The sequence below is a fragment of the Mustela erminea genome, chromosome 1 (genome assembly GCF_009829155.1).
Source record: "Mustela erminea isolate mMusErm1 chromosome 1, mMusErm1.Pri, whole genome shotgun sequence".
Lineage (NCBI taxonomy): Eukaryota > Metazoa > Chordata > Mammalia > Carnivora > Mustelidae > Mustela > Mustela erminea.
Genome location: NC_045614.1, coordinates 90,873,776 through 91,450,491, shown reverse-complemented (window position 1 = coordinate 91,450,491; position 576,716 = coordinate 90,873,776). Strand labels below are relative to the sequence as shown.

The 576,716-nt window shown below is 40.4% G+C and overlaps 4 protein-coding genes, 1 long non-coding RNA gene and 1 other non-coding gene across 16 annotated transcripts; 1 reads left to right on the top strand and 5 right to left on the bottom strand.

The window, feature by feature from the left end:
- Positions 1–21,490: 21,490 nt before the first annotated feature.
- Positions 21,491–39,767, bottom strand: CDV3 (CDV3 homolog). Of its 7 annotated transcripts, XM_032333421.1 has the most exons (7): positions 39,035–39,766; positions 38,206–38,282; positions 28,840–28,985; positions 25,293–25,452; positions 24,847–24,849; positions 23,816–23,865; positions 21,491–23,687 (listed from the first exon to the last, which is right to left on the bottom strand). In XM_032333421.1, the coding sequence occupies exons 1-7, from the start codon at positions 39,272–39,274 to the stop codon at positions 23,680–23,682; spliced, it is 684 nt and encodes a 227-aa protein (XP_032189312.1). In that variant the 5' UTR covers positions 39,275–39,766; the 3' UTR covers positions 21,491–23,679. The 7 variants fall into 7 exon arrangements, with proteins under 7 accessions (XP_032189312.1, XP_032189295.1, XP_032189318.1 ...); XM_032333404.1 differs by having other exon boundaries at positions 21,491–23,865; positions 39,035–39,767; XM_032333427.1 differs by lacking the exon at positions 24,847–24,849 and having other exon boundaries at positions 39,035–39,765.
- A 67,311-nt stretch (positions 39,768–107,078) lies between these two features.
- BFSP2 (beaded filament structural protein 2) lies at positions 107,079–169,798 on the bottom strand. 2 transcript variants are annotated; one of them, XM_032333388.1, is made up of 7 exons: positions 169,310–169,798; positions 138,083–138,165; positions 132,154–132,310; positions 130,938–131,099; positions 117,530–117,661; positions 110,666–110,886; positions 107,079–107,166 (listed from the first exon to the last, which is right to left on the bottom strand). In XM_032333388.1, exons 1-7 carry the CDS (start codon positions 169,796–169,798, stop codon positions 107,160–107,162), a joined length of 1,251 nt encoding a protein of 416 aa, XP_032189279.1. In that variant the 3' UTR covers positions 107,079–107,159. The 2 variants fall into 2 exon arrangements, with proteins under 2 accessions (XP_032189279.1, XP_032189284.1); XM_032333393.1 differs by lacking the exon at positions 107,079–107,166 and having other exon boundaries at positions 110,662–110,886.
- Positions 169,799–172,076: 2,278 nt separating this feature from the next.
- Positions 172,077–545,517, bottom strand: TMEM108 (transmembrane protein 108). Of its 4 annotated transcripts, XM_032333307.1 has the most exons (7): positions 545,409–545,510; positions 545,122–545,227; positions 538,274–538,392; positions 330,683–330,768; positions 187,174–188,601; positions 180,080–180,234; positions 172,077–173,987 (listed from the first exon to the last, which is right to left on the bottom strand). In XM_032333307.1, the coding sequence occupies exons 4-7, from the start codon at positions 330,720–330,722 to the stop codon at positions 173,865–173,867; spliced, it is 1,746 nt and encodes a 581-aa protein (XP_032189198.1). In that variant the 5' UTR covers positions 330,723–330,768; positions 538,274–538,392; positions 545,122–545,227; positions 545,409–545,510; the 3' UTR covers positions 172,077–173,864. The 4 variants fall into 4 exon arrangements, with proteins under 4 accessions (XP_032189198.1, XP_032189181.1, XP_032189191.1 ...); XM_032333290.1 differs by lacking the exon at positions 545,122–545,227 and having other exon boundaries at positions 545,409–545,517; XM_032333300.1 differs by lacking the exon at positions 545,122–545,227 and having other exon boundaries at positions 330,683–330,764; positions 545,409–545,517.
- On the bottom strand, positions 207,882–208,768 carry LOC116584665 (40S ribosomal protein S4-like). The gene has a single exon (XM_032333320.1). The coding sequence runs from the start codon at positions 208,729–208,731 to the stop codon at positions 207,940–207,942; it is 792 nt and encodes a 263-aa protein (XP_032189211.1). The 5' UTR covers positions 208,732–208,768; the 3' UTR covers positions 207,882–207,939.
- LOC116581572 lies at positions 381,680–381,783 on the bottom strand. The gene has a single exon (XR_004282119.1). It is a non-coding gene; the product is annotated as a U6 spliceosomal RNA (small nuclear RNA).
- Positions 419,833–430,433, top strand: LOC116584674. Its single transcript, XR_004283281.1, has 3 exons — positions 419,833–419,900; positions 428,490–428,501; positions 430,423–430,433. It is a non-coding gene; the product is annotated as an uncharacterized LOC116584674 (long non-coding RNA).
- Positions 545,518–576,716: the final 31,199 nt, after the last annotated feature.

Genomic DNA, 576,716 nt, shown 5'->3' with positions numbered 1-576,716 from the left:
CAACACCTTCGAGATGCAGTAAAAGTTGTTTTAAGAGGGAAGTTTATAACAATACAGATCTAACTTAAGAAGAAAGAAAAATCTCAACCTAACTTTACATCTACATGAGATAGAAAAAGAACAATAAACAAAACCCCAAACCAGCAGAAGGAAGGAAATAATAAAGATTAGAGCAGAAATAAATGATATAGAAGCTATAAAAACAATAGAACAAATCAATGAAACCAGGAACTGATTTTCTGAAAAGATCAACAAAATTGATAAACTACTAGCCAGATTCATCAAAAACAAACAAGCAAACAAACACACACACAACAACTGGGAGAGAGAGACAAAGGACTCAAACAAAATCACAAATGAAAGATAAATAACAACCAACATAACAGAAATACAAACAATTATAATACTATGAAAAAGTGTATACCAAAAATTAGGGGCACCTGGGTGGCTCAGTCTGTTAAAGCATCTGCCTTTGGCTCAGGTCATGATCCCAGGTTCTGGGATCAAGCCACACATCAGGCTTCTTACTGAGCAGGGAGACTGCTTCTCCCCTGCCTGCCATCCCCCCTGCTTGTGCTTGCTCTCTCCCTCTCTCTCTGTCAAAGAAAGAAAGAAAAAAAGAAAGAAAAGAAACAAATAAATAAATATTAGACAAACTAGAGAAATGGATAAATTTCTAGAAACATACAAACTACTAAAACTGAAGCAGGAGACTTCATGAAAGACCGCTTCAGGAGAGAAAAGCAAGATGGCCAAGGAGTAAACCTAAATTTCCTCTGGTCCCAGGAGTTCAGCTAGATAATTATCAAACCATTCTCAACACCTACGAACTCAACAGGCAATCCAAGAAAAGAACAGTAGCAACTCTATGAATAGAAAAGCAACCACTTTCTGGAAGGTAGGACTTGTAGAGAAGTGAATCCGAAGTGACAGACGGGAAGATAGATGTGGGGGGGTGGGCACGCTCCCAGCAAGCAGTGGAGCAGTGGAGCACAAAATCGGAACTTTAAAAGTCTGTTCCACTGTGGGACGTCGCTCCAGTGGCTAAGAAGGAGGGTGGGGAGGTGGGACACACTTGCTGGGACACTGTGGTCTCAGGATCCTCAGGGTCACAGAAAGAAGGGACTGGAGTGTTGCAGACCTCCCAAGTATCAGAACGGGAAAGCCAACTACAGAGATGAGCTGAGCAGTGGCCTCTCAGCTTGGGGTTACCTTAAACCATGATCCATGGCACTGTCAGGCCACTACACTTCAAGCAGTGACCCCACAAGTGGCAGATCCAGGGAGACCACCCCACCTCCCCCAGGAGGAACACGTGCCACAGAAATCTGCTGCTGTTTGGAGTCTTCAAACAGGGCCATGTACCAGAGATAGAAACACTTGGTCATAGGCTGGGCAAGCATGTACTGTGGCCAGAGACCAGGGAGACAGAAATGACTAACAGCACTGCTATTCAACACAATACTAGAGGTCCTAGCCTCAGCAATCAGACAATAAAAAGAAATAAAAGGCATCTGAATCAGCAAAGAAGTAGTCAAGCTCTCATTCTTTGCAGATGATGATACTTTATGTGGAAAACCCAAAAGACTCCACCCCAAAACTGCCAGAACTCATACAGGAATTCAGTAAAGTGTCAGGATATAAAATCAATGCACAGAAATCAGTAACATTTTCATACACCAACAAGACAGAAGAAAGAGAAATTAAGGAGTCAATCCCATTTACATTTGCACCCAAAACCATAAGATACCTAGGAATAAACCTAACCAAAGAGGCAAAGAATCTGTACTCAAAACTACAGAATACTGATGAAAGAGATTGGAGAGGACACAAAGAAATGGAAAAATGGGTGCACCTGGGTGGCTCAGTGGGTTGAGCCTCTGCCTTCAGCACAGGTCATGCTCTCAGGGTCCTGGGATTGAGCCCTGCATTGGGCTCTCTGCTCAGTAGGGAGCATCCCTCTATCTGCCTACTGCTCTGCCTACTTGTGATCTCTGTCAAATAAAAAAATAAAATCTTAAAAAAAAAAAAAAGGAAAAATGTTCCATGCTTATGGATTGGAAGAACAAATATTGTGAAAACATCTGTGCTAACTAGTGTAAACTACACATTTAATGTATTCCCTCTCAGGGAACCTGGGTGTCTTAAAGTAGTTAAATGTCTGCCTTTGGCTCAGGTCATGATCTCCAGGTCTGGAGACTGAACCCCACGTTAGGCTCCTTGCTCATCAGGGAGTCTGTTTCTCCCTCTGCCTTTGTCTCGCCCCCTGCGTATACTCTGTCTCTCTGTCTTGCTCTCAAATGAAAAATAAATAAATAAATAAGTAAATGCAATCCCTATAAAAATACCATCAACTTTTTTCAAAGAGATGGAACAAATAATTCTAAAATTTATATGGAACCTTGAATAGCCAGAGGAATGTTGAAAAAGAAAGCTGAAGTTGGTGGCATTACAATTCCAGACCTCAAGCTCTATGACAAAGCTGTCATCATCAAGACAGTATGGTACTGGCACAAAAACAGACACACAGATCAATAGAACAGAATAGAGAGCCCAGAAATAGACCCTCAACTCTATGGTCAGCTAATCTTTGACAAAGCAGGAAAGAATGTCCAGTGGAAAAAAGACAGTCTCTTCAACAAATGGTGTTGGGCAAATTGGACAGCCACATGCAGAAGAGTGAAACTGAACCATTTCCTTACACCATGCACAAAATAAATTCAAAATGGATGTGACCTCAATGTGAGACAGGAATCTATCAAAATCCTTGAGGAGGGGCGCCTGGGTGGCTCAGTGGGTTAAGCCGCTGCCTTCGGCTCAGGTCATGATCTCAGGGTCCTGGGATCGAGTCCCGCATCAGGCTCTCTGCTAAGCAGGGAGCCTGCTTCCTCCTCTCTCTCTCTGCCTGCCTCTCTGCCTACTTGTGATCTCTCTCTGTCAAATAAATAAATAAATAAATCTTTAAAAAAAAAAAAAAAAATCCTTGAGGAGAACATAGGCAGAAACCTCTTCGACCTCAGCCGCAGCAACCTTCTTAGAAACCATGCCAAAGGCAAGGGAAGTAAGGGCAAAAATGAACTATTAGGACTTCATCAAGATAAGCTTTTGCACAGCAAAGGAAACAGTTGACAAAACCAAAAGACAACCAACAGAATGGGAGAAGATATTTGCAAATGACATTTCAGATAAAGGGCTAGTATTCAAAATCTATAAAGAACTTATCAAACTCAATATCCAAAAAACCAAATAATCCAGTCAAGAAATGGGCAGAAGACATGAACAGACATTTCTCCAAAGAAGACATCCAAATGGCCAATAGACACATGAAAAATGCTCAAGATCACTCAGGATCAGGGAAATACAAATCAAAACCATAATGAGATACCACCTCACACCAGTCAGAATGGCTAAAATTAACAAGTCTGGAAACGACAGGTGTTGACGAGGATGCAGAGAAAGGTGAACCTTCCTACATTGTTGGTGGGAATGCAAGCTGGTGTAGCCACTCCAGAAAACAGTATGGAGGTCCCTCAAAAAGTTGAGAACACAGCTACACTACGACCCACCAATTTCACTACAGGGTATTTACCCCAAAGATACAAATGTAGTGATCTGAAGGGGCACATGTACCCCAATGTTTATAGCAGCAATGTCCATAATGGCCAAACTCTGGAAAGAGCCTAGATGTCTATCAACAGATGAATGGATAAAGAAGATGTGGTATATATATATATACAATGGAATCCTATGCAGCCATCAAAAAAAGAAATCTTGCCATTTGCAGCGACATGGATAGAACCAGAGGCTATTATGCTAAGCAAAATAAGTCAATCAAAGAAAGACAATTATCATGTGATCTCACTGATAGGATGAATTTGAGAAACAAGACAGAGGATCATAGGGAAGGGAAGGAAAAAATGAAACAAGATGAAACCGGAGAGGGAGACAAACCATGAGAGACTCTTAATCTCAGGAAGCAAACTGAGGGCTGCTGGTGGGGGGAGTGGGAGGGATGGGGTCGCTGGGGGATGGACATTGGGGAGGGTAAGTGCTATGGTGAGTGCTGTGAATTGTGTAATACTGATGAATCATGTAAGACTGATGAATCACAGACCTGTACCCCTGAAACAAATAATACATTATATGTTAATTTAAAAAAAAACTTAAACAGGAAGAAATAGAAAAATTTTTTAAAGATTTTATTTATTCATTTGACAGACAGAGATCACAAGTATGCAGAGAGGCAGGCAGAGAGAGAGGGAGAGAGGAGGAAGCAGGCTCCCCGCTGAGCAGAGAGCCCAACACGGGGCTCCATCTCAGGACCCTGAGATCATGACCTGAGCTGAAGGCAGAGGCTTTAACCCACTGAGCCACCCAGATGCCCCAAGAAATAGAAAATTTGAACAGACGAATTTCCAGCAAGAAGATTGATGTAGTAACCAAAAATTTCCCAACAGCAAAAAAAGTCCAGGACCAGATGGTTTACCAGTGAATTCTACCAAACACTTAAAGAATTAAAACATAGTCTTCTCAAATGACTCAAAAAATAGAAAAGGAAGGAAAACTTTCATATACATTCTATGAGGCCAGCAACCAAAAACCAAAATCAGATGAAGACACCATCCAAAAAAAAAAAAAGAGAGAGAGAGAGAGAGAGAACTGTAGGCCAATATCTCTGATGAACAGAGATGCAAAAATCCTCAGCAAAATTCTAGCAAACTGAATACAATACATTAAAAAAGTCATTCACCACAATCCAGTGAGATTTATTTATTCCCAGGATGCAAGTGTGGTTCAATATTCACAAATCAATCAACATGATACATTACATAAATAAGAGAAAGGATAGGGGCGCCTGGGTGGCTCAGTGGTTTAAAGCCTCTGCCTTCGGCTCAGGTCATGATCTCAGTATCCTGGGATAGAGCCCCACATCAGGCTCTCTGCTCAGCGGGGAGCCTGCTTCCCTTCCTCTCTCTCTCTGCCTGCCTCTCTGCCTAGTTGTGATCTCTGTCCATCAAATAAATAAAATCTTAAAAAAAAATAAGAGAAAGGATAAAAACCACATGATCATTTCAATAGGCATAGAAAAGGTATTTGATGAAGTACACTACCCATTCATGATTAAAGAAAAAAAAAACCCTCAACAAAGTAGATTTAGAAGGAACATACCTCAACATAAAAAAAGCCATATAGGAAAAAACCAGAGCAACATACTCAGTAGGGAAACCTTGAACTTTTCTCCTAAGGTCAGAAACAAGACAAGGATGTCTACTCTCACCACTTTTATTCAACACACAATCCTGAAAGTCCCAGCCACAACAATCAGACAAGAAAAAGAAATAGACGGAATCCAAATTGGTAAGGAAGAAGTAAAACTTTCGGGACGCCTGGGTGGCTCAGTTGATTAAGCAGCTGCCTTTGGCTCAGGTCATGATCCCAGCGTCCTGGGATCCAGTCCCACGTCGGGCTCCTTGCTCAGCAGGGAGCCTGCTTCTCCCTCTGCCTCTGCCTGCCATTCTGTCTGCCTGTGCTCGCTCTCTCTCCCCTCTCTCTCTGATAAATAAATAAAATCTTAAAAAAAAAAAGTAAAACTTTCATTATTTACAGGGGCATGATACTATTCTAAAGAAAACCCTAAAGACTCCACCAAAAAAAAAAAAAACAAAACACCTACTAAAACTCATAAATGGCTTCAGTAAAATTGCAGGATACAAAAATCGGTGTGCAGAAATATGTTGCATTTTTATACACTAATAATGTAGCACCAGAAAGAGAAATCCCATTTACAATTAAACCAAAAATAATAAGATACCTAGAATAAACTAACCAAAGAGGTAAAAGACCTGCATTTTAAAAACCATAAAACACTGAAGAAAGAAATTGAAGACACAAAGAAATAGAAAGATATTCCATGCTAATGGATTCACAGAAGAAATATTGTTAAAATGTGTATACTACCCAAAGCAATCTACATATTTAATGCAATCCCTATCAAAATATCCAATCATATAGTTTCACAGAACTAGAACAACCCTAAGATTTATATGAAACCACAAAAGACCCCAAAGAGCCAAAGCAATTTTGAAAAAGAAATCAGAGGGGGAGACCGTGAACTCCAAGAAAAAAACTGAGGGTTTTAGAGGGAAGGAGGCCTGAGGGAGATGGGTGAGTCTGGTGGTGGGTATTAAGAGGGCACAGATTCCATGGAGCACTGGGTGTTATATATAAACAATGAATCTTGGAACCCTGCATCAAAACTAATGATGTATTTTATGGTGACTCACAGAACACAATTAAAAAAAAGAAGAAACGAAAGCTGGAATAGCACTACTGGGTATTCACGCCCCCCCCCCAAAAAAACACAAAAACACCTAATTCAAAAGGATACATAGACCCCTATGTTTATTGCAGCATTGTTTAAAATAGCCAAAATATGAAAGCAGCCTGTGTCCATCAAATGGATGGATACAAATGTGGTTTGTGTACCCACACACACATGCATGCACACACATACACAGGAATAATATTCAGCCATAAAAATGAAATCTTGCCATTTGCAATAACATGAATAGAAATAGAAAGTGTAGGGGCACCTGGGTGGCTCAGTCAGTTGGGCATCTGCTTTCAGCTTGGGTCATGATCTCAGTGTCTTGGGATTGAACCCCACATCAGGATCCCTGCTCACTAGGGAGTCTGCTTCTCCCTCTCCTTCTGACCCTCACCTCACGACATTCACGCATGCACTCTTTCTCTCTTAAATAAAATCTTTCTTAAAAAAAAGAACTAGGGGGCACCTGGGTGGCTCAGTGGGTTAAAGCCTCTGCCTTCAGCTCAGGTCATGATCTCAGGGTCCTGGGATCGAGTCCCACACCGGGCTCTCTGATCATCAGGGAGCCTGCTTCCTCCTCTCTCTGCCTTCCTCTCTGCCTACTTCTGATCTGTCTCTATCAAAGAAATAAATAAAATCTTTAAAAAAATAAAAATAAAAATAAATTTTAAAAGAACTAGAAAGTCTAATGCAAGGAGAAATAAGTCAGTCCGATAAAGACAAATACTGTATGATCTCACTCATATGTGGGGTTAAAGAAATACAACAAGATGAGGGAGGGGGAAAAAAAAAAGAAGAAGAGACAAAACAAAAAACAGACTCTTAACTATAGAGAACAAACTGGTGGTTACCATAAGGGAGGTAGGGAGGGAGATAGGTAGAATAGGGGTGGAGAATAAAGAGTACACTGAACCATAATGGGGGAAAAAAACTAACCAAATTGTCCCAAAGTCATATATTAAAAAAACTTGTTTCCACCCTTGTTTGGGCTTTTGATTCATCATTTTGGTTTGCAGTTGGCACGTAATTAATCTTTTATTTAGAGTTTGCAATGATTTTAGAGAATGGGATTGGCAAAATAGCCATCACAGACTCCGGCAGTGCATTTTTTTTTTAAAGATTTTATTTATTTATTTGACAGAGAGAAATCACAAGTAGATGGAGAGGCAGGCAGAGAGAGAGAGAGAGGGAAGCAGGCTCCCTGCCAAGCAGAGAGCCCAATGCGGGACTCGATCCCAGGACCCTGAGATCATGACCTGAGCCGAAGGCAGCGGCTTAATCCACTGAGCCACCCTTTTCCCCATGAAAGTAAATCATTCACCTTTGAGAATTTTTCATTTGAAATTCTAAGAAAAGTTTTGCGTGCTATAAAAATCACTTCAGGTTTTTAAATTATTCTAATTTAATAATGATATTTATGGATTGTCAGTTAGCTGTCATGTTAACATGTTTGAAATTGCTATTGAATTTTCCTAGCGTTGGAAGCACACATACATCCATATACAAAGATAATAGTCAGCAATTCTTTGAAGACGTTGCTAATATTTTTTCCATAATTTTTTAAACTATGAAATTACTAATCCAACTTAAAAAAAAAAAGACAAAGCTAAAGCTACCACAATTCCAGACTACAAGTTATATTACAAAGCCATAGTCATCAAAACAGTATGGTACCAGGGCAAAAACAGACACATAGATCAATAGAACAGAATAGAAGACCCAGAAATGAACCCACAACTATGTGGTCAATTAATCTTCAAGAAAGCAGGAAAGAATATCCAATGGAAAAAAAAGAAAAAAGAGTCTCTTCACAAATGGTGTTGGGAAAGTTGGTCAGCTACATGCAAAAGAATGAAACAGCCACTTTCTTACATGATATACAAAAATAAACACAAAATGATTAAAGAGCTAAATGTGAGACCTGAAATCATAAAAATCCTAGAACACAGGCAGTAATGTCTCTGAACATTGTTCAGCAGGGAACCTGCTTCTCTCCCTCTCTTCCTGCTCACATACACATATGTTCTCTCTTTCTCTCTCAAATAAATATTTTTTTAAAGTGAAAATAAACTATCAGGACTACATCAGAATAGAAAGATACTGCACAGTGCACACATTCAAACAATCAGTGACACGAAAAGCAACCTACAAAATGGGAGAACTTCTTCGCAAATGACATATCTGATAAAAGGTTAGTATCCAACATACATAGAGAACTTCTAAAACTCAACACCCAAAGAGCAAATAATCCAGTTAAAAAATGGGCAGAAGACATGAACAGATACTTTTCCAAAGAAGACATCCACATGGCTAACAGACACATGAAGAGGTAGAGGCTCAACATCACTCATCAGGAAAATATAAATCCAAAGTACAATGAAAAGAACTATAATAAGATACCATCTCACACCTGTCAGAATGCACGATCTCATTCCGTACTTTGTATTCTTCTCCTACTTCAGCTGACCAGTCCACAAGGACAGCCCTCATCCTCTTAGTGAGGTCTGACTGTATCTTCTTGTAGCCCACTTCAGGCTTACATTTAACCTCCATTTCCCAAAGGTACATGGGAACATCCTCATGGTAGTCTGGAACTTCTTTGACACTCATTGGCTTTTCATCTTTTAGCCCAATTGACAAGTCCACAGCATGTGGTGACTCCAAACTGCCATCCACTGGATGGTCAGGAGGCAGCAGTAAGTTTCTTGGTCCAGGTAAAGGAATGGCTGAATTAAAAACCCAGACATTTTCATGTTCTGGTTTTTGTTTTTGTTTTTTGTTTTTTTAGATTCAGCTGACCTCTTTTGAGTCTCTTCTCTTGCTTCATCCATGTGAATGGTAAATACAAGACCGTTAATGGTTTGCTTTCCAGGGAAGAACTGTGACATGCTCATCATTTATAGGAAGATCCATAAGAGGTGCAACCCATCGTGTCCTGGGCCTCTGCTGTGGTGCTGGAATGCATGGGTTCTTGCTCTTTGGTACCGCCAGCCTGGGGTGGGTGGGCATTGCTGGTGGGGTGGTGCTTTCTCAGGGTTGAGGTGGTTTTGTTTTGTTTTGGAGAGAGAGAGCAGCAGGGGAGGAGCAGAGGGAGAGAGAGAATCTTAAGCAGGCTCCATGCCCAGCACAGAGCCCAATGCAATGCTCAATCTCACCACCCTGAGATCATGATGGGAGATGAAATCAAGGGTTGTAGGCTTAACCAACTGAGCCACCCAGGTGCCCTGGAGTCGAAGTTCTCCCGGCACCATATGCCAGCCTCAGGTACAGACTCAGAGCTGCTCAACATCACTGCTCCCAGGGTCGTGGCAGGATCAAGCAGCATGGCACCAATGGTGCCATGGCACCATTCAAGCAGCATGGCACCAATGGCACCCATGGCACCAAGCAGCATGTACTCTGTCCTGCTGACCCCACCAAGAAATGTTCCAGCCATGACCCATGCTGCAGGCCAGGTCAGTCTACCCACTGGGGATCACACAGTTCTAAGGGGGTTGCAAAAGGGATAGGGAGGAACTGCTAAAGGACTAAAGTTGCCCCCTGTAAATCATATCTGAGAAGGGGTTAATATTCAAAATATATAAAAACTCATACAACTGATGAATCAATCCAATTTAAAAAAATAGGCAGATGATCTGAATAGACTTTTTCCCAAAGAAGTCATACAGATGGCCCACAGGTATGTGAAAAGGTGATTCAGCATCACTAAACACCAAGGAAATACAAATCAGAACCACCAGGAGGTAACACTTAACCTCTTTCAGAAAGGCTATTATCAAAAATACAAGAAATAACAAGTGTTGGCAAGCGGGGGCGGGGGGAGAATGAAGCTTCCTGCACTTTTGGTGGGAATAAAAATTTTTACACCCATTATAGAAAATAGTAGGAAAAATTAAAAATAGAACTACCCTATGATCCAGCAACTTCACTTTTGGGCATTTATTCAGAGGAATTAAAAGCAGTAGGCTGACAAGATGTATGCATGTTTACTGCAGCATTATTTATAAAAAACAACCCAAGTAAAGTCCACCCATGGCTGAAAGGATAAAGACACTGATGTATACACGCAAAACACCCACGCCCACACTCCACAGGAAAATTATTCATCCATAAAAAAGGAAAGAAATTTTACCACCTGTAACATGATGGACCTTGAGGGCATCATGCCAAGTCAAAAAAGTCTGACAGAGAAAGACAAACCCCAGATGACCTCACTTACATGTGGAATCTAAAACAACAACAACAAAAAAATAAAATAAAACACCAAACTCAGATACAGACAACAGATAGGTGGTGACCAGCAGTAGGGGATGGAGTAAGAGAAATGAATGAAGGGGATCGAAATGTACAAACTTCCAGTTATAAGCTAATTAAGTCCTGGGAATGTAGTGTACAGCATGGTGACTATAGTTACAGTTCTGTATTGCATATTTGAAAGTGGCTAAGAGAATAAATCTTAGGGGCGCCTGGGTGGCTCAGTGGATTAGGCCTCTGCCTGGCTCAGGTCATGATCTCTCAGGGTCCTGGGATTGAGCCCCGCATCGGGCTCCCTGCTCAGCACAGAGCCTGCTTCCCCCTCTTTCTTTCTCTGTCTGCCTCTCTGCTTATTTGGGATTTTTGTCTGTCAAATAAATAAAATCTTTAAAAAAGAAAATCTGGTTTAGTTTTTTAAAGTAGGCTTTATGCCCAACATGGGGCTCTAACTCACAACCCCGAAATCAAGAGTCACATGCTCTATGGACCAAGCCAGCCAGGCGCCCTGAGACTCGAAGTTTTAAGTCTCGGTTTAGGCTGAGTCCAACCAGATGTTGCCATTCCGAGTTTCAGGCACCCTCTTTCCCAATCAGTATTCTAAATGTCACATGAGACACTTAATGAGGTTGTGAATTCAACTCAAGTTGTATTCTGCATTCTGCACAATTTTGTTTGGTTTCAGGAACATCAGTAAGTCCCCAGCTACATGAAATGATTCTATTAGGTCTGGCCTGGAGGCTTTCTGGTCCTTGAACTATAGGACTTGAGTTGAGAGTTTAAGGACCCAAGCCTGCCATTTATTCCCAGAGGCACTCCAGTAGGTACAGAAGCAGCTCCTCCTGGGTCCTCGCAGTCATCATAACTGCCGTAAAGGTCAAGTGCAGCCCAAGTCTCAGGGGCTCCCAAGGCACTTGCTTCATCCCCAGCAGAGGTAGTACCTTCATCGTAATACCACTGCGTGTCATGGATCACGAGCAGCCCATTCCCCCTGGCAGGGAGCTCATCATTTCTCTTGAATCTAAAGGCACCAGCAAACCAATCCCTAAATCCAAACTTGGAAGGTTTTTTTCCCTGAGACCCTTCCTGCTACCATTTCATCAGCCAGGAAACAAATTAAACCAGTCAGTGTAAGAGGAAAAATGTAACATAAAGAATTACGAACTAGTAAAAAGTTCAGTTAACTACTAGAAGGGTAAAAGGTATGTTGGGGTACAGCAGCAGTGACCGCAGAGAGCCGGCTCGCTCCTACAGCTGAGGAACACTGAGCACCCACGGAACTTAGAATCTTAAAGCTAGGGTCCTGCTTAAACCTGAGGCTCAGACCCACGAGGGGAGAACGCGGTTGCCATCACAGGACCCAGCCTGACCTTGGCAGAGAAACTTGGAGGGTGGGAGTTGTAGCTGAACCACGAGGGCTGTTGGGGAGCACACGCAAGGCCCCATACAGCCGGTCTGCCAGTTGCCCTGCAGACCGGAAGAAAAGCCTACACTCTTCCTGACTCTACAGTGCTGCTCCAGCACCCTCTGCTGGCAAAGCCAGTCAGCAAAGGAGAGATGGGCACAGGGTCCAGAGCTCCTGAATCACAACATGGGGCAAAGAAGGGCAGCTTTGGAAGCTAGAGGCAATCAATTAATGATGGGCACATGACTCCTAGGAGATCTAGGAAAGCACCCGGCTAAATTCAGAATGTGGAAAATTCTACAAGCCAAATGAGCAGCTTTCTTCAATAACTGAACGTTATTCTTAAAGAACTTTATTCTTAAAGTGGGGAAATTCTGGGAAGCCTAGAAAACAAAATGCAACAGGTCATCCTTGCTTGGATTCTGTTTCCAACAAACCAACTTTAAAAAACCATGTGAAATGAAAGGATCAGAAGGCCAACAACATATTTGATATTAAGAAAATGTTTGGCTTTTAGGTGTGGTCATGGTATTATCACGGTGAAGAGTCTTTATTCCTAGGTGAAATATTTACGCATGAAATAGATCTGGGTTTAGCTTTTTTTTTTTTAATATTTTTATTTATTTATTTGACAGACAGATCACAAGTAGGCAGAGAGGCAGGCAGAGAGAGAGGGGGAAGAAGGCTCCCCACTGAGCAGAGTGCGTGATTCGGGGCTCGATCCCAGGACCCTGGGATCATGACCTGAGCCGAAGGCAGAGGCTTTAACCCACTGAGCCACCCAGGCGCCCCTGGGTTTAGCTTTAAAGGAATCCAGGGAACAGGGAGGGTGTTCATAAGTGCAAGGAGAGTGGCTGCAAGTTGATAATCATAGAAGGTGGGTTATGGGTTCAAGGGCATCTATACACTATTCTCTCACGTTTTTCATTATAGTGTCCTAAGAAAAACAAAATCCCATTCCCAGCAATTAAATAGAGGAGAGTACAACTCACCTCCACGTTAGGAAATCTATGTGCTGCTGTTCTGAGAGACAGGACGTGGAGAAGCCGGGCTCTAGTGCATCTGTGCTGACCTTGGGATGGGACTTCGGCAGAAGGTATTTTCAAGTCAAACCAGAGAAATGTTTCTTTCCCACCTCGCTTCTCCAGCATTAATTCCAGCTAGAGGAGTGGAAGCAAAGCCTCATGGTTAAGAACGTGCTAGGGCCAAAACACCTGGGGTGGAATTCCAGCACCTTCATTACCAGCCTTGGGGTTTAGGCAAGCTACTTAACCTCTAAGATCCTATTTTCTCATAGTGAAGGGATGGCCAGGGATTAAACGAGCAACACTTGTTCCTGTTTAGAAGTGTGCCTGGCTCAAGGTTAAATACTATGTGTATTTTTTTTAACTATAAGATCTTATTTAGGGGTGCCTGGGTGCCTCAGTGGGTTAAAGCCTCTGCTTTTGGCTCAGGTCATGGTCCCAGGGTCCTGGGATCGAGCCCCACATCGGGCTCTCTGTTCGGCGGGGAGCCTGCTTCCCCCTCTCTCTGCCTACCTCTCTGCCTACTTGTGATCTCTCTTTCTCTGTGTCAAATAAATTAAAAAAAAAAAAGATCTTATTTATTTGTTTTATTTATTTAGAACACAAGCAGGGGGAGGGTCAGAAGGAGAGAGAGAATCCCAGGCAATTCTGCCTGGAGCATGGAGCCCAACTCAGGGCTCAAACTCAGGACCCTGAGATCAGGACCTGAGTTGAAATCAAGAGCCAGTTGCTTAATCAACTGAGCCAGGCAGGCAGCCCACTGTATCAGTGCTTTTTAAAAATTCCAATGAATGATTTACTATTTAACACTTCAGTGATTATTTTTAAAGATTTTATTTATTTATTTGACAGAGATCACAAGCAGGCAGAGAAGCAGGCAGAAAGAGAGAGGAGGAAGCAGGCTCCCTGCAGAGCAGAGAGCCCGATGTGGAGCTCCATCCCAGGACCCTGGGATCATGACCTGAGCCGAAGGCAGAGGCTTTAACCCATTGAGCCACCCACAGGCCCCAACTTTTTTTTAGCTCTCAGCTGGAGCTAAGGTTTAAAAGAAGGAGAAAGAAGGAAGAAGGGAATGTCAGGGAAGAACGAAGAAGTATAATGGAAGCTTGCAACCTTCTTTTACCCCCATTCTCACAGTGCTGCTGAGGATGGGAGTTCCTGATTTCCAGCTTTAATTCAGGCTCTAATTAAAGACATACATTTCAACTGTAAAATCAGAGAAACCCAGGAAGAAAATCCCAATGGTGCCAGCATGTTAAAGCCAGAATCGAGCCTAAGAGGACTCCTGTCTGTGCCTACCCACCATTAAAAAGGATGCTAAGTGCGACCATCTGACCCTTAAAAGGAAGAAGCTGGTGAGTGAAGTGAATCTCGGGCCAAGAGTGTGGGTGGTAGAAGCGTCTGAGGTTCCAATTCCTAAGCAGACGAGCTGCGGGATTCTGCAGATGCTGATGCTTATCTCTTGCAAAGTTAATTATGGTTCATTTTGGAGTCATCAGGGAGAACTGAAGAAACCCGTAAAACCCAGAGGTTTTGTAACTGGGCAACATAATGGATGAGCAAATTAAAAGTGGCCACAAGCAGGGTAAGGCAGATTAACAATTGCAGGGAGTGAATTCTGAAACAGTCACATTTACTGTCAAGACACAAGGCCACTGGAATAAGATCACTGTATAGAGAAGGAAAACAAAGTAGCTACAGGAATCCTGTTAATGGTGAGGTCATTTTCTAAGAAGTGTTGGGAAATCTTAAAAATGGTATTTATTTCGATAATTCCTGAACTATAGATATACATAAAAATCAAAAGAATTTAATATTTCACCTTACAGCTATCCCCGCCCCCATCTCAGTATGAATTTGCCCCCATTTCAGAGTATCCAAGAATGCATTTACAAACATGAACATCCTTTCTGGGCTAAGAATACAACTGAAAACAACTTCTCCATTTCTCTAGCCCTGTGAATTTTCCAGCTCAGTCACAGAGAAGTCATCTGTCTCTTATTTGGAAGTAACCCAGTGTGTCCCAAACACATTAGAATTAACTGGGGAACATTAAAAAAACAAACAAACACATAGATTCCCTGTGGACAAGTCACACTGTGTAGCGGGGAGGAGCGCGCAGGAGTCAGGCATCAGTATTTTTTAAAAACCTTCAGGTTATGCCAAAAAGCAGGGACCACGACAACACCTGTAGAATCACCCTGCTTCTTATGAAGAAAGTTGTTTACCCAGGATAAAAATTGCAGCCTTTTTTAGAGATGAGAGATGGTCTAAACTTTGGCATTAAAAAGGAAGGACACGGAGGTGCCTGGGTGGCTCAGTGGGTTAAGCCTTCGGCTCAGGTGATGATCCTGGGGTCATGGGATCGAGCCCCGCGTCTGGCTCTCTGCTCAGCGGGGAGCCTGCCTCTCCCTCTCTCTCTGCCTGCCTCTCTGCCTACTGTGATCTCTGTCGGTCAAAAAATTAGTAAAATCTTAAAAAAAAAAAAAAAAGGAAGAACACGGTCTCTGCCCTGATTGTTTCTATATGCTAACATTAAAAAAAAAGATCAACAGTTTATTGTGGGGATGCCTGGGTGGCTCAGTGGGTTAAGCATCTGCCTTCAGCTCAGGTCATGATCCCAGGGTCCTGGGATCAAGCCCCGCGTCCGGCTCCCTGCTCAGTGGGGAGCCTACTTCTCCTTCTGTCTGCTGCTCCCCCAGCTTGTAAATGCTCTATCTCTGACAAATAAATAAAATATTTTTTAAAGTTTATTTTGTATGTAAAGATGAAAAAAGATTAAAAAAATCAAAGTTCAAGTTTTCCTGGGGAAAAAAGGTAAAATGATCCAACTGGTGTAAAGAGAGGATATAGAAAAACTATTGCCACTTGTTCTAACAAGGTAAGAAAAGGTAAAATCTGCTGGTTTAAGATTTAAATCTTCAGAGCTTGGGGTCTAAAATTGTTCAAGTCTAAAGGAAGAAAAAAACAGAAGACCGTGTTTCCTGAAATGTCATTGCAAAATGTGGAAGATCACAGTAAGTATTTGCAAGAAACTTTGAAAGTTATTCCCCGTTAAATCTGCTACCCCTTTAAGTGAGGGCATGACTGCCTCCTACTTAGTTTTTCACCCAGCCTTGCACCTGCTACTAAAGCTGTCTGTTGGAGCCTTGTAACAGCGAGGACAGCTCCGGGTTGGGATGCTCTGTCCCTGGGACCTTTGTCCTTATGCACTATTTTCCATTGTATTTGGAGACAAAGGAACTCAACCTTACAGAAGTTTCTTGTTGCATGCTCTGATGGGATCCCTGGAAAGTTCAGCTGGGGGACGGTGTAACCAGGTCACATGAGTTACAACTGAAGCTCCACCCAGCTTCTGTGTTACTACATATGTCCAGGAACCACAGAATTCTGGTCTCAACTGACTACAATGTCCAAACACTACTTTAATGATTGTGTGTGTGTGTGTGTGTGTGTGTGTGTGTGTAGTCTCCCCTAAATCCTTGATGTGGACACAATTCCTCTCATTTATTTTTAGGTAATAAAAATGCTTATTTAAAGCAGTTATTTTTCTTTGATTAATGTATCCTTCACAATATTCATTACCTTTGTATCAAGCTCAGGAAGCAATTCATAACTTGCCGGCATTCTGCAGGCCCCATTAATGCCTCGCTACAAACAACAGAATAGCTGGGTGGTGAATTAAAACCATCACAGACCTGCAGTTTCACACTCGTTATTAGAGTATCTGTTTACAGGATTCTGTACTTTGGTTCTCCTGCCCAGCACAATCACCCCACTAACTTCTGTCTCCACTTTGTAAATAGTGCCATAACTCATTCTAGGCATTTTGCTTCATTGTGCTTTGCCAATACTGCGTTTTTGTTTTTTTTTTTTACCACTTGCAGGTTTGCGGCAACCCTGAATCGAGCAAATCTATTGGTGTCATTTTTCCAATAGCATTTGCTCACTACATGTTTCCCTTGTCACATTTTGGTAACTCTCACAGTACTTCAAACGTTTTCATTATCATTGTTTGTTACGGTGATCTGTGGCCAGTGATTGCTGATGTTACTATTGTATAATTGTTTTGAGGCTTCACCAGCTGTACCCCTGACCCGAGCTTACTCAATAAATGTGTGGTGTGTGTTCTGGCTGTTCCACCGAATGGCCATTTCCCTGTCTCTCTCCTTCTCCTCGGGCCCCCCTCGTCCTTAAGACACAATAATACGGAAATCAGGGCAATTAAGAACCCTATGCGTTCAAGTGAGAGAAGAGTCTCATGTCTCTCACGTTAAGTCAAAAGCTAGACACAACTAAGCTTGGCGAGGAATGATGTCAAAAGCCGAGACAGGCTGAAAGGTAGGCCTCTTGTACCAGGCAGCCAAGTGGGGAATGCAAACCAAAAGTTCCTGAAGGAAATTAAAAGTGCTACCACAGGGAACACTACAAATGATAAGAAAGCAGAACAGCGTTATTGCCGATAAGTATTCTGGAAAGATCAAACAGGCCACAACATTCCCTTAAGCCAAAGCCTAATCCAGAGCAAGGCCCTGACTCTTCAGTGCAGTCTGGGAGAGGGGAGGAAGTTGCAGAGGACAAGTTTGAAGGCAGCAGAGGGGGCTTCATGAGGTTTAAGGGAAGAAGCTGTCTCCGTAACATCAAGGTGCAAAGTGAAGCTGCCAGGGCTGATCCAGAAGCTGCAAATTATCCAGAAGATGGAACTAAGATAATGAATGGAGGGGCTACACGAAACAACAGAATTTGAATGTAGGCAAACAGCCCTATGTTGGAAGAAGATTCCCTCTAGGACTTTCATAGGTAGAGAAGTCGGTGCCTGGCTTCCAAGCTGCAAAGGACAGAGTGACTCTCGTTATGAAGCAGTGCAGATGGTCACTTTCAGTTGAAGCCAGTGCTCACTTACCATTCCAAAATCCTAGGGTCCTAAAGAATTATGCTAAATCTACTCTGCCTGTGCTCTATAAATGGAACAATAAAGCCTGGAGGACAGCACATCGATTCACAACATGGTTTCTTAATATTTTAAGCCCACTGTTGAGACCTACTGCTCAGAAAAAGAAGATTCCTTTCAAAATATTACTTCCCATTGACAATGTACCTGGTCACCCAAGAGCTATGATGGAGATGGACAAAATCAGTATATTCATGTCTGCTAACAATATTCACTCTGCAGCCCATGAGGAATAATTTTGACTTCCAAGTCTTCTTATTTAGGAAATACATTGTGTAAGGTTCTAACTGTTACAGAGTGATTCCTCTGATGGATCCGAGAGAGAGAGGTTGAAAACCTTCTAGGCAGGATTCGCAATCCTAGTTGCCATTAAGAACATTTCATGATTCATGGGAAGAAGCCGAAATACCAACATTAACAAGGAGTTTGGAAGTGCAACCCTCATGGGTGACCTGGAGGGGTTTAAGACTTCAGTGGGGGAAGGAACTGCTGTGTGGAGATAGCAGAATTAGAAGTGGAGCCTGAAGACAGGACTGACTTGCTGCAGTCTCACGATAAAACTTGAATGGATGAAGACTTGCTTCTTATGCATGAGCAAAGAAAGCGGTTTCTTGAAATGGAAACTTCTAATAAAGATGCAGTAAAGATTACTGAACTGGCAACAAAGTGGGGGCACCCGGGTGGTTCAGTTGGTTGTGTCTGCCTTCCGCTCAAGTCAAGATCTCTGGGTCCTGGGATGCAACCCACCTTGGGCTCCCTGCTCAGTGGGGAGTCTGCTTCTCCCTCTGCCCCTCCCTCCTGCTCCTGTGCTAGAGCAAGAGAGTGATCTCTTGCTCTAGCTCTCTCCCTCCCTCTCAAATAAAATCTTAAATGAAAAGAAATGGCAACAAAGGACTAAGAATATCCCATGAACTGAGCTGATAAAGCGGTGGCAGGGTTTCAGAGGCCTGAGTCCAATTCTGAAAGAAGTTCTAGTGCAGGTAAAATATTATCAAGTAGAGGTACACCTGGGTGGCTTAGTCGGTTAAGCATCTGATTGTTGGTTTCCTCTCAGGTCATGATCTCAGGATCATGAGATCGAAGTCCTGTGTTAGGCTCCATACTCAGCAGGGAGTCTGCTTCAGACTCTCCCTTTGCCCCTCCTTGTCACTGGCGCACACACGTGGGTGCACTCTCTAAAAGAAATAAATCTTTTTAAAAAAATGCTATTAAACAGCATCACAATGCTACACAGAAATCCTTTCTGAAAGGAAGAGTCAATACAGCAAACTTCATTGTTGTCTTAAATTGCCCCAGCTACCCAACCCTCAGCAACCACCACACTGGTCGGTGAGAAGCCATCAATATCAAGGCAAGATCCTCCCAGCAAAAAGATTATGACTTGCCAGAAGCCCTGATGATAGTTATTTTATAGAAATATTTTTAATTAAGGCGTGTAAATTGTTTAGGCACAGTCCAATTTGCACACTTAAATGGACTACAGTATAAACATAACTTTTGTCCAGAGAAACCAAAAATTCATTTGACTCACTTTATTCCAGTATTTGCTTTATAGCAGTACTCTGGAAGGCAAACTCCAACATTTCCAGGGAATGCCTGTGTGGATTCTGGCCTCAACGCTTTCATCAGTCACCAAAATCAGCCTGGCTCTTCTTCCCTATTCCTATCCCGCACTCCAAACCCTTCCTGCAGGTTTCTACTCCAGACCAGTCTCATATCCCAGTAAAGGAAGATAGACAAGTAAAATGTTTAGCATACCAAATAACAGGAGTCTTCAGCAAATGGCACTGGATGACTGGATATCCACATGTAAAAGAACCAAGTTAGACTCCTACCTCACACCATATTCTAAAATTAACTCAAAATGGATTAACTATCTAAATGGAAGAGGTGAAACTACAAAACTCTCAGAATAAGGATAAATATTTCTGACCTTGGTTAAGTCACATTCCTTAGACACACCCACACCCAAAGCACTAGCAACAAAAGGAACAAGACACACCGGGGTTCATCAAAATTAAAAACGTTTGTGCTGCAAAACACAGTAAAAAAATAAAGATGGGAGAAGATAATTACCAATTACAATGATGAGGGACAAGTATCCAGAATATATAAAAAACTCTTTCAATAATGAAAACAGAAACAAAAAATTAGCAAAGGATTTGAATAGACATTTCTCCAAAGATACACAAATGGCCAATAAGCACACAGGTATTTAGCATCACTAGTCACTAGTTACAAAGTGCAGATCAAAACTGCAAGGTACCAGCTCACACCAACTAGGATGACTAGAACTTGTCAGGTTAACTATGTAATTATGAGCATGTGAAGAAATAATCCTCAGATAGCACTGGTAGAAATGTAACATGGTGCAGCCACTTAAAAGTTTGGCAGTGACTCAAAAAGGTGTATGACCCAGCAATTTCACCACCAAATACAGAAAAAAGGATTGAAAACATACTGACAACTTATACATGAGGGTTCATAGCAGCATTATTCGTAACAAGGATAAAGTGGAAACCACCCAAATGTTCAAGTGATGAACGAATACTGAACATGGTGTCCACAAAGCTGTTTGGCATCACAACGAACAGTGCTAATGCATGCTACATGGACGACCTCAGACACCTACTAAGTCACAGAAGCTAGTCAGAAAAGACCGTGTTCAACAGCCCTGTTTATGGAAGATGTCCAGAAAGAGAAGTCTAAGGGACCAAGAATAGTTGTTGCCTAGGGCAGGGGACTTGGGGAAATGGTAAAGGATTGCTAATGAATATGGAATTTGGAAGGGGGAGGGGAGGATGAGAAATATGTCCCAGAATTCAGAGTGATGGTTGCACAATTTTTGAGACTATACTAAAAACAGTACTTACATGTAAATTTTAGGAGTGCAACTTTTGGCTCAAGAAAAAACAAAAAACACCAAAAAACAAAACCCCAACTATGGAAGATTTTAAGAGGGATGTTAGTGACAGGGACTTTTTTTTGGGGTGTTCTATTTAAAGTAGGGCTGTCAAGAAAAATCTCAATCAAGTAGCCAGAATGACCTAGCAGCAATTGTTAACATTAAACATTAAAACTCCATTACCAAAAGTGACTTAAAATATACCTTCTCTAGCCTAGAAAATGTAGAACTATAATGCAGACTAAATTCTGAACTTTAAAATAGTTGCTCATTTGACAAATGTGTAAGCTTCTCCTGGGACAAAGCCCGAGATCTTTATTCTACACAGTGAAGATTGTGGATTCCCTTGCTATGGTTTATGACAAATTTAATACACTAACAAAGAAAAAAAACGTACATTTCAATGCTTAAACTTTCATGAAGAATACTCATCCTAGCGCTGCAGCCCCCTTCACTGCAGGTCTGTCTCGTTAACATTCTGCAAATGTTCCTGGAACAGGAGTTGTACCATCCTCCTCTGGCAATGGAGGAGTGGCATCAATTAGCCGTTTTCAAAAACAGAGGATACACGTTGTTAAGCGTTAAAAATAAAAACTACCCGGATAAAAACAATCAGACCGCACAATCCATAGATTTACTTTTTATTGAATTTGTTAATGTTACAGAGTTCTTGCACTGCCAAACCATGCCTGAGAATTCAAAGAAAGAAATGGTACAATGGACAGCCTCACCCACCCATCATACAGTATATTAAAACTTGATTCATGTGCATTTTTAGATTTCACAATCTTTTAAAAAGTTGTAACAAGAGTTGGAATTTTAAATCTCCTGCAGGTCTTCAGATTTCTAGTATAGTATGCTATTAAATAAAAGTTCCACATACTCATCTCAGTTCATTCCTCAGTAACATAACCCCCAACAAAATCTTGCTGGAAAAAAAATGCATACTTTTCAGGGGAAATATGTGGCTCAAGATCCAAGATTATTTGTTAAGATTTTTGGTTCCCAAATGAAGTCTTCAGTTTAGCCAAGAATCCCTTGTTTCTTGCTTAATCATCCAACCTCTCTCCTTGGCTGGCTCAGCTGCTCACCCCAGTACACCAGAAGGCAGGTACCCTGCCTGCCGCCTCAACCACAACCCAAGTCATGGCCCAGACGAGGTTGGCAAGTCCTGTCAGGAGATACTGTGAACTCCCAGGAGTCAATTTCTGCACTGACACTTTCATCAAGACTGAACTCCTGGAGATGACCCACACCGGGGTAGTTTTACTCGCTCACTTGCTTCACTCTTGCCAGGAGCAAGTCTGCAACTCCCGCATTTGGCAAAGGGATTTATTAGAGAGAAACCCAGACTCTGCATCAAGTGGTCACATTCCACTTTGAAGTATTTCTACTGAACCGAAGATACAAAACTAGTAAATTACCAGACTATCTCATTAGATGGAAAGACTTTTCAGTAATCCTGGGTAGCTTCCTGAAGTCCCTTTAAGGACTAAAAATTACTGGATAGTTTAAGCTGTAATTATTAAAAACAGAAGTGCTACATCGCCTTTCACCCCTGACTCTTCAAATGAACATCAAGACGTACCAGGAGGTTGGTAACAGAGCTAAACTGGCACAATCACTGCATCTGTAGAAATGTTCAATACCTGAAAAATTTGGGCACAAGTTTATCTGGAAATCCTGTCAAAGATATGCAAGATCTGTGAAAACCTACGTGGGTTTTAGGTTAAGGTTCTGCTCACCGTCGCTCTAAACTGCTAAGGGCCGGTCAGTGAATCCCTTGGCCTGAGCAGAACCCACACTCTTTCCACTGCAGTTTACTGTACAGTTTAGACCTGATTAGAGGAGGCTTAGCAGCACCTGAAGTAGAGCCCCCCACATCCACTGCCCTTGACATCAAAGGCTATTTGGTTCCACTCTAGGGATTGGCAAATTCACGAGACATTTCACAATTCTAATGCGTATTTCAGGTCACTTATTTAACCAAGCAATATGCTCTGTCAAAGAACTTATTCCAAGTCAAAGGAAAAAAAAAAAGGAAAAAAAAGGCCTTAATGGGTGGAACACAGAAAAAGCACTACCCAAATAAAAAATTCCTAAAAGAAATAAGATTACTCCCTCCCCTACCCCCTTTCCCACTTGGTGGACCCAAGTTTGGTTGAATTTAATTTGTGGTTACCTCAGAATACAACTCAAAGCTTAAATTATAAAATCACAACCCTACAGAGATTATCTGAACACATGAGTTCTTTTGAGAGCGGCGTGTTCCAGGAAGTCTAACACAGCCCACTACAGAGTATCCTTAAGGGTGGGGCACAGGACAGGTTAATTAAGGTCACTTAAATCTTCATCTTTTACAGCAGATCAGAACCCAGATGGCTGACTTTTTGCAGGATTTCTGATAGGAATCCAGTAGAGCTGGTTTCAAGCTTCACACCGACACATACTAGCTGTAACCTTCCGTGTCCAGAAGTTGTGATCCACATGAAGTCCGCAACGAGTGCAGCAAACCTGAGGTAGTCAGCCCTTACGAAGGCTCAGTATCTGAACATAAAAAGATTTTGAAATGACCACTGGCTGCAGTTTGTTTTTGTATCGGCAGAGTAACAACGAAAGAGCACTGCTGAATCTAGTTCACACATTTACAGAACAGTGAGAATCCCCCTAAATCCAGTATATACAAAGAGCAGCTGGGACACCTGCACCTCCACAGTGCCACAGGGCCGGTCACTTATATCGAGTGGTCTGCATCGGCTGTGGGTCCAGCAGAGATCAGATGATGAATGGCTGTTCCTGGTGGTTAGCTGCAGTCTAGTTACCTTAGAAGGGTTAGCAAAGACCATTTCTTAATTGTACTGTGTGTGGCTGCTTTTCTGATTTTCAAGCACAGCATACTGGTTGTCTAGCTGAAGTTTAAGGGCCTGGTTTTTTGAAACCTCATCCCTACCTCTAGTTTTGTGTCTTACTACTTCAAAGCTCTTCTCCATTTCTTTATCCCTAAGGGAAAAGAAATGTAATCAGTAAATTTCTTCTTCACTAGGTTGTTGATCCTCCAAAAAAAAAAAAAAGCCACACATCCCCCCTTTGAAGTAACCTGAGTTTGGGTTATACCACTTACTTTTACATAAGACCTACGTTAGTATGGTGATATATTTTTTCGTAACAGTGAAAAGTCTCTTCAGATTTCTTTCAGTTAGTGTTAAGTTAGGAAAAGCAAGCAGGTCTTCCGGTAAAAGCAAAGCAGTGTAATGCAACCTTTTCAGAAAGTGGGGACTCTCTTTGCTTTATGCCTTTCTGGCTTAGGAACCATTTCATAGGAATTCTCTACTTTCGACAGTGGGGGAACCTGCACATTAAGTCATCAGATCATTTTCTGGGCTTCGAAGAAACAGAAAACACAAATACTGAATCTCTATGGTCCTATTTTCTGTGGCAGCAATCTATTTGAATACTGTTTACTGCAAACCTATTTTGGGACCAACTTGAAGACAACTGCAAAGTCAAAAGGCTATCTGATGACACGGTGATTCCTTCTAAGAGTCACTTTTATTTTTAGCAAATACAAACAATACATTTCTTTATGCCTAAGGGCAACAATTTTCTGATTCAAGTCAGGTTCTACTCATTATTCAATGATTTCTCCTCACTTCTCCTTGATGGGAGTGGATCAGATAAAGCAAGTTGAGTCCCGTGGGGAATCACTGCCCCTTATTCTGTAGGACAGAGCACAGGTGCAAATCCAATGGAGGCTTAAGTTCAAGCCAGATGGGCTCTCAAAGAGACAAAAAGACTGGTATTTACTTTAAAAGCCACCCCCCACCAAAACCAGTATTTCCATCTGATGTCCTTTACATTTCTTGCCATTTTATTTACTTAAAAAAATAAAATAAAATAAAAATAAAAAATTCATGTCCCTACAAAGGATGTGGAAGTGCCATATGTGGTCATTTAATTCCAGGTAGCATTCATTTTAAGTACCTGCTGAAATAAGATTATTTTAGTATTAGATTTATAAATGCCAACATCTTTCATCTTTTCACATCAACTGGGAATACAATGAAATATTGCTCTTACAGTTCTAGTTTCCATGTTATAAGGAACATGTGTGCTTACGAAGAATTCTATATAGATACATGTCATAGCTACAGAACAACACAAACCAGGAATAAAGAAACTTTTGTAGACAATGTCTGTCTTTGGTGCTTCTTCCCCACTGCCCCCTTCTAGGGTCCTTACCCCTTTCCCCACCCTCAGGCTTATAAGTCCCACGTAATGCACAGCTGCCTGTCGGCTGTAGCCTGGGCTTTACCAAGGAGATCCCCCCTCCCCCCCGCCACCTCAGGTGGGTTTTCCTATCCCCCATATCCCACTCGCTGGCCAAGGACAGGGTTCCCAGACAAAAGGCAGGAGTTGAAAGTACTTACTTCCGGCTTTCTACATGCTTGGCAGTGGACTGCAGGGATGGGAACTGTGTATCACTGTAGATTTCTGGTGGTCCTTGTGGTGTTTTCCTTGTTGTGGTTAACCTGGCTCCAGGAGGCCTATACACACCGCTAGTCATTGCCGGTTCTGGGGTCTCTGTAACTAACATTTCATAACAGTTTAGAGAAACTATTCAAATGCCTTGGCATTCTAATAAGCTAGTCCCGCATTCCCAATGACTTGACAATTACAGAAAAAACCCCAATACCTACACAAGAAGTCTCTCTGGACAACAGAAGAAAGTTATCTGAGAAAATGTCTGACAGTGAAAATGCTCTTCTCTCTCAGGGGCAGTCTTCTAACTTCTCTTCCATGTACAACACTTCGCCTACCTATGTAAAGGAGTTCTTTCAAACTTACTGGAAGTGGGAGAGGATCTCTTTTGTGGACCTGGGACACAGTCTGTCAGCTACTGTCTTTCAGAACAGCACAACCTCAGCCCTCAGTTTACATACAAGTAAATGTGGGTAATGACTTCTTTATCTGTTTGGTGGGTTAGATAACACACCATGTGTAAAGAATTTACTTATGAAAATGCTTGTGTATATATTTACTTCTAAAAGGCTAGTAAAAATAAGCCACTACATATCTTTAATAATTTCCTTGTCTTCCACATCAGTGGATTTTAAGAATGTTTTATTTTATAAACACAGGTAAAGCAGGGAAAGAATGAGGCAGCTGAGCAGCCCAGTCTTACAGGATGGCTAATGTTTTCGGGACAGAATCTTTCAGCCTTTCCTTATGTATCATTTTTTCTCTCCCCATTCTTAATATGAATTCAGTATTTTATTATGTGTGTTTTCCATTTATCAAAAACTTCATTTCAAATAAACGCCTACGCCATCATTTATTAGCTGCAATATAATGCAGCCATTTGAATACTACTATAAAGGCTTATTGTCTCATACAGCTTTTAATTAAGTGTGGGAAAGCTGTAGTATCACACGCATTCATTAGTGACTGAGCACCTGCTGTGTCAGGCGCTGTTCTAAACTGCACCGTGGAAGATACAAATGTTAAGGACATGCCTTCATGAACTGGACTGGATATTCAGGCTGCTAGCTACATGCAGCCATCTGAAATGAAATAAAACTTTTAAGAATTCAGTTCCTTAGGTCTAGTAGTCTAGTGGCATTTTAAGTGCGCAACCACCACCTGTGGCTAGCAGCTATTTCGGTGAACAATGCCATTCTGTCACTGCAAAAAGTACTGTGGGGCAGTGCTCGGCTCGAGGGAGGAGATGCATCCACATAAAGGTTGGTGCCCAACCGAAAATGAGTAGGGGAAGGGACTGTAAAGGGAGCACACGATGGGCAGGGGTCTCAGTGTTGAGGTGGAAACCAAACAAGGCCTAAAAGCCATAAGGAGGCAAACTTAATCAGAGTAGGCAAACAAGCCAAATCTGGTCCGACTCCAGCTTTCCTAAATGGCTCAATGAAATGCAGTCACTCAACTGGGTGTCTGCATCAGCTGCCTCTGTGCTGTCACAGCAGGGCTGGGCAACTAAAATCCTCTTCCGTGCGGCCCTCAAAATCTAAATTACCTCTTATCTGGCCCTTTGCAGAAGCAGCTTTCTTAGAGGCTCCTAATATAAAGGAAAGAGGATTCAGGGTGAGAACCTAGACAAAAAGGGCCTGTGGCAGCAGTGTACCTGGTATCCTCAAGAAGGAGGGTAAGCGAGGACCAGATTCAAAGAAACAGCAAGTCAGAAGAAGGGATCACAAGGCAGGGATCCCAAGCCTTGCAGGTCACTGAGAACTTCAGCTTCTCTTTGGAGGGGAGGGGGCATGCACAGAAGCAGACAGACCAGCAAAGAGATGACCTCACTGATTCATATAAAAATTAACAGTTCAAAGCAGAGTGGAAGCAGTGGCCCTGGAGAGAACTAGTCACACAGAGTCTGATTTTGAAAATAAAGACAAAACAAATTTACTGACAAATGAGATTTAGGTGTGGAGCAAGGAAAAGTCATCGAAGAGGACTCCAAGAGTTGTGGCCTAAGGGACTGAATGAACAGCAAGGAGATTAGGAAAGCTGTGTGCTCACCCCTGACATGGGTTTGAACTGCATGGCTCCACTAACACGTTCATGTTTTTGATAAATACGGTAGAGAACTGTAAATGGATTTTTTCTTTATGCTTTTAGTATTTTTCCTCTAGCTTATTCTAAGAATATAGTAGGATAAATATATAAAATATGTGTTGTTACTGATAACAACTAGTAACTGGTTACTGGTATGTTTGTCACTCTTAAGGCTTTTAGTCATAGCAGGCTCTCAGTAGTTAAATTTTGGTGTAGCCAGAAGTGAAACGTGGATTTGACTGCACAGAGGTTCAGGGCCCCCACCCTCGCACTGTCCAAGGGTCCACTGTACATGAGTTCAGCTGGGGATATGCGGCTATCGAGCCGGCTTGGCAGCTAAGCGTGTGTGGAGGTCAGGAGAGAAGTTAGCTGGTGTGAATTTTGGAGTTGCCGGCATGTGGACACTGTCAAGGGAGGGAGGGCACAGAAAAGAGAGCAGCAGGGACTGACCACTGGGGTAGGTTCTCTCTCAGAGGCAGGAGAAAAGAAAGTCCAGCCAGGGAGACAGAATCAACAGTGGAGGGAGCAGGAGACTGTGGTGTCCTGCTATATAGCAAGCGCTGCTGATGGGGCAAACTGGGTGAGGATGGAGACCTGGACACTTGAGGTTAGCAATGCTCAGGTCATCAGAGAGAAAGTAAAAAAACCTAAATGGAAAAGCATATATATACACATCTAGCAAAGGGCTAGAAAGGATGCCAAGAATGCTGATACATACTAATTATCTGTGATCTCTGGGCAGTAAGATTTGGAGTGAACTATTATTCTATTATTCTGCATTTTTAAAAAATGGGTATATGTTATAACGTAATGTTTCTCAAACTTCTCTCAACACTGCCATTTCTAAGGAACACTTTCAGACATCTGTTTCCTAAACACCATGCCCCCACACCAGGAAATGTTAATACCACAGATACACTGTGCACCTGCTCACACACTTCGCTGTTGCCCTCTGGTGGGCAACACCCCACTAGAAGATCTAACACTTCTTCATGCTCCCACCAAGAACCTCTTATTATCAACTCTTAGGAATGAAAATGTGCCCTTCTGAGAACTCATGCCTCAAGACAGAGTAAATGAGGAACAGGGTAAAAAACATAAAGACAGGTGGAAACACAGGTACAATTTCCCTTAGCCAACTGTCAAAAATTGACACAAATTACAAGTATTTAATTTTGGCAAGTTAGTTTACATATAAATTTAAGGAGCCTACAGAAAAGCACGTCTCTTAAGGTCTAAATTCCTTTACACAGGATGTGAAACTCTTCAGACAGACAAATACAAACATCTCTCGTAAGAGCAGAAAGGAACCCCCCCCCCATTCTCCTACAAGCATTCATTTAGTTGCATGCCAACAGTACATTGAATTATACAGACAACTGTAGGAGAATAAAATATTAAGCTTACCGATTACTGCAGCAGGAGGTGCTTGCACTGGGGCTGTTTTATTCCAGGGGCCTGAAGATTTCTCTACACCACCGCCGCCACCTCCACCTTCTTCCCAGTTATCACCTGGATCTTCTCTTTTCTCATTATCATCTTCTTCCTTTTCACTAGTGGAAAAGCAAACAAGTGAATTCAATTACAGAACTACCAGGAAAATCACCACTCCATATCCTTACTTGTTTTGTTTCAAGGCTGATCTGTGTGACCCTAAGACAAGTAAGTCACCCAACCTCTTCAGTGCCCCAGTGACCCACCTGCTTAAAAGAAACAGAGACAGAAATAGGGGATTTTATCTGTTATACACTGGGACTTCCACCTGACTTCGTATGAAAGGACTGCACTGCTACAAAACATTTAGAAAACTATTTGGTCTGATAGTCTCTGCTTTCCTTTCTTGCAAACCTCATATAGTCAAGAACACTTAGAAATATTTACCATACTACCATGCCAGGCTTAGGACAATCTATGTCATTACATACAGCAGCCCCAAGTTAAGAGCAGGACCCCAGCTACCAACCTCACGCAACTGCAGGAGAAGAGGCCAGACTAACCTGAGAAAAGGAGACTTATGAGGGATTAAGAGGGTAAGCTCTGGATTTTTCTAGGACCAGACCAGAGTGGCTGAATAGGCACTTATGGTAAGCAAATTTTCAGTAGTAAAAGTTTTTTTTAGTTGTATAATTTCATTTCCTAATCCTTTAGCACCTATTACAAAATACTCTCAAAATGAGAATTCACATTCCCAAAGAAACAAGCCTGTGTTCAGTGTTGACATCAGTGCTACAGACTTTGTTAGTGCCAGTCTCTACTGTTTGACACAGGGAAGATACAGAACTGGTTTCTATCACCAGACAGACATTTAAAGAAGAGAACACAAAAACTCAGTCTTTGGCTTCATTAGTAATTAGAAATGCGAAAGATAGCCTTAGTGGTATCCCAAGACCGTGTGTAGTGTTTATGCCTATTTCTTCTCTATTTTTAAGTTGGCCTGATTGAAGAATCAGGGAGTCAAATCTAACTGCCTTTTGTGGAGATTCTCCCTTGCTGCTGCTACCGCTTCTGGCACAGACAACCAACCTTTCACTGAATTATGTTTCGTGACAGTGGTGGTTTTTCCTAGAACTTCAGCCTATCAACATCCTTCACCATTCTGACCACGCTTTTCTCTCCTACTGGAAAAAACAAAACAAAACAAAAACCCAGGGCAGTTGCCTAAAGCTGTCCTCCGCCTTTTACTCTTTCAGACATCTTCTCCCCTTGATGCCTGATCAGTGATCATGGTCTTAACAATGTGCAGATGACTCCCACCCTATTGTGCATGACCATGGGAACATCACGGCCCCTCCTGGCTTCTACAAAAGGACACTCAAGAGTGTTTTCCCGACATTTCTGTTAAAACAAGGAAAGTGCTAGCTATAAGACAAATTTCTCGAATAACCAACGGTCTCCTTTGAAGACCCTTATAGAGGGTGTGGGTGGCTCAATGGGTTTAAGCGTCTGCCTTCAGCACAGGTCATGATCCTGGGGTCCTGGGATCAAGTCCTGCCTCAGGTTCCCTACTCAGTGGGGACCCTGTTTCTCCCTCTGCCTCCCACTTCCCTGACCAGTAATCTGTCCCTCTGACAAATAAAAAAGTAAAATCTTAAAAAAAGAAAAAAGACAGAGGAATATTTCAAAGACAATGACCACCAACAGAGGTGATTCCAGATTTTGGAGGCCTAGGGTGACAATCAGGGAGGGGAGAGGGGAATGAACACTTCCTCAGCCAGAATTTGTAGCATGATTTTACTTAAGACTGTAAGAGGAAAAAAGATTGAGAATAGGGCCAAGCCACCCTTCAGTTTCCCTTTTTTTGTTAACACATAATATAATCTATACAGCCATTTAAAATAGAATTCCTTTTTTGTTAACACATAATAGAATCTGTATAGCTGTTTAAAATGCTGACATGGAAGGAATATTCATGTCAGTTAAGCCAATGGCTTTCTAAAACAAAATCTATACACCTTAATGTAAGTAGAAGGACATTCTGATTAAAAAAAAAGAAAAAAAACAGTTTGAAAAAGTAGCTGGGTGCTAGTATGCCTGATTTTATTTTTTTCATGCAGGAAGTAGTTATGAGCAGATTCTAAAACCAGACTTCCTGGTTCAAATCATCTGGGTTTTGCCACCGACTAGGCCAGGAGACTTTTGAGTATGACACTTAACTTTTGTATGCCTCAGTTTCCTCTATGTAAAATAGGGATAATAGTTCTGTTATAAAAATTAAATGAGTTAATGGACACAAAGCACCAAGAAAAGTGCCTGGCATAGAGTAGATGCTGTTAAATGTTACGACTTTTTTTTGGAGTGGGGGGTGGGGCAGAGGGAGAGAGAATATTAATTAAGCAGATTCCACACTGAGTATGGTGTCTGACAAGAAGCTCAATCTCACAACCCCAGCTGAAACCGAGTCGGACGCTTAACTAACTGCACCACCCAGGCACCCCACTATTACATGCTTTTTAATATCCATCTGAGTTTTCAGACAGATGCCATCTTTATACTAGGAAAAAAAAAATAAGAGAACAAAAACTCAAAATCTCAAAAACCCACAACTCGAACAGTTCTTTGTAAATAGATTTTTTATTCTTTTTAAATAGATTTTAAAAAATGAGATACTAAACACTATGACCCTGTGTTTGACAATTTACACATAGAAAGAATGACCAGGTAAGGATATGAAGGTCTTAATTTCTCCAGGAGTCTAACAGTGGTATCCTAACATCAGAACTGTTCCAAAATATTTTTTTCAGTCATCCATTTCTGAGAACTGATGCCAATGTAATTTTACTTTCATGTAATTTGCTTGGTTCCTGAGTAAAAACCCAAGTGTTATTTACCTAGTTACGTAAGACTTGTTAGTATGTCCCAGTAACCCAATCCCAGCCAGACAAGGAAGTAAGACCCCTACAAGGACTTTAAGAACCTTCACGGCACTTTTATACTCATATATATCCCCAAGGTATGCTAGCTTTCTGTTTGTCATTTACATTGTGAAACACTTACCTCAGCAAAATGTGCTGAATCACTTGTTCAAACATACACACTATATTCTAAAATAGATTTTTCTTCAAATTCTCTAATATTTAGTGATTAATATATCTAAACTGCAATTATCAGCTTACAGTAAGCAATCAACTGAACACTAAAAAATTTTAACACTGATTATCTCTAAGCAGAAGGGATTAGAGATCACTCTCATACATTTTTTAAGCTGTTATGCCTTTTAAAAACCCTTTAAAAATATAGTTTTTCTAATTCACAGTAAGATACTAAAGAAAAGCCCCAAATTGGCCTGACAGAATACTGATGATCCATGTAAAAGAAGTTCCTTTACTGTAATGTTTACTACCTCTTCACCCTGAGACAAGTGAAGAATGAGTAAATCTAAAAATCCCTTTAAATTACAAAATATTACTAAGTAAGAGGAGTTTAATTAAAGGGATTGTGCATCTGTAATTATAGGCACAAGACAACCTAATATTTTGGTTTCTTAAGATTCTCAAGTATTAAACTAAACATTGGAAATTGTCTAGTAAGGATCTTTCATCCAAGAGAGAGAAGGAACAAAGGCCCAGAGATGCTAAAAGCCTTGTCAAAAGGCTGTAGGACTAAGGGCAGGGTAGAAATAACTTAAAATTTTATCTGATTACTTTTTCTTACTTACACACTTCCAGAAAATGTCAAATCTCTAAATGTCTTAAAACACACGTTGCAAAGAATCATTTCCACAGGAGGTAATTAGGCTAAAATTTGGTATTTGACCCGAAAGAATACATAGCTAAATATATAGCTGATTAATTTATCAGCTAAATTTCACATTTCTAAACACTACACTGCTACTTGTAAATACATTATCACAATATACAGTCTATGGTCTTAAAAATGCAACAGTCTGTAAGGTACTCGTGGTAGTATAGCTGAATGAAGCAAGAAAATGTAGTTATTTACGGAGTATCTAGAAGGCCAGACCCTGTCCTATAACTTCACAAATTAAACCTCACAATAACACCAAGGCAGGCAGGAGACTTAATGTACAAAGAAGACACAGACACTCAGACTAAAATTTAAGCCCCTTCCCCAGGGCTAAAAACTGGCAAGCCAAACCCCTTGTCTTCAGAGCTCATACTCTCTCACGTTGCTTCTTTCATTTTATCCTCTTTAGAGCTCTAACATATGACACAAATTTTCTCTATTTTGAGCAAATTCATTTTCAGTACGGCTGATCAGGATTACACAACCTGCAGCAGTTTCTTAATAAAGATGGGACATCATTACCTCTTTATCTCACAGGACATTACATGAGAGTTTATACATCCCAACCCTCCTTCCCCAATTACTAGGGTTTTAGCAGCTAAAACAAAATCCAGACTTGACTGTGCTTCTGCATCTCCACTGGTTTGCCCTATTACCCAACCACTGTTACAACAGCAAAATCGCTAGACATGGCCTGATGAGCTATGCTGGCAGCTTCCTCCGAAGACTTTCTCAATGCCTTCATGGGAGACTAAGTGTCTCTCTCCTGTGTTCCACAGTATCCTGCCCATCACTGAAATGATCTACTGGTGTTTAGTAGAGCAGGAATTATTTCTATAACCCTGATGTCTGGCACACTACAGTCACACTAAGATTTGCTACAATGAATCCAGCTTTGCTGCAGAAGTGATTTCTTCAAGTAACAACTTAACCAGCTCTACCTAATGGTTTTAAAAGTCTAGATTCTTTTTTTGTTGTTGTTAAGATTTTATTTATTTGACAGACAGAACATGCACAAGCAGGGGGAGCAGCAGAGGAAGAGGGAGAAGCAGGTTCTCTGCTGAGCAGGGAGCCCAATGCAGGACTCAATCCCAAAGCCTTGGGGTCATGACCCGAACTGAAGGGAGATGCTTAGCCAACTGAGCCACCCAGGTGTCCCTAGAGGTCTAGATTTTTTTTCTATTTTCTTTTTTTTTTTTTAAAGATTTAGTCGACAGGGGCGCCTGGGTGGCTCAGTGGGTTAAAGCCTCTGCCTTCGGCTCAGGTCATGATCCCAGGGTCCTGGGATCGAGCCCCACATCCGGCTCTCTGCTCAGCAGGGAGCCTGCTTCCTCCTCTCTCTCTGCCTGCCTCTCTGCCTACTTGTGATCTCTGTCTGTCAAATAAATAAAATCTTTAAAAAAAAAAAAAAAAGATTTAGTCGACAAAGGAGAGAGGGAACATAAACAGGGAGCGGAAGAGGGAGAGGCAGGCTTCCCGCCAAGCAGGGAGCCTGATGAAGGACTTGATCCCAGAACTCTGGGATCGTGATATAAGCAGAAGGCAGATGCTTAATGACCAAGCCCCCCGAGTTCTAGATTTCTTAAGAAGGTTCCTAAAAAAAAACACGACTGGGCTCCAAGAACTCATTTTTTTTTTTTTAAAGCAAGCCCAAAATGACGCTTGAATTCACAACCCTGAGACTGAGTCACATGCTCCCCCTACTGAGCCAGCCAAGTGCCCCTCCAAGAAGTCAATTTATTACCGAAACATGACAAATGCTCAACATTTAGTAACTTCAAATATTAAATTAAATCCATTTTAAAGATGAGAGGCCTACAGGTCCCATTTAGACTGCTAACAATTCAACAATCCAAGCTCCAATGTTAAGCCCCTTTTATCACCATCCCAACGGCACCCCTCTAAAGAACTTGTCTCTACATCATGAGGACCTTGAACACATCTATTAATTTAGACACAAAATCTGTACGCAAGTTCTTTTAATACTCTTGGCACTTTAATCTTGAGCTAGTTGGTAAATGTGTTAGAACATTAATACAGCACTGTTTGCCGCTACTGAAAATTTCCTTTCAAATGAACACTTATCTTCAATTAAGGTCCAGCATGCTAACCTATCATAAGGTCTAGTGTCAAAAAAATTTTAAGGCTATATGCAGAATTTACAGCTGACTAAAGCAAATGTGACAAAAATGATAAGGAGATCTAAGCAAAGAGTGTATGGGTACTTATTTTATCTTTCTTGGAACTTTCATGAGGTTTCTCATTTTTCAAAGCAAAAAGTTGGAAAAAAAAAACTTTAAGATTATAAGGCTGTAAATGTCAAGGTATTTTAAGTCAAATTCCAAAGTTTCATATTCCCTTGTCTCATACAGAGATAGCAAAGCTGCCTCTCTCAGAAAAAGTTTAACAAATTGAAGGCATAAAGAATCATGTGCCCCACCTTCTCAAAGCTATGTCCTTTCTTCTGCCCCTTCCTAAGTAAGGGCTTCTGCCTAAAAGATTAAGACCAAGCTATAAAAGACAATAATTCTACAGCTGAACACTCTGAGAGGGATTTTTGTTTGGTATGGTCATACTCATGTCAACCTGAACATGTCATTTTCTATCAGGTTCATAGTGAACTGACTCACCAGTCTTTAGTCATGATAGTAGTCAGCATACCTCCACTACCCCTTGTCCTCAAATCTTGGTATTATAAATCAGTTGCCTCATGGTTAAATAACAGACTGCCAAGACTAAGTTATTCTAATTTACCCAATGAATAGAGAAGATTAGTATTGCTGAGTGGGTATTTTACAAATACCCTATTCAAAAATCCTCACAACAATCCTAGGAGTTGTCTCAATTCTGCAGGTCAGAACCAATACTCCCAAGTAAAATGACTTGCCCACAGTCACACATAAGCAGAAGCTGAAACCCAGGCTCCTCTTTCCCCAAAGTCCATGTTTTCGTGACATTATCAACTCCATCCCATTTATGTGGGAAACCTACTTCCACTCCTTTGAAGAAAACAAAGTGTCCTCTTTCTCCTTGGGGATCCCAAGCCTACCGAGTTTCACTGTCAAAACATTTAATACAAAGTTTACAAGGATAGTATATAGTGTGAAAATCTGTCATCATTAGACCTTAGATGATGTCTCACACTCAAGTCTTTCCTGAAGGCGGTTAGATCGTGAAGGTAGTGGAAAAAATACTCTTGACTCCAGGGTGACTGAGGAGCCACAAAGGCAGCTTCCTGAAAACATGTTTTCCAATGTTAGGTTAGAGAAAGACATGTGTCAGACCACTCAGGAGTAAGACTAGGTGCTAAGAATAACGAGAAAAACAACATAAAAGCTAGTCAAGCTTCAAGTCAAGCAGAATTTAACACTCGTACTAGCTGAGATTTACCTACGCCCCTGGCAGAGGTGAAAGACATAATTTAAGAAATGTTTCATTATCTCTGGAATAGCAAGAAAGACAAAAATAACCTTGAGTATGGATATGGGATATATAATCAAGGACACAAAAATAGACCTCCATAATAAAAAAAATAATAATAATAAAAATCCTCCCATAATATAATAAAATCAATTTCTAGCATTCAGTGAATTCGAAACATTTCCCCTCAGAAAGTGTTACTCTTGCTCAGTAAGTTCAACACAGTCAAACACTATTCCTCCTGTCATTCAATCTTCAGAATTTGCAGTTAAGAACCTGTGCTTAGGGGGTGCCTGGGTGGCTCAGCGGGTTAAGCCTCTGCCTTCGCCTCAGGTCATGATCTCAGGGTCCTGGGATTGAGCCCCGCATCGGGCTCTCTGCTCCGCAAGCAAGGAGCCTGCTTCTCCGTCTCTTTCTGCCTGCCTGCCTACTGATCTCTCTGTCAAATAAATAAATAAAATCTTAAAAAAATATATATAAATGAAAAAAAGAACCTGTGCTTAGGAAAGACGGACCAAGAGCCTTATTCTACAGCCAAACAGGAACCACACAGCCAGGCCAAAGCCCCAATGGATAAGAACTTCACATCTCCTCCTCTTCATTTTCACAGGCCAAACCCCAGAAATCAGGGAAAAAAAATTTTTTTTAAGGGAAATTTTCTTAACTAACCTCTCTAGAAACATCTCACATTCAAATTCAAGAAGTTGTTGGAAGTAAAATTTAGCCTAATCACTTCTACTTATCATTACTTCAAAAGAACCTCAAGAGTGGAGAAGCCCCATTTCCTAAAAAGTTTCCCACAGTCAGTCAGGTTTCACTTTGGTTAAGCTCACTACAGACGAGAAAGAACCTAGGAGATAAACGTCTGGCACTCTGGGAGGTATTCAACAGAAGTAAAAAATATTAGCCCTGGTGTTTGAATTTGAGTAACTTATGTAAGGCCATAAATATTACCACTTGGAGAAGTAATGAAACAGTATTCTGTTAAGGAAAATCACTTCTGCCTGTGTGCCACGTGGTCACTGGTATACACAAGCTGCAAACTTCGAACTGGAGGCAGTTCATTACATCATTTATTTCTTTAAACTGGGAATTAAAGAGTTTTAACCTTAAAAACGGTGGAACCATACATTCACCCATTAAAGTAAGACATCTATTCACATGAATCTAAAACCAACTATCACATATTTGACTTAATAATCCCCTAAACCAACCAACCCATTTTTCAAAAAAACCAGTCTTCTTGAACCTTTTTTTTTTTTTAAAAAAAGATTTTGTTTTATTCATTTAAGAGAAAGAGAGAGAGAAAACAAACAGCGGCAGTGGGAGAGGGAAAACCAGACTCCCAACTGAGCTGGGGAGCCCAACAGGACCTGGAAATCATGACCTGAGCAGCAGATGCTTAACCATCTGAGCCACCAAGGTGCCCCTGTTTTCTTGACCTTTAAAAATAACATGCTCAGACTATCTGATGCCCTATAAAATTCTAGGGAGAAAAAATCTGCAGTGTTAGGATACTGATTATTCTTGGGGGTGAAGGTAGTGACTAAAAGAGCTTTAGATAACCTCTGCAGGAGTAATGTTCAGTTTCTTGACCTTGCTGTTGATTACACAGATTGGTCTCACTGGGTGAACATATAAAATCTGTACATCAATTACGCATACTTAAATTACAAAAATACGTATGTACTAACTTGCTTATTGGAGAGATCTGAAAACCACGTTATTTTTGACTCAAACGAACAAAACCCCTAGGTTCAACACACCAATGTTAAAAGTGAATGTCTTCAAATCACAAAACCCATTTCATTTTAGTGGTCTCAAATAAGTAGGCAAGCTCTCACAGGATTTTGGAGCGGACAGCTAATTTGATCAGCATACAGAAGGACTGCCCCCACAGAGACAAGGAAGACACAATCCATTACAGCCCTAATATGCATATTTAAAGCATGAGGCCCCTGTGATACAGTTTGGGGGTCAGTGAAAAACCAAACATACTATACCTATCCTGCATGAGGCCCCTGTGATACAGTTTGGGGGCTAGTGAAAAACCAAACGTACTATACCTATCCTAAGGGTTATCTAAACGCGTTTGTAACCAGACCATACCTTATTTGCATCGCCTGAACTCTGAGGCCGCTGTAATCAACCTCTTTTTGCTCAAATTCTTTCCACTCATCTTCATCCTGTAACACACACACCATTTGGTCAATTAAAGCTATGTGTTAAAACACAACTAAGGCAAATATCAGACTATGAAAAGAGGATCATGCGTCTGGAACCTAAAATACAGACTCGTTTTCTGGCCAAAGGCCCTTTTAAAAATGATCCCAAGGCGGCCGACTAGGCTAGAGGACAAATGTGCCCAGCAGTCCAACCCTCTTGCTTCCACCGGGTTCCCTCCAGAGAGCTGTTACTTTAAAAGCAACCAGGAAAAGTCGAATGAAAAAGTCAATGGTAACCCCACAACTAAATGTCTACCACAATGTTGTCATGAGACTTATTCTGTTACGGGTTTAGAGGCCAAACCACGGCAATTAAAGCTGCCACAAATGCGATTGTTAGAAAATTCTGCTCAGACTGGCGGGCTGAAGTCAGAACACCAAATTACTCAGAGGAGACGTCACTCGATAAATGCTGCTCTGGGCAGGGTACTTCGGACCCAAACTCATTTCCCCTCGAGGGTACCGCGGACCGACTCTCGGTCCCGGCCAGCGACACGAGGTGGAGGGGCGGGGCGGGAGAGGGCTGGGGGTCCCGCGGGGAGAGGCCGGCCGGCCCGGCGTGGGAAGCCCCCGTCACATGGCCAGCCTCCGCGCCCGTCCGCCCGCTGGCCGGCCCCTCCCGGACGCTTCCCCGGGCGGGCGGCCGGCGGGGGCGGGCACATGGGCGCAAGCGCGCGGCCCGGCCCCGAATCCCGGCCTCTCCGGCCCCTCACCTTAGTCACGGCCTTGGTGGCGGCCCCGGGGCCGGAGGCCCCCGCGCCCGCGGTCCCGCCGTCGCCCGGCCGGGCCCCCGCGCCCGCCCCGCCGCCCGCCGCGCCCGCGGCTCCGCTGCTCCCGCCGGCGCCGCCCGCCGCACTCGCGGCACTCGCCGCCCGGCTGCTCCGCTCCTTTTTCTTCTTCTTGTCCCTCTTGGCGAAGAAGTTGTCTAGGCTCCGCTCCTCCGTCTCGGCCATGGCCGCAGCCTTCTTGGCCTGGATGGGTGGGGCCGGCGGCGGGCGCGGCCCGCGGGGCTCAGAGCTCGGGGTCGAGGCCGGCTCTGCGCTCACGCTCCCGGGCGCGGCGACGCCTCAGCCCCGCGGGGTCGCCGAGGCGTGTGCGGCGGGGCGGGCGGCTCCCCCCGCGTGCTGGCGGGCGGTGGTACGGTCCGCCTAGGGGATCGCGAGCCGGTGCCGCCGCTCGAAGCCGCCGGGGCTGCCGCTGCTGCCGAGCCCGCGGTGCAGGATCCCGCCCGCTCCGCAGCCGGAGGGGAAAAGGAACGCGCGGGCCAGCGGCTCCGGCGAGAGTGCTTGGCTAGCGGCGGCGCGTGCAGGAGGAAGACACGCGCGCGCAGGCCCGGAGAGGAAGGGAGAGGGGGTGGGGAGGGGAGGGAGGGGGAGGAGGGAGGGCGGGCCACCAGAAGAGAGAGGCAGCGCCCGCGCGTGCGTACTTAACTCCGCCCGCCGCTGTGGGAGCGCAAAGGGGAGGGCTGCGGGAGGAGACGGAGGCGGAGCTGCCAGAGGAGCCAATCAGGTGTCAGAACGAAGCGCTTAGGCGACAATCCCTGCCTCAGATGGGGCGGGGCCTTGGGACAGAGAGAGGAGGGTGTATGCTAAATAAGTGAGATTCCTGATGGTTCCTGCCTCGCGATTGGCCAGGGGTTTAGCCTTGAGGGCGGGCATTTAGAGGGCTAATTGGTGACTTGGCTGAAGAGGTCCGGCGAAAGGGGCGGGTGGGTTCCGTCTGAGCGCATGCGTAGGGTGCACGCGTGTCTGCTCGCCCAGAGCGAACTGTGGCCTTGTGGCTTGAACTTTAGCGAAACGGAAAGGTTGTGTATTAAGCTAGCTGTGTTCAAGATGGTAACTCCTCCTCCGCTGCACTCTGTACTTTCAACCCCCTCTGGTCTGGCAACTTCTTAAATTTTCATTTTATGGGATGGTTACTAGGAAATGAGAGGAGCCGTGGGCTTGAAGTTTTGGTCTTATTACGAAAATCTTTGATAAGCCGGTAGGTAGATAGGGGGTTAATTTTGTCTGGACTTCACCCTTTGCTAGCTGTCTACCAAGGTCAAGCTAAAGAAATCTGATCCTCGAGCTTCTGATATGTAAAATGAGGGTATTGCTCCTGTAAGATATGGAGGACCTGTTAGCTGCCCAACACCAAGCGTAAGGCATGGGATGTGAGATGCATGACTTTTTAAAACATTTAAATAGTGCTCCCCGCCATGTCTTGAGTCTAGATGATGGATGCAATTTATCCTTAGCTTTTATATATCTGGTAAAAGGAGGAGAACGGTGTGTCATAGGGATGGGGATAAAATACCCATGTTAAACCTGGTTTTACCATTTAAGTACTTTTTGGGCCTTGAGAATGAAAGGAATTCTTTCATTTGAAATCGGTGGCCTAATGTCAAGTATTAGACTTTCAACTTCCTCTTTCTAAGGACAGAGGAGAGTGCAGCTACTAAGGAAATGACTCAGACTATGTTAGTAGCTTCATGGGGTAGACAGAGTACAGCCAGTAAAAGGAGTGACTTCTTTGTCTTTTTCTTTATAGTTTCCCCATTGAAGGTTGTCTTCCTTCCCTCCCCCACCTCCATTACTATTAAAGAACTGAGTTCCCAGTGTGTCAACAAAGTAAATCAAGAACTTAGCCTTGGGCAATAGTAAACTTAGATATAATTCCCCAGATGTAGCCTGCCCCCAATCACCCAGGTGAACCCTAGGTAACTTCCTTCTGTGACACCACTTATCTCCCTGTGATGCGGGCCAAGTCTTGCCCCCACCCACATCTCCCTTAACGTCTCTCAACAAATTTCTTTTTCCTCCTTTCTGTCCCTTCCTCCCTCCATTCCTTCCTCCCTCCCTCCTTTTCTAACTTTTGTTCTTTCCTCATCTATAAAGCACCTATTTAGCTATATTTTAAGGTTATGTGCCTTATTCTAGGTTGAGTAATTTGTCATTCCTGGCTTCAACTCCCTTATAATCAAGAAATTACAGATACGAATAACTGGAATTCAGTCCCCCCCCCTCCCCGCCCCTTTCTTAGGTCTCCATTAATGTATCAGTGTCTTGAAGGAATTAATGACTTGGGAAAATATAGAGAAGGCATAGCAGCTGAGGGTTGACACCACAAAATTTCCCACTACATTTTTCAGTGTGATTCATGACATGCTCCCAGAACTTGATCATATGTACTGGTCAGGCCAATAGAGACACCAGTATCTTTGTGGTTGTGTCTGTAGCTATTCTTTCTATATGTCTATTGTCTATAGTTATTCTTTCCTCCAAAAAGCTTATCCCTTCCTAGTGGGATCCTCTGCTCTGAAACTGACAGAATGTGTTCCCACCAGTTCCTCTTCAATCTCCCCTGCCACCCTCCTCTAGGTTGGTTACACAGTGCCTTGAATCCTGCCATCATCCCCTCATCATCACCTGCCCTCATTCAAAGCATCCTCCAGCTCCCTCTTGATGGTTTCTTCCCCTCAGCCTTCCATTATTTAGACCGTCCCCATCTTTATTATTATTTTTTAAAGATTTTATTTATTAGAGAGCAAACGAGCACAAGCAGGAGAGAGTGGGAGAGGGAGAAGCAGGCTCCCCACTGAGCAGGGAACCCCATGTGGGACTCGATCCCAGGACCCTGGGATCATGACCTGAGCGGAAGACAGATGCTCAATTGACTGAGCCAGCTAGGCACCCCAAGACACTATCCATCTTTAAAGTAAAACAGACCTTAACTTGTTCTTGCCGGATGGAAAGTTGAACAGTGGTGAGGAGTCAGACCATTCCCAGGTATTTCAGCACATCTTCTAAGGATCTTAGAGTTGTCTGAACATGGAAATGTCTCTCTGAGCCCTCTGAAATGGTATAATCCAAAAGACATCATTTATCTCCCTCAACAAGACCCACTGAGCCAACATTCTGTGAGCTCAAGAGCTGGCAAAGGGCAGCTGGACCCAGCCCATTGTCCCTGGGTTCTTTTTTGCTGAGCTGTTTGTTCCAAGTTCCATTCTGCTACCTAGGCTGAAAATTCCATACACGCTCAGCTCAAAGGAATGTGGCTCATACTGGCCAAAGAGCTTGCCAGGAAATGGGGAGCAGCTTTTCATTTGTGGCTTCTTGTCATTTGTGGCTTCCTCTCTCACATCTGTGAGGCAGACTGTGCTACGGCCTGAGCTATTCCACCAACCTTTTCCAATTGGGGAGCAAATGCCTTCAGACCACTTCCTCTGGGGAGTCTCTGGTGACTTCTGCAGGCAGCCTGGTTCCTGACCTTTAAAGGTCCAGAGACCTTTTGTTTGGTATGGTATTTGATGCCTTCCTGGTATTTCCATGATTTGCTTGTTGTTTAGCTTCGTTCACTCACTCACTCATTCATTTATGTAAAACATTTCTTAAAATGATCACTTACTCCGTGCCAGGCCCTATGATACGAGTTAAGGACAAGTAAGTCAGAGATAGGCATTACCCTCACAGAGCTTACTGTATGGTAAGCTGCTACCAGAAACAGACAAATGCATGTACATACAACTACAGCCCTTGAAAACCCTGCACAAGGTAGGAATGGTGCAGGGGTATCAGCCGGCATCACCCAGGTATTTGATGTTGTAGAATGTAAAATTGTTTCCATTAGTCTCCAATTTTTCACACGAACAGGGGAATAAATAAGACATGGACTATCAAAAAGTGTTCCTTAAAATTGTTCTCTTTTGGCTTCAGAATGCATACTCTCAGGTATAACAAAGAATTTGACTTTCTCCCTCAACCTCAAGTCCCTCCTTTGTCATCCCTGACATTAAGGCCCTAATCAGAGGCTGAACAGATAGCAAGATGAACAAGGTACCAGACCAGTGGCTAGCCAGAGAAGCCTGTTTCTAGAGATATGTAACAGGCTTCCATGTATGACCCTATACACACACACCACCGAGGCTTGCAAGCAGGGGTTGGACTCATTAAGCCCACTCCTAATAAATCTGGTCTGCTGTTAGTTGAACCACATGAAGTTGCTGCTCTCTGACTGTTTTTGGCCTGCCCATATAGCAATTTCATATGGTTCAACCTAATATATCTGAGAATAAATACAAAAAGACCATACCTAAAGGAAGAGCTTGGACCAGCCCACCCACCCATCAGATCACCTCCCTGCTGTATCGGGGGAGGGCGGGGTGCAGGGCTGGAACTAATAACAATGGAATGACTAGCAATCTTGTCAACTGTACTGTATGGAGAAAGCAGGAAACAAGAATGAGGGAGAAGGCTGGAGAATAGAAAGGAAAAAAGAAGTAGGGTAAAACCAAGAGGCCAGCTAGGGACACTTATTACCCACCGTGGTCCAGGAAAGAACAACAGGAAACTGGAGCTCATACAGAAATGCCTTGCTGTGAGGTTGAGGAGACTCACTAAGCCCCACCCTGACTTAAATGAAATCTGCCTGTAGTTAACTCTTGGGATATACTCACCAACCAGCCAGCTGATGGCTGATTTGGCTCTCTGATTGCTTATATTGGGAAAAGGATGCCCCAGTTGAGGGAGGAGCATTCCAGTTACTGAAGGACTAACACCAGCTGTGAATGAATACTCGAGTATCTGGTTATATACTTCAGCCTCCTATGAGTTGGATTGCTGGGAGTCAGGCATCTCCAGGCAGCTGGACCTCAGAGTACCGACTTGGCTGCAAAACAGGTTGCTCTCTGGTAAATACATCAAAGTAAAACAACCCTGGGTGACCTCTTTGAGAGCAAGTTAGATGGCTCTGGCACTAAGAAAAACCTTATGACTCAATCATTTTGATCACAGAGTGCAAGGATGTAATTATGCTGGAAAGGCACGATTATCCTGTTCCTGAACCTAACTCCATTCCTGGTCCTATCTCATGACCCAACAAAGTAAATGTGAAATTCTCTGGCCCTGGTTACCAGGTCAGTAGGTCAAAGGAATCGTCATTTCTACTTGGTCTACGAAGGCAGGATAAGGGTGAGGGTACTGGGAGCACAGAGAGATCTCCTCCATGCCAAAGGCAAGTCCTTTAGTTCTTCCTGCTCTTTACCTCAGGGTCAAGTGCCTGCTTTCTGGAGTCAGACCTGGATTCAAATTGAAGCTCTGCCTCTTCCCAGCAAGTCTTTTGACTTCTGTGCAGCTCAGGTGTGTTCATCTGTAAAGGGGATGATGAACAGAGTTGCCTGGGAGTTGTGAGGACTGTAGGAGGGAACAAACTGAGGACCATTCAGCTCAGTGCCTACAATTGTCAGCTCAATTAATGTTAGGGATTGTTACTGGGATGTTCATATTATTGCTAAGGCATGTATCATGAATCATAGTTATATGGGAGTGTTAGGTGACTGCTCCTTCTATCTATCCTCTCAGACCCTGCTTCTTCTTCATTACTGGGTCTTCAGTGCCTACGGAGTGAGTGAGTGCTCCAGAGGAGACAATCATGAAACATTCACTGACAGAAAAAAAATGTCATTCTTTATGTTTGCAGTTACTAGATATGAAATAACTTAGTATTTTGGCATCTTCTCTCAAATCCAATTATATAGTTTTTACTCACGTTAAACCGTCTATGACCTCAGGATGTCTGGATCAAAATGGCCACTCTGAAGAACCCTGACTGTCTAGTGAAGACCGAGCACTTCACTGCTATCTGCTGTTCCAATCAGTCTTTTGAGCTGGGGAGTCCCTCTCCCACTCAGCCCAAACAGAACTGGACTTCCTGACCTACTCCTCAGTCCAGCATCTGAGGGGAGAAGTTAGGGGTCTCCTCAGGTAATCATTGATATGCCTCCTATCAGATGATCAGAAGAAGAAAGCATTTTGATGACCATGACCCCACCTCCTGCACGGAGTTAATCTTAGATGGTGATTCTGAGATCTGCCCCCCTCGACAGGCCCTCCCCACTGTCCTGGAGGGACCTTTCCACACAATAGGAGGCCCTGCCTGAGGAATGCTGAAAGGTTAGGAACTGGAAAATTTTTGTGAGGTTGCATGGGGCTTTCTCCCTTGTTGCTGGCAAATCTCCTTCTTGCTGGGATCTGTAGGTTGTGGCCCGGGAGGAGCAAATATCATTGTCATGTATTTGTAAACAATTGTAAATTTATGTAGCAATTATATGTTATGTATTGAACTTGCTGCCAAACACAGCTCAACCAAGAATAACTCCACTTGTAAATTCTCAGTAAAATGGCAAAGTTAATTGAAGGCTCTTAGTGATACTGTGTCTCTTGTTCCCCTCTGCCCCCATGCCCATGGTGTGGAAGCGCAAATCCCAACCTACCTCTGCTCCACCCGCCAAATTGCCTCAGCTCTGCAGTTGTTCCAAGAGCATTTATCACCATCTCCCCACCCAGTTTCCACATCCCTAGGTCCTTCACATTTCCCAGGTTATCCTACACAGAAGGGAACCTCTTTGCCTGGGTGTAGAAAATGTGAAGCCTGAAAAGTTTCCTCTCTTAACTCTCAAATATGGCATTTGGAACAGAAATGACCTTGATTTGCCCGACCAGCCTCACCTGAAGCCAACTCTAAGTATGTACCTAGACTAATAACCTTCTGGGTTTCCCGAGGACTTTCTGTCCCAGTTCACTCCAGACACTGCCTCCAGAGTCCCCTGCCCAGGCTTGCCCCTTCCTGGACTTCCTTCCTTGACCCTGCCTTTCTGGCCCCATTAAGCTACACCCCCCGACCATCCCCCCCCAAACCATGAGACTCACAGTACCACTGACCCTCCTGTAGATTTGGGGGTCATGGCTTTCTGTTGAAAGATGATAGGTTTTGTGTTTTACAGATTTGTTTATTTTTACATACCTTATCTCCTCCTCCAAAGGCTTAAAAAGAAAGAGGGCAAAAGGGAATATTCAGGTAGGTCAGGAAGAAGCTGGTCGAGGAGGCTAGTACAAAAAATGCACAACTAAACTATAGGCTCTGGAAAGTTGCTTTTTGGAGGACAATTTTCCCAGATGATGTCACAGAAAATTTCTATCTCAGCCACTAATGATGAAAAAGCCTACAGGGCCATGGTTAGATGGCTGCCCAGAGCTTCACAATCTTATGAGTCTGAGCAGTGTAAACAGTGGTATCTGCTTGCATCCAGGAAGCGTCATATGACTGCAAAGTTCCCTTGGCTCTAGCTGTGGCCTGTCCTGTATTTTCCGCTCTTTGGATCTTTGCATGGCTAGTCCCTCGTCCTTCACCGCCCAGAGGAAATCCTATCCCATCTTCTGCTCCCTGATGCCCAGGTAGAATGAAATTCTGCCTCCCCCAAGTTGTTTGTCTTTGCTCCTCTGATTTTATTTATTTGAGAGAGAGAGAGAGCAGGAGATAGCGAGGGAGTACAGGCAGGGAGGAGAGGGAGAAGCAGCCTCTCTGCTGAGCAGGGAGCCAGATGCAGGACTTCATCCCAGGACGCTGGGATCATGACCTGAGCAGAAGGCAGACACTTAACAACTGAGCCACCTGGGCGCCTGTCTCTGCTTCTCTTAAAGCACTGATCTGAGCTGGTGCAGTCCCCTTGGCACTTGGCACTGGCTGGCTGCATATCTTTAGGAGGGCAGAAACAAGGGGATTTAGGGGCACCTGAGTAACTCAGTTGAGCATCTGCCTTCTGCTCAGGCCGTGATCCTGGGGTCCTGGGATGGAGCCCTGCGTTTATTCGGCAGCCCTTCCCACAGGGGAGCCTGCTTCTCCCTCTCCCCATCACATCCTGCTCTTTCTTGATCTCTCTCTCTCTCAAATAAATACTTGAAAGAAAGGAAAGAAAGGAATTTTCTTCCTGGGGCTCCATCTGGGTTAGTGCTTTCCCTTAAGTATAAAATCCATGGGAATCTTTGAGCTGAAACCCTCCAGGGATGTGATGACCAACTCATACAGCCCCTTAAGATGGGGTAGTTTGGGACTCCCTTCTTAGGAAGGAAGGGTTGGCAGCCTCACGGGCTGCTGAGGCCTCAGGAACTTTCCCCAGCGTCCTTCCTCACTTCTCCTTCTGGGCCTGCTGTGGCTCTCCAGATCTCTCTCCCTCCTGGCCTATGGGGCCCTCCCTCCCAGGTCTGCATCCCCGGTCCTAGCAGAAGTTGGCCTGGCCCAGGTGCTGCCCTCAGGCACCCCTACCTCACCTGGTCCCATTATTCCCTTCCTGGTTCTCCTCCTACCCACCCAGCTGGAGTCCTCCCTACCCCCACCCTCCATCCTCTGAATCACTAAATCCTGCCATTGCCCTCCATCCAGGTTGTTCTTTCCAGATTAAAAAAAAAAAAAAAAAGTCCGATTAGGTCCTCACTCCTCTGTTTAAAACCATTTAATGTCTATCCACTGCTCTCTGGGTATCTGCTAAAATTCTTAACAGGATTTAAAAACCTTTTACCTGGCCCTTTAGAAATAACAGGATTTGTAATCTTTTTAAAATCGACCAGAATCCTGACATAATCTTCATCTTTCCAGCTGTCAAAGCTATTTAAGGTTAATGAGGTCTGCATTAACTTGATAAAAGGTGATTAACTCATCTGGGCTGAATGGGTGTGCGTTTCAAGGAAGTTCTTCTCCTCTTTCTCTGCCGCACCTGGGACACCCTCCTTAGGCACCTGTGTACCCAGGTTCCCTACAGCAGTCGGCGTGGAGAGGGTGGCTGGGTGAGGAGTGGATGGCTGGAGGAGTCACGTAGATGAGATTCCTGGTAAAACCCAAGAAACTCCAAAAAGGCTCACCCCACCCTTTAGAATTCCTACTCTTTGTGGTATGGTGCAACTGTCAGAATTCTTTTAATGGCAGAAAGATCTGGAAGGAATGTGAATGTTCAACAGGAGGGGAATGGTATATAAACTATAATTGGAATAATATGTGGCCATTTACTGGGGCACCTGGGTACCTTACTTGGTGGAGTGTCTGACTCTTGGTTTCAGCTCAGGTCATGATCTCAGGGTCGGTAGAATGAGCCCCCGTCAGGCTCCAGGCTCAGCAGGGAGTCTGCTTGAGATTCTCTTCTTCTCCCTCTGCCCCTTCCCTGCTATTTCTCCCTCTCTCAAATAAATAAATCTAAAAAATATATGTATGTGGCCATTTAATAGGAAGGCCTGAAGGCTTTGCAGCAACATGAAGAGACCACATATGGTGTCACATTAAGTGGAGTGCAGACCACAGTCTGAGCCCAGAGAGGTGGTGTAGGAAGGTGAGGTGGTTACAAAAACCTGGATCTTGTGGCTGGATAGACCAGACTGGGCATTCAATTCCCATTTCTCTCACTCATGAGCTGTGTGATCATCTGCTAGTTACTGAACTTCTCTGGGCTTTGTCTTCTTTTTTTAGATGTAAATAATAATATAAGCCGGATTGCCTTGAGTATTAGAGATAATACATGTAAAATGGCCAAACAGAAATCAAATTAGCTCAATAACCACTAGTTCTTTCCCCTTCTCTAAGTTGTGTGTGCACACGTATGTGTGTGTGTGTGAGACACTTTTTTTTTTTTGTAAAAAGACTTGAAGAAAATAGTTAACAAGATTAAACACTTTGTTATTTTTCCCAACTGTCTCAGTTATCTACTGCTGTATGTCAGACTGGCCTAAAACTTAGTGGCTTAAACAACCCTTTTATTATATCTCACAGCTGGTGGAAAAGTCAGAAATGTGTGCAAGTCTCAGCGAGGCAATTCTGCTCCGTGTGGAATGAACTGAGGTATTAGATCAGTGGCGACTGGGCTGGTTTGGAGGGTCAAGATGGCGTCCTTATTCACAGATCTAATGCTGTGGTGAAGCCAACTACAGGGCTGGGCCCCGCCTGAGCCACTGGCTAGAGGGGGAAGACTCACAGGAAGAGAAATTGTGATATGCAAATGTGAGAAGACTTCAAAATGACAAGGTGATTTTGAGCATGGAATGAAAGAAAGCTTGCATGTGTTTGGAAGGTCCTGAGAAGGCCTTCATATGGACCTCAAAGGGTGTGGAAGAGTTCTGGCCAAGCTGGGCTGAAGACATCTCAGAGTAAGTAAAACAGCCCTAGGCCAAGAGCCAATATGGGAAAATCCAGGACCTGTCTGGAAATGAAGGAGTACAGGAATTTGGAATGAAATAGAGTCACAGGGCTAAGTCTGAATAAATCACACTGGGAAGGACTTTTTTTTGTTTTTAAAGATTTTATTTATTTATTTGACAGAGAGAGCGATCACAAGTAGGCAGAGAGGCAGGCAGAGAAAGAGAGGAGGAAGCAGGCTCCCCACTGAGCAGAGAGCCTGATGTGGGGCTTGATCCCAGGACCTTGGGATCATGACCAGAGCTGAAGGCAGAGGCTTTAACCCACTGAGCCACCCAGGCGCCCCGGGAAGGACTTTTGAATGCCAGGCCAGGTGAGGCAAGATAGATTTTATCTGATAGCAGAGAGGAGGACTCAACTGCACAGAGTGAAAACCTCACGTGCCTAGAGGGGTCAGGCAAGGAAGATAAATGAGTCAAGTGGTCTAGGTATAAAAATAATCAACTCAGAGGCAGCCACTACTCAGCTTTGGCTCACGGTGGCCACTCAGGGACACAGCGCCTCTTGGCCAGAACCTGCGAGTTTCCAAAAGAAGCAAAAAACAAGTCCTAGCTGAAACATCTCACTTTGAAAAATGTTAACAACTAACTTAAAAATTGTGTGCAGTCTAAACAAAACTTGTCTATGGGCCAGAGGAAGCCGATGGGTCACCATTCCTCCAAGGTGCCCAGCTTAGGTGTTTGTAGGGCTGAGCTGTGGTATGGAAGGGCGGCTAGGTAAGAGGTGGCGGAAGGAAGATCAGAGAAAGGCCTGGCCAGAGAATCTAGCTGCTTTGTCTTTTTCTGTCCTGACAGAGAAATCTGAAGGAGCTTATTTCTGAGGTGTTTATATGGTTTTTTCGTTTTTATTTTTGCCTTTTGTAATCTTCTCTACCTTCATTTGCCAGGGAAATTTGGATTAGGCCTCGCAGCTGTTTCTGAACTTTTCAAGCTTTCTAACTGAGGTATCTTATACAACCCATTCCCTTTCAGTGATTAGTTACTTTGTTCCATGGGTGAGGCCTAGTATAAGCAGTGTGTGTGTGTGTGTGTGTGTGTGTGTGTGTGTGAGAGAGAGAGAGAGAGAGAGAGAGGAGAGAGAGAGAAAGAGTTCTGAAGGACTTAAGAAAAAAAATAAATCTATCTTCTGGACTGAGCTTTCTTTCTTTCTTTTTTTTTTAAAGATTTTATTTATTTATTTGACAGAGAGAGACAGCCAGAGAGGGAACACAAACAGGGGAGTGGGAGAGGGAGAAGCAGGCTCCCTGCTGAGCAGGGAGCCCAATGTGGGACTCCATCCCAGGACTCCGGGACCATGACCAGAGTCAAAGGCAGACACCTAACCTGAGCCACCCAGGCACCCCTGAACTGAGCTTTCTGAAACCAGCAGGAGCTGAGTGTTATGGAAACAGAATTCTTCGCCTGTAGTAGACCTGGGGAGGGCCACAAGATTATGAACTCATATTGACTGACTCCGTTGGATCCAGAGATAACAGCAAACCATGGTAGAGGACAGTGTTTTACTATATTGTATCTATGCACTGGAATGAGAGGTTATATAGCGGAAAATTATTGGAGTCAGCGGAGCTAGATGAGAAGATTTTATCTGCTGGGTGACCTTGGTCAGGTCACCTCACCTCTCTGTATCTCAGTTCCCTCATCCATAAAATACAATGAAGATTTGGTGAGATCATGGGTGAAGAAGGGCCTGGCACCTGGTTGTGCCGTGTCCTAGAGGAGATGATGAAGGTATCAGAGCTAAGTGAGATGTGGATTTAACTATTGACTCTACTCTTTATCATAACAGTTACATGAGTTCAGTAATTACTGTGTGTCAGGCTCTGTGCATTATCTTTAAAACCTTTAAAACCTATCTTTAAAACCTTTGCAGCCAAGCCGCTCCGCACAAACGGAGGCACGATTCTTATCTTCGCTTTACAAATGAAGAAACAGGTTCAGAGAGGTTAAGTAACTGTCCAAGGGCTCCCTCCCACCGAAATGGTGAAGCTAGGCTGATTCCAGAGCCTGCTTTTTCGAGCTACCTGAGTTAGGATAAGCCCCGTAATCATTTTGATCCTTTTTCTACAGCTATAAAATTAGGAAATCTTCGTGAGAATCTGGAATAATGTATACAAAATGCCTATCCTAGCAAATGCTGGGCATTTCACGGATATGCGCTGTTTTTAGTAAATGCTCGGTGTTATGGTTTGAATTGTGCTGCCTCAAAGATGCTGAAGTCCTAACTCCTGCTCCCTCTGAATGCGACCTTATTTGGAAATGGGGTCTTTGCAGATGATGAGGTTAAGATGGGGTCAATGAGGACGGGAAATTTAGGCTGAGAGAGATACATGGGGAGCACACCAGGCAAATAGGAGATTGGGGGATACACCGACAGGCCGCAGGGATGCCCAAGATGACCAGCAAACCACCAGAAGCTTAGAGACGGGGATGGGATGGAGTCTCCCTCGCAGCCCCAGAAACAACCAAACCTGCTGACACTTTAATTTTGGACCTTTGGCTCCAGTACTGTGAGAAAATAGTTTTCTGTTCTTTGAAGCCACGCGGTCTGTGGTCTGACTACAGAACACTGATAGCTCAGCTCATATTACTTGTATCTTTATCTATTTTACAGATGTCTCTGGCTCCCCGGGCGCACACGGCAGCTGGCCCGAGTGTGCTTGGCGCCCTGCATGTGTGCAGCCCACAGGCGGCCCAGAGACAGGGCCAGCATAACCTCCTACCAGACCGGAAATGGAGCCTAGATCAGCTTTTGTGGGGGGGGGGCCCTATTGTTTGTGCTCCTCAACTAATTTCCTCAACTAATTTCCCACTGCTCTTCTGCTGCCCTGCCCAGGCAAGAAGGACTTACAACTCATCCAGAAGAAGGTGCTGATGAATAGACTGGCCCTTCCAAGTGAATGAATCACATTCAACAGGCCAAATCTCAAATACCTCGGTGCCTGGTTGGAAGAGATTTGAGGTCAAGTCTCCCAAATCTTCACAAACAGTCCACGTGTCCTGCTGATCACACACCCCATGCATTGTTTTCCACTCACAGATAGTTGTCAGAGATCAAGGGATACTTTCTAGCAGAGAAGGCTGCGGAAGCAGCAGGTAAGCACCTCAGGCCTTCAGGGAAATCAGGATGGCCTCAGAGAGCATTTGGAAGTGGAGAGCAGGAGGACCTTGTGAGCCCAAGAGATTCATTGTTAATGCCCGGAAGACAATTAGAATTGGAATGAGCTTCCCCAGCAGTAAGCAGGGGCCTGGCCCAGCACTGCTCTTCAGGAACTCAAGAGGCAAAAATTCCCTCAGGTTGATTTTCAGGAAAGGAAAGGAAGTCCCCAGACATAAAGATCATCACAGCAGTTTAGAGCAGGGTGGACAACAGGAACATGCCCCTGTTTCTGTTACCAATTTGGGTAGAACAGACCACCTGTATAAATTACCTATTGGTATTTAAAAAATTACCCCAAAGTTAGCATCTTAAAATGACAACTATTTATTTTCTTATACAGTTTCTGGGGGAGCTCAGGAATTTGGAATTAGCTTACCTGGGTAGTTCTGGATCAGGGTCTTTTACAGGGTTGCAAGTGGTCAGCTGGCGCTGTAGTCATTTGAAGGCTTGACTAGGGCTGGAGGATCTGTTTCCAAGGTGGCACAACACATGCAGCTATGTCAGGAGGCCTCAGTTTCTAGCACACTGTTGTCCAAAGGCCTCAGTGCCTTACCACATGAGTGTGGGGTGACCAACCATCCTCGTTGGCTCAGGACTGAGGGGGTTTGCAGAACGAGACTCTCAGTCTAAAACGAGGAAAGTCCTGGGCTACCTGGTGACAAGTTGGTCATCTTATGTAGATTTCTTGCCATGGGACTGCTCACAATATGAAGAGTCATCTGAGAGAGTGATCAAGAAAGAAACAACAAGGTCTTTTATACTTTAATCTTGGTAGTAACATACCACACATTACTTCTACTATATTCTTTTTGTCACACAGACTAGCCCTGGCATAGTATGCAAAGGGTCTACACAAGGGTGTGAATATCAGAAGATGAAGATCACTGGAGCCATCTTGGAGGCTGGCTACCCCATTATCCCAAAACTTAGTGGCTTAAAACAACCACCATATTAGGACTCTCATGTGTCTGTGGGTCAGCAGTGCTCAGCTGGGTGGTTCTTCTGCCCCATAGATTGTTGGCTAGAGTTGAAGTCATCTGGGGCTTGGTTGCATTGGAATTCCATATGACTCATTCACATGGCTGAAAGTTGGTGTTGGCTATTAGCTAGGAGCTCAGCTGACACAGCCAACTGGAGAGTTTTGTTTCTCTGCCACATGGGTTGGGCTAGGTTCTAAGAGGGAACATCCCAAGAACAAGCATGTAAGAGGAAGAAACAATAGCTACCAGTCTTCCTAACCCTTGAGATCAGAAATCCTCAAACTTGATCTATTCCATTGGCCAAAGCAGTCATAGGCACTTCCCAGACTTAAGAAAAGGGGAACTAAATACTAATATATTTTTTAAAAGATTTTACTTATTTGAAAGAGAGAGAATGAGAGAGCAAGACAGGGGAGAGGGTCAGAGGGAGAAGCAGACTCCCTGCTCAGCAGGGACTCCATTCCTGGACTCCACAATCATGATCTGAGCCAAAGGCAGTCACTTAATCAACTGAGCTACCCAGGTGCCCCTAAACATTACTATTGTTTTTGTAAGTAATCTCTGTGCCCCACATGGGGCTTAGACTTAGGTCTTTGAGATCAAGACTTGCATGCTCCCACACCTGAGCCAGGAAAGCGCCCTCAAACACTACTGGTGTGAGAAACTGCATATGTTTATAGGGAGAAGAGGAATTATTAGGGACCATCATACTTCCTAAGGATTGTATTTTTGGGTCTTTCACTGGGAAATGTAAAAAGTCCTCAAAGGTGGAGAGGTATGCTAAGTACTCTCAAATTCCTTAATCTATAATGCTGGCTTAATTAAAAAAAAATATTTTTAATTAAAAATATTATACATGTAACTGTGTAATGATATTCATTATTAAAAAATTAGAATATACAGATAGCACAAAAACAAATAACCCCTGTAATTCTAGTATCTAAACACAATACTGCATAATTTTAGTACATAGCATCCTAGAATTTACTCTATGCAAAAATTATTTTAGTTTACAAAAATAGAACTATTTTAAAACCTGTTTTGGAACCTGCCATTTTCACTCAAAACTACATCGTGAACATCTAAGCTCCCACAGTTTAAGCATTGTGGCATGTTTCATTGTATATCTACCAGTCAAGATTCTTGATGGCAACAACAGCAACCAAGTCTGGTTAACTGAATCAGCAAGAGAGGAATTTTTTTTTTTAAAGATTTTATTTATTTATTTGACAGAGCGAGAAATCAGAAGTAGGCAGAGCAGCAAGCAGAGAGAGGTGGGAAGCAGGCTCCCTGCTGAGCAGCGAGCTCAATGTGGGGCTCGATCCCAGGACCCTGAGATCATGACCTGAGCCGAAGGCAGAGGCTTAAACCACTGAGCCAACCCAGGTGCCCCAAGAGAGGAATTTTTTGAGAGAGTACTGATAGCCCACAGAATCTATTATATGTAGTTCAGTGTTCTATTAGTTATTGTAGTATAATGATTCATAAAACTTAGCAGAATAAAACAATTGCTATTTAATATGCTCATATAGTCTGTGGGTCAGGAATTCTAACAGGATACAGCAGGGATGATGTCACAGTCTGGGACCTCAGCTGGGAAAATTCAAACTGAAAGATGAAAAGCTGGTGTGGGGAGAGGGTAATGGAATCATCAGGAAGCTTCTTCATTCACATGTTTGAGATTTGGCTGGGATGATGTGAACCCTGGGCTAAGGTTGAAGGCTTTTTAAAAAAGGTTTATTTAGGGGATCCTGGGTGGCTTAGTGGTTTAAGCCTCTGCCTTCGACTCAGGTCATGGTCTCGGGGTTGTGGGATGGAGCCCTGCATCGGGCTCTCTGCTCAGTGGGGAGCCTGCTTTCCCCTCTCTCTGCCTGCTGTGATCTCTTCAAATAAATAAATAAAATGTTAAAAAAAATTAAAAAGGTTTATTTATTTATTTTGAGAGTGAGTTGGGGGGAGGGGCAGAGGAAAAGGAAGAGAGAATCTCAAGCAGACTCCATGCTGAGCACAGAGCCCCATACGGGGCTCCCTCTCACAACCCTGAGTTCACAACCTGAGCCAAAATCAAGAGTTGGACGCTCAACTGCCTGAGCCGTCCAAGTGCCCTGTGAGCTACAACTTCTGACCAGAGTGCCTATACGTGGCCTCCGTATATGGCTTAGGCTTCCTCACAGTGTGGCAGCCCCTGGGTAGACTGACTTCTGACAGGGTGGCTCAGTGCTCCAGGAGCTAGTGTTCCCATAAGCAGGGAGAAAGCCATGTGGCCTTTCATGACCTTTCACTATAGTCCTCCATCTAAGTGGTCACAATCCTGTCCTGATTTGAGAGGAGAGAACACAGATTCTAACCCTCAATGGAAGGAACGTGGTGGCCATGTTCTCAAGTCACTAGTATAAGCTATATAACATAAAAAGCCCAACTTAGAGTGGCTTAATAAATTAAAGTTCATTTCTCGCATCCACAACAGTTCCAGGCTGAGTCGTCTAGGTCGGTGAGGCAGCTCTCTTCTGCCAGATGCTGACCTATGTCTCTGGAATCTAGGTTCCACTGCCAGCCTGGGAAGCTGGAACGTCACTAACTGTGCCTGTGACTTTGCTCAGCAGGAGCCTCTTGCTGCCACACTCAGCTTACACCCCTTCCAGGGAGCAGGAGTGGGCTCATCTGCCTTCCTCTTAGCCTCTGTAGCAGACAGCAGGGGTGTTTAGTTCCTGTCTTACAGTTTCCCCCTGAGAGGAAGGATGATCAGTTGCTAGATGCCCCAAGAGCAAAGAATATCCAGTAGAATATGAATGTTATCATCTCTCATCCCCTATTGACAGACATCTAGTTTGATAACATGCTATTATAACATGTAATTCACATGGCAGCAAGCAACGTTTTACTACAAATATCTTCAAATCTTTTGACTCCAAGGAGTCCTGTCATAGTTTCTAATCTCTGCATCTAGACCTACAGGATTCCATTAAAGACAGCAACCTCTCCTTTGTCTTCAAATGAGAGGTGGCTGTGGAGGAATCTGGATAAGGTGGGAGAAAAAGTGGAGAAACCCAGGGCGTCCTAGGATTAGGTGCTGGTGTGCCCATGAGCCTCACTCACTCTGTATGAGCACTGTGTGAAGAGCTTCATATACCCCATCTCAGTCTTCACATCCTTCCGATGAGAGAGGAATTATCTCCATGTGGTGGATGGGGAAGTTTAGGTTCTAGGAGATTAAATGGCTTATGCAAGGTCTTAGAGCTCGGGTTGAATCCCGGTGCTTTAAGTTACCTCCTCCCTCTTGGAACACTGGATCTTAGGATACTCCCTTTTGCAGCCCAGCTGTTACACACGGTGGGAAGCCCAGGTCACACGAAGAGGCCACGTACAGGACATTTCACCAGCAAGCCCAGCTAAGCTCCCAGCTGACAGCCACTATCAGCTCCTAGTCATGTGACTGAGCCAGCTTGACTTCATCAGCCCATTTGAGCCCCCAGATGGCTGTGGTCTCACAGACAAGAGAAGCAGCAGAACTGCTCAGTTGAGCTTAGTCGATCCAAAGACCAGTGAGGAATAATAAAATGGTTGTTGTGTTAAGTCACTAAGTTTCGGCAAGATTTGTTACATAGCAATGTATAACCAAAACAGTAGGAACTACTCCTTCTTGGGGGAGTCCCAGCAGAGCCTGAAAAGGGGGTTTCTACTCGGGGGGTGTAAGTGGAATGGGGACTTTTGATGATCCTTGATGAGTCCATTGCACTAGACTGGGTCTGTACATAATAGTTTTCCTTCCCCCAGCGGGGGAAAACCTCACTGAGTCACAAGGCTGGGAGGAGAAGCTGTGTGTGAGTGAGTTAACAGAAATCTGGGCAAGATTCCCAAAGTAAATAATGTTGATTCTCAGCACAACGAAGGCATTGCTTAACGCTGCTAAAACTTGCATAAATAGTCATTGCTTTATGACTGATCTTCTATATTTTCAAATTTCAAAAAAGTAACCATAATAACCATCATTAAAAGAAATAACAGCACTTGGGAATGCTTAAACACTGTGCACAGTTTCTGAGGGGCATAAGAGGGTCCTTATCCTTTGGAACTTCACAGTCCTGTGGGAAGGAGGTGGTGCCAATATGACCTTTGGATAGCTCCAGGTGGCACTTGGATTCCAAAGCAAAATCCAGCGCGTCTCTCTCACTTAAAGAGTAAGGGAGGGAGCTTACCACAGTTCAGCAAGATGGCTGCTCTTTGACCTTATGTATTGAGGCATCCACCTGCAAACCCCTCACCCTTCAGACCCTTCCAGGCCAGTGGTTCTCAAATTTGGGGGCATCAAAATCATCTGGAAGTATGTAAAAAAATGCAAATTCCAGGGTTCCTCTGAAAAAGATTCCCATTCCGTTAGTCTGGGGTAGGATCTCAGAATTTTCATTTTAATGAGAACCAGATGTTTCTCACACAGATGGGCCCCACACCACATCTGGAAGAGCACTGTAACCTCAAGCCTCCCCTAGAAGCACAAGATAAAGATGGGGGATTCTTCTGTAGGCCACACCTCCAAGGACTTGGATGGACCTGGGAAACTGGTCAAGATGGGGCTCTCTGGATTCCAAGCCAGGAAGGATCCAACAAATCTATCCAGAGCATTTGCTTTCACGCAATTTTTCTTAGAAGCCTAGGGCTTCCTCAGAGGTGCTGTCATATATCCTCCACTCAATAGCTTCTCTTTTATCGGTTTTCTTATAGTAGGGTTGCAAGAAGGATTTCATTATAAGAAGCAGTTTTATTGGGACAGCTGGTTGGCTCAGTCAGTAGTGTCTGCCTTTGGCTCATTGGGCTCTCTGCTCAATGGGGAGCCCACTTTTTCCCTCTGCCTGCCGCTCCCCCTGCTTATGTGCTCACTTTCTCTGACAAATAAAGAAATAAAATCTTAAAAAAAAAGAAGCAGTTTTATTACTAAATGCTCTCCCTGCTTAAAAGAGCCCCTGTGTTGGTAAGGTTGAGGAGCAAACAGGACCTTCAAACATTGATGGTGGGAATGGAAAATGGTGTGGCCACTGTGGAAAAGAGTTTGGGGTTCCTCAGTCACTTAAACATACAATACCACAGGAGCACCTGGGTGGCTCAGTCGGTTAAACATCCAACTCTTGGTTTCAGCTCAGGTCATGATCTCAGGGTTGTGAGAAGGAGCCCCATTTTGGGCTCCATGCTCAGCAGGGAATCTGCTTGAGATTCTCCCCCTCTCCTGCAGCCCCTCTCCCTGCTTATGCAATTGCTCTCTTTATCTAAAATAAAGTGTATAAATAAAATCTTTGAACACACACACACACACACACACACACACACAGAGACATTCACACACACAATACCATATGTCTTAGTTGGCTTGGGCAGCCGTAGGAAGCTAGTATAAGACCTCTCTCAGTCAGAACCCTAAATTCACCTTGTGACCAAGTTTCTAAAATTTTGGTCCTCAACCCAATGGCTGGCGACCTGGCATTTCCTTTCTATATGTGATTAAATGATTATACAGCAAAATCAGCCCCTCCTAGCTGTGAGCTGGCAGGGAAGTGTATCCTCGACATCCCACGAGATAAAGCTCCATGCCGGGGAGGCCAGGCATCCTGTCCATCTGGCCGTGATTCCATAATTGCCCTCAAAGAGACTCTCTGTGGGGCCCCTGGTTGGCTCGGTCAGTTAAGCCTCTGCCTTTGGCTCAGGCCATGATCTCAGAGTTCTGGGATCGAGCCCTGCATGAGGCTCCCTGCTCAGTGCAAAGCCTGCTTCTCCCTCTCTCACTCCCTCTGCCTGATCTCCTCTCTTGATATCTCTTTCCCTCTGTCAAATAAATAAATAAAATATTAAAAAAAAAGTAGTAAAGGTCCACGATGGGATATTATTTAGCCATGAAAAGAAACAAAGTGCTGTTAAATGCTTAAACACAGATGAACCTTGCCAACACGGCGCTGAGTGACAGCAGCCAGTCACAAAAGGCCACAAAAGTGTAGGATTCTGTTCATATGAGATACCCAGAACCGGCAAGTGCACACGGCAGAAAGAAGATTCCTGGTTCCCAGGGGCCGGGGGAAGGGGTACCGGGGAGGAGCTGCTTCATGGGGACGGGCTTTTTTTGGGGGGTGATGAAGATGCCCTGCAAATATAGAGAGATGAGGGTTGCCCAGTGCTGGGAATGTACCAAATGTCAGTACTAACACATTTTGTGTGATGTGAATTTTTTTTTTTTTGAAGATTTTATTTATTCCTTTGACAGAGAGAGACACACAGAGAGAGAGGGAACACAAGCAGGGGGAGTGGGAGAGGGAGAAGCAGGCTTCCCGCTGAGCAGGGAGCCTGATGCAGGGCTCGATCCCAGGACCCTGGGATCATGACCCAAGCGGAAGGCAGATGCCAAAGGCAGATGCTGAATGGCTGAACCGCCCAGGTGCCCCGTGTTACGTGAATTTTATTACAAGAAAAAACAAATCCCAACGCACAACCATTTAGAACAACCATCTCATTTTTTGCTGGCAAGGAAGCTGAGGTCCGAAGAGGGGGATGAGCTGGTCAGATCACCCAGCCTGCTGGGGCCCAGGCATGCAGCTGACCTTTGACCCCACCATGGCAGGCTGCTTCTCTTCCTCTACACACTTGCTGCTGTCCCAGACTGTGGATCCAGGGGGCATGGAAAGGCCTGAGATGCATGCCACCCCGTCGTTTCCACAGCCGGGCCCCCTGCCTCTGGTGCAGAGGTCCCCCATGCCCCACTAGCAGAGCTCGGCGGCCTTTCTTCTTGCTCCTTCCCTCAAGTGTGTCAGTAAAAGAAGACCCACGTCCAGCTCCATATTTGAGCAAATCTCCCCAAAGGCTACACGGGCAGCTGCTACCTTCTGAAGGGCTTGATAAAGGTTGGGTGGATGGAATTCCTTACATTGCAGACATTGTGCGGTTTCCCAAGCTCCAGCTGAGCGGGCGGCGTGGGGGAGCTGGAGGCAGTGGTCCTGGGGCCAGCTAGGATTAATCCCGGCCGTGGGCATTTGCGTGCAGTTGGCTCTCCTCTCTGGCTGTTGGACCACATGGATCTGTCACGTGGTAAGCGCTTAATGAAGAGTCTTCGGTGCCAGGGCTCCTGTCTTGGGGCCTTCCTGGGACCGTCTTTTTCATTTTAGTTAAAAGAATTCAGGAAAAAGGCCTCAGTTTCCTCAGCGCCCCAGAGAATAGAAGGCTCGAGGTAAGCTTATATGTGAGAGTCATTTTATTGGGTCGCCATCAGAGGTGGAATCATTCACCATTCTGGAAGGTGCAACAGGAGGAGGTAACTTATAAGCATTTGCATTACATGTAAATGTTGGAGGGCGGGTCTTCTGGAACCAGGCCTCCAGCCCCTTGCCTAGTGTCTCAGGAAATAACCAAGTCTTTTGCTTTGTCCCAGATCCGGACCCTTCCTTACATCTCTTAGTTAGGGCCTCCAGACTTATGGTGGATTTTTTGAAAAGTGCTTTAACATACAAAGGGGCAATTGCAGAACCCCTAGAATGTGGTGCTCTGGACATTTACTGAACTCAGCAGGTGAAAAACCTGGCTGAGAAGGGAAACCCAGCTCTGCCCACTTTCGTCCAGGACCTGCTACAGGATTGGCGGGGGGAGGGTGGTCTTCCTCAGTCTTGACAAGGCGACCCTCAACTCTCAGCATTTGGAAGATTATCCTACACCCCGAATTTGTACTTAGAGATCTACGTCACACAGCAGGGATGATTGGGGACACTAATCACCATTTGGGTTAAAGTGGCAAAGGAGAAAACTTTTGCAATGCTATGGTTTGTGGTGAGTATTTAGAACTCAAGGCTGAGGTTGACCTTGTACATGGTTTCTGCACTGTGTGGACAGATGCCTCATTTCCCGAAGCAGACTTTGCCCAGTTGGGAAAGGTCTCCCAGCACAGGGAAGTTGAGGAAACGTTGCCGTCTCCATTCCTCACTGGTGATTTCAAAGTGCACAATCCTGCTCAATGCTCTGAGAAGTCCTGCAAGAGAGAAGTCTGCTTTGGTGTTTTTGATCCACAGTTTTCAGACTTCAGAATTCTCTCTCTCTTCATAATCCACATTTATACCCCGTGAAAGCCAGCTTTCCTAGAACACACTTGGGAAATGCTGTCTGATGTCCCATGGGTGCTTCTGGCCCATTGTGCCCCACAGTGAGATTGGTGGGGACCTTTTGGCAGGATGCACGATAGAGAATCTTGCTGTGAAAATCCATGAAGTAAAATCATTAATTGTGCCTACTGGGCCCCTTCCCATACTGCGATTTTGTGGTTCTTTCTGCAACAATCACGAATCCACGGACACGTACTGCATAGTGTATGTTAGCAGATTTTCTACGCCACCCATGCAATCCGCATCAACCTGATGACGCCCATTTTACCAGTGGGGGCATTGAGAGCCAGAGAGGTTACGTGAGGAGGTTACTAGGTCACGTGGGTGGCAAAGCTAAGACTGAGGCTGAGGCTGGTGGCGCTCCACATTGACATTCCCTCCTCAAACACTGAGGGAGGGAATGGAAAATGGTGCAGCCACTGTGAAAAATAGTCCTGACGACTCCTTCAGAAGTTAGCCACAGAATTGTCACGTCTTGGTGTGCTCAGGCTGCTATAACAGATACCACAGCCTGGGGGGCTTAAACAGCAGACACTTATTTCCTACAGTTCTGAAGGCTGGGGGTGGGGTGAAGCCCAAGATCAGGGTTAGTGTCTGGGTGATGGCCCTCTTCCTGGCTCACAGAGGGCCGCCTCTCACCCCGTCCCTCCTCTGTCCCATGCCACAAGTTGCATTTTGCAGCCACTATTTCTGGAGTGTCTGATTCCTACCAGAAACTGTTTTGGACCTTGGAAAATTCAATCATTTTAGGGGATTCTTTTTCCTCCTTCAGGGATTGTATTTCCCTTGGATTTGAAATGCCGCTCTGATATTTCCTGGATGGGTGAGCTTGGGCCTCAGTTTTCTCATCTGTAAAATAGGATAATATCTTATGTGTTCCTCCTTTGATCTTTTCTTCTTTCACTTCTTCCTTCCCTTCTTTCCTCTTTCCTTCTCCCTTAATTTCTTTCTCCCTTATTTTATTTTTCCATAAACCCTGATTTCCCGTGTTAATTTCCCCCTGGAAGAGCCTTGAAACCCCACCATGGGCCCTCCCTAAAATGGCTTGAGAGGTACTGATGGATTTTCAGTAACAGAGCAGAAGAGAGGCGCTTGCTGATTAATTCCACGCCAGCCAGCGCGTTCTGTGCTCTGCATCTAGAATAGGGCAGTTTCCAAGGTGACCGAGACTAGTGTGTGAGGACAAGGTGAGGGCCTGGAGTTATGAGCTGCCAAGCTTGTGAAGCACGCAGGCTTCCTCTGAGCCACTCGTGGCCCGCTGCTTGCCAACCAATTTAGCAACCGACTTGCGGCAAAGTAGTCCCACAATATCTAGTGATCAGTGCATCTATAAATAGGACCGTAAGAACAATTTGGATAGATGTTAATATACGGGTTCAGTCTCCGAGTGACTAAACCTTGAGCTGTTTTGACCTCAGAGAGCCATCAAAAATCTGCTGCAAGGAACAATTCTGCAGTCATCTGTGGCAGCTGTTTCGTTCCTGTTCAACATGTCCTTGTGTGTGTAATTTACTAACATGATAATAACGGGCTTCTTGGCTCTTTGCAATTTACAAAGTGCCGTCACACACTTTTCATTTGATCCTTGCAAGACAGGCATTATTACTGAGGTTCAGGGAAGACAGGTAACTCGCCCCAGGACATACAGATTGTGGGGTGAATGGGTCTGGGGAGGAGTGGGGTATGGTGAGGCTGGTGATGGTAGTCTACACCCAATACAGGACTGAAGATTAATAATTACATGTTCTACTGACTGAGCCAGTGGGGCACCCCTTTTCCTTTGATTACTTTGTATGAAAAGTAGGTTTGCCAGATTTAACAAATAAAAGTACAGGATGCCTCCCTAAATTTAAATTTCAGACAAAATAATTTTTTAAAAAGATTTTATTTATTTGATAGAGACAGCAAGAGAGGGAACACAAGCAGGGGGAGTGGGAGAGGGAGAAGCAGGCCTCCCGCTGAGCAGGGAGCCTCCATCCCAGGACCCTGGGATCACGACCGGAGCCAAAAGCAGACGCCTAAAGAATGAGCCGCCCAGGTGCCCCACAATAATTTTTTAGTATAAGTATGTTCCATGGTGTATTTTATTTGGTAACCCTAATTAAAAATACTTGTTATTAAAGGTTTTCTTTTAAAGCGATGAGAATTACTTAGAGAATTTTGAAAGATCATATAAGCAAAAGGAGGAAAATAGAAATTACTCCCAATTTTACCATCAGGTAATATTAGTAATTTAATATTAACTTAATATTGTGGTACATCTGGGGCACCTGGGTGGCTCAGTGGGTTAAAGCCTCTGCCTTCGGCTCAGGTCATGATCCCAGGGTCCTGGGATCGAGCCCCACATCAGGCTGTCTGCTCTGCAGGGAGCCTGCTTCCTCTTCTCTCTCTCTCTGCCTGCCTCTCTGCCTACTTGTGATCTCCGTCTGTCAAATAAATAAATAAAATCTTTAAAAAAAATACTGTGGTACATCTACTGTGACCTTTTTTGCTATGCATATATTTCCATGTGTAAATTCCTTTTTTAAATAGGAAATGAGATTTACTGAATATAATACTTCAGACTTTTTTTTTCCATTCAATAATAAGGTACAAACATTTTCCCATGCCCTTACGTATTCTGTAATATCAAAATGACAAAATGGCAAAGTCATGGGTTGGATAGCATTCTGCCTTTAGCTAACCTCTACTAGGCAAACCCTTACATTGTTTCCTTATTACAGACTTGCCATGAACAGTCCTTCCTAAGCCTCCCTGTACATCCCTGGGATAAATTTCTGGCAGTAGAATTTCTAGGTCAAAGGATATATGCAAACTTTTAAGGTTTTGGTTACATATTGTCAAGTTGTCCTCCAGGAAAGTTCCAATTTACATTCCTACAAACAGTATCCCAAAGTGGCTTTTCCTTGAATATTGTCCACACTGGGGATTACACTAAAAACAAACAAGAAAAATAAACACTCTGATTCTGAGTCCACCCTGACTCCATAATCATATTCAACACATTCTAAGCCACTCTTAAAAAAAAATTTTTTTTAAAAGATTTTATGTATTTATTTGGCAGAATGAGAGGGAGCACAAGCAGGGGGAGAGGCAGGCAGAAGGAGAAGCAGGCTCCGCATCAAGCAGGGAGCCCAATATAGGGCTCGATCCCAGAACCCTGGGATCATGACCTGAGCCAAAGGCAGACGCTAAACCGACTGAGCCACCCAGACGCCCCCATTCTATGCCACTCTTAATGGTCTTATTTCTTTCTACTGAGTCTTCAATTCTAAAAGAGGGGAGTAAATTAGACTGGGGATTAGAGTTAACTACTGCTGTTCTGTCTTATGCCCATGTCAGGCATCAGTCATCAGTGCTCGGCCTTTCTTTCTACTGAGTTTGCACGAGGCTTCAGAATCTTGATCACCCTAATTTGCAGGTGGGGGTGGTCAGTACTAATCCAAAACAATTGCTTCTCAGGGAAAATTCCCCTTTACAGAAGAATTTAGTTAATGCATGGAGAAAGAATGGTAGAATTAGAATGGCATGGGTCATCAGTGGCTGTTTACATCAGGTGATGCATGGAAGAACACAATATTGAAGAAGTCTTGCAATCTGAATTTGAGGAAGCCTCTAGATCCTACTACCAATTTGCAGGAAATAGAGAACACAGAGAAAATATTAAAGCGCACTATAAATTTGAATGCAGTGAAAGCCAGACTGTGGGAAACTCTGTAGGTCAAATGACCTCTTTTCTTTAGGGAAAAAAATAAATGTATAAATAAAGTAATGGAGGGGAAACCTGTAGACTAAAAGCTAACTAAGGGACACCTGGGTGGCTCAATCAGTTAAGCATTTGCCTTTGGCTCAGGTCATGATCCTGGGGTCCTGGGATTGAGTTCTGCATCAGGCTCTCTGCTCAGTGGAGAGTCTGCTTCTCCCTCTGCCTCCCTCTCCCTCCCTCCGCTCCTCCCCCAGTCGTTCTCTCTCTCGCTCAGATAAATAAATAAAATCTTAAAAAATTAAAGCTATCTAAAAGATATATCAATCAATCACAGTATAGGGACCTTATTTGGATTTTTTAAAAAAATATATTTTATTTATTTATTTGGCAGACAGAGATCACAAGTAGGCAGAGAGGCAGGCAGGCCGGGGGCTCGGGGAAAGCAGGCTCCCTGCTGAGCAGAGAGCATGATGCAGGGCTCGATCCCAAGACCCTGAGATCATGACCTAAGCCGAAGGCAGAGGCTTTAACCCACTGAGCTACCCAGGCGCCCCTACCTTATTTGGATTCTTATTAAAAAAAACTATTGGGGGCGCCTGGGTGGCTCAGTGGGTTAAGCCGCTGCCTTCGGCTCAGGTCATGATCTCAGGGTCCTGGGATCGAGTCCCGCATCGGGTTCTCTGCTCCGCGGGGAGCCTGCTTCCTCCTCTCTCTCTCTCTGCCTGCCTCTCTGCCTGCCTCTCTGCCTACTTGTGATCTCTGTGTCAAATGAATAAATAAAAAATCTTAAAAAAAAAAAAAAAACTATTGGAGGTGCCTGGGTGGCTCATTTGGTTAAGTGTCTGCCTGCCGCTCAGGTCATGATCCCAGGGTCCTGGGATGGAGCCCTGCATCAGGCCCCCTGCTCAGTGGAGAGCCTACTTCTCCCTCTCCCTCTGCCTGCCAATCTGACTACTTGTGCTCTCTCTGTCAAGTAAATAATAATTAAAAAAACTTTAGGAAAAAGAAACTATTGGAAAGAATCCACTTATAATATTTATGAGAGGATTAGAAATTTAAACACTGGATATTTAATTACATTAAATAATTATTAATAATTTATGTGAAAACAGTATCATGGCTATATTTTTAAACAGAGTCCTCATCTTGTAGAGCAGTGGTCCTCAGTTTTGAGATTTTACCCTCCAGGACATTTGGCGATATCTGGAGACGTTTTTGGTTGTCCAAACTGGGGGAGGGGTGTTACACCCTCTAATGGGTACAGACCACAGATGTCACTAAATATCCTACAATGAACAGGACAGCTCCTCGAAACATAGAATTATTTGGCACTCAATGTTAAGAGTCCTGAGGTTGAGAGGTCCTGTTCTAGAGATAAATCCTGAAATATTTATGGGCAAAGTGATAGTAGGGGTGGGATTTGCTTCAAAATAATGTGTGATAGAGGAGAAGGATGAAGGTCTGGATGCATAGACTGGTTCACCGGTTGATAGCTGGGTTTAGGTATGGGGCTTCATTATATTTAGCTCCTTCAGATAAGTTTGAAATTCTCTGTCATAAGAAGTTAAACCTTCCCATGAGGTGAATTGTCATCTCTGGGGTCCTTCTCTAAAAGGACCATGTTTAACATTTTCGGGTGACATTGAATATTTTCTAACCTCATTCACACAGAATTGTGAGGCAGTTTATTTTTGGTGTCCTCTTATCTCTGCTGTCCTTAGTACCACAGGAAAGGTATGTAGGTTGAGCTTTATCCATTTACTTATTTGCCAAATGGACATGAATGAAGCTTGCTTACTTCTCTGGGGCTGCTAGGAGCTCAGGATTCACTGTTGGCTAACATTACCAAAGTTGTGATATCTTTCTTCCCTTAATATTAAGTGCAGCTTTAAATTTTTATCTAAAGTCTTTGCATTTCATTGTTAATTTTAGCCTCATATAATTAGTTGGAAAGTAATCCGTCCTTAATTTTCCAAAAAAATTGGTATAAAATTGATATTTTTTCTTCCATTCATGTTTGGTAGAATTCACCTGTAAAGCCATCTGGACCTGGAGCTTTCTTCATGGAAAGGTTTTTAAACTATAAATTAATTTCTTTAGTAGATGTCCTGGTTGTTGATTCATTCTTCAGTGAGCTTTGGTAGTTTGTGTCTTTCAAGAAATGCATCCATTTCATCAAATTATCAAATTTACTGACATAAAGTTGTTCATAAATATACCTATCATCCTTTTAATCTTTGTAGAATCTATAGTGATATCTCCTCTCTCACTTCTTAAATTGGTAATTTGTATCTGAATTAAAGACTTAGAAGGCAAAAATTCAACAGGAAGATAGAATTGCTTTGTTCACATGAGAAAATCACTTAAGTTTGAAGCTTTTGGTTTTCTACATTTTTATGGAAATGTTTCTTATACTGAATAAATGCAGCAGGGGGTTTATGGGAAGCAGAAGAGAGAGAGATGAAAATCTGATTTGTAACCGGGTTCCATCTTTTTTTTTTTTTTTTAAAGGTTTTATTTATTTATTTGAGAGAGAGAGAGAGAATGAGAGAGAGAGAGAGCATGAGAGGAGAGAGGTCAGTGGGATAAGGAGACTCCCTGCCGAGCAGGGAGCCTGATGTGGGACTCCATCCTGGGATCCAGGATCATGACCTGAGCCAAAGAAAGATGCTTAATCAACTGAGCCACCCAGGCACCCAGGCACCCAGGCTCCATCTTTATGAAAGGAGGAACTGGGACATGTTGCCTTGAAGGATTTTTTTTTTTTTCCATTCTGAGTTAGCTTCAAAGAATGTGATAGTTTTGGTCAGGGTCATTGACTCTTACATTCTGGATCCTTTCCAAACCATTGAGTTAACCACCTTCTTTCTTTGTAGCATGTGATCCTAAATGATGCCACCATGCCCGTTTACTTTCAAACCCTGAAGGTTCTGACAGCGACCAGCTCAGATAATATCTTAGGTCTACTTTTCCAAGAAGTTTTTGGGGCAAGTTTGAAATAGTAACAAAACCATGGGTTTTGGATTGAGACAGACCAAAATCCAATGTTTGGACCCGGACCAAGTTCTGAAAATTCTTTGAACTCTTACTTTCCTCATGTACAAAATGGGGATAATGAGAACTAATTCACAATGCTTGTGGGATGTTTAAATGAGATAATACATATGACTAGCACATATAGGAACTCTGAGCAGATATCAAAGTGTGGTCCCTAGGCTAATAAAATCAACATCACCTGGAAACTTGTTAGAAGTGTAAATTCTTGAATTCTGCCCCAGATCTATTGAATCAGAAACTGTAGGGGGCAGGACACCCCTCCTACAACAAAACTTTCCACTTTCTTCTTTCCTTCCTTCCTTTCTTCCCTCCTTCCTTCCTTCCTTTTGTCCCCTTCCTTCCTTCCTTCCTTGTCCCTTCCTTCTACAATCTAGTTTTAACAAGCCTTCCAGGGGCTTCTGATAACTGGTCAACTCTGAGAACCCCTAGACTAGCATTCTAGCACATTCTAGCAGATGGTAGAATCTTAAGAAATGCTAGCTTTCTCCCCTTCTTTTTCTTTATTTATTGTAGGAGGAAAGACAGCACGTGAGCGTGGAGGGGAGGGACAGATGGAGAGGGAGAGAGAGAACCTCAAGCAGACTCCTTGCTGAGCACAGAGCCCAATGTGGGGCTCCATCTCGCCACTCTGAAATCATGGCCTGGGCCAAAATCAAGAGTTGGATGCATAACTGATTGAGTCACCCAGGCACCCCCTTCCCTTCTTTATGCTTTCTTGATTAACTATTTTTCCAGCTTATTCTTGGCTTTCATACTAATTAAACTCTTCAAGAGTCAAGACAGTTTTTCTCTGTCTCATCATCTTTTTTTCTTTCTCTGCAAAGTTCCTGGTGAGTGTTAGCATTCAGTAGGAACCCAGAGAAAGTTAACAATATTTCCAGGTGCCAAACAAGGACAGAAGTGCCGTTGGCTTTACTTATTCATTTGACTCAAATAGCACCTTGGCTCAATCGTGTGTCTGGAAGATGAAGTGTTCGGTGTGTGCTGGGAGTGAATACCAATCTAGCTCGAGCACCAGGGATGCTGGGAGTGTGACGTCTTATGCTCAGTGTCAACCAGGCACCACTTCAACCCCAATAAACATAAAAGCCAGAGTAATGTCATAGACCATTTGGTCTTGATTAAAGAAGACGTAGTAAAACCTCATTAATTCACAGAAAGTGGAATAAAAGAGACGAAGGAAGGTCAATAAAGAAATGAAAAACAACTATACAAAAAGTTGTATAGAAACTGCTTTTGTTTTAAAAATTGCAATTTTAGGGCACCTGGGTGGCTCAGTGGCTCAAAGCCTCTGCCTTCGGCTCAGGTCATGATCCCAGGGTCCTGGGATGGAGCCCCGCATTGGGCTCTCTGCTCAGCGGGGAGCCTGCTTCCTTCTCTCTCTCTGCCTGCCTCTCTGCCTACTTGTGATCTCTGTCTGTCAAATAAATAAATAAAATCTTTTTTAAAAATTGCAATTTTATTTGCGTCGCACTTTAGGTTGAAGAAAGCACCTAAATCTGAGACCAGTTAACAATGACCCTGCATCACTGCTATGAGAAATGAATCTAATCCCAGGTGCATTCTCAGCACAGTGACCTTAACATTCATGAAGCACTCACTAAACAATATTATTAAATTATTATTGGTAGTAAGAGTAGGTGGTGAGTGAATGTTTATTGGATAAGTGGTTAATTCAAAGAGTGGTTAAATGAATGAATACACTGTCAACTTGTTTGTCAACTTTTCTTTAGTTTTCAGGGAAAATTATTCAATCAATAGCTAGTGAGTCCCATAACAGCCATGAAATAAGTACAGTTGAAATTCCAAAAAAAAAAAGCCCTTTTCATTATAGCCCTAAACTTAAAACTACCCAAATGTTCATCAAAAGGTGAATGAATAGGGTCTGCCTGGCTCGGTTGGAGCAAGAAACTCTTGATCTTGGGGTCATGAGTTTAAGTCCCAAGTTGGGGTTAAAGCTTACATTTAAAAAAAAAAAAAGATAAATGAATACAGAAATTGTAATTCATTCATATAATGGGATACTATTAGGCAGTAAAAAGGAACAAATTATTGATATACATAAACACTTGGATGAGAATCCAAAACATTATAAGCAGAAGAAGCCAGACACAAAAGGGTGCTTACCGAGTGATTTCATTTATATCACACTCTAGATAAGGCAAATCTTTTTTTTTAAATTTTTATTTATTTATTTGACAGAGATCACAAGTAGGCAGAGAGGCAGGCAGAGAGAGAGAGGAGGAAGCAGGCTCCCTGCTTGAGCAGAGAGCCCTATGTGGGGCTTGATCCCAGGACCCTGAGATCATGACTTGAGCCAAAGGCAGAGGCTTTAACCCACTGAACCACCCAGGCGCCCCTAGATAAGGCAAATCTAATCTTTCATCTGAGAGCACATCAGTGGTTCCCTGAGGCTGGGAATGTGGGTTGGGACCGATTGCAAAGGGACCTGCAGGAACCTTCCACGGTGATGGAAAATGTCTCTATCTTGGTGGTGGTGGTGGTTAAGAGAGTGTATACATTTGCCCAAACTCATTGAATTATACATTTAAAACAGATGGATTTATTGTCTCTAAATTATAACTCAACAAAGTTGATGAAAAGAAAAAGGAAGGAAAATAGTAACTGTGTCTCCTAGGAAGGCCTGGAAGCCCCTTTTAGTGCCTGTGTGGATTCTGACTCCAGAGTGAGATGGGGCAAAGGCTGTGGGACCGGCCCACTTTATTCTGCTCTGGCTGGAGAGGCCATGCACCATCCACTCAGGTTCCAACTTCCAGAGCTGGTCACCTGGGGAGGCCAGTGCAATTGTGTGGGGCAATGTGGCCTAAAGCAGCGTAATTGCTGCATGCAAATCAGATATTTCCAGCTTGTTCCTCAGGCCCTCCTCTTGTTTTGCTCTTAAACTAAACGTTAACCTCTAATTTCAGCACTGACCTGGCATGTGTCCAAAATGCATTAAACACAATGTTCCAAGCCCTGAGGGAACCATTCATAGGGCCCTAGAGAATCTTAACAAGCTGTCTCACCTTGAAAGGCAATCTTAACAAATCATTTTCCAAACTCCTACAATCACAGACATTCTGTGTGGCCTCCAGCCCGGCAGGAGTGTGGGTTTGGTCACCACAGAAGAATCTGGACTGAAATCTGGGATGGGAGAACAGACACCAAGGAGGTATTGTCTACCCAGCTACCAGTAATCATCTTTTCATCCATCTATATATCTTCTCAAATAACATTTCATAACATAAATGTAATTATTTGAAGCATGGAGAGAAACACACACAAAGTAAGAATCACCACCAAATGATTACCACCAATTCACATTTTCATCTATTTTTTAGGAACACACACACACACACACACACACACACACACACGTATTCATTTAAAATAAAAAAAATAAGATCTTACTGTTACAATTGTTTTGTTATCTGCCTTGGCCAACACCTAGTTTATGAGAACATGTCCTCATGCCATTAAATAGTCTCGGTCAACTTTCTGTCAGTCAGTCAGTCAGTTCTTGCTGTAGAACAAGCAACCTCAAAATCTTAGTACACATATGTGGTAAATTAGGGGTCTGTGGGTCAGTGGACTCTGGTCCCCATCTCGTCCCCGAGGATCAGCAGGCTAGTTCCAGCATGGTCTCAGGATGACAAGAGAAACAAGGGGACGCTCTTGTCCACTTCAAATCTCGACTGATTTTACATCTGCGAACATCCCATTGGAGAGAGCAAGTCACAGGGGCAAGCCCAGAGTGTTCCTTTGGACAAAGAAACCAAAGAAACCGACTCTGCTGTTGGTGTTGGAATTGCAGTTACATGGCAAAGGGCATGGATACGAGGGAGGTAAGCTTGGGGCCAGTAACACAATCTCCCACACACTTCATTTTCAGTGACTCACATGGATGTTCACGAATTCATTTATTTACCACTCATCTAGTGTTATGTGCCAGCAACTATTCTAAGTGTCTTATAAATATTTAATTCTCAAAACACAGCTATGAGGTAAGTGCTATTAGTAACCTCATTACACAGATGAGGAAACTGAGGTACAGGGAGGTTAAATAGTTTGCCCATAGTCATCCAGCTAGTAAGCGGGGGTGGGGGCGGGATGAGGTGGGGGTGTGGGGGGAAGCAAGGACGTCTGCATCCAGAATCTGTGCGGAAGAGTGCCATGCTAGGCAGCCTCCCTCTTGATTTGTCCATTAGAACCCTGTCCCCACTGGAGTGTGGACAGCAACTGAGCCCCCAGGGCAGTAGTCAGCCCTGGGGGCATTCAGGATATAGTTCTTGAATGAGTTTAATCATTATCTTATCATTAAATATTTCCGTTGGCTCAGGTATGTTTGGCTAATATATACTGTATGGACTGAACTATGTTCTCTCAAAATTCAGATGTAGAAACTCTAGCTGCCATCAACTCAGAATGTGACTATATTTGGAGAGGGCCTTTATAGAGGTGGTTAAGTTCAAATGAGGTTGTTAGGGTGGGTCCCTATACAACCTAACTGGGGTCCTTATAAGAAGAGGACACTTGCCCACACGGAGACACAGCAGGGATGTGTGTGCACAGAGACAGCAGGGATGTGTGTGCACAGAGGGACACACAGTGTGTGTCCCGTGAGGACACAGCAGGAAAGCAGCCGCCTGCAGGCCAAGGAGAGAGGCCTCAGAAGAAACCGAATCTGTAGACAGTTTGATCTCTTGACATCTAGCTTCCAGAACTGTGAGAACACGCATTTGTATTCTTTAAGCCTCCCAGTGTGTGGAATTTTGTTAAGGCGGCCCTTGCAAGCTAACACATACGCCACGTTGCTACAAGCATCAGAGACGTGAAATCTTTCGTCAGCTGGCTGAGGAAGAGCGGACAGCAGAACTTTGGGGGCCCATCTGCCTTGCTCAGGAATGCAGCTATGAAGGTTGGGGGGAGGCTGGCCAGGGCTCTGTAACTCCTTCTGAATGAGTACTTCGTTTCCTTCTGTAGGTTTTCTTTAAAAAGGAATGCAAATAATAGGGTGAGAATTATGGGCAGAGTTTAGAAGTTTGTGATCCACGGGCAAGACTAAGAGCAGAAGGTTTTAAGACTGAGATTTTTTGCAGCTCAAACACACTCCTTACTTTTCCTTCCTCACATACCTCCCAACAGATTCGTCAACAAACACCGGGTGTCTGTTATGCCGAGTCCTGTGCTGGGTGCTGGGGCCACCCTGGTCACAGGACAAGAAGTACCTGCTCCCATGGGGCATGCCTCCGAATTCTCACAAGCAACTAAAATATTTCAACCTGAAATGTTGAATAAGGGTCACTGAATAATAGATTTCCATATCCATGAATTCACTTTTCTCACTGATTCATTCATTTAAAAATCTATTTAGTGCTTATTAGGTACCAGCTGCTGTTCTAACCATAAGAAAAGGGGCTTCAATAAGACATTGTCACTGTTATCTGAAGGCTCAGGTTTAATAAATCAGTGACGGTAAGCTCATGGGTCAATGGCAGTAATGGAGATGGAGTAGGGGAGTAGTACTATTGTGGCACAGGGGACTGTGGTCATGCAGGGGACTGTGGTAGTACAGAAATCCTGGGCAAGACATGGTCACTCTGCTGAAAGCATAGGGAAGGCTCTCAGGGCAGGGGAAATTTGTTCTTAGTCTTGAAGGATACCTCGTGGATCGGAGAGGTTGTGGGTCCTGGTCAAAATGGTGCTAGGTTAGGCAAAAGGGGGAAGTTTTCTGGAGTCCACAGGGACTTTCCTAGAACCCATAGGAAACAGGGTCTCCCAAGGCCTGGGACCAGGAGCTGGACAGACTTTGGAAACCTAAGTAGAAGATTTCGTCTGACTTGCCAAAGCTGCGAGGTCTCTATCTCTTCTCCTCTCTGCCCATCTGCTTCCTGTTTCCCTTCAATAGATCCGCCTTCTTGATTTTTCTGCCCACCCTCAGCTCCTGAACTGACCCATCTTTGAGTCAAGCAGCCAGCAAAATCTGACTCATTTATTTGAGGCCGAACAGCATATTCTTGGGAGAAAAACTTCTGACTGACCTATTTCCATCAGGTGTCTACTCTCGATCCATTCAGTTATGGTCTGGGATGGGCAGGGCTGCTGATAACAAAAATGGCTGCCAGGTCCCATTCAGAAAGGTGGGAGAGGAGGGTCTCAGAAAGGGGTGAAGTGAGCCACAGTGACATCACAGAAGGCATCTTCCACAAGGTGCGAAGTGGGGAGTTGATTATGGCTTTTAATTTAAAAACCCTTCAAGAAAACTGGCAGCATATGAGACTAAGAGTAGCAAATACCACCGGTTCAAGTAAATTCCCAAACCAGCAAGACTAATTAAACACAAAGCAGTATATAGTAAAGCTTAGATAACAAATACCAGAGGATTAAGTAATAGAATCGTATGAGATTTCTAGAGTCAGTTTAACCAATAAGGGAGGGGGTAGTCAAATTCAGGGGTTCAATCTGGGCCCTAGGAAGGAGTTAGAAACATGGGAATAGGAAAAGAGCAGAAAAAAGAGAAAAATAAAACCTCTCTAGGTGTGGGGGGCTACAGCACAGAGGAAGGGGAAGAGTCTGGAATTCCCATCTGTGGGGCTCCCTTGATTTTGTGACCTTGCTGCACGTGGCCATTTTAATCGGATAGACATGAGCGGGCAGCTTTCCCAGAGAAGGGACATTCCTTTCTCTTTCAGGTCAAGAATTTCCCAGAAGCCTTTGGGGCTGCTGGAATTTCTGTTATGAAATTCAGAAATCCTGATGATTTGGGGACAGCACTGTTATTATGAATACCAGGACATCTAAAAATGACAGACGGGCAGGCAGGCAGACAGAAAGAGGGAAAAGAGAAAACTTCATAAAATAGCACTAAAATATGCCAAAATGTGTCCTTTTAAAGACCATGTCATCAGAGAAGGAGAAAGATAATGATTATAATCTAGCTTCTATTCTCAGTGTTCCAAAGGTATCAAAGGAAGGCAAATGTGTTAGCCCTGAGTCCATGTCTTTCAGGGCCTGCCAATGGTCAAGCTGAGACAACTAATGAGAAAGAGAAAAGAGTAAGCTGAAAGCTGTGCATTCTCTCCTGGGTGACAGAGAATGGCCTGAGGAACTCTAGGGGAGTGACGTGCTTTCCCAACTGTTTAAGGGAATCCATGAAGTTGAAAACCTTTTTAAAAAAAATTATAAAAAAGATTTTATTTATTTATTTGAGAGAGAGAGTATGAGCTGGATGGGGGTGGGGGAGGGGCAGAGGGAGAAGCAGACTTCATGCTGAGCAGGGAGCCCAACAGCCAGCAGCTGGGCTCGATCCCAAGACTTCTAAATCATGACCTGAGCCCAAGGAGACACTTAACAGACTGAGCCACCCAGGCGCCCCAAAACTCTTTTAATAGTAATATTAAGACTTCCTTTGCCCTTTCCTCTGTGTTTATATTTGCATTAATGGTGCAAAAGCCATGGTGGGTTCCCAGGATGAATCCAGACAGTGGCACTAACTGTCCCGTGGTTCTGGGGGCGTTAGATTGTTTTCATCGTGCACTTTCGTGAAAAGAAACGCCAGTTTCACTTAAGAATCTCCTTGATGAGGGCGCCTGGGTGGCTCAGTGGGTTAAGCCGCTGCCTTCGGCTCAGGTCATGATCTCAGGGTCATGATCTCAGGGTCGTGGGATTGAGGCCCACTTCGGGCTCTCTGCTCAGCAGGGAGCCTGCTTCCTCCTCTCTCTCTTTCTCTGCCTGCCTCTCTGTCTACTTGTGATCTCTCTCTGTCAAATAAATAAATAAAATCTTAAAAAAAAAAAAAGAATCTCCTTGATGAGCAGTACAGCTCCTAATGTTATGTAGCTGTGACCCTGCATACACATCTTTCAGGATTCTTTGTGGCAGAATGAGAGTGTTCATACGGCTCTTGCACAATGAAGTGCACTCCTGTCTCTCAGGGAAAAGCCCGTACCTCGCCGAGTTGGGAGCTGCAAGAACTAGAGGCTTTTTCCATAGAACTTCAGTTTTACTAGAAAGAATGACAAGCTCATAACTTAGGCTTGGGGACTGGACAGACAGGTTCTTGAAAGAAACAAGCCTGTTACTTTAAGGAAAACAAATGAGAGCATTTGTTGCCAGTGGTAACACTCGGGCTTTTAAGTGAAAATTAGAATTTTGGAAAACTAGTATCAGCCATTTTGAAACTTACACCTTCCAATACTTAAAAGACCTTTTTTTGGGGGGGGGGGGTAATATTGGTGGTGATACTAACACATTGATTTTTAAAATACTGTGAATTAAAATGCGTCAACATCTGGAAGATGTGCATGGCTCAGTGAATCACTATTTCTAAACAACCAGTGGATGAGGTTCTAAAATCATGCGTGGGTAAAAGATCCATTCAAAGTACAAAATAAACCAGCGGATTTTAATTTAAGAGAATATGAAAAGTTCACTGATACAGTTTTAGATGTCATATTGCAACCAACCTTTAAGAAACTATCACTTGTAGAGTTTAGACGGAGTATACAGAGACTATTCAGAATTATCTGAAAAAAAAAACTATTAAAATATTCCTCCTTGTTGTTACATATTTGTGTGAGCCTAAATATATTTTCATGTACTTAAACCAAAACAACTTATGTTACAGATGAAATGCAGAAGCAGATACGACAATCTAGCCTGTCTTCTACTTTAAGCCAGAAATACATTTGAAAAATGTAATTTTTTTGTTTTAGAAGATATTTTTAATAAAAAATGCTATTTCTGTTAATATGTAATAGATCCATTCCTATTTTTTTTTTAAGATTTTATTTATTTATATGACAGATAGAGATCACAAGTAGGCAGAGAGGCAGGCAGAGAGAGAGAGGAGGAAGCAGGCTCCCTGCTGAGCACAGAGCCCGATGTGGGGGCTCGATCCCAGGACCCTGGGATGATGACCTGAGCTGAAGGCAGAGGCTTTAACCCTCTGAGCCACCCAGGTGCCCCTGGATCCATTCCTCTTAAAGTAATTAATAAGTATTCTAAGTACTTTTCGGTTTTAGTTTTTCATACAGTAAATTTCACTGGATGTAGCCTATATAAGCAAAACTTTTTTGAGTCCTCAATAGTTTAAAGAATGTAAAGGGGGAAACATAAAGAGTGTATGGTTTGAACACGTAGAAGTTCATTTCCTGTTCCTGTAACAGCCCAAGGTAGAAAAGTCAGTGGGCAGCTCTCCCCTGCACTGTAATTAGTCACTTAGGCTTTTCCCATGTGGTACCGACTGTTACTCTGGCCGTCATGTGCTCAGTTAATACAGGGAAAGAGCAGGGAAGAAAGCATTTGGGAGGTTTTTATAGACCAGCCTGCAAGGGTCCCATTAGTTCCTCTCATTCTACGGGCTAAACTCAGTCACGTGATCATTGTTAACTCTAAAGGAGGCTGGGAAATCGGTCTAGCTGAGTGCCCAGGAGACGAAGGAAGATGTAGTGTGGAAGGCCGGCAGCTCCTGACATGCCATCCCAGGCTCCTTCTCATCTAAATTACTTTTTTCTTATCAAGATTATTTACAGTCTTTTAATCTTTTTATTATTTGCTTATATAATTTTGTTTTTTATTATTTTTTAAATTAATTTTTTGTGTCTGTGTGTTCCAAAATTCATTGTTTATGCACCACACCCAGCGCTCCATGCAATCCATGCCCTCCTTAACACCCACCACCAGGCTCACCCAACCCTCACCTCCCTCCCCTCCAAAACTCAGTTTGTTTCTCAGAGTCCACAGTTTCTCATAGTTTGTCTCCCCCTCCGATTTCCCCCAACTCATATAATTTAAAATTTGTCATTTGAAATAGTATAGACTCACAGGAAGTTGCAGAGATAGTACAAAATCTTGTGAAGGCTTCCCCCAAAGGAGACACCTTCTAGAGCTGTAGCACAACGAAGCTAGAAATTGACTTTGGTGCATTCTTGTTAAGTAGACTACAGACCTTACTCAGTTTTTATCATTTTTTAAACCTGCATTCATTTGTGTGTGTGTATGTGTGTGTATATTTCTATATCCTTTGATTTATAAAAACTGTCCTATAGTATATGTTTTAATATTCTGAGTTGTCTTAGATCCCTTTTGAGAAGTAAGTGTGCTGTTGGGGTGCCTGGGTGGCTCAGCCTTTCAGTGCCCAACTCTTGATTTCAGCTCAGGTCATGACCTCAGCATTGTGAGATGGAGCCCCGCGTCAGGCTCTGTGTTCAGTGGGGAGTCTGCTTAAGATTCTCTCTCTCTCTTTCTCCCTGCCCCCCATCACTCTCTTTCTCTCTTAAATAAATAAATCTTAAAGAAGTAAGTGTGCTTAAAAAAAAAAAAAAGAAGAAGAAGAAGAAGTAAGTGTGCTATGGGGCACCTGCGTGGCTCAGTCAGTTGAACATCTGCCTTTGGCTCAGGCCATGATCCCAGGGGGCCTATGATCCAGTCTTGCATCGGGCTCCCTGCTCAGTGGGGAACCTGCTTCTCCCCCTGCTTGTGCACACATGAATTCTCTCTCAGTCAAATAAACAAACAAAATCTTTTAAAAAAAGGTGTGCTATAGGGGCGCCTGGGTGGCTCAGTGGGTTAAGCCTCTGTCTTCGGCTCAGGTCATGATCTCAGGGTCTTGGGATCCAGCCCCACATCGGGCTCTCTGCTCAGCAGGAAGCCTGCTTCCCCCTCTCCCTGTGCTGCCTGCCTCTCTGTCTGCTTGCGATCTCTCTCTGCCAAATAAATAGATAAATAAAATCTTTTTAAAAAAGGTGTGCTATAAATAATAAAGAAATAAAAAGTGTCCAGGGAGATATATATCTTAATCCTCCTGATATGCCAAAATGGGTGGGGTAGGAGGGGGCTTATTTCTTGCAAATCCCACTTGTATAGCCTCATGATCTAGAAAGAACATGAACATTGGAGGCAGACATAGCTGGGTTCAAACCCAACCCCTACCACCTCTCACCTGAATGATTTCGGGTGGGCCACTTAATGTCCTTGACAAAGTGAGATCATGCACATAAAAAGAAATGATCACATTGCCTGGTACAGTTGTCCTTATAATCAGGAACATAAGAAGTACAATGCTCGGTGGGGCTTCTCCTTAGAATATCTGGCAAATTAGGGAAGGAACTGGGATTACTAACCCCAGCCCCAGGAAAGCAGTGCCATCCGGTGAAGATGTGGGTCCCAACATCTTTGGGCATGTCAAAATTCCAAAAGGAAATTCCCTCCTCTCTGCCTTCCTCCTGTAACTGCTGCATGCGTAGCCTGACGTAGTTAGGACCGTCAGTTGTTCAGATCTGGGAATTTTGAAATTTGGGAGCCAAAAGGAACCTTTAATGCCATTGAGCAGAGAGGACTCAGTTTATAGTTGAGGAATCTGGGGCTCAGAAAGGGAAGGCTGTGGCCAAAATCAGGCAGCGGGTGAGACACCATGACAGCCAGAGCCTACACCCCTACCTCAGAAGGACTCTTCTGAGTCCTTCTCACTATGCCAGCTCTGTCCCTGTGTCTTCAACGTTCTTTCCTCTTCCTCTTCTTGTGTCCCCTCCTTCTCTAAGCCCTCATTTGAGGAAAGCCTGGGTTTTATAGCTTCTTGGTCTGAATTTCCTTAATCTAAGCCCTCCTTCACGTAGGGCTTAATTCATCCGTTATTGACCTATTGCTCTTTGATGCCAGTGTGAGTCTAGACCTTGAGCGAACAGCTGGTTATCAGAGGGTCCCAGTCCCCTAACGTAGGATGGGGAGGCTAGCTCCTCAGTGTCACTAGAGAACATCTAACTATGTACTTGAGTCTTTGGGGTTCAGAAGTCCTACAGGCATCAGAGGGATTTTAAATCAACCCAACAGTATATTTACATTACCTGATCTGCATTTTAGGTCTAGTTTAGTAACAAATATTTATCTACATAGCCAGCTTGAAATTCACATTTCCCTGTAGTACAGAGGGAAGGAAACCCCGTGAAAGGCTCATGTTTGATTAATCAGGGAGGAAACAGGCATACACAGACCTAAGAGATTGGGCTGTCTCATGTTAGCCCCTGGGTTCATGAATTCTCTGAAGCCTGGTTTCCTGCCCTTTCAGCCTTACAAATTGCAGAAGAGGGATGGAATGGGAAGACTTATTTGAGTCAGAGCAGTATAAAGTCAAAGCTCTTACCACATTCCATTCTTTCTAGAAAGCAGATACTTCAGTATATTTAATCATCCACTGTCATCGCCTTTCTAAACTAACACATACTTCCTTTTCATGTTAGTTCAGTTGTTAAAGAGACAGGTAAAACTGAGGTTTTTTTTTTCCTTCAAAATTTATTCCCTTTCCAGTGGAGGTACTGTGGGATGGTACAGAGTACAGAGATTTGGAATGAGGTTTTGAGATTTTTTTTTTTTTTTAAATAAGCTCTACTCCCAAGTTGGGGCTCCAACTCATGACCCCAAGATCAAGAGTTGCATGCTCTCCTGACAGCCAGTCAGGTGCCCCACAAATGGATAGTTTTTTGGTTGAAAATATTTGTATTGGGTGATGTTCCTATCCTGTCCCTACACCCAAGACATTCATTCCAAAAAAAAAAAAAAAAAAAAAAAATTAAATGGTATTAGAGTGGGATGCAAGGTTTTCCAAGTTGTAGGTCACAACCTATTGACAGGGGTCATGAATTCTGTTGGGCTGCAACTGACACTTAAAACAATGAAATAAAACCAAAGCAGTAGAATAGAAAGCATCAATGTGAATTATGTGTAGTAAGGGTAAATTTGTTACACGAAACTTTCGATTCAGCTATATTTGTACGTGTGTGTGTGTGTGGCATTGTGTTATAGAATTTATTTCTGATTGTGGGTCCCCAACAAAGATGTTGGAAAACACTGCTACAACGGTTACAAGTATAGGCTCTGTAGGGAAACAGCGTGAACTCAAATCCTGGTTCCATTATTTTCTAGATGTTTGACTATTTGACAATTACTTAAAATCTCTGTGAAATGGGGATCCTGATAGCTTATAACCTAGAGCCAGTGCATCCATTAGGACCAAGAGGCACGTGGGCACAGTGACGAGGGCTCATCATCTTTTTAGGACCCCCACTAAGGCGCTTTGATTTCTTTTAAAGTGAGAAGAAGAAAAAAAATGAACCTTCAGGGTTGAAGAAAAGGTTTCAGTTTTTTTCTCCTATCATTAAAAAAACAAATTTTGGGGCCCCCACAAAAATCTATGACAGTGGGAGGGGTCCTTCAAAGCAAAAGTGCCTTGGGCAATGAAAGTTGTAATGCAATTGTGAACTGACCTGACAGGTGGAGTGACCAACTTGTCTTCGTTTGAGGTCGATAGTCCCGCCTTCTAGGCGCTCCCCTCAGCCCAGGGAAAAGCCAGCCAGTCAGCCACCCCCTGCTAAGCTTGTCGTGAGGGTGAAGTTAGAGGACTGCTGACAAAGGATGGCTGACGCGGGGCACCTCAGAGACTAAGAAATGCTTTAACAAGTGTCAGGCACTGTGCTGACCTCTGAGAATTTTCAGGTGGGTAAGATACCCAGGACAGCCGTTGTGAAGCAGCAGAACGTAGTGGCTAAGTGTGACCTCAGCAGCCAGACAACCTCGGTTCAAATCACAGCTCTGCCATTTATCAGCTTTGTGATCTGGGGTGAGCTTCTCAGGCTTTCTGTGCCTGAGATTGCTTATCTGTATGATGGGTATGATCGTACTTGTACCTACTTCACTGGGAAGTTGTGAATATTAAATGAATTGGTGCTATGGGGCACCTGGGTGGCTCAGTCGTTAAGCCTCTGCCTTCACCTCAGGTCATGCTCCCAGGGTCCTGGGATTGAGCCCCACCGATCTCCCTGCTCGACGGGAAGCCTGTTTCTCCATCTCCCTCTGCCTGCTTGTGTACCCTCTCTCACCGTGTCTCTCCCTGTCAAATAAGTAAATAAAATTTTTTAAAAAATGAATTGGTCCTTTAAAAATATTTAGAACAGGGCACCTGAGTGGCTCAGTCGTTAAGTGTCTAACTCTTGATTTCAGCTCAGGGTCTTGGGACTGAGCCCCGCACTGGGCTCTGTGCAGAGTCTGCTTCAGATTCTGTCTCTCCCTCTGCCCCTCCCTCCACACGCACACATGCACGCTCTCTCTAAATAATAAAAATCTTTAAAAAATAAAAATACTTAAAACAGTGTCTTGCATATGATAAGCATTCACTAAGTCTTAGATATTTAAGGATATATCAATTATCAATTTGAGCTGCTATAACAAATTAGTACAAATGGGGTGGCTTAAACAACCCAAATTTATTTTCTCAGTTTTGGAGACTGGCAGTCCAAGGTCAAGGTTTGCAGGGCTCAGTGTCTGGTTAGAGCTCTCTCCGGCTGGCAGCTGGCTGCCTTCTCGCTGCGTCCTCGCATGGTATGTATACGAAGAGGAACAGCAAGCTCCTTGGTGTTTTTTCTATACATCCTACTGACCAGAACTGAGCCATGTGCCCAACCTTAGATCACTCACTGGGAAAGGACAATGGGGTCACCATGACTGGTTTAGTGTAATGGTGATTCCTCCAGATATAACTCGTCTTGAGTTGATGAGTCGGAAGAGGAGAAAGGCTGGGGTAGGCTTCTGACAGTGTGCCATGCGGAGCTCATAGGCTGCCTGGGAAAGCCAGACTAAACACCAACACAACACAAAGCGGAAAGGTGGACCTAATGGTACAAACTGTTGTATTCGAGTTTTCGCGTCCGAGAGACCACCAAGGAGCCAAGCACCGAAGCAATCACAAGAGGGTTTATTCAACAAGCTTAAGCTTGGGCCCAAGTTTACCCGACATAGCGGAGTAGGGACTTGGACCCCGAGCTTAGTTAAGGCACGGGTATTTATGGGTTCCTGTTACTAAAGCAGGGTGGGGATTCCTGTTACTAAAGCAGGGTGGGGGTTTCTGGAACCAAAGCAGGGTGGGGCTTCCTGTTTACTAAAGCAGGGTTGGGGTCTCTGGAACTAAAGCAGGGTGGGGCTTCTTAGAACTAAAGTAAAGTAGGGGAAAGTTCAGCCCTTGGGCACAAGGGTCTGAGATGGCTGCCGGAGCTAAGATGGCTGTACTTATGCTAAGGCTAAACCTGAGGTGGGATGGCCTTAATTTTTCTCAGCCTCCACACAAACAATGATGACGTGTGGGGGATGTACTTCAGGGATGTGACAGGCATGTGAATTGGGCAAAGAAGTAGTGCAGAGAAGAGGAACACCAGGAAAAAATGCGGGGAACCAGCAAGCACACAAGGGAGTCAGGGGCCAACAGGAGTGTGCTGGAAAGGAGACTTCTAGAGGCAGGCGTGAGTGATGAATGACAGGAAACAAGGCAGGAGAAGTGAAGTGAGCCCAGACCAGGGAGGCCTTGAATGCTGGGTGGGGGATCTTGGACTTGGTCCTGAGAGCAGCTGGGAGCCTTTGATCATTTGAAGCGCGGGAGTGGCTGATGAGCTGGGCGTCCAGGGAAAGCCCTGTTCCTCCGTCTGGGGTATGCACTTTCCAGGGCCGACATGGAGGTGAGGTTGGAGTTTTTTTTTTTTTTTTTTTTTGAAAGATTTTATTTATTTACTTGACAGAGAGAGAGACAGAGACAGAGACAGAGATAGGGAACACAAGCAGGGGGAGTGGGAGAGGGAGAAGCAGCCTTCCCGCTGAGCTGGGAGCCCTACGCAGGGCTGATCCCAGGACCCTGGGATCATGACCTGAGCCAAAGGCAGATGCTTAATAACTGAGACACCCAGGTGCACCAAGTTTGGGGTTTTTGAGGCCACAGGGTAAATGGGTGCATATTTCTTTATGCAGCTGAATGGTTAAGGGAGAGGAACTTAGGAAATGTATCCACCAAGCGACTTAAATGGGAACAGTGTTTCCAAATCTTTTTTTCTGTATGGTTTAGGTTAGAGTTAGCCAAAAGGCAAAACCAGCATAAAATTTGGGAGCTGGAAGAGAAGCCCAGCCATTACTTCTAGACTGTCATCATGGTTAAATGCAGCGACAGGTGAAGGGGTACCAGCGGGTTCCAGCCTGTCCTAGCCCTTCCCTACCCTAGACCAGCTCATCTGTCTAAGCGCTGACCTTGAGGACTAACAGCAACCCCCCGCCCCCCCAGCCCAGCAGCCCACAGCCTATACAGCAGGCAACTGCTCCTTGTAGATTTCTCTACCATCTTCCCCTTTGCATCCCACTGTGGTAACAGACCTACTTCTCAGATGACTGATCTCTCTTCCTTTCCAACCTGTGCTTCTCAGCTCCTCCCATCACCGTGAAAGGTCTAATTCCAACTCCCTTATGCCCCAGCTCATTGTGGTTCTGCTTCTCCGACTGAACCTGGATTGATATATGTCATTTCCTTTTTAAAAATTAATTAATTAATTTTCAGCATAACAGTATTCATTGTTTTTGCACCACACCCAGTGCTCCATGCAATCGGTGCCCTTTCTATTACCCACCACCTGGTTCCCCCAACCTCCCACCCCCTGCCCCTTCAAACCCCTCAGATTGTTTTTCAGAGTCCATGGTCTCTCATGGTTCACCTCCCCTTCCAATTTCCCCCAACTCCCTTCTCCTTTTGATGCTGCCCTCAGCCCCGAGGAAAGGGAGGTTTTGATAGGAAATAAAAGGAGGAAGTAATCTTAAGGCTGTGGCACTATTTGAAGCAGTGAACCTGCATGGGACATAGTAGGCAGTAAGCCGCTAGGGCAGTGAGGACCCAATTCAGGTTGGGGATCTAAAGGCCACGGAGAGGAGTGTGTCAAAGGAAAAATGGTTTCCGCTTCCTGCTTTCACCGGGACCTGCCTCTGAGGACCGCTTCCTCAATCTGTTCTGGCTGTCAACATGGCTTGTTGAACAAGGGCTCATAACAGATGATGCTTTCATTCCTGAGAGAGAAACAGAATCAGAGAAAAAGGACAAAGGCAGGAGCAGTGGAAAATAGAACACGGAGAAGAAAGTCACACAATGGATTCACGAATCTAGACGGAAATTTTGGGAGCTCCTTTTGTGGCACTGACTTCATAAAACATCTTGCTTTGTTGTCTTCATATCTGGGATCACAGAAGAAACAGTTATAAGTAGATTTGTCCTTGCTTTTTCATTAAAACTATTACTGAGAATATTGTCTATTACATTGTTCGTGGTCCTATACATAGAGATCCATGTAAGAATTGTCCTTTCCGGACAATTTCAGGGTTCAAAAATGAAATTTTGAGTCTTTCAATAGTCTGGAAAACACTTACAAGGCAAGGAAAATATGATACCTATTTTCTTTTCTTTTTTTTCCTGGCTACCAGGAAACTCAAAGATATGTATTCTGCTTGAATGTAGAAGTATTCTTTAATCGAAGTTGGTACTATCATTCTGTACTTAGTTCCTTGAGAATCTGCAATACGCTTTGAAAAGGTTCTTTGTGGATACGTGAGACAATTTTGTCTTTATTGAATTTGGTAAAGGTCCTCCCTCTCGCCTTCTTATGGCATTTGGGAGACAACCTAGAGAGGAAACACTTTAGTTCTGATACTTGACATCGTTCCTTGGCATTCCACCCAAGAAACTAATATGATTCTTGACTGAGAAGAAGATGAGGGAGAGATGGAGGCCATCTTTTCAATTTGGACATAAATGAAATTATCCTTGTGCATGGATTATAACCATATGGTTATTTTTATCCTGAAATACAACTATGACATGGAACACCTTTAGGATTGCTCATTTGTGTGGATCTATCAGGAAAACCTTAGTGGGTTTCTTTTAAAGAGTCAGTTAAGAGTTTCCAGAGTCACATGATGGATGTTTTTGTAGGTTACTATAGAGACTATCGTTGTTCTATTGGTTCCTCAGGTTTTTCATCTTTAGGTAATGGTCCAGTTACTCAAAAAACAAACACACACACAAATAGTTTCCAATAGAATCATATATAGGTGATCATATCCATTTCTAACTTTTTGAAAATGTAGTTATATAATTTGTAATTAAAAATTACCTTTATAGGGGTGCCTGGGTGGCTCAGTCATTAAAGCATCTGCCTTTGGCGCAGGTCATGATGGACCTGCAAGGGATTATGTTAAGCGAAGTAAGTCAAACAGAGTATGTCTTCTGCCCATTTTTTGACTGGGTTATTTATTCTTTGAGTGTTGAGTTTGAGACGTTCTTTATAGATCTTTATCTGCAGTGTCATTTGCAAAAACCTTCTCCCATTCCAGGGGCTCCCTCTTAGTTTTGTTGACTGTTTCCTTTGCTGTGCAGAAGCTTTTTATCTTGATGAAGGCCCAAAAGTTCATTTTTGCTTTTGTTTCCCTTGCCTTTGTAAAGAAAAGTTTGTTATGACAACAAACTGAATTCCCAATTGTAAGGTTGAAGTCCATATCTTTAACCACACAATTCTATCTCCAGGCTACAGAAAAGTGGATTAAAATCAACATGGGTAATTTAATCTAAAGCTCTGAAGGGAATTCAAACTGGTTCCAGATAATGGGAAAATAATAAATGTCAAGGAAAATTCAGTCTCACTTTACTAGACAGATGAAGGACATGGGCAGCACAGTTCGGGTTCACCATCAGGGAAACGAGGAGATGTAGTGTAAACACATCTTTGCAAACCCGAACACAGAGCCACATACCGCGAGTGTGCAGAAGCTCAGTGCACGCACAACGTAAACACCACCGTGAGAGCAAGTTCTCCTGTTTCGTGGTATCGCCAAAGAACACCATCTTGCAGTGGCAGGTACTCAAAAAATGTCAAATAAGTATCAAAATAAATGATATAGAAAGATACCAGTAGAGGAGAAAATACCACTTGCAAACAGGGGCCTATTTACGCTCTAATAACATATGGAATATTAATTAAATATAATAAGACCTATGAGATGATAAGCCAGGACAGCAAAATGGGTTGAAGAGAAGACTACAGAACTAAAGAAGAGTTAATGCTAATAGATATGTAATAAATAAACTCTATGGTGGCCAAACTTTGGTGGAGAGGCTAGACTCTCCTAATGCAGAGAAAGAGACAAAAAGACTTTCAAACTAGAGGCAATGACAGACATACAGGAGAGCAAAGACAATCCCTTGATGGTTTTGGAGCAGAGACGCCAACGTAGGAACAGAAAGAACCCTCGGAGACAGAATCCAAAACATTGCCTGGAGATGAAAGAAGAATAGAGTTTTGAGGCAAAAAATGGTTGGATCAACTTATTAAACATGATGGCAGTCAAAACTATCTACATTCTGATTTACTTAACAACTTGAAAAATGAAGAGAGACTATTCAGGTGTCCAGGAAAAGGTGGGAGGGGTGAAGAGTTAGACCGGCCTCCGACTTGTTCTCAGAGACACTCAAAGCCAAGAAACCGTGAAGCCATGTCTGTCAAGAGCTGAGGGAAACCAAGCGCGACCCAGGAATATTATCCTTAGTGAAGTTCTTAGTAAAGTATAGGTCGTCAGACATGTTTCAACATGAAAAAGAGGTCGTCAGACATGTTTCAACATGAGAGAAGTCAGGAAGGAAAGCACGCAGGAGCCATCAGCCCTTCTTGGAAAACTCCTCAGAGGTAAATCCATTTAAAGAAGAGATGAAACAAAACAAAGAACTCAGGAACAACAATGCTGTGGTACAAGTGCTCACAGTTCATTATAGTATGGGGAGGATAAGGCGGGAGAGTAAAAGGAATTAAAGAGTAAAAGGAAGAGTAAGAGAGTAAATGGTTGCACAAAGGAGGGGGAATACTAGAAACCTGGATAAAGTGAAAATGATGTAAGCAAAAAAAAAAAAAATATTAAGAGGGGCAAAAAGAGAAAAGTGTAGCTGTGTTAATAATTACCTGTGTTCTAGTACAGGGACAATGGATACTATATAAAATAAACATGCATTTAAAAGTAATACATAGGGCGCCTGGGTGGCTCAGTGGGTTAAGCCGCTGCCTTCGGCTCAGGTCATGATCTCAGGGTCCTGGGATCAAGTCCCACATCGGGCTCTCTGCTCAGCAGGGAGCCTGTTTCCTCCTCTCTCTCTGCCTGCCTCTCTGCCTACTTGTGATCTCTCTCTCTGTCAAATAAATAAATAAAATCTTTAAAAAAAAATAAAAATAATACATAATATTCCAACCTCTTAACAGTTTTCACTATCTTCATTTATTTATTTTTTTAACGCTGGGCCCGAAAGAGTCCTATAGCAAATAATTTCTTTTCTCTCTCTCTCTCTTTTTTTTTTAAGATTTTATTTCTTCGTCAGAGAGATAGAGACAGAGAGAGCAGGGAGGCAGAGGGAGAAGAGGCTTCCTACTGAGCAGGGATCCCAGGACCCCAGGATCATGACCTGAATTGAAGGCAGATGCTTAACTGACTGAGCCACCCAGGCATCCCACAACTAATATTTCTTAAGGCGAAAAAGTATTTATCAAAAATTCACTATTTCTTTCAACATCATTTTTTTCTTATGTTAAATTCACGTGGAATTAAACTAAAACTCTTCGTTTTTCTTGTGTGTGTGTGGTTTTTATTTGTTTGTTTGTTTTGTTGCTTTGTTTTTCCTTTTCAAAAAGCAGTTTGTGTAGCTTGAGCCTAATCACATAAAATTTGTTCTGGGTGCTAGCTAGTCTTGAGTAGATCTTTTTTTGTTTTGTTTTGTTTTTTATTTTTTTATGTTTATTTTATTTTTTTTAAAGATTTTATTTATTTATTTGACAGACAGAGATCACAAGGAGGCAGAGAGGCAGGCAGAGAGAGAGGAGGAAGCAGGCTCCCCGCTGAGCAGAGAGCCTGATGAGGAGCTCAATCCCAGGACCCTGGGATCATGACCTGAGCCGAAGGCAGAGGCTTTAAAACACTGAGCCACCCAGGCGCCCCCGTTTTTGTTTTTTAAATTAAAGTAGGCTTTGGGGACTTGAACTCATGACCCTGAGATGGAGACATTGTCCCTTAGCCAACTGAGTCACCCAGGTGCCCTCCCCACTTTTTTTGGTCTTTTGATCAACACTTCGTTTTTGTGTGTGTGTGTTTTTTTTTTTTTTTTAAAGATTTTATTTATTCATTTGACACAGAGGGATCACAAGTAGGCAGAGAGGCAGGCAGAGAGAGAGAGAGAGAGGAGGAAGCAGGCTCCCCGCGGAGCAGAGAACCCGATGCGGGACTCGATCCCAGGACCCTGAGATCATGACCTGAGCCGAAGGCAGCGGCTTAACCCACTGAGCCACCCAGGCACCCTTTTTGTGTGTTTTTAAACAAATATTTATTTATTTGCCAGAGAGAGGGTACAAGCCAGGGGAACAACAGGCAGAGGCAGAGGGAGAAGAAGACTCCTAGCTGAGCAGGGAGCCCAATGTAGAGCTCGATCCCAGGACCCTGGGATCATGATCTGAGCTGAAGGCAGACACTTAATTGACTGAGCCACCCAGGTGCCCCTAGAAAGAACTCTTAAAACTCATCAATAAGAAAACCACCCAATTAAAAAAGGGGCAAAGGATCTGGGCAGACACCTCACTGATGAAGATGTATAGGTGGCAAATAAGTACCTAGAAATGTGTTCAACTCCTCTGTTATTAGGGCATCACAAATTCAAGCAACACTGAGGTACTGCTAATTAGAAGGGCTTAAAACTGTGGAAGGAGCCAAGATTCCCTTCAACAGACGAATGGATAAAGATGTGGTCCATATACACAATGGAATATTACTCAGCCACCTGAAAGGATGAATACTCAACTTTTCCATCAGCATGGATGGAAATGGAGGGGATTATGCGATGCCAAATAAGTCAAGCAGAGATAGTCAATTATATGGTTTCACTTACTTGTAGAGCATAACGTATAGCATGGAGGACATTAGGAGAAAGAAAGGAAAAGTGAAGGGGGTAAATTGGAGGGGGAGATGAACCATGAGAGACTGTGGACTCTGAGAAACACACTGAGGGTTTTAGAGGAGAGGGGGAGGGGGGATGGATGCTGGTGGTGGGTATTAAGGAAGGCACAGATTGCTTGGAGTACTGGGTATTGTACATAAACAATGAATCTTGGAACACTACATCAAAAACTAATGATGTATGGTGACTAACATAACACAATAAAAAAAAAATTAGAATGGCTAAAATCCCCAAAACTGAAAATACCAAACACTGACGAGGATGTGGAGTAGTAGGAACTCTCATTCATTGTTGGTTGGGAATGCAAATGGCACTTTGGATTGCTACTTCCACCTCAGAAGACAGTTTGGCAATCTCCTGCAAAGCTAAACACAGTGTTACCATATGATCCAGCAATCACACGTGTAGGCATTTCCTTAAATGAGTCAGAAACTTATGTCCACACAAAACCTGCACACAGATGTCTATAGCAGCTTTATTCATCATTGCCCCAAATGGAAAGCAACCTAACATCCTCTTCAACAGGTGAATGAACAAACAAATTGGTGTATCCTATTTCATTCGTACAATGGGGTGTTGAGCTATCAAGCCACAAAAAGACATACAGGCACTTTAAGTTCATATCGCTAAGTGAAAGAAGGCAATCTGAGAAGGCTGCGTACTGCATGTTCCCTATTATGTGGCATCTGGAAAAAGCAAAACTGTAAAGACAGTAAAAAGATCAGTGGTTGCCAGGGGCTCAAATAAAGATGAATAGAGGAGTTTTAGGGCAGTGGAACTATTCCAGTGACACTCTATTGTGGGTACATGTCCTTGTGCATTTCTCAAGACCCACAGACCGTACAACACAAAGAATGAACCCTAACGTGAGTTATGGACTTTAGTTAATGATGTGTCAATATTGGTTCTTTAATTGTAACAAATGTACTGCTCCAATGTAAGAAGATAATAATAGGGAAAAATGTGTGGGAGAGAGAGTATATGGAACTCTTTGTACAATATGCTCAATTTTTTCTATGTACCTAAAACCATATAAAAAAATAAAGTCTACATGGCACCTGGGTGGCTCAGCCAGTTAAGCATCTGCCTTCGGCTCAGGTCATGATCTCAGGGTCCTGGGATCAAGTCCCACATTGGGCTTCTGCTTAGCTTCTCCCTCTCCCCCGCTTGTGTGCTCTTGCTCTCTCTCTCTCTAATGAAAAAATAAATAAAATCTATCAATTAGAAATTATTATACAATTTAATGAATTTTAAATAGTAAATTTTTAATTTTAAGTTTTTATCTTAATGTTTGCTAATCAAAATTTCTAAAGCTAAGTATATAAGACATTTTATTTTTTATTTATAAAAGTAAATAATTTTTTTATTTCAAAATTTTATTTAAATTCTAATTAACATATATGGTAAAATTGGTTTCAGGTGTAGAATTTCATGATTCATCATCACTTACATGTAACACCCAATGCTCAACACAAGTGCCCTCCTTAATACCTATCACCCAGTTTGCTTATTCCCCACCTCCCTCCGTCCATCAACCCTCAATTTGTTCTCTATAGTTAAGAGTCTCTTATGGTTTGCTTCCCTCTCTCTTTTCCTCCTTCATGTTCATCTGTTTTGTTTCTTAAACTCTACATATGAGTGAAATCATATGGTATTTGTCTTTCTCTGACTGACTTATTTCTCTTAGCATAATATACTCTAGCTCCAACCATGTCATTGTAAATGGTAAGATTTCATTCTTTTTGATGGCTGAGTAATATTCTATTATACACTCCCCTCCCCCCATTTTCTTTATCCATTCATTAGTAGATATATATTTATACTCTTTCCATAGTTTGACTGTTGTTGATAATGTTTCTATTAACGTCAGTGTGCATGTACCCCTTCGAATCTGTATTTTTGTATCCTTTGGGTAAATACCTAGTAATGCAATTGCTGGGTCATGCAGTAGTTCTATTTTTAACTTTTTGAGGAACCTCCGTACTGTTTTCCAGAGTGGCTGCACTAGTTTGCACTCCCACCAACAGTGTAGGAGGGTTCTCCTTTTTCCACATCCCCACCAACACCTGTTGTTTCCTGTGCTGTTACTTTTAGCCATTTTGACTGGTGTAAGGTGGTATCTCGTTGTGGTTTTGATTTGTGTTTGTCTGATGGCAAGTGATGTTGAACATCTTTTCATGTGCTGTTAGTCATCTGTATGTCTTCTTTGGAAAAATGTTCATGTCTTCTACCCATTTCTTAACTGGATTATTTATTTTTTGGGTGTTGATTTGACAAGTTCTTTATTGATTTTGGATACTAACCCTTTATTTATATATTTTATGTTATAAAATATATAACATTTTATGTTATTTGCAAATATCTTCTCCCATTCCATAGGTTGTCTTTTAGCTTTGTTGATTGTTTCCTTCGCTGTGCAGAAGATTTTTATCTTGATGAAACCCCAATAGTTCATTGCTGTTTTTTCCCTTGCCTCCAGCAATGTGTCGTAAGAACTTACTTTGGGCAAGGTCAAAGAGGCTGCTGCTTGTGTTCTCTTCTAGTATTCTGATGGTTTCCTGTCTCACATTTAGATCTTTCATCCGTTTTGAATATATTTTTCTGTGTGGTGTAAGGAAATGGTCCAGTTTCATTCTTCTGCATGTGGCTGTCCCAACACCATTTGTTGAAGAGACTGTCTTTTTTCCATTGGACATTCTTTCCTGCTTTGTCAAAGATTAGTTGACCACTGAGTTGAGGGTCCATTTCTGGGCTCTCTATTCTGTTCCATTGATCTATGTATCTGCTTTTGTGCCAGCACCATACTGTCTTGGTGATTACAGCTTTGTAATATAGTTTAAAATCTGGAATTGTGATGCCTCCAGGCTTCCCCCCCCCCCCCCTTTCTCAAGGTTGCTTTGGCTATTTGGTGTCTTCTGTGGTTCCATGCAAATTTTAGGATTGTTTGTTCTAGGTCTGTGAAAACTGCTGGTGGTATTTCGATTGGGATTGCATTAAATGCATAGATTCCTTCAGGTAGTATGGTCATTTTTTTTAAAGATTTTATTTATTCATTTGACAGACAGATGACAAGTAGGCAGAGAGGCAGGCAGAGAGAGAGGAGGAAGCAGGCTCTTCACCAAGCAGAGAGCCCAGTGTAGGGCTTGATCCCAGGACCCTGGGATCATGACCTGAGCTGAAGGCAGAGGCTTTAACTCACTGAGCCACCCAGGCGCCCCAAACATTTTAACAATGTTTGTTCTTCCAGTCCACAAGCATGGAATGTTTTTCCATTTCTTTATGTCTTCCTCAATTTTTTTCATAAGTGTCCTATAGTTTTCAGAGTACAGATCTTTTAGATCATTGATTAGGTTTATTTCTAGGTATCTTATGGTTTTTGGTGCAATTGTAAATGGGATCGATTCCTTGATTTCTTTTTCTGCTGCTTCATTATTGGTGTATAGAAATGCAACAGATTTCTATACATTGATATTATATCTTGCAACTTTGTTGAATTTGTGTATCAATTCTAGCAATTATTTGATGGAGTCTTTTGCATTTTCTACATAGGGGATCATGTCATCTGCGAATAGTGAGAGTTTGACTTCTTCCTTGCTGATCTGAATGCTTTTTATTTCTTTGTGTTGTCTAATTGCTGAGGCTAACACTTCCAGTATGTTAAAACAGTAATGGTGAGAGTAGATATTCCTGTCTTCTTACTCTCTATAGAAGAGAACCTCTCAGCCTTTCCCCATTGAGGATGAAATTAGCTGTGGGTCTTTCATAGATGGCCGTTTTGATAGGTATTGGCCTGTAATTCTCCTTTTTAGTAGGATCTTTGTCTGGTTTTGAAATAAAGATAATGCTGACCTCATAGAATGAATTTGTAAGTTTTCCTTCTATTTCTGTTTTTTGGAACAGTTTGAGAAGAAAGTATATTGCAATACAGGCCTACCTCAAGGAGCAAGGAAAGTCTCAAGTACATGACCTTCCTTTACACGTAAAGGAACTAGAAAAGGAACAGCAAATAAAGCCTAAAGCCAGCAGAAGAGGGGAAATAATAAAGAATAAAGGGCAGAAATAAATGATACAGAAGCAAACAAACATGACAGGTTGTTTTCCAACCCCTCACTTTCAATCTTCAGGTGTCTTTACATCTAAAATGAGTCTTGTAAGCAGCATATAGATAGGTCTTGTTTGATTTTCTTATCCATTTTGATATCCTGTCTTTTGATTGGAGCATTTAGTCCATTTACATTCAGAGTGATTATTAATAGATATGAATTTAGTTCTATGGTTTTGTTACCTGTAAAGTTGTTTTTTTCTGGTGATGCTCTCTGTTCTTTTCCAGTCTTTTCTGCTTTTGGTCTTTCTTTCCCCACTTAAAGTGTCCCCTTTAATATTTCTTGTGGGGCTGGTTTAGTGGTCATGAACTCCATTAGTTTTTGTTTGTCTGGGAAACTCTTTATTTCTCCTTCTATTCTGAATGACAGTCTTGCTGGATGGAGTATTCTTGGCTGCATGTTCTTCCCATTCACGTGTTAAATACACCCTGTTGCTCTCTTCCAGCCTGTCAAGTTTCTGTGGACAGATCTGCTATGATTCTGGTCTGTCTTCACTTGTAGCTTAAGGACATGTAGCTTAAGGACATTTTTTCCCTTGCTGTGTTCAGGATTCCTTCCTTGTCCACGTATTTTGTGAATTTGACTATGATATGTCTTGGTGGTGGTGACCTTTTGTTGAATTTAATGGGAGTTCTCTGTGCCTCTTGGATTTTGATGTCTGTTTTCTTCCCCAGGTCAGGGAAGTTTTTAGCTGTAATTTGCTCAAATAAATCTTCTGTCACTTTTTCTCTGTCTCCTATTCTGGGACGCCTATGATACGAATGTTTTTACACTTTATGTGGTCTTCTGAGTTCGCCAAGACTACATTTATGATCCAATACCTTTCTTTCCCTCTTCTTTTCAGCTTCATTATTTTTGATAATTTGACCGCCTATATTACTGATTTGTTCCTCTGTTTCATCCATCCTCTTTTTTATGGCATCCATTTGGGTTTGCATCTCAGTTATAGCATTTTTAATTTCGGCCTGGCTAGCTTTTAGTTCTTTTATTTCTGCAGTAAGGGATTCTCTAGGGCCTTCTATGCTTTTTTCTAAGCCCAGCTAACATCCTTATAGTTGTTTTAAATTCTGGTTCAGACATCTTACTTACATCTGTATTGATTAAATCCCTGACTGTTACTCCTTCCTGTTCTTTCTTTTGGGTCGAATTCCTCTATCTTGTCATTTTGTCTAGGTCACTGTTTTTTTGTGTGTGGTTGTTGGAAAGCCTGTTGTATTCTTGCTCCTGAAAGTATTTCCCCAGAGCTGAAGGTTTGCAGCATTCTATGATCAGTAGACTTGGTGTGAGCAAGGGGTTTGTGCTGGATTTCTGGGGGAGAGGCCTGCTGCACTGATTCTCAGGGGGATTTGCCCCAGTGGAAATGTGCCTGCAGGGTGCTGAGGGGTGGGGCTCAGAAGTAAGGAGCTCTGGTCTCCACAGGAGGGTGCTATGTGGCTCACTGAAGTCTGTCAGTGTTAAGGGAGGAAGGGCCTTGCTTCGCTCTGCTCTGCCCCCCCCAGAGCACCAAGTTTTTGCTGCCATTCTTCAGGAAGCCATCACAGAAGAGTAAACAATGACCCCTCTTGTGTCCCCAGCTTCTGCTTGATACCTGCTTTTGTCCTGTCTGTGTGAGCCACTTGTTTACCAAGCGGCACTGGACTCCTGTGTTTTATCTCGGGCACACAGCTGGCTTTCAAAACTCCAAATTTTAGGAACCTGTCCTGGTGAGGACCCATTCTGATCCTCTAGGGGAGGATCTCACCTGACTCTTGCCGTTTGCCACTCTGTCCCAGAAAAGCAGTCACAGTGCTGTGCATTTTGGAGTTTATGATAAAGCACAGCATAAAGCCGCCACTAAGGTTTGCTACCCTTAGCTGGCATCTCTGTTCCTATGCTTGGGAACAGGACAGCATGTTGGTGACACCAGTCAATGGTTTTGAGGAAGTGTTTCTCTTGTATAATCCCCTGTGCACCACTTTCTCTCTGTTTCTCTCTCTCTCTCCTCTCTCTGAGATCAAGGCTTCCTCCCTTCCACGGTACCTGTGATTCTTTTCTCCCTGGAATCACATTTCTGCACCTTCTACCTTCCATGATGTGGCTTCTTTTTTCTCTCTAGTTCTGCAGGCTGTTCTCTCGGCATTCAGATCAATTTCTTGAGTGTTTGGAATGATTTGATATTTATCTAGCTGTGTTTAGGGGATGAGGCAAGCCTAGGGTCCCCCTACTGCTCCTCCATCTTAACTTAGGTAAAATATAAACTTTATGTCAAAATAAAAAGAAAACAAAAAAGGAAGAAAAAGAAAAATCCCAAATGCCAAACCTTGTAGATTTTTGAATTACTGAGTGATTCATAGCCCAAACTGATTTGTGTTCCTTCTGAAAATCAAGCTTTGTGCCTCTCTCCTCATGGTGGCTGGTGTAAATTACAACATACACTACTCATTTTAGAAGGTCTATTCCTACATACCCTGGATCACTGGACCCCTAGAGGCTTTACCTGTATGGCGGTCTTCTGAATGTTGCCAGGGCTTATTTCCCATCCTCTGGCATGCAGGTGCCTACTTGCTAGCTAGCTCCTTCAGGCCCACCAGGTCCAATTAGCTGATGAAAATATGAAATGGATCGGCTCGGTTCTAGATGACCAGGTGAGCCACGGTCACAGCATCATGTGTTCATATGGTTTTGCCTTTTTTTTTTTTTTTTAAAGATTTTATTTATTTGACAGAGAGACAGTGAGAGAGGGAACACAAGCAGGGAGAGGGGCAGAGGAAGAAGCAGGCTGCCTGCCGAGCCAGGAGCCCAACGTGGGGCTTGATCCTCTGGGATTAGGACCTGAGCTGAAGGCAGACACTTAATGACTGAGCCACCTAGGTGCCCCATATGATCATATGTTTATGTAAAATTTGAAAGAATAAGATATTTTATATTCATTTTCTTAAAGATAACCCCAAATTATATAAGCTTTGGGCTCTGCTCCTGTCGGGGAACTCAATAATGAGACCACTTTAGGTGAAATTCTCTGAGGTTTTTGAACTGCACAAGTAGTCCCACAGTCCCAAGTACGAGAACCAGCTTGGGGTTCAAACGGTTAGGGAAGAATTTTCCCTCCTTCCACCGTGGCACCAGTGGCAAAATTGAAACATGCAACCGCCCTTGCTACCCCATTCTACACGTTCCCTTCCTGCTATCTCTTTTCCATAAATTTCTCATTTACTCCTTGACTAAGGCCTTTAGTGTCTCAGCTGAATCATGGGTCTCCTAGTAGATTTCCATAGGCAGTGGTTTTACTTCTTAGTGTTACATCCAGTGATGGTACATCTTATAATCAGTGATGCCTTAAGTTTCATGAATGTAGTATATAATGGGACCCTCGGGCTGGGACCAGCTGAAACCAGTAGGCTAGCCCATGGAGTTGGACCACACTACCCCCACAGTTACTACTGATTATTCAGGAGTTTCTTAAAACTTAGGAGATATTTAGGAACTTTGAAACAGATGCCTGGTCACACGTGCAGCTGGCATGGGGCTGAGGACAGGACATGAACTTAGTCCAAATATGGGGTTTATATATGTCTCAGGAACTGAAATGGTTTGGGGTGAGTCCTGATGAAGCTGGATTGAGGGAAAGTCTATGGAACCTTGGAGAGGAAATCACTACAAGGGAGAGAAGAGACTGGCAGAATGATTCAGCTGAGCAAGAGGGGGCTAGAGGTGAGATCTTGGTGGCCAATTTTAACTCATCTCACCCCTTCCAGGGCTCGTGTGGTAGTGGGTCAAGGAAAGGAGAGAGGTGTGGCATGAAACAAAAGATTTAGTCACAGAAGACTTGAGAGCTCTGCCAGAGGAACTCCTTCCAAAAGAGCTGGTTGTGAGAAGCAGTTCTGTGGAGAGGAAGGATTACTTGAGCCATGGGGGATGTCTGTGAAACTGTTGGAATGGTGGCCATTCTAATTATACCTGCCTAGGATACTCTGGGATACCCAGCAGCCAAGCAGTTCACATATATCTGAGGAGGTGGAAGCAGGGCTTCTCACAAATAAGCTTGCAAAAACCTTAATAGTTTTCAAAAGCTATACATCCTGCCCACCTCTACTCAGCCTTTATCTGCTCTGTCCAACGAGTAGCCACCAGCCACATGCAGCTATTGAACTCTTGAAATATGGCTAGTGTGACTGAAGTAATGCATTTTAAATGTTATTTAATTTTAATTATTCAAAAAATTAAAAATAAGCAGTATAAAATATTTGTCTTATAAAACAGAAAAATTTAAAAAGTAGATTTTAAAAATATTTATAAATTTAGAATTGATTTTTAAATATATCAAATACTTTCTTAAATGTGATGCTAATAACATTTAATATCATTGAGTGGATATACAAGTTAGTGAATTTACCTAACTTGGACCAGTGTGGTTTTGAAACCAAGATGCTTTTGCTTCAAAGCCAATAAACTCTTCCAAAAAAGATGAACCATTTTTGTTAATATAGATCAAAGGAAAAAATATAAACATCAAAGGAGAACAATTTTTTGGTCCTCAATTCGGTTACTGAAAAAAGTTTAGATATGTTTGGAATAATTGGGTTTATAAATCTACTTTTTCAACTATAAATTTTAAAATCTAAATATAGATCAAGTACTTCTGAAGAAAATTCAGTATCCAAATTGAGATGGAGTATGAGGATAAACTATCAGCCTGATTAGAAGACCTAGTACCAAAAAAAGAATCTAAGATGTCTTAATAATAATTTTAAAATGTCAATTATGTGTTGAAATGGTGGATCTGGGATATATTGAAATAAGAAAAATGTATTATTAAAATTAGTTTCCCTCTGACACTTTTAAAAATGTAGGTTTAGAAAATTCAAAATTATGTACATGGCTTGGATTCTATTTCCATTGGACAGTGCTGATCTAGATTCTTTCTTTCTTTCTTTTTTTTTTTAAGATTTTATTTATTTATCAGAGAGAGAGAGAGAGAGCGAGCACAGGCAGACAGAATGGCAGACAGAGGCAGAGGGAGAAGCAGGCTCCCTGCTGAGCAAGGAGCCCGATGTGGGACTCGATCCCAGGACGCTGGGATCATGACCTGAGCCGAAGGCAGCTGCTTAACCAACTGAGCCACCCAGGCGTCCCTGATCTAGATTCTTTAAAGGCAGGTCTGCAGTGCGTACTTCTTCACATCCTTGGCACCTAGCACAGTGTAGATGTGGAACAGGGGCTGCCGAACTGTATTTTTGAGGAAGTGGATTTAATCTTGGAGAGGAGAGAGTTTTCACTACTGAGCACGAAGGTGAACTTCTAAGACCAAATCCCTCAAACAATACATAAAACCACAATTTCACTTCCCCAGACAGTTATTACTCTGCATGTTTCTCTTGCCTCTTTTCTCTTGGTCTCTAGTAGCTAAATGAGGAGGTGCTTATCCTACCACTCGTCTATTTATTCCTGCCTTTTTGTTTTCCTCTCAAAGTATCCATAGCGATACTGACATAAAGGGAACTGGTGACATCTTGTCTTAATTATCTAATCAGGTTTGCCAAGTAGAATTTTTTAAAAAAAGATTTATGTATTTATTTGAGAAAGAGAGAGAAGGCGAGCAGCGGGGAGTGGCAGAAGGAAAGGGAGAGAGAATCCCAAAGGGCTCAGTGCTGAGCACAGAGCTGAAGGAGGGGCTCAATCTCATGACTCTGAGAATACAATCTGAGCTGAAATCAGGAGTCAGACTCTTAACTCTGCACCACCCAGGCACACCTTCCAAGTAGGTTTTTTAATTAAAAATTGTGAACCTTATTAAGGTAAGTCATCAATAAGAACTTTAGCTGTAGAAACAAAATGAAACAACAATCAAAAAGCCAAGTATCTATGGCTTTCCATAGAAATTAAGGAGTTTGTGATTTATCCAATTTGCAAAGCCCATTCTCCTAAAATGCAATGTATCTTTTGTGTTCAATCCCAAAATTACACTGAGAGCTTGACTCCCTATGATGTGAATGGTCTTTCACTCTAGGAGAAGGAGAAAATAGACTATTTTCTCTTTGGCTTGACAGGGGAAGTCAGGATTTCTGTTGACTCTGCAGGACAGCACATCTATGCTGGGATCTACTCCAGTTTGTGCTCAACCTATTGTTCAGAATAACTGGTCTATATGATCTAATTAAGCCAGTCACTTCAGTTGAGAAAATAGTATGCTTTCTTCACTCAACTAGCAGATTAATTTCTTCAACATGATTGGACCTGGTGTGCTCTTGTGTCAGGAGACTGGGTTTTCAATCAAGCCTGGGCAAGAACATGGCCTGGGTCACCCCTTCCCCTTCTTGTGATATTCAAGCAGAAAGGCTACACAAATATTCATGAATCACTTGAGGTCAGGAAGCTGTGCAGAATGTGAGTATGGAGTGTTTCTGAATGATTATGAGTAGGGCTGTCTGATAATTTTAAAAAAGATTTTATTTATCTATTTATTTATTTGAGAGAGAGAGAGAGAGAGAGAGAGAGATCATGAGTGGGAAGGGAGGGGCAGAGGCAGAGGGAGAGAGAGAGAATCTCTCAAGCAGACTCTGAGTTGAGCATTGAGCCCAATGCAGGGCTTGATCCCATGACACTGAGATCATGACCTGAGCTGAATCAAGAGCCAGACGCTTAACTGACTCAGCCACCCAAGCGCCCCACTTGATAATTTTTTAGTAGAAGTACGTCTGATATAATATGTGGACATATATTTCTACTAAAAACTTACTCACTGTTTATCTGAAATTCAAATTTACCTGGACATCCTGTGTTTTATTATGTTCAGCAACCTTAGAAAAGATGACAGAATTGCTCCAAAGAGGCAACATCCTTTCTTTTTTCTTTATCAAAACAAAAAAGATGATGTAAGTTTTTATGAAAGAATATCTGTGGTACAGTAGCATCAAAACAATAACATAGCTAGACAAAAATTTAAGCAAGGAACTAAAAGGTCTTTACACTGAAAACATTGATCAAAGAATCAAAGAAGAAATAAATAAATCAAAAGGTATCCCATGCTCATGGATTGGAAGAGTTCATATTGTAAAAATGTCTATACTACACAAGCCTATCCATAGATTCAGTGCAATCCTTACCATGATTCCAATGATATTTTTTACAGAAGCAGAAAAAACAATCCTAAAATTTACATGGAACAAAAGATTCTGCATAGCCAAACCAATTCTGAGAAAGAACAAGCAGAAGGCATCACACTTCCTAATTTGAGGCTATATTATAAAACTATAGTAATGAAAACAGGATGGTATTGGCATAAAACAGACACGTAGACCAATGGAACAGAATTTAGAGCCTGGAAGTGAACCCATGCAAATCGATTAATATTTGATGAGAGCCAAGAATACTCAATGCAGGAGACACAATCTCTTCAATAAATGGTGCTGGAAAAATTGGATATTCATGAAAGAATGAAACTAGACCCGTTTCTTAAATCCACTTGCAAAAATTAACCTGAAATGGATTAAAGACTTAAATTTAAGACTGAGAGCTATAAAACTCCTAGAAGAAAACATAGGGAAAATAATCTCCTTGACATGGGTCTTGGCAAAGACTTTTTGGATAGGACACTTAAAGCATAAGCAAAAAATTAATAAATAAATAAGTGGGACTCCATCAAACTAAAAAGCTTCTGCACAGCAAAGGAAATCATCAATAAAAAGAAAGACAACTTACTGAATGGGAAAAAAATATTTACAAACCCTATATCTGGTAAAAGGTTAATATTCAAATTATTTGAAGAACTCATACAACTCAATAGCAAAAAGCAAATAGTTCAGCTAAACTTGGGCAAAAGTGGGGCTCCCAGTCTTTCAAAGCCATCACTTCCCAATGCCCTGTGACCCTGCTGAGGACCACAGACAGGACATGGGGTGCTGTACTCTGGCATGGGCACAGCCTTGGGGGTGCCAGGCCCATGTCCTATAGCATGCAATGGTTCATTTCCAGTGACCTAGCACCGTATTCTGCTAGCACTTCACGAAGCTGTCTCAAGAAGAACAGGCATTTGGTTTAACAAAGTCAAAATGTCAACTGGCCAGACAAGGGCATATCCAAGGAGAGATCATATCTGCTTTCTAATCTTCTTGAAGACTTCTCGTCCTGACAGGGGACCGTATCAGCCCTGGCACTGCCCCCTCAGTCCTCTTGGGGACAGAGCACCCTTTCTCTCTAAGGAAGGACCTCACTTCGGAGAGAGAACTACTCAGTGAAAAGTCCTTGATCACAAACAAAACGTTAGATCTGTAAGGGTAACAGGCCAGCTGTAGTCATCATGCTCTACCAGCTCTGTGGGCTACGAGGCAACTGGTGATATGTAGGTGTTATCGCTTCATCACTTAGAATATGAAACAGGTGACTTTGCTTTCCTGAGGATTAATATCAAATCGCCATTGTTGCTTGATTTACTCTTGCCTTTTTATTTCTTAAGTTTTATGTATTTAAGTAATCTCTACACCCAATGTGGGACTTGAGCTCATGACCCTGAGCTCAAGTGTCACAAGCTCTTCCAACTGAGCCAGCCAGACACCCCAGTCTTGCCTCTTTATAAGAAAATCCTCCTATTATGGCCGCTGCTGGCACCCTTACACTGGCATTACGTTTACTCAAAGGGACCCTGCAAATTCATTTGTAGTAATTGGTAAACTTGAATCTTATTCTAACAGATTGGGATCACATAGTTCTGCACAGATAGAATACTTAAAGTTAGTTTCCCTTCTAGAAATATTAAAATCATTGATTTCTTTATCTTTAATAGCCAAAGTCCTATGTTGATTTCTGCATTAAAAAAAAAAAACACACTTTAAAAAAAAAGATTTTATTTATTTATTTGAGAGAGAGACAGAGTGAGAGAGAGCATGAGAGGGGAGGTCAGAGGGAGAAGCAGACTCCTCATGGAGCTGGGAGACGGATGCGGGACTTGATCCCAGGACTCCAGGATCATGACCTGAGCCGAAGGCAGTCGCTCAACCAACTGCGCCACCCAGTTGCTCTAAAACATGTTTTTTTGTAGAGCGAGAGAGTGAGCGAGCACACCTGCGCACACACTTTTGTAGGGGGAGGGGCAAAGAAAGAGAGAGAAAGAGAATCTTAAGCAGGCTCCATGCCCAGTGTGGAGCTTGACTTGGGGTCATGACTCTCAGGTCATGACCTGAGCTGAAATCAAGAGTCAGACTCTTAACTAACTGAGCCACCCAGGCACCCCGAAATTAATTGCATTAATTGCACCCCGAAATTAATTGCATTAATTTCTGTAATTAAAAAAAATATATATATTCAACCTCAGAAACAGTGTAAATATCTCATAATAACCAAATTACCAAATTACAATTTTAAAAAATGGCCAAAAGGCTCGGATAGACATTTTTCCAAAGAACACAGATGAGTGGAGAACACAGGTTCATGAAATGATACTCAATGTCATTCATTGTTAACGAAATGTAAGTCAAAACCAAAATAAGACATCACCTCACACCTGTTACAATGGCTAGCATCAAAAAGGCAAATGCTGGCGAGGATGTGGAGAAAAGGGAACCCCTGTGCACGGCTGGTGGAGTGCAAATTGGTACAGCCACTGTGGAACACGGTATGGAATTTCTTCAAAAACTTAAAAATAGAAATACCATATGATCCAGTAATCTCGCTTCTGCGACAGTATTCAAAGGAAATGAAAACACTATGTCAAGGAGATCTCTGTACCCCCATATCCTTAGCAGTCAAGGATATTACAATAGCCAAGACATGGAAGCAGCCTAAGTGTCCTTGGACAGAAGAATGGATAAAGAAGTTATCTCTCTCTCTCTCTCTCACCCCCCCCCCACACCCAGAGGAATATTATTTAGCCATAAAAAGCAGGAAAGGCTGTCATTTGCAACAACATGGGTGGACCTTGAGGGCATTATGCTAAGTGAAATAAGGCACCCAAAGAAAGACAAATAATGTATGATCTCACTTAAATGTGGAATCTTAAAAAAACCCAAACTCCTAGAAAGAGAGATTAGATCTATGGTTAGCAGAAGAGAGAAGAGGTGGATTGGAGGAAGGTGGTCAAAAGATAACAAAAATCCAGCTGGAAGATAAGTAATACCAGGGATGTCACCTACGGCGTGATGACTGACTCCAGCTAGCACTGCTGTCCTGTACTTAGGAAAGAGCCTAAACCCCAAGAGTTCACAGCACAAGGAAACAATGTATTTTTCCTTTTCTTTCTCTGTACCTAAAGGAGATGATGGATGGTAACTGATGGTGGTAATCCCGACAGGGTACATGCCTGTGGCAAATCATTATGCTATATACCTTAAATTTGCATAGTGCTGAATATCAATCACAGCTCAATGCATCTGGTGAAAAAAGAGTATCTGTGGGGTATTTAAAGATCATCAGAGGCCAGCATGTGCCTTGATGATTCTTGAAAACCCACAGAAATTAGATCTGGATGTCTATTCCCATGCCATGAAAATAAACTGAATGCTATGAAGGGGTCGCACAAAATGTAAGGTGTTGCTCTGCCTGTTTTGCTTGTTTTCCCTTTTGTGTGCCCACCCAGACTCCCCAGGGGAAGAGTAACCCCGCCCAGGGCAGAAAGGGTCGCCTGTTTACCACTATCCTCAAAGTCCAGCAAAATGCCTGGGCGCCAGGAGGTGCCTAGAAGTGCTCTAGAGGACAGTGAAGGTGGGGCTGTTCTTGGTCTGAAAACCAGCAGATGGACATTCTAGCAATCTCCCTGCGTATTTACCCTGTGCTCCAGGCTCGAAGCCGGAGGCCAGTGGCTTTACCTGGTCTGGAAATAGAGCGCGTCTGTGCTTTTGGAAGAGCCCCTTGGAAGCCCTTCTCCGGTCTGCTGCAGAACAAATGCTCTGTCCTTGACACCAGCACGAGCAGCAGCCTCCCCGCCACCTGCCAGCCAGCCGCTGCCAGGATGTAATTTTACCGGATGTTGCGAGAGGAAGCCCGGGTTCAGGAAGGCCCTGGCGGAATCAGGGGGCCAACGGCGCTTTTTCTTACCTGTTTATGAAGCCTCATTAGAAACAGCAGGAAACTGTGCTGAGAACCGCAAGCCCCAGTCTGCCTCGGCTCTCCAGGCCAAAGGATGATTAACTTAATGATTTATAGCAGCTGCACTTGGAGCGCAGGGAGCGTAGGAGACAGAGTGCGCGCAGCACGCTGTCTGCTGCAAACGTGGGAGGGCGTGCGTTCCGCTCTCCCCTCCGTCCAATCGCTGAAACGGCTTCCAGGTTCTGGAAAACGCATGGCCCTTCAGACTCCGAAGTACCTCCTTTGGATGGCTGACCTTTGGGGCCCTCCAGCTGTGTTCCGTTAGGGATTTAGGTCTTGGCTGGGGGCAGAAAACTAATTGTAACAAGCAAGAAAGAAAAACAGCAGACCTCAGCTGGCCACTCATCTATTTTCTTTGGGAAAATGTGTATTCAGACCTGAGCAGCCCGCATGGCTCGCCCGGTGAACGCTCTTTTCCAGGGAGGCCCTTGGACCCACTCTTCCCCTGCGGGTGCCAGGGGAGCACGCAGCTGTGCAGGGGATTGGTGCTTTGCCAAGGAATAGAGTTAGGTGATGCCTTGACAATTTCTATGCCTCAAACAACAAACAGAATTCTGTAAAGGTGTCGTGCGAGCTGTAAATAGCTGTCCTGCCCACATGACTTCTGAATATAATTCCTTTGATCCTAGAAGCTAAAAAGGGAAGACAGTTGGCGGGATGTCAACCAGGAGACCCCCCCCCCCCCACTTCTTCCCTTGCTTCTCTTCTAAAGCTGTTCTTCAGGTTAAAGAAGGTTTCTTTTGTTTATGTCGGCTTCGGCTACTTAGAACCCCAGGGGTAGGCGGTGGGTGTCTTTGAATGTGTCCATATTGGACACATCCCCCTGTCTGGATTGGCCACTTAGGAGGACAGACTCAGAGTGGATATTTTGGTCTGTAATTCCGTGTGGCAGGTGCACTAACAGAAGCTCGGGGGAAGAATTAAGAAATTAAGTCTGGGCTTTGTGTGTGTGGTTTTGGAGACACTGAGAGCCTGTGGTAGGACACAGGTGGTGGTTTCAGTTTTAATCAGAAGGCAGGGGAGTCTTGCCTGGGTAGGTGACAGATTCACAAACTATATTTGGCTGGGCTGGGCCCTGAGAAGGCTGGGGGAAGGACCCTGGAAAAAAATCTTAAGGCTGCTGGTGAGGTAGGCAACCACAACACAACTAATGCCCCCCCCCTTCCCGACTTAAATTCAAGTACCCTTTACACTGATGGATAGACGCCCTGCCATCTCAGAGAGATGTGTATGTCTGCACATATATGCCTGTGCAGCGTGCACTAAAGGGATCTAAATGATCTGGGTTGCTTGCGATCATGATATATTCAGCAAAGCACTATGCCAGTCCACTCTCTAGCACGAGTGTTGTTTTTGCCCCCAAACTGTGGCAATCTGACATGCCATGAGCACAAGTCTTGCCTAAGCCGTACATTTACATCCCTAAACCCAAGAGCAGCTGACCCTTGGATAACGAGGCAGATGGCGTCATGCTCAAGGACGCCTGCAGAATGGCTCCAGGAGCAAAGGCCAGGCAGGTGAAGAGACACTCCTCTTCCCCTGACAGTGGGTTGAACAAGGTGGGCAGACTGGAAGCCACACACAAAGCATTTATTTGGAGAGGGACAAGGGAGGGCGATCAAGCTACAGACTATTTAAATTAAGGCAGAAGGACCCTCTCCACTTCAAGATGCTTTTCAGAGTAAGCTGAATCAACCAGAGAATCCAGCAAGGAATCCAGCTTGGGAAGACAGGGCGGTGGTGGGAGTCTGGGCGATGGGGAAACTCCTCTAGGAACTTCACGGGTCACTTCGTGAGAGAGGTGGCATATTCTTCATGAAAAGAGGAAGTTTCATCATTGGCTGCAACAAAAAACACAAGTGAGAGAAGTCATAGATGATGAAAATTAGTAAAGATATCACAGTGGGAATGTAGGAAAGGCAGGTGAAAAGAATTAGGCATTTGGAACAAGGCAGTTTGGGTTTCAAACCCCTGTTGAAGATTATTAGGTGTGTGATCTTGGGCAAATGACTTAAGCTCTCTGATGCTTTGTCTCTTCTCTTTAAAGTGGGAAGAATGATGTCATCCTGACAGGGTTTTGGGGAGAAATGAAGATAAAGAGCTTGAGACTGCACTGGTACCTAGCGGGCACTCACTAATTGAGTTCTAATATTCTTGAAGCAAATTCAGCCTAACTCATTACTTTTTGTATATGTTTAAAACTATTATATGTATTTATTCAAATGTTCATGGGCATATGAAAACATGAGCTTTGCTAGGAACATCTAGCTTTTATAATTAATCCAATAAAAAGACAGTTGGAAAGGAGCTGGATGACATATTTTGTATTGGAAAAGAGGGAGGATTAGGTTGCTTCTATACAGCTATCTTGCCTTCAGAAGAAAAAAATTTTACCCAGCACATTGGAGAAGCCAGGAGACCTGGGCTCCAGTCCCAGCTCTGCCTCCACCTCCCCGTGTGATCGTGAACACATCCTTTTCTCCTCTGGGCTTGTGTATTCTCTCCGAAACTCGGGTTGGATTATGTAATCACTAAGTTGTCTCTCAGAGCTGATATTCTATTCATTATTTGAAGTGTATCTTGAAAAGGACTTTGGAGGGAAATATGAAGATACAGAATTATGATAGAATAAAAGCTTGGATTTCTTTAACAAGCTGGCAAGGAAGCAGTCTCAAGACTTAGGCATATGCTCCTGGAATCCTTACCCATTAAAAGAAGACTGCCTATAGACACGTATCTATGTGTGTGTGCATACACATACATATACACATGTTTAGGTGCTATTGCTACCCCTTGCCTCTCTCCAGTATGGAGGCTGGAGAAGCTAAGTAATTGCTTTCCCAGCATCCCTTGCAGTAGGTATGCTCACGTGAGCAAGCCATGGTCAATGGAATGTAAGGGAAAATCCACTGGAAGCCTTCTCAACATGTCTTTCCTTCACTGATAAAAGAAGAGAGCCACACATGGAAAAGCTTTTTGGCTGCCCCTCTCTTCCCTCTCCTTCTTCTTACCATGAATGAGGATATGATGTCTGGAGCTGTGGTAGGCATTTGGCAACCATGGGTAATGAAATGAAGACAAAAAACCCATATATCAGGGATGGTAAAACGAGAAAGATGAAAGAGCTTGGGACCTTACTGAAATCAGAGAGAGTCCTAGACCACCTTATTTCTGGAACTTTTTTTTTTTTAAATAAAGATTTTATTTATTTATTTGACACACACAGAGACAGAGAGAGAGAGATCGCAAGTAGGCAGAGAAGCAGGCAGAGAGAGGTGGGGGTTGGGGAAGCAGGCTCCCTGTTGAGCAGAGAGCCCGATGTGGGGCTTGATCCCAGGACCCTGAGATCATGACCTGAGCCGAAGGCAGAGGCTTAACCGACTGAGCCACCCAGGCACCCCTTTTCTGGAACTCTTAACTAAACACGGTTTGTGCCCTGGCCACTCAAAGTGTGGTTTGTGCACCAGCAGTCACAGGCATCACCTGAAGTTTTGTTATACATGAAGAATTTCTGGCCTAATCCATGACTTAGTGAGGCAGAGTCTGCATTAAAAAAAAATCCCCAGGTTGTTCTCTGTATTTAAGAATCTATTTTTTGTCTTTTTTTCTTTTTTCATTTGTTCTTAAATTCTATCTATAAGTGAAAAAACAGACTCTTAAATATAGAGAGCAAACTTATGGTAACCAGAGGGGAGTGGGGGTGGGAAATGGATGGGGGAAACAGGTGAAGGGGATTAAGAGAACACTTATCTTAATGAGCACTGAGTCACGTCTACAGCTGTTGAATCATTGCACATTTGAAACTAATATGACACTGTATGTTCATTATAGTTCAATCAAAAATTACAAAAGATGCTCAGGTTTTGATGTTCTGAGTGCACATTAAAGTTTCAGGAGCATTGGTTTGTAGCCCTATTAATGAGGGTCTATTACCTGCATCTGAAATTAGTCCTAACAGACAGTATGTATGTCCTTAGTATGTCCAAACACATAGCACTATGTCCGTGTGTGTATGTGTATACATGCAGATGTGAATATACAAATAGAAAAATCATGCAAGGGGGGTGGCGCCGGTGGCTCAGTGGGTTAAGCCTCTGCCTTCAGCTCAGGTCATGATCTTGGGTCCTGGAATCGAGTCCCATATCAGGCTCTCTGCTCAGCGGGGAGCCTGCTTCCCTTCCTCTCTCTCTGCCTGCCTCTCTGCCTACTTGTGCTCTCTCTCTCTGTCAAATAAATAAATAAAATCTTAAAAAAAAAGAAAAGAAAAATCATGCAAGGAAGACATGAACAGACATTTCTCCAAAGAAGATATATATGAATGGGCAATAGACACATGAAAAAAAGCACAACATCACTCAGCAGCAGGGAAATACAAATCAAAACCACAATGAGATAGCCCCTCACACCAGTCAGAATGGCTAAAATTAACAAGTTAGGAAAAGACAGATGTTGGCGAGAATGTGGAGAAAGGGGAACCCTCTTACACTGTTGGTGGGAATGCAAGCTGGTGCAGCCACTCTGGAAAAGAGTATGAAGGCTCCTCAAGAAGTTGAAAATAGAGCTCCCCTTCGACCCAGCAATTGCACTACTGGGTGTTTACCCCAACGAGACAAACGTAGTTATCAGAAGGGGCATGTGCACCCCAATGTTTATAGCAACAATGTCCAAAGTGGCCAAACTATGGAACGAGCCTAGATGTCCATTGACAAATGAATGGATAAAGAAGATGTGGTATATATACACAATGGAATCCTACTTAGCCATCAAAAAAGAAATCTTGCCATTTGCAATGACGTGGATGGAACTAGATGGTATTATGCTAAGAAAAATAAGTCAATCAGAGAAAGACAATTATCATCAGATCTCACTGATACATGGAATTTAAGAAACAAAACAGAGGTTCCTAGGGGAAGGGAGGAAAAAGTAAAACAGGACAAAACCAGAGAGGGAGACAAACCAAAAGAGACTCTTAATCACAGGAAACAAACTGAGGGCTGCTGGAGGGGAGGGTGGTGGGGGATGGGGTAAGCGGGTGATAGACATTAAGGAGGGCACGTGATGTAATGAGCACAGGGTGTTATTTAAGACTGATGTATCACTGACCTCCACCTCTGAAACCTATAATACATTATATGTCAATTAATTGAATTTAAAAAATTAATTTGAAAAAAAAAAATTCCTGCAAGGTCACAGGCTGTGGGAGTGTGTGTGTGTCGGGGGAGTTTGAGGGTGATTTTTCCTTCTTACCTTAATTACTTCTTTAGGGTTTAACGAAGTTTTAATTTTGAACCCCTGGGTATGTAGAGGTGTCCCAGGAATGAGGGGCGGCGAGAGGCTTACCCGCTCTCCTCCCTGTCCAGCAGGGCGTGGTAGGACGCCACGTCCCTCTGCAGCTGCGCCTTGTGTGCCAGCAGATGCTCGCGAGCCTGCTGCTGCTGTTCGGCCTCAGAGCGCATCTCCCTGAGCTCTGCCTCCAGCCGGCTCACCACGGCGCCCAGGTTCTGGAGCTCGATGTCGTGCCAGTGCTTGGCGTCGTGCAACGTGTTCTCCAGGCCTCGTTTCTGCCAAAGAGAGAACACGGTCCACACCCGAGGCCGCACGCAGGGCCCTTGAGGAGGGAGTTGGGCAGAGCGGCGCGAGGGGCTGCGCTGGGCCTGGGCCGCCCATTAACTCCAAGGGCCTGGCTGGGTTGCAGAGGGAAGCCATGACTCCACCTCCAGAGGCCGGACTCTTGTTTGGTCTCATTCACAGATTCTTCTGCTGAGGGGGTGCGGGAGGAAGACGGCCAAGAGGGGAAGGAGAGGGAGAAGGATGAAGTGTACTGATGAGACAGAATGAAAACGTGTGAAAGATAACGAGAGGAAAAATGAGAGTGAGAAACTGACACACACCGGAGAGACAGTTTGCAGGTGTTTTTTTTCAAAGAAACCTTGCTCTCTGAACTGCCTCTGGGCCTTTCTGCTCATGATTTCTCACTCCCTGCGGGACCCTTTCCCCCTCCACAGCTGAAACCGCATCCATCATTCAGCTAAAACGCCTTTTCCTCCGACACTCTTGGCCAGATTGCCAGAGTTCGAATGAATGTCTCTGGCCGTTGCACACTCAGTGTTTTCTTCAGTGTGTTAGTAGCACACCTTGGCTAATGCCTCTTCTCCTATCTGCCCCTTCACTGTGGGCTCCCCAAGGTCCTATCTTGAGCCTGTTCTCTCTGAGCTCTGCTTCCTGGGCCTGTGTTGGTTGGTCTTTGCCACACTCATGACTTTAGCTGTCTCTCTCCCAATGCCTCCTGCATTGATGTTTCCAGGACAGATGTCTCCCACCAGCATAAACCTGCTGAGTTTCTTCCTGGAAATATATACAAGTCATGGGCACCTCAAATCAACGTATCCGCAGTGGAGCCACCAACTTCTTTCTGAACCTGCCCACCTCTCCTGTGCTTCTGCTGATGAATTCACATGCACTAGAAACAAGGGAAAGGCAAGTCCCTCATCTTCCTTCCCTCTGCAATCCAATCATCACAGAGTCCTGCCTTTTAGGTATTCTGGAAAGTTTTCACTTCTGTGCCCTCTCTCCCCCAGCCACCAGTGCCCAGGATGGACGCTTATCACTGCTCCCCTGGGGTAAGCTTAGTAGCTTGTAACTCATCTCTTGGTCTCTAGTTCCTCCTACCCCTGCATTCTCTACACAGCAATAACTGTGCTTTGTCGAAAGTCCAAATCTGGGTTTGTATCTCCCCTTCTTTCTCACCTGGATCATTCCTATTCATCTCCAAGTCCAAGCTTGGGGGTCACCTCCCCCAGGAAGGCTTCCTTCTTCCTTGATAGTCTCTTGCCCTTTCCCCCCACCAGGCGGGGTTAGGGACCCCTCCTCTGGCTTTCCATGGCTGCCCAAGTACATGCATGCCCTTAAACTTGTCATAGTGGGCTGAGCTGCTTAAAGGCATGTTTCCTCTACCAGACAGTGAGCTCTTCAGAGATGAAAGGACATTTCTGTAACTCTCATAGTAAGACAGGGGCTGGCACAGAGTAGGGGCTCATCTGGGTGTGTTGCCCAGGATGACAATACTTGTATTATGGTTACACTTATTGCTCTACCTGTCTCACCATTAGACAGGAGACCTCATTTTCTCATATAGCAAGCCCTGCAAACTGTAGGACTGACCACCAAACATGTTTAAAAAGCTGTGTGCATCTATCCTTAACATTTTTAATAGTTGTAATCATGGTGCACCTATAATTTAGCATCTGGCTTTTTACATAACACATAAGAACAGATAAATATTTTCTCAAGTTGAGATAAAATATCATTAAAACAACTTTCTGTACCTTGTCTCCTAGGAGATTTTTCATACCTTTTGGATTACTGTGGTTGAAATGGACACTTTTTGGTCATGATGCCATCTTGAATCATGGCTCCTGTTAAGCAGGGGCCATCATATCACCTTATTTAAACCATTTTAATTCCATAAGACATAAGAATATTGAGTCAGATTCCCATCCTAGATACATTTACAGGTGGCAAAAATGTGACTAGTAGAAAAGAAATCTAGATCAGCATCTGGCCTAGGGTTATTATTTTGGTGAGACCTGAAAACCCCTCTATGGCAAAGAAGATGTGGAAATGGCCCCCTGCACTTTGAGAATCACTTGTTCCAAACTCTCTGGGTTTTCCCACTTTGCTCATCAGGAAATTCCTTGTCGTGTTTAGTGTTAATGTTGTACCTGTAACACCTGTTGTTTAGAAAGATCTTTCGTGGAATCATGTTTGGATCATTTGTCTAGTTTTTGCTCCATGTTCACAGGTGACTTCTCCGTTTGGCCTGAAGTTTGCTCTGATGACTTAGGACCTATTGCCCAACATATGTTTGTGCAAATGCCTGTCAGAGGTCCTCTGTCTCTTCCATCCCATCGTCAGTGTCTCGGTCCAGCTTCTTCCCACCTAAGTCCCTGACATCCTCGCCTGGTTCTCACAGAGATGCTTGGGCTCGAGCAATGGCAATCAGGCCACTGCTGCCCATCTCCCCACTCCAGCCCCCACAGTAGCACAGCACTGGCAAGCAAACCCAGGTCACAGAAGCATACTTATTCCCCAGTGTCTGGAGATTTGAAGGGACTTCTATGAATTGCTAAGCCCTTCATAAAGTAAAAATAGTAACCTTAAGTGATTTCTGGACTTGAACTCCATTCCTGATTTGAGTTGACACAACACAGAGCTCAGTAGACTTTAAGCACCATTACTGGTGTCTGGTTGTCAATACAAAGAGGGCCTTGCTGGCCAAGGGGACAGCCAGTGCTGCCAGCTCACCTGTCTGAGGCTTAGATGAGCTGTGGGGGCCTTGTGTGTGTGCAGGTTGCTCTGACCAAGGATAACAGGTGTGGCTGGATGGACTGAGCTGTGTCTGAAAGCTGCAGGAAGGTGTGCTCCTTATTCCGGCTATCTGGGCTCCTATCCTTGACTGGAAGGCCCAGTGACCAGAGCTCTGATCTACTAGCTCGCAGGGGACAGAGGCGGCCTGTCCTGGGTCCCAAGCACAGCCAGCATGTCACTACTCCTACATCTTCTGGTTGGGGGTGTGAATTTTCTTCTGATTTGTTCCGATAGTCAGGACGATGGGGTTTGAATGAGGTGATTGGATGATGCCAACCTGGGATTATTATTTCAGTGGTTATAATAATAATTTTACAATGGTAGGCAGTAATGGATACCAGTTATTGACTGCTCACTCTGTGCCAGGCACTGTGCTAAGGGCTTGACCTGCGTTGTTTCATAAGTCATCATCCCCATGACTTTATGAGGCAAATACTGGTCGGTCCGTCGACAGAGCACATTTCCAAAGGCAGGTGCAATCCCTATTTCCATCCCATGTGTTCTTTCTCTAGGTGGCCTTGCCACTGCCTCGTCAGGAGGTGGAGTTTCTTTCCCTTCCTGTGGGATCTGGGATGGCCTTTGACTGCTTAGACCAACAGAGTTCTGTATAAGTGATATTCAGGGATTTTTCAGGCCTGGTAAGAGTGGTAAGAGGCCTGGTAGCTTCTGTGCTGATGCTCTGAGGGAAGCTGGATGCCACAGCAGTAGTCTGACTACGAGACTGCCATGATTTGAGGAAGTCACAGCTAGCCACCTGAAGAGGCCCCATGGAGGAAGAAAAAGAGATGCACAGTTGAGGCTCCACATATGTGAGCAGAAACCACCATTCTTGGAAGGGCCGGCCCCAGCAGAGGGCACAGCTGTCTCTGCTGGACTCCACCTAAATTGCAGACTGAATGAACACATTTTTTACTGTTGCCTTAAGCCACTAACACGACAGATACATATGATAACCCGAAGAGATCCTCACTTCGCAAGTGAGAAAACAGAATCTTAGAGGCATCACTCCACTGATAAGTAGAGGAGTCAAGATTCCAGATCCCAGAGTGAGGGCCAATCCCCAATTACAGAGGCCTGCTGTGGTCTAGAAGTGCAATTGAGCCAGAAGGGCTTGGCTCTCCCACTTGTTACTTCGTGTTCACGGGCAAACCCCTGAATCACAGTTTGCTCTTCTGCAAAATGGGTCGTCAGTCACCACACTTCTCAGTGTCTCTATGAGTGTCCGATGAGAGAATGCATGCGAGCATGCTCTCCTTACTATTAGTATCACTTTGAAGAAATGACATTCTGGACCCTCATCAAGGGCTTTGGGGACATGAAACAAATGAGACATGGTCTCTGTCCTCAAGGAGTTGATGTGATGTCGGTGGATGAGCTGATAGAACCACGTGAACCACAGGACTGTGAAAGCGAGTGGGTGGCAGGTGGAGAGGTCACCCCACCTGTGGGAGTCAGGATCTAGGCTTTTCCCTGTGTGTAGCACTTGCGTATCTTCTACCTCACTTGTACCAAGGGTGTGAAGACAGGTAAGGGTGGGCAGAGTTGAGGGGATGGGTCTCCTTGCAGCCATGGGAAGAACATGTCCAAGGGCTCAAGTGTAGGAGACCAACCACCCCAAAGGGTGGTTCTGGGCATTTCCCTTCCTGTGGAAACCGGGCTGGTCTGTAAATGAAGCCCAAGCACTGGGGGTGCTAGAAGGTCTGGAAAAGGAATCTTTCTATTTTACCGCCAGGCAATCCCAGTGGAGGGAGGGACCCTGAAAATGCAGGAAAGGACAGTAGATAGAGAAATGCCCCACACGGGACACCAGGGGAGAGGGGAAATTTACTGAAGGGAGGAGAGAGGAGATAAAACTTCAGAGGTGTTTTGGAAACAGAGTTTGGAAACAGAAGACAGAGGATCTCGTGTTTGGGGACCTTAATCCTACCTGCAGAATGGTGTGAGTGACAGCATCTGCTGAGGGACAGAGGTGAGGGCAGGCTGGAGCTTGCTGAGAATGGAGGCTGCTAGGAGCAACCGCTCTGGGGAGCACAGTACCCTCTTCTATGTTCTGTCATTTGGTTGAACCCAATGTGGTTATGAGCTTCTAGAGGACGGGAACCATTCACTTCATGGTTGTGTCCCTGGGACCTTCCTCATGGAGGGCTCAGCACACAGCTGGAGCAAGTATCTGTGTGGAATGTGTGCTGAGTGACGGGCTGCCACCCCTCAGGTGCAATTCATCCAGGCTTTTCTGATGATGTGGGCTTCAGTGTGTGTCACCAGCGTTTTGCCTGGCACTTTCTGTTATGGAAGAGTGGAGTTTTGGCAATCACAAAGACATCTGGGGAATAAATGGCAACCCCCTTATGCATGTTTAAAGGGACTTGGGGAAAAGGCAGCACCCCTAATATTAGGATCAAGGGTTAGGGCAAGGGAATAAAATGAATGAGCATAAATTCACATAACTCTGAGTAAATAATGCAATTGTCTTTCAGACAATTAAAAAAAAAAAAAACCTAAAATGGCATTGCTTTGGGCTGTAGTTTCCTGATTTTTCTCACCTCCGATCCTTTTCTCACATCCCCTTGCAGTGACCCCAATCCCATCACAGAATGTGAGGGAGAGCTGTGACAGTGAGTTGTGTGTCATGTGCTGTGCTGTGGCAAGTCAGCGTCTTCCTGAGCTGACTGGGTATCGTGTGACCTTGTTATCCAGAGGATGATGGACCCAAGGGAATGGAAGACACATGAAAGAGGGGAACTCAGGGTTGATGGAATGATCTTGACCATGGGTAGTGCAAATGTTGTTTCTGAGGGAACCAACTAGAATAAATCCTTGAACTAACTTAATGGTAGGCTAAGACTGCATTGGGAGGTCGGGCTGCTGGTTTGGTGATGGAATGGATTTGGGTGGCAAGATTGAGATGAGGAGGGTGTATGGGAGTGGTAGAAGAAAGGGGCACTAGCGATAGTATTGGAACTTCCCCCAAGGCTTGAAGCTGATGAGAGACAGGAGCTCCTTGGGCCTCAGTAGAGTCCAGACCACCTCAGCTGCATAAGAATTACATGAACCATCCCCTCACAAACTGCAGTGTGGACAAAATGCTTGTGGTTCAAATTGGTACACATAGGCCCCCCCACAGGGGCCATCAAGGAGGAGCTGTAGGCTTAGTACCCTAATAGAACTTCAGTTCACCCCCAGAAAGCAGAGGGTAAATTGCTGTATTAATAATTATTTTAATTATTATTAATAATAAATAATGCAAGAGACCTTCCCACAAATCCCAGTGAGTCTGAGGAGCTTCCTAGTCTTAATTTGGCTTTCCCAGAAGCAGAGTCTGAGCCAGGGATCTTGGTACATGTAAAGAGTTAAAGGGTTGCTCTCAAGCGAAGGGGAGCAAGGAAAGCCGGATAGGACAGAGGAAGGCGCTAAGCCAGGAGGAAGTCTCAGTTGGAGTCTGGTACCGTCTGATCCCACAGGGAGACTGCGAGGGTGAAGTACAGGGCGAAACCCATTCCACTTGGAAGCCAGTGGGCTGGGCTTTTAAACCCCATGTCAGCCAGTCATTGGCTGAGGGCTAGAGAAGGTGGGCCTAACCGCCCAGGCCAGGTGTCTACTGTTTGGCTGAGGCCAGTTCTCTGGAGAAGTGGGACATCTGTGGATGTGAGCGGCGAACACTCTCAGCAGTGGCCTCGTGTTGTGTATTCCGGTGGGGCACTAACAGCCTTCACTATACTTGTGATTCGGTATCGGCTGATCCTCAAGACTCTTGTGAACTCTAACCCAGATGACCACAGTGCAGTTGAGAGTAAAAATTGATGTAAGAAATGCCAGGGATCTTCCCAGCCCACTCACCAGGGCCCGCAGGGATTCTGTCTCCGCCTGGAGGCTCTGGACCTGGCACGAAGTGTTGTGCAGCTCCAGCCTGAGGGCAGCAGCCAGCTTCTCCTCCTGGGTCTGTGCCATGCGGGCCATCTCTGCCTGTTGCTGGGAAGGGGCAGGTCTCCGTGTGAGCAGGGGTTGCGTGGACAGCCCAAAGCCCGCTTTCCCTCCTGCACTTCCCAGGACCCACTCCACAGCCTCTAACTCAAATAGTTGGCTGACTGAAAAATCCCTCTTTTTCCACGGGCACCCTTCCTCCTGATTTGCATACAAGCATTTATTGAATTTGAACATATAGTGCATGCAAGTAGAATAAAATTCAAAATCTTTTTCTGGAGGATTTATGGGAGAAAGTCTCCTTTTGTCCCTGTGCCTTAATTACCTAGTTCTCCTCCTTCCAGTTTCTTATACCTCTTTCCAGAAATTATACACACACACACACACACACACACACACACACACGCGCGCGCGCGTGCACATATATGATATCTATATCTATCTGTTATATTCTTTCTTTCTTAAAGAGAGGGAATGAAGGGGTGCCTGGGTGGCTCAGTGGGTTAAAGCCTCTGCCTTCGGCTCAGGTCATGATCCCAGGGTATTGGGATCGAGCCCCGCATCGGGCTGTCCGCTCCGCGGAGAGCCTGCTTCCTCCCCTCTCTCTTTCTACCTGCCTCTCTGCCTACTTGTGATCTCTGTCTGTCAAATAAATAAATAAACAAAATCTTTAAAAAAAAAAAAAAAAAGAGAGGGAATGAAGAGAGAGAGCACAAAAGGGAGTGGTCAGAGGGAGAAGCAGACTCCCCCGATGAGCAGGAAGCCTGATGCAGGACTCGATCCTGAGACTCCAGGATCATGACTTGAGCTGAAGGCAATCGCTTAGCCAACTGAGCCACCCAGGCACTCCCCCACCCGCCAAATATTTCATACATTTATAATTAAATATATATAATCATCCTCTACTTGCTTTGGTACTTCATATATCCTAGAAAATATTCTCTACCAGTGTATGTGAATTAATTACATTCTTTTTAATGGCTCCAGAGTATTGCCTTGTTTGGAAGTACAGAATTATCTAGAAGCCCTGCACTGAGGAGCACTTAGATTGTTTCCAGTCTTTGCCTGTTACAATGGTGTAAAGAATTACCTACAACCCTCATTTTCCACACGTGGGAGTATCTCTGTGGGGTAAATCCCTGCAGCGGGACTGCTGAGTCAAAGGGTATGCAACTGTCATTTTGATGGATGTTGACAAATTGCCTTTCAGAGAACTCCCAACCCCTCCCAATACTGTCAGGCAGTGCCAGTTGCCTCACACCTTCTTCAAATGTGGAACTATCCAACTTGATCTGATAGTCCCTGTTTCCTTGTAAAAACCAGTCTGGCCACAGTTGTGAACACAAGGGGAAGGTCTGTGTTTTGCAGTTTCTCCCTCAGCAAGGACATAGTCTGATTCTTTCCCATACTTTCGGGGGAATAGGTCATTCTTTCTCTCTTTGTTGGAGAAAGGGGAAAAACTAGAGATCACTTTCATTCATCTTTGGTACAGCCTGACACACGTCTCTAAGTCAGTGATATGGGAGAAAAAAACCTGTTCTGGATTGATCATTTTTACTACATATGAATACTTATTTACAGGGTTATGCAACAATAGTCCAGTCAAACTGACTGACTAAGAAAACTGGGGTCAAAGGGCTCATCCCAGGTGTAGTTCTTCCTGTGTGAGGGCTAGACAGAACTTAACAAAAACATCCATTAAAGGTCTGGGATCAGCGATAGGTGAATGGAAGCTGTGGGCCCAGCTCGGACCAGTCAGCCCATGGCTGTGTGTCCATGGACCATCATTCAGCCTCTCTGAGCCCTAGTCCCTCCCTACAGAATGCAAATGACAATGAGAGGAGACACTATGACACTTCCAACAGGTTATAAGTATGGAAACTTGTAGAACCTTAAAGGCATGCAAATAGTGACTGCATATACTTTTCTAGATGTAAAAAGTAGTATCAGCCAAAAATGAGTTTGTAGCTGCTCTAGGTTGGGTACTTACTGCTAATGATAACGAACAGGCACTAAGCACTTATTCTGGGCCAAGCACTCCATTAACCGCTTAAGTCCATTATTTCAGCTGATCTTCACGACTCTATGAAGCAAGTGTCATTGTTATTCCTATTTTACATGAGGAAACTGAGGCAGAGAGAGACTGAGTTATTTTCTCAAGATCGAATGGTCTGTGAAATGCTGCGGCCCATGCCAGAGCTGTACTCTCAACCAATTTTGAAAGCCACTGCTTCCACCAATTCATTTCCACCAATTCATCAAGAGCCCCAAGAGTGGGGGCACCTGGGTGGCTCAGGCGTTAAGCATCTGCCTCTGGGTCAGGTCATGATCCCAGCATTCTGGGATTGAGCCCCGCGTTGGGTTCCTTGCTCAGTGGGAAAACTGCTTTTCCTTCTCCCACTTACCCTGCTTGCATTCCCTCTCTTGCTGTCTCTCTCTTCATCAAATAAATGAATAAAATCTTGGGGCACCTGGGTGGCTCAGTGGGTTAAGCCTCTACCTTCGGCTCAGGTCATGATCTCAGGGTCCTGGGATTGAGCCCCACATTGGGCTCCCTGCTCAGAGGGGAGCCTGCTTCCCCCCCTGCCCCGCCTCTCTGCCTACTTGTGATCTCTCTCTCTGTATCAAATAAATAAATAAAATCTTTAAAAAAAATAATAAAAAAAATGAATAAAATCTTAAAGAAAAAAAGAGCCCCCAAAGTAGAGCCATCTTCCCCTAAGTGAAGGTGGACCCCTCTAAAACATCCTCGTGGTCTGTCAAGTCCTGCTGTGATGGGTCACCCCATTTCTCTCCCTGTCTTTGGGGTTGGGACTTGGCCAGGTGGGCTGTGTGGGTGGGCGGGCGGGGTTCCGGCAGACAGATGCAGCTGGAAGGAGCAGGTGGATAGAACGGCCAGGAGCAGCTGACAGCCGGCAGCTGGGGCCCAGGCCTGACAGCTCACGAGAGCTGAGGGTTAAATTTTCAGGAAGTCTGTAAGCTGCTTGGTAAACACAGCCATCATTAAAAATTAAATTATATCCACTTACAATTAATATATATTAAATGGTAATACTCCAAACACATCCCTTGCTAATTTATTTACATTTTATCATTATCTGTGCTGTATCAAAGTTATTTATATCGATGGTACCTGTGGGGTAGGCATAACATTTAATGGTGAGCTTCTGAGCATCTCTTCCAAACTCTGTGCTTATTTACATCAAGTTAGGAGTTTGAAATTAGCTGTGATGAGTTTTTTTTACCTCATGGAAATTGGCAAACACTACAAATCAGGGTTTGAATTGTTTTGCTGACTAGACTTAAGAAAGGGATGCAGAAAATGTTAATAATGCAGATTAAACTTAAAATGTCTATAGCTGTCACATTATGAATAGCAAAAAAATTAGAGGCAATAGCTTTCCAATATTTATAAACTATTACTGATTTGCAAAGACATAACTAATGTCATTGATGAAAGGACTCATTAAGGTCAATGGAAATAGCAGCCAAAATTCATATTGGACCTATTCTCATTTATCATTGATGTGAGTGACTTTTTGCTTAATCGGATATTAATAATTGAGCATATTTTGTAATCTGATTTTGGATATTGTCGATGACAGAATTATAAAGACGGCAGATTTTGCAAGAGATAGCTAGTCAGTCACACTGAAGGTATAGGTGCAAATGGAGAAGCAAAGTATGTGTTTTATTCTAAAATTTAGGTTATCTCTAAAATTATATAAAGAACACATCATCAGAAACTTCTATCTTACCTTGATATGATATTGTGAATCTGACCGGCACATAAACACAAATGCTTATATTTGTCCTTGGAGAGTAGATATGAAACATTACCAGCATACCCTGGGTCAGAAGCGGGCATGAGTGGAAGTCAAGTCTCACTGAAGGCAAATTTCAAAGCTTAGGTAGGTGGGTCTGGGGTAAATCTGCTGGTCAAGGCCATCACCACAGTCCTGCAGGTGATCTGCCCTCTTCTCAACCCAGACAATGAGGGGTCTGTATTCAGAGGTACGTGCTGATCTTGGGGGGAGCGGGATGATTGCTGGATTGCTGGATTGGAGTGTTTCCCAAACATTCAACAAGTAGCATGGTTTTTCACATATCTGAATACTGACTCAATTTTTATTTAAATCGATTCATGTTTCATTTGTAAATAAATGTGTTTAAAATGGAAGCTGTAGATAAGATCTCAAATTTTATGTGCATCAGGATGATCTAGAGAACTTAAGAAAATGCAAGTTCTGATTCGGGAGAGCTGAGTGGGCCCAGGAATCTGCATTTAAAACTCCCATGTGATGCCTGGTCCATGGGAACAAAGTTCTAGATTGCTAAGGAAACAGATAAAACTGTAAAACTGTTGGTCATAGACAAAAAATAGCTGAAAAATTAATGACATTAAGATAAACCAATGTTATTGTATTTGAGCAAAAGTTGCCCACCACACAGCTGAGTCCCAAAGCCTGCTTTCTCTTTGTTGAAAGGTGAGATGGATGAGTATAAGAGTAGTGTTGATGACCTACCAGCACCCAATGAAAACTTTCTTATACAGTTTAATTAAGATTCAAAGAGAAAAAAATGAATTTGATCGCTATAGGATTCAGTGTCATTTTATATCATGCCCAATACCTTCTCAAATCAGCTTATGAATGGTGCTTGCCCTCCATCTGGGGACAGTCTGCTGCTTTAACTCACCTAAAAGTATTACTTGTCCTTCTCCAATGGCTTTTTAGAGTTATGCTTTCTGATTAATAATTACTTCTGTTTCCACTTCCACCCAATGCCTTCAAGATTTCTCCTCGCAGACCAAATGGCAGGTATGCCATTCTAGACCTGAGTCTAGGAAGGTAGGACTGTATTTTGTTGCTGAGTGCAGTTGCTAAGATGTGTAATGAGATTAAAATATGCTGGTCCCCAGACTTTCAAACCCGCTTGAAATCTTGGCTTTGTTGTGCAGGGGGCCAGCCTGCGCCTTTGCACTCCATCTATATTTCTGGGACAGGAGAGCACATAGACACTTGGAAACATGGTAAAAAATTGCAAATTAAAAAAATTTAAATTAAATGTACACGTTAGTACACGTGAAAGTGGATGGGAAAGAAGAAGGACAGTATGCTTGGGAGTCAGGCAGAAGGAAATATTTGAGAGTCTCCACGTGGAGGGGGGAAAAGGGCCATCTCCAAACCCACCCCTCTGCTACGCAGGTGTGTTCCTAGCAGAACACGTATCCAAGATGGGTGCTGAGAGGTTGAACGGTGTCCTCTGCCTTTCTCCAGCAGTTGCTGTGTGGATTTCAGCCAGTGGTTTGAGCTCTCTCTTTTTGCAGCTTTACAAGAGCTTTACAAGAGCCTTGCTCTGCTGCTGAGTATAGCTGACCGCCTTGCTCTGCAGCCTCTTGGACCTCATGGGATCACACTAACCTTATGATGTTCACTCTCATGGAGAAAGGGAAAGCAACGAATTCCTGGCAGAGATAGGCATTCACCATCTTATATCAAGGAGGAATCTTATCCTGTGGGGAGGGCACAGAATCATGGTTTGGGAAGATCATGACAAAAGTCTGGCATAACCTTCTGGACCTTCAAGACAAAGGCCTCTCAACCTCACATTCCACAAGACAATGCATCAAGACTCCCCCGCACTCCATGTGATCTGCCCCGGCCAACCTAGCAGTCCAGAGTGATGGTTCTGGAGGCAGAACGTCTGGTCTGAATCTCAGTTTCACCACTCTGGAGCCGTGTATTCTCGGGGAAGTGACTAACCTCTCTGTGCTTTAGTTCCTTCCTCTGTGAAACAGAGAAGATCACAATACCTAAGTCTGTGGGAAGATGAAATGAGGACGGCCTATCAGGCGCTTAGGGCTTGGTCTGGGCACTTGGTACAGGCTTACTAAATACTCTGCTGACTCTGCTTGCAAGCATGTGGTATTCTGCCTTGTAGAATGGTCTTTCTATCTGTTGCCTGCCACCGGCCCTCAGCCAACCTTGCACTAGATTGTAGTAAGCTTGTTTGCAAGGACAACTTCTTACTGATGCCTCTGTCTGCACTGGGGACCTAACATGGTGTTTCACACCTTGGGCACTCCCAGTACATTTACTAAAGGTCTACAGTGTGTCCTAGGCACATGCGAGGGACTGTAGAAAGGGAGGGTCCCCCATCAATGGCATGAAATCACACCTCCTTTTAATTAGGAGGATTAGCTTATCAGTATTATAATGACCATGGGAATTATATAAATGTTACTTAGCTAAGGATAGTTTTAGACAAGCAGCATCCACAACCCTGACCTACTCCAGCCAGTCGTAGGCTGAAGGCCAGATGCCATCCAGTCTTCACCTGAGACAGGAACTCTCCTTAGCAGGAGCTAAAAAGAAGTATGTGTCTCACTCAGTGGAACTATGGTGTTGGCAGGAGGGCTGGCCTGGCTAGGCTAAGCCAAGTGTCTCCTTGAATTGTTTGACACAGGAGTTGCCTGGCTATTGAAGCTACTCATGAAAGGCTATGGGACCGATTCCCAACCTCAGTGGGGAAGCTGCCCAAGGACACAGCAAGTGACACCCGGCTTTGCAGACTTGCTGCCCCTCGGTCATAAGGAAGGGTACCCCACTGATGAAGGCAGCAGGAGAGGCTCAGCGGTGAGTGGAATTCCAAAGAGAAAAATATGTTTTTCATCTTAAAGTAATTATTGGAGAAGTTTAATGATAGTATTTTTCTTCTGGTTCATGGAGGTCGTTCCATCCCAAAGAAGAGTCTCCTCTGCTCTGTCTCTTCTCAAAGACCAGTAAGCATTGAATGCAAATACTACTACTTTAATTTCTCAGGGATTTGGGTTATTTTATATTTGAAAGTCTCTTATTTTAGAAGTAAGGTCCCTACCCTTTTCATGGGAAAGAGCTACCATTGAGAAATACCTAAGATAGCTTTGAGACTGAAGAACTGGGTGGCCAGGGACAGGCCAGGGACTTTGTGCCCACAGCCCCATGTACAGGGCCTGGCGCCTGCTTGTTTTTGGCATTTGTCAAATATTCGCTTGGCAAATGGAGTCTGCATGAGTGAGTGAGTAAAGATTTCTTGGTAGCATGTGGAGGTTACAGTGTTGGGTGATCCCCAATATAGACCATCACTCAAATATTGGTTGTCGACCAGTTGTGGGGTTGGAGAAACAACATGGAAGCTGAGGGTCTGGGTGTGGCCTCTATTATACTCATGTTGTACTGGGTAAAAAACAGGTGAAAGATAGGCAGGGCTTACCTCAATGAGACAGTCTCTTTAGTTTCCCTTTTAACTACTACTGATTCCCCTTACTCTGTTCCCCAGCTCTGACCAGCTTGGCTACGCTCCTGTAACACACAGTGATGGGAACCAAACCCCGGCCTCCTAGCTCCTATAGCAACCCTGCCCTACTGGCTAACAGTATCTTTTGAAAGCCACCTGGAACTACCATAACTTAAATAGAAAGACAATTGATCAGCTGGGGACATACGTACAACTTACTGCAGGGAGAGGACTAATTTCTCTAGTGTACAAAGAGTCACTACAAACCAGTAATAAAAAGTCCAAGACCTAATAAAAATGGGCAAGGGATATGATCTGATAGTATAAACAAGAGAAATATGGCCGGAATTCAGCATGTAAAAAAGATGTTCCACTTTCCTTATAATATGGGAAATGCAAAATAAAACTGCACTGAAAAACTGTGTTTTATCTCTACTATTGACAAGGATCACAGGGTATGAGAACTCACAGTATTGGTGAGGATATGGGAAAATGGGCACTGTCAAACACTTCTGATGGGAAAGTAAATTGTTACTGAGATTGAGAGTAATTTGACAATATTTATCAAAATTGCTAGTGTGCATAATTTTTGACCCAGAAATTCCACATTTAGGAATTTATCCAGCAGATATTTTGCTATATTGGGAAGTGGGGGACATATGCAGTTAGTGACTAGTCTAACGTATAAAAGCAAAAGATTGGAAGCTCCCTAAATATCGATCAGCGAGGCATTAAATAAGTCCTGGAATACCCATTGCTAGAACAGTTTTTTCTGTCGAGGGCCAGATAGTGAATATTTTAGGCCTAGCAGACCATATGGCCTCCACTGCCACTATTCCGCTCTGCTGGTGTATGCAAATGCAGCCATAGACAATATGTAAGTGAATGAGCATAGCTGTGTTCGTTCCAGTAAAACTTGCTTGCAAAAAAACAGGCAGAGGCTAAGATTTTGCTTGTGGGCTATAATTTGCTGCCCACTGTGGTTTAATATTATGCATCTAAAAAGCAGTATGTTCTGTATACTACTATTTGTGTAATGAGAGAGAGAGAGAGAGAGAGAGAGAATTTACACATATTTCCTTGCATGTGCATAAAGTATCTCTGAAAAGACTCATAGTAAAAGGATAACCTTGATCAACCCTGTAGAAAAGAACTGAGGGTGGCTGGGACCTGGGTTGGATGTCATTTTCCATTGTATGCCATTTTGTACATTTTGACCTTTGAAACAAGTGAGGGTATTACAGATTAATAATGCTTACATAAAATCCAAGCAAATAAAAAATGAAATGAAAGTGGGCTGGGGCCCTTTGCCAAGGTCTCCCTGTGACATAGTAGGAGGTGTAGAAAGGCTAGATGACTCCCTTCGGTGCTTGCAGTAAGCATGCCAGAATAGACCATGGCTTATTTCACTGAAGAGAAATCAGGGATTATCGCTGACTCATGAATGCACAGGGACCCCCTAGATTATAGATGCTGTTAGGGGTTCTGCTCTTTCTATTCTCCTTGAAAGGAACTCTCCCTGTTGGCTCTTATGGGGATATCACACCCCATATCATCTAGAGCCATTGACCTCAGCTGACTAGCAGAAACCCATTCCATACAATTTCATATATTCTATTCACACTTCCTGGTACAAGCAAGCAAAGAGTGGGCGTTGCTATGACAGCCTATATAATTATTGTTTGTGAATGTGGATGATATGGAGACATGTTATCCAAGGTTAGGAGTCTGCTCATGGATAGATCTAGACCTGCGTTGTCTAATATGGTAGCCACTAGCCACACATAGCTATTTAAATAAAGATTAGTAAACATTAAATAAAATTAAGAACTCAGTTTCTCAGTTGGATCAGACACCTTCCCAGTGCTCAAGAGCACATGTGGCCAGTGGTTGTCATACTGGGTAACTGCGCAGACCCATGACAGTCCCATCCTCACAGAAATTGCTATTAGAGGGCACTGCTCTATTCAGTGGCTAATGTCTCATCCAGCTCTAAGACTATCAATAACCAGAAACCTCACGATTCATCTCCATCTGTTCACCTCTCTTCATTCTTAACTGTCTCCATGATGTGTCACTGAGGCTGTTTAAGACATGGTCATTAAAGCAACCATAAAGTTCCTGACCACAAATGCCTTGAATAGGTCCGAGGCAAGCGCAGACCACTGTCGGAAGAGATAGGATGAACGCATTTGCTGTGAGGTTCCTGGCCCCTGGGGCTATTGAAAGGAAGCTGAGTTCTCTTTTGTTGGCACTTCCTACCCCACCACACCAGCTGATGCTGGCAATTGAATAAGCCTTTGGTTATTGTATACTCCCTCCCAATGCAGTGAGTAAGGGACAGAGATGAGGCTTCCAGGAGTGACGGTGTAGAGCCCTTCCCTGGGAGGAAGATCCCAGGGAGGAGATTAAGAACGCAAGTTGCCTGCTACAGAATGGAAGCATCTTAACATAGGCATGCTAAGAAAAAGCTGAATGATAGAGGTTCTTCCATATTCCCCCAGGCGGCCTGTTTAGGGTCTGTGGGGAATGTATTCCATGGGTAGCCAGGAGGTCTGGAGGGTGGGATGGCATGTTGTCTGTGGTTCCCCAAGCATCCCCAGATACCCAGGGCTTGGTAACCACAACAAGCCAGACAAGGGAGAGCCGACTTGGAAGACCCTCCAGAAATTCTCTGGACCAAACTGACCCTCCTTCAAACATGGAGTTACAGAACTTGAGAAGCTCTGAAAGCTGGACCACCAAAGTTCCTGACATCCATGACCGAGGCTGGAGAGAATCTAGCCCAAACCTCTTTATAAGCTTTTAATGACTTAAAAATAAGAAGAGTTAGCAGATAGCTTGGGAGCAGACGCTGATGGCATCCACCTTTATCCCTCAGGAACCTTTATTCCAGAACATGTGGTTCTCCCTACCCTTCTCTTCCACAGCCAGATTTTACCCTTCTTTGGCTGGGAGAACCTTCTCTGAAGTCTTTGAAAGGTCACACTGCTAGCAGACCGCAGATGTCTGATGGGGATGGTATTACTACCCCAGCTTCCTCGCCTTTCCCCTCTTCAATTCTGTACTGTTATCCAGAAACCCTGTGGGTGCAGAGTCCGGTCTCCCCCAGTGGGTGCTGGTTGGATAATGAGTTCTTTGTTGGTTCCCTTCTCTGCTTCTTCCCTACTGGTATTTTGGTTCACTCCCTCCCCCAACTTCCAGATAAACCATTTCCTCTTTAATATTTGTCTCAGACAAGGTCAGTTTCTGGGGAAACCTAAACAAAGTCATAAATTAATCATGTCAATTAATTTTCAGCCTCCGCAACCTGAAAGGTAATTAAATACATGTCTGTATGCTCTCTGCAAAAGGTTTGAAAGGAGTGTGTGCTAAACCATTTTACATTAATGCTTCGCTGCCAAGAAACAGACAAGAGGTGTTCAGGATGGGCAAATGTCAGCCCCTAAGGGCATGACAGCAACTGACAAAACTATTTATTGGAGGACTTCTGGCTGTCAGTTCTGATCTCTGTTGATGATCAGAGGAATTCACTCATCTGCAAATATTTTCTGAGCTCTGTCTTTCTGTAAGAGGCCCCAGCAGCATTAGTCAAATGAAAACAAGTACTGTCTGTTTTCTCTGAGATATAGCTTTCAGATTACTCTATTAAAAAAACACTAATGAATCTGTTCAGAATTAATATTTGAATTACTGTTGGGCTGGTGATGATTCTCAAGAGGGTGCAGGGTGAGTAATAATGGCCAGGATTTTTTTCTTTTTCACACTACGTAGATTTTTTTCTGTTATTTATAATGTCCCCCCACCGCCCGCTTCCCCAAAGAAATAATCACTGCAATGTGGGGTATGCCCCAGAAGTGTTGAGACAAAAGCAAGGCTGCAAACTGCTGGGCCACTTTGGAAACAGAACGGAGGAGGAATGACTACCCAATGTGGGGAAAAGGTGCCTGACCCGAGAGCCAGGAGGGCTGAGCGACAGTGCTGCCAGCCAGCTATGTGACTTCAGGACATCAGCTGCCCTCCCTCGATCTGGATCCTCACCTCTGAAGTGAGGAAAAGGGATGCTGTGGTGTCTCAGGTCATGAATTATGAATATTCATGAGTCTCCTAAAAAAGAAGCAATGGACCCACATCAAATCTATGGTTTGGTTTCATTTTTCCCTTTGTGTGGTTCCCCCTCTCACCTGGTTGGGGTGGGAGACAGCTTGTTGTGCAGTTGGTAGGCACTATTTGCCATAGCAAGAATTTGTAGAGACCTGGCCCAAAGAATTAAGGTCAGAAAGAAAAGGGGTTGTTGAAAAGGGATCTGGGTAGTGAAACGGGGAGTAAAGATGTTTTTGAGGCTGGAGAACATTGGGGGATCCAGAATTGGTGAAGACCATGCGGGAAGGTTCCTGTTGATACTGAGCGGGGGCAGGGGGCTGAAGGGACATGGGAGAACAAAGAACAGAAAAGGTCTTCCTTGGGGTTTTTTCTGGTAGCTTTTATAAACTCTGGTGGCTCTCAAACCTGGCTGTATATTAGAATCATCCAGAGAGTTTTGGCCTGGGCATAAGCATTCTTGACAATGTTCGGGAATAATTCTGCTGTGCAGATGGGCTTGAGACCCACCGAACAGTAACCCAGAGCATAGAAGCTGCCCACATGCCTTCTCTCAAAAAAAAATTAACTACTTTATTTTTCATACTTTCTCTACACTTTCCTTCCTCTTCTGTTCTTCTGGTCCTGTGCCTCAGAATCCCCACGTCACACAGGGGTGGGAGACGGAGAAGGGAAGAACAAACCCTGGGCATTCTGTGTCCTGGTTAATTCCTTCATTATTTATGAGGTTTAATAAAAAGATGTTTCCCTCCATGAATATAACTCATACTGCTTAAAGAACACTTGAAAAAATATTATACTCAAAAGCAAGAAAGAAAAAACCTCTCGACATGTCAAATAGGTCCCTCCCTCAAAGACAGCCACTGCTAACACCAATTCATTTTAGTGTTTTCTTTTGCATTTTTGCTTGATGCCTCATTTCTTTGTTTGAATGCGTTCTACTGTGTCTACCAGGGGTTGGCCAACTGCAGCCTGCAGGCAAATCCAGCCTACCTCTTGTTTTTATAAATAAAGTTTTATTGCAACACAGTCATGCTCATGTGTTACCTTTTGTCTTTTCAATTGTTGTAATAGACTGAATTGTTGTAGTAGACTGTCACGCCCAGGAAGTCGCATATTTATTTTTTGGTGCTTGACAAAGTTTATTGGTTCCTGGTATATACCTTTCTGTACTCTCTTATTTTCCCCCATTTGACCTTATTATGTGAGCATTTCCCAGGTTGTTATAAATGCTTCATAAATATTTCTAATAATTACCTGGTATTTCATTGTCTGGAAAGGTGGTAGCTTAGCCTTACTCTTACTATTAAATATTCATGTGCTTTTCTCCCAATTTTTTTCATTTGTATAATGAATGTTTCAGTGAATACATTTAGATATAAACTTTGTATTTTCAATTCTTTCTTTAGGACAGTTTCTAGATTATTCAACTGGTAGGCAGGGGCATTTCAAGATTCTCAATGCGTATCATCAATTTCCTTACTCAAACATGTCATACTAGTTTACTCTCCTCAGTAATATAGGGAAGAACCTACTTCATCACACACTTGTCCCCATCACATCAAATATTACCATTTTAGGGGCGCCTGGGTGGCTCAGTGGGTTAAAGCCTCTGCCTTCGGCTCAGGTCATGACCTCAGGGTCCTGGGATCGAGTCCCGCATCAGGCTCTCTGCTTGGTGGGAAGCCTGCTTCTCCCTCTCTCTGCCTGCCTCTCTGCCTACTGGTGATCTGTCTGTCAAATAAATAAATAAAATCTTAAAAAAAAAAGTATTACCATTTTAAACATATTATGCCTTTAGACAGGGAAACAAAATGTTATTATTTTAAATTGTATTTATCTTATGTCTAATGAGATTGAAACTGTTGCATTTCTCCTTTCCTATGTTGACTGCCTTTCACATTTGCTTGGCCTCCTTCTGCACAGGGAAAAGGTCCTGCCTCACCTTGGCTTGGAGCAAGGCTCCTGCTTCTGCCCGGTTCTTTTCGACATCTTTCTCCCAGTGGATCCTGATGGTCTCGAGGATGTCGTCCAGACCAGTGCCGATGGCAACACCCATCTGTTCCAGCTCAGACCCTGCCAGCTGTTTGTACAGCACTTTCACATCCTGCAAAAGACAATATACTCTCCAGATGAGTTCCAGAGGACAAGAAGAGCACACAGAGTTTTTGCCAGCAGAAGCCCAGGTCTGTGCGCACTCCTGGTGCTTCTCATTCTGCTCCTGCCAAACATGAGGCTTCCCAGAGCCTGGTAAAATCCCCGACCCTCTTGCCAGCACGCATGCCATGGTCTTTTGCAAGCAGAAGGCATTTCTTAGGCTGGTGTTTGCAAGCCTGGGCCCACTTAAAGCAAATACCAAATGCATAAATAGCAAAATAATTCAGAGGAAGCAACAACAGCAAGATGAAATGTCTGAATTTCGCTAAGTCAGAGTAGGCTGGGAGAGATTTAGAGGTCACTAAAGGGTGGCAAACGACTGAGCTAGGAGCAGGGGGACGTGGACTTAGGGCTCCTGGTGAGCCTAAGGTCAGACAAAGGAAGGATCTTCTCAAGGTAAGCACAGTTAAGTGGGTTTTGACTTTTTCAGCTGAACGCACATTCGATGTCTGCTCAGACAGTGACATGAATGAGGTGGAACAGAGTTGGGGCTGTTCTGCAGGCAGCTGGACCGAATCATGATTGGGAGGTCGCATTGTCCCGTTGAGTCCTGTCACTCCATGAGCTGACCTAATTTCATGAACGAGTGTGTGCAAACCACAGCCTGGATCTACCATCAAAGTTATTTTGTTTGCTCCATGCAGTGTTAAAACCAACCAACCAACCAACTAACCAACCAACCAACAAAAAAGGCCCCAGAGTACGAAGCCTTGAGTTAGGGGATGCCTTCTCTGGCTTGACACAGCTCCCTCACTCTCCCCTGTGGACCTGCCTCTCCTTCATTTGTGTTCCAGCCTGGACCTGAAGCCATCTGAACTGGAGACTCCCAGCATCACCTTACCCACTACAAGGAGTCGGAAGCATTTTACTCGTGTTTTGCCCACAGCCCTGGGCAAGCGAGGCGGAGAGGCCGACAGCAGCTACTGTCACTGACTGCGAGCTCACCAGACAGCTGCGTGCCTCTGGGCTGCGGCCAAGCCAGTGTCGCCCCGGCCCCCACTTACCTCTTCGTAGCTCCTTGACAGAAAGCCAAGTTCTTCTTTCAGGCTTTCTATTTGACTCTCCAGATCCATTTTTGTCAAATTAGCTTCATCAATGACTTTATACAGCGAGTTAATTTCCTCTTCCGCTGCCTTTCGAAATGGCTGCTCATTTTCATATCTGCAGATCAAGGAGCTTAATCAGCATAGGTGGGCAACCCAGAAGGGGAAATAGCCAGGTTACAGATGGTAACGACAAGCCAATTATGTGATAGACAAATGAATGTTAGAAGTCACTGTTCCAACGGCTTGGAGGGCACTGTTACTGCAAGTGTTACATGTTGATTTATTAAAATGAAAGCGATAGGCAGCCAACTTCTGATAACCTAGCTTTACAGGCTGTCAGGCTAATGGGGCGCTGGAAGCATAGAACTCCAGGGAAACCTTCTCCAGGAGCTGAGATCCAGGTAGGGGGATCTGGCGCGTCACCATTATTCTGATTTGTCATCCTTCCCCTGCCCCCCCACCCGAGGATCCTTTACCAAACATTACTGCATTACTGAGAATCTGCTAAGCACCAGACTACACACTAGCAATCCCCAAACGGAAAGCATGATTTCTGTCTCCAAAGAGCCCATGTGCAATTTTAAAACTGGCTGCAAATCCAAATGCTTTTAGGGGCCAAGTGGGGAATAGAGATGAGGGACGAGGGTCGGGTCTGGGAAGCAGGGAGAGATAGGGACTGAAGCCCACAGCATCCCTCATTCTTCATGCAAGGGGACCTGGTGCTCTGCTCCTTCCATTACCTCTGCCTGGGAAGGACTGTGCCAGTCCTCTTCAAGGACAATGGGAAGCCTGGATTTATATGTGAAATATTCAGGGTTTTAAAAACTTGCAGCCTGTATAATAACACACACAGCACACACATCGACACAAATCTGAAACTGCCCCCCTGAGTTCTTTTCATCTCTGGTTTGCACAGAGCCTTCTTTTTATAAACCGCCCGACATCTTTGCCAATTTCCCTCAGTGTTACTCCTTTCCTTCTATGGCCTTCCACCAGCTGCACGCCTCAGCCACACTTCACACCTTAGCTTCATCCATCCACAGAACAGAGAAATCTCACATCATTCACTGAAGAAAGCATCTTAGGATTTTAGAGTTTTAAGGGAATTTAGGATTCAACTATTCAAACTCTTACCCAGTGACAATCCCTTGCTAGCATTCTTTAAAAATTTTTTATTTATTTATTTATTTTGAGAAAGAGGGTGCTTGAAAGAGTGCAAGCCAGAGTGCAGGATCAGGGGGAGGGACAGAGAGAGAAGGAGAAGAAGAGGGAATCTCCAGCAGACTCCCTGCGGAGCATGGGAGCCTGACCTGGCGCTTTATCCCAGGACTCTGAAATAATGACCTGAGCCGAAATCAGGGGTCAGTCATTCAACCAACTAAGCCACCCAGGCGTCCCTCTACAGCAGTCTTTGATGGGTGATTTTGTAGCCTCGACTTGACTACTTCCAGTGACAGGGAACTCAGCACCTATCATCACTACCATCCCATTTTAGGACAGCTCTAATTATGGAAATTTCTTCCTTCAAGAGCTTAAGTCTTCATTCCTGTAAGAGTCTGAATTCCACTCTCTGGAGCATCTAAAGTCAGTTCTACCCTTCCTTCTGGCAGTCCTATAAATATTGAGAGTCTAGTCTCTTATATCACTCTCTTTTCCCCTCATTCCTTCCTCCAAGCCTTTTGTTCCTCAGATTAAACATTCCTAGTTCCTCCATTCTTCATATAAATTAGTTTCCATATCCCTCATCATTGGTGGCAGGGACTATGACCTTCCCATCTTTGTATTCTAAGCATCCACCTTCAGGCTTCAGATATATGTGGGAATGATTAGAAATGCTCTAACCGGTCCACATCTTTCTCAAAATATGATACAGAGACTGGAATGCAAAACTCCAGATGTTGCCTGATCAGCTCAGACTCCCAGGGGACTGTCTGCTCCTTTGTTTAAACTCTCTAGTTCTATTTATCATGGGCCCTAAGGTTTGCTTTGTGGGTTTTTCTTTACTTGCGTATTTGTTCATTTGATTTTGACCAGCTATATTTGCTGCTAATAATGGGTGTCCTATCAACTAGAGTCGCTGAGCATTTTTTGCAAGTCCAATTACCCTGTTCTTTCTGGACATTCCTGGTATTTGGCCCCCAAAGTAGGAGTTCATATATAACTCTTTCAGTTTCATTGGTCCATTGTTCCAATGTGACAGTCCCCTGGGAGTTTGAGCTGATCAGGCAACATCTGGAGTTTTGCATTCCAGTCTCTGTATCATATTTTGAGAAAGATGTGGACCGGTTAGAGTTGATTCCTAACTCTATTCTTCTATTCTATCTCTACTCCTATTCTTGTCCTTACCAGCCCTCCTGGCTTTGTATCTTCTGCCATTTTGCCCTTTCATGCCAAGGCAGCTTTCATACACCTTATAGTTAAAAATAGTAAATGAAGGAACCAAGGACAGAACTCTGTGGCAGACCACTAGAGACTTACCTCAGAGTTGGACCTGTACATTTGAATCCCCCCAAAGAGCTGGTTTTTGAAATCATTTTTATGTACTCTATATGTAGGATTGATTTTCTACCCAAATGTATTCTTCATGAAGGACTGTAATTTTGTTAACATTCAGTCCTTTTGGAATCAAGTCCTGTACTTCTAGCTGGAATGAAAATCCACCTGTATCATTGGGTTTGGTCCCTGCTGACCCAGGCTGCAAGAGCTCCCCTGTGCCTCTGAAGTCCTGTTTTGTTTCTCTCTCCAGGGAGCCTAGCTCTGTCCAGGGTGGGCTCCATTCAGCATTATGGGATAACTCAGGTGTCCTATAGACCATTTTTTGAAAGTCCTCTAAGCATTTGACACATCTCTGTGATATCCCCCAAGGCTGCTGTTAAGCTTTTAGCTTTCTCTTGTTGTCTTTTTTCCCTTTACCCTCCATTTCAAAGTCTCCAAATAGAATCTCTTTGCTCGTGATACCCAGAGCTTTCTGTCTTGACCTGCAGGCCCCTCTGGCCCAAAATCTTCAGTGGCATACCGCAGTTTCTGCTTGGTTGCTCAACCATTAGCTCAACTCAGCTTGATCAAAGCCAAACTCATTATCCATACCTGAATTTTAGACTAGCTTTCTTTTCACAATTTTCTATTTTAGTCAATAGAATAGCAAATCTTCTAAATTATCCAAGTTCAAAACCCAAAATTTACCTTTGTTTTGTATTTCTTTTTTTTTTTTAAGATTTTATTTATTTATTTGACAGACAGAGATCACAAGTAGGCAGAGATACAGGCAGAGAGAGAGAGGGGGAAGCAGGCTCCCTGCCAAGCAGAGAGCCCGATTCGGGACTCGATCCCAGGACCCTGGGATCATGAACTGAGTCGAAAGCAGAGGCTTTAACCCACCGAGCCACCCAGGCGCCCCGTTTTGTATTTCCGGCCCTGCCACTACTTTCCTTGACCCATCTCTCAAGTCTGCTCATGGCCACCACCCCAGGCAAACCTTGACCTATAACAGCCTCTGACTGTCTTCCTACAACCGACCTACAGTTTTGCCCCCAGAGGGACCATCCTTAACCATACTGGGTCACCATCTGCTGAGAGACCTAAGTGTCCTCCTCTGGCCCCTTAGTAACCTGATCTTGCCTTCCTTTTCAACCTTGGCTCCCAGTACAGGCCCTGCCCTGCCATCCGTCCAGCCTGTTTGCTCCCATTGCTTCTGGCTCATTTGCTCCATCTCTCCTCTCTACCAACACAAATTTCCCTTTAAATCTAGTCACGATGAACCATTGCTCAGACCCCTTCTATGGGTCTTCTCTCAGATCATCTCTGAATTCTTTGGTATGGCTGACATGGTCTTCTGGGATGTGGTCTCTCCCTGGTTTTCCAGCTTCATTAGCTTTCCCTCCTTCCTTCCCTCCACATGCCCTGGTTATAATGAGCTACTCGGTGGCCACTGATGCACCTTCTTTCTCATGCCCTTCTACCTTAGCACATATTACCACCCTTCCTGGAAGTCATGCTTCCTTCATTGGCCTGGTCAACTCCTATACCAGTTTAGGGCCCAAATCAGGTGACACCTCTGTTGTCAACACTCCCTGACCAGATTGCCGCCATTTCACCTGTGCTCACCTCAGTGATGGCACAACCACTCTGTGATGCTACTGTCTGTTCACTCCTCCATCTTTGACACTAAACCATGAGCTCCTGGAGATCCCATTCACTTCATTCCCAGGACTTGGTCAGGGGCCTGGCAGATATTCAAACACTTGTTGAATCCATTCACTCATTTACTACTTCAACAATGATTTGTGGTCATCTATCTTGTGTGTGGCACTGTTGTAGGCACTGGTAATACAACGGGGAACAAAACAGACCCAGCCCCTGATACTCTGTTGAATGGCTGGATGAAGGCATGAACGCATAATGAATAAATGAAGGAGCGAAAGAAATTTCCGTCAGATCCTACCTGAACTTCACAATTAATTAAGTTCTGTCTTAAATTTAGTACAAATGGCTTCATGTTTATTGGCATCTATCTTTAGGTGTACAGTAAGCTGTCGGTGGATGGATGTTGGCTTCACGGTTTTGTGCTCCTGTGACCTTGGTGAACACAGTGTTGTCTGAGACAGCAACCCCAGATAACTGAGAGTCCTCTTGACTCCAGAGTGGCTGCTAGGGGAGGTCATTTTAGCAGATGGAGAAGCTTGGTTTTAGAGAAAGGAAGGAACCCTGGGTCTGAGGAGATGGTAGAGATTTTCCTTTTCATCACAGTGCACCTCTTATTCTAAGATAAGCTCGGCAGTGGGATGGGTCACGGTCTTCACTAGAGACTCCCAGCTACATGCCTTTCTTCTTTGTCTTTACCAGTTTAGGGAAATGTTCCCTAAATAACTATGCCATCACCCATCCAATTGCCCAACATCCAGAACACCTTCCTCAGAGCATATTCTCAAAATCGCTGTTTTCATTAATGAAAGATCTTTTTCATTTTGTTTCTCCATGAGAAACAAACAGCATTTCCCAAACCTCACGTGCCATCGTGATTTTGCCCTAAATGCATCTCTCTCCTTCATTATTTACTTTACATGGTTCCTTAAATTCATCTACTTAAAAAGTAAATGTTAAATCGGTAAACTTGAAAAGCTCTTTATAGTCAATAAATTTTAAATTGCCACTACAAATTGTAGTGCTGTAGTGGAAAAACAGTTTTATGAGTCATAAATAGAAGGTAACTCTAAAAATACATAACTATTAAAAATAAAATGTTTATCCTTATATCACTTAAAATGATCTTCATCAGTGCTATAGATGCCATATTTTAGGATACACTTCAAAGAGGTGTTTTTCAAGGCTGGGGAGTTAAAAATACTGAGGCCCGGACCCCACCCCCAGGGACTGTGGTTTAATCAGTCTGTATGGCTTGCCTGTTGGCTTTGTGAAGTGGCCCAGTAATTACAACACAGGGCTGCAATTGAGAAACATTGCTCAAAACCAACAGCTGTTCAAGTGTGTTCCTAGGGGTAGCGGGATCAGCATCATGGGGAACTTGTTAGAAATGTAAATTTGGGGCCCCACCCCAGATTACTGAATCAAAAACTCAGAAGGTGGGGCACAGCAATTTGTGTTTTCTATAAGAGCTCCCAGTGGTCCTGAAGCATGCTACAATTTGAGAACTCCACTCTGAACTAGGAGACATTGGGCAACATCTCTGAGCCCTTGGGACCTGGTTTGTGTCTATAAGGAGGGTTTGGGCTGGAAGATCTTTGCTCTGGATTCTCCCAGGACCTCTTTGATTTCACTCCAGCCTCCTGTGCTGCAGGCAGTGAATGCTGCAGACCCCAGAACAGCATCACGTGACTTCTCCTGGAGTCTGGAGGAGCAGAGGGACTGTCCCCTCTGTGGCAAATGTTACCTCTCTTTAAAGTCGTCTGCACCCGCCTGGATATTCTCTGTCTGAAGCATGAGCCGGGCATTTTCCAGGACTGCCTCGCCCACCTAGAAAAATCACACACATCAGAGGAAACAAAGTCACTGGACCATCTTCCCTCCCTTCCCACTGTGACTAGCACTGGGCACAGAGGTTCTGGGGGGAACTTAGAGCACCTTTCTCATAGCAAATATTTTTAGAATCCAAGTGTCTCTCTCCAAAAAGGTGGAGAGCAGATAAGCCAGAAAACATAAAATCTGGATGCCTTTTAAGAGCCTTTAGAGTTGGATTTTTGGAGCTAAAATATTACTCAAAGGCAGACTTGTTCATAGCCTCTGTCATAAGGCTGAACATTCAACTCCCAGGGAAGTTTCAGGCTCCTTAAATGAACAGCCTGAAAGTTCTAGTTCATTGCTACCCAATAGAACTTTCTGTGATGATAGAACTCTTCTATGTCTCTACCATCCATCATGGTGACCACACATGTCTACTGAACACTCAACATGTGGCAAAGATGACTGAGGAACTGAAAATTTAATTTTATTTAAATTTAATTTATCATTATTTTTAATAGATTTTTTGGGGGGGCGGGAAAGAGTGCACATGAGCTGGGGAGTGGAGGGGCAGAGGGAGAGGGAGAGAGAATATTAAGCAGGCTTCATGCTCAGCGTAGAGCCTGACTTGGGGCTTGATCTCACAACCCTGAGATGATGACCTGAGCTGAAATCAAGAGTCTGATGCTTAACCCACTGACCCAGCCAGGTGCCCTTATTTAAATTTAATTTAAATTTGAATATCCATCTGTGGCCAGTTGCCAATATATTGTACAACTTGGCTCTAGAATTTCATCCACCCTCAAAACATACATATGAACATCAACACTGTGCATATGATTTGGGAATTTCATGGAGCCGTGAAAAGTGGTTTTTCAAAACCAGCTCCCCAAACCCTGCAGAATGTACCCAAGATTTTGTTTTTATTTAGGTGTGGTGAGGCCAGCAGATCAGGAGATGACTGACATTGAAAAGCTGTTACAGTTCCCAAGGGGTGGGGCAGCCCCACCACGCAGGTCCAGAGGAGGAAGTACTAGGGTTGGTCGCTTAAGGATGAGGGGAAAACGTAGGCAAAAGCCTTTATAGTGGCTTTCCTGGGAAGGAAAGGGTGAGGCAGGGTTAACAGTTGAGCAGGTTTAGGATTGGGTGGCTAGAAGATTTTCAGCGGTCTCTGGGACCCCGGGGTGTTCTCGAAACTCCTGGGATGCTTAGGGCCATTTTTCAGATGACAAATTCAAAGCCAAGGGCAATCACCCTGCTCGATTTCTCACAGTGATGCCCATGGCAAATGACTCACTCTAGTGCAGGACACCAAATCACAGCAGGTCTAGACGGTGGGCTGGAACATGACTGCTGTAGAGAAGAAGGCTTTACTAACACTCTAGACAACGTGGCTGGTGCGAGGGCGGGGGGGGGGGGGGGGGGGGCGGGGGGGGGGCGGGAGGAGGGGGATGGGCGGCCACCTCTGTGGGGCCTGGGGCTTATGCAATTTGGGAGACTGCCTTTAAGAAAAAGGAAAAAAAAAAAGACTAATACAAAGGGGTGTGCACAAATAAGGGACCCTGAAGCTTTAATTCTTAGAATTCTTCCCCTTGGTACAGCTTAATTTTGACTGTGACAGGTTTCTGCTTTTTAAATGTGGGATCTAGGCAGACGGGCAGAAAAAGTGAAAACCAAGCAACACTCCAGAGCATAGGCTGGATATACATATTTGGAGTTGTACAATTCTGGAAAGGCAGAGAAATGGCTGAAAATGCAATCACCCCAAATCTTGCCTTCCAGAATAAGCACGGCCAGCATTTGGATCTATTGTACTTCCTTTCAGCCTTAGCTTTGCCCAGCGACAGCAGTAGCCCGTGCGTTAATTTGTAACACTTCCCTCTTGATTGCAAACTCTTGATGAAGAAGAGGCTGCAGGGAGCAAACCGGGAAGGGGTCGGGTAGGAAGTGCCCATGGCTTGAAGACGTGCCGCAGCGAGGGCCTGGCTGCTCTGTGTCCTCCCTCCTCCTTCTCACTTGCGGTTGAGGGCAGGAGCACTTTCTGGGGTAAACTGGACACTGTCCAGTAGAGAGGGTAGTTCTGTCCAAATGTCTGTCCTGGGAAGCTCGTGCAGCACTTGGCTCAGGGAAGCTGGAGGCCTTCCTGCTCTAGCTGATGTTTGGTAACAACCAGGGGCTTATTCAAGCCTCAAGCCGAGGCTAATTATAGGTCCTCACTTGCCAAAGCTCAGTGGCTGGCCCTGCTTCCTCATATCCTTCACAGAAGGATCTTAAAATAACCTGCTAGCCCCCAAGTCAGCCAGAGAACCCCTTTACTGTTCAACTGCAGGTACCTCGGCTTAGGAACTTGCAGGAGAGGGGAGGGGGCGGGGAGCTCTGCCTCCTTTACTGTAGAAAGGGCTGTGAGGCAGCAGGACAAGGGCTGGGACCTTGGCTGAGGTTTAGCATAGGCCCAAGACCTGGATGGAGGCCAAGGTCAAAAGTAAAGCGTGGAGAGCCGGCCATGGAGGAGGCTCTTTGTCTCCACCTGGGAAAGCTTCATGAAATCCTTTCCAGGGCTGAGGACAGAAACTGTGGAGGGGAGGGAATGTCCTGACTGCATATAGATGTGCCCAGCCCACGTGCTGGGGCGTCTTGTCCTGGCTTGCCGGGGCAGACTGGTGAAGATTCCAGGAGTTTTGGGAGCCAGTGGTTAAACACAGCCATTGTGAAAGTTGTAATTATGTGAACTTATAATTACATAAATTCTATGAAAACCCAGTTAATAAATACTCAAAATGAAATGTCCTAAATATTTAACCATTTTGCTCTCTTTGACTGTCAGCCCTGCTCTGGAGGTTATTGACTTCTGTTGAATCTGTGCCCTGGAAACCCTGTGTAATGGTACATCCCCGTGCATCTCCTCCCAAGTCTGCGCTCGGGAGGGATAGCATGGTGGGAGCTCACTATCGGCCACTGTGAGAGGATTTACATCAGGGAGATTGGCCACTGTTAGAAGCCAGAGCCTTCTGTTCATGGAAGGCTGCTTGTTACACAGCAGCTCAGTGACCGTGCCTGACATGAAACTAAATACTCAGCACTCATAAATTCACAACATGCTCATGATCTCTAACCCTGACACCAGCATACCTAGTGTACAGATGACGGTGTCTAAAATTGCCCCACATCACCCAGACGGAGAGTGGCAGAGCCAGAACGCACCACCAGGTCACTGTGACTCTGCAGCATGCATATTTTGGTCACCAGCCTTGGAAAATAAAAGGCCCATCAGAATCAAGAGAGAGACTCATGGAGGAGGATTGTTCTCTTTTTCCTGTAATAGGACAGCCGGGACTCCTGGTTCCTCCTTGGGCTGCATCACGGAGATAAAGAGCTATCTCTCCCACCTGCACGAGGAAGCTCGCCAAATCAAAGCAATCCAAACCATCTTCTGCTCTCATCTCCTGAGCTTTCCTTGCTGAGCCCCGTAAGGGGAGCAGTGCTGAGCAGACTGTGGGCCCAACTCTGAAGGCCTGGAGAACGTCGGTGGCTGAGTGCTGTGTGTCAGGCCTGCAGAAATGCCATCTGCATTTAAAACTGCGGTACCTGCGCATTAACTACCTGGTCCTCTCACTTTTATGGTTGAAGCGGATGCAAATTAACCCCACCTCTCTGAGCATCTTCTTTCTCCAGGAGCAAAGGCAGGACGAATACCAAATACGAACATGTACAGTCACTAGGTTGATGCTGTGAGTACGAGCACCCTTGCTCATAACCCTGGAACTGCTCCTGCCCTGTTTTCTCACCGGAAGAGAGTGTGGACCAATGTCAGAGTTGCACTGCAGGGTGAACTTGAAGAGCCTGGCATGCCAGGAAGGCCAGCAGGGGAGACCTCTCCTCCTCCTCTCCTTCCTCTGGCCAAACAGAGCCGACTCCTCCGCTCAGCACATGACAACTGTTTCCTCTGTGCAACATGACTTAACACTGGGTCTCCTGTCGGTTACAGCAACCTCCGTGAGAATTGGAATGTGAGATTAGATGGTCTGGAGGGTGTAGGACTCAGGATTTGTAAGTTTTGCTGGAGGAAACAAAAGACCCTTCAGAGGATATAATTCAATGGAGGAGAAGAGCAAGGCTGAGCGCCATGGGGAGGGATGGCCAGAAGCCAAGGTCGGCACGGGCTTCGTCTGGAGAGGGATGGTACAGGCAGGGGCGAGGGTGGGTTCACTGCTGGCTGGTGTTAGCTCCAACTGCTCTTGGCTCAGTGTTGCGGCCAGCTCTGCTTTAAGTTACCTCCCGGCGACTGTCTTGCTCTCGCCTCCAGGTGGAGGATTCCTCGGCACACTTTTCACCAACTGTTCTCCAAGTGCGGTCCCTGGAGCGGCAGCACCAGCACCACTTGAAGCCCGTGCGGAAGGCAAACTCTCAGACATCTACCTCAGATGTCAGGATCCGAGTCTCTGGGGTGGACCCCGACAATCCGTGTTGAAAAGCTTTCTAGGGGCTCGCAGCGCACACTTGGCTTGCAAAACCGACCTGCCACCGGTCCTGCCCATGCCGCCTCTCAGGCTGCTCCCGGCATTCCTCCATGTCCTTGCCTATGTCCTTGCCCACACGTAGAAGCCCTTGCTTTGCCACCTCACACTCCTGGGCTTTGCCGCCTAAGAAACCCTACCCTGCTTTCATGTAACGCTTATCTCAAACACGCCTTCCTCTGCAAAGCTTTTTCATTTACCTGCTCACTCACTCTTGCCTTCATTTCATCGGCACATTGTTTCCTCTATGCCAGGCTCTGTGCTGGTTGTGGGGGAATCAGCAGTTACTGCAGGGGACGTAGTTAGAAAGCCAGGCAAAGGCAAGATCCAGGAGCAGGGCCCCTGGAGCGAGGGAAGGGAGGCGGGATTTGCTGGGAAGCCCCTAAAAGGCTCTGAGCAGGGCGGGTGAGCAGGTGTGATCTGCACCGTAGGTGGGCCCCCCGAGTCCTGAAGGAAGGGGAGATTGTTGGGCACAGGGGACTGTGCCGAGGGCCCAGCTAAGAAGCTCTGCAAAAGCCCCCGGGAGATGATGGCAGCTTTGACTAGGGCAGTTATAGGGGCCACAAAGAGAAGCAGACAGGTTTCAGACTTACTTTGCTGATGGAACAGATGGATTTTGGTGACAACAGTTGTGGAAAGAGGGAAAGAAAAGAATTAAGGGTGATTTCTAAGTGTTTAGCTCCAGACCCTGGGTGCACGGTGTCCTTGCGGACTCTCTTCCTCCTTCCTTGGATCATTTCTGCATCGGAGTCACACCCCGACCTGCAGCCCACACAGAGTAGACAATGATCTCATTCATGAACCCAGCTCTTCCACTCACCGGCTTAGGCCAGTTACTTGGATAATTCTAAGATTCGGTCTCCTCATCCCTAAAATGAAGATAATACTGCTTCCTACCTGCTAGGGAGGCTCCAAGGAGGAAAGGAGACCCCGCCGGTAAAGCACTGGGCCAGCTGCCTAGCACCAACTAGGTACTCCTTACACGGTGGCCATTGTCATCACTGCTGTGTGCTGCAGAGCAGAGCACCAGGCCGGTGACGATCCAATGGCCCTGATGGGCGTGTGCAGTCTGGCACCATTCCTGCCCCCGCCACCCCAGGCAGCTGAATGAAGACTTCCATCTAGTGGCTTGGTTTTTGTTTTTTCTTTTGTTTTTTGTTTTTTTTTTCCTGACCATAGTCACTTGAGAAAAGCTCTGGTCACTGGTACTATGATGATGAGGATTATATCCCTTCCTACGGCTGTTTCCTTGCTATGGCTGTAGTTATTAAAATAAATGATGCCAGTGGGGGCAGGAGAGAAATTTGATCGTTACTATGGTTTTAAAAGGTGAGGACAAGCAGCATTTTTAGAAGGGTTATCATTTGGGCCCAAGGGTACAATTAATGTTTTATTTGGAGTTAAAGATATTGGCATCCCAGCAGCCAGAGCTGCAGGTGTGGGGAGGATGTGGGCAAGACTGGGCCCCTGGGAATTAGACTTGACGGGGGCTGTGGCAGGGTATAAGAGTCTCTGGAAACCCTTTACACATTTATTTGACTTTCAAGTTTAGGATGAATGCTCAGCATAACTTGTTCTAGTAATAAATGAACAAGAAGTCATTATCTCTCCTTAGCGTCCCACTGAAACTGCATCTTCACCATGATGGTGGAGATCACCATGTTACCAAGCTGGACAGATGCCCCTCTGCACTCATCTTGACCCACGAGGCACACTCATCACAGAAGATGGATTTTCCTCTCTTGGCCTCCATGATGCAGCTCTCTCCTGCTCTTCCTTCTACTTCACAGCCAAGCTTTCTCGGTCTCCCTCACTAGGTCTTTCTCCCTCATGTGACCTCCATATGCTAGAGTTGCTCAGGTTGGGTCATGAGACTTGTTCTTTTCTCCTTAAGTGACCCAGGACAGTAGGTATCAGTTGAATTAATGAGCCCAGGATTAGTACCGCCTCTCTGTGGAGAACCAAAGCAGGAAAGACGTGGTTCCCACTCTCAGGAACACCCAGGTTCCTACCTGGTTCCAACCTGAGATCGCCTCTAGCACCTCCCTCTCTCCCCCTCCCAGGTCAGAGTGCCATCGAGCTTCTGCACCGATGTGTCCCAGCCTCTAGCACCTCCCTCTCTCCCCCTCCCAGGTCAGAGTGCCATCGAGCTTCTGCACCGATGTGTCCCAGTTCATCCCTGCTGCACTGCTCAGCCTTGGGTCGAGTCCCAGTCGTCTCTCTGATGCTTTTGCCTGATCGTTGCTACCCAGGGTTGGAGAGTACAAAGCCTAAGCACACTGAGTTCAGATCGCAGGTGCAGGTGGAGTTAGGGAGCATGCCCTAAAGCCCGGATGGAGAGGTTGAACCATCTCGAGCATAGTTGACTCCTGAATGCAGTCACAGACATTAAGGATCCAGGGAGGATCAGGGGCACCTGAGAGCTAAGGTTGGGTCTTTTTTCAGGAGGTCAGGACGGTGGACATTTCTGCGTCTGCACTGCAGATAAATGACCTCTCATTGAACTGTGTGCTGTCTGAAGAATGTCTTTGTCAAAGGGGTCAGATGAGCATGGAGTGAGGGGCCAGAATGGGTGGGTGGTGTTAGGAACCATTTGGGGGCAATCGGGAACACCCTGCTCCCTATGGGTTGCTCTCTGTCTTGATGAGGACAAACCTTCTTAGGCCTTACCTTCCCCCCAAACCTCTCTACCCATCCCAGGACTAGTTCTGAGATTATCTAGCATCCTGCCTCCAGCTCCCTGGGAAATAGGAGGGCCTGATTGGGACAGCAGCACCACTGCTGGGCACTAAGAGTAGCCACCACTGTATAGTCCTATCTCGTCCTGGGTGTATGTATCACAAAGGTTTCTTTGCCATGAGCCAGCCCTCCAAGGTCTAATCTTCTACAGACTTCTTAACAAAATCTGAGTTTTGAGCGCTAAGCACATCAAGATATAGTGACCAGAGCCTTGAAGGTTCTGTTTGGGCAGCCACCTGATCGATCTCTCCTGTTCTTTCTTTTCTAGATTTAGAGCAAATGCATTCCAACCTCCCATTCCCTTTTTTACTGTAGTGACTTAGTAAGATGCAAATCTGAGCTCACATTTATTCAACAGTGTGCTCTTGAACAAACCCACACGATTCGGGCTTTATCTCTTCTTCACTCTCCTGCTTCAAACTGAACTATTTTTCTGAACAGATTCAGGCCTTTCCAGTTTTCAGAACCATAAGTCATGCTTCTGCTTCTGTATGTCATGGCCTAACCATGCCACCTGGCTGCCCTGCTTTCCTTCTTTGCCTAGTAAACTCTTAGTCATCCTTCAAAACCCAGCTCGGGCTGTGCTGGGCATCCCATGTATGCCCCAGATCCACTGTGGGCATCTGTCTATTACTGCAAGTTGTCATGCTGTATTTTATTCTGGACTTTTTCTCTTTCCCCACCATTGACACCACTGTGTCCCCTGGGACCGGGGCAGCCTCCTCTCTTTGCCTTCTCAGCACCCAGCTCAGTGCCTGGCATGCGGACACTAGATGTTTGTGAACTCAGTAGGTGAAGTGGGCTAGCTGAGGAATGCAAATGAACACAAACAGGTAAGGCAGGGTGTGTGGAACTAAGTGGAGCTTGCCTGAGAAGAACTCAAAATCTAGAGCCAAACTTCATAAAACCCCAAATACAAGTAACCAAACAAATCAAATCCAAACACTTTTACTGCACTTCCTACACTTTATGCCAGGATCAGCCCTTCATAGGCAGGTCGTCATTTAATCCCTGTGCCCAACACCAGTGGCCATACAGAGTGCGTGCAAGCTCAGTCCACACATGAGAAGCTGAGACCCAGAGAGTTCAACTGACTTGCCCATAGTGCTCCAACTGAATTTCATCCGTGTCTGCCAGACTCTGCAACCCACGCTCTTTTTCTTTTATTTTCTTTTTAACAAAAACCCCACTTTTTATTATGGGACATTTCAATGAGGCAAAGCTACATATAAAGGTAGAGAGACCCTAGAATGATGGCTCCCTTACTCCCCACTTCCATTACTGAAATCTCATGGCTAAATTTAAAAACTTCTATTCCTGCCACCGCCCCCCCCCCGCCCCACACCTGTCTGAGATGATTACATACATATCACTTCCTCTATAAATATTTCAGGAGTCATGCTCTATTTTGAACTTCTGCATTTTAAATTTAAAAGGTATCAGAGTAATGCATACATTTGATCACAAAATGAAACAAGAATGAAAAGAAAGGCTGGGGCTGAAAATCGTTCCCGAACCCACATCTCCTTGTCCCACAGCCCCAGTCCCTGCATCTTCTGCCTTTTGTTTGTCCAGAGCTTGCCCCATATTTCTACAAATCTTTGATTGCTTGAGTTATGAGCCAGAGATATCATTTATTGACTTCCTAGCCAACAAATGAAGATTTAGCTCACTCACACACCACTGCCCTTTTCCTGTATTTATTGGCCATCTTGGTGACTTTAAATAAGAAATCTCTATTTCTTGCTGTGTCAGTCATGGAGCTTCTCTTTCAGGCACTCACGCGCTCTCTAATAATCACAGGTGTTTTATTGTCTCAGGTCAAAGTGAGGACACAAAACCAGCTTAATTACTAACCTACTTTACTGACGCCTGTGTGAAATATAGGTCCTTTCTGCTAGGAATTATGACACAGGTGCCCCTGACGCGCAGAAGCTGTGGGCAGAGAGCCAAATTGTTTTATGTCCCAACTGAGCATCCTCAGGCCTGCAGAATACTGTCAACTGCCTGATTCGTTCTCGCAGTGCTGCCCTCTTCAGGGCACTTTTACACAATCCCCCACGCAGCCATATAGCATTACCACCGTGCTTGAAGCATGTGTTTGACATTAGGGGGCTCCATTTCTTCTCTTGTGAAATGGGGCCACTATAGCTTGGTAGTACTAGCCACACAGTAATCCCTTAAATGGTGTTTGTTAAGTGAATAAGCGATATATGTTTAAAGAGCCAAACATATGAAATAATGATGAGACACTGAGTCACAAGCAGCAGACCAGCAAACCTTTAGGAAAAGAGGGTGTGGAGGAAGGGAGGTCTCACACACTGTTCCAGGAGGATAAATCAGGTAGCCACTTTGGGGAGCAGTTTGGCAATGCCATGTAAGAGCCGCTGACAGTTCCTAAGTACTTGCCAAGAGCAGGGTCAGTCACTTTTTCTATGAAGGGCCAGAGAGGAGATATTGTAGTCTTTGTGGGCCCACAGTTTTCGTTGCAACTAAACAACACTGCCCTTATAGGATAAAAACAGTCGCAGACAATTAGCATGTGAATGGATGTGACTACATTCCTGTCAAACTTTATCGATAAGATCAGGTGGTACCTGGTTGAATTTGGTCCTACTCTGACCTGGGGAAACTCTCCCATGCGTGCATGAGGTTTATGCACTCTCCTGTTTGTGACAGAGATAAGTGGAAGCAACCCACATCCATTAACAAAAAAAATTGTAACCTGTGGAAAAAAATTCATAACCTGTGGTGTATATACAAGGGAATGTTATCTTGGTCACCATGATAAATCTCAAAAACAAAATGAGAAGTGAAGAAAGCAAGTTGCAGAGGGAAATACTATGTGGTAGTGAATTTTATGTGTCAGTTGGCTCTAGTGGTCAGATACGGTCAAACATTATTCTAGATGTTTCTGTGAGAGTGTTTTTGGATGAGATTAATATTTAAATCAGTGGACTCGGGGATGCCTGGGTGGCTCAGTCAGTTAAGCCACTGCCTTCAGCCCGGCTTGATCCCAGAGTCCTGGGATTGAGTCCCACACTGGGCTCCTTGCTCAGTGGGAGCCTGCTTCTCTCTCTGCCTCTGCCTGCCACTCTGCCTGCTTGTGTTCTCTCTCTCTCTGACAAATAAATAAATAAAATCTAAAAAAAAAAAAAATCAGTGGACTCTGGGTAGAGTGGATTGCACTCTGTAATGTGGGGTGGCCCCATTCAACCAGTTGAAAGCCTTAATAGAACAAAGACTGAGTGCTCCCCCCCCCGCCCAATACCCCATGATGGGGAAGGAAATCTGTCATCAGATGGTCTTTGGACTTGAACGGGGACATTGGTTCTTTCCTGGGTCTCTAAACGGCTCCCCTTAATCTGGAACATCCAGCCTCCATTATCCTGTGAACCAATTCCTTAAAATAAATCTCTTTCTCTCTATATAAACATCCTATGGGTTCTGTTTCTCTGGAGAGCCCTAATACACAGTATGATACAACTTAATATAAAGTTTAAAATCATGCAAAACAATCCCACAAAGGGTTTATATACATATATAGTAAAACTGGAACAACATTGGCGGAAAGTTAGAGCAGTCATCGCCTCTGGGGACGGGAACGAAATCAGGACAGAGCACAAATAAGGTTTCCATTGAAATCTTTGATTTCATGTTTAAATATAAAAGCAAATAACATTAAGATGGACAATTCTGGATGTTGAGCACCTGTTTTTATGTTTGAAATAGTTCATAATCAAGAAAAAAAATGAGGTAACATAAAACAACCAGGAGAAGAAATCTAGTGCAGCAAATGTTATGCGGTAGGTCCCTAACGTGCAGAGAGAAAGACTGGCTGGAGAAGGCAAGTCAGAGATGGGTAGATGAAGCAGAAAAGGCCTCTTTGGGCTGCAGGGATGGCGATGGAGTGGGACTGGCTGTGGACTAAGGTCTGGGGTAGGCAGGGCGGGACAGGAGGTGTGTGGACGTAGGAACTAAGAACAGTGTACAGATGTGGGTTCGCCATGAGGTCACGGTCACAGTCGCTAGAGCTTTCCAGCGGCACTTTGTATTTACCCCAAGGGGGCCCTTCAGAAATGGTTATTCCTGATTTCCTCTGGACAAGTTTGTTTCCTGGGCGCTGGCCAGAGTTAGAGGAATTTGCCTTCTCACTAGGGACTTGTTGAGGCTTAATCTAAATTAGGAGCTCTTCTTTCCTATTTCAGGGGTGGCTGCTGGAGGTTTTTAAAAACATGTTTGTATGTCCCCCAGGCACCCCGCTTTTCCCTTCCCACAAACTGCACTTGGGTTCTGCTTCTTGGTTATCTGTTGGGACAAGTGGGCTTCTCTCCCTCCTGCCCTGCATCCCAGAAGACCTCTGGGGTAGGGCTGCCTCAAACTTTGGTCTGTCTCAGGTAGAGCAGGGCACACAGGCTCTGGAACTAGACTGCCTAAGCTGAAAGTGTTGTCTCTATCACTGCCTAGCTGTGTGACCTTGGAAAGAGTTATTTAACTGCTCTGAACCTCAGTTTCCTCATCTTCAAAAAAGGAGTCATAGAAGCAGTAGCCTCATAGGGTTGTTGTGAGTTTGAGTGAATTAAGATGGGCAAGAACCTCAGAACAAATTCTGGCACATAGTAGGTGCTCAGTAAATGTCAGCTGTGTTCATCTCCACTGAGGATTAACATGGGGGGAGCAGAATGCTAGCACTATTTAAACGGTGTTTCTCTCTTCCCCATACTTGTTTAAGGTGCACGTTCTTAGGAGACATAGGGTATTGGAGCAAGATATGAAGAGTTAAGCCATAGGCTGGGGGAGGGAGTCCTATGCAGATTTCTCTGCCATCTGCTTCCAGGAAACCTCAACTCAGCAATTTCATCTCACAGTTTTAGAATGAAAAGTGCTCTTGGAGATCGTGGAAAATGAAGATCTGAGGCCCAGAGAGGTGTGGAGGCTTACCTCAGGCCTCGGGGCAGGTCCTTTGCCCTTGAGAATCCAGTAGCAAGGACTCACAGGGACACCACAGGCTGTGACTGGAGAGGCAGGGTTTCAGACCCTGTCTTTGTTCCTTGGGGATTGTGATGCTCTGCAAGTCTCCCTGTCTGTAGACTGGGGATAAGGAAAGTTGTTGGATTGCAAGATGATTATCAGAAATATATGTGTCACAACAGAAAGGTAACTGCACTGGGAGGTCCCTGCCCTCCTGGACCAGCCCCGAAGGGGCACCCATCCCAGGCATAGAGGTGGAGCCTGTGATGGGCATGGCAGCCTGAGCTCATTTGAGAGAGGTCCTGCTCAAGAGGGCAGGCAGCCAGCACGGAGAGGGGTTGGCTGGAGGTGGGACAGCACCTGAAGCGGGGGTGCTTCTCCTTGCAGCGGGTCCAGTAGGGAAGTCTTACAAGAACCCAGAAAGGGGTCCACAAGAGAAAAATTCTGGTTTAAATTTTAGCCAGACCCAGACGCTGCAAAGCCCCCTCACAACAGCATGTGTCCAGGAAAAACTCTCCAGTCATCTTTCCCTCTCTTTTTCCCCTGCTTGCACTTTGGTCAGGTTGAAAGAGCAGTGGGAAACGAGGGTAGGAAAACTGCAAGAAGGAGCTGGGCGCTGGGCCTAACTTGGGGGGGAAGGAGGGATGAAGGTGAGGGTTGACGTGTTGAATAATATACTGACTAGACCATCTACTGGCTTCAGACTGTGTTTTGGGACTTAAAATGAGCATGGAGCTTTTAGTTACTGACAAGTGATCAGAAAAGTCATGAGACCATCCATGTTAATCAACCAGGGGAAGGAGACAGTATTTACCTCCTGATGAAAAGATCAAAAGGGACCTTGGAAGAGGTTCCTCTTGAACCAAAGCCATTTCTTGTTTTTATTTTATTTTATTTTTTAAGATTTTAAATTTATTTCAGAGAGAAAGGGGGGGGGGAGGCAGAAGGGGAAACAAGCAGACTCCCTAGTGAGCAGGAAGCCCAACTTAGGGCTCTATCTCAGGACCCTGAGATCATGATCGGAGCTGAAACCAAGAGTCAGATACTTAACTGGCTGAGCCACCCAGGTGCCCCCAAACCAAAGCTGCTGCTTTTATAACTGCCTCCTGAGTCCTTCCTGATCAATGTACAGTTGACGTCCGTCAGATGCCTGGCATTGTGCTTGGCACATAGCAGGCACCCAACAATGTGTGGATTTAATGACTCATCATCCCCCTTAGACCTTCGGGTCCCGGAGTCTGAGAATTTTGACGTGTTCTATTGAATTCTCATAGTTCCCGGTACACAGCAGACCCACTTTCAATGCCGGATGAATGAACATAATAAAACTGAGTTCTTTGCCAGCCCCATAGCAGCTACCGTGACAAATATTACACTGTCAGGACTGCTGGGGAGGAGGGAGGCTGGGCCAATGCACGCCAACATCACTAAAGATTCTGCACTTACATGTGACACTAATTACACCCACGGACTGAGGATCTGCAGCCTTATCTGACACTGACAAAGCCTTTTTCCACTCATGTTATTCTCCTTAAATTTCAGAAGGGTCGGGGCCATGGTGGCAGGTATAATTATCTCCCTCTTTTTGAAGATAAGGAAGCAGCAGGTGGGAGAGATTAGGGATCTGGGAGAAGCATTTGGTGAGCTGAGACTTGGGCGGGGTTACTCAGGACCCCTGACTCCAAACGCAGGCTCTGACCTGAAACCCAAAGCCGCAGAAAATGCAACTAACAGAGAAAAGGCGGGGGTGGGTTTCTCTATCATAAAAGGAAGCAGGGCAGAGTAAGAACAAATTTGCTGGCTAATATATGCGAAGTCTCAGGGCAAAGCATAATTTTATGGCTGATTTATAATCCTCAGGAAATTGGGAGCTATCATGGAACAGAGAGACTGCAGGGCAGCATGAACTGCATGGCTGGTCTTTCAGATCAAGGTGGTGTTGGCAGCAAAGGGATGATGATAGGCATCCAAAACTGAACACAAATGACATTTTGCAACATGGGTTACTAGATAGGCAAGCTAGTGCTCAGGGCAGCTAGAAGGTGACACTATTTGCCAAGAGAACTCAGTCAGAGGCAGCAATGTGGGACTCTCCCATCTCCAGGAGCTCTATCACCGGAGAGCCCTGGGGGGAGGGGAGGCTAATAAAACTGTTGGTTCACCAGTGGTGCTGCACAGGACACTACCTGACCCTCGGAAGTGAAGTAGGTGGCCAGCATGTACTGCCTGTACTTGGCCCCAGCCAGCCCCATAGCTGAGCCACAAAGGCTGAGGGAACAGGGCTCCACGGCGGGCTGCTGTTTCTCTTTAGGCTTTGCACTGCTCAGAGCTGATGATGAGCCGTGACAGACAGGTGTATGGCTGGAGGCTTGGGAGACTCGAGCATTCCACCCTCTCATTTTACAGAGGAGGAGCCTCAGAGCAAAACGGGTTGCTGCAGGGCACTGAGCTAGCTAGCAGTCAGAAGTGAAGACAGACACAGGGGGCGGACGCACTTGGTGTCTTCCTGTCCTTGAGGGACACGTGCTCACCAGAGTGGGAAGGGAATCTGGCCTGTTCCCTGTGTCTGCAGGGAGATGGCAGTTTGACCCAATCTCTTCATTTCACAGTTGAGGAAGCTGAGGTTCAGAGAGGTGTGGTAACTTGTCCAAGATCACATGGCAATTTAGTGACGTTTACTCTGTTTCTACTGTATGGATAGTACTCTCTCAGTCTCTCTGTACCATGGCTTTCTTTTCTGAATCTCAAGCTCCATGTGGTTCAAAAGGGTCTGGGATCTGATGCCAAGTGCCAGGGAAGCGAGGGTGACATGAAGCAGGCACAGAAATATTGGTCATTCTGGAACTGTTTACAATGACATTTGAGGAAATAGGATAAAATGTTGGAAATAGGGACTATAACATGAAAAGGATCCCAGTAGTTACTCTTATGGGTTGAATTGGGTACCACTCCAAAGACAGGTTGAAGTCCTAATCCCCAGTGCCTGTGACTTTATTTGGAAGTAAGATCTTTGCAGATGTCACCAAGTCAAGAGGAGCCCATGAGGATGGGCCCCAGGCCAGTGTGACATGTAAGAGGGAAATCTGGACACAGACACAAAGGGAAAGTGAAGGCAGAGATAGGAGTGATGCATCTACAAGCCAGGGAATGCCAAGGACGCCGGCCCCCACTGGAAGGTAGGAGATATATTCACAACAGAACCTCCCTCGCAGCAGGATCCAACCCTGCTGATTCCTATATTTCCAACTTCCAGCTTCCAGAACAGAAGAGAATACATTTCTGCTGTTTCATCTACCCGGTTTGTGGTGCTTTGTTCTGGTGGCCCCAGCAAACTAATACAGCTACCTTTTATTAACTGATTACTTTGCCGGGTCCAACCATTTGTTGATGTAGCCAATATTTCCTGTGTATCTGTTTTGTGCCAGGCACTGTCCTGGGCGCCAGAGAAAGACTGGGGAGTGAGAGATGCTCATTTCTGCCTTCCTGAAGCTTGCATTCTACTTACCTCTACTATCTTCCAGAGTCCTTACAATATCCTGTGAGATAGGGATCATTCTCTCGCAACTTAGAGATAAGGAAACTCACTTTGGGGGTTAGTACCTGGGCCGAGGTCTGACTTCTGGTAAGGGCAAAGCTAGGCCTGGGCTTGGCTCTGTCTGGAGCATGGCCCTGCACTTACCTGTCACTCTGTTCTACCTCATTCACTGCTTGTGCACATGACTGTGGAGATAAGACTCCTGGGGGACAGAAGGGTGAGGCAAGTGGGACTGTGGGTCCCAGAGGCACAAAGTGGGCCCTAAGTCATATTACAGTCAGGAAACCACACCTCAGCCCCTGGCCTTGAGAGGCCCCATTTATAGCTGTATGGGGCAGAGAGCCCTCGCACTCCTGTTCTGTCTCCATCAGCCCCCCTCAAGGTGAGGATGCGGGAGCTCAGGAAGCCCAGTTTGGGTGGAGGAGGTAAAACCACGGCCCTGGCAGCTAACAGGGAGGCCCTGATACTCTCACCAGCTCTGAACATGCATATAGTACCAGTGATAACCAGACAGGGTCACTCTGTGATGGTGGTGAAAAGAGACAGAGACAAGCCCGGCTGTAATCATAGGGGAAGAGAGAGAACAGGATGCTCTACAGCCAGAAACTCAACATTCCGCTTTCGGCCAGCACGGGTGATGAGGGTTACTGCTGCTTTGTAATGCCCATTCTGTGCCTACTTCATCCCTCCCATCTCCTGGGTAAAATCTGAAAGATACCCACTCATCATCCTGCCCCAGTTTCTGGCAGCCTCAGAAGCAGAGCAAATCCTTGTTCTGAGCCTTTCCCCCAAATCACCCAGCACAAGCCCAGACCTTCCAACTCCCTCTTCCTGAGAGGTCCCAGGTTCTCCCCTCCTGCAGCAAGCTAATAAACTTGACTTTGTCCATCCAGAGGTGTGTTCGCAATGGTCTGTCTGGCTTTAGCAGGTGCGTGTCTCACCCCCCCAGACCAGGAACCCTGGGGATTGGCACTGGGGGCCCCTCCCACTGGGTATGAATCTTGCTGAACCTTCAGCTCTCCAAGTAGTACTTGGAACTGGGTGGGGGAGAGGATTGCCCTGCAGGGGACAGGGACACAGCCCAGAAGTCTGTGGATAGCACTGACTGATGCTGGCATGAATTTGGAGAGGAGGCCTCCTCCCACCCATGCTGGAGTGGTGCACCTTGGGGAGTTCCTGAACTCTGTTCAGATATAGACATTCTGCTTCAAGGGCCGACTGCTCAGCACATTTTTTTCTGAGCGTTGAAATCACTGAAAAAGAAAAGTAGAAATCCCCGGGGCTGGGTGGGGTGGGTGGGTGCTATGCCATTTCCTGGCAGCAAAGCTATTAAACTTTCAAGTCCTCATCCCAAGCTGCCTGACAAGCTGGAAGCCGCCCAGCCTCACGCATCCTAGCTGCAGCAGTTAGTTCCAGTTCCAGTGTGCTTGGCTAAGGATCAATCACGGCTTCGGACAGTTTTTTACGAATTAAAAGAGAGAGAAGAGGAGAAAAAGGAGGCACACCTTGGTGTTTAAACTCCTCAGAGAGAATAGCCCTTGTTGACTATGACTCTGTCTTATCGAACAGTGGGCATTCAAATGGCCTGGGGTGTGAGGCAGGACTGACCCTGGTCTTATAAATGAGGATAACAGGAGGCTTTTCATATTTTGGGGGTGGCAGTAACATTGAGTGGTTCCTGGAGGGGACACTAATTCAAAGGGGAACTTAATCTCTGTAGATCTCAGTTTCTTTGTCTATAACATGGGGATTATGGGCTGAATTGTGTCCCCCTCAGATTCATATGTTGGTGTCCCAACTCCCGGGACCTCAAAACCCAGTTGTACATAGAGGTGAATACATTCAAGAGGCGAATACATTCAAGTGATGCTCTGGGTGGGGGAGGCACTAATCCAGTTCTACCGGTTCTGAGAAGAGGGAATTTGGGCCCAGATGTACAGAGGGATGACCCTGTGAAGACCCAGGGAGAGGCTGGCTATTGACAAACCAAGAAGAGAGGCCTCAGAAAAAGCCCACAACCCTGCTGTCTCCTCCATCTCAGACTGCCGGCCTCCAGACCCTGAGGGACTAACTCCTGTTGTTGGAGCTGGCCTGCCTGTGCTGCGCAGTTCTGACAGTCCTTGCAGACATTTTCAGTGGACACAGTCCCATCGTCCTGAGTGACACAGAAGTTGGGGAGAGAATCAAGGACACAGTGAGTGAAAGTTCTGGCTAACCCTTGTGTCACACAAAATGAGCTTCATGCCCAAGACCTGCACTCCATAGTGAGAGCATGGACCATGTCATGTTCATGAGTCTTGTCACAGTACACGGTTTTGTTAGGAGACACTGGTGGGGAACCTACAGAACCCCCAGAGTACCTGTGCCTGCTCCAGGGGGTGGCTGGGACGTAGGCCAAAACCCCAGGAATTTGGGGTTAGTGCCTGGCAGGGCTGGCCTAGGGGGTTGATTCCACACCAAGGGTCCCTGGGCTCACTCTCAGTTGCCTGCAGGTGGTCTGAAATAACACCAGAAGCAATTTATTTTTTCTGGAGACTGAGCCAGTGAACTCCCAAGATGCCCCAGGGCTTCACCTCCCTGTCTCATTTATTCCTCTCAACACTGCTGGAGAGAGTTTTCACCTTCATTATGCAGATACACCAAGGTTCTAAGTTAAGAGTCAGGTCCAGGTTTCCTTGGCAAGTAACTAATAATAAACCCAGGTATGAGATCAGCTTCCTCCTCAGAGTTGGCTGGGAGTGGGCCTGAGGAAGGGACCCTTACCTGCATAGTAGGAAGGAAGGGGAAGAAGGTGTGGCCCAACTGCAGGCTGGGGATGATGCTTGGAAGGGCTCTGGGAGGCAGAGCCAGGAGGAGAGGCCGTGAAGGGGTGCATGGAGGAGGGGTGCCGTGCAGGGCGGGGCAGGGCACTGGCGGGGGCAGGCAGGTGTGGGCACTCAGAATTCAGGCCTGGTTCTCTTGTACAACTTTGCCCGAGTGTCCTGAAAAAGCCTTTCTAACTTCATTTCTCTGTCCATACTGTTTATTTAGATGGTATTTATTTATTTATTTATTTAGATGGTGTTTATTTAGATGGTTATTCATTAGCTCTTGAAAAATATAAATAAAAATTACAAGTTGTTTTCTGGTGGTGAGTTGGTTTTGTGATGGAGTTTTCTACTCCCTGGTCTCAGCTTTTCATTACCTACTGATAACAGCTGAAGTAACTTCTCATTTCTGCTGAATAATACATTTGTGGCCGTCAGCTCTATTAGCTCGTTTACAACCAGATAAATGAGTCTTTATGTGCATTTCCCCAGCCAGACGATGATAAACTAGGTTTTATTTCCCTAAATTGAGTCCTCGTCTTCAATGGATCTGCATAAACCCTCTGGAGAAACCCTGGAGACCCTGCGTAACATTCTGCTTGGTTCACCCATTCTTTCAATAATTCCCTGTAAAGAGCCACCATGCTTGTCCTCGGCATTTGTGCCAGCTGCCTGGATTAAATTTTAATTTAGTTCTTCTGAAGAGTGTAGCCCACTACGTGGTCTTTCCTATTACTCCTATACATGCTTATTCCATTTGCTGGATTTTTTCTTTGAGAGACGAGTGTGGAGATGAGTCTTCTCTCCCCCAGGGACATGCCAGTAGCTTCTGTGAGGCTGTGAGGGCTTCACCTGCCCTGGACCTGGTTGGAACACCCCCACTCCCACCCCAGGTCGCTGGCAGAAGTTTGATTTATTATTTCATTTTTTAAAATGTAGGGAAAACATCCCAACACTGCAAAAAGTATACATAGCCCAAAGTACACCTGCTCCTACTCTTGTCTCCAGTCCTCATCAGAAGCATACCTCGCTACCACACCTTGTAGATGTTTCCAGACAGTCTGCTCCCTCACATAACAGAGACCCAAATAGTAGCAGAGCATACATGGGGGTTTGCCGTGTGCCTTTTTCCTCAAAAATATATATACTGGTGTTAGTCCCACTTCAGTATATAACAAGTTTCTTTTCGTTTCTTTTCTTTCTTTCTTTCTTTTTTTTACAGCTGCAGAGGATTCTGCTGTGTTATTTATCTGTGTTGGACGTTGAGGTTGTTGCTTGTATTTCAGTGTGGTGTGGGATTTTAAGGGAGCTCCCTGCCTGTAACTTCAGGGTTCCTATGGAAAACCTTGAGCCTGGTTCTGTATTCAGCCTTGGCTGCCCAAATATTTTTTGGCCGCCTTTTGTGTACCGTGGCATGGCCTTTCCACAGTGGGTCTTGGAATAGAGAGGTGAGGGGGACAGAGAGAGACTGGGGGGTGGTGGTTCTTGGTGCTTAGTGGTGAGAATGAAAACTCTGGGCATAAATGATGCCATAAATGATGCCATCTAGCCCCACATACTCTGGCATGGCTTTTGTTGGCCCCAGATCAGTTCCCTAGCATGAACCTAGCCTCCTTAATATGCTTCTTGAGAAAGGTCAGTGCTGCGGAAAGAATTTACTGTTCTATTCCAGCTAACACCCGATAGGAGGCCCCTGATCTCCCTTTTCCTTGAGAGTTATTTTAGGAAACAGAATTGTAAATCCTTTATCTGCTCCTTGGAGATGTAAGTCTCCTACAATCCAGAATCCTTTCCCTCAAGGACCTGGCAACGATCTCTGTGAAATGCACACTTCCAGCGAGATGACTCCCTATCTCCCAGCTCCTGTGGGAGGGTCGGACGCTGACTTTGGTGGGCGTCTTCCTCTAATTTACTCCTGTCATAAAGCTATGTGAAGTGTGTTTCTCCTCTGGATAAGCAACAATTAGCAAACACAGATGGCCTAATCACATACACAACCCCCTCTCTTAACCTCCTTCAGTACTTTTCCTTCAGCACACCCAGCATTTAAAAAGCTTTTCTTCTGTCTCTTGTTTCACTGGAGTTGAGCTCAGTCCATACTGAAGTGTCTCTCCCCTGCTGCAGTAGTCTGAATAAGATATGTCTTCTGATTTTAACAAGTGTTCAGTGCAAAATTTCTCTTTGACGGTTGTGAAATCTTCCCCATTCATAGAATGCACTGCAGATGGTCAGACTGGATCCTGACTCCCAACCTTTGTCCATGCTGGTCCCTGGTCTGAAGGGCCATCTTCTGGTAGGTTCTTTGGGTCTCATTTTAGACTCAATCTCCTGGGGTACCCTCAGTGAGGCCCAGCCAATACCCTGCCTCTTCTCTAACCTCCTGTAGCATGGGTGAGGTGAACAACTCACAATTACATATATGTAAGCACAGTTATTTGTGTTACTACTCCCTTAACGTCGGTAGCTTCTCATTTATTCAATTCCACAAACTTAATTGGGCATTGATTATGCCTGTAGCAATTTACATACACTATTTCATCCATATACCCATCACTCAGCTGCACTGATTACCAACGCTTGGCCTGTTTTGTTTCACCTATATCCCCTCACATTTCCACTCTGCCTTGGATTATTTTGAACAAATCCCAGATATTATTATTTCTTCTTCAGATATTTCAGTATGTCTTGTTAAATTATAAAGATGCTTTAAAAAATAACTTCTGGGGCACCTGCGTGGCTCAGTTTGTTAGGTGTCAAGAGTCTTGATTTCAGCTTAGGTCATGATCCCAGGATCCTGGAATCAAGCCTGTGTTGGGCTCCCTGCTCAGTGGGGAGTCTGCTTCTCCATCTGCCCCACCCCCTGCTTGTGCACTCCCTCTCTCTCTCTGTCTCCTTCTCAAATAAATAAATAAATAAATAAATCTTTCAGTGAGAAAAATATAAATCTTTAAAAAAATAAAAAATAAGTTGCAAAAATCTAAAAATAACACCTAAACATTAATAACAATTCTTCAAATACCCATTTATCTTTCCTCAGTTGTCTATTTTTTACAGTTTCCTTGAATAGTGGTTCAAATAATTTCCATTTCAGTGGGTTGTCAGTTTAATCTGTTTTAATTTATAGGCCTCCTCCTCATATCCCTAATTGTCCCTTGCAATGTTCGCTTGTTGAAACAATTGGGTGTTTAGTTTTATAGTTTCCTCAGAGTCTGGGTCTTGCAGATTCCATCTCGCTGGCATCATTTCACATGTTCATCTGACCTCTGTATTTTCTATAAATTAGTAGTTTTATTTTGAGATTCAATCACATTCAGTTTTCTTTTTCTTTTTTCTTTTCTGGCAAGACTATGACATAGGTGATGCCGTGTACTCCACCAGGAGGTACATGTCTGCTGATCTCTCTTTTTGTGATATTAGTAGCCATTTGATGATTGTTATTGCCTAGATCGATTATTTTACTGTGGTTGCAAGTGGTGATATTTGAATTCTATTTTAATGATTAGTATTAGCTATAAATATAAATAAAATAGTCACATTATTTTTTCTTGGTGTGATATTTCTATAAAAGGATAATTCCTCTCCTGAGTTCTTTTTTTTTTTTTTTTTTAATGATGATGGATCCTCAGTTCTTATAGGAAAGGTGGGAAAAATTCCTAATTCCTTCTTATTATTTACCATTATCAAAATAATGAGATGGTTCCCCAGCAGACTCCAAGGCAACTAATAAGCGGGATTTTTTTTTTATTACACTGAACTCACTGATTTAAACATATTTGATGTGTTTCAATCCATAGCAGTTAACATTCTTTTTTTTTAAGCAGTTAATATTCTTATTGATATGTAGCCACCTTTGATTAGTGAGAGCTTATTCAAATTGGCTCCTAAGTCTTTTGACATGACTCTAGTAATTCTTTATAGCTTCCTTGGTTTTGGTATGAGATGTTTCAGATTCATCTCTTATGCTTCCTGCTCCTAAACCTGGATTCAGCCATTTCTCTAATGAAGGAGCCTCAGTTCTTATAATAAAAAAACGGTAGTTAGTGACCAAAATCTGAGGCTAAAAATGCTCATTGCTACTGGGTTGGCAATTGTTTCTAGTTCTTTTCATTTGCTGGAGCGAGGAAATGGGTATATATTTATTTTAGGATCACATACACCATGATTTTATACTGATAATTCAAATTCAAATTCAGGACTAGAGAATTATCACTAAACTTAATCTGTGTTACAAATGTATCTCCTTTTACCAATAGTAAAATTCTTGATTCTCAATGACATGAATATAATTACTCTTTGGCTTTATCCCACACGACACACACATGCACACACCAGTGTTAGAATAATACGAGCAATGTTGCCAACAATATGATTACTGAAAATGACTTAAGATTTTTTTTTTCCAGCACTCTTTTGCATCCCACTAGAGATGTACAAATTACTGTGGTTTAAAAGTCACTTCTATAATTCTATAAAATAATTCCATGGTTCCAAAGTCATCTCCACATAATAAGATAAACTGAAAGAATTCTAGTGTCTATTCCTTTCCCCTCTATCCTACTCTCTCCTTCTCTTATAAGTGATCATTTAAAATCATTTGTGGTTGGTTTTTCCAGTTACAAGTGAATATGTATGTATATATTCGTATATCTTCCTCTCTCTCAGATAAATGATAGAATGAAATACACACTCTCTCCACGTCACTTTTTAGTTCAACAATATATCTGGGAGATCATCCCTCCATAATACTTATAGAGCCCTCCCTCTTTCCTTTTGTGAATGTAGCATTGCTTATTCAGCTAGTCCCCTATTGCTAGGTATTTGGGTTGTTTCTGGTCTTTTGCCATTATAGATATAATTGAAATAAACAGCCTTGTGCATACTTCTTGTTCGTGTTTTGCCAGTGTGTTATCAGGAGAGATTCCTAGAAGTGGGATTGCTGGATTAAATTACATGCATATATAGTTTAATCTAGATATTGCCAAGTTCTTCTCTATAGACATTGTAAACTTTTTTCTCCCATCAGCACCATGGAATTGGTTGTTTCCCAAGCACTTTTCCAACAAAACAGATTGACATACTTCAGGAGTTTTGCCAGTCTGATAAGTGAAAATGGTATCTCAGGTAGGTTTTTGTTTTGTTTTGTTCATATTTCTCTTATGATGAGTGAAGTTGAACATCTTTTTATGTAGGTAAGAGCCATTTTCACATGTCAATTCCCCATTTATATCTCCAGTCTACTTAAGAGTAAGCATGTTTTTGGCTATTATTTTAAGACTGCAAATTCTAAATGTTGTTTATAGAGTAGGGACATTAATTAACCATTTGTATTCAAGAGTTGCAAATACTTCTGTCTAGTTTGTCATTTATCTTTTAGTTTTGCTTATTGTGCAATTTTGTGATGCAAAATTTAACAATTTTTGATAATCAAATTTATTGATATTTCCTTCATTATTTTTAGATTTTGAATTATGTCAAGGAAAACTTCTTTTGCACCCAGGTTATAAAGGAATTCAGTCACACATTCTACTGGTATGGTTTTCTTTTTTACACTTAAATCTAGGATACATTTGGAATTAATTTAGGGTACAGTGAAGGATGGATCCAGTTTTATTTTCCTTATGACTATCTAGTTGTCTAAATACCATTTATTAAATGTCCATCATTTCCTCCATTGGTTTTAAATGTTGCATTTATCAATACTAAATTTCTGTATGGAGCAGGGTTTATTTTGAATTTTATATTTTGTTCCCTTGGTCTTCCCGTCTTTTATGTGCCAACAAGGAATGTTTTCCAAGTGAGTCTCTCTAGCATGTTGCAATGTCTGGGATAGCTGCCCCTTCCCTCCTTGCTCTCTTCCTTCAGTTAATCTTTTCAGCTATTATTGCCTTTTTGTTTTTACCAATGAAAATTTATAATAAACCCACCTAGCTTAAAAAAAACCTATGATATTTTAAAAGTTAGGATTGCATTAAATTTGTAAATTAGGGACAACTAATATTTTTCTTGAGTTTATATTCAAGCACATGGTATTTCTTTACATTTGTCTTTTCAGGGGAATTTTATTATTGTTTCATATACATTTTGGACATGTCTTGTTAAGTTTACTCAGAAGTATTTTATTTTTTGCTATCATAAAGGAGACGGTAGCCATTTATATTTATATAAATGTGTGTGTGTGTGTGTATGTATACATATATATACACACTCAGCATATGTCTTTAATGTTATTTTATAACCTGCTACTTTACTAAATTATCTTATTGTCTGTTGTAGTTTTCACATGGATCCTTTTGGGCTTTCCAGAAAGATCAACATTTTCTCTTTTTCTCTCCAATCCTTATACCTCCAATTACTTTCTCTTGTGTAGCATTAACTACTACCTCTGACCAATGTTACGTAACAGTAGAGATAGAGGGCATACTTATTGTGTTCTTCATTTCTACGGGAAACCCTCTAGTATTTCTTTCTTAGCTATTTTATCACGTCAAGAAACTCTCCAAACATCCTTACCATCTAGGTAAGAAATCACATATAGGAAAATCAGCAAAGAACTTGCTGGGCCTGAGTGTGACCAATGGACTCTCTGGCTTCAGTCTTATTAGCACATTCCCTATTTTTTCATTACCAGGACTCCCCTGCCCTCTACTCTTCAACATGGCTCTCACATTTTAAGAGATCTTAGGAGACTGAAGTGTGGCCCCAGTGACAGCACTTATTCTCTCCCCTGTCTTCTGTGGCAGATATACTCTACTGGGCTTCTGCACAGATATACTCTACTTAGCAAAGCAAGACCCTCTTCCCTGTACCCAGGAAATCAGAAACCACCCTTCTCAGAAAGCAATTTGTGACCACATGTATTACTCCACCAATACCCTTAGGAGCAGCCTCATGCCTCCTTCCCTTCCCCTGATCCATCAAAAGATTTCCTCCAATCTCATATGTCACCCTGCCTGAGAAGAATTCTCCTGAGTACACTTTTTTCTCTGTATAGTTACATTTCTAATAATACTTTAGTGTCCCTGTTAGTGGCTAACAAAGTGACTACCTTATTGACCTGCTCTGACCAAACAAAGTGCATGCACAGTATTAAGCAATAGATGGGGTGGTTTATCTTGGGTAAATGTATTCAGGCTGTTGCAGATACTCCAATAGTTCATGGTTCTTTCTCTCTCCCCCTTTCAGGCACACCAGGTTGTGAATCATGAACAATGATCCTGTTGCCTTCTTCTTATTCAGGGCCTGTGGGGGATGAGGCTTCAGGGTAGGGAGTGAGCAGTTAGTCTGTCTTTCTTTTTTCTTTCTTTCTTTCTTCTCTCATTCTTCCTTTAAACTTGTTAGGACTACAGGTTCTGTGGGGAGAGAGCTGACCCTCACCTGGATTGCCTGAGTTTCCAGCAGTTTCCCCAAATAGGCTGATCCCCAGTCCCCAGTGTCTGGGCTCTCTCTCTGCAAGGGACAGAAAGAGGAACTGTGAACAGCAGGAAAGATATTCAAATCAGGACCATTTAAAATTCTAATTCTCCTGCCTTTTAATAATTTCCATTTCCCTTTCCTCCAGCTAACAATCTCTGCTGTCTGAAGATGTAAGTTGCTGTTTTCTCCCACGGAGACCAATAATTTCAGTGGAACTGAAGCCTCCACATTCCCCTTTCCTCCCAGGCAGCATCTCTCTGGCCAAGGCCTTGGCTTACTCGTTTTGCTTTGAGACTCCACATCCCTGACAACCCCTTCTCTGTCCCCACTCTCCTTTTATCTACAGCTCCAAGGCAGGAAGGCTGCCTAATTCCAACCTTGTGTTTGGTCTATTTGAAGATGAAAGGGTCTGACGTTGTCGATGGAGTTTACTGTGAGCATCATTCACTTGGCAAGAAAGGTCAGGAGCATTCAGCAAAGCAGGAGAGAGAAAGAACCACTTTCTGCCCAAGCAATGGGCAGGGGCTGTACCCTCTTTGGTCTTCATGGCTATCACCTGGGAATTTTCCTGTCTGTTTTTACTGCTTAGCAGAAGTGTCTGAGAGTTTCTAACACAACTGAGAATTGGGGAGTGAGAGGTTTGGAAGTGAAAAGCAAATTAATATACACGACCCCTGGCCAGGATTGGCTACATGATTTGTGGGTCCCAGTGCAAAAGGAAAATATGGGGCTCCTTGTTCAAAAGGCAGGGGGAAAGTGCTTTGAAAGGTGGTAAAATTAACTAAATAAATAAATGTGATAAAATATGAAGCTTTATGGTTTTTCTCTTGATTTGTCATGGTAATTTTTGCTATTTAATCTTGCACATCCTCAGACACAGATACTCAAGGGGACAAATGCAAACTCTCCTAGGCCTCCCAGGGGTACTGCTTTGCCATTTGGGACACTATGTGACCCACCAATGGCTGGGTGACCCTTCCTGCCTGCGATGGCATTTATGTGCCTTGTCCTGGTGAGTTGGGGAGAAAGGAGGAGCAAAACCAGGCATCTCCCTTTCCCACAGACTGGCCACTCCAACTCATGGAGGACAAATAATCCCCAGTGCATTGAACCCTAGTGCCTCTCTGGAGGTAGCTGGATCAAGGGTGAACAAAGGTTTGTCCTTCCCCTATAGTCGCCTGACACGTACACTGTGGTGTTGCCGGCCCACATCCATGCCCCGCTCCAAGAAGCAAACCTGACCCTCCCTGTGTCTGTGACCAAGCCCTTGCTGGAGGTGGGTGTAGGTGGATAGAGGTGAGGAGGGGCTTGGGGTGCCTGGGGTCGTGGTATTGGGCAGCTTAGAGCTTTGGATTTCTGGATCCCAGAATCTCTTAGTATAGCACAGCTGCCTCTGACACCCATGAAAGGGAAAGGCAGAACTTTCTGAAATAAATGAATTGCTGGTGGTCTTTTCTCTGGGTCTAGGTTAGAGGCCCTGGTGGAGGTGGGCCCTACCTGCAGTTCTATGGGAACTGGCTGGTTGGGGGCCCAGGGCTCCATGACAAAGCACCCTGGAAGCCAGAGGGGACCCCATTCCCTAGTGGGAAAGTCTTTGTTTCTGAGTAGCCAGAAGTTGGGGCTGCCGTTTGGGGGAAGATGGGACTTAGGAGGGAGCTGTCATCCTGTGGCGATTGGGTTAGGAGTAGAGAGAGGAAGAAAGGGTCCAACCAAGGCCCTGAAGGGGGGCTGTGGCCTTCAGAGGCAAGTCCCTTGGCCAGAGACCTGGTGCCTAGAGAACTGAAACTCTGACTCAGGATACCCTGCTGCATGTGCACAGTACTTCACAGTTCCTAATCTGCCCTCCCACCAGAGAGAGAGAGAGAGAGCACATGACAGCAGGGGTGGGAGTAAAGGGAGAAGGAGAGGGAGAATCTTAAATAGGTTCTACACCCTGCATGGAGTCCAACTCGGAGCTTGATCTCATGACCCTGAGATCATGACTTGAGCTGAAATCAAGGCAGATGCTTAACCGACTGAGCCACCCAGGCGCCTTTCTCTAATGTTCCTTTTCGCATCTTAGTTCATTTCATGCTCACGACGACTCTGGGAGGTGCTCATCCATCCCTTATATAGATGGGGAAAGGGAGTCATAGAGCAGAGGACTGGCTGGTCCAAGTAAGTGGCAGAACCAGGATTTGAAGCAGGATCCTGTTCATTTTGAGTATCAATCATGTACATGGCTTAAGATATCTGCAATGCCACGAGTGAAGAAAGTCTTTCTGAGCTGTCAACCACTCATTTTACTGGGTACACTATATTCAGTTAACCCCCTTAACAGTTCTGCTCAGTAGATAACGTGATCTCCACATGGCAAATGAGAAGAAAGGTTGACAGAACTGACCTAAAGTCACCCAGCTAGTAAGTGGCAAATCCGTCATTCAAATGTAAGTTCACCCAACTCCCAGATGAATTTCCAGTTTATGCTCTATGTACTCTTCTGTTCGGGAGACCTGGTCCTTCCTAAGTGGGCCTAGAGTGGGAAGGCCTGGATAGACACGTGACCAGAAGACAGCATGGTAACTACCACCATGGATGTGTGTCCGGGCTGTCATGAGATCACAGAAGGAACCGGGGAAGCGTTGCAGAGGAGCAGGCTGAGGACGGGTGCAGGGACTCCCAGGTAGATGGTGGGCCTAGGACTTAGAGGTGGCTTCACTACTTAGAAGTGGCCTGTAGACTGAGCCCAGAGTCATGGGTTGTGTCCTGCCAGCGATGAGGATCCCAGAAAGGTGTTGGGCAGGGACATCATGTAATCAGATCCCAGGTGTCCAAAAGACCACACTGCTGACTGGGTGGCGAATACCAGGAAGGAGAACAGGCATCAGCAAAGCCACCTTAGAGCTTTATGTTAAAGTCAGGAGGGGTGGACAGTGTAGGTCAGTTTTGTTAACTATAGCAAAGGAAAATTAATGTGCATTTCTCAAATATGTAGAATTTTCTTTGGTTCTTTTTGGTGGAACAGAGCTTAATAAGGCTGGAAGGTGAGGCTGTGTGATACAGAAATAACTCCGTTTTATGGGTCTAACTGTATCTTCAGGTCCATGTTTTAAACAAAAGAAGAAAAAGAGAACTCTGGGTTCGTATGAAGGATCTCACTTATGGTCAGTGAAGAGGAAAATGACCCTTGTCTGGGATTGTGAGCATCAGTGGAAGGCCTGCATGTCTCTGTGTCCAGCCTTGGCTCTGGCAGCAGGGGGCTGTGCTGTTGTCATGGTGCAGTTTTTGAATCTTTAGTCTATCTGCAGGCAGGAACCATGCAACTCAGATATCTATGGATTTGCTAGAGTAGCTGTGGCATTATACTCATTTTACAGATAAAGACACTGAGGGTTAGAGAAGTTGGGCAAGTTGCCCAGTCCCCTAGAGCTAGCTAGCTGAAGCCTGACCGTGTCAGTATCTGTTGAATATGAACTAAATTTTGTGCCGATACTTTTTGACTTAGAAATTGGGATGCCTGGCTTCTCATAAAAAGTCTATGTGGTATTTGAATGCAAGAAATTGTCCTGCAGGTGCCGAAATGTTAGAATATCTAGGGATTGTCTGCTGGTTTATGGGACATAAATATTTGGAACCAGCACTGCTGGGGAAAATCCAGGAGGGATGGCTGTCTTAGATTTGAAAACTTTAAGTCCCAAGCTGCTCTAAAAACGGCTCTCCCTCCCAGCCCAGATGGATGGAAGCAGAGCAACAGCTCCAGAGGAAAGCCAAGAGGACAGTGTTGTACATCACATGTCCTGAGCTGAAGGCCGGGCACTGACTTACGATGAAGAGAAGCATTCCAGGATGAAATGGGAGGTAGAAGGGGGAATGGGGAGCCCCTGAGCGTGCCTGCCCTGCATCAGCTGGCCATACACAAATGGAAGTTTGTGACCTCTCCTTGGGGAATGCATGCTGGGCCCTAGGGGGGTCCAAGGGGTCCAAGCTGGCAGTTGCTGGTGGAGTTGGAGGCTGGTGTAGCTCAGAGGGATCCCAAGGCCAGCATTTGACACATGGAGGTGGGGGAGGGAAGGGAGAGAAGAAGTCAGCCACCAGCAGGGACCTGATGAGATGTGCTGCTGCTGGAGTCTCGGTGGGGGAAGCTGCAGGCCAGACATGACAGATGAGCTCAGCGCTCTGCAGAAATCACCCTGGAGGGCACATCCTGACCAAGCAAGGGAGAAAGATGCAACCTCTGTGTCCTGCCCTGGCCAGTAAGACGGCACTGGCCCTATGTGGCTAATGAAATAAAATAAATAAATAAATAAATAAATAAATAAATAAATAAAATAAGATAAACATTCAATTCCTCAGTCTTATTAGCCATGTTTCACATGCTCAATAGTTATATGTGGCTATTGGTTACCAGACAGGATGGTGTGGAAATAGGACATTTCAATCACTGCAGAAAGTTCTATTTCAGTGTAAACAGTCTTATTAATATTTTAAATATTGATCATCTGTTGAAATCACATTTAAAATATACTGAATTAAATAAAATACACTAATATGAACTTCACCTGTTTCTTTTTACCTTTTTCACTGTGGGTAATAGAAACTTGTCAACTACCAATGCGGCTCATATTTCTATTGGATAGTACTGCAGCAGATGGATATAGGAACACACCTCCATTTATCCTTGTTTTTGATGTCACAACCATTTGATGGTGTTCCATTTGACAATGGCTATAAAAAACTTTTCTTAGCACAAATGTTACGGAGCCAGCCCAGGGTAATGGGGCAAATGCAAGCTTTGGAACTGGAACAATTCAGGCTCAATGCTCAGCTTCCCTACAGGCTGCAGGATCTTGGGCAAATTACATAATCCCTTTGTGCCGATTTTCGCCACTAAAAAAATGCAATCAGTGAATGAGCCTGTGCATAGTGTTGCTTTGAACATAGGCGACAGCGCACGTACAGGGATTATTGTGGGCCCGACCCCTAGTCTACCTCAGTAAAAGTAGCTGTTGTTATTGTTTTCATTGTCATTAGTATTTTTTAGCAAGAAAGGATCAGAGTTATGGTCAGTTTCTCTGGTCTCAGACCATTCACTCTCCTGCCCCTGCCTCAGCATTCTTGCTCTCTGATAATGACTCCTAGTACAGTTGTCAGCATCCTCTCCTGGGCCTATGCAAAGCGCTTGGGCATGGCCAGGCACTCACCTGATGGCAGCTGCTGGCCCAAGAGGCTCTGAGGGCTCCCCAGCTTTCTGAGCGTGTGGCCTTGCTCTCCAGGTGCATCCGCAGTTGTGCCTCCAGCTCCTGGCTGACGCTTTCCAAGGCATGAACCTTGGCCATGTATTCCACCAGGCAACCCCCCAGGTCTTCAACGGTACTGAGGTTCCTCTCCAGACCTGGAGCTGGTGCTGTGGCCAGACCTGAGCTTCGCAGGCCCTGCAGAAAAACACTGCTGATGCCCAGGGCCCGGCGTGTCACTCGAGTGCCCAGGCCACTTGTGTACCCACTGGGCGCCATCCCTACATAGACTCTGGGTGCTCGGATGAGACCACCCATGGCATTGGTCCTGGAGGCTGGGGGGCTATCCAGGGAGGATGATGACCATGTTCCCCCAAAGGATGCCCTATGCCTCTGGAGGGGCATGCTGGAGCTGACCCCTGTGGGCATGTCCACCACCACCCGCCTTGTGCTCATCTCCCCTTCTGCCTCTGCTCTGCCTAGTGGGTTTGTAGAGCCTAGTGGCTTTTGGTTTTCAGCCCCAGTGTCCCTGTGGCCTGGTCGTGGGCCTCTCTGGAAGCTCCTCTACCCCCAGGGCTGCTTTGTCTGCTGTTTTCCATGAGCTTCCACCATTCACCCAGCTGAAAGAGAAACAGTCCCTGGCCAGGGCTGCGTGTAGAAAGGCACTCATGCATTCTCTGCAAGGTCATGTGTCTGACCTCCCAGAGTTTTCCACTGGTAGTGGGGGAGGCTGGATCAGTGCAGGCTGTGGAGGGGGCTCATCTGGTCTGTGTACTTCACTACTTAAGAGAGGGCAAAGCAGCCCATTTCACAGATGAATGAACCGAGGCTCAGAGATCTCAAATCACAAGTGTAGGGAGTGGCTGACCCAGAACTGAATCCAGGTGCTCAAGGGCTGATCTCAGAGCTTTCTACATCTTTGTGTGTGCTGTGTATGTGAAAGTGTGAATGAGCATGCGTGTCTACACAGATAATAGATGGTGGAAATGGATGTGAATCACCCATGTGGGAGGCAGTCCCATGAACTCAAGAGAAGCAAATGAAGCCTCTTGCCTCTCTTATCCTCCCTCAGTCTTGGCAACAGCTTCAGGTCCTCATGTGACATTTTTCTTACCTCGAACACTGCTGTTATCAGCTGCTTGACCTTGGCCATCTTGCTCCCCTTTTCTGGACCTTACTTCCATGCACTGGCCTGAGCTTTCTCTAATGCACTAGATGAGGGATCCTGGGCAAATTCGGGTCCCACACGTTTTGGGCGCCTATTATGCTGTAGCTGTTCTGTACACTTCTGTTTCTCCATTTGCCAGAAAACTAATAAATAAGAACAAAGAGAAGATTTTCCAGGAAGCTCTTTGAGGGTGCTTTGAGTTAGGGTTTGATGACACACCCTGGGTTTTTATTCCTACTGTAAGCATCTACTAAGGCATGTTGAATTCACATCTTGAATGCTTTTCTGGGTCTAGAAAAGATCTTCTGAGATCACAAAATGGACCTAAACCCCACTGCACTTAAGTTTTATCCCAGAGAAACCAAGTAGCCAAAACCCAGAGCTGGATATTTCTCCCAAATTCTGCAACATGGGAACATACCTCAAGTGGAAGAAGGGAAAGGGAGCCAATTCTAGCATGTACTGAATCTATCCTAGTGTTGTATGTGGCTTCCATACTTTATTTTACTGAATTCTCAATTCAACCTTAGTGGGTTGTGCTACTATTTGAGTACTGCACAACTTCAGAAATACCATCACATGTCAAAATATGGTTTATTAATTCCTTGTGTGATGAGGACCCTGAAAGCTCCAATGACTTGTCCAAGGTCTCCTGTTCAGAAAGCAGCAGAGCTGGGATGGGAAGGCCTCTTCTGACTCCTAGGCAGAAGAGTCACTCCTAGTGACTAATCTAGGAACCCCCTCGATCTCCAAACACCTACAGAACTAGGGTAGCATCCAAAATCACATGAGCAGAGTTTAAAACTACTATTACATACGGGAATATTCTATGTGCTCTTCTTTGCTGATAAAGACACCACAACTCCTTTTTCCCCTTCTACTTTATCTATTTGAGATGACACAGAAGATACTTTATAAATATCAATGTTGGTTGTATGATTAACAGTTTAAGGAACCAACTTGATCAAGTAAAAGCTGGTAGTGTCCCTTATTTCTTTAGATGTCCCCCTCTGGTACACCCTGTAGGGCCTACAGCACCCACCAGACTGTTGTAATAACATCCTCCTAACACTGGGTCTCGAGGAACTGTAGGAATTCCAGGGTATGTCATCTAAGGCTAAATGAAGGGTTCAGGATACTAATTAAGTTGTTTGCACAGGTGTCATGTTTATGAACTGTTCTTTTCTACAGAATGATAACTTCCAGTGCCCAGGTTAACCCCAGCTTTCTCTTACCCAAAGATATGTACAGCAAAACCCCCAGTCCCGGGGAAGGAAGAGGTGAGAGAGGGATGTACCTTACTTGACACCAATGTTTCCAAAGACCTAGAGAGAGATGATTCTCTTTTGAGGAAATCACAAACATGTTCTAAAGGATTTGTATAGTTAAATGACAAATTGCTAATCCTATTAGCTCATTACACTCATAAAACCCAACTTATTGTTAAAATAGATTAAAAAATACAGATGAATATTAAACAGTGTCAGTCCTTAAGGAAGACTTAAAAATTATTTTAAAATGAAAAGAATGCAAAATGTATTAGCAACTTAATCCTCTGGCTAATAAAATAAGTTTATTTATATATACATGGTAGTTGAATTCTGTGGATAAGGAAAAATAAGTCATACATCCACATATATATATATATATATATATAACATATGTATCTTTGATTACATATATTATATATAGTTTTACTTTACAAACAGATTTCTTTATATACACACACACATTGCTGTAGTAAATGCAATAGCTGACAGAAATATAAGGTTAAAAGATCAGACAGAGCACGCTGGCAAATGAATCTCAGAGCAACATTTAACCTGCTTCCTTGTGGGTTGAAGAATCTTTAAAGAGAGACAACCACCAAACTCATGTTAAGTAGATCCATACAACATTGAGAACACACATTTTTGAAGGCCATCTTTTTTTTTTTTTTTTAAAGGAAACGTATGAAGAAAGGAAAGTTATGATAAAAAGACCACAGTAACAACACGAACATATGAATCAACATTCAAGTCAATTCCCAATCTTACTATAAGAACATCTATATTCAAAATATACTATCAAACTAATTTTCTTTTAGAGAAAGAGTCAAAGCAGTTCTCTTCTCTCGCCACCATCTACTAGGAAAAAAAGTAAGAAGCAGCCATCTGTGGAAGCCCCTGTACATCTCTGTGGGTCTGACCACTCCTGAGTGTGGGCAGGGGAGGTGCTGGCCCACCACCAGTGAAGACAGCCATGCAGGGGAGACTAGGAAATGAGCACTGGGTGGGAAGCCCATCTGTGGACCTACAAGCAGGTCTGCAGTGCTAAGGAGGGAAAAAATGATGTCTTCTCCCAAGCAATCCACTTTGGCAATCTTGTTTTTGTAAGATTGCAGGAGGGTTTAGAAAATTACAGCTCCACACTTCAAGGCCTCTTACATAAGCATGTTCCTCAGGGGCACAGTGAGATGCCTTTTGAGAAAACAAAGCTGAATCCCAATAAACATTTGATCCTTGAGGAAGGGCAAGCATTCCCAAGCTCCAGGCTTAGGATCCACATCTAAACCATCTCCAGAGAAAGGCACAAGTTTGAAAGCAGATGTGGGTGTTGGAGAGGAAGCAGGAATGTGCTTGGGGTGGGGTGGGGGCATTTTTGTCCACCAGAGCAAGGCAGTCCTATTGTTTAGCATAGTGGAAGCTCCCTGTCGTGTGACGTTAGGGGGATGTGGCCTTGGGATGCTGGATGTCCTCCACAGACTCCTGAGGGCTGCGTGCTCCTGCCTGCTGTCCTGAACTCAGACGGAATTAGCCTTGACAGCCAATGGTGTCACAGTGCAAGTGCAGGATACTCATTCACCGGGGGTGATGAGATGTTCCCTTTTCCTGCTCTGTGTGCGAGTCTGCTGCTTCTCCCTAGGTGGCCCAGTTGCCTTCACTGGTGTGCATAAGGAGGGGGAGGAAATGGGGTTCCACTGAATCAAGAAGAACTGGAGCTTTAAGAAGCACTCAAAGGGCCGTGCTTGTGACCATTTTAACATTTCACTTCTATGGGTCTATCTCTTCCCTCAACAGTCTGGGGCTGCTGGGACCCCCAAATGCTCAAGGACAGTTATTAAGAGAAGCAATCAATGCAACTGCTTTGCTTAGAAATACCTTTATTTTATAAAGCCACAGATCAATCTGTAAAGTTTTTTTTTTTTTTTTAAACCACACTTATAAAAAAGATGTTGACAATTCTTAGGAAAAAAAAGCTGAAAATGTTTCTTATTAAGTCAGGGTTACACAAAGATTATATTTATAATATATATTTGTATATTTATAATTTAGAGACGAAAGGTAGGGAACAGCAAAGCGAGAGCTGCTGCGGTTAGATCTCCGATACTTGATCATTTCCCACAAACAATGTTTCTTGGCAGAAGGGGTTGACGAGGACCATCCCAGTGTCTCTGTAGTCACCATTGGCTGGGGATCTGGGTTCCGAGAGCTGGTCCTGGGAGGAGGGAGGGAGGAGATAGTATGTACTCGGAGAGTTCAGGTGGTGGCCATTCATAAAGAAACACACACACAAGGACATCCATTTCCACATGAGATTGCTTGGTAAACATTTTCATCGTCCTCACTGCCAATGCTGAAGTGCAGAGCCCTCTCTGTTCTTCCTTCAGATTTTTATAGTAGCGTCTGGAAAAGATTTCCTGCTCCCTGAATGACTCCCAGCTCAGGTTGCCAGAGATGGCATTGCTCTCCGTGTAGAAGTCTGAGAGGACTTGTCGTGCATGACACATTGCACATGGCTTACTGCCCTCATGGGCAAAACTGGGTCTGTGTGGGCCCCGGACTCTCATTCCTGCCTCTTTCTCACAGCTTTCTGGGAGACCTGGCGGCTTTTTCTCCCTGCACTTTCACACCCTAAACTTCTCACCTCTCTCCTCTCCTAGCACCCACCTGTCTGAGCCTTTAAGGGCTCATTCCTCCCCCTCCTGAGTCTCCCAGAGCCTGGTCAGAATTATTGCCCCATTTCTTGTAGCACTAGATGTCCTGAGTTGAAGACATATGAGTCTCTATGTGACAGTAGGTGGTTAGTGAAAAATTCAGTTTGTCTACACAGTCTCAGAAATAAGTCTCAGAAATAAGGTCTTCTGAACAGCTTTGGCTTCAACGAACAAGGATTGCAAGCATTTGTGGTCCACCAGACATCTGTACTCAAGGTCAGGCCCAGGGATTAATTCAGGGGAAAAATTAGCTTGTTCCAATTCTAAAAAACTGCTGTCTCAGAACCTGTAGGCTACTTCAGGGCAAAGCCTCAGTAATATGCCAAGGCAGAATTGGCTTTGGCCAGACTTGCTTAAATGTCTTCACTTGAAGAAGACATGATTAATTCTCTGAAGTTCATTTTAAGCAAAACATGTATAATTTTGGGGGAGTACATATTGCCTTATGGAAAATAAGGAGAGAAAGGAAGAAAGACCATTTGTTGGTGAAATGCCTTTTCAAAAGATAAAAATTTTCTTCAATGTCTGGAATTGACTGAGTGTCCATCTGAGAGGTAGACATGGGGTCAGCCCTCTGAGTAAGGAAAACAGGGCATCCCCTTTTTCCACTTGGCTTTGGGTTGAGCTGTGGAGGGAAATTTTGCGGCCAAGATCTGGTGTGTCATTTTATAGTTCTTACAAAGCAAGTGTTCACCAAGGGTGAACAGTGTGGATACTTCCCACAGTGTGAAAGAGAAATTTACTTAGAAAATAACAGACAAAAAAAAAAAAAAAAAAAAAAAAAGAGGAGGAACGGTTGGAAGAGGGGGAGAAAAAGTATGGAAAAATTTCCAGGCACATTTTGAGCATTACAATTTTGCCTGTACAGCCTGGATTTGTGTTTTGCTGCTTTCATCAACCTAGACGGGGAGCAGGGCACCAGAGAAACTTGCTTAGGCAAAGCACTTGGCAGCCACCAAAGCTGGCAGCTACACAGCAGGCTGTGAGTGCAGCCTCAGGCTATGGCGTGCGGGGCAGATGCCCTGTGACCGCATGACCGTGCTATGGGTGGTCTGCAGGGCCTGCATGTACCCTGCATGTTCCAGGGAGCTGGAACAAATTGTAACATTACTCTAAATAAAGCAGAATGAGGGCAGCCAACCTGCTGGGAGGGAAACAGTGATAAAACCCATTCTGAAGCCAAACTGACCTTCCTGCTGCTGGTTTTCTTGCAATCTCCTGACCTGGGATGGTGACTATGGCAGGGGTGGGTTGGGTGGAAGGGTGGGGCAGCCTCTACTAGAACCTCTGGTATTTGTCCGATGGCAACGCCAGTGCTCTGGGCTGGAATGACTAACTAGGATGCTGCATAAGCATGGTCTTTTCTATAGTAAGCTCACAGACACTGTCCTTTGGTTTGGTTTTCATTTACCAGTTTGCAAAGAGAATATGAGAAATTTAGAGTTCAGAGATTCAGAGCCCACACTCAAAATGTGGCCAGCCCCTTTGCCAACTTACCCATATTTTTTACTCACTAGAATAGTTCTCAGGAACACTTTAAAAAAAAAATTAACATATAATGTATTATTTATTTCAGGGGTACTGGTCTGTGATTCATCAGTTACTTACAAAATTCATAGCACACACCCTCCCCAATGTCCATCACCTAGCCACCCCATCCCTCCCACACTCATCCCCTCCAGCAACCCTCAGTTTGTTTCCTGAGATTGAGTCTCTGATGGTTTATCTCCCTCTCTGGTTTTGTCTTGTTTGATTTTTCCCTCCCTTCCCCTATGATCCTCTGTCTTGTTTCTCAAATTCATCCTATCAGTGAGATCACATGATAATTGTCTTTCTCTGATTGACTTATTTTGCTTAGCATAATAGCCTCTAGTTCCATCCAGGTCGTTGCAAATGGCAAGATTTCGGGTTTTTTTGTTGGCAGCATAATATTCCATTATATGTATGTGTGTGTGTGCGTACACTTACACACACACACACACATATATATACACACGAGTGGATAAAAAAGTGTATATGTGTGTGTATACATATATATGTATATGTATATGTATATATGTGTATATATGTATACACACACATATATATACACACGAGTGGATAAAAAATGTATATGTGTGTGTGTATATGTACGTGTGTGTGTGCGTATGTGTGTGTATATATGTATACACACACACACACACACACACACACATATACACACATTTTTTATCCATTCATCTGTCAATGGACATTTAGGCTCTTTTCATAGTTGGGCTACTGGGGACATTGCTGCTATAAACAGTGTAAGGGGTACACGTGCCCCTTCGGATCACTACATTTGTATCTTTAGGGTAAATGCCTAGTAGTGAGATTGCTGGGTTGTAGAGTAGTTCTATTTTCAACTTTTTGAGGAACCTCCATACTGTTTTCCAGAGTGGCTGCACCAACTTGCATTCCCACCAACAGTGTAGAAGGGTTCTCCTTTCTCTGCATCCTCGTCAACATCTGTCATTTCAGGAACGTTTCTAAAAGCATTTTTATTTTTTATTGAAGTATAGTTCACATACAATATTATACTGGTTTCAGGGTTATAACAAAGTGATTCGACAATTATGTACATTATGAAATGCTCACCACAATAAGTGTAGTTACTAATTTTGCTATGCAAGATGTACCCTGACCACACTAAAGACCAATGCTTTCATGAAGCCTGATGCTCTGTCCTTTGGTTCAACATTTTTATTGAGTTTCCACGTGTCTTAGGCTTTGGGCTGGGTGATGAGTCAATCGTGAATAAAACTTACGGTTCATTCATGTGATAAACATTTACCAAGTACCTACCATGTTCTGGGCACTGTTCTAGGTGCTAGGGATAGAGCAGTGAGAACAAACTTCTGCCATCAGGCAGCCTATACTCTACGAAGAGACAGATAAGGGGCCAGTCAACAGAGAATGATGCAGTGTCAGGTGGTGAGAAGTGCTCTGAAGAAAAATAAAGCAGAAAAGAAGATAGAAAACCATGGGGGTGGAGGTGGGCTTCTACTCTGTATAGAGAAGTCAGGACAAGTTTCTCTGAAGATGCAGCACTGGAACAGAGACCTGAAGGAAGTGAGGGATGGAACCAGGAAAAGAGCATTTTACACAGGTGCAAGAGAAATCTTGTGTTTTTGGAAAGACTGTGTTGAAGAAGAGCCAAAGGCTGGTGTGGCTCAAGTGTGTGGTCAGTGGGAGGTCTGGCAGGAGGAGGCCAGGGAGGTGGGCAAGGTCAGCCTGTGAAGGGTCTGGTAAGAAGAATCTGGATTTTGTTCAAAGTGTGAAGAGGAGCCATTTGAGGGTTGGGAGACATGGCAGACATGGAGTCCTTCCTTGAGAAGATCATCTGGCTACTGTGTGGAGGATAGAAGGCAAGATGGTAGCAGAGACCTTGTTTTCAGAAGTTATTGCAGCAATCCATGATTTGAGGGAGGCAGCAATGTGGGTGGTGAGAAGCACTCCTATATCGGAAGAACCAAGAGGATCTGCTGATAGACTGGGTGTGGAGAGGAGAAGGGGGCTGGCAATGCAATTTATGTAACGAGAAACACCAGGGAACTTCTGGGTGTTTGGGTGGGGAGGGGAAGTCAGCAGTTCAATCTGGGGAATGTTGAATTTGAGATGCCCATGAGACATGCACAGCAGTAGCTGGGTACATGAGTCTGAGTGAAGGGGAAATGATCAGAGGTAGAAATTGCAAGTCAATGGTGCAGAGATAATATTTAAAGTCATGAAACTAAGTAGAGAGAAGAGAAGCAGTGGGAAGGCTGAACCCGGGCACTGCAGTGATTAGAGACTGGACAAAGGACTGGGAGCCAGTGATGGAGACTGAGAAGGAGCTGCTGAAAGGTGGAGGAGAGCCAGAACAGGATGGGGTGAAGACAAACTTTCTGAGGAGGAAATGACTGACGGTGCTGATGCTGCTGGTAGATTGAGTAAGAGGGATGCTTAGAACTGACTCCTGGGTTTTACAGTGTGGAAGCAACTGGGTATTCTAGTTAGGGAGTGAAATATGAAACTAATATCAGGTCAGCAGCTACATCCTTACAACTCTGGTAAGTGCCATGATGGAAAAAGCATAAGGAGCTGAGACCATAAGTTAGGAGAGCAGAGCCCAGCATGGCAGGTCAGGGAAGGTCTCTCTGAGGAAGTGACAGTTAGACTGGGCCTGAACAATGGGTAGGAGCTACTGAGATGAACAAAGGAAGCGGTGCTGAGGAGGGACAGAACACATCCCAGTAGAAGGAACAGTCATGCACAGCCCCAGAATGGGGTGTAACTTGGTGTTATAAAGAAATGAAAAGAAATCCAGGGTGGCTGGAGCTCAGCAGATGAGATGGAGAGTGGCATGACGTGAGGCTGAATGGTTGGGCCAGGGCCAGGTCCACCTCATGGGCCCTTCAGAAGACTGTGAACTTTAACTTAAGAGCATCAGGAAGCTACTAAAGGATTCTGAGTCTGGGAGTGATGTGATCACATTTATGTTTATAAAAGCCCACCCTGGATGCTGTGGGGGATGGATCCGCAGCGGAAGAAGGGACTGTCTCCAGGACTCTTCGCAGTTCTCACTGCTTTTACTCAAATGTCTGCCATTTATCTCCCAGGCCATCTCGATTGCTTTCTAGCTGGCCTTCTTATTTTGTCTGTCTTCCCACCTGTCCTCCCATCCATTCATTCATCCATTAAACCACCCTACCTCTCCTTCCTAGCCGTTCACCAAGCACATATAAGAGTACCTTCACCAGGCCATCAGCACAATCTTTTTAAAACTAGGTCACACAAAGCTCAAAACTTTCAATGACCCTCCACTGCCCAAGACTGAAGTATAAACTCCATTCAAGCCTATTCAAGTCCACGCCTAATCAATCTACCTTTCATGCTGTGCCCTGGCCTCTGCCCCCACCTTCTATGTGAGAGGGGAAGGAACACCGGGTCAAAGCCTAGTTCTCTCACTGGCCAGATGGGTATTTTGGGTAATATTTCCTGACCCAACGTATTCTGTTCTCCCATGATATGCTGTGTGCAGCCCACATTCCCACCTTTATTCAGGTTACTTCCTTTGTTGGAATACCTGTCAAAATCCATTTATCCTTCCTAACCCCCATTGCAAATGCTTTCTTCTCCTAGATTTCTACAGCTCTCTACAACTCTTCTTGTATCTCCTCTAGTTTGTCCGCTTTTGAATGATGCTTGGGGCTCATACCTCAACCACATCTTGGAATCTGGGCCCCAAGCTCTCATCTTCATAATCCCCAGAGACTGTCTGCCAGAAAATGGGTTCTCAAGGAATACTTATTGAATTGTTCCCAGCAACCCAGGGATCTCAGGAAGAGCTTCCCGAACTTTAACATGCATAGAAAACACCTGGGAAGTCTTGCTAAAATACAGATTGATTCAGCAGGGCTGCTGTGGGACCTGTAGTTTCCTGGGCGCTGCTGCTACTGGTCTATGGACCATCCTTTGAGGAACAAGACACTAAGAAGCAAGGAGATGCTCTGTGGGTTACTCTGCAGCCTGTGCTATTCCCTGTAGTGGGGCTGGACCTTCCAGGGGCACCTCATGGTTTGGGGCTTATTACCTCAGAAGTTTCAAGGGACTGGATCTCCCTTGGTAACTCCACAGCATGCTTATTGAAGTAGTCCATGGTGATGGCATTGTTCCAGTAGCTCAGGTTGTTCTCTGGATTAGCCGTCTTTTTCTTCCTCCTCAGGCAGCACACTGTCAGCAAGACAGCTGTAGAGAGAGTCCAAGTTAGAGACAGGGGAGGGAGACAAGCATGGGGCCAGCATTGCTGAGTGCCAGGTGAATTTGTGATGGCTATATATTCAGCCACTTATCCCATTTGTTAATTTGTTTGTTCAACAACTATCTACACACATTGAATGTCAACTTCAGGCCAGGTTCTGGGAGAGAGGGAGTGAAAAAAGACAAGGCTGCGCTGTGTCATAAATATCCCTCCTAGTTTGTGTATGGAGGAGCACAGAGAGGGTCACATGATATATAATAAACAAAATGAATATAAGGTAAATTCAGACAGCAATAATTGTTTAAAGAAAATAAAATAGGGTGAAGTGAGGGAGCAAATGGAGAGGAGCTGAGAAGAGAATGCTTTAGGGTGATCATGAAAGGCTTTCCTCAATGTGTGATCCTATCTGTCCAATCTCTGAGACTTATGGAGCTCCAGGGAGGAATGAGTATATTTGGATGTTGTGAATGAATAGGTAAGTAAACAGAGGGCTTCAGCTTTCCAAGAGGGAAGGCTTCTGAGGTCGGGGAAGTAAGGTGGCCTGTCCAGGCTCACATAGTGCTGAGTAATGCTTTAACAAGGAAGAGAGCAGCCCTCTTAGGGAGAAGCCAGTAAATGAAGACTGGGCATTTCCCTGCTAGGATTACCATCACCATAGCCTGTGGGATGGCTGAAACTCCAGGCCAGGGGTGGGCAGGGCTGCAGTCAACATCTTAAAGGTGATGACCATCTGTCATGGGTAGAGGGGACCCCAGATCTGGCAGTTCAGAGGCTGGCGCTGCCATGGCAATGACCACCAGGGGGCAGCAGAGTGCCAGCTCTGTCCAAGGCAGCCTGAGGATTTGGCCAGCATCAAAGGGGCCTGCCTGTACATGTCAGGGTGTGGGGTATCTGCTAAAGTTGGCATCTCTATAGGCTGAGACCTCAGGGCCCACCGCTTCAGTCCCTGTGGGATAACAGGATTTCTGTAGCTCTCTTCTTAGCTGCTGGCCTTGCTGGCATCTCAACCTGAAAAGGCCTCCAGGCAAGGGCAAGAGGCAAGTTTCTATTGATCTGATCTGCTTTGATCAGAAAGACTTCTCATTTGCTCACTACTTTTCTAGGTACTCTTAAAAAAGTTTTAAAGATATAAAGGACATTTCTGAATGTTTGAGCTAAAACATTCAACATGTTTGGGCCTGTTTAGGACACAGGACCAGGACTCTGCCTTGTGGGAAGAGCTGGCCCTGTTGCAGGATGGTCTGGGGGGTTGGAACAGGGAGCTCTGTTCCTAGTTTTCTCCCCTCAAATGTTGTTAGTGCTTCAGGCCTGATTGTTTCTCTCAGGGAATTCCCAGTGCCTCTCGAGTGCTCTTTCATTTACCATAGAAGCTGGCCTGGCCACAGAAAGAACTTGGGCATGGAATCTAAAAGGCCTGGGTTCAAGTCTGACTCTGCTGCATGTTACATTAGGTAAGTCACTTCAACATACTTGACTACTATGGATTCACAGGGCTGTAATGAGAGCTAGAGATCATGAATGCAAAATGCTGAGCACACTGCCTGATGCACAGTCAGTACTTATTTAATGAGAGTTTTCTTCTTGTTCTTCCAGCACCCTCCATAAGAGAAAGAAAAACTGGGCTACATGACTATTGAGTGTCTCAAGGCCAAGGGACCACCTGTGATTTAGAACTTTCATTATTTTGCTGGCCTGACCTTTCATCCAAGAAAAAGTACAATTGAGACTTATGGAGTTGCTAATATATGTCCAACGCTGACATAGGCACTTTACAGTCTGATTTAACCCACAAAATAGCTCTCTCAGGAATGTACTGTTACTCTTCCTCTTTGCAGAAGAGGCAAATGAAGCTCATGGAAGTTAACAAAATTGATCTTGATCACTCAGGTAATTAATGGAACTTGACCTGGGTCTCTGTGACCCTCAGGGAAATGCTTGTTGTCTTATATTGCCTTGAACACTGCAGGGAACACATCTGAGGCATGTGGAAGCACTTGTAAATGACACAACTCTGTGCAAACACAAGCCCATGCTTTCATCTGCCTTTTTTTTTTTTTTTTTTTTTTAAGAGAAAGAGAGAAGGAGGCAGAGAGAGTGTGAGCAGGGAGGGGGAGAGGGAGGAGAGAGAGAATCCCAACTGGGCAACACACTCAGTGCAGAGCCCAATGCAGGGGTTGATCTCATGACCCTGAGATCATGTCCCAAGCCAAAATCAAAGGTCAGATGCTTAACCGACTGAACCACCCAGATACCCCTGGCATCTGCCTCTTGAAGGCCCTGAGCTAACACAGTGGATATTAATCCTATTTTTATAGGTGAGAAAACACTGGGCCAATGGTTAAGTTACATGTCTAAGGCCTACAGGTGACTGGCAGGAGAGGTGCTGTGACATATTTGATTCCACAAGCCAAGTCTTTCTATCATACCAGGCCTCTTCTTCAGGGATTTATGCAGGTTTAATGTTTAAAAAAAGAAGACAGGGAGCTGTCACATATTTCAGTTTGGCTCCTTCACTTTGAAGATGAAAAAGCTGACATTCTGGAAGGGAGGATTGGTCCAGTGGTGCCAGCCTGAGGGACCAGCCTAGCTTGTGGACAATCACTTCCTTTCTTTGGGGGTTCGAGCAGGAGGTTCAGGGAGGCCTCAGGGTATGGGAGGATGCCAGGCTGGACATAAGGATATAGGCCTAGGGAAACCAGGTTGGGGGCTCACTGTCAGCTCCCCATCCTGGTGGGTGGGACTAGAAGGCTCCCAGCAGGGGGTGCTGGTTGGGAAGCACAGAGAAGAGGTATGGGAGCATGGCACTCTGGTCCAGCTGAGGTGACAGCCCCTGGACAACCCCGCCTGCCCCTGGGGCTACTCTACATCCCCCTTGCTTCAGTTAGCTCACAAGCCCCAAGGAGAAACACTTCCGTCCACCCTCCTGGTCACACTTCCTTCTCATTCCAATTTATTCTACTCTTTTCATGGAAAGAGTAACTCTGACCCATGTTTTCTTATATAATAACTACAAAGTCACTTTGGACCTGTAAGAGATACATATATCTAATGGCATTCACCGCCAATTTGGAAGAAGCCAGAATGCTCTGGGGGCGCAGTGCAAGTGGACCCTCAACATCTGGGGCAGAGAGAGGTGTTGTTACTGTTTCAGCCAGGCTCAACCTAGATTGGTGGTGAAAAACATCTGCAGCTGGTCTGGTTCCTGTTCTCACCATCTATAAAGCCTTAAATCTTTTTCAGGGAGGCAGGGTGAAGACATTCTTGAGAATGGATTTGGTATGTGCCACAAAACTGACCTCCTGATGAAAGCCCAGAGCACTGACTGGGGTGTGTGAGGATCAATTCAGTGCCAGGCCCAGAGAGTTCTAAAAGAAGGTGGTGGCCTCTTTGCATCCTGATGGTGGCAGCAGAGACCAGCTCAAGAGCCACATGGCTTCTCTGCCCTAGCCAAATGTGGCCTGGATCCAATCAGTTTTGGTTTTCAGCACATCTAAACCCCTGCGTGGCTGTCTCCGGCATGGCTCAGGAGACAAAGCATTTCTCAATCCTCGCACATGTATCTTTCCAGCCATTGGGTTGGCCTTACGATCTGGAAGGGTTGATGGAACTGATGACAGCCCTTTTTGGGCAGGCCTGAGATTTGCTATGATAACCCCCTGTTTCCAACAGAGGCAGGGGATTCAACTACCTGCCTAGCAACTCTGGCCTCCTGAAATCTGGTTTCTGGTACATGGAGGAAACAAGGTCGGGCTGGTCTGAAAAGCCAGATGTGAGGAAATGCATGCACTTTGCTACTAACCCAGCCTGCCTGAAATATATGGCAAACTGGCAATGAAGACCCTTCTTTGAGGGCAGTAGAGTGAGCTTTAGGATAAATGCAGCTGCTCGAAGAGGTCTGCTTATCTGATGACTGGAGTGGGATTAGGCTATGAAAGCAGCCTGGGTATTTACTCATATGTGCTTTGAAAGAGCACAGTATTTTGAAGCTGGACAAGTATTCTATCTTCATGTCCCTTGCATCAGGGTCTTCACCGGGCCCCAACAGGATGGTCTCACAGGAGTTGGGGCCATGACTAAGGATAGGGAACTCTATGTGGAAGCAGCTAGGACTAAGGCAGGGATCTTGGCAAGTAGGGCTTAGGGGACCCTCCCAAGTGCACACTGGGAATGCAAGACAGACGCTGAAGGACATGGAGTCTGTGGTTCCAAGGGGCTGTGAGAGTCCACTTTGAAAAAAGGGTTCATAGCTTCCTTTACAAAGTAGTACTTTCTACTCCAGCATCTGAAGGCTCTTTCAGAGTGCTGGGAACATTCTCTATGTGCAGTTTCAGGCTATGTCCTTGTTTCTGTCTTGGCTGACATTATTATGTGTGGTTTAGGCAGCCCATGGGTTTTCTGACTTTGCAGTAAGATCTAATTTCAAACTCACACATGCCAAAAAGAGCTGTAGAAGTCTTGTTAGAACTGTAAAACAGGTGGGTGTGGCCTGTGGAGTGAAGCCTAGATCTACTCTGTGCTGTCTAGCTCAGGCAAAGAGAAAGGCCCATGTGGGGAGAGGGCTCTGTGAGCTGAGGGAGGCAGCCACATCAGATATCTCAATTCTCTAGTGCTTGGCATAGTGCCTGGCACACAAGGGGCACTTGGGAAATACTGTGTTGAATCACAACAGATTCTACCACCGGATCTGAGATGACTTATGTGATTGGGACCCTGGGCAAGTCAGTTCACCTGAAGACTTAGTCCCTGCCTATAAGGTATGTTCCTTGCACAGCATGTTTAATATGTTTTTTATTCCTCTGACTAGTCTGTTTTACAGATGGCTTGGTTAAAAATAATGGGAACTCACTTTGTAAACTAAAGCTTCTAGAGACACAAAGAATGAAAAATTTAAAAAATGGTCTCTAATGTGGTTACTTCTCAAATATGATTATTATTAATAATTTATTGGCTAATAGAACTACATTTTCTCATTATCATTCTTCTGTTTTAGAAGTGGACAATCACAGTTTTAAGCATTCATGTGTGTTTCCATGAGACAATAAAGGCACTTAATGAAAGAATAAAATATGCAACCTGCAAACATTTTCACTTTTCCTAAATTGGGTCCTTGAGCAGAAGTAGGTTGTCCGCCTTTGACATGGAAAGTTTGCTTTGCTTTTCAACTAGAAGGAAACAAAAAGCTGAGAGAGGTGACTTCTGGAAAGAATCCAGAATCTAGATTTAAAAAGATCTTGTTGGTACAATGCCAAGTAGAAATTATGCTCATGTTAAAGGCATATACCTCTTGCACTAATGTTCAAATGACCCATGGCATGAGGAAAGGCTGGGAGGGCAGCTTAACAGCCTCCTCTGTGGAAAGTTTCTGGGGCTTTGTTCTTATTGAGATCAGGATGAGCCCAAGGTGTGATGTGACAGTATAACAGACAGAGCTGATATCAGTGTTGGCTTCCTGAGTGTGACTGAAGTGTCCAGAACAAAGGAAACACCACCTGCTCTCCTCTGTCATGGCTGGCCATGTGGAACACTGTGCTCCCTACTGGGAGAGCAGGGCTAAACTTGTGGTCATTCGGAGCAGCAGATGATGGGGTAGGGCCAGGGCAATGTGAGATGTGAAGGAATCGGGATGAGCGGCTTAGAAAAGGAAAAGCTGTTTTTGAGCACCATTTCAAATGTTTCAGGAATTGGTAGACAGACTGATTTTGTATGGTTTCAGAGGGCATGGTTTAGGACCACAGAGTGAAAATTACAAAGAGACAGATGTCAGGCTTCCAGGAGAGCTGGGTAACAACCTGAGGGAGTCAAAGGAGAATGGCTGTCCAATGACTGAGAAGCACAGGGGGTTTCTCACCCCTGGAAGGGTTCAGAAGGAGGCCAGCCAATAACCATGGAGGGGTGGGGGAAGCTAAAATTAGTGAGGATTCATGTGAGTTTATCAGAGAAACTCTAAGAATCTAAGATCAAGTACATGGGGAAGACATAAAAGAAGTCCCAATATTCTGAGTGATTAAATCAGGTACTTTGTGGCAAGGTTAGGGGGAAGGATCTCTCAAATTCTCATTAAAGGAGTGACAGGTAGCAGCACGGAATTGCTGGTGGCCTGGGAGAGCCCTTCTCTACCAGCACCAGTGGAAGCAATGCAGTCCACACTGCATCCAGCTCACACCATCCATGAACAAATAAAACTGTGGAAGAGGGAGAAAATAGCTAAATTCATGTGTACTCTCAGGCTCTCAGTTTAGCTATAGGAACTGCTGCTTTTGCTAAGGCTAATAGAAATTCCTGCAAGATCAAAGCCTCCTCTCCTTTTTTGGAGAAAGAAAGAGCAGGAGGAGAAGAGATAAGGGAAAGGAGGAAAGATAGGCAGAAAGATGGATGTGAAGTGGGAGAGAAAGATAGGGCTCTACTACTTGCAGGTTGTATGTTTAGAAGTGCCAGTGTTCCCCTATGGTGTCTTGGTGCCATGTCACTACAGCCATTAGTAGGCTGCCCTTGAGGGTGAGTGTGGCAGGATGGTGTCATGACAAGAGCACTGGGCAGGAAGTTGGTGACCCTCTATCCCAGGCCTATCCCTCACTTAACTTTGGGCTCTTGGGTGAGCCATGGCACCTCTCCAGCTTGTTGTTTCTTTCTGCACAATTCAGAGCTTGATTGGACTACTTGGAATGTTCTCCCCCACTCCCGGGAGCTCTCTTTTTATGACAAGTGGGCATCTGATCCATGTCCTGGCTAAGGACCAGGACCAGGGGTAGGGATAAGCCATGATTTGTGTCCTGCCACCTAGTTTCCTACAATTCTGGGAAGTTCAGCCGCCTGTTTGGTAGGGACTTCCCAGCTCTGGGGCAAAGGCTGTCTGGGAACAGACACATTGATGTGATAGAGGGAGAGGAGGGAAAAGGGGAGGAGTAAGGAGAGGGTGAGGCACTTACAGCAGGAGGAGATGGGCACGCTGATGGCCAGGATCACCCAGGCGATGTCCATCTTGCTCAGGCAGATGGTGGCTCTGTGCTGGGGTTTGTCTCCTTCAGCCACATGGGATATATTCCCTGCTGTTCCAGGCTTCCAGGTCCCGGCAGGGACTAGGCGGTTGAGGAAGTTTCCTGTGGCTGTGGACACCACTGTGGAGAGAGGACTGGGCACCCTGTTGGTCGTTGTGGGGGTGGTTGTAGCCTCCTCCTTGGCTTGGGAAACAGTGCTTTCTGAGCCCCTGGTGGGGTGGGCTGGGGCCTGCGAGGTTGAAGATGTTCCCTGAGGGGTCCCCTTGGAAGGGGCTGAGACACTGACATTGAAGGCAGCCTGGGTGGGCCCCACGGTGGCTGTGAAGACCCCAGAGCTGGTAGATGGAGGTCTGTTGATGCCGGGGGTGACAGTAAGCCAGGAGTCACTGTGGCTGGGGCCATCCTGTGGGTCACCGCGGGGGCGCTGAGAAGGCACTGGGGCAGGTTGTGGACTGGCAGGGGCACCTGAGGCTACTGTGGTGTCCGGCTCCCCTCCTTGGCTGGTGAAGGTGGAACCACCCCCCTGGTCTGCTCTGCTAAGGCCTGGTTTGTCCTCTGCAGGCACCAGGGGGGTGGTGGGTGGTGCCCACGAGGTCCTGCTGGGCGCCATGGTTGTGGCCACTGTCTGGGGTTGTGGCAAGGAAGAATAACCCCAGAGTGGGTTCCTGGGAGTGAGGGTGGAGAGGTCAGGTTCTATAGACCCTGTAAAGTTGCCTTTGTAGATCTGAAAGATTTTCCCCAAGGGCCGCTTCTGCCCCAGATGTGTGGAGCTCTGATTTCGTCCCCGCTGGCCTTCCTTCCTCCCAGAGTGGCCACTGGGTGCGGGCAGGACAGAGCGTGATGAACTGCTGGTCCCCTTTCGGGAAGAGCCTGGGGGCCTGGGAGGTCTGCGTGTGGTAGCCCGGGTAGGTGCTGTGGTGGGACGGCTGGTGGCTCCTGTTGGCTTTGTCAGCAGGATGGTGGCCATAGCTTCCCCCTGGGGATGGCCCTCTGAGTGGGAGGATGTGGTTGCCATGGCAGCAGGAAGGGGCCCTGTGGTTAGGGGGCCTTCAGAATGTGGGGTGGTTGCTGTCATCATGATGGTGGAGACAGTGTTTGTAGGAGGGCGTCCATCTGGATGGGGCGTTGTCATTGCCATGGGAGCTGCAGCCTGTGAGGAGGATCCATTGGGATGGGGGGTCAGTGAGCCCACAGAAGTGGGGGCAGTTGCCATGGAAGAATGTCTGGTAGAGCTGAGGGTTGCTGTCACCATGGTGTCTGGGGTGGTGCCTGAGGGGAGGACCTGAAGAGATTCTCTGGGAGATGGTTCCTGGGTGGCAAATACCAGTGCTTCGGTCAGTGCCAAGATCAGGAGGAAGCCTTGAGAAGAAGACAGAGAGAAGAGGTGAAATACCTGGGGAGTTGCTCAGAGCCTGGACCTTCCTTACGCATGAAGCTGTGGTGCTCTGGGAGCCAAAGGGAACATTGGGAGCATTCCAGAGGTCCACACTGCCACCCTGACCCCCAAGAGCAGCTTCTCAGAACAGGCTGGGCTGGGTGTGGGAAGGATTATGGCCTCTGAATGCCTGCTGCCTCTCTGCAGCCAGGGAATGGTCAAGGCCAGGTTGATCAGAGGCAGGCTGGCAGCTTTGTGTAAGCCAGCCTGAGTCAAATGTGGAAGGCTTCTGTGGGCAGAGCTGACCAACTCTTACGCCTTTTCTGAATATTCCATTTACGGACTGGACAAAGGCACAAACTGTCAGATATCTGTTTATTCAGTCCCATTCACTGGGCAAGTAAGGAGGGTCTCTATCCTCTCCTTGACATCGGAGGACACAAAATGGACAAAGCAGTCTCTGGCTCTGAGTGAGCTCAAACCAATCCACAAACAATCCTAAAACAAGACAGAGAAATCTCAGTGCACAGGTCAATGATAGGCAGAAGGGGACAGCAGTCCAGTGGGTGACCAGATCTGGTGCCCACATAGCACTTAGCAGAGAGCTGGAAGAGAAGATGCACTCCAAGACCACCAGCTGGTTTTATGGTTGTCATTAATGTTAACTGCTTTCCCTGTGGCGCTCATGTGGCTGAACTCTCTGTGGAAAATCACTGGTGATTCCCAGGCTTTTGAGTAGGAGGACCTCTTTTGAGCATTAAAAGAAAATTATGAATTTCTCATGATGATCAGTGTGTATGCTTTTGGTTCATTGAGAAAATGCACAGAACAAAAACCTATAAATTTAAAAATACTTCTAAATATATGTGGATTTATTAATCATAATAGCATGTGTCAAACTTTACAAATAATACATCTCATACAAACGTGAGACATAGGAACTGTTCAGATTATAAACTGGAAAACTGGCCACCCTGGTACAATACATGGGGTGGGAAGAACTGGTCTCAACAGCTGATGGGTGGCCTGATTGACTTCTAAGGCCTAATTCTGACCTGTGAATTCCCCCATTTTCTTATGAAGTCCTTCCTGGTTACTGTCATGTCCTTCCTTCAGCTCTGCTAGCCACCTAGACAATGGTAGAGATCTGTCTCTATCTGGTAACTATCTGGGAACCTCCCTCTCCTACTAGATTCAAGCACTGAATGGCCAAAGCAGGGATCCTGGCAGTGATTTCCATGTATCTGGGATGATCAGCAAAGCTGCTGACGAGGGGGAAGGCAGCAGCCCTGGTGAGCTTTCAGAAACAAAGAAGGGGAGATCATCTGGCATGCCTTTGAAACAGGCCCAGGATTACTAGTGAAGCCACCTCTATCTTGGGTGTGGGGTAGAGTCTGAGGGTGGACCAGCTCACCTCGCCTTCCATTTCTAAATTAGTGGGTGGAGGAAGGCCACGGGACAAAAGATTGAACAGATGGTAGCACACACAGTCTCTAGGACCAACAATTTGTCCTAAGTAAGCTATTTTTTCCTAAACTTTCTTTGGTGAACTAAACCATATATTAACAGTAAGCTCTGCTTATTCAAGTCAATCTTAAAAACTGTTTTCTGAGCATCTGCTCTGGCCCAGTCTTTCATACTTTTTAATCCTCACAATCACTCAATGGGGTAGGAAATTGAGATCTCAGGTAGATTAACGAATGTGTTTAAAGTCCCATCATAGTTGTGGTATATATATAACCGAGCTGTATCTAAAATGCATGCTTTTCCTGGTCAGCCATCACTGATAATGCAGGAGGAGGAAGTTGCTGTGCTGCAATGCTCTGACTGGTTCAGGGTTATTCCAACCCCTCTCTTACAGCCAGATACCACAGGGACAATCTGTTCTTAGGGCTGGGAGTCTTAACCTCTGATGTTTTGAGGGACATTCTCTTACAAGCCTATGTTTTGCTCATGAGTCCCTTAGTTCAGTATAAATATTAAAGATTGCACTGTGTGTCCCCCAAATTCATTTGTTGAAGCTCTAACCTCTAGTACCTCAGAATGTCACTGTGTTTGGTAATAGGGCCTTTAAAGAGGTTATTAAGTCAAATGAGGCCTTTAGGGTGGTCCCTAATCTAATCTGACAGGTGTCTTTATAAGAAGAGGAGATGAAGACCCAGAATGATACCAGAGATGCTTGGACACAGAGGAATGGCCACCTAAGGACACGGTGATAAGGTGGTCATCTTCAAGTCAAAGGGAGAGGTCTCATCAGAAGCCAGTCCTGTCAGTAACTCTATCTTGGTCTTCTAGCCTCCAGAACTGTGGGAAAATAACTTTCTGTTGTTTAAGTATGCCCAGCCTGTGGTACTTTGTTATGCCAGCTTGAGCTAAGACAGATGTCTTACATTAGAGATCCCTCAGAAAAAGGAAAGGCAGAGTTGTGTTCAGGTAGTATATTTTGGGAAGTGATTTGAGGGGACGACCATGGCGGTCTGAGATGAGTCAAACAGAGAAAATCAATCTGAGGGCAGGTTATGAGTTGATCAAATATGATACTCATATTTGCTGGGGACCTCTGAGGGGCTGAGTAGACTGCACCTCAAACTTTCTATGTGAGAGGAGCATTCACTTACCCAGCAGTTCTTGATGTGGGAAACAAAGGCAGAAGAAAAATTAAATTTCCTTACTACTTACAGCCCATTGACAAATCCTTGAAACAGGCAGTGACATTTCTCTAGGAACTCAGCTGCCTTGATGTTAATATTTTGCTAAAGGCAAGAGGCAATCTTATCCCAATCCCCCAAGATCCTGTAAGTCTTCTTTAACATATAAAAATTCCTTTGGAAACTTTTTCTCTATCCCCCAAGATACATGTTAGCAATCATCCTTCAAGCATGTGGCCCACTGATACACATCTGAAGGGTCTCATGATTGAGGTTTTTCTAAACAGTAATAAATGACCTTTCCCTAAACACTGGCTAGCCCCCTTAGGATCTTGGAAACCTTGTTTCCAAAATACCTTGGAGGCTGTGCTGTCCCTGATCCCCTCTCAACTTGAAAGTATATAATGAGTCACCCATCACAACCCCAGTGCAGCTCTTTCTGCCCATGGGTCCTGTCCCCGTGCTTTAATAAAATCACCTTTTACATCAAAGATGTCTCAAGAATTCTTTCTTGGCTGTTGGCTCCAAACCCCAGCACTTCCTACATCACTCCTATCTCCACTGGCTCAGGGCTACTTCACTGGTGCTTCTTCCTCTGTATTCCTTTCTTCTGCATGAGGCCCATGGCCAGTGTGGCTTAGGCAGAGAAGCCCCAGGCAAGGGGCTGTCAGGGTACACCTGTGCCCAGCTGGTGGCTGCTGCAACAGCTGGAGTTAAAATTAAAGGCCCTTGGCTTCCTGGGCTAGAACATCAGATATGTGAGAGAAAATCAGAGACCAGAGACCAAGGACATGGAAATCTTTTGGCAGCAGCACTAAGGGCAGTGCAAAGCTTACAGACCCTGAAAGATCTGAGTGACAGGTGGGAGAGGAGCCACCCTGGCCTCCGGAAGAGCTTTTGCAGCACTCTAGAGGTAGAAGGGTTAACACATCATAGTCTGTAAAATACTAGGGAAAGAAATGCTCTTGACTTTCTCACCAGGAGCATTCCAGGGGCTAAAATCCTCCTAGCTGGGAAATATATGACTATAATTGTTCTTGCTTTAAGACTTACTGTGTAAATAAATATTTGCCTTTGTTGTCCCCTTCTCCCTTTTAAAAATTAATTCCTTGAGGTTATTTTTCTTTCTAGGAAGACTGTTAAATTACCTCTCAGTCCTTCTTCTTTAGACTTTAGAGTAAACCTTTGTTTGGTACAATGAATGGGTATTGCCATCTGGGTGCCAAGAATTTTCATTTGGAGAATGACGTTTAGCTGTCACAGTAAGAGGGGCCCTAGAGATAACTTAATCAAATTCCCTCATTTCACACAGGGGGCAATGGAAGGAGCAAAGTGACTTGTCCAAAAACACACAGCAGGTTGGGGGCACAGCCTGGACCACATCCACTATTTCAAAGCAACTTTTTATTTGTATTATAAAAATTGCTATGATGTTGCACAGCACAAACACCTCCTTCAACCTCCACTGTCATTTTCACTAAGGAAATCAGACATGATTTTACCTCTCCTCTTTGGCATAAAAGGTTAATAACTGAATGAAAGGGCACATACTGTCACAATAACTCTGCAAGGCCTTCAACCTGGGCTTCCCCTAACAGATGCAAATTTTCATTCAAGTCCCTTTGTGTTGGCCTGCTACTCTTCTCCCCACAATCTGGGGCTATCGCCTCTTTGCATATAATTTGCATAGATTTGCATAATAGCCTCTGGAGGCTCTAATGCCAAATATGTGAGAGAGACTAAAACTAAAATTTAGCTTGACATGCTTTAAATGTGGAACTGAATTTTAAAGCATCTTGGAAAATGGACAAGCGTAGGGTGTGGAAACCCACAGACTGATGGGTGTCCAGATGTTGCAGGAAGGCCTCCTCCTCCCTAAAATTCCAATGTGTACATGATCCCAGGGCCCAAGGAAAGGAAAGGTCCTCCTCCTTCTGTTGATTTGGTTGGCTGCCCATAGTGCATATTGGGCATGATACTTGCATCTGGCAAAGGCAAGGAGGGAGCTGGTGAAGGGAGAAATGGCTAATTTAATGTATGAGGTAATTCCTATATGCCATGCACTGCTTGAAGGGCTAAGCCTGTCCTGATATATTTGATTCCCAGAATACCCTGATGAGATAGGTACTATCAGTAACTCATTATTGCAATCGAGGAAAAGCAGCATGGAGAGATACAGGAACCTGTCTCCTTTCACACAGGTAGGGTATGGTGAGCCATGATTTGACTTGGCACCTTGGCTTCAGAGTCTACACTCTTAGGGGCACTTGGGTGGCTCAGTTGGTTAAGCATCTTACTCTTGATCTCAAGGTTGTGAATTCAAGCCCTGCACTGGGCTCCACACTGGACGTGGAGCCTCCTTAATACAAAACAAAACAAAACAAAACAAAACAAAACAAAACAAAACAAAACAACAGAGTCTACACTCTTAAAACATTTTCACTCACCCCCTTCCCCCACCTGCCAGGCTGCTATGCATAGTCAAAAGCAATGATCCACAATCCTTTGAGTACTGATTTTCTATTATTGGTCTTCTGACTTTTCTTCCCTCTTACCTGTTTTCTTTCAGGGCTCTATATGACACATGTGGTGTTCTTTTAATAAGATGATCAATTAACTTTATCCTGTAAGTAACAGGAAACTTGTAGTGCTAAAATAAAAGGCCTGGAAATTCTTGTTTTAAGTCTCTGCTCTTCATGTAGAAGAGTAGGAAATTTTAAAATTTTTGTCTTAAAATTGCTTATACACACACACACACACACACACACACGACATATTTATTACATATATAGATTTCCCTTACACTTATAAACAATTCTATCTCATTTTCCTTGTAATTTTGTTATTTTATTTATTTATTTATTTTTAAAAGATTTTACTTATTTATTTGACAGACAGAGATCACAAGTAGGCAGAGAGGCAGACAGAGGAAGGGAAGCAGACTCCCTGCCGAGCAGGGAGCCTGATGTGGGGCTCCTTCCCAGGACCCTGGAATCATGACCCGAGCCAAAGGCAGAGGCTTTAATCCACTGAGCCACCCAGGTGCCCCTGTTATTTTATTTTTTAAAAATATTTTCTAAGTAGGCTCCATGCCCAGTGTGGAGCCCAACACAGGGCTTGAATTCATGACCCTGAAATCAAAACCTGGACTGAGATCAAGAGTTGGATGCTTAACTGGGGCACAACTGGGTGGCTCAGTCAGTTAAGCATCTATCTGCCTTTAGCTCAGTCATGATCCCAGCATCCTGGGATCAGGCCCCACATCGAGTTCCCTGCTCAGAGGAGAGTCTGCTTCTCCCTCTCCCTCTGCCCACCCACCCACCCGCTGGTACTCTCTCTTGCTCTCATTCTATCTCAAATCAATAAAATCTTAAAAAAAAAAAAAAAGAGTTGGGTGCTTAACTGACTGAGCCACCTGGGCACCCCATCATTTTCTTTGTAATTTAAAATGGCTTTATCTTTGGGGCACCTGGGTGGGTCAGTTGTTAAGCATCTGCCTTTGGCTCAGGTCATGATTCCAAGGTTCTGGGATTGAGCCCCGCATCAGGCTCCCTGCTCAGTGGGAAGCCTCCTTCTCCATCTCCCACTCCCCCTGCTTGTGTTCCCTCTCTTGCTGTGTCTCTCTCTGTCAAATAAATAAATAAAATCTTAAAAAATGTATTTATCTTCTATGTAGAGCTTTCCTCCCCCATTAAACTAGATTTCTACTAGATATTTCCCCCATTGTCTTCAAACCTTATGATAGAATCACAAAATCAGGAGATTGAGTAGTCTTTTGAGCCATCCCCCCATCATCAAGCCCCAAGCAAGATGGCAGCTCAGCCACTGTCTGTAAATTCAAGGACACCCCTCCCACCAAGAGGTGGGTCTTTTTCCTTCCCCTTGACCTGAGGTAGGCCTTTGTGAATTCTGTGAGGAATATAATGGGGCAGAAGTAACATCACATGACTTCCAAGGCCAGGACAGAAAAGCTAATACTGCTTCTGCAGGTTTCTCTTGTGTGTCTTTGGCCCCATATAAGAAGTCCAGTGGCCTTTAGGCCACCACATGGAGAGACTGAGTGGAGGGACCACTTGGAGAGGGAGACAAAGGCCTAAGGAGCCTTGGCTATTCTAACCCCAGCCAGGCATCAGACACAACAGTGAAGCAGCCTCATTCCAGCCACTGTTGGATTGCAACCACACACGAGATACCAAGGGAGAGTCACCTCACTGAGCTCAGTCAATCCTAACATTTGGGAACAAAGTAAATGATTAAGCCACTGTTTTGGGGTAGTTTGTTTTATAGCAACAAATAACCGGAACACTTAGGAATTTAGCTTCTGCATCCAGTGTTTTAAAAATATAAGGAAAGAGTATCCACAACATATGAAGTCTGACCATCAGAGAGTCTGTTGTCAACATGGGCAGGAACATACCATCTTGCCAGGAAATGGGCTTTTCTAATTTCAAAATTATTATCTTTCAGTTGGATGGGATATTAGGATTCTTTGGTATCCAGCTCCTTCACTTTATAGATGAGAAGGCTGAGGCCCAACAAACTGAAAAACTTACGCTGGGCTACACAGCTATACAGGGTTAGGACTATGAGTGACCCAGGCCAACTCACCGCCCCTCCAATACCACTAATGCTCCAAACCTACAGTGCTCTCTTTATATCACTGGTCCTGGTATTCTACTGTGTTCCATCCTCTGAACTTCAATGTTCCCTTTTATTTTAAAAATAAAACATGAATTCCTCATCTCTCACAGCATGGTTTCCCTCAGAAATAAATATGCATCATTGCCTTCAGGGTGTGCTGGACAAAAGCTTTTATGAGATAACGTATGCTTGTGACCTTGGCTTCTTTATGAAACCAGGGAGTTTAGGGTACAGATCTTTGCTTTTATTCTCCTTCTAGGCAATCACACCTGTGGTCTCCAGCTGGCATGACTTGCCTTGTGCTGCTCTGGGAAGTTGGTTTTTGTTTTTGTTTTTAAGGATTTTATTTATTTATTTATCTATCTATCTATCTATTTATTTATTTATTTGACAGAGAGAGCACAAGCAGGGGGAGCAGCGGGCAGAAGGGCAAGGAGTATAATGTAGGACTCAATCCCAGGACCCTGAGACCATGACCTGACCCAAAGGCAGACACTTAATTGACTGAGCCACCCAGGTGCTCCCAGAGCACAGTTTCCTAACAAAAACACTACAAACACATGTGAACGCGCACACACACACACACACACACACACACACACACGCATACACAGCACAGATTCTCTCTTAGGAGCAGGAAATAGGCAAGAACACCCCATTTGCAGTCTGGGCCCTCCTATTATATCCATGCTAATTATATAATCAAGTCATTTGTCTAAGGTCAAAACAGCTACCATGTGAAAGTACAAGGATTTAAATCCAGGTTCTCTGATCCTGGCTGCTTGAGACCTTAGGGACTGAGAGATTTTTGATTCAGGAAAATGTCCTATAGGAACAGAAGAATGAAGCAGCATGAAGACAGGCAATGACAAAACAATAACAACAACAACTGTGACGACCACAATTAAAAAATAAAACTTGTGGGGCACCTCAGTGGCTCAGTCAGTTAAGCAACTGCCTTTGGCTCACGTCATGATCCCAGGGTCCTAGGATGCAGCCCTGCATTGGGCTCCTTGGGTCCACGGGGAGCCTGCTTTTCCCTCTCCCCTGCCTGCTGCTCGCCCTGCTTGTATGCTCTCTCTCTTTCTTTCCATCAAATACATAAATAAAACTTTTTAAAAGATTTTATTTATTTATTTGACAGAAAGGGAGAGACCACAAGCAGGCAGAGAGACAGGCATAGAGAGGGGGGAAGCAGACTCCCCGCTGAGCAGGGAGCCCGATGCAGGGCTCAATCCCAGGACCCTGAGATCATGACCCGAGCTGAAAGCAAGAGGCTTAACCCACTGAGCCATGAGGCACCCCTAAATAAATCTTTAAAAAAAAAAAAACTCTCCCCAAAGATAGCAAGACTTAGGGCAACTGCGTTGCCTTTTGTCTTCAGCTGTAGATTTCTGCCTTATGCATTCAGCTCCTCTTAGGACAAATATTTTCCACGTAGAATTCCTCTTTGGTATTGAAGACCTTGTTAGAGGTCCCTCCTGGTGGCTGTAACCTCTACATCTAATCTATTCCAGCCTCCAAGTCTCTGAATGGAAATGGCAAATGTCTTAATTGTTTGAGTGTCTGAACTCTAAGCTGCCGGGGGGTAGAGACTGCATCTGGCTCAATGATATAACTCCATATCTAGTGCAGCACAGTGGCTACAACAAGTATTCGCTGAAGGCTAAGAAACCTAAATTACTTAACAGTCAACTGTGACAGTTTGTATTTTCCAAAAATAATCACAATACATCCCAACTGACTTACTCTTCCTAAATGGGACTTGGCACTCCTTTTGGAGAAGTGAGGTCTATTGTTCTCTTCCCTTTAATCTGGATGGGGCTGTGACTGTGGCTGACGTGAAGCCACATGAGTTCTGAGGCCAGGTCGTAAAAGGTGGGTATAGCTTCTTCTTCTTCTTCTTCTTTTTTTTTTTTTTTAAAGATATTACTTATTTAATTGACAGACAGAGATCACAAGTCGGTAGAGAGGCAGGCAGAGAGAGGAAGGAAAGCAGGCTCCCTGCTGAGCAGAAAGCCCGACGTGGGGCTTGATCCCAGGACCCTGGGATCATGACCTGAGCTGAAGGCAGAGGCTTTAATCCATTGAGCCACCCAGGCGCCCCTCAACTCAGCTTCTAATAAGATAACATGATCATTAATATTCAGGGAATATCTTGTTGACGTCATGGGAAAGAACACAAATGCAGTCCTGCTTGTACTCTCCCAAAACTAAAAGGAAAATGCTAATAAAAAAAATATATTCCATGCTTTATAGTGGAGAACCTGACCAACACTACCTGAGCCAGGTGATCAAGGTCAACATTAACAGAGATAAAGTCATGGTGACCGTATACGACCTTGATTTGAAGATGGCACTTTACCTCTGTAGTTTTCCTTCCCCCATAAACCCAGGCTAATGATAAGAAAAACAAATGAAAAATCCAAATTAAGGGATAGTCTATGAAGTATCTGACCAATACTTCTCAAAACTATCAAGGTCACCAAAAACAAGGAAAGTCTCATAAAGTATCACAGCCAAAAGTTGCCTAAGGAGACATGACCACTAAATGTGATGTGGTATCCTAGATAGGATCCTGAAACAGAAAAAGGACATTAGGGGAAAATGAAGAAAATCTGAATAAAATATGGACTTCAATTAATAATAATGTACCATTTCATTAATTGTGACAAATGTACTATAGTAATAAAAATATTACAGAAAACTGAATGTGGGGTATATAGGAATTCTCTCTTGCAACTTTTCTTTTTTTTTTTTTAATTGATTTTTTATTTTTTATTTTTTATAAACATATATTTTTATCCCCAGGGGTACAGGTCTGTGAATCACAAGGTTTAAACACTTCACAGCACTCACCAAAGCACATACCCTCCCCAATGTCCATAATCCCACCCCCTTCTCCCAAACCCCCTCCCCCCAGCAACCCTCAGTTTGTTTTGTGAGATTAAGAGTCACTTATGGTTTGTCTCCCTCCCAATCCCATCTTGTTTCATTTATTCTTCTCCTACCCACTTAAGCCCCCATTTTGCATCTTTTCTATAAATTTAAAGCTATTCTAAAATAAAAAAAAAAATTTTTTTTTAAAGTTCCTAGTGGGTTTTGGAGGGGGGTTTAACTGAGGGGATGTTTGCAGGCAACTTTCCTAGCAACTTGGTATAAGATCATGTGTCCACAGATGAGGGCATGCAGATAGGACAGTGGGTGGAGGGAAAGTCTGAGTCCCACTCTGCCCTAATAGTGGCTTCTGGCTCCTCGGATCTTTCTTAACTTAGTGGGTAGATTCTGATCTAACCTAGCTACTGATATGTTGTGGAGCCTACTTAGAGAAAGAGAAAAGGGAAAAAAAAATCCATGATTATTGCCACATCTTCCTATATTCCTTCTGATTCTCAGCTTTTAAAATATTTGCATTTAGAAACAAAGTATAGAAGCTGAAGGCGAAATGGTCAGAAAAACCAACAGCTTGAACACATAGTGTTAAACCTGTTCAAAATCCAACTGAGGGTTTAGGGTAAATGTCATTCATGCGATAAAAACAGTCACAACTTTCTTGACCTGGGAAGCAGGCTGCATGAAAATCAAAGCTTATTTATCATCACTACAGGGCTACATTGCCCTGCCATTTAACCTTGGGAGCCATATAAGGTGTTGGATATGGATACCTCCATCCTCATTCAAAATATCTGTCCATACTCCTTTCCTGCTAGTTGATAGTGTATCAATCTCTAAAAACCCAGCTTGACTGTCACCTTGTCTTTTTTTTTTTTTTTAAGATTTTATTTATTTATTTGACAGACAGAGATCACAAGTAGGCAGAGAGGCAGGCAGAGAGAGAGAGAGAGAGAGAGGGAAGCAGGCTTCCTGCGGAGCAGGGAGCCCGATGCGGGGCTCGATCCCAGGACCCTGAGATCATGACCCGAGCTGAAGGCAGCAGCCCAAACCACTGAGCCACCCAGGCGCCCCTGTCACCTTGTCTTGACAAGATCAAGGTCCTTCAATATTCCTGGTCAGAAATGATGGCTCCCAGCCCAGTGCTGCCAGGACACTCTGTTCCCATTCATATTGAAGCTTGTCTCCCCACAGAGCCCTTCATTCAGGAGTGTGGGGGGAAGGTATGAACCTGGGGTTGGGCAGTGGTATTTAGGAACAATTCTGGCTCTGTAACTTCCAACTTGTGTGACTTCAGGCAAATTAGTTAGCTTTGTTTTCCTCAGCTATACAATAAGAATGATAATGCCTAACTTCAGTTCAGGGTGCTTTCAGAGGTGGGATAGGAGACTTAGAGGTACAGGGCCCCACATAGTACTGGCAATAAATAGATGGCAACTGATATTTTAGTCTCTCCTACACTCCCTGAGGCCATGACCTTCCTGAACATCTGGAGACCTAGAACTTAGTTCACGATCTGACTCATACAAGGAACACAACAATGTTTTCTGAATAGGGGAATAAATTAATACTTAACTCCATATATTTAAGTTATTTGCAGCTGAATGTTAACAACAAAATTATAGATGTTTATTTCTTTGAAGACAATGTCAACAATATAAAGCAGTAAATAATGTGAGTCCCATGTCGTAGCAGTATGATGTATGTGAGTGTGTGCATCTGTGTATTTATCTCATTTTTACTTTGCTTACTTTGGTGATTAACATTAACTAGTTCAAATGAACACAACATTGCATAAGACAGGGTGAGGCAAGAGAAGGCTGAGATGGACCCTACCTCCTATAGATTCTCTTAAGATCAATCCTCTTCCACATCTGTGTCCATCACTGAATGTTTCCCATTCATTTGTAAATTTTGATTTACAAAAGCAAATCAGCTTTATATTTCTTTTCAAAGTGCTTAAGGGTTGTGTGAAAGTGTATGCCAGGATCTGGGCTTTACAGAGATATGTCTCAGCGTTGGCTTCCTAGTTGAAGGTGTATGTTCTCGGCAGGTTTTGATGAGAATGGTAAGGAAGCAGGACAAACAGGAGAACTTACTGTTGAGGACCAGCTGACAGGGCAGCCCTGGGCAGCCCACGGAATCTCCAAATGCTTGGTTCCTAGAATCCCAATAAAATGCTTGGTTCCTATAATCCCAATAAAATGATTCCCACAGGGCCTAAAGTCCCACAGCTTGGGGTCTGGTCCGGTGGGCTACTCAGCAATCAAAAGAGGATCTTCAGGATTCCTGAGGAATACTTTGGATACTCCTAGAACCTAAGCTCACCAGTATCTGTCTACCGTCAGCTTTAAATTCTCAAAAGCAAAAAAGAGAAGAAAAGGCACAAAGTCCTGGCCTAATTACCTACCTAAAAAGAGCACAGAATATTATGCAGCCATCAAAAAATTGAAATCTTGCCATTTGCAACAACATGGATAACTAGAGGGTATTATGCTAAGTGAAATAAGTTAATCAGAGAAAGACAATTATCACAAGATCTCACTGATATGAGGAATTTGAGACACAAGACAGAGGATCATAGGGGAAGGGTGGGAAAAATGAAACAAGATGAAACCAGAGAGGGAGATAAACCACAGAGACTCTTAATCTCAGGAAACAAACTGAGGGTTGCTGGAGTAGAGGGGGATGGCTGGGTGACGGACATTGGGGAAGTTATGTGCTATGGTGAGCATTGCAAACGGTGTAAGACTGATGAATCACAGACCTGTACCCCTGAAACAAATAATACATTATATGTTAATAAAAAAAATTAAAAAAAAAGAGCACTGGGGCTTTTGACCTAACATCCTCCTACACTTGCTGACAAGTCTGAAGCATTATCTCTCAGCACCCACTCCTCACAGAAGAGCTTATTGCTTACTGAGAGGAGAAAAAGAGGCTAGCAGGGACAGTGGCAAGTCTGGGAGCAGGGAGGTGGGCTGAGTGGAGAGGCTGACGTCAAAGAAGGGTGTCTGTTCTCTCTGGCAGACCAGCTTGCAGGCTCCTGAGCCCCCGTGGCTTTTCCATGAGCACTCTGCAAAGCTGCTTGGTATTCTCGCCTGGTTCCCTGATGGGGCTGGGCGCAGACTGTCTGGTATAGCTCTCATCAGTTGCCAAAGGTTCACTGCCTGTTCCAGTTTGCCTGGAACAAAACGGCTCAAGCAACACAGCTGTGCATCCTTGTGAAATTGCCCAATTTCCCATTTCAAGGCAGGATGCCCACACTGCAAGGTATAATTTAGGTTTTGGGCATGAGCTAGATTTCCACAATTGAATTCTAAAAGTCAGCCCTCCAGGCTGTGCATGCTTGGGGGTTAAAGCTCTCCTCCCTATTCATCTTTCTTTCTCCCCAATATTGATACTGATATCTATTCACTAATTCTAAATTTCTACTTATTGAGTACCTCCTATGTGCTAGGTACTCTACTAGGTGATTTTTACATATTATCTTATTCATTCATTATAAAACCCTATGAGGGGAAAAGAACAAATCTGAATCCACGTGATTAAAAAGTGCCCACCCTCCACCTCTTTAATATTCTTCTTTGGAGTATAAATCCATGGGTATAGGTACCCAAATAATTCAATATGGACTTGGAGGTAGCTTTCTGGAGGAAAAACTAATAAAATTTTTTCTTATCCATGTCAAACTAAGGAGACAAGAACAACACACACAGAACAAGGAGGGAACAATGCAAGATGGTCTGTAATTCAAAACAATGTGGGATGTAACAGATTTCATGAGCAGTAGCTTGGCAGGGAACCCATGAAAGCCAGAGGAACCCAGGAAGTCTTCCTGGAAGAGGAGGAATCTGAATCTCGTTACTACCATTCCACCATTCATTTATTTCTTCATTCATATATTCAACAAACATTTATTGAGGGCTAAGCTGACTGTGACTTTGTGTTTCCCAAACTGGCATCCTGTCTCCCATGATCATCTCCATCATGTGATGGCTGCTATTACCTCATTCCCCATCATAGGTACTAAAATGCATATTTGCAGAGAAAATTCTGGCAAATTCTGAAAAGGATTTTTTTCAGAACTTATACATGAGTAGAAAACACTTTAGCACTTTATATTTTACACTGTACTAATGTTCAGAATCAGAGCATACATTTATTAAGTATCTAATTATGTTTTCAAGGATTTTTATTCCTATAAACCCATTTGATACTCATATTTTGTAAGAGGTGGGTCTCATTCCCTAAAACCAAGATTCAGAGAGGTTAAAAGATTTATTCAAGGTCACACATTCAATGGGGAGCTAAGATGAACACATAGCATAGTTTAAATCCTGCCTCTGACTTGAACCCAAGAAAATAAGATTAGGATAGAAACTGAAGCACATTGCTGAAAGATTCTCATCCCAGACCAAGCCTGGGGTGGTACAGGGACCACCACCACAGCCCAGCTTCAGAATGTTGTCTTTTGCAGATACCCTCCTCAGTAGCAAAAGGTAGCTGCCCTTATCTCCTAAGCATGGGGAGGAGGGGAGGTAGTTCCTTACCCCAAATTTGGTTAGTTCTTCTCCCCTTACTTTAGCCACAGCTCCCACAACTTAGGTATTAAAGCACATAGGTAAGTGATGTCCCTCTACCCAAATGTGATGCAAATTCCTTCTAGAATCTAGAACACACTGTTTTAAATCCTACAGACCCAGAAATAGGACACTTTATAATAAAGAGTGCTTAAGTTTTCTCCTCCACCTCTCTCTTCTATTTCCTGGAGAAATATGGGAAGAAAACAAATACTAGAACTAGGTATAAATTCACACACTAGTTGTATGACCTTGTATCAATTTCCCAGGTAATCTGGCTATGTTGGGATTCTGTCTGGTACTTTCCATTCACCATCATATTCTCTCATTGGTTTTTTAGATTTTGCACTAAGAGGACAATGTAGCCTGACATCTAGATTCCTCTTTCCACTCCCAACAAGGAGGTTCTTATTCTATAGATGGTAGGAGCACTGGCAGTTGATGTCACATAGCTGAGTTCTTCTTCAGGAATTGCTCTCAGCTGAAGAGAGTTGCCTTGCTCAAGGTTATACCCCATTCCTAAAAAGCTTGGATTCAATGACTGGTTCCTGTGGATAAACGGATTGATCTCCTTGCCTCAGTTTGGGAGAACTGTAAAGGGCCACTCCAGCTCTGGAGTTCCCTATAGGGTTGGCTGAGGCCTTTGGTGTGACTGCATCACAGGCCAACTTCTTCCCCTGCCCAGTCCTGCTTCTTTTACTCTACTGAAAGTGTTGATTCTGGGAACACTTCCAAAAAACGTCCTACATGCAGATTTGTAGCTCGTAGTCTGCTTTCTGGGAACCATATCTGCAACATACAGTATATAATCAGTGCTGATGAAGAAGAGGAGGATGATCTCCCCTCTTGTCATTCCTATGTATTACTCATATATTACCCATTATTTTGAGTGTCTTATCCAAATATTCCTTCTATATTATTTAATATCCCCTTAAAGATTCACCACTTTGGGATAGCCTCTCTCAGTGTACCCCTTTCCTGGTTCTAATCATCTTAACCATGAATGCCATGCTAACTAATAATACATCAGACATATTCTTGTCATTGTGTACCTCTCACCTCTTTCCATTAGCCTGGAAGCTCCTTGAGAATAGACATTTTCAAATTTAATTTAAAAATATTCCTCTCGGGTGCCTGAGTGGCTCAGTGGGTTAAGCCTCTGCCTTCGGCTCAGGTCCTGGGATTGAGCCCTGCATCGGGCTCTCTGCTCAGCAGGGAGCCTGCTTCCCTCTCTCTCTCTCTGCCTGCCTCTCAGCCTACTTGTGATCTGTCTGTCAAATAAATAAATAAAATCTTAAAAAAAAATAAAAATAAAAATATTCCTCTCATTCATATTTGAGGAGCAGAAGATGGTGACAGAGTAGGAGGACCAAGGCTCCTTTCGTCCCAGAAACACAACTAGATAACTATCACATCATCCTAAATACTCCAGAAATTGGCCTGAAGACTGAAAGAATAAACTCTTCAACTAAAGGGAGAGAAGAGGCCTCAACGAAGAAGATAGGAAGTGTGGAGATGTAGTCTAGGGGAGAAATGGATTGTAGGTACTGCAGAGGGGAGGGGGCTGTGGTTGAGAAGGATAAGAGAGAGAGAGAAAGGTATACACAGGGGAATGCAAAGGAGAGTGTTTCCCCAAAGTCACTGGCTTGGGAAAAGGGAGGGATTGAATTTTGTGAGTCTTTGCAACCATCAGGGCCTAAATATTTTTTAATTTTAAAGGTCAGTGGGCTTGGCTAGGAAAGAGCTCAGAGGGTCTTGCTCCTCTGTCTTGCTCCTAGAGAGAAGGCAGGCAAACAACATGGGGCCAGGTAGTGTGGAAGCAGTGATCTGAAGAATGTCTGGGCACACAATGGGGAGATTATTCGTTTGTTCCCCTCAGAGAGTATCCCTGGGAGTCAGTGTTCAGAGACATACCTCTTCAGGAACAAGGGAGCTGGTCAGCGTCATTTCCCTCCCCTGCACCTCAGCATAAACACAGAGCTACCTGCAGGAGGCAGCAAAGTGCCAATACTGGCTGCCTAACTTGCTTACACCAAGCCCCATTCCCCTGTGCTCTGGTGGGACTGTCCTTCTCAGTCAAGCTTATTTCAGACCCAGAGTGGCAGGCCTCTCCCCTAGAAGACCAGCACAAACCCCTCTTCATACTACATTTCCCAGCCAAAGAGTTAGTTCTACAGAACCTTAGCTCTGGTGGAGTTAGTGTCAGGTCTCATTTCATAAGCAGACCATAGCATACATATTAAAACTCATTTCATAAGCAGACCATAGCATACACATTAAAACTCACCACATTCGGGCCAGGGACCTAACACTGCCCACAGCATGCAAGGATAGTCTTTGCATGTAACTCTCCTGAAGAGTAGAGGAGCCAAAACACAATAGCAGAGTGCACGCAGTACACACCAGAGGTACTCCTTGAAGCACCAGGCCTTAGGCACTACATGACCTCTTCTTCATACGGTCATTACTTTCAGTAGTAGGAGACATAACTTCTATCACACAGAAAATGGCATAGACATAGACAAAATGCCAAGAAAGAAGAATTTATTGCAAATGAAAGAACAATATGAGGCCATGGCCAGAGATCTAAACAGAACAGAGATAAGTAATCTGCCTGATGGATAATTTATTTTTTATTTTTATTTGTTACAGATTGTATTTATTTATTTGAGAGACAGAGAGAGCACACACACGTGTGGGTGGGGGTGTAGGGGCAGAGGGAGAAGCAGGCTCTCTACTGAATAGTGAGCCAGATATGGGGATCGATCAAGACCTGAGCCAAAGGCAGATGCTTAACTGACTGAGCCACCCAGGCATCCCCCTTAATGGAGGATTTAAATCATAAAGATACTCACTGGGCTTGAGAAAGAATAGAAGACATTAGTGAAACCCTTACCACAGAGATAAAAGAGTAAAAAAGAATGAATCAGAGATGAAGAATGTAATAAATGAGATTGGAAACAAGCTTGATGTAATGAACAGCAGGTTAGAGGCAGCACAGTAATGAATTAGTGACCTAAAAAACATAATAATGGAAAAAAATGAAGCCAAACAAAAGAGAGAAAGAATGATGCAACATGATAATAGATTTAGAGAACTCAGTGACTCCATCAAACGTAGTAACATTTGTATTATAGGAGTCCCAGAAGAAGAAGAAGAGAGAAAAGGAAGCAGCAAATTTATTTCAGGAAAGAACAGCAATAAACTTCCCTAATCTGGAGAAGGAAACAGATATTCAGATCCAAGAGGCACAGAGAACTCCCAACAAAATCAACAAAAGCAGGCCAACACCAAGACATATTGTAATTAAATTTGCAAAACAAATTTAATAAAGAAAATAAAGAAAATATCTTAAAAGCAGCAAGAAAAAAGAAGTCCTTAACTTACAAGGGAAAACCTATGAAGGTAGTTGGAGATTTTTTTTAACAGAAACTAAGAAAAAGGAAAAAAAGAAAACTTGGCAAGCCAGAAGAAGTGGCATGATATATTCAAAGTGCTGAATGGGAAAAATCTGCAGCCAGGAATACTTTATCCAGCAAGGCTATCATTCAGAATAGAAGGAGAGATAAGAAGGAGTTTTTCAGATAAACAAAACTAAAGGAGTTCACGACCACTAAATCAGCCCTGCAAGAAATATTAAAGGATACTTTTCAACGCAAAGGAGAGACCAAAAGTGACAAAGACAAGAAAGGAATTGGAGACATCTCCAGCAACAATGACAAAACAAGTAATAAAATGACAACAAATATATATCTATCAATAATTACTCTGAATGTAAATGGACGAAGTGCTCCAATAAAAAGACAAAGGGTTTCAGAAAGGATATAAAAAGAAGACCCTTCTTTATGCTGCATTTTAGATCTAAAGACACCTATAGATTGAAAGTGAGGGCTGGAGAAACATTTTTCATGCATATGGATGTCAAAAGAAAGCTGGAGTAGCAATACTTATATCAGAAAAACTAGACTTTTCTGCTCTTGTATTGCTTTGATCCTGCCTCAGTATCAACTAATTTAACTTTCATTTTTGTTATTGGTTTAAGATTTCCTTTTCTTTTGGATTCAAGATTCATGAATTCATGATTCAAATTCAATCTGGTAATGTGTGTTTTAAGAATTATGTTTTTTTCCCCTAAGTTATCTGATTTGTTAGTATATAATTTTTATAGCAACCTGTTATCACATTATGTATTTATGTGGTTATCTGTTGTATTGTTTTTTTTTTCTTTCATTTTTCATCTTGGTTTTTGGACTTCTCTTGTTTTTTCTTCATTAATGTAGTTAAAACATTGCCAATTTTATTTATTTATTTGGAAAAACTGGTCATTATTTTCAGTGTTATTTTATTATTCATTCTGGTCTCTATTTCTGATTTTTCCTTATTTCCTTCCTCTACTAAATTTCAGCTAAAAAAATTTAAAAAATTTCAGCTAAGTTTCTTCTTTTTCCAATTTCTTGTGGTGTAATGTTGATTATTTGACTTTTTTTTTTTTTTTAATCATGCTGTATGACCTTTAATTAGGTATACAGACTTCCAATCACGTCACATAGGGACCATTCTACCCGCTGCTCTGTTTGGCCGCCAGTCTCTTGCCTCTCTCTTCAGCAGTGGTGAGGCAGATACTCTTTCCACGGGGAAGAGAAATCCATGGTTTGTTGCCTTTGCCAATAACAAAAATGTTGGAGAGTCGGGTGGCGAAGCTGTTGCCATTGGCATCTTTCACATGAACCACATCAAACGAACCAGGGTGTCTCTCTCTGTTGGTGATCACACCAATTCTTCCCAGGTTAGCACCCCCAGTCACCATACACAGATTACCAGTGTCAAACTTGATGAAATCAGTAATCTTTCCAGTTTCCAAATCAATCTGAATGGTGTCATTGACCTTGATGAGGGGATCAGGATAGCGGATGGTGCAAGCATCGTGAGTCACCAGATGAGGGATGCCTTTTGTCCCCACAAAGATCTTTCTCACTTTGCACAACTTGTACTTGGCCTCCTCGAGTGTAATCCGATGAACAGCAAAGCGACCCTTGGTATCATAGATCAGACGGAAATTCTCTATGGTCTTGTCAATGCTGAGGACATCCATAAAACCAGCAGGGTATGTTATATCAGTTCGGACCTTGCCATCAATCTTAATAAAACGCTGCATACAGATCTTCTTTACTTTATCTCCTGTTAGGGCATACTTAAGTCTGTTCCTTAAGAAAATGATGAGAGGGAGACACTCTCTCAGCTTATGGGGACCAGTAGATGGGCGAGGAGCGAGTGCACCAGTCAGTTTATCCAGCATCCAATGCTTTGGAGCTGCTACACGCTTCAGATGTTTCTTGGGACCACGAGCCATGGCTGCACTAGGAACGAAAAGAGAACCGCCTTCTTCCGTACCCGAGAAAAAAGACCCCCCCCTTTTTTTTTCTTAATACAAACATGTATAGCATGAATTTCACTCTAACTGCTTTTGCTGCATCTCATAGGTTTTAGAATGTTGTGTCTTCTCTTTCTTTTGTTTTGAGACATACTTTGATTTGACTTTTATTTGGTCCATTGTTTGTGCAGCAGTGTGTTAAGATTTATGTATTAAATATTTAATATTTTCATTGTCGATTTTCCAGCTTTGTTTTATTGTTCATCTTTAGTTTTATACCATTGTGATTGGAAAATACTTGGTATGATTCCAGTCTTCTTAAATTTGTAATATTTGTTATGATTCTTTTTATGTGATATTTTCAAAGATTTTATTTATTTAAGTGACAGAGAGCACATGCTCATAAACAGTGGAAGTGTCAGGCAGTAGGAGAGGGAGAAGCAGTCTCCCCACTGAGCAAGGAGTTTGGGATCATGGCCTGGGAGCAGAACCCTGGGATCATGACCTGAGCTGAAGGCAGATGCTTAACTGACTGAGCCACCCAGGTGCCCTGATTTTTATGTGATTTAAATAGGGCATTCTTCTGTGTGTACATGAAGAAAATGTGTATTTTATTTTGCTTGGATGGAATGTAATATATATACCTTTTAGAAGCATGTATTCTGAAGTATGTTTCAAGTAAAAATGTTTCTGTTGAAAAACAAAATCCTTAACCTAGGGTACTTATTTAAAATAAAGCATATTAGAGGGAAGGTGGGAGAGGAATGGGTGAAATAGCTGAAGGGGATTAAAATTACATTTATCATGATGATCACTGAGTAATGATATATAGAATTATTGAATCACTATACTGTACACCTAAAATGAATCTAACACTGTATGTTAACTATGTTGGAAGTAAAATAAAAAACTTAATAACCCCCCCCAAAATATTCTTCTTACCAATCATACACACTGATGATTGAAGGCACCTAATCCTGTTGGCTGAACATTTGACAAATTCTTGTCACCCCCTCATCTTCCTTTCTCACTCATTTAATTAATTTAGCACATATTTACTAGGTATCCTATCTGAGCTAATAGTTGTTTATGCTATGGGAATATGCAACGAAATAATGTTTCTTCCCTATCCTCCAAGGAATTGCGGTTGAGCAGGGAGGACTTGAGTGATGAGGCTGACCCTGAAGCCAGATTGCCAAGATTCAAACCCCTTATCCCCATGTTCTAGCCCAGTGACCTTGGGTAAATCACTTAAGCTCTCTGTGCCTTAATTTCCTCATCTATAAAATGAGGTTAATAACACTATCTCATAGGATTACTGTGAGGGTTAAATGAGTTAATATATAAAGGGTTTATAACACTGTCTAGCACATAGTACTACATCTAAGTCTGCACTCCTCATTAGCCACATGTGGCTATTGAGCATTCCAAATGTGGGTAGTTCAAACTGAAATGTTCAGGAAGTATGAAATACATAGCTAATTTTGAAGGTTTACAAAAAAATGTAGGATGTCTCAGTAATAATTTTTCATATTGATGATGTGTTGAAATAATATTTGGATATATTTGGTTAAACAAAATGTTATGAAAATTAGTTTTACCTTGTTATTAATGTGTCTACTACACAATTTAAAATGATATATGTGGCTCATATTTATTTCAATTGGACAGTGCTAAGTCTTTGCTATGCAAATAATAATGAAAATCAGAATATAACAAATATAGTAGAGGTATATGAACTATTAGAAGAACTACTCTAAGTGTGTACCACCAGCTCCATCAGCATCATCTAGAAACCTGTTAGAAATATTAACTATTAGGTTCTTATTCTAGACTGAACCAGAAACTGATTATCAGGGAACAAACTATGCTATTGGGGTGTGTGTGTGTGTGTGTTTTAATCACTTCCTTGTGATTCCAATCTCACCAAATTTGATAGATGCTGCTAAGGGAGTGCAGAGGGACTGGTAAGTAGATCTGTCGGAGGAGTAAGCCACATCATCCATATGAGCTACAGAAAAGAGGTAGGGCAGGTGAGGCCATGCAGGAAAGGGTCCAGGCATTCAGTAAGTTCCAAATACAAATAATCAGGTAGCCTACAGCAGTGCTCCATCCCACTCTGCTTGGCAACTACAGTTGTGGTTTTTTTCTGGAACAGTGCCTTCTGGACTGACTGGATCTGTTATCTTCTATATCTTTTTAGTCCAAAGTGAGCCAAGAACAAAGGGAACCTAAACTTTCTGCCTTCAGTAAGATTAACTTGCGTTTGTAAAACACAACCTCAAAAGGTACATTTGTTATTCCTAGTGTTGTGCTCATACCAGGTGGATGTGGAGCCAATTGGGCAGCCTAGGTTCAGAAACAGAGTGCAAGAGAGCAATTGGAATAGCTCAGGAGCTAGCCCATAACAAGTGGGTCAGCTTGTAAACAGAACCACTTTTTTTTTTTTTTTAAATTTATTTGACAGACAAAGATCACACGTAGGCAGAGAGGTAGGCAGAGAGAGAGGAAGGAAAGCAGGCTCCTCTGTGGAGCAGGGAGCCCGATGCGGGGCTCGATCCCAGGACCCTGGGATCACGACCCGAGCCGAAAGCAGAGGCTTTAACCCACTGAGCCACCCAGGCGCCCCAACAGAACCACTTTTTGAGAACATCATAAGCCAGGTGAGGATTAGGAGCAGTTGTAGGGATCTTTTTCCATTAAAACTGTTCGATATTAACTTCGTAATTTTGCACTTCGGATTTATGGTCTTTATTTGCTCTTGGGTCTCTTACCAAATGAATGTCTTTCAACTGATTAAGTCTAAATTCTGTCCTTGGTCTTCAATGGGGCTATACAGAGGGACACAAGTCCAGAGAAATCTATACATTGTGATGTGGGTACGACACACTGTGAGTTAAAGGACTTAGTAAGTTCATGTTGCATTTCTTTTCCAGGGGGAGAGGAGAGCTGGGGACAAGGGGCTTCATGGACATCCTCACTGTCTCTTCACCACAGAGGAGGCTCTTGTCTTTGCTTCCTGTTCCCCAGGTTTAATTTTATTTACAGCTTGTGTGTTCAGCCCTCTCTGCTCACAATCATGGTATCGCCTTCTCTCACTGGAAATTATGTTGTAGAAGTTTTAGGCCAACACAAGGTTTCCACTTAATGATTTCCTGGAAGTGATAATGTGTCTATGGCTGTCACCCACCAAAGGAAGGGCAAGCATCAGAACATCAGTAGTGATAGTTGCCCCAGGTTTACTGGCAATTATGCTAATAATAATAATACATGATAGTAGTAACAGTGGTGGTAGCAGTATGAATGGTCAAAAAGATATTATTTATCTGGTCCTACATGTTTCAGGTACTGTGTGACATACTCTCCTACTCTGCCAGATTATATTTCTCAAATAAGACTGCCCCCAAAATATCTCATCCCACAGGTTCTTTTTTTTTTTTAAGATTTTATTTATTTATTTGAGAGAAAGACAGTGAGGGAGAGCATGAAAGGGAAGAAGGCCTGAGGGAGAATCAGACTTCCCGGGACTCCGGGACCAGGACCTGAGCCAAAGGCAGTCGCCCAACCAAGCGAGCCTTCCAGGCGCTCCCACAGGTTCTTCTTACAGTGTGTTGACATTCATTGAGATACTATGGTAGAAGTAACACTATGTGTTTCAAGTTCTACTATGAGTTCTTAAAAGATGGCATGCAATAAAGTAATGCTGCCATTCTGTATGGATCACAGAGAGATAGACATGCCCAAGGAGTCCCAGCTCTTTAAGCCCCCAGCAGTAGGAGTCTCCCCAGCATTAACTGCCAGATAGGCGAGTAAATCAATCTTCAGGTGATTTCAGCCTAGTTGATGCTAAGTGAAGTAGTGACAAGCTGTCCCCAGTAAGTCCTATCCAAAATGCAGGTATGTGAACAAAATAAATGGTGTCATTGATTTAAGCCACTAAGGTTTGGGGAAGTTTGTTACATGGCAATAGTAAATGGAATGTCTACTTTATTTCATTAAACCCACATAATAACTTTTCAAGATAGGTATTATTGCCATAGCTTACAGATGAGGAAACATGCAAAGGGGTTTTAAGTTATTTGCCTGAGATCTCACAGTTGGAATGTGACAGTTCTAAGCTGCAAGCCCAGGTCTGTCTTGTTCTGTGTGCAGGTTCTGAGTCAGATCCTACCCAGCTTTGGCTCCACATTTCATTCATGTGTTACAGTCCTCAGTAGGTCTGTACGTTTGTCTAGACATATCTGCTAGAGTACATGTGGACATCTGTAAGCAAAGACAACCACTAGGTTTTTTACTATGTTGTAAGAAAGAAGACTTACTTTAAAATTCTGCAGAGAAGACTGATTCCTATACTCATATGAAAAGACACTTGGCTCTGAAGTGGGAAAGGGAAAAAAGAACACTGGCTGCCTTAAGTTTAGATTAGGTCCACAATACCTTAGTTCACACTTGGTGGATTTTAAGATGTTGGTTTGTAGGTATGTATGTATTTAATGATCCATAATGTTGTTTCCATCAGGAAATGTGTTCTAAGAGTCGAAAGCCCTTTTTCTTTTATTTTGGAGTCCAGTTGGTTTATAAGCTGAAGACAACCCATTGGGAATAATCTTTCAGGGCGGTAGCAAAGTCAGCTCTGTTGCTTACATTTTCACCAGCTATTATACCCCAAATGACAATGCAGCTACACTTCGAATTGTGAGGTCCCAGAAACAGAGAATACCATCAGGGACAGCTTTATAGTTTGATCTACCACACAGCAAATGAGAGAAAGGGTCACCAACCTCACTCATGGTAAACAGAGCCCTTCAACCAGGTGGAACAGTTCTGTTCCTGTAGAGCCTGTTTGTAAACCAGAATCCCCAGGTAGCAAAAAAAGAGAACCAGTTCAGGTAGGGTCTGCTCATTTCTCTCCATTTCTCTGGGGTTCCCATACTGTAGGGCAGAGACTTATCCTGTGTGCAGTCATACTGGAGGACTGACTTGAATCCATCTTTTCACCTTGCATACCCCTTCCTTTTTCATGGCTCCCTTTTGATTGACTCAGGGAAATATTTATTTCTTTCCTTTTAAAATTAACTTTAATAACTTAATAATATTATTTATTATAATTATTATTATAATGAAATAAATTATAATTAAATATTATTTATTATTATTTATTATTATTAACTTTATATGCAATTAAATCCACACATCCACATAACCTGTACTTGATGAGTTTTGACAAGTGTACATACTTGTGTAGCCAGCAGTCAAACCACAAACCAATCAAACCACAATCAAGATAGAGAACATTTCTGTTTCCCTGGAAAGTCCTTGTGTTCCTTTGCAATCAGATCTCCTCCTCTACACCTACTCCAGGCAACCAATGATCTGACTTCTATCACTATTAGGTTTGTTTCTTCTGTTCTAGATATTTACATAAGTGGATTTAGATAGAATATTTTGTGTTTTGCTTTGTAACATCTGTGAAATTTATTCATTTGCTGCATCAGTAATTTGTTCCTTTTTTATGGCTGAGTAGTATTCCATTACATGGCTCTGCCCCAATTTACATTCACTCATCTAATGACAAACATTTGGGTTGTTTCCAGCTTAGAACTATTATGAATAAAGCTATTATGAATGTTTGTTTACAAGTCTTTCTATGGACATATGTTTTCATTTCTCTTGGGTAAATACCTAGAAAGAGAACCGCTGGGACATATGGTAAGCGTATATTTAACTTTGTTAAAAATTGTCAAACTGTTTTCTGAAGTGGTTTACCATTTTACATTTTTGTTTCAAGACTTAGTTAAGTTGATTGACAGATTAATTGATTATTTAGATAGTAAAGTATACCGTTATGATTGAAAAGTCAAAATGCAGAAAAATACAGTGAAAAGTCTCTGTCCCAGCTGTAACTCACATAAAGTAAGCAATGTTACCAGTTAATTATGGACCTTTCCAGAGATAATTGAAACATTCACAAGTGAGCCCTTAACTACATTTCCCCTTCCCATTCTTTATACAGCTGAATGTATATGGACACATTTTGCTTTTCTCACTTATGTACCTTGTATATTGTTGAAGAGATATTTTCCAATATGTGTTCTGAGGAACTCTATCCTCATCAAGAGCTCTGTGAAAAAACTTGGGAAAATGCTGTATTCTTCAGCTACTTCTCAGAAATTCACAATGCACATTAGCATATTAAAGGCTCCAAGAAGTCTTGTGACTGAAAAGCAAAGTTTCCAAAATTATTTGACCTGAGAATCTTTTTCTTCCCAGCAATATCTGTTTAACATTTTGCAGAACTAGAATTCTGCAGGATATTCTTGGGGAAGCACAAATCTAGACAGGCTAGTAAATATTTTAGGCTTTGTGAATATGGTCTCTCTTGCAAGTACTCAATTCTGTCATCATAGTGTAAAAGCAGATGGAGGAAAGATGTACATGAATGGGTGTGTCTGTGACTCAATAAAACTTTATTTACAGAAGAGGCATATAGAATATAGTAGGATTTGAGATGAAGACAGATTGGCAATTTTAAGTTTTTAAAGTCTTTTTTCAAGGCCTGCTGTCTCCATTCCCTTCCCACTCCAGTTAATCCACCATCTCAAGGTTTAGAAGGACAGGAAGAGAGGGAAGGAGGCGACAAAAGCAAATGAAGAAGATAGGGGTGGAGAGAAAAGGAAAAGGTGAGAGGGAATTGTGGAGAAGGTATCCTGGAGCAGAGGCTAGAGAAAATAAACACTACTAAGGGGTAATGAATAGCTGTCTGTAGAGAAACGTCCTCCTACATGTTTCTCTTCTCTTTTCTCTTTTGCCTCTTCTTCCCCTGTTTTCCCCTCTAAGCCCAAGTGTCAACATGGAACACTGGGAAAAGGGCATCCATGATTCACATCTTATGGTCCATTTGATTAAATAAATGTCTAGTGATTGAATGGAGACTTCTGGATTCTGGACTTTCGCATCTCCATCTGCAAGACCATGAAATCTTTGTTGTTCATGTCAAAACCATGTGAGAGTACATCAAGCCTATGGTGAGACATGCAATTCTGGCAGCAAATTTTGTAAGTTCTCCAGGCTAACAACTGGATAATAGATATAATAGTTATCTAAGGAAATTTTAGCTCTTCTACTTTAAGTACCAGATTACTTCAACTAGAAGAAGTAAAATATTGTTTTATGCATGGGTAAAAAAAAATACAAACTATGACATAATGCTTTCATATAATTATGATTTTTAAAATATTATTTATTTATTTATTTGACAGGGAGAGAAATCACAAGTAGGCAGAAGTAGGCAGAGAGGCAGGCAGATAGAGAGGGAAAAGCAAGCTCCCTGCTGAGCAGAGAGCCTGATGTGGGGCTGGATCCCAGGACCCTGGGATCATGACCTGAGCCGAAGGTAGAGGCTTAACCCACTGAGCCACCCAGGTGCCCCTAGAATTATGATTTTTAAAAATGATTTTATTTATTTGAGAGAGAGAGCACAAGCAGGGGAAGGGCAGAGGGACAATGAGAAGCAGACTCCCCGCTGAGCACAGAGCCCAATGAGGGGCTCAATTCAGGGTTGAAATCGTGATGAGATTTTGACCTGAGTTGAGATCATGAGCTGAGTTGAAATCAGATGCTTAATTGACTGAGCCACCCAGGTGCCCCACAGTTATAATTTTTATTTTACACTTATTGAAAGAACTGCTTTAGACTCACCTAGACAGTTTTTTCATATATTCCTTCACTTATGTTATTAAGTAACTGTCAACCCTTTTGCAAGCATCTCAGCAACAAAACATAACTGAATTTTTTTTTTTTAAATTTTATTTATTTTATTTGACAGAGAGAGAGATCACAAGTAGGCAGAGAGGCAGGCAGAGACAGAGGGGGAAGCAGGCTCCCTGCCGAGCAGAGAGTCCGATGCGGGGCTCGATCCCAGGACCCTGAGATCATGACCTGAGCCGAAGGCAGCAGCTTAATCCACTGAGCCACCCAGGCGCCCCAAAACATAACTGAATTTTAACTGCTTTGTGGGTGTTTTCTTTCCCTTGATCTCATCTAGGACTTGATTGTTGGGTTTGGACTACGGAATGGAGATCATTCTTACAATGATGGACATTTGTTCCACAAGTATCAAATTGATGCCCTGCTACCCCACTTCGATGTCCTCTGCATACACAATAACTTTTTATGTCAATGCTGAGTCACAGTGAATCTTTGTGGTGCCTTTAGAAAAAGCAGTTAAATATGCATCTGCTTCAAATGGAGAGATGAGGTGAACAACTACAACCAAAATTCAGCTGTGTACAATGATGACCGTCATGAGTGCTGCCTGGCTGACAGAACTGTAATAGACATCTTGGGTTCAGAGATGTTACAACAAGCAGAAGTTCTTCTAACAACATGAACCTAGATGAAGATGTATGCTTAAACAGAGTCCTAATTTCAGACTTTAGGAGGCAAAGAAAAAACCAAGTGCCTTGAAGCAGGAAGTTGTGGCATTTTTCTTCCTTATAACCATCTCCAAATGCTGCATAGTGATATTCAGATACTTCTAGCTGAATACTTGTGCACTGGAAGTCACCTGGATAGAAACAGGTCTAAGTATGGAGTTCCTGCATGAGCTAACTTGGTATGACCCACAAAACTGTATTTTCACACTTGTCTGCCCTCCTGTGAGCTCAAAAAAGATCTATGGTTTATATAATGAATTATGCATAAAAGCGTGAAGTGCTGATCATTTTAAAGTAAGAAAATCAGAATTGAACTATAGCTAGTTTTTTAAACATGTGCTTTAGCACATATGCCAAAGGAATGTGTAAAGAGAAAAGCTAAATTAGAAATTTATATTCCTGTAAAAATGGTTTCATGACATTTAGAGTAAGATCTGACAGGCTACTCTTACAGTTAAGAAGGCTGCCTGGCTCCTTAAACCCCTCTCTGAGCTGGGCTTGCCAGGTTCTGTTTGGTGGGGTAGGAAGTGCAGGGATCTAGCGAGGCATGGATGTATGTTGGTGTGTCAGGGAAAGCACCGAGCTACACCATGAGCTAACTTTCTTGGTCATGAATCTTGTATCTTTCTTGCCTGAGGTTCAGACCCAGGCTTTCTAACCCCAAACTCCCATTCTTTCCATACTCTGCCATTTCACAAATGCACTGCTAGAACCCATGTCAAAACCCCAATATTTCTGTTCTACACAATTTATTGTAGTAAACAAATTTCCTGGCAAAGCTTCCCTGGAGATGGGGATGCGATATTCTGGATGCCAACTCATCCTTCTGTGCCCATTCTAGCATGGCAGAAGTCTGTCAGATGCCTGCTTAGAATTCTTGGGTGCCTCCACATGAAAGTAAATTTCCAGGTGTTTCCCCAGCTCAGAGTTTCACTGGCATGTATCTAATATCATGTATGCCATGCTCCCACCACAGACATGGAAATCCAAAATGATATAACTTGTTTATAGTGTGTGCCTTTCATGCTTTTGAAAAGTCTTCAAGGTGGATAACAATAGAACAGGCACAAACATAAGTCTTGTAATATAAAAACTGAGATCAAGACTTTACAGAGCAACAAAAAGACTAAAATGGGCTGAAACAGAGGGTGAAAACAAATGCAACAGGGAGAAGAAAGAGCCACCTGTGAAATTCTATCTGCTCACTCTGCCTCCTGTGTCTCATTGCTAAGCAACCTTAAAGGACACAAATCAATGCTTCTCCAAAATGACACCAGAACAAAAGCTAGGAGGAATCATGTGCCTGTCCGGTGCCTGTGAAGGAAAGTTTGGGAAATGGGCAGTATGATTAAACTGGATAGTAGCCAAGACACAATGCTGTTCTTCTGAAAGGGAGAGCATGAGTACAGCAACTGGAGAAGACAGAGAGGTCCTTGGAGGGCTCCAAAGCTGCCTCCATGTGTGTAAGAAGGGATTATTTCCTTTTACAGCACCACCTTAATCCCAATTCTAATCTCACACCTAGTACTTCTCTGTCAATCTTGAAGCATGAAGGTAATAGAGCTGGGACATATGCCCACTCCAAGTAGGTTAAGGTCCTAATTTATTGAATCAGAGTTGAGAAGAATGCACAGAGCAGAAGCAGATACAGCAATCCTTGGCATGGGATCCTGGACTTCCAGTTCCTCAGTGTTAGGATCTTTATAAAATCTGAAGTCACAACAGATTCTTGCTTTGTCACTGCTCCTTTAGGCTCAGATCTTAAATCTTCATTTTCGAAGAACTATGGCTAATAAGTATGTGCTTCAATTTAAGGAGCCCTTACAAAGAACAGGGTCTCCTAACTCTTAAGCCCAAATCAGCATCAGATTGCTCTCCTTATCCTGAACCGCATGAAGGCTGAGGTGGATGGGTAAAGGTAGCATTATCAACACCCTGTAGCCCTTGAACAACATCTTTGTCTCTAGTTTTCTAGTATTCTAGAAAGAGGTATCCCCCAACACCCAGCATGTCATTCTGCTGCTCAAATATCCAGTTGGCTTCCTTCAGTTTAAGGAGAAATATCAAGATCAAGATCACATAGGTAGTAAAAAAAAAAAAAAAATCACATAGGTAGTAAGTGGTAAGTCTGAAACTTAAACCAAGGCTTTCTTTTTTTTTTTAATTTTTTAAAATTTATTTTTTATTTTCAGCATAACAGTATTCATTATTTTTGCACCACCCCCAGTGCTCCATGCTTTCTAACTGTTCAGAGCTCCAACTCCCCATCACATAGGAGGATTATGGCGGGACTAAAATTTCTAAGCCAAGTGAAGCCTCTATGTTCTATGTTTTCATTTCTGTTAGGTTAATATGAAAATAAAGCTGTAAAAAAAAGTCTCAGAGTAGTCACAGGATCATCCAATGATTCAATCTCAAAGTTTAGGAATGGAGATAACATTAGCTTTTAAGACACCAATTTTGTATTCTAGAGTATTTTTGTGTGCATCTAATACATGGTCTCCAAATTTTGCTTGCCACTGGAACCAACAGGATTTTTGGAAAGTCCTCTGATGGATCTGTGCGAAGCCAAGACTGAGATCACTGATCTCATAATAACTGCACATTAAGCGGTCCCTATAACCTGTCTCATTGAATCGGACCCAAGAGGAACTAGAAGTACAAAGAGTGAGGTATTTGGAATCAGTTCCTAATCCATAACCAGGTGACTCAGGAGAGTGCTTCTAGCTGTGTGATTTGAGGCAACTTGGTCACTTTAAATCTCACTTCCTTCAACTGTGAAGTGGAGACTTAGGATGATTTGGTGAGATGTTATGTGAAAGTGCGTCTCACAGTGTCTGGTATGGTCATTGAGGCTGTTACCATAATTATTAATGACCCTGAGGACGTCGTCTTCCTTCCTAGAGCCTGATCTCAAACCACACATTAGCCCTCCCAAGGGTTCAGAACAAAGTAGCAAGTGAGAACACGGGGACATTGAGAGAGCACATCTGGAAAAAAGTTCACCACTCTAGATGTCTAGCAGCTCCTTAACTTTCTAAAACAGGCTCACAAAAGTGGGGTAAGGCCACCCAGAAATGTGCAACTGTAAGGAGAGGTAGGGGAATATTCCCTGGAGACCATGTTTTCTTACAAACATGTTGAGTTTGAAATAAGCAGGGCCCTTTGGGTGACTGAAAACTAGACCCTCCCTACCAGATACACACGTGAATTAATCCTGAGGGTCTCATAGGAGTAATAGTTCAGGTCACAAATCAAGGCTGACATGCTTTATTTCTCAGGGCTTTGAAAAAAGCAGCACTGGAAAGAAAAGCCAGTCCTCTAAATGTCCAGTCTTGCAGGCAAATGAGGTCACACTTGGACCACATTAGCCATGGCTTTCTCTACTGCTTTCTCTTCCCACTGATATTCCCCACCTCAATAAAACCAACTGTCACAATAGCTGTTTTACAACAGCTTTTGTGGGAAAGTATCACAAAAAAGTCCTCCTCAATCCTATTTTAGGAATGTTTATCAATATTTTCCTTTATTTGTTTTCTAATTTCATCTTTTACATTTCACTATGTAGTGGATGCTGTGTGCCACTCAGATTCTGTCTTTAAAACGAAGGCTCTCATCCACCTGTTGCTGGGAGAGTTGGCTGCTGATGGCTGACAGCTGAATTCTTCTCCTGGAATTTCTCTCAGCTAAAGGGAGTGGTCTCGTCCAAGACTACAACCCTCTGGGGTAAACCCTAAATCCAACGTCTAGTCGATATCAGGGTACAAAGGCCCTTGTCTCAATCTAGCACTTTGAAGGTCCATTCCAGATCCACAGCTCCCCGCTGGTGGGCTGAACTCCCTGCATTGACCGTATGGTAGCCTGACTGCCCCTCTGCTCCACCAGACTAATTGACTCAGCAGTGAACCTCCTACACAACAAATCTCCTTAACTAGACTGTTTCCTAGGGAACCTTGGATGAATAGCTGAATCTATTTGAAATTTACTGTCATATAATGTGTGTGGTGAATCTCTAACTTTGTTTCTACATACTTAATTTTTTCAGTAACATTTACGGAATTATCCTCTTCCCAGTTTTTGGACCGCTACCTTTATTATATTTGAAATTTTTTTTTAAAGATTTTATTTATTTATTTGACAGACAGAGATCACAAGCAGGTGGTGCGGGGCGAAGCAGGCTTCCTGCTGAGCAGAGACTCGACCCAGGGCTGAATCCCAGGACCCTAAGATCATGACCTGAGCCGAAGGCAGAGGCTTTAACCCACTGAGCCACCCAGGCGCCCACTGAAATTCTTAAGTATACTAGAGACTGTTTCTGGTTTATGTGGTCTGCTTCTCTAATATGCACTTTTTGTACCTGTAATATTTTAACTACTATTACTTTATGACATGTTTTGATTTTTGGCAGAGAAAGCCCCTCCTCATTACTCTTATTTTTTAAAAATGTCTTCACTACTTTTGCCTGTTCATACTTTCAAATGAACTTGACTATTTTCTCTGGGTTAATAAAAAATTCCATTATTAGAATTTTGATTTGAATTTTATTAAGGCTACAAACTAATTTTGGAAATCTTTGCAATACTAAATCTTTGAGATAGAATCTGATATCTCTGTCCATTCATACAAATCTTTTATGCATTTTCGTGAAATTTTGTAGTTTATTTTATGTCTTGGCCATTGGTTAAATATAGCTTTTCTTGCATTACGATGGAAACAGTTTTTCTTACATTCTATGTTCTAGATGTTCACTGCTAGAACACAGGAGAACTATTAGTTTTAATTAACTTATTTTAATGAGGTATAATCTGCATACAGATCAGGAACAAGGCAAGAATGTTCCCTCTTACCACTCCTTTCAATATCACACTGGAAGTCCTAACTAATGAGACAACAGAGACTAATAAGGAAACAAAAGGTACAGATTGGGAAAGAAGAAATTAACTTGCTTGCAGATGATAGAACTGTCAATGCAGAATATCCCACAGAACTGACAAAAACCAAAACAACAACAACAACAAATCCTGTAACTAATTAAGCAAGGTTAATATATAAAAGTCAATTGCTTTCCTATATATCAGCAATAAACAATTGGAATTTGAAATTTGAAACCATACCATTTAAATTAACACCCTCAGGCCAAGAAATACTTAATAAAAAAAACTAATAAAATCAACAAGTCAGGAAATGACAGATGCTGGCGAGGATGCGGAGAAAGGGGAACCCTCCTACACTGTTGGTGGGAATGCAAGCTGGTGCAGCCACTCTGGAAAACAGCATGGAGGTTCCTCAAAATGTTGAAAATAGAACTGCCCTATGACCCAGCAATTGCACTATTGGGTATTTACCCTAAAGATACAAACGTAGTGATCCAAAGGGGCACGTGCACCCGAATGTTTATAGCAGCAATGTCCACAATAGCCAAACTATGGAAAGAACCTAGATGTCCATCAACAGATGAATGGATCAAGAAGATGTGGTATATATACACAACGGAATACTATGCAGCCATCAAAAGAAATGAAATCTTGCCATTTGCGACAACATGGATGGAACTAGAGCGTATCATGCTTAGTGAAATAAGTCAAGCAGAGAAAGACAACTATCATATGATCTCCCTGATATGAGGAAGTGGTGATGCAACATGGGGGCTTAAGTGGGTAGGAGAAGAATCAATGAAACAAGATGGGATTGGGAGGGAGACAAACCATAAGTGACTCTTAATCTCACAAAACAAACTGAGGGTTGCTGGGGGGAGGGAGTTTGGGAGAAGGGGGTGGGATTATGGACATTGGGGAGGGTATATGCTTTGGTGAGTGCTGTGAAGTGTGTAAACCTGGTGATTCACAGACCTGTACCCCTGGGGATAAAAATATATGTTTATAAAAAATAAAAAATTAAAAAAAAAATAAAAAAAATATGTAAAGATCTACATATAAGGAAAACTACAAAACTCTGATGAAAGAAATCCAAGATCTAAATAAATGGAGAGATATTACATATTCACGGACAAGAAGATGTGTTAAGATATCAGTTTTTCCCAACTTGATCAACAGATTCAATACGATCCCAGTCAAAATCCCAGAGCAAGTTATTTTGTAGATATCGACAAACTATAAAATTTATATGGAGAGGTAAAAGACTTAAGAATACTGAAGAAGGGGGCAACTGGGTGGCTCAGTGGGTTAAAGCCTCTGCCTTCAGCTCAGGTCATGATCCCAGGATTCTGGGATCAAGCCCTGCATGGGACTCTCTGCTTGGCCAGGGAAGTCTGCTTTCCCACTCTCTCTCTGCATGCCTCTCTGCCTTGTGATCTCTCTCTCTGTCCCTCTGCCAAATAAATAAATAAACAAACAAACAAGCAAATAAATAAAATCTTTACACACACACACACACACACACACACACACATACATATTAAAAAAATACTGAAGAACAGTCAAAGGACACTGCTCAACTTACTGACTGACTTACTATAAAGCTACAATAATCAAGGCAGTGTAGTATTGGTAAAAGAAAAGACAAATTCATCAATGGAACAGAATAGAGTCCAGAAATCAACCCACACAAATACAGTCAACTGATCTTTGACAAAAGAACAAAAACAATTCAATGGAGAAAGGACTGTTTTTTCCTCAACACACAGTACAGGAACAACTGGATATCCATAGGCAATTAAAAAAAAAAAAAGAATCTAGACTGATCTCACATCTTTCACAAGAATTAACTCCAATTGGGTCATAGGTCAAAATGTAAAACACAAAACTATAAAACTAAAAAAGTTTTTTTTTTTATTTTTAAATTTTTTATTTATTTTTATTTATTTTTTAAACTAAAAAGTTTTAGGAGAAAAATAAGTGATCTTGGCTTTGGTGTTGAGTTTTTAGTTACAACACAAAAAGTAGGATCCATAAACAAAGAAAAAGATAAGTTGGACTTCATTAAAGTTAAAAACTTCTACTCTGAGGGACGCCTGGGCGGCTCAGTTGGTTGGACGACTGCCTTCGGCTCAGGTCACGATCCTGGAGTCCCTGGATCGAGTCCCGCAATGGGCTCCCAGCTCCATGGGGAGTCTGCTTCTCCCTCTGACCTTCTCCTCGCTCATGCTCTCTCTCACTGTCTCTCTCTCAAATAAATAAAAATAAAATCTTAAAACAACAACAACAACAAAAACTTCTACTCTGAGAAAGATACTGGAAAGATAATGGAAAGCTACATACTAGAAGATTACACACACCTGATAAAAGACTTACATCTAAAATATACAAATAACTCTTAAAACTCAGTATTAAGAAAATAATCCAACTTAAAAATGGGCAAAAGATTTTAACAGATAACCTCAACAATGAAGATAAACAGATGGCAAATGAGGATACAAAAAGATGTTCGACATCAAATGTCATCAGGGAAATGCAAATTAAAACAATGAGATACTGCCACACATATATTAGAATGACTAAAGTCCAAAAAACTTATAATATCAAATGCTGGTGAGGACAAAAGAAAAGGGACTCTCATTCACTGCTGGAGAGAATGCAAAATAGTATAGATAATTGGGGAAATAGGCAGTTTCTTATAAAGCTAAAAAGTTTTATCATGTGATCTCAAAATTGTTCTCTAGGTATTTACCCCAATGAGCTGAAAACTATGTCCACATAAAAACCTGCACACCAAAGCTTATAGTAGCTTTATTCACAATTGCCAAAGCCTGTAAGCAAGCAAGATGCCTTTCATTAGGTGAATGAATACAGAAACTATGGCACATCCATAAAATCAAATATATTCAGCGATAAAAAGAAATGAGTTATCAAGGCACAGAAATGCAATATGCCTTTAAGTGAAAAGGCTATATATTGTATGATTCCAATTTATAGACAGTAATATTTACATATATTAAATGTGAAGTATACATTAGTCAGCACTCCAATCAAGATATAGAACAACTCCATACCCCCTGAAACTTTCTTTATACTTCTTTTTAGGCAATGCTCCCCACTCAGAGCAAGCACTGTTCTGACTTCAATCATCAGAGATTAGTTTTGTCTGTTCTTGAACATCACATAAATAGAATCATTAACTATTAATTTTTTTGTATGCTGACTTTGTAATTGTATACATCTACTCCTCATTCTAATGATTTAGGATTTTTTAGGAAAATAATGATATTCTGATAAATAATAATTTTGTATTACTCTTCCATAAGTTTGTTACTCTTACTTTTCTTTCACATCTTATTGCATTGATTTGAATATCTAGAATAAGGCTATCTAACAATTATGGGGTGGGCATTCTTGTTTTGATCCTGGTTTTAATGGGAATGACTGTACATAATAACAGTTACTGATGTTAGGTTATATCCTTCTTTGTCAATTAAGAGTTTAAAAAAAAAAGGAATGGTTGTTGAATATTATCAAATATTTTTTCTGTAAACTATTGAGATGGTCATTCATCAATTCTTATTAGATCCCGTGGTCTACTGGTCTATACTAATAGATATTTACAAGCAATCCACCTTGGCATTCTTTGAATAACTGAATTTATTTGATTCTGATAAAACTTTGTTTCAGATTATTATACCTATATTTATGATCAAGACTATTCTGTAATCTTGTGTGTGTGCGTGTACTTCAGGTACCAGTTTAGCTTTTGGTAACCAGGTTACGTGAGTTGTATAATGTAAAGTGAGAAGCTTTAAATGTTTTCTGTAGTCTGGGCCACTTTATATAGCATATGAAATATTTGTTCATTAAACATTTTGTTTTAGTCTATTTGTAAAACAGTAAACACTCCTTTTTGGAGATAATTCTTTGAGAATTTAAGAACTTAAAAAATTTGATGGCTTAAATATAACTCCCATATTTATAGTTATATCTGGTTTCCTATGCAATTTTGGTTATTTGTGTTTTTCTAGAAATTGTGAATTTTGTTGAAATTTTCACTCTATACACACAGTACAAAGTATAATACAAAGTGTAGCCTTGTTTAAAAATTTGTTCATACCTTTCTCATATTGAGTTTTATTTTGTTTTCCCTTTTTAAATAGAATTGTCAAACACACTTATTTTTTTCAATCAATTCCTGAATATGCTCATAAATTGGACTGTTTTTGTAATTTCTGATTATACTTAAAAATTTTTTTTCTCTTCATGCTTTAAGTATATTTTGTTGTTCTTTGGATTTTTTTTTGAGCTGAATTCATAGCAGTTTATCTTCATTCTTCCTTATTAAATGATGAAAACTTTTGAGGCTATGGATTTATCTGAATTGAGCCCTAAGGATTTTCATTTTGCTTGTGTATTCAGAATTTATCATCAGCCCTACTCCTTCAGCCTTTATGAATGACTATTTCTATAAAATCTTTTAATCACTTTTCAGCCATAAGCTTTGACATGTAGCTTTTGCACTGCTGTAATTTTCCACTTAATCTGTATTTGAATGATTCATTTTCTTTAACATCTAATATTTATTTAGGATGGTTGTTTTAATACATGTGAGATTTTGCTTTACATTTTTTATTTTTTTACTTCTAATACTTTTATTATACTATGAAGAAATTTACTTTTTTTTGGCACCTGGGTGGCTCAGTGGGTTAAGCCTCTGCCTTCAGCTTGGGTCATGATCCCAGGGTCCTGGAATTGAGCCCTATGTCGGGTTCTCTGCTCACGGGGAGCCTGCTTCCCCCACCCCCAGCCTGCCTCTGCCTACTTGTGATCTCTCTTTGTCAATTAAATAAATAGAATCTTTAAAAAAAAGAAATTTACTTTTTTTGAATTTAGTGAGGCTTTTTTTGCTCACTATAAAGTAATTTTTTTAAATTAATTTTTTATTTTTTATAAACATATATTTTTATCCCCAGGGGTACAGGTCTGTGAATCGCCAGGTTTACACACTTCACAACACTCACCAAAGCACATACCCTCCCCAATGTCCATAATCCCACCCCCTTCTCCCAAACCCCCTCCCCCCCAGCAACCCTCAGTTTGTTTTGTGAGATTAAGAGTCACTTATGGTTTGTCTCCCTCCCAATCCCATCTTGTTTCATTTATTCTTCTCCTACCCACTTAATAAGTGATCCATGGATATTTGATTATATCACCTGTAAGATACAAAGTTTGATTATATCATCTATAAGACACAAAGTTAATTTAATCAAACTAACCTTATTAAGCACATTTACATTCTATTTATTTTTGACTTCATGACTTATTGAAGACTAAGTATGGTGTGCTATTTTTTCCATAACAATTGTGTTTCTTTCCAGCTTTTGCCTTCTAATAGCTTTGCTCTCAATATTTCTGTGTTATAATACATTATACATTCTTTGGGATTCACACCTTTTATAAAACAATCCTTCTATACAAAACTTTTATCCCTCAACTTTTATTTTAACCCATATTAATACTGCCACTCTTGTATTATTTTCTTACTTATTTTTTTGATTTTAAAATATGTTTTGCTTTATTTTTGTCCAATTTTTCTCTATCCTCATATTTGTGAATCTTTTGTGTAATTATGTTTTAGGTGAATAGAGAACATAGCTATATTTTGTTTTAGGTGAAATTTCTTATCATCTAATGGGGACTTTATTTACATTTATTGACATAAATGTTAGGTCTTATTTCTCTCATCCTGTTTTGTGATTTCTATTTTATTGTTGTTTTGAGGTTTCCTTGTTTTTAAAGTATACATACTGCTATTGTCCTGCTATAATAAAATTTCTCTAACTACCCATGCTAAACATGATACTTTTATTTAAAAAAAAAAAAAACGTTCTATTTATTTATATAAAGTAGGCTCCATGCCCAATGTGGGGTATGAACTCACGACTCTGAGATCAAGAGTCACATGCTTTAGCCAGGCAGGCATCCCTAAACACGAAACTATTATTTATTTTTTTAAAAAGATTTTATTTATTTATTTTACAGAGAGATAGAGAGCACCAGCAAGCAGAGCAGCAGGAAGAGGGGGAGAGAGAAGCAGACTCTCTGCTGAGCAGGGAGCCTGACTCAGGGAACATTCCTAGGACCCTGGAATTATGACCCGAGCCAAAGGCAGCCACTTAACCAATTGAGCTGCCCAGGCACCCCCCCAAACATATTTTTAGTCTCTCTCTCACCTTTCCACCATTTTCACATAAAGCAGGAAATTTATCAAGCCAGCTGGGTCTCACACATTTCTGTTTATAAACAATTGTAGTTATTTAAACAATCTGTTCCAAAGAACTACTAGCAAAATATGTCAATTGTTCTTCATTATTCTACCAATTAAATTATCAAGCACTGGTGCCAGGGACACTGTGTATCAGTTATGCTTAAAAATAAAACTGCTTGAGGACAGATCAGAAATTAGCATATAATTAATTATAAGAGATCTCGGTCAGAGTTAACACATTCTGCTTCCCCCTGTTATAGACTGACGTCAGATTGCCTCACCATAGATAGATACTTAAGGTCAGCCCCATGGAATCGGAAAGATAGACACCATAAATTCCCTCGCCCTGAGGACTATTACTTGTAAACCCTATCTAACCATCTGCTCCTGCTGGACAGATTCAGTTAATGTCCTCCTGGCTTATCATGTCCTTGACTTTGCTCTGGCTACTTTTCTCCATCCATAATGATCTTTTCTATCAATCCATTTTTTAAAAAGCTCAGCTCAAATATCAGTGATTTTCCTGACAACTTGCTTCTCTGAATGGCCAAAGAAATGAGTTTGTTGTCCTGCTTATAGGACCTTATTTGCTGTCTTATAATAACTATTTATGTGTGTTAAGTATCTCCTCAATTTGATTATGGGATCCTTTAGAGCAGAAATACTCTCTTATACTTCGATCATGGAATGATAAGATTCATGATTGGAAGAATTTCAAAACTCATCCATAGATTGACGACCAGGAAGACCAAGTTATAGTACCAGATCTTTTTCTGACTCAATGCCTTTCAGAAACTTAATTCATTTCTTTGGACCTGCAAGATGAAGATGAGCTCCAAAACCACTTCAAGAGTTAAATTCTATGCCTCAATCATAAGACTGATAGTCATTTAAAAGAAGGAACTGACTCACAGCCCAGACAGAGAAAGTGACTTGCTCAAGGTCAGGGAGTCAATTAATGGCCAAAATACAACCAAAAGTTCAATCTCTTGATTCCAATCTCCTGGTAGCCATCTCAGACTACTCTCCTACTCTCACAAACACCAGCACGGAACCTTGTTAGGACAGATGCCCTGTGAAAATACATGGATTGACTTACTAAGAAACCAAACTCTTCAGAAAAATGCAGTTGACTCCAAACTTTCAATATTCATAAACACTTAACATTTATTACAAAGTTATACAATTACTTCTTTATTTCAATTCCTGGAAGGCATCAGTTCCTTTTATGCTATGCCAAAGTTTAAACTCTTTTTAAAAAAATTTAAATTCAATTAATTAACATATACTATATTATTGGTTTCAGAGGTACAGGTCTGTGATTCACTGGTCTTACAAAATATCCAGTGCTCATTACATCACATGCCCTCCTTAATGTCCATCACCCAGTTACCACATCTTTCCAGCCCTCTCCCCTCTAGCAAACCTCAGTTTGTTTCCTATGATTAGGAGTCTCTTACGGTTTGTCTCCCTCTCTGGTTTCATCTTGTTTTATTTTTTTTCCTCTCCTCCCCTATGATCCTCTATTTTGTTTCTCAAATTACATATATGAGTAAGATCCTATGATAATTGTCTTTCTCTGATTGACTTATCTCAGTTAGCTCTAGCTTCATCAACATCATTGGAAATGGCAAGATTTCATTTTTTAATGGCTGCATCATACTCCATTGTGTCTGTGTGTGTGTGTGTGTGTGTGTGTACACATACATACTACATCCTCTTTATCCATTTACCTGTTGATGGACATCTAGGCTCTTTCCATAATTTGGCTATTGTGGGCATTGCTGTTATAAACATTGGGGTTCTATTGCCCTTTTAGATCACTACATTTGTATCTTCGAGGTAAATACCCAGTAGTGCGGTTGCTGGGTCATAGGGTAGCTCTATTTTCAACTTCTTGAGGAAACTCCACACTGTTTTCCAGAATGGCCGCACCTGTTTGCATTCCCACCCTCAACAGTGTAGGAGAGTTCACCTTTCTTTGCATTCTCGCCAATATCCGTCATTTCCTGACTTGTTAATTTTAGCCATTCTGACTCGTGTGAGGTGGTATTTCACTGTGGTTTTGATTTCTATTATCCTGATGTCAAGTGATGTGGAATATATTTTCATGTGTCTGTTGGCCATTTGGATGTCTTCTTTAGAGAAATATCTGTTCATGCCTTCTACCATTTCTTGATTAGATTATTTGTTCTTTGGGTGTTGAGTTTGGTAAGTTCTTTATAGATTTTGGATTCTAGCCCTTCATTTGATATGTCACTTGCAAATATCTTCTCCAATTCTGTTGGTTGTCTTTTGGTTTTGTCGACTGTTTCCTTTGCTGTGCAAAAGTTTTTATCTTGATGAAGTCCCAATAGTTCATTTCTGCCTTTGCTTCCCTTCCCTTTGGAGACGTGTCTAGCAAGAAGTTGCTGTGGCCAAGATCACAGAGGTTGCTGCCTGTGTTCTTCTCTAGGATTTTGGTGGATTCCTGTTTCACATTGAGGTCTTTCATCCATTTTAAGTCTATTTTTGTTTATTGTGTAAGGAAATGGTACAGTTTCATTCTTCTGCAGGTGGCTGTCCAATTTTCCCAAAACCATTTGTTGAAGAGACTGTTTTTTTCCATTGGATAGTCTTTCCTGCTTTGTCGAAGATTAGTTAACCATCTTTTTTTCTCTATTAAGAAAGTCTTATTCTTGATTTTGGAACTGTCTGCCAAGCTCTGTTGTTTTTTACATGTTCTTCATTCTCCACTTGCTCATCTTTTTCACCAGAAAGATGAGTTATAGCAGAGGTATATTAATTTCTTTGGGTCTCTGTTTCCTTATCTGTAACTGATAGGTATGTAACCGAATATTCTCTAAAGGTCCCTCTGACTCTAAGATTATTTGATTTTTTTCTTTTTCTTTCTTTTTTTTTTTTTTTTTTGAATGAAAAAGCAGAAGCAAAGTAAGGGAAAGTAGGGGTGTTTTAACCTTAATTTCCCTAAATTAGTCTGAGACATGGCTTAAATGTAGGTAGTTTATTGTGTACAGTGATTTCAGAGAAACAGGTATAGGGGACTGGAAAAAGTTAAAAAGTAAAGAAAAGAAAGAACATCTAAGGGTGTGCTACTGAGCTGACTGCTGCTGTGAATAATTAGGGCATAATCTTGCTGGGGATCCTTTGAGGAGCTATGTAGATGTACCTCTGCCTTTCCAAGGGACACAAGAGACAGAATCTATCCATTGTCCCTGTCCCTCAGTAGTCAAAGGCTGCCTTCCTCTTGGGATAAAAACCTGCTCACATGTCAGGAGTGTGTAAGCAATGGAAGGGCCAAGGGGCCCTTGAAGTCCTCCCACATGGTTGTGGCAGAGAAGTCAGGGGCAGAATGAAAAGGACATGGCATTAGCTGAGGCAGGTGCTTTTTCATTACTTCTCCATGGGACTGATTCCTATAGCAACACTAGAGTAAAAGGCAAACCAAAAGAGGTGAAGGTTGTAAGCAGGGGAATTGGAGTTGGGACTGAGCTCTCCAGATCCAACTTAGTGCCTGGGTGACTCAAGTAAAAAGAATATTAAATCAAAGTTTGGAGTGGACTGAGAGATCATGTATTTCCCAGAAGGCTTAAAAATGAAGAGAAAAATATCATTTAGAGAATGATAATATTAAATATGATAACATGACATTTCTCTGCTGAAAACCCTCTAGGACTTCCCACTTACCTAGAGCAGTCTTAGCAATGGCCATCAACCTTTCCCCACTCTGTAGTAGTCACATTGACTTCCATGTTACTCCAACACACCAGGCAGGCTCCTGACTCAGGGTCTTTGAATCTCTTGTCAGTTTTTTTTTCTTCTTAGATTTTTATTTATTTATTTGACAGACAGATCACAAGTAGGCAGAGAGGCAGGCAGAGAGAGAGAGGAGGAAGCAGAGTCCCCACTGAGCAGAGAGCCCGATGCAGGGCTCGATCCCAGGACTCTGGGATCATGACCTGAGCCGAAGGCAGAGGCTTTAACCCACTGAGCCACCCAGGTGCCCCCTTGTCAGTATCTTAAAGGCTCCTGCCATACTTGATATTGGTTTCTTCTGTGATGTTATGTAAAAGGCCTTCTGTGGGAAGCCTTCTGTGACCATCCTGCATACGAAAGTGCACTCCTATCACCGTTCATATTATTTACTCTGCATTACTATGGCATCAGGATGTGCGTATATTTGAGAATGAATGGAATAGCTAGAGGAAGGAGGCTAAACGAAGGTATTATAGTGACAAAGATCTCAAGGATCAGAAAAGATGGGAACTATTTAGGATTTTACAACTTTCTATAGATAATAACTTAGGTAGTGAGCCTAACAAAAAAGTCATCAAATCTAGATGTTAGAAGAATTAAAAGTAGGAAAAAGGTTTATATTAAGTAGGGTCAATGGTCTGATTCTTAAGTGGTGGTGGGCTTGTCGGTGAAACTCAAACCCTATCACTGATGTTGTATGAAAGTGAGTGCTGTGAAGTGTGTAAACCTGGTGATTCACAGACCTGTACCCCTGGGGATAAAAACATATGTTTATAAAAAAAAAAAAAAAAAAAGAAAGTGGCACATATAGTACAGCCTGAAACTCTGTAGTGGCATTAGTTTTTAAGATGTTTTTAATATTTTGAAATATAAATCTAGTATTTGTGGGTCTTCCCATCATGGCATATGCAGTTATTCAAAACTTGCCTCAGATAGGGTCTTGGTGGATTAGTGTCAGGGACTGAAGAGATGGTCTGATTCGATAGCAAATGCTCAGCAATCTGTAGTGGATAGAGTCTCTGCTTTCTGTTTCTCTCAATTTATCTTCCTGAAATAGTTTGCAAAAAGTGACACTAATGGTCACCCACTTTCCTAATGGTTCCTTAGTTATAGAAACATGATGTACTGTGTTACTAATCATCTTAAAGGATAGGAAGAAGACTGAATCTAGTAACTGATAATGGATAATAATGAAGGGCTTTAAGGTATACAGGTTTTCTTATTTCCCCCAACCTCAGAATCTCCTGAAATAAATCAGAACTGGACTCTAAATTTAAGTTCAGGGCTACAAGCATTTCCCAATAAGACTAATTACCATAGCACCAGAAGGATCCGATTCTAACATTTCATTTACCCACCTCTAAAGAGTGTTCAAGTTGAGGTGGAGAACTCTGATCTCTGTGCTTCACTGTTGGTGTCTCCTAGCTATATATTCTAACTGTTCCAATTTTCCTTGTTTGGTGATCACACTCCTCATCCTTCAGAGCTGGTGGGAATGGATGTGTCCATTCAGATTTGGTGCCTGGATTCCAAGAAGTTCTTCCTTGTCAGTTTTCATCATAACTATAGCAGGAGTCATAAAGAGACTTTTCCAGATATTCAGCATCTCCCTTCAATACAATTACTCCCAGTAGGATCTCAAGCCTTTGCTGAATCTCCAGCTTCCTCAAATCTCTAAGAGATGAGATGATTCCGTAGAGAAACCATTTTCCAAACCTCTTTCATATACTGCCCTTCCTAATATAAGGAGTGCAATTCCAGTGACAAATTGGATACCTTAGTCCCCCTCTTAGCATCCTGACTCATCCAGGTAGATTATGATTCAAAGCAAACCTCCTCCCTTCCCTGTCGCCTCTGCTGCCAGAAATTGAATTCAAAGTTTCTGAATGTATTTCTGATTTCTATACATTTCTGACACAAATTGACTTCTAGTCTGGTCTCTCGGATCTTGAGACTTCCACATCCTCCATCACTAGAATTCCTCTGACAAATATTAATAAGATTGCTTCCTCTGATTCTTGAGATTTAATTAGGTTTATCCCCAGGGGAGTATGTGCATTATGGAACGCAGAGGGTCATGCTTCTGGGGAAAGCAGAAGAGAAAGAAATGATAATCCATATGGGTCCTTGGGGGACCCTGTGTATGCATTCTATAAATAGAACTGATACAGTAGCTAAGGGCAGATTTCATATGTCTTATGTTCCTCAGAGGGTTCTGAAAGATGAAGAAAGGCAATATTTTGGCTATTCAATACACACTGCAGTCTGCATTGGATGTTCTGTTGTTGGTTTTAGGAAATAGAGTCATTTGTCTAGTTTTTCTGCCTCTACTACAATGTCTCATCAGAGAAGTATTTCATTAGTATGGTAAATTGTCCCATAAAATAATCAGCAATGGAAGAGGCCTATTAAGTCTGGATTGAGTCCATAACCAGGAGTTTCTTTATTCCAGTATTTTTACTCATTATCAATGAGACATTTGATGATAGTGACCATCCCCAAATAAAGCAACCACCCACACTAAATGTCAATATCTTCCTTTAGTAGCCAGAAGCCAGATTTATTTTAGATCTACTGAGATTTCTTCCCTATTTAAGGGTTAAGAAACATGTGTATAACTATCTCTTTTACTTTTTTATTACAAATGTAAGCCTATATAAAAGTAGGCATACTAGGGGCACCTGGGTGGCTCAGCGGGTTGAAGCCTCTGCCTTCGGCTCAGGTCATGATATCAGGGTCCTGGGATCGAGCCCCGCATCGGGCTCTCTGCTCAGTGGGGAGCCTGCTTCTCCCTCTCTCTCTGCCTGTCTCTCTGCCTACTTGTGACCTCTGTCAAATAAATAAATAAAATCTTTAAAAATAAAGAATTAAAAAAAAAAAGTAGGCATACTAGTATTATGAACATTACATGTGCCAATAGTTATCAAATTTTGGACAGTCCAGTTTTACCTAAACCCCCACCCACTTTCCTCCATTCCTATATTACTTTGAGGTAAATTCCAGACATCATATAATTGTAATGATTATTAAGGATCCCCTTTATACCCTTTGCCTAATATGTTGTCTACTTCCCATCTCTAATATTTTATTTTGAAGTGAATCTCGAATATCATACTTTTAAGGGATTTTCTGCCCGCCCCCAGCCTCATATACTTTAAAAAATGATTTGTTTAGGGTGCAAGGGTGGCTCAGTCAGTTAAGTGTCTGCCTTTGGCTCAGGTTATGATCCCGGGGTCCCAAACCCCACATTAGGCTCCCTGCTCAGTGGGGAGTCAGCTTTTCCCCCTCCTTCTGCCCCCACCCCTGCTTGTGCTCTGTCTCCCTCAAAGAAATAAATTCCTTAAAAAAGTAATTTGTTCATTAATTTAATTTAATTTAATTTATTTTTTTATTTTATTTTTTTTTATTTTATTTTTTTTTTTTTAAAGATTTTATTTATTTATTTGACAGAGAGAGATCACAAGTAGGCAGAGAGGCAGGCAGAGAGAGAGAGGAGGAAGCAGGCTCCCCGCTGAGCAGAGAGCCCGATGCGGGACTCGATCCCAGGACCCTGAGATCATGACCCGAGCCGAAGGCAGCGGCTTAACCCACTGAGCCACCCAGGCGCCCCTAATTTATTTTTTTAAATAATTTTTTATTTTTTATAAACATATATTTTTATCCCCAGGGGTACAGGTCTGTGAATCACCAGGTTTACACACTTCACAGCACTCACCAAAGCACATATCCTCCCCAATGTCCATAATCCCACCCCCTTCTCCCAAACCCCCACCCCCCACCAACCCTCAGTTTGTTTTGTGAGATTAAGAGTCACTTATGGTTTGTCTCCCTCCCAATCCCATCTTGTTTCATTGATTTTTCTCCTACCCACTTAAGCCCCCATGTTGCATCACCACTTCCTCATATCAGGGAGATCATATGATAGTTGTCTTTCTCTGCTTGACTTATTTCGCTAAGCATGATACGCTCTAGTTCCATCCATGTTGTCGCAAATGGCAAGATTTCATTTCTTTTGATGGCTGCATAGTATTCCATTGTGTATATATACCACATCTTCTTGATCCATTCATCTGTTGATGGACATCTAGGTTCTTTCCTTAGTTTGGCTATTGTGGACATTGCTGCTATAAACATTCGGGTGCACGTGCCCCTTTGGATCACTACGTCTGTATCTTTAGGGTAAATACCCAATAGTGCAATTGCTGGGTCATAGGGCAGTTCTATTTTCAACATTTTGAGGAACCTCCATGCTGTTTTTGTTCATTAATTTTAATAGAAGTGAACACATTAAAAAAACATAGGTACAACCTGGTCAGCACAGAAAGCACGAGTTAAAATCCAGTAAGGCAATCAGGCAAGCTCCATTCTCTGGAAAGGGCTGAATATAACTGCATAACACAGTATTTTTTATTTTTTTAAGATTTATTTATTTATTTATTTATTTGACAGATAGAGATCACAAATAGGCAGAGAGGCAGGCAGAGAGAGAGGAGGAAGCAGGCTCCCCACTGAGCAGAAAGCCCGATGTGGGGCTCGATCCCAGGATCCTGGGATCATGACCTGCGCCGAAGGCAGAGGCTTTAACTCACTGAGCCACCCAGGCACCCCAAGCATGAAACAGTATTTTATTTTCTCAAGAGCAATGAAACAAAGCAAATATACAAGCAGGAGCAGCAACCAAAAAGAAGAAGAAAAACACAACATACACTCTATTGTGCAAGATTTTCTCCTATGTCATGCTGAAAAAGAACCTTTTCAAGAAAATTAACTATAATCCTTATACTGAGCAAAACATATTCCCTCTGTCTCTGTGTGTTAGCATACACAAGATATTTCGGGGAGACACACACACACACTATAGCAAGGGGACCGTGGGCTGGTGATTCCACTGCCTGCTTCTGCATCTGCAATCAAAAAGAAGAAAAATCCAGACCTGGGAAAGTAGTTGCCGTGAGCTAGAGCCCAGCCCAGAACGGCAGACACGCAGCGGTCTGTCCGGAGCAGGTGTTGACGTTTATTGACTGTCTGCAGACGGGGGCTACATCAGGGGCCCCGGGGGCAACCGACCATCAGCCTCAAAGGAAGGCCCAGAAATATCATGTTACCTGTGCTGAACATTCTTCAAACCCTAGCCTGCGCCAGGGCTTCAGCCTAAAGCTCACAGTCCTACCAGACACAGCACAAATCCATCAGCCAACAGAAACAGGAACCACCATCCAGCAGGGGTCCCCTGGTCCGGGGTTCTCAAGCAGAGGCGTGCCATACCCTCCTGGGGCCATTTGGAAATTTGGGGAGCGGAGTCTGGGTTGAGGGATGCGACTGGCATTTAGAGAGAAAGCAGCAGGGATGTGAACCCTCCAGCAATGCAGGAGACAATACCACACTGAGAATTGTCTTGCCCGTAGTGCCGACACCTGCCCTCGCTCAGCCCAAATTCACAGCCTGATCTGTCTTGTCTCCCTGGAATAAACATCACAGCCTCACACAGTGCCCTGCGGGGGGACGGGGGGGGGGGGGACACTCAATGGCAGTCATAGAGAGGTTGTTCCCTCGGGTGTGGTGCCCATGGGGGGAAAATATTGTTATATTACACGAATATTGTTTTTTTCTGCTTAACTTTTCCTTCAGAGATTTCAGATTTAGAAGGGAGCTTCCTCCCTGCCTCTCTGCCTCCTTGCTGGAATCTCTTCGCCAAAGCTGCTCTCCAAAGTGACAAAGAAGTCTCCTCCATGAAGCACAGCCACTGCGCCACAGGCTTTCACATGAGAGGTGGAGCTGGTGAAGAGAAAACTTCTACCTAAAGTTACTTACTTGTTCTTAAAAAATTGTATGAAGGAAATTGTGTATACCCAAACCATTTTGGAGTAGGCAAATAGCTGGAGGTATTTACGGCATTTTTAATGCTCCCTTTCCTTCTTCACATTATCATGATAGTTTTTTTTCAAAGGCAAAACTGCTAGATTTAAAGGATGAAAAGACAGGAAACTCATTCCTTAGAGAACCCACATTGCATCTTCCTCAGTTTTAATCTTCTATATATGGAGAGATGTAACCACACACTACCCTATAACCTTTCTCCTAGAAAAACCTGATCACAGCCTAGAAGCATGTTTAATTTGTGATTAAGCATTCATTCCCAGGATGGTTCTGAGATGGATACTGCCTGTGAGTACAGTTTGGGGTGCAGGCTGAATAGAGGGTTCTGGGCCTTCACTTTGTGCCTGTGAGCTGTGATAAGGATTATTTGAACTTTTTCTTTGCCTTAAAAGAAATCTAAATAAAAATGAGGCTAAACAAGTAAAGGAATGGAATGGGTAAATAAAATCTCTCCCAAAAGATGTTCCTATGTGATCAGCAAAGCTGCTCAGAGTTAAACCTGCAGGGTAAAGGAGGAATTGAAAGTCAGACTTCTGCCACTTCTAGGATTTTCCTACTCCTCACTAGAGCTTTTCTGTGAAGTCTTGGGATCCTGTCTGGCAGAGACAAGACCCAGCAAAGCTCTGCCAGTCACAGCCAGGCTGTCACAGGCTCTAGGCATCAATAAACTCATGTTGCAATGTGTCACCTGCTTAGATAACAATATTTATCTTTCTCAGCAAAAAGCTCAATCTCATTTCCCAGATTCCTTCCCTGATTCTAGTGACACAGACCTGGAAAATGTTCCAAGGCATTAGGCAACAGTGGGGATGTTGTTTTTTAAAGCAGATGCTTTCCTTCGCCCTTGCACCTGCCATACACACAGTGTGGCTGAACTGAACAGAGGAATGGGGTTTTTAACAAAATGCTAGTATTGTCACATGAGATCCAAGACTCATTCATTTAATAATTTCTCAAACACTATTTACTGCCTACTATATTCCTGAGACCATACTATATTATGAAAATGATTAAAATAGTCCTAACATTCTTAGGCAGCTCATAGAGGCTGGAGGGGGGGGGTGATATAGAGATAAACAAACACCCCCACAGTACAATAAGATTTAAAACAGAAGCATGGGTTTAACACAGTGAGGCTGAAAGGGAGGAATGAATAATCATCTATAACCATCTTCGCCTTTTTTCCTTCCTGTAATTCTCCCCCCGCCAAATTATTTAGAGCAACCTGTGGCATAGAACTTCAGAGAGTGTTGTCCAGATTTAGTCCTACACTATATTAATGGACACTACTATAAAATGGACACTATACTATACTATAAAATGGACACTATACTATATACTACTATAAAATGGACACTAAGTAAAAACATACTGGTTTCCCTTCCTATTGTTCTCTGAGGGTGGACTGACCCTGTAGCCATAACATAGTTTGATAGCAAGAGAAGTAAAACGGTAGGATGAGGTTAGGAAAAATCCACCTCTGCTATCTGCTTGCAAATGTCTGATAACATTGTTCTCACCCTGCTTGGGTAGAAACAACCAAACAGTGCCTCTGCTTCTTGCAGGGTGAAAGGGAAAACATTCTGCTGAGCCTGGCTGGGGACTCCAGACAGTAAGCAGGTCATTGAGAGCTCATGCAGTAGGGATAAATGTAACAAAAGGAAAGACTGATCAAATTATGGGAACTTTCATTGATCTCTACCAGACTCTTAATTATAGATGGCAAGCTTAAAGTTCTTTCCAATACCTCTTTATTTCCCTGTGGTTGGGAGTTCATAGCATAATCTTATACTCGGGCACAAATAATGAATTCCTTATTAGGAGAACATGACTGCCCGAGAAAGAGTTCCTTCTGACCTCATGGTGTTAGGTTCCAAAATTCAGAATGACAGAGAGAAGATTTCCCTGTTTGAAAAAGCACACATCTAACATCAGTTCTGAATGCAGACCCAAACCCCTTCAGGCTAGTAGCCTTCTGAGATACTAATGTAAGACACTGGCATGAGGATCAGAAACAGGTTAAAATAAAACTAAATAGAAATCCCCACAAAGATGAAATAATTAGTCTGAAAAGGTGGTATTGGAAAAAGTTGTTTTCAACAAATGGTACTAGAGCAACTGGTTAAGCACTCGGAAAAAAACTGTCTACTTAGGTATTTCACTTTTCACTCTTATTATGTGTGCTTCCTGCTCATCACCTTCCTTCACTGAACCTTGTTGCTCTTCTTTTCAAAATTTTCTTAGTTCTTCTCTTGCCTTTGCTTGTCCTGACAGGCTTTATTTAGAATCATTTTGACTTTCACCCCTAAAATATCTACAGAAATGATCCTTGTTTCTGCTCTTTTCTTTCAGAAAAGTGGAATCATAGAGCCTCTGCAGCCTAGAGTTTCTGGGATGTAATAACAAGACTGTGACAGGGACAGAGAAAGTATAAATGCTCACCCAACGTAATGATCTTGACGCCACCCTGGAAAGCCAGCACCTTTTCAGATACTTCAAAGGAAGCAACAGCCCTTGGATCTTTCTGCTCATGGATGCTTGCCAGAAGGGACTCCTATCGCCACTGAAGATTCACCTGACATCAGTAAGAAGCTGAGCATGCAGAGTGGTGTCTTGAGGATGGCCTGGGGGAAATGAGTCCTGAATGCAGCCAGGCCCAGAGTGGCCACCTTAGTCAGATAGCCCTTTTGGAAAGTGGCATTTTCATACTTTTTTCTTCATAATAACCTTGATACTATGATGCCTAGGCTAGAGTCCTGAATCAACCAAGAAGAAATTTTAACATGGTCTAAAAATGTGGTTGGCTTCCAAGAAGGCCCAGTGTTCTGACAACATCAATTGGGAGTTACTTTTCCTCTTGACTCTTGGTACTACTATGAGTCATGCATTATAAAAACAAATTCCTTTCTCTAGGTAACTCATTTTTCTTTTGAACAGGGACACTGATAGCCCATTTGGAAGCTTTGCACAAGACAGACAAAGCCACCTTTCTTCAGGATGAATAGTCCACACTCGGGTACAGAGCCTGAGGAATCCAACCAGGTGCCTTTGTCCAGTAAAAACCTGGTGATTTGTCTCTGAGGCACCCACATTCCAGAGAAACATCTAGTTAATTCATTCATTCAGAAGCATCAAGAGAGAGTACCTGAGGGTGATGGGAAACTAATATTTTCTGAGCCCCAGCTATAAGCTTAGCACCTGAATGTCTTCTTTCATTAAATCTTCTTAGTGGGCATTATTATCATTGCCATTTCCCAGATAAGGAGGTTAAAACATTTGCCAAAGGCGCCACAGTTAGTAAGCAGCACAGTCAGAATTTGAACCCAGGAGACTGATTCCGAGTCCATGTTCTTCCTACCTCACTATGCTGGGAACACACACACAAAAACACAAGGTAGGTTCCTCCTTTCAGGGCACATAGTCCAGTAGAAAAGAGAGATGATCTATAAAAATGTCAGTCACTCTTGTTATAGAGACCACTTCTGATTCACTGTTGTATCTCAGCTGACTGGTACATTTAAGGTCCCAGATTCTTGGGAGGGATCTTTAGGGTTTATGCTTTTCCATTAGGTTTATGCTATTCTGTTTGTTCAGCACAACTCCTTTAGGCTCAGCAAGGTGAATGGTTTTGCTCAATGTTAGGCGGCTACTAAAGGATAAGGCCAAACTTCCAGTGAAGGGCATTCTGATTCTAAGGGTCTTTTTTTTTTTTTTTTTTCCCCATTGTGTCACACTGCCTCCTGGGTTCCTTGGGTGAGATGGTCTATGGGGCTGCTTGCATTAAAGCTGCAGACTCCAAACAGAAGATTCTAGCATGGGCAGAAAGTCCAATGTCTAAGCCAGCTCTATAAACCAAGGCAGCAACAGGCAGTGGCATATGGCCTTTGACCATTAGATTTGGTTCTTGTCCCCTGTCTAATGGAGGAGGTAGCACTAAAGACAGTGACAGGTAGTCAGTGCAACCAATTCCACATTCACCATCCTAGGATATTTGGTTTGGTTTTACTTTCTATTTTGGAAAACTTAAAGCATATATAAAACTGGAGAAAATAGAATAAAAAGTTCTATGACTCAGGTATAACAGTAATTAACATATGGTCAATTTTGTTTATTTACATGCTCTCCAACACATTATTCTGAAGTTAATCCCAGACATTGGATCATTTCCTCTGGAAAATGTTACGTAAGAATCTCTAAAATAACTCTTTTTAAAGAAACATTACCACAGTACTTTAACACCTAAAAAAATAAATATAATTCTTTAATATTATCAAACTCCCAATAGTGTTCAAATTCCTGAATCTATTTCCTATATTAATTTCAAATAGCTTGTTCAAATCAGGATCCAAATAAGGTCTAAACATTGAAACTGGTTGTCTCTTTTTTTTTTCCATTTCATTTTATTTATTTATTTTTTTAAAAGATTTTATTTATTTATTTGTCAGAGAGAGAGAGAGAGAGAGAGCGAGTGAGCATAGGCAGACAGAGTGGCAGGCAGAGTCAAAGGGAGAAGGAGGCTCCCCACCGAGCAAGGAGCCTGATGTGGGACTCGATCCCATGACACTGGGATCATGACCTGAACCGAAGGCAGCCGCTTAACCAACTGAGCCATCCAGGCGTCCCTCCATTCCATTTTATTTTTATTCTATTTTATTTCTTTTCAGTGTTGAAACTGGTTGTCCCTTAAATCACTTCTAATTTATAAGTAATTTCCCATGTTCTCTCTCTCTCTCTCTCTCTTTGTTTGCAGTTTGTTTCCTGAAAAGAGCAGGTAATTTGTCCGGTATAGTGTCCCAAATTTTGGGTTTTGTTGGGTGCATCATAAATGGGAAAGATTTTTAGGTGAGGAATGAGGCACTTATAAGAATGCGGCCAGGTATAGTGGAGATTATAGATTCTGGAATCAGAGAAATCTGGGTTTAAATCCTTGAACTGCAACTGACTATATGAACTTGAGCAAGTTACTTAATCTTTATTTTTAAATTTCCTAACCTATAAAATGGGCTTGAAAAATGACAGGGCCTAGCAGGTGGTGAATTTAAGAAAAAAGGTTAAAGATCCAATTATAAAAGCCTGTATGTACGATCTTCAAGATGCAATCAGTTATCCCTGTTTTTCTCTTCCCATATATTACCACAGGAGTGGAAAGCACCATTGGTGACTTCCTGGAGCACCCACCCCAAGCAGAAGCCTCCTGGGCAATTTGTGGCTTTGTGTCACTGGCACAAAAGAACCCTACTTAGTGAATTACTGTCTAAGTTTGAAATCCAATCTGTTTCTCACCTTTCCTTCTGTCATCAAAGCACTGCCACAGACCAGACCTAAAAGAGCTTGTTCGTGACATACACAGTCTGTTTTACGTGCTAGGTAGAGGTACAGAGATCAGAGTGAAAGGACTTGCTGAAGCCTTCTGCTTCCCACTCTGGAAATCATTTCTCCCCTTTCCAAGTTGAAGCACCATCCTTTGATATATCTATTCCCTGTTTTGGCTTTAGATTGCTTCATTGCATGTACTATCATCTCATGTACCATATATTTCACTTATTTATTCCTGTTTTATTAGTCCTTCCTCACTAGAATTTCAGCTCTGTGAGGGCAGGGACTTGATCTGTTTTGTTTGCTGCTGTGTCCCTAACTTCTAGAATGGTATCTGGCACGTAGAAGGCACTTAGTTAATAGCTGGTATGATTGAACCATGTTGAAAAAAACTCCTTTTCAGTTGTTATTTGGGGTATCCACACCAAATTATATCTTTAACCAAGATGACCTTAAAGGTTACAAATAATTACTATTTTTTAATGCTCTTCAGATTTTTACTCCACTTATTTTCAAAATTTGGTTTGGTGTTTGTGTTCCTGCCTATAATTTGTTTTGTTTCCAATCTGTTATTCACTAAGCCATCTGGGCAATCTGTAAATCCATTACCCACAATTTGGAGAATCTAATTTCTTATAAAAATCATAGTACTGATATCTGCCAAGATCTTTAAGATCTGGCAAAAATCTTTCTTTTCCTCCTGCTGAGATAATGTTTATTGCTTCTGTAGTAAAGGTGTTAAAGCTCAGCATATTTACCAGGAGCATGTCAAGCATCTTGTATCAAGGGAATGGCATACATTTAAAAAAGCCATTATAGTAATATGGTAACAGCAATGCATGTCTTCTTTGGGGATAGGAATCCCTTTCAATTTCCCTATTGTCAGATTTAGATGGGCAATAATAGGGCTGTAGAAACAGAGAGAATGCCTGCCAGTCCAGGAACTTGGAATGCTTTTCAGTTACTCACAATGACATAGCTGTAGTTCACATTTGAATAAATCCTCACTCTGAGAAGCTTAAAGGGGCTTAAAAACCATCCCATCCAGGCCACACTGGCATTTTCACTGGCATTCCTTTTCCTACACAGGGAACTTTCTCTACCCACAACGTGATCCCTGAGGGCCTTAGCTACCTGGCCTCTGTCTTTTGGCTTGCTACCCAGCTTTTCCTGCTCTGTGCCAACTCATGTGGAAAGTCTTCTGGCTTTTGGTTTGCATCTCCCCAAGACCCTGTCTTTTTTTATTTGTCCTCTGGTCTTGCATACTGTGAACTGATGGCCATGTATGCCATCAGTGATACTTGGATTCATTCTCAAAATTCCAGAGGCACGGATAAGGTTTATCCACACAGAAAGGATATTCACACCTGTTTTTCTATCCGCACCTGTCCTTGTAATGGCAAGGTCCAGAACTCCACTTGTTGAGTACCAGGCATAGTGGCTGCACTCTTATAGAGCACAGGCTCCCTGGGATGGAAAGAAACCTAGCGACCACACAGCTCCCTAAATTATAATGCTACAGAGGAATTGTATAAATTTACAATTGGGGCCAAATGGGTACCAAATTTCTTCTAAAAATATTTTTTAAATGAACCTCCTTCAATTTCTATTGTAAAATACATTAGAATAAATACAGAGGATACCTACAGACAGAAAGAAAAACAGACTGAACATCCACAATCTCACCATTCAAAGGAACCACTCAACCCTTTGGTACATTTCTCCCAGTCTTCCTCTTCTTTTTTTTAAAAGAATGTGAGGAGCTTATTTCTCTATTTTTAAAGTCCTTTTATCCCCCTCACTCATATGTGTATTTCCTTTTATTCTTCCTGTTTTGCATGATTAATGAAATACCTAATGAAGCAGGAACTCCAGAATAGTTGATTATTAGAAGCAGTGTTTGCCTTTTTATTATTCTCTCTTTTCTTTTTGTCATTTGTGCATGTTTCAGGAAAAGCTGCAGGGCTTTAAGTTGTCCCTGGATCTTAGTAGTAAGGAGGTCTACTTTGAGAATAGATGCTAGCTAAAACTGTAGACTATGTGTGTATGCTTTTTATCTCTTTATCACTGAATAATATCAGTGTTCATTCAACTATGTGTTCTGTCCTTTTTCTTCTAATGTTAATGTGCAATATAAAAAGGAAAATGAGGGGCGCCTGGGTGGCTCAGTGGGTTAAGCCGCTGCCTTCGGCTCAGGTCATGATCTCAGAGTCCTGGGATCGAGTCCCGCATCGGGTTCTCTGCTCAGCAGAGAGCCTGCTTCCCTCTCTCTCTCTCTCTGCCTGCCTCTCCATCTACTTGTGATTTCTCTCTGTCAAATAAATAAATAAAATCTTTTTAAAAAAAAAAAAAAAAGGAAAATGATTTTGCAAAAAGGTGCTTCTATGGTGTCCACTGTCAAAGTAGGATCAAATTTAATTTTAATTTCCTAGAGATCTGAAGTTAAAAATCCAACTCTCAGATATTTCTTTGGTCTTTATTTCTGAGGGGAACCTAACTATATACATTTGCTAATGTCACTGTGGCTATTGGGCTTGGTAGAATTAGCATGTCAGTGAGATTTCCTGCTGGGGTAGCTGGGAGCCTGGAAAGGGCAGGAACAGTGGGGGTTGTGTTGTTCCTGCCTTCATCTTGACTGGTTCCTCAATGAATCTGTGTCTGGCAGCTACCACAGATCCAAGCTCTGGTAGGCCTGGGAGCTTGGGTGAGGGACTGAATATTTCTGTGGATATGCAGTTTGGTCTAATTCTTATTCTGTACATCCAGGTGAAGTCCTCAGGCTTCCTATGCTTCAAAACCATTTAATTTGGGTGCCTGGTTGGCTCAGTCAGTAAAACCATCTGCCTTTGGTTCAGGTCATGATCCCAGAATCCTGGGATCCAGCCCTGCATGGGATTCCCTGCTCAGTGGAGAGCCTCCTTCTCCCTCTCCCTTTACTCCTTCCCCTGTTTGTGTTCTCTCTTTCTCTCATTATCTCAAATAAACAAAATCTTTAAAGATTTATTTATTTATTTATTTATTTATTTATTTATTTATTTATTTATTTGACAGACAAAGATCAAAAGTAGGTAGAGAGGCAGGCAGAGAGAGAGGAAGGGAAGCAGGCTCCCTGCTGAGCAGAGAGCCTGATGTGGGGCTTAATCCCAGGACCCTGAGACCATGACCCAAGCTGAAGGCAGAGGCTTAACCCACTGAGCCACCCAGTCGCCCCTAAACAAAATCTTTTAAGAAAAAAAATTAATGTGATGAAATGCTCAGAAGATTACAGGAAGAAGAGACCCTCCCTATAGACCTAACCTTAAAGATTAGACTGCTTTTTTTTGTTTTAGGACTCATCAATTACTGTGTGATCACAAGCAAGTCATTAAACTGCTGCCTTCTGACTCTTCATCCATCAGAACAGGATATTAATCTATGCCTTTACCTTCTTCCATACAATATTAAGATGATGATGATAACCTGCATTAAGTATTACTGTGTACCAGGCATTGTTCTAAGCACTTGATCAAAATTATCTCATTTAGTTCCTGCAACCAACTATGAGCAGGGAACCACCATTACAGATGGAGAATCTGAGACACCACAAGGTTAAACAACTTTAAGATTATACAGTCATGAGATGGTGATGCCAAGACTTGAACCAAGGCATTTGGCTCTACTGCTTCAAAGGAGATACTTCAGGTGTGCTTTGCAAGGGCAGAGGACTATGCAAATCCAAGATGTCACTGCCATTATTATTCTCCCAGAGAGATGTATTGATAGGAATGAGCTTTGGGGGTTAGGTTGAGCCATTTCTAAGAACTGGGGCATTTCAAGTCTTTTTTTGGGGGGAGGGATTTCAAGTCTTAAACTTATGCCATCTGTCCTTGCCTCATATAATTTTAGGCAAAGCCTAATTCATCCACTAACAACAGGACAGATTCCATGCTATAAATCACTAGAAGGTCCCCACCATCCTTAGACCTCAATAGGAAGAGATGGAGAAATGGTTTTAATATGCAGAAGCTCTCTGGTGACCTTGGCTATAATATATAAGTGAGGGATGCTTACATCTTCAGATGTGAAGAAGTCACTCTTCTTTGAGAAGGAGGCTCTCATTTGAGAATGAGGCTCTCCATGAAAACCAGCTATATAATATATAACCATATAATTATTATTATAACCAAGGAATATAACCATTCCTTCGCAGTGCATGCATGTTCCTAGATGTATCAGTTTATGAATTAGAAATAGGTCTATCACTGACATCACAGCTAATAATCTGAAAGTGTTTTGAAAGCAACTGATCCTCCTATTTGATTGTGCCTTCAATTAGCATCTACATGATTTAATAACAAGGCTGTCATCTTTTCTTATTAACTGAATGCTGAGATAATGATGAGACATGGCACATGCTTTGGATTTGTCATCAACATTTTTATTTTCTTAAGTTACCAAAATTTTTTTTCTTTAAGTATTATTCTTTCCAATAAAGTCTGAGCCATTTCTTTTCTTTTGAGCTGTTTATCTTGATTTGATGGACTAGGGAAAAAAAACCCTTAAAAATTCATACAGGAACACAGCTCCATATCCATTTGTTCATGAATAGGCATGGTAGGGATCAAATCAGGCAAGTCTTTGACTGGAGATATTAATAGAACAGTGGAAAGGAGTTAATCTTATATTAGATTACAGTGGATAAGAAAACGGTCATATAATTTGTAGTAGCTTTCTTTAATTTGAATCATCCATGCATTAGAGAAAAGCCTTAAATACACATTAAAAAGGCCCTCATGTTTTAATGCTCGCTTTACACAAGGTGGCAATTACTTAACAGTGCTGCAAGTGAAGGAGCAAGAATACTGAAAAAATCTAAATGTGTTCCAAAATGAAAGGGGACTTACTAACTGTAAGGAGAAAATGGTAGTTATACAGTGAAGAAACTGGACACCACCTTGGTTGGGTGATGAAAATTAGTATCAATAAGAGACAAATGGACATCAGACATCATGTGCTTCCAGATGTGTTGCTCTGAGGACACGCCATCACTTAAGTGGCATTCCAACTTGGAAAACATGACATGAATGTTATCAGGAGGAAACATTAGGCAAAGAAAAAACAAAGAACATGTATCTTAAAATGTAATTTAAAATAAATTTTAAGTTACTTCCAAAACTATAAACATTTTATGACGTTTTTGGTTGTTTTTTGAAAATGTATTTTCAAAACTGTCCATGTTATAAAAGACAAAGAAAGGCCAAGGAAGTGTTCCAGATTAGGGAAAGAAATATGACAAAAGAATGGATTATGTGATTCCAGACTGAATTCTGTTTAGGTGAAAAATATGCTATGAAGCAATTCTAATTGGTAAAATTGGAATATCGATAATTCAGAGGAAAGTGTTGTACAATTAAACCTAGTGAAGGTGGTATCCTCACTGTGGTTATGCAAGAGAATGCCATCCTTAGGAAATGCACACTAAGGCATTTAGGGATGAAGGAGACGATATATGCAATTTCTTTTCAAATGTTAAAGCAAATGGGCAAAATGTTAACATTTAATGAGTGTGAATAATGGATATATGTGTTTTTTGTACTATGCTTAAAACTTTTCTATAAGTTTGAAGTTATTTACAAAAAACAACTTTTTATTATTTTAAAAACTCATTCTATTATGTTGAGAGGTCAATTCTCTCAAAGTGACCTATAAATTTGATAAAATTTCTATCAAAATCCTAATAGGTTAATTGACAAGCGGATCCTAGAATTTATATGGAAATTCTAAGGACCTAGAAAAGCCAAAACAATTCTGGAAAAGAACAATGTTAGGGTACTTACACTACCTGATTGCACAGTTTCCGATAAATTCACAGTAATTAGGACAATGTGGTACAAAAACACTTATTCAAAGGGATATATGCACCCCATGTTTATAGAAACATTATTTACAATAGCCAAGATACAGAAGCAGCTCAAGTTTAACTGATGAATGGATAAAGAGGATGTGGTATGTATGTACAATGGAATATTATTCAGCCATAAAAAAGAAATCTTGCCATTTGAAACAGCATAGATGGAACTAGAGAGTATAAATTTGAGTGAAGTAACAGAGTCAGAGAAAGATAAATACCATATGATTTCACTCATATGTGGAATTCAAGAAACAAATGAGCAAAGGCTCAGAGAAAAAAGAGACACACCAAGACACAGATTCTTAACTATAGAGACCAAACTGATGGTTCCCCGTGGTGGGGAATAGGTGAAATAGGTAACGGGGATTAAGGAGTGCACTTGTGATGAGCACTGGGTGATGTTTGGAATTGCTGTATCACTCATTATATTGCACACCTGAAACTAAGATAACACTGTATATTAACTAACTGAAATTCAAATAAAAAGTTAGAAAAAAAAAAAAGAATGTGGTAAGGGCACAAGGATAGACATATAGATCAATGGAAGAGACCTGAGGACAGAAAAAAATCCTTATATTTATGGTAAATTGTTTTTTGAGAAAGAGCAAGTGGGAGTGGAAAGGGGCAGAGGGAGAGGGAGACAGAGAATCTTAAGCAGGCTCCACACCCAGTACAGAGCCCGATGAAGGGCTCAATCTCACAACCCTGAGATCATGACCTGAGTCAAAATCAAGAGTCGGATGCTTAACCAACTGAGACACCCAGGTATCCCAGTAAATTGATTTTTTTTAAAGATTTTATTTATTTATTTGACAGAGAGAGATCACAAGTAGACGGAGAGGCAGGCAGAGAGAGAAAGAGAGGGAAGCAGGCTCCCTGCCAAGCAGAGAGCCCGATGCGGGACTCGATCCCAGGACCCTGAGATCATGACCTGAGCCGAAGGCAGCGGCTTAACCCACTGAGCCACCCAGGCACCCCAGTAAATTGATTTTTGATAAAAGTATCAAGACAATGCAATGGGAGAGGGGAAAGTATTTTCAACAAATGGTGCTGGGATAATCAGATAGCCACATGCAAAAATAATGAAATTAGATATTTATCTCATACTGTCACAAAAATCAACTCACCATGACACACAAACCTAAATGTAAGAATTAAACCGTAAGATTTCTAGAAGAAAATATAGGAGAAAAACTTTGGGTTAGGCAGAGAGTTCTCAAAAATTGGGGGAAATTAGAGGGGAAGATGAACCATGAGAGACTGTGGACTCTGAGAAACGAACTGAGGGTTTGGGAAGGGAGAGGTTGGGGATGGGTGAGCCTGGTGGTAGGTATTAAGGAGGGCATGTATTGCATGGAGCATTGGGTGTGGTGCATAATCAATGAATCTTGGAACACTGGGAAAAAAAAAGAACCACTATTAGGGCACATGTAAATAGATTTGATAAAATATTTTGATTAAAGAGTCTAATTTGATAACATTATTTGAACTCTGGAAGAACTAAACCTATTAAAATATAAGAAAACAAAACAAAACAAACAAAATTTAGTAGGAAGAAAACAATCCAATTTAAAAATGGGCATAAGTTCTGAATAGACATTTTACCAAATGTCTATTCACTTAATATATGGTAAGAAAGGATATAGAAAGATACTTAATATTATTAGTCATTAGGAAAAGGCAAATTAAAACCATAATGAGTATCAGTTCATGTCCACTAGAATGACTATAACAAAAAAGACAATACAAGCATTGGTGAGGGTGTAGAGGAATTGGAATATTCATATATTGCTAGTGGGAGTGTAAAATGGTAAAGCCAATTTGGAAAATAACTTGGCAGTTTCAGAGTTAAACACAAACTTACCATATAACCCTGCAATTTCACTCTGAAGAATCTACCCAAGAGAAATGAAAATATGTCCATGCACATGAATGTTCAAAGACATGCACATGAATGTTCACTGCATCATTGTTCTTAATTAGGCTGAAACTGGCACAATCCAAATTTCCATCAACTGGTGAATGGATAAACAAAATGTGGCATATCTATATGATGAGATATTTAGCAATTAAAAAGAATACTAAATATTTTTTCCTACTAAATTTTATGTATAAACTTGATTGTGCTATGGGATGCCCAGATAGCTGGCAAAACATTATTTCTGGATCTGTCAGTGAGGGTATTTCTGGAAGAGATTAGCATTAGAATCAGTAGGTTGAGTAAGGAAGACCGCGCTCACCCATTTGTCATGAGCATCATCCAATCCTTCGAGGAACTGAGCAGAACAAAAAGGCAGAGGAAAAGCAAATCTGTTGTCTGACTGCCTGAAATATCCATCTTTTCCTGCCTTTGGATGTTGGCATTCCCGGTTCTTAGGCCCTTAGACTCAGACCTTGATTTACACCATTGTCTCCCTGGTCTCAGGCCTTGAGACTTGTACTAGAATTGCACCACAGCTTTCCTGGGCCTCCAGCTGCACTTAATCACATGAGCCAATACCTCTTAATAAATCTCTTTTAAAATATTTTTATCTTATTGGTTCTGCTTCTTTGAGGAACCCCAATAGAATGCTACAACATGAATGAATCTCAAAAACATGCATGGTAAAGAAGTCGGATACAAAAGACTACATGTATTGGACAATTACGTTTGTAGGAATGTCTAGAAAATGTAAATTTATAGAGAAAGAAAGTAGATTAGTGGTACCTAGGTGCCTGGAAGTGAAAGCAAGGTACTGCCAATGGGTATGAGGAAACCTTCTGGGATGATGGAAATGTTCTATAACTGTTCTAGGTGATGGCTATACAACTGCACACATTTATGAAAATCATTGAACTTCAAACCTGCAATGGGTGAATTTTACAGAATGTAAAATTTTACAGAATGTAATTTATATTTCAATAAATCTATTTACAAAGTTAGGATAGCCAAGTTCAGAAGGCAAATATAATAGATAAGGCACTGTCAGACCATTTTTGCATGATCGTGGCAGAATCAGGATGTTAACCGTGCTTTAGAGTGAGATGACCACAGCCCTTTTATGGCACATACAGAAAAAGTGATGAATTGAGTCAGGAAATACATAGTAGGCATTATGGTGGTTGCTTTTCTTACATGGTTCTATTTAATAACCACAACAGCCAGTAAAGTTGGTAATTACTCCCATTTTGCAGGTTTGGGCTTAAAAGATGTTGGAATGGCAGAAATATGCTGGAATGATTTAATGAGGTTGGATCTCATATCATGAGACTTACTGAAAGTAATAGCTACCATATGGCAATGTTGGCTTATGTAGCAAAGCAAAGCACTGAGCCACAAATAGTCACTAAGTCAGAAACTACATTAAAAGAAAGAAACTCCAATTTCCTGCTTAGGCAGAAAGGAAACAGCAACCACATTACTATATAACCATTTGTATTTCCAATAGATAAACAAAAAACCCACAACAGAGTAATCAATTAAAATCAGATTCCCTTGATATTTCACCATGATATCAGTCAAGTCTTCCAAAGTGAACTGTCACATAATTACATGTGATTTATCTTCATAAATCAATCTTGGGTTAGTAAATTAACCGTATTCAATTTAGGGGTATATGTCATTTTTAATGACTAAGGCTTTCATGTTTTGTCAAAACTGAATAATAAATGAACAAGTAATAAATAAAAAATGAACAGATTACATTAGTGTTAAGTCTCTTGATTTTAGGAGAGGGATATGAGGAAGTTATTTTCAGAAGTATACTGACTTGGCAAATAAGTTTAAATTATACCAACTTTCTACACAGTGAAATGTTTAGGAAAGCACCAAAGAAAGAGTTTTTGGGCAAATCTTAATAAAGTTCATTGTCTGTAATATTTGTCACTATTATGAAACATCTCTTCTGAAAAGTCTAAAACTTGTCCACTAACGCCCTGTGAGTGCCATTTGTTCTCTGAGGGGACCCTGACTGACATAGCTGATGTAAGACAGAGAGAATATGTAGCATGTACATCCTCCAAAAATGGTGCTTACTATTAAAATGTATCTAAAAGTGTTTTCAAAATGACAACTCTAAATAATGTATAAATATATATGGTAATTATTCTTGAGATACTTGCCCTCAGTGTTGGCTATAAAGAAACATCATCTCTACAATTAAAGTTATATTATAAAATTGAAGATAAGTATCATGGGAAAATTTCCCATAGGATAGCTTTATTATCAAATCAGCCCCTGGTTCTGATCACGTTTCCTGGACCACTTCAGCCTCTACCAGCAGAACTTTTCAAGAGAACTCATTCTTGAGGGCAGGCAGGACACATGTGTAGGGGTGCTCCAGGATACCCAAATATCACAGTAGAGTGCTGACTTGGGGCTCAATATTACTTAAAGATTAAAGTAGAAAAGCCATAACATTTATTTTGTTTGTTAACTAGTTGGCTGATTTGTTTTGTTTATTTATTAATTTTTAAGATTTAAACTCAATTAACATAGAATATATTATTAGTTTTGGAGGTAGAAGTCAGTAATTCATCAGTCTTATATAACATCCAGTGAAAACATTATAATATTAAATGTAGCTTATGTAGCTTAGAGGGGTGCCTGGGTGGCTCAGTTGATTAAGCATCTGCCTTTGGCTCCCGTCATGATCCCAGGGTCCTGGGATTGAGCCCTACATTGGGCTCTCTGCTCAGTGGGGAGGCTGCTTCTCCTCTCTCTCCCTATGCCGCTTATGCTCTCTCATTTGCTCACTCACTTTCTCTCTCAAATGAATAAATAAAATCTTCAAAAAATAAAAAGAATAAATGTAGCTTAGAAAATTCAGAAGGTTCATAAAAATACTACATTTTTTAATGAGTGGTTTTGGAACATGTCTCCAGTCCAAAAGGATATAAATGTCTCAGTATGTAATGTTAGGTAAGGTGTTTATGTGTATATCCATGCATGTTCCTGTGGTCCCACTAATGTGTTGGTTTGAGTTTCAGTAAGCTAATAAACAGAGGCGCATCTGAAACCACACATTTAAGCTTCAGACAATGAAATGACAAGATCATGGATTCACTGAATGTAATCCCTTGCTTCTAATGTAACTCCTTTCCTCAGTCATTTTATAACTGAAAACACACTGAGGCCTAGAAATGCAGTGAAGTTTTTGGGGTCATCAATCACAGCCAAAGCAGGGAGCCAGGTTTCCTACCTCACCATGGGTACTCACCAGAGTGTGTTCTCATTTGTATCTATGCTATGTGCAAATCAAGACACCAAAGGGCAATGAGAAAGAATAGATAATGTTAAACTTAAAATAAAGTTTCATCTATTTTTTTGTTTAATTATGCTAGGTTTTGAATATTAAAAATATTATAATTATATTATAATTCATAATATAATTCCTAACATATATATAATACCATAATGCCAAATGCAATGAAAATGATTGTTAGTCAGTGCTGGCTAGGAAGAGACTATGGAACTGAAAATAACTGTGCTAAATGCTTTCTATTACTTGTCTTTTCCCCTAATCCCATCAGAACCATTACTTTTATCTCCTAAATATGCATTGTTAAGAATCCCCCAAAGTAATTATTAGCAAGTGAGCCTGCCAGTGCTTGTAAACCATTTTACAAACATGAAAGGCTCTGCAAATGTTTATTCTCATTAATGAAACTAATCAACAATGGCATAATATAGTATTCCCAGATAAAGCTTTTTAGCAATGCTCACTGTGCACGATAGAAAAATGACATACTTCATGCTTGAACTCTGATTAAATGAGCCAGGTGAGCTGGGGAAAAAAAATGCATCTTCTACTTTACTGTGTTGAGACAATCAAAATGATGAGATATGAGTCTTGTACCACTTGAGTTATCCTTTTAAGCCTGTGTCTTATGGATTGCATCCTGCAATTGCATGAAATATTTCCATGCTTTTTAGATCCTAAGGGCAAATCTTGAAAGAAGAATGGTTTTTCTTGAGGTACCTTTCTTGGCATTAGAACTGAATGTAGTCCTGCTTACTGTATACTTGGCCATAAAAGGGACAGGGAGCAGGAGATCTTCCTAATGTTGCAGTTTAAAGTTTCTTACATGCTCTGGGAAAACCAATAGCTGAAACACAGACACCTCTTACATTACAAAACAGGCAATAGATCCTTTGCTTGTATGTGTTCATTGGGTCTGTATTAACTATATTTGCTGCATTCTTATGCTGTGGCATTTGGAGCCGTGCAGATGTGAGAAAGGGCTGCGCCTCCCAGGAATAACTAATTCTTAGATATAGTAAAGTTGCCTATGAGTCTGCTTTTGATATGTAGACCAACAAATACTAAATCTGTACCCCCACTTACCTCCCCTTATCAGGCCCTTAGAGTACAGGACACTATCCCTCTGCTCCAAATACCCCAGGGCCAGGTACTAGGTAACCAGGAACCACCTCTATAGGCCAGAGCCCACTAAAATGATTTAAACTAGCCAGTTCTAAACTTGTCTATCCTGCTTACCCCGCCTCATCCATTCTTTCCCATGAAAACCACAATAAAGACTCCCACCCATGTTTCCCCTTACTCTGTCTCCTGACTGACCTCGGTGTTTCCCTGTGTGGCCTTGTGTATCATGCTGTGTCTCTTGTATCTGGGGATCTGTGAGTATAAACGTCTTCCCTCAGAATAGTCATTTCTGTATCTTGGGTACATTTTATTTTATTCTTTTGTTGGGTTCATTTTAAAAGAGTCTCTTACCCAATTCTATCCATAGTTAGCAAATGGGTGATGAAGGCGGGGGCGGTTAAATTTGCTCTTCTGGACACATCTCCAAATTCCTTCTTTGCCTGGGATTCTGTTGCTCCAGGACTGGCTATAGGTTGCCAGGCAACATCAGGTATACTGCATACAGCTCCTGACATTAGTCACTCTCTTTCAGGTCTGATTTACTTAGCTGTTTATGTTCTTAAAAGATATCGGGACCAACCTTTTACCTCATCCCCACCCCTGCCAAAACCCCTTCCTCATTCTTTATCTTCTGAACACTTTTGAGGTTTTCAGCAGCTTGATACAGTGAGCTATAGAGCAAGGGAAGACATGGGCCTGTGAAGTAGCCTGTGGATTCTAACTATGACACTGATGTGTTTTACTCAGGCCTCACTGGCTCATTGCAATTTCCTGGAATTTGGGGGGTGAAAATCAACTATTCCTGTTTTCTTCTCACTCAGACATTCCACCTTTCTTGTTTCTGGTTTTCAGATCTGTCACTTCTCTGTGATAGGAAGACCATTAATAAAATGTGCTAATTACATTTCTAATTAAGGAGAATGGGGAACAGATGTATGATTGTTAACATTACGATGGTCCAGGAGAAGTGTGTGCGTGCGTGTGTGTGTGTTTGTGTGTGTGTGTGTATGTCAGGTTGAAGATGTATGTTGGCCTAGGGGGATGGGAACCATTTTCAGTTTTTACTGTTTATGGTATCATCTTAGGCAAAGAAGAACTGTGAGCCTGAGACATAAATGAGAAAATAAAAGAAATGCCCTATGATCCACTGAGACCACTGACAGATTTAGTCTCCTGTCAAACTTAAACATAAGTTGATGGACATATTCTGATTCACTAGTGGTGTGGTCTAATGGGCAAAACTTGAGCTCAGAGCATATTTGCAGGAGTTGGGCATAGATTCCATGAGCTCATCCACTCCAAGCCATTCCCTAAACAAATGTTTAGGGAAGGAAACAGCCACTCTTGCTATGCAAATATAGCCTCAAGACAAGTCCTCCTAGCACCTCCTTCCAAAAAGATTGCCAACCCTTTCTCCATCTATGCAGAAATTCTAGAGAATTGGGCTAGACCTCTAACTCAACTTCTGTCTACAGGATGTAAAAACAGCCATATTTAAGAAGAGAGACTAAACTCACCAACTGGTTGGTTAATCTATTTGCTGCTGAAGAGTTATTCCATTTTTATTTCCCTCACTGCAACAAAGGTAATTTGTTTCTTTTAAGAGAGGCTTTATGGATACCAGGTCACCCAGGAGGCACTGAGCAACACCAGGCTGCAGAACATCGCCTAGTATACAAAGCCTTCACCTTCACTAAACTGAGTTTTATAATTTCCCTTTATTGTTCCTAGATTACACTGGCCATGAATCAAGCATTAACAGCCTTGAAAGAAAGTATCCTTTTGCTCCACAGTTCACTTTTTCCCCAGTAGGAATTTGTGTAAGATGGCCACCTCTTGTCCTTCAGGTCAAAACAAGGAGTGGAATATGCAGCTTTTCTGGAAATCTCTTCTTCTTTTTTTTTTTTAAATCTATTCTTTTTTTAAATTTTTCCTTTCCCACTTTAAAAAAAAGATTTATTTATTTATGTGAGTGAGAGAGAGAGAGAGTAGGAGGGGCAGAGTGAGAGAATCTCAAGTAGACTCCCGCTGAGTGTGGAACCTGAAGTGGGGCTTGATCTCATGACCTGGATATCATGACCTGAGCCGAAACTAACTGACTGAACCACCCAGGAGACCCTGGAAACCTAATCTAAACAAATAATCCAAAAGAACGAAGGAGCCATGAATGATAGGATGTTCTTTGCAGTTATTTATAAAAAATTATAAGCAACTTAAATGTTAAACAGTAGAAAAATAATTAAATAAAATGTCAGCAATACATAGTAGTTATAAGCCCAGATGAACATATGCTTATCTTTATTGCTCATTTACTGTGGGACCTTGGGCAGGTTATCCAACCTCTCTCAGCCTTGACTTCCCCATCTATAACATGAGCATAATAGAGTTGTTAGGAGTGTGAAATGAGTATACTTATAAATATCATGAGGATGAGTTAATGTTTGTTACAGTATCTATGTACCTGGTACATGGGAAGCACTGTGTAAGTATTTGATAAAGTCATACCTTTGCTAGATGGAGAATTCTGCAGCTTTTACAAAGATCATTATCAAGACTCTACAGCAATGAGAAAAATGGTTATAACAGAAAAAGTCCAATGAAAATCACAAGTGCTCTATATAAAATATGAATATGAAAATTCATCAAGAAATCATATAAAATTAAAAAAGTTATTTTGGGATTGAGGGGACTCCTCCGTTTTCCAGACATTTTGTAGAGTTTTTGTAATTTGTGAGGAATTCTTGACAAGTTTTAGTGTGGAATGGTGGGAGTGATAAGGGGGGAACATTCTTCCTAGGCCTCTGGTTGGAATGAACTACCTGGTTCCTCTGCCAGAGCTGGAGAGTTACCTGCTAAAGCCTACTCATAAGAATATTCTCCAAGAGGGAGATAAATGGGGAAAGAGGTTTCAGTGCCCAGGGGCAGAGAAGAGGGTCTAAAGCCAGAGGGCTGACACTTCCTTTCTACCTATTCTGATTCACTAGTGGTATGGTCCAGTGGGGAAAGCTTGAGTTTAGAGCATCTTTACATGTTAGATGGAAAAAGACATCAAAGATATCAAAACATTTGAGACTTACAAGGTGGGGATAAAATACTTTCATTAGTCAGGGATGTGTCACTGTTGTTGAAATAACTCCAACAATAGAAAAGATATCAACACCAACATCAAACATCCTTCCCTCGCCTCCTGTGATCCTGTATCTTATCAGCCTTTACCAGGAGGGCAGCTTCCCCAGGATAAAGCAACATGGATACACCAGTCCTGCCCTGTGAGTTTACCTGTACAACTCTTTTTATTTTATTTTATTTTTTCCTGTCCCTTCTCATAAGCAAGGATTCTTAAGACTAGAAAAAACCCTTAGAGATTAAATCAGCCAGTGCCTCTCGGGCTGGCTCATGGTCTACTATACTGCTGGGGAGCTTAAAAACATACAGGTACCTCATAAAAAATAAAAAATTAAAAAAAAAAAAACAAAAACAAAGGGGAAGACAAACCATAAGAGACTCTTAAGTATAGGAAACTGAGGGTTGCTGGAGGGCAGGGGTGTGGGAGGATGGGGTAACTGGGTGATGGGCATTAAGGAGAGCACATGATGAAACGAGCACAGGTGTTTATGCAACTGATGAATCACTAAATTCTACCCCTGACACTAATAATACACTATATGTTAGCTAAACTGTATTCAAATAAAAAAATTAAAAAAAAATATACAGGTACCTGGGCTTTAAAAAGTAGCAGCTTAGGGTGGAGCCAGAGCCCCACATTATTTTTAATGTCTCTCCAGGCCCAAGGAGAATTCCAGTCTCGTGTGTGTGTGTGTGTGTGTGTGTGTGTGTGTGTGATCATAAATCACCTAGACCATTTTAGAGTTTTAGGAAACAACTGACCCAAAGCTTTCCCTCTTTCTTCAGACTCTTGATCACTTTCTATTTTCTTTTCCACCTTTATCCTGCTTTCTGTCTTCTTCTACCTCTCTCAAAATCTTTCTTTTTCTGAACTGGGACTGGCATTTTAACTACAAAAATGAAAATCCTGCCTGGCGGAAGGGAGGCTGATACTGTATTGCCACTAATAAATAAACTGGCATTTTTCCAGCATGGCCCAATATCCTGACATCTGTCTCATGCAGAGAGAAGTATGCCTAAGCCATGCACACATCTGTCCCGACAACTATACAGGGACACAAAATGAAACACTCTAAATTAAATTCGAGTGAGCTATATGCTTAATGAGCATTATTAGTGTGTCTGCATGCATTTAAGAAAAAGCTACTGCTAGCCTGATATTGTTCTGACTCCCTTTAGAGACCAAGAGGATCTGAGAGTTTTAGCTTAGACTGGGTCTTTCCTATTGTCTTGATCCAATATCTGAGGCTAGCACCACACTCCCACCAAGAAAGTGGGGATAGTAGATATCACCAGGGCTCCATAATTTTTACTGGTTCATAGTCTCCATTTTTCTTCCCAACAAATGAGAAAGCTGTTTGCTTAGAAATGTGACTTCTTTGTGCATCAGATTTTTCATGCACTTTGTATGTAAATATAAATCCCCACAAGAGTTCTAAAGCATCTTGCTTCCTGTGTGTAATTTCTATTTTAACAATGTGATGGTTATCTTACACTTAATGAACTCAGAAAAACCCAAGGGCTTTGGGAACAAATACTTGGGGATTTAAATCCCAATTTCACTGTTTGATGACTTTGAGGTTTCTTTTATTTCTTTGGCTGGGTTTTTGTTTTTTTTCTCTGTCTGCCTTTAGTTCTTAGTAAAATTGTTTTTGAAAATTTAAACATGACTAAGAGAAAGTCAAGAAAAAAGGGGACTTTTGTTAATGTTTGAACCAGAGTGTTAAGGGTGAATAAACACTTAGACATTAGACATGCTAGGAGCAACAGAATGAAAATAAGATAAGGGAGAATTTTGAAGAGATAGTCTGGAGAAAAACTCCTCTCAGTCTCGGAACACTCTGCTTTCACTGTAGTAAGGGAGGTTGTTCTCCTATAAATAGTCCCATTACCCTTTGTTGGCTATGTTTGTGTTCAGGGGTCTTGGTGAACTGTGCAACCCATACCATGTGGTTTTCTCTTCTTTAGTGAACCCAGATGCACGGCTGGTATGCTTATCCAATAGCACTGCTTCCAGCCTACAGTTATTTGTCTCCCTGTAGGGGATGAGGCGAAGTAGTACAGCTAAGTTGCCCAGTAGCCAGTGGTGACCCTAGCACTGAACTTATTATATCTCTCCTGGTTCTTTCAGTGTTTCTTGGGGATAGGAAGAATGCTCCTGGGCAAGTCACTGTATACTTGTGCTCTTCATGGGAAAAGTGGGCGTGGGGGTGGGGTTTCTAGGTAATAGTAATAATAACAATTGACCCTGACACTGGCCTTAATAGTTCATAAAATGCTTTCAGGAGATTTCATTTCAGGCTTACAATGTTCCAGGCAGGTGTACGTGTTATCACCAATTCCATTACAGATAAGGAAACTGGGCCAAGGGGTTAATAATGGGTCCAGGATCACAAGGCTAGACCATGGCAAGCAGGTATGGAAATAGAGCTCTTGGGGACTTCTTCATCCTTCCCCTCCAGGGGAGTTACTCTTAAAAGGCTGCTTCAAGATCTTAAATGCTAGGATTCTCAGGGTAAGGAGCAAATTGTCTAGTTCTTCCATCAAAATTTTCAGATAACTTACACCAATCCCTAACTTGTCCTTCCTATGAAACGAACATGAGAAAAATATTTATGATCTATATGCCAGTATGTGACCTTAGTATCCCAAGTTTTATCTAAATTCATCATTTCCTCATAATTTGCTGTTACAAAAGCATATAGTGGGGAGTAGCTGAAAACAGCCTTTAACTAACTTCATAAACCCCAAATGCTTTAGCCCACAGTAATACTACTAGTGTTGGTCAATTGATTTTAGACGAGGATTGTACCCTATTCTGCTTTCATTAGAAATGGTACATACACTTATTTCTTTAAAAAGAATTCCTCAGGAAATAGTAAGGACATATGGATGCTTGAAATCTCATAAATCTGAAATTATCCCAATTGTGAATCTGCCAACAGTGTTACAGGGAATGGACTGGCCTATCATTTCCTGAATGTCACCATCTTGGTAGCAGCCATTTGATAAAAGCTGATGTGCATCTAATTTTAATTAGTTTCTATCAATAGTGATAGAAGATTAAAAAAATCAGCAAACTAATAAAATATATCTCAATACTGCTATATGGGAATTCAATAGATTATAAGAGATTATCACAGGAAGCAAATGTCCCATCTCCAGAAATAATGCTTACACCAGTATTTAAATGATATTGTCTGGAAAGAATCATATTTGAAGGAAGTAGAGAAAACATCTTGAGATGAATCATCATGTAGTGATGGCTCTGTGACATAATGGCATGTGCTTTCATGATTTCATAGTCTCTCCCTTAGCTTCTCAAATTCTAAATTGAACTTTTAAAAAAAGTAAAACAAATAACATAAAAACGGTGGCTTCACTTTTCATTACCACATTCTTCTGAGAAATTCAAAGAATTTTAGAGCCATGTTGCTATCAGGTCAAAATAGCTCTAGCATTGGAAGATTTTTACTGGACAATAAAATTTTCTTCCATACATTCAATACTATCACTTTCCTTCTGGCCAAAGATGTCCATATTTTGTAAAATGCTCATTAGCCAAAAAAGCACTTCTGGTAAATTAAATTCATTCAGGTCACATCAAATAAGGTACAGAGGACTAAACACCGGAGAGTAGAACAGTAATATTCAGACATAAGAAATCCAAGATCTTCAGCATACTAGTATGATCTGTCTTTGCCAAGAGAATGGCAGTGTTCCAATCTGCAGCATCTCCCCTTCAGTGCACTGAAGCTGATTTCCATGTTACCAGCTGCTGCTGGAAGTAATTCTAAAATTCAAATTGACAATTTCTTAGTTCTTCAATTATACTCCAATTGAGATGATGGCCCCTGCTTCCAACCTAAACTAGACCAGACTCTGTGATACAAGGAGTTTTCAATTATGTAAAAAACTCCTACATACTCCTATATAGATGTGGGTATATTCTCCTCCCATTTCTTTTAAGTGGAGGAAATGGAAATGAACTTCAACTGCACAAAGGATGCTCATGCTTGATGAGTTAGCCAGTGAAACCACTCAATATCCTTCTCAAGAAGGAACTAAAAATAAGGGGTCCGAATTTATTAGATGCTTGAAAGTTGGCTTTGGCCAGCTTCCTGGACAGGAAGTTGGCAAGATGAATCCTTAAAATCCATTCCATTTCAGAACATGTATTGTGCTAATCTTTAGCCTGAAGTGCATCTGATCCAAGGTTGGACAGTGTCCAGACTCATTCATTTAATAGCCAACATTTGTTAAGGGCTTACTATGTGCCAGGCCCTGTGTTAGGCTTGAGGGCAGGTACTAAGGTTTCTGCCCTTGAGGAGTATGATAGGTGCTTTCATGGAGGGAAGTACTAACTGCAACAGGAATCCAAAAGGCGGCATGACTGGCTCCATCAGTGGATTCAGTGTTGAAGAAAGCTGAGGTCAGATACTTTGATAAATGGCAGATGGTCTAGGTATAAACACTATCCATGAGAATTAATACTTCTGAAAGGTGCCTACTGGTAAATTGATTCTTCTTTAGTGTCTCAGAAAAAGCAATTTGTCTTTGAAGGTTGAATTATACAAGGTTCTATCACTTTTGTTCTTAAGAAATAGTACTACATTTGTATCCCTTTTCTCAAAGCTCCATTCACATAAGATCTCATCTGTTACTCCTGGCTGCAAAAACTAAAGCATGCTAGAATACTATTCTATAGAAAAGGAAATGGAGAGGTAGAGAAGGTCTCATTTGGCCAGGTTATTTGGCTCAGGTTAAGCAAGTAAGTGACAAATGAACTAGAACTGGAAGTCGAGTGTCACCTATCTCAAATCCAGAGCTTTGTTTGACAAAATTGATAATAAATTTAGAATTCTATAAAGGGGAACTGTGACTAGGGCATTAGTCTGAGCAAAGGAAGGAGGACATTGATGCTTAAGAAAAACTTGATAATGTAACTATCTTCAGGGTTCTCATAATGGGCAGGCTAAAAGCCACACAAAGTCACTGCATATTGCAGAGTACTTTGGGGTGGGTTGCTACTGCCTGATGTATTTTATAAGCATCTGAGCTCCAAGTTCCAGCCATGCTGTTTCTCTCCCTTATGCTTACAATTAGTGTCAAAGCAAGAACAAATAAGAGGTAGCCATGGGAGGATCAAAGGAAAACCCGAGACCAATCCAAAACCACACTGGACCCAAAGAAGACTGGGCAAGGAACCTAACACCTGGTAAGGTTGAAACAGCAGAACTGGAGGGTCAGCTTAGCAGCGAAACCCTTATTAGAAGAACTCTTACTAGAGCCCAATATTTATAAAACAGTTTCCTCCGCATATAGGAACTTTTTGGAAGCACAGTTTGAGAATCTGTACTTCCTTCAACTACCCCCCAACCCTTATCCACACTTACACATTATGGCATTTTATATCCATGTGTAAAATAATTCTCTTCTTCCTTTCGCCATTCTGGTAAACTTCTACTCGTCCTTTAAGATTCCCATGAAGTGTTTTCTAACAAAATCATCTGAGGCACTTGTTAAACATACAGGTTCATGGACTTCATCCCAAATGTACTAAACCCAGATTTATGTTGTTATTGAGCTCCTGGGGGGATTCAGATGCATGGGCAGGGTTGGGAACCATTGCAGATCCTGCTTTATGAAATGGTTTTAACAAGAGATGATTTACAGAGGGATTAACTACAAACTCTTTGGGAAAGGGAGGAGGCGGTAAAGAGATAATCTGAGTCTATATCTCGCCAAGAGTCTGGGACTGATAGAGGCCAAGATGGAAAGCAAAGAATCTGGAATAGCTCCAGATCCCTTCAGGAAACCTATCCTGTGAGTTTGATGGCTTCATTAAGGACGCAAGTGAGACAATAAGCTCAGGAACATAGGACATCCAGAGAGCTTATCATCAACAAATCTGCAATTTTCTCTCAGGCAAGGTTCAGGGAAATTCCACAACTCCAAGAAGTTTGCAGCTGTCCCATTAAAAAAAATTCAGTGGTGGTAACTTAAACTTTGTTTCTTCTGATATTTCCATTTACAAGACCTTTAAAGGGTACCAGGAGGAAAACAACCCACTGCTTGTTTTGACTGATGGTTCTAATTGCTATTAACATTTTCAGTACTGACTTCTGTATCTTACTCATGGTTCAAGAAAAAAATAACCCCCTTTGGACCTCCACTTTCATCTTTGTAAAACATCTCTATATAAAAGCAAAATATTGCTAAGTTGTTATCATATGAACAGCTGGTGTTAGTATAGTATAGGTCCCATTTAAAACATCTAAGCATTTTAGCTAGTGTCACTTAGCATCTCAAATCATGATAGTAGGACTTATTTGCACAAAATCTCTGGGCCTTCTTCATTTTCCACTGTAACTGAGGTACAGTATTGAGCTGGTCTGATTATTACCTTTGCTCCCTCATCTAAATTTGGGATCCACTGAAAACACTGAAGTGAGGTAATCCACAAAGAAGAAAAGTTGTACACCATTTTTTTTCTTTTTCTATTAATTACTTTATCTGATACAGGCTAGGTTCTCATTTTCTATTTTTTAAAGATTTTATTTATTTATTTGACAGAGAGCACAAGTAGGCAGAACAGCAGGCAGAGGGAGAGAGGGAAAAGCATGCTCTCCACTGAGCAAGGATCCCGATGTGGGGCTCAATCCCAGGAGCCCAGGATCATGACCTAAGCTGAAGGCAGCCACTTTAACTAATTGAGCCACCCAGGCGCCCCTCATTTTCTATTTGTTGAACAACCTCAGAGTTCTGTTTCTGAATTAGTTGTTTATTATTATTATTATTATTACTTGTTAAGAGACAATGAAGTGGCTAACGGTTCTCTTACTTCTTTCAGATCTTTACCAAACTGTTATCTTAGTAAGATCTTCCCTGGTCACCTTGTCTAAAAGTTTATCTCCTCCGTACCCTATCACATTTCCCATCCCCCTGGCCTGCTACTGCCCCCTTCTTAGCACTTATCACAATCTAGTTAATGCATGTTTATTAGTTGTTTATTCTGATTATTATCTGCTTTCCTCATCAACAGATAAGCCCTAGGGCAGGGATTTCTGTCTGTCTTATTCACTGATGTATCCTCCATGTCTAGCACAGCACCTGGTAAATATTAGGTATTAGTTGAATGGGTAAGTGAATGAAACTGTCTTGCTTTTAAGAAGGAGGCTGAGCTAGCATAGGGGACAGAGCATTTAGATGCGCCATTTATCAGCTTTTACATCTTAGGCATTATAGTATAGTGTAAGGACTCCCCAAACTGGTTCACAGGGCACTTAGCAAAAACTTAAAAACTATTTATTTTTTACAGCTCACTAGCCATTTGAAAAGAAATATACATCCACTGAAAGAAAAATATTTTAATTTTATTCTTTAGTACCAGAATTATTTACTAATGGGATTTGTGCATATATTAGGGACTGTGTAACTTTTCAAACCTCAGAATCAGATTCCATACCAGTACCCTCAGTTCTTGTTCTATCATTTTTCACACGGAACTTGCTTTTTACAAGTGATGAAAAACCAGCTTCATAAAGGTATTATTCATAGGAATGCAGTACATTCTAATGTGGAAACTGAATTTGAGCTAGCAGTTCAGATGGTATCTGACAGATGTGGAGTATTATTGTGCTTCCATCCACAATTTAAAATATCCTGTAGTACCCCAGCTAGTTCACTGCTATGTTCCGAGGAGTTCTGGTACAGTTTCAGAACCACGAGTAGAGCAGCCAGAGGATAGCCTTTGGGCAAGGTTTCCTAGCCTTGGATGATAGTATCCATATCTCATAGTTTTTGTTTTGCTTTTTTATTACAGTAAAATTTTAAAACGTACATAAAAATACATAGAATAAAAAATAATGAACTCTGTATCCCATCACTAAGCCCAAGAACTCCAGTTATGGCCAACCTTGTTCTGTCATATGCTGTGTATTCTGTTCTCTATAATCAGGATGTAAATTCTAGATTTCATCTGTAAAAGTTCCAGCAACTCTTTGGTTTTTGTGGAAATTAAATGAGTTAATATATGTAAGCATTTAGCAAAGTACTGAGCATCCTGGAGTGTTAGGTATTATTACTGTCACCTCAGCACCAGCAGCTTTACTACATGTAAGCACTCATTACCTCCTCCCCAAAGATGTGTGATTATACCATAGAGACTGGTGTGTTTCATGTGATTTCCCCTAATATAAAGGAAGAGACATGATCACAGGGATTAGGGCTGCTGCAAATGCACTCACTACAAGTAGATTTTAGCAAACACTTTTTACACAAAGAACTTCTATGTACCCACCCTGGAGAACACAATCCATTTGAATGGCATCAGATGCTTTTTATAAATAACTAAGCCACATCAAATTTAGTCTGACTTCTTGGTTCTGGGTAGAAACGTTCTCTGGGTAGGGGAAGAGCTTAAGTTTTTATTTATTTTTTTTTTTAATTTTTTACTTCCTGGCACCTTAGATGGAGCAGGATTTTGCTAAATTAGTGTATCAGAACACTGCTAATCTATTGTAGTACAGTTTTGGAAGAACTAGGAATAATCAGTTTAGGGAGAGAGGTCCAACCTTCATGAACTGCTCTGCACACACATTTGTTTGTGAGGGGCACAACTGCTAATATATCCAGCTGTTCAGGTATGAGGTATACAAATGACTATGAGGGCAAGATACAATTGCTATTTCCTAATCAATGATTTCACATAATTCTCCAATTTCTCCTGGGGCTGGATTAAAATGTTACTTAAATTGTTCCCATCTCAGGACCTCTAGGTCCATCATTCTGAACTAAACCTAACCTATGAGTGAGGAATGATGCCTAGAACATTAAGTACTTTTCTGACTTTCATGCCACAGCAGCAAAATTCTCCATTTAGTTTTCCTGAAATTGCTTGCTGTGGAACCGAAGTGATTATCTGTGTTCAACAAATTTCAGCAGATTATTGATTTGTACAATTTGATTTATAGTCTGCTTGGTTTACTGATCTGAGAGAAGCTCTAACTAAAATTCTTTGGGTTTCAAGGGCAAAATTTACAACTATAGCCAGAATCTATTTCTTTTAGCCAATGAGCATATCTTAGATTGGGAAGTTGTTTTGAAATTTTATTAGCATATCTTCTATCACAGCATTCATTTTATTATAACATGCTATCAACATTACATTCAGACCTGTACCCCTGCAACAAATAATATATTACATGTTAATATAAAAAGGTGAAAAAAAAGCAACATTCAAAATCACCCTATTGCCAACCCCCCCAAATACATTACATTAAAATTTCAATGTAGCTTCTCCCAAAGATGATAAGCCATTCCATAAAAGGAGCCAATAAAAATAATTTGGCAAACAGAATGAACTGGCTAGAAGTAACTCTATTAACTTCCATGCAAGTCAGGAAAGTGGGGACTCAGTAAAATCACATTTGTCAGTGGCTTGTTCAGGGAGTAAATACATGTGACACACTGTTTATACACCTGAGTACTCTGTGGTGTTTTAACTGTTTTTTACGGAGTTAATGGAATCACTGACTGAGGTTACTCAAACCCATAAATATACTCAGCCTTGATCTGCTTCTAAAAATACTTTTATAAATAAGGTTTTTGGGAAATTTTAATCCATATTCTTTATCAGTGACCTACTCATTATCTCTTGAACCTCACTACATAAAACTGTCTAGAGCAGGTGAATTATTATTATTTTTAAAACATTTATTTATTTGAGGGAGAGACAGAGAAAAAGCAGCACACAAGTTGGGGAGGGGCAGGCAGAGCGAGAGAAATCTTCCAGCAGACTGCCTGCTGAGCATGGAGACCAACAAAGGGCTTGATCCTATGACCCATGAGATCACGACTTGGGCCAAAACCTAGGCTGACCAGGTAGGAATATGTGGGTCACATCTGGGAGTCCCTTTTAGGATTATTAAAAAGCCAAGTGTAATAAGTTCAAGATGACCACAAATTTTTTGCTATTCCTCCCATTGAGAGGGGTAGTATAGCTTCCTTCCCATTAAATCTGAATCTGCCTTAGTGACTTGCTTAACCAACAGAATGCAATTTAAGTGATTCCTGGGACCTCCAAGTGTGGGTCATAAGAAGCTTTGCATCCTTTGCGTTATCTTGGGACAGTCTCACTGGAAACTTGAGCTTGTATGTAAGAAAACCCACTGCCCTGAGACTGCTGTGCAGGGTAGAGAGCTTGTGCTATGGGTACTCCAGTTGACAGGCAGTGTCAGCTGAGTTCAGCCTTTCAGCTGTTCCTGCCAAGATATGTAAGCAAAATTGTCCTACATCTTCCAGACCAACTCACCTGCCAGCTGAATACCACCAAGCATTCACAGTCCATGTGCTACATGCAGCAGAAGAATCACCCAGCTGATCTCTGCCCTCTACTTTCTGACCTATTAAACCATAAGATGTAATAAAATAGTTATTGTTTGAAGGTGTCAAGTTTTAGACTGGTTGGTTACATAGTAGTAGATAACCTCAACACCAGGTATATTGCTTTGCAGCACTATAGCTTAACTGCCACTTTTAGAATTAGAGCCAACTGGTCTTAGAGGAGAATGGCTGACATGTTGTTAAATGACTAAATGAACTGGATCAGGCAAGGGTTGGTCAAGGTCACAGATGGTTTAGAGCAGACCACTGGGAATGATGATGGCTTTGTTGAAAGGAACCAAGACCCATGACGGTTGTTAAGGAGAGTGCTTAAGGGGAATCTGAATATGTGGGGTTTTTCTAAATGTTGTAGAGAATGGGTTACTTCAGTGATTTGGGGGCAGTAGTAAGAGAGGGTGAGACTCAGAAAAATGATTTTAGTTCCCTACTTTGGACACTGAAGTTTTTAAAAGATTGACTCTTTTTGGAGAAGGAGGGAAGAATGGGGCCAGAGAAAGAGGATATAAATTCAATGCTCTGGTCCCTAACCTGGAATATCAAAAGAGCGGTGAGCAAAAGGAAGATAACACTGGACTGTATATAGGGGTCTCATGAAACTAAGCACCAATAAGTTAGCCATGGGATAAAGTAACCACTCCTTCTGGTTTGCTTGGCATAGTCTCAGTGTGAGCCTGCTATTCTGGGGTAATTATTAAGAACATTCTCTTTCACTCTCAAAAGCATCTAGTTTTGGATATAAATTATGGGCTTGTCTTATTTCTGTGGGCCCGTGTGGCTCAGTAGAAGACAGTTTGAATACACTGTATCATCCTATTAAGATAACATAGAAGGGGTTTATTGGAAGCTGTGGGATTTTACTAATTTTTGTCTTTAGATTTAATATTTCATATATTCATTCAACAAATATTTAATGAGAGTCTACTATACTGTATTCTTTCATAGATGTGACTAAATACTTGGCAAATGTAGGTGTGAAAAAGTCTTGTGTGTTTGGATTAAAAATGTTATCAAAGGAGATCCCACTGGCCAAGACAGCTTTAAGCTTTGATGTATCCCCTTTTTGTCACTTAGCTCAGGCACAGAGCAATGCGAGTTACAATATAAAAATAGAAAACTAAAAAGACACAGCTAGACTCAAAAGCAAGATATACATATCCATGGGCCAGAAATGAACAGAAAGGTAAAGCAGTGACGAGGGCTGAAGCCATTGGACAGTTAGGCATCTAGTCAGGAGGCAGGCAGGCAGAGACAGTAGCCTAACTCTGGCAGGAAAAAGGGTCTAATGCCACTCAGAGAAGCTTCCGAGGGAAACCAGGCCCACAGCTTGAGGTCAGGGGCTTGGTGGGGAGGGAGCCTCTTCTGCTTGTGAAAATAGAGTAAAAAAGTGTGTCATTGCTAACTGCTGCTTGGGGCAGCTGTTAGCAGGTGCAAAGTCCATGGAAGAAGTCTTGGTCTCACCAGCAACTGACCAACACACACACAAATCTTTCAGCATTCACCATCTCTCTCTTTAGCAAAAGTTTCACCACACGACTTTAAGGTATCATTCTAGACTAGTGTCCTGGTGGAGAGTACTGAAAACCATTAAATGGAAAAGGAGAAAAACACACAAACAGAGCTATCTTCCACTTAAAATGAGCCTGCAAATCAAAATTCAAAACATATGAGGAAACCAAATACCCAAAACAGCAATCAGATTTTAAATTTATTCTAGATCTATGTTATCTATTATTGTAGCCACTAGCTAAATGGATTATTTAAACTTAAATAAAAAGTAACTAAAATCAAATAAAATCCAAGGACTCAACTGCTTCATGTGACTAATGGCTTACCAAAAGGGACAGTTGAGATATAGATCATTTTCTTCACTGTAGAAAGTTCAATTAGATAGTGCTATTCTAGATGAAATAAACATTAGGGGACAGTCTAACAATAAATATGTTTAGGAGTTGTCTGGGTGGCTCAGTCCGTTAAAGCATCTACCTTCGGCTCAGGTAATGATCCCAGCATTAGGGTCTCTGCTCAGCAGGGAGTCTGCTTCTCCCTCTGCCTCTTCCCCCCTCATGCTTTCTTTCTCTCTCAAATAAATAAAATCTTAAAATATATGTTTAATGATGCTTAAAAGATAAATGTATCTTTCACTTGAAAAACAGGGAAATTATAAGACAGAGAATGCAAAAATGAGACAATAAGAAAATTTACCATTAAAATATTTGTTATTAAATATACGTTCACTGAAACAAAAAACACATTGAATAAACCTTAGACAGTGACTCAGTAATCAGCAAGTTAGAAGACAAAACAGGAATTAAGACAGAGCATAAAATACAAAGTGATTTAAATGTTCTTATAAAAATTAGTAGAAAATGATGGTTGTAGATAATTTTTGGCTTGAATAAGTCAGGGTTTTGACATTAATTTGAGATGGTCTGAACATCAAAGGCAACAATTTAGAAAAATAAAAGTGAAGAAGAGACAAAAGCCATTTTCTGAAAGAGATAGACTGAAAACGACCAGCCACTTGCTAAGTAGCCATGGTGTCAGTAGCCACGGTGTCAGTAGCCACAGGAGCTGGGACTCAGCATTTCTCTGACTGTGAGAGCTGTGACATTCCAGGCCACTGAAGCTGAAGCCAGCTACACTTGCCCCATAAAAAGAGAGTGAAGCAGGAATGTCAGCTATCACCTGGTATAGGTGCCATTTGAAGAGAGATTGAAGGAAAAAGGAGAATGTATTACTCATGGTTAGAAACCAGTTTCCCTAAGAGACGCAGGAAAATGACATTGAGGCAGAAGGCCCAAGCCATGTCAGCCCCTTGAACAAAGAGTCTGTTCCATGCATACACCAGCAGGACTTTGGGAAGAACTGGGAATCAGAAGGGCCACAGTGGGCAGGAGCATGGAATAAATGGCTAGCCCTGCAGGGCTGAGCATGCTTCCAACCTGCTGATAGAGACTGAAGGTGTTCCGAGAAGGTGCTGCACCAGAGGGTGCATCAGAACTGGGAAGGATGTGGCATGTGCTGTATGGGATTAGATGCTGCCTCTCTAATTGTCTGGAAACTGAGGAGACCACGTGGGAGGATAAGAAAGACATGGTTGTCTGGAGGCAAGTGAGCCCTCCTCTCACCCTTGAGCACCATGCAATCCCTCACAGATCCCTGGCTGGGAAGACTCCCTGTCATAGTGCTCTAGAATCATGCTGCCAGGATGGTAGTCACTACATATGTGGCTAGTCCACATTTGATATCTGGAAACACGCTGCACAGGTCTTTCCTCCCACAATTTTTAAAAAAGATTTTATTTATTATTTATTTGACAGACAGAGACCACAAGTTGGCAGAGAGGCAGCCAGAGAGAGAGGAAGGGAAGCAGGCTTGCCGCTGAGCAGAGAGCCTGATGCGGGGCTCGATCCCAGGAAGCCGGGATCATGACCTGAGCCAAAGGCAGAGGCTTTAACCCACTGAGCCACCCAGGCACCCCCTTCCCACAATTTTTGATTTGGAGATGCTATTGCTGATTTTTGTGCGTACCTGAGAGGCATTTGAATTATAATTTTCAAACACACAGTAAGCAAGGGGTGCCTGGGTGGCTCAGTCAGTTGGTTAAGTGTCTGTCTTTGGCTCAGGTAATGATCTTGGGGTCCTAGGATCAAGCCCCGAGTTGGGCTCCCTGCTCAGTGGGAAGTCTGCTTTTTCCTTGCCTTCTGTCCTTCCCTCTGCTCATGGTCTCTGTCTCTCTCTTGCTCTCAAATAAACAAATTCTAAACACATACACACGGACACACACACACACACACACACACACCCCACAGTAAGCAAAATGACACACCACCTACAATTTTACCTTTCTTTGAAATTTCCAAAGACACATTAGGAATCTGCCTTTGTTATAAACATCATTTATCAGCATATGATACTATAATTGCTAACAGTGTAAGAAATTAGGTGTCATCTGGATTGACCCTATGACAGAACCTGAAAGGTGTTGTTGGAAGAGTTCCAACAGAGTTTCAGCTTCCTATTGGTCTCATTTTCAAAAAGCAAGAGTAGAGAGGAAAGCTGATCATGTGAGCTTTCTGATTGCCCAGATTTGAAGAAATAGTACTCTCCTGTAATTAAATTGTAAGAAGTTAATTGTATTTAAATTGTGCAGTATTTGAGAAAATCTGTCACTTCTCAGAATTCACTCTGAGAACAAAACTGAACTGACAATCCTGAAATGTAGATGTTTTCAGGTGGTTCTTATCCAGGTTGGAATATGATGGCTTTTTATTTTTGAAAACTTTTGTTATTTTCCTTTATACCAGTGGGTCATAAATATTGTAATATCTCCACTCACAGGGTCCTGTGTTATTAATTTGAGAAAGTTAAGCGATTTTTTCACACTTTTGTTTATTTGCTTACACCCAAATGTGGATATAAACCATCACCACCTGCTGCTTTATAAAAATCTTGTTTTTTAAAATAATAGCTTTAAATTGCATAAATATTATTTTCTTTTATTATTTTTGAGTATAGTTGACACACAATGTTAAGTTAGTTTCAGGTGTGCAACTTAGTACTTTGACAAGTTTATATGTTATGCTATATTCACCACTAGTGTAGCTGCCATCTGTCCCATTACATTGCTATTACATTATCACTGACTGTATTTCTTATGCTGTGCCTTTTATTCCCATAACTTATTCATTCCATAACTGGAAGCCTGCATCTCTCTCTCCCCTTCACCCATTTTGCCCACTCCCACCCTCTTCCCTTCTGGCAACCATCCATTTGTTCTCCTTATTTATAGGTCTGATTCTATTTATTACTCATTTTTTTTAAGATTCTACTTATGATTATATTATATTTTTAAATTTAAAAATCTAAGTAATGCAGGTAAGGCAGACATTCTTATTATTCTCCATATCCCCATCTATTCTGCTGCCTGAGAAAACTGGATACTTATTTATGTGTCCTTCCTTAGAGATTTTGCCTCATTTACACATATCTACACCTACCTTGAAATACATAGTTTAGATTGACCCTTCTAAAAATAACATCATATTATTACACTGTTCAGACATACCTTTTGGAAAATGTTCCATGTTAATATCAAGGAACCTTGTTCCTTTTGATTGCTGGATTGTATTGCCTTGAGTAGCTGTGTTCTATTTATTAAACCATTCCTCCCTTTATGGGCACTTAAGATATCCCACTTTTCACTATTACAAATAATGCTGCAGTGAACTTTACCCTTTATAAAAAGACTGAATGGAGATGGAGACGGTACACACAATCTTTTTTTTTTTTTTTTCTATTTTTATTTTTTTTTATTTTATTTTTTATTTTTTATTTATTTTTTATTTTTTTTTATTTCCAGCATAACAGTATTCATTACTTTTGTACCACACCCCGTGCTCCATGCAATCCGTGCCCTCTATAATACCCAATCTTAACTTCACAACCAAGTAGGGGAAAAAAATGAAATTATGATGGAAATGCTTAATAGTGGAACAATATAGCCAACTATATTGGCTATAGTTGGTGCCAGGCACAGTCTCCCGTTCACACAGTACCTTCTTTGGTACTGTGTGAAGACCTGACCCAATTTATCAGTGAATTAAAATGCCAAGTCAAAGCTTTTTTTTTTAGATAAGCTATCTAGCTGATCACCTGCTAGCTGAAATAGTCTCAGCCTGCTACTGCTCCGCCATCTTGACTCCTCCCCTCCAAAGCTTTTTTTTTTTAAAGTATGTTAGATATGAGGAGTTCATGCAAGGATGTTAGCAACAATACGAATGTGTTAACACACATGGATTGCTGCAAGGGTGGGGAAAACATAAACAGGAATGCATATTGAATCTTGGGACTCCAAAAGGGAGCCCTATGTGGCCTAAAATGCCAGCGATAGAGAGAATTAAAAATCTTTGTAGAGTCCCATCTGCTTCTATCCCTTATCTTAAAGAAAGATTTTAAAATTAGACTTGGCAGAAAGGCCACTCTTTCATTTGGTGGAGACGGTAACCAAAGCCCAGAAAGGAAAGGTGACTTGGGCAATGTCACAGAGCTAGTTAGTGTCAGAGCCAGAAGCAGAGCCACCCTGAACCAGCCCTCCACTTCTTGTGTTAGCATCCCTCTGCCTCACTACCCAGGGTGTCAAGTGTTCATGTGCTTCTGCCTGGAAGTGCTCTCTCCACTTGCCACTTTCTTAGCTATGTGACTAACAGTTTTCCATTTAAGAAATGGAAACCTCTCTGTCCTTGGTTACAGGGCACAGAGAAAGATGCTTAATCATCCAGGGTTGTTCTCAGCTTCTGTGGTATCTACTGCAAGGTTAATTTTTATCTGATGCTATGCCTCTGCATATCTTTGAAGCACAGCTGTTTGGCAAACCACACCATACACATCTTGCTTGAGTGGTCATTCTTTCCCCATTAAAATCAATTTTGCAAACTCTAGTGGAATGATCAGGCTCTGGACCTCATTCTTCCCCCCTGGTCTGACTACATTTAAATATGTGACTCCTCTGACCCTCATCCTCTCTTCTTTGGCCTTGGCACTCTCACCCTTATATTTACTGATTTCCTTCAGGGCCAAATTACTTTTTGTTGTGATTCTGGTATACTGTAAAAATGGCTGCAGTTCTTCCCTTCACAGTATTTATGTCCCTTGCATGTGACTTTGAAGCTCTTTCTGTCAAGAGGTGAAGTTTATTTTCCCACCCCTTTAATCTGGGCTGGCTGTGGGACTTGCTTTGGCCAACAGAACATGGTGAAAGTGACAGTGTGCCAGCTCTGAGTTTGGATTTCAAAAGGTTTATACATTCCTGTATGTTTGTTCTCTTGGACGCCTGCTCAGCCTCCATGTGAACAAGCTTGACCTAGCCTGCTGGAGCATGAGAGACCATGTGGAGCAAAGATGAGCTGTCCTAGATTAGCCAGACCTCTAACTCACCTGGCAGCTGAATACAAAGGCACAAGTCAGTCCAGCCTATAAAGGTGACCTATAGAATTATGACCTAAATAAATGATGATTGTTTTAAGCCACTAAATTTAAGGCATTTGTTATGCAGCAAAAGCTAACTGATATGGATCCCTTTATTCCTATCTGTAGGAATGGTTATTAAACTGGGCCTCTCAGGGCAAAGAGACTGTTTCCCACTTAGTTCTGTAGATTACCTAGATTAGTAACTTAATAGAAACTTTAAAAAATTATTTTCTTGAGGGGATAAGGAAATGGGAAAGACTGATGAAAATTTGATTCCCACTTTCCTCTATACTCAGCCCACCTCAACCTCTACAGCCTGTGATTAAGGAAATAAATGGAAATCACAGTATTTATGGCATGCCATTAATCATTACTACTGCAGATAGTAAGACAAGTAGCAGAAAATTATCTCCTTACAAAAGACTGTAAAGGGGCGCCTGGGTGGCTCAGTGGGTTAAGCCTCTGCCTTTGGCTCAGGTCATGATATCAGGGTCCTGGGATCGAGTCCCGCATCGGGCTCTCTGCTCAGCAGGGAGACTGCTTCTCCCCCTCTCTGCCTGCCTCTCTGCCTACTTGTGATCTCTCTCTCTCTCTCTGTCAAATGAATGAATAAAATCTTTAAAAAACAAAAACAAAAAAACCCCAACCCCCCAAAAGACTGTACAAAAACAAACAAGGAAAATTATCTAGGGACAGGGTGAAAATCCTATAATTTTTCAAACATCTTGGCTTCCCTGATGTTTGCTGCCATTTCTTTGCTACCATCATAGATTCTTACTTTTGAGTCTGCCTTAGTTCCTTTAGAAAAGCAGTAGTTCATCCATTCTGCTCCAGACTCTCTGGCAGGGCAGGGCAGGGGGTTACACCACCAGATTGCTATAATTGGAGTTCTTTTAAGACCTTTTTAGATCCTAGACATGAACTTCTGGAGGCTGTCTCCACACCACATTTAACATGTTAAAATGTGCCCACATCCCACCATTTAATATAATTTATACATAACTCTAAGGTCAAGTTGCACCTAACTAACTGACATGGTAATATATATATAAATATAACTAATTACACATTTTAATGGTTATTTTGCAGTTTTCTTTATGTATTTTGGAGTCACTAATTCTGCTGTTGATCTTCAGGTCTGAAATATTTTCACAGGTCCTTGAAAGTCTTACAGGTTCTGGGCTCTGTGCCTAAAGGTACCTAACAGGAAGGTCATCCTAGCCTAATTAGTCAACCAACAGGTATTTATTGAACACCTACTATCTACAAAGCATCACACTAAAGTCTTCATCAGGCAGCTATTTACCATGACCAGATACTGAGCTAAGTGCTAAGAACCAGGATAAAGGCCCAGTAGCTCTTGCTCTTGTGGGCTCTGATTTAGCTAACCCTTGGCTCAAAGTAAAGCAGATGAAAAGAATTGTGGAGTCTGCACCTTATCAAACCAGGTAAGCAGAGGTTATTTGAGGTCATCACCACCTTCAACCTCTGGCATCAAAGGAAGCCTGAACAGATAGTCCTAATTCCAACTTGTAGCTGACCTTGGGTTAAGTTCTGAAATCCCTTCCCTAGCAAAGCCAGGATAGTCTCACAATGGACATGGTGATCTCTATGCCAAAAGCAGGATTTGAGATCAACAGGTATCCGCAAACTCAAAGCTGACATTCAACTACTCAGAGGTGATAGTGGGGTTAACACGAAGGACTTTCTCCACAAGCTTAGCCTTTCTGTGCTGTGTCGGAACGCTGTGTTTTTAATGTTCATTAGAGAGAACGCTTGTGTGCCAGAACTTAGCAAGACATACTTTACAGCCTGAATGGCAAAACACTGAACTATCAAGTGGGTCCTGTGGTTCAGTAATCTTTAGGCCATTTTGGAAGGGTCTAGTAAGCCCCCTGAGGCCTCATTAAAGAAACCACCTTAAGAATCAACTCAAGGGTCTCTTTTACTTGGCTTCTCAAACTCTCCTGGGCATACAGATGCCCTGGGAATACTGATAAAATGTAAATTCTGATTCAGCAGGTCTAGGGGACGGTCTGAGAGTCTGCATTTCTGTCTCTGGCTTTGATGCTGAACTCTGAACTACACTTTGAACAGCAAGGCCTTTACAGTTTACCAAGAGCCTCTCACACACTTTGTCTCATTTGATTAATCCACCAGCTGTGTGAAGCCTTAGCATCCCTATTTCACAAAAAAGCAATAGGCTCAGAGTGGCCTGCTTTAAAACTACCAGCTAGTAAATGGCAGAGCCAGCATTTCTAATCCAAGTCTTTTGATTTCTAGTTCAGCGTCATTGCCATTCACTCACAGCCCCAGACTATTTTTCTTATTACTTTTACCTCCCATGTCTTGTGAGGTCATTTGTCTCGAGGTTAAAGTCCAGAGTTAATTTCATCCTTTTCAAACCTTTAAGCTGATAACCTGATCCTGCTTTTCATGCTGTATGGCAGTTGGGAAAGAAAAGATTTTCAAAAGCAAAGCGAAACGGCTTGCAGTGGTTTTGTACGAAGTGATTATGCCTGCTAGGAAACCAATCATGCTTGGAAACACTGCTCAGAGCAGTTAAATGAACAGGCTTTCCACTGGGGTTTGCAATTAGAGGGTTTCAAATGGGGCAGAGACTGAGTTTCAGGTCCACAGACTTGGTGACAGACTGCTGTTTTCTTTTCCTGATGAAAATAAAAGATTGTGGGCCCAGGAGGCCATAATCTTTTCTGTGGAAACAAAGATTTTTTAATTTGGGGGGAGTACCTATTACATGCCACTCAGCCAGGTGCTTTGCAAACATCACCTTCAATCTTAAGAGCAAGGCTGAGAGGCAAGTTATAATACCCCCATTTTACAGATTAAGAAACAGAGGCTCAATAAGGTTAAACAGTGAGAACATTGCAATGCCTGACTGAACACAGCAGGGCTGACTGTGTCTGATGTGTGGGCTCTTATATCATTATACCACACTGCCTCTGAAACTGAATATCAGGAAAGTTAAAGGGCAGAGAGTCTAAAGCTGATCTAATTGTGGTAGCTCCTGATTCAGGGAGGCAGGGGCCCTCAACTTCTCCCGTGATACTTCTTTGGAACATCTGTTGTTGGATTGTGTCAGACTGCCATTCTTAATTCTTATGTGTGCACTGTGCACTAGGGAGTATGTAATTTCCATTTATTGACTAAAGTTATTTGACCAAATATGTATATGAATGTAATCCACTTTCTGATATATCTTGTGGTCTTGTGATATATCTTGTGGTCTCCTTCTTTCATTAAAAAATCCTTACTAAGGGGTGCCTGGGTGGCTCAGTGGGCTAAAGCCTCTGCCTTTGGCTCAGGTCACAGTCTCAGGGTCCTGGGATCAAACCCCACATCGGACTCCCCAGGGAGCCTGCTTCCTCCTTTCTCTGCCTGCTTCTCTGCCTACTTGTGATCTCTGTCTGTCAAATAAATAAATAAAATCTTTAAAAAAAAAAATCCTTACTAAGTTACAAGAATAATATAATGAACTTCTGCACCCCTCCCACAGATTTACCAACAGTTAACTTTTGCCACATTTCTATGTGTACATGTGTACTTCTTTTTTCTGAGTGATTTGAAACCATAAAAATAACCTTTACTCTTAAAAACTGGGGACAAAGACATTCTTTTATATATCCACAGTACAATTACGATCAGGAATTTTAACAATGACAAAACTACCATCTAATAAATGACACATATCTCAAATTTCACTAGTTGTCTCAATAATGTCCTTTATAGCTACTTTTTTTCTTTTTTTCTGATCCAGGGTTTAATCCAAGATGATGTAGTGCATTTCCTGTCCCTTTAGTCTTTTTAAATCTGGAACTGTTCCTCAGGTCACTGCTGTTGATCCAGCACTTTTATGAGTCATTGGAAAGGATGTCACTAAAGTTCAAGGGATCCTGAGTGTACCCCACTGAATGAGTGGATACCATGCTATCCTCTCCTTAGTCTGTCAAATTTGCCACCTGCTTCTGCTGACTATCTTTGAGAGACAAAGTGCCCAACTTGGCAGGGAGTGCTGTGAATGATGCTGTTTACAGGAGCTGAGGCCCATTTTTGACGCAATCTTTAAGTCTCCCCATCCCTGCACCTGGGCAAGCCAGATGGTTCTTAAAGCAGCACTTCCTCTTGGCACCTCTTCATTTCTAAGGCATTCAGATAGGGAGTTATGCTCTCAACAATCCCTCCTCCCATTAAAACACATACACACACACACACACACACACACACACACACACACACACTCTGTTCCTAATTTAAAACTCTCCCTGGTTTTCTTTATGGAATCCTTGGTGGAAATTAAGAAGCCCCAAATCAGGGGTCATGTGATTGCCTTGTAGACTATGATCTGATAAGATTCTTCAGAGTTTTAAGATAGTCCATCAAGAACATTGGTCAGATTAGCCTTTGTTTCATCAAAGCTCCCCTGTACTGACCTATGCCATGGGGATTGGAAACACCACATGAATTCCTTGTCATTCTTAATTTTTGGATTCTGGAATTAAAACACACAGGTTTCCTTTCTCCTCACTACCTAAAGGCTGCTCTGAATGGTTTCTCTGAGTAAATGTGGTGCAAGATGAGAAAGTTAGTCTTCCCTCACACTGCCTAAGATGGTCTGCAAGAAGCATCGTTCTACTTGCTGAAGCAGCTTTTAACTTGTCAGAGTTAGTATTAAAGAACATAGGAAGGGTGCCTGGGTGCCTCAGTTGTTAAGCACATGCCTTCAGCTAGGTCATGATCTTGGGGTCCTGGGATAGAGCTCCATGTCAGGCTCCCTGCTCAGTGGGGAGCCTGCTTCTCCTCCTCTCTCTGCCTACTCCTTTCCCTGCTTGTGCTGTCAAATAAGTGAAAAAAATCTTAAAAAAAAAAAAAGAAAAAAAGAACATAGGAAGCCCACGTCAGTTTATCTGAAATTAAAATATTGTCTGGGACATACTTATACTAAAAAATTGTTTATTGATTATCTGAAATTCAAATGTAACTGAGCATCTGTATTTTATCTGGCAATCCTAAGTCTAAGCCCCATGGATCTCCTTCTATGCTTGCTGGAAATAGCTGTCACTAAGGAGATTCAAAACAAGGGAGAAGATTCAACCATCATGCCACGTCCATGGCGACAACATGGATGGAACTAGAGCATATCATGCTTAGCGAAATAAGTCAAGCAGAGAAAGACAACTATCATATGATCTCCCTGATATGAGGAAGTGGTGATGCAACATGGGGGTTTAAGTGGGTAGAAGAAGAATCAATGAAACAAGATGGAATTGGGAGGAAGACAAACCATAAGTGACTGTTAATCTCACAAAACAAACTGAGGGTTGCTGGGGGGAGGGGGGTTGGGAGAAGAGGATGGGATTATGGACATTGGGGAGGGTATGTGCTTTGGTGAGTGCTGTGAAGTGTGTAAACCTGGTGATTCACAGACCTGTACCCCTGGGGATAAAAATATATGTTTATAAAAAAATAAAAAATTAAAAAAATTTAAAATTACTTACGTGGCTCTTATTATATTTCTAGCAGATAGCACCGCTTTAGAGAATATCTAGGTGTAAAACTCTTACAGTTGTGGAAACTGGATGAGAAAGTGACATGGGTCATAGGGGCAGTTAGTTGAGTTTGACTAAATTTTTGATCCTGACTTGTGGTCTAGTGCTCTTTCCATTTCCCCATTAAAAGACCTAATTACCCCATGAAAATCCTCAAATGATAGGACTCTCAATAGTCTTTGGGGCTCCATACTTAACACTGGAACTCTAAGACCATTTTCAGAGTCTGATTGAATATTTGTGGTTCTTACTGTAGGAAGTCAGAAAATCAAGCACCAGCTTGGAACCAATAGCTTTAGGCATAAGAAGAGGAGGGTCAGAAAAGCAAATGAAAAAGATTTTTATCTCACTAGTTCTGTTTGCTGAGATATTTCTCAACAAGTCAGAACAGGAGAGGCTGTGAATGCCGTGCCTAAGAGGCAGTAGAATTTCATTCAAAGCCTGTGGTAGGGGTAAGTTCCCCCATCCCCTGTTGGAAATGGGTCAGGGGTGGGTGGAAAGGTAGAAACTCACACTTGGCAAAGAGTATGGGGATGTCTCTTACTCTGGTTGACAAATGGTTACCTTCAGAAAGATAACCTCTTCAGAAAGAAACAAGGTATTCAGTTAGTCAGATCCTAGTCACCTGAGGGAATGGTAAGTACTATCTCAGTGGGAAGAGTCACTTATTCAGCAATAAAATAACTCCACCACAGGAGGCAATGGAAAAGGACTTCTTGCCTATTCACACACACTGTATTTGGCTGAACTCAGGGAAAAACAAATCTCCACGGGGAGCAGGACAAAAAACTTTGGGGGACAAAACTAAGCCACCAGCTAAATGGAAGCCACCCTGTGAAAGTAGATGCAAACTCCACCTCCCTTTTCAAAAAAGATTTAAGTAATCTCTACACACAATGTGGGGCTCGAACTTAAAACCCTGAGATCAAAAGTTGAATGCTCCACTGACTGAGTCAGCTATATGCCACTGCATACTCCCTTTTAATGTGTCCAGGCCAGGTCTGGCAAGTTGTTAGGGGCTGCCATTCCCAGGCACTGAGCATTTAACAGAGGCCTTGGTCTTTTCCATCAATTGAGAAGAAAAGATTCAAAGTCACAAGGAAAGGAGAAGGAAGCCCAGGAGATGTCCTGACAGGATTCCATTTGGTCTTGACAGAAGCACAGGCCATCAGAAAAGCTAAATTAACATCTGCAGCCTTGTCCTCAGCATCTTGGAATGACCTAGAGCAACTTGAGAAGGGTCCTGTAGCTAGAGAGGCTGCTGTAATTTGACACTATGGAGGCACCTGCTGCACAGATAATTTTAGCTGTTTGAAAGCATTGTTGGCTGAATAAAAAAGAATGAAATCTTGCCATTTGTAACAGTGTGGATGGAGTTGGAGTATTATGCTAAGTGAAATAAGTCAGAGAAAGATAAATACAGTATGATTTCACTCATATGTGGAGTGTAAAAAATGTAACAGATGAACATGGGGGGAAAAGGGAGGCAAACCATAAAACAGACTCTTAACTACAGAGAACACACTGAGGGTTGCCGGAGGGTTGGGGATATGGGTTAAGAAGGGTGATAGGTACTGAGGGCACTTGTGATAAGCACTGGGTGTTGTATTTAAGTGATGAATTACTAAATCCTACACCTGAAACTAATATTCACTGTATGTTAACTGGACTTTAAATAAAAACTTGGAAGAAAAAAAAAGAAAGCATTGTTGGCTGCATTCACTCATTTATACAAACTAGCCGGGTGTCTGGGAAGCACGGGGTGGGGAGAACTTGGCCTAGGAGTCACACACGGCTGAGTTTGAATTTTTACTTAACTGGAAGAGTTACTTAATCTCTCTCACTTACTTTCTCACAGTTTCTTCGTTAGTAAAATGGACAAGAAAATATGCCCCAGAGAGTTCTGTCAGCTATAAATGAGACATTGGTAAAGCTCTTGAAGAGTATCTCAAATGTCAGTCTGGCCCTTTTCCATGCGACTCTAAGTTCTTTCTCACAGAGTGGTAGCTAGCTATCCATCCTCCCTCTCCTCTTCCCAGTCCTCCTCTCCACCTTCATCCCTCCCCACCGCTCTCCTCCTCTCTTTGAGAGCACCACACAGGGCTCGTAATCCACTACCTGTTGCAAATGGAAGGAGTACAGCATCCAGAAATGGAACATTTTGCCATTTAGCTGATTTAATGAGTCAGAAATTGCCCACTTAGAAAAATTTTAAAACAGTGTATGATTTACAGCTTGGCTAGTATTTAAAACCTGTGGTGTTTTTAACACTCAGCTAGAAGAGATACTTCAGAGCTCAGGGAGAGGGATCTTTTGAAGTATGTACCTACTCCCACCTCTGTCTTGCTCCTGTGGGGGCAAAAAAAGAGGAGGAAATTGTTGGAAGCAGATTCAGTGTTCAGTTGGCTCTCACTAGGAAATATTAGCTATAATTTTCAAGAGATGGATAAAATCCAAAGCTCCTGATGAATGAACAAAAGACAGTCTAATAGTCTGAATAGCACTGTGACTACTTGATAGGAAAAAAAGACACATTTATTATTCGTTCTATTAGTCAGACACTATTTTATCCTTAAGAAAGTATACACATATTTAATTTGTTCGACATTTATGTCTTTGGAGGTCTTTGTAGAATCCCATCTAGGGTCCACAGATGGGCTTAAATGGACTCATAGGTCCATCCAAATTAAGTGCAAAGTTCATGTGTATGTGAAGGCTTCCACAAAGAAATTGTTTTATCAGAAGGGTTTATGACCCACTCCCCAAACACACACACAATAATGAACTACTGCTCTGTAAACTACCACAGAGCCAGTCCCCTTCTAGCTCTTAACAGTCTCTTTTGCTTTAAGCAAAGTCATGTAAACCTCATAATTCTCAGTGTGTTATTGACATCTAGGGCTGGGTGAGTCTTCATCGGTTATAGCTATTCCATTCATTTCAATATGTTTAACATTCCTGGCATCTGCCCATTAAATGCCACTATCACCCACTAGTCTTCATGACAACCAAAAATGATCACATACGTTTACAAGTTCCCTATAGAGGGTAGTACCTCCTCTGGTTGAAAAATTAAGTTCACTTTCCCTGGTTTCTCTTTCTTCATCAAGAAAATGAGGGCGATGGGCTAGATGACCTCTAGGGTTCCTTCTAGCTCTAGGATTCAGTAATATCTGAAACATAGCATCCTATGCTTTACCCATAGCATACACAGCACCCATAACACCCCTTTGAGTGTCATGCCCATTCCTATTCACCCCATTATGCTGACAGATGTGTGTTCCATGGAGGGACCCACAAAATACCATTAAAAGTACAAAACTATGGCCTGGTCCTACACTTGGCTCTGCCTATGGTTAGTTGAATAACTTTGGGCAGTCCTTTAGCCTCCTGAGGCTTTGATGTCCATCAACTATAAACAGCTTAAGTTGATTTAGAAGGTCAGTTCGGGTCTAAACTTGGATGGTTCAATGTAGTAGTAAGAGTAGGGTCTATGGGATTTCCTGTACCTCAAGGAAGTTCCCAGAAGTCTCTTATCAGATATTACAACAAATCCACTTTTAGGATAATGTGTGTAGTGTTCCTACAAGGCTGAGTTAGAGTCAGAAGATTCAGCATGCTCTTTCAATGCCCTAAGTGTTAGACCACAAATCAGATATCTACTAAAGAAAAAGGCAGGAAAAAGTCCTAGGTGAGGGAATATCCTGTTCAGGCTTATAGATGACAATTTGGGAATCTGATGGCCTTAAGGGAAATGGTGAGGCATGAAGCTCAAATTTTGCTTTAGCTTCTAAAGCAAAATCAAGAGCTCACAACCTAATGTCAATGTATTTTTATTATAACGCATTAATTTTGCCAATAGTTGTTGATTACTTACTTGCTTACTTACATCTTTATGAACCATCTGAGGTCTTCAAAGACAGAGGTTGTGTAGGGCTCCTCTTTGCCTCCTTGGTGCATACCTAACATAGAGCCTAACACAGCACTGACTGAGATGAATGAACATAAGGTGGCAGGAGTAAGCACAGCCTGTGGGCTAGAGAAGGATGAAATGATAAAAATAAGCTTGGTGTGTTTCTAGGTAGTCTGTAAATGTAATCTCTGAGCTTTACCTCCTCTAACTCCTGGGAGAATCAAAGGAGTACATGGTGTGTTAGCAACTCTTTCCCTGAACTTACATGCCAGTTGGGTAATCCTGTGAAGTGAACTGAACGATACTGTTAATGTCTGCTCTTTCTCTTATGAATAGCATCTAATGGGCAGAAATACTTATATTTTTCTCCAGAAATCCAACAACACATAAGAAATCATTTTCAAGCAATGACTTTTGAACCACTAAATTTAAGTATTTCTATTGAAAAAATGATAGCCTTGTAATAGGGAAGTTTGGGGCCTTATGAGAGAGGTTTTGAACATAGTACTTGGTGGATAAAAAGTTAATATTTTCTAATGACGCTTCAATGTAATTGATTCAATTCCCTAGATAATTTGCCCTGCCTATTTCCTGTTCCTCTTTCTGTTTTCTTAGTTCTTCCTCAATTAGCCTGCTCAGTCTTGCCTGGTTTCTCCAATACTCCTTCTTGGTCCCTTGGAAATGGTGAAGGTGGTACAGGGTAGGGCAAAAGGCATGGCATGACTGTTCAGATGCTAGGGTACAGTTGTGCGGTGCAGTGCTAGGTTGTGTGATCATCTGAAGTAACTAGGAGTGGTGAGAGCAAAGTCATTAAACATAGTATCCTGGGATGGTTCAGAAGTCAAAATAGTGGTTTTTTTGTTTTCAATGGGATGGTTTAGAAGGGGGGCTTTAGCACCACAATAATTTCATCACCAGTTCCTCTGCTCAAGCTGCACCAAGGAAGGTTGGTGCTGAGGTTCTAGCCCCTTTCCTGACAGAGCTGTGTGCTGATTTGGGGTGGTTGGAGAATTGTGTATATATATATGTGGGGGCATTCTTCAAATAGGGAGAAAATCCCAGCAGCAAAAATTGGCTAATATTACCAAGAAACAAAAGGCTTCAGCCGCATGTGACTGCCACGGTCTTTTTGAGAGGAGAAGATGTCCATAACACCTGCCTATTTCTGGGGAGGACTCAGAAAGTCCCCTCTTATGAATTAGGACCAATAGCCTCCAGTCCCCAACCCATCTCTAACAGCCAAAAGTAGCAGGGCGGGGGGGGGGGGCGGAAAGGACATAGGCTTGAGAGGACGATCTGGGTTCAAGTTCTACATCTGCCTCTGCAAACTTGTGTGACCATCAGCAAGGCACAAACAGCATTCTAATCTCATTATCTCTAAATAAAGGCACTAAAAGGGTTTCAAGGTCCTTTAGGATCTTTATTCAAATAATATTTATTGAGTACCTCATGTTCTAGATACTTTCTAGGTGCTAGGGGCACAGCAGTAAGTGCAAAAGATTAAAATTCCTGATTTCATGTAGCTTATATTCTATGGAGGGAGTGTGATAATAAAGATAAGTAAATCATATTGTAGTTTAGAAGGCGATTAGTATTATGGGATGAAATAGAGAAGAGTAGGGTAATGAGGACCAGAAAAGCTAAAGCTGAGAACTAGGAGAGAGGGTAAGTTGCAAATTCTCTGATATATGATTTTTTGGAATCTCAAAGAGTATCTTCAAAAGTAAATCTTCTGAGGAATAGGGATGTGATGGCTGGTATGTTGACATAACCAAAAAGAGGAAAATGAAGTTTATCTTTCACAAAATAGTTGGGAATGATCTTAATTAGCATCTCTTACCTCTTCACTAGCTCATTTCCATGAGGAGAAAGTAGATCTCAATACTCACTTAGGGTTTGGGTTGGGAGTATTGACATGGAAATGCCTGAAGCTCAGGAGGGGTACAGTACAATGTAGAAAGTATGTACTAGTTACAACTAGGGAGGATCCTTGGGAATCCCACGGGAGTTTATAGCTGACAGGCAGCTTAGAGCTTTACAACCTAAGGCAGTATAATTATTGGCAGCCTCAGATTTACTGGTCAGGCACCTGCCTATCATTCTAAACGGCAATGGGTGACTCCATAGCATTGTAAGAAGCCAGTTAAAAATGATTCAATAAATGATCAGTAACTTACTGGAAACTCTTCTTCCTCCCTGAATAAAGCACTCTCATCTTGCCAATGCTTGGTTATAAGTATTTTGGAGGTTTTCCTTTCCTTTCTTCTCCTTTCCTCTCCCTCTGTCTTTCCAGTCATTCATTCATACTCCCTCCCCCTCTCTCTTTCTTTGCAGAACTGGCTAGCATACATATTTAAGTTCCGAGATCCAGGACAAATTCACTTATATAACTTTCCTAATTGCAAAGAACTGGGTAGAGTAATGAAAGAAAAAAGTAAATATTGACACATAGCACATGACAATTGGTGCTTGCCAGCCTACAGACATCACATGATGCACTTGTACTTAACAAGTACAGAAGCCACTGGGTGGTGGCTCCCATTGACATAATGTAAGTAATGGTTTTCTTGGCAAACATTTACTGTATGAGTCCCAGCAACTAATTGGTTCCAAAATTTGATTTCAGAAAAGATAATGCTTGGAAAGGTCATCTGAAAATCAGGACATTTTCTAGGATGTGTATTATATTGTAGCTTTCCAAATCCCTGTTATCATATTATTCCTTTCCTCATGGCCTCCTTTCTAAAAATTTAGGTATCTGTTCTTCAGACTCTAAGACAAAACAGATGAGCTGGTTGGAAAAATAATATAAAACTTTATAACATGGAAATATTTGGTAGGTTTCCTTTGTTGGCACCGCTTATATGACTACAATTTATAATAAAAGAGAATGTCTTCCTGCCATTATACTGTATAACATTAAAATGACAGTGAATATACACAACTCTCTGGACTCATTCTATAGGTTCAGGTGAAAATGTTTACAATGTGCTCTCTCTTAGCATTAAAGTAGAGCAAATAGAACTTCTGTCCTCTTTTTTCCTGAGCACTCACATTCATAATTATTTCTACTACATCTTCTACATAACATGTTACTACATAACAGTACTTCTCAAATTTTTAGGTCCAGATAAATTAGATTCTATTCAGTATGTCTAGGGTGATGGCTAGAATCCTGCATTTCTACAAGTTCTCAGGTGAAGCCAATGCTATTTGGCATTATGCTCCATGGACCACATTTTGAATAGCAAAGGTCTCCATTTCTACACAAAACCACCCTGGCCTGGGTCTGCATCATCTCACTAGACTTTATGATAGCTCATTAGCCCTTCTGTTCCACACTCTTTTTCCATATTGTCCAAGAGACCTTTCTAAAATGTAAATCTGACACCATCAATTCTCTTCTTACCACTCCTTGAATGGGTTCACATTGCCTACCAAAAAGTCTCAGTTTCTTAGTGATGGCCTTTGGACTCCTTCACAGTTGGTTGGGCTCAGCACCTTGCCAGATTCTTCTGCCACTCCCCCATCTTAAGCTTGATGTTCTTGTGTGGTAGCCAGCTCCTAAGATGATCTAAACAATCCCTGTTTTCTACCCTTGTATGTAGTCTCCTCCTATGTTGCATAAGACTAATCTGTGCAATCACTAGAATTTTGTGTGACTTCCAAGATCAGATCATAAAAGATGTTTTGGCTTTTTCCTTGTCCTCCCTTGGATCATTTACTCTGGGAGAGAAGCCAGCTCTCATGTCACGAGGACACATAGGCAGGCATATCAAGAAGCCTACATGGTAAGGAAGTGGGGCTTCTTGCCAATAGCCACATGAGATAACCATTGAGAAACAGATCCTTCAGTCCCAATTAAGCCTTCAGATGACTGCAACCAAATGAGACTCCTATAGCAAGAACCCTTCAGCGAAGCTACTTCTAAATTCCTGACCCATAAGAAATAGTAAGATAAATAGTAAGCCTGTTGTTTTAAGTCACTCAGTTTTGGGGAAATTTTTTGTGCAGCAGTAGATGACTTAAACATAGTATGCAGTTTCCCACAAACCACTGGTCCCTTTCCTGGGAAAACCTTTCATCTTGAAAACTCCTAATCATCCTTTAGGACCCATATTTCTAGACTAGATGTTTCCTTCAGGAAGCCCTCATTGACCTCTTCCCTTAAAGATTTGGCCAGATGCCTTTTCACTGGTTTCTATGATGCTTTGGGCATGTATCTGTATTTATCTGTATTTATATCTGTATTTATTATCATGTCTAGTCATTACCTATATGTCTCATAGCTCACTACATTGTGAGCTCCTTAAATGTAGGGGACTGTACCATTTTGGTATCCTCAGGGCCAATCATAGTACCTAGCACATAGCTGGAATGAACAAATGAATGAAGTCAACTGCCCTGGAATAAAGACTTTGTGACAACTATACCCCTTTATGTTCTAGGTTCTTTTAGCATATATCACTATTTACTCGACCCAATATCTCACACAAAGCAGCCATGACTCAATTAATTAACAGCTTAATTTCCAGGGGTGTGTGTGTGTGTGTGTGTGTGTGTGTGTGTGTGTGTTTATTAACACCATTCATTCACTGAGTAACGTCAGTGGCTCTTAACTAAAGGAACACATCCGAATTACCTGTTGAGATTTTAAAGAACACATACACACATACACCAGTACTGGCCCCAGAGATTCTGATTCACTAGCTGTGAGGTAAGCTCCAGACACATACATTTTAAAAGCCTCCATAGGTGACTACTCATATCCAAGTTGCTACTCACTGGTTTACTGATGTTTAATTTATGTCCAAAGATAAAAGGATATTTATAAGAACAAAAAATTACTAAAACAAAATAATATTAACAAAAATTGAAACTCATAAATGTAAGAAGGTATTATAATAATAAGAACAAGTGATGATAAGGCTGGGTGTGGGATATTATACCAGATAATATAGGCTAGGAGAACTACTCCAAGGGAACAAAAATTTTTTTTAGAGCTTCCTTGGGGCCAAGGAAAACAGATTTGAATGAATTACACAACTCTCAACATTTGAAAGAGGCAGCATATAAGTTCTTCTGTAAAGACAACTTTTGCCCTCGTACTCAATTATAAGAGGAATTTATCTCCCAAGTCTTTATGTAAGAGGCCATTAAATAACACAGCAAATGGTGCCTTTGAAATTAAAAAACAAAAAACAAAAAACAACAAAAACCACACTGCAGGACACTTATGTACAGCTACTTTCAAGAAAAGCTAAAAGCATAATGTAAAATTCTAGGGTGGTGAAGGTATTTCTATGGAGAGCCAAATAATAACATACGTAGGTTTGTTGTCATCTGACTTAATATAAGAGAATTACAGGACCTGGAGGAGAAAACAACATGAATATTTCATTTGTTTTCAATGGTCTCACTTAGACTTTTTTTTTGCAGAAGGTCAGTAGTTATCTCTCCACTGCAGCTCCTTGCTCGGCAGTCTGAACTTGGGATATTCGCCCAACACATCTGTATTTTCCAAGAATGGAAGGTGGAGACCGAAGCCTGTAGTACAGAATAAATGATAGGGACATTGGCCATAAAGGTTCTTGCACACAGGGCTCAGAATCATAGCACTGTAGCCTCAACAAATGATGCAAGGGTAGGTGTATTTTATTGGCAAATGAGTGCTGCACTACAGTGCAGGCTTACAATGACCGCATCCAATTCAAAATGTATGTTTTGTCTACTAACAGATTGCGGGCTAAAGGGCAATTTTTATTATTTTTTGAAGATTTATTTATTTATTTGAGAGAAAGAGAGAGAGCCGGCAGGGAGGAGGAAGGCCAGAGGGAGAGAAAGTCTGAAGCAGTCTCCAGACCTAATGTGGAGCCTGACTCATGTTTCGATCTCATGACCCCAAGATCATGACCTCAGCCAAAACCAAGAGTTGGATGCTTAACCAGCTGTAGCACTCAGGTGCCCCTAAAGGACGAATTTTTAAATGAATTATTTTAAAGTTTCAAGGTAGAGCATCAAACCTCAAAGGCATACAGGATGTTAGAAGCAAGAAGAAGCTTATGTGAAAGGAATTAAATTAAAAAAAGAACACATAATCAAAGGACTCTGTCTTGCCTATGTCTGGCTTTGATGATTCCTAGTGGATCTATGCCAAACTGGCCCACCCAAGAATAACGAACTTTTTATAATGTTCGGCTGGTTGCTGAGGTATCAAACAGGCACCACGATACTCCCAGCTTTCCCTGTCAAACACTAAGGATAGCTTTGGGAGTCATGTAAATGTGCTAGACTATAGGTGCAGACTGGGAAAGGATTGGGGTCCTAAAATGATACTTGATGTCATTAATATTTCAAAAAAAATTAAAAAGATTGAGATAGGCTTGCAAGTTCTGATTCACATATGAAGACACATAGTAATAGTGCTATTAAACAGAATTTTCTGCAATTGGTGGAAATATTCTGTATCTGTACTATTCTTTATGGTGGCTACTACTACATATGGCTAATGAAAATTTCAAATTCTATTTGATTTTAATGTTTAAAGATTTTATTTATTTATTTATTTATTTGAGAGAGAGAGAGAATGAGAACAGTGGCAATGGGCAGAGGGAGAGGGAGATACACAGATTCCCCCTCAGTGGGGAGCCCTACATCGATCCCAGGACATTGACTGAAATCATGGCCTGAGCCGACATCAAGTGTCAGAGTCTTAATCAACTGAACCACCCAGGTGCCCCTAATTTTAATTAATTTAAATCACCACACTGTTTAGTGGCTTTCATATTGGACAGCACAGTTCTATAACATATGGACCAAACTGCTTCTCCCCTGGAATTGCTGAGGCTCTTGATTGTACCTGCAAATGAGGGGTATCCCTGAGTAAAGCCCTATGTTCCATGAACAACCTGGTCACAACTTGTGCCCTGAGAGCTCTGGCAGCAGTCTCAACCAAATCAATAGGGCCTCCCAAGCCAGCAGTGCCAACTTTAAGTCTTGGATGGGGAGCAACCCCTCAGTTGTCTGGGTGTCATTAAAAATCAACTTGTCAAAAGAACTCAAGGAAATGAGGACAGAGACATCATGGTTAAAAATACCATGTTAATTTGAATATCAAAAGCACCAGTGAGATTAAAAGTCACTTATGGTTTGTCTCCCTCCCAATCCCATCTTGTTTCCTTTATTCTTCTCCTACCCACTTAAGCCCCCATGTTGCAATAAAAAAAAAAAAAAAAATGAGTTCAAAAAAAAAAAAAATAGCACATGCATATCAAAAAAAAAAAAAAAAAAAAAGCACCAGTAATATAACTAGAATTCAACAGGCACTCAGTTAAGTACTTTCCTGCTATGGTAAATAATGTGACTTGATTTTCCCAATCTCCATTCTACCTTCTTTCTAGCTGGAGAGGCTGGAAAGCTTAAAATCTTGTTCTCTAGACTACTGTGCATAGCAGTGTCTAGATGTGTACTACATTCTTGTAGGAAACCTGGGAGACAGAAGCAAGCAAGAGGTCACTGTCCTGCTTCTACAGATGGGGGCAGGCCGGGTCCTCCTCAGAATGAGGAGCAGTGAGGCAGCTAGCTGTATTTAGCATTTCAGTATCCTAGCTATGGCTTTGTTGGTGCTTACAGATGATTGTGGTAGTTCCTGGGGTCCAAAAGGAGTAATTCCTGACCCCTGGATTGCTGCTATTTGTGGCGTGTCCTTGGACCTAATAGTTCCTGATTTCTATTCTTTTAGATTTCCAGAGGTTTCATAAGCACCTAATGCCTTATATGCAATCCCTTTCTGCTTGAACTATCATTTAGCATCATCTCTGCTTCCCATTTGCCTGACTGACACACCTGTATTACAGATAATCATCAAGTCCAGTTCTGTCTGTGGCAAGTACTTTGCACATTCATGTTCTCATCTTTTTCTCCAAACAGATTTAGACCCATATCATGGACTGTTTTAAAAGCCATGGACTGTTTTAAAAGCCAGGATGTGTGCTTAGAACATCACTACTGTTTCTTTTTGTGATGATTTGTACCCATAGCAGAAAGGAACAGAATGTAATGACAACTTGGAGAGGAAATGATGTTATCTTTGCTAGAAAATGGTGGATATAAGTTCAATCTCAGCTGGCTTCCCCCTGAGAAAGTCATAGTTTCAACTTCACAGAATCAGTCCCTAGTCACAGACAAGCAGCTATAAATGAGGTTCTTGCTCATGAGCAATCTGCACAAGAGAATGGGATGGCGAACGTAATCCAATATCAACATGGAAAACAGCCTAAATCATAGCTTTTCTTGGGTGAATTAATATTGTTATCTACTTCTCTAAAGTTGAGTATCTAATCTCCAAGAATTTTCACCTCCAGAACCCAATACTCTATAAATCACCGATTATCCTCTTTGTAGAATGAGATGCGGATCACACCATGGACATATCAAATAACTGTTCTGAAACAGCAGAGCTAACTGCTCTTACCTCAGACTTGGGAGGAAGAAAATAATCATTCCTAAACTGGATGTGACTTTTGCAGCAGATGTCCTATCCTTTGCCCTCTTAGCAGTGGTTGTGTGGTCTGGAAAAGGGCAGCATGACTGACTAACTTCTCCATTTTGCTCAAATGCTGCCTGCAGGCTTGGATTTACTCAGGCTGAAGATTACCTGTGTCCTCACTCTTCCATTGCTAACTTTAGGCCCTTGATGTTTAAAAGCCCATCCTTTCAGAGACTGGCATGAATGATGTAATTAAAACTCAAACTAGTGAATATTACTTTTTAATATCAATGGCATCTATAAGTAATCCCACTCTGAGAATTTTTCACCCTTCCAATGAGTTGAACAGCAAGGATGCAGTGTTCAGGGATTTGAGGGAGGTCAAATATTAAGAATTTCTAATGTTCTGTTTTCGTGAGGATTTTTCTTATTCACCCCAAAAATACTACACGAAATGAGTCATTTTTGAATTTAAGTGAAAGGATCAATTTCACAGAAATCCTCTGGGAGACAAAAACACAAGATTATAAAGTACCCACTAAACCAACAAATCTGTTCTTCTGATCAGAGAATATTTGTTAAGGTTAATCTTAATAACTCAGAAAAATCATGAGCCCATCTATGAGCTAGGACACTTTCAGATCCATGAAGAAATCTCACTGTTACACTTATAAGTTTGATTCTCTTACCATTAAATGGATTTATTTGAACTATAATTAGGGTAGAATAATAATGTAGTAAACAATAGCATATGTAACATATCAAAAGAACTGAAACAACTTTCGAAGGTAGCACATATTTAAGCATATTTAAGCAATGACTTAGTTTCAGATGACACAAATGCTCCTTGCTATTTAATTGTTTGTGAAGAAAAATGTAATCCAGCTAATTTCTCACTTGTCATTCCAATCCATTCCCTTTAAATTACCACCACGGTATTTTGATTATTTTTCTCCAAGAAACTACAAGCATTTCCAGTTCACCACTGCTTGGAATTCATTTTAAGTGCTCTCCATTTTACCTGGGGGGTATACTCAAGGGGCCAGGACAAAGCAATTGGTTAAGTTTTATATACCATCTCTATGACATATAGCAGCAGGAGAACTTCTAAAACATTGGAAGGCTTGTTTAAGTATTTCATATGGTGGTTCTCATTGTAATTACATTAGCAGGGTATTTGGAATGAAAATTTGTTTTATAATAAGCCAAGAGGCCATTCTCAGGAGATTTGGAAAAAAGATGCCTGGCAGAAAAGGGATTCTATTTGGACTTTTCATCAAGATTTTTGCAAAACAACTTCGTTATGTGAAAGGGACATGATTACTGGACTGCAAGTTTTTTAAAGCAGGAACAACATCTCCTCCTGCTTGCATCCTCAGCAGGCAGTAGGGCTTGACCCTCAGTAAGCACTTACTAGATAGATATCTGAGGAACCAAATACTCAAAATCCGTAAGTATCTCAACACTCATTTTTCTCTCTCTCTCTCTTTTTGAGGATTTTATTTATTTACTTGAGAGAGAGAGCATGAGAAGGGAGAGGGTCAGAGGGAGAAGCAGACTCAGGAAGCCTGATGTGGGACTTGATCTGAGGACTTCTGGATCATGACCTGAGCCAAAGGCAGAGGCTTAATCAACTGAGCCACCCAGACACCCCACAACACTCATTTCTAATGACAGAAATGGGGATAGGGTTTCCTGATTTTCCCAGACCCTCTGTCTTGGTTGGTGGGCTCAGAGAAACCTAAACCATGGGAGATGAAAGCTCAGTGCTGTCTTTTTCCTTTTCTTTTTTTTTTTTTTGAACAATCTTTCTATGTTACTGTGGTAATACCTGTACTAGGATGCTTTGTAAATGAAAGTAAGAAAGAGGAAAAGATCATGAGTTATGTAGTTCATAAGAAAATCTGCCCAGAGGGCAACCTTTTTAGCAATTTGCAAAGCTTGAGCATGTCCCATTTTATAATAAATGCATTTAAATAATACATGACACTATATAGAACAGATATAATATGTTGAAACAGAGACCCACTGAGCCCAAGAAAATTGCATAAGTAAGAGATTATAAACAAGAGTATTTTCAGACAACTGAAAAAAATATCAGGGAGAATTTAGTCCATAAACAGGACACTTTCTCATTTCAACACTTAGAGGCAATAGCTGCAGGATTCCAAAGATGAGTACATGCAGCAATGCAGAGCAAAGGCTGGATATTAACTGGGGCCTGATCTGAATGGTAAGTACATTGGTTACTGCAGTTGCAAAGCGCAGGGTTAAACTAATGAAACAGACTTCTGTTAGTGATGTTCCCCCTCTGATATGTGCAACTTTAGGGTCAGGTATGACCAAAGCTAGAATCTGAAGGGAGGAGCGAAAGGGCATGCAATGACTGATACTTTGAACTACAGAGTTTCTCTATATCACTTTTGTACTTCAACAACCGTAGCTTATTAAAACCCAAGCTGGGAGTATTTTTGTCTGCCCAAAACAGGCGCTGTAACACTGTAGGAAATCTTCTATCCAGTAGATTAATTTTGTGTGAAGACATGTGAAGAAAGCTGCTTTAGCTTCTAGATTTATGACTTCATTAAAATGTTTGGGCTTCAAATCTCCATCAACACTTGTTGAAATTAACAGCTTCTTAAAATGGAAATATTCAATGATAAATTAATGCAGCTTGGATCTTGTGTGAGGGGAAAAGCAAGGCATTCTATGCACCCTTTATATACTTCTAGGAAAAGACTAATACTTTCTGCCCCCATATACAAGTAAGTCTTAGCAATGAGTAGGTGAGAAGAGGTAAATGAGAGCATGAAGAGAATAATCATGGATTCTCAGTTAGGAAGAGCTGAGTTGCCAGCATTCTTTTAAAAAATGCATTAAGAAGGTCTAAGTTGTTCCTGCTATAGAATGACCACAACCAACTCCAAAACCAAAGGGCTGCTATGTGTGCTGCAGATATTAACTGGGTTAATGTTCACAGAAATATCAATCCAAAGATGTAACTTCCAGGTGTGCTGTTTGAGAAGATTCCTGCAAGGACACAAGAATGCAAGCTTCCTAGCAGCTCTCACTTTTTATATATTTAAGAACTCAGCTACACCTAACAGATATTAAATATTTGATGAATGAATGAACGAATGAGTCAATAAATGAATGAATGAAACAGCTACCACTTCCTTATTGTTTCTCACTGTCCATTTTTTAAACTATTCCAAGATCTAGAGATGATGCAGTTTTTGCCATCAGCACCCAAATTCAACAAAGACTCACATATCCCTTTCTTAATCAACTCAAGTGTGGACAAGTAGCTTATATAATTAATGGTCAGGGCATGTTTTACCTTGTTGCCTGCCAGAGTTGATTAAATGTGACTCCCATACCCCATATCATCCAATCCATGAGCAAATCCTGTTGACTCACTTCCAAGATGTGTTCTGACTTTTTTTCCCCACTTTTGTGACTACCACCCTTGTTCAAGCTATCACCATCTCTGGCCTGACTACTATAATAACCTTCTAATTGGTCACCCTGCCTCCACTTCCAACAGTCAATTATTCATAAAGCAGCCAGCTATCTTTTCAAAACACAAAGCATGTCATGTTATTTCTGTTCAGAATTCTCCAATGGCTCATTACACTAAAAATAAAACACAAATTTGTGGCTCTTGCTCACCCTCTGTATACCTCATCTTATTTCATTGGTGTATTCACTTACTACACTCTAGACACATTGGTCCTCTAGCTGTTCGTCAACAATCCTGAACATATTCCCGCCTCAGGGCCTTGCCCCTTTATTCCCTCTACCAAGAATGTCCCTTTTTATTCACTTTGGCAGAGCAGGACTTTTATTTTCATTCAGATTTTTTTTTTGGGGGGGATGCAAGATTGGGGGGAAAGAAGGAGAGGGAGAGAATCTCAAGCAGGCTCCACGCCCAGTGCAAAGCTTAAGACTGGGCTTGACCTCACCAAGATCATGACCTGAGTGAAATCAAGTTGGATGCTCAACAGACTGAGCCACCCAGGCACCACTGTCATTCAGATTTTAGCCTAATGCCACCTACTGAGATGCCTTTCTTCAACACTTAATGACTCAAACTAGCTACCCAGTCACACTTATCACAATAATCTTGTTGGATCTCTGCATAGCAAGGTTCTTGCTAATGTTTAATTTCTATATTGTATGGGCTCCCCAATTAGCATGTAAGCTCCAAGAGGGCAGAGATCTTAATGATCTTATTCACTATGAAGAATGATCCCTGGCACATAGACCTCTAATATTCTTACTAAAAATAAGAAAGTCTAAAATAGTCACATGTTAGCGGCTTGGCAAGCAAGAAAATACTTTACTGAATATGAACTTCTGAACTAAGCTAGGTGTTAAGCAAAGACATTTAACAGCTGGCTCAAAGTATACATTGATTTGGTAAGTTGGTTTAGTGGCTTCCACTTATGCTGAGAGTCTCACTAATCCCTTGTATCAACAAAACCAACTCTTAGTCTCCTTGGCTCTGGGCTCTATTTCCACAAGGTATTCACCTATTCACACCCTGGAGAGTCTGCTGTGGGCATCCACGTGCACTGTGCCAATTCAGGAACTGTCTCCTTTACCACTTGGGGGCACTCAAAGGACTCAGGTGCCAGATCCATTTTTCCAAGGCTTGTCTTATAAGAATCACACCCATTCTCTAAACATTGGAAAATTTCTTTGCCCCTTATGCTAAATTGTCCCTACTAGCAGCTACTAGGTACTGTAGTAGGGCTCAAATACACTTTCTCCTCCAGTTGCAAAACTCATTGTTTCCTTTTTGGTAACCCATGTATTTTCCCCAACTGATAATGTGAAACAGCTGAATGAACACTGGACTTGAAGTCAGAGTCCAGGGTTTAAAATTCTATTATTTAGTTGTAGCCAGTTTGGTCCTGGACATATGATTTAACCTCACTGAGCCTCAGTTTTCTCATCTGCATAATGGGAATAATCTGCTTCTTAAATAAATAGGTGAAAGCTCTGGGGCTTGCATTCTATGGGCAATATACAGCTGAGCCAAGGAGGGTGGCAAGTCCAGAACTCACAGACTTATCTACTTCTCAGTGGCTTTGCCCAGTAGTTCCTCAAGTATTCATAGGGGAGAGAGAGATTCTTCCAGAAGTCCTTCAAAAGAGTTTCAGAAGAACAAAAACACTTCTTTGTCATCAAAACACAGTTATCATAAAGGATGAGATCTCACCACAGACTACAAGCTTAGAAGCAAATGGAACTAATCAGACCATGTTTATTAAAGTGCCAAGACAGATGACAACACTGAATTATGTAAGACTTCGACTATCAATAATAAGTGCCATGAAGGTCTCATTGGTGAATAGGAGGAATGTTAGTCAACATTACTATTCTGTATTAAAAAGCTATCTATCAGAACAGCCTGGTACTGAAAATTAAACCAAGGGAAAATGTGAGGATTAATGTATTGCTATAGGCCTGTAAAGACTAGCTTAACAAAGCTAGTATAGCTTTACAAAGGAATTATCCTCAAATCATTAACAAGAGCCTGCTCAATATTATACATATGTGTATACATTTTTCTTCTTTCAATTTTACATTTAAATTTTTCTACATTTTTTCAGTGAATTGTAAATCACTTGAAGCAGAGATCAGCCCACTGTTTCCTATGCAACAGCTCTAAGAATAAATGTTTTCTCTTGGGAAAACATCCTCCAGACTCTTAGAGGGGTTTATCAGGTCCTCCAGAAGGCACATCTGTGATTGGCAGGGCTCTCTGCTCCAGGGTTGCTCCATTAACACGCCCTGACACCACAAAGAAGCTACTCAAAATGAGAGATGACCTGTTAGAAAACAGCAGATTTTCCAACATGAAAGGGGAACCAGAGGTGAGTGGGGGAGATGGGGTGGGTGAGAAAAGGAACACGGCATGAGGCACTGTGAATCAGTCACTATGCTACCATTTTTACATATGCTACTTCACTGTACCTTGGAAGGGGAGTTATACTTTTTTTCCATTTAATAAGTGAGGAGGTAAACCAAAGTCCCCCAAACCACAGAGCCAGGATTAGAAAATTCATGATATTTTTCTATATCTAATGGCCTCAAGAAGTTTGTGTCAATGACATTCCAATCCAATTTATGAGATTAAGGAGTCCTTAGAAGGAAAAAAAAGGAACAGAGTTTAATTCTCGGGTAGTTCTCATCGACAACTGCAAAGCTTGCAGACTGCTGGCTGGGCATTGACCTCACCAGGGTACCAATCAGTCTTCTGTCTAAATGCATTATGCTCTCTTTTTCTTCAAAGTTTCTCATCTAACCTTAAACCACAGTAAATTTCAGATCCCTTGCTAGAGAGCTACATGAATGATTAATAATTTCCACTATTTATTTGATATCTATTAGGTACCAAGTATTGTGTTTGGAACTTATCATAAATAATCTCACTTAATCCTCATAAACCCCTACATGGTAGGTTATATACAGATGAGGAAACTGAGGCAACTAATAAATGGCAGGACCAAGATTTAAATCAAAACATAAATGGCAAGCTCTTTTCATTTTATACAGCTCATAATCACTTCATAGAAAAACAAAAACAAAACTGACATCTTGAACACTTAAAAATAAAGCATAAACGGCAATATTAAAGGTCAAATTAATTTAGCACAATATTTGGTTTTGTTTAGCACAAAGTTTGGTTTCGCTCCTCACCTCCTCTAGTCAGATTAAACATGAGTAATAAGTTGATGTATAGAATATAATGTTTGCTAGAAAAATTTCAAGATGATTCTTTGGTAAAAATGCAATTTCTGCTTCCAACTACCAGCATCTGTGGCACTTGCAATTTAAAAATCAGGCAGAAGAATTCTGAAAACACAGCAAATGAATAATTGAGGATTTCATATTTTCCTGTAATTCAAAAGACAATAGAAAAGTTACAGTCTCCATTTCCTGACATGTCCCCGGGTCTGTTGGCACAGAAAGAGTGTGTTTTAGTGCCTTCTCAGCTGTACTAACAATCAGCTAATCCTGAAACTGCTCTGTATATTCCAAATTTAGTCCAAGAGGCTTAAATGATACCAGCTTTTTTTTTCCCTAAATAGACGTCATTTGAAGATTAAAAAAAAACTGTACCCTCTTAAAAAACAAAAAAAATCACTGCACAATGCTTTGCCCTGTGTTCATAGCATGAAAAGATGTTTTATAGTCCCTTGCTCTCTCCATTTTTCTCTCTCTTCTTGGTCCCTAGGCTGATTCCCCTCCCACTCTAGATGAAGAGCTCATGTTGCTCTCTCCCCCAGATTCTTCAAGACAGGTACCACAGAGGGAGAGGTTCTGAAGAGGATGGAGCAGAGCAGCAGCAGGGATGCTGGAGAAGGCAGAGTGTCTTTGGGGTGCTGGGGCTGCACCTCTGCACCTGGGTTGCAGGGGCTGGGAGGTGAGATGGCAGCAGCTGCCTCAGAGACAAGAAAGAAATGCATGAATAGCTGAGGAACTGCTCTGAACTTCCATCACTTTGGCTCATCCAAAGGAAACACATGAAACAACCCCTGCTACAGCTACTCCTTTGGTAAAAAATATCTGGGCCTCTGACTTCTTCTCAAAAGGTGTAACTCAGTGCTGTGTACCCAGTAAGCATATCATTGCCTGGAAGAAAAGTCCCTGCATTTGTCTTCCTCATCACCAGGAATCAAAATTTACAACTGGGCAACATCTACTCTGCCCAGTTAAGATATACAACTTAATCATAATCCCAAACCCAAACCTAGTGGGATGAAGGATTTTCAACCCATTTTTTCCCCTTTACTCAATAACAGTTCTCATAGAGAGGGAAAAGGTGAGAGGCAAATCTATGCTTTTTAACTTTAACCTAATTGGCCAACCCAAGCTTTAAGATATTAGTGAACAGATGACAGGTAGATTTGCTGTATTCAAAGGGGGAAACATAATACTGCTTTAGATTTTGTTTTGGGAGGATCAGGTTTAATGGAGTTAGATTTGTTGAAAATTTCTGGACATGAGCAATGCTTAACCCATGCAAAAATAAATTGCTTTTCCAAGGCTTATTAAAAATACATTTTTAACAACTCAGAGACTAGTCATAAACTTTCAGAGACAGAATTAGAGTGTAATCTGTCCATAGCAACAGAGACGCATCACTTTGATTAATTCTTTACGATGGCACCTCATCTCCTACAAACTGTGGACTGGTTAAGAGTCTACAATCAATCCTTCACTAACTCCCACAAGCACCTCATTACTCATGAGACTGTGACACCTTAGGTCATAAAAAAAAGGTGCTGTTATATAACACAGGTGCTATGTAGCAGTCTCCGGCCATGAATATTAAGAAAGCCCCAAATGGGATATCAATGGAGACCTCCTGCCAACCTCTATCCAAGAAATAAACCAGAAGGCAACACAATGTGTCCTTGCAGGCACTCTGAAAACAGGGGTGATAGATGTATGCATTGTGTCCTTTGCAGGCCTGATGATTGCCATGATCTCTCCTACCAAGTCAACTATAATTATTTTCTTAGGCAAGAATGACCCATACTTTTCCTTTCTCATTTTATCCATTTCTTTTACATTAAACATACAGTAATCTCTTAAAGTAAGCTGTGAAGCACTTAACTGGTTAGTTTACCCCACTGATACTTACTGTGCTTACTGATATTTGGACTTACTTTCATCTTGTCTTATTTATCTAACTTTATGTCTATTTCCCCCTCTTTATTGCCTTCCTTTGGGCTGTATTTTTTTCCTTATTTCAATAGTTTTTTTGCTCTGTTTGGAATTTATTTCTATTTCTTTAGCAGTTTCCTTAAAATTTTTTCATGACTACCTGACAATGTATTTTCCATCTTCTCACACACTGTAAGAATTTTTTTTTTAAGATTTTATTTAATTATTTGACAGATAGAGATCACAAGTAGGGAGAGAGGCAGGTAGAGAGAGAGGGGGGAAGCAAGCTCCCTGCTGAGCAGAGAGCCTGATGCGGGGCTCGATCTCAGGACCTTGAGATCATGACCTGAGCCAAAGGCAGAGGCTTTAACCCACTGAGCCACCCAGGCGCCCCAAGAATTTAATTTTTAATTTAACTTTGATTCTGTTCAACCCCTTCCAATTTATATGCTACTATTGTCCAGTATATTTCTTTAGTTTTTTCTTTAACCTTATAATTAGACATTTTGTTTAATATAGAAAACTACTAATTTCTTTGATGACCTTTCTTCTGAGAAGAATTTTCTTCTTCCTGAAGCACATTTTTCAGAAGTTCTTTAAATGAGGGTCCATCTGTGAAATGTTCTATTAAAAAAAAATCTGAACATTATTTTGCTCTCATGCTTTAAAGATAGCTTTATTAGATCCTTAATTCTAAGTTGACAGTATCAAGTATTTTATTTTATTATTATTTTTTTAACTATTAGCATTTTAAAGATATTATTTCACAGTCCCTTGGATGCTAGAGTGGATGAAAAGTCAACTGTCAGTTTAAATGTTATTCCTTTCTAAGTAACTTTTCCCATTGGCTGCTTTTAAGACCATCTTTTTATCTGTAATTTTATTATTTATCCAGGTATGGAGTTCTTTTTTATTTTTTCTTAAGACTCACAGTATTGCCAGAATCTGAGCATTCACACCTTTCATACATCCTAGCAAATATTCTGCATTATTACATCTTCAAATATTTATTCTCCCTTATTTTCTCTAGCCTCTTTTTCTTGAACCCCATATATTAGGCCTTCTCATATTATCTTACATATCTCAATCACTCACATTTTTTACCTTCTATTTTTCCACAATATATTCCAGGTAATTTCTTTTTTTTTTTCCTCAAAGATTTTATTTATTTATTTTAGAGAGATTGAGAATCAGAGATAGCCAGAGAGCATGAGTGGGGAGGAGGGGAAGAAGCAGGCTCTCGCTGAGCAGAGAGCCCAATGCGGGGCTCAATCCCAGGACCCTAGGATCATGACTGGAGCCAAAAGCAGACACTTAACAAACTGAGCCACCCAGACACTCCTATCTCAGGTAATTTCTTTTCTTTTCTCTTTTTTAAAAAAGATTTTTATTTATTTATTTGACAGACAGAGATCACAAGTAGGCAGAGAGGCAGGCAGAGAGAGAGAGAGGAAGGGAAGCGGTTTCTCTGCTGAGCAGAGAGCCTGATGTGGGGCTTGATCCCAGGACCCTGGGCTCATGACCTGAGCTGAAGGCAGAGGCTTTAACTGAGCCACCCAGGTGCCCCTCAGGTAATTTAATAAACTGTGTTCTAGTACATTAATTATTTTAAAAACATATTTAATTTGCTATTTAATCTATCCACTGAATTTCAAATTCTAATAATCACACATTTTTCAGCTATGTAAGATTTAGCTAGTTCTTTTTTTCAAATCTAACTGCTTAATTTTAATAGTTTATTACCTCAAGATTTCTCTCCCCCATTTCTATCTTTTATTTGTTCAAATATTTTTACCTATTGTAATAGACTGTCTTTTTCTAAGATGGGTACAACAGTATTTCTGGCTCCAAATACCCTTTCAGAACCTCCACAACACTTATCAAGAGGTGAAGCCCCTTCATTTCTCCCAAACCTGGCTAAGCCTTTGTGGTTGATTTCTTTTTTGAACAGAATCACTGTGGGAGTCATGCTGCATGACTCTGAGGCGAGGTTAGAAAAGGTGATATAGATTCAGCCTGTCTCTGCAGAGGCACTGGAAACTAGCCACAATGCTGAGGGAGTCCAGGACACATGGAGAGGCCACATTTGGATGTTCTGAGTGATAACTCCAGCTAAGGCCTCAATCACAGCCAGCAGGAACCACCAGAAATACAACTGAATGAACCTTCGGAGTATTGCTGCAGCCAGTTGTTAATCTGTTCCAGCCTTCTAGTCATCCACTTGTGGACCCAGGCAACATGGAGCAAGGAAAACCACTCCCCAAATCCAGAGTTCCTGACCCACTGACTCCATGAGCATAACAACTGGTGTTTTATGTCACTGAATTCTGGGGTTATTAAACATCAGTAGATAATGAGAATACCATAGTTTATGTTCAGTATCTGGTAATTCCAATATCTAAAAGTCTTGGCAATCTAAATCAATGTCCCTATCCTCCCTCTTCTCTTTCATTCTTCTCCTTCTTTTGCTGACTCTTACTATTACTTTGTTTCTTTGTGCTTTGGGTAATCCCTTATTAAAACCTCATATTTGACTGAAGTTCATCTCTAGGTATCCTGAGCCCCCTTAGTTGAAGACGCTTTCCTACCAAGAGAATTTCCATTTTCAGCTAGCTCCCAGAAGGTGATTTTGCCCACAAGAAAAATTTTTATTTATATATTCTCTTAGAAGTACTTATATTACATACATAACATAGACTCAAAATCCAAATTGCAAGAGCAGAGCAGGGATATAGTTAGAAATTCTCAACGGGGCTAGCCTTATTGCTATTTTTTTTCCACTAATACCCATAACAGTGACTGATAGCTTTGTTCACTGGCTGCCTTTGTTGCAGGTGGATTTTTTTCTAGGCACATTCATTCAACCTACAAATATTTAATGAGTATCTTTTATATGTTTTTTTTTTTTAATTTTTATTTATTTATTTTTTCCAAAGACCTTGATTTTTCCACTCCATACCTGTGCTGTTCTCTCTGTAGTCCACATCCAACTATGAGCACTTCTGCTCTTTGAAGCAAAGACGTAGGCTGTGACTCCTTGGGAGATGTTACCGTGGTCTAAGGCCGAGCAAACGACAAATCTTACAATGGACAAATCCATAGCTTAGCTCAGTTAATAAAAAGAACTGTCAGAAGAAGGAAATGCAGGTTAAGTAGACATTATGAAACAGAGATGAAAGTCCTCCATGTTGTAAATCTTGTTTCCAAATGTCTTTTGAAGTAATTTCTGTGGATCTTTGGGAAGGCTTCATGTTTTGAGGCTGGATGTATCCAAAGAGAACCTACCTGTGGCTTCCTCTAGTTAGGAAGAAGAAAGCCTACTGACTGGTAGGGAGGATCCAGTAGTTATAGTAGATGCTGTCAACTGCTGGTTTGGCATCCACACACACACTTCTTGTGTTCCCAAATAACCCTTTATGTTCATACATACTGGATTTCAGAGGACACTGACCCCCACGGGTGGGTTTGATTGGTGTAATCAGAGAACTATTCTCTTGTAAGTAATTGGATTTGGCAAAGTTGGATGACACAAAGAATATGAGAAATAGGTGTTAAGGTGTTTTTTTTTTTATTAAAATACAGTTGATAAACAACACTGTATTAGTTTCAGTTGCAAAACATAATGAATTGACAATTATATACTTTACAAAATGCTTATTATCTGTCACATATAAAGTTATTACAATATTATTGACTATATTCCCAATGAAATATTCCCTATTTCATCCTTTTGACTTATTTATTTTAATACTAGAAGTTTGTACTTCTTAACACCTACCACCTATGCTACCCATAGTTCTCACTGACAACCCCTAATTTGTTCTCTGTACTTATGACTCTATTTCCACTTTTCTTTTTGTTTTTTACATTGCACATATAAGTGAAATCATATGGTATTTGTCTTTCTCCATCTGACTTACTTCACTTACCATAATACTCTTTAGGTCCATTCATTTTGTCATAAATGACAAGATCTCATTCTTTTTATGGCTGAGTAATATTCCACAATCTTCTTTATCTTTCTATTTATATCTTTCTATAAATATACACTTAGGTTGTATTTTTTTTTAAAGTCTCTTATGGTTTGCTTTCCTCTGTCTTTTCTCCCCCCTTCCCTTCTGTCCATCTGTTTCATATCTTAAATTCCACATATAAGTTAAATCCTTTGGTATTTGTCTTTCTCTGACTTATTTTGTTTAGCATAATACATTCTAGCTCCATCCATATCTTTCCAAATGGCAAGATTTCATTCTTTTGTGATGGCTGAGTACTATTCCATGCGTATACATACCACCTCTTTATCCATTCATCAGTCAATGGATGTTTGGGCTTTTTCCATAATTTGGCTACATTGGACATTGTTGCTATAAACATTGGGATGTATGTGCCTCCTCAAATCATTGTTTGTATCCTTCAGATAAATACATAGTAGTCTGGCAGAATTCCCCTGGGATACCATCTGACCCTGGACTTTTGTTTGTTGGGAGATTTTTGATTACTGATTCAACTTCTTTGCTGGCTATGGGTTTGTTCAAATTTTCTATTTCTATTTCTTACTGTTTCATATTCTTTTTTTTTTTTTTCTTTTTTTTTTTTATTTATTTTTATTTCCAGCATAACAGTATTCATTATTTTTGCACCACACCCCGTGCTCCATGCAATCCGTGCCCTCTATAATACCCACCACCTGGTACCCCAACCTCCCACCCCCCGTCCCTTCAAAACCCTCAGATTGTTTTTCAGAGTCCATAGTCTCTCATGGTTCACCTCCCCTTCCAATTTCCCCCAACTCCCTTCTCCACTCTAAGTCCCCATGTCCTCCATGCTATTTGTTATGCTCCACAAATAAGTGAAACCATATGATAATTGACTCTCTCTGCTTGACTTATTTCACTCAGCATAATCTCTTCCAGTCCCGTCCATGATGCTACAAAAGTTGGGTATTCATCCTTTCTGATGGAGGCGTAATACTCTATCCCCAGGGGTACAGGTCTGTGAATCACCAGGTTTACACACTTCACAGCACGGCAAAAAGACAGCCTCTTCAATAAATGGTGCTGGGAAAATTGGACAGCCACATGCAGAAAAATGAAATTGGACCATTTCCTTACACCACACACAAAAATAGACTCAAAATGGATGAAGGACCTCAATGTGCGAAAGGAATCCATCAAAATCCTTGAGGAGAACACGGGCAGCAACCTCTTTGACCTCAACCGCAGCAACATCTTCCTAGGAACAACGCAAAAGGCAAGGGAAGCAAGGGCAAAAATGAACTATTGGGATTTCATCAAGATCAAAAGCTTTTGCACAGCAAAGGAAACAGTTAACAAAATCAAAAGACAACTGACAGAATGGGAGAAGATATTTGCAAACGACATATCAGATAAAGGACTAGTGTCCAGAATCTATAAAGAACTTAGCAAACTCAACGCCCAAAGAACAAATAATCCAATCAAGAAATGGGCAGAGGACATGAACAGACATTTCTGCAAAGAAGACATCCAGATGGCCAACAGACACATGAAAAAGTGCTCCATATCACTCGGCATCAGGGAAATACAAATCAAAACCACAATGAGATATCACCTCACACCAGTCAGAATGGCTAAAATAAACAAGTCAGGAAATGACAGATGCTGGCGAGGATGCGGAGAAAGGGGAACCCTCCTACACTGTTGGTGGGAATGCAAGCTGGTACAGCCACTCTGGAAAACAGCATGGAGGTTCCTCAAAATGTTGAAAATAGAACTGCCCTATGACCCAGCAATTGCACTATTGGGTATTTACCCTAAGGATACAAACGTAGTGATCCAAAGGGGCACATGCACCCGAATGTTTATAGCAGCAATGTCCACAATAGCCAAACTATGGAAAGAACCTAGATGTCCATCAACAGATGAATGGATCAAGAAGATGAGGTATATATACACAATGGAATTCTTACTGTTTCAGATTTGGTAGTTATATAGTTATATATTTCTAGGAATTTGTCTATTTCTTCCAGATTACCCAGTTTTTCATTTTTCTTTTATAATTGTTTATATTTCTATGGTGTTGATTTTGATTTCTTTTCTTTCGTTTGTGTTTTTATTTTATTTGTGCCCTTTCTATTTTCTTTTTGAAAATAGGATATATATCAATTTTATTATTTCAAAGAACGAGTTCTTAGTGTCACTGATCTGTTCTCCTGGGTTTTGGAGGTTTGTTTTCTTTCTATATAGTTTATTTCTGCTCTCATCCTTATTATTTCCCTTCTTCTGCTGGCTTTAGGCTTTATTAGCTGTTCCTTTTCTAGGTCCTTTAGGTGTAAGGTTAGACTGTGTAATTAAGACTTCTTCCGTTTCTTGAGAAAGGCCTGTACTGCCATATATGTTTTTTAATAGGGATATGACTCATGTTCCTTCACATGACATGTTTAGGACCCTGAGGTGTGCTGAAGCCAGGTTTACAACGTAGTTTTAAAAAATTTCCAATTAGCTACTTCTCACACCTATTAGAATTACCCAAAGCTCTATGAGATCAGGCCTATTTTTCTTTTATTTTTGTTAATGCTTATAATGACTACAACAGTGCACAGGAGAAATTCAGAACACTTTTTAAAATTTTATTTGGACTCTTCTCCCCAGTTTTACTGAGGTGCAACTGACAAAAACTGTATATATTTAAAGTATACATGGTGATATTTTATAATACCTATATATAGTAAAATAATTATCACAATCAAGCTAATTAAACAATTCATAACCTCACATTTACCTGTGTGTGTGTGTGTGTGTGTGGTGAGAACACTTAAATTCTCTTCTATTAGCAAATTTCAAGAATACAGAACACATTTTTGAAGAAGATTATCAGCCAACCAAGGAAAGCTTCATAAACAATGAAACCAAGTGATCTAAATGAATCACTGGCAAAATTAGAGTTGAGAGAATTGAGGATTTTTAAAGGCTACTCCCACTCCCACAGTTAGAGATCATAATAATGTTTTAAATCATTATATTTGTTATTCAGTACAATTTCCATAATAGAGTAAAATTCCCCAAAAGCACTAGGCTTGAAAAATCCCAATTATTTGACATTTGACTTGTACATATCCTAGAAAATTCTGTTGATCACCTGCTGAGGCTGTCTTTGCTACCTGCACACTAGAACTTGTAATACCAAGAATATAACACAGCAGTCTATCATCTATTATAGTCCTATTCAGAACTCAGCCAGAGTACTACAGTTATAGATTATTGAATGTTACTCTACAGACACCCCCAAAACCATAATTTTTGAAGCTTAAAAATATGTATATTTACAAAAATCCTCAATAAAATATTAGCAAACTGAATTCAACAATACATTTAAAGGATCGTACACCATGATCAAGTGAGAATTATTGCAGGGATGCAAGGATGGCTCAACATCCACAAATGAGCATGATATACCACATTAACAAAATGAAAGCTAAAAATCCTATGATCTCAATAGTAACAGAAAAAGCATTTGACAAAATTCAACATCCATTTATGATAACAACTTTCAACAAAGGGGGTATACATGGAATGTGCTCAGGACCACATATAACAAGCCCACAGTCCACAACATACCCAATGATGAAGAAAACTTTTCCTCTAAGATCAGGGATAAGACAAGGATGCCAACTCTCACAACTTATATTTAGTATAGTACTGGAAGTCCTAGCCAGAAAAGTTAGGCAGGGAAAAGAAATAAAAGGCATCCAGTTATTTAAAAAAAAGTACAACTGTCACTTTTTGTAGATGACGTGTTTTTATGTGTAGAAAACCCTAGAGATGCCACCAAAAAAACTGTTAGAATAAATGAGTTCAGTTAAGTTGCTGGACACAAAAGTCAATATACAAAATCTGCTGTGTTTCTATACACTAAGAATGAACTATCAAAAAAGGGAAATTAAGAAAATAATCACAATTATAATTGCACCAATAATAATAAAATACTCAGGAATAAATTTAACCAAGGAGATGAAAGACCTATGCCAGATGAAAGAAAATGAATACACAAAAAATGGAAAAATATTCTATGCCTAAGGATTAGAATATTGTTAAAATGTTCATATTCTCCAAAGCAATCTATAGATTCAATGCAATCCCTATCAAAATTCCAATGACATTTTGCATAGAAATAGAAAACAATCCTAAATTTTGGGTAGAATCACAAAATACCTCAAATAATCTTGAGAAAAAAGAACAAAACTGGAGCATTATGCTCCCTGATTTCAAACTATATTACAAACCATCATAATCAAAATGGTATGGTATTGGCATAAAAACAGACATACAGATTAATGGAACAGAATAGAAAGCCCAGAAGTAAACCCACACACATAGGGTCATTTTATTTATGACCAAGGAACCAAGAACATACAGTGGGGAAAGGACACTCCCTTCAATAAATGGTGTTGGGTAAATAAGGTGGAGGGTAAAAGGGGCAGCGACATACAAAAGAATGAAACTAGACTACTATCTTATACCTTACACAAAAATTAACTCAAAATTGATTAAAGAATGATATGTAAGACCTAAAACCATAAAATTCCTAGAAGGAAATATAGGTGGTAAACTCCCTGATGTTGATGTTGGCAGTGTTATTTTGGATCTGACTCTAAAAGCGATGGCAACACACCAAAAATAAACAAGTGGAACTACACCAAACCAAAAAGCTTCTGTACAGCAAAGGAAATCATCAACAAAATGAGGACAATATACTGAATAGAGAAAATAACTGCAAACCATGGATTTGATAAGGGGTTAATATTCAAAATACATAAAGAGCTCACATAAGAGCAAAAAAAAAAAAAAATCTGACTGTGGCACCTAGGTGGTTCAGTCAATTAAGCGTCTGCCTTTAGCTTAGGTCATGATCCCTGGGTTCTGGGATCGAGTCTGGACTCCCTGCTCAGCAGGGAGTATGCTTCTCCCTTTGCCCCTCCACTCTGCTGATGTTCTCTCTCTCTCTCACTCTCTTTCTCAGAATAAAATCTCTTAAAAAATCTGATTAAAAATAGGCAGATCTGAATAGACATTTTCCAAAGAAGACATATAGATGGTCAACAGGGGCATGAAAAATGTTCAACATCACTAGTCACTGGAAATGCAAATCAAAACAATAATGAGAGATAACCTCACACTTGTTAGAATGGCTCTTATCAAAAAGACAAGAAATAATAAATATTGGCAAAGATGTGGAGAGGGGACCCTGCATACTGCCAGTGGCAATGTCAATTGCTGCAGCTACTATGGAAGACAGTAGGGAGCTTTAAAAAAAAAAAAAAAATAGAACTACCATATGATCCAGGAATTCCACTTCTAGGTATTTACCCAAAGAAATGAGAACACTAATTTGAAAACACATATGGCACCCCATCTTCATTGTAGCATTATTTATAATAGCCAGGATATGGAAATGACCTAAGTGTCCATCACTGAATAAATGGATTAAGAAGATACACCCCCCCCCACCCCGCACACACTGGAATACTACTCAGCCATAAAAGTTAACGGAATCTTGCCATTTGCAACAACTTCAATTAGACCTTGAGGGCATTATGCTAGGTGAAATATGTCAGAGAGAGAATGATACTCCATGATAGCTCTTACATGTGGAATCTTTTTTTTTTTTTTTTTTTTTTTAGTAAAAAACAAAAGAATCACATTTATTTATGGGGAGGAGAATAGCAGTGGTGCTTCTTTGTATCAGGAGGGAACTTCTCCCAAATGCTTTTTTTTTTTTAATTTTTTATTTTTTATAAACATATATTTTTATCCCCAGGGGTACAGGTCTGTGAATCACCAGGTTTACACACTTCACAGCACTCACCAAAGCACATACCCTCCCCAATGTCCATAATCCCACCCCCTTCTTCCAAACCCCCTCCCCCCAGCAACCCTCAGTTTGTTTTGTGAGATTAAGAGTCACTTATGGTTTGTCTCCCTCCCAATCCCATCTTGTTTCATTTATTCTTCTCCTACCCACTTAAGACCCCATGTTGCACTATTGGGTATTTACCCTAAAGTTACATGTGCAATCTTAAACAAACAAACAAACAAACAAACAGAACCAAACAAAAACCAAACCCATGCATAGAGCAGACTGATGGTTGCCAGGGAGGAGCAGGGGTGGAGAGTAAGCAAAATGGGTAAAGGGGATTAAAAGATACAAACTTCAGTTATAAAACAAGTCATGGGAAGGTAATGTAAAGCATGATGACTATAGTTACTAATACCATATTGCATATTTAAAAGTTGCTAAAAGAGTAAGTCTTATAAGTCTTCATAAAAAAATTTTTTTTGTAACTATGTATGGTGATGGATGATAATTAGATTATTGTGATGCTTTTGCAATGAATACAAATATTGACTCATGGGACACCTGGGTGGCTCAGCTGGTTAAGCAGCTGCCTTCAGCTCAGGTCATGATCCCAGGGTTCTGGGATCAAGTCCCATATCAGGCTCCTTGCTCACTGGGGAGCCTGCTTCTTTTTCTGCCTGCCACTCTCCCGGCTTGTGCTCTCTGTCTCTCTTACTCTGACAAATTAATAAATAAAATCTTAAAAAAAAAAAAAACCCAAACCCATGAATATTGACTCATTATGTTGTACAACTAAAACTAACATAATGTTACATATTAATTATATCTCAATTACAAAATAAGACAAAAAGAAAATGACAGGGACAAGACAAAAAACCAAAACCAAAACCAAAAAACAAACAAACAAAAAACAAAGATAAGCCTACAAGGCAGCTAGAAGTGGAGCCAGAAAAACTTTCCTGAGGAATGGAAGAATAGAGTCAGTCAGATTAAGAGATGGGGATCAGTAGTGGTGATGTTGGTCAGCAAGAAGTTACAGCAATCACTGCAACACCAAACAGTACCAACAGCACCAAAACGCAAACTGCTGCCAAGGGCTCTTCCTCATTTGAGAGTTTCTGGAGGACTTCCCTTTTGAACTATGATTAACTCCTAAGTTTCTAAGACAGGAAGCTCAAAAAGTATGATGCTAGACTTGATTCAATTAAGCATATGGAAGAATAAAATAACTTATACTCAAAAGTATTACAGAAGAATACATACCTATAATATATAAGAGAAAGATGATGTCTTTCTCTGCCACTTTCTAGCTGTGTGACCTTAAATACTACAACCTTTCTGAGTTTCAGCCCTCTCTTTTGCAAAACTGGGTTATCCAGATAGTTATGAGGATTAAATGGTGAATGTGAAAAATACACATTTTAAAAATACATGTAACCCTTATCTGACATCATACACAAAAATCAATTCAAAATGAATTAAAGTCTTAAACATAAGACCTGAAACCATAACAATTCTAGAAGGAAACACAGGGAAAAACTCACTGACATCTATCTTAGCAATGATTTTTTTTTTTTTTGATTTGACACCAAAAGAAAAGGCAACAAAAGCAAAAATAAGTAAGTGGGACTACAGTAAAGGAAGCCATCAACAAAATGAAAAGGCAACCTATAGAATGGGAAAAAATATCTGCAAACCATATATCTGATAAGGATTAATTTCCTTATTAGATAAGACATAGATAAGATGTAGAAATAACTCCAACTACTCAAAAGCAAAAAAAAAAAACACCTCAATTAAAAATGAAAGAGGAATTGAATAGACATTTAAAAAAAATTTTATTTATTTATCTGATGTAGAGAGAGAGAGAACACAAGTAGGCAGAGCAGCAGACAGGAGAGGGAGAAGCAGACTCTCATCTAAGCAGGAAGCCTGATGTAGGACTTGATCCCAGGACCCCAGGATCATGACCTCAGGCAAAGGCAGAGGCTTAATCCACTGAGCCACCCAAGTGCCCCTGAATAGAAATTTTTGAAGAGAAAATATACAAATGCCTAATAGGTAAATGAATAGGCTCTCAAGATTACTATCCTTAGAGAACTGCGAATCAAAACAGTAATGAGATATTACCACATGCTTGTTAGAAAGGCTAGTATCAAAAAGATGAGATAATAAGTGTTGGCAGGGATGTGGAGAAAAAGCAACCTTGATGCACTGCTGGGGGGACTGTAAATTAGTACAGCCACTTTGGATAACAGTAGGCAATTCCTCAAAAAGTTTAAAATATGATATGATATATAACTATCATATGATCCAATAATCCTACTCTTGGGTACCAAAGGAAACAAAATTACTGTGTCAAAGAAAGATCTGCATCTTCATGTTCATAGCAGCATTATTTACAACAGCCAAGACATGGAAATAACCTAAGCATTATTTACAATAGCCAAGACATGGAAATAACCTAAGTGTCCACTGGCAGATGAATACATTCAATACATGAATAAAGAAAATGTAATGAGTGTGTGTATGTGTGTGTGTGTGTGTGTGTGTGTGTGTGTGTGTGATGGAATACTATTCAACCATAAAAAGAAATATATCTTGCCATTTGCAACAACATGGATGAAACTGAGGGCATCATTCTAAGTGAAATAAGCAATACAGAAAAAGAAAAATACTGTGTGATCTTACATCTGGAATCTAAAACAAAACAAAACAAAACAAAACAAAAAAAACCCCACAACCCACAAAACAACTAAACTCATAGTAAAAGAGATCAGATTTATGGTTACCAGAGGTGGGGGTGAGGGAATTGGATACATGTGGTGAAAGGTACAAATTTCCAGTTATAAAATAAAATAAGTAGAGGGGATGTATAAAATAAAATAAGTAGAGGGGATGTAATGCACATGATGACTATAATTATGCCTTCTGTATATTTCAAAGTTATGAAGATAATAAACACTAAAAGTTCTCATCACAAGGAAAAAAACTTTTTTCCTTTATATCTATATGAGATGACAGAAGTTAAATAAACTTATTATGGTAATTATTTTGCAATATAGCAAAGTCATTATATTGTACACCTTAAACTTACACAGAGTTATATGTCAATTATATCTCAATGAAACTAAAAGTTAAAAAATGGGCAGAGGAACTGAATAGACATTTTCCCAAAGATGACACAGATAGCCAATAGGTACAAGAAAAGATGCTCAGCATCACTTATCATCAGGAAAATAAAAATCAAAATCATAACGAAATAACATATCACACTTGATAGATTGGTTATCACCAAAAAGACAAGAGATAACAAGTGTTGGCAAGGATGCAGAAGAAAGGGAACCCTTATGCAAATCTGATGGTAAGAAAGTACATTGATTGATACAACCATGATGAAAAACAGTATGGAGGTTCCCCCCCAAATTAAGAATAGTTATCATATGATCAATGCAGCAACCCCATTTCTGGTTATATATCCAAAGAAAATGAAAATAGGATCTCAAAGAGATATCTGCACTCACATCTTCACTGCAGTATCATTCACAATAGTCACATTATGGAAACAACCTATCAGTGGATAAATAGATAAAGAAGATACGGTATACATACCAATGGTTAACCAGGGGTATAGGATGGGGTGGGGAAATGAGGAGATGTTGGTCAAAGACTACAAACTTCCAGTTATAAGATGAATAAATTCTGGGGATCTGATATGCAGCATGGTGATTATAGTTAATAAATCTGTATTATATATTTGAAAGTTGCTGAGAATAAGTAGATATTAAATAGTCTCAACAAAAAATAAATGTTAATTATGTGATGTGATGCAGGTATTAGCTAATACTATGGTGGTAATCATTTTGCAATATATAAAAATGTGAAATCAATACACTGTACACCTTAAACTCACACAATGTATATGTCAATTATATCTTAATAAAGCTGGAAAAATACATGTAACTATTATATTTTTCATCAACTAAAAATTCCTTTTTTTTTTTTTTTTTTTTTAAATTTATTTATTTATTTTTTTTATTTATTTCCAGCATAACAGTATTCATTATTTTTGCACCACACCCCGTGCTCCATGCAATCCGTGCCCTCTATAATACCCACCACCTGGTACCCCAACCTCCCACCCCCCGTCCCTTCAAAACCCTCAGATTGTTTTTCAGAGTCCATAGTCTCTCATGGTTCACCTCCCCTTCCAATTTCCCCCAACTCCCTTCTCCACTCTAAGTCCCCATGTCCTCCATGCTATTTGTTATGCTCCACAAATAAGTGAAACCATATGATAATTGACTCTCTCTGCTTGACTTATTTCACTCAGCATAATCTCTTCCAGTCCCGTCCATGTTGCTACAAAAGTTGGGTATTCATCCTTTCTGATGGAGGCGTAATACTCTATCCCCAGGGGTACAGGTCTGTGAATCACCAGGTTTACACACTTCACAGCACTCACCAAAGCACATACCCTCCCCAATGTTCATAATCCCACCCCCTTCTCCCAAACCCCCTCCCCCCAGCAACCCTCAGTTTGTTTTGTGAGATTAAGGTGGAGTTTTACCAATACCCAAAACTTAAGGCCAAGTCAGCTTCCCTGTTACAGCTCTGGGTGATCAGTCTGTTGAGGCAAGGCCCTCAGTGCTTAGGATTTATAGAAAACAGAATTCAGTTCCCTAGGGGAAAAGGCTGATAGGAGATTATCTATCTGTCTCCAAGTTGGGGTTAGGGGAGGTGACAACAGGAGCAGGGCATGTGGGAAGGAATGGATGTGGTAAGGACCCAGAAAGTGACAGTAAAAACTTCAGTTCACATCTTTCATGCTCAGAGTATTCCCTACTCTAGTTTTCTCTCTACAACTCCCTCAAAGCTTTTCTATAATTAACCATAGCATGAGTGAAACAGTTTAAGGGTTACCATTCCCTGCCCTTTTGCTGCTCTGATCCAGCCCAATAGTTTGTCATCTCTATTTACTTCCCGAGTTCTTTGTCACAAAGAACAATGGGGCTGTCCCATTACTGTCTCTTCCTCCTGCCACATCAGCTGCATCAGCTGTTGAATAAAGACATAAGTGCTATGACTAGAGCATCAGACTCAACAAAAACCGTTAATGTTTCATTTGGCACTGTGAAAGAGATGTCACAGTTATCCATGCTTCCTATGGTCTTTTCCACCTCTATCTACTCTTGCACATTCAGCTGGTACCCAGAATAAACAAATGGATGAGGAGGAGAACTGTCAGCATCCTGAAACACCTCTATCATCTGACAGCCCCGTCAGCAATCATGTGATGGTAATAGCTTTCAATCAGTAGCAGGGGTTGATGCAACATCCTCTGAGGGGTAGATAATGGCAAATTTAAATTAAGAAGCAAGCGGGATGTATACTGGGAGCCAGATTTCTTTTCCCATCCTTGTTAACAGTTGCTATAATAATCTAAGACTTCTAAAAATAAAGCCATAAGGATGGCACAACCAGAGCTTTCTAACTAAGAAATAATGAGACTAAATGAACTACAGATTCATCAGCTTATAAAAGGAATGGCTCATTGCTTCAATAGGTTGCAACCTTTCTTTACACCAATGTTTCCCAACCAATATCTGGGGTATACTGCAAAGGAAAGGCTGGAGTTCACTGACTAAAGTTGAAAAACTCCAAGAAGAAACATACACTCAGATGGAACAACTACCCTCAGTGGGTCTGACAGTTTTCCCATTACAAGGACTGTGACTTAGGTAAAATATGGGAGCCTGTGGCATTTTAGAAAAGATATGAACTTGGAGATAATTAGAGCTGGGTCCAAATTCCTTGTAGGATCTTGAACACAAAACTTGGGTTCTTTGGGCTTCCATTTCTTTAATGGCAACATAGCAACAAAAATGAAGTCTATTAATAGGGTTGCCAGGATGATGAAAGGCATTTGGGATAGGAAAACACTTTATGAAGTATAAAAGCCTTGTTTTCATCATCTCCTTTGATTCTAGTGCTGGTTATGAGTACAAATCATTGTTTCTCTCTGTGTCTGCAACCAATTAAAACATACACAGAGGAGTCAGAAGTTAGATCAAAAGTCATCTTTATTACTAGTGAAGTTGGATTTAAGAATATGGCTTGACCTGTGGCTTCTTACTATATCTTATAACGCATTATCTTCTTTACATCTTCTGTATTGTCTTGATTATACTATAAGCTTCTGGAGAGTAGGGATTATGTCTCATATCTCTGTATCCCCAGAATTTTCCACAGATCCATACACGTAGCAGACATTCTGTCTGATAAAGGATATTAATCACATTTGTACTCTAGCTTCTATGTGAAGCCTCTCTCTCTCTCTACTTGCTTGGGAACTCTTGGAGGGAAGGGTTCATGTCCTTTCATTTCCTGTGCCTAGTATAATTCCTGGCATATAGTAGGTTCTTTATAAAAATGACTCAAAAGAAAATGAAAACAGAAGGGTACCAGATGGTCTAGTGCCACCCAGGGGTTGTACATAAGGGAAGTAGGAAAGTATCCTAAGAATTACTTTCATGATAGCTTATTCATTTGGGAAGATTTCAACCAGCAAACTGTGATTTGAGGATTTAAGATTGTTTTCTCCACGACAAACTTTAGCTTTTTGTCTACTCATCAAGTACCCTGGCTATCTGGAAATCTGCACCCTGGATATCTCAATTAGAGTTACTCTGCTAACGTTCTTAGCAGGGAAAAACCGTCATTTGGTAATTAACTTAGAGCCATGACCAAAGGCTGTAACATCTGATGTTTCAGTGTATAACACTGACCCTTGTTCTTCTCCCAAGAGATCCATACACCATGAAGTAGTTTCCTTTGGGGTTGTTGCTGGAATCAGTTCATAGTACAATATCCAGGCCTCCTAGATAAATACAGGAAGACTGTGAGAAATAACATCTCTACTGCATCATTAAACTTCCTTGTAAATAAGGAAGATGCAGTGCTGCTGGGCTAGGAATGAAGCAGAGGTCAGAATGTGATGGCACACAGAAGGGGTAGGGAATCTCAAAACACTATTCTAAGGAGTGACACTCCTTATTTCAAGGCCTTGCAGAAAATGAGGCGGTGGGGAGCTTTCCTGTACAGAAACACTTTCAGTGTCTCCATGGGGTATAGGTGCAACATGCAGCTCACTTAATGGCAGCTACCTAGTTTGGGCTGCTCTGGAGTCACATACTCTGCTCTATATAATTCTCTTTGTGCTTTGAGAGAGGTACACATAAGTGCATTGTGCTCTGCTCAACCCTGGACTATACGTGCTCTGTGGACACTGGGAGAATCCCCTGATTCTGCGCTTCTGGAACAAATCAAAATAAAACAACTTTACTGTCAACTTTATTTTCAAAGTCTTAAAAGGAGTTAGCAAGTCCTGTTTCTTAACATGGGTCAAGAAATTGGTGGTCTAGAGGTAGTCCCCAGTGCCATATGGGCACAAGGTCCTGATGTTCTGCCTAAGGGGGCCCCACATCCCAGGCTCTGTACCACAGGGCTGATGCAGGGCAGGAAGGGCAAAGCAACTTCAAAACTAGTAGTTTGATACAATAGATAAAGACCTTTGCAGCTACTAGCATTTGTGGCATTGAGCACTTTAAATGTTGGCTAGTGTAACTGAAGAACTGAATTTTAAAATTTAATTTTAACCAATTTAAATGTAAAAACTGACAAGTTATTACAAAAATTTTATGTATGTGAATCTAATTTTTAAGTATAAATTTTATGATATATAAATGCAAATCAAGTACTTCTGACAAAATGCAGTATCCAAATTGAGATGTGCTGTAAGTGTAAATTTTACAGATGAAAAAAGACCTTTCAAAAAACATCTGGTATAAAAAAAAGAAGCAAATACTTCATTAATAATTTTTTATATTGACTACATGTTAAAATGAAAATGTTTTGGATATATTGGGTTAAATAAAGTATATTATTAGAATTAATTTTATCAGTTTTACTTTTGGAAAAACCTACTAGAAACTCTGAAATTGTGGCTTGTGTTCTAGGTCTATGTAACAGTGCTGATCTAGACCACAATTTCAATCCTCTGTACATGGAATCTCACTTGACAATATAAATCACCCACAAAACCTACTCATTGTTCCTCTCTGTCCAGTCTATTCTATTTTAATGCCATGTTTGCTGGGGGTCTTCCATGTGCTGGGCACTGTTCTACGCTGGGAATACAGTGTGTTGGCTCTTAGCAGACATTCCAAATAGAGATGTAAACAATAAAAAATAAGGCGTCAAAAACCTCATCAGCCAACTCCATTGCTATGCAGAACTTAAACTAGGATAATATAATGGAGAGAGCCAGGTTATGAGGAAGCTGTTGGGAGGAAGTCTGAACAGCAGGGAGCTGGTCATGACAGGGGAGGGGAAATGGACCATTAAAGGCCCCGAGCAAGAAATAAGTTGAAATACTTGAGGCAGGAAAAGAAAATTAGGATGACTAGAGTACAGAGTGTGGAAGGTGGTGAAGAAAGGAGATCCTAGAATGAGCACTGCACCAGGAATCTGTGAAGTCATGTTAAAAGCCTCTGCCCTCACATCTTGGACAACTTATCCTCTTAATAACCCCTGGGGCAAATAATATATGTTAATAAAAATGATTTTAAAAATATTAAAAAAAGATAGCATTAGTTTCTTCATCTGTTAAATGGAGTAGCAATTACTAAAGGAACTTGCTTTCGATTCTGAAAACACGATTTTATGATTTTTCCATATAACCTATTTCTTAAAAAAGATTTATTTATTTGAGAGGGAGAGTGAGAGAGAGCACAAGCAGGGTGGAGAAGTAAAGGGAGAGGCCAGAGGAGAGGGAGAAGCACACTCCCTGTTTGGCAGCGAGCCTGATGTTCTCGGGATCATGACCTGAGCCAAACACAGACGCTTCACCAACAGAGGCACTCAAGTGCACCTTTCCATATATTTTAAAGAATAAAAAACCTGTCTTGCAAACTATAAGAGACTCTTAATCTCACAAAACAAACTGAGGGCTGCAGGGGGTAGGGGGTTAGGGAGAGGGTAGTGGGGTTATGGACATTGGGGAGGATATGTGCTATGGTGAGTGCTGTCAAGTGTGTAAACCTGGCAATTCACAGACCTGTACCCCTGGGGCTAATAATACATTATATGTTTATTAAAAAAGTTAAAAAAAAAACAACCTGTCTTGGAAAATGGAAATAAAGGAAGCAAATGGAAATACCCTGACTTCTAATCCCTTTCATGATTTAACAATTGCTTATATGATGCCTTCCCTTCCTCTTCCCCTTGTTTTTTTTTTTTTAATTTTAAAGAATATGAAAATTTGATATTTACCCAACTCATTCTCATATAGGATCAAAGGGTAAACTCCTTGTCTAAGAACTCTTTGTCTAAGGGCTCAAGGTCTGCCTCTAAGGAACCCCAATCCAAGACACTGACCAAAAGATAAATGAATGTCCTAGCAGTATCAGATAAACTTTTTGAATGAAATATGGGACATTTTTCCCCCTATGGAATTTTTATAGCTAAGCTATTTAAATAAGATTTAAGATTTATTTTTTAGCTCAATTGTTTTTGCATTTACTACAGGTTAAAATAATAATAATCAATGAAATAATGTGATTGCATTTGTCTGAGCCTCATTTCTTATGCCATTGTGAGCTACTTAGATGTGACCCCATGTGTTTAGGCAAGAAAGCTGTCCAGCTACTCAAACTTCCTTTTAAGCTGCCATTTGCCAACCTTGGGGTGCTGTCCATGCCTCCAGGCCAGAGTTGGAATCTTAATAATTACCACCCTACACGAAGCACCCACTCTGGAGCTTCAATGTTCCCTATTTTTATTCATCTTTTGCAGCAACCTGGGAAATCAGGGATGACCTAGCAGGTACTCAGGTCATGGTCCTTTATCTAGGTCACTCCTGGACCCTTTTTTCTCTCTTTAGGGGAAAGTGGGTACATTCTCATTTCTTCATCTAACCAAGGAATTTCTAAGTAAACTGTAGCTTTTTTTTTTTTTTTTTTTTTTTTTTTTTAATCTAAGAGGGCTCTGGTACTCTCTCCAATGTCCTCCTATAGTTAGTAAGCCTCACAGCAGCTTGCACATAGCCTGAGCTTTGTCCTGCAGGGAGACAGTTGTTTGACTTTGAGAGAACATCTCAGGGAAATCATTAAAGCACTTACACTCAGTGTTAAACAGACGCACTGAAGACAGGACACAGGAATCTCATTCTTGCCTCTTCTCATCAAACACAGCATAATTATGCACCCAGCACTAGCATTCACTGGCAAGGTCAGAAGCATACCCTGTGCAGCAACTACATAATGAACATGGGAATCACATCTAGAGCTATTCTTGCCCTGAGGGCTTACCATCAATGCGTACCTCATGTCCTCTGAAGCTCACAGCCCTACAGTACTTGGTCCATGCAAAACTGTCCTGGGAGCTTTTATACCAGCTCAAACCACTCGTGTGTGTGTGTGTGTGTGTGTGTGTGTGTGTGTGTTTTAAACATTCAGCCCTTTACTACAAACTACAGTTCTCTCTTGCCCTCATGTTATGATAAAACTGCTCCAAAAAGCTATATAAATGGAATAGTTCATTTTTTCATATCATACTCACTCCTGGACCCACAACCACCACCTACTGAGTACCTATTTTGAACTGGGCAATGTGTGAAGTGCTCCACGTACTTAAATTAACAACTCTATGAAGAACAGCAATACTATGATAGAGTCTGTTGAATGATGGTCTCTCAAAAGTTATGCCTATATCTTAACCCTGAAACCTGTGAATATGACCTTATTTGGAAAAAAAGGGTCATTGCAGATATATTTAAGTCAAGGATCTTGAGAAGAGATCATGCTGGATTATCCAGATGCGCCCTGAAGTGTTCTTTTAAGAGACATAAGGAAGAGGGGAAGGCCATGTGAAGACAGAAGCAGAGTTTGGAGTGATCCATTCACAAACCAAAGAACATCTTGGAGCCATCAGAATGGAAGAGTCAAGGAAGTGTTCTCCCTTGGAGCCTTTGGAGAAAGTACTGCTCTGCTGACACCTTGATCTCTAACTTCTGGCCTCCAGAACTCAGAGAAAAAAAAATCTGTTGTTTTAAGCCACCAAATTAGTGGTAACTTGTTATGGCAGTCATAGTTTCATAGATGGGAAAACTGATGAAGATGCTCAGGAAGCAAATGAGTAGTGAGACCGGCCACAGTTCACAGGGTACCCTGAATGGTGCTGTGGTACTGTCAGAGCAAAGGCAAGGACTTACTTTGGGAGGAGCTGTTAGGATGCCTGCCCAGATAAAGGATTTCTCCTCTTGAGAAGAAAGGCTCAAAAACTTCTGTGGGAGAAAAGCAAAGAGAACAACGAGTCTGTCTGGTGATGGAAACTACTCAAAGAAAAGCAAGTGGAAGGAGAGAACAGGAGGGGGAGATATGACAGATAGCACTGCAAAGGCAATGTGTCTTAGGTTTTGGAAGCTTCTTGGATTCTAGTCTGAGAGTCTCTAGTGTCCATCAAATTTGTAAAGGCAATGATTACACGTTTCAGAAAAATTTCGGATTAGATTTTCTAAAACGCAAACATGAAGTTGCTGGAAAAAAGTCTCCTTTCTTTATTTATAAAATTCTGCTCAAATTTCTCTTATTCAGAACAATCTTCTAGAATTTTGCCAGATCCTGATAAGTTAGAAAATCTCCTGTTAAAACAGCTCCCACTAATGAGGCTTACATGCATTAATGAAAATTCCACTGAGTTGGAATCTGGGTGAGGACATGCTAGACTGTCTTTCACATTTCTTTTTAAACAGCTAAACAACAGTGCAATATATCAACAAAAGAAGTTACTTAAGGACAGTACTAACATGGTAACCAACGTTTAGAAATTTTGGAATTTATGAAATATTTTTAAACCCTTCTCATTTAGTTCTCCCAATAATCATCAGGGTAGATATTATTATACTCATCATCTGTGTACTGTAGCTAAGGAAAATGAAGTGGCTCTGGAAGGTTAAGTACTCTATGCAAAGTCCCATAATTAGTAAGAGAAGTGAGAGCTCAAAGTACAGCCTTTAAATCCAAATTCTGTGCTCTCTCCCACCATATCTTTTAGCAAAAGTCTTTTCATATAGAAAACTGAACTTACTCATGAAGAGTTAACATTTAAATTCGCATAAGGCAACTGTTGTCCTAAGAGTGAGCATGACTTCCCTCATCTACATTCCTGCCAACCATGTAATAGAAAGTACTTGGAAAAAAAATAAAGTGTTCAAAAGTCATAAAATTGTTTCTTTAAAATATTTTATTTCTCAGCCTTCACTAGAATTACTTCCAATGAGAAGGTCTTATTAAGGTTTGTTTAATCTGCATAAGAGAGTTTGTTGACTTATAGAAATTTAAAAATCACAACTTGAAATATAAAAGACATTAAGTCAGCATGACACCTTTAAAGACCCAGTATGCCTAACTTCCTGGGTTAATGTCACATTTGAAATTGTTACTTCCTCAATTTTTCTGTGTGAATGATGTTTCCTTCAGAACCAAAGAAACCAGTTCTCCCTAGAGAACATCTGCAATTTTTTTTTCTTGATTTGCAAAAGAATTATCCAGCATGAAGCAGGGAAGAAATAGTCTTATAAAATCAAGTTCCAAAATGGACCCACTGTAGTAAATAGAGCCAAGGGCCCCTCTTGTGTTTTCCCTTTGCTTTATTTCTAATCCTAGCTAGTCCACTCTTCGTGCCTTTGTTATTGCTTAAACAGAGTAAAAACTAACTTCCAGTGTATCCTAAAGAGTAACACAAAAACTCAAATTCTAACACTTTCTAATTTTACGACACTGTGCTTCTGCTCATTCCCTCCCTAAGATCTCTTTTGCTCTTCCTTCCTAACTCACTCTGGTTTTGTTCCAAGATCCATTTTACCACTATGCAGCTCAAGTGATAACAGAGAAGCTGAAAGCTTCTTCCTGCTCCAAGATAGCCTTTCGTAAGTCTAAGACAGTGATTTTCAAACTGTGGTCCCAGGACCAAAGTTTTGGTATCACTGGAAATTTAGAAATGCAAATTACTGACCCTACCCCACATCTACTGAAGCAGAAACTCTGGGGGTGGGGCCAAGCAATCTGTGTTTAAACAAGTCTTCAGGTGATGCTGTTGCATGACTAAGTTTAAAATTATTAATCTAAGCCAGTGATTCTCAACTCCGGCTGCTTATTAGAATCATCTAATGCCCAGTCACAACACTCCTCACTCCTTCCCCTAAAGATTCTGATTTAATTGATATAGGGTAGGGTTTGAGAAAGGGAATTTGTTAAAAGTTTTCCAGGTGATTTTAGTCAAAAGTCAGGTTTGAGAAACACTGGTGAAAGCCAATCAGAATAATCCAGCCTAAAATACTGAACAGCAGTTCTGATGAAATGGATTCCTCCATTTCCATAATGCTGACTGAAGACCAAATGTGTCATTACCATTATTATAGCCACTGGTGGGAGCATGAGAGAAACAGCAGACTGATAAATTGCTCTTTGTTACTAAATAGGACATGATCTTTTATTTCCTCAAGAGCAAAGTCTTTAGTAGCCTTAAGAGTGACAGATTTGCAAGGGGTTGTGGACAGACAATCTAATAGCTATTGGCAGTGAAGGCACACTCAACTGCTATACTTTGTAAGGAGGGGTGAAAATCATTTGGAAAAGAATTTGTGGTAAGCCAGGATTTGGACCCAAGCAGTCCATGCAGAATCTAAGCCCTTAATCATGGCTGCCACACTGTTACTCTCTGGGGAGGTTATGAACAAGCAGTGTAAAAGGCAAGGAAAGACACCTTGAAAGGCGGTGGAGGAGATGAAGATCCTTCATTTCATGTGCATTCATAATGCAATATGTTTATGATTGCCTGGAACATCTAGAAGAGCCTAAGTTTTTGGAGTCAATACTGGTTTGGACCTACACTGACCTGAATTTATGATTTACATCAACTCTCCCTCCTCACTCTCAGGGAAAAATTTCTTCTCATTTATCAGGAGAAACAATCCATGAAGACAGATACATGACCCAACTTAAGTTAGTCCACTATATGCAGAGTATGCAGCAGCAAGCAAGATGCATTAACAATAATACAGAGCATGATATCAGAAATATAAATGGCTGAGTATAAAGCAACACTTAACTAACTAAATCACTCCTTAATTCTGAGTATCCAAATAACTTTGGTTTGAATAGATATCGGTATATAAAAATTTACTTACATAAACCCATAATTATTTTAGTCTTCTTAACAATAAAGTAGCATGGTACATAGCACCTAGGAAGAGATCAGATTGGCTAACTCGGGACTCAGTGCCTCCCCATAGTGTCATGTTCTTTAAGGTTTGTGATGATCCTTCTTACTTTCCATTATTACTTCTTTTAATTAAAAAAAAGTGATATGGCTTGAGAAAAGCAGTCTTGATTATGTCAACTCCTTCTCTACAGAATGGGATTAATGAAAATTAATGTCCCATTTGTTTTGATATTCTGAGGTATTCTGAGGATCAAATTCTATGAAAATGTTTTGTGAACCAGAAAGTTCCATGTAAATGTTACAGCCGAGCTCCTGGTTAGGTTGTATCCCTCTCTTCTAGACAGAAGGCCTAATAAGAAAACTGGCATTTATTGCAGGTCTTTTATGTGCTGTGTTATCTCACGCAACACTATCTTACATAGAGGGTGGTCATATCCCATTTTACATATGAGGTCCATGGAGGTAAAGTAATTTATTTAATATAAGCCACCTATTAAGTGGGCTAGAATTTGAACGCAGGTCTGCAGCTCAAAAACCCAGGTATTCTTAGCACTAGCTTCACACCTACCTTATGACATAAAAAAGAAAAATGAATGCAGTATTTGTTTTTTTTAAAGAACTGTGAAGGTTCTCATCACCATCCTCATCCTCAAATTCTCAGGTGTTCCAAAGTATCATATAAAATATGTTAAACTTTCCCAAAGGGCTAAAACTGGCAGGATGAAACACTCAGGACTGTACTGTGAAATAGAGCCCAAGAAATAAAACAAATTAGACACAGTCAGATGTTACAAAAGTAAAATAAGACCTCAATTTCCCTGCCTACCAAGGACTGCATCCCTTGGCCCCTATCAGACACAAATAGCTCCAGTGACTATTGATTATGATGCAGTAATCCAGAGATAGCCTGGATTTTCTTTCTTTTTTTCTTTTCTTTCTTTTTTTAAGCTCCATCTGACATCACTAATACGATGCAAGCATTATCAATCAGGGGTTAGAACCACCCCTAACTAGCCACAGGGACAGCAGAAGAGCTACTTCTCTTTTGTGTGTGTGGTGGAGGCACCAGGCCTGATGGAAAAAAAAAGGGCATGAACAAAGAGGTCAGAGAAACCTGGGTATGAATTCCAATTCCATCACTCACTTTCTGATCACCATGAGCCAGTTCTTAACTTACTCATCTTGAGTAACACTTCTTCATCTTGAAGCATTTGCCTTTGGAATGAATGAGATGATATAGGGAGGCTGATAAGCAGATGTCTGGGAACTCATTTGGCACTCGTGTGAGCAGACTCTGATGACAAAGACAACTCACAAACTCATTCATGTTCATTAGTAATTGCTTTTTCATTTTTTTCTAAACAAATTCAATAGTAGACTAAAGAGGACTAAAAATTCTTACTGTTCTTCCCTTTGAGAGTTGGAGTCCAATAACTCTTCCCTCCATGAGAGATGGACTTAGTGACTCCTTTGGTCAATACAGTATGACTGAAGTATTGCTCTTGGGTTTCCCAGCCTAATTCATAACAAGCCTTGTAGGTTTTGCCCTGCCTTATAGCTATGAGCTGTCATGTAAGAAGTCTGACTACTCTGAAGCCACTATGCTGTGAAGAAGCCCCACTTTGTCACATGAAAAGGCCTCAGGGAAAAAAGACGTTAGGTGGGCCCTAGGCTGGTCCAGCCTCCAGCCCAGATCCCAGACACTGTGGAGTCTCTACCAACCCCTATCCAAATTGCAGGTGCTTGAGCAATATAAGTGATTGCTATTGCTTCAAGCTACAAAATTTGGGGGTTGTTTATTATGCAACAAAATATAACCAGAACACTCTACCAGGATTTTTCCTCAAATTAAGAGCTTCAATTCGCTGGGTTACATAAAGTAACATAGTAAGTTTATATTGACCCTGTAGTTCTCAAGTCTGTTTCAGACACTGGAAAAACAAACAAACAAATAAACAAACATATTGTTTGTGGACAGCTTTAATCCAAGTGTAACTTAGTAAGTGGCTGAGGAATGACATAGACCAGCTATTGAGTGCCTATGTGTGCCAGAGTTTAAGTTAGCTTGGGTTTTATTAAATACCAAATCCTGTTGAGAAAAAAGTGCTATACATAATGACCCCTCATCTCTAGGAAATTGTGAAAAAGACTCCCTGAAGTGAGACTAATTGACCTACAGCCCCAGTGCTTGACCATCCCAGCTCTACAAATCTGGACTCCCACAGCCAGCTAGCTACCTAATAACCAGGGTGGTTTAAGAGGCACCACCACCTACCTCCTAACTAGTTGGAATACCTATGCTGGGCTGCTTGCTTTCCAGGCAAGGCTGCAAACAATGAAACTGTTATGACAGTGATTTATATAGACATCCAGTTAATGTTTGAGCAAAACCCCTTCAGTTTTCACACAGGCTCCACTTGGGAGGATGGGCCTCATTAGCATAAGACTTGATCTCTGACTCATGGAATACTTAACCAAAGCCTTTCAAATCTTATAGACTTGTAACATTACACAAAGTTTGGGGCATACAATCAGCATAGGTGAACTCAACAAACATTTTGCTGCTTTCCTAATCTACTAAACTCTATTTCATTTCCTGTTTCTTCCTCCTGCAAAGCCTGCTTCCCCTTCTTGGGTAGGGGGGTGGGTGGGGTGGTGGGGTGTGTGTGTGTGTGTGTGTGTGTAATCCGATTTAACCTTCAAATATCCACTCTCCCATCAAGGCAGACTTAATTATTCAGTGATGACATTGTTTCTTTAATCTATAAAACCTTTTTCCTAACAAACAAGTTTACCATTAAAAAAAAGGGCAACAAACCCACAGTTTTATAGGATGCATGGAGAAAAGAACATGAGAGAGTCTATATAATGTGGTGACATTTCACCAGGCTGAAAACAGGGTGATATGATCTGTTTCAGGGATTAGAATTCAGTGGCAGAAATAAGCTAATTAAAACACTTAACCAGAATGCCTACTATACATAAACTGCTTTGCACTGGGGGTGCAACATAATCTGAACAAATAAATTTTAAGGGGGAACTGATGATTTGAATCTCAATCTCTTATGTTATTTTCTTGGCAAAAGTTAAAAAGGAACCATCCAGTCTAGGAACGATAGATCTTCTATATACTTCAGCAAGAACCAGACAAGCAGAATGAACTCTAAGTTTTTCCTGAAATTTTTCCAACTCAGTGGTTTTGGTTTAACTTGATGTTGGCAATGTCTGTTGTCCCAAGTAAGTCAACCTGAACATCAAACCCACCAACTGGTATTGGTTTTGATGTTCATTCAGTAACAATTGCAATCCCAAAGGTTATACAGTCACTCTGCGGCATCTGGAGATTTGTGGCATAACCCCCAAAACACATGAGCAACATGCATGAAGTCATAAATATTTTTCATTCTACCATCAAACCGAAAGAAATCACATTTTTACACTCATTATTTAAGAACACACATAATTAAGCAAAATACTCCAAGCCAAAGGCTGTACAGTCACTGAATGGTAACGGCTTCTATGTGACAAAATCCAGAAAACACCATCTATCATTCTTTCTCCATAAGGAAGCTACAGAAGCTCATACTGTAACATTTTATTCTGCCACAAACCAGGAGCAATAATGCTTTTGACACTCATCCTTGAATTAACTACTCTTAACCTGCCAATTTAGGATTATTATAACAGTCTACATTACAACTGATGCCTAAAGCAATAAAATGACTTAATGCTTGATACTTTAAGTATCTAGATGAAGCAGAGGGAAAATTTTCTATTGAGCAAAACCTGGTCTTCTTCCAGAAAACGTTTAAGTTTCTGGCACTGGACAATTAATAGATTATATTCTAAAAGAAAAGTGATATCAACTTACTTAATAGTTGGCAATAGAGGGCCTGTAAACTTCTCTTCATGGTATCATCTGGTCCTGCTTGTCCTCCAGTTTATTCATGATTCTGTCTAGGAAATTGGGAAAAGAAAATTGTTACATCTGGTGAACATAATTCAATTCAACAATCAGAAAGAATACCACTCAACATGATCCTGTTTGTAAAGCCTAAAATCCCTGGCTTTGAAAAGGAAAATCCTTGGAATGGATATACTGATCTCTAATTTACAACAGTCTGTTACATAAATACCATTCATCAATTGGTTAAAACCTGAAAACTATACATATACTAAAGGAAACTCATGGGCAACTAGATAGTGAGAGTCTGACTTAGGAAATTTTGAGGACTTCCAGTTAACACTCCCTGACTCTCTAGCTTTTAAACAGGAGAAACAAAAAAAATTCCTAATCTTATTTCCGTTATGGTGTTCAACCAAACAAAATAGCCCAAAAAGGTTAACCACACTTGAAGCTGTATCATGTTAAATAACTTTTCCATTATTTTCTGGTTATAAAGGATAATCCAGATCAGAATATTTGGAAAATACAGCTAAAAGAAATAGAGATAATATATAATAAAGTACAAATTACCTATCTCTGCAGCCTTTCAATGTGCATTTCGATTGGTCTGTCTCATTTTATCTATTATATTTTTTGTTTTTAAGTAGGCTCTATGCTCAATGTGGGACTTGAACTCACCACCCTGAGATTAAGAGTCATATACTCTACTTACTGAGCCAACCAGGTGCCCTCTTTATTGTACATTCTAATTTTTCTTCCTAGCAGAAAAATCTTCTTGTGTTACTATTACTTTACTACTTTATTTTAAATGGCACACAGTATTTCCTTAAGGTTAATTCTTAGAAATGGAATTACAAGGACCCTATTTAAGGCTTTTGAAATATACTGCCAAACTACCCTTCATCAGTACCAGTATATGAGGCTATCAGACTACAATCTACCCAATGTTGGAAATTGATAATTTCTTCATATCTTTCCTAGTACATAGCAAATATTTCATCTCATTGCTTTAGTTTGCATTTTATAAGTTTATTAATTATTTGTCTTTTTAAAATTTTTAGTTCACATTTGACAAAGATTCCTTTTTTTTTTTTGGACATAGATTCTTTACTAAGGTTCCTGAACCTTCTCCTAAGTCCATTCATGAACTTCCTTATAAAGCTTAGTTTTTAGTAAGAACTAGATTAGCAAATTGCTAATCAGTTTGACCAGAACCCTCTACTCTCAATATCTTATCAGGTTCCTTATCGTCCATCAGACACTAGGTGGTAATTACCCTGGCCTGTCTTTAGCAAGAATCTTATTAGATTAGTTAAGCCAGAACCATTTACCCCTGATGTTTCCTCTTAGTAATTTTCTATCCATTGACCGCCCTCCCCCCCCAATCCTTGGCTATAACTGGCCACCTGCCCAAGCCGTATTTGGAGTTGAGCCCAATCCCTCTCCCCCACTATAAAATCCCATTGCATTGTTCCCCATACCTATCCTGAATAGAGCCTGCCTCACCATCTTTAACAAATGTCACTGAATATCCTTTTCCTTAACACTTTAATGACTCTCTACTGGCATGCTAGGTTATTTTCTCATAATACCTCAAGTAAAACTGATTTATCTTTCAAATGGTTTTGTTAAGATATAATTCATGCATTATAAAATCCAGCCTTTGAAGTATACTATTCAGTGGTCATTAGTATATTCAAGTTGTGTAACCATCATCAGTATCTAATTCCAGACCATTTTTCATCACTCTAAAAAAGCAAAAAACAAAAACCAAAAAACAAACAAAACTGAAAAACAAAACCTCAAAACTCCTATGTTTATTAGCAGTCATTTCCTTTCTCCCCTCCTCCCAGTCCCTGGCAACCACTAAACAACTATAGATTTGCTCATTCTGTATATTTCACATAAATAATATAAAATGTATAGTTCGCATCTAGCTCTTTTATTCAGCATAATGTTTCTTAGGCCTGTCCATGTTGTAAAACATGCTTCTCCCCCTTTTTATAAGAATGAGAAACAGAAACAAACACACTCACACACAGTCATGGTTAGAGAGGCCTTCCTTAGTGCAGGATTACATAAACAGTTGCCTGTATTTTCTTATGATATTTTTATTTACTTTAGATATGTTTCTGGACTTTGTGTTACATTTTACATCTCTGTTTGCTCATTCTCCCACTATAACAATGTGTTGTTTAAATTAAGCTCTTGGTAAAGTTAGTTCTCCATTACTACTCTTTTAAGATTTATCTTGTTCTCTGTATATTTTTCCCCTAAACTAACTTTATCATTTTATTAAATTCCAGAAAAAATATCATTGGTATTATAGTTGCAATTATCTTCCACTTGCTTTAAAGACTTGATCTCTTCAAAACCAAGTGTGGTGAGGAGAAAGATAATGTTTTAAAAGCTGTAGTTCTGAAGATCAGAAGAATTCTTTTCAGAGAGTGTGAAGCACTTTTTTGGGGTGTATGCACCATAGCTCAATGACTATGTAGAACCCTACCTACCACCCTAAGCGTGATCTAGATGAGGAAGAGGTAGAGAAAAAGATAAATTTTTTCTCTTTATAATTCTCTAAAATTTTTCTCTTTATAATTTTCTATAATAAAACTTCAGTTCTGAAAAGCTAGGAAAGACAGGTTAATCAGTCCAGAAATCAGAGGCTGCAGAGATTATACAAGACATGGCGAGAGACAGAAAAAGAGCAATTCCAAAAGAAAGAGGTAGGTGGGACCTAAGAATAAAAGATAATATGAGAAATTCCTTAGAGAGGATGACCCATAAACTTTAAAATGTATCAAATTTTTTATTGCTTATTTTATGCTGTTTTTACTTATACACTATACCTATTCTCCCCCACAATGCTTTCCAACCATGAGTACCCTCAAAATCTCAGCAAAAATTTTATGCAAAATAGTCTTGTATTAGTGGTGCTCAGCTGGGCAATGATAGAACAGAGACTACATCTCAAGACAAGGGTGACCAGGAACAGGAAGGTGCCACAGGAGTCCTAAGTAATGGTTAGTGGGCATCTGTGGAGGACTTAGGACATAGTAAGCACTCAATTGTACGGTGAGTAAACATATGAATGAATAAATAAATGATTAAGTAACAGGAGAGCAGAGAAACAGTTGTTTATATTGATCAAGGGGAATATAAGCCCCTTAGGCATCTCTAGAAATGCTTAGAGGTTTCTGAGAAACCGTTAGATTTTTGACAGTACATATGCAATAGAGCCATTTTATTCACACATCAAAGAAACAACTGAGCACAAAAATCTGGGACACCTGGTATATCTGGATTGCACAGAGCTATCCCAACTATAAGCACCATATAGTTTATATTTATTCAAATTTAATCTTTATTTAGATCTTTTTATGGATTTTGTAGTTTTGTACTGTCTTTCCTTTACTTGAGTTCTATAGTTTTGTCAAATTCATTCTCAGGCGTGTGTACATACACACACACACACACACACGTATTTGCCATTGTGATGGAATTTCTGCTTCCATTATATCTTCAAACTGCCTCTATATGAAAATAACTGAGTTTTTTATATTCGTTTTGCGACCTAACCAAACTCACTTAGTTCTAAGGATGGTTTCTCACCTGAGTCTCTTGGATCAGTTGGTCTGCTTTGGATAGACAGAGAGGCACAATGAGATTCCATCTAAAGCCATTTTTTAACCAGATAGTAGGAAACACTAATTTTATCTTGTTCCTCAGGGAATACTTAGGACCACCACGAATGACAACAAATTTCTGGGATGAAATTCTAAGAAAGTATAGTTTACAGCCAAGAGGTGGAAGAAAAGAAAAGTAAGAGAGGATGATGATGAAAATATTTGTCCAAACATGCAGATACAGTGGCACAGGTGGGGGCCTCACTGATTATTAGTCCACAGTAAACAACGAGGTGCAAGTAATCTGAACCACTCCTTAAAGAAGGTGAGCCTATCAGAATCTTGCCTCTCTCCCCTCTGATTTAAATGGAACACACTTACATCTATTCCATTGATTCAGGAAGGGAAATTTCTCTTTCACAGATCACTTAAAATGTTTAATTAGAAATATCCACACAGCAGGGAAGAAGTAAGAAAGAGCCAAATGAAAAGCTCTTATGTGATATGCAAGTTGACTTGAAATGACAGGTTCCCATAGAGAATAAGGAATAGCTAGGAAAATCCTGGAAAACAACAACATAAAAATTCAACAAAGTAGGGACAGGGTGAAGAGGGACTGCTAGCTCTAGCAGCCATTAAAACATAGCTTCTACATAATAAAAAACTATAAAACCATTTGAAATTAACAAATGAATAGACCAAATTATATATGGAAATTTATGTAATGAAGTCAGAATATTAAATTAAAAGGCAAAATGATGAACTTTTTGAGATACTAGAAGATTATATGGGAAAATGAAAAACTGTACTAACTCCAAATAAGAAACACCAGTATAAATTCCAAAAGATCAGATCTTTATATGTTAAAAAAAGTATACAAATACTAGAAAAAAGGGCAAATTCTTCTACTGAGAGTAGAGAAGCTTTGTTAAATCTAAAAGTTTGAAGGAATAGAAAAATATAAACTTTATTACATAAAAAATTACAAAGTAGGGGCACCTGGGTGGCTCAGTGGGTTAAAGCCTCTGCCTTTGGCTCAGGTCATGATCCCAGGGTCCTGGGATTGAGCCCCGCATCAGGCTCTCCGCTTGGTGGGGAGCCTGACTCTTGCCCCCCGCTCGCCTGCTTCTCTGCCTGCTGATCTCTGTCTGTCAAATAAATAAAAAATCTTAAAAAAAAATTACAAAGTATAAACTATAATATAAATGAAAATACAAATAATGTACAAATAAAAAAATACAAATAAAAACCTAGAAGAAATGTTCAGCTTATAAAAAGCAAAGAGTTAATAACCCTAAAATTCACTTATAACCCCCAAATCAATTCTCACACTGCATTAGCAGTCATTTGCATACATGCTCAGAGTGGGGAAAATTTGAATTGCTCAACACATATGGTCCCAGATGAGGTCAAACAAGGCAGTGCTTTGTCATTAACATCTTCCCCTCCCTCTGCCCTTCTTGTTTCAGCTCTCATATGGTGAACAAGTGTCCTTTCCATAGGCTATTTAGTACCATGCTTTTAGCATTTTTGTGCCTTTTCTTCTTGCTATCTTTGTTTGAAATGGTCCCCAAGCATGGTGCTAAAGCGTTGTTCAGTGCTCCTAACTGCAAGAAAGCAAGAGTTATGGTGCTGTTGGCTGTGAGTTCAAAACTAATGAATTAGTAGTATATATTACATAAGGTATCTAGAAACACTCTGTTTCTATAAACAAAAACATATAAACCAAGGTTATTTATGGATCAGTTGGAAAAAATATGATCTGAGGCTCACAGGAAACTAACCTTCTATTTCCCCTGAGGGCAACAGCTCAGTATTCACTAGTTCAGTATTTGTGAAAACTTTACCCAAATACCACCATAATCATTAGAACCAACTGCATTTGAGATGAGCTTTAAAATATTTTGTGAGGCAAAGAATGAACATGACCAAAAATTCAGGTGACTGATAGAGATGGCACAAAACCGAAAAATGGCTCTCCATCTCTTTAGGACCCAGGAAGAGCTGATTAAACTGATGGCCTCCATACCTTATGACACTTTTGGGAAAATGAGCGGGGGAAAAGAATAGAGAGTTGACAGTATCAACTAACCTTACAGGCCTGCAAAAAACGTTCAGACAGGATCATACATCTCCATTTTATAGGCAAGGACACAGATACTAAAAATTCTGTCTTTTATCGAAATCACGCCTATCAGCTGTGAGACCTTGAACTAGTTTCTAGACTCCTCTGATTGGTGGATTTCTTGTTTGTAAACAGGTAAGAACAGTAACTGATATGCTTGCTGCGAAGACTAGACAATGCATGCAAAGCAGCTGTCCCTGTGCCTGGCACACAAGGGCTCAAAGCAAATATCTAATAGCAGAAGGCAGGATAATGACACATTAGGCCACAGCTCACCAACCACTTCTTAATTGTGCTTTCCCTAAACTAGAAATGAATCGAAGACTTTGGAATATCAAACAAACAGTCCGTTTTGTTAGATCTAGTGTCTTATGCAAACTGAATTTAGAATTTAGAATTTACTTTTATGCGTATAAGTTTGACTAAAGTCAAACTATTTTATTATTCCTAATTTATACCTTTCTCTTCCTTAAAAAAGGATCTATGAAGACTTACTAATAGATGCAAGTTGTATAACAGGATTATTAACATATCAAAGCACATTAATAATATCAGAAAGGGAGATCCAAAATTATATGGAGAAAGGGGGGATTAATTTTACTATCGGGGTGCCTGGGTGGCACAGTTGGTTAAGGGTCTTTCTTCAGCTCAGATCAGGATCTCCCAGTTCTGGGATGGAGAACTGAGGGCTCCCTGCTCAGTGGGGAGTCTGCTTGTCTCTTTCCCTCTGCCCCTCGCCACTGCTGGTGCCCTCTCTCTCTCTCTCTTTAAAAAAAAATTTTACCATAAAATATAATTGAACAATACACTTCTCTTGGAGTTTCCTAAAAATAAAGGTAAAAAAGAAAGTATTATTATTATTTTCTGGCTTCATATATAGGCACAGTTTGTATTCTGTTCAGAAAAACTACCCTTTAAAAAAAAATACTGCCCTTTTTTGACACCACCTTCTAAGATAAAATCATAAGACAATTTTTGATAAACATTAGCATCCTCAATGGCAGTTTAACACAATATGAATAGAATATTCTTGGCACAGTTGCTCTTTATCAACCCACAATAAAAGCTAAAGTCCTGTGTTAAGTAGTGATTCAGAGAAAGCATTTCAATGAGCCAGGCACACCATGCTGCAGAAGAAAAAATCAGACAGGCCTGTAACCAAGTAGCTTTGCTATGTGACCTTGATCAAGTTACTTAACTTCTCTGAGCATCAGCTCCTCATCTGTAAATGAGGCTGACCCCCAAATCAGAAGACTGCTGAGAAAAGTAAATGAAGTAAAGCATCATCCTGTGATCTAGTACATTGCTTGTGTCTCTCCCTTTTTACAAAGTGTATGGTATATTGACATGCTGCTTTTGGTCTTGTGAGGAGAGATAAAACTAGGAAAATGAAAGGAACTGATATTCAGCAAGTCACCCCAGGGTCTAAGGATCATGAGCATTGGATTACTTCAAGAAAGCAAATATGAAGGTTTGTTTCTTGGCTCACTTACATCATAAGTCATAAATGGATGCATGTGACCAGAGGGCTAAGTTTGGGTTTGGGTTATAATATGTTTTTAGAAAAATTCTTTTGATACAGATGATTTGCATATTAAACAGGAATATCTTTTACTTCCATAAAGAAGATGTTATCATTTTCCTGAAACTTGTGGCCCTCCTAATCTTTTTTCTAATTTTTCTCAGTTTTGAGTAAGAAATATTTCACTTTCTCTGAGCCTATGATCAACAGTGTGAGCCTGATTACAGTCTGTCATTTTGTCTCAGTTCTGGGAGTTTATAGGAAATGGGGGTGACTACGGTGAACTTGAAAGCATGAGGGAATGGTATTTTTAGGCTCCAGCCAACTGTGAGCAGGAAAAGTCTTTTTTTCCTTAAGCTGAAAATCCTCACAAAATTTTTTTCCCTAAATTTTTGAGAGAAGCCATAGATTGAGATGTCTCTCCCTATTTTAAAATACTAGCAATTAATTCACATGAGGCAAGACTACAAGTCAAAAGAAATAGAACAGTGTGATTTCTGATTAATAAAGGCTTTCATGGTGCAGAACCTGCATGAGAACTTTTCTACAAACTGAGGAGGAGAATGATGTCTGTCTGTGGAGAGAATCCTGCTGATGGAGGAAGCAGTGCAGATTTACCCTCCACCTAGGCTAGTCCTCCAGCAACTCTGGGGGTCACTCAGTAAACTCTGAAGGATGAAAAGCACTTCAGTAGTGCTCCTTTCTCCTTCCCTCTCTCCCCCTTCATATTTTCTTCTCTGAAAAATAAAATATTGGGGGCTTTCAGATCCATGAGATGCTGAATTCCAAACAAAAAGACAAAAGCTGTTTACCTTATACTAAGGAAAAGCCTACAAAAAGGCATCAATTAATGTGAATTCTGCTTGGAGGACTGAGAAGTAACTGCCTGAGTGTTCCTCAAGACCAGCTGGAGTTTATTTGCTTTTGCTGGGGGAGAATGTTCTGCTGTCTACAGCCACTGAAGTCAGCAATGGGGTAAAAATAGGACCAGGAGCTTGAGGCGTATTGGAATTACACAGTCTTCTTTCTTCTAGCATTACAGTGTATTAAGGCCATTTATTTCATTTGAGGAGACAGAAAGGTGCTTGTGTAAGGTGAAGAATACATACCACACTTCCCCTTTTATGGTTTTGGTATTAAAGACTGTACAGTGAGGTCAGGGAATTAAATGATATTGTAGCAATGCCAAATACTAAAGGAGGATGTTTCATCATTTTGACTACACTGCTTATGAAAAACATTATTTCTTGTCCACAGCAAACACATTTATTTTTCTTTTTTCTTTTGCAATGCCTGAAAAATATCTTCAGAGATTGAATTTGGGGACCTAAAAATATGTGTATTTCCTCTGGGAAGCAAGCATTTGTCCTAAAAGATGTGCTAAGTTTTTACAATGGAAATGGAGGGAAAGCCATATGAAATAGGCAAAACTCTTATCAGAATGTTTTACATGTAGAAAGAACATTTAAATCATGATGTACGCTTTGGACATGCAACACAATTCAGTAGGTGAAATTAGTCATAATATCATAGTCCTTCCTAAATCTTAATTTTAATCTCAAAACGCTTCTTTTTCTTCATTCCTTGTCCTTAGCTTCTCCCGTCCTACTTCAATCCATGTAAAGGCTTCTGTAATTTTTGAGCTAGTATGAAGAAAGTTTTACATTGTGGTTTTGGTTTAATCTTTCAAAATATGTAGTTTATGATAGGTGATTCCATAGGATAGGCAGTCTGTTGAATGTACAGCTGGGATAAAAATTCAACTGAGATGAAAAATTATGTGGGCAAGAGTGAGGTGGGCCAATAGAAAGCAGATGTAGCTAGAAATTTGAGTTTCTATGGATTCTACCTCAGTCTGTAGGCAAGGCCATCAGAGGAGGGTGGTGCTGTCTTCTCTCAATTCAAAGATGTCCTGCAGCTCAGTGTCTGTAGTGTGCAAAGTCACTCCCTATGTGGTACGAACAGGTGGTCACCCTTATGTCACCCATAACTCCCAGGAAAGGGAAGAACAGATACAGCCATTCCCTGAAGAGTGTGGATTAAGGTCACAGGTAAGATCATTTTGAGCAAGTTCAGTCCACAGTAACGTCACAATATTCCAAGCATTTCTGATGATTCTTAACTTTATGCCTTGCTCTAGGAAGCTTGAATAAAATAATACATCTCATCTCATCTGTGAGGGACTTAAATAGTTTATTTAACTATGTTGATAATTAGACCTTACTTTAATAACTTACTTTAATAACTGGATGGGCTAGAAGAAATATCTAGAATTACCAAAATTAGTATTTCCAAAACTAGTTGATAGTCAAAGTCTATTTTTAAAATAGATTCCTAAGTCTTTCCCTCAGGAATCTAAGATCCCACAGGTTCTTAGATGGAGCAATTGTAAAAGGCTTCTAAGATGGCTCTTCTGATCAGCTACCACCAGAAGTCAAGAGCCTAATCTAGTACTTCTTAATCCTGACTGTACATTAGAATCCTGGAGAGATATGCTGGATCAATTAAACCAGACTTCCTGGGGATTCTAATGTGTAGTCAGTCAATCAAGAACCAGGGACCCTTACCCAAGCCTAAAAGAGCACTAGAGCCCCTGAGGCCAGTCCTGCTTGTCCGCATTCCTGAGACTGGCATTTTACGAGAGATGAGGGATGATTGATGAAACCACATTTGCAAGTTATGTTTAAAAGAGAAAATGACTGATTCAGTGCCTCTTAAATATTTAAATCTACAGCCTCTCATGCAATTCAAGTTTTATGCAACATGAGTTCTTGTGATATTTTACCCAATCTATCTCTGATTTACCTCTCACTTGGTCTTGCTACTTGGCTTCAAAGAGATGTCAGGAAGATTAAGGAGATAATGACTAAAAAGGGAGAGAGAATGAAATGAGGTTCAGTGAAGTGAAGAGGGTGTGGAAGCCACATGCAGACTAAGAGACTGGCATAAAGCTGAAACCACCCTTACCGTCTAATCACTTGTTCACAAGGTAGATGAATATTCCTTTTCCTGAAGACTGCATTCACAAGGGAAACAGTGAGGAGTCATGCCACAAATTCTGAGCAGGAGCAGGGAGGAGAGACCACACTGAAAGGGCCTCCTTCCTGTGGAGAGCATAACCAATCACACAGAGAGAAACAGAGCAAGAAGATACAGGATAAGCAGCAATTAAACTGGAGATCCATTTCTTTGGAAAATAATGAGTACTACATGCAAAGCAGTAAGTACTGTTTTAGTAGTAGAGACTGGAGCTGGGAATAAAAGCAAATGAGACATGATCCTTGCCCCGAAAGAGCTTACAGTTTAGTGGGGGGAACAAATATCATGGCAAAAATCACTCTATAGCCAGCTTTGCCCCTACCAGCTATATCAGACAAATTATTACATTATATTCTAGAAAATAACAACAATTTAGACACTGAGACTCAAGAAGGGGCAGCAGATATTCTATTAGTAAAACAGGCATCATACCTATGTTTCAAGGTTGTTCTGAGAATGAAATAACACCTCCACAGAGTCTGGAGCATAGAAGCACAAGAAACATGCCCTACACTTTCGAATAAGGAAAAAAATGACATTTTCTGGAGAGTAGCAGGACAAAGTTTTTGAAGGAGATAGAATATAAGCTAAACTTGCAAGGTTAAGAAGGATTTTGACTAGCAAAGGTAAAAATGTATAATGGTTCTGAGTGAGGACGGTGAGGCAGGAGTTTGAGAATAAGTACACTGAATAACAGAAGATCTACCCCGGCTACTTAAAGTTCCTAAACAATGCAATTTGAATATGGGACTCTAGCTTCTCAAATGAGGTTGGGCCAATGTTCTCATTTTCTGGGGGAGAAAAGGCTATATGGAGGAAAGGACAAGACTGATAGGGAAATAGCAGGCAGTAGTTGGGAAGCAGAGCAAGAGGTTGCGTCCCCAAGGCTCAGTCTTTCCAGATCAGAACAAAATAAATGCATACTAATCATAAGATAGCTGGAATGTCACTGCCTTACAAAGTCGCAGGCAGCTACAGGACCCAGAATCATCCCTGCTGATGTTTATAGAGCATTAGACAACTGCCACTGGATGGTGCCAAACCCAAGTTTTACACCTGGATAGATGAGATCATGCAGCTGGATCCTCAGATTGCTAAGGCTAGTTATGTAGGCTCATTCTCACTATTTCATTAACTTCATAATAATGTCATATTTGTTTATACCAGTCATTCTAAAAATGTAGTCTTCAGACCATCAGCAACACCCAGGAAGTTGTTAGAAATGGAAATTATCAGGCTCCATCCTAGACTGCTGATTCAGAAACTCCTGGGGAAGAGCCCAGCAATCTGTGCTTCAATAAGCCCTCCATGGTGCATGGTAAAGTTTGAGAACCTTTGCTTTTCAGAAGTGAATTTTTGGTCCCTTTATGCTATGGCAGGGTTTAGCTCTTCAACAGTTACTTCAGCTGTTACTGTTACTTCAAATCATTTACAACTTCAAAGGACCAATAAATGAGGGAAAAAGGAGTTGCAAGGGAAAGACCCATTTCCAAGGTCTCTTTCAACTGTAACATACTATATTTGTCCATTCACCAGTGAGGAAAATGTTTACAGTTCAGTAGTTCAAACAGATTGTTGGGGCTGGCATTTGTGGCTCTTGTTGAGAACATTAGCATAGCGTGTTTGAATTCTAATGACTAATTTGAAAATACCACCCACCTCCATTATTCCAACTTTTTAAGCTAGTAATCTTAATGATGTATGAGTAAAACCTACATGGGAGGTGGCATGTGTTAATACATGGGCTTTGTAGTAGAAAGACCAACAAAATAATTGCAGTGTATTTCCTAGTCTCTGCTTGGTTATACACATCAATAAGAACTAGACCTTTCACTGAATTAAAATTATGAACACAAGCTGCCAGAATGGATTTGAATGATTAAATCCTAGAACTAGTTTCAAATAAACCTCTCACCCAGAATCTAAAAGACTTAACAATAACAGTCAATACTTACAGGTGAGTCAAATGTATAAGCCATTTGTGCCTTGTGAATCAGCCCAAATCAGAAGTATAAAATTCAGGGCTCTAAAGTTTGAAGAAAACTGTGCTATACCTCAAAGAAATCAGACTGGGGATGAATCAAGAATTTTAAGAACAATTAGCCATCTGATTTCCAGTGCTGTCCTTCCTCAAGCTAATGATACACATAGACATTTGTATGTAGGCTATGCAAATTAAAATGTAAGTTCTGGGAAGGTAGAAATTTTGTTTGTCTTGTCTACCCTCATGTCCTCAGTGCTTAGAACCTACCCTTATGTCTTCAGTGCTTACAGGGTCAGGTACATAGTAAGTATTCATAAATGCATAACTGATCCTACAAAATAGATACAGGTGTCAATGTCCAGCAGAATATCCTGGAATGATTAAAAAAAAAGTTATGTAAGTTATATTACCCAACACAGTAGCCACTAATACAGGTGGCTATTGAGCACTTAGAATGGTGCTAGTATAGCTGGGGAAAAGATTTTTAAATTAAATGGCTTAAATGTAGGCACAGTTATAGAGGCTGAAGAAAATGAGTATATGTAGGTGGGGCATAGAAAAACAATAGTGAGTGGGTAATTCAAGAAACTTATTATTATTTCTGACCAGGGAAGTGGTTCAGAGAAGTGGAGATTGGGTGGACAACCCTTCCTGGGTTCCAGATTCTTTCCACTTTCCCTAAAGTCATTTTTAGCAGCAATCATTTAGCAGCAATTATTGAAGCAGGGAGGACTGAATTTCATATTTGGGGAGATGACACTACACTCCTCAACCACCAGGGAAAAAGTGGTTTTGAACCCATAGACAAAAAAGCTAGTGGAAGAGTGACTACTGTATGGCCAAAGATATCAAGTATCTGCAGAAACAAAAGCAGTGAAGAACTTAAGACTTCTTTCTTGGCTCAGCTTGCTCTTGCATTCATTCACTCAAATATTTTCTAATGCTCCATAAGTGCCAGGCCCTGTTTTCTTGTTTTCCTTTCTTAAGGGATGATATTTCAAGGACTGACCTTTGCAACTGAGTAGGGCCTTGAGGTTCTTGGGCTTGCTACAAAATAGAGGAAATCCTGGGAAGAAAAGGTCTGCCTTGCAAAATGAAATGATTGAATGAGAGCCATTTAATGTTAATTAAAAAGAAAAAAAAAAGACATACCCTTTTTCTGTACCCAAACTAGTGAAAACTTGTTTACGCAGCATAAGGCCTAAAATTACAGCATACTATTAAAAGCTGCCTTGACTTCTGGTAAAATCAGGAAGGCCTTGAATGGTCTGCCCTCACATTCTGGAGAAGGTTTCTTAGCTAAACAACTCTCCTTATCAAAGGTATCAGGCATAGTTCCTCTTTATCCCTGAGTAACGTGTTTTAGTTGCTAACAAGCAACTGGAATTATTCAAATAAACCAACCACATCCTCCCCAGCAACCAGGGGCACCACATCTTCTTGATACCACAAACCTGCTTCCCAGAACTCCTGGCTGTTCATGTTGTTCCTGAGTGCAGCTCCCATGTGGACCTGTGTGACATACAGGTCCCAGCTACAAATATGTGACTAATCAATTGCTGTTGATCACGTGCATCCAGTGTTGAGGGTTTGGCCTTTCCCCAAACCCTAGGGTAGGATACCTTCCTCACCAATGGAGTGAATAGGAAGTAATTAAAACAAGTTCAACATATTTTTATAAACTCTTCCAATGTAATTCATCAGTTGTTGTTGAGCGAGATATAATTTGTAGATACTTAAGACAATCCCAATCCTTCTGAACTCTGTTATACATCAGGGGCATGAAACCTGTAAAAACTACATTTCTCAGAGGGCCTCATCATCAGATGAGACTCTCATTAGATTCCCACTATTTGGAAACACAAGCATGACATTTGAAGGGTAAGAGGAGCCATCATGCACTAGTAGCAGCTATGGGTTAGCACTAGACAATAGATGGAAGGTTTTGTCAGCAGCTACTCAGTGCCCACCAGAAATCCACCTATTTACTTAGGTTCTGCAGGCAGCTAATGCTTTTATTGGCTATTCCCCTATGTCTCCTTCATGTTCAAATTCCTAAAATCTGCTGTAGCAAATGCCTTTGCACCCTGGTTCTACCCTCTTGGCTTCACCTTTGACTTCAGCTGTGGTTACATAGTTCCATACAGGCTTCAAATTCATGGCAGCAGCAAGACACCTCAAATGCAAAATACACATTTCCATTTTCTGGTCTAGCATTTCTCTGATATAGCAGATGTCATGGGAGTTAGTTGGGGCTACAAATGTGTGTGAAGCTCAGAAGTACGGGAGTTAATTTCCAGGGGGCAATTCTTGGGAGCCAGTAGATACATGTTCCTACCTTTCATCCTGCAGCCAGACAATTCTGAAAGGTATTCTTTAGGTTTCTCCATAGGTTCTGAGAGAATCAAGCTCGCATTATGCATCTCTACAACACAACCCTGTTGGCCATTCCTCTTTGCCTTATTTCATACTGCTGATCTCTGGGATTGGCTCCCCAATAAACTATCTACTCCTCAGTGCTTGCCTCAAGTTCTACTTTAGGAAGAATCCAAACTAAGATGGTGGCTTTCCTGAACTTTGCTCCTCCAGCCTTCCACAAGTTGTATAAACTTCTGATTCCCTGCATTAAAATGTTTCTTATTCTTCACATTTATAGTAGCTTCTGTTTTCCTAATCTTGCTGTGATTAATACGGTTATATAATATTCCATCACATATTAAGTCATTTTATCTATTACTCTGTGAAGGGACATCAATAGGGCCACCATTATTTTACTTTTGTTATCTTCAGTACTTTGATTACTGTGGAAGACATTACTAGTTGTTTTACCAATAGACATTCTCCCAATATTCCTTACTAACAAAACCCAATTTGGGTTAACCTGACAATATAGCTGACCATAGGAGTGCTGACAATACTGCCTCTATCTTTTGTTCTCCATTTTGTTCACGTTAGTTCAATGATCTCTCTCGGGGCTATGTGTTCTAACCCCCATGGAGATTAATATACATACCTTAGAAATGACTGCCAAGGCTGGAAAGTGGAGAGGCTTGTTTGGGCCTTCCATGAATCTGTTAGAGATAATATAGTCCTTTCCCTTTCTGATGCACAGGTTGTGCCACAAGATCAAATTAAAGGGTAACTGTCAATTAGGTGCATATAAGCTCTCTGAGGTGCAAGCAACACCTTTAATCTCATTATAATGCCCTTTTGTGTGTCCTGTCACTCTAAGGTCCAGATTTTGTGGAGAATAACTATGCAGTTGTGGTGGATTGTCCTCCATCCAATTCCCCTGTCAGTAAGTTACCCTAAATAAAACTCTATGTAAACTGTATGGAGTGGCTTACTTCATTTTCCAGTCTCAAAGTACCTTCTCAGTTTGGGACATACTTCACTGTTTCTCCTGCACCTTCTAATAATGACCCAAACCTTAATTTTACAGTCTCTGAAGCTAGAAGAGATAGTTCTAATTAATGAGAAACAGAAGTTCACCTGAGATTTCTAGAAAAGTTTTAGCTGACTTGCTTGTCCTTTTCTCTTCCCATTTGGAACAATATGAAAGAAACTTACCATCCTATAGCCACAAGGGACAATGAGGATGAAAGCCACTGCTTAGGATACTGATGTTAAGATGAAGCTGCCTCAGGAGCCCTGAATATTGGGTCTCCCCACTTCTTGTTATGAGAAAGATAAATGTCTATTTTGTTAAGCAGCTATAATGGTTTTGTTTACACGGCTGAGTGCAATCCCCTACCTGATACACTGTCATCATATTTTTAACTTTGAATCATTTCCTTTGACTTGACTCCTGGAAGGAAATTGCCAGGTCAGTCAAGGGGTGTGTGCATGTGTGTGTGTGTGTGTGTATTTATATATACATAAATTTATAATACATGTTGCTAAATTATTTTATAAAAAGACTATACCAATCTACCTGGTTACCATCATAATTTGAAACTATATATTCTGGGAAGTGACACTGTGCTTGTTTTGTAATAATCTTGCTAATTAATTTCCATTTTGATCACCAGTCTAATATACTATTAGTCCTAAGCTCATAGGCTACATGGAAAAAAAAAAGCTCTGTGGAATCCCTACTCATGACAACTGTCAGCATTTTATCCACTCAAAAAAGCAGCACATACTACGATAGCCCTACAATGATGTTACCATAGGCTGACTATTAAGACAACAAGAATGACCTCCTTAAAAAAAAAAAAAAATACCCCCACTGCTCCAATCAGATAGACTGTAGTCAAGGGAGACAAAGAGATGAGAGGACACACAACAAAGAGAAGATAACAAGAAGACCAGTGTGGCCAAAGGCTTACTAACAGCTAAAGGATCTATTCTACTTCTGTCTGTAAAATATGAAGGGAAAGGTAGAAAAGTCCCTGCATCACTCCAAATTAAAAAAGAACTCTTAAATAACAAGATACAAGATGGGGCATTTTTATCTAACAACTGCAGAGATTTTATAGCCTAAAAGAGATATGAAAGAAACCATGGTAAAGAGATTACAGCCAAACAGGCATGATAATGGCTTGCTAGGCACTAGGCCTGTGTGTGTAAAACCCAGCCTCATCTTACATCTGAGCTCATTTCTTCCCTTTACTGGCAACTCTAAGAGGAAATATCCTGGCTAAGTAAGTCATGACAACACTGCTTCATGGCAGAGACTCCTGGAACATTAATTCATTCATTTATTATATTCATTCATTCACTCACTGACTTTTCTTGCATGCCTACTGCTAGTAAGTGGTAACAATATACCCCTTGGACTCAAGGAGCTAACCAACTGGGAGGAAAAGGACACATACAGAAATAATGATAATGCAAAGGCATATAGCTTAGGAGCTGCAACAGAAATATGCAGTGCTTTAAGAGTTAGGAATAGGAAGAATTTCCTCCACGTGGGATGACTGGAAAAATTTCAAGTGAAGTGACAGCAGCTTAGCCGAACCTCAAAGGGTTGATAGGATATCAAGAGGAATGAAAAGCAATGATGTGATAGAAAACAATTAGGGTATAAAGTTAGGAAATCCTGGATCTTGCCCCAGTTTGCTTCGTAGATCTTACAAGTTACTTAAATTTTGTAAGCCTTAGTTTGCTTACCTGTAAAATAGAAAATAGCATCACCCTTCACCCTTCACCTTTCCGTCAAAGGAAATGATTCAAATTGGGTAATACATGTGGAAGTATGTTGTAAATTTTAAAGAGATATAAATGAAATTAGTTGTCCTATAAATGTTTTTATTATTCTTCTATATATAGCAAACAGCATTAAAAAGTTCAAATATGGGAAAGTTCAGGGTATGATTAGGACAAGTTTTTCTTTCCAGGTATTGGATCATACATGATTTATATAATAGACTGTCAAAGAATTGTGTGTTATCTGTTTGTTCTTTGACACACACACACACACTCACACACACATAGACACACACACACACACACACACACACACCAAGTGTTAGTTTCCTGAGGTCAGAGACTGGATTTTACTGTTAGTGTTGTATGGTAGCAGTTATATCACATTCAAACAGGTCCTTGCAAGTCACATTTTATATTCTTATGATTTTGACTATTTTTAAAATTTTAATTACAGCAGTTAACATATAGTGCTATATTATTTCAGGTATACAATATAGTGGTCCAACGGTTCCATACATTACTCAGTGCTCACCAAGACAAGTGCATTCTTAATTCCATTCAGTTATTTTACCTGCCTCCCCGTTCCGGTAACCATCTATTTTTTTTATACGTAAGAGTCTGTTTCTTTGTTTGTCTCTTTCTTTTTCCCTTTGTTCATTTGTTTTCTTTCTTAAATGCCATATTGAGTGAAATCATATGATATTTGTCTTTCTCTGACTAGCTTATTTCACTTATCATTATACTCTCTAGCTCTATCCATGTTGTTGCTAATGGCAAGATTTCATTTTTTATGACAATAATACTCCATTGTGTGTGTGTGTGTGTGTGTGTGTGTACATATAAAACATATCTTCTTCATCCATTCATCAATCAATGGACACTTGGGCAGCTTCTATAGTTTGGCTACTATAAATAACATTGTAATAAACATAGGGGGGCATGCACTGTTTTGAATTAGTGTTTTCATATTTTTTTGGGTAAGTACTTTTTAAATTTTCAATTACTGGATCATAGGGTAGTTCTATTTTTAATTTTTTGAGGAACCTCCATACTTTCTTTCACAGGTGTACACCACTTTGCATTGCTATTAACATTGCAGGAGGGTTTCTTTTTATCCACATCCTCCACATCCTTTCCACATCCTGAACATTTGTCATTTCTTATTTTGTATTTTAGCCATTTTGACAGGTGTAAGGTAATATCTCATTGTGGTTTTGATTTGCATTTCCTGATGATGAGTGATCATTTCAATACATGCAGAAAAAGCATTTGACAAAGTACAACAACCATTCATAATAAAAACCCTCAACAAAATATATTTAGAAGGAACATACTTCAACATAAATAAAGGCCTTAAATGGAAAAAAAAAAAACCACACACAGCAAACATCACATTCAATGAAGAAAAACTGAGAGCTTTTTTCCTAAGATCAGGAGTAAGAAAAGGATGTCCACTTTCACCACTTTTATTCAACCTTCTACTCGAAGTCCTAGCCACAGCAATCACACAATGAAAAGAAATAAAAGGAATTGAAATTGGTAAGGTAAAACTTTCATTATTTGCAGATGACATGATACTATACATAGAAAACCCTCAAGACTCCACCAAAATCTACTAGAACTGATAAATGAATTCAGTAAAGTTGCAGGATACAAAAATCAATGCACAGAAATCTGTTGCATTTCTATACACTAATAACACAGCAGCAGAGATCTACAAAAACAATCCCATTTACAATTGCACCAAAAATAATACCCAGGAATAAATTAAACTGAGGAAGTGAAAGATCTATACTCTGAAAACTATAAAACATCGATGAAAGAAAATAAAGATGATTTTGGCTACACTGAGTAGGATGAAAAATGTTAAATTTCATGAGATTGAATTTATAACCAGAAAGGATAGCTAAAGCCATTAATGTAGTGATACAGTCAAGATGGCAGAGAAGTAGGAGACCTTAGTTTCCTGTGGTCCCAGGAACTCAGCTAGATAGTTATCAAATCATTCTGAACACCTGTGAACTCAACCGAAGATCTAGGAAAATAGCTGCAACTCTACAAATAGAAAAGAGACCACTTTCTGCAGGGTAGGAGGTGTGGAGAAGTGAATCCTGGGCAATATATGAGAAGATAGAGAGTCAAGATGGCGGAGAAGTAGCAGGCTGAGACTACTTCAGCTAGCCGGAGATCAGCTAGATAGCTTATCTAAAGATTGCAAACACCTGAAAATCCATCAGCAGATCGAAGAGAAGAAGAACAGCAATTCTGGAAACAGAAAAACAACCACTTCCAGAAGGTAGGACCGGCGGAGAAGTGAATCCAAAGCGACGGGAAGATAGACCCCGGGGGGAGGGGCCGGCTCCCGGCAAGCAGCGGAGCAACGGCGCACAAAATCAGGACTTTTAAAAGTCTGTTCCGCTGAGGGACATCGCTCCAGAGGCTAAACCGGGGCGAAGCCCACGCGGGATCAGCGTGGCCTCAGGTCCCGCAGGGTCACAGAAGGATCGGGGGTGTCTGAGTGTCGCAGAGCTTGTGGGTATTGGAACGGGAAAGCCGGCTGCAGAGACAGAGCCGACAGTAAGCTCACGGCTCGGTGTTACCTTGAACCGGTTGCAGGCTCGGTGAGCTCGGAGCGCGGCCGGAGGTCAGGCAGACGGGAGTAACTGGGCGCTGTTCTCTGAGGGCGCACAGAGGAGTGGGGCCCTGGGCTCTCGGCTCCTCCGGGCGGGAGACCAGGAGGCCGCCATTTGTATTCCCGTCCTCCGGAACTCTATGGAAAGCGCTCAGGGAACAAAAGCTCCTGAAAGCAAACCCAAGCAGATTACTCACCCCAGCCCCTGATAAGGGCGGTGCAATTGCGCCTGGGGCAAAGACACTTGAGAATCACTACAACAGGCTCCTCCCCCAGAAGATCATCAAGAAATCCAGCTGAGACCAAGTTCACCTACCAAGGAGTGCGGTTTCAATATCAAGGAGAGCAGCAGAATTCCAGAGGAGGAGAAAGCAAAGCACGGAACTCATGGCTTTTTCCCTGTGATTTTTTTTAGTCTTGCAGTTAATTTAATTTTTTTCTTTTTCATTTTTTGTTTTTTTTTCTCGCCTTCTGGTAAAATTTTTTTTTAACTTTTACCTTTTTCTTTTTTAACGTTTTTTAACCAGTTTATCTAATATATATATATTTTTCTTTTTTATATTTTTCTTCTTTTTTTTTAATTCTTTTTTTTTTCTTTTTTTTTCTTTCTTCCTTTTTGAACCTCTTTTTTACCCCTTTCTCCCCCCTCACGATTTGGGATCTCTTCTGATTTGGTTAAAGCATATTTTCCTGGGGTTGTTGCCACCCTTTTAGTATTTTACTTGCTCCTTCATATACTCTTATCTGGACAAAATGACAAGAAGGAAAAATTCAACACAAAAAAAAGAACAAGAGGCAGTACCGAAGGCTAGGGACCTAATCAATATAGACATTGGTAATATATCAGATCTAGAGTTCAGAATGACAATTCTCAAGGTTCTAGCCGGGCTCAAAAAAGGCATGGAAGATATTAGAGAAACCCTCTCGAGAGATATAAAAGCCCTTTCTGGAGAAATAAAAGAACTAAAATCTAACCAAGTTGAAATCAAAAAAGCTATTAACGAGGTGCAATCAAAAATGGAGGCTCTCACTGCTAGGATAAGTGAGGCAGAAGAAAAATTAGTGATATAGAAGACCAAATGACAGAGAATAAAGAAGCTGAGCAAAAGAGGGACAAACAGCTACTGGACCACGAGGGGAGAATTTGAGAGATAAGTGACACCATAAGACGAAACAACATTAGAATAATTGGGATTCCAGAAGAAGAAGAAAGAGAGAGGGGAGCAGAAGGTATACTGGAGAGAATTATTGGGGAGAATTTCCCCAATATGGCAAAGGGAACGAGCATCAAAATTCAGGAGGTTCAGAGAACGCCCCTCAAAATCAATAAGAATAGGCCCACACCCCGTCACCTAATAGTAAAATTGACAGTCTCAGTGACAAAGAGAAAATCCTGAAAGCAGCCCGGGAAAAGAAGTCTGTAACATACAATGGTAAAAATATTAGATTGGCAGCTGACTTATCCACAGAGACCTGGCAGGCCAGAAAGAGCTGGCATGATATTTTCAGAGCACTAAACGAGAAAAACATGCAGCCAAGAATACTATATCCAGCCAGGCTATCATTGAAAATAGAAGGAGAGATTAAAAGCTTCCAGGACAAACAAAAACTGAAAGAATTTGCAAACACCAAACAAGCTCTACAGGAAATATTTAAAGGGGTCCTCTAAGCAAAGAGAGAGCCTACAAGTGGTAGATCAGAAAGGAACAGAGACCATATACAGTAACAGTCACCTTACAGGCAATACAATGGCACTAAATTCATATCTCTCAATAGTTTCCCTGAATGTTAATGGGCTAAATGCCCCTATCAAAAAACACAGGGTATAAGAATGATAAAAAAACAAAACCCATCTATATGTTGCCTCCAACAAACTCATTTTAAGCCCGAAGACACCTCCAGATTTAAAGTGAGGGGGTGGAAAAGAATTTACCATGCTAATGGACATCAGAAGAAAGCAGGAGTGGCAATCCTTATAGCAGATCAATTAGATTTTAAGCCAAAGACTATAATAAGAGATGAGGAAGGACACTATATCATACTCAAAGGGTCTGTCCAACAAGAAGATTTAACAATTTTAAATATCTATGCCCCCAACGTGGGAGCAGCCAACTATATAAACCAATTAATAACAAAATCAAAGAAACACATCAACAATAATACAATAATAGTAGGGGACTTTAACACTCCCCTCACTGAAATGGACAGATCATCCAAGCAAAAGATCAGCAAGGAAATAAAGGCCTTAAAGGACACACTGGACCAGATGGACATCACAGATATATTCAGAACATTTCATCCCAAAGCAACAGAATACACATTCTTCTCTAGTGCACATGGAACATTCTCCAGAATAGATCACATCCTCGGTCCTAAATCAGGACTCAACCGGTATCAAAAGATTGGGATCATTCCCTGCATATTTTCAGACCACAATGCTCTAAAGCTAGAACTCAACCACAAAAATAAGTTTGAAAAGAACCCAAATACATGGAGACTAAACAGCATCCTTCTAAAGAATGAATGGGTCAACCGGGAAATTAAAGAAGAATTGAAAAAAATCATGGAAACAAATGATAATGAAAATACAACGATTCAAAATCTGTGGGACACAACAAAGGCAGTCCTGAGAGGAAAATATATAAGAACATACTATGAGCAACTCTACGCCAATAAATTTGACAATCTGGAAGAAATGGATGCATTCCTAGAAACATATAAACTACCACAACTGAACCAGGAAGAAATAGAAAGCCTGAACAGACCCATAACCAGTAAGGAGATTGAAACAGTCATTAAAAATCTCCAAACAAACAAAAGCCCAGGGCCAGACGGCTTCCTGGGGGAATTCTACCAAGCATTTAAAGAAGAACTAATTCCTATTCTCCTGAAACTGTTCCAAAAAATAGAAATGGAAGGAAAACTTCCAAACTCATTTTATGAGGCCAGCATCACCTTGATCCCCAAACCAGACAAGGATCCCATCAAAAAAGAGAGCTATAGACCAATATCCTTGATGAACACAGATGCGAAAATACTCAACAAAATACTAGCCAATAGGATTCAACAGTACATTAAAAGGATTATTCACCACGACCAAGTGGGATTTATTCCAGGGCTGCAAGGTTGGTTCAACATCCGCAAATCAGCCAATGTGATACAACACATCAATAAAAGAAAGAACAAGAACCATATGATACTCTCAATAGATGCTGAAAAAGCATTTGACAAAGTACAGCATCCCTTCCTGATCACAACTCTTCAAAGTGTAGGGATAGAGGGCACATACCTCAATATCATCAAAGCCATCTATGAAAAACCCACCGCAAATATCATTCTCAATGGAGAAAAACTGAAAGCTTTTCCGCTAAGGTCAGGAACACGGCAGGGATGTCCATTATCACCACTGCTATTCAACATAGTACTAGAGGTCCTAGCCTCAGCAATAAGACAACAAAAGGAAATTAAAGGCATCCAAATCGGCAAAGAAGAAGTCAAATTATCACTCTTCGCAGATGATATGATACTATATGTGGAAAACCCAAAAGACTCCACTCCAAAACTGCTAGAACTTATACAGGAATTCAGTAAAGTGTCAGGATATAAAATCAATGCACAGAAATCAGTTGCATTTCTCTACACCAACAGCAAGACAGAAGAAAGAGAAATTAAGGAGTCAATCCCATTTACAATTGCACCCAAAACCATAAGATACCTAGGAATAAACCTAACCAAAGAGGCACAGAATCTATACTCAGAAAACTATAAAGTACTCATGAAAGAAATTGAGGAAGACACAAAGAAATGGAAAAATGTTCCATGCTCCTGGATTGGAAGAATAAATATTGTGAAAATGTCTATGCTACCTAAAGCAATCTACACATTTAATGCAATTCCTATCAAAGTACCATCCATCTTTTTAAAAGAAATGGAACAAATAATTCTAAAATTTATATGGAACCAGAAAAGACCTCGAATAGCCAAAGGGATATTGAAAAAGAAAGCCAACGTTGGTGGCATCACAATTCCGGACTTCAAGCTCTATTACAAAGCTGTCATCATCAAGACAGCATGGTACTGGCACAAAAACAGACACATAGATCAATGGAACAGAATAGAGAGCCCAGAAATAGACCCTCAACTCTATGGTCAACTAATCTTCGACAAAGCAGGAAAGAATGTCCGATGGAAAAAAGACAGCCTCTTCAATAAATGGTGCTGGGAAAATTGGACAGCCACATGCAGAAAAATGAAATTGGACCACTTTCTTACACCACACACAAAAATAGACTCAAAATGGGTAAAGGACCTCAATGTGCGAAAGGAATCCATCAAAATCCTTGAGGAGAACACAGGCAGCAACCTCTTCGACCTCATCTGCAGCAATATCTTCCTAGGAACAACGCCAAAGGCAAGGGAAGCAAGGGCAAAAATGAACTATTGGGATTTCATCAATATCAAAAGCTTTTGCACAGCAAAGGAAACAGTTAACAAAATCAAAAGAGAACTGACAGAATGGGAGACGATATTTGCAAATGACATATCAGATAAAGGACTAGTGTCCAAAATCTATAAAGAACTTAGCAAACTCAACACCCAAAGAACAAATAATCCAATCAAGAAATGGGCAGAGGACATGAACAGACATTTCTGCAAAGAAGACATCCAGATGGCCAACAGACACATGAAAAAATGCTCCATATCCCTCGGCATCAGAGAAATACAAATCAAAACCACAATGAGATATCACCTCACACCAGTCAGAATGGCTAAAATCAACAAGTCAGGTAATGACAGATGCTGGCGAGGATGCGCAGAAAGGGGAACCCTCCTACACTGCTGGTGGGAATGCAAGCTGGTGCAGACACTCTGGAAAACAGCATGGAGGTTCCTCAAAATGTTGAAAATAGAACTGCCCTATGACCCAGCAATTGCACTATTGGGTATTTACCCTAAAGATACAAACGTAGTGATCCAAAGGGGCACGTGCACCCGAATGTTTATAGCAGCAATGTCCACAATAGCCAAACTATGGAAAGAACCTAGATGTCCATCAACAGATGAATGGATCAAGAAGATGTGGTATATATACACAATGGAATACTATGCAGCCATCAAAAGAAATGAAATCTTGCCATTTGCGACAACATGGATGGAACTAGAGCATATCATGCTTAGCGAAATAAGTCAAGCAGAGAAAGACAACTATCATATGATCTCCCTGATATGAGGAAGTGGTGATGCAACATGGGGGCTTAAGTGGGTAGGAGAAGAATAAATGAAACAAGATGGGATTGGGAGGGAGACAAACCATAAGTGACTCTTAATCTCACAAAACAAACTGAGGGTTGCTGGGGGGAGTGGGTTTGCGAGAAGGGGGTGGGATTATGGACATTGGGGAGGGTATGTGCTTTGGTGAGTGCTGTGAAGTGTGTAAACCTGGTGATTCACAGACGTGTACCCCTGGGGATAAAAACATATGTTTATAAAAAATAAAAAATAAAAAAAAAATATATATGAGAAGATAAATCATGGGGGTTGGGAGCCTCCATAAGCTGGCTACTAGAAAGTGATATAGTAGCAGAGCACAAAATAAAGAACTTTCAGCAGTCTATTCCAGTGAGGGACATCCTGGCCTGAACAGCGCTCGGTAGCTAAGCAGGGCAGAATCCTAGGTGGGACAGTGTGGTCTCAGGATCTTTGGGGTGACAGAAAGACTGGTGGTGGCCTTTGGGCAGCAGAGTTCCCAGGTATCAGAGTGTGGAAGCTGGCTGTAATCAGTGAGCCCAGGAGTGGCCTCTCAGCTGTGGGTTGCCATAAACTGCAAACCATAGCATGATCAGGTGACTGCTTTATGAGCAGGGGTCCGACAAGTGGCAGGACCAGTGAGACCACCCCCTCTTACTCTCCTGGGAAGAGTGTAGTGGGAGTGGGCAGCAGGAGTCTGCAGGGTTTGAAGACTTGATACAGGGTCATGTACCTGAAAGAGAAATGCTCTGTCACAGGCTGGGTAAGCATCGAGTGTTGATGGAGACCAGTGAGACAGGAGTGACTGATTTTCCCTCAGGGTGCACTGAGGAATGGAACCCTGAGCTTTCAGTTCAGGGCCAGAGATTGGGAGGCTGCCATTTTCATTCTCATCTTCTAAAGCCCTCAGGGAAGAAAAGCCAGACAGAGCAAACTGGAGCAGATCACTTGGCCTGGTTCCCTGTCAAGGGCTGCGCAATTCTGCCAGGGTAAAGACACTTGAGAATCAAAGCAACAGGCCCCTCCCTCAAAAGATCAGCAAGAACATTTGGCTAAGTCCAAGTTTATCAGTCATAGAGAACTGCAAAACTCCAGCACTACAGGAATATAGCATATAAAATGCATGTTTTTTTCCCATTATTCTTTAGTCATTCAATTAATTTTTTTCCTTTCTTTTTTCAACTAATTATATCAACTCTTTTTAAAATTTGTTCATTTGTTTTAAAGATATTATTTGACAGAGAGAGAGAGAGATCACAAAGCTCTCAGCAGTAGGCAGTGGGGGAAGCAGGCTCCCTGCTGATCAAGGAGCCTGATGTGGGACTTGATCCCAGGATCCTGAGATCATGACCTGAGCTGAAGGCAGCTGAGCCACCCAGGCATCCCTTAAATCTTTTAAATCTTTTTAAACTTCCATTTTTACATTTATATTCTATCCTTTCAATGTAGTTTATTTTGGTATATATGTAAAGCTTTTTTCTTTATAATTTTGGGATGCAGTTTCTTCTAACAGACCAAAATACACCCAGAATCTGGAATAATGGCTCTGTTCTTGTCATTTGTCTGATCATATTTTTTTCTTCCTTTTTTGTTGTTGTTTTGTTAAAGTATTTTTTTTAAGATTTTATTTATTTGAGAGACAGAGATCACAAGTAGGCAGAGAGGAAGGCAGAGAGAGAGGAGGAAGCAGTCTCCCTGCTCAGCAGAGAGCCGGATGTGGGGTTCGATCCCAGGACCCTGGGATCATGACCTAAGCTGAAGGCAGAGGCTTTATCCCACTGAGCCACCCAGGTGCCCCTAAAGTGTTTTTAATTTTCATCTTTACAGTTACATCCTATCCTTTCAATGTATTTAATTTTATTTTATATATGTGTGTGTGTGTGTGTGTGTGTGTGTGTGTGTGTGTGAGTTTCTTTACAATTTTCAGATGTAGTTTCTTACAACAAACTGACAAAAAATATAATCAAGATATAGGGTATTGCTCTGTTCTGTTCACCTGTATAACCCTTCCTTTTGTCATTGTTGGTCTTCTTTTTTTTTTCTGTTTTTTTCTTGTCTTTTAGTTTTCATTCTTACAGTTACATTCTATCCTTTCATTGTATTTAATTTCATTTTGGTATGTATATAAATTTTTCTTTCTTTACAATTCTGGAATCCAATTTTCTAACAAACAAACCAAAATACACACAGGATCCACTCTGTTCTACTCTGTCCACCAGTTTGATTATATTCTTTTTCTTTTCCTTTTTCCAGTTTTGGATCTCTTCTGATTTGTTTAGTGTATATTTCTCTGGAGTTGCTGTTGCCATTTTAGTATTTTATTCTTTGTTCATCTATTCGTCTCTGGAAATAATGACAAGACAGAAAAACTCACCTCAAATAGAGAACAAGAGGCAGTACTGACATCCAGGGACCTAATCAATATGGATATATGTAAGATGTCAGAACTAGAGTTCAGAATAATGATTACAAAGATACTAGCTGGGCTTGAAAAAAGCATAGAACACAGTAGAGAATCCTTTTCTGGAGAAATAAGAGAACTAAAATATAATCAAGTTGAAATTAAAAAGGCTATTAATGAGATGGAATAAAAAAATGGAAACTAACTGCTGGGAGAAAAGCAGAAGAGAAATTAATGATATAGAAGACAAAATGATGGGGAATAAAGAAGCTGAGAAAAAGAGAGATAAATAATTACTGATTTACAGGGAGAGAGTTTGAGAGGTAAGTGATATCATAAAGCAAAACAATATTAGAATAATTGGGATCCCAGAAGAGGAGAAAGAGAGAGGGGCAGAACAGAAGCAAATTATGGCAGAAAACTATTGGATCAAATTATACCAGAGAAATTCCCTAATCTGGAGAAGGAAACAGGCATCCAGGTCCAGGAGGCAAAGAAAACCCCCCTCAAAATCAATAAAAATAGGTCAACATTCCAACATAGAATAGTGAAATTTGTAAATCTCAGAGAAAATGAGAAAATCCTAAAAGCAGGTCAGGACAAGAGATCCACAACAAAAGATCCATAATCCAAGGATATAAATATTAGACTGGAAGCAGACATACCCACAGAGACCTGGCTGGCCAGAAAGGATACAGGGTGCTAAATGAGAAATATATGTAGCCAAGAAGATTTTATCCAGCTAGGATGTCATTCGAAATAGAAGGAGATATAAAAAGCTTCCAGGAAATTGGGGCACCTGGGTGGCTCAGTTGGTTAAGCGTCTGCCTTCATCTTAGGTCACAATCCCAGAGTCCTGAGAGAGAGCCCCACATCAGGCTCCCTGCTCAGTGGGGAGTCTGCTTCTTCCTCTGCCTCTGCCACTCCCCCTGCTTGTGTTCTCCTGTTCTCTGTCAAATAAATAAATAAAATCTTAAAAAAAAAAAACTTCTAAGAAAAACAGAAACTGAAAAAATTTATGATCACCAAGCCAACCCTACAAGAAATATTAAAAGGGATCTTTTAAGCTGAGAGAGAGTCCAAAAGCAACACAGATGAGAAAGGAACAGAGACAATCTACAGAAACAGTCACTTTACAGGCAATACAATAGCACTAAATTCATATATGTCAAAAGTTACTCTGAATGTAAATGGCCTAAATGCCCCAATCAAAAGAAAGAGGGTATCATATAAAAAAGCAAGACCCACTGATATACTGTCTGCAAGAGACTCATTTTAGACCCAAAGACACCTCCAGATTGAAAGTGAGGGGTAGAGGGAGAAGAACCATTTATCATGCTAATGGACACCAAAAGAATGCTGGGGTGGCAATTCTTTTATCAGACAAATTAGATTTTAAACCAAAGACTGTAATAAAAGATGAGAAAGGACACTATATCATGACTAAAGGGCCTATCCAACAAGAGACTAACAATTATAAATATTTATGCCCCTAACATGGGAGCAGCCAATTAATAACAATTAAACACAGAGATAACAATCCAAAAACAGCAGGGGACTTTTATACCCCACTCACTGCAATGGACAGATCATCTAAGCAGAAGATCCACAAGGAATAAAGGGCTTTGAATGACACATTGGCCCAGATGGACTTTACAGATAAATTCAGAGCATGAATTTTTAAAGCAACAGAATCCACATTCTTCTTTAGTGCACATAGAACATTCTCCAGAATAGATCACATCCTGGGTCACAAATCAAGTCTCAACTGTTACCAAAAGAGTACAATCATCCCCTGAATATTTTTGGATCAAAATGCTTTGGAACTGTAACTCAATTACTAGAGGAAAGTTGGAAAGAACTCGAATACATGGAGGCTAAAGAGTATCCTACTAAAGAATGAATGGATCAACCAGGAAATTAAGGAAGAACTAAAAAAATTCATGGAAACAAATGAAAATGAAAACAAATGAAAATGAAAATGTTCAGAATCTTTGGGATGCAGCAAAGGTGGTCCTAAGAGGGAAGTAAATAGCAATACAGGCCTTTCTTTCTTTTTTTTTTTTTAAAGATTTTATTTATTTATTTGAGAGAGAAACAGTGAGAGAGAGCATGAGCGAGGAGAAGGTCAGAGAGCGAAGCAGACTCCCCATGGAGCTGGGAGCCTGATGCGGGACTCGATCCCGGTACTCCGGGATCATGACCTGAGCCGAAGGCAGTCGTCCAACCAACTGAGCCACCCAGGCGTCCCAATACAGGCCTTTCTTGAGAAACAAGAAAGGTCTCAAATACACAACCTAACCTTACACCTAAAGGAGCTGGACAAAGAACAGCAAATGAAGCGTAAATCCAGGAGGAGAAGAGAATTAATAAAGATCAGAGCAGAATCAATGAAATAGAAACCAGAAGAATGGTAGAACAGATCGATGAAACTAGGAGCTGGGTCTTTGAAAGAATTAATAAGATCGGTAACGCCTCACCAGACTTACCAAAAAGAAAAGAGAAGGGACTGAAATAAATAAAATTGTGAATGAAAGACTACAGATCAAAACCAACACCAAAGAAATACAAACAAGAATAAGAACATAATAGGAGCAACTGTATGCCAACAAATTAGGCAATCTGGAAGAAATGGATGCATTCCTGGAAACTCATAGCTACCAAAACTGAACCAGGAAGAAACAGAAAACCTGAATAGACCCATAAGCAGCAAGGAAATTTATACAGTAATAAAAAATCTCCCAACAAACAAGAGTTCAGGGCTGGATGCCATCCCAGGGGCATTTAAACATTAAACATTTAAAGAACTAATACCCATTCATCTGAAGCTGATTAAAAAAACAGAAATGGAAGGAAAACCTCCAAACCCTTTCTATGAGGCCTGCATCATGCTGATCCTCAAAACAGACAAAAACCCTTTCAAAAAGGAGAATTACAGACCTTGATGAACATGGATGACAAAATTCTCACCAAATAGGATCCAACGGTACATTTAAAGGATTACTCACCATAACCAAGTGGGATTTATTCCTGGGCTGCAAGTGTGGCTCAACATCCACAAATCAATGTGATACACTACATAAATCCAGAAAGGACAAGAACCATATAATCCTCTCAATTGATGCAGAGAAATCATTTGACAAAGTACAAAACCCTTCCTTGATTAAAACTCTTCACAGTGTAAGGAATAGAGAGAGCATACACCTCACTATCATAAAAGCTAGATACAAAAAGCCCACAGCAAATATCATTCTCAATGGAGAAAAACTGAGAGAGTTCCCCTAAGTTCAGGAACATGGCGCAGATGTCCACTGTTCACTAGAGTACTAGAAGTCCTAGCCTCAGCAATCAGAAAATAAAAAGAAATAAAATGCCTCCAAATTGGCAAAGAAGTCAAACTCTCACTCTCTGCAGATGACATGATACTCTGAGGAAAACCCAAAAAGACTCCACCCCTAAATTGCCAGAACTCATAAAGGAATTCAGCAAAGTGGCAGGATATGAACTCAATGCACAGAAATCAGCTGCATTTCTATACAGTAATAATGAGACAGAAGGAGAGAAATTAAGAAGTTGATCCCATTTACAACTGTACCCCAAACCACACGATACCTAGGAATCAACCTAACCAAAGAGACAAAGAATTTATACTCAGAAAATTATAGAACACTCAAGAAAGAAAAGAGGAAGACATAAAAAAAAGTGAAAAATGTTCCATGCTCATGGATTGGAAGAACAAATATTGCGAAAATGTCTATATTACCTAGAGCAATCTACACATTCAATGCACTCCCTATCAAAATACCATCCACTTTTTTCACAGAGCTGGAATGAATAATCCTAAAATTTCTATGGAACCAGAAAAGATCCTGAATAGCCAAAGGAATGTTGAAAAAGGAAACCAAAGCTGGTTGTATCATAGTACTGGACTTCACATTCCATTACAAAGCTGTACTCATCAAGACAGTATGGTACACAGACACACAAATAAATGGAAAAGAATAGAGACCCCAGAAAATGGACCCTCAGCTCTATGGTCAACTCATCTTCAACAAAGCAGAGAAGAAAATTCACTGGAAAAAAGACAGTCTCTTCAACAACTGGAGTTGAGAAAATTGGACAGCCACATGCAGAAGAATGAAACTGGACCATTTCTTTATATCATACACAAAAATAGACTCAAAATGGATAAAAGATGTGAATGCGAGATAGGAGTCCATCAAAATTATAAAGGAGGACACCATAAAGACAGCAACCTCTGTGATCTTGGCTACAGCAACTTCTTGTTAGACACGTCTGCAAAGGCAAGGGAAACAAAGGCAAAAATGAACTGTTTGACTTCATCAAGATAAAAAGCTTTTGCACAGTGTCACGGCCAGTGTGACAAATCGATCAGGAATGGGAGGGTAAGAGGATGGTGAAAAGAAATTAAGAGACAAAGAGATGTGGGCAGGAGGAGCACCAAGGAAGATGTCCAATAGTGCCAATTTTATTCAAGGCTGTGAGGCATTATATAACTAACAGAAACAATCATAAGAAAGTATCTGTTTTTAGATGATTACTAAAGAGCTTGAAATATGCACAGAAAATCCTTCAAACTTTCCCATTATCTATATCCCAAGCACCAATAGCAGACCTTCTAGCGCCAGATGTACTGACTTCAAGGTCACTCAAGACATAGTTTATGTAAGCACAGCACAATCTTACAATGGTGTAGTTTATGTGCAAGGACAGCAAGGACCAGCCAAGAATTCACAACCCCGATCAAATCGTCTCTAACTGACTAGCAAATGTGTGGGAAGTCACGTAGGCGAGAACGCAACACAGCACAGACCCTCTCTCAGTGCTACTCGACTTTATCAACCTAAGGCTTTTGTTCCGCTATTCAGCCTTTAAAGGAGGCATAAGTCAGGGCCTGGTTTGGTCCTCACCTCAAGCCTTATCGTGGCCTCCCACAGCACAGCAAAGGAAACAGTCAACAAAACCAGAAGACAACTGACAGAATGGGAGAATATATTTGCAAATGACATATCATTTAAAAGGTTAAAAAGGTAAAAGGTTAGTATCCAAATTCTATAAAGAACTTATCAAATTCAAGACCCACAGAACAAATAATCCAGTCAAGAAGTGGGCAGAAGACATGAAGAGACATTTGTCCAAAGACAAAATATAAATTGCCAAAATACACATGAAAAAATGCTCAACATCGCTCAGCAGTAGGGAAATGCAAAATGAAACCAAATGATACCACCTCAGACCAGTCAGAATGGCTAAAATTAACAAGTCGGGAAACGACAAATGTTGGCGAGGAGAGAAAGGGTAACCCTCCTACATGTTGGTGGGAATGCAAGCTGGTGCAGCCACTTCGGAAAATTCAGTATGGAGATGTCTCAAGAAGTTGAAAATAGAGCTACTCTATGAACCAGCAACTGCACTACTGGGTATTTATCCCAAAGATACAAATGTAGTGATCCAAAGGGGTACCTGCACCCAATTTTTATAGTAGCAATGTCCACGAAAGCCAAACTATGGAAAGAGCTTAGAAGTCCATCAACAGAAGAATGGATGAAGAAGATGTAGTATGTATATATATACACAATGGAATACCACTCAGCCATCAAAAAATGAAACCTTGCTGTTTGCAATGACGTAGATAGAATTAGAGGATAGTTTGCTACGCGAAATAAGTCAGAGAAATTTGATCTCACTCATATGTGGCATCTAAGAAACAAAACAGATGATCATAGGGGAAGAGCAGAAAAAATAAAAGATGAAAGCAGAGAGGGAGACAAACCATAAGAAACTCTTAATCATAGGAAACAAACAGTTGCTGGAGGGGAGGGTGGCGGAGGGGGGCGTTAACTGGGTGATGGGAATTAAGAAGGGCACATGATGCAATGAGCACTGTGGATTATATAAAACTGATGATCATTGAACTCTACCTCAGAAACCAAGAACATATTATATGTTAATTAACTGAGTTTAAATAAAAAGAAATGGGAAAAATTTTTAAATAAAGTAAGGCAAGTGCTTTGATTTATAATAGGTGCTTTGCTTTTATTTATAAAATGTGCTTGCTCATGTCATCCTTCAGTTCAGAGTATGAACTGCAATTCTCCCCCTCAGTCAAGGCTCAATCAAAATCTCAACTTTTTCCTGGTTACCCCAGCCCACTGGGCTCATTCTCACTGGCACTGGTGTGTTTTGGGATGATTCCCTTGATGATACATTATTTAGGACTCTCTGTCCATTCAGCCATCATTCTATTCCTCCACTTATCTACCTATCCACCCAAGCAACCACACCTACCTATCTACTCACCCATCTATCTGCCCACCCATCCAACCATCCATTTCCTAATCATCCATCCATCCACCTATTCCCCCCATTCACCCACCCACCCATCCATCCATCCAGTCAGTCAGCCAGCCATTCACCTATCCACCTATGCACTCATCCAACCACCCGCCCACCAGTCACTGAGCCCTACCTTATCCAACAGTCACTGAGCCCTACTCTGTAGCTGCTCTGTGTCAATACCTGGCTGCTAGAGATGGTATAGGCACTTTCACAGCCTAGAGAATTTGGACCTCAGTGTTAGAGGTTTAATTGTGTCCCCTCAAATTCATATGTTGAAGTTATATCACCCAGTACCTCAGAATATGACCTTATAGGATCACTCCAGATGTCATTTATTGAATGAGGTCATCAGGGTGGTCCCTGATCCAATGTGACTGGTGTCCTTATAAAAAAGGGAGGGGAAATTTGGATATGGACCAGATATGCACACAGGGAGAACACCATATGAAGATGAAAACAGACATTGGTGATGCTTCTACAAGTGAACGAGTACCAAAGGTGACAAGCAAAGTGCCAGAAGCTGGGCAAGATGATTCTTCCTCACATGCCTCAGAAGTAATCAACTTTGTCAACACCTTGATCCTGGACTCTAGCTTCCAGAACTGTAAGACAAAGAATATTTGTTCTGTGAGCCACCAAGTTTATGGTACTTTGTTATGGTAGTCCTGGCACTAATATACTCTGGTAGGAGAGGGAGGAAAAAAAGCTGTCAATGTAATAAAGCATTTCTGCATTAGAAAGGAAGTTGGTACCCAACCCATATTTTGTTTCTCACCATACATAGGTAGGCTTTTTGGAGAAAGAATTAGCTTTCCTTCTGACTGGAAAAGAAAATTATGGGATTTCATAACGGCAAAAATATCATGAGGCTTTATTTCCTTTTTTGATGCTGATAAGTTTAAACAGGAAGTTGGTTTAAAAAAATAAAACAGAAAAGACAATCTATTTTTTTCTCTTTGTCTCATTTAGAATCTGTTTAGTCACTAGAGAAGAAATGTAATTTGAAAATTATTAATAATGCACAGATTTGCCCACAGCAAAACTGGTATGAAAACGCTCTAGGAAAGTCAGGATTTCAATGAAGTGTCCTATGAAATTATTTATATTATTAATTCATGGCAAAAAATGTGAGGTTGAATTAAACGAAGGCTGACATGATTTAAGCATTAGTGTTCCTACTTACCCTCAGTATTTGTATTTAATAAGAACCTATAATTGTTTTATAAATGAAAGATTCCAGCTAATGCCTATATTTAGCCAGTTCAATAGATCTACTTTTTATATAAATAACTTAATTATGTGAAAAAACATGCCCATCTCTTTAATTTAGTTGGTAATTGAGAAATAGATCTAATGGTGTATCTAAGGCCCTATCATTCATGTGGGCACAGTAGGATTAAACTATAGGTAAAAGCACAACAAATTAATGTTTACCGTGCAATGACTGTGTGCTCAGCAATGTACTGAATGGGACATTTTCATTGGTGGCTTCACATCATTAAGTAGACATTAATGTCTTTGTTTCTTTTAGAGTGTTCAGAAAGTTTAGGTTATTCAAAATCATAAAGATAGCTGGTAGCAGAGCCATGATTTGGTTCAGGACTGCTAAACCCACTGTCTTTGCATCAAACTGCACTGTTCTCTTCTTTTTTTTTTTTTTTTTTTTTAATTGGTGGGATTTTTTTTTCTATTTATTTATTTTCAGAAAAACAGTATTCATTATTTTTTCACCGCACCCAGTGCTCCATGCAATCCGTGCCCTCTATAATACCCACCACCTGGTACCACAACCTCCCACACCTCCTGCCACTTCAAACCCCTCAGATTGTTTTTCAGAGTCCATAGTCTCTCATGATTCACCTCCCCTTCCAATTTACCCCAACTCCTTTCTCCTCTCTAACACCCCTTGTCCTCCATGATATTTGTTATGCTCCACAAATAAGTGAAACCATATGATAATTGACTCTCTCTGCTTGACTTATTTCACTCAGCATAATCTCTTCCAGTCCCATCCATGTTGCTACAAAAGTTGGGTATTCATCCTTTCTGATGGAGGCATAATACTCCATAGTGTATATGGACCACATCTTCCTTATCCATTCGTCCGTTGCTTCCATCAGAAAGGACGAATACCCAACTTTTGTAGCAACATGGACGGGACTGGAAGAGATTATGCTGAGTGAAAGAAGTCAAGCAGAGAGAGTCAATTATCATATGGTTTCACTTATTTGTGGAGCATAACAAATAGCATGGAGGACATGGGGACTTAGAGTGGAGAAGGGAGTTGGGGGAAATTGGAAGGGGAGGTGAACCATGAGAGACTATGGACTCTGAAAAGCTGGTGTTTTTATTTACTTCTTGCCATGCACACTCACACATGAGCATCATATTGCCCATTTCCACTTCAATATTAATCCCCTACAGAGAATGTCCTCTTTCCTTCCCTCTGGCAATCCAAACATACTTGCTTCAAAACTTACTTTCACCAAAATCCTCTATTGCTATAATTGCTCCTTAGCCTATATCCCTTAACAATCACACATATATTCCTTACAGAATTAAAAAATCCTAGATTTGGGCCACCTGGATGGCTCAAGGTATTGGGGATCGAGCCCTGCCCAGGGCTCCCTGCTCAGTGGGAGACCTGCTTCTCCCTCTTGCACTTCCTCTGCTTGTGTTCCCTCTCTCGCTGTGTTTCTGTCAATTAATAAATAAAATCTTAAAACAAAACAAAACAAAACAAACCTAGAGTTGTACGGAGCCTCAAAGGCCAACTATTTACATCTCATCGCAATACAGGAGTCCTTTTTACAACACTGAAAACTAGCCAAAAAAGAAACAAAATGAAGGGGGAGGGTTGTTTCCATCTGACATTGACAATAAATTCATGTTATAAAACAGGAAAGGTTAAACAAATTATTACAAAGGGTATATATGTTCTTATTTCAATCCCAAACTTTCTCCTGAGACTCCAAAGAGAACATAATATCACTCTGAAGAAGGTAAACTGAGTTACCGTTATTAACTGGTTTAACTCAAGTCAACTAAGCAAACATCAAGCATATATAAAAATTCCTAAAACTTGTGTTATTTCTTTAAATCTTGCTATAAATTTAGGATGCTATTTAAATGCACAAAACCAATACCAATAAATGTTATAGTTCATTTTCAATGAAGAGCAATATTTTGGTAGAAGCATTAGAAGAAGTATTAACCTTGTAAGTTTACTACGTACTTGTTGCCTATATTACCTATGTAGTGAAGTCGGTCTAGTTGGACCAGAACCTGCCATCTGGTAGCAACCAACTCAAATTACAGGTAAAAAATTTGAAGGAAAACATATAAGGGAATAGAGATTAACGGTCAATATTGAATCCAAGAATAAAATCCAATGAGTGACACCCAACTATTTATAGTAGTATGCCTCACCTTTTTTATTACTTCCCCCCTTATTAGGAGACTTTTTGGACATTTTTCCTGTATGTTCCCTCCATGAAATTTTAATACCTCATATACTGTGCATTTGTTTATATATCATATTTATGCACAAGTTTTACTATATTTAATCCAGAGTTAAGAATGACTAAATAAATTTTAAGTTAAAAGATAAAGTTATTAACATTTAATTATCAATTTGCTATATTTTGTAGCATTGCATATATTTTGTGCACCTTTCTTGAATTCAGTGTCAATGCTACTTGCATGATATCCAAAAAAACCTAGCAAGAGAAACAAAATAAAAAGTAATAATATTTTGTTGGAGAGGATTGAGTTTTGCAAGACCACAGACTATTGCCATAACAATGTGAGCCACCCTACCCTCCCTTCCCACCAAGAACCAATTTCCATCCCTTTGGAGTAAAACCGCCCTTGTTAGGAATATGCAGTACAAAAGATCTACAGCAAAAATTATTTCAATACTTTGCCATATGACATAGAGTAGAAGTAAATCTAAGGATATGTTTCAAAGGCTGTTAAGAACTCTATCACAATGAACAGTGCCATTATGCACTGAGGGCTCAGTTCTATCTGTGGATATAAAAATAGACTCTAGCTTTTGTAGCATTCACTTTCCTGGTTCATTTCTCCCTATTCCATATTCCCTTAGGCCATTACTCTGTCTCCTCTTCCACCTCTTAAATGTGGGCATTCCTGCCTATCTTGGCCTCCCCCTCTTCTTTTCTTGCTCTAAACTTTCTCTCTGCACAATTTCTTAAAGCCCTTCCATTTTAGTTATCTCTGCATTAGTTAGGTCTCCAGATGTGGACACTTTCCTGAGCTTCTTGCCTCTCTGCTTGACAACTCCTCAGAGAAGTCCTGATCAAACCTCAAATTAATGTGTCCAAAATAAATGATTAATACACATTTCAATGACTGTATGGAGTTCTCTATTCTGGTAATGAACTTTGTCTCTCAATAAGCTTGGCTGAAACTCCCATCTAGTACATCTTATCAGGTAACAATTATCCTTGTATTCTTCCTTTGCTATTATAATGGCTAACTCTTCCTGCTACATCCAACAGCAACTCTTCAATATGTCAGACCCTTGGCATCCTTGGCCATGGGACATGCATGGATCTTAGCAAAAAAGCCAACGTGAGAGAGGAAGAAGCTGGGCAGAGTGGGATGGCTAGGGCTGGGGAAACTAATCTGATTGGAAAGAGAGTTTGAGAAACTGTGCCATTCTGGCATGTCAAAACCACATAGATATTTTCAAGCACTCTGGGCACAATAGTAAGGTTTGAAACAACAGGGTAGATTCACCCCATTGGCTCATTCATAGCAGGGCCCAAGTCTTGGTAGCCAATAAAAATAGTCTCCTACTGATCTTTTGTCTTCTATCTCTTAGTTTCTAAAACTTAAATTCAGTCCCATACTATTGCCCTTAGAATTCTTCAGTGGCTCTCTCCCCACCAGGCAATGACAAATGGTATGAGTCATGACCAGCTAGAAGCAGGGGGCTGGGAATGACAGCTGGCTCAGGAAGCCTATTTCAAGAACCACACTAGAGGGGATTACAGGACAAGGGTCTCAGACCAAAACCTAAAACTAAGATCCCTGGGGGGTAATCCCTTCCTTTTAATTTAGCCACTGCAGAGATTATCTTACATTCTCCATGCTCAGCCATAGGAACAATTCCCTGGGCAAGGCTATGATTTCATGACTCCATTCCTTTCTGGTCCCTCTACCTAGAATGCTGTTCTTCATTTTATCTGCTTATTTTAGCTTTGCTTATCCAAACTCCGCTCATTTTTCAGTGATTGGTTTAAAACATCATCTCTTTTGTGGACCTTGATCAAGACAGTTTCATGGGATAGGAAGAAGGAACATAGAAATAGGTAGACAGATGAGCTGATGTGAGGGCAGGCTCTTGTCAGTTTTGTTCTCTGTTATTTCCCCAGAGTCTAGAACAGAGTCCAGCACATGGTGGGTAATCAGTAAATATTTGTTGAATACATGAATTAGTAGAAGTATTTAGAGAGGAACAAAATCAGGTTTTATGAGCTAAGTAACATTTGTATCAGTAATTATAGTTGACAGTAATATTAAAAATATTTATAGCCCCTTCTTGGAGGAGCAAAGGCATAGATGATTTGTGATGGGCATGTAGTGTTGGTGAACAATAAACCTTTGTTGCTTAAGTTACTCATATTTGGAAGTCTTTTGTTATTGTAGCATAACCTAGTATATCCTGACTAATATAGTAATTGATATCAGGAGGGGAATGTTCCTCTAACCCCCCCCCCAAAAATAAACAAAACAAAAAACCCTCAAATATACGGCACTGACTAGGGTGAGGCAGCGGTCCTCTATGGAAATTCTTAGTGGAGAATGAAAGAATGGCAATCCATTTTCAAGTAAAACAGTTTTTCAAAAACTCACCTGTGACAATTCAGGATACATATAATATACCCGATAAGCTTGTTGCTTTAGGTGAAGAAGGTGAAAAAATGGGATGCCAATAGCATCCTTTGACTGCTGTTGGTTGCATCTGACAACAGTACCATAAAAAAAAAAAAAGATGATTTTAGAAATGCATCCTTTATAGCAGAAATAAAAAGGACTAACAGTCCAGAAATTCTAAGTCTTACAGGATTAGAAGAAGCAACTTCTTTATAACGTAAACTGTAACAGAAAAAAACTGAGGAGACCTTTGAGTAATGAAGATAATTAAATCTTAGTCTCAGAGAAAGAACCAAATTAAAGGTGTGATTCTATAACCTTTTAAAAAAAGACAAAACAGAATGGCTTAAGATGGCCCCCAACTGGACAGAATGGCCCAGAAAAAAAGAGACTAAAGGTGTAGCTCTCCCCTAAGAAGTTCAAGGTACTTAAGATTAAGTCTAGAAAGAGAAGAAAAATTTCCTTCCCCGCCCAAATTTGATGATGAGATTTGTTCAGTTAATGAAACATAAGTGGGAGTGAGAGACCAATTCAGGACCAAAGCTTTAGCAGTGACTGCTCCATTAACAGGAAGCAATTCTCTTTTCCCTTCACCACAAAACTGACAGTATTCCAGATGAAGGCTGTATCATTAGCCTAGGTCTCAGAGTAACTGTAAGTAAGCAAAACTACAGCTCATCCTTGTTGGCACTGTAGCATGAGGGAAAAATGAGCTTGTGATTGTCATCTGCTATTTTGTGGTAATTTGCTACCATAGCATAAATCAAGCACTCTGACAGATATAGGGACTTTTTTTTTTTTAAAGATTTTATTTATTTATTTGACAGATAGAGATCACAAGTAGGCAGGGAGGCAGGCAGAGAGAGAGAGGAGGAAGCAGGCTCCCTGTTGAGCAGAGAGCCTGATGCGGGGCTCGATCCCAGAACCCTGAGATCATGACCTGAGCTGAAGGTAGAGGCTTAACCCACTGAGCCACCCAGGTGCCCCCAGATATAGGGACTTTTAAAAACATTTCTCAAAACTTCAAAGGAGCAGAGGACTATTTTATACTAAGAAAGGTGAAAATTTACTCACTAAATAAAGATAGTGAACAGTGGGAGAGAAAACTTTGGTGAATTTAAAAACCCAGTTATTAAGGCTCTATAGGAGACTATGCTTTGTAAAAACTGATCCCCTTCTTTGATTTTGCATTCTTATACCCCACATTTTTCCAAAACAACAATCTGCATGACCATCTTGCTTATGGTACCCAGCCCCATGCTCAAATTTTATTCACAATGGTACTACTCAAAAATATTGTCACTTTCTCCAATTCTAAATGAAAAATGATTTATTAGTTTTGATCATTAAGAATAAAAATCAAGTAGATTGGCTTACGTAGGATTTCCTTCTTTGCAGTGAACCACCAAAAGCACTGTTTAATTGAAAGAGCAGCTCAGTCAACTCTGATAGATCATAATATATTTAGCACCAATGGCTACAGAATGTTGTGTTGAATCCTTAGTTGAGATCCTCATAAAGAAGTGACTGCCTCTAATGATACTTACTTAGCACAAGCCAATGTCCCTCTTTGTTCACAAGAGCAAGGAAGATGACACATACTATAGTCTCTGAATACTTTAAGCAGCCAGCACAGTGCCTGGCATAGAGCACGTGATCAACACCCAGCTTTCCTTCCATACCCCAGACTCCTCCTTGCCTCTTTACTGAAGATATCTGGGTGGTGAGATTTCCTGATATTTTAAGGTTTTAAAACAAAAATGGCAGATGATTTCTCCACAGCAAACTTAGAGAAGCTCAGTTTTCTAGAACTAGGGTGATCAAATGTCTTATATAGGACTGGCTCCACTTAAAAGGCTTAATGAAAACGGAAGGAGAATTTATCAGGAAAAGAACATAGTAACATCCAATAAAAATTTAATTGGCTCCTCTCTCTCCCCATTTTTGAGTGGTAATATTTAGGAAAATTCAACAAATGAAATGTCATATTCTTCTACCCTTGAGACACCTCCAGAATAAAAGGTCTCTGTTCCTGAGTAAGAAAATGATGTCTCTATGGTTTAAGTTTTGCTTCTTGCCCTGATGTAAATAAAATCAGTGCCGACATATTAAAAGTCCTAAAGGCCTTCACCCTGGACACAAGCCCTTTGGCCCAGATGCTCTAACAACACCCTGTTGCCAAAGGTCATTCCCATATTCTCAAAATTGCAATCTTTAATGTTAGAGAAAAAAATAGTTTCTTCTTCACGTGGTAACAAGTTAAAAGTGGAGATCTTTGTTGCCACGGGAATGGGATTTTTCTTGAAGTACTGGCCTTCTATTGGCAGAAAAAACAGTACTATAATCAATAAGAAAGGAGTACTTCATTTTCTACACCCCTCTTGGGGATGGAATGTTAAGAAAAAGCATAGAGAACTGTATTTGATGGGCCCTAAATATACGTGGGTAGAAATCTCCCTCATGGAAGACCAGCATGCCTAACAAAATGCCAATCTGTGCTTTCACCGTGCTCTGCTGAAGAACTCACTAAAACTTGGACTATACAGGCTAATCTTTGACTCCTGTCAGTTCCCTGTCAATAAGCTTCTTTACTTTTAGATAAGGACTTATCTAAAAAGTCCTTCATATGTCTGAATTGCTTCTTAAGAACCAACCTGAGTTTAGAATTCCTTAGACTGAATTTTGGAATAAGGTTAGGGGGCATATATGAATCTCTCTTGAACACTGTGTCTCAAATTTGTTTCAAGTAATCTGTTACTATACGTCATGGTGTCACTTTATTCCATTATCATTTAAACTGAAATGCTCTGGCCTTTTTTTTTTTTGGATTATTTGGTCGTCTTGAAGTTCTATAATTTTCTCTTCTACATAGAGGAACAGCTTGGTAGAGAAGATCATTTAAAGCTTTTCCTAAAATAATAGACGAATGGATGATATCTCTTCTTCTGTGTATACAGTAAATAGTCAGCATCCACTCCCTATAGAATTCCACTTTAAAATATGATGATTTGAGCAGGGTCTATATTTATACATGTTTACCCCTGACAATAGAAAAGTAATCTTCCATGTGTAAGCAAATTGAATACAAAAAGAACAAATGGATGCCTAATCACTAGATCAATCAAATTAAATGCCTTGGTGTCATCACAGGTAGACTAACCTAGGATAAGGGCTATGGGCATAGGTATGTGTAGCAAGAGCAAAAGGAGCCAAAGCAGTGTCAATACTGTCTGTCATCAAACTCACTTTGTCCTTCTGCAGAACGCAGTGTTAAACTGTATTTCCAAAGCTCCCCTGGAATTAAGTGAGACCATGTGATTGAGTTCTAGTTAATGGCCTGGAAACATCCCCCACCTATCTCTACTCTGCATGACTTTATATTCTCTTTCTTATTTCCCTGAGGATTCCCATCCTCAGATCCTGAGAATCCAGCAGAGGGATGCTGAATCTGAGAAGATGGCAAACTTACATTATAGAGCAATTCTAGGTCCCTAAATTACCATATAGAATAGGACCTCTCACCTCATGTCCTGCTAACCTACACTCAATCAGGATGTAAGTGATAGAGTTTTGTTATGTGAAACCACTGAGACTCTGACTTTTTGTTAAAAGAACTACCATTACCTACACTGACTAAAACAGAATGCTAAATGGATCCTGAAATATGATTCCTTCTGTATGTTCAGCCTACCTTAAAGAGCCAAATAATGTCTTGAAACAATCTTAGACAATTTACATTAGGATTTTGAGGTGACTCCTGGTTACTGATCCGCTGAGTTTAAGGGCCAACAACCAATATTCTTAACAGTTAGTGCAAACTTGAAATTGATGGCCAAAAACATAAATAAAAATTACCACACCCCACACACTTCCCCAAACATTCCATGTCTATGAAAAAAAGAAGTAAAATAAATGGCACTCATAAATGTCATTTCAGGGTAGAGGGCAAGGACAAGGCAAGGAGAAAACATCTAATCTCCTCCGGATTATTTACTCATCATTTATATGAGGAGATTATCCTCCTACTATACCACTTTTCATTTTGCAAATGTGTAGTATGCAGACATTCCTGGTTCGATGAGAAAGGTTTCCAAGAAAATTAAATGTCAAGGCTGCTTGGCTTATTGGTTTTGTCTATATAAATTCCCTTTTTAATTCAGCTCTGAATAATAACATTCCTCAGTGTCAATGTGACAAACTAGCTTCAATCTTAATGGGGTGTGAGAATTGAGAAAGGAGGTGAAGACTAGCTGTGGTTCTCATTTTAGCATATTAAGACAGCTTTTAATGGCTCTGAAGAAGTGGCACATGAGCCATCAGGATTTTTAAAAATTATTTGTTTCTTTTTCTTTTTCCAGAGATTGTTGCCTGGATATATGTAAAGCTTAAAGTAAGCTAGAACACTCTCCCAAATGCGGATAGGAAACTGCTGGGAGAGCCAAGCTGTGTGTCCTGTTGCACCCTCAAGACCACTACTTCTGTTAATGAGTTGGTGACAGCCCTGGGAAATACAGGCCCAAAGTTCTTCTCCCTACCTCTCGACCCTACAGTAGTTCTTGTGACACCATTCTATTACAGAATTTCCAACAATGAAGGTGGGTAGTGGTGGGTGATGGTGAAGATCAGGTTTGGTGTGGATCCAATATTTAGTAAAAAAAAAAAAAAAAAAAGATTTTTTGACACCCTCCCTTTCACTTTACACACACACACACACACACACACACATACATACATATGTATATATCAGACATTAAGAGAATAGCCCATGTGCATTATATTAGCCCAGGTTCTCAGAGCTAAAACTTTAGTCGATGTAATTTGCATATGCAGGGTACACAGAAGCATGTGATCTCAAAATTCTTTCTCAAGAGAAAAAAAGGCATTTTTATTGTGCAACACTTAAGAATAAAACAGAGTGCAGTTCCTTTACATTACTATGTGAGAAGACAGGCCAGAAAGGTTAACTGACTTGCCTAAAGTCTAATTCTCTGGTATGACCAAGTGATTCAATATGACAGAACATGAACACATACACACACAGGAGAAATTATATTCTAATTTGCATGTTAAACCCTCAGATGTCTGGAAGGAATATGATAGTTAAAATATCATATCTCTAAGTTTGCATCATCCAGCAAAATTATTCTTTAAGACTTGCCAAACTTGTTGCCAAGGTTTTATCAAAAGGAAACTTGGATTGGGAAGACTTAACTTCCTTATATGTTCTTTCCAGGGATAACTGCACAAATCAATGGAGGACACATCTTCCACAGATTTGTCACAATATGCTCTCAACTGATATTTCTGTTTCTATTCACAAATAAGAAAGACTAAGTTTTAAACTGGGTTTTGATTTTTAAGCCTTTTCAGAGTATTAAAAATTGACCCCAGCACAGTGGTTGATGCTCTTCCTTTTAAAATCATTTTATGTGACATGGCTTTACAGACATGGTTCAGACTTAGGGCAGTAAAGAATTAATTACAAGTTGTATTTAAAATAGCAACAGAACAGTAGGATCAATTCAAATGGTTTGGGGGAAGTTGAACAATTCCTACCTCCAATGTTTTGAAAATAAGAGTCAGGAATGTGCTACAAATGGATCACAAATAGTGCCAACACTGTGAAGCAACCCTGAATGGTTCCTCATGAAGTGAACAGTGTGGGCTCTGGTGAAAATACCAAAATGAAAGCAAAAAAATGGGTTCTTATTCTTGATCCTTCAAGCTGAAAAGGATGTCAACCCTATTCTCAAATCTGTATCCTCTGACAGGCTGGAAAAAGTCCTCAATTCATTTGCCAAACATAGTGAAGGCAGCTAATTATTATTGGGGGGAAAGTTTTCTATCGCTGGAGAAAACAACAAATATTCAGTTGTGCCCCCCAGTGCCATGGCCAGGAGTTAGCTTGTAGGATCTTTGCTCTGCAAATGAAAAGGCGAAAATACACATGGGCAGAATGTCAAGGAAGAGCTTCCCAATTCTTCCTTCTACCTGCTACACTTCAGGCTCAGGGGACCACAGGGAATTGGGATTAGGCCACTGCATAGATAGACAGTGCCTGAGCATCGAACACAAGAAGCCTGCCTAGTCCTGGACATGAAATGGTAAATATGAACACTTTTGGAGATAGGCACAGTGCAGGTAGGGTGAAGAGCAAAGAAAAGTTTAAGAGTTCAGTAGAAAGCACTGATATATCAATTCAATGGGGGAAACAACACTTGTGGCTTGGAACCCCCCCCACTCCAATCAGAAAGTCACTTTCCCAACCAAAAGTACCTTAAAATATCCCTTCTTATTTATTCTATAGTCAGAGAAAAGAGGTCACTGCATTGAAAGACGACACAGATTAAGAATAGACAAAGCCAGAGCAACAAAGCCAAGCCAAACCTGGGTTAAGTGGCAAAGAAGGCAGCTGTAATTCTGGAGGACTTGTGGCAGGAAGCAAACTTCCTTACAAATACAGCAATGAAGTACATATTTTAAAAGACCTTTCCGGAGGTATGTAATCAGAAACCAGGATAAACTCTATAGACAAGAAACAAAAACCTTATTGGTTTACATACCGTTATACAATCAAGAATATCATGGAAAAGGACTAGCGGGGTGGAGGGTGGGGGAGAATCAGTTTTCCACTATAATATCCATGTACAAATTAGTGATACATGTTCATGGTTTGATTACTTCATTATAGAATGTATAAGTGGGCTTTCAAAGTTTAATCCACAGAGAATGCAATTTGGATATGCAGGGAAAACTGTAATTTTAAAATTTTCTAATTAAAAAAAATTAAAATGTTATCCATAACTAATTAGGCTATCCTTTTGAGCCCTCATTTGCTGTTAAAGAGAAAATGTTACATATTTGCTCTTAACCAATCTCCATTTAACCAATTGGCTGAATTAATCAGCACCTTGTATTCCTTCTCCACATCATACTGCTTGTTTTCTGTGGTACACTGAGAACTCACAGGTAACAGGTTTCCTTCTGCTGTCAAGGATCAGTTGTGTCACTAAATCTGTTTATGATCATCTTATTATTTTAGCTATATAATTAAACATACTTCAAAATAGGAAAAAAATGTGAAGACAATGGGCTGTCTGAATGAAAGCTAAATTGAAGACTTTGAATAGACTTAATTAAGGTGGGTTTCCTTTAACAATGCTTTCAATCAGGTATCAAGACAACTGTAAATAAATTTTAACTTTAAAAAAAACTAAGTTTCTATACTCAAATTTCTTTGCAAGTAGCTTAGAGTTATTGGCTGAGTAAAGAAAATACAATTAGAAATTGTAGATGAAGGGGCACCTGGGTGGCTCACTTAGTTAAGCATCTGCCTTCAGCTCAGGTCATGATCCCAGGGTCCTAGGATTGAGCCCCACATTGGGCTCCCTGCTCAGTGTGGTGGCTGCTTCTCCCTCTGTCTCTACTGCTCCCACTGATAGTTTTCTCTCTCTTGCTCACTCTCTCTCTCAAATAAATACACAAAATCTTTAAAAAAAAAAAAAGAAATTATAGAAGAAGAAATTATAGGTATAATTTACGTTAGAAAGAAGAACTCTAATTGGAAGACCAATATGTAATGAAAAGGTTTTGGCCCCACATTACAAGACTGCTGTATGAATGTACATTTACATTAAATTAAAATAAAATGTTTAAGATATATATAAATATAATTGTTGATGAATCTGTTTTAACCACTTTTTAAAAAATTAGTTCTGATCACATCTGATGTAATGCCTTTTACTGTGACTAAATTTCCCATCCAGTTTACACTTAAGTTCAAAACAGTAATTTAAATAGCTCCTTTGGAGAATATTCAAACTCCCTGACAGCTTCCCCTCTTACTAGAATGGTACCCAGCCCTCCCCAGTGTCGGATGGGTATTGGGAGTAATCATCAGGCATTGTGCCAGTCTTTTCATATGCATTGCCTGGTACCCACAGATCTGCAGTAATGCTTCTAATTCCCCTGTCACTATGTGTCTTTCTGGCCTCTGATGCTAAAGTACCAGGCTGGTCCCTTCTTTTACTTCCAGCAATGCTCCCAGGTAGGTCTTGACAATGCCCCTTTGTTGTTTAGCTTTCTCTCAGCTCTGGCTGGCTGCAGACACCAGAGTGTACTACTGCACCATTCAGCCCCTTGCCCAATGGTCCACCCCAACATCTGCTGTGATGTTTCTGCTTCTCATCTCAGAAAACTTGCTGTGTGATAATTGAGCTGCTCCATATTGATTTGTAGAGAACAGTGCTCCTTCCCTCTCCCCAGTCCCAATAAGAGCACAAAGACAGAACCCTGAGTCTGCATCGCGTCTCTGAAGTCTTCAGTCTCCCAACACCAAAGTGTAGAGCAACCGTGGAGATGCCCTTCTTGCACACATTTCTGTCTCCTTCATTCTTTTTATTTTACTTTCTCCCATCTTTACCCTAGCCAGGACAGAGGCAGACATTTATTTTGTTTTTTATATCATCTTTTCCTTCTTCCTAATTCCAGTCTCCACACTATAGAAGAACCTCATGAGCTGGACCTTCTAGGTTCTTCTATATATCTGTGGAGCAGATAAAATAATTTAACAGGCCTCCTCACTTCTTACTGCCTGCTTTCATACCCACTGTCTTACCAGTCTCCTATGCTGAAGCCTCAAGCTCACTATGCCTTAAGAATGATGGGCTGCAATGAGACAAGAGTTAAAGGGGAGGAGGGGAAGATATATTAGTATAATATCTGTGAAAAGATGTATTTACTTGTTTTTATGTATATATTTACTTACTTAATCATTCCAGAGTGAGGGTTCCAACATTCCCAACTAACATTTTTGTTATTAGAAAGGCTTCTCTACTTTTAGCTAAAGATAAACATCTACTATTTCTATAAAGATGTCTGGACTAGACAGTACAGTGAAGTTGCTGGTTCAAGAAAGGACAAAACTCAGGTGCACCTCTCAAAGAAACACTATCTTATCAAGACATATTTCACCTGGGCGCTATTATACAAGGAGTACCATGCCTGGCTTTCAGGAGACTTCATTGAAATATCAGCTGTATTCGGCATACCTCCAGCTGGGCCCTATGCACCTGGGATAAGAGAAAAATGGTTTTCTGGCTGAAGCAAAAATAAATGCTTAACGCAGTGTTTACGGCTACAAGACTTATATCATGGGAAGAAAATGCCTTACCGTGAACCCTCAAACCAGCAGACATAAGAACTGCAACATGAGGGATGCCTATGCCTGTATGGCTCAGCCGGTTTAACATCTGCCTATTGATTTCATGATCTCAGGGTTGTGAGGGTTGTGAGATGGAGCCCCCACACTGGGCTCCATGCTCAGTGGAGAGTCTGTTTGAGATTCTCTCTCTCCCTCTCCTCCTGCTCACCCACACCCTCTCTCTCTAAAATAAACCAATCTTCTTAAAAAAAAAAAAAAAAAACCTGCAACATGACAATAGTTTGCCACTACCTAATGACTTTGGTATTCCTAGGATTCCCTTCTCATGATTTGCTAATCCATAGATGTGGCCACTAACAAATCCACACTGGAATCTCAGGCTGTTCTCCTTAAAGAGTGATCCCCAGCAGGTCTTTTTGAAGAGCCCCGTGACATCTAAGATCAAAGAACTCTCCAGGGAGACTCAAACCTGTGAATTTTCCTGATGAAAAGCTAATTTTAATCATTTATATTCTGCTTAGGAGGATCGGTGCTAAAGGGAAAAGTTCATCTTCCCTGCCCTCAATGCTGTTTAGTTAACTGATCTACAGTGGGAAGGAAGGATTCTGCTTCCATTCAAGTTGGAATGAAAAGCTGGTAGTCAAATGCATGCAGAAACTATTGGACCTTGACATATTTGACAGATAAATGGCAGCCTGGTGGCACACCAAGGTTGGGTTGCCTAGATAGTATGGGATCTACTAGATGGAGTACTAGGCAAAGAAGATTTGGGGTTCAAAGACAATAGGGTATTGCCACAGGTTTGTTGTGGCTTACAGTAACTTTGACTCAATGGGTAAAAAGATTTCTGGGTAAAAAGATTTCTGAATATTTAGATTCTGCTTCAATATTAACCATCTTCTTATTTTCAAGATTCAAAGCATAAAAGACGAAATTTAATTTTGGTCATTGTCAAACTAATAGATAAGAGAACTTCCCAAGAGTGGACTCAGAACTACTTTTATGTTGGTTAGCTGATTAAATCTCTATTCCAATGATCAAAGTCTAAGATCAATATGGTAATAACGAATAATCGCTCCTGTTGGACTCAAGTTTGTGCTTCTAGATCCAGTCTGTTCAAAGTTTAATTTTCTTTTAGCAAAATTATTCCTTGAAAAACCTTTTATACATTCCACTTAAATGTTTCTAAAAATGTTTCTCTTTTTGCAGTGGGGTCTTTCATAAGAAGATAATCTCTAAGTCTAAGCTGTGGGAAGGGCAACTTTAAGTGACGAAGTAACCCTAAGTATTTGGTATTTAGAAAGAAAGCAGATTTTGCCCTCAAAAAGCACAGACCTAAGGAAGGAAGCTGTCAACTAGAGTGAAATTACACACACACACACACATAGTTTCCAAGGTCAGAGCAATCATAAGGAAAAATGTAGTCCCTGAGTGTATTTCTCTTTCCTTATGATTAAGAAAAATAAAGAAATCTGGAATGACAGGACATAGGTAAGGCCACTCAGGCTCTTCTTTTCGGGGAAAAGACAACTGATCACAGATGAGACTCCTCTCTACCTTTACTGACGCTTGGCACCAACAACTTCCTATGCTCTGTCAATAACTAGACTAAAGTTAACTTTCAAGCATCTCCTTATTACAGATTGTCTTTATCTGAAAACTGTTGGGAAAAGGTCACTAATTCTCTGAATAAAGAATAAATGGAGTGCTTTTTGGAGTTCGTATATATGTGTTTCCCAAAAGAAATGCCCAATACATCTACCATACAACATCCTTTACTTCACACAGGATGTTCATAGCACAGTCTTAATGAAAGTACTTTTATGAATTGTGTATCATCTTTACACAAAGGACATGCTAATCCTCTTTGTATCATTCCAATTTCAGTATATGTGCTGAAGCAAGCACCATAATGAAAGTAATTTAAAAAAAAATCTATTTTAGGTCTTCATTTTATTTCCTTTGTTAGCCAAATGATTCTCTCTGGAAGTGCCTACTGTGTCCTGATTGTCTAATTCTACCAGATCCTCATTTGTTAATGTTGTTCATGTGACACAAGCAATTCTCTAACATCACTTTCAACAACTTCATGAATTCTAGCCTAGTGAAAATTACATCTTTAATAATTTCTGTGATGAGAAGAAGAAAGTTGGTGTTTAAAAGCAGGACTCTGGAACCAGATTGCCCAGGGTCCAGTTTTAGTCCTACCATCCCTTGGCAACATGTCCTTAGGAAAATGACTGAATTGTCTGTGATCAGTTTCCTTATCTGTAAAATGGGAAAAAATGGGAATAATTTTATCTCATAGGGTTGTTGGGAGGCCTAAATGCAAAGCACTTAGAGCAGCACTTGCTACATAACAAGCACTATGTAGGTCTTAACTATCATTATCATCATCATTGTCATCATCATCAAAGTCTATAGAGTATCTTTAGCAGCAAGATGGCAGGTATGCCTAAGTCATGGGAACTTTTGACACCAAAGTGGTAAATGAGACATCAAAGTAAGTAAATGAGGAAAGTAATGGTTTTCTATCAGGAAACTGTTATAATCTAGCCATTTGTATTTCTTTACACTATTCTCTAAATCTCAAGTCCTCATTAACAGGATAATCAGTGATTTATGCTTGGCTCATTTAAGAGTTAGGCTTTTTCAGAAAAAGTGTAAGTCAGTGGAGTCCCATCCTAACTGTAACTAAATGGGCACCTATTTAACTAAATTTTATGCTCCTTTTCTTCATGTCCTCTTGCAGTACTTCTCAATCCTTTCCCAGAGCACCTAATAGAAGAGGACACTAATATATACCACCCCACCACCTCCCCAGTCTCACATTCTGGAGTCTTGAGCACAGTGGAAAGTGGCCTGATCAGGAAATTTCCTTGAAGTCTCCTGTTTAATCTTTAAAAAGTGAGCACATTTTGCTTTATATCCCAAAATATGTATATATCACTTTAATATAAAGAAAATTTAATTTTTCATCAATAAAACTTGATTATATTATTTTGCCTGCAACATCCTCAAGTAAAACTGTCTTGGAAAGCATATTACATTTATCTGTTTATCCTATAGCTTTGCTAACTTCTTTCATGTATCTAGCAAGTGTGGACAAATGACAATAGTGAAGATATAGATTAATGGAAAGCCAGCTACCACTATCACTATCTACCTGGTGGTGAGTTATCTGGATGTCAGGGGAAAGCTTGAATCAATGACCTCAGGCTTACAAATGACCAAGCGAAATAATGAAAAGAATCTATCTCTTGCTAATAACACCCACTGCTTTTAGTTGCCTCATCTTCCATCACTTACCTAAATGATAGGAACACAGGGCAGGGTGACATGCAGTTTAACAAGTGAACAAATCAGTGTGAAGATTCACCATACCCAAAAGGTATGTAGAGATAATAATTTGTCCAAAAACAAAATCCCAACATTTCTGCACAAATAACTATATTTTAAAGCATGTCTACTATCAGATATAGGTATTAATGAATAGATGTGTCTATCATGTTTTAGGGAGATCTCTCTTTCTCCACACACATTAAAAAAAAAACCCAAAAACAGACCTTGATCTTTTAAAAATTCTGTTTTTAATCATTTCTTTATTGAGGAAATAAAATGATATTTAGCTGCATGCATACCAACAATACTAAATTATTTGTTTTGATGACAATTTAGAATGTTAATGTTTATCTGAATATTGTATACATTTTAAACTAAGTATGCTTACAATTAAAATTTTGGTACTACATTTTGACTAGTTTTGGTTTAACTACACTTTAAATTATCTGTAATCTTTCCTCTCCCCATTTATACCTTAGTTAATTGAGAGCTAGGTGATCCTGGAGTCTACAGCAGGGTTTTCAATAGGGAGCATCTCAAAATCTTTCAATTTGTTTGTTTTTTTTAACTAAGCAGAAATTGGAATGGTAGTCTAAAGCATTTGGGTAGCCTTGCCTTTTACACAACACAGTTCTGTGTATGCATAGGTGGGCAGTGTGAATATTAGTTTTTCCATCACAGTCATAAATGGAGCCAAATGCTTAGTTTTGAATTCTTAAAGATATCTCCCAAGAAGCACACACTACTATTCTCTACAAGTAGAGAGAAATAACATATCTCTTTTCATTAAACTTTAAGGAAAATGTTATTTTAATCGTAAGTATGAATGCTATTATATATGTTATCCCTCTCTCCATGTCTCTCTACTATTAACATCAGAGGAGTACTGAAATAATGAAGCATTGTTATTCAGCCCAAGAAAATAGAAATGTTAGTATCTGACCCAGCCCTTGTCTCTACTACACCTGCACTAAGATGGCCTGTGGTTATTCAATCAGCTAATCATGTCTTTTGTTCAAATCACTGTGTTTTTACTCACTGGGGCTAATCTACATAGCCAATTGGTATTAAGTAGATAATCTTCTTTTCCAAGTCCCAGGAACCTAAAAGGCATCTTAGGGGAAACTGAACTAGATATATCCTTGCCAGATAGAACTACTACTGAAACCAAGACAGAGGGAAACTGAAAGATAATTTTCAACTGGAATACAGATTTTAACCTGTGCTATAATGAACCTGGACTTTAAATAGGAAATGATGGTTCCGATACTCTTCAGTGTGACTTAGTCTAGAATCTGCCTCCACTTTCCTTGGCAGCCTTGTCTCCTACCAGTCCAACTGAGCTAGCATCTCCAGGGGTGAGGGTCACAAAGCTGTAGTTCTGCAAGCTCTCTCTCATGTGATTCTAACATATATTCTAAACACTGAGATAAAATAGTCAACAGCACATAGTCTCTTTCCTGCTAGGTAATATTTTAGGATTTATTTTATAATCACTTTTTCTGGGGCTAAAAGAAGTATAAACCTACTGCAGAAAACTTGAAAAATACAAAGAAGTCTAAAGATAAGCCCAGAACCCTATCATCTGATGATAACCACAGTTAATATTCTCTATATAACAGCAAATACTTCTTTTCCAAAGAGTAAGATTATATATACAAGAAAGTTAAAAGACTTTTTCACTTACCAATACATCATGAAGTTTTTAATGGGACAATGTCTTTTTGTCAATTTTTAAACTCTCTTTATAGTTAATGATTTTAAAATGCTCTTCTCAGTTACTTTGAATCATCCAATGTGTACTGCATCTAAGAGTGCCCAGACCTAATCTATCTTTGGTATTTATTCTCTCAAGAGGATCCCAAGGGCTGTGTCTTAGGCTCCAAATGAGCAAAGAAGCTCTTACAAAGTCCCTTCATGTCCCTGGAAGGGTGATCTAAAGTTTGTCCTTAACCCATCCCTTCAGGTCATTCTGCTCCCCTGCTTTTGACCCTTCTAAGAGTGATATGAAAATATGCTATGTAAACAGAGGTTGCTCTTTATCATAAGTCTGCAGTCTTCACAGGTATTTAGGTAAGAACATAGAAAAATGGCTTTTAAAAGAAAAAGTGAGTTTCATTCAACATACACAAAAAAGATAATCATGTAAAAAAATGGGCAGAAGACATGAACAGACACTTCTCCAATGAAGACATACAAATGGCTATCAGACACATGAAAAAATGTTCATCATCACTAGCCATCAGGGAGATTCACATTAAAACCACATTGAGATACCACCTGACACCAGTTAGAATGGCCAAAATTAGCAAGACAGGAAACAACATGTGTTGGAGAGGATGTGGAGAAAGGGGAACCTTCTTCCACTGTTGGTGGGAATGCAAGTTGGTGCAGCCACTTTGGAGAACAGTGTGGAGATTCCTTAAGAAATTAAAAATAGGGACGCCTGGGTGGCTCAGTTGGTTGCGCAGCTGCCTTCAGCTCAGGTCATGATCCCGGCATCCTGGGATCGAGTCCCACATCGGGCTCCTTGCTCGGCAGGGAGCCTGCTTCTCTCTCTGCCTCTGCCTACCATTCTGTCTGCCTGTGCTCGCTTGCTCTCTCTCTCTCTCTGACAAATAAATAAATAAAATCTTTAAAAAAAAAAAAAAAAAAAAAGAAATTAAAAATAGAGCTTCCCTATGACCCTGCAATTGGACTACTGGGTATTTATCCCAAAGATACAGATGTAGTGAAAAGAAGGGCCATCTGTACCCCAATGTTTATAGCAGCAACGGCCATGGTCACCAAGTGTGGAAAGAACCAAGATGCCCTTCAACGGACGAATGGATAAGGAAGATGTGGTCCATATACACTATGGAGTATTATGCCTCTATCAGAAAGGATGAATACCCAACTTTTGTAGCAACATGGATGGGACTGGAAGAGATTATGCTGAGTGAAATAAGTCAAGCAGAGAGAGTCAATATCATATAGTTTCACTTATTTGTGGAGCATAACAAATAACATGGAGGACATGGGGAGTTAGAGAGGAGAAGGGAGTTAGGGGAAATCGGAAGGGGAGGTGAACCATGAGAGACTATGGACTCTGAAAAACGATCTGAGTGTTTTGAAGGGGTGGGGGGGTGGGAGGTTGGGGGAACCAGGTAGTGGGTATTAGGGAGGGCACGGATTACATGGAGCACTGGGTGTGGTCCACAAACAATGAATTCTGTTACACTGAAATTACTAAAAAAAAAAAAAAAAGTGAGTTTCATGAAATTTATTTATTTATTTATTTTAAAGATTTTATTTATTTATTTGACAGATTGCAAGTAGGCAGAGAGGCAGGCAGAGAGACCAATGCGGGGCCCGATCCCAGGACCCTGGGATCATGACCTGAGCTGAAGGAAGAGGCTTTAACCCACTGAGCCACCCAGATGCCCCATGAAATTTATTTTTAATAAGCACATTATACCCCTCATGTCAATGCAGTAATATTTTTATGTTTTGTCATTTTATTATAAATGCATAAAAATTTTTTTCCCACAGGATATTGTGCATTCCCCATTTATATTGCTCTGTACTTTTTTTCCAATATGTTGCCCTGGCTAAATACATTAACCATCTCCCAAGTAGGCTTTAAAATACAGATGGTCCCTGACGTAGGAGGGTTCAACTCAAGATTCTTCTATTTTATAATGGCATGAAAGTGATACACATTAAGTAGAAATCACTTTTCAAATTTTGAATTTTGATCTTTTCCCAGACTTACAGTATGGTATTCTGTACTCTTGTGATGTTGGACAGTAAGCTGTAGTTTCCAGGCAGTCATGCAATCACTATGATAAACAATCAATTCAACTTAAAACCATTCTGTATCCATACGACCACTCTGTTTTTCACTTTCAGTACAGTATTCAGTTAATTAGAAGAGATTTTCAATACTTTGTTATGAAATAGGCTTTATGATTGATAATTTTGCCCAACTATAGGCTATGTGCTTTTAGCATGTTTAAGGTGGGCTAGGTTAAGCTATGATGATTGGTAGCTTAGGTGTATTAAATGAATTTTCAACTGACCGTATTTTCAACTTATGATAGGCTTATCAGGACCTAAACCTTCTGTATAGATCTGCATATTTATTCACGTTATTTTTCATAGAAATAATACTTAGATTGTGAACAATTAAAAGCTAACAGAAGAAATGACTCTCATAAGAACCCCCTAATATATCCAGGGTTGTCACACTTAGCTCCAAAACCTTGTCACATTTCTAACTATATCAGCAATGCCAAGCACAGTGCTTGATACAAAGCAGTCATTAACACCAAAGAATATCAGGTTAAAGGTCTTGACTTTATCATGTAGCCAGTAAGTTGGCAGAGTAAGGATGCTTCCAAACCCAGGAATTTCACAAGTTCGGTGTCTCTTTAATTATATCACACTGACTCCTGCTGGCATCTCATGCTCCAACACAAAGCTCTTCATTCTCACAGGTTACTGTGTCTTCACTCAGGGACCTGCCAGTTGTTCAAGGTATCAGGCTTTCATAAATGGCTCATGAGACTGGCTGGGTTAAGAATTCTGTTGAATCACTGGTGTATTCCATTACCTGGAGAACTAGGCTTTAAAGGAGCCAGGAAACTCTTCATGGTGTTGGGTCAAATCAGGGAGAAATACTGGCTCCCATAGCCCTTGCTATGACTTGACACTTGGTCTTGTCTGCTGAGATGAATAAAACTATTCTTGCCACATACTAGAAAAAAGCACTAAATATATTTCATGCAAAGGTAGGCACATATAGATAGCTTTGATGGCTGTTCTATAAATTAATGTGATTTAAGAGACCAATTCTAATGCAGGGAAAGGGAAAGGAGCATTGTAAAGAGATAGTTAACCAAACTAAGCATCTCTGATTGGAAGTCACAAAATGAAACCTAAGGATAATTAGTAACAGGCAAAATCCTTGCTTAGAATAGTGACAAAATTGAAAATCAGGAACTTGAGGCTGAAACACATAGCTGTCAGAGAACCAGTCCCCATTGTGGGACAGAATGGGGTCTTTGTCAGCAGCCTGAGCTTTGGAAACCTGGCAGCCGGTGTTGATGGGACTTAGGAAGAAGCAAAAAGTGAGAGTAGAGGAGGATGGCCTACCCGGTGTCAAAATTCTTCAGACCTTTAGATCTAGGCCACTTAGCATTGCCCTCCTACTCTTTAGGGAGACAAAGGTAGGAAATATGCTTCCTCTCTCATAGTCTTCTAGACTGCAACTGTCATTCCTTTTAATCTGGTTTCTGGTGCACAAAGTTATTGGGGGATCAGAGGAAGCAGCAGTGTGAGTTCCTAAATGACTGTCTCTAGAGCATTGTTGCTGATGGCCTGGTCAGGGAAAAACAGCAATAGCCTCTCCTTCCCCATCCCTCCACTGTTGATCATGACAGCCACTACCACCTATAATTCTCTGCTCTTATCCTATCCTCTTTAATTCCTGGAATATATGAGGAATTTGGGGACAATTTAGCCATCATTGGTATAAGCTGGGTTGAGAATCACTGTGCCATCCCAGGGGCTCATGTGTGTTTCCCACACCTCTCCCGGCTCTTGCCTACCAGACTACTATTTTCCCCTACTGCAGGGAGGAGATAGAGAATGGTCACTTTATAGGACAATTTGCTCTAAGAGGATGGGTGGAAGGAAAAGGAAAGCAAGGTAAGAAGCCAGTAGCCCATTTCAGAAACAGGGTTCTCCTGACCTCAGTCTTTTGAATCTCTCATTCCCCCATGAATATTTATGTCTTTTGGCACTCTTTGGGGGGGGGGGTATGGCAGCTGAGAGGATCAAGACTGCAGCAAATATAAAGAGAAGAACTGACAGACAAGCACTGGAAACCAGGCAATAGCCATTAAATCCAAGTTCCTTGGATGCAGAATGGACTTAGTCAGATGAGTTGGGAGAAACCCCAGCTCCAGATGTTACCATAATGCTCACACTACCTTTTGGAAACCACATCCCCAGCTAACTATTTCATACACTTCCAGAAATAGACAAAATGCAGCTGGGAGCTCTGAGTTATGCTACTCTGCAAATCATTTAACTGCATACAAATGATAGCTATTATACAGCCAGGATCCCCCAGGGAACTAATTTCTATTCCCAACTTCTCTTATAACCTGATGAGTCAGTTGAGGTCAGCTGGTTGGAGCACTGTGCTAATGAAGCCAAGAGCTCAGGAAAGCTGCTTTGGCAGACCTGGCAATTTTGTAGAGTAAAGCCCTATTTCCTTCAGACCACATCTTGTGATGCTAAGAGTCTGTCTTACAAATGTGTGCTGCACCTAAGGGAGCCTAACAGACAGCTCTGATGGCTCTAGAAGTCAGAACCCACTAGGGAAGAAAAAAAGTCAGGAACAAAATATGACAGACCCCCACTTTGGGAATCAGAGTCACTGTTACAATTATCATGTGATCAATGTTACAATCATTCTTCAACTTGGTCTACTTACTATCAAGCTGTTGATACCAAGTTATTTTCCTGCCTGTAAAAGTTTCCCTTCCCTTTTAGGTTTGGTTTCTAATTCACAATAGTTAAAACAAAATACTAAAGCAAATTAACAACATCATCTAATCAGAGTCCACAAGGTTCGAAGTGAAGAGGATCTTTGTGATAATAGACATCTCCTCCTATCCTGGGTCCAAAGCTTTGTAGCAGGATACTAATAATGAAGATGTGTATTTGGCTCCAAATAAAGTTTGTGGGATTCAGTGCTCTCTAAGTAGAGCTATTTCACAGTCTTTCCCAAATATCATTTAGTTTAGAATTCATTAAAATCTGAGTAGCAGGTACAAAATTGTTAACTGATGAATATCCCCAGTCTTACCTCCACCACCCACACCACCAAGTTCCAAGTGTGCCTACTTGACTCCAGGCTTTTCGTTATACTGGTTCAAAAAACAGGTCCAGCACCTGGAGGCTCTCAGTGAGGTTACAGTTGTTTGAGGGTAGTTCTTTGGCTGGGAGTTGGCAGAGAGACAGGAAGATAATATTGGTGGAGTAGCTGCCATGAGTGTTGAGTACTATGAGCAACAGGGATGTCAAGACAGGATTTTACCAAGTGTTGAAATAGGTGAAAATTATACCCTCCCACCTTTGACATTTTTTGTGGAAGTAAAGATTTTTGTTGCTTTCAGTGCTATTTTTCTAAACAGCTGTTTCTCTAAATGTGTCACTGCATAGAATCAGGACCAAATGGAACTCCAGTTATATTAAGGTCTCACTTTTTTGTTTCTCCCTAATTAAATTAATAATAGCTAACACTTATTAAACACTTATCATGTTTGTCATTCATTTATTCAATAAATATTAACTGAACGCCTACTCCATTCTAGGTACCATCGCAGGCATGGGGAAAACAACAACAAAATAGGCCATAAAATGTCCCTGTGACTTCATGAAGCTTATTTTCGAATAGGAGTAGAAAGAAAAATGAATAAACAAATGAGAAATGAAGAGTTATTGGTAGCTACTTTAGATTGAAAAATTAAAGAGTGCCTGCCTCTTTGAGGATGTTCAGCTATAATCTGATGGTGTAAAGAAGTTATCATGTGTTGGGGCACTTGGGTGGCTCAGTAAGTTGAGCCTCAGCCTTCGGCTCAGGTCATGATCCTGAGATCCTGGGATCATGCCACATATCGGGCTCTCTGCTTGGCGGGGAGCCTGCTTGCCACTTCTCCCCAACCCCCACCTGCCTACTTGTGATCTCTGTCTGTAATATAAATAAAATCTTAATAAATTTAATTTATTAAATTAAATTAAAATTTAATAAATTTATTTATAATAAATAAAAATTTAATAATTTTTTAAATTTAAATGTTAAATGAGTGACACCAAATAATGTGAATAAAGGTTAATTACTGATGTAGTCCATACTTACTATGTTAATTAGGTGTTGAGGAAAGTTACTATGTTCTCCAAGTCACAAAGTTGGGAGTAACTGTTAGTGTCTTTTCTTTTTCTCCCTCCTGCCTCTTTCTTCCACCACCTTCTTTCTTTTCATCCCCTCCCCCCTTTCCTTCACCAACAGTAAGTAAGTCAATCATGCTAGAAAAGCTTTCTTTCAATTTAGGATTCCAGATACTGTGTCTGTTTAAATAGATGTGGAGAAATGAAGGGAAAAGGGCTGGGTAAATTCTGTGGCTTACCTTGAAATCTGCTTTTGCTCATAGTTAAACAATGTAAACTCTGAGTTTAAAAAATTCTCACAAATAATATCTATCAAACTTCAAGCACTCCAACTAATATTTGTTCCTTCCTGCAATAAGCAAACATGGAAATAAAGTAGAAGAGAACATAGGCTACCAGGTCAAAGATGGGGGCTGTGAAAACTTAAGCAATCTAGACCTTTGTTCCCTGATTTATGTAACAAGGGAGGCAGACCAGAGTGCTCCCTAAATTCAATTCAGTGCCTGGTATTTGGAAGACGAAGTGAAAAGACACTAAACCACTAAGAATAATGCTTTCTTGTTCAGTAAAACTGCAGACACAACCTAGAATAAAAATGGAGTATTGTTTTTGGTCCAAAACCAACTCTTCAGGATAGGATGGCTTCTGAATTGGCACCAGACACGTTCTCACAATTGCACATCCAGACCCACTAACAAAGCAAACAGAGTTGTTGCTTCCTTAAATGATTCCACTGAAAGGTGTAAGCTCCTCTTCCCCACCATATCCACTTTCCAGGAACCTTTTCTACTGCATCATGGAGTTCTGAGAACTGACTCCACCAGCAAATACTGTGATTTCCTTGCATATTAGACCCTTATAAGGTTGAGGACTTTAACATGAAGCTGTGACCCACCTGAGGTGAAGCAGACCCTAAGAGAAGCCTGCTAGCCCTGGAGGATGCCTTCTGCCTCAGGCTGGCCAGAAAGCAGCCAGTCTAGATCATTACAAAGCATACCACAGGAGAGCACTATAATTTTTGACAGCTATAAACAGAGAAGGTGACTGTGAATCAGGAATTTTCTGTTGATTCCTGGATCTCCCATTTTTCTCAATATGCATTCATATTTCTAGTGATATCAGGAACAAAACCATTATATTCTCTGTCTTTTCCCAAATAAAATGGAACAAAACAGACCTCATACAGATTGAAGAATAATTCAGAAAAAAAGTGAAAAGTGGGAGCAGAATGAAAGTGTACATAGTAGCAGTTAAAAGAAAGAGGCCCTAGAGTCACATACTGCCTGGGTCTGAATCCCAGCTCTGCCACTATTAGCTTGCATAAGTCATTTAACCTCTCTGTGACTCAGTTTCCTCATGGAGGTAACAACAGTACTCATTCATGTGAAACAGTGGCTGGCACGGAGTTAGAGCCATGTGAGTATTAATGATCACCATCTCCATCATCATCATCGTGGATTTCTCAAAACTGAATGTAAACTTGTTTTCTTCTCTTATAAAGAATTATACCAGAATTATGACAAGTAAGGTACAAGAACACTCAAAGATTAGGTAGTTGAAGGGGTGGATCCCTTGAGCAGATGAAAGAAAATAGCCATTTAGAGCATGGATAAATGCAGCCAAGGAGAACTGAGAAATTGCACAGGTGTATAAATGCTTTAAAACATCTAAATTCCAGGAAAATGGGCTGTGGGAATTTACTTAACTTAATTAAGAAAACTAGAATAAAAACCAAAGTACAGGTGGAAAAATTACAAAGTATTTCCTAATGATGAGCTCCTACTCATCACGGTCAACTGGCAAGACAAGTGACATATGGAACACCTTACCGCCTGGAATAAATAGGGGAAAATCATGGATGACAATCTGTCAGAAACAGCAGGATGTCACAAGAGAGTATCTGGGGAGAAATGAATGTTCTTCCCTTATATATGGCAAGACTGCATTTTTGTTGTCCTTTTCCAGGTGACTCATCACATGCTCCAAGAGATACAGCATGACTGTTAACATTCTCCCTGTAAGGAAAAGGTTGGTGTGTTTACAGTATGGGAAGCGTATCTACAGGTTGAGCTCTACAGTGCTGTTAGTCAACTTTTCACAAGCTTTGATTAGTAGCTGGATGTCATTAGCCAGCTGCGGTAAACGTCAACAGGAGATAGAAACTGCCTAGCCCTGTGACAGCATCTCTCAAGGTTGACTATTTACTGATTTAATTCTCCTGTCCCTTATTCTTGAGATACTCAGTTGTCCAGTTACTGCTGGAAAAGGGACAATACTCTCTCATTTACTTCCACATATACTGTATGCCCTTGAGCTTAGGAAGGGTGGCTTGCCAAAGTGTCCAGAGCTTGTCCTGAATGGTTGAATTATGGGCAATTTCTTTCCTATTGACTCTTCAGCATTTTTAAATTACCTATGAAAATTAGGGGTGCCTGAATGGCTTAGTTGGTTAAACATCCAACTCTTGATCTCAGCTCAGGTCTTGATCTCAGGGTTGTGAGTTCAAGTCTCACACTGGAAAAAAATTATCTATGAAAAATATGTCCCTTTTGTGATGTTAAAAAGAACTTAAAAGTTTGTTTCCTTAGTCCAACCTACTTCGCATCTAAACAATCTCTAAAATATATGAGGTACAACAGAGATAAATGTGGAGGGCAGAACTGAGTTTTTTGTGTTTTGTTTTGCTCTCTAAAGGAAGTTGACAAGACTCACAGCATTATTAGGAGGATTAAAGGACAAAAATTTATTTTAAAATGACTACTCAAGTACCTGGGATATGGTGTGTTAGGATTTGCTCCCCAAAATGGTTTAATTGTTCCATCTAAAGAGACTAAACATTCAAAAGGCTCACGCCACTGCCTCCAGTGCTGGCACCAATCAGCCTTCCAAGAGACTCACATTGTCCAGGGATGGGCTAATCTTTTATCCAAGAACAAAGAAAGGACCTCATTCACCTGGCTTACACACGATTGAGAGGTATATTCAATGGGGAACACTGGCCTCATTTTAACCAATGGCTCAGATCCTCAGAGTTAGTGACTATGATAATGGATGCTTACCATGTTCTTTAATGCAGAAAAAAAGTACAGTCTAAAGTAGTTCTGTCTTAGGCACCATCCAGAAGGTTTGTTGTCCTTGTTTTGAAAAGTACTCTTATTCAAAATGCCATTCCTTGCAAGGTTCTCAAGGCCAGGCCCATGATCACATGGTCTAAAATGGATCTAATCTTCTCTCACTAAGTAAGAAAATTATGTCAAGTACAGTAAGGACCTGAAGCTGAGTAAGAGTTTATTTTGCTTAAAATGAGACTCAGGTATTACTTTGTTTGAATAACTACAGACTACTTTTTTTTTTTTTTTAAGAAAGAAACAGTTTCAGTAAGCGCAAATTATCTTCTGTTATTTTTCAGCCACCCTTCCAAATACTGTTATAATCAAATAGAAATTCTGTCCAAATAGAAACTTTTCCTTTCAATTAAGCTGATCGGGCAAAACACAAGTAGACAAAAGAGCCCAGTTCTATTCCTGGTCTGTAGATACCTTAAATACTTTACAATAGAGACGGGCGGGGGGCTGGGGGGGGAGACAAAAGACTGGTTTGAGTTTGAGACCAACACCTTTTTTGGAAAAGTGGAGTTAGCAAAGATATAAACAACTCTAATATGTAGTAGACAGTACCACTGTAACATAACTAGAACCTAAATATGCAGGTACTCAAGTAATATTAAAGATGAATGATACACATTTTAGTTGGAGTGTTTTTGGAGATGATGCTCCAATAACAAACAACCTCAAATCTTCTTACTTTATCATAACAGAAATTTATTTTTTTGCCTATGTTCTATGCTCAACATCGATTGGTTGGGGGCTTTACTCTCTGTGGCCACTCAAGGGACCACAGGTTGACTAAGGCCCAAGAATGCTCCCATAGTCATAGTGCCATAACAAAGGGGAAAGTAGAGAATCACATACATGCTGTTTACGTGGAAGGAACAAATGTCCACTTGGGCTCACATTTAATTGGCCAGAGTAAATTATATGGTCATACCTAAATAAAGGGGATAAGGTGGTATGATTCTAACATATGGTTAGAAGGCACCAAGATAGACATTTCTTATGAATATCATTAAATGCTATCTTAAATGACATTATCATCTAAAAACTTTGCAAAGTTCTTTCACAGTCATTATATCTCATTTGATTTCTATTCTACCCTTATAGTTTGAGTTCTGTTGGCATCCTATTTTACAAATGAAATAAGAAAACTCAGAGAGATGAAGTAACTTGTTTAAATCACATAAATATTAAGTCAAACAGTTTTTGGAACTTGAAACCCTAATCTTTTAAGTTGGAAAGCTACTGAGGTACAATCTTTACACCCATTCCAATTGGCTGTTTATCTGTACTATTCATTAAATACATTATCTCCCATTGTTCAAATCTTCATGTATATTGTACATGTACATGTACTGATGATATATTGTCATAAAGTTCCCTGCATTCTTCATAGCATCTTAGCCACTTGAGAATCATTAAAGGCAATGCATTTTTAAGTGTGTTGTTTGACTTGTAAAACACCTACAGAATCAATATTTTCTGAACACCAAGGCTTTGAGGAGCTAAGGAGAAAGATGCCAACTAGGTAAACTAACTGACTACTTTCCTGTTAGGGAGAACTTAAGGCTGCTCCATTTGAAGATGTCCTCCAGATGCTACCTCTCTTTACAGGTATGTTTCACAGGTGTGACTCTTGACATGCATGTGCTTCCCTGTTTCATCACATGAAATCACACCACACACTACTGACAATCCATCATTTTTACAACAGCCTCCATAAATTTATATAGACTCCTATTTACCTTTGTTTTACACACAAAGTTCATCTTTGTTAATTACTGAAAGTCATTTTGCCATCATAATGTCATTTCTGCGAATCCCCATAGGCATAATTCCTTCTGAAAACACTGGAATGAATTCAGTGCTCCTGCATATAATGGAAGATTGGAAGATTAAAAAATAAAGCACTTGATTAGCACTCAAGTATGAATAAAAAACCAAGGTGATGATGGTAAAAGCAGTTCTCCAAAGCTTGTCTAATTTGCCTATACAGAACAACAGACCGAACTTGCCCAGGACATGCTACTTAATTTTCATCAATTTTCTCATTGGTAAAAGTAAAATAATAATGGCACCTACCCTCATAGGGTTGTTGTAGGGATTAGATAAAATAATGCAAAAATACCATTTAGAACACGCTTAATACATGGTAGATACTCATTAAATTTTAATTATTACTTTGCTTGAATTTTGCCAAGTGCTTCCATTTAAACCAGTTGAGCTCAGATATTAACATAAAATGATACTAAGTGCTGGAAGGGATTTTGGAATCCACCTACTCCAGAGAAATTTAAGTTATTTGTACAGGATCAATTGTTTATGACAAAACCAAAACAGAATCTGGTCTTTTGACTATAATTTTATGTTTTATAGGAATATCTAGTTTTTAGAAAGGTGTTTGACACCAAAGAAGCCACATACCTGGTTCCACACAAATCAAAGTTGATTTATTTTCATTAATTTTCATTTCCTCTGAAGATCTTTTTAAGTAGATAGAATACAACCAATGGTCATCACTGTTAAATTCTGTACTGAGTACAAAAGGAAACAAGCCCAAATATTAAATCAAAGCTCTTTGCAGCCTGGAGGTAGACTCCAGTCTGAAAATAGTTCTATTTTGCTCACCAGCCTAATGATATTGTCATTGTTTTTTAATTAAGTCATCCCTAACTGCCACACTGCAGGAATTTTAAGAGCTAACAGAAATGCTTGTTGTATTCCAATGTGCTTTATAGTGAAATACTTCAAACTGGTTCTCTTTTAAAAGGCTTAGATAAGAGCATTTCAGAAAACAGCCTAAAAGTGTTTTTCCAGGTAATGAGAATCTGGAAATTCCTGCAAATTTCTAGGTCCTCCAGGCTCTAAGAATTAAATTCTCATTCCTCCAAAGTAACCTACTGAGTTTCTTTGTCTGCGAAATAGAAATCATGACCCTTGTAGCCCAGGGGAGACATAGAGGAGCCTTGTGACAAAGGCACTACCCAAATAGATGGTGGCAATTTCCCAAAACTTGTAAAGGTGGATGTCTTTTTTTTTTTTTTAATTTAATTTTATTTTTTCAGAATCAAATCAGTATTCGATGCAGAGTAGACATGCTATCCTAGCTTCTTTTCTGCCCCTATGAAGGTTCACCTGAGATACCTCTTGACCAAAATAGATGAAGGGAACCAAAGTCAGCATGTTGCCATTACCCTGAGTAAAAAAAAAAGAGATAGAGAGAGAGAGCAAGAGAGAGAACGAGATTGTCTCCTTCTGGGAAAAGAGTCTGACTGAAACAGTAATGTGAATTCTCAGAAGACTAACTGCACAAAAATATGCTATTATGCCTCCATCAGAAAGGACGAATACCCAACTTTTGTAGCAACATGGACGGGACTGGAAGAGATTATGCTGAGTGAAATAAGTCAAGCAGAGACAGTCAATTATCATATGGTTTCACTTATTTGTGGAGCATAACGAAAAGCATGGAGGACATGGGGAGTTAGAGAGAAGGGGTTGGGGTAAATTGGAAAGGGAGGTGAATCATGAGAGACTATGGACTCTGAAAAACAATCTGAGGGGTTTGAAGTGGCGGGGGGGTGGGAGGTCGGGGTACCAGGTGGTGGGTATTATAGAGGGCACGAATTGCATGGAGCACTGGGTGTGGTAAAAAATGACACTGTTATGCTGAAAATAAATAAATGAAAAAAAATATGCTATTATGATTTCTTAGCAATCAATGCTGTTCTTCAAAGGCACTGTAAATAGAGAACAAGTATCTTCTTCTGTTTCTTATATCTAATGTATGACTTGAAACAGATTAAAATGAATGCTCTACTGGCATCTTGAAAGTATTCACTCAATTGAGAAAACCTGCCCATGGAGTTGAGAAGTCAGATGCTGTCTCGGTTAATGTCTTTAACAACCAAATAAATGCATTATCACTTCATCTGTGCACATCAACTGTAGATTCATACAATAGCATCTGGTCTGTTCTGGTTGGCATCTACCATGACATTCACCTCCCTATTCTCTTACTCATCCCCTTGTTCTACTTTGCCACTAGCTGTGAGAGAGACAACTGATTTGTGAGGCATCTAAAATACAGAGAAGATATAGAATTGTTAGACAAATAAACCTCTACTTAAAGTGAGATGATACTGCAAAATTTAATGACAATCTGCAATTTAAAATACTGAGGAGCTGCTATATAATTGCTTTATTGCTATTCAAATATAAACACAAAAGATAGATCTGTCACTCAATTTCATTAAATTAGCTCAAACTGTAAGATTAGTTTTGCTCTTTGTTAGTGTTATTTATTTCTACTGTTTAAAATCCTGGTTTAATGCCAATCATTTCCCCACCTGCTAAATGTCTATTAGACTGTTCTTAGAATATGGTGATAAAATGACCCTACAAAGAACATTTATGCTTCATAGTAGTGTTTCAAGTTGATTTCCATTTGGTTTTCCTGATATTTATGCAGTAGACATTGGAAATGTCTACTTGTAGTAACCTAGTTCAGTTATATTACCCATTTGATCATTCACTTATCATTCATTCATTCAACAAGTATTTATCAAGAATCTTGGCGCCAGAACTACATTAGGTGCTAAAGATCTGGACAAGATCTGCCAGAACTGCATTCGGTGCTAAAGATGTGGACAAGTCTTAGAGTCTCAAGAATACAACAGAAAATTAGCAGCTACATACAATGCAGCATGCCAAGCGCTAATGACAAGATGATCAATGCTAAAAGAGCACTTTGCAAAAAGTACTCTTACCCAGATCCAGAAGGGGGATTAGGAAAGACTTCCTGGGAGAAACAGTGATATAACAGACAAGTTGAAGAAGCAGCAGAATCTAAGCTCAAATAAATAATCTAATCTTACATCCAAAGTAACTAGGAAAAAAAAAAAAAAAAAGCCCAAGGTGAGTAGAAAGAAGGAAATAATAAAGATCAGAGTGGGAATAAATTATGTACAGAGAAAAAAAAATAGAAAAAAAATCAATGAAACCAAGAGCTGGTTTTTTGAAAATATCAACAAAATTGATAAACCCTTAGCCAGACTCATCAAGAAAAAGAAAGGACCCAAATAAAATCAGAAATGAGAGAGGAAAAGTAAAAACTGACACCACAGAAATACTATGAAAAAGTATATGCCAGCAAATTGTACCATCTAGAAGAAATGAATAAATGCCTAGAAACATAAATCTTCCAAAACTGAATCAGAAAGAAATAGAAAACCTGAGCAGATCGATTGAATTGGTGATCAAAAAAGCTACCAAAGAAAAAAAAAAGAAGAGAAAGTCCAGAACTCTGGAGGCCACTTTTAGGCAATAGGCTTAAGCAATGGAAACTTCGGCAAAGCAAAAGAGCCCAAAGCAACCACTGAGCTAACGCAAACAGGATCATTAAGCCATAGGCCCTCTCACTAATCAATGGCTTACTATTACCAAGCATAGTTACCAAAAAAGGGAAAATTCCAAATATCCCCATACCCCTTCACTCCACCCTGCAATTACAACCCTTCACTACCACCTACCTCATGGCAGACAATCTCTCCTTTGTGGTCCTACCTGCTGGTCTTTTGCACAGTATTCAATAAACTTCTCTCCTTTGTTTGGCTTTTTGAATTCTTTCACTGTCCACACCTCCAGTCCCAACCAAATCAGAATGCCCCCAAGTACCAGACAGATCCAGAGGTGAAGTCTACGAACATCTAGATAAGCATTAATACCTCTTTTCCTCTATTATATAGAAAAATAATAAGAGAAAGGAAAATTTCCAAATACATTCTACAAGACCACCATTGCCCTGATAGCAAAATCAGACAAAGATATCACAAAGAGAGAGAGAGAGAGAGAAAACTAGAGGCCAATATTCCTGATGAACATAGATGCAAAAAAAAAAAAATCCTCAACAAAGTATTAGCAATATGATATATGACAATGCATATGACAATATATTTAAAAGATTTTTCACCACAAACAAGTGGGATATATTCCAGAGGTGCAAAAATGGTTTAATATTCACTAATCAATCAACACAATACACCACATCAACAAAATGAAGGATAAAAATCATAGGATCACCCCAATAGATGCAGAAAAAAGCACCTGGGAAAATTCAACATGAATTCATGACAAAACTATAAACAAAGTGGGGTTAGAGTGAACATACCTCAATAAATAATGGCCATATAAGAAAAACCCACAGCTAACATTCTACTCAATGGTGAAAAACCAAGAGCTTTTCCTCTAAGGTCAGGAACAAGAAAAGGATGTCCACTCTTACACTTTTATTCAGCATAGTACTGGAAGTCTTAGCCACAGTTATCAGACAAGAAAGAGAAATAAGAGGCATCTATATTGGTAAAGAGGAAGTCAAACTATCACTATTTGGAGATGACATGATACTGCACATAAAAAATCCTAGGGGCACCTGGTGGCTCAGTTGGCTAAGTGGAGCCTTTTGCTCTGGTCATGATCACAGGGTCCTGGGATCCAGCCCTGCATAGCGTTCCCTGTTCAGTGGGGAGCCTGGTTCTCCCTTTACCTCTGCCAAGCTCCCTGCTCATGCTTTCTCTCTCTTACTCACTCTCTTTCAAATGAATAAATAAGGTCTTTAAAAAAAAATCCTGAAGCCTCCACCAAAAACTTATTAGAAGTAATAAATAAAGTCAGTAAATTTGCAGGATACAATATTAATACCCATTTATTGGCAGCATTTCTATACACTAGTAACAAAGTAGCAGAAAGAGAATTGAAGAAAACAAAACCATTTACAACTGCACCAAAACTAATAAAAAATCTTGGAATAAACTTATCCAGAGAGTTCAAAGATCTGTATTCTGAAAATTACAAAACACTGATGAAAGAAATTGAAGTTGACAAAAACAAATAGAAAGATATTCCATGCTCATGGATCAGAACAATAAATATTGTTAAGATGTCTATACTACTCAAAGCAATCTACAGATTCAGTGCAATCCCTATCAAAATAACAATGGTATTTTTCACAAAACTAGAACAAACAATACTAAAATTTGTATGGAATCATAAAAGATCTTAAATAGCCAAAGCAATCTTGAGTAAGAAAAAAATAAAGTTGGAGGTATAAGAAATTCTATGATGCAGCCTCCTAATAAACTAGATTTATATTTTGAATGCATAGAAAACTTTTAAATGAAACTTCAGGACTTTTTCCAGTGTTAGAAGTATCTAATTAAAAACATATTTATATGAAACAAGCAGGATCCTCATGAAAGATAATATTTAAAAGATATAATGCCCCTAGAAACAAAAGGACAATACCACTGCCTCAACAAAACCCAGCGCTCTGGGTCCAAAGTTACCCTATGCATCTCCCAACTCCCCCAAGAAAAATAACTATTATACATATTTTAATTATACTTTTTTTTCAATTTAACTTTTTTATTGTAGTAAAATAAATATAGCATAAGGTTATACTTTTAAAGATACCCTGAAACCTAAAGAAGTAGCAAATAAACTTTTCGGGTAATGTATATCCCACCAACACAATTTAATTACAGTATATGGGAGGAGGAGTCAAGATGGCGGAGAATTAGCAGGCTGAGACTGCTTCAGCTAGCCGGAGATCAGCTAGATAGCTTATCTAAAGATTGCAAACACCTGAAAATCCATCGGCAGATCGAAGAGAAGAAGAACAGCAATTCTGGAAACAGAAAAACAACCACTTTCTGAAAGGTAGGACCGGCGGAGAAGTGAATCCAAAGCGACGGGAAGATAGACCCCCGGGGGAGGGGCCGGCTCCCGGCAAGCGGCGGAGCAACGGCGCACAAAATCAGGACTTTTAAAAGTCTGTTCCGCTGAGGGACATCGCTCCAGAGGCTAAACCGGGGCGAAGCCCACGCGGGTTCAGCGTGGCCTCAGGTCCCGCAGGGTCACAGAAGGATCAGGGGTGTCTGAGTGTCGCAGACCTTGCGGGTATTGGAACGGGAAAGCCGGCTACAGAGACAGAGCCGACAGTAAGCTCACAGCTCGGTGTTACCTTGAACTGGTCGCAGGCTCGGAGAGCTCGGAGCGCGGCCGGAGGTCAGGCAGACGGGAGTAACTGGGCGCTGTTCTCTGAGGGCGCACTGAGGAGTGCGGCCCTGGGCTCTCAGCTCCTCCGGGCCGGAGACCAGGAGGCCGCCATTTGTATTCCCATCCTCCGGAACTCTACGGAAAGCGCTCAGGGAACAAAAGCTCCTGAAAGCAAACCCGAGCGGATTACTCACCCCCGCCCCGGGTAAGGGCGGTGTAATTCCGCCTGGGGCAAAGACACTTGAGAATCACTACACCAGGCCCCTCCCCCAAAAGATCAACAAGAAATCCAGCCAAGACCAAGTTCACCTACCAAGGAGTGCGGTTTCAATACCAAGGAGAGCAGCAGAATTCCAGAGGAGGAGAAAGCCAAGCACGGAACTCATGGCTTTTTCCCTGTGATTTTTTTTTTAGTCTTGCAGTTAATTCAATTTTTTTCTTTTTCATTTTTTTGTTTTTTTCTTTTCTCGCCTTCGGGTAAATTTTTTTTTTTTTAACTGTTACCTTTTTCTTTTTTAACGATTTTTTACTAGTTTATCTAATATATATATTTTTTCATTTTTACATTTTTCTCAGGTGTTTTCCTTTTTTTTTTTTAAATTCTTTTCTTTTCTTTTTTCTTTTTTTTTTCTTTCTTTTTTCTTTTTTTTTCTTTCTTCCTTTTTGAACCTCTTTTTATCCCCTTTCTCCCCCCTCACGATTTTGGATCTCTTCTAATTTGGTTAAAGCATTTTTTCCTGGGGTTGTTGCCACCCTTTTAGTATTTTACTTGCCCCTTCATATACTCTTATCTGGACAAAATGACAAGACGGAAAAATTCAACACAAAAAAAAGAACAAGAGGCAGTACCGAAGGCTAGGGACCTAATCAATACAGACATTGGTAATATGTCAGATCTAGAGTTCAGAATGACAATTCTCAAGGTTCTAGCCGGGCTTGAAAAAGGCATGGAAGATATTAGAGAAACCCTCTCGAGAGATATAAAAGCCCTTTCTGGAGAAATAAAAGAACTAAAATCTAACCAAGTTGAAATCAAAAAAGCTATTAATGAAGTGCAATCAAAAATGGAGGCTCTCACTGCTAGGATAAATGAGGCAGAAGAAAGAATTAGTGATATAGAAGACCAAATGACAGAGAATAAAGAAGCTGAGCAAAAGAGGGACAAACAGCTACTGGACCACGAGGGGAGAATTCGAGAGATAAGTGACACCATAAGACGAAACAATATTAGAATAATTGGGATTCCAGAAGAAGAAGAAAGAGAGAGGGGAGCAGAAGGTATACTGGAGAGAATTATTGGGGAGAATTTCCCCAATATGGCAAAGGGAACGGGCATCAAAATTCAGGAGGTTCAGAGAACGCCCCTCAAAATCAATAGGAATAGGCCCACACCCCGTCACCTAATAGTAAAATTTACAAGTCTCAGTGACAAAGAGAAAATCCTGAAAGCAGCCCGGGAAAAGAAGTCTGTAACATACAATGGTAAAAATATTAGATTGGCAGCTGACTTATCCACAGAGACCTGGCAGGCCAGAAAGAGCTGGCATGATATTTTCAGAGCACTAAACGAGAAAAACATGCAGCCAAGAATACTATATCCAGCTAGGCTATCATTGAAAATAGAAGGAGAGATTAAAAGCTTCCAGGACAAACAAAAACTGAAAGAATTTGCAAATACCAAACCAGCTCTACAGGAAATATTGAAAGGGGTCCTCTAAGCAAAGAGAGAGCCTACAAGTGGTAGATCAGAAAGGAACAGAGACCATATACAGTAACAGTCACCTTACAGGCAATACAATGGCACTAAATTCATATCTCTCAATAGTTACCCTGAATGTTAATGGGCTAAATGCCCCTGTCAAAAGACACAGGGTATCAGAATGGATAAAAAAACAAAACCCATCTATATGTTGCCTCCAAGAAACTCATTTTAAGCCCGAAGACACCTCCAGATTTAAAGTGAGGGGGTGGAAAAGAATTTACCATGCTAATGGACATCAGAAGAAAGCAGGAGTGGCAATCCTTATATCAGATCAATTAGATTTTAAGCCAAAGACTATAATAAGAGATGAGGAAGGACACTATATCATACTCAAAGGGTCTGTCTAACAAGAAGATTTAACAATTTTAAATATCTATGCCCCCAACGTGGGAGCAGCCAACTATATAAACCAATTAATAACAAAATCAAAGAAACACATCAACAATAATACAATAATAGTAGGGGACTTTAACACCCCCCTCACTGAAATGGACAGATCATCCAAGCAAAAGATCAGCAAGGAAATAAAGGCCTTAAACGACACACTGGACCAGATGGACATCACAGATATATTCAGAATATTTCATCCCAAAGCAACAGAATACACATTCTTCTCTAGTGCACATGGAACATTCTCCAGAATAGATCACATCCTCGGTCCTAAATCAGGACTCAACCGGTATCAAAAGATTGGGATCATTCCCTGCATATTTTCAGACCACAATGCTCTAAAGCTAGAACTCAACCACAAAAGGAAGTTTGGAAAGAACCCAAATACATGGAGACTAAACAGCATCCTTCTAAAGAATGAATGGGTCAACCGGGAAATTAAGGAAGAATTGAAAAAAATCATGGAAACAAATGATAATGAAAATACAACGGTTCAAAATCTGTGGGACACAACAAAGGCAGTCCTGAGAGGAAAATATATAGCGGTACAAGACTTTCTCAAGAAACAAGAAAGGTCTCAGGTACACAACCTAACCCTACACTTAAAGGAGCTGGAGAAAGAACAAGAAAGAAACCCTAAGCCCAGCAGGAGAAGAGAAATCATAAAGATCAGAGCAGAAATCAATGAAATAGAAACCAAAAAAACAATAGAACAAATCAACGAAACTAGGAGCTGGTTCTTTGAAAGAATTAATAAAATTGATAAACCCCTGGCCCGACTCATCAAAAAGAAAAGAGAAAGGACCCAAATAAATAAAATCATGAATGAAAGAGGAGAGATCACAACTAACACCAAAGAAATACAAACTATTATAAGAACATACTATGAGCAACTCTACGCCAATAAATTTGACAATCTGGAAGAAATGGATGCATTCCTAGAAACATATAAACTACCACAACTGAACCAGGAAGAAATAGAAAGCCTGAACAGACCCATAACCAGTAAGGAGATTGAAACAGTCATTAAAAATCTCCAAACAAACAAAAGCCCAGGGCCAGATGGCTTCCCGGGGGAATTCTACCAAACATTTAAAGAAGAACTAATTCCTATTCTCCTGAAACTGTTCCAAAAAATAGAAATGGAAGGAAAACTTCCAAACTCATTTTATGAGGCCAGCATCACCTTGATCCTAAAACCAGACAAGGATCCCACCAAAAAAGAGAGCTATAGACCGATATCCTTGATGAACACAGATGCGAAAATACTCAACAAAATACTAGCCAATAGGATTCAACAGTACATTAAAAAGATTATTCACCACGACCAAGTGGGATTTATTCCAGGGCTGCAAGGTTGGTTCAACATCCGCAAATCAGCCAATGTGATACAACACATCAATCAAAGAAAGAACAAGAACCATATGATACTCTCAATAGATGCTGAAAAAGCATTTGATAAAGTACAGCATCCCTTCCTGATCAAAACTCTTCAAAGTGTAGGGATAGAGGGCACATACCTCAATATCATCAAAGCCATCTATGAAAAACCCACCGCAAATATCATTCTCAATGGAGAAAACCTGAAAGCTTTTCCGCTAAGGTCAGGAACACGGCAGGGAGGTCCATTATCACCACTGCTATTCAACATAGTACTAGAGGTCCTAGCCTCAGCAATCAGACAACAAAAGGAAATTAAAGGCATCCAAATCGGCAAAGAAGAAGTCAAATTATCACTCTTTGCAGATGATATGATACTATATGTGGAAAACCCAAAAGACTCCACTCCAAAACTGCTAGAACTTATACAGGAATTCAGTAAAGTGTCAGGATATAAAATCAATGCACAGAAATCAGTTGCATTTCTCTACACCAACAGCAAGACAGAAGAAAGAGAAATTAAGGAGTCAATCCCGTTTACAATTGCACCCAAAACCATAAGATACCTAGGAATAAACCTAACCAAAGAGACACAAAATCTATACTCAGAAAACTATAAAGTACTCATGAAAGAAATTGAGGAAGACACAAAGAAATGGAAAAATGTTCCATGCTCCTGGATTGGAAGAATAAATATTGTGAAAATGTCTATGCTACCTAAAGCAATCTACACATTTAATGCAATTCCTATCAAAGTACCATCCATCTTTTTCAAAGAAATGGAACAAATAATGCTAAAATTTATATGGAACCAGAAAAGACCTCGAATAGCCAAAGGGATATTGAAAAAGAAAGCCAACGTTGGTGGCATCACAATTCCGGACTTCAAGCTCTATTACAAAGCTGTCGTCATCAAGACAGCATGGTACTGGCACAGAAACAGACACATAGATCAATGGAACAGAATAGAGAGCCCAGAAATAGACCCTCAACACTATGGTCAACTAATCTTCGACAAAGCAGGAAAGAATGTCCAATGGCAAAAAGACAGCCTCTTCAATAAATGGTGCTGGGAAAATTGGACAGCCACATGCAGAAAAATGAAATTGGACCATTTCCTTACACCACACACAAAAATAGACTCAAAATGGATGAAGGACCTCAATGTGCGAAAGGAATCCATCAAAATCCTTGAGGAGAACACGGGCAGCAACCTCTTCGACCTCAACCGCAGCAACATCTTCCTAGGAACAACGCAAAAGGCAAGGGAAGCAAGGGCAAAAATGAACTATTGGGATTTCATCAATATCAAAAGCTTTTGCACAGCAAAGGAAACAGTTAACAAAATCAAAAGACAACTGACAGAATGGGAGAAGATATTTGCAAACGACATATCAGATAAAGGACTAGTGTCCAGAATCTATAAAGAACTTAGCAAACTCAACACCCAAAGAACAAATAATCCAATCAAGAAATGGGCAGAGGACATGAACAGACATTTCTGCAAAGAAGACATCCAGATGGCCAACAGACACATGAAAAAGTGCTCCATATCTCTCGGCATCAGGGAAATACAAATCAAAACCACAATGAGATATCACCTCACACCAGTCAGAATGGCTAAAATCAACAAGTCAGGAAATGACAGATGCTGGCGAGGATGCGGAGAAAGGGGAACCCTCCTACACTGTTGGTGGGAATGCAAGCTGGTGCAGCCACTCTGGAAAACAGCATGGAGGTTCCTCAAAATGTTGAAAATAGAACTGCCCTATGACCCAGCAATTGCACTATTGGGTATTTACCCTAAGGATACAAACGTAGTGATCCAAAGGGGCACATGCACCCGAATGTTTATAGCAGCAATGTCCACAATAGCCAAACTATGGAAAGAACCTAGATGTCCATCAACAGATGAATGGATCAAGAAGATGTGGTATATATACACAATGGAATACTATGCAGCCATCAAAAGAAATGAAATCTTGCCATTTGCGACAACATGGATGGAACTAGAGCGTATCATGCTTAGTGAAATAAGTCAAGCAGAGAAAGACAACTATCATATGATCTCCCTGATATGAGGAAGTGGTGATGCAACATGGGGGCTTAAGTGGGTAGGAGAAGAATCAATGAAACAAGATGGGATTGGGAGGGAGACAAACCATAAGTGACTTTTAATCTCACAAAACAAACTGAGGGTTGCTGGGGGGAGGGGGTTTGGGAGAAGGGGGTGGAATTATGGACATTGGGGAGGGTATGTGCTTTGGTGAGTGCTGTGAAGTGTGTAAACCTGGTGATTCACAGACCTGTACCCCTGGGGATAGAGTATTATGCCTCCATCAGAAAGGATGAATACCCAACTTTTGTAGCAACATGGACGGGACTGGAAGAGATTATGCTGAGTGAAATAAGTCAAGCAGAGAGAGTCAATTATCATATGGTTTCACTTATTTGTGGAGCATAACAAATAGCATGGAGGACATGGGGACTTAGAGTGGAGAAGGGAGTTGGGGGAAATTGGAAGGGGAGGTGAACCATGAGAGACTATGGACTCTGAAAAACAATCTGAGGGTTTTGAAGGGACGGGGGGTGGGAGGTTGGGGTACCAGGTGGTGGGTATTATAGAGGGCACGGATTGCATGGAGCATGGGGTGTGGTGCAAAAATAATGAATACTGTTATGCTGGAAATAAAAATAAATAAAATAAAAAAAAAATAATTACAGTATATGAGGTTGAGCTTTATAACCTGAGGAAACACTTGGCTAGGAATTCAAATAGGCCATGTAATGGCATCTGCTAGCCTTAAAAGGACCTGAATTTATTTATGTATTTATTTATTTATTTATTTTTAGTGATCCATCATTTACATATAGCACCCAACACTCAAAACAAGTGCCCTTCTTAATACCCAACAGACATTTAGTCCATCCCCCACTTACCTCCCTCCATCAACCCTCAGTTTGTTCTCTATTATTAAGAGTCTCTTATGGTTTGTTTCCCTCTTTTTTTCCTTCCCATATGTTCATCTGTTTTGTTTCTTAAATTCTACATATGAATGAAATCATGGTATTGGTCCTTCTCTGATGTAATTCACCAGCATAATATACCCTAGCTTGATCCACATCATTGCAAATGGCAAGAGTTCATTCTTTCTGATGGCTAAGTACTATTCCATTGTGCATGTGCGCATACTTGTGTGTGTGTGTGTGTGTGTGTGTAGTATATACATGGTATCATGGTGTGTGTATATATATATGTATCTTTACACCATATCTTTATCCATTCATTAGTCAATGATATTTGGGCTCTTTCCCTAGTTGCATTATTGTTGATAATGCCGCTATAAACATCAGGGTGCATGTACACCTTTGAATATATACTTTTGTATCCTTTGAAAAGACCCTATTTTTAAAATTAAAAAAACACAGACAAATGTTAGATCCTATTTTTATCTGTAGCAAATAGTACATGTAAACTATGACCTACATCTTTCTAAGACCTGGTCTTTGAGGGCATTGTTCTACAATTTATTATAAGAACATGATTGAGAAAAATGGTGTCCCATTTGCTTAAAAATCACCTACCAAAGAACCTATCTCACCCTCAGAGAAAGGCATGGTCAAGAAAAACCTTAAAAAACAAAACAAAACAAATCCTAAACAACTTCCAAACCAGTACACACTGGATATTTACGGTATATTTGAATAGTTTTCCAGTTTGTGCAATCAATTTCTGCTCATTTATTTACCTATTCATTAAATAATATTTTAAGAGAATTATATTTGGAGCCAAGGAAGTTACAAAGAAGTCCATTTTTCTGTAGCCCTTATGTAATAGCTTGAAAAACATACATATTCATAAGAGTAAAATTCCTAAGTAATTCCTAAGTAAATTAATAAGTAAGTGGATTGTGGCCCTGGGACATCTATAAAGTGTTGAAGACATGCAAAATGAGAAAAATGTAAGAGAAAACTTCAAATTTTTAATTTTGAAATAATTTTAGATTTATAGAAGAATTGCAAAGATAGTACTGAGTTCCTATATATTGTTCACCCAGCTTACCCTAATGCTAACATTTTATATAATCATGTTATTGAGCTATAAAATTAATATTGGGACAATATTATTAACTACAATTTCATTTGAATTTCCTCACCCCCCCACTAATATCCCTGAAGGCATTCAGGATGTGCCACCCCAAAATAGGATGAAAATGGACCACCATCTTGCACCATATATAAAAATGAACTCAAAATGCAAAATGGATTAGAGAATTAAATGTAAGATCGGAAATAACAAAACTTCTAGAAGATAACATAGAGAGTAAAGCTCCACAGACATTCATCTTGGAAATAGTTTGTATTCCTTTTCTTTTTTGCTGGGGGTGGGGTGGGGAGGATTTGACACTAAAAGCAAAGGCAACAGAAGCATTAAAAAAATGGGGTGCCTGGGTGGCTCAATGTGTTAAAGCCTCTGCCTTCAGCTCAGGTCATGATCTCAGGGTCCTGGGATAGAGCCCTACATCAGGCTCTCTGCTCGGTGGGGAGGCTGCTTCCCCCCCGCCCTCTGTCTACCTCTCTGCCTACTTGTGATCTCTCTCTCTGTCAAATAAATAAATAAAATCTTAAAAAACAAAACAAAACAAAACACACAAGTGGGATGGGGCACCTGGGTGGCATAGTTGGTTAAGTATTCAACTTTTGGTTTTACCTCAGGTCCTGATCTCAGGATTGTGATATTGAGCCCCGTCTCAGGCTCTGCACTCAGAATGGAATCTGCTTGAGATTCTCTCTTCCTCTTACACTTGTGCTCTCTCTAAAATAAATAAATAGATCTTCATGAAAAAAGTGAGGCTATATCTAACAAAAAAAACTTCTGCACAGCAAAGGACGCCATCTACAACATGAAAAGATGACTTATATTTGGGAGAAAATATTTGCAAACCATATATCTGATAAGGGGTTAATATCTAAAATATATAAAGAACTCCTAGCACAAGAGCAAAAGAATCCAATTGAATGGGCAGAGGATCTGAAGAGACATTTTTCTAAAAATGATATATAAATGGTCAACAGGTACATGGGAAGATGCTCAATATCACTAATCGTCAGGGAAATGCAAATCAAAACAACAATGAGCTATTATCTCACACCTGTTAGAAAGGCTATTAGCAAAAGACAAAAAATATGTGTTGAAGAAGATGTGGAGAAAAGGGAAACTTTGTGCACTGTTGGTGGAAACGTAAAGTTGTGCAGCCATTATGGAAAACAGTATGGAGATTGTTCAAAAACTGGAAAAAAAAAAAAAAAGAACTACCATATAACCCAGCAATTCCACTTCAGAGTATTTATCTCAAGAAAATTTTTAAAAATGTGAAAAAAATATATGCACCCCCATGTTCATTGCAGCACTATTTATACTAGCTGATGGGGATGCCTGGCTGACTCAGTCAGTAGAGCATGGTTCTCCTAATCTTGGGGTCATGAGTTTGAGGCTTATGTTGGGTGTAAAGATTACTTAAAAAAAAAAAAAAAGTGAAGTAAATAAATAAGGCAAGATACTAAAAAAACCTAAGTGTTCAGCAATAGAAGAATGAATAAAGATATAGTGTGTATATATAATGGAATATTATTGAGCCACACAGAAAAGGAAAGCTTGCCGTTTGCAACAACATGGATGGACCTCAAGAGCATTTTGCTAAGTGAAGTATGTCAGAGAAAGACAAATACTGTATGACCTCTCATTTGTGAGATCTTAAACAAAAACAAAAAAAAGATACTGAGAACAGATTTGTGGTTACCAGAAGTGAGAGTGGGAGGGAGTCGGGGGAAAGGTGAAATGAGTCAAGGTGGTGAAAAGTTACACACTTCCAGTTATAAGATAAATAAGTCCTATGGATGTAACACATAGCATGGTGACTATAGTTAAAAATACTGTACTATATATTTGAAAGCAGCTAAGAGAGTAAATCTTAAAAAAAGTTCTCATTATAAGAAAAAAACTGTAACTATGTATCCTTATGGATACGAACTAAACCTGTGGTAGTCATTTCACAATATATACATATGTCAAATAATCGTGTTCTACACTTGAAACTAATACAATGTTACATGTCAATCACATTTCAATTAAAAAAAAAAAAGAATGAATAAAACCCCCCATCTAACTAATCTGGAAACTGATTGAAGGCTTACAACAAATTGAGGATTCACTCAAGAAAACCTACTGAATTGTTGTAAGAACAGTGAGTCTGTTACCTTTTAACCAGGAACTGCTCCAATCCCTTGCCCCTCTTACCTCTGCTCCATTACCTAGAAATTTTCCCTCAGCCTCAGCAGATGGAGAACTCTGTGGGAACTGGCAGTTCTGCTGCTCTGTTGCAGAGGCCTATTTGCAGCAGAGCATGGGAAAATTCCTGCCTGGGTATTATTGGAAACAATAGTAATCTCAGTGGCAAACAATCCGGAAAGGGTAACATTAGGGGTAGCCTGAGGTCTTGATACTCGTTGGAAAAGAACCAAAATGGCAGACCAGATCAAAATTGAATAGGGAGATCCAAGGAAGGAAACGACCAGAGAGAGTCTAGCTACGATTCTCCATTATCTCTTGGTGATCTGGAAGGCTGTGCATGCTCAGCAGAGATCAGACAGAGCTCTAATGAGCCACTTGCTGCTTGTCCTTGGCTGATTTTCCCCTAGTCACTGTGTGTCTAGCACATTAAATGATAACTAAACTCATTTTAAACGTACCTACTATGATCACAAATCATACAACATTACAGACCATCTACATTGCCTCCTTTATTACAAAGATGGGAAATCCAAAACCTCTAAGCAGTTTAAGAGCATGAGTTTCTAAAAAGTTAGTAGAAAATCAACAGAGCACAATGGTTCCTGGGGCTTTGCCTGAATTCATTTATTTACAAAAAGGTGGCACCCAAACTAAGAAAAACCTGATTTGGACTATCTGTATCAAATATAAAGATCTTCCCTAATCTTGGTCTTACATTTAGTCTCTCTTCCCTTCTACTGTTTTCTTCTCAGAATTCTTTTGAAGGAAGAAATAATAGATGTTTCTTCAGGAAATCACTCTTCGTGGATTTTTTAACAGAGGATGAACTCAATACTGGAGAATGGATCATACCTGTCCCATGAATGATGACCTATGTTATGGTCACTGGCCTTAACTGATCTTCCTTCCTTCTGTTCTACTTTTTCATAACTCCCAGTTCCTGGTTCCAGTTCTTCATTTTATGTGCTTTGTGGGTGACAATCTATGCTAAAAACAACCTAGTCTTCAGGGTGGGTACCTATAGTTGCAGGGAATATGAATGACCTTGACAGATACACACTCCAATTCCAATTACCACCAATTACTAAGTATTAACATTTACATCTTTACTACAGAGATTTCCATAGTAAAAGGCTATCCATACATGACCTCGAGTTCTCTTATTGTAAAATTTTGTTTATTCAAGCAAGTGATTATAGTTCTTTTAGAAACAACGAAACGTTCCATGTGAATTCAAGGATCTTTTCCCCAAGCTTGGTGTAATGCAGGAAGCTACTTCAGGTTAGTACCAAGGAAACCTGCTCCCAAGACAACCTTTATATGTCCTGTTTTTCGTGATGGCTTGACATTTGGCTCATTCTTGGCATTTAATCAATTTTAAATTGCTAGGAAAAAGAAGGAACAAATCCCTACATTTCTACAGCTGATATCTTTGCTATTCAGAACCTTATATAATCTGGCCTTGTGATAAGGATAGTCAGAAATTTTAAAAGTATAAAAACCTCACTGACAAATAACCTAACAGGTCTTTGAGAAAGAACACAAAGCAAAGAATGCAGTAGGGTTGGCTGGCTGTTGCACTGTGGACTAAACCCCTTTTTCAGTCCCCCCCCCCCCCGGGGTGTGTGTGTGTGTGTGTGTGTAACCTGGAGATAGTACTGAGGGATAGAAGGCTGGAATCTGGGGAAGGCATAAAAGGATGGTGTCTCTATCAAGGGAAAACACCTGGCTGAGACTTATTCATTTCAGAAACCACACCTGTTCTCTCAAATAAAACATAAACAAACAAACATGCTTAGAGGCAATGTGGTACAGATTTTGCAACCAGTTATACATGGATTTGAACTGTGGTCACCATGTACCTGTTCAGTGACCTTGAATACTTTCTTTACTCTCTGATTTTCCTTAACTGCACAATTAAATGAGATAATTTAACTTTTTCTTTGAAGATTTTATTTATTTATTTGACACAGAGAGAGAGAGATCACAAGCAGGCAGAGAGGCAGGCAGAGAGAGAGAGGGAAGCAGGCTCCCTGCTGAGCAGAGAGCCTGATGTGGGGCTCAATCCCAGGACCCTGAGACCTGACCTAAGCCAAAGGCAGAGGCTTAACCCACTGAGTCACCCAGGTGTTCCAAGATAATTTAGGTAAAATGCTTTATACTCTTCATATGTGCTCACATATGTCACCAATTGCTCCTTACTTTCTGCCTTACCAATGCCATCCAGAGGCAGGGGCTAATAGTGACAAACCTGTCTCCATGCAGATGTAGGGATATATCTTGTTACAATTGTAATTTCTGACAAAATAAAAGTTATAGACTCATTCTGTAATTTAACAACTCAGATTCTACTTTTTTGTTTTTACAGATGAAATGATTAACTTTTACTTGACACTTTTCGTCCTGAGTCATTTCTAAAAGATCACATATTTTAACAGCAGCTGATCCACGTAGTAGGATCCCATGGGTCAGTCACTACCACCAACATAAAAAATAATTATTTCAGATCATGATGCTACCAGATAGAGTACAGCTCCCTAAAGAAAACATTTTATAGTATGTGATTTTTTTTTTTCTCCCACATTCCCCGGCCAGCTTCTCCCTCTGTCAAGAAGTGCCTGGATGTGATGGGACATTCTGCATGCATGCCTGATCCTAGGGTGCTACATGATGGCACCAGGTAGAAGCTGAGTAGCTGCTTAGGTTTCAAGCTGACACATCTGCTATCAAGGCTACATCACATCCTGGCAGAGAGAAGTTCCTCTTAATTCTTAGCCGTGCTCATTACAATTATTAGATGTGAGTGACCAATAAGTCACCAAGTCACTGTGATGACTCATGCATCAAAAAGACGGTCCTCCTTTGGGCTCATAGGCCAGGCCATAATCTCCAGGGGGAGAAGCTAACCTTGCTACCTAAGAATAGTAGGTTGGAGAGTGACATCACCAAGATGGCAATGTAAGTTGTTCCTAACTATACTCTCCCTCACAGGAAGAACTAGTTTCTATTTAAGAAAAAGATACCACTGAGAGAATCCTAGAATACAGAGGTGAGGCTAAAGCACACAGAGACCAAAAGGAACTACATTAGAAAGGTAAGAGAAGTGGTTACATGTTGACCACATTGCCCCTCCTCCAGGACAGTACAGCACCACCAGGAAAGATCTCCTTTGAGCCATAAGTTCCTCCAGCAGGAGAAGAGAACCAAAGTATTGTGGGTCACTTGTGAGAGCCCATACCCTGATCTCACATGATGAGGACTGCAGGGGAGTCTGCAGGGTGCAGACACAGGGAATCTGACTGTGACAGACCAAATGGGCGAGTAGCTTGCAAAAATCAATACATAAATCTTGGCAGACAGAGTTAATTACCTGCAGTGCCCAAGTGGTAATCCCAACCATTAGCTTTGCTCATCTGTAGAATCAAATCTGGGGTGCACTCTGATCAGGGAACTTGGCAGGGTACAGTTCTCACTCTGAGATTTGGATCCTCAGATGAAGAGTTTTACAGGCCCTAGAGCTGAGTTCAGCCACACTCAGGCAAGGTGCTAAGTCAAAGCTCTACCCTCTGTAGAGCCACCTCACCTGATCAGAAGGGCTAGTGACAACTGTTAGAAGCTATGTGACCCAGTGGCACTCAAGCTGAGAGGTGAGTGGGCAGAGCTGATCACTTCCAGAGCAAAATCAGCATGGGCCATTCAGGCTTCCCATGCTAAACAAAGGCAGGGAGATTAATTCATAGTCTAAGCTGGGGGTAGCTCCTGGCAACTCCAAACTGGAAAGCCTCTTGGGGAAATTGAGAATGGCCTGAAACAGCCCCTTATCCCTTCTGTCCATGCAAGGTAAAGCAAATAGTTTGCATAGCAAAGCCAGTGGCCTGTTCAGCCAAGGAACTTGGGGTACAGGTCAGCTTAAGATAGCAAACTAAGAGCTTCATCAGTTTTAGATCTGCTTCTCTTGCTGTGTCTGAGCAGGGAGTTTAATTAATACCCTTGCTTATGGCTGCATACAGCCTTCAGCCTGTCCAACCAGGGAATATAACCAGAGCAGCCAGGAAGCTGTGTAGCCCAATTCAACAACCCTATGTACAGTGGCATTAGAAAAGACAATGTAGCTCATGGTTTCCCCCATATGCAAGATCAAAACCAATGACCGCACTTGACCCAAGGAATTCAGTACACATTCAGCCTGATTTTGGCCCCTAAACAATGAATGAACTATGTAGGCCCTGAGGCTGCTTGCTATTCCATCAGGGTGGGGAAGTTAATTCACAGCTCTAGCTACTACTGAATACAGTACTCAATCCTGACCATCTAGTAAGCCTGACCAGAGATTCAAGGAACCACAGAGCCCATCCCACAGCCTCATGTGGGTGGGGAACCAAGCAAACAGTTCTACCCAACTGTTCTCAGACAGTGGCACACCCCATCCCTGTCCTCAGAGTTCAAACAGTTGCTCCTCCCCAAAACAGACCATAATAACAGGCCCCATCTGCCCTAAGACATTACCAGCAGACATACTCAGAAACCCAGACTAAGCAGACTGGTAAAGAACTATCTCTGCCAAAGTAAACCTGGAAAGTTTGGAAAAGGAAACCCATTATTTGAATGTACAGATACCAGTGTAAAAAATCAAGGATCAGGTAAGTATAACATCACCAAACGAAACCAATAAAGCTCCAATAGTGATCCTAAAGAACTGGGACATCTATGAAGAGTCAGGTATTTTAGAATAATCCTCTTAAGAAAGTTCAGCAAACAATAAGAGACAAAATTAGAAAAACAATGTATGAATAAAATGAGAAGATTGACAAACACGAATTGTAAAGTTGAAAAATACAATAACTGAACTGCAGAATTAAATAGAGTTTCAGAAGTATACTCAACTGTGTAGAAGAAAAAATTAGTGGCATGGAGGACACGACATTGAAAATTGCCCAGTCACAGAAACAAAAAGGAAAGAATAAGTGAAGAAAGCCTACAAGAATTTAGGACATAATAAAAAGAAACAATATTCAATATACGCATTATGGGAATTCCAGAACAATAAGAGAAAGGGAGAGAAAGTAAATTTAAAGGAATAATGTCTGAAAATTTTCCAAATCTGGGGAGAGAAATGGAAATCTAGATTCAAGAGGCCCAAAGAACCTCAAATAGATTGAACCTGAATAGGTTCAACTGTCAATTGTCAAAAGTCAAAGGCAAAGAAAGAATTTTAAAAACAGAAGGGAGTCCCTGGATGGCTCAGTCATTAAGCATCTGCTTTTGGCCCAGGTCATGATCCAGGGTCCTGGGATTGAGCCTCACATTGGGCTCCCTGCTCGGCAGGAAACCTGCTTCTTCCTCTCCTACTCCCCCTTCTTGTGTTCCCTCTCTTGCTGTGTCTATGTCAAATAAATAAAATCTTTAAAAATACATAAATAAAAGCAGCAGAAGAAAAGAGATAAGATACATACAAGGGAACCCACCATAAGATTATTGGCAATTTCTCAATAGAAACTTTTCAGGCCACAAGAGAACAGGATGACGTATTCACAATATTAAACAAAAACAAAACCAAAATCTGTCAACTAAGATGTTCTTCAGAAATGAAGGAGAGGAGAGACTATGGACTCTGAAAAACAATCTGAGGGTTTTGAAGGGGCGGGGGGTGGGAGGTTGGGGGATCCAGGTGGTGGGTATTGGAGTGGGCACGGATTGCATGGAGCACTGGGTGTGGTACAAAAATAATGAATACTGTTACGCTGGAAAAATTAAAAATTAAAAAAAAAAAGAAAGAAACAACGGAGGGATAAAGACTTTCCTGAACAAACAAAAGTTGAGGGAGTTCATAACCATCAGACTGCCTTAAAATAAATGTTAAAGAAACTTCTTTGAACAGAAGTAAAAGAATATTAATTAACCTCACAAAAAGGTAGAGTAAATTTCATTGGTAATGATTAATATATAGCCATAGTTTGATTCTGTAAAATGGTAATAGCAGTGCATAACTCACAAGTCTAATTTGAAAGTCTAAAAAAAAAAAATGAACATAGCAAAAACAATAACAACTAAAACAAGCCCACAAATGTAGCAAATAATGACCATAAGTACAACAGTCTGTATTAAGCAATATAAAAAACTGTAAATTTTAATAGCAATAATGCAAAATTTGACAGGGGTTAGAAGTAAAAGTGTAAAATGTATGAATTCTATTTAAGTTAAATTGTTATAACTTTAAAATAGGGTGATATAAGGTTAAGATATTTTATGTTAGCCTCATGGTAACCACAAGGGAAAATCTTGGAGTAATTACACAAAGGAACATGATGAAGTAGTCAAGCCATATGTATATAAAAATACATCAAAACACAGAAAAAAGACAGCAGGATGAGAAACAAGCAACAATGGATTTATAGAACAACCAGAAAACATTAACAAAATGGCAATAGTAAGTCATAGCCTATTACTTTAAAAGTAAATAGATTAAATTATCCAATCAAAAAACAGAATGGCTGAATTGATTTTTAAAAATCCAACAATATGGGGCACCTGGTGGCTTAGTCAGTTAAGCATCTAACTCTTGATTTTGGCTCAGGTCATGATGTCAGGGTCCTGAGATCAAGCCCTGTATCAGGCTCCATGCTCAGTGTGGAGTCTGCTTGAGATTCTTTCTTCTCCCCATTCATGCTCTTTCTCTCTCAAATAAATGAAATCTTCAAAAAAATTTTTAAAAGTTTTCAAAAATATGTGCCTACCAGAAACTCATTTTAGCTCTTTAAAGATATGCACAGACTGAAAGTGAAGAAATGGAAAATGACATTTCAAGAAAACGGCACCAAATTTTTTTTTAAAGGCACAAGTAGCTATATCAGACAAGATAGACTTTAAAGTAAAATAAAAGGAGGGGGGTGCCTGGGTTGCTCAGTCAGTTAAGTGGCTGCCTTTGGCTCAGGTCATGATCCCAAGGTCCTGGGATCGAGTCCCACATCGGGCTCCTGGCTCAGCAGAGAGGCTGCTTCTCCCTCACCCTCTGCCTGCCACTCTGCCTATTTGTGCTCTCTATCTCTCTGTCAAATAAATAAAAATCTTTAGAAAAAAATAAAGTAAAAAAAATAGTAAAAAGAGACAAAGAAGTTCATATAATGATAGAGGGTTCAATATATGAAGATATAACAACTGTAAATATTTATGCACCCAACATCAGAGCACCTACATACTTAAAGCAGAACTAACAGAGCTAAAAGGAGTAATAAACTATATAGTATACAGCAATAGTTGAGGACTTTAACACCCTATTCTCACCAATAAATAGATCATCCTGACAGGGAATTAATAAGGAAACAGAAGATTTGAACAATGCTATGGACCAAATGAAACTAACAGACACACACAGAACATTATATCCATTTATCCAACACAGAACACATATTCTTCTCAAGTGCATATATAACATTTTCTAGAATTGATCATATTCTAGGCCACAAAAAAAGTCTTAGCAATTCAAGAAGACTGAAATCATACCAAGTATATTTTCTGACTATAGTGGCATGAAACCAGAAATTAGCAACAAGAGGAAAACTAGAAAATCATGAACACATCAAAATTAAACAATAATCTCCTGAACAAGCAATGGATCAAAGAAGAAACTAAAGGGTAAATAGAAGAGGGGAAAGGAGTAAAATTGTTTCTATTCGCAATTTCTTGAGACAAATGAAAATGAAAAAACATACCAGAACTTGTGGGATGCAGCAAGAGCAGTTCTAAGAGTGAAGTTCTTAAGAACAAATGCCTACATTAAAAAGAAAAATTCCAAATAAACAGCTTACCTTTATATCTTAAGGAACCAGAAAAAGAACAAACTGAGCCCCAAGTTAGCAGGAAAGAGGAAATAATAAAGACTAATGCAGAAATCAGTCAATACTGAAAAGGAAAACAATCAAAAAGATTAAGCAAACTAAGGCCTGCGAAGCCTTGGTACCCCTGGAGGGGGTCCAGCTGGCCTCCCCTTCCATCCACTTCGGCTTCCAAGTTATTCTTTCCATTACAAGCATTCATGGAGAGATGTAAGTCTAGGAGGTGAACCAACCAGTTCCCGAACATTCCAAGTGTACTTGCTTGTCAGGTCTGCCACAAATAATGAAGATAAAAGTGGACAAGACGTAGGAGTGGGACTTCTGGGTGACAATTCCTTCTCTTCTTAAAGGAATGTATTTGTCAAACTCTGAAAGATGTACTGAGGATTCAGACTTTGTCTCTGTACTATAATACCAAACACTCTTTGAGTTAGTTAGTTCTTTGAATAGATAAATAAAACTGACAAATGCTTAGCCAGAGTAATCAAGGATAAAAGAAGAACCCAAATCCACAAAATTATAAATGAAAAATGAGATAGTACAACTGATAACAAAGAAATTCAAAAGATCATAAGAGGCTATTATGAACAATTATATGTCAACAACTGGACAACCCCGAAGAAAGAAAAACATTCCTAGAAACATGTAACTTACTGAGAATCAGAAGGAAACAAAAAATATGACTAGGCCAATTACTATTAAGGAGATTAAATCAGTAATCAAAATCCTCCAATGAAGAAACAAGACTAGATGGCTTTACTGGTGAATTCTGCAAAATATTTTTTTTAAAAACAGTAATTCTCCTCAAACTCTTCCAAAAAATCAAAGAGAAAGGAACACTCCCAGACTCGTTTTAAGAGGCTAGAATTAAACTGAAACCAAAACCTGAACAGGACACTGCTAGAAAAGAAAATTATAGGCCAATATCCCTGATGAACATGGATGCAAAAATTCTCACTAAAACACTAACAAATCTAATTTCACAGCATGATAAAAGAATTCACCATGATCAAGTGGGATTTATCCTTGGGATACAAGGATGGTTCGACATATACAAATCAATTAACATGATACATCACATTAACAGAATGAAAGAAAAGAATATAATCATCTCAATAGATTCCGAAAAACCATTTGATAAAATTCAACATCCATTCATAATAAAAACTCTTAAAAGGTTAGGCATAGAAGGAGTATATATCAACATAATGAAGGCCACATATGACAAGCAGACAGCTAACATCAGACTCAATGGTGAAAAAATGAAAGCTTTTCTTCTAAGATCAGAAATAAGACAAAGATGCCCACTCTCACAACTCCTATTTAACATAATACTGGAAGTTCTAGCTAGAGCTATCAGGTAATAAAAAGAAATATAAGGTATCAGAATTGGAAAGGAAGAAGTAAAATCGTCTCTATTTGAGGATGACATGATTTTAAGTATGAAAAATTCTAAAAACTCAAACAAAAAACTGTTAGACCTAATCAATAAATTCATAAAGTTGCAGGAAGCAAAATTAACATACAAAAATCAGGAGTGTTTCTATACATGAACAACAACATATCTGAAAAAGAAAGAAATCAATCTCATTTACAATACCATTGAAAATACCAAAATACTTAGGAATAAATTCAGCTAAGGAGGTGAAAGATCTCTATGCTGAAAACTAAAGACAATGACAAAAGAAATCAAAGAAGACACAAATAAAATGGAAAGATATCTGTTCATGGACTGTAAGAATTGATGTTGTTAAAATTTCAATACTACTGGAAGCCATCTGTAGATTCAATGTAATTCCTATCAAGATTCCAAAAGCATTTTTTTCTTAAAAAAGTAGAAAAAAATCCCAAAATTTATAAGGAGCCACAAAAGACCCTAACTAACCAAATAAATTCCTGAAAAAGAAAAACAAAGGTGGAGGTAGTCACATTTCCTGATTTCAAGCTATACTTAAAACTATAGTCCTCAAAATAGTATGGTACTGGCATAAAAATGACAAATAGACCAAAGGAACAGAACTGAAAGCCCAGAAATAGACCCAAGCATATGTGGTCATCTAATATTTGACAAAGGAAAAGGAAGTTTCCAATAAATGGAATTAAGATAAACAGATATTCACATGTAAAAGAATGAAACTGGACCCCTAACCACTCACAAAAGTTAACTCAAAATGAATTAAATACTTAAATGTAAGACCTGAAACCATGAAACTCCTAGAAGAAAACATAGGAACAAAGCTCCTTGACATGGGTCTAGGTAATGATTTTTGGATATGACATCTAAAGCACAAGCTACAAAATAAGAAAATAAAAAACAAGTGGGATTGCATCAAACTAAACGGATTTTGCAGAGCAAAAGAAGCCATCAACAAAGTGAAAAGACAACTTAGAGAATGAGAAGAAATATTTGCAAACCATGTAGCTGATAAGGGGTTAACATGTAAAACATAAAGGAGTCATTAAACCCAAAAGCAAAAATACAAATAACCTAATTAAAAAATAGGCATAGAACTTGAATAGCTATTTTGCTGTTAGAAGATATACAAAAGGTCAACAGACACCTCAATGGATATTCAACATCGCCAGTCATTAGGGAAATTCAAATTAAAACAAGATACCACTTTATGCCCATTAAAATGGCCATCATTAAAAAGACAAGTAATAAACAATGGCATGGATTTGGAGAAAAGGGTACCCTTGTGCTCTGTTGGTGGAACTGTACAATGGTACAGCCACTATGGAAAATAGTATGGAGGATCTTAAAAAAATAAAAAGTAGAAGTACCATTTGAGCCAACAGTATCACTTCTGGGTAAAAATCCAAAGGAAATTAAATCACTCTTAATCTCAGGAAACAAACTGAGGGTTGCTGGAGGGGAGGAGAATGGGAGAAATGGGGTGGCTATGTGATGGACACGGAGGAGGCTATGTGCTATGGTGAGTGCTATGAATTCGGTAAGACTGATGAATCACAGACTTGTACCCCTGAAACCAATAATATTATATGTTAATTGAAAAGGAGATATCTGCAAACTTATGTTCACAGCGGCATCATTTATAATAGCCAAGACAGAAAAAATCTAAGTGCCCAGTGATGGATGAATGAATAAAGAAGTTTGGCACATATGGCCATTGACAAACCAGTTTTGAATTGTGTGGGTCCACATATCATGGATTTTTTACTGTATAGTACTGTAAATCGATTCTATCTTGTGATTTTCTTAATGACATTTTCTTTTCTCTAGTTTAAGAACATAGTATACGATACATATAACACAAAAAAAGTGTTAATTGACTATATTATTGGTAAAGTTTCAAGACAACAGTAGACTGTTAGTAAAGTTTTTGGAGAGTCAGAAGTTATACGTGGATTTTTCAGCTATGTAGAGGACTGGTATCCTTCACCCTCATGTTGTTCAAAGGTCAAATGTATATACATACAATGGAATATTATTAATCACAAGAAATGAGGAAAACCTACCATTTGCAACAACATGGATGAATCTTGAAGGCATTTTCTAAATGAATTAGGTCAAATGGAGAAAGATAAACTGTATGATTTTGCTTATATGTGGAATCTAAAAAACTTCCTCCAAAACACTCCTATAGAAAGCAATCAGACTTGTGCTTACCAGAGGCAGAGACTGGGGAGAGGGGGGATTGGAGGAAGGTGATCAAAAGGTACAAACTTCCAGTTATAAGAGAAATAGATACCAGGGATGTCTTGCACAACTTGATGACTACAGATAAAACTGCTGTTATGATGTGTAGGAAATTTGTTAGAACCTAAGAGTTCTGAGCACAAGGAGAATTTTTTTCCTTTCTTATTTTCTTTTTGGTATCTATATAAGAAGATGGATGTTAGCTGACCTCTTGTAATCACTGCACAATATATACAAATCAAATGATGATGTTGTATGCCTCAAACTATAATGTATGTCAACTATAACTCAATAAAACTGGGAAAGAAAAAAGAATGATATGTGAAACAAACAGACAAACAAAAAACAACTCACACCATAGGTAGGAAGGATAAGCCTTGCCAATACTTTAAATGGAAAAATTTTTTCCTCCCCTCTTCCCTTGCTCTGCCTCTGTCTTCCTTTTCTCCTTTTTCTCCTGTTCTACCAGATGCTCTTAGATACTCTGGGTCACATCTGCCAGCCTGTGAACAGAGGTAAAATTAAAACAGACTTCATATAAAAGATCCCACCAGCAAAGAGCAATCACTGCCCAGTAAAAGTAATTTTTCAAACTTGCCTCCTGAAGCACAAATCTATATTGTAATTCAGCAAAAGGAGGAAAAACAGTAACCACTAGAAGAAGATATAATCAAAAATGTTGCTGAGTTCTCAGCCTAGAGACATCCCAAATACCTTAGCTATTGATTCTTCAACAACCAACCCATCATTTGTTCTAAAAACGTATCAAATGGTTTATATTACCAATTAAAAATCATTCTCTCTTCCAATGGCAACTTCCCCCACTTCCAAACATGCACACCACCTCAATCTTGCCAGTCCTCTAGATCAGAGTCTTTGGAATACATCCTCTGACCCTCTCTGCTTTAAATATGTTATTAAGATGTTACCTATCAATGTCTTTTAAAATTTCATCTTTTCATTATCTTTGCTTTCCCTTGGTTTAGTTACTCAACCTCCTCTCAGGTGACCATTACAACTCATTGTCCTCCATATAGTCACACATATCCTAAGTAATGCATTTAATGCACAGTCCTAAGTAATGCATTTAATCATGATGTTCCACTGCTTTAAACCTCCCCCAATTTTCTGTTGCCTTTAGTTTGGCATTTAAGGCTCTTCACAACCCACCAGCTAGCTTACTAACCTCTCTAGCTCCATCTGGCTCCAACCCCCGCCTAAAGTTCCAGCCCACTGAGCTGATGAATGTTCCATGAACACACCATAGCCTTCTATGACTTTGCTTCTCATATTCTTGTTGTTATTCCCTGAGATGCCCTTCTCCACTCGCTACACTTAGCTTTCCCTCTCTGTGCTCTCAACACTTTGTCCTGATCTCTACTTTAGTAGCTAAGTATATATTGGAATTACATATTTTATGGAAGTATATCTTACTTATCTCTGTAACATAGCATTTGCTATTTAAAAAAGACTCTGGGGTGCCTGGGTGGTTCAGTCAGTTAAGCATCTGCCTTCACCTCAGGCTGTGATCCTGGGATCCTGGGATCTATGGAGTCCCACATCATGTTTCCTGCTCAGCGGGAGCCTGCTTTTCCTCTGCCTCTCATTCTCACTCTCTGTCTCTCATGAAGAAATAAATAAAATCTTTAAAAAAAAGAGATTCACTCAAGAAATTCTAGAGGAAACATTTCAAAAAGAGGGAAGAAAGTAAAAATGAGGAAAAACATTGGTAAAGAGATAGGTAAAGCACACTGAAAAAAATAAAATAAAATTTTAAAAAGAGATAGGTAAAACTAAGTAAACATTTAAAACTGTTAGAAAAATGTGTAATCTGTGGGGGGAAATAGAGAACTTGAGGGGAGATAGGCCTTTGAGTTTTGGAGCATTAGTGGTAACATACTAAATAGAAATTTTTAAAGTATGCCCATTAAACTAGCAAGAACAACTATTAAGGGAGTAGACATAAAGCATACAACCTCCAAAGAAGTAGGGAGAAAAATGAATACAAAAAAATTATCAGTTCAAAAGATGGCAAGAAGGGCAAGAGGAGAAATGGAATACATTCATAAAAATACATAAAACAGTGAAAGAAGTATAAATTTATCATTAATGCCAAAAATGTTAATGGACCCCACTTTTCAATTAAAGGTAAATATTTTTAGACTGAACAAAAATCTAGCTACAGTCTGCTTTTAAAAGATATGCCAAAAAAATGCCTAAAACATGGAACAAGACACATGCAAAAGAATTATACATCTGTATGTACCTATTAATACTGTCCCAAAATTTGCAAAGTAAAGATTGACATGGTAGTGAGAAGATATGGACAAATCCATCACCAAAGGGAGAAACTGAAATACAATTCTCCTAGTAACTGACAGCTTCAGCAAATAAAATATTAGTAAGGATGGAAGTTTTAAACAGCTTAATAAGCTTTTTAACAATATAGACCACATGTAGAATATTAAATGCAGGGACGCCTGGGTGGCTCAGTTGGTTAAGCAGCTGCCTTCGGCTCAGGTCATGATCCCAGCGTCCTGGGATCGAGTCCCACATCGGGCTCCTTGCTCCACAGGGAGCCTGCCTCTCCCTCTGACTCTGCCTGCCACTCTGCCTGTGCTCGCTCGCTCTCTCGCTCTCTCTCTCTGACAAATAAATAAATAAAATCTTTAAAAAAAAAAAAAGAATATTAAATGCAACAACTAGTGATATATTATACAATTCTGAAAACTAAGCTATGATAGCATCAATAAATTTCAAAACATTCTGTTATTGTAATACAGTTTGGTATTAGAAATAAATCTTTTAAAGATAACTAGAAAACTCTCATATAAGAAGTTTAAAGAAAAACACATTTTAAAACAACTTACAACCAGAGAAGAAACAGAAATGGAAACTGGAGGGGCACCTGGGTGGCTCAGTTGATTAAGTGTCTGACTCTTGATTTCAGCTCAGATCATGATTTCAAGGTTGTGAAGTCAACATGCTGGGCATAGAGCCTGCTTAAGATTTTCTCTCTCTGTCTCTTAAAAAAAAAAAAAAAGTGGAACCTGAAAATCCTTAAAACTGAAAAATAAACTGTCATATCAAAATTTGAGGAATGGAGCCAAAATATAAATGGAAGTTTATAACCTGGTATGTTTATATTAGACAAGAAAAAAAGTTCCAGATTAATGGGATAGTCTTCCAAATTTAAGAGGGTAAATAAGAAAATAAGATTAAGTAATTAATGAAAAAGACAAAAAAATACATAATAGAAATTATTGGATCTTGGTAAAATAGAAACTTTAGTGTCTTGGTAAAAACTAAGGAAACAGACAAGCTTTTAGTATGATAATCAAGGGGGGAAACGCTGAAGGAATGCATATAATCATAGGGCTGAAAAAGAAAAATAGAACTATAAATGCTACAAGTAATAAATGAAAATATTTTCAACAACTTTATTTTCAACACCTTTAGCCCAATAAATCTGAAAACCCGTGAAAAGGATAAACATCTAGAAAAATACAGCTACAATTTACCAAATATGACTTAAGTAGAAAACTTGAATAGTGTTATAACTTTTGAATAAATCTTCCAACAAAGAAATCACTGGGCTCAGACAGGTTCTTTGTTAGGTTAAGCCAAGTTCTTTTTTTTTTTTTTTTTTTTTAAAGATTTTATTTATTTGACAGAGAGAGATCACAAGTAGGCAGAGAGGTGGAGGGGTAGGGGGGGGTGGGGGGGTGGGAGGGCAGGCTCCCCTCTGAGCAGAGAGCCCTAGGTTAAGCCAAGTTCTATGAGACATTCATGGAACAGAAATTTCAGTCTTTCTATTCCAATCTTCCAGAGAGGGAAAACTCCCCGACTCTTTCAACATAACTCTTGCCAAACTGAGAAAGAAATAGAATGAAAATGAGCATTATAGATCAATTTCATATAGGTGAAGAATTCTAAACAAATTACTTGTAAACATAATTGGATTTATCAAAGAGATGCAACCCTGATTTATTATTAGAAAACAGTAAATGTAACTCATCCTAAAAACAAAGTAAAGGGAAAAAATCATATGACCAAATCACTAGCCACAGAAGAATATTTATAGAATTCAACATTCATTCACAATTTTAAAAACTCAGCAAACTAAGAATACAGGAAAATACCCACACTTGACCGATAAGGGATATCTACCAAAATAAAAAACAAAAACAAAACCTACAATAAACATTATATACTTGATAATGAAAATTTAAAAAAAAAAATTCTTTTAAAATTGGAAAGACCGGGGTTCCAGCTATTAACCATATCTATTTAACATTGCTCTCGCAGACCTGACCAGGTAAAAAATATAAGAAAAAGAAAATATATAAAAATTAGAAGGGAAGTTACAAAACTATTGTCATTATAGAGAATATGCTTATGTTGAATCCCAAAAGAAACAAAAGACAAATTATTTTAACTAGTAAGATTTAGCACATTTGATTTTTACAAAACCAGTATATAGACATCAACTACATGTGTATATACAGCAATAATCAGAATATCACTAACAGCAACAAAAATAAAAAAGTACCCAGGAATAAACTTAACAAAAAACATGCAAGCTCTTTATAGGAAATATTTTTAATGGAAATGAAAAGATGTGGATCTAAACAACTGAAGGATTTGACTGGATAGATGGGTAAGATAACAAAAGAAAGAAAAGTGACAATTAACACAAAAGTCAGGTCAGGTTTGTCCTCTACAGGGTAGGGAAGGTGATAGCTTACTTTTTAAGTTGGATGATAAGCACATGAGTATTTAAGTTTTTAATTCTTTAAACTGTACCCCAAATTTTATATTCTCTCTTACATGAATTATTTTATAGTTTTAAAAAAAGGTCTAGAACAAATAGCCCAATTAATGCAAAAAGTCTGTTGTCTGTCATGTCATAGGATTCCCATAATTTACAAGAAGAGCTTGGGAGAAGATACTAATTTTGTGAACTTTGAAAATGTGTCTTGAATTATCATTTCATCTCCAAAAGAGGCAGCAGCTGCAATAAAATGCTAAAACAAACTCCTTCAGGAAACATTCAATTTTAAGTGCAATTGTTCTCATTTTTTAGTTTTAAAAGGAAAGGTTTCTATGCAAAGCTGTTTATATAAATATTCAGTTGTTTACCTCTGCACCCAAAATAGAAAAGGAGAAATAGGACCATTCGGAACATTTAACAAATACTGGCTTAACAATGATGAAAAATTTAGGGAAAGTCTCAACTATCTACTTCATTAGCCTAATCCACTAGTGTTTTATGTTTCTAATGGTAGGTAGGGTGCCAAAAACTTAAAGATGATACACTTTTTTAAACTTTTGGTGAGTTTAATTATAGGGAAATATTTTATTTGCATGCCAATATGCTTCCTTGGGTGAGAGATAAATGATCAGAAATACATGTGGCTTGGGAACCAGCATTTAACCGGTAGCCTAGCTTATCTGTATAACAGACTATTTTCCAAAAATGGCCAATACAGTATCTCCAGTCCCATGTGGTCTTTCAGAAGCTTTCCACTTCTTTATCAAGAGATGGAATCTATTTCCATTCCCACTGAAACTGAGTGGACTTTGTAACTGCTTCCGTGATTGGGGTAAGGATGTGTAGATTTCCTAGTGTGGGTCATAAAAGATAAGGTTCCCACCTGACATTCTCTTTCTTGGGTCATGTGCTTTGAGAATACTGACCGAGCTGGCATGGAAAAAGTCTGGTTACCCTGAAGCAGTCATGCCGGAGAGACCACAAAGAAACAGAGATGCCGGAACAGTGCGGGTGTTTTAGTCTTTCCCAGCCCTCCAGATGGTGAGGGAGTGAGCTTCAGATGATTATAACCTCCAGCCTCCAAGTCAACCCAGCTGATGGTTGAATGTCCCTGCTGAGTCCTGCCCAAATTGCAGATTTGTGAGCAAAATATAGTTGTTGCTTTAGAGCACTAAGTTTGTTGTGCTGCAGCATTAGATAACTTGAACAGTTGTCATATGTACAAAAAAGATATTGAATGTAAATGTCATCCTCCCATGTATCCAAAGGATAAATGACTGAGAACCAACAACCCAAACAACATGGTTTCTAAAAACCAAAATTATAGAAATCTATTTGATTAAACTTGATTTAGGATTCATTATACCTGCTCCTGATCATTGATGTTGATAAGTGGGTTTGTTTATATACCTATTATTTGAAAAAAATCCTTTAATATTTTTGTTTTTAAATACTTCAAAGAATCTCTGAGATGCATGTTAACAACCGCTGTCTATAAATGAAATTTTTCCCATTATGGTATCTTTTACTTTGGTCTTTTTATGTTGGCATCTTAGTGTGATATCAGGACTTTGCTCCTCAAAGTCAGTGGAACCAAAATGAAATTACTAAGGTCTACATATTGTCATCTGCTATTGGACGTTAGTGTAATCAGATTTTAGAGCCAAAGAAAATCCCTGCTCATTTATTATGTGACCCTAGGCAAGCTACATAACTTTACTGAGTACTTTTATTGATTTGGAAAATGAAAATAATACCTATCTATCCTGCAGGATGGTCACAGAATTAAATGAGTCAATATATATAAAATACTTAGCATGCCTGGTACATAATAGGCAATCAATAAGTTTCTTTTTCTTGACACCTCTTGTTTTTTTATTTAATGACAGGCTAACAGAGTTTGCAGGTCACTGGTTTTGCCCAGTTAAAAGAAGCCCTCCAGAGAAAGTCAGGCTTAACTTCTTATCTGTAAGTATTCCTCCCACACTTGGAAGTGAGCCTCCAGCCCATACTGGGAACTTCAACAAAAGCAGAGCACTACACCCTCTGTTCTGCTTTTCTTTGTTGTAGTTGCTGTTTGGCAAATATTTATGCAAATTCAAATCTGCACGTCAGCTACTCCTTTTCCCTTTGTTATCAAGCATTTTCAGCAGTAAAGAATGTGTGCCTGTGTCTGTACACACACGTGTACTTAAGTGCTTATAAACACACATTTTTTTTCATTTAGAGGTCACTGGGAAACTTTATGCCACACAGATATCTGAGCTGAATTACTGACTTGTTATATGAAGGAGGTAAAGCAACAGGTAACCCAAGGGTTTTAGAGGTTTTAGCCAGTAATCTCAAAATAAGCAGACAAACGAGATCGGGCGTACACACGTGTACTTAAGTGCTTATAAACACACATTTTTTTTCATTTAGAGGTCACTGGGGGACTTTATGCCACACAGATATCTGAGCTGAATTACTGACTTGTTATATGAAGGAGGTAAAGCAACAGGTAACCCAAGGGTTTTAGAGGTTTTAGCCAGTAATCTCAAAATAAGCAGACAAACGAGATCGGGCGCGTTCAGGGTGGTATGGGTTATGGATATTGGGGAGGGTATGTGCTTTGGTGAGTGCTGATTCACAGACCTGTACCCCTGAGGATAAAAATACATGTTTATAAAAAAAATAAAAAATTAAAAAAAAATAAGCAGACAAAAATCAATATTGTTACAGGAAAAAACAGAACCAGCCATCCTTCACTTCAGGATATCTTCACTTAATTCAACCTCAGCATCTAAGTGCACGATGCAGCTCACTGAGGCAGGCAAAGCACATGACTGTGATCACTGGAGACCTGCTTCACACTTGCTATGTGATCTCGGAAGAGACTCTGCAGGCCTTCATTCCTCATCGAAGAAGCTATGGGATTAGACTAGATGATCAAAATATGTGATGGCTGAAAGGGACCTCAAGACCATTTGGTGTAATACTCTCACATGACAGGTGAAAAGTGTTGCCTAGAGCAAGAAGTCAATGGCTTTCCTGATGTCACACCCCTAATAGCTGATAGACTAGGTAGTGGCAGCCAAGGATTTCTAGCTATCCCCCAATACTCATTCCACAAAGTCCTATTTAAAATGATTTGATGCTGATAGTGATGAGGAAGAACATAATATGCATTCCTATTCAGATTGGGTTAAAATGTCTCAACAGTTCAAAAACTTCCTAATTTCCATCCTAGCTTTCTTGCCAAGAGAGTACTTGTTACTGTTTTGGATAATACACCATTCTCTAGACCTGGAAGACTGTAGGTGCTTTGCACTCTATATATTCCAGAACACGGAGGACAAAATTCAATACTGTCATTGGTGATGTCCCTTGAAAGTGGCAGGTAGTCAACAGGAACTGATGAAGTTCTGTGTTCATCCCAGTGGTGGAGTCACTATTATACTACATGCCAGATAAGTTTTCAGACCCAATCAAGATGCAGGGCAAAAATTCCAGGAAGTTGAAGGGGGGTTTTTACCTTCCAAGTCATTACCTATCTACTTACTAATTTCTTAATTCCTCTTATCTAAGGAAAGAGAGGTTCTTGGGTGCCTGGGTGGCTCAGTTGGTTAAGCAACTGCCTTTGGCTCAGATTGTGATCCCAGAGTACTGGGATTCAGTCCTGCATTGGGCCCCCAGCTGCTTCTCCCTCCTACCTTCTCTGTCATGCTCTCTCTTATTGTCTCTCTCTCAAATAAATAAATAAAAGAGTTAAAAAAGAGTTAAAGTCTTTAAAAAAAGAGTAAGAAAAAAAAAGAGAGGTTTAAGGTTAACAGGTCTGACTACTGTATCAAAGAATCCTGATTTTTCCAAAGACAGATACTCCCATGGGTAAGGGGAGAGTGAGATTTCTTGGCCAAGCCACTCTGGAAATCTGGAGCAAGAAGCAAAGGAGGAAAATTTTCTTATTCAAATTAACATAAACCAATCACATTTACCTCAGTACAGATGACCTTAACTAACTTGTAATTTGAACATTTGAATCCTTCACTAAGGTCAACTAGGAATTAGAGTCAAATATGAACACTCAAACAATGAGAAAGATAAAGGGGGTGCCTATAACCAGGAAATGCACTGATGAAATGAAAATGAACTATCATGGAGTTGAGGACCAGAGGAATCTGAGGCAAACTGCCAATGATGGCATGTTTTTGTCTGTTTGAAAGACAATGAGGGTGTGTTTGGAAGCAAAGTAAAGATAGTATGGTCCACCAGATAGATTACTCCTTGCCAGACAGGTTCTAATACAGCTTAAGCTGAAATTTCCTTTGAAAAGCATAAACTCTGTCTGTAGTCCTATACTTATAAAGTATATTAGATTTTTTTTTTCCTCTCATTAGTATTCTCAGAGAGGTCTTCAAATCTGAGCTATGTGGGAGGAAAAGCAGCTAGATAAGAGCAGCCCTCTATATGTTGCCCAGTATGGTAGCAACTACTAGCCATATGTGTCACTGAGTACTTGAAATGTGTCTAGTGTCACCGAGGAACTGAATTCCATTTATTTTAAATTTTACTTAACTTTAATTAAATTTAGATATAGACACTGATTCAGTTATTGAAAAGCGATATGAATGTTTGGAGTAACTTGATTATATGAATCTACTTTTTCAACTGTAAATTTTAATATAAATACAGGTATTTTCTGTAAAAATTTAGAGTCAAATTGGTATGTGTTCTAAGTGTAAAATGTGCAGAATTCAAGATGTAATATGAAAAACATCCATACTATATCACATATAAATTACTGTTAAAATGAAAAATTTTATATATATTAGGTTAAATATATTAAAAATTAATTTCACCTGTTTCCTTTTACTAATTTAAGTGGCTACTAGGAAATTTAAAATGACATATAAGCCTCACATTTGAGGTTCACATTGTACTATTATGCAATAGCACTGCTCTAGATTCTAGAGAATCTAGATTATGGGTTTTGTTTGTTTGTTTGTTTGTTTAAAGAACATTATAGCCAGTATATATTTTGGCTTGTCAAAATCATACTAGGGACAGGTTATACCATCTGAAGAACCCAAAGACAGTTTTTCTAATTATACTCTCCCAATAAATTAAAAATTAGCATTTGGTTTACAAATATGTCTCAGATAATTTGTGTCAATCAACCAGCATCTGATCAATTATCAAATAAAATTAACACTGAAGTTCCAGACTCAAGAAACTGAACTGAGGAATGAGCCATGATACAGAACACAGTGACTACTAAAATCCAGGTCCCATGGCATTCTTTCTATTTCTGCATTAGAAAAAGTCAAATATTTGAGAATAAATATCACATTCTGCTAGTCTTCTTTTTTTTTTAATTAATTTTTTATTTTTTATAAACATATATTTTTATCCCCAGGGGTACAGGTCTGTGAATCACCAGGCTTACACACTTCACAGCACTCACCAAAGCAGAGAAAGACTGCTAGTCTTCTTTTATATGGCCCAAAAAGTAACCACATAAAAAGGAAATAGTTACATACAAGCCATACACACACACACACACACACACATATACAGTCTAAGGAAGAAGCTATTTTAAATAGCAACTGAACTTGAACCAAATATATGGCAAATGATAATAAATATATATCCTTCATATGTACAAGTAAACCTTTATCAGTTAAAGAAAGTTCCTTTGAAGATCATAGCCTAAAAGATAAACACTCTTTGCCCTAAGCCACTACTGACAGACTAAGGCTGTCATTATCATCAGAGGCACCTTGGGATGTTATACCAACCCTAGAAATTATATTCAATGAAAGGAGCAGTATTCCATGCTCACACCATTCTTAGAGACAGATATCAGCTATCACCTCCATTTTAAGAACTGGATAATCGATTAATCACAGAGAAGTTCAGCAGCACATCAAGGTTTAATATTTGCTAAAAGCTGCTTATTTCTGCTTGGACCCTGAGCTGTCATTCTGGAAGCTGCTATCATATGTGTAAGGTGCTTACTAATACGGCAGTAAGTCCACCTCAGAGGGTCTCTTAAGGTTTTATGCTGAACCACACAATTTGGTCAACTGTGCTTCTTTTCCCTATAAAAATAAAACTTGACCAGCACAATTCATTAACAAATCCTTAATCACTACCTTTTTTATGAATTAAAATAAACAGTTTAGTATATTTACATAAATTTAAAATACCTACCTTTAAATTATCTTTTCCACTAAATTCCACCATTTTAGATTTTTTTTTTTTAACATAGATCACAAGTACACAGAGAGGCAGGCAGAGAGTGCGGGGGAAGCAGGCTCCCTGCCGAGCAGAGAGCCCGACCTGGGGCTTGATCCCAGGACCCTGAGACTACGACCTGAGCTAAAGGCAGAGGCCCAATCCACTGAGCCACCCAGGCACCCCTAAATTTCACCATTTTAAACCTCCATCTAATTTAAACCTGGGTTTATTCCAGATTCTCACTGGAATTCTCCCTGATTTAATTGAATTGTAATTTCTGCAATAAGTCTCAGGTCTTCAGAATAGCATAAGAGCTCATCACAGAATCCTCCTGAGTTAATCTATTCTTTCTTCTCCCCCTGATTTTAGCTTAAGAAACCATTAATTTCATAGGGCATCTAGGGATTTGCTTGAGCCCTTTCTCCCTTCAGAAGATGCACTGTTCCTTACACCTTTCCCACACCCTAACCCCTAGAAAACCTTAGGATTTACTCCTTCATTCCCATGCCTTTACCTCTGCTGCACTGCCCACTCTGGGCTTCCATTTCCAAGCAGAAAGAACCATACATGCGGCTGTCTTGGTCTCAGTTCTGTGGTCTTATTTCAATTAGGGAAACATTCCTATGGCAACCAACATGCATCACCATCTCACTCCCCCTTCCCTGAAAGTTCCTTATTCCCATGGCAGACGTTTGGCAAGGACACTGAATTACTTTCACTTGCCTAGCAACTACTAGTCTGTTCCAGCCCTTCTAAAGGGACTTAGCTTTTTTCTATTTATTAAAACATACTTGGGGGCTGGCTGGCTGCAGAAAGGGCAGTTGCCAAGTCAGCCTCCTGGGGCAGTAGCCTGAAGTACACATAGCCCTTAGGCAAACTGAAGCCCTCTCCTGACCCAAAGTTAAAAAAAAGTTCACAGACTTGGCAATACGCCAAGAGTAGAGAGCTCCTAAAGAGCTCTCTTTAGGCTAATTCCAGGGAAAATTTCATGTTTGAGAACCTCAAATCTTCCTCATTCTCAGCTATACGAAGAGTCAAATTATTGGTATATTAGTCTCCAATCATAAAACCACATAAATGCACATTACACAATAAAATAAGCCAATGCTCTTCCTAATGCATGGGAGTCTCTTTTTGAGGGGTGAGGGGTGGGTTTACAGGAAGCAGAGAAATAACTCCTACTACAAAATTAGAGATAGTAAGCCTCAGAAGCCCTGTACATATAAAAATTAAGAACCAACAAACGGGACCAAAAACTCTAAATGATGCTTAATCAAATAAAGAGACAGGGCAGGCAGGTGCCTGGGTGGCTCAGTTGTTAAACATCCAACTCTTGATTTCAGCTCAAGTCATGATCTCAGGGTGTAAGATTGAGTCCCGCATCAAACTCCATGCTGGGCATGGACCCTACTTAAGATTCTCTCTTTCCATTTCCATTTGTCCCTCTCCACCTATAAATAGATAGACAGACAGACAAAAAGCTACAAATGTGATTTTTGAGGGGGATTACTTAAAAACCAGAGGGACAGCTGAAGAGAAATATCCCTTAGTCACTGCCAACTCAGTAACAAGAAAATGGGAACCGTGTTATAAAATTAATTTTTTTCAACTTCCAATGGTTAGAAAGAACACTCTGTTTAAAAAAATAAACCATTAAAGTTCATTTCCACATTATACTCAGTCTCCTAAATATTCCTACTTTTTTCTTACAAACTCAAGAGAAAAAAAAAATTCCCCTGGTACTCATTATAAAACCCCAGAATGCTCTTGATATTGCCATTTTAACTGTCTATTGTTCTCCTAACTCCAGGAAATCTCTGAAAGCCAGACATAATAACTGTTGTGACAGCTTTCAGTAACAAGAAGTGAAGTTTCCTGTCAAAAGAAGTGCTCTCACCATTTTCATCATATGTAAAACAAGATACTTCTACTGGCAAGTTCATAGACAGAGCCTCTTTGAGACCCTGAAAATCTACTATCAAGGATAAAAGAATGAATCAAAATGACAACTAAATTTGTGGGCGTTTTCCATTTTAGCTATAGCAAGCTCTGATTTATTTCCAATTAGTACTGATTCTTTGGTCAGAGAACTGGCCTTTTACTCCAGACCTACTAAGAGCAAATTCCAGATATTAATCTAACAAAGGAGCAGAAAAAATGGTGCTTCGTACTTATTTGAAATAATCTAGATCCTAGACTAAAAGGAGTGGGTATGAAACATGCTACATTATAATGCTCCTCCAGGAATTATTTAAAGTCACCAAGATTCTAAATCTCCCATAAAAACTAGAGATCCACATCTTCAGGAGAGATCTACTGGTAGATGAGCAGAAAGAACACAGTGTGATCCTGGAGGAAGGGTGTTGGACCAGGATTTAGAAGCACTGGGTCGAACTACTATACAGTCCTTCTCCTGGAAAGCAGAGACTCACCCTCATTTACCTCACTTATCCCATGTAAATAAGTAGGGACAGATGTCAGAACAAGTGAGATAACATACGGAAACAATTTGGAAAAAAAGGGGGGGGGATGCCAAAATGACCTTACTATTAAAAAGACCAAGTGTTTGCCTTTGTGAAATTATAATATAAGTATAATCCTGTTTGACTTAGTTTCCTTATCTGTTAAATGGGAACAATAGCACTTCATGGATACTATAAGGGTTAAATGAGAAAACATGAAATGTTCTTAGACTAATGTCTGTCATAGATACAGCAAATGTTCAAAAATATTAGCTATTGCCTATAGTACAAAGCTACTTAGAACTATGAATCCCTAGTGCTGGAGAGTCCCTAGATGTTACATGTAACAGCATAAAGTGAAAAACATGAGATAAGAACATAAAGCAGGGACTGGCTATGTCCACAGAACCTGCTTTTCTGTAACTAGTGGCCGATTAAACACAAAGCAATAACCACAAAAGGATGTCTGGAATACAATTTTGACCAAGGACACAGCAACTCTTGAGTACAGCAAGAGGCAAAAGACTTCATCAATCTCTCTACTAAAAGGTTAAGTGGCTTATACACTAAATAGGACAGGCATAGGGACAGGGACTTTTCTCTGTCCCTGGCTGGTTACATGGTAGGTTCCCCCCAAACATTTGAAACATGGGTAGATGGATGGATAAGATGATCAAAGGCTGTGCATTCAATACAATCCTCTTGCGGTGCTCCAACCACAACAGTCTGCTTAATATTATGACAGTCTATGTGAAAATAAAAAAAAAAAACCCAAAGATATATGTATTCTTACACTTTCATTATTTACTCAGTGTTCACTGTAGGTCAAGAACAGTGCAGTAATTTTATAAATAAAAATTTGTTCATACAACTATAAAATCTATCCAATTTTTGAGGAGAAAAAGTTGGCTTTTTGTTGACTGGACTCTAGTCACAGTGGAGATAACTAATTACCTACCTCCGTAATTGGATTCCTGTAGGCAACTCACTCTGCATCTAAACCTTAGTGATGCCATTTAAATGTCGATACATTATTATCTTAAGAAACCAAGGGAAAATTCAAAGTCCTGCTCAATCTACACATTTAATGTAAACCCTATCAAAATACTACCCACCAATACTAAGAAATACAAACAATTATAACAACATATTATGAGCAACTATATGCCAGCAAATTAGACAATCTGGAAGAAATAGATGCATTACTAGAGACGTATAAAGTACCAAAACTGAACCAGAAAGAAATAGAAAACCTTCTCCTACCCACACCTCACACCAGTCAGAATGGCTAAAATCAACAAGTCAGGAAATGACAGATGCTGGCGAGGATGCGGAGAAAGGGGAACCCTCCTACACTGTTGGTGGGAATGCAAGCTGGTGCAGCCACTCTGGAAAACAGCATGGAGGTTCCTCAAAATGTTGAAAATAGAACTGCCCTATGACCCAGCAATTGCACTATTGGGTATTTACCCTAAAGATACAAACGTAGTGATCCAAAGGGGCACGTGCACCCGAATGTTTATAGCAGCAATGTCCACAATAGCCAAACTATGGAAAGAACCTAGATGTCCATCAACAGATGAATGGATCAAGAAGATGTGGTATATATACACAATGGAATACTATGCAGCCATCAAAAGAAATGAAATCTTGCCATTTGCGACAACATGGATGGAACTAGAGCGTATCATGCTTAGCGAAATAAGTCAAGCAGAGAAAGACAACTATCATATGATCTCCCTGATATGAGGAAGTGGTGATGCAACAGACCCATAGCCAGCAAGGAAATTGAAACAGTAATCAAAAACCTCCCAACAAACAAGAGCCCAGGGCCAGATGGCTTCCCAGGAGAATTCTAAATATTTAAAGAAAAATTAATACCTATTCTTCTGAAACTGTTCAAAAAAATAGAAATGGAAGGAAAACTTCTAAACTCATTCTATGAGGTCAGAATTACCTTGATACAAAAACCAAAGACCCCACCAAAAAGGAGAATTAAGACCAATATCCCTGATGAACATAGATGCTAAATTTCTCACCAAAATACAAGTCAATTGATCCAACAGTACATTAAAAGGATCATTCACCACAACCAAGTGGGATTTTTTTCCTGAGCTGCAAGGTTGGTTCAATATCCACAAATCAATTGATGTGATATAATAAATAAAGAACAAGAATCATATGATCCTCTCAACTGATGCAGAGAAAGCATCTGACAAAATACACCATGCTTTCTTGATTAAAACTCTTCACAGTGTAGGGATAGAGGGTACATACCTCAATATCATAAAAGTTCTCTATGAAACACCCACAGCAAATATCATTCCCAATGGGGAAAAACTGAGAGCTCTTCCCCTAAGATCAGGAACACACAAGGGATGTCCACTATCACCACTGCTGTTCAACAGAGTACTAAAAGTCCTAGCCTCATAAATCACACAACAAAAAGAAATAAAAGGCATTCAAATTAGCAAAGAAGTAAAACTCTCACTCTTTGCAGATGATATGATACTTTATGTGGAACACCCAAAGCACTCCACCCTAAAACTATTAGAACTCATATAGGAATTCAGGAAGGTGGCAAGATATAAAATCAATGCACATGATTGCATTTCTATACACCAACAAGACAGAAGAAAGAGAAATTAAGTTGATCCCATTTATAATTGCACACAAAATCATCAGATACCTAAGAATAAACCTAACTGAAAAGAATCTGTACTCAGAAAACAATGAACACTCATGAAACAAACTGAGGAAGACACACACAAAAAAATGGAAAAATGTTCCATGCTCATGGATTGGAAGAACAAAAATTGTGAAAATGTCTATGCTACCTAGAGCAATCTACATATTTAATTCAAACCCTATCAAAATCCCATCAACTTTTTTCAAAGAAATGGAACAAATAATCCTAAAATTTGTATGGGACTGGAAATGGACCCTCGACTCTAGGGTCAACTAATCTTTGACAAAGGAAGAAAGAATGTCCAATAGAAAAAAAGACAGTCTTTTCAACAAATGGTGTTGGGAAAATTGGACAGCCATCTGCAAGAGGATGAAACTGGACCATTTATTTATACCATATACAAAAATAGCCTCAAAATGGATGAAAGACCTAAATGTGAGACAGGAATCCATCAATATTCTTGAGGAGAACACAGGCAACAACCTCTTCAAACTCAGTTGCAGCAACTTCTTGCTAGACACATCTCCAAAGGCAAGGGAAACAAAAGCAAAAATGAACTACTGGGACTTCATCTAAGTAAAAACCTTTTGCACATCAAAGAAAACAGCCAACAAAACTAAAGGCAATGTAAGGAATGGGAGAAAATATCAGCAAATGACATTTCAGATAAGGTGCTAGTATCCAAGATCTAAAGAACTTAACAAATCAATTAACTCAACATCCAAAAAACAAATAATCCAGTCAAGAAATAGGCCAAAGACACAAACACACATTTCTGCAAAGAACACATCCAAATGGCCAAAGACACATGAAAAATCAGGGAAACAATCATATCATTCAGCATCAGGGAACTATAAGTCAAAACCACAAGGAGATACCATCTCATACCAGTCAGAATGGCTAAAATTAACAAGACAAGACACCAGAAATGTTGGAGAGGATGCAGAGAAAGGGGAATCCTCTTATGCTGTTGGTAGGAATGCAAGCTGGTGCAGCCACTCCGGAAAACAGTATGGAGGTTCCTCAAAAAGTTGAAAATAGAGCTACCCTACAACCCAGCAATTGCACTACTGGGTATTTACCTCAAAGAGACAAATGTAGTGATCTGAAGGGGCATATGTATCCCAATGTTTATAGCAGCAATGTCCACAATAGCCAAACTATGAAAAGAGCCCATATGCCCATTGACAGATAAATGGAAAAAAGATGTGGTGTGTATACACACACTCACACACACACACACGTGCACACTTACACACACGTGCACACACATATACATGTATGTATATACATATACATATATACATACGTACATATATGTACACACACACACACAGTGGAATGCTACTCAGCCATCAGAAAAGATGGAATCTTACCGTTTTTATCGACATGGATGGAATTGGAGGGTGTTATGCTAAGCGCAACCAGTCAATCAGAGAAAGACAATTATATGGTTTTACTAATATGAGGACTATAAGAAACAAAATACAGGATCATAGAGGAAGAGAAGGAAAACTGAGTGGGGGAAAAATCAGAAAGGGAGAATAACCATGAAAGACTCTTAACTATGGAAAGAAATGGAGGGTTGCTGAAGGCAAGGTGGGTGGGGAGATGGGGTAACTGGATGATGGGAATTAAGGAAGGCACATGATGTGATGAGCATTAGGTGTTACATGCAACTGATGAATTACCAAACTCTCCATCTGAAATAATGATATAGTACATATTAGCTAATTGAAATTAAAGGAGAAGAAAAATCTTGCTCAAATAATATAACTGTACCAGATAGTATCTAAGGAATTTAAGGGCATGTAATTAATTATAATAATACCTTACAATAAATTCATACTGATGGAAGAAGGATATGGGTAACAATACTGAATGATGAATGAATCTTAAAGGAGTGACATTTTATTACAGTAACTCAAATTAAGTGCTAATAAAATATTACCAAGTGGATATCCTCAAAGGACTACTTTAATGATTAGAATCCCACATAATCAGTACATAAGATGCAAACAAATGGAGGGATTTGAGAACCATCCTTTCTTTCAAGCAGGTTAATGTTTCTTAGAAAACTTACTTAAACTATTCATTTCCTCTGTGGGTCCTTTATTCATAGATAAAACAAGGTAAACTTGATATTTACTCTGAAGAAATTATTAAGGACCATGAATTAATGGGGCTACAAATGGATGGCACTGCCAAAGAGAGATCTAGGGCTTGGTCACATGGCTGCAGCCAACTACACATGAATTTATTTTCAAATGAGTATTTATATTCCACTGTTCATGCACATTATTATGAGAGGTTCATCTTTGGAAACAAAGCAGAAAAGAAGTGGTGAATGAAATCAGTGTACTGAATGGAACACGAGAACGGGTAGAGGAGAGTACATACTATTGTCCCCTTCCTTTCCTATTTTTTCTTTCTCTTCTTATCCAGTATTCTGGGATACACTCTAAGAGCTTTTTCAAACTGAGTGGTCTGAAGAAGATGCATCTGACAATGTAGACTCAAGGAAAGTACACATGCAAACACTTTCTAGTTTGTGTAGGATCATCAAGGCTCAGAGGATGGAGTTAACACATTTCCAAAGCACTCCAGAAGCTGCATTATAAGGAATGATAAATGTTATTCATCTCATACAACCACCTGTGAGACAAGGAAGGCAGGCATCTTCATACTGATGTAGTCAAGGCCAGACTATCAGAAAATAATAGGGCCTAGCATTCAGTCCAGTTCTCCCACTTGGTCCGCAGCAATAGCCCCATGCTCCACTGTCTCAGAACATAACAAAACTTATTTATAAAACCCCATGGTAAACTGACGAACCCTGGCATCCCATCTATCCTATCTGTAGGAAGCAGAGACTTGAGTGAAGAAGAAGAGGTGATTCACAGCCCTTGGCCTTGCTGTAATTTCACAAAGGACTTGCTGGTTTTGGAACAGCTACTTTTCAGTTGTTAAGTACAGCTGAATCTGCATCTACTCTTCTACCAGTGAAAAACAGGGTTTGGGGACAATGTCTAAAGGAAATTACCCATTGCTCTGAATTTTTCTTAGTAAATTTGAGATGTGCATTGGAAGCAGGAGTGGCTAGTCTTATAAGGGTAAATGAGAGGCAACTGGAAAGTTATTTTGCAAACACAGAACTTAATATAAATGCTTGATTAAATTATCTCCCAAACTTTGGGTGTTCTCTTTCATTTCTTTTTCAAAGAATGATTCCATGTAAAGACTCATGGTATTCTACAACCATAAGCAATATATTAACATGGGGGCCATTATTTTTTCATGAGAGATGTAGGAAAAATCTGATATAATATTAGTTTTGGGTTGGGGAAATCTCAGGATTAAAAAGCCTTAAGACAGTGTTGGGGTTATTGCCTCACCTGGATGGGTATCAAGTAAAGCTTAAAAATAAATCCTAAGGAAGGGTAGTTTTTAAAATAGCTACCCTCTCCAGGATACCTAGGGGGCTTTAGTGGGTTGGACAATTGCAAACTTTACACAGTTGCTGATTACTCTAACAAGCAGCTGTAACTGTTCAAGAGGAAAACTAGCCAGCAACATGGATTTCAAGAACTACATTTTGAGAACTGCAAAAATTTGTCCAACTCCCTATGCCTGTGATTTTTTCCAAACCAGTGCATCTAATCCAATTCCACAAATCTTCATTTAACATTTATTAGGTACAAGGCATTGGGGCCTTACTCATTGGATTCAGATTAAAACGTGACAGTTCAGCCACAAGCAAACAAATAGACCTAGATAAACACACACACCACAGTAAATGCAGTACAAATGAACCTGTTGCAAATCATTAGGAGGTCATCAGTGATTTCCATGGCAACAATAGCCAATGGCATTCTATCATTTCCACCTCCTAATGCAATGATTTGAGATCTGAGTTGGATTTTGAAGAAGGCCTAGATAGACATGCTGTTTTTCATTGGGAAGTTCTGCTTTTGTCTCTGGCAGAAAGGAATGCATTCTTTATTAAAGGTTATTCACTGTCCCCATATAAAACAGGGAACAAAGGTTCAGAACTCTTAGTGACTAGTTTATTGGGTTTTGATAATCATCAGAAACTGTTTATCTCTAGCCCACTAAAAACCATTAGGTCACTCAAATGGGATGGTTCCCTGGATCAAGTTTCAACCTCACTTGTTCCATTTGGGACCAACATTCATTTATTGATGTGATCTCTTCTTACAGTAAACTATCAGCCTGTGAAAAGGTCTGAGCATATTTAATCCCTAGCATATCCAGCCAAAATGGCTATTATTTGAATTAAATGCAAATAAATAAAAATGCAAATGTATTTTCCTTTGAATACATTAGTATCTTACAGCTGAAACTAAGAGTGTTTAGCAAAATATGTATTGGGTCATGCTGAACAAAAGTCAGTTTACAATTTGACTGAATTTGATAATATGGTATTCTTCCTGAAGGGTGAGTGCCTTAGAAGGCATCTTACAGATAACTTAGTACATCTTCACAGTAGCCAACATACTAAAAAACAAAAACAAAACAAAACAAAACAACCCCAAAATAATAAAAAAGTACATGGAGAATTACCCCATTTCATTTATTTGTGTAAATAAATTTGTGTATGTACCAAAAAGAATAAACTAACTAGCAATAAATTTAATGAAAGAAGTGGAAGACCTATACTATGAAAGCTGTAAGACATTGATGAAAGAAATCGAAGATGACAGAAAAAAAACAGAAACATCTAGCATGTTTATGGATTGGAAGAATATCATTAAAATGTCCATAGTACCCAAAGCAATCTACATATTCAGTGCAATCCTTATTAAAATACCAATAGCATTTTTCATAGAAGTAGAATAATCCTAAATTTTGTGTGTGGTTCCTTACAAATACCTTGAATAGCCTAAACCACCCTAAGAAGAAGTAAGCTGGAGGTACCACAATCTCAGATTTGAGGATATACCTCAAAGCTATAGTAATTAAAACATATGGTACTGGCACAAAAATAGACACATAGATCAATGAAGCTGATAAAAAGCAAGGTCAGTTAATCTGATCAAGTAGAGAGATAATCCAAGATGGTAGAGGAGTAGGATACCTCAGTTTCATCTGATCGCAGGAATTCAGCTAGACAGCTATCAAATCATTCTGAACACCAGAAAACTCAATTGGAGATCTAAGAAAATAAAAGCTGCAACTCTACAAATAGAAAAGTGACCACTTCAAGTTAAGAGGTACGGAGAAGTGAATCCGAGGCAATATATGGGAAGACAGACCTTGGGGAGAGGGAGCTGTGGCAACCTGGCTACTGGAAAGTGATATGGCAGTGGAACACAAAATAAGAACTTTTAGAAGTCTGCTCCCATGACAGGCATTCTTGCCTGAATCATGCTCAGGTGAAAAAGTGGGGAAGAATCCTAGGTGGGACAGTCTGGTCTTAGGATCCCCAGGGTAGCAGGAAGTCCAGGGGTGGTGCCTGAGTGCAGCAGAGTTCCCTGGCATTGGAGCAGAGAAGCAAGCTGCAATCAGGAAGCCCCCACCCCACCTGAAGCAGGTACATCCCTCAGGAAGATGCAGGGTTTGGAGACTCCAAATGGGGTTGTGTGCTGAGATAGAAATGCTGAGTCACAGGCTGAGGTAAGCACAGAGTGCTTATGAAGACCAGGGAGACAGGTGTTGACTGAATGATTTTCTCTGAGCGTGCACTGAGGAATACAGTCCCAAGCTTTTGCTCTGGAGGTGGAGAATGGGAGGCCATCAGTTTCATTCTCATCCCCTAAAGCAGCATGGAAAGCCTTCAGGAAACAAAAACCTACATAGAGCAATTCAGAGCCGCTTACTTAGCCTAGAGAGGCATAAACTACCAAAACTGAAACAGGAAGAAATATAAAACCTGAACAGACCCATAACCAGGAAGGAAATTGAAGTAGTAATAAAAAAATCTCGTAACAAACAAGAGTCCAGGGCCGGTGCCTTCCCAGGGGAGTTCTACAAAACATTTAAAGAAGAACTAATACCCATTCTTATGAAGCTGTTTCAAAAAATAGAAATGGAAGGAAAACTTCCAAATTCATTTATGAGGCCAGGATTACCATGATCCCAAAACCAGACAAAGATCCTACCGAAAAGGAGAATTACAGACAAATATCCTTTAAAAAAAAATTCTTACCAAAATACTAGCCAATAGGATCAACAGTTCATTAAAAGGATTATTCACCACAGCAAAGTGGGATTTATTCCTGGACTACAAGGTTGGTTCAACATCCATGAATCAATGTGATACACTACATAAATAAAAGAAAGGACATGAACCCTATCATCCTCTCTATTGATGTGGAGAAAGCATTTGACAAAGTACAACATCCTTTCTTGATTAAAACTCTTCACAGTGTAGGGAATAGAGGGAGCATACCTCACTATCATAAAAGCCATCCACAGAAAGTCCACAGTGAATATAGTTCTCAATGGGGAAAAACTGAGAGCTTTTCCCCTAAGGTAAGAAATATGGCATGGATGTCCACTAACACCACTACTGTTCAACAAAGTACTAGAAGTCCTAGCCTCAGCAATCAGACAATAAAAATAAATAAAATGGGGGAGGAGTCAAGATGGTGGAGAAGTAGCAGGAGGAGACAACATCACGTAGCAGGAGATCAGAGATAGATATCTTATCAAACCATTGCGAACACCTACAAATCCAACAGGATATAGAAGAGAAGAAGAGCAACAACTCTAAAAACAAAAAATCGACCACTTTCTGAAAGGTAGGACCAGCAGAGAAGTGAATCCAAAGTGACGGGAAGATAGACCACGGGGGTTGGAGGCAAGTGGTTGAACAACGGAACACAAAATCAGGACTTTTAAAAGTCTGCTCTACTGAGGGACATCACTCCAGAGGCTAAACCGGGGTGAAGCCGACGCGTGGTCAGCGCGGCCCCAGGTCACAGAACGATCGGGGGTGTCTGAGTGTCACAGAGCTTGCAGGTATTAGAGTGGGGAAGCCAGCTACAGAGACAGAGCTGAGGAGTGAGCTCTCAACTCAGGGTTACCTTGAACCATAATCCGTGGCACAGGCTGCTGCTCTGTGAGTGAGGTCCCCACAAGATCCGGGGAGACACCCCTGGGGGAGCTCAGGGATCTGCGGGGTTTGGAGACTGCAAGCAGAGCTGTGTGCCAGAGACAGACACTTGGTCACAGGCTGGGTGAGCTCCGAGAGTGGTTAGAAGCCAGGGAGATGGGAGTGATTGAGCGCTTTCCTCTGAGGGCACACTGAGTGGGACTCCAAGCTCTCGGCTCCTCCAGGCCGGAGACTGGGAGGCCGCCATTTTCATTCCCATCCTCTGGAACTCTATGGAAAGCATTCAGGGAACAAAAGCTCCCGAAAGCGAACCGAGCAGATAACTTAGACTGGCCCCTGGTAAGGGCAGTGCAATTCTGTCTCGGGCAAAGACACTTGAGAATCACTACAACAGGCTCCTCCCCTAGAAGATCAACAAGGAATCGAGCCAAGACCAAGTTCACTTACCAAGGAGAACAACTGAATTCCAGAGGGGGGAAAGCAAAGCATGGAATTCATGGCTTTCTCCCCATGATTCTTTAGTCTTGCAGTTAATTAATTTTTTAAAAATTTTATTCTTTTCTCTTTTTCTAATTTTTTTAAACTTTTACCCTTTCCTCTTTTGACTTTTTTTTAACTAGTTTATCTTAAAAATGCCTTTCATTTAAAAGAAATAATTTTTGAACCTTCATTATTATAGTCATATTTTATCCTTCATTGTATCTAACTTTATTTTTTGTACACACATAGGGTTTTTTCTTCTAAATAATTTGGGGTACTTCTTCTAATAGATCAAAATATACCCTAAATCTAGCTCCGGGCTTGTTCTAGTCTCCAGCCTGAGCATATTCTCTCCACTTTCTTTTTATTTATTCTCCCAACAAACTTACTTTATCAACTCCTTTTTTAGAAATTAAAAAAAAAAATTTGTTTGCTTCTTTATAGGCATATTCCATCCCTTCATTGTCTTTACCCTTATATATGTTTTTCATTCTTTAAAATTTTGGGAAGTAATTTCTTCTAAGAGACCAAAATATGCCCAAAATTAAGTGGGTGACCCTGTTCTAGTAACCGGTCTATTATATATATATTTTTTTTAATATTTTTTTCTTTGTTTTCTTTTTAAATTATGTTTACAAAAATATTTATTTAGTTTTTTAAAAAATTTATTTATTTTCAGATAACAGTATTCATTATTTTTTCACCACACCCAGTGCTCCATGCAATCCATGCCCTCTATAATACTCACCACCTGGTACCCCAATCTCCCACCCCCCCGCCACTTCAAACCCCTCAGATTGTTTTTCAGAGTCCATAGTTTCTCATGGTTCACCTCCCCTTCCAATTTCCCCCAACTCCCTTCTCCTCTCTAACTCCCCATGACCTCCATGCTTTTTGTTATGCTCCACAAATAAGTGAAACCATATGATAATTGACTCTCTCTGCTTGACTTATTTCACGCAGCATAATCTCTTCCAGTCCCATCCATGTTGCTACAAAAGTTGGGTATTCATTCTTTCTGATGGAGGCACAATACTCCATAGTGAATATGGACCACATTTTCCTTATCCATTCGTCCGTTGAAGGGCATCTTGGTTCTTTCCACAGTTTGGCGACCGTGGCCACTGCTGCTATCAACATTGGGGTACAGATGGTCCTTCTTTTCACTACATCTGTATCTTTGGGGTAAATACCCAGGAGTGCAATTGCAGGGTCATAGGGAAGTTCTATTTTTAATTTCTTAAGGAATCTCCACACTGTTCTCCAAAGAGGCTGCACCAACTTGTATTCCCACCAACAGTGTAAGAGGGTTCTCCTTTCTCCACATCCCCTCCAACACATGTTGTTTCCTGTCTTGATAATTTTGGCCATTCTAACTGGTGTAAGGTGATATCTCAATGTGGTCTTAATTTGAATCTCCCTGAGGGCTAGTGATGATGAACATTTTTTCATGTGTCTGATAGCCATTTGTATATCTTCATTGGAGAAGTGTCTGTTCATATCTTCTGCCCATTTTTTTAAATGATTGCCTGTTTTGTGTGTGTTGAGTTTGAGGAGTTCATTATAGATCCTGGATATCAACCTTTTGTCTGTACTGTCATTTGCAGATATCTTCTCCCATTCCGTGGGTTGCCTCTTTGTTTTCTTGACTGTTTCCTTTGCTGTGCAGAAGCTTTTGATTTTGATTAAGTCCCAAAAGTTTATTTTCGCTTTTGTTTCCTTTGCCTTTGGAGACATATCTTGAAAGAAGTTGCTGTGGCTGATATCGAAGTCTGATGGATTCCTGTCTCACGTTGAGGTCTTTTATCCATTTTGAGTTTATCTTTGTGTACGGTGTAAGAGAATGGTCGAGTTTCATTCTTCTACATATAGCTGTCCAGTTTTCCCAGCACCATTTATTGAAGAGACTGCCTTTTTCCTGTTCTGTCGAAGATTAATTGACCATAGAGTTGAGGGTCCATATCTGGGCTCTCTACTCTGTTCCACTGGTCAATGTGTCTGTTTTTATGCCAGTATCATGCTGTCTTGGTGACCACAGATTTGTAATAAAGCTTGAAATCAGGTAACATGATGCTCCCAGTTTTATTTTTGTTTTTCAACATTTCCTTAGTGATTCAGGGTCTCTTCTCATTCCATACAAATTTCTGGATTATTTGCTCCAGCTCTTTGAAGAATACTGGTGGAATTTTGATCGGAATGGCACTAAAGTATAGAATGCTCTAGGCAGTACAGACATTTTAACAATGTTTATTCTTCCGATCCAAGAGTATGGAATGGTCTTCCATCTTTTTGTGTCTTCTTCAATTTCCTTCACGAGTGTTCTGTAGTTCCTCAAGTACAGATCCTTTAACTCTTTGGTTAGGTATTCCCAAGTACAGTAGAACGTATCAATGAAACTAGAAGTTGATTTTTTGAAAGAATCAAAAAGATCGATAAGGCATTGGCCACACTAATCCAAAAGAAAAGAGAGAAAGCCCAAATTCATAAAATTATGAATGAAAAGGGAGAGATCACAACTAACACCAAGGAAGTAGAAACAATCATCAGAAGTTATTATCAACAGTTATATTCCAAGAAGCTTAGCAACCTTGATGAAATGGATGCTTTCCTAGAAAACTATAAACTTCCCAAATTGAACCAGGAAAAATCGACAACCTGAATAGACCGATACCTAGTAACAAGATTGAAGCAGTGATCAAAAATCTCCCAAAAAACAAGAGCCCAGGACCTGACGGATTCCCTGGGTAATTCTACCAAACTTTCAAAGAAGAAAACACCTATTCTCCTGAAACTGTTTCAGAAAATTGAAGCAGAAGGAAAACTTCCAGACTCTTTCTATGAAGCCAGCATTACCCTGATCCCCAAACCAGGCAAAGGCCCTACCAAAAAGGAGAATTTCAGACCAATATCACTGATGAATATGGATGCTAAGATTCTCAACAAGATCCTAGCAAACAGGAACCAACAGCACATTAAAAAGATTAGCTACCATGACCAGGTGGGATTCATCCCTGGGCTACAAGGATGGTTCAACATTCGCAAATCAATCAATGTGATAGAACAAATTAATATGAGAAGAGAGAAGAACCACATGGCCCTCTCAATTGATGCAGAAAAAGCATTTGACAAAATCCAGCATCTGTTCCTGGTTAAAACGCTTCAAAGTATAGGGATAGAGGGAACATTCCTGAACTTCATCAAATCTATCTATGAAAGACCCACAGCAAATATCATTCTCAATGGGAAAAAGCCTGCAGCCTTCCCGTTGAGATCAGGAACAAGACAAGGATGCCCACTTTCACCACTCTTGTTCAACATAGTATTAGAAGTCCTAGCAACAGCAATCAGACAACAAAGAGAAATAAAAGGTATCCAAATTGGCAATGAAGAAGTCAAACTCTCTCTCTTCACAGATGACATGATTCTTTATATGGAAAACCCAAAAGACTCCACCCCCAAACTACTAGAACTCATACAGCAATTCAGCAACATGGCAGGATACAAAGTCAATGTGCAGAAGCCAGTGGCTTTCTTATACACTAACAATGAAAATACAGAAAGGGAAATTAGAGAATAGATTCCATTTACTATAGCACCAAGAACCATAAGATACCTGGGAATAAACCTCACCAAAGAGCTAAAGGATCTTTATTAGTTTTCTTTTTCTAATTTCTTTTTCTGAACTTCTTTTTATCCCCTTTCTCCCCCCGGCCCCACTATTTGGGGTCTCTTCTGATTTGGTTAAAGCATATTTTCCTGGGGTCCTTGCCACCCTTTTAGTATTTTATTTGCTCCTTCGTATATTCTTATCTGGACAAAATGACAAGGCGGAAAAACTCACCACAAAAAAAAGAAGAGGAGACAGTACTGAATGCTAGGTACCTAATCAATATGGACATTGGTAATATGTCAGATCTAGAGTTCAGAATGATGATTCTCAAAGTTCTAGCCGAGCTCGAAAAAGGCATGGAAGATATTAGAGAAACCCCCTTCGGAGAGAAAAAGCCCTTTCTGGAGAAATAAAAGAACTAAAATCTAACCAAGCTGAAATAAAAAAAAAAAGCTATTAATGAGGTGCAATAAAAAATGGAGGCTCTCACTGCTAGGATAAATGAGGCATAAGAAAGAATTAGTGATATAGAAGACAAAATGACAAAGAAAAAAGAAGCTGAGCAAAAGAGAGACAAACAAATACTGGACCATGAGGGGAGAATTCGAGAGATAAGTGACACCATAAGACGAAACAACATTAGAATAATTGGGATTCCGGAAGAGGAAGAAAGAGAGAGGGGAGAAGAAGGTATATTGGAGAGAATTATTGTAGAGAATTTCCCCAATATGGGAAAGGAAACAAGCATCAAAATCCAGGAGGTGCAGAGAATCCCCCTCAAAATCAATAAGAATAGGTCCACACCCCATCACCTAATAGTAAAATTTACAAGTCTTAGGGAGAAAGAGAAAATCCTAAAAGCAGCCTGGAAAAAGAAGTCTGTAACATACAATTGTAAAAATATTAGATTGGCAGCAGACTTATCCACAGAGACCTGGAAGGCCAGAAAGAACTGGCATGATATATTCAGAGCACCAAATGAGAAAAACATTCAGCCAAGAATACTGTATCCAGCTAGGCTATCAGTGAAAATAGAAGGAGAGATAAAAAGCTTCCAGGACAAACAAAAGCTGAAAGAATTTGCAAACACCAAACCAGCTCTACAGGAAATATTGAAAGGGGTCCTCTAAGCAAAGAAAGACCCTAAAAGTAGTAGATCAGAAAGGAAGAGAGACAATATTCAGTAGCAGTCACCTTACAGGCAATACAATGACACTAAATTCATCTCTCTCAATAGTTACCCTGAATATAAATGGCCTAAATGCCCCAATCAAAAGACACAGGGTATAAGAATGGATAAAAAAACAAAACCCATTTATATGCTGCCTACAAGAAACTCATTTTAGATCCGAAGATACCTCCAGATTTAAAGTGGGGGGTAGAAAACAATGTACCATGCTAATGGACATCAGAAGAAAGCTGGGGTGGCAATCCTTATATCAGATCCATTATATTTTAAGCCAAAAACTATCATAAGAGATGAGGAAGGACACTATATCATACTCAAAGGGTCTGTCCGACAAGAAGATCTAACAATTTTAAATATCTATGTCCCTAACATGGGAGCAGCCAACTATATAAACCAATTAATAACAAAATCAAAGAAACACATCAACAATAATACAATAACAGTAGGGGACTTTAACACTCCCCTCACTGAAATGGATAGATCATCCAAGCAAAAGATCAATAAGGAAATAAAGGCCTTAAATGACACACTGGAGATGGTCATCCCAGATATATTCAGAACATTCCATCCCAAAGCAACAGAATACACATTCTTCTCTAGTACACATGGAACATTCTCCAGAATAGATCACATCCTGGGTCATAAATCAGGTCTCAACTGGTATCAAAGGACTGGGGTCATTCCCTGCACATTTTCAGACCATAATGCTCTGAAGCTAGAACTCAATCACAAGAAGAAATTTGGAAAGAACCCAAATACATGGAGACTAAACAGCATCCTTCTAAAGAATGAATGGGTCAACCAGGAAATTAAAGAATTTGAAAAAATTCATGGAAACAAATGTTAATGAAAACACAACAGTTCAAAATCTGTGGGACACAGCAAAGGCCGTCCTGAGAGGAAAATATATAGCTATACAAGCCTTTCTGAAGAAACAAGAAAGGGCTCAAATACACAACCTAAATCCACACCTAAAAGGAAAAAAAACAATAGAAGAAATCAACGAAACTAGGAGCTGGTACTTTGAAAGAATTAATAAGATTGATAAACCCCTGGCCAGACGTGTCAAAAAGAGTAAGGACCCAAATAAATAAATCATGAATGAAAGAGGAGAGATCACAACAAACATCAAAGAAATACAAACAATTATAAGAACATACTATGAGCAAATCTACGCCAGCAAATTTGACAATCTGGAAGAAATGGATGCATTCCTAGAGACATATAAACTACCACAACTGAACCAGGAAGAAATAGAAAACCTGAACTGACCCATAACCAGTAAGGAGATTGAAACAGTCATCAAAAATCTCCAAACAAACAAAAGCCCAGGGCCAGACAGCTTCCCAGGGAAATTCTACAAACATTTAAAGAAGAATTAATTCCTATTTTCCTAAAACTGTTCCAAAAAATAGAAATGGAAGGAAAACTTCCAAACTCATTTTATGAGGCCAGCATCACCTTGATCCCAAAACCAGACAAGGATCCCATCAAAAAAGAGAGCTATAGACCAATATCCTTGATGAACACAGATGCGAAAATTCTCATCAAAATACTAGCCAATAGGATCCAACAGTACATTAAAAGGATTATTCCCCACAACCAAGTGAGATTTATTCCAGGGCTACAAGGTTGGTTCAACATCCGCAAATCAATCAGTGTGATAAAATACATTAATAAAAGAAAGAACAAGAACCATATGATACTCTCAACAGATGCTGAAAAAGCATTTGACAAAGTACAGCACCCCTTCCTGATCAAAACTCTTCAAAGTGTAGGGACAGAGGGCACATACCTCAATATTATCAAAGCCAACTATGAAAAACCCACTGCAAATATCATTCTCAGTGGAGAAAAACTGAAAGCTTTTCCGCTAAGGTCAGGAACACGGCAGGGATGTCCATTATCACACTGTTATTCAACATAGTACTAGAAGTCCTAGCCTCAGCAATCAGACAACAAAAGGAAATTAAAGGCATCCAAATAGGCAAAGAAGAAGTCAAGCTCTCATTCTTTGAAGATGATATAATACTACATGTGGAAAACCCAAAAGATTCCACTACAAAACTGCTAGAACTTGTACAGGAATTCAGTAAAGTGTCAGGATATAAAATCAATGCACAGAAATCAGTTGCATTTCTTTACACCAACAACAAGACAGAAGAAAGAGAAATTAAGTTGATCGCATTTACAATTGCATCCAAAACCATAAGATACCTAACCAAAGAGGCAAAAAATCTATACTCAGAAAACTATAAAGTACTCATGAAAGAAATTGAGGAAGACACAAAGAAATGGAAAAATGTTCCATGCTTATGGATTGGAAGATCAAATATTGTGAAAATGTCTATGCTACCTAAAGCAATCTACATATTTAATGCAATCCTTATCAAATCCCATCCATTTTTTTCAAAGAAATGGAACAAATAATCCTAAAATTTATATGGAACCAGAAAAGACCTCAAATAGCCAGAGGAATATTGAAAAAGAAAGCCAAAGTTGGTGGCATCACAATTCTAGACTTCAGGCTCTATTACAAAGCTGTCATCATCAAGGCAGTATGGTACTGGCACAAAAATGGAAATATAGATCAATGGAACAGAACAGAGAGCCCAGAAATAGACCCTCAACTCTATGGTCAACTCATCTTCAACAAAGCAGGAAAGAATGTCCAACGGAAAAAAGACAGACTCTTCAACAAATGGTGTTGGGAAAAATGGACAGCCACATGCAGAAAAATGAAATTGGACCATTTCCTTACATCACACACAAAAATAGACTCAAAATGGATGAAGGACCTCAATGTGAGAAAGGAATCCATCAAAATCCTTGAGGAGAACATAGGCAGCAACCTCTACGACCTCAGCCGCAGCAACTTTTTCCTAGGAACTTCACCAAAGGCAAGGGAAGCAAGAACTTCACCAAAGGCAAGGGATGCTTGATGAGATTTCATCAAGATCAAAAGCTTTTGCACAGCAAAGGCAACAGTTAACAAAACCAAAAGACAACTGACAGAATGGGAGAAGATATTTGCAAATGACATATCAGATAAAGGGCTAGTACCCAAAATCCATAAAGAGCTAAGCAAACTCAACACCCAAAGAACAAATAATCCAATCAAGAAATGGGAAGAGGACATGAACAGATATTTCTGCAAAGAAGACATCCAGATGGCCAAAAGACACATGAAAAAGTGCTCCACATCACTGGGCATCAGGGAAATACAAATCAAAAGCAAAATGAGATACCATCTCACACCAGTCAGAATGGCTAAAATCAACAAGTCAGGAAATGACAGATGCTGGTGAGGATGTGGAGAAAGGGGAACACTCCTACACTGTTGGTGGGAATACAAGCTGGTGCAACCACTCTGGAAAACAGCATGGAGATTCCTCAAAAAGTTGAAAATAGAGCTACCCTATGACCCAGCAATTGCACTGCTGGGTATTTACCCTAACGATACAAACATAGTGATCCAAAGAGGCACGTGCACCCCAATGTTTATAGCAGCAATGTCCACAATAGCCAAACTTTGGAAAGAACCTAGATATCCATCAACAGATGAATGGATAAAGAAGATGTGATATATATACAGAATGGAATACTATGCAGCCATCAAAAGAAATGAAATCTTGCCATTTGTGATGATGTGGATGGAACTAGAGGGTATTATGATTAGCGAAATATGTCAGTTGGAGAAAGACAACTATCGTATGATCTCCCTGATATGAGGAAGTGGAGGTGCAACGTGGGGGATGTGGGGAGTAGGAAAAGAATAAATGAAACAAAATGGGATCAGGAGTGAGACAAACCATAAGAGACTCTTAATCTTGCAGAACGAACTGAGGGTTACTGGAGGGAGGGGGATTGGGAGAGGGTGTTGGGGTTATGGACATTAGGGGACATTAGGTGTGCTGTGGTGAGTGCTGTGAAGGGTATAAACTTGGCGATTCACAGACCTGTACCGCTGGGGCTAAACATATGTTTATAAAAAAATAAAATTTTTTTCTTATTTAAAAAAAAATAGGAAGAAATAAAATGCCTCCAAATCGGCAAAGAAGTCAAACTCCCACTCTCTGCGGAGAACGTAATAATGTATGTGGAAAACCCAAAGACTCCAGTCCAAAATTGCCAGAACTCGTACAGGAATTCAGCAAAGTGGCAGGATATGAACTCAATGCACAGAAATTAGTTGCATTTGTATACACTAATAATGAGACAGAAGGAAGAGAAATTAAAAAGTTGGTCCCATTTACAACTGTACCCATAACCACAGGATACCTAGGAATCAACCTAACCAGTTGCAAATGATCTGTACTCAGAAAAGTATAAAATACTCATGAAAGAAATGAGGAAGATATACACACAGAAAGGAAAAATGTTCTATGCTTATGGATTGGAAGAACAAATATTGCGAAAAAGTCTATGTTACCTAGAGCAATCTAGGTAAAATTATATGGAACCAGAAAGGATCCCAAATAGCCAGAAGAATGTTGAAAAAGAAAACCAAAATTGGCAGCATCACAATTCCAGACTTCAAGCTCTATTACAAAGCTGTCATCATCAAGACAGTATGGTACTGGCACAAAAACAGACACATAAGATCAATGGAACAAAATAGAGAGCCCATAAAAGGTCCCTCAACTCTATGGTCAACTAATCTTTGACAAAGGAGGAAAAAAAGTCTAATGGAAAAAACACAGTCTCTTCAATAACTGGTGCTGGGAAAATTGGACAGCCACCTGCAAAAGGATGAAATTGGACCATTTCCTTATACCATATTAAAAAATAGATAGACTCAAAATGGATAAAAGACCTCAATATGAGACAGAAATCCACCAAAATCCTTGAGGAGAACACAGGCAGGAACCTCTGTGACCTTGGCCACAGCAACTTCTTGCTGTACACATCTCCAAAGGCAAGGGAAACAAAAGCAAAAATGAACTACTGGACTTCATCAAAATAAAAACCTTTTGCACAGCAAAGGAAAGAGTCGACAAAACCAAATGATACCCAACAGAGTGGGAGAAGATATGTACAAATGACACATCAGATAAAGGACTAGTATTCAAAAACTATAAAAAACTTATCAAACTCAAAACCCAAAGAACAAATAATCCAGTCAAAAGAAATGGGCAGAAGATATGAACAGACACTTCTGCAAAGAATACATCCAAATGGCCCAGAGAACCATGAAAAAAATGCTCCACATCACTTAGCCATTGGGGAACTACAAATCAAAACCATAATGAGATACCCCCTCACATCAGCTAGAATAGCTAAAATTAACAAGTCAGGAAATGACAGATGTTGGAGAGGACATGGAAAAAGGGGAACCCTCCTACACTTTTGGTGGGAATGCAAGCTGGTGTAGCCACTCTGGAAAATAGCATAGAGGTTCCTCAAAGACTTGAAAATAGAGCTACCCTATGACCCAGCCATTACACTACGAGTATTTATCCCAAAGATACAAACACAGTGATCCGAAGGGGTACCCGCACCCCAATGTTAATAGCAGCAATGTCCACACTAGCCAAACTATGGAACGAGCCCAGATGTCCATTGACAGATAAATGGATAAAAAGATACACACACAAATACACACACACACAATGGAATACTACTCAGCCAACATAAAAAAAAACTGAGATCTTGTCATTTGCAATGATGTGGATGGAACTAGAGGGTATTATGCTATGTGAAGTAAGTCAATCAGAGAAAGACAATTATCATATGACCTCATTCATATTTGGCTTTAAGAATGGTATTGGAAAAAACGGATAGTTATAAGCAAAATAATGAAACTGGGCCACTTTCTTATACCACACACAAAAATAAACTCAAAATGGATTAAAGACTTAAATGTGAGACCTGAAACTATAAAACCCCTAAAAGAAAACATAGACAGCAATATCTTGGACATCAGCCTTAGCAGTATATTTGTGGATAGGTCTCCTCAGGCGAGGGAAACAACAGCAAAAAATAAGCTATTGTGACTATCCTAAAAAAAAAAAATAAGCCTTTGCATAGTGCAGGCAACAATCAATAAAACAAAAGGCAACTTACTGAATGGGAAAAGATATTTGCAAGTGATATATCCGATAAGGATTTAATATCCAAAATATATAAAGAACTTATAAAACTCAATGCCAAATAACCAAACAATCCAATTTAAAAAATGGGCAAAAGACCTGAATAGACATTTTTCCAAAGAAGACATGTGATTGCCCAACAGACACATTAAAAGAAGCTCTGCATCAGTAATCATCAGGGAATGCAAATCAAAACCACAATGAGATATCACCTCACATTAGTCAGAATGGCTAATATTAAAAAGACAAGAAACAACAAGGATTGGCAAGCATGTGGAGAAAAGGGAACCCTTATGCACCACTGGTGGAAATGCAAATTGTTGGAGCCACTGGGGAAAACAGTATGGAGGTTCCTAAAAATACTAAAAATACAAATACTATATGACCCAGTAATTCCACCATTGGGTACTTATCCAAAGAAAACAAAAACACAAATTCAAAAAGATATATACACTCTTATGTTTATTGTACTATTATTTACAATAGCCAAGCTCTGGAAGCATCCCACATGTACATGAATAATGAATGGATAAAGATGATGTGGTGTATACATATAATGGACTATTACTTGGCCATAAAAAGAAATGAAATCTTACCATTCATGACAACATAGATAGACCTAGAAGGTATAATGATAGGTGAAACAAGTCAGACAGAGAAAGGCAAATACCACATGATTCCACTTACATGTAGAATAAAAAAAATATAAATGAAGGAATAAAGAGACTCTTAAATACAGACAACTGGTGCTTGCCAGAGAGGAGGGGATTGGGGGTTAGACATAAAAGATGAAGAGGATTGATAGGTATAAATTTCTAGTTTAAAAGTAAATAAGTTACAGAAATGAAAAGTACAGCACAGAGAATATAGTCAATATGATGGTAATAACATGGTGACAGAAGTGGACTTCAATTATTATAGGGAGCACTGAGTAATGTATAGAACTGTTGAACCAATATGTTGTATACCCGAAACTAATAACAGTGCACATCAATTACTCAATTCAAAATTCAAAATTATAAAATTACATAGACACACACATGTATAAAATACTATAAGAATGTACACTGAAGTTTTAATACCTATCTGCAAACAGTAAGAATATGGATAATTTTATTTTGTTTTGTTCTGACGTATTTTCTATTTTTTTTCTCTTTAGGGGGTTGATTAATCATTACCCTCTGCTTAGGGCACATTATTATTACTGTTCTTATGAAACTCTCTTTTGCTTTATTTATTCATTGTCCCACTTTTAATTTCCATTCACCCTTCATATAATCTTCATATAACCATTCTGACAAATTTAACAGGTATCTTTTTTGCATGTGCTCTTACAAAATGGTTATCATTTTGTGGGCATATATTTTAAATTGGGGAAATGTTCTGTACTGTGTCTCATTTTTCTTACCTTTTTCACTTGGTACTATGCCCTTAAAATCCATCCATGTTGGTTCATCTAATCAATTGTCTCCAACAGCTAACTCCTTTAAGTTCACTCACTAAATCTGAAGTAACCACTTTTCCAGTGAAGGACACCCAGATTACCTCTAACTCTCTCTTACATGACCATAATAATCTTGCACGAAGATCCTCTTATGTCCCACTATGGTGTGTGTGTGTGTATAAAAAACAAAGGTATTTTCATACATCTCCAAGAGTCTAAGGGTTGGGTCATGGAGGTTTGAGCAGCCATAATTTGAACAAGTGGTACCAAATGGTTCTCCAAAATGGTAGCATCAGTCCATGCTATTAGCTATGCATGAATGTCCCCACAGCCCCAGAAACACTTGACATAACTGAGCTCTCTAAAACACTATACACATTATTATTGACTGAATTTTCATTTCTTTTCATTCTCTAGTGACTTGGAGTATCTTTTCCAATGCTTGATGGTGTTTTGAGTTTCCTCTTCCTAAACTGCCTTTTCAAATCCTTTGCCCAAATTTTCTACAAACAATGTGCATTGCTTTAAAAATAATCTCCCACTCCCAGTGAAATCCATTGAGCAAAACAGACAAGAGATGAAGAACAAAAAACCCACACATGAGAACAGATGGCAGTTAATTTATCTTCTGAAAATGGCAGTGACTCTGGAGTTAACAGTGAATTTGAGTATTGCACAGTAACAACAGCAGGGACAGCAATAGCTAATAACGGTATGTGAAAAAAATCTATCGTCCCTGGCTAGTAGCTGTTCATTAAATACAACTTCCCTTTCTTAGATTATCTTAGATTTTCGTGTTTTCTTGGAAAATTATTTTCTTATATTATCACAACAAATCTGTAAGAAAGGAAAACAGTATGTATTTTACTTTTATGACCTGTTAATAGATAGCAAATCTGCCTGAAGGGATGCCCTGACTGGTCTGATTAAGTGAGAAAGGCATGACTAAGGCAAGTGCTTCCATCTCCTCCCTTCATTTCTACTAGGAGTGTATGCTTAGAAGCAGACATTATCAATTCATATCCCAGTTCCTCAACTTGTTAACCGTGCAACATCAGGAATGTAAAGCTACCTTTCTGAACCTCAGTTTCCCTAACATAAATGGCCTTAATAAGGATGGTATTTTCCTCATGGGGTTGTATTGATTCTCTTTAAGTTCTCTTTAAGATTCTCCTTAAGTCATGCAGAATAGTGTCTAGCATCTAGTAAGGTCTCAGTGAAGTGTCAGTTACCGTTATTATCATTCAGCTCATCCTTGGGGGTATGGAGATTGTACTAAATTAACACTAGACAGTTTATCATGAACACCCTCCAATTACAATTCATTTTGAAAGGTTAAAGGTCATATAAATAGCATATGAACATTCTGTATCTTAAATATTTATTTTATTCTCAACATTTTTCATAATACATTTTCCCATTGGTTTAAAAAATATATGTCTATGTCAGTACATATGTACACACATACACATATATATACACACATATAAACATATACACACATATACACATATACATACACACACAAACACACAAACGCACATACATATAATCTTGGGGAGTTGAACATTCTTTCCTGAAATATTCTTGGTTGCTTTTTCCCAGGTCTTTGCATCTCCAGTAATAGATCTGAGAACTTCTCTGACTGGATACAAGTGTTGGAAAATGGGTCTCCATATAAAGTAGGCTAGTACTTTTATCTTCCTTTTACCAATGTTCTTATTCATATTTCTATCTATGGAAGAAAGGATGTCAACTAAGGAAATAAAATGACTAGTAGTAACCATGGCCTGTATACAAGCATCCCTCCCTCGTTTTTCTCAGCTTTAAAAAATTAAATGGAAGCAGCAGGCAGAGGAATCAAATCAAGCAGGTTTGATCAATGCTAGGGTTAACAGCAACAAAATGGGGCTGTCTGGAATCTTAAGTGGTCAGAGCTTATTGAACTACAAAAATATCAGTGCATGGTGTGAACAGCTAGAAACCCTAGTGTTTAAGTCCTGGTTCTGGTATAACTAGCCAGGATCCCCTGGCTGGTCATGCTTCTGTAGGCTTCATTCCTTACTGTAAGATGAAGCATGGGACAAAATGTCCACACTCCCCACATTCCATTCCGACCCTAAATTCTAGGCCCTTTATAGTTTATTACTACATCAAGATTTTAAAATTTTCTTACATTTTTTTAAATTTATTTTTAAAATTTCTTTTCAGTTCCAGAATTCATTGTCTATGCGCCACCTCTAGTGCTCCATGCAATACGTGCCCTCCATAATACCCACCACCAGGTTCACCCAATCTCCCACCCCCTACATGTTTCTATGGATACTACCTACCCTAGCAATTATATTAGTGATGCTATGTTTATCTCTCTGCATTTTAAACACAGGAGAATCCAGCTGCCACAACTAACTAGAAGATGGAGTTTTAATCTTTTGAAAATAACCAGTGCTCCTTCCAAGGACATCATTTTCTAAAATATTTATATTATTTGAGAGGGAGAGAGAGTACAAGCACAGGGGGAGGGGCAGAGGGAGAGAAACTCAAGCGGACTCCCCACTAAACATGGAGACTGCTGTGGGGCTTGTTATCTCATGACCTTGAGATCATGATCTGAGCTGAAACCAAGAGTCAGATGCTTAACCAACTAAGCCACCCAGATGCCTAGACTATGCAAGACGTGACTCCCCTGTAAATATAGGCTCAAAGATGTGGAGCTATTTCTTTTTCCATGTGGATTTTCTTTTTTTCTTCCTCCCAAAGTACACCTGAAAAGGGTAAAACACCCAGAGAACCCAAGATTTAACCATCACAAATATCCTGTAAGCAGGATTTGCTGAAAAGTATCCAGTATACTCAGACATATCCTAAAGTCAATAAATGAGACCTTGAGAACTGCCTTGAGATCAGGAACAAATGAATATATATACCTCACCAAACAATAAAGAGCCACTTCAATAGATAACTCCTAGGGAAATCAGTTAAGGAAAATAAAAAAGAGAAAATAAACAGTTATCAGTGACTTAGCCCCACTTGGCTCTGTTCAAACGCAGGGATAGGGTGAGATTAGGTGAGAAAATGTCATCTTGAATGTCTGTGTGACTTAAAAAAATTAACATCTGTTTTGTGAGGTTGGAAGTGGGGGACTTTACTCATTACTTTGTTTTTAATATTACCTAAAATTTTATAAGAGATAGAAAATAAAGTATATAACAGAGTCATCATCATATGCCCCTTTATATTACAAATGACCATCAAATATTCTAAAAATAAAGGAAGGGGTATATCTTCTGAGACTTGACCTGTAAAGTCAGTTCTGCTACAATACTTGTTTTGAAAACACAAATTTGTTTTAATTCAAGAGATATAATAGGGAACAATTTGAGCATAATGAAAATTTTGTGTTTTTATAAGCAATTTCATCCTCAAAAACAGCTAGATTCCTGTGGAAAATCACCTGCAGCCGAACTAAAGTGTATGCACATATGTCCACACACCTAACATCTATTAGCTATCTAGTTTGTGTGTTATAAACTTCCTGCCCAAACCTGTTGTTGCAATATCCAGAATTTAAATAGCCCTCTATATACCATTTCACAATAACTCACAAGCTGCAACCTTTCCAATGTCCACTTCCACAAACAAACTTAAAAACAAAAGCAAGTGATTTTATATTCAGAGTCATTTTGTTCCTGGGGGTACTTACAACCAATATTTTTTCTCCTTATCACCACTCCTCTTGTAACCCAGATCCTTGTTTCACTGTAGTCAATAGCAGATGCCAGAATTTTTTAGTTTTTTTGTCCCCTCCCCTGCTCAGTGAAAAAAGAGCAGTTTTCTTTAGGAAAGAAAAAAGAAAAAGAAAAAAAACCACAACCACACTGCTATTAATGTGGACAAAGTATATAGACTCTCATGGCAGACACAGTTTCAAAGCCCTCATGGCTTGTTCTTGTTTTCCAACAGAGTGAATATATCAGTACAGTCCTACCAACTATCTTCCACCAGAACTAAATGATGCTCTTATCTCCTCCTTTATGGAGAACTACTGGGGAGAATAAGAGGAAGGAAGGGTATCAAAGGCAGTTTGAACTCTATTTACTGATGGCAGCCCAGGGCAAGGCTGAAACCCAGTATAAGTCTATGGCTATGAAAGAGACATATTTGTTAGACTTAATGTGAGTTATGGAGGAAAACCCATGACTAATGTGTGTGTACACATATCCAGTATACTTGGAGAGAGATATATATGGCTCTTGCCCTGCTTTAGGGCAATTTACAAAATGTATATTACATAGTATAATAAAAATACATGCAAAATAATAAAAATGAGGCAAGGGAGCATGTATGTGTCTATGTATTCATATATACATATATATATGAATACATACAAACATGCATAAGTCATAACTCAAACCCTAATTAAACAGAATCTTAATAATCTTGGCTATATAAAAAATGAGAAAAGAGGGTGATGAAAACCCTCAGTTCAAAATGGAACACAGGAGAAAGAGAGATTTGGTTGAAGGATAATCAGACACTGAAGCCATAATCCTGGGTTCAAATATTCATTCTGCCATTTGTTTTCTGGGCAAGTAACCTAAACCTTATGAATTTCAATTCTTCATAGATAATGTAGAATACTCCCTACCTAGAAGTGTTACTTTCATAAGAGATGATAAATTCTGCCCTGAATCTTGGATTGGTGGAGCATCCCAGAGTTCACAGTCTCAGTTGTCTGGGACTCTATGAATCTGAAGGACAGGATATGAGGTCACCAGAGCCAAGGGGCAGTAGGTCAGAGCCAAGCAGGCTCAAAGGAATGACAGAACTGAGAAACCTCAGGACTATAGCCTCATATCAAATTACTCCATGTTGGTGAACCCTTAGGACAGTGGTTCTCAAAATGTCCCTGGACCAGAAGCATGTGAATCACCTGGGAACTTGTCAGACATATGAATTTTGGGGCCTTACTTCCTACTTACTGAATCAGAAATAAGAACTAGATTTTAACAAACCCTCCAGAATATTCTCATCTCCAGAAGATATACACTCAAGTTTAAGAACCACAATCTTACGAGACAGAGTTTTGCTTCAGTAACTTTAGGAGTTTGCATTTGTTTCAAAATCAGGATTTTGAAAAGGTCTGATTTAGTAGAAGAATCCCAGTATCCCTCAGGTCCTGTCTATAACTTTGCAATGAATTCCACATCACTGCCTGGCTATGTGAGAGCAGGAAGCTAATCACCCAGCAATGCTGGCCATTTCCTCAGACCATTAGAGGTATGTCCCAATCCTAACTGAATCAGAAATATCACAAACATGTCGGTCAAATGGTACTGGAGGATTTGTGAACAGAAAGTAGTAGAGGATGTAATCCTCTTAGAAAGAAAGGAGTATAGAAAAATAACCTACTGGAGAGAGTAAATAGAATCCACAGTGAATACTTGCTTCCACAAGCCCAGCAGACTACTTATTTCTCTTTTAAAAAACACTTAATTTAAATTCCAGTTAGTTAACATGAGGTGTGATATTAGTTTCAGGTGCCAATAGTTGTTCAACACTTTCATGTTCATCACAACAATAATACTCCTAAATCCCCAACCCTTCACGCACTTCCCCTCTGGTAACCCCTCTGTTTGTCTCTATAGTTAACAGTCTGTTGATTTACCTCTCCCTCTCTCTTTTTTTCCCAACTACTTATTTCTACTTGTCATCCTGTCTGTTCAATGTGTGAAGTTGTGGTTGCATGCTCAGACAGGGCAAACTGCTATACCTGGGGACTACCTTCCTTTTCTCCCCCTCTCCACATTTAAATCAACTCCAGAATCACCAGAGTTTGATTTTATGAAGCTTTAAAAACATCTAGGCCCCTTGATTTTATTTCTTTTTCATCTCTCTGCTTGCTCACCTGATTGCATTTTCACCAAACCTCTAAGGGATGCTGGGACAGGGGAAGAAAAAAAAAAGAAGAAAATACAGTCAGGTTTGATGAAAAAGAGTTGCATTTACAGTGGAAATTAAAATATAGGAATTTGTGACTAATTAGTGGATTTCAGTTATCCTGTAGAGTTCTATAAGTGTTCCTGTCTCCACTTACCTATACTAAAAAGAAAATCTATACTAGCTACAAACTGCAACTCCCAAGTATTCTATGATATACTAATGTTGCACCAAAACAAAGATCAGTCCAATTTGTAGGCAGGAGGCTGCGCCTTGTGAAAACTGTTAAGAAGATGCTACAAATCATAATAATTGATTTAAAATGAAATTACTAAGGGCACCTGATGTGATGAGCACTGGGTGTTATATACAACTAATCAGTCATTGAACACTACATCAAAAACAAAACAAAAAAAAAGAAATTATTAAACAGAATAAAAACACACTGAACAATATCTATGGCACAGACTTGCTTGGTCATTATTTATGCATGTAACGGCAGGCAGCTCTCAAATTTTTCCCACCATAACCTTTTTGAATTTTAGAAATTAAATAAGTCTCACAATTACAAAGGAATACTCATGCTACACAGAAAACTAAGTAAATGGATTACATTGTGTCTAATAACTGCATAAAGTTCCAAGGAATATTTTTGGTTACTGTATTTGTCTTATTCCCTTCAGAAAGACAGCTTATCACTCTAAACTCTCCCCAGAGATACATGGTACCTCAATTTTGATGGAGATAGTGCATAAAAGGAACCACAAGTTATGGAATGTTGTAATTTGAATGAATACTAAAAATCATCCAATTCAATCCTCCCTCATTTTATTGGCAAGGAAATGGAGTACTGGGGTTTTCAGTATCTGCCAAGATCACATGGTTAGTCATCTCCAGGCTCTCCAGTCCTCTGTTTTTTCCACCATAGCATTCTGCCTCTGAGTTTCAAGCAGAGTGAACCAGGAATGACATCTCTGAATCACACGAGCAAGTGCACCCATGATATAGAAAGGTCACCTTCAGAGACAAAGTCTCTATAGGAGATCTATCAGGTCTTACAATGTTCAAGCAAAATCCAAAGATGTGGGGTCAATTTAGACCACTTTCTCTAAACCCGGATTTCACTCCACTTAAAAAGAAGGCATTCACTCTACCCAAATCACTCCCTCCAATACGTTGTAGCTTAGAGGTTACAGCTGTTCACTGACAGGATTTAGGTAGTGACTTTCAAGCCCTAAAGGTCTCAGAAACATAGGATGTGTCACCTGCATCCTTCCAGGTATCGTGGTATATCAGGAGCAATCACTCTTTTCCAGTTTCTATGAATTGATGTCTAGGTTTTGCTGGCAGTTAAATCTCTTTCATCATTTGACTCTACCAGAAGACAGGGAATAGAGGCCCCATATAAGAGTTTTCTCACTATACACTTTTCCCTATGGCTGTGCAGCTCAAATCTAATCAGCATATGCATTCATACCATGTACACCTCCTCCTAGTGGTAACTCACAAATTTGTCTCTAGCCCTCTTAGGGGAAGTCGTTTTGTCCTTCAAGGATTATGCTCACCTTATAAAAAAGCTGGAAGTGGAGGGGTGCCTAGGTGGTGCAGTCTGTTAAGTATCCAAGTTTTGGTTTCAGCTCAGGTTGTGGTCTCATGGTTGTAGGATCAAGTTCCACATCAGACTCTGTGCTCAATGTGGAGTCTGCTTTAGATTCTCTCTCCCTCTCAGACTCTAACCTATGCTCCCCCCTTCTCTCTCTCTCTTTGAAATAAATAAGTCTTTAAAAAAAAAATTGAAGTAGAAAGTTCTCCAATAATTAGAAAAATAAAAAGATTCCTAGGATTGTAAAAAGACTCAGATACAGGTTTTAAGATTTTCAGACTCAAGAAAAGATGAGACAGAAGTATTTGGAGGACATTTAATCCCTTAGCAACTGCTTTCTAGGCTCAAATGGCATGGAATTCAGTTAGTTTATAAATACTCCATATAGAAGACTCCAATAGTCTATTTTTCCAAGTGCTTTGTTATTCAAAACTTTCAGTGTCTCTGTGCTTATAGAATAAAAAATAAGGTTCTCAGACTATAGGGAAAGGGTTTTTTGTTTGTTTGTTTGTTTGTTTGTTTTTGTTTTTGTTTTCTACAATCTGCTCAATACTATTTAAATAAGATTAATTGCTCACTCTCTTAAAAATCCATGCTGTATTAGTTACCTATTGCTGTGAAACAAGTTAGTCTAAAACTTAGTGGCTTAAAACAGCAATAAACATCTCACACAGTTACTGTGGATAAAGAATCTGAGAGCAGCTTAACTGGATGATTCTAGCTCAGGGCCCCTCATGGGGTTGCAGTCATGATGCTGTCCAGGGGTGCAGTCATCTGAGGCTTGGCTGGAGTTGGATGATCTTTACATAGTCTTGCCACGTGGATCAGCCCAAAGAGATGCTTGTTTCTTGTTCATGGGGTACAGAAGATATAACAGAGAGAAAGGCTGATTTTGGTTCTAGATGTCCAGAGCATCTTGAGGCATGGTAAAGAAAATAATTTGGCACTTTTGAACATCTTTGTATATCAAAAGCTGTGGTCCTGCAATAAGCAATGAACTTTTGAAGAATGCATGTCTAGCCAGCTTATCTCCACTTACACAGGAAGTCAAGGGAGGTTTGGGGTAAGAGTCTTAAAGGCCGAATTATAGAGATATACTCCTACCCCAGTTTTCTGTTCCTTGGCTATTCAATCCACCACTAAAATCTAAGCACTGTTGCAAAGTGACTCTGCAGATGGAATTAAAGTTACTCAACCAACCCTAAGACAGAGAGATTACCTGGGTGGGCCCAATGATTCACCTGAGCCCTGAAAATCAGGGAAGTCAGAGAAATGCATGGAAAAAGGAGGGCAGGAAAGATGACACAAAATTCAAGTCTGGAGAGATTCAAAATGTGGGGACTCAAACCATTATTGCTGACTTTGAAGATTAAAGAAGGGAGCCACAAGCTAAGGAATGTGGGTGGCCCCTAGAAGCTGAGAACAACTTCCAGCTGACAGCTAATAAGGAAATGGGGTCCTCAGTCTTACAAAGTCAGGAAACTATTATGTCACAAACCTGGTAAGCTCAAAGTGGACCTTGATTTCAGCTTTGTGAAACTTGAGCCTGACAAGTGAGCCAGGTCAACCTGTACTTGGTTTTAAGCTCCTAAATGGCTAGTGATTCGTTAGGGCAGAAATAGAAAAATAATGCACAAAGACTAAGAGTTAAATCCTGTTCTGGGTTTCTGAGAAAGAAATAGAGGACTTTTCTACCCATCTGCACTCTGAGCTAAGCCCAGGTGGATGGAGGATGAATCAAAGGAGACTCCAGGTAAATTCAGCAGCTCTGACAACAGCTCAGGACCCAGTAGGATCCTGAGGTAAATAAGAACCATGGCAGCACAGGGTGAGCATGAAAATATATGGGGAATCTTACAGGTTCTGGGCTCTCTAGCAAAATGATAGAGCACACCAAAAACTTCCCCCAAAGTATTAGATATGAAGCAGATTGACCAGGCTCCAATAAACCAAAGGTAGCTGCAGAATCTGGAGCCCAGGAGGTAGAAGGGGAATGAAAATTTTCAGTTGTGCACTCAGCAGAGCCAAAGACCACTGGGACTCTATATTTGAATTGAAGTGTCACAGGTATCAGAATACATAGTCCTCGAACCTTACTGTAAGGGAGGAAAAAAATATAAGATACAAGGAAAGATTATTTACTCAAACTAGAGATTGATGGGAAAAGTCTGGAATTCCCTGAATTTATCATAAATTGGCAAGATTTATTTTTATGCCAAGGGAGACAATGGAGGCTCATGATGTGAAAAAAATTCAGTTACAGATTGTGACTGTCAATTATAACTGCCAGAGATATATAACATTTATTGAGCAGTTATTATCTTCTAGGAACTATACTTTCCATATATCCTAAAATTTAATATCAATAATAATCCTCTAATCTTGCATTGTGATTATCTCCATTTTATAGGTAAAAGAAATCAAGGCTAAGAGATGTTAAGAATATAGCCCAGAATGATACAGCTGGTAAATGGTAGATTCCAGATTCAAATATCTACTCACCTAGTGCTACCTCTTTGGATTCTGTGCAGTGAGTATGCAGGAGGGATGATACTACTTATAAAAGCATATTTATTAATCCTGTGATTATACTATTTATAGGATCACTTTTATGATTTTTTTTTGTATCACAATAATAGTGACAGCAAATGAAAACATAAACTGAAGGCAAACTTCATGCCAAGCAGCTCTAAGTATTTTTATGGATCATCTAGCAATTATAACTTTCTCTGTTTTATAGATGAAAAAAGTGAGGACCTGACTTGTTCAAGGGCACAAAGTAAGCAGAAGGGCCAAGATATGAACCCAAGCAGTTGGACTGCAGTGTTCATGTTTTTACCCATAGAGCTTCACAACATCCCTACCCTGGAGCCACCCTTAGGACTTAAAAGTTAAAAAGAAATGTACTGGTTACTTAAGCCCAGAACAGAGATTCTGACAACAGCATGGAGGGTTTTTATGAAAGAATATTACACTCAATGTTATATTCAATGACTATGCTCATTAAGGTTTAGCTATCCCTGAAGTGATCTAACCTCTTTTAACTCTCATTTCTATAATTTTTAAGATATGCCATCCACTCAATAACTGCTATTCAGAAACACATTTAAGTTCTAGTCAAATTTTAGAAATAATAAATGTGTCTTAATTTGAGGATATATGGTGTTTTTATTTACAGCTTGTTATTACTTGCTGAAAAAAAAAATAAATTCAAGCTCATTTACCCAATATTTTCTAAAAGCAAAGACTGTGTCGTATGCTAGAGAATAAGAGATAACTGACATGACACCTGGTCTCATTGGGCTAATAGCCTAATATAGCGACACTTTAACCAAGAGAACCACAATAGGCATTTTAACAAGGAAAATCAAATGGTGTTAAGTGAGCAAACACAAGGAGCACCTAGTTGGAAGGGGAAGGACTATGAAAAAGAAACTTTCTGGAAGAAGCCATGATTAATTTGCAAGGATCTGAGAGCAACCAGCAGGCCAAAGATACAGACGAGAGAGACCATGACTTATTTTTAAGGGGCTGTAAGCACCGTGAAAAACTGTTAGTGAAAAACTCCTTTTACTAACCTCCATTGAACCAACTCCTGAATTAATAAATACTCTCAATTCCCCCTGAAAGACATGCTCAGTTACACTTGTGTCAAGACAAATATTCCCAGCCTAGTGGCTCCTCTCCAGTAGGCCAGGGGACTTAAAACTTCCCTCAGTTAAGGGATATGTTGCCAAGAGCCACTCATGCTTCTTTCCAACCTATGTATAGCAGTTGTGCTTGGTTGCTTGGTTTAACAATCATGTAATTTAATTAAATACTATGGCCAATGAAATATGAATATAACTCCAAGGGAGTTGTTTTTTCCTCCATGAAAACGAGGTTGAATCTTTTGGAAAAACTAAAAAAGATTAGTCACACACACATGAAAATATACTGGCAAATCAAGCATGAAATAGACAGAAAAGACTGAAAAATATACTAATAACCTAGAAGATTCTGCTCTTGAATTCACTCTATGTGAAAGAAACCCAAACTGGAATTCATAAGTAACATATTATGGGTATGGTTACACAAGGACCTTGACAGGTGGAACCACATTCAAGGCAAAGGCCTTGGCCCTGCATCAGGAAATTAGCAAACAAATGTCCAGTTATATGTTTTAAGTTAAAATGAAAATGTTTAACTTGTATCATTTTTTATTCCCCCATTTTAACCAATATCTTTGATATAAAAAAAATTGTGCCTCAGATCAGAAGTCTTTTACATAATTAAAGAGGTCTAAAGCCAACACTGTAAGTTAGCAAATATCTACAGATGAGGCTGGAAAGGTTGGGGCTACAAATCCAATGAGCTCTACATACATGGTAGAGTATGTGGGTTGATGTAAAGACTATAAAGGAGCTATCAAATTGATGTGATAAGATTCCTTTTTGAGAAAGATCATGTCGAAAACATGGAGAATGCTGTGGAGAAATTCAGGACTAGAGGCTGTTGAAGTAAACCAGTGAAGAAATGATAAGGTATTACCTAAGGCTATGATAGTGAGAGGAACATAATTTGCAGTCGGTGCCTAAAGTATATGGTACTTGATGAGCTGTTCAGAAAATGGTAGAGTAGTATGGCACTAAGAGCTCTCAATGCACTCTTCTGGAGGACAATCTGGTAGTATGTTCCAAAATTCCTTAAAACTATAATGTACCTTTGACCATGGTGTTCCATTTTTAGGTACTGTCCATAACAAAAGAATGGGGAAATTTCACATGAATTTTTATATACGTGGCTAGATGAATGGATAAAGAAGAGGTGGAGTGTATGTGTGTGTACACACAGATACCAGAATATTACTCACTATATTAGAAAAAAAAAAAAAAGATGAGATCTTGCCATTTGTGACAACATGGATATTATAAGTGAAATAAGTTAGGCTGAGAAAGACGAATAGCATACGATTTCACTTTTATGTGGAATCTAAAAAGTAAAACAAATGAACAAATAAACAAAAATCAGACCGATATGGGCGCCTGGGTGGCTCAGTGGGTTAAAGCCTCTGCCTTCAGCTCAGGTCATGATCCCAGGGTCCTGGGATCGAGCCCCACATCGGGCTCCTCTGCTCAGCAGGGAGCCTGCTTCTCCCTCTCTCTCTCTCTCTGCCTGCCTCTCTGCCTACTTGTAATCTCTGCCTGTCAAATAAAATAAATAAAATCTTAAAAAAAAAAAATCAGACATTTAACATACTGATGGTTGCCAGAGGGCAGGGTGAGTGGGAGGATGAGAAAAATGGATAAAATGGGGTATGAGACAAGGCTTCCAGTTATGTAATGAGTAAGTCACAGAAATAAAAGGTACAGCACAGGGAATATAGTAAATGGTATTGTAATAGCATTCTATGGAGACAAAATGATAGTAGCTACACTTGCAGTGAGCATGGCATAATGCATCACGATGTTATACATTGTGTATCAACTATACACACAAAAAATTACATGCAAGCCTCTTCTCACTGCTCCATTATGTGTAAGAGCAAAAACTGGAAGACAACTCGGAATGCCCAAAAATAGGGCATAGATAAATTATGTGTCACATATGAAATTATGTGACAATGAGGAAATGTCCTTAATTTATGGGGCGCCTGGATGGCTCAGTTATTTGGGCATCTGACCCTTGGTCTCAGCTCAGGTCTTGATCTCAGAGTTCTAAGTTCAAGCCCCGCTTAAAAAAATATATATATAGTTCATCTAATAATGGATACTTATGTCCATGTGACAATGAGGAAATATTCTTTTTTAAAAAATTATTATGTTAGTCGCCATACAGTACATCATTATTTTTGATGTACTGTTCCAAGATTCATTGTTTATATATAACAACCAATGCTCCATGCAAAACGTGTCCTCCTTAAAACTATCACCAGGCCAACCCATCCCCCACCCCCACTCTCCTCTAAAACCCTCAGTTTCTCAGAGTCCACAGTCTCTTATGGTTCACCTCCCCCTCCGATTTCCACCCCTTCATTTTCCCCTTCCTTTCCTAGTCCTTCATGCTATTCCTTATGTTCCAAAAGTAAGTGAAACCATATAATTAACTTGACTTATTTACTCAGCACAATCTCCTCCAGTCCCATCCATGTTGATGCAAAAGCTGGGTATTCATCAATGAGGAAATGTTCTTAATTTAGGTAATAAAAACTATATGGTCTTAATTTTGAAAATCAAAAGTTATACATACAACTAGGTCTAGATATCTAAATATAGATATATAGATATAAAAAATAAAACAAAGCTTGAAAGGCTAGTCACAGTAATCATGGTTATGACTAGTAACAATTATCTTTATTATGTGGGATTATAGGTTTTTTAATTGTGCTCAACTGAATTTTCTAGATTTTAACATATTACATCTATAATCAGAAGTTTTGGGGAAAAAGTACTTTCAAGTTTCAGGTTTGATAGAATAGATAGTGGAATCTAAGTTTAATGCTTAATGTTTTAAAGAATACTCTTTCAGAGGCTAAGAGTTCTAATTTTTTCAATCCATCCTCACAAAGCAGCTCTCCTCTGTGCTGGATTTACTTGGACTTTCTCAGATTAAATCAAACTGACACCAGAAGGTTGAGGTAAGAAACATAAAACAAATATTCCTACATTTGGCATTCCATTCTATGCCATTCTAGTTACTCACAAATTCATGGATGAACTCATTGTAGCATCCATATATAGTAACTGATATCATGAGGTTTATCTCCCTTTACTTGCTAGATAAACTAGCAAGGACCTAGGAGAATGATGGAAAAGCAGAATTGTTCATGTATCAGTATTATTGAGAGTCTACTACTGAACACCAAAGTACCAAGTGGAGATACAGTGATGAAATAATTCACTCATTCAACTCCCTAACTCCCTCCTTCAGTCATTCATTCACTCATTCAACAGATGTATCAGGATTTAGGATATAAATTCTGTCCTCAGAGGAACTATAATCCAGTAAAAGAAATATTATTTGTCTACAAAGTAAGAATACCATAAATGCCACTTACTTAAAGAAACAAGTGCTATGGAAGCTAGTTGATTGGAGAGATTAGTATGAGGGAATCAAATATGGCTTCAGAAGAAGGCATTTAACCTGAATGCTGAAGAATGGCTCTGCTCATAGCTGTTAGCACTCATATGCTAAGTGAGCAAGATGGCTGAGGAAATGTCATAAAACTGCTAATCTACTGCTGCAGGGGGCCTGCCAGCAGGAGGCAGCAGAATTTGACTCAGTGCCAGATGCTAAGGCAAATGGAAGTAGGGAAAGTGAATGAATGATGAGGTGTACAGAAAGGATGAAATTCCAGAAGCAAATAATGTGTCTTGCCTTACCAATGTGACTGGGGCCAGGCCTGCGTTTATTTATGTCTCAAGCCTTATACTTCTGAAAGTATAATTTTGTAGATCTTGGAGATTCTCTAGCCAACACCCTCATTTTACCAGGAAAATGGAGGAGTTTGATAAACTATCCAAGGCCACAGACCTAGTATGTGGCTGATCTGAGACTATAACCGAGTTGCCCTGAAATGGATGTAATGCTCTTTCAATTTGTAGCAAGGCTTATCAACTTACTTAGAAGCACATTTCTTTCATGTGTGTATGTCAATACAATAGAGTGGATGGACAAAGAGAATGACTGACTCTGAGGTCTCAGGAGGGACATGGGTTATGAGGGTTAAGAAACAGGGACTTGGACATTTGCACATCCTGAGGGAAGTTTCCTTTGGAAATAGGATTGAACTAGAAACGTAAGCTACAATATTTGCCATCCACGCAAGAGCTGTCTATGAACCAGCTTCAAAGACCTTCTTAGCTACCAAGGTACCTGCTTCCCACATCAGTTCTCCTGTTAGACTATTGTCATAAGTGAAAATGACAGGTTTACAGATGACCAAGGACTGACTTTGTAGCAGCATAAAATGGAACCAGCAGAAAAGAAGTCATAGCCATCCACCAAATTGAGCTTTCAATCAATTGAAAGCATCTCTATTTCTAGCCAGATTTTCAGTTCAGAAAGATACCAGTCTTAAGAGTAAATATGAATTGTTAGGAGAGACATAAAAGTGTTTTAAAGTAAGTTGCACTGAACCTTCTTATTTATCTGTTTTGGGAAACAGATAAATAAGAATTATTTATCCTTCAACAGATTAAGAATCCTTCATCAGAATTAAGTTTCCTCCACCCAGTAAATTTTACTAATTTCCCATGATTCCAGACCACTCAGAGCAATGTTAAAGAGATACGATGTTACCAATCATAGAATTAAGGAATGTTGGCAAGTACATAAGACATTTGATCTGTTTTTAAATAAGATGCGTCTTGTCCAGAGAAATAAAGTCACTTGGCCAAGATCATACACACAATAAAGATGGAGAACCAGTCCCAGAAGCAGATCTGCCTCCACACTTTTCTTGCCCAACGAGGGCCTGAGGAACAAGTTTTCTTGGAGAGTGCAGTATGCTCAAGGCTCAAGCTTTAATCTGGGGCAGTCCCAGTTTCCTACCTCAAGTGGGACTTCATTCTAACCTTTCCAATCTTTCCCTACAAACACAGTAAAAGATTATGCTTTTTCTCCCAAGCCACAGATATGACAGAGTAACTTTTTCAGTTATTGTCTAAATGAAGTTTTTAAGATACTTATACAGTTTTGTGTCATTTTCTTATATGTAATTTCCCTTTTCATGTCTAAATATCTGATCATTTTATGAGTGAATATACTAAAAATATGGCTTTAATGACTACTCTTGAGTTAGAAACTATGGACATGTCTACAATAGAGAATGGTAAAGAATATGATTGGCTGGTAAAAAATATTGCTACTAACATTATCTGATAATTAATATTATCAGGACTATACTATGAATTAGGAAGGTTTTTGAAGATTTACTTTTAAGTGAGAAAAATCCAAGCTACAATACTGAATGTAATCTGATTATACTTTGCAAAATCATCTCTTTTTCTAAAAACAGTTAAAAATTAATGGCCATTGTATTATAATTTGGAATTATGAACAAATTCCATTTTAAAAACTTCTAAACAGTAAACTATTTAATGTATTGATGCCATTTAAAATTACACAACTAAAGAAAATTATAAATTTAAAATTTGATAGAAGAAAAACTTTTATATATCACTTGGGTAAGAGGCTGGAGGATGCTATCAACCACCGTTCCTAGACCTTACTGTTCAAGAAGTAATGAAGGAGCACCTGGGTGGCTCAGTTGGTTAAGCATTGTCTGCCTTCAGCTCAAGTCATGATCCCAGGGTCCTGGGATCAAACCCTGCATCTGGCTCCCTGCTCAATGGGGAGTCTTCTCCCTCTCCCCCTCTGCCCCACTCACTCATACTCTCTCTCTCATGCTCCTTCTCTCAAATAAATAATTTTTTTTAAAAAAAAGAAGTAATGGAGAGCTTTCACAGCACTCTAGGAATGCCAACTAACCAAAAGGAAGAATATTCTAGAAATTTGACTTTTTCATGGCTGATTCCCTGTCAATCTGGATCTGAAATGAATTTGTCACTTCATTTTTATATATTATATTTATAAATTAAAGGCTGAAATGATGGACAGTATCCTCCTGGTTATCCTTACCTGCCATTTAACAGTTTCAGAAATACATACCTGAATTTAGTATCAGAGGAAAAAGATGCAAGCTTCCTTCCAAGACATGCCTTGCATTTTAAAAATCTAAGTACTGCCAATCTTTAAAAAGAAAGGAAGGAAGGAAGGAAGGAAGGAAGGAAGGAAGGAAGGAAGGAAGGAAGGAAGAAAGAAAGAAAGAAGCGCCTGGCTGGCTCAGTGAGTTAAAGCCTCTGCCTTAGGCTGGGGTCGTGATTCCCAGGGTCGTGGGATCAAGCCCCATATTGGGCTTTCTGCTCAGCAGGAAGCCTGCTTCCTCCTCTCTCTCTGTCTACATGCGATCTCTGTCAAATAAATAAATAAATCTTAAAAAAATAAAACAAAAAACAACTCTAAGTACTGCCAACATCACCATGCTTTATAGACTCAGTATTTTATGAGAGGCAGGATAATGGAAACTTAGCAAGAAAGGTACTAAGAAATGAGTTTTCAGAGACACTCAAAGCAAGCATCATGAATTCATGTTCTTATACCACCATGACATTTTTTATTAAGTTTATTATTTTAATGCCATTATAGTGAACTTAGTATTATATTATTTTCAGATGTACAATATAGTGATTCAACAATTCTATACATTTCTGAGTGGTCATCAATGATAAGCGTACTCCTTAATTCTTATCACCTATTTAACCCATCCCCCCCCACTGCCCTCCTCTCTGGTAACCAACAGTCTGTTCTCTGTATGTCTTTCTTGGTTTGCCTCTCTTTTTCCTCTTGTCCATTTGTTTTTATTCCTTAAATTCCACATGAGTGAAATCATATGGTATTTGTCTTTCTCTGACATATTTCACTTAGTATTATATACTCTAGCTCCATCCATCTCATTGTAAATGGCAAGACTTCATTCTTTTTATGGCTGAATAATATTCTATTATACACAAACACAAATTTTTACACACAGTCTATGTAAATGTATACACACATTCTACCTTTTTTATCCATTCATCTATCAGTGCTCACTTGGGATGCTTCCATAGTTTGGCTACTGTAAATAATTCTGCAATAAATGTAGGGATGCATGTATCCCTTTGTATTAGTGCTTTTTTTTGTTTTTTGGGGGGTAAATAGCCAGTACTGTGATTGCTGGATCATAAGGCAGTTCTATTTTCAACTTTTTGTGGAACCTCCAAACTGTTTTCCACAATGGCTGCACCAGTTTGCATTCCCGCCAACAGTGTAAGAGGGTCCCTTTTTCTCCACATCCAAACCAACACCTGATGTTTCTTGTGTTGTTGATTTTAGCCATTCTGACAGGTGTGAGGCAATACTTCACGGTGGTTTCAATTTCTATTTCCCCGATGAGTGATAACTGAGCATCTTTTCGTGTATCTGTTTGCCACCTAGATGTCTTCTGCCTTTAAAAAAAAAATTAAGTAAACTCTACACCTAAAATAGGGCTCACACTTATGACCCCAAGATCAAGAGTCACATGCTCCTCCAACAGAGCCAGCCAGATGCCCCAGTCTGCCCATGTTTTAAATGGATTATTTGTTTTTTTCTGTGCTTAGCTTTATAAATTCTATATAAATTTAGTATACCAACCCTTTATTGAATATGTCATTTGTAAATATATTTTCCCATTCCATAGGTTGCCTTTTAGTTACGTTGTTTCCTTTGCTGTGCAGAAGCTTTCTATTTTGATGCAGTCAGTTTATTTTTGCTTTTGTTTCCCACCCTCAGGAGACATACCTAGAAAAATACTGCTATACCAAAGTCAGAGAAATTATTGCCTATCCTCTCTTCTAGGATTTTTATGGCTTTAGGCTCCACATTTAGGACTTTAATCCATCTTGAGGTTGTGTGTGTATGTTTATGGTATAATAAAGTGATCCAGTTTCACTGTGTTGCATGTAGCTGACCTGTTTTCCCAACAGCATTTGTTGAAAAGACTGTCTTACCATTGGATAGTCTTTCCTGCTTTGTCAAAGATTAATTGACCATATTACTGTGGCTTTATTTCTGGGTTTTCTATTCTGTTCCATTGATCTATTTCTATTCTGTTCCATTGATCCATTCTCTCTAACTCCCCTTGTCCTCCATGCTATTTGTTATGCTCCACAAATAAGTGAAACCATATGATAATTGACTCTCTCTGCTTGACTACCCATTTCTTGATTGCATTGCATTATTTGTTCTTTGCGTTTTGAGTTTGAAAAGTTCTTTATAAATTTTTGTTACTAGCCCTTTATCCGATATGTCATTTGCAAATATCTTCTCCTATTCTGTCAGTTGTCTTTTGGTTTTGTTGACTATTTCCTTTGCTGTGCAAAAGCTTTTTACCTTGATGAAGTCCCAAGAGTTCATTTTTGCCCTTGGATCCCTTGCCTGTGGTGATATATCTAGGAAGAAGATGCTGTGGCTGAGGTCGAAGAGGTCGCTGCCTGTGTTCTCCTCTAGGATTTTGATGAATTCCTCTCTCATATCTAGATTCTTCATCCATTTTGAGTCTATTTTTGTGTATGGTGTAAAAAAAATGGTCCAGTTTCATTCTTCTGCATGTGGCTGTCCAATTTTCCCAAAACCAATTGTTGAGAAGTCTCTTTTTTCCATCAGATAGTCTTTCCTGCTTTGTTGAAGATCAACTGACCACAGAGATGAGGGTCCATTTCTGGGGTCTCTATTTTGTTCTATTGATTTGCGTGTCTATTTTTGTGCCAGCACCACACTATCTTGATGATTATAGCTTTGTAATAGAGCTTGAAGTCTGGAATGTTTATGCCACCAGCTTCGGTTTTCTTTTTCAACATTCCTTTGGTTACGTGGGGTCTTTTCTGGTTCCATACAAATTTTAGGGTTATTTGTTCCATTTCTTTGAAAAAAGTTGATGGCATTTTTGATAGTAATTGCACTGAACATGTAAATGGCTTTGGGTAGCATAAACATTTTCACAATATTTGTTCTTCCAAATGTTCCAATAGCATGGAACGTTTTTCCATTTCTTTGTGTCTTCCTCAATTTCTTTCATGAGTACCCTATAGTTTTTGGAGTACGAATTCTTTGCCTCTTTAGTTAGATTTATTTCTAGGTATCTTATGGGTTTGGGTGCAATTGTAAATGGGATCAACTCCTTAATTTCTCTTTCTTCTGTGTTGTTGTTGGCATATAGAAATGCAACTGATTCCTCTGCATTGATTTTATATCCTGCCACTTTCCTGAATTCCTATGTGAGTTCTAGCAATTTTGGAGTGGAGTGTAATAAAGATCAGAGCAGAAATCAACGAAATAGAAACCAAAAGAAAAGTAGAACAGATCAATGAAACTAGGAGTTGGCTCTCTGAAAGAATTACTAAGATTGATAAACCCCTGGCTAGACTTATCAAAAAGCAAAGCAAAGGGACCCAAATAAATAAAATCATGAATGAAAGAGGAGAGATCACAACAAACACCAAAGAAATACAATTATAAGAACATACTATGAACAACTATATGCTCAAAATTAGACAATCTGGAAGTAATGGATGCATTCCTAGAGACATATAAACTACCAAAACTGAACCAGGAAGAAATAGAAAACCTGAACAGACCCATAACCAGCAAGGAAATTGAAGCAATAATCAAAAATCTTCCAACAAATAAGGAGTCCAGGGCCAGATGGCTTCCCAGGAGAATTTTACCAAACATTTAAAGAAGAATTAATACCTATTCTTCTGAAATTATTAAAAAAAAAATAGGAATGGAAGGAAAACTTCCAAACTCATTTAATGAGGCCAGCATTACCTTGATCCTAAAACCAGACAAAGACCCTACCAAAAAGAAGAATTACAGACCAATATCCATGATGAACATGGATGCAAAAATTCTTACCAAAATACTAGCCAATAGGTTCCAACAGGATTATTCACCACAACCAAGTGGGATTTATTCCTGGGCTGCAAGTTTGGTTCAACATGAGCAAAGCAATCAAGGTGATACAGCACATTAATAAAAGGAAGGACAAGAACCATATGATCCTCTCAATAGATGCAGAAAAAACATTTGACATAGTACAGCATCCTTTCTTAATTAAAACTCTTCACAGTGTAGGGATAGAGGGCACATAACTCAATATCATAAAAGCCATTTATGAAGAACCCACAGTGAATATCATTCTCAATGGGGAAAAACAGAGCTTTTCCCCTAAGTTCAGGTACATGGCAGGGATGTCCATTATCACCACTGCTGTTCAACAGAGTACTAGAAGTCCTAGCCTTAGCAATCAGACAACAAAAAGAAATAAAAGGCATCTGAATCAGCAAAGAAGTAAAACTCTCAAACTGTGCATATGATATGATACTTTATGTGGAAAACCAAGATTCCACCCCAGAATTTTCTACTTTTAAAGATTGCTTGGCTATTTAGGGTCTTTTATGGTTCCATACTAATTTTAGGATTGTTTGTTCTAGTTCTGTGAAATATGCTGTTGGTGTTTTAATAAAGATTGCATTAAATCTGTAGATAACTTTGGGTAGCACTGACATCTTAATATTTTTTCTTCCAACCAATGAGCACGGAATATCCTTCCATTTCTTTTGTCAATGTTTTATTGTTTCTAGAGTACAGGTCTTTCACCTTTTGGTTAGGTTTATTTCTAGGTATCTAATTTTTGGTGCAATTGTAAATGGGATTATTTTCTTAATTTCTTCTTCTGCTTCATTATTAGTGTATAGCAATGCAACAGATTTCTGTGTATTGATTTTATACCCTATGAGTTTACTGAAGAAATTCATCAGTTTTAGTAGTTTTTTTGGTGGAGTCTTTTCAGGTTTTATACACATAGCACCATGTCATCTGCAAATAGTAAAACTTTTACTTCTTATTTACCAGTCTGGATGCCTTTTATATTTTTTTGTTGTTGTCTAATCACTATGGCTAGGACTTCCAATGTACTATGTTGAATAAAAGTGGTGAGAGTGGGATGCCTGGGTGGCTCAGCCGGTTTAAGCTTCTGCCTTCGTCTCAGGTCATGATCCCAGGGTCCTGGGATTGAGTCCTACATCAGGCTCCTTTCTCAGCAGAGAGCCTGCTTCTGTCTCTGCCTGTTGATCCCCCTGCTTGTGTTCTCTCTTGCACTCTGTCTCAAAATCTTAAAAAAAAAAAAAAAAAAAAGGTGGTGAGAATGGACATCCTTTTCTTTCCTAACCTTAGGGGAAAAGCTCTCAGTTTTTCTGCATTAAGGATGATGTTTTCTATGGGTTTTTCATCTAAGATGAAAATGTTGAGATATGTTCCCTCTAAACCTACTTTGTGGGAAGGTTTTTACCATGAATGGATGTTGTATTTTGTCAAGTGGTTTGTCTGCATCTATTGAAATGAACATATGGTTTTCAACTATTCTCTTATTGATATATCATGTTGATTTGTGAATACTGAACCACCTTTGCCTCCTGGGAATAAATCCCACTTGATCATGGGGAGGCTTAAAAAAAAAATATTGTTTGATTTGGTTTGCTAGTATTTTGTTGAGAATTTCTGCATCTACGTTCATCAGAGATGGCCTTTAGCTCTTTGTGATGGTTTTATGTTTGGTATGAGGTAATGCTGGCCTCATAGAATGAATTCAGAAGTTTTCCTTCCTCGTCTACATTTTGGAATAATTTGAGAAGAACAGGTATTAGCTCTTTAAGTACTTGATAGAATTCACCTGGACTTTTGTTTGTTGGGAGTTTTTGGATTATTGATTCAATTTCATTGTTGGTCATTAGTACTTTCAAATTTTCTATTTCTTCCTGCTTCAGTTTTGGTATATTATATGCTTCTAGGAATTTATCCATTTCTTCTAGATTGTCCAATTTGTTGGCACATAATTTTTCATAATATTCTCTTATAAATGTCTATATTTGTCATGTTGGTTATTAAGTAAGCTTTTAAAAAATTTTATTTATATATTTGACAGAGACACAGTGACAAAGAACACAAGCAGGGGGAACGGGAGAGGGAGAACCAGGCCTCCCGCCGAGCAGGGAGCCCAATGCAGGGCTTGATCCCAGGACCCCAGTATCATGATCCGAGCCAAAGGCACATGCTCAACGACTGAACCACCCAGGTGCCCCTATCATGTTGGTTATTATTCTCTTTCTTTTGTGACTTTGAGTCCACTTTTTCTTTTTTTTTTTAATGAGTCTGGCTAGGGGGTCATCAATTTAACCTTTTCAAAGAACCAGCTACTGGTTTCATTGATCTGTGATGTTTTTTAGATGTCCCTCAAATCAGAGAATCAACTCTTCACCAGTTTTTAGAAAAATTAGGTAGCTATATAAAAAATTATAGAGTATGCTCTTTCAGGTATGAGCCAAGCTTTGTATTAAGAGTTTGGGGCCTGTACACCAGAAGGTCATATACAAAATACTCAATATTAATCAGTATTTATTTAGTTCATGAAATTCCTTAAGGACATAAAAAAGATAAATTCTACAGTACCTTGAATTTCTATACTTTATGAATGTTCACAAAGTATTATGTACCCCCCCTTTTTTTCTTTATAAATTTTTTATTTTTTTATAAACGTATAATGTATTATTAGCCCCAGGGGTACAGGTCTGTGAATCGCCAGGTTTACACACTTCACAGCACTCACCATAGCACATACCTTCCCCAATATCCATAACCTCACCACCCTCTCCCGACCCCCAGCAACCCTCGGTTTGTTTTGTGAGATTAAGAGTCTCTTATGGTCTGTCTCCCTCCTGATCCCATCTTGTTTTATTTATTCTCTTCTACCCCTCAAACCCCCCATGTTGCATCTCCACTTCCTCATATCAGGGAGATCATAAGATAGTTGTCTTTCTCTGACTTACTTATTTCACTAAGCACAATACCCTCTAGTTCCATCCACGTCGTCACAAATGGCTGGATTTCATTTCTTTTGATGGCTGTATAGTATTCCATCGTATATATATACCACAAGTACCCCCCCCTTTTTTAATGAACAGCTTTTATAGTGAGTAAAGCTGACATTATTATTCCCACTTTACAGATGGAGAATTTCTCACAGAGGTTTGGCCAAGCTTACTCAAAGGACAAGGATCCAAAACCAAGTCTTCAAACTTAAACTAGTGCTTTCCCTATACTGCCTCTTCCAGGTTACTTTTTTTTTTTTAAATATTTTATTTATTTATTTGACAGAGAGAGATCACAGTAGACAGAGAGGCAGGCAGAGAGAGAGAGAGGGAAGCAGGCTCCCTGCTGAGCAGAGAGCCAGATGCGGGACTCGATCCCAGGACCCTGAGATCATGACCTGAGCCGAAGGCAGCGGCTTAACCCACTGAGCCACCCAGGCGCCCCATCTTCCAGGTTACTTTGATTAGACTTTGCCTAATGGCAGAAAAATGAACTTGATACCCTCTCACAGTCTTCTTCAGGCCAAAAAATCTCAAGAGGTTGATAGTAAGATTAGAGTAGTATTTAGTAAATATGCAAAGTTTTAATAGTATGATACTAGTTAATTGCAAATTCATAGTAAGAAAAAATATTCCCATCAGATTTCTTAATAACTGACTAAAGCATATTATGCACCATCATTTGTAACTGTGAGAGAAAGAATAAGGAACAGAAGGTTAGGACAGATGTTCATTAAATAGACATAAAAGCTATTGATCTAGGGGCACCTGGGTGGCTTAGTCAGTTGAGTGTCCGACTCTTGATCTCAGCTTGCATTATGATCTTGGGGTCCTGGGATCAACCCCCACGTCAGGCTCTGTGATTGGCAGGGAGTCCACTTAGGATTCTTTCTCTCCCTCTGCCCGTCCCCAACCTGCTCATGCACGTTCTCTCTCAAATAAATCTTTTTTTAAAAAGCTATTGATCTAATAAGCAAATCTATAAGAAAGGCTGTCCTTCACCTGGGTTTGCAGTTAGTTATAAACTATGATTGCCTCATCACTCATGCTCATTAGGGAAGCCAGTATGCAAAGAGGATCACTTTCTAGGGTACAGAGTAAGCCAAAAACAATAATATAGGAATGCAAGTATATGGAAAAATTAAATTTCTCAGGGATTCAAAGAAATAAAAAGTAAAGTAAGATACCATGTTTTATGTATGAATCTGCAATGTATTTAACCAGTAATTTAACTTACACTAATTTATCCTAAAAAATTCACAAATAGACTAATGTGCAAAAATGAACATTTTATGAAGGCAAAAAATGGTAAGATCTCATTTAACAAAAGGAGAGCATTAATAAATTCTCAGACATCTATATAAAACTATACTATTCAGTCCTTAGTAATTCATGTTCTTAGGGGTGCTTGGGTCACTCAGTCAGTTAAGCGTCTGACTTTTGATTTTGGGTCAGGTCACAATCTCAGGGGTGTGAGAGGAAGTCCCATGTCAGGCTCTGCATTCAGCAGGGAGTTTGGTTGAGATTTGCTCTCTCCCTCTGCCTCTGTCCCTCCCCTGCTCAGGTGTTCTCTCTCCCTCTAAAATAAATAAATCTTTTTAAAAAATTCATGTTATCAGTGACTATCTAATGCCATAAATTATAATATTAGAAAAAATGTAGGGCATATATTCTTAAAGTATAATCCCAATTTTATAAAATAATAAATATGTACTTAAATGCTTGTAAATTATACTGGAATGAAAAACTCTAAACTCTTAACCAATGGATTTTTCTTGATGCTGATTTTTGATGCATGGAAGATTGCCTTATCTCACTGTTACAATGAAACTTTGGAACTTCTTATAGTATCAATATGAGAATATACTGCATAGGCTTCTTGAGCTTTTTTTTGGTATGTATTTTAAATGGTGGGAAATGACCTACCGATGAATATCGATTGCTTTGACCCCAAAGCCATCCTTCCCAGAGCTGATGGGAAGGGGTCTTAATACATGTACCTCAAGCCCCTATATACTGGACCCCAACAAGACAGCAGTTATGTGTTATTTCCTTTTAAAATTAAGTCTGGGGAAAAACTCTTCTGAAGAATTGTTAAACTTATCAAGCAATGAGAATTGTATCACTGCCTTGATTGGCTGGAGAGTTCAGAAATGCTCACTAATAATCTTTTGCCTGGGTCCAGGTGTTTACATAAAGGATTTTAGGAAAATTTGGAGGGGGGGTGGTTGGTCGGTTTTCTTTTAAATGGGAAAGAATACAGATCCCAGAATCGAGATATCCAAAGGCAATGATCTCCCTCTGGGGTAATGAATGTCTCATTTTGTAATTAGGCACTTCCCATTAAGTGTTCAAGAATTTCACTAAAGTGCCTATAAGACCCACTCTTCACCTTCTTCCATGCCTACCACATTCCTCATCTTTGCTCGTCTCTTTTTAATTTGCTGCTTACGCTTAACCTACAAAGCTGGCAAAGTCTGAGCTTGCCTTTAAATTCCACTAGTTGACCTTTTAATTTTTGTTTGTGAACTGTACATACAGATATTTGATTGAACCTGGAATGTTTTCCAAATGCCAGTATGTAACTAGCCAACAAATCTGTTTGCAGTTTATTCAAGATAGTCAAACCTACCTTCAGCAGGTCAGCTTATGAACGGACAAGACTGCCAGACTATTAGCTTATTTTACAAAGAGTGTCAGGAAATGAGAGCTAGCTTGCATCTCTGGTACAAATCTGGGATTATGGAAGGTAGATATTCAGAAAATCAGCCTCTTTGTGGGTCTTGAACTTCTCTCCTCTCCTTCCATGTCAATCTCACTGTCTACTCAGTCACTATCCCTATGATATAATGACCTATATTGGGGTTATTGAACTTAAAAGACCATACAGCACCATAAGAGTCCACAGGGCACATTCAGATTAAAGTAGACCAAAAATGCTGTCAAAAATGAATTATAGCCAGAAATAAGATTCACATGCACATTTTCTTAAAAAAAAAAAAGAAAGAAAGAAAATCTATTTTTAATAAAAAAATTCAAAACATAATGGAATGTGAAAATTATAGAAAAAGTATAGAACATGATTTGGCAAGTTGTAGACAACTGACATCATTCTGATGAGGACCCTCCCATGCATGACTGTCCATGGTGACCAAGGCTGTATGCATAGGATGTTTCCTCCCTGCATCTGTGGCCATGGCACAGACAATCTTTTTTTTTTTTTTTTTAAGATTTTATTTATTTATTTGACAGAGAGAGATTACAAGTAGGCAGAGAGGCAGGCAGAGAGAGAGAGGAGGAAGCAGGCTCCCCGCTGAGCAGAGAGCCCGATGCGGGACTCGATCCCAGGACCCTGAGATCATGACCTGAGCCGAAGGCAGCGGCTTAACCCACTGAGCCACCCAGGCACCCTGGCACAGACAATCTTAATGAAATAAGCTTTTCTCACAGGTCCCAAACAGCAATGTCAAGAATTGTCAATGCCACAGCTTCATGTGTGTAGCTAGTCAGTCTAGTAGGCAGCTATTGAAATGTCTATTATTAATCAGAAATGTTCTTAAAAAGTTATCTGTCTTAATATTTATTCTAAGTCAAACATTCAAATACAGTGTGAATATACTATTTGGCACCATAACTCATCCAACGGAGGAAGACAAGACCATTTCCCATAGATGATGTCCAAAAGAACACTCATTTTATAGTTCATTAAATGTTCATTTTATGCAGTTTCTGTAGTTTTGTTATATTTAATAAACCTTAGAGAAATGAGGCATACACATATCCTGCATGTGTAAATATAATACAAGGTAGAAGGAATTCAACAACTACTGAACACTTGCTGTGCTTCAGGTCCTGTACTTGTACTATGTGGAATTGGTCTTTAAATCCTCACTTTTAGCTGCTTCTAAGAGTAGCTTTGTTTCACTTTATAGATGGGGGGGAAACCTCAAATGCTACAAAGGTTTATTAAGAAGAGAGCTAAAATGTGACTCTAGGCATGTCTGACTTTGAAGTAAATAGCTCCTTGTACCTCTAGCCAACAGTAGTAGAGACGCCAGGGTAGAGTGGAGGGAGAGCCTTTTGATTATGCAGTAAAGAAGACCATAGGGGACAGAATATTGAATATGCCTTTTCACCACTCTCTGGGTAGGATCAGTATCTGAAAATTCTTTCCATTTGTTTTCATGTGAAATTTCCTTAGTAAGCAATTATCAGTGTATTTGTTCTCTTCTCTCAGCAAAGAGGGAAATGAGTCAAAAAGTTGAAAAAGAGAAAACCCTTGATTTAGAAAATTTATAAATTCCATTTCCCAATTAAGATTCCACTCTAAAAATACTGCTCTTGAAGACCGGAGTTCTATTTTTAAAAACTGCAACTTGCAATGATCTAAACAATGACTTTTAAATTTCTTAAGGAGTTCTAAAATTCATAAAATCTAAAGTGCCCTTTCCATGTTTACACACACACACACACACACACACACACACAACCAAAAAGAAAAAAAATCTGGCAAATACATCTCTTAGGGACATCTTATTGTCATAGAAAGCAAGAAGACTTTAAGACTAATGGGAGTATGTCAAAAAGACAGAGGAACAAATGCCTGGGTGGCTCAGTCAGTTAAGTATCTGGCTCTTGGTTTGGGTTCAAGGTCATGATCTCATGGTCACAGGATTGAGCCCCATGTCTGGCTCCAAGCTTAGCAAGAAGTCTGCTTAAAGATTCTCTCCCTCTGCCATCCCTCCCCACCTCAATGTACATGCTCTCACTCTCTTTTAAAAAAAAGATAAAGAAACTAATTAAAGAGGCGTCTACGGCCAAATTTAGTCAAAAAGAAGGACTCTAATTGACTGTAATAATAGTAAATAAAAATCTACGAGTATACAGTAACTTGCATTTAAAAAAAGGGAAATACTTATAACTCAATCATATTTCCATCTCTTGTTGTAGCCTCTGATTTGATAATTAGTGATGTGTTTGTGTTCCTTTCACACTGAATTTTTGTTCTTATATGCTTTTCTATTATAAAAGTAAAACAACATGAAGCACCACAGTGTGCAATGCTTTTGATGGCAGAGAAGAAATTATTCAGACATCCATCACTTTTTTAAGGCTATAAGGAGGATGAAATGAGAAGAAAAAAAGAAATGGAAACAATTTATGTTATATTTGGAGTTTCAGATAAAAAGGCAGGAGATTTTCCCCAACTTTACATTGACTTTTGCACCATGTCTTGAATTGGCTGTATTCTCCATTTGCAAAGTTCAATAATTTGTAAAATTAAGATTGTAAAAAAATTAAACATTCCTGAAGGAAGGAGGTAGTGAAAGAAGAGTCAATAATAACAGAAGCTGAAAGGTAGAGTACTGATATCATGAGACCTCTCAGTGCTTCTAGCAATGGAGAGAGCGGAGTGGCACAACTGAAAAACACACCAGGATCAAGTCAGGGTTCCTAGATATGAGTCTTAACCCTGCCACATGCTAGCTGTGTGTCCTGGAGAAGCCCTTTACCCCTTGCATTATTGTTTTTTTAATAAAGGTGTTGGTCTCCATGACCTTCATACCTATTCAATGAACCCATGAATATCTAAACTGCTATTTCCCTTGTGCTGCATGACCTTAGGTGAATTAACTTCCCTGTACCTCAGGTTCCTCATCTGTAAAATAGGGTTGTTAACAGTCCCTATTACTTGTGCTTGGCTGTGCTTGGCTGCTGTGAGAATTTAATATTATAGGTAAAGTATAATATTGGAACAGTGCCTAGAACATAGTAATCATGCCAAACTGTTTACTATCATTCTTACAATAAAAAAAGAAATAATAATTGCAATTTGTCATTCATCCAAAAGTTTCTCCAAAAGCTAATAACCCTTCAAAGAGCAATTCTTATCCTTCATTATTCTGATAGGAATTACCTCTACCTGCCTCCCTTGTCTCCTACGATACTGTCTTGTGATAGCTCCCGGATGTCCACAGTATTTTAGAATGAGTTAACTTAACAGCATCCTGCTCCAAACCATGATAGAGGGCCATTTCTTCTCTGGAGTGGGGAGAAAAGGAAAGAGTGGCTAAAACAGGTCTAACAAATTGAACTTTTCAATGAAAGTAAAAAAGAGACTAAGCAAAGGAAAACCAAGCATTAGAAGAAAAACCAACTGACAAGAGAGCCCAGCATTCATGATTCAGATAGGCAGGTCTTGTTATAAGATTGATGGAATGAAGATAAAAGCTGAAGCTGGATACAAGCAGTTCATGATACTGTTGTTTTTTAAATATTAAAAATCCTCAACTGATAATCTAATGGTTGAAAATCCAATGGCTGAAAATAAAATCTTATTCTCCATGATACCTGTGTAGATGACAGAAAGGTTCCTGGTTGAAGAGTAATCTATCAAATACCTTATCTATGCTCCATATAACCATATCAAGAGCTTTATCTTTAATATCTTAAGAAATTCTATTTATTTAGGCAGGTCCTGACCATGAACATAAAGGGAGCATGAAGTTTGTAGAATTACTTCATGTCCCCATTTTACATTATTATTTCAGGACTTGCCCCTATGGAAGGTAAGAAGGGAAAGACAATAAAGTCAAGGTAAAAATAAATAAATAAATAAACCTTAATCTCCTAATTACTCAACTATCCTTTCCCTCTGCAAGTCCCTTAACAAAATGTAAAATGCGATCTTTTTCTAAAATTATGTAATTTTTTTTTTAATAATGAGCCAGAAGTATCACTGTCTTTGGAATGTCCTCTGGGTTAGAACTCTTTAAAAAGAAAACATTACTTCAGGGACATGAAAACAAATAATGCCCAAAGAATGTAAAAACCACAAGGGAAGTGAGACAAAGCAAAGAATTATGGAATATATTTCATGCATAGATGTCCCTTTTTCAGTCCACAGCCAGGAGGAGGAGGTTAAATAATGACTGAAGTTTAGATAAAGGGAGAAAAAAATCTAAAAAGAAACACTGTTACTCACTCAAAGGTCTATTCCAGCTTAATAGTCCATGAGGCACATATTGATGATATTCTCATCTGTCAATCCAGTTGCTCAACAGATATACTGAATTCTCAGTATATGTGCGAGGCAGAGGGGAATGAGGAATTGAAAGGATTGAGTATTGGAGGCAGAGGGGAATGAGGAATGAGAACAATGTATACCGCCCCCACAATGTGCAAAGTATGAAGGGATTACACAGGTAACAACTAGGCCACGTTAAGGGGTGGAACCAAACATCAGAAGAGTAAAGGCTTGAACCCATGTTGGGCCAGGAGGGAGGTAGATGGCAGCAGAGTTGGGGACCTTGTTTCATCTGGTCCCTCAAATTTAGCTGTGTATCTATCAAACCATTCTGAATACACATGAATTCAAACTGAGATGCAAGAAGATTTATCTAGATCCCACAAAGAGAAAAATGACTACTTTTTGCAAGTAGGAGGTATGGACACTTGAATCTTTGGGGGAAATATGTCAAGGTAAACAGAGTGGGGAGGGAGCCTCCATACGCTGGCCACCAGAAAGTGATACAGCACTGGAGCAAAAAATTGGGTCCCTTGGAAATATTGCTCTAGTGAGAGGCACCTCCTTCTGAAAAGGGCACAAAGGATGAATAGGGCAGAAGTCTAGGTGGATAATTGTGGTCTTAGGTTTCTAGGATTCTCAGAATGAACAAAGGAGCCTGAACTGATAGACTGCAGTGGAGCAGGGAGACTAGTTAGGGTCAGTGATCCCAGAAGGGACTCTCAGTTCCAGTCACCATAAGCTGTGAGCAGAGTTAGTAGGGAGACTGCCCTCTGCCTGACCACCCTGAAAAGGATGAGAAGGTGCGGGCTTTTTAACATCCTAGAGAAGATATTAAAACAGCTTGCCCCCATGGTAGGGAGAGCTCTCAGGATAATGTAGCCCATGAAAGGACATTGCAGCAGCCCTCAACATGACCAAGGAGTTGTGGAAGAGGGTGCATGAGCAAGCCCATGGCCACTAGGAGTCGTGGAGTTACAAAGCACAGAGACAATCACAGGTCCCTGTAACTCCCCCAGAAGAAGCACAGTCAGCAGAAGCTGCAGGATTCGGCGGTTTGGCACACAAAAGCATGCACCCACAACTGGGCAACAATTCTCAGAGCATTGTGACCCCCAAAGTGACACTGGGGCAGCACCCAGCATGATCCGGGAGCTGTGGAACAGGGTATATGTGCAAGCCCATAGTTGCTAACCACTGCAAAGTCATAAAGCAGAGATACTCGTGGGTCCCCATGACTCTCCTGGAAGAGGTGTGGCAGGCACAAATTGCATGAATCTGTGAAGTGTGGTATGTGCAGAGGTGGAGATGGTTTGACCTGGAGGATTTGTTAAAGGAGGGGAGACGGTGACACTGCAGCTCTGGGCCAGAGATTCCCACACAGCCATATTTGCTCTGACCCTCTAAAGAGAAGTGGAAAGACACCAGGGAACAAAAGCCACACAGCTAATCAGTTCATATTAAGCCTATCCCTCTGACAAGGAGTGGGGCAACTCCGCACAGGCAAAGACACCTGAGAAGGAAAGGAGCAGGCCTCTTTCTAAAAGACAGACTGAAAGAACAGGTGAATAATAAGTTTATTTTCCAAAGGACTGTTAAACTCCAGTGCCAGGGAGAAATAATATAGGGAGAGCCAGGTGTTCCCTCACAACACGTTTATACTTTAGGCTAAAATTTTACATTTCTTTTTTAGTTTCTTTTGTTTTTTTCTTTTTTTTCCTTTTTTCTCTTTACCTTGTTCCCGTTTGAAATATTATTTCCCAACCTATTCTTTTAAGTTCCTTAACTTGTATTTTTTGACATGTTATATTTTATAGATTTATGCCCCATACTAGCCCATTCTTCATGCTATTCAATGTTATCAGGCTATATATATAAGTTCTGATTTCTCTGCAATTTGGAGGTATATTGTATTCTAACACACAGACCAAAAATCAATCAGGAGTAGGAAGATCACCCTGCTTTGTCTACCCTGAGAGATTATAATCTCTTGCCCCACCCCCTCTTTTTAATTTTTAATTTTTTATTTATTATTTATTACTTATTATTATTTTATTATTATATTTATGTTTAATTTATTTTTTATTTTTATTTACTTTTTTATTGTTTTATTGTTTTGGATCATCTTGGCTTTGGTGGCATATCTGTGGTAACTTTTGACCACTTCGGATTTTTTCTAAGGAGCACTTTGCATGGACTATGGTTGATATTTTAGACTCTGTTCATTTGCTCAATCATCCCTCAACAGAATGACCAGGAGGAATTCCCAACAAAGAAAAGAACCAGAGACAACGTCCTCTGCCACAGAACTAATGGATATGGCTATAAGCAAGATGTGAGAGATAGACTTCAGGATAGTAATCATGAAGTCAATAGCTAGGTCTAAAAAAAACTATTACTGACAATATAGAATTTCAAAGGGCAGAAATGAGATCTAATCAGGCCAAACCTAAAAACGCTATGAATGAGATGCAGTCTAAACTGATACTATAACAACCAGAGTAAATGAGGCAGAAGAATGAATCAGTGATCTAGAAGATAAGTTGATAGGAAGGAAGCAAGCTGAGGAAGATAGGGATAGGCAGCTAGTAGCCCATGAAAACACTTAGATCAACAATGCCATGAAATGTTCCAATACCAGAATTATTGGGATCCCCGAGGGAGTGGGATGGGGGATTAGAAGGTATATTTGAGCAAATCATAGCTGAGAACTTCCCTAATCTGGGGAAGGAAACAAGTATTCACGTCCAAGAGGCTGAGAGGAACTCTCCCACAATCAATAAAAATAAATAAACACCCCGACGTATAATAGTGAAACTTGTAAATCTTTAGAGCCAAGGAAGCTATCCTGAGAGCAATTAGGGGGAAGAGAATTCTACAGAGGGAGGACATCAGAATAACATCAGACCTATTCACAGAGACCTGGCAAGCCAGAAAGGGCTGACAAGACATATTAAGGGTACTAAATGAAAAGAACATGCAGCCAAGAATACTTTATCCAGCAAGGATGTTATTCAGAATGTAGATAAAGAGCTTCCAGGACAGGCAGAAACTGAAAGAATCTGTGACCACCCTTCAAGAAATATTAAGGGGGATTCTGTAAGCGAAGAGAGACCCCAAGAGTAATATAGACCAGAAATTAAGAGAGGCAACCTATAGAAACAGGCAATACAGTGGCACTAAATTCCTATCTTTCAATAGCTACTCTCAAAATGAACGGGCCCCATGCTCCCATCAAAAGACACAGGGTTTCAGACTGTGTCTAAAGGACCCATTCATATGCTGTCTACAAGAGGCTAATTTTGAACCTAAAGACACCTCCAGATTCAAGTGAGGGGATGGAAAACCATCTACTGTGCCAACAGACCTCAAAAGCAAGTTGGGGTAGCAATTCTCATATCAGACAAATTAGATTTTAAACCAAAGACTGCAGTAAGAGATGAAAAGGGACACTATATCATACTTAAAGGGTCTATCAATCAAGAAAACCTAACAACTATAAATATCTATTCCCCCAACATGGGAGCAGCCAACTACATAAACCAACTAATAACCAAAATAAACAATCATATTGATAAAAATAATTAATAGTAGGAGACGTCAACACTCCACTCTCAGCAACAGACAGATCCTCTAAGCATATCAACAAAGAAACAAGAGCTTGAAGAACACATTTGACCAGATGGACTTTGTAGATACATACAGAACATTCTATCCTAAAACAAGAGAATACTCATTCTGATTCAATGAACACAGAACTTTCTCCAGAATAGGTCACATACTGGGTGGGTCACAAATCAGGTCTCAACAGACCAAAAGACTGAGATTATTCCCTGTATACTTTCAACCACTTTACTTTGAAACTGGAACTCACCACAAGTTAAAATTTGGAAGGAACACAAACACTTGGAGGTTAAAAAGCATCCTGTGAAAGAATGAATAGGTCAACCAGTAAATTAAAGAGGAACTTAATTCATGCAAACCAATGAAAATGAAAATACATTGGTTCAAAACCTATGAGATACTGCAACGGCAGTCCTTGGAGGGAAGAACCTAGCCATCCAAGCCTCTCTCAAAAGAAATCCCAAAATGCACAAGCTAACCTTACACCTTAAGGATCTGGAGGAAGAACAGCAAATAAAGCCTAAACCAAGCAGGAGAACTGAATTAAGATTAGAGCAGAAATCAATGAAATAGAAACTAGAAGTGCAGTAGAAAAGATCAACAAAACTAGAAGCTGGTTCTTTGAAAGAATAAGATTGATAAACCTCTAGCCATATTTATCCAAAGGAAAAAGAAACTCATAAAATAATGAACAAAGGGGGAGGAATCAGGACCAATACCAAGGAAATAGACAATTGTTAGAACTTATTACAAGCAACTATATGCCAACAAACTAGGCAATCTGGAAGAAATGGACGCATTCTAGACACTTATAAACTACCAAGATTGAACAAGAAGAAATAGATAGTCTGAACAGACCAAAAACCAGCAAGGAAACTAAAACAGTACTCAAAAACCTCCCAACAAACAGGAGTCGAGGGCCAGATTGCTTCCCAGGGGAATTCAAAAAAACATTTAAAGAAGAAATTATACCTATTCTCTTGAAGCTGTTCCAAAAAACAGAAATGGAGGGAAAACTTCCAAACTTGTTCTAGGAGGCCAGCATTACCCTGATCCCAGAACCAGACAAAGACCCCATCAAAAAGAAGAACTACAGACCAATATCCCTGAAGAACATGGGTGCAAAAATACTCAACAAGATCCTAGCCAACAGGATCCAACAGTACATTAAAAAGATTATTCGCCACAACCAAGTGGGATTTATTCCTGGACTGCAAGCATGGTTCAACAACGGCAAATCAATCAACAATATGATACACTATATAAATAAAAGAAAGGACAAGAACCATATGATACTCTCAGTAGGTGCAGAAAAAGCTTTTGACATAGTACCAAATCCTTTCTTGATTAAAACTCTTTACAGTGTAGGGATAGACAGAATATATCTCAATGTCATAAAGCGATCTATGAAAAATCCCAAAACAAATACTCTCAATGGCAAAAACAGAGCTTTTCTGCTATTGTCAGGAACACGACAGGGATATCCACTATCATCACTGCTGTTCAACACAGTACTAGAGGTCCTAGCCTCAGCAACCAGACAATAAAAAGAAATAAAGTGCCCCCAAATCCGCAAAGTAGTAGTCAAATTCTCACTCTCTGTAGATGACATAATACTCTCTGTGGAAAACTCAAAAGACTCCACCTCAAAATTGCCAGAACTCATATAGGAATTCAGCAATGTGGCAGGATACAAAAGCAATGCACAGAAATCAGTGGCATTTCTATATAAGAGCAAAGAGACAGAAGAAAAAGATATTAAAAAGTTGGTCCCATTTACAATTGCACCAAAATCCATACTACACTTAGGAAGCAAGTGAACCGAAGAGGCAAAGGATCTGTACTCAGAAAACAATAGAATACTCATGAAAGAAATTAAGAAAGAATTTTTTCCCAAAGAAATGGGAAAACATTCCATGCTCATGGAACATTTGGAAAAACAAATATTGTGAAAATGTCTATGCTACCTAGAGCAATCTACACATTCAATGCAATCACTTTCAAAATACCATCCACTTTTTTCACAGAGCTGGAACAAATAATATTAAAGTTTGTATGGAACCAGAAAAAAAAGAACCCAAATAACCTAAGGAAAGTTGAAAAAGGAAACCAAAGCTGGTGGCATCATAATTCTGGACAAGTTCTATTACAAAGCTATACTCAGGAAAACAGTATGGTACTGGCACAAAAACAGACACATAGATCGATGGAACAGAATAGAGAACTCAGAAATGAACCCTCAACTCTATGAGCAACTAATCTTCGACAAAGAAGGAAAGAATATCCAATAGAAAAAAGATAGTCTCTTCAACAAATGGTGTTGGGAAATCTGGACAGCCACAGGCAGAAGGATGAAACTGGACCATTTCTTTATACCATAAATAGAAATAGAACCCAAATGGATGAAGAACCTAAATGTGAGATAGGAGTCCATCAAAATCCTAGAGGAGAACACAGGCAGCAACCTCCATGATCCTGGCCGCAGGAACTTCTTGCTAGACACATCTGCAAAGGCAAGGGAAACAAAGGCAAAAATGAACTTAGGACTTCATCAAGATAAAAAGCTTTTGCACAGCAAAGGAAACAATCAATAAAACCAAAAGATAACCAACATAATGGGAGAAGATATTTGCAAATAACATATCAGATAAAGGGTTAGTATGCAAAATCTGTAACTTATCAAACTCAGCACCCAAAAAACAATAAAGAAATGGGCAGAAGACAGGAACTGACATTTCTACAAAGAAGAGATCCAAATCTCTGAAAAAATGCTCAATATCACTCAGCATCAGGGAAAGACAAATCAAAACCACAGTGAGATACCACCTCACACCAGTCAGAATAGCTAAAATTAGTAAGTCAGGAAACAACAGATGTTGGCAAAGATATGGAGAAAGGAGAACCTTCCTACACCATTGGTGGGAGTACAAGCTAGTGCAGCCACTGTGGAAAACAGTATAGCGGTTCTTCAAAATTTGAAAATAGACCTACTCCATGACCCAGCAATTGCACTACTGGGTATTTACCCTAACAAGACAAATGTAGTGATCCAAAGGGGTACGTGCACTCCAATATTTATTGCAACAAGGTCCAAAATAGCCAAAATATGGAGAGATCCTAGATGTCCATCAATAGATGGATAAACAATAGATGAATGGATAAAGAAAATGTGATATATGTCTACAATGGAATATTATTCAGCCATCAAAAAGAACAAAAGCTTGCCATTTGCATGATGTGAATGGAACTAGAGGTATTATGCTATATGAAGTAAGTCAATCAGAGAAGGGCAATTATCATGGAATCTCACTGATATGTGGAATTTTAGAAACAAAACAGAGGATCATAGAGTAGGAGAGGAAAAAATAAAACAAGACAGAACCACAGAGGGAGACAAAACACAAAAGACTCAACCATAGGAAACAAACTGAAGGTTGCTGGAGAGGAAGGAGGTAGAGGGATGGGTTAATTGGGTGATGGACATTAAGAAGGGCATATGATGTAATGAGCACTGAGTATTATGTAAGATTGATGAATCATAGGCCTATACTGCTGAAACTAATAATACATTATATGTTAATTAAACTTAAATAAAAAGTTTTTAAAGAATATTTTTAAAAAGAGTAAGAGACAGCTGACTTTCCTAATATATAGAAACAGATACAGAAATTTAGAGAAAATGAGGAGACAGAATAATATACACCCAATGAAAAAGCAGGACAAAAATCACAGCAAGAATGCCAAACAAAACAGAGACAAGTAACATGCTTGATAGTGAATTTAAAGCAATAGCCATAAACATACTCACTGAACTTAAGAGTGGAAGATTTCAGTTAGACTTTCAACAGAGATAGAAAACAAAAAATAACTGATCAGAGATAAAGAACTCAATAGCTGAAACTAAAAATACTAGAGGGACTAAATAACATATTAAAGGAAGCAAAATAATGGACCAGCAACCTGGAAGACAGAGTAATAGAAAGCAATCAAGCCAAACGAGATAAAGAAAAAAAGATTAATAAAGAATGAGGATAGAATAAGGGACTCAGTGACACCATCAAGAGTAACAACATTCACATTATAGGGATCCCAGGAGGAAGAGAGCGAGAGAAATGGAGGCAGAAATTTTGAAGAAGTAATAGCTGAAAAATACCCTAATTTGGGGAAGGAAATAGAAATCCAGATCCAGGGCACAGAGAGTGCCCAACAAGCCAAGGAGGTCCATACCAAGATGCATAGCAATTGAAATGGCAAAAACGAGTGATAAAAAGAGAATATTAAAACCAGCACAGGAAAATGAAGCAATTACCTATACGGGAAACTTCTTAATACTATAGCCTGATTTTTCAGCAGAATCTGCGGCCAGTAGACAGTGGCATGATATATTTAAAGTGCTAAAAGAAAAAAAAAACTGCAACCAAGAATACTGTGTCCTGCAAGGCTGTCATGCTGAACAGAAAGAGAGATAAAAAGGTTCCCAGACAAAAAAAAATTTAAAGGAATTCATCATGATTATGCCAGCCTTACAAAAAATGTTAGAGGGGATTCTTTGAGTATAAAGGGAAGACCGTAAGTAGGAGTAAGAAAAGTAGGAAGCACAAAAGCAGTAAAAATATCTACAAAATCAGTCCAGGGATTCACAAAATAAAAGGATGACAATACACCTAAAATGTGGGAAGTAGTGGAGTAAAAATATAGTGCTTTTAAAATGGGTTGAAACTTAGGAAACCTTTAATTTAATACAGTTTGTTATACACACAAGATGTTATACATCAATGTAATGATAATTACAAATCAAAAAACCAGTAATAGATATGTAAAAAAAAAAAAGAAGGAATTCACATATATCACTAAAAGCCAGCAAACTTCAAGAGGAAAAAGAAAACAAACTAAAAGAAGAACTATAAAACAAGTAACAAAATGGCAGTAAGTACACAGTGATCCTAACTAATTTGAATGTAAATGAACTAAATGCTACAATAAAAAGCCACAGAATGGTGCCTGGGGGGCTCAGTTGAGTAACTGACACAAGATCTCAGCTCAAGTCTTGATCTCAGGATTGTTGAGTTCAAGCCCTATGTTGGACTTAAATATAAATAAATAAAAAGTAAAAAGACACAGAATGATGGAATGGATAATAAAGCAAGACCCATCTATTTGCTGCCTACAAGAAACTTATTTCAGACTTAAGACACATGTAGATTGAAAATGAAGGAATGAAAAAGCATTTATCAGTTAAATGGAGGTGGGGAAAAAACTGAGGATAGCAATACTTACATCAGACAAAATAGACTTAAAGACGGTAATCACATACAAAAAATACTGCATAATCATAAAAAGAACAGTCCAACAAGAAATACAACAACTGTAAATATTTATGGACCCAACATGGAAGCACCTAGATACATAAAGCACCTATTAGCAAAAATAAAAGAAGAAATTGATAGTAATACAATAATACTAGGGGACTTTAACACCCTACTACATCAATGGATAGAAAATCAACAATGAAATAGTGGTTTTGAATGATACATTGAACTAGATGTAACAGATATATTCATAAGATGACATCCTAAAATAGCGGTATACACATTTTTTCAGGTGCACATGGAACATTTTCCAGAATAGATCACAGGTTGCAAAATATATCTTCACAAATTCAATAAAACTGAAGCCATACACTATGCATTTTTTCCAACCACAATGCTATGAAACTAGAAATCAACCACAAGAAAAAATCTGGAAAGAACACAAACTCATGAAGGTTAAATAATACACTACTAGACAGTGAATGGGTCAACCAACAAATCAAATGGAAAATCAAAAAATACATAGAGACAAGTAAAAATGAAAGCCCAACGGTCCCAAATCTTTGGGATACAAAAAACAGTTCTAAGAAGGAAGTTTATAGTAATACAGGCCTACCTCAGGAAGCAAGAAATATCTCCAATAAACAACCTAACCTTTTATCCAAAGGAACTAGAAAACGTAGAACAAATCCAATCCAAAATCAGTAGAAGAAATAATAAAGGTGAGAGGAGAAACAAAACAGAAACAAAATAAATAGAACAGACTGATGAAACCAGGAACTGGTTCTTTGAAAACATCAACAAAACTGATAAACTAGCCAGACTCATTAAAAGTGAAGGGGGGAATCAAATAAAATCTTGAAAGAGGAGAAATAATTACCAGCACAATAGAAATACAAACAATTATGAGAGAACATTATGAAAAATTATATGCCAACAAATTGGACAACCTGGGAGAAATGGGTGTATTCCTAGAAACATAACCTACCAAAACTGAAGCAGGAAGAAATAGAAAATTTGAACAGACCACTCATTACTAATTCAATTGAATCAGAAAGAAAAAAAAAATCCAGGATCAGATGGTTTCACAGATGAATTCTACCAAACATCTGAAGAAGAGTTAATACCTGTTTTTCTCAAACAATTCCAAAATATAGAAAGAAAACTTCTAAATCCCTTCTATGAAGCTAGCATTACCCTGATACCAAAGATATAAACACCACACACAAAAGAGGGAACTATAGAGCAGTATCTCTGAAGAACATAGATGCAGAAATCCTCAACAAAATACTAGCAAATGAGAGCCAACAATGCATTAAAAAAAATTCACCATGATCAAGTGGGATTTATTCCTAGGATGCAAGGGTGGTTCAATATTTGCAAATCAACATAACACATCACATTAACAAAAGAAAGGATAAAAACCTTATGTTCATTTCAAAAAATACAGAAAAGGCATTTGACAAAATACAACACCTCTTCTTAAAAACTCTCAACAAAGTAAGTTTAGAGGGAACATCTCAAAATATGAAAAATATGAAATGCGAAAAAGCCTAAAGCTAACATTATGTTCATTGGTGAAAAACTGGAAGCTCTTCCTCAAAGATCAGGAATAAGACAACAATGTCCTCTCCCACTTTTATTCAACATAGTAGTAGAAGTCCTAGCCACAGTAACCAGACAAGAAAGAGATAAAAGGCATCCAAATCAGAAAGGAAGGAGTTAAACTTTACTTGCAGATGACATGATACTACATATAGAATACCCTAAAGACGCCACCAAAAACTACTAAAACTGATAAATGGACTCAGTGAAGTCACAGGATAGAAAATCAACATACAGAAATCTATATTTTTATACACTAATTCTATATATTAATAATGTATGCACTGGGATGCCTGGCTAGCTCAGTCGGTTAAGTATCTGCCTTTGGTTCTGGTTATGATCCTGGTCCTGCTTCTCCCTCTGCCTGCTGTTCCCCCTGCTTGTGCTCTGCCAAATAAATAAAAAACCTTAAAAAATAATGTATACACTAATTCTATAAATCAATAATGTATACACTAATAATGAAGCACCAGAGAGAGAAATTAAGGAAACAATCCCATTTATAATTGTACCAAAAACATAAAATACCTAGGAATAAACTCAAAGAGTTAAAAGATAAGTACTCTGAAAACTATAAAACATTGATGAAAGAAATTTCAGATAATACAAAAAAATGGAAAGACATTCCAAGCTCATGGGTTGCAAGAACAAATATTGGTAAAATGTCTACCTAAAGCAATCTACAGATTTAATGCAAGGTCTATCAAAATACCAATAGCATTTTATAGAATTAGAACAAACAGTCCTAAACTTAGTATGGAACCATAAAAGACCCTAAATAGACAAAGCAATCTTGAAAAAGAAGAACAAAACTAGAAATATCACAATTCTAGACTTCAGGTTATATATTAAAAAGTTGTAGTGATCAAAACAGTATGATACTGGCAGAAAAACAGACACATAGATTAATAGAACAGAACAGGGAGCCCAGAAAATAAACCCACAGTTATACAATAAATCTTTGACAAAAAAAAAAAAAAAAGGCCAGAATATGCAATGGGAAAAAGTCTCTTCAACAAATGGTGTTGGAAAAACTGGACAGCTACATGCACCTCGCATTCCATCAGATTGGCTAAAATAAACAACACAAGAAATTAGAGGTGTTGATGAGGATGTAAAGAAAAAGGAGACTTCTTGCACTCTGGGTTGGAATGAAAACAGGTGTAGCATCTGGAAAACAGAGTGGAGGTTCCTCAAAAAATTCACAGTTGAACTACCTATGATCCAGCAATCACACTACTGTTATTTGCCAAAGAATACAAGAACACTACTGAAAGGGATACTTGCACACGTATGTTTACAGCAGCATTACTTACAATAACCAAGATACGGAAGCAGCTCAAGTGTCTGTTGACATTGTATAGTTGTACAATAGAATATTATTCAGCCATAAAAAATAATGAAGTCTTGCCATTTGCAACTAGAGAGTATAATGCTAAGTAAGTCAAAGACCAATATCATATGATCTCACTTATACGTGGAATTTAAGAAACAAAACAAACAAAGGGGGAAAAAAAGTTAAAGAAACAGACTCTTAACTATAGAGAACTGACTGCTACCAGAGGGGATGGGGGGGGGATGAATTAAATAGGGGTTGGTGATTAAGAAATACACTTGTTGTAATGAGCCCAGGGTGATACACGGAAGATTTGAATCACTATACTGTACACCGAAAACTAATATAACACTTTCGGTTAACTGGAATTAAAAACAATTATCCTTGATTTGATATTTTGCTGATAATTTAAAAATTTAAAAATAAAAATAAAAACTTAATTATAATTATGTTCAGTTAGCCACTGTATAGTACATCATTAGTTTTTGACGTAGTGTTCAATGATTCATTAGTTACATATAACACCCAGTGCATATCATAACACATGCCCTCTTAATACCCATCACCTTGTTGATGCGCTTTTAAATACTGGCATCTTTGCTCTCTTGAAAACACTTAAATAGAGCTTTTGGTTTCTGGTCAGCATGTAAAGAGTTTGGAAATAATCACCCACATCCTCTCAAGAAATCTCTGAAAGAAGTGAAAATCAACTTTTTTTAGATCTCTTAGAAAACTGAGGTCACAGGGCAAGATGCTGCCCTGGAAAATTGGAGATGGACAAGTATTAGGACAGAAGCATGACTTACTGGAAGAGATACCTACAAGCAGTTGCTAGGACTTCCAGTACTATGTTGAACAATAGTGGTGAAAATGGGCATTCTTATACCATTCCTGATCTTAAGGGGAAGGCTCTCAGCTTTCCCCCCATTGAGAATGGTATTTGCTGTGGGCTTTTCATAGATGGTTTTTATGAAATTGAGGAATGTTCCCTCTATCCTTACACTCCGCAGAGTTTTAATCATGAAAGGATGATGTATTTTTTCAAATGCTTTCTCTGCATCAACTGAGAGGACCATATGGTTCTTCTCTCTTCTATTATTGATTTGTTCTATCACATTGATTGATTTGCAAATGTTGGACCACCCTTGCATCTCAGGGATAAATCCCACCTGGTTATGATGGATAATCCTTTTCATGTACTGTTGGATCCTATCAGCTAGGATCTTGTTGAGAATTTTGGCATCCATATTCATCATGGGTATTGGTCTGAAACTCTCCTTTTTGATGGAGTCTTTACCTGGTTTTGGGACCAAGGTAATGCTGGCCTCAAAGAATGAGTCTGGAAGTTTTCCTTCTATTTATTTTTTGAAATAGCTTCAGGAGAATAGGTATTACTTCTTCTTTGAATGTTTGGGAGAATTCCCTAGGGAATCCGTCAGGTCCTGGACTCTTGTTTTTTGGTCTATTGTTGAGAGTGGAGTGTTGAGATCTCTAACAATTAATGTATTATTACCAATATGTCTATTTTAACAGTCGGCTTATGTACCTGGCTGCTCCCATGTTGAAGTATAGATATATACAGATAAATCAATGAAACAGAATAGAGAGCCCAGATATGGACCCCCAACTCTATGGTCAACTAATCTTTGACAAAGAAGGAAAAAATATCCAATGAAAAAAAAGACAGTCCCCTCAGTTTGCTTCTTGAGATTAAGAGTCTTATTGTTTGTCTCACAAACTGAGGATTGCTGGAGGGGAGGGGGCTATGTGGGATGGGGTGGCTGGGTGATAGACCTTGGGGGAAGGAATATGCTATGGGGAGTGCTGTGAATTGTGCAACACTGATGAATCACAGACCTGTACTCTTGAAACAAATAATACATTATATTCTAATAAATAAATAAATAGAAAAAAAGTCTCTTCAATAAATGGTGCTGGGAAAACTGGACAGCTATATACAGAAGAATGAAACTCCACCATTTTCTTACACCATACACAAAAATAAACTCTAAATGGATGAAAGACCTCAATGTGAAACAGGAATCCATTAAAACCCTAGAAGAGAACCTCTACGACATTGGCCACAACAACTTCTTTCAAGACAGGTCTCCAAAGGCAAGGGAAACAAAAGCAAAAATGAACTTTGGGGCTTCATCAAGATAAAAAGTTTCTGCACAGCAAAAGAAACAGTCAACAAAACAAAGATGCAACCCAGAGGATAGGAGAAGATATTTGCAAATGACACTACAGAAAAAGGGCTGATACCCAAGATCTATAAAGAACTTCTTGCAAGATGGCGGAGAAGTAGCAGGCTGAGACTACATCAGCTAGTAGGAGATCAGCTGGATAGCTTATCTAAAGATTGCAAACACCTGCAAATCCATCGGCAGCTCAAAGAGAAGAAGAACAGCAATTCTGGAAACAGAAAAACAACCACTTTCTGAAAGGTGGGACCGGCAGAGAGGTGAATCCAAAGCGACGGGAGGATGGACCCCAGACGGAGGGGCCGGCTCCCTGAAAGCGGCGGAGCAACGGAGCACAAAATCGGGACTTTTAAAAGTCTGTTCCACTGACGGACATCGCTCCAGAGGCTAAACCGGGGCGAGGCCCACGCGAGGTCAGCGTGGCCTCAGGTCCCGCAGGGTCACAGAGGGATCGGGGGTGTCTGAGTGTCGCTGAGCTTGCAGGTATTGGAACAGGAAAGCTGGCTACAAAGACAGAGCCGATAGTGAGCTCGCAGCTCGGGCTTACCTTGAACCGGTCACAGGCTTGGGAGCTCGGAGCGCGGCCGGAGGTCAGGCAGACAGGAGTAACTGGGTGCTGTTCTCTGAGGGCGCACTGAGTAGTGGGGCCCCGGGCTATCGGCTTCTCCGGGCTCCCATCCTCCGGAACTCTGCGGAAGGCGCTCAGGGAACAAAAGCTTCTGAAAGCAAACCCTAGCGGATTACTCAGCTTGGCCCCAGGTAAGGGCGGTGCAATTCCACCTGGGGCAAAGACACTTGAGAATCACTACAGCAGGCCCCTCCCCCAGAAGATCAACAAGAAATCAGGCCAAGACCAAGTTCACCTACCAAGGAGTGTGGTTTCAATACCAAGGAGAGCAGAATTCCAGAGGAGGCGAAAGCAAAGCACGGAACTCATGGCTTTCTCCCTGAGTTTTCTGTTTTTTTTTTTTCTTCCCTGTGATTTTTTTAGTCTTGCAGTTAATTTAATTTTTCTCTTTTTCATTTTTTTTCTCTTCTTCTGCTAAAAATTTTTTTTAACTTTTACCCTTTTCTTTTTTAACGTTTTTTAACTAGTTTATCTAATATATACATTGTTTCCTTTTTATATTTTTCTTTATTCGTTTTCTTTTTTTAAATTCTTTTCTTTTCTTTTTTTTTTTCTTTCTTTTTTTTTTTTTTTGCTTTCTTTTTGAACCTCTTTTTATCCCCTTTCTCCCCCCTCATGATTTGGGATCTCTTCTGATTTGGTTAAAGCATATTTTCCTGGGGTTGTTGCCACCCTTTTAGTATTTTACTTGCTCCTTCATATACTCTTATCTGAACAAAATGACAAGGCAGAAAAATTCACCAAAAAAAAAAAGAACAAGAGGCAGTACCGAAGGCTAGGGACCTAATCAATACAGACATTGGTAATATGTCAGATCTAGAGTTCAGAATGACAATTCTAAAGGTTCTAGCCGGTCTCAAGAAAGGCATGGAAGATATTAGAGAAACCCACTCGGGAGATATAAAAGCCCTTTCTGGAGAAATAAAAGAACTAAAATCTAACCAAGTTGAAATCAAAGAAGCTATTAATGAGGTGCAATAAAAAATGGAGGCTCTCACTGCTAGGATAAATGAGGCAGAAGAAAGAATTAGTGATATAGAAGACAAAATGACAGAGAAGAAAGAAGCTGAGCAAAAGAGGGACAAACAGCTACTGGACCACCGGGGGAGAATTCGAGAGATAAGTGACACCATAAGACAAAACAACATTAGAATAATAGGGATTCCAGAAGAAGAAGAAAGAGAGAGGGGAGCAGAAGGTATACTGGAGAGAATTATTGGGGAGAATTTCCCCAATATGGCAAAGGGAACGAGCATCAAAATTCAGGAGGCTCAGAGAACGCCCCTCAAAATCAATAAGAATAGGCCCACACCCCGTCACCTAAAGACCTGTAAAATTTACAAGTCTTAGTGACAAAGAGAAAATCCTGAAAGCAGCCCGGGAAAAGAAGTCTGTAACATACAATGGTAAAAATATTAGCTTGGCAGCTGACTTATCCACAGAGACCTGGCGGGCCAGAAAGAGCTGGCATGATATTTTCAGAGCACTAACCGAGAAAAACATGCAGCCAAGAATACTATATCCAGCTAGGCTATCATTGAAAATAGAAGGAGAGATTAAAAGCTTCCAGGACAAACAAAAACTGAAAGAATTTGCAAACACCAAACCAGCTCTACAGGAAATCTTGAAAGGGATCCTCTAAGCAAAGAGAGAGCCTACAAGTGGTAGATCAGTAAGGAACAGAGACAATATACAGGAACAGTCACCTTACAGGCAATACAATGGCACTAAATTCCTATCTCTCAATAGTTTCCCTGAATGTTAATGGGCTAAATGCCCCAATCAAAAGACACAGGGTATAAGAATGATAAAAAAACAAAACCCATCTATATGTTGCCTCCAAGAAACTCATTTTAAGCCTGAAGACACCTCCAGATTTAAAGTGAGGGGGTGGAAAAGAATTTACCATGCTAATGGACATCAGAAGAAAGCAGGAGTGGCAATCCTTATATCAGATCAATTAGATTTTAAGCCAAAGACTATAATAAGAGATGACGAAGGACACTATATCATACTCAAAGGGTCTGTCCGACAAGAAGATCTAACAATTTTAAATATCTATGCCCCCAACGTGGGAGCAGCCAACTATATAAACCAATTAATAACAAAATCAAAGAAACACACCAACAATAATACAATAATAGTAGGGGACTTTAACACTCCCCTCACTGAAATGGACAGATCATCCAAGCAAAAGATCAGCAAGGAAATAAAGGCCTTAAATGACACACTGGACCAGATGGACATCATAGATATATTCAGAACATCTCATCGAAAGCAACAGAATACACATTCTTCTCTAGTGCACATGGAACATTCTCCAGAATAGATCACATCCTCGGTCCTAAATCAGGACTCAACCAGTATCAAAAGATTGGGATCATTCCCTGCATATTTTCAGACCACAATGCTCTGAAGCTAGAACTCAACTACAAGAGGAAGTTTGGGAAGAACCCAAATACATGGAGACTAAACAGCATCCTTCTAAAGAATGAATGGGTCAACCGGGAAATTAAAGAATTGAAAAAAATCATGGAAACAAATGATAATGAAAATACAACGGTTCAAAATCTGTGGGACACAACAAAGGCAGTCCTGAGAGGAAAATATATAGCAGTACAAGCCTTCCTCAGGAAACAAGAAAGGTCTCAGGTACACAACCTAACTCTACACCTAAAGGAGCTGGAGAAAGAACAAGAAAGAAACCCGAAGCCCAGCAGGAGAAGAGAAATCATAAAGATCAGAGCAGAAATCAATGAAATAAAAACCAAAAAGACAATAGAGCAAATCAACGAAACTAGGAGCTGGTTCTTTGAAAGAATTTATAAAATTGATAACCCCCTGGCCAGACTTATCAAAAAGAAAAGAGAAAGGACCCAAATAAATAAAATCATGAATGAAAGAGGAGAGATCACAACTAACACCAAAGAAATACAAACTATTATAAGAACATACTTTGAGCAACTCTACGCCAACAAATTTGACAATCTGGAAGAAATGGATGCATTCCTAGAGACATATAAACTACCACAACTGAACCAGGAAGAAGTAGAAATCCTGAACAGACCCATAACCAGTAAGGAGATTGAAACAGTCATTAAAAATCTCCAAACAAAAGCCCAGGGCCATACGGCTTCCCGGGGAAATTCTACCAAACATTTAAAGAAGAACTAATTCCTATTCTCCTGAAACTGTTCCAAAAAATAGAAATGGAAGGAAAACTTTCAAACTCATTTTATGAGGCCAGCATCACCTTGATCCCAAAACCAGACAAGGATCCCATCAAAAAAGAGAGCTATAGACCAATATCCTTGATGAACACAGATGCGAAAATTCTCACCAAAATACTAGCCAATAGGATCCAAAAGTACATTAAAAGGATTATTCACCACGACCAAGTGGGATTTATTCCAGGGCTGCAAGGTTGGTTCAACATCCGCAAATCAGTCAATGTGATACAACACATCAATCAAAGAAAGAACAAGAACCATATGATACTCTCAATAGATGCTGAAAAAGCATTTGATAAAGTACAGCATCCCTTCCTGATCAAAACTCTTCAAAGTGTAGGGATAGAGGGCACATACCTCAATATCATCAAAGCCATCTATGAAAAACCCACCGCAAATATCATTCTCAATGGAGAAAAACTGAAAGCTTTTCCGCTAAGGTCAGGAACATGGCAGGGATGTCCATTATCACCACTGCTATTCAACATAGTACTAGAAGTCCTAGCCTCAGCAATCAGACAACAAAAGGAAATTAAAGGCATCCAAATCGGCAAAGAAAAAGTCAAATTATCACTCTTTGCAGATGATATGATACTATATGTGGAAAACCCAAAGAATCCACTCCAAAACTGCTAGAACTTATACAGGAATTCAGTAAAGTGTCAGGATTTAAAATCAATGCACAGAAATCAGTTGCATTTCTCTACACCAACAGCAAGACAGAAGAAAGAGAAATTAAGGAGTCCATCCCATTTACAATTGCACCCCACACCATAAGATACCTAGGAATTAACCTAACCAAAGAGGCACAGAATCTATACTCAAAACGATAAAGTACTCATGAAAGAAATTGAGGAAGACACAAAGAAATGGAAAAATGTTCCATGCTCCTGGATTGGAAGAATAAATACTGTGAAAATGTCTATGCTACCTAAAGCAATCTACACATTTAATGCAATTCCTATCAAGTACCATCCATCTTTTTAAAGAAATGGAACAAATAATTCTAAAATTTATATGGAACCAGAAAAGACCTCGAATAGCCAAAGGGATATTGAAAAAGAAAGCCAAAGTTGGTGGCATCACAATTCCGGACTTCAAGCTCTATTACAAAGCTGTCATCATCAAGACAGCCTGGCACTGGCACAAAAACAGACGCATAGATCAATGGAACAGAATAGAGAGCCCAGAAATAGACCCTCAACTCTATGGTCCACTAATCTTCGACAAAGCAGGAAAGAATGTCTGATGGAAAAAAGACAGCCTCTTCAATAAATGGTGCTGGGAAAATTGGACAGCCACATGCAGAAAAATGAAATTGGACCATTTCCTTACACCACACACAAAAATAGACTCAAAATGGATGAAGGACCTCAATGTGAGAAAGGAATCCATCAAAATCCTTGAGGGGGACACAGGCAGCAACCTCTTCGACCTCAACCGCAGCAACATCTTCCTAGGAACATCACCAACGTCAAGGGAAGCAAGGGCAAAAATGAACTATTGGGATTTCATCAAGATCAAAAGCTTTTGCACAGCAAAGGAAACAGTTAACAAAATCAAAAGACAACTGACAGAATGGGAGAAGATATTTGCAAACGACATATCAGATAAAGGACTAGTGTCCAGAATCTATAAAGAACTTAGCAAACTCAACGCCCAAAGAACAAATAATCCAATCAAGAAATGGGCAGAGGACATGAACAGACATTTCTGCAAAGAAGACATCCAGATGGCCAACAGACACATGAAAAAGTGCTCCATATCACTCGGCATCAGGGAAATACAAATCAAAACCACAATGAGATATCACCTCACACCAGTCAGAATGGCTAAAATCAACAAGTCAGGAAATGACAGATGCTGGCGAGGATGCGGAGAAAGGGGAACCCTCCTACACTGTTGGTGGGAATGCAAGCTGGTGCAGACACTCTGGAAAACAGCATGGAGGTTCCTCAAAATGTTGAAAATAGAACTGCCCTATGACCCAGCAATTGCACTACTGGGTATTTACCCTAAAGATACAAACGTAGTGATCCAAAGGGGCACGTGCACCCTTATGTTTATAGCAGCAATGTCCACAATAGCCAAACTATGGAAAGAACCTAGATGTCCATCAACAGATGAATGGATCAAGAAGATGTGGTATATATACACAATGGAATACTATGCAGCCGTCAAAAGAAATGAAATCTTGCCATTTGCGACAACATGGATGGAACTAGAGCGTATCATGCTTAGCGAAATAAGTCAAGCAGAGAAAGACAACTATCATATGATCTCCCTGATATGAGGAAGTGGTGATGCAACATGGGGGCTTAAGTGGGTAGGAGAATAAATGAAACAAGATGGGATTGGGAGGGAGACAAACCATAAGTGACTCTTAATCTCACAAAACAAACTGAGGGTTGCTGGGGGGAGGGGGGTTGGGAGAAGGGGGGGTGGGGTTATGGACATTGGGGAGGGTCTTTTTTAAAGATTTTATTTGAGAGACCATAAGTAGGCAGAGCAGCAGGCAGAGCAGGCAGAAGAAGTAGACTCCCTGCTGAGCAAGGAGCATGACATGGGACTCCATCCCAGGACCCTGGGATCATGAACTGAACTGTAGGCCGACCTCTGACCAAGAGAGCCACCCAGGCACCCCACAGCTGTATTTTGAAAAAACTGATGTCATAAAAGACATAGAAAGGTTATGTGACTATTCTGGAGTAAAAGAAACTAGAGAGGCAGAAGCAAATTCAGTAAGTGACCCTAGACTGGGGAAAAAAAAAAAAAAACCTGCTATAAAAAATACTGGGTCAATGGAATGTGGACAGTATGTTAGATAAAAGTATTTTATCAATATTAAATTTATCAAGGTTGGTAAAGTACTGTGGTCATGTATGAGAGTATCCTTAGTTATAGGATATACTAAAGTGTTTAAAGAATCATGAGGTATACAACTTAATCTCAAATGGTTTCAGAAAAAATATATATACATATCTACATACAGGGGTTTGAAGTTTGATAGGGAGAGAAAGCATGTGTACATGAGCATGTAAATGGCACAAAATATCAACAATAAATGAACCTGGATAATGGGTATGAGTATTTTCTGCAGTGTATTTCAGCTTTTCTATAAGTTTGAAATTATTTCCAAACTAAAAAAAGAGGTGGGTGTGGTAAATCTCTACTGAGTACCTTTTGCATATAAGGCACTGTATAAAGTACTGGTAACAGAAAGAAGACAAATTCGTGAGTTCCTGCCTTCAAGATTAGATCTGCATTAGGTGGCTATGTCTCCATTTCCTTGATTTGATTTCCCTGGGGGCAGTAATTAAATTTTTTAAAAGGGCAATAGAACATTCAGAGTTTCTACAATAGCCTGGTTTCCCGTGTACCCATCTCCAGTTCAGAACAATTCACTTCTGAAAACAAGAGGCTACTAAATGAACAAGAATCAGAGAAATATTCATTGCAGAGTTTATGACAGATCAACACAAAACTTATTCTGTGGGTCGCCTGCCAGGATGTGGAACTGGCTTTATGATAAAGAATGAGTCCTTATAATGAAATGTTATGAGATTTAAATCATGCTCTCTTCTTAATCAACATTATTCACTGTTTATTACTTATTTTTGTCTTATATCTGCATTCACATCACTTTCTCATAAGTTGCATCACAGTCCTAAGCCCTTTCCAGAGAAAAATCCATTTTAACGTTCCTCAACTTCTGTAGCTCACTGCCAACAGCTGCAGGGAGAGGGAGGTAGTGGTAGTAGGTTCATCACAGCTCTGCCACTGCCCAGGCTGAGCTGAATAAAGGTGACTGGCATCTTGGAGATGCCAGTCTTGTGCTTTCCACTCACTCACTTGTTTAAGCCCTCTTCTCCCAAGACAGTGGGCCTCCCAGAGGACAAGTGGAATGTCACACACCCTGGGAACTTAAGGAGTCCCCCTGAATCTGTGGCAGGCTATCAAAATGGCTCAAGTCATCTGAAAGGATGTGTGAGGAGGTTGGCAGGTACCTATGACATTTATTATACTGGTGGTGTCACTCAATGCCCCCTTGAGAGCAGCACTTAATGAAGTATGATAGGTGGTACTGAGCCAAAAGAGAAAAATGGCCAAAAGGGCACCAGGGGGCTTTTAGAGGAAAATAGGTTTAGAACAATTTGTTACATGTGTAAGGTTCTGGATAGCATCATTCTAAGAAAAAATCTATTATTCTGGACAAGGAACATCTATCAGGTTTGTGAATAAAAATATGTAGTGAATCAAACTCAAGAGAATATCTATAGGTATACAAAACAATGGAAAAGCAGATGAAGAATGTACATATTCTCAGGAGCTTAAGACTGATGTCACCTACACAGTTAGACTCAGACTGTGACCAGGCAAAGACTGGACAGACCACATACCATTCCTGGCTACAGGCATGATGGGGTAGAGGTGAAGTCGCAGATGAAGAAAGCCAAATCCAGGGATATCACGTGGTCTCACTATTTTTACCTTAAGAGTAGGCTAAAGGGGAATTTAGAGAAGGTTAGAGAGGAATTTAGGCATTAAATAAAAGAAGAAATATGGAGGGGGAAGGGCTTGGATTATATGTACTAGGTTTTGTACCTTTGTTGTTTTCTTAAAAATAACACTTGACTTGATCCTCCTTAATCCAAATAAATTCTGCAGATACATGTTGCCTTAATGATTTCTTCACACCATTGGTGAAATAAAGTCTTGAGTAAGGTAAATGACCACTGCCCTTCATCTGTGTGCGTATGTGCATTTTTGTTTTTGTTTTAAGTAGAGCCCAGCATGGGGCTTGAACTCATGACCCTAGAATCAAGACCTGAGTGGAGATCCAGAGTTGGATGCTTAACTCACTGAGCCATCCAGGTGCCCCTGCCCTTATCTTTTTTTAGCTAGACATATTACTTATTTTAAAAAAAGTTGGCTCTTCTATATGAAGACCCAATGACAAACTAGAAAAAAATAAAAATCAACCAGTGACTTAGTAAAGTCCCATAAGAAAGTAATCCAGGACCAACAAAATCAGCTTACAATAAAGGATGCCAGAATATTTTTGTAAGGAAACTGTATTCCTAGTGAAGTCTTCTAAACTAGGATTGTCAGCTATATCCTCACAAAGATGTGAAATGTGTATCAATTTACCACTCCACTCATGGTGACATATTTAGGGAAGAGAAGTCATTCAAGGTCTCTCACAACCTGGCAAAGGCTTTCCCTCTAAATTCACCTCCCAGCCCTCCTCTGTTCTATCCAAACAGAGGTCTACATCATTTTTTTCCTGCTTGGAATGCTTTCCCCATTTCCCTATTTAACTTCTACTCATTCTTCCAGATCTACATTGAATCTGACAGCTGCCCAAGAAGCCTTTCCTAACTGCTCCTTTTCTGAACCTTTAAGGTATGTTTTCTTTGTACAGAAAACTGTACAGTTAGTACTATCAATTTTTTTTAGAGATTTTATTTTATAGAAAGCACAAGTAAACAGACTGGCATGCAGAGGGAGAGGGAGAAGCAGGCTCCCAGCTTAACAGGGAGCCTGACATGGGGCTTGACCCCAGGACTCTGGGATCATGACCTGAGCTGAAGCAAGACGCTTAACCAACTGAACCACACAGGTGCCCCTACTACCAGTTTTTTAATGTGTTCTACTACCCCAAATAATTAACTTCTGAAAGGAAGGACCTCCCCTTGTATCATATTAGAGAACAGGTAACCCCAAATATCTGTAATTTTTGTGGTACTTTGAACACTCTTCCTATACCTCAATCCATTCTTCATGTATCAGCAAGAGTTATCTTAAAATTTCAACTAGATCATGTCATCCTCTACCCTTTAGCCTCCTTTTCAAACCTTTCACCAGCTTTCACTGCAGTTAAGCATGAATCTATACTTGTTACCCTGCCTAGAAGGTTCTACATGATCTGGATCTTTCTTAATCTTCATAGTCTTACCACAATACTCCAAACCAGCATCTTCCTTCCAGCCACATCTGCCTTCTTACAATTCCTAAATATGCTAGGTTTTATCCTGCCTTTAAGTTTCTTGCATGTATTATTTGTTGTTGGCCTGAAATGCCTTCCCTATTCCCTTTCCTCTCCCTAGCCTGCCCCATACATATTAGTCATAGTCACATGGCATAACTAACCCTTTCCTTTTCATCATGTCTCAACTAAAATCCACCTGCCTGAAAGGCCTGATGTACATGTCCCACATTACTCTCCATCTCAACATCTGATGTTTCCTTCATGGCACTTTTTATTATGGTCAGTTAGCCACTGCATAGTATATCAGTTTTTGATGTAGTGTTCAATGATTCATTAGTTGCATATAACACCCAGTGATTATTACAACACGTGCTCTCCTTAATACCCATCACCCAGCTACCCCATCCTCCGACCATCCCCCAAACCCTCAGTTTGTTTTCTATAGTTGAGAGTCTCTCATGGTTCATCTCCCTCTGATTTCTCCCCCTTCAGTTTTCCCTCTCTTGCCCTATGGTCCTCCGCACTATTCCTTATGTTCTACATGAGTGAAACCATATGATATCTGTCTTTGCTTGACTTATTTCACTTAGCATAATCCCCTTCAGTTCCATCCACACTGATGCAAATAGTGGGTATTCATCCTTTCTGATGGCTGAGTAATATTCCAATATGGATCACATCTTCTTTATCCATTCATCTGTTGAAGGGCATCTGGACTCCTTCCACAGTTTGGATATTGTAGATATTGCTGCTAGGAACATTGGAGTGCATGTGCCCCTTCTTTTCACTGCATCTATAACTTTGGGATAAATACCTAGTAGTACAATTGCTGGGTCATAGGGTGGCTCTGTTCTTAACATCTTGAGGAATCTCCATACCATTTTCCAGTGTGGCTGTACCAGCTTGCATTCCTACTAACAGTGTAAGAGGGTTCCCCTTTCTCCACATCCTTGCCAACATTTGTTTCTTGTTTTGTTAATTTTTGCCATTGTAACTAGCGTAAGGTGGTATCTCATTGTGGTTTTGATTTGTATTTCCCTGAAGGCTAGTGATGTTGAACATTTTTTCATGCATCTGTTGGCCATTTGTATGTCTTCTTTGAAGACGTGTCTGTTGATGTCTTCTGCCCATTCTTTGACTGGATTATTTGTTTTTTGAGTGTTGAGTTTGAGAGTTCTTTATAGATCTCAGATACCAGTCCTTTGTCTATAATGTCATTTGCAAATATCTTCTCCCATTCCGTGGGTTGCCTCTTAGTTTTGTTGACCATTTCTTTCACTATGCAAAAGCTTTTTATCTTGATGAAGCCCCAAAAGTTCATTTTTGCACTTTAATTTATAATTTGTTTATATCCTTATTGGCCCTCACTCTCAAAACACATATAAGGCCTCTTGGAGCAGAGAACATATCTTGGCATAGACTAGGTACAGTACCAAGTAATTATGTTGTATTAATTGAGAAAATCACAACTGAAGACATCTGAAAGCATGTTCTAAATTTTCAATCTAGGTAGGTTATACCACATGAATATTAGTAATTCAGGAAGCTAAAGCAAACAGAACACAGTGACGTTTGGGCCAGTATAAAGGTAAACCTCAGGGACTAAAGCCAAGTTGTCCAGAAGGGTCTGGTGGACTAAATAAACAGGATTTCACCTCTGATGCCACGCTTCTCGTCTGGCAGGTCATTTAGAAAAAATACATCGATCACCCAACAAATGAGCAAACAGCACAAAGACAATTCCAAGTATTATGAGGATATGGAGCATAAGAGTTTCCATTACACTAGCAGGAGCATAAAATGGTGTAACTACTTTGGAAAACAATTTGGCATTATCCAGTGAAGCTGAATATTCACAATCCCTATGACACAACATTTGATAATTATATAGCCTAGAGAAAGTCTTACACATGTGTATCTGTGTAAGACATACACAAGAGAGACATGAACCAGGAGATGTAAATAGGAACACTGACAGCACTGTTGTTTATATGGGAATCAATAAATAGTACACATTCACGTAAGAGAAAAATGAATTAACTGTGGTACAAACTTCAGCACAGAGGAATGTCAAACAAGGCTGAGCACAAGAAGCAAAGGTCACAGAAAAACATTATGGTTTCATTTTTTTGCTTACAAAATATGTACACAGATGTTAAAACTTAAACGATAAGGCACAACTGTGAAGTTGGAGATACTAGTTACAGCCAGTAAGGGGGGGAAAAAAAGGAGGTGAATGTAATTGGAAACAAGCACAAAGGGGCTTCAAAAAAAGTGATAACGTTCTGTTCTTTTAAGCCAGGCAAAGACTACACAGAAGGTACATGTTTTATTCTTCATACCTTACATATATATGATATCCACTCTTCTATGTATATTAATTCTTTTGAAAGAATTAAAGACTGATTAAAGTATAGAAGGGGGGAAGGTAAATGGTTTCTTCTTATACTTAAGATAATATGTAATGAAGCAGAGATCTCTTCAAAATGTCTGCTATAAACCCAAAGCCATATAAGTGTCCTCTCAAAATCAAAACTGTTAGTTCCCATAACCTGCAATTTCCTTAACTTCATTCAACTTCAACACTTTTTGTTACCCCACTTTTCTTCTTCTTTCACTTTCACTCTCAAAATTTAACTCGTTATATGTTGTGCATCTTTGTAAACCACTCTAAATCCTTTCTAGAATAAGATGTAGTAATATATGAGATATTAGAAATAATATGGTAATATAAAAGAGAATGAAGAGATCATCTTGTAACCAAACACACAAAATACTGAAGGGGCTTATACCAGACAGAAATGGGAATGAAACTAGTGGCTATCCCAGTATAACACCAATTACATTTCAAACTCCAAGAAAGTCCTTACTTCACGGAAAAAAACAAGTTTAATGAAAATCCAGTGAGGAATGCCATGCTTGTATTACCAAACCTAGTAAGGTAATTGGAGTATAAGTACATGTGAAGAATTATAGTCACAGTAAAAACTCACAGAAACCACACTAACGAAAAGAAATAGGTTTTCATTGTTGTTATGGTTGTTTCCAATCCTTACTCTTAGAGAATTTATTTACCCACTACAGAAGAACCTCCAGAATAGCCTACTCCCTTGTTTACAGAACCAAAACTGCCATGCATTAATAACCCTACAATTATATTGAAATATTCAGATGTGTGATCCCACCCACTTTAAGCCTTAAAAGCAGCTGAACTATGTAGAAATAAGCACATGCTGGTATTGCAATTTTCATTTTAAAATTATATTTTTATTCCTAGAATGCTATGTACAAATACTCACAACCACATGAATACCATATGGACAAAAACAACCCTCTCATTTTAAAAATTGGCCCAGTTGAATAAAACTTGTTAGAATCAAGATTGAGGAGCTATCAATTAAAAGTATGATAGAAGCTCTTCATTAAGGAATATGCACCTTAAGTTGAGGTCCTTTCAGTTTTTCAGTAAGAAAAAATTTGTTTCTGGAGCATTAAAAAAATGGATTTCTTCTGTACCAACTAGAACTTCAAAGTGTCAAAACTAGGTCAGAGGTGGAGAGATCAGGCTTAAGCTAAAAGATGTCACATTTCCCTTCCCAAGCTCTCTCATTTTATGATTTCCTAAGACATGTTTTTCTTAAACATGGTTGCTTCCTCTATGAGGCAAGAGATTAAAAAGCTGGCAAAGCATAACTACATTTCCAGTGAACTTACTGTATCTACCATAGCTGGGAAAGACAACATTGTGGCTAATTAAAAATTGTGTTAGCTAAGACTTAGAGTGTCTCTGTATATCCAAGTTATCTCCTGTGTCAGTGTATGTCTGTGTATCTTCCTATATACATGTATATTTGTACATATCCTTATACACACCCAAGCATTTGGATTGCTAGCACCCACAGAATTAGAAAATATACAGTATTAAAAATATTACACAGATCACAATTCATTCAACAAATATACACCAAATTCATTTATATTCAAGGATCATATCATTGTGGCTTTGGCATCTAGGACTTCTCAAAGGGTGAGATCATTTCCCCAAAGTCCCTATATAAGACATAAAAGGCCTGGCTCTGCCCTCTAAAAGTTTATAGCTTGGCAGGAATCTGATTTAACTTTGTTATTTCAGGACTTTCAGGGTCTATCAGGGACTGCACTGTATTCATGACTATATTGCAGATGTGAAGTGTCAATGCAAAATTGACACAGTACAATTAGTACAGTTTGGCTGCACTTTTTGTTTACATACTGTATAAGTGATCTGTAGGATACACTTCTTTTTAAGGAAAGAAAGGGTACCTTTAAAACTATGATTTCATCAGGGTAGTTTTCCCCAGCTTTACTCCATCTCTGACACTTCTACCACATTCTATAATTTTACACAGGAAAAAAAGGGTTCTTTCTCAAACCTACTTTTATATTCACATTTGCTCCCTTTGTTTTGAAAATTCTGATTCATATATGAGAAGTCCCCTTACACACAAAATAGACATTTAGAAGTGAAATGCTAAAACTCCACAAATGTCTCATGAAATGTCATTTCTCTATGATATTCTTGTCAAGGTAGCAGTATTCCAGAAAGAGAAATTGGAATTAAAATTTGTTCCCTTTGGCAAATCTTTTTTGGATCTCTTTATAGAATGTGTTTAGGGCTCAACAGACTGTGACACAGAGCAGACAGACACTAAAGACACTAGCATCTGTCCACAAGGACAGTAAGGACTTATCAAGAGTTCATTCTGAATTTTAAACACAGTGCTCACAAAGAGTAAATACATATTAACTTCTCCAAAATAGTTGACTTAAAAGTCAGTTCATACATTAAGTTTCTTTTGGCTTGTATTATGGGATCCTTCTGGATTGTCCAGAAGGTAGAATTAAATGCCTTTTGGTTGGTAGAAATGATCTGTAGTCTAAAATGACCAAATGCCTTCCTGCAGACAGTATCTTAATTGAGCTGGCCCTGTAGTTGCTCTGCCCTCAGACAGGCCTACATTGCAGGTTTCATCTGTCCGACAGAAGTAAAACAGATGGATAAGTGGGAAGAAAAGAAGCAAGAAATGAAGGAGGGCTCTTCATCAAGCACAAAGTAATTAGGAGAAATATGCCACAGCCAAAGGGATGCAGTCTCTGGTGAAATATGTAAAGTGATTCACAAAGTTAAATAAAGCAAGAGAACCTTCCATGACCCTCTTTTATTCTTTATACTTCCCTGGGCAGGGCTAAGGTTGAGCTCTGAGTGCTTAAAATTAAGATAGTCCCCCAGCTGGGGTTAAATGGGAGCCCTATGCACACAGTCTAAGACTACTTCTCAATCAAGCATCTGGAGACCCAGGACCCTGAGTGCTCCCATGTCCTCCCACCTAATTTCCTATGCTCATAGTCTTGGAGATATTAAGATTAATTTCATCACATCTTTTATCCCTGTTAACAACAGACACTGAGAAACCCAGGTCATTTCTCATTCCTCCAAATTTTACAGTCATATAACCTCCTTCATTCATTTTCTTGACCCTATCTCCTAGACCCCTAGTGCCTGAAGCCCTTTTCTTGTGCCTCTGGAAGTCACAGGCAGCCATCAGCTAAATTCCCTACTATATCCTTGGCCACCTCTCTGAATGCTTCATCTTCCTACTCTGTCACCTGGCTCTTCACAGAGGGCACTACTTTCCCCCCCTCACCCCCCCCCAAGTGGTGGCTATTTCCCACCCAACATTCCTTGAACCACAGGTATTAGAGGTGGGCTGGGTGTCCTCATTGCTTTTCTTTACATCTAGACCATTGTCCTTTCTTTTCTGTACAAATGCTGAGCTTGGAGTCACACAAAATCAGACCACCATCTACTCCTTCTCATTCAGCAAAGACCTGGGTTCCTGGCTCTCTGTCAATCCCAATCACTACTATGGCCATGATTCCAGGTGAATTCAGTATTCACACAGGTGATCTAGTATTTTAGATTCTCGGCCTTTGTCCTCCACCCTAACTCCAAGGTCAGACACCAGTTTTAAACTGCAATTAATCCATGTTACCCTCTAACCACTACCATCTCCTTTTTCAGTTCCTCTCCTCTCGTGAGAAGTTCTTCACCAACTTCAGTAAGACCAACTTCAGGGACTCCAGTGAGACCTAGAAGCCATTGACACTACCACTTTTCACCATCCCTCAACCTCCTCACATCTGGCCTCAATTCCTTAACCAGTTTAAATTCCACATTCAGTTATGACCACTCCCTTTCTGAGTGAGGAAGGTGTATACCCTGAACTCCCTCCCACTCTCACGTGGACCTGCCCACTTGGCAAAACTACAATCTAGTTAACTTCACCCCTCCACTCAAGCATATACAGGCCTAGAGAATAGAAACATGCACAACCTGTTGAACGCTCTCACTGTGAATCTGTGACCTCCAGTAAGCCCTTACCTACCATTCCTTAGACAATTGGCAAAAGTCCCCTAAAGAGGTACCTGCAATCTTTCTCCTTCCATTCTCTCTTGAATCCATAGGGGCTTGATAAATTTTTGTAGCAATGAACTGGCATTAAATATGTCACCAGGATTTAGACTGAATTTTAACTCTGTGAAAGTAAATTTTATATGAGATTTAATTCAAGTTATCCTGAGTTAGAATATGTTTCTGAATATTCTCCTTAGTACAACTTAAGATAAAACTAAAAGCAGACAATGAATAGCAGAGTGTGTTAAGATTTAAGCTCACTAGCCAACTTCCTTTAAACCTACCCTGATTCCTTAGATCAGGGGCTCCTATCCTTCTGGCCCAAAAGAATGTCCGTTAGCTGAAGGCTGATGTTTTTATTCTCAGCCTAAAAAAAAACAGTTTTAAATGAGAGATTAATGGAGAATATAATTATCAATAACTCTCAAAATATTTCATGGCTATTTTTTGTGTATCAGGTCAACAGGCTAGGATTTTCCAAGGCCAAAAAATAATGTAACAATGCTAAAGGAAAACATCCATATGAGGAATAAAAACTGGATTAAGGAATGACTAAGTACTTATTTGCAATGTGACCTTTTCTTCTAAAAAATGCATTCTGATTTTCCAGCACTGCCATAGAAAAGACTCCATGTCCATGCTACCACATTTAATTTGCAGGTGTTAAGGTACCTAATGAACTGCCAAAGAAATTACTAGTTCCTTTTAAAAATAACTGCCAAAACTGTTAGCAACACTCAATTAAATGGTTCTGTGGGTCCATAAAATTGTGCCAAAATACCTCCTTCAATGTGAAGCACTAACTGATTTTCCCTTCATATTTGGGTAAATTCTCAAGGTAAAATGATATATTTGAATACACCTGCTATTATAAAAGATGCCCTAGGGAATCCTATTGTACTGTTTGTGGGAATGCAAACTGGTACAGCCACTCTGGAGAACAATACAAAAATTCCACAAAAACCTAAAAATAGAACCACCTTATGATCCAGCAGTTGCACTACTAGGTACCCAACGGCTATAAAAATACAGATTCGGAGTACATGCACCCTGATGTTTACAACAGCATGATCAACAACAGCCAAGCTATGGAGAGAGCCCAAATGTCCATTAACCAAGGAATGGATAAAGAAGACACACATAAATATGTATGCGGATACTAGCCATCATCAAAAAGAAAAATCTTTGCCATTTGCAATGATGTAGATGGAGCTAGAACATATTATGCTAAAGAAAATAAGTTAATCAGAGAAAAGAAATACCATATAGTTTCTCTCATATGTGGAATTTAAGAAACAAAACAGATGAACATATGGGAAGAGGGAAAAGAAAAATAAAAGAGAGAGGACAAGAAACCATAAGAGACTCGATGAGAGAACAAACCAAGGGTTGATGGAGGGAGGTTGGAGGGGTGGGAAGGCTAGATGGGTGATGGTTTTAAAAAGGGCACTTGTAGTGAGCACTGGGTATTGTATGTAAGTGTTGAATCAATGAATTCTACTCCTGACATGAATATTGCACTGTATACTAACTAAAATCTAAATAAAAATAAAGGCTACCCTAGGAAGGCACTTACATATTCCATGCCACAAAACTGCATACCTGATAACCAACTGCCTTTAAATTTTTCTCGACTTTAAACTCCTAGGAAACAAAGATACTCCTCTCTATTCCTATTACCTAGTACTGTAACAAAGTCTAGTCTTTTTTACCCATTTAATATGCTGCCTTATTTAGATGATGTGGCAAACACCTGATCAGTAAGGCCAAGGATATTTTAAATATTATGACTTTTAAGGATGAGAAGTACTTATTGCATAAACGTTCAAATTACCAAAAAAAAAAAATACCAAAAAAAAAAAATCACTTGGAAAAAACACTACTAGGATTTTATGGAACATTCTTCATGCGTTCACACATATACATATATGCATTTATAATTTTATATAAATGGGTTATTTGTGTTATCCTGTGATCAGAATTGTTTTAACTTTCTAATATGTCATAGACCCCTCTTCATAAAAACAAAGAACTGCCACATCTTTTTTGGGGGGGTTGGAAACAGTTTATTGCATTTACCTTAAAAATTGAAAGAATGTTCTCTTTTATGTAGTTTCAGTGTGGGGAAATAAAATATTGAGAGATTCTCTACTTAACTGATACCTAAATGTATAATACATTAAAAACAAATACATCTCATATGAAATATTTCTTTTTTTTTTTTTAAGATTTTATTTATTTATTTGACAGAGAGAGATCACAAGTAGGCAGAGAGGCAGGCAGAGAGAGAGAGAGAGAGGAGGAAGCAGGCTCCCTGCTGAGCAGAGAGCCTGATGCGGGACTCGATCCCAGGACCCTGAGATCATGACCTGAGCCGAAGGCAGCGGCTTAACCCACTGAGCCACCCAGGCGCCCCAACATATGAAATATTTCTTAACATGACTAGAGAACTCCCTAATTGGAGTTAGGATTGTTGATGCATTTATAACTGAATTTCAGAGCTGGTGAGGGGGGTACTTGGAAGGTTTTCTTATAGATCCCTCTGCTTTACGGACAAGGAAACTGAGGTAGGACTCTGACCCTTGGCACAAAGGTTCAGTAGTACAGGCAGAATTATGATTTTAATTGACCAAATCTGATTCAGTGCTGTTGATCCTTCCACCATCTTGAACACTGTGAAGACCTTGCCTTGGAGAAGTGAGCCCGATCCTTGTACCCATTGTATCTGTCCTTGACTCTCTCTAGATGCCCATCAGAGAGCTCAGTGCCACATTATTTTAATGACTACACAGTATTCCATGGTAGACACATACCATTATTTAATAATGTCTCCTACTAATGGATATCTAGGTTATCCTTAGTTTAATCTTACCAACATAAAACTGCCATCGGTATCTCTGTGCAAGCATCTTGTAATAGTTGTGCAACTGCTTTCTCTAGACAAATTCTAGAAGTTGAACTGTTAGAACAAAGTGTAAGCATACTTTATATTTTTCTGTTGTCAAACTGTGCTCCAGAAAGATTTAAGAACACAGACCCAACCAACCATAGTGCTCCAGAGATCCCCACACTCACCAACACCATTATGTCCAACTTCATAATCACTGACAATTTGATTTCTACTTTCATGTTAAGGATATTAACAAACATGCTCTAAATATTTTTCAATTACATCTTTCAATCTTGTTTATAGTGATTTTCATTATGTAAGTTTTAAATTATATTGTAAAACTTAGCAACTTTTTAAGTTTGATTTTCATGACACATAATATTCCATCAATCCAAACTTTTTAAGATTATCAGTATTTTCTGCTGATATTATTCTTAACCTTTCTATCAGAAATGCCTTGGAGAACCTGATAAAAGCAGAATCACCCACAAAAAAATGCCCTTAACTCTAAATTTTGTAGACAATTTAACAAAAGTTCAAGAACTCATTAACTAGATGTGTGATCTTGCCCAAATCACATTTTCTGTATGTTATGCTTCTCGCAAATTAATACAGAATGATACAATATTTCTCTATCATAGAACTATTTATATAAGAATGATGCAGAATACCTACTATTCCACAGGTTAATAAGCAGTTTTCCTTATTATTATACCTCCTTTCTCAAGAACTCTTTCCCCAACGTTTGGTTCCTCTTCCCATGTACATTATATGAATAATTTGTAAGTAAACATTTAAAGAGAAATTCTCTTCACTTTTTGTCCATCAGCATTTCCGGCTGAGCCCACATATATGTATAGGTCTGATGAGTTAGGAAAGAATGCAAAAGGATTCCTTTACCATTCTCTATGCTCTGCGCTCATCTCAGAGAACCTCTTAAGTTTTTTCTGAAATTTTGTAATTTTTATTAAAGTTCTTACTTGTTCATCACTTATTTTCTAGCCACTTTCAATTTCTATCAATCATAAGTCTTTCATATTTATCACTCTGTAGGATACAGCTTAAACTAAAACTCTAATGAATTAGGGAAAATTGAAAAAATGTAAAACTCATGAAGGCCATAAACTGTACAGTGTTGAGAGAAAGTAACAGAAGAGAAGCCAATAACTATTCCAGAAGGAGTTGAAGTACTAAAACACAATATTCTGCTTCATAAGTATAACATTTCTTACTGTAAAATATAAATAGTAAGTACATTATCAAAATGTAAGCTATTCATGTAATAGCTGAGCCATGCAACCCAATGAAATTCAAGACCAAGGTACTTTAATCAGTGTTCCCATAGCATTCTCACAGAATTCAGAAGAAGAGTAGAAATCTAGGTTACAGGCCAAGCTCTGGTACACATGAGCTACTAACTGGCCTTGCACAAATTACTTCCCTTCTTCCAGATTAAAAATTCTCAGATTAAACATAAATCCTAACAAAGTCTCGTTGGCCCTAAGGTAGCTCTCCATCGTGGACTTCTGTAGCTCTCAGTATCTAAAGCTCTAAGACTTTTAATTATTTGCTCAATGTCTATCCTCTCTTTGGTGGTAAGCTCCAAGTCTATATTCACCCCAGATCTGCTGTTCCTTAAACAGTGCCTGGCACAGCAGGGAGGGAAGAAGGGATGAAGAAATAATTGAATCAATAAACTGGCAATCAAAAAACAAGGTGGTAAACCAGAAGACCTCTAAGGTGTTTGGATGCTAATGTATTAAGGGCATTTTTTTCCTCCTGAATTTTATAAATGCTTGGGTTTAATTAGGTTAATACATTTATGGATCACCTAATTTGAATGCAGTCTTATGCTTTGTCTCCAGGGAGAAAAAAGGTGGCCAAGGATACATGAGAATTAGGTCTTGTCCCTGCCCTTCAAAGAAATGGGTCTGGCTAGGAAAAAAAAAAAAAAAAAAAAAAAAAGACTAAAACAACTAGGACGAAGGAACAGAACTTTAATGAAAATAATGAATTCACTAGAGAGATGGAGAACCAGTAACAGAGTAAGTGGTCTGAGCAAGAGGAGCTGGGATGACTCTCAATTATGAGAATGCATGGCATAGAGAGGTGTGCTGACTCTTCTTCAACCACATAGACCAAGTGAGACCTGACAGAAAAGAACCTAGGCCTCTTCCACTTTCTGGTAGTGAAAGGAAAAAGAATCCCTATAAGTCAAAAGTAGGGCTCATGTTCCTCAGATTGTAGGGTTATAAGAGAGGAAAAGGTAAGATTTAGATCAACAGATAAACTCAGATATGGCTGAATCAGTCGTACTACAGACTGGTTTGGAGGCAAACAGAATTTGGACCTGTTTAGAAAATAAATGCTACTCCAGGGAGAACCAAGCAAGTGGTTATTGAACAGAAATATAGAAATGGTAAGTGAAGGTAAAGGGAATGAGAAACACAGACAACAGAAAGAAAATATTGATGCACCAAAACCCCCTATTCTGAGATCCTGTCATGTGCTTCTCACAGTACAGGCAATATAAATAATGGCATGGTCCATGCTTATAGAGGCCTTATTATTGTCTAATTGTGGAGGCAATTGAGGAAAAAATTTCAGTAAGAAATAAAGCCTCCCAATAGCAAAAAAAAAAAAAAGAAAAGAAAAAGAAAAAGAAAAAGAAAAGTGGTCTCAAACTATACTATCTAAAGATGCAAATCTAGGTAAACAAAAAGGCCTTGGGCAGTCTGTGAAATGGGGCTTTGCCTTGGCACTTCTGTTTTTGGACTTCTAATCCCTCAGGAGCATTCTTCCCCCATTTTGCCCACTCTGGGGAGGAGGGCTGGTAGGCACAAGAAAATAGCCACTACACTTAGCAGCCTGCCTTGCAGCCAAACAAAAGAGGAAGGCAACCCCAAACAGACAAGATGGGGTAACAAGCACACATCTGACTGCAGCAGTGATTCCAAGGGCAGAGCAGGATTTGACTTGCACAAGACAAGATGCAAGCCCCTTTTCCTTCCTTTGAGGGAGCAAACCCTCAGAGGCTCCAGTCAGTTCTTCCTAGACAGGGCCTAACCCCATCAGTTGTTCTTCATAAATTCTGAAGGAAGAGGAGAGAGCTTCCAGGAACAGCAGAAAGTTCTGATTAAGCTCACAGGGCAAGAAATTGAGAGGTTTATTTAAAACTGAAGGTGGAGTAGGATCTCTGACCTAACAAAAGTCAACAAAGCAGCCACATATTTGAGCTGAGAAACCTCTCTCCTTCCATTTGCTTTTCTTATCCTGCTGCCCATAGTTAAAAAAAAAAAAATCCACCTTGCTCAGAATTTGTATTTCTTGCTTCCTCCAACTATACATATTTCTATGAGGAAGAGCACATGGCTGAGGCCCTGGTATCTCCCTGCCCTTCAGAAGTATTAATGAGCCACTACGTACAAAGCAGTTACACAGTTTATTGTTCCCAGTCACCCTTTCTTCTCCCTGAAACACACTCAGATATGGGCACTCTCTCCATCAATGCCTATGGAGTGAAAATGTCAAGGGGCTCCTATTGCCTGCCTACAATAGGACATCATTTAAAGAAGTTACACTAGATCATCTTTCTGATTATGAGGGGGAAAAATTCTCTTAATCCTCCAAAAGAGGGACCTGGGAAGAATGTAACACATCTTTCCATACCACAAATATTTTCGTGGCATTTTATGAATTTCCTTCAAAAGCCTGAGGTAAAAACAAAACAACCGGTAAAGGTCTATTTAGCAATATACATGAATAAGCATAGAGTGCAGAAGAATCCAAGCAGCTGAACTCCTGTCTCTAACCAAAAAAATTTCAAGAACAAAAAAAGACAAAATTATTTCAATAAGAACTACACATCTATATGAAATTATGGTCCATTTTAGTGACTAAAAAACCAATAGATCCAACTAGAAAAGCAATATAAGCATTTGAATTATCTTGCCTTGGTAGAAAAAAAGCCTTATTTTGTGCATGAAACAGTAAGAAAAATTGTGAAAATGGAAGAAAAAAAAGGGGAAGAGTTAGATTTTATGAAACCAAAATTTATAGACCTAACGGATGGCTTAAATCATTTGAACAACAAGTAGAAAACCATAATTTAAATAGAATGAACAAAGGAAACACTGATATGCTTGTAGCTCCATAGTCAGAGAAGGGCAGAGCTGCCAGGAGAGCATCACCATCATTTGAGAACACTGGCAGGTTTATTCATGCTAACACGTTATAATTGAGAATCAATACAGAGCAGAATCTGCTTAAATGAACTCCAAGAGTTTGTCCAAGCAATCCTGTTAATGTCATGTTGCATTTTATTAAATGATGTTTGGAATAAGAAGTCTGTTGGTTGGGCCTTAGAAAACTTTGTTTTAAAGAGGTATACCTTACTTAATTTACAATGACAGCTATAATCACAGCATTTGGGCTTTATGATAAATCTCACTATATATGAGAGGAAATAAATGTGAAGAAAATTAATCCCTTATCAAGGTCATGTAGAGTGACGTTGAAGTTACTGTCAATTTCTGATGTGGGCAGATATACTAGGCCATGAATGTCCATGAACATAATTTTCACAGTCCCAAGGGGAGGGAGGAGAATATATCTTTAGGTGTGTGCTGTTAGGGCTAGGAGTACTGGGGCTTTTATCAAAGAAAGATGTAGTTAGAGAAGGTATGGAAGTGGTAAGTATGGCTAATCAAGAATTGTGTTGGAGATCAGCTCTACTAGGATGTTCAATAACTTAATCAGCAAGCACGTGTAATGAGCCTACATGTAGAAGTCTGTTAGAAAGGCAGAAAAGAGGACACAGGTGGAAAAGCACCCCAAGTACCATGCTCATAATCATACTGTAAGGTAGTATTATAAATCCCATCCTAAAATAAAATGGAGGCTAACAGAAATCAAGTATTTTGCCCAAAGTCACAATTCTAAAAACTGTTATAGACAGGATGGGTATACAGATTCAGTACTAAGCCAAAGATCTATCAATACTACCAAACCAAATGGTCACAGAAGAAAAAAAAAAAAGGGCATTCTATGCAGAGGGGAGAGAATGGGACTAAGGACCAGTGTGAATTAGGAGAAGTTTATGCATAGAAAGAGTAGAAATAAAGTCAGAAAGTTGGAGTCAGACAGGGACAGCCTTGATGCCTACTTAAGAACCTTGTCCAGCAGCCAGTTGGGAACCACAGAACTTTGGAAATCAGAGAAAAATCTAAAAAGGGGAGAAAGAGTCTAAAGAATCTAAACAAGGCATTAAGAAAAGGGATTTGTAGAAACACCAGAAAGAAAAAAATATTTAAAATCAAGCACTGTACTAACATGGAATTTTGGTATCTCCAAGTAAAAACCTAACTTTCTAAGTTGGAAATCCCTAAATAATGTCCAACTGTTTAAGGCTTTACCAGTGCAAATAATGAAAAATTTCAGAAGTGATCCAGTAAGTCTTCTTTCCCATAGAAAAGGGACAGCTTTTGATAGCTAAGAGAAACAAGTGCCTGTCTTCTTCCTTGTTCACAAAGCCCCCTCTAAGGGGGTGTGCTGTAAACAATGTGACATGTTTGAGGACATTTACTTCAGCCACAGCTTTACTTCTTAGAAAGGTGAAGGCCAACATGCAATGAGGGGCTCAGGAGGGAAAATGTAGAGAAGGATCAATTTCTGTGGACCATTTCTGTGGCTCACAGGAAGGACAGGAGGGTTCAGCAAGACTAGAGGTTGCAACCCTGCCCTCAAGCATCTGCGCTCACAGTCCTTACCCCTGTGCACATTTACCACTCACAAGGAGTAGTAGGACAAAAATTTCAGGACTCAGGATCCTGGCTCCTGGCCATCCTTCAAAATCTCTTTACACCCCAGAGGGAGAGGGCTTTACTGTTGCTACAGAATCTTCATGGAGGGGCTGCAAATTAATTCCTGATTCTATCAGAATTACGATTTAATTTTTGTAAAAAATTGCATATGCACAAATTTGGGTTACCTTAGCTTACACTGTAAGATTAGTACTTCTTTAAAATTAAAGATTTTAATCTGGCAATATGTGGTATCTAATATAAATCTTCCTGTTTAAAAAAAATGAGTATGTATATAATTCTATATTTTTCCCTTCTCCTTTCCATTAAAATTTTTTTTTCAATAGATAGGATAGAGAGGGATCTTCAAAGAGTTAGAATAGGAGAAACTGCAGCAAATGATTCATCTTTGCTCTTTTTATCTCAGTCAGCAGCTGGGTGAGAAACCTGATCCCGATCACCTTTCAATAATAGACCATATTCTTTTCTCAATCAACAGTTGCAGAAGCTCTGCTGAACTCCTCTTCTGCTGCTTTCAACAAAAGTTGCATCTAAGGAAATACTGACTGTCCATACGTGGTACCACCATGCTCTAGCTACTTGAGAGGTATGAGAGCCTTAAATGAATTCCATGAACGAATGGTCTGTTTGTGCTGCCATAGATTGCACCACTCACAGCTGTAGTGGTCCATGGAGCCAGAACCTTCATTATTACCCTGACACAGAACTTTCAGTAAGGACAGAGCCTTCTGTGATTATGAGAATGCATTACCTTGCAGAGTCACAATCATTGGTTTGAATCAAATTAATTCTCCAAGATCAGTGGTAAAAGCACAAAACACAAAACATTAAATCTGCTTTGATAGCATCTATATGGAATTTATTTTCAGAGTCATAAGCCAAGTCATTTTCCTTTGTGGAACTGGAATCTTACAAACTCAGATGTTGAACAACAGTTGTCAAAGATGTCAAAACGTCGTTCAACATTTAGACAGCCACCTAGCTATTATTCCTGTGGGATACATGGGTGGCTGAGAAAATCACATTTGACAGATGCAAAAAATAAGATATCCATATGGAAAATACAACTCTTCATTTTCCAATCATCTAGCCCAGCAATTTCCCTACCTATCTCACTGGGATGCAGCCAATCTTCCCAAAAGAATGGATTCAGACTTTTTTCACAATTGCTACTGAACATGTAAGCTTCCCAAATAATCTTCCAATTCTTATTATACACATAACCCACAAATACTATTTATCCTGATTCTAGGGGTTAAGAATTCAGGGCCCTAATGCTAGAGAGCTCATGTTGTCACCCCACACCCCACCATTGCTCCTTTCTAGAGAAACTGCCAGGACCACCGTCATTACTGAGGCAAGCATCCCAGGCTATAGCTGTTTGGACCAAGAGAGGGCATCAGTACCCCTAAGATTTCTGTAAAAGAGATTCAACCAGTAGGGATGATAGTTACTTCAGAAGTATCCTATTCCTTTTCTTCTTGGTCTGTACACAGATCACCAGTTAGGTTGTGGGGACAAAAAGGAAAAAACAGGAACAGAAATACATGAGGAGAGAAGCCAAAATTGAAATGTTGTGCATGTCACAAGTCAAGGGTCAAGAAGTAGGATCAAGAAGTAGAATATGAATTGACCAACCACTGGTAGTACAGACACATCCTGGAGTTGCAATAGATCAGAAACAATCTTCCTTGTACTGAGTTAGGTCCTACCTCTGTGAGAACTGACCAAACTATAACTCCTTCTCATTCTGAAAGACCCCTGGAATTCTTCCCAACTTGATACATGTCTGACATTGTTTTATTTTCTCATGCATCCTTAAGCCTTCCATTTCTTAAGGTAATTTGAACAAGTTTCTATTCTTATTATCAGAGACATTTATATGGGCCGCACAACAAAAGGACTCAAAGTGTTCCTTTCCCTTTACTAACCATAACACAATCTTAGATATCCCATTTGATAGCCTACATATAACCTCACAAATTTAGGGACTACTTTGCTAATACTTGCCATCACTGAAAGAAAGGAAATGGCTAACAAAGCCTCTCCCTTGGCTTGCTTTTTAATTACTGTTGGATCTTTTTTTCTGTTGCCACATGTAGACAATTTATTTTCAAGCAGATGTGGAAGATTTAGCTACAGTGAGTTGAGATTGAAAACCTGGTATCATATGGGAGCTTCAGTAGTCTCTCCATTTTCTGTGGCACTGAAAGATTCTCCTGTGTGATTTCTGAGTCGATTTCAAGGCTCAAAGGTCAATTTTTGCATTGGCAAAATCTGATTCTTCCAATCCCTACAGGATAAAGTGGACTCCCAAAGCTATTCCAGCACTGGGAAAATGTCAGGTTATATCAAAAATTAATGAGCCAGCCCCCACAAAGCTCCTGTATCTTCCCAACTAATTACTCCTCCCTCCCCCAAAAAAGACACTCCTCTATCTATCAGCCAGATATTTTTAATCACAGATATTTGGAAATGGGAGTGAAAGGACATGTTGGTTGACTCACTGACTTGGTTAGAGTAATATGAGCAGTTAGTGACCTGGGATACTAAACATCCTCTAATGGACATGAATGGACAGAAAAGTTCCATACAATGATGAATCATTCTATCAAAATGCTAATAGTACTTTCCTTGAGAAACACTGAGCCCTCTCCAAAAAGCAGGAAAGAAAGGCAAACCAAAGAGAGAATGGCAGCAAGAGAACAAGCAATGCATTCCACCAGAAGTGAAGCAGTCAAGTAAGGGTTGTCTAAGGATCAATCTCAAGCCCTGTTGACCTCCTTCCCCTCACCTCCAACAATACTACTCATGGCACACTCCCCACTCTTATTCCCTCTACAAAACAATCTTGGGCTCAGTTAGATTTAAATTAGATCTTTTAAAAAACTGTCTTTATTTCCACATCTTTTTATTTGTTCTAATTATGATAGTTTCTGGACAACTAATATTGGTAATAGTAATAGATAATATCAACTGAAAATTCTTCCACATTCCTAAAATTCATTATCAACTGCAAATCCTTCCATGTTGCTAAATGGCTTAAGTATTAAATTTGTGCTGTAATATGTCTTTTGAAAATTTGCTTTAGAGACTAATTCTTCAGGGCATAACTCCCTAGAGGTTCATCTTATGAAACACTTTTTTGAGGCACACTGGGGCTTGGCAGAAGCAAAGGTGAAAATTCTCTTGCCACTCTCCCAGACTCTTTATTAAGCTCTAGGCAGTATCAAAAGAGACATCCTACACAAAGAAGCTTCACCACTGAGGGTCAGGATGTGGAGAGACCAAATGGAAAGAGACAGCTCAGAAACCTTGGGTTAAAGGGCAAATATTTTAGAGGTAGTATACTCAATTATGTCAGAGAGACAAGCCCATGGCACTTTCTGTAAGAGAGATTAAACAGCAAGGTAAAAAACTTCAGCAAGATACACTCACAGACTTAAAAGCTCCTCAAGATAAAGTACAAAACACAATTGTTTTAAATGAGGCAATGTCTTGTTATAAGAAGAGCACACTATCACTAAAAATAAGAGTTTCCAACAAATAGGGTCCTTACAGACTAAAGCTCTATGCCCAGTAAAAATTCCTGGCATTATGGACATAGCCTGTGTCTGCACTGTCCAATATGGTATCAACTACATGTGGCAATGAAGCACTTGAAATGTTGCTAGTGCAAATGAAGGACTGAATTTCTAGTTTAATGTTAATTTAAATAAAAATAGATACATGTGGTTAGTGGCTACTATATTGAACAAGGCAGGAAAAGGCTTAGACCATGATTTGGGAAAATGATCTAAGAGGTTATCACACACACACAAAAATCTTACATATCTTCTGACCACCTGGAAAAATACTTTCTTGGTGTCCTCCCTGCCACACAGACACAATTCATAAGATTTCACAACATCAGAAACGACAAGAGCAGTGCTTTTCAAATTTAAGCATCCATCAGAATCACCTGAAGGTCTTACTTGTTGAAAATTCTGTGGTGTGTCTAACAATTACAGGGACCAGAAACACAGCAAGGCTGAACTCAAAGCTGCCAGGACAGTCTACCCCTAATTCCTGTACTGACCCTATCTTAGATTCAAAATAAGGCTTTCTGTTAGAATAATGTAATTTCTTCAGGTCTAGGTGAGGGTTACTGCCTCTTTCACCATTTCAACAAGAGTTCTAAAAGTAACAAAAGAACATGTTATATTAAAACCTTTTACCTATCACTCAAAAGGCATACAATTAAAGATAAACCCTATCCATACTCCCAAAGGAGAAACAGAAATAAAAATGTTCTAGAATAAAAATGTTTCTCCAAACATTCTTGTGTATTGTATTACCAGCAAAACTGTTCTAGGATCAGCAGTCAGTTGGTAGTAGATTTCTTTTGAGAGTTACTTTTTTTGTCAATTTAAATTCAAATTAGCTGCATACAGTGTAGTATTGGTTTCAGGAATAAAATAGAGTGATTCAGGAGTTCCTGGATGGCTCAGCTGGTTAAGCATCTGCCTTTGGTCCAGGTCATGATCTCAGGGTCCTGGGATCGAGCCCTGCATGGGGCTCCCTCCTCAGTAGGGAGCCTGCTTCTCCCTCTCCCTCTGCTGCTCTCACTGCCTGTACTCTCTCACGCTGTCAAGTGAATGAATAAAATCTTAAAATATAAATGTAAATATAAATATAAATACACACACACAGTGATTCATCACTTATGTGTAACACTCAGGGCTCATCACAAGTGCCCTCCTTAATGACCATCACCCATTTATCCCATCCTCCCAGACATCTCTACTCCAGTAACCCTCAGTTTGTTCTCTACTTAAGTCTTTTATGGTTTATCTCCCTCTTTTTTTAATCTTACTTGTCCTTCCCTTCCCCTATGCTCATCTGTTTTGTTTCTTAAACTTCACATAAGTGAATCATATGGTATTTGTCTGACTTACTTTGCTCAGCCTAATACACTCTAGTTCCGCCTACGTTGTTTCAAAAGGCAAAATTTCATTCTTTTTGATGGCCACATAATATTCCATCATACATATATACCACATCTTCCTCATCCATTCATCAGCCAACAGACATTTGGGCTTTTTCCATAATTTGGCTGTTGTTGATAGTGCTGCTATAAACATTGGGGTACATGTGCCTGCTACATCATCATTTTTGTATCCTTTGAATAGATACCTAGTAGTACAATTGCTGGGTCATAGGGCAGTTCTATTTTTAATGTTTTGAGGACTTTCCATACTATTTTCCAGAGTGGCTGCACCAGTTTGCATTCCCACCAACAGTGAAAAAGGGGTCCCCTTTCTCCACATCCTCACAGACATGGCTGTTTTCTGAGTTATTAATTTTAGACATTTTAGCAGATGTGAGGTGATATCGCATCATGGTTTTGATTTGGATTTCCTTTGAGGATTACTTACATTCTTTGGTATACTTACACACCAGTCATTTTAACATTAAGAGATTACCCCCTCAAAAACAATTTCTTAGATGTGGTATGTGTACACACACACACACACACACACACGGGAATATCACACAGCCATAAAAAAGTGAAATCTTGTCACTCATGACAACATGGATTAATTATTGAGGAAAATAAGTTAGACTAAGAAAGACAAATACCCTATAATTTCACTCATATGTGAAATCTAAAACACAAAACAAGTGAATAAACAAAGCAGAACCAGACCTATAAACAAAGAGAACAAACTGCCAGAGGGGAGGGAGGTGGTTGGATGGGCATAAATGGGTGAAGGGGAGAGGGAGGTACAGGCTTCTAGCTATGGAATAAGTCACAGGAATAAAAGGCACAGCATAGGGAATATAGTCAATGATATAGTAATAGCATTGTATGGTGACAGATGGGAACTACTTTTGTGGTGAGCACAGCAGAACATCTAAAGAAGTTGAATCAGTATGTTGTACACCTGAAACTAACATAACATTCTGTGTCAACTATATTTAAATTTAAACTTTTAAAAAAAGCAATTTCCTTCACTTTTCTTCTCAATAACCTTCTTTCTGCCTCCTTCACTCCCTCTTAACTTTCCAGAAGAAAGCCTTCATTCAGAATATTTTGCTGCAATGAATAGGGCATAAAGCTTTCAGATAAAATCAGAATCCAGTACTGTTCATTATTTCCCCTACCACTAATCATCTGCTCTTCTTCAAACTCCCAATATTCCTCAGCTAATACCTGCACAAGAGATATCCTTGGGACCTGGAAATTTGGGGAAACAGATAATGTTTCTTAACCTTTACAGAGCCCCCATGTAGTCATACAGTACTATATACATCACTTCCTTAGGTACAGAGTTATTAATTCTGTGTCTCATTTGCAGGTAGGGAAACTAGCAAAATGAGGCTAAATGGTTAAAATACAGTCCCAGAAAAACTCAGCAAAATTTAATCCCTTCAGTGTACTACTTTAGCAGTGGTTCTCAATCAGGCAATTTCCTGCCCCCAGGAGACAATCGGTGGTTTGTCTCTGCCCCCAGAGACATTTTTAACTGGGGGGAGTACTACTGAAATCTAAAGGGTAGAAGCCAAGGACCCTGCCAAAACAGGCTACAGTGCAGAGGACAGCCCCCACCACGAAGAACTGCCTGGCTCAGAAAGCCAACAGTGCCAAGAATGAGAACTCCTGCTCCTCTGGGAAATCTAGCATGACTTTCCTTTGCCCCCTAATCAATAAAGAATGGCTCCCTCTAGTTCGAATTAGTCCTTATTGTCCGAGTGTGCAGAGAACGTCTGTGCTTCAACACTGTGAGCCACTCCTTCTCAGAGTTCCTGATCCACAGGCACGTTGCAGACATCTAGAGCTGCCTAGGTGTGACCCACTCACTGAGCGATGAGAGGCATCCAGCCACAGAAGTAGGAGGAAAAGAGCTGAACCCCGTCATCTTCTCAGCCCTGCCACAAGATCCAGCTCCTTCCCAAGACCCTCCCTATGAAGCCTGATGGTCTCTGTGAATTCAGATATGAAATAAATGGAAATACACACCAAAAAAAAAAAAAAGAATGGCTCCCTCTACAGTCTGATCCTTGTATAGTATTTACACAGAAACATGCCAATAAGTGTTATTTCTGGCATTCTATATTTCTTAGTTACTTTAAACATACAAAATATATGGGAGTCATAGAGGAAAATGAGGACAGCTAGCAAAGGCTGCCTTCTTTCCTTTAATGAGAAAACCTAGCAAATACCAGGTCCCTGCACTAGCAACCTCCAGGTCCTGAGCTATGATCTGTATTGCTGCTTACCCGGACTCTTCAGTTGTTCGTGAGCTTTGCAGGTGCCTTTTCTCTGCTTTCCTTATCTCTAAGCATGTGCATCACTCCAGAGCAGTAATGATGTATGCTTATGGTAATCTCCAGAGATCTACAGTCCCTAATTGTCTATTTTGTTCAGTAAATTGTACTCATTACTGAGCCATGTGAGGCACTGAAGGACATCAGCCTTTCTGGGTACCTTCTGTATGAGCCTGGGTAATGGGACATTATCTGCCAAGGGCTCCACAATACTGAACGGAGATGCTTAAAACCCTCCATCCAGCTTTTCAGCTAAGTACCATTTTTTTAAACCTCTATCTCTCTTTCCTAACCATCCTTAGCTCTACTTAGATCCATATTAAATACAATTTTCTCTTCAAGGAGTCTGATTTCAGTTTAAGCTCTTAAAGCCAGGAAGCTCAGAAAGGTTATGATGTCCTTTCAACCCATCCTTCCTGGACCTCTACTTGCATTCTGACAAGTGCATTCCAAATAGTAAATTTCTCCCTCTGGTCTCAAAAATCTTCAGCACAAATGAAAATCCAAAGCCAGCTTTGATTATAATGCTCCCAATGCCCACATTCATTATACCAAGGACTGCAAATAGACAGGAGTGAACAGACGTGTAGCTTCCAGTGACACTAGATAAAATAAAATGGAACAGGCAGAATCATGTTTGCTACTACTATTATCCACAAAAATGGGAATCAACTCTCTAGTAAGCTGTTTCTTTCCTGGAAAAAAATATAAATGATTAATGAAGGAAAAGTTAGGCAAAGTAAGCCATGTTATAGGAAGGTTCTGGGAGAGGGGAATATATGCCAACAGAGCTAACAGTAAGATAAGGCTACAGGAAAAATGCAGTCAGGCCTTATTCCCTTCTCTACTCATAATGTCAGAAAAGCTCCTCTGTGTAAATCAAACCCATTCAAATTCACTGAAAATTCCTCTTTGAGATTTCCATGCAGAGTTTCCATCCCATCACTTTGATGAATTTTCTCTTCAAAATTGTTAATTAGTACAGTGTCTATAAGTTGAATCAATAAAGGCTTTGCGAAACTTTAAAAGACAGACAACTTCATTGCACTGACTCTAACAGGCTAGTGAGGCCAGAGCCTCTAGGACTTAGTAAAATCAGAAAAACAATGGCAGAGAATGCCTTTGACTTACCCTGGAGTAAAGGGTGTGAGAGCCTTCCAATGCACTTACATCCTCATGACCCATCAGCTCTGCTGTTTTTCACCACTCAGTCACTTCTGCATGTTGGACCACCACTGACCGATCACCAACTGCCAAAAAAAAAATAAATAAATGAGTGAAGACCCACAACTTGAAGTCCAGAGGCACTGCTCAAGTGAATTTGTGTGTGGTCTAAGTGCTTGACACATAGACCCAAATACATATAATGGCTCAAGCTCAACAAAAATTTATTTCTGGCTCCCATATACATACTGAACAGGTAAACGGGTTGGTCAGTCAGTGGAGTGGCCCTCACTGACACAGTGATCCAGGTACCCAGGCTAATGTAAGTTTTGCCACCTTTCTTAAAACTTGATTTCTAAACTTGCCCTAGGAATCTTCTCCATTCCAATCAGCCAGAAGTGGAAAACAACATGGAAACTCACATGGTATTCCCTGTGTGTTTTTTTTCTGGAAGTGGCTTGCAACACCCTTCCACTTCCACTCACATTTTATTGGCTAGAATGAGTAACACAGCCACACCTAAGACCATGTGCTGCTGGGCAGCTAACAGTTATTATCTATCATACAAGGCTGCTCCAGACCAACCAAGATGACAACATTATATTTGGTACAACGTTCTGGGTAAGACAGTAGCACAATAACCTTGACTTAATTACTTAACAAATCTCTGTTCCCTGATATTTTATCTGTAAAATACCTCTTCCCTCACAAGGTTAATGTGAAACTCCAAATGAGACTAAGCCGCACTTCTAGACTTTAATGTGCACACATAGCACCTGGAAATCTTGATGAGATGCATTCTAATTCAGTAGATCCTGAGTGAAGCCTGAGAATCTGCATTTCTCACAAGCTCCCAGATGATACCAATGCTGCTGTTCTCTGACCACACATTAAGTAAAAAGGAAATAGAGAATATTTTTGTAAACCAGAAAGTAATTTTCAGATACAAAGAATTATCTTGGCACCAAATTTGATTATAATTCCCAACTAGCCAGCGCTTTTAGGAAATAGTCTAGGTACCATATTTCATATAGTCAGATTTCTAGAAATGGAAAGAATTTAAGTCTTGGTTACTCTTCTCTCTTATTTTCTAGACAAAGATATAAACTCAGATGCCAATAATGCCCCCAAAATCTCACAATAAATTAGTGTACTGGAATAGAATGCAGAAATTTTGACTTTTTTTCTATTAAACTCAATTGACAGCCTTCTGAAAAGGGTAATTTTCTTCTGCTAAAGCAAGAACAAATACTAATCTGGCCCATACCCAAAAGGGATCAGAAGATAGCATTCACCAGTTTGGGTCACTATGGCACAAAAGGTGACACAGAAAAGACATCAGATTTTTAAGCAGATGTTCTTCATAATGTAGTGATTGCCACCAAAGTTGTGTTTCACATGTCCAAAACAGGACTTGAACATAAATTAACTTCTGTATATGCTCTGGCAAAACCAAAAATATTTTCAATATATAAAAACTTTGAGTTACTACTATTTGGAGGACAAATAGTAAAGACAAAGAAAAAGAAAAAGAGGGTGCCTGGGTGGCTCAGTGGGTTAAAGCCTCTGCCTTCAGCTCAGGTCATAATCCCAGGGTCCTGGGATCAGGCCCCACATTGGGCTCTCTGCTCAGCGGGGAGCCTGCTTCCCCTCTCTCTCTCTACCTGCCTCTCTGCATACTTGTGATCTCTCTCTCTCTCTGCGTCAAATAAATAAATAAATAATCTTTAAAAAAAGAAAAGAAAAATAAAATAATTAACCAAGAAGCAGAAGTTTCTATGATAAATCCTGAGGACAAAGAAAAGAACCTTAAAAAAAAACAAAAAAACAAAAAAAGAAAAAAAAAGAAAGAAAGAAAAAAAGAAAAGAAAAGGAAAAGGAAATAATTAACCAAGAAGCAGAAGTTTCTATGATAAATCTTGAGGACAAAGAAAAGAACATCAAGATTTTTATCCCTAACATGTATGCTATTTTTGCACCTCAGATCATGGTGAGCCCTAGGAGCTTACAGTAAAAAACAGTGCAATGAAGGACCTCAGAAGTGAAAAACAGGAGTCAACCCACCAAATCACAAGTCAGAAAAGCACTAACTATCTGGAAATCAAAGCAGATTGGTGAAGAAAGGAGGCTCTTACAATGCATGTCATCTTCAATGAAGGGACATGAATATGGAAGTGTTTTTGGTGAAATCATGAAAGAGTACTTACTGGGCAAGCAATGATAAATGGAAATCAATATTTGCATATCCATTATTAATTTAAAATGAATAAAATACTATTAGCATCTTCCTTTAGTGAGCTATTTTAAACACTTTAATAAAGCTAAAACTTTCTAAGAACTTTCATAGTTTTACTTCTATACTCTACCCCCAACCCTCATGCACTATAGTGTCTTCAGCTCCTCAAAAACTCTCCCATCCTGGCAATTTTCCACAACCTATTCTAGACTCTAGAATTTCTACCCTATTTTTGTGCCATGAATTCTACTTCCCTCACCACCCCCCACCCAGCTTTGGCAGTCTGTTGAAGTTGAAGAAACTCCTCCTCAGAATAATGTGTTAAATGTTATAAGATTACAAAAGAAGCCTATTATATAGACATCTTTCCATGCAGCACTCAGAGTTCCATGAACCTAATATAAGAACATCCCATTGGTAAGGGACACTTCTAGGATAATGAAAGTTTTATTTTCTTCTAGGAAACAGTATCCAAAAAGTTTTAAAACCCCAAGATGTACATAAAGAATTGTGTACAGGATCAGTCAGTGAAGAACAAGCTGCAAAGAAAAGCCTGACCTTGAATCTCTAGCCAAACTCAACATTATTCATGCTGTGGCTTTAAAATGATACATTAAGGAATTACTCAGAATTTTCTTTGGCTCCAGCCCTATAGATACAGCATATTCTGAGTCCTGATGGCAAGTGGAGAAAGGCAGCATTGAAGAAGGAAAGATGGAGAGGATTAAGAGCTTGGCTCCTAATTCTCTAACAAGTTCTCTACCACTAACTAGCTCTGTTAGCTTGGTCAGTCAGTTCTGAGCCGAAACTGCCTATAAAATGAAAAAGTTGAGTTAAACCACCTATAGGGTTTCTTCCAACTCTGAATTATTAGGATTTTTTTTTATTATTTATTTTCAGCATAACAGTATTCATTATTTTTTCACCACACCCAGTGCTCCATGCAATCCGTGCCCTCTATAGGTACCCCAACCTCCCACCCCCCCCGCCACTTCAAACCCCTCAGATTGTGAATTAAGATTTTAAGACAATACATAATCATTTCTCTGGAAAGAAATATTATTGAGATTTCTTTTTGCCCTAGGCTCACAATATGAAATTGCCTTCTAGATGAGAATTTTTCAGAGGCTTCAGAAATACCTTACAAGAGTCACCCTGCCACAGAATAAGACTTGAACGAGATTTTAATAGACATGTATCACGTTAGCAATCCCAGTGATGAGGCAAGAAAACGGAGTTTCAGAAAGGCAAAGATTTATTTGAGGTCACATAATGAGGCGATATTAATGGACTGTGGTAACTACTGCCATCTAGCACCAGCAGGATTTTAGGATTCAGCATTGGTAGTAAAAAACCAGATCATCAGTTCTCTTGGAGACAGAAATAAACCTCGAATAAGCTGAGCCATAGAGAGTGAACTGCACGAGGAAGCAGGTGACTGGGGTAATGATACCCAGAGGCAGCATCCTCTAGCTCAGGCAGGGTCAAAACTGAGGTTCTCATATACATTGTAACTTCACTGGCAACAGCACTCACCTTCAAATACCGGGGCTACAAATTCCATCTCAAAAAACAGTCAATAACAAAGAAAGAACAGCTATTCCAAAAGAGAGGAATAGATAAGTAAACTCTGGCTAACAAACTTAATAAAACCAAAATTCAAGATTTTAAATACCATAATCTTGAAAGGACCACATTCGCTAAGAAAACCTTAAAATACTTCTCGGTAATTTCCAAGTTTTAGAAGAAACTGATTCGGAATAACTTGGACCTATCTTGACAGCCCTGCAGTACAGTAACAACAAGCACTGCTTTTACTAGTACTCTCACCACTACCTTCAGAGCATGTAATTACTGGATATTTATCGGGTTTAAAAGTCACACGTATATTTCCATAGTCCTGTCATGTGTAGACTAGCTTTACGTGCAAAGAATTAGAACTATGAAATTGTTGTGAATTATGATTGAATCTGGATTTCAACCTCATGTTCAATTAACCAACATGTATCCCAAGAGTTTTTAAAAACCTATGATACAATGCTTGTCAGTTTACCCTCTGCCTTTCCCCCTATACACAACCAGGAAAGTAATTGTACCCATTCCTCAACTCCCCAATACATATTATTTCTACCTAATATAAACACTTCTGGTTTTTAGAACCTTTTTGGAGGGGGGTAGCTGATAGCCTTTCTAAATCTGGAGGGTACACACCACTGCTTTGCCAGCTCTGTTTCATCTCCTCCAGGAATTTCAGAGACAGCAGTGCCATCTACTGGTAGGGAGGGCACAAATTATTTCTGGAAGCCTGTGGGTGACAGGAGCCAAAGACGGGAAGAATGGCAGGCTAGATTGTGTCTTTGTGAGCCTTTCTTTTCTAGAGCATATAACAAACATAACTGATGCTTACAACCTGAGAAATGGAACCTCCGCAGGAGTCTCCACATGAAGGGCAGCACCTATGGAAGCCATACAAAGCCCAACCAGGCTAGTCAATAATGAGCTCTGCCTGGAAATGCCTCCTTTAAGTCCCCAAAGGCAAGCAGCAGAACCTCATTGAATTGAACACTTCCTGGCTCTCCTCTTCCCCCAGTACTTCTGTATCAGATGATCTCACTCATGCCCCCACCTGTGGCAGCATTATCCAGCTTTATCTCATAGCATGCATCTTAGGGAAGGTGCTCAGACCAATCTCAATATGAAGGCTCTTATATTTACACAATGTGACACAGATCCCGCTCAAAGGACACTATTGCTTAGGTATGCAGGTCGGACTCTAATCTCTCTCATTTGCTCTCCATCCTCTCTGTTCTGACCCAGAGGACAGAAATGACATGATTTCCTTGTTGTTTCGAAAGCAACACTAGTGGGCTTTCACTGAACCAGAAAATAAAACCTTGTCTTGTCGGTCACTGAGGTACACTGCTTCCCTCAAGATGAATTAAGCCAGCCAATCTTTCTCTTTTCCCCTGTATAAACCTATAAATTTAAAACCTATCTCTCTTCCAAAGGCTAAACATAAATGTACTATGATCTTTACATAATTTATATAAAAATGACATTTTTCTAAACATAAAAGCGTATCTTTTCAAACTATACTACCTACCCCACTTTCAGAATTCCTTTTCCTTCCCTCCATCACATGCCATCTTAAAAAACAATCATTGGTAAATTGAATTATTCCCACTAATTTACTTTACATTCCAATCTATGGGGTAACAATCTATATTCACTTTAATAGGGTCATTTGTTACATTCCTAAAAAGCGTTGCAACTTTACTTTCATTCACATCAGAAAACCATCAAAAAGTTGATTTGCTACAGCTGATAAATGTTCTGATTCCCCTAACGAATTTAAGTGTTCCTTCTTCAATTTGTTTTAACTTGTCAAGTAAACTGATTTCTTAGCAAGTGTAGGCATTTCATAGGCATGAGGTGTGCCTTAAATGTTTGAAAAATCACATTGTTTCCTAAGGAAACGAAACTTTGTGTGTGGGAAGGTAAGAGTAATAAAAGGGCTTTGAAGGAATATCAGCAGGTCTCCAAGGAATCAGATAGATTCTTCTCCATCTCACACCAGAATAAGTTCTAAATAGATTACAGTGAAACTCCAGCATACGGTAAAATCTTCCTAATGACAGACAAACCATTTCTTACCAAGTAAACTACCAGATACAGCCAACAAATTAGTGGAAAACTGAAGGGACTTTTAACATTTTATGATAAGATATACAGTACGCCCTTGCTATTATAGGTCTAGGGAAATGGAGAAGAAAAGCAGATGTCTTGTACACAACTTCCCTTTTTATACTATGACTTAAAGGAGACATCGTCCATCCCCAACACACAAACCGTTTTTGGCATCCAAATGGTCTTTAAACCAGCACTTTTCAAAGAATTAAGGGAGTCTGAATAGGTGTTAATTTACACCATGCCTTCCCTCCTCCCTACAGGCCATTAACAGGCTCAAAATAATTACTCTCTTCGGCAGCTCAGAAGACCTCAGTTTACAGATATAACGGCCACCCGACCCCCACTGACACCCCTAAACCCCTATCCTCTTAAAGGAGAATCTGTGTGACGATCTGGTCTGCAGCTCACTGCAGGCATTTCCCTCCTCACAATTTACCAGTCATCGGTTTCGCTGTTAACTGTAATTCCTTATTGTAGCCTCTCATTTAGATCTGCTCCTTTACACCAGTGCCCAACTGCTTAAAAAAAATTTTTTTTTTCATCTCCTAACGAAAATCTGGATTTCCTCGGCAGGCTAAAAGCCGTCAGTATCGATGCAACTCTGGGGTGAGAGCGCCCGTGCAGGTCCGGAGAAGCCTTCCACGGGCAACACTTGGGCTCGGTCCACCGGTTGTGGCCCCCTCCCCCGCCCGCACAGCTGCGCTAGGAATTCGGCATCGCTCGCCGCCGGATTAGTTCGAGTCCCGCGGCTTGGCTGAAGTGACACATTTTTTTTTCTCCTTCCTTCTCACATGTGACAGGTCCCACTGCATTAAAGCCATCCTCTCCCGGACCCCAGCCCAGATCCGGAGTCCACTGATGTCCCCGCCACACCACGCTTACCCTTTACCTGAGGAGAGGGCCGATACCAGCATCCCTCCAGGCGGGAAACAAAGGCAGAGACGAGGCTGCCAGATGGGCAACTCCCTTCGGGCTGACTCGTCGCCGTGGTGAGGCTAGGAAAAGGGAAACCGAGGCACCCAACCAGGGTGGCTGAGTGCGAGTCTGCATCCTCCCCGAAGCACAGCTCCCGGGGCGGACCCCAGACTTCCCCCTTTACCCTGCCCAGCCCTGCCCAACCGGCTAGTCCCCACCAGCCGCGCTAGGGGCAGGGGGCAGCCCCGCAGAGGCGCTTACCTCAGGAAAAGCGCTCCGGCTCCCTCCGACGGCTCCGGAGAAAGCCCCGCCGCTCGCGCACGCGCACTCGCGCTCTCGTGGCTTCGCGCCCCCGCGCGCGCCTCTCCGTCCGGGCTCTGGCCCGCCCCAGCCCTGTCCGTCAGAATCCACGAGAGCCAATCCGGTAACAAGAGAGGCCCGGCGCCGGTCACGTGGTCTGACCAGCCAATCGCCAAATTGCCCTCGGCAGCACCCGCTCCGATGTCCCTGGGGGTTCGGTTGCTACCGAGCCGAGCCAGTGCGAAGCGGGCACAAAGGGCTGAATCTGTTTTCCAGAGCTGTTTTTGCTCAATGAATGAATGAATACCTCTATTGATACTTGAAATTCTAAATATTAACAGCAATCACCTGGGTATCTTGTTAAAAGGAGTATTCTGATCCAGTAAATCTGGAATGGAAACCTGAGATTCTGCCTCTCTAACAAGCTCCAGATGGTGATGATTCTCCTGATCTGGAGACCACGCTTCGAACAGCAAGATTTTAAGGGCACCTGTCAGAAAATGGTTTAGCCCTTGTTCTATGTTATCTAAAAGTTTCTTGACCTTTTCTTTTCTTTCCTTCGGTGATGGAAAGCATTCCAGGGACTGAGTAAACATGGGGTGTTTGGGCACCGGCTGAGGGGAAGTGCGTTTAATTCCTCCATCGCCTACCCTTGGTTTATGGAGCAGTAATCTCTGCCAACTTGATGGTTGGAATATGGGAACTAGAAGTTGTAAAGAACACTAGGTTTATTTTCATTCTGAAGTATTTATCATTTGTGTCTCAGTGGCACTGTGCTAGACCCTTGGTCAGAAAGCAATGTAAGTAATTTTTGCCTTCTGGAAATTTACATTCTTAGAACTATACAAGCAAGCTCAGGAAGAAACATATAGGAAAAGCATGCAGGGAGATATACCTCTCAACATCTTGAACAATTCAGGCATGTCAGGAAGGTTGTAAAATAACCTAACTTAGGAGTCTTTAAAATTGCCCAGACGTCCTTCTGTCTGTAATACCAGCGGGTAGAAGTCAGGAAGTCAGGAAGTCCATTGTCTCTGCCATCTCTCAGAACTTGACCTAACCATAAATCTGTTCAGACCTGCCAGCCAGAACCTTTGTTCTTCAGCATAGTCAAGCTCATATTACTTAGCCTGTAGTGTGTACCAAGGTGATTAAAATGCCTAAGTGCTAAATTCCCCAAAACCTTCTTTCCCCAGCTTTACTGACCAGGTGGTATGACAATGCTTCAACCTGTTTTCTACCTTATTCATCAAGATGATCAAACTGCATCTTAGAGAAAACTTCACCTTTCAGTGTGTCTTGGGCCTCTCTGGCTTATCAACTCCAGAAGTGAAACCCCTTTAGCAGTCTTACACAATGCTTATCACAGTGTCTGTATCAGAGATGGCTTAGCACAAAATCCAGAGTTACAGCCAATACATTGAACCTAGCACAACAATGGTTATGGGTATATCAGGCATAAAGAAATATCTAATCAAGAAGAATCTATTTAAAAGCCTCAAAATTTCTTTTGCTATCATTAAACCACTGTATCTCAAGTCTGGCTACACACTAAATCTTTCAAGGAAATGGATTTTTGGGCACTGTGCATAGCGACTCTGACTGGGGTAAGGAGCGTAGCCACAGCAATTATAAGTCTAAAAGATCTACAGGTGGTTTGTATCTAGCCTTGCTTGAGAAAACTGGCATAAGCTTCCATGTTGATGGACTCATTCTTTAACAAGGGGGAACCAAATCTACAACACAAATCACTTCTGACATAAATACTCTAACAAGAGGAAAGTTGCCACATAATTTGTGAGAATAGATTCTTTTTATCACCTGTAATAGATACTCAAGTCTATTGAGTGGAACAAATTGAAAAGCAATGTCCACAACTACGTTTAATTCCAGTTGATTAACTAAATATTTTTTTTAAAAAGAACCTATCACCTTTTAGCCACACTGAACCAATCAACTCTGTTAATATCGTCACGTGTTTTATGCTCTTCTTAGCTAAAAGCAAATTTCTTTGTGAGCATTATTAAGAGTTAATCTCTGATGTTGCCCCAAAGTGCAACAGAATCACCTGGAGTACTTGTTAAAATGCAGATTCCCAGCAGCCCCCATCCTGAACTTCCTTTAGCCTCTCCTGTAACAATTCTGAAGCTGCACTAAGTTACATTTGAGTCCAAGTGGTACCTCCTGAAAATATACATTATAGGCAAACCCTCAAGTAAAATAGATGTACTATTAGTTTAGCTTGACATGCTAACTAAATAAGTCTTATTTTATTTTAAAGAATCCCAAAAGATTCTTGATTCTTTTTCCTGGGTTTTTGCCAAATTCTGTCATTTTGTGAAATAAAGAGATTACTGACTGGATCTTAGAGAACTTTTGTTGCATGGAGTTTTTCTCTGGAGTGATATTTGCAGTAGTGGGGTATGACCTAGTTTTTAAAAGAATTAGTGAGAAAAAAAATAAATAAAAGAATTAGTGAGGTCCCTTCAGAACACTGTGCCAAAAAGAATCACCTTGCTCAAAAGTGACTTTATTTGTCACATCAGAAAAATGGAAGCCTAATGTAGGGGCCAGCAAACTAGATTTCCTCCTGCTCTGACACTTCTAAAAATATATTTCACAGCATTCCAATGGGGGAGAAATTTTTCTCGCCTTGTAAACCTGTAGCTTTATCTACTGAGTAAAATAAGGACAGTTTTCAACTAGCGTGAATAATGTGAATTTTTAACAAGAAAAAAAGCATTTATTTTTCTCTTTGTGACTGTCATCATTACAAAAAAAAAGGCAACAAGAAACAGAAATTCTTGCTTGAGGTTAAGAATTTGAAAAAAGAACATTGAGACTGTCATTCATTTTTCTGTTTCTCAGTCTGCCTGCCTCACATACATAAATTGGTTATCCTATCTCAGGAAATGGATATGTGTTTATCTGATTTAAATCATGAGTTAACTTAAGTAAGTGTCCTCCCCATTACTCCCCAGAAACTGCTTAGAAAGAAATTTAGGTTTACCCAAAAAGAAATAAAATGAAAACGTCCAAGTCTCTAGGAATCTACCCATTGATCCATTAATGATCAGAACGCCTATAGACTACTTTATAACTGCTAATTATGTTTTTAAATATTTATTTATTTGAGAGAGAGAGAAAGAGAGAATGAGAGAGGAGAGGGTCAGAGGGAGAAGCAGCCTCCCTGCGGAGAGGGAGCCTAATGCATGACTCGATCCCAGGACTCCAGGATCATGACCTGAGCTCAAGGCAGTGACTTAACCAACCGAGCCACCCAGGCGCCCCTGCTAATTATGTTTTAATCTCACTATCAATAATTAGCTTCTCTAAACGTAATTGATTTAATTCATGAAGATCCAATATTACCCAAGATTCTAGTCTCCATCTCTCATATATAACTGGTCAGGATAACATTTTATATATATTGTATCTGTGTTTTAATAACTGGTGCCTTGTTGTTGTTGTTGTTGTTGTCGTTTCTCCATTCAGTGTAACTCTGTACAGATTTAACCAAACTCCCTGGACATTTTTTTAGACAAGTTCATTTTTTTTATATTCTTTATAGGATTTATTCTATAATTCATTCTACAGTTTGTTATACATAAAGAACATATTCTTTTTTATTTTTTATAAAATAATCATACCTAAAACATGTGTATATAATAACATACACATTGATATGATATGCTTCTCCATACCACAACTTAAGAAGTAAAAATTTTAATACAAAGTGCCCATGTATTTTTCCCAATAAATTGTTTTCGATGAAAGTATCACACTTCACAAGCTTAGCTACAAAAGAGAGACAATTGTTTACAGAAAGAAATACCATATTGTATGCATATAATAGAAAACAAATGTAAATGGGTAAAATTTTTACTGAATATTTGCAAGTTCCCAAACTTATAGAAGAAAAAAGATAACAGAGCTGGAAATTTCAACTGGTCTAACACCTGTGTTTTATTTACAATTACAAAAATGAACCTGGGAGCAGATAACTTTGACAAAACAATACCAACAGTTTGGAGCCAACAGGTGAAGGCATCAGATTCTCATTCACTCAATAAAAACACTAAATGTCCTCTTCTTTTAGCTAATTTTAAGAGAAATAAGCCATAACAATTCACAATAAAGAGTGTTATGTTGTAAGTGAGGCTCATAAGAGATCACATAGAAGGAGCACCAATTCTGATTGATAAAATCAGGGAAGATTTTTCTGTAAGAAGTGATGCACCAGAATTCCAAAGAACTAGTAGGAGTTAGCCTGCAAAGGGCTAGAGGCTGGGCACTCCAGGACTGGCAATTACCCATACAAGAGTGTAGAACACTGGTGATGAGAAAATAGTTTAATTTGACTAGATGTGAAAGGGGGAGGAGGATCACTGAAGGGGAAAAGACCAGAGGAAAAGACCAGAACGAGAGGGTGAAAATGCATGATATCCCATTCCTTCCTCCTGCAATCAATCATACCATTCAACTCTATCTAGTGATTATGAGTAGACTCTAGGACCAAATCCCAGTTCTTTCACTTACTACTTATGTAAACTTGGACAATTTGGCCCTTGGAAAGTATTCAATAAATGACTGCACAGTTTTCTCATCTGTAAAATGGAATAATGGCAATACAAGTACTTGTCTCTTACAAGTTAATGAGTTAATCAAATAATGTAAGTGCTTAAGGAATATTTGGTGTGTAGGAGGTGCTAAATAAATGTTGGCTATTAGTAATAATCTCCTGAACGTGGATGTGGCCTCAGACTCCTCAACAGCGTTACTAGTCTCCAACTTCAACTAATCAGAACGGCACCCAGAGGGATACCACTCTGCCCCTCCTAGTGCCTTCTACTTCAGAGTTCTACAACCTAGTGCTGCTAACCTGTACTAATTCTTGTCCACATTTAAGCAAGTTATCTATGAAAAATTGTCTCTCTCAGTCCAACACCAAGTCACACACACAAAAACACACACCCAGCAGTTGACACAACTAAATATTTTCTTGAACATTTAAAGAGATTATTTTCACTCTTTTGAGGGGGATTTTTTTTTAATTTTTTATTTTTTTTTCAGCGTAACAGTATTCATCATTTTTGCACCATACCCAGTGCTCCATGTAATCCATGCCTTCCCTAATACCCACCACCTGGTTCCCCCAACTTCCCACCCCCTGCCCCTTCAAAACCCTCAGATTGTTTTTCAGAATCCATAGTCTCTCATGGTGCACCTCCCCTTCCAATTTCCCTCAACTCCCTTCTCCTCTCCATCTCCCCTTGTCCTCCTTGTTATTTGTTATGCTCCACAAATAAATGAAACCATATGATAATTGACTCTCTCTGTTTGACTTATTTCACTCAGCATAATCTCTTCAGTCCCGTCCATGTTGCTACAAAAGTTGGGTATTCGTCCTTTCTGATGGAGGCATAATACTCTATAGTGTCTATGGACCACATCTTCCTTATCCATTTGTCCGTTGAAGGGCATCTTGGTTCTTTCCACAGTTTGGCGACCATGGCCATTGCTGCTTTAAACATTGGGGTACAGATGGCCCTTCTTTTCACTACATCTGTATCTTTGGGGTAAATACCAGGAGTGCAATTGCAGGGTCATAGGGAAGCTCTATTTTTAATTTCTTGAGGAATCTCCACACTGTTCTCCAAAGTGGCTGCACCAACTTGCATTCCCACCAACAGTGTAAGAAGGTTCCCCTTTCTCTACATCCTCTCCAACACATTGTTTCCTTTCGTGCTAATTTTGGCCATTCTAACTGGTGTCAGGTGGTATCTCAATATGGTTTTAATTTGAATCTCCCTGATGGCTAGTGATGATGAACACTTTTTCATGTCTCTGATAGCCATTTGTATGTCTTCATTGGAGAAGTGTCTGTTCATATCTTCTGCCCATTTTTTGATATGATTGTCTGTTTTGTGTGTGTTGAGTTTGAGGAGTTCTTTATAGATCCTGGATATCAACCTTTTGCCTGTACTGTCATTTGCAAATATCTTCTCCCATTCCGTGGGTTGCCTCTTTGTTTCGTTGACTGTTTCCTTTGCTGTGCAGCAGCTTTTGATCTTGATGAAGTCCCAAAAGTTCATTTTCGCTTTTGTTTCCTTTGCCTTTAGAGACATATCCTGAAAGAATTTGCTGTGGCTGATATCGAAGAGGTTACTGCCTATGTTCTCCTCTAGGATTCTGATGGATTCCTGTCTCATGTTAAGGTCTTTTATCCATTTTGAGTTTATCTTTGTGTATGGTGTAAGAGAATGGTCGAGTTTCATTCTTCTACATACAGCTGTCCAGTTTTTTGGGAGGGATTTTTAATAGAACACATCATATTCTAAGATGTTTGGACTTTTGTCCCTTATATGTATTACTTCTCATTTGCTCAAACTCAAGTTTATATGCCATTTCTATAGCTATACCTAACAGATTTCTGAACTGTATTTCCACCAGCTTTCCCTTCCTATGCAGAAGAGCTTAGCATCCTCTGTGAAGACGCAATATTGGAGTAGCTTCTGCCAAAGGATTTCTAAAAATTCTCCAGATTAGTTCCTCAGCCTGGCATTGGTTCACGCATGCATTCACTTCCACTCTGAAACATCTCTGGGGTTTTCTATGGTGAGTAAGAACTAAACTAGATAACAAGGAGACACAGAGCCAAGAGAACAGGGGTGGTTTCCATGTGGGGAAAGCTTACTATCCTCTGCCTTTCCTTCAAGCCCTATCCTCTGGTCTGAGAAGCTCTGTTAGCCTCGAGCTGGAGACTGTTGATGCCCAATCAACATCCCCCTTGGATCCCTTCCACCAGCTCTGTGCTCTCATCCCCTAGCCTCCACTCCCTTTGCTATAATCTTTAGAGGATTACCTTTGACATTGGAGCCAACTCATCTATATGGAGCCAAAAGTGCCTGAGAGTGACATCACCTTGTTGGGCAGCCCACAGCCAATGACTAGCAGGTATACACATAGAAAAATGCAGCTCCATTACTTCAAAGTGTGACACACTGTGCAGTGTAATTTACACTACAGAACTCCCTAGATCAGGCTGAATCTGTTGCTTGAAATCCCACACTTGCCTGGTTCTTATGAGTTCCTCCTAGGAGCACTTCCTTATAAATCACTAGCACCTGAATGCTCAGCTCAGAGTCCACCTCTGGGAGTACTCAACCAATGGCCACTCATTTGCTTACTATTAAGGTATAGCATTCACCCCACTATATTTACTTAGTCTAAGTCAAGTGGCATACTCTATATTGTACATTGCATGAGAACAGAGACCATGATTTATTCATCTTTGAAGACCCCAGGTCATGGCACATAATTGAAGTTCAGTAAATCTCTGCTGAATTGACTTGTGCTAAATGTCTCTGGCATATCTAACTATTTCCACCCATCACTAGCTACTTCACTGATCTTATCCCCACCTCTCTGTCCCCTGATACTTGGTTCTAGCCACACTGACCTTCTTAACTGTCCCTCAAATATAATAAATCCATTCTTGTCTCTGGCTGAAGTACTCAGCTATGGCTGCCCTCCTCCCTTCACCTTGCATCTACAGGGGGACCTCTGTCCCTCATTGAATTTAGATGTCTGCTCAAAAGCTTCTTGTCAGAAAACCCTTCCTTATAGTCAAGTATCTCAAGCAGCACTCCCTCCTATAACGATGCTCTCTAACCTAGTCTTTCTCAACTAGGGTTCCGTGACAGTGTAATCCTTACAGAAAATGATTTTGATAATGGTTTTTTTCCCATTTCCCAAAGATGGTACACAGCTGGTATCACTCAAGCTGCATAGGAGAGAAGATAATTCATTGTATATAAAATGTGCCTTAGGGTATTAGTGTTTAATTCTCTCATAGAACTGATAGACAAGGGCTGCTCTGAACTATCATCTGACTTGTTTTTTGTTCTTAGCTCTTATCAATACCTGACAAATTATTTCTTGTTGCCCCACCCCACCCCTCATTAGAATTTGATTTTTTATCCCAGTCCTTGTTTATTCCCGGTGTGTAGAACTGGCACATAACAGTATTAAAAAGTATTTGTTGAATAAACTTCACAGACAGATTTATCTTATAACTTTTCAACTATAAAAACAATTCATGTTGGGATGCCTGGGTGGCTCAGTCAGTTAAACGTCTACCTTTGGCTCAGGTCATGATCCCAGGGTCCTAAGGCTCTCTTCTCAGTGGGGAGCCTACTTCTCCCTCTCCTGTTGCCTGCTGCTCCTCCTGCTTGTCCCTTCTCTCTCTCTCTCTCTGTCAAATAAATAAATAAAATAATAATTTTTTAACAAACCCAATTCATGTTAAAACATCTATGTACATAAAAAATGTATATTATAGATTACCCAAGTGAAGTGATGAGACAGAACATGTTAAATGGAATTGGAAAAGCGGAAAAAAATAGTTCAGATAATAGTAATAAAAGGTTCTAATTATCCATATACAAAGTAACCAGCTACTCAATGAGGATGAGAGATACGGGGGCCTGGAGGTGGGGAATGAGAAGAAGGTAGGGATGGGGCCTGGATGTTAATAAATTGAGTATGCTTTCTAAATCTCACAAGGAACGTAAATAGAGGGAACTTTCATCCAAACAGGATCAGAAATGGACCCAAGAGATCGCTGTGGGTGAGCCACTAAGCAAAAATTAATAACATAATTAAATTCTGTATCCTCATGGGAACAGGAAAAACCAAGAAACCCATCCCATACAATCTAAAATTTTTAAAGGGAAATATGATAAATAGAAGCCCCATTTAGAAGTCAACTGAAAGGAAGGACTTTGAAAAGTCAATAACCCACAAGAAAAGCCTATATACTTTGTTTTTGTTTCCTTTCCATGAAAAGCATATACCAAGGAATGAAAATAACAAGGATCCAAGGTAGAACTAAAAAGAGAACTGCTAGCTAGAGCCATATAAATTATCAGAGAAAAAAGAGGGCATTTTCCCTAAATTGGTAGGGGAGTTCATGTGAGGAAAACAAAGAATAACAACTGTAAGAAAAACACTCTGAAGAGCACCTGAAACCAATAAAAGATTATTTTAACATGTCAAAGGAAGGAAGTCACTCAAAGAGTAAGTGGAGTCCTTTGATCTTCTTGGGATAAAGGATTTGCTCAAGAATGGAAAGAGGCATATGTCACAGGCTAAATTATTTGCTGCAAATTAAGATACTGAAACAATAATAAAGAGACTTCCTTTCCTAGGATATCCACAAAGATGGACTAGTTAGAATTATTTGATTATAACAGTTACCATGTACTCAGGATACTTTGCAAGGTTGAGCAAAATCAATGGGCACAAATGATTAAGACTGAAGTATGGAAAATGGCTATCAGACACATGAAACAATGTTCATCATCACTAGCCATCAGGGAGATTCAAATTAAAACTACATTGAGATATCACCTTACACCAGTTAGAATGGCCAAAATTAGCAAGACAGGAAACAACATGTGTTGGAGAGGAAGTGGAGAAAGGGGAACCCTCTTACACTGTTGGTGGGAATGCAAGTTGGTGCAGCCACTTTGGAGAACAGTGTGGAGATTCCTCAAGAAATTAAAAATAGAACTTCGTATGACCCTGCCATTGCACTCCTGGGTATTTACCCCAAAGATATAGATGTAGTGAAAAGAAGGGCCATCTGTACCCCAATGTTTATAGCAGCAATGGCCATGGTCGCCAAACTGTGTAAAGAACCAAGATGCCCTTCAACGGATGAATAGTTAAGGAAGATGTGGTCCATATACACTATGGAGTATTATGCCTCCATCAGAAAAAATGAATACCCAACTTTTGTAGCAACATGGATGGAACTGGAAGAGATTATGCTGAGTGAAATAAGTCAAGCAGAGAGAGTCAATCATCATATGGTTTCACTTATTTGTGGAGCATAACAAAAAGCATGGAGGACATGGGGAGTTAGAGAGAAGGGGGTTAGGATAAATTGGAAGGGGAGGTGAATCATGAGAGACTGTGGACTCTGAAAAACAATCTGAGGGGTTTGAAGTGGCGGGGGGTGGGGGAGGTCGGGGTACCAGGTGGTGGGTATTATAGAGGACACGGATTGCATGGAGCACTGGGTGTGGTGAAAAAATAATGATACTGTTATGCTGAAAAAAAAAAAAAAAGACTGAGGTATGGAGAAGCTGCTGACTAATGTGGGTGACTTGTGTATACAAATGTGTAGCTGTTGACCATTCATGTTCAGGGGCTCAGAAGAGAACTGAAAAAAGATAATCCCAAAGATTATTCTGTTTAAATATTCAATGATTTTTACTTTTTAAATTTTTAAAATAATCATTACTTTTTAAAATTTAATTTTATTTTTTCAGTGTTCCAAGATTCATTGTTTATGCACCACACCCAGTGCTCCATGCACTACATGCCCTCCTTAATACCCACCATCAGGCTTATGCGTACCCCCCACCACCCTCCCTTCCCAAACCCTCAGTTTGTTTCTGAGTCCACAGTCTCTCATGGTTCATCTCCCCCTCCGATTTAATGATTTTTAATCTCAATTATAGGTTCTATGACTTTGCCTGATTTAAAATAACCTAACGAAATGGCTATTTGAGTATACCTGATAAAAATTACATGTGGCCATGTTCTTTTTATTGCTTCTTATCTCCCTTGACAGTACCACCTGTGAATTTATTGGCCAATTATAGGAAGTTACAGGTTAAAAACATTCTGAAAGCCTAGCACAGAGTGAGCATTTAATAAATGTTACCTGCTTTAAAATTGTTTTTTTTTGTTTTTTTTTTTTTTTTTCCAGGGGCGCCTGGGTGGCTCTTTTGATTAAGCTTCCCACTCTTGATTTCAGCTCAGGTCATGATCAAGGCCTGCAACAAGGCTCCATACTGAGCTCAGAGCCTGCTTGAGATTCTTTCTCTCCTTCTGCCCCTTACCCCTACACACTCACTCTCTCTTTAAAAAACAAAAACAAAAACAAAAACCGAAAAAATTTTTTTAGTTTTTTTTAGTGAATAAAAATATAAAAACCAAAAATAAAATAAAATATTTTGCTTCATCTTTATTTTTTCCTTCTTTGTATTGAGCTCCTCCTGAAATTTCAACGGCCATCTCCTGCTAAATCAGCAACAGTCCTCTGACAAGTTTCTACTAACAAAGGCCCCAAAACATGGCCCTCATACATTCTTATAGCTATTTATGCTTAAGAGCTCTATGGTTATAATTCCTCCCAAGAGGACCTAGGGGTAGCTAAAGCCATATTCTCCCATAAGGAAGAATATTCAGATCTTCTGCTTTCAACGATTTAAAAAAAAAAAAAAAGATTAAAAAAAAATGATGTTCTTTTGGCTAGAGCCCTTTCTGCATTGCTACAATTGCCAGTGTTTCTTAAGGTTAGAAGTGGTTTTCAAAGAAGGCTCTGGATGGGTGCTTCTGACAAAGGTTTTGATTTCCATAGTCCAAGATCTCTCCTTTGTCAAATAGCCTCATCGCACACACATTTTCTATTAAAACCACAAACTGGGACTAATGTTTCCCACCTCAAAGTGGGAAGGCTTATTAGAAATGAGCTTTAGAGAAGTACTTTACTAATTTCCTTCAGTTTACTCTTACAATATGTCTCTGCTCAAAATGTTACGATGGCCATTACAAAGACACCCATCTCCCAAGTCTGGGTTTAGCACCTCTCCTCTGAGCCGTCATAGCTACCCTGCATGTCCTCTAACGTGTAACTAAACCAACATGAGTTTGCTCCTTGGTGAGTCAGAATCTGCACTAGGTTGAGTTGTCCCACAAAGTAAACTGCAAAGTATTTGCAGCAAATAAGGGAATCATGGGGAACAGCTTCCAGAGCCATGACTCGCAGAACAAGGGGGAATGGGTTGCATTTATTTAGGGTTAGGATGAATACTTAGGTAGGGAAGCCTGGTCCTCAGATGTAGAGGTATAAGGTCTTGCATGTGGCTTAAGTAAACACGCCTAGACACACATTGTATGTTATGTAAATAGGCTGACACTCCTACTCAGGCAGAGATTTTAGTATTATAATGAGATAAATGTGGTTATGGTCATTCTAGAGGTCACTCCATGATCTGTCTGCACAGGTGCAAGTCAGGGATTAAGCTCAAACTGGTCTAGGTGGTCAGCTGGAGGTCTTGTCAGGGCGGCTGCTCATTGCTTCAAGGGTGATTTCACATTCCATTTGCCTGAGTTAAAAGATAAGCTGGAAAGAAGAACTCAAGGAAAAATGTGGGACAAAGGTTGGTGAGTGAGTGCATGCAGGTGGGCAGTAAAGGTCAGGTCTTGGGGTCTAGCTGGAGACAAGTGGAGTACAGCAGGCAGGAAGACAGTAGGAAGAAGTGGACATGTTGTTATTAAGTTGCAGCCTATTATTGCAACATGGAAATGCAAGATGGATCACATTTCATGATTCTTTAAAAAGAATCTAGAAATCTGAGTTTTTATGAGAATCTGTTCAATTCAATTTAAAATGAAATTTCTGTGCGCCAAGCAAAACACATTTGATAAGGTCCTAGATATACCGTTTGGTTTAAAAGGTCCATTCCTCATCCTAAACTCTCCCAGACTCCTTCTCAGAGCTGTCATGTGTCACTGCTGGGTGCAAGGGAAGCTGGGAAGTGTACCTTTTGCATTTTCTTTTTAAACAGCGTATATTGTGGCCCTGGTGAAAATTGGGATTCTACTACTAAGCAAGAAAGGAGCCCACACATCCTAAGGAAGAAAGATGCCCATGCTTTGGAAAGCTAGGTCTAAAAAATTCTACACACATTCACTCTCTTAGCAACCTCCTTTCTCCCTGTTTTTGTCCTTGAAGGTCTCTGGACCAATCCATTAGCCTGAGTATAAAGTGATTTGTACTATTTTATTATAGAACTACATTAAATTTAAGGACTGCAATCATTGTGCCAAATGTGGTCATTTTCAATATAGTACAGGTCTGGTAAAGCAGACAAATGGGAAAGGAAAGACATACTAGAAGTTCCAGGTACACAAATTAAAACTTGAATTCCTGCTTTTGCTAGGACTTTCATGTTATGATAGATGTACTTCTCCTGTCATTACCCCAGTCTCCAGACAAGCAAATGTCTAAGAAACCATTATATTTAAATTACTTTGGGAACTCTCTTTACAGTCAAAAGCTGCATGGACCAAGTATATACTTCTCATTTTCATGTCAATGACTGTCTTATTTGAAGAGTCAATTGTACTAATTAAAACACACACACACACACACACACAGAAAAAGAAGATAGGAATCTACAAGTAATGATGCAATGACCATAGGTGAGGACTGACTAAACGCTCAGGACTGCCTTCTGATTTTTCTGATTTTAGATTTTTCGGCTTCACCTTAAACAACATAGGTATAATGCATCTAAATGAGACATTAGAAAGAATACTAATTTCAGGTTTTCTATAGTCTCAAGAGATCTTGAGTCACTGTTGGTTTCACCTATGCTTCATTTTCTTTAAATTTTATGATGATTGAGGGTATACTTAATCTTATATTCCATTCACTTGGGAAAGAAGGGAAATCATTTTCCTCCATTTTTTTCCATTAATAAAATAGGGCTGTATTGAGATATAATTCACATGGTATACAATTCACCTTGTAAAATAGTTCAGTGGTTTTAGTCTGTTCTGAGCTATGTGACCATCACCACTATTCCACATTTTCATTAGCCCAAAAGGAAACTCCATGCCTGTTAGCACTTACCCTTACCCCATTTGTCCCCTCATAGCCTCTGGCTTTCTGTCTCTGTAAATTTGTTTCTCCTGACATTTCATAGAAATGGAATCATACCGTATGTGGTTTTGTGTCCACTTTCTTTTACTCAGCATAATGATTTCAGACTTCATTCCTGTAGTAGCAGGTGTTACTTCTTCATTCCTTCTTACTGCCAAGTAATTTCCAGTAATGTGGATTTACCATACTTTGTTTATCCATTTATCAGTGCATGGATATTCGAGTTGTTTCCACTTTGGGGAGCTATTACGAATAATGCTGCTATGAACACTAAGATTTTGTGTGGATCTATTTTTAATTTCTGTTGGTTAGTAAAATGACCCCAAATGGTAGCTCTGTGTTTCGCCTTTTGGGAAACTGGCAGACTGATGTCCATTTCCTGTTCCCATGAGAAGTATATGAGTGGTCCAGTTACTGAGCATCCTCGCCAACATTTGTTACTGTCTGTTTTGATTTTAGCCATCCTGGGGAGTGTGAAGTGCTATCTTACTATGGTTCTGAGTTGTGTTTCTCTGGTGACTGATGATGCTGGTCTTCCTTTCATGGGCTCACTGTTTTGTCTCCATTTTTACTTTTTATTCATTTCTAGGTATTTTTGTTTGATTTTTACTTTTGTGTTTTGTTTTTGGTGCCTATGATAAAGTCTTCCTGATTTAACATCTCTTATCAAAATTTTCTGGAGCTAATGATGTCTGAGGAGTTTGTCAAGAGCAACACAAATCCATACTTGAACATTAAATTTTTAGTGCTGGAATACTTTGCTCTGGGCTAGGCTGACCAACCCTTCTTGTACCTCCGTCTAGTTTTGACAAAGAGGCTACATGCTTCCATAGAGCTAATGTTTGTGTTTCAATCTAGCTAAGTCTCTTTCGAGTTCATTCTTCATTACTCTCCCAGTGAGAGAGGTCAAGGCCCTGCCTTTTCCTGCAGTTTTAGGGAATGGCTTTTTCTCATTCTTATTCAAAAGGAGGAATCAGATGGGAGTTGTTTTTTTTTCTCCTCAATCCTTTGCCTTCAGCAACCCAAGCCAAGTATTGTGAATCAGTTCTTCTTTCAGACTTTAAAGCCCAGTTCAAGATATAAAATACCCATCTGTTTCTGACAGGCATTGCTTTGGAGAGGATATTTGTGAAATACAGCTGCTGGGGCTTATCCAATTATTTAAACTATCTTGTTATCAAGAACTCCAGAGATAGGCTGGCATATAGCAGCTGTGCAACGTCATCATTGCAGTTCAGCTTCTCCTGAAGAGTGAATTCTGCTATGGAGACTGAATGGAGGAAGTTTATTGAGGAGTGTGCTTGGTACTAATACCTTTTGGGTAAGAAAGGCAGCAAAATTAGGTAAGAGGAAGAAGTTAGATCGTGGTGTGGTCACAAAAAATTCTCAGCTGATCACATGGGAAATTCTGAAGCTGGCCCTTCAGAGCTTTTCCAAATTGGGGTCAGGAATGGGCCTTTCTACTCATTCATCAATCAATCATTGGATGCAGGCTGCCCACCTGCAAGAAAGGGGCATGACCAGGGGTTAGATGTTTGTCTTCAGCTGAGGGCAATTCCCAGCAAGGGATATCAGCTATCAACAGTCTTAGCAGCTGGGATCAAAGACTTCAGTCTTAAATGGGATGCAGGCAGGTGTAGAGCAATGCCTACCACAGTTGTCTATGTCCCAGATGCCCTTTTCCTATCTGATCTGCCATTCAAAGCACATGGCTTTCATGTTCATGGTTGCTTCATGATCTCAAGACGACTATGCCACCACAGCCTTATTTCTGCTCTGTGGGCAGAAACAAGGATGAAAAGGTAGCGCCTGTATCAGAAAAGCAACTATTTCCCAGAAATGCCCAATAATTTTCCATTATGTATCATTGGCCACGGTATCCTATGGTTAAGCCAGCTGCAAAAGATATTGGAAATGTGTCATTTAGCCAGACACATTGCTGCCTCGACCAAAATCAGAGATCAAAATTTTTAAAGAAAAAGGAGAGAATGGATATTGGCATTAGCAACTAGCAGTTCTCCTCAACCAATCTGATTTTTCAAAAAGAGTTAGCTCCCATTGACAGTATTGGGTGACTCTCTATAAACCTCAAGAATTTTTCCCTATTATAAGAAGTCACTTCCCTATCGTAATTGCATTCTAGTTATATTACTACCACTTTCTGCAGTCACTGATGGTTAGACTTCATTTTCTTTTCTTTTTTTTTTTTTTTTTTTTTTTAGAAAAGCAGTGTTTTTTTTTTTTTTTTTTAAAGATTTTATTTATTTATTTGACAGAGAGAAATCACAAGTAGTCAGAGAGGCAGGCATAGAGAGAGAGAGAGGGAAGCAGGCTCCCTGCTGAGCAGAGAGCCCGATGTGGGACTCGATCCCAGGACCCTGAGATCACGACCTGAGCCGAAGGCAGCGGCTTAACCCACTGAGCCACCCAGGCGCCCTAGACTTCATTTTCAAAGCATGTTTATTTTAAAATAGTAACTCTTTTTTAAAAATTTATTTATTTATTTATGGTATATGGAGCTTTTTTCTTTTTAAATAGTAACTCTTTTTTCAATATTTTATTTTTAAATAATCTCTGTACCCAATGTGGGACTTGAACTCACAACCCTGAGATCAAGAGCCACATTTTCTACTGACTGAGCCAGCTAAGTGTCCCTTAAAATAGTAATTCTTTTTCTAAGTTTTTATTTAAATTCCAGTTCCAAACAATATGTTAAGTAGTTAGAATTACATACTTAACATATGCAATATTAGTTTCAGGCATAGAATTTAGTAATTCCTCACTTACATATAATGATACCCAGTGCTCATCACAACAAGTGCCCTCCTTAATCCCCATCACTTATTTAACCCATCCCCCTGTCCACCTCCCTTCCAGGAACCCTCAGTTTGTTCTTTATAAGTCTGGGTTTTTAAAAATATTTTATTTATTTACTTATGAGAGAGAGAGAAAGAGAGAGCACATGCATGAGTGGGGGGAGGGGCAGAAGGAGAGGTAGAAGCAGACTCTTTGCTGAGCAGGAAGCCCAATATGGGGCTCAATCCCAAGACCCTGAGATCATGACCTGAGCTAAAGGCAGATGCTTAACTGACTGAGCCACTCAGGTGCCCCAAGAGTCTGTTTTTTTTTGTTTGCCTCTCTCTCCCTCTCTCTTTCTCTCTCTCTCTTTTTTTTTTTTTACAAAATAGTATTTCTTTTTTTTTTTTAATATTTTATTTATGGGGCACCTGGGTGGCTCAGTGTGTTAAAGTCTTTGCCTTTGGCTCAGGTCATGATCCCAGATTCCTGGCTTGAAGCCCTACATGGGGTTCTCTGCTCAGCAGGGAGCCTACTTCCCTTCCTCTCTCTCTCTCTGCCTGCCTCTCTGCCTGCTTGTGATCTCTGTCTGTCAAATAAGTAAATAAAATCTTTTAAAAATATATTTTATTTATTTATTTGACAGGGAGAGACACAGTGAGAGAGGGAACACAAGCAGGGGGAGTGAGAGAGGAAGAAGCAGGCTTCCTGTGGAGCTGGGAGCCGGAAGTGGGGCTCAATCCCAGGACTCTAGGATCATGACCTGAGCCGAAGGCAGACACTTAATGACTGAGCCACACAGGTGCCCCCCAAATAGTAATTCTTCAATCACTTCTGTTTCTCTTTCTCTCCCTCATGCAAGTGCATACACAGAGAATAGTGATATTCCTGTACTGTAAGGAGAGAGTGATTATAAAAACAAACATTACCAGGTTCTTGTCAGTGCTTGATCAAATTAAGGTACATCTAGAAATAAGGGAGAAGAAAGGCCTTTTTCAAGACGAACACACAGAACAGAAGAATAACAAGTCCAAGATGGAGAAACCTTCCAAAGTAGAAATGACCAGGAGTAGGATTGCAGATTTTCCAAATCAAAGTAGAGAACATCCAGTTAAATTTGAACATCATATAAACAATGTTTATATTTATATATTATACATATATAATTATGCTAAAAACTAATATAAATTATATAAATACTTATGCTAAAACTAATATATATTATATTATATATTATGTTAGCTTTTATATTATATATAAAATACATAATACTTTATTATATATTTATATTATATAATGTAAAATTATATAATACATAGTTAGTTTTTAACATAATTCTATCAGTAACGGACTGAATATTTGTATCCCCCTGAAACATACATGCCAAATCCTAAAGACCTGTGTGATGGTGTTTAGAGGTGGAGCCTTTGGAGGCAATTAGGTCATGATGGTAGAGTCCCCATGAATGGAACGAGTGCTCTCATAAAAGTGACACCAGAGAGCTCCCTTAGTCCTTCCAGCATGTGAGGACATGGTGGGTAGATGTTCATATATGAAGCAGAAAGCAAAAAATGATCATATATGAAGCAGAAAGTGAGCCCTCACCAGATACTACATCCGCAAGTGGCTTGATCTTGGGCTTCCCAGACTCCAGCACTGTGAAACATAAATGTCTGCTGTTTAAGTCTCCAGTATTCTGTTATAGCAGCCTAAAGGGACTAAGATAATATCCTAAATATTACATGGGACATACTGATCCTTAGAACTTGTTGTCTATTCAAATTCAAATTCAAATTTAACTGCTTATCTGGTGTTTTATCAGGCCACCTTACTTAGGAAGAATAGTATCACAATCACAGAACTAGATACTACCATTACGCCCATTTCTATAGCTACTGACTTCACTCCTTCCTTGAAATTTTCACAAATCTCTAGCCTAAGAACCACTGCCCATATTTCTGGGGATTCATCAATCAGTGCAGCTATAGCCAAAACTATTTTTTGAAACAAATTACGTTTTTAGTATTTTCTAGAGCACAGATCCCTTAGGGTACATGGACTGGTTGCAGGTGGGTCTCTGAATTCACTAAAATTTTTGGAAAATGTTGTGTGTGGGCTTATGTGCATTCTTCTGGGGAGGAGGCCCATAGCTTTTGTCTCATTCTAAAAGAAGTTATAGACTTGAAATAGTTCATTCCCAAGCAGAGGGCACTGAGAAAGCATCAGGAAGCCTGTTAATCTTTCTTGATTGTTTTGTCTGGGGACAGAGGTAGAAATACCAGCTGTGGAACAAATGCTTAATAGAACTTTTCTTTTAGGGAAATTTGGGGCAAATAGGAGAAACTTCCCTTTCTTTACCAGCCCAGAATCAACTATAGAGGTAGACATCGGTTGGAAAGGATTTTCAGCAAATCCTCTAGTCTCAGAAATCACCCACACTATTTTCTCAGTACTTCCGTGGGTGAGGCATCTATCCTTTAACTGTTGAGCTGTTTCAAACAGTAGAGTAGATATAAGAGGTCACCAAAGTCCCTCCTTGACCCCTGTCTTTGGAGGGGCAGATTATAAGGTGTGTCTGTGGTTAAGTTTTGTAGACATAACCCTGTCATTAGTTCTTTCTCTTAAGTGTCTTGTCCATTCATGGTGCTTGACAGAGAAGACCTCCTATTATAATTATTTGCTTCTCATTTGGACTTCTGTTCTCCTACAGGAAATGCTACAAAGTAGCAAGCTTAGAAACCATCTTGGACTCAGTCTAAGAAAGCAGAATACCCCATGCTTCATGCTCCCTTTAGTTCCCAGGATAACGGCATGGTCTAACCCTTGAAGCATTGTGCTGTCCTAATGAAATTGTTCTGAATTCATGAGTCCATAGATGACATACGCACCATATCATGGCAAATGAGCTCTCAGGAAAGCCCCCTAACATATCTGCAAGATTCTCCAAGGGCAGCAACCTGTGTTCTGAGTAGAGAAACTATGTGTGCTGTGGTCCAAGGATGAGAATAATGTGGGACAGATCAGACAGAGTTTATAAAACAAATTAAGAAGTACCTGTTATAGCAGCCTTAGGCATGGGCAAATTCACTCAACACTCCTGATGAGGGAGCACGAGGCTGGCTGAAGACAAAGCAAAAGCTGGCACCTTGCACCCCCTCTCCATCCGCTCCCCCTCAGTCATATGTGTAACATTCCTTAGGCACCCCTGACCGCCATAAATGAGAAACAAATAGTTAACTTGCAGAGATCACAATCCTGCAAGACAGGAGTCTCCCAACTATCTTGATGTTAAAGGCTTGCTAAAAGACAACATTGGTCTTCGGGCACCTTGTAGGCCCTCTTTAGCATATGAAAATTCCATTGAAACCTCCCTTCCCCTCACCTTCCCCCAACCTCAGGGTACATAACCTGCCATCCCTCACAGCCCTGAGCAGCAGCTCTTCCTGCCCACGGGTCCTGTCCCCGTGCTTTAATAAACCACCATTTTGCACCAAAGATGTCTCAAGAATTCTTTCTTGGTCATCGGCTCTGGACCTCAGCCCACCGAACCTCTCTTAGGTTCTAGAACTTCATCACTCCCACCCCTATCCCCAACTGCCCTGTTCCCAGCTTAGGCTTACGCCTCAGGGGCTCTGTGCTTTGTAGGGCTTCCTTCAAAATTTTCTAAGCCCTGCTCTGGTGTTTCAGGCCAAATGGATATGAGAGTGCCGTATTGGGTGGGACACACAGAGCCCAGAGCGGGACCTGCACAGACTCTATTTCTGTCCTTCAGAGTGTTCTCTATCTTCTATGCCATGTGTAAAGTTGACCATAAGCCACAGGACCCATACTATAGGACTGTCTTTCAGCCCCAAGGCCAGGCCTTGGTTTCAGAATGGCATTCAGGCAAGCAGATTGCTCTTGTGGCAGGTACAGTATTTCTTGTGTGAGATCACAAGAGATTAGGTTGCCAGGATGGTGCCAACAAGCTGGTTTTCAGAGATTCAAATTGTTTATATAGACAAGGGCCCTACAAAAAAACATCTGCCCAGGTTCTGTACGTCCCATAGATGGCTTTGTTAAGGAATTTGGAGCCAAGAGAAAGGAGGAAAGATCAAACTGCAATACCCAAAAGGTCATTTTGTCTAAATCTGTTTTTCAATTGAAAAATATTTTTATTGCAGTACATATATGCAAAACATAAAATTGACCATTTTAACTATTTTAAGTGTACAATTCAGTAGTATTAACATTGTTGCACAGCCATTAAACCTGTCATTTAATATAATAAGAAAGTAAAGCCCAAGAGGCCAACCTGTCCAATGCCACACAGGTGATTAGTGGAAGAGCTCTACATTGTATAGTCCGTGCTTTTCTGGCTTTTCCTATTCATTCATTTTATGGATAAGGAAATCAAGTCCAGGAAGGCAAAGTGAACTTGACCATGTCAGAAGAACTAGTAACATCTACAGACCTCACAGATCAATGCTCTGCTTTCTCCACCTCACTACTTCAGACTCCAACCTCCCTCACTATTTTCCTTCCACAGTTCTTTCCACAGAAATTCCAGGCCCCTGTGCACCAAAATGTGAGTTTCACACAGCCAATTATCACCTAAAAATGATTTTCTAAATTGGTGCTTGGCGGGTGTCAAATCCATTGGCTGCAATATGTCTTCACACCAGACTTCAGTAGTTTGTCAGTTATGGATTAAAGACACTACTTGCCACCACTTCCCACCACTGCTGAAGTTTTTCATGCATTGTTTTTGGCTGCAAATCAAGTTTAAGGAATTGGGAGAGTAATTTAGATTATTTGTAATACATTATATACATTGGGATTAGTTTGATAAAATATATCATCATTTAAGAGTATCCAGCACAGGGGCACCTGGGTGGCTCAGTGGGTTAAAGCCTCTGCCTTTGGCTCAGGTCATGATCTCAGGGTCCTGGGATCGAGCCCCACATCGGGCTCTCTGCTCAGCAGGGAGCCTGCTTCCCTTCCTCTCTCTCTGCCTGCCTCTCTGCCTATTTGTGATCTCTGTCTATCAAATAAATAAATAAACCTTAAAGAAAAAAGAGTATCCAGCACATAGTAGGTGATCAGTAAATATTGGTTGAAAAAGTGAATGCAGATATATTCATTGATTTTCCCCCCATTTAAAAAATTAAGGTAAAACATATATGCAGTAAGATTCACGCTTTTAGATATGCAGTTCTGTGAGATTTAACAAGTGTTTACAGTCAGGTAATCACCACAGCAATCAAGATACAGAACCCTTCAGGCATCCCCACTATTCTCCCAAGCCCCTTTGTAGTCAGGCTCTTCTACCATCCTCAGTCCACACACAGCCACCCATCTAATTTCTGTCCTTCTAGGTTTGCTTTTGTAAGAATGTGATAAATGGAATCACACAGTAGGCAGCCTTTTCAGTCCAGGCTGATTTCATTTAGCATTATGTTTTTGAAGTTCTTCTATATTAATGCATATATAAGTAGCTCATTTCTATATATCATTGTATATTGTACCACAGTTTGCTTATCCATTTCCCACTTGAAAGGTATTTGGTGTATTTCCAGATTTCATTTCATGCTGAATTATAATTTGTTTTTATTTGTTTAAAAGCCTATCAGCATCTGGGACTGTAAGAAGAAGGCATGCTCAAACCTTTAGCTCATAGTAGTTTACATGTTCGTATGATCGAGAGCTGGAACTGATAAAGATATTTCAGTAAAGACAAAGTGTAAGTAGAATTTCCTGAAAACAAAACAAGAAGCATAATGCAAAGCATCATCTTAGATACTGCATGCTCTTTGACTCTCACCATGGACCTGCTTTAGAATCGTGGTAAGCATGTGTCCTTTTTTTGACCAGCATGCATCTTGTGAATGTCCTGCCCTCATACTGGGGAAAACCTACCATATGATGAGACAGGTCACATTTTCCCAGGTTTCTTTGCAGTAACAGTGACATGATCTCAGCTTCATCAGTTAAATAGTCATGGAGGATACTTTGGTTTCTAAGAGAACAAAGGTGATCTGTTTTCTGGGGAAGGTGGCCATGAAAGTGTCTGGCTTCTAAGGATAGTAAGGTGGTAGTCTGGCACTACAGCTCAGCATTGCCAAGGCAATTTATGATGTCTGTGATCAGGAGCAATTGTAGCTGAAGAGGTCATTTGTTGCAGTGAAGAACACTACTATCTCAGCAGAAAGGGCCAGCAACTGAAGTTCTGTTATTGTTTTATCTTCAATAAGATAGATCCAAATTTCCAAACTTTTCATGAATAACTATTGACTGTAATCCCATGTAGCATTCTCTTTTTAAAGAGAATATTTGCACTGAAGTTTCATGAATTTCTGGGATTCTTCTATGATATATTATTATCTTGCAGGCACTGTGAGTCATATATTTGATCTGATGGTATTTCCTTTATTTTATTGGTTATGAGAAAGATCAGAGCCAAATGTGTGGTCACATGTCAGTAGTTACAGATTGCTTAAGACATGTATTTTGATTTCAAAATTACTCATACTTTTACCTTATTTTTCTAACCTTTATTCCTGGTTTTCTCACTTTATAAAGTTTATATTATAAAGAAAAAAAATAGAACATTACTTCACCATCTAGGTAACTCCAGTGATATGTAATATAACTATATCACTATATTCTATATAATATATACATAGAGTTATTACTCTACTACATGTAATTGGTTAGAAAATTCAAACTGTTTAGAAAGGTATAAAACAAAAATAAAATTTTCCCATTTATCTTAAAGTCCATTTTCCCTGAAGATAACTACATTTTCTTCAAAGAAAAAACATGCATTGTGAACATTTATTTAAAGTTACATTTACTTATGTGATACCTGAAACCATATAGATCCTAGGACAGAACACAGACAGTAACTTCTTTGACATTGGCCCTAGCAACATTTTTCTATATATGTCTCCTGAGGCAAGGGCAACTAAAGGAAAAATAAAGTACCGAGACTATATCAACATTAAAGGCTTCTGCACAGTGAAGGAAACAATCAACAAATCTAAAGGGCAACCTAATAATGGGAAAAGATATGTGTAAATGACATATGTGATAAAGGGCTAGTGTCCAAAATATATAAAGAACTTACAGAACACAACACCCAAAAAACAAATAGTCCAATTAAAAAATGGGCAGAAGACATGAACAGACATTTCTCCAAAGAAGACATCCAGATGGCCAATAGACACATGAAAAGATGCTCAACATCACTCATCATCAGGGAACTACAAATCAAAACTACAACAAGCTATCACCTCACACCTGTCAGAATGGCTACCATCAACAACACAAGAAACAACAGGTATTGGTGAGGATGTGAAGAAGAAGGAACACTTGTGCACAGTTGGTAGGAATGCAAACTGTCACAACCACAGTGGAAAACAGTATGGAGTTCCTCAAAAAGTTAAAATAGAACCACCTTACAATCCAGCAATCAGACTACTGAGTATTTACCCAAAGAATACAAGAACACTAATTCAAAGCAATATATGAGCCCCTATGTTTATAGCAACATACGTGATGGGAATTAAGGAGTGTACTTGTGATGAGCACTGGGTAATGTATGGAACTACTGAATTATTATATTGTACACCTGAAACTAGTATAACACTATGTTAACTAACTGGAATTAAAATAAAAATAATTTTTTAAAAATTTTAAAGTTACATTTATTTAAATATACACAAAAGAGATCACGGTCTACATAATTTTCTGTATCTTTTTTTCACCTAATATCTATATGTCAAATACTTAATATTATAATAATATATCTAATATTTCACCTAGTAATGTACCTTGGACATCTTTTGGTAATAGTATATACAGTATATATCATCGGAGTAAATGTCTCCATAGTATTCCATATTATTAATGTATCAGAATTTGCTTAACCAAGTCTCTGAATGATGGACACTTTGGTTTCCCCTAGTTTTTCACTATTAAAATTTTTTTGCTGTTAATATTCCTAACCTTGGATCTTGGTGAAAATTTACAAGTGAATTTTTGGCAGAAATTGCTAGACCAATTGGTATAGGACTTGAAAATTTTGATAGATGTTGCTAAATTGCCCTCCAGGAAACTGGCATCAAGTTTCACTCCTCTGTATGTTGTATCAGTATTACCATTTCCGTGCATTCTCATCACCACTGGATACCATCAATCTTTTAAAATTTCACCAATAGGGAAAAATGGTACCTTGCTCTTGTTTTAATTTCCATTTATTTAATTATAACTTTCAGATGAAATTCATCTTTGGATGAATATATTTTTGGGATCAATTTCAAAGCCTTTTTGAATTAATGTGGACTATAAAAACTTCCATATATTGCATTTATTTAGAGGACTTAAAAAACACTGTCCAGCTTCTAAGTCAGTAGTGCTCTAACTTGGCTGCATATTTGAAACACCTGAATTGCTTTTCAAAAATATCTTTGCCTGGGCCTCATCCCAGACCAATTAAGTCAGAATCTCCGGTGGGTGGGGCTCAGCCATAATATTTTTAAAAATCTCCTCAGGCGATTTACAAGTGCAGCCAACATTGAGAACCTTTGCTCTAAATGCATTATCATGGACCTAACAATTAGTATGTTTAAAAGGTCTAAGGCTGAGGTCCTGGATGGTACCAGCTGAATGCGTGAAAGTGAAACATTTTCCAAGTGGCAATTTTTTCCAAACTAGGGTCTGATGTATTGATAATGCTAAAGTGACAGTCCCTTACTTAACCACCCTCTTCCTTTGCTCCACTGTGTACCAATCTGTGCAGCCAGCTTTTCAGTAAGAACTAACAGACTCACACTTTACAAATTAATAATTGATATGACCAAACCACAGAGAATCACTAGTAGAATGGTTATTAATATCTTTATGATCAAACATGTCAGACCCCCTTCCTGTTGAGCTATAGCTGTAATTGGCTCATCCTCCAGCAGAGAAAAAGAAAAGATTATCATGAAGAAAGAAAGCTGCTTCCATCCCATATGAATGAGGCCTTTTAAAGTTTGCCTGTCAGTTTGCCTGGTTCCTATGACAAGTGTGTCACAAGCTGTCAATTCACTCACTGGAGCTAAGCCATGACTGATTTTTCTGCAGACTCAGCAAATACCTAATAAAAGAAAAACTGGGAAATGATCCAGTTTATTGATTCAGTTTGACTTTCTATGATATCAGGAAACGATCAGATGAAGTAATGACAATAAATTTTTAATGAGATTTCTGAATGTGTTTGCACTTTAAAATACAAAATCAGGTAATATGAATGGGAAAATAATTTTTATTTCTTATAATTCAATTGCCTTTAATTTCCTGATTCCTACTAATATCTGTTTTCTTCTTTTCTCCAAAGTAATTATATTTTCAAGCAAAAGTTGTTAATAGGCAAGAGCTAGAACATTGAAATTTTTAAAAAATACATTAAAAGATTAAAAACTTTTTTTTAATTAATTTTTTATTTTTTATAAACATATATTTTTATCTCCAGGGGTACAGGTCTGTGAATCACCAGGTTTACACACTTCACAGCACTCACCAAAGCACATACCCTCCCCAATGTCCATAATCCCACCCCCTTCTCCCAAACCCCCTCCCCCCAGCAACCCTCAGTTTGTTTTGTGAGATTAAGAGTCACTTATGGTTTGTCTCCCTCCCAATCCCATCTTGTTTCATTGATTCTTCTCCTACCCACTTAAGCCCCCATGTTGCATCACCACTTCCTCATATCAGGGAGATCATATGATAGTTGTCTTTCTCTGATTGGTTTGTAGGAACGTTACCTCTCCACTCCTAGGCAGCTATAGATTTTTGTTACATTGTATCTTGTATGAGTGTGTATGTATGAATAAAATATAATGTGTACACACACACAAAAAAAAAGGATTAAAAACTAAAAAGTCACCATTAATTAATAACCCCGACAATATAATTTTTAAAGATTTATTTATTTAGTTTAGAAACACAGAGAGAGAGAGCATGCACAAGCAGAGGAAGGGGCAGAGAGGGAGGGAGAGAGAATCCTCAAACAAACTCACCACTGAACACAGCGCCTGATGCAGGACTTGATCCCAGGACCATGAGGTCATGACCTGAATGAAAGTCAAGAGCTGACTACTTAATTGACTGAGCCACCTAGGCACCCCTATACTTTTGAAAGATTTTTTTTTTTTTTTGACAGACAGAGATCACAAGTAGGCAGAGAGGCAGGCAGAGAGAGGAAGGAAAGCAGGCTCCCTGCTGAGCAGAGAGCCCAATGTGGGGCTCGATCCCAGGACCCTGGGATCATGACCTAAGTCGAAGGCAGAGGCTTTAACCCACTGAGCCACCCAGGCGCCCCATCCCTATACTTAAAAAAAAAAAAAAAAAAGATTTATTTGAGAGAGAGAGCAAATTGGGCATGGGGAGGGACAGAGAGAGAGAAATTCAAGCACACGCCATGTTGAGTGTGGAGCCCTATGCAGGGCTCAATACTTTGACCCCAAGTTCATGATCTGAGCAGAAAGCAAGGATTAGACACCTAACCAATTATGCCACCCAGGTGCCCCAACAATATAATATTTAAAAGAAAATATTTGAAATTTTGGCCTCCCTCTTTATTTTTTTAATATTTTATTTATTAATTTGAGAGAGACAGAGATAGTGAGAGAGAGCACAAGTGGGAAGGAGACAGAGCAGATTCCCTGCTGAGCAGGGAGCCTGACTTGTGACTCAATCCCAGGACCCTGCAATCATGACCTGAGCTGAAGGCAGATGCTTAACTGATTGAGCCACTCAGGTGACCCTTGGCCTCTCTTTTTAACTGACTTCAGTGTGCTATGAGTTAACTGCACATCTTTCAAGTGTATAATTCATTGAATTTTAAATGGATACACTCCTGAAACCACCATGATTATGATAAAGACTTTTTCTATCACTCCCCAAAGTTTTCTTATGCACTTTTGCTGTCCTTCCTTCTACTTCTGGCCTCCAGGTCACTTCTGATCTGCTTTCTGTCTCTATAGATTAGTAAGCATTTTTTCCTATATGAATAAAATTACATACACAGTGTATTTTCTTTTTGCATTGCTTCTCTTGCTCAACATATCATGGGCAAAATATATCCAGGTAGCTGGGTAAATGAGTAATTCCTTCCTTTTTGTTGCACGATATTGTTCCATTGCATGGATGTACTCCAATTTGTTATTCATTCACCTGGTGATGGGTTTTTGGCATTGTTTCTAGTCTTAGGCTATTGTGAGTAATGCTTCTATGAATATTCTTACACAAGCATTTGTATGGAAGTCAAAAAATATATTTTTAAAATGTTAATGTCAATGTATATATAGTTTAAGTTCTAATGCACATATATAGTTTTGTTGATTTGTGGGGACTTTTCATAAAACTCAAATACTACAATTCTCATGGCAGATGAGATGGCTCTTTACTCTCCAAGTCTTCTCTGTCTCTAAACAAAACTTCTTTCAGGTTGTACATGCACAGCTCTACTGGGTGCCATTTTATATTATCATACACCATCTGCTCAACTGCATGGGCGATGTAAGTCTTTAACTAGTTCTCTTTCAGTGAGGCCAGAATATTTTTCCTTGCCTGCCCATCATCAGATATTAATTGTGATGGGCTCATCTTTCTAGAAGTCACTCCCATCATTAATCTGTGAGGTGCAGAATACTATGTGGCACCTCCTTGCCATTTTTCTACCTGGTATGTAAAATTCCCCTGGATGGGTCTCCACATCTGGGTAGCTAGTGTCATTTCTCCCAAACATGATATAGCCATATAATTCTGGCATCTCTCCCTTTTTCACATGCCATCATCACATTTCATGGGTGCTTTTCCCTACACTGCTCTCTCTGCCTGTCCAACCTCCTTCAAACCCCCTTCTAGTCTTCATTTCAGTCTCTCACTTTATGGAGTTAATCCTTCTCTGAATCCCAAAGTCCTGTTACCCTGTGCTATCCATCCAGCACTTGCTCTTTAATTATTCATATATATATATATATATGTGTGTGTGTGTGTGTGTGTGTGTGTGTATAATTATGTAAATATATATAATTATATAAATATATATAATTATATAAGTTAAATAAAATATATAAATTTAGGAGACATATGTATGTCTCCTGAATTATATTTCAATCTCCTTAAGGTCAGGGACTGTATCAATAATATAAAATGACAAATTTGCAAATATATTGGTGTGTGTGTCCTCTTAAAAACTTAATACTATAAAATTGTTACAATAGTCACTGTCCAGACCATTTTGCCTTCCTTTTTAGCATGCAAATAATTTACTTCATATAATGTGAGATATCTTTGTTGTTCAGAGCTAGGTAAGCTGGACTAAAACTTAGCCACAAGCCAGAATCTGGCTCCTAACTTTGAATTATTAGAACCCTTTTTTGGATGAAAGACCAAGATAATGGTTACCTCAAGAATTTTGCAGAAGACAAGGCCAGCAATGGTAAGTCTTTGGAGAACTTGGTTAGCCTGGATCAAACACAGGTGCATCCCATATCCAGAGAGAGGCCAGCAAGGGGGAAGGAAAAAAGGGAAGATGCTGATATCAACAATTCCTTTCAGCAGAATGTATTGAGCCTGAATAGACTGAGAAGGCTATTTTTAAAAGTCCTTTACTTTGCGCCTGATTTATAGGCAGTCACTAAAAATATTAATAAGTAAAAATGGTGCTGATCCATGAACATGATGAGCTCTCAATTTCTGGAGCCACAAGGTGACAGACTGCTGTGAAGATGCTTGCATCTTCATAATATCCTGGAGGGATCCAACTTTAAAGAAGAAAACATTGGTATTTGAAATCCCAGTTTGGCATTTAACAGTGTTAAGTCATTCTGTTACATTGGCATCACTTAAATAGCCTTAAAAAAAGAATAAAAAAAACCAGATTGTACTACACATCACAGAAGCTTTAATATAGATGCTTTAGGCCCAAGGGAAATTATTCCTATGCAAATTGTTTCCCTGATACTGGCTTTCTTCTTGGTGCCCTAATCCCAACATGCATATAGCTATACTGATACAGGTCAAGGGTTGCTTAAAAAAATAACTGTATTATTATCATGACAAAGGTAAGAGAAATAATGTCTGAAGTAGTGTATCCCTGGGGAAATTTAATCGAGAAAAACAAAAATTGGCAAAAAGAATTGTTTCCAAACCAATTTACCAACCTATTCTTGCCAGGAAAACCAGGTGCATATAGTCCTTAACCACGTGACTTGGGTACACCATTATAATAATTAAAAACAGAAGGGTCTAAGCATGGTATAACTACTTTGGAAAAGGTTTGGCAGTATTTAATAAAGATACACATACCTTAGTGACCCAGCAATTCCATTTCTAGGTATATACCCTACAGAAATACATGTTTATGTGCCCCAAAAGACTTATGTAAGAATTCTCACAGCAGCATTCCTTATGCAAGCAAGTCTTTGTGGAAATAACCCAATCAATTTACAGGAAAAGGGATAAACAAACTATGGCATAGTCTCACAATGGAATGCCACACAACTGTAAAATTTTAGGCACATTTCAGTATGTTTGTTACATTTCAAAATTTTTAAAAAGGAGGAAAAATGGGAATAACATATTTTAGTTTCCTTCACAAGATTATTTTTGCCCTACACATTGTCAAGGGAATTTAATAAGTCCATTGTTGTATTTCTATGTGTATTTTTTAAAAGTTGAAACCTTATATAGTTTTAATCCTTGAAAATATCTATTTACTCCTGCTCTCTACACAAAGTGACTACATTTTCAAGTAAGAGTTAATAAGGCAAGAATTAGACCATGCAAATCTTTTTTTTTTTAATGTAAACTCAGCCAACATATACCACAAGCATTAGTTTTAGAGGTAGAGTTCAATAATTCGTCAGTTGCATTAATATCCAGTGCTCATCATGCTATGTGTCCTACTTAATGCCCATCACCCAATTACCCCATCCCCCAACCACCTCCCCTCCAGCAACCCTCAGTTTGTCCTGAGGGTTAAGAGTTTCTTATGATTTTTCTCCCTGAATGATGACTTTCCATTCAGTTTTTCCTTCCTTTCCCTATGATGCTCCGCACTGTTTCTTATATTCCATATATGAATGAAACCATATGATTATTCTTTTTCTCTGATTGACTTATTTCACTCAGCATGATACTTTCCAGTTCCATCCACATTGATGTAAATGGTAAGTATTCAACCTTTCTGATGGGTGAGTTAAAAAATTCATGGAAACAAATGAAAATGAAAAACAACTGTTCAAAACCTTTGGGATGCAGCAAAGGTGGTCCTAAGAGGGAAGTATAAAGCAATACAAACCTTTCTCAAGAAATTAGAAAAACCTCAAATATACAAACTAACCTTACACCTAAAGGAGCTGGAGAAAGAATGACAAATAAAGCCTAAACCCAACAGGATAAGAGAAATAATAAAGATTAGAGTGGAAATCAATTAAATAGAAACCAAAAGAACAGTGGAAAAGATCAATGAAATTAGAAGCTGCTTCTTTGAAAGAATTAATAAGATCAATACACCCCTGGCCAGAGTTATCAAAAAGGAAAGAGAAAGGACCCAAATTAATAAAATCATGAGTGAAAGAGGAGATATCATAACCAACACCAAGGAAATACACTTTTAAGAACATATTATGAGCAACTATATGCTAACAAATCTGACAGTCTGGAAGAAATAGAAGCATTCCTAGAAACTTACA

Excerpts from the sequence above, each read along its gene's own strand:
- TMEM108 (XM_032333290.1), bottom strand. The coding sequence starts at position 330,722 with ATGAAGAGAAGTTTACAGGCCCTCTATTGCCAACTATTAA. Across the intron at positions 188,602-330,682 it reads CCTCTATTGCCAACTATTAA|GCTTCCTCCTGATCTTGGCA; the intron begins GTAAGTTGATAT and ends CTTCTTCTCAAG. Across the intron at positions 180,235-187,173 it reads CGTGCCCATCTCCTCCTGCT|CTGTCTTGCTGACAGTGTGC; the intron begins GTAAGTGCCTCA and ends CTCTCTCTACAG.
- BFSP2 (XM_032333388.1), bottom strand. The coding sequence starts at position 169,798 with ATGAGCACAAGGCGGGTGGTGGTGGACATGCCCACAGGGGTCAGCTCC. Across the intron at positions 138,166-169,309 it reads GGGCCAGCAGCTGCCATCAG|GTGGGCGAGGCAGTCCTGGA; the intron begins GTGAGTGCCTGG and ends TGATTTTTCTAG. Across the intron at positions 110,887-117,529 it reads CAGAATCCCTGCGGGCCCTG|AAACGAGGCCTGGAGAACAC; the intron begins GTGAGTGGGCTG and ends TCTCTTTGGCAG.
- LOC116584665 (XM_032333320.1), bottom strand. The coding sequence starts at position 208,731 with ATGGCTCGTGGTCCCAAGAAACATCTGAAGCGTGTAGCAGCTCCAAAG.
- CDV3 (XM_032333404.1), bottom strand. The coding sequence starts at position 39,274 with ATGGCCGAGACGGAGGAGCGGAGCCTAGACAACTTCTTCGCCAAGAGG. Across the intron at positions 28,986-38,205 it reads GTTCAGGCGATGCAAATAAG|TGAAAAGGAAGAAGATGATA; the intron begins GTATGGTCTGGT and ends CTTTTCCACTAG. Across the intron at positions 25,453-28,839 it reads ACCTCCTGCTGCAGTAATCG|TTACAGAGACCCCAGAACCG; the intron begins GTAAGCTTAATA and ends ATGAAATGTTAG.